This window comes from Lissotriton helveticus, chromosome 5_1, assembly GCF_964261635.1.
Source record: "Lissotriton helveticus chromosome 5_1, aLisHel1.1, whole genome shotgun sequence".
Taxonomy (NCBI): Eukaryota; Metazoa; Chordata; class Amphibia; order Caudata; family Salamandridae; genus Lissotriton; species Lissotriton helveticus.
This window is the reverse complement of record NC_136065.1, coordinates 1,207,110,764-1,207,687,479: the sequence shown is the minus strand read 5'-3', so window position 1 is coordinate 1,207,687,479 and position 576,716 is coordinate 1,207,110,764. Positions and strand designations below refer to the sequence as shown.

The following is a 576,716-nucleotide window of genomic DNA, read 5'->3' as shown; positions in this document are numbered from 1 at the left end:
TTAGTGTAGAAAGGAGCTCCCGGAAAACCCATGGAGGTTCCCGTGCGTTGTAGAAATTTATTTTCTTTCCAAGAAAAGTAGCTATGATAAAGTGAGAAGTGTAGTAGCTCCAAGAGGAATACTCCTATTTCATCATTTGTAGATGTCTGTAACAGTCTCCATCCCACTGCATCTAAACCCTCATTATGGGGAATAGAGGTGTACAATGCGACCACGTCAATGGTGCAAAGTAGAATCTCTTCCTTAAAATGATGCTTTATGGTTTCTAGTTTCTTCAGACAGTCCGTTGTGTCCTTAACATATGTGCCCCAAGACTGTAACAGTGATTGTAAGTGGTAGTCTAGGTTTTGTCCAATAGTTTTGTGAATGGACCAACATCCAGCCACTATAGGTCGAAATGGAGGGTTTACAGCGTCTTTGTGAATCTTTGGGAGCATATATGTATGCAGTATTTTAGGTGTAGTGATCTTTAAGTATTTTTTAGTGTTCTCATTAATCAAACCATTGTTCTCGGCCTTCAACAGAATAGAGTCCAACAGTTTCATGAATTAATTGGTGGGATCCATGCCCAACTGTATTTAAGTCTCGGTGTTAAAAACATGTGAATTCATCCTGCGTTCATAAAAGTCTGTATCCATGGTGACAAAATCACAAAAGTTGATACATGACAAAAGAGTGGTGAAAATACAGTAAAACAATCCATAAAATGAATAGATAACCGTCAGTTCTCTTATTGTGCAAATTCATGCCAAGAATATACACTAAACTCATTAAAACATTAATAAAACATTGAGGAACCCTAATAAATGGAACATTTACAGCATTTCATTCTCCAGCGCAGCAAAGCAGAAATACCATCAAACTATGTGCAAAAGCTCAGGCAAGAATTTTGAAGTGCATTGTGCAGAGTACGATTACATGGCATTACTTTTCGCAAGGTATCCAGTTTTAGATGGTTATTATGGTAACCCGTCGTTAGGTATAGAAATTAAAGTTTGAGCGAATAGCCCACACCCGTCCCAAGAACTTAGCGACAGCCATCACTATCGGCTCTTCCAATGAAGTGGTTAGAATCATAACAGCTTCATTGCTCATCCTGGTTCCCATGTTCTGACAAACAGGTTTCAACCATCTTGCCTAGGTCTATGATAGGCTGGGCAAGCAATTAAAATGTGAGCCAATGTCTCTACCAGATCTAAACAATAGGGACAGGCACTGTTATTTGTACCTTTCCATTTCCTTGTGAATGCCTTGGTGGGTAGAGAGCCCACCCTAAATTGGTGATATAATTTTCTGTGGTTGGAACAGTAATTAAGTCCCAATAGCCCTCCAGCTTGGCTTCATGTTTTTGATCAAGAAATGCTGTAGACAGAGACAGCCCAATGGAAGACGCATAACGCGTCGATACAACCACGTTCCAATAAGCTGCCTTAAAACCGACGCCTTAGATGGAAATACAGCAGCCCCTGATTCTGTCCATAATCGGCTCATACCCATATCATTAAGTGTATCCCTCACACACTTAAGCCATAACATTTTATTTAAAACATCAGAGTTCTTGACATCGTTTAGTGCCATCGCATAATGTTTTAGCTCCGGAGTCACCCATATCCTCCTCCAGTAAGCAATTGGCCTAAACGTTGCCACGTCCTTAATGGAGTGGCAGCCCAGATCTAAGAACAATGGTAACAGCGGAGTGGACTGAGGGAGCCCAGTTAGGGACCGCACAAACTTGTTTTCCCTACAACCAAATTATCCAGGTTAGCATAGCCCCATATTTCCGCCCCATAAAGAATGGAAGCACCAATTTTAGTGTTATATATTTGGAGTGCCGGGGCTATTGGTTTCGTGCGTGATGATTTGTACTCTTTAACCAAAACACCTGACAGTTGGGCATGCTTAGCTGTAAGGAGGTCTATTTGTGGTTTCCAACTTACTTTGCGATCTATGTGAACCCCCAGATAAGAAAATATATCAGTTTGTTCCAATTGCCCGTCCGTCATACCGACACTACCAACAATCCGCTTGTGCTTGTGAAGGACCATGTACTTTGTTTTCTCCACATTGACAATTAGTTTGTAGTCCCTACAAAACACCTCAAACCTAGTGAGGGCTCTTTGGAGGCCCATTCTAGTCTTTGAGAGGATGAGGGTGTCGTCGGCGAACATAAGTAGGGGGATCCTTGTCCCTGCTAGGGAGGGGGCGTCGGTAGGAAAATCCTTAAAGTAACTTACCACCCCATTTATATATAGAGAGAACAACGTCGGGGCCAGGACGCACCCCTGCCTGACCCCCTTTTCTATTAGAAACTTATCTGTGAGACTTCCCTCAGCACCCCATCTCACCTGCACATAACTTGCAGTATGTAGCCTGACCAGCAGAACCAAAATCTCCCGGGGCATTGTCAGGCTCGGCGTTGGTTCTCTTCGGGGCTGTGCTGAATATCCTATAACCTCCCCCACACGACTCCCCTAGAGCCTGGAATAAGAACCACAGACTGCCAGAAGGGGTCCCGTGAGGGCGGGAAAGGAAGGGGACAGCGGGGAGGGAGATCTGAAACGATAAGGACAAAGGTTTAGAAAACAACCTCCCAGATACCCCACAATAAGCTACGTCTACGATCCTTCCTCACAATATACACCTTTAATCTATGCCCCTACCTGAAAAGGAAAATACAAGGAGCTTTGTATTTCGGGAGGAATGACGGGGTTGTGATCTTGGATGGAAACCAACTGCAACAACAAATGCATATAAACACAATGAGCTACTGTGACATGAGAAGCAAAGGTAATCGCCTATAACACATTCTACATACCACTCATGTAAGGTGTTCTATACCAATCACCTTGATCATGTACCCCCTGACTTCTCTCCCCTGTAGATTCAGATACAAAGTGTAGAAAACATGTTGGGGCAAAAGGAATCACAAAGAAAGAAACGGCAGGCTAATTACAATATCCTTTCTGATCAGTTCCTGCCACGTGGTAATGGTTGTCCCATAAGGGAGGGATCTGCTTCTTAACACGTCCGTGTCTGAGCCCAGGGTAACGAACTAAATAAACAATGTTAATCCAGATGGTTCCAATCTCCTTATGAGAGTCACTACTATACAATCATCTGGTTGGACTATGAAAATAGTTCCGATCTAACCAGACCGTCAACAAACCTCCCCCCGCATCGAGACCGCGGAATGCCGTCTCGTCCAACAGAGAGAAAGAGAGAGAACCCTTGTTACCTCACAGGGTTCTCCAAGATCCTTGAATGTGCACACAGCCGCGTGCACCGAGTCAGCGAATCCAATCCTTACTTCATCCAACCCAGAACGGGATGAAAAGGAATTCAGACGGATAGCAAATCTCAGAACAGGAGCTTACCGCTAACTCGCTTGACTGTAATTATCGCGGCAGAGTCTTTATTTCCGGGATTGTGCGTGACTGACGTTACAACGTGACGTCGTCACCCGGTCTTCTGGGAAATGTAGTCTGGCCACTACGGTGGCCCTTTTGTCCCGCATTAGGCGGACAGCGACCCTACACTGCCCAATCCTGACAGGCATATCTAACTTCAAAGAGCATTGCCACATCTTGGTTCGGGGCACAAGATCGAACGCTGACTTCAAGTCAACAAAAGCACCATATAAAGTGCCGCCCCCTATTACCACTGTACGCCAATATAAAAGTATAAATCTAAACACCTGATCTATGGTGCTTGTGCAGGACGGAACCCAGCCTGCAGATTGGACTGGATGTTGTATTCTTCCAGCCAGGACTGGAGTCTATTTAGGATCATTCTTGCCAGGACCTTTTGTATGCAATCTAGTAGGCTAATAAGCCTATAGTTCCCAGGCATTGAACAATCTCCTTTTTTAAAAATTGGTAGTATTTCCGCTCCTGCCCACGTACTTGGCGTTGGTGCGCCACTAGCCACAGCGTTTGCTACAATCTGTATATACTCAGCCCAGTTTGCTATATCGTGGGTGAAGAGGTCAGCCGGAATGCAATCAGGCCCCGGAGCCCTCCCTCTAGGAATAGATTGAAGTGTAACTTCCACCTCACGTTTAGAAAAAGTTATATTAGTATCCGGAGGTGGGATCGTTAGTATTCCGGAATTGACCTCTGCACTAGAAAACTGTGCAATGAAGAGGGAAACCAACCTTTTTGGCTCTACATGATTGTGTGGGACATTATTAGTAGCACCACTGACCCACCTAACCAAATGCCAAAACGCACACATTTTCCTCCCACGAGAAGCTTCCAACAAGTCCCCCCAATGCCGTTCATCCCAAGCCCTTTTGGCATGTTACTGGGCCCTCTTATAATCAAACCTGGTCATAGATATTGCAGGCCTATCCTTGGACCGTATTGCTGCTGCAAGTTGTTTGTATGCAGCTCGGCAAGAACTACCATACCAAGCTGCCGCTTTATGACCAATGTGATGAATAGGGTTCTTAGTTCTCTTTATAAAATGGCTTTTAAGCATAAAAAACAGTTCCTCATGGATCTGCACTATTTTTGCATTCACCTCCCCCTGCGTTGCACAAACCCGCAATTTACTAATGGCACTAACTAGCAGGCGATTCATATTAGCCAAGTGCTCTTCATTCTGAAGAACGTTTGCCCACTTGACACGTCTAGTGTCATTAGTCAGTGTGCCTTCAACAAAGTCAGAACGTGGTGCTAAACTAGCTCCACAGACTGGCGTTGCACTTAAAACTGAGAGCACCAGGGGGTAATGATCACTCTCAAGTCTTTCACAGACCTCCATATCAACAAGGTTACACCAAAGCTCCTTGTTTAGCAAGAAAAAATCGATTCTGCTAGAGCGTACCCCATTGTTAAAAGTATGAGAGCCTAATTTGTCTGACTTGGTTCTTCCATTAGCGGCCCTTACCCCGTTCTCCAGACAAAATACTTTTAATTGAAGGCCTGCACTTGACGATTTTTTAATCGGAGGGATGTCTAGCTGGGGGATGGACCACTCAGCATCCTCCTCAGTGGCAAGATTAATATTGTGAGTATCCAGAGGTTCAAACGTACAGTTAAAATCACCAGCTATTATGACATTGTTACCAACTCTGTGATCTAATAAAAATGAATCTAACATAGAAACAATGGGAGAGGCTTTCACCCCTTGCAAGCCTCTGGCATAAACATTAATAAGTAGTGTATCCGGAACTGTAAAACCCGATATTCTTACTATTAAGATATCCTTGGAGTCAATATTCACCTCCTGTGCAGAATACAGCCCAGTCTGTCTGACCCAGGTAGTCAATCCACCCTTGGGCCTTCCACGTTTGCCCTTGTCAGCAGCTTTCGTAAAGTTTAAATAGCCCTGGTGAAACACTGCATCAGTTGCCCATGTTTTTTGGAAACACAATATATCTGCCTGCTCAATATAATTAGACCAGTCTACAGAGTTCATTTTTTGCGATATCCCCGCAGTGTTCCAAGAAACTAGCTTTAAACCTCGCGCATTGCCGGGATTATCATTAACATAGCCTGGTTGGTCACAAAAATCATTTGGCACCCCACCTACATCATTAGCTACCTGCGACTGGTCGTCCCGAAGACCCCTGTCGGAGACCCTACCATTATCCCTTCCACACCCCTCCCCCCGATCCCAACGCCCTTTTGGGGATATATTAGCTAGCAGGTTGCACACTGGTACCCCAGCCCTCCCACTCAGAGTAGATGGTAGCCGGAGATTCACACTACAAACATCTGATGGGTGTAGTCAATCAATGTCTTCCAGTGTGGAGAGGGGGTCAAATCTATTAAGTATCGTTACAACATAATCTTAGGGAACACAAGTCTGGCTAGTATTTCTTACACTGCCTCTAGCTACAGTGGTTGGTAAAGGTGTTCGATAGAAAAAACCCAGGGGCAAAATGTGAATATTTGCCTCACTCAAGTCCCTCGTCCCTGCTCTTTCCAAGAATGTTTGCACAAGAAGTGGTGACCCAAAACTAATCACCACACAGTCCCCTTTACATTGCTTCTGGTTGGGCCCTACCCATGAGACTCTACGTACCATTTTAAACTCACTAAATAAACGGCCGCCCAACCCAGTCCTGACATTTAACACGTGTAGTACTTTGTTCTTTAATGATTCCCAATGTTCAACATTATTGGTAGTCGCAAGTACTGGTACATTGGAGAGGACAATGGTGTAGGGTGTTGCTTCCGGGGGGAGGATAAGGTTACTACTAGGTTTAGCATAGCTCTCCCTTAAGGTACCTCTTTCCCGACTCCCACGCTGTTCCCTGGAACATATAGGGCCATTTAATGATTGTTGACTACTCGCAATGGCATTAGGAGAAGAACCCCTCCTGTTATTACTGCCATTAGTGCATCCTGTCTCTTTGGGGTTACTATTACTCTGCACTGTGGTTAAATTGGGTACAGATGACTGCCCAGTCGCCGCCTTGCCCGTATTTGATACTGATAACAACATTTGTTGCTCCAACTTACACAATCTAGTATCAATATCTAAAAGTTTGGAAAAAAGGGGGTCTAACAGGGCCACCATTTTTTCACCCATTTTAGACACTCAATAGTCATTGTTATCCTCCCTTTTAAAAAATGTTTTTTTTTAATTGTCTCACTCACTATTGTTTAGTAGAGTGGCAGCAGCAGAAGACGAGTGTTGAGCACAGGAGATCGTTTCGCGGCACATAGTGATCTCAGCGGCACTGCAATTGCACTAATTAAGTTCCTTTTTAAATGACAGGGCTTTTTTTAAGCTGCTTGCGTCTTAACGTAGAGACACGGTATGAGAGGTACTCAGTCTTTAGATCTAATCCGCTAGTGGTTGTCTATCACAAGCACAGAAAAGTGGGAAACCTTGCACGCTAAATGACGCTCTTGCGCCCACACTTTGGCATCATTTTCACCCTGTTATTAAGCAACCAGACATCCGGTAACACCCGTGCACCTTCTCATCACTGTTTAGGTTTATTGTTCTGATTCCGCTTGTCTTTTCTCACTAGCATGTTTTCACTGGATGGTAAATGCATGTTGTGTGCAAATCCTATTTCATATTTGTATTCCTCTATAAAACTAATAGAATACTGATACATGTTCACATTCTGTTCTTGTAGTTCCGAACGGAGGCTGCTTGAAGTTGCTCTTCTAATCTACATATTGTCAACACCTGATTGCCTATACCCCTGAAGGAGGGTTTTTCTAACCCAAAATGCATTGGGTCGCATTTTTAACTTTTTGTTGCACAAAAAATATAGCACAAAGGCTGTTTGTGTTAAATGATTCATGGCAAAAACCCACTTGCTTTAAATGTTTTGTTATTCAACATTCAACATTGACTGTTGTCTTCAATCGAATTATATGTAATTGAAATCAAAAATATAGGATTTCTAAACAAATTGTTGTAAATATATTTAATTTGTATGTATGTATGAGAACCAGATAAAATTACATGAAACCTTAGGGACTCAGCTGTGCACTGCGTAGGCTCAGAAGTCTCCGGGTCCTCGCATCTACAAGTAGTACACAGGGGTGAGGGCCACACCCCACAACGCAGCAGCACGCAGAACCAGATCTTAACATTTTTTTGAAGTTTAATCATTGATTTTCGAAGCAGATTCTACAGGTGTGCAGGTCCACTCACATACAAGGAAATTTAAACAAGAGACATCGACATATAGTTCCCCTTGTGGGTCAGATTGGGGAACATCAGCCATGACTACCTGTCCTTTCGACTCTTCTTCCATCCAGAAGATGCAGTCATGTTTGTTGACTTCATCACTCTCAGAAGGTAGGGGCAGTAACTTGGCAGGATTCATAGTGGTACATCCTTTAATTGTGATGTGTTTGGCAAACAATGTTAATTCGTAACCAGTTAGACGTGCACTGGTGAAGTGTTGTCTTATTCAAAAGGGTATCCACAGCATGAGGTACCATGACTGTGAGATCAGTATCAAGTACAAGTCCAGCCAAGTGTCTTATTGAGATGGCCACAGCCGCTCTTAGACAACTCGGGAGGGCTCTTGTGACAGGGTCAAGAACAGCAGAGAAATAAGTACACAGCTGTTGCTTATCTCCAAATTTTTGTGTTAAAACAGAAAGCGCGCAACCAGTCATTTCATGGACAAACAATACAAACTGTTTAGTATACTCAGGGGTGCCAAGTACTGGAGCTGAATAAAGCACAGTTTCCAAATACTCAAAAGACTGCTGACATTCAAGAGTCCAAGGCAGGGGCTCATGCACATCTTTAGTGGTTTGATCGGTAAGGAATAGTTAGGTATCCATTGGCGACAGTAGGAGGTGATACCTATGAAAGCGCGCACATCATTCTGAGTCTTTGGGATGGGATTTTAACAATGTTACTGATACGGTCTGGGGTCAGCCTCCTACCCTCCTTCGACAGTAGTTGATCTAAATAGGTGACCTCCTGTCAACAATACTGGAATTTAGAAAGAGAAACCGTACTATCTCTACAACCCTGCTCAGTAGGCCATGAGTAGGCCATCATTGTACTGCACCAATACATAACCTAGAGGGAGTGAAAGATAATCCAATTGAGATTCTAAAGCCTGACTGTAAATACTAGGACTTTCAGTATATCCCTGAGGAGCTCAAAAGAACCTAAAGCTCCTACCAGCTAGTGTAAACCCAAACAGATACCTGCTATCTGAATGAATAGGAATACTGAAGAATGTATTTTTCAAATCAATGACGGAGAATAATTTAGCAATGGAAGGAATCATAGTCAAAAGGGCAGCAATGTCAAGGACAACTGGAAACTGGGGAACCACTATTTTATTAACTTCAAGCAAATTAATCACAAAACGGTAAACATCTTCATGATCATCAGAGGAACCCACAGGTGTCAGTTTAAGAATGGGGAGAATGGGGATATTGCAAATGTTAGCAAACGTCTCCTCAACCACTCCCTTCTTAATTAAATCCTAAAAATTTGCAGTAAGGCTCGCTCCCCTGCCTGTGGTATTTTATACTGAGGGATACAAGCCAAATTAGCACCATCCCTAACCTGTATCGTAACTGGTGGTATCTGCACTTTGTGGGCGACAGTTGATACAGATGTGGATCTGTATCAACTGTCGTCCACAAAGTGGGTGGAACATCAGCAAACTCAACAGGAAGAAGTGCATCCTTGGACAAACTCTGTTTAGCATGTACTACATCTCGGCTCATTATCATATAGACACCTGCCGGGGAACAATAATTTGTAGCACGGAATTTCTTCGACAAATCCAGACCCATCAAATTCTCACCACAATTAAGGGTAAAAAAATGGCGAATCCACAGAAAAAGGACCAACAGTCAATGCACTAGGTTTTAAAATGGGGCTTACAACCGGTATGCCAGAGAAACCTACCAAAACATTATTATGGCGGCCAGACAGAGCCGCCCCAGGGACCGCATTTTGAGAAACAAAGCTTTTTGTCATACCTTTGTCCACTAAATATTCCTTAGTCGAACCTCGTAGGTCCACTGTTACATAAGGGCCATGCTGATCTACAGTTATCAAAATTGGTCCCCATTCTGTCCCTGGCTGTCTTAGCTGTAAGACATTCCTGTCGCTTCATTCATATCATAATCATCATGATAATACTGTCCCTCACGAGGCTCATCACAGAAATTATTATCAGAACGGCCCTGTGAGGCTGCAGCATTCTGAGCCCTACTAGCTCCACCAGCTCCACAACCCCGTCCACGAGAACCTCGTCTTCTAGGGCCCGCTGCCTTCTGCAAAAGTACGGGACACTTGCTACGCCAATGTCCCTCCTCTTAACAGTCCGTGCACTGGTTCGGCCCCAGAGGAATAGTATTTGGCTGCCTACTAGTACCTGGAAGCTGTCGGGCAGGACCACCACGTCCTCTGCCATTCCCTCTAAAAGCCTGCTGCAACAACACCTTTGTCTTCAAATCCTTATGCTTTTTCTCTCTCCTCATCTTTTCCTCATTATCCCTGTGTTCATAATACTGTGCCATATTCAAAATAACAGAAAGGGAAGAGGTGAACCAGGTGCTCTCAGATGCCTGCAATCGAGTCGCTATTTCAGGAAGCAAATTAGAAACAAATCTATTAACAAACATCCAAACTCCTCCCTCAATAGACAAACCCTACCCACTGTAATTCAAAAACGTGTCTTCAAACTGAGTGAAAAAATCAGACACACTATCATCTTTCTTTTGTCTACAAGCCAACAACGTATCCCAATTACCTTTCTCGGTGGAATAAGAGAATGCATATATGTAATAATGCGACCAGGCAAAGCAAGTATCTCAGCGCGAGGTTTGTCTCCCGGCTTCCTTTCCTGATCCCATGTCTTAATTTGGTCCCATGTATCTCCCAACTCCGTAACGTGATCTTGTGTATGTACCTGTCTCCAAATATCAACTGGAACCAACAAACCAAAAAAGATCTCAATATCAGCAAGAGTCATGACAGTAGAAGAGGCCGCCTCAATCAATTCTTTATAATATGCAGTAGAATTTTTCTAGGATCAGGTAAATGAGTCCTAAGAGACAACACTTTGCTTCTTTTCCACAGAGTATAAACCCACTGTTCCTGGAAACAGGCTGCCTCTCTTGCCCCAGTGTAACAAAGAGCCTAAGCCTGGAGAGGGTATTTTAGCCCAGAACGAGTGGTGTGTAGCTGACTCGAGCTCTCTCCCTTCTTTACACCCCAAGCAGAGCGACTGGAGATTAGACAGGGGTGAGCTTTGGAATGAAATCGAGGACGGTCCCTTTAATTACAATGAAGTGGACAGCGAGGACACGCCTCCCGATGACGTTGGTGGTCCCGGACTGGAGAAAAAGACGAGAGAGTTGTGTGCAGAGGAGAACCGGTGAAATTGCGAGGAGGAGAAGGTCCGCGAGAGAAGGAGAGGTCCAGAAGTACCGAAGAACCGAAGACGGAGGTTCCTGTACCTGGAGGCCACCGTTCCCTTGTATCGCCCAGCCACACTCAGAGAGGAGGAGTGTGGCTCAGCCAGGTGCGTAAGCGCGTGTCGGGCTGGGTGGGGAGGTGGGGAGAGACGGCAGTTACAGCTCCTGAGCGTATGTCAGACAGCGCTTAGAGCGAGTGTAAATCTCCCGACTGCCAGGCTAAGAACGCTAAGTGCTGAGATTTAAAGCTCCTGATTGTAATTCAGAGCGTTTACTGTCAAAATCGTACAGATTTAAGCATTCACTTACGTAATCCCTCCCCACGGTCCCCTCACTTTCCCTCACTTCTACCACAATGTTCTTGCTGTGTATATAACTTGTATATACACTAACACACTGGTGGTCCCTCACACCCTGGGTTTCCTATAAAGGGAGTAACAACACTGGACAGTTGTACCTGACCGGAGTATCTCTTCCTCTCTCTTATGTACCACGGTGGAGAGCCTCCCGAAGATTATCCTGCTAGAGACCCCACATCCCTTCACCAAGATGCCAGAAGGTCACCTGAAGAGACCGCAACCACGGACCCCGCGATATTGGCCAGGGAAAGACTCACTTTAAGAAAGAAAAAGACCTTTGGTAAAATAAAAAATAAAACCTTATTTATCACGATCTAGTCTCCGTGCCCTTCCATCAACCCCGCCACAACTAGTAACATTCCCACAGCCATCTGTTAATTCCGGTATTTCTGGATGATATAAAGGATGAACCTCCGGCATTGGAAACTGAGACAGTGACCTGGGACTTTATCCATGCAGCCTTCCCCTATAAGCTATTATTGTCGTAACATTAGAAAAAACTTGTTCTGACCCCATTTAACTAATGTACACCCTCTATTGTCATATAAAATTTGAGGCACTTCTGCTTCGAAATACTGTTGCCAAAGACCAATTAATGTTGCGCACATGTGTTTAAGGGCATGCTGCTGTATGAAGGGCTCAAAATCTCTCAGAGTCCCCCAAACATCCTCTACACTAAATAGTATTATGAGCCCATTGTGCAGCCTGGTTAGCTATTACCTTCTTCTCCCCGTCTCCCACCTCTGATTGCACTAACGGTCTCATGCTCTCCTTAAATTTCGTCCAATTCCTACCATCAGATCCACATTTCTGTGTCCTGCTACTTACTAGTGTCGGAGGATGAAATATCATAGTAGGAGAAACAACAGAAGGGGCAGGCACTAACGTCGCTGATGGTTGTGTTGTAGGAGAATGGACTGGCGAAAGGGACGCTGAGACAATAGGAGTGGCAGAGGTACTAACAGTCACAGTCGCGACAGACGGCAAAGAAACAGAAGGAAGAGGAGGAGCTGAAGCCACAGCTGTTGACACAACGGCAGTAGATACAGAAACAGTAGAAGCAACTGTAACGGACGGCTGTGAGGGCACCAGAACAATGGGGTAGATTCTTTGTGGGGCATATGGAGGCGGGGTCGGGTGTCTAGCAACTCTTCCACAAAAACCTCATCTTCTTCCTGAACCACATATGATTTATCAATTTGTAATTAAACCCTTCTATCTTCACATTCAACACTTTTTCCAGTTTCTCCCTATCGTAGGCAACCTCTTTCTGGGTCAGTCTACATTCTCCCCTTCTGAGCTATCTTCTCTGCCTTCAATCGCTTCTGTCCAGCTGCTTTCTGCCATGTCCTAAGAGAATCAAACATGGACTGCCTACTTCGTCTCTTAAACAACTGTTCTTGTAAATATTCAATCTTCTGTTCATCAAAAGTACCTGTCAGTGGCCACTGGAACATGGCATTGTCCCTCGTATATTTGTACCATAATGTACTAAACATAATTGGGCTAAGACCATGCTTCACATACACATCAGAATTTGGATTCCTTCGGGCGACTAATTTAGCATCAGTAGAACAACAACGACAACACAAAGAAAACAGTTTACGAATTCCAGGAATTCTAAAAATAAAACAAGTTCACTATTGTATGCCTGGCAAAACAGCGGCAATTGCTTTTATCCAAAAGACGGTCCTTAGACCGTACCAAATACAAACCAAAATGGTGCCATATCCACAAAGAACCAAAACAAACTCACCTGATATATGCAGGTCTAACTAATTAATTCTCCACTACCGACTCTTCAGACCAAATGGTCAGATCCAAGGATTTCCCCGTTCAGGACTCCATTCGGGATGACCACTGGGTGAGGCACCGTCCGGCAGGACAGAAGGGGCAGCTGCGAGTACCAGAAGCTCAATGGGCAGGGATCCCTGATCTGTCCGTCCGACCCGATGATGACTTCAACCTCCCCCCTGTCCGCGGAAGGTGATGGGTCACTCACATGAAGGAGTCATTGTTCGTGTGCCAACTGAAGGAAATGGCCCAAATAGAGTCACTTGGGTCACTCACGACTACCTTTCAGCCTTCCATACTAAATGAACTGTCAGTCAGACAGTAGAGAATACAAACCAATACTTGTTTATTCAAAACACACTTAGAGTCGAGCCCGGTCTGCCCAGTCGCTTAGTAGTGCTACAAGGGGACTGACATCAGCAAGCATAATGATACATTATGTACACTTGAAACCAATGAAAGCATGCCCTCCGTAGAATTTTCCAAGGCGATGCAGCTGGACAGTAAATTACAAAGGAGTACGTTTCGAATCTGGGGCTGGGCACACATTATCTGCTGTTCAAGGTCATTCTGCCTGTGCCCATCGCTAGACAAGTGGGAGAAGGCCTACATCTAACAGGAAAGGTATGCGCTAATAAGAACAGTGTATTCATTAGTACAGCAGAACTCAGCTCCGAAGAAACATAACCTGGAGAAGGCCATGTCTCGGAAATGGCAAAGCATTAGTTTTGATTTTTACTTAAAATGGCGGGTGTACATAAAATGGTGCAGCGAATGCTAACTTTACATGAACAATACAAAAACATATTTTTCTATTCTAACAGACGTACATGACGTTTATCCTAGTTTCAAGTCTGGCAAATTTGGAGTTTGGGATATAGAGTTGTAGAATTGAAATATAATGAGAGACATCGTTAAATTACCCCGCCATTGAGAGAGCCGGTTAAATGCGTATTATGATCTAGTAACATTTACTATCCTTCTGTATCTGGTTGGCTGGAACTGTTACGCCCAAATATCACTCTGTATGTGGTATCTAAACAGTAGTGTCTGTTTACATATTCCAAAGCATAATTTTTGTTTTACCTGAGTTGATCTTGTAACGAAAAACTGACCAACTCTAAGAGATGCCATGAATAACTGAAGAACCTTAGAGCCAGAAGATAACATTAACAAATAATCTGCTTACAACATGCCTTTATATAGAGTTTGCAAAAGCTGAAACCTAAGGATATCAAAAGCTTTCCATCGTTTTGCTGCAAGACGTTCAATGAAAACATTAAACAGAAGGGGGAAAAGACTAGGGGGATCATTGTTGAATGCCTGCTAGGACTGCAATTAAAGAGCATGACTGCTTTTTTGCTATATCCACGCAAGCTAGAAAGTCTGTTGAACAAGGTGAATTATTCGCAAGATCTTATGCTGGGGACATCACATGCATTTCTTAAGAGAGCTTCCCATCAGAGCATAGCATTGGGAAGGACCGTTATAGACTGGTGTGCTGTTTTTCTTTGCAAATGCAGAAATACTTGTCAAGGTAGAGGTGGGGCCAGAGGAAACAACTTCAAGGAAGAGGTGCAGTAAGGATGTTTAAGATGATCTATAAGGCCCATTAGATTATTCAGGAGCGGATCCACCTCTTAACCTCCCCATCATAAAGCACTAAACCCTTGAAGTGAAAACAGAAAAAACAAACTGACTGTTTGATGGGCAAACAGGCCATGCTTGGCCCATCCGATCTATGCTATTTGTACAGTTTAGCATACTAATGCATGATATTCCTTTAGCGAGATAGGCCCTATAACCACAGCCCACAGCTCGCCAGTAGATTGGTGAACATCAACACGCCAACTCTTTGCATATTATTGGCATCCAGGGAAAGACGGTGCCCTCAGCTGGTACAGTACTGGTCCTGAGACAGTGACAGTATTATCTGTCATATTGCGGCAATCCATGGACTTATGATAGCCACATGTGGTAAACTTCTGGCACTGGCAAATGGTGCCCATTCCTGGTCTATTGCTTGACATCTACGGAATGATGATGCTTGCTCTGCTATAACGCTTGCTATGGTACAAGGTTGGAATTATTTGTCTTTGATAGGTATTCCGGGCTGGTAATGCTGTTACACTGCAAAGGCATGGTGGGCATCATCTATCCCTGTGTGGCTGATTCTATCGGGCAACTTGATTTCATTCAAAATAAAAATGTATTTAGAGCTGTTTAGCGCCTCTGTAATTAATGCAGTCTGTAAATGTCCAAACTTGTAAGTGGTCATCACTGGTTCTATGATTACACCAGGGGCCATACTGGCTGCAAAATGTTGTAAAAAATTGTTTGTGATTAGTATTTGATTTTGAAAAGAGACCTATATACTATTAGCTCACTTTGCATAATCATCATTAATAAGGGTAAAATAATAGCCTCCCTAATTGAATATTATTTGGCAAGTGGTAATTTGCAACCCCCTGTGATTGGCTCCAAGCAAGGGGCGGCAGACCACCATCCTTGTGTTTGCATTCCCAAATGAAAGCCTTTCTTTTTTAAAGCAGCCCGTGTTCCCTAAGGGACGTAGTGCTGCTTTAAAGAACATACGTTATCCATTTGGGAAAACATCAGGAGAGCAGTGCCTACTCCCCCGCAGGCTGCTAACACGATTCCCAACGGGGAAGGGGTCTTCGGTGCAATGGAATACATGGCCTAGAGTCGAGAACGTAAATTTGGAAGGAAAGCACATTTTGTACCCTTTCCAAATTGCAATTCAGTATCGGTTGAAAACCCCATTTCAGGAGTCAAAAAATCTTTTAAAGTGGGTTATGTACATACAAATCCAGTTTGTGATCACAAACTATTTGATTTAACGAATTACAGGTTTGCAGTCGTAAAATTGATTTGTACATATGGGTCATGTTTCCCAAACTAAATGGGTCATGGCATTCCAAGTTACTGATCATCACACAGGCACTACGTGTACTCCAGTTTACTAAGATGTTCACCAATCCCAGAAGTGCCGCAAATTTTTTTTGCAATACTTGGCATGGTGCATTTTAGTGATAATACTTGACCCATTGTAGGGTGGTATTCCCTATCACACCAGAAACAACCAGTGGGGGTGCAACTTGTAATGTAAATATTAGGGGAAGATTTGGTGTTTGAGATGGTGGACCGCTGTAATGTGAAGTTGTGTTGCTAAGCCAATCTTGGCCATACCCAGTATACATCATTTGGCCTCTAGTTAGTCCTGGTATATACCAATTTAAAACTTGCAGCCATTGGGGTAAAGTGATTTAACACATACCCTCATATGTAATGACACTCCACACCATGGGCCTGAGTGTGAATTGTGTGTGTGTGGTTAGCCAGGCAGTCAAACCAAGGTTACACACCTCCTCCCACCACTGGTGGTTACATGCTGTGATGATTGTCCATAAATTATTGAGTCTGCTCTAATTTAAATACTGCACTTGCACCGATTATCATCTGAACGTAGATTGCATCCTACCTTTTAATCATGTTTGTCAACAGTTATGAGGCTCCCTGATTGCGCACTACACTTCTGCATCATGTAGAGTTGGCACATAGGTCTTGCTATATCTGAATGTCCCTACAGTGCATCCTATTGAGAATTTAGTGCATGTGACCATCCCTGCTCGTGCAATTATATTGTACTTTAGAGCTAGTTAAGAGCAGTGGTAGCTTGTTCTTCCTCTTTGCTGTTTCCTTGAGAGCACCCTGAACTTCCTTTGTGACCATTCAACATCTTCTATCATATTCTAGTGTCACTGTATCACTGTTATACCCAGGCACGTTACCCAGTCGGGACATGCTGGCACACTGTGTCTCCCTCTACCTGGGAGGGCCAATTCTTTTGGAGGAGCATGAATCCTAGCAATGTGCAGGCGGTCCAGTCAGTACAAACTCTGTATCTGAATAGCGGTAAAAGAGCTCTAAATTATATAGTGTTCTTCCACTTTGGTCCCTCAATGCAGATGGATTTGGCGCTATCTCTTCTGTAGGTGGTGCGTTCTCACCAGCAGGGCCAGACCAGCAAATATTATCCGAGTTTCTGTCACCGAGGCAGCAAAGATTGAGAACGTGCTTTTCTCTGCTTGGTTTATTTCATACAGGTATTAACGTCCAACGGGTTTCGGTCCTGCTTGGACCTTGATCATGGGTTACATTTGTTTTGTCCCTCACCACTGTTTATTCCTCTTTTAAATGTCCTCACTTCCGTGTTCTAGCCATGGTATTATAGCAAATTAAGTTAATTTGAAAATCCTCAAGGGATTTTGTTGCAAAGTGCTCCTGTGCTCATGTGCTAGTTGTGAGAAAGTGCCCTCTTTCTGTATGGTTGCCCCCACTTTTTGCTGAATTGCTGATGTGCTTTGACTGATTGTGCCCTTGTCTCCTGCTAACCATGTACCCAGGACCTATGTTCTGTCCCTAAAACTGCATTGAAGCCTAAACCCAATTGGCATCTCTGGCCACAGGTCAGCCCCGGGTAAATAGTACCACAGGTACCCAGGGCCCTGTGGCCAGGGAAGATCTCCAAGGGCTACAGCACTTATTATGCCACCTTTAGGCGCCCTGTATCTTAAAACACACACACTGCCTTTGCAGGCTACGTGTCTTGATGCTGAACAAAGTGAAGAGTCAACATGGCACTCTGTGTGCCATGCCTACAACCCACTGCCCTGGCATATATCAGTCACCCCTCTGGCTGGGTGCACTATACCAGCGATGAGGGTACAGGTGCATGAGCCCTGTACCCCTACAGTGTCTAAGTCCATTCTTAGACCCTGTAAGTGCAGTGCTGCCATTAAGCGTATATGGTGCTGGGAGTTTGTCATTACGAACTCCACAGCACCATAATGGCTACACTGAAAACTGGGAAGTTTGGTATCACACTTCTCAGCACATGATACCAGTGTGGGATTAAATGAAAAATGCACAAAGAGGGAATCTTAGAGATGCCCCCTGAAAACTAACCTACCAACCTACCACTAGTGCCTTGGCTGAGTGGTTGCTTTCAGCTGCCACCACCAGACATGTTTCTGGACCCCTGGGTCGAGAGCCTGCTGCTCTCGGGGGCCTGAAACAATCCGCATTCTGGGATGAGGTGCTAAGCCTCCTCCCCCAGGATGGGCAGGGTCCAAGAAGGGGAAGCTTCATAGGCTTGCCGCCTTTGTGATCTTCCCCAGGCCACTTGCTGCTTTCAGCAACTGGTCCCCACTGGTTCTGACCCCCACTTTGGGCGGGAGAACCAGCAGGAAAAACAAGTGAGAAAGAGTGGTGTGCCCACCTCTCCCAACTCCACCCCTCAAGTGGGGGAGGCGAGGTGAAACACAACTCTCAGTCCTCACCATCTTGCAGATGGGGGGACCCAGCCAACCAGGGGCAGGCATATGCCCCCTCCCACAGTAGGGTGGCATATTAGGGGGTGTACCCCCCTCCCTAGGGAGGGGATCCATTGGTCCCTACCTTTTACCTACCAGTAACGCCCTTAAATCTAGTATTTAGGGGCACTCCTGAACCTTGCTTCCTCCAACAAGAACCTGCAACAAGAAAAAAAGAAGCACCGAACAGCCGTGCCAAAGCTAACAAGAGGAAGACGCCCACTGACTTGGCCTCAGTCCTACCGGTCTGTCTCCACCTCGAACCTGCTCCTGCGAAATCCCGGTGGGTCCTGCAGACAACAACATCGAAAGCCCTGGAGGACCTGCCTGCCTTCAACCACAAAGACTGTGTCTCCTGTGAACACCGCATTTGTTCATCTCCAACCTCTGGCCCTGGCCGGAAACCGCGAATCCGCCCCACTCTGCACCCACTGGCCATGGTCTGATCTCAAGTGGGCAAACACCACGAGGAGGTCTCCCCGGCGATCCTGACCCAAGATCCAGTGATCCCTGACCTTCCTCAAGCCTCCAGCGGACGCCTGCAGCCTAAATCCGGATGGTCCCCCCAACCGCAACCAGGAGCTAGTAAGAAGATCCGACCCTAAAAGACACCCCTGCACCTGATGACCCTCGGCCTTGGGTGGCCCAACCGACGGTGTCTAGACAACCCCCAACGTCCCAACTTACTTCTCAAAGTGGTGGTCGCACCCAGAAGACCTTCGTCCCCGAGCCTGCAGTGCTTTTGCAAACCGGAGGTTCCCCATTGCAAACAACAGGGCACCTGACGTCGAAACAGCACCCTGCACCCGGCTGCCCTAGTGCTACTGAGGGTGCACCTTTGGTGCTACTTTGTTTCCCCATTTGCCCTGCGCTAAAGTCCAGGAGCCTGCTCGACAGCAGCCACCAACCGAAGGCCCCCTATCCCCCATTGGATAACATTCTGGGCCTCAGCACTCTGCACCCGGCCACCCTATTGCTGCTGAGGGTGTATTGAGAGTGCATCCCTGACCCTGGGGGACCCCTGAGCTTACCCCCAGAACCTCAACTCCCACTACCGAATACTTACCTTAAAACTGATAACATTATTTTCCTCAATAGGATAACACTGACTGTTTTTGCTGGAAAAGTTTCTAAGTGTGAAGTTTAAGAACGTAAAGAAATTCTTTAAAATTGCACGGTTTAACCAAAACGCTTTTACTTACCTGTTTACAGGAAATGTCCCAGTGTAGTATCCAGGTATGCTACACTGTGCAAGCAAAGTAACCCAAAAGTAACTTACCTGGTATTTTACTAAAAACCCCATTCAAGTCTATGTACTGTATTTCAAATCAAAGTACATTTACCATTGCAATCCAAACTGTGTTACAATCTGTACCTTTACTGCAAAGTATGTATTGCTTACCTGTGCCAGGCTTGCTTGGTTCTAGGAAATAAAATAACTAAAAGAATATTTTTATACAAAAACAATTGGTCTGAAGTTCAGTCTTTAAGTGTGTGAAATCATTTGCTGATTGAGGTTATACAACAAATGCTTAACACTGTCCTCTGATACTGCCCTACTGCTCGACCACACTCCCACAAATAGAGAGTAAGGCGCTATATAACTTTACCTCTGCCTACCTTTGAGGTTCCACTGGACTCTGTGCAAACCATAAAATAACTAATTCTGGTATAGTATATTCAGAGCCAGCTTCCTACACAAGTATAAGCACAACATTTTATTAATTCAAAGTGCTCGTGCTTAGTGCAATGGGTAAACCTTCCTTAAAAACAATTAAAAGGCTCAAATGCAGGGAGTCAATTCTATTTTTAATGAGGCATATTTTCTAACGTTTTGTCATTCTGAGGCTTTTTTACATGGATGTTTCTTTTTTCGTTATAACTGTGCAAAGAGTTTTCTGTGATATTTTAAGTCTGTATAATTTACAATTTTCAGGTAAAACCATGTCCGGGTTGTTACCTTGCCTTTTAAAAATGATTTGCCCTCCAGTGGGCTGAGTCTTATGTACAATTTTGGTTTCCTCTCAGATCACTTGTGCACTTACCCAAGATTGATTGATTAAGTCTGGCACGGTTTTTTGATGTGACGCATTTTTATTTCGATCTCATTGTTTAAAGACTACGGTCTAAATAAACAGAGTTTCTCTCTCTCAAGTCTGGCACAGAATTTACAGATTGTAAATCAAATCTGAACACTTTCGTGACCTCCAATGGGCAGCAGTTATGCAGGATTCACATTCTTTCGAGTTGCTTATTATCTTCATATTTCTCATAAATGTTTTTAATTCAGCTGGATTGTTCTTTTAATTTGTTGACGTTGCAACAATCCACAAAGAAGGGCCATGTCCAACATGACCCTCGTCCAGCCTTAAGCCAGGGTAGTTTTAATCATCACCTTGATAAACTTCCACGCTCAGGGCGATAGAGACTGACAATGGCCCATCACTGAGGTGGTACCCCCTCAGTTCTAAGTCCCCAGTTCTAAGCCCCATGTTCCCAGTAGGATCCCTTTGGCCTCTCTCAGGGCCAATCCTAGGGTGTGGCCCCTTCCAGCCAGGGGGTGGTACTTCTGTCCCTAACCCCGGGCCACCTAAGTTCACTGGAACAGCACCAGGCCAAGGGCACCAACAGCAGCCAGTGTCCATAACCAAGCACCTAGCCACCCAAAGACCTCTGCCCTTGGTGTTTGCAGAAAGGGGGTGGCAGTGGCCCTAGATGTTTTGCACCTTTCTCCCACTTTCCTTCTGACCAGTTTAGGGATGGCTTCCTGCACCTGGCTTTCCAGCCCAGGGTCTGTACCCTTGGGCTGGAAAGGATTGGACCTCCGTCCTGAAAGAAAACGGTCCCCCCCGTCCAAGGTACTCCATTAGGAAACCCCTGTGTCAGCTTTATTCCCACCCCACACTCAAGATCTCCCTCACTATTCACTAACCCTTCTTGGAGGGCCTCTGCCCATGCTTACAGGGCTTTCTGAAGATCCGCCTTTGTGGCACTTCCCCAGTCAAGCACACCCCTCTCCTGGCAGAACCCTTTGAGCTGCATCACAGTATACAGGTCCAGATCAGCCAACTCAAACAAGTCCCCCTTAGGTAGGAACCCAGGCATGGTGGCAAACTAGCAGAAACAGAAATCAAGATCTCTAAGGACTAAAATTGCTGAAATCCGTCCTTCAAGAACACCTTAGGAAACAAAGGAACTATTTGTCTAAGTGAAGTCGTGGCGTGCAATTTAGTTACCATGCAATGCTGTGCAAATGCAAGTCCTATCCACACCGCTGGTCAACAGATGTTGGACCTGGCATCTTCTGTTTGGCTGAGGCAAGGCCCTAGCCAGGTAGAACCTACCACTCCTGTCGCAGGTGGTTGTTTACACTCACAGTATAACCTGCGCTCACCCCTGGGTAACTTGGCACTGAGCAGTCAGGCTTATCCCAGCGTGTAGGAAGCTGGCTCTGTATATACTATACCAAAAAGAGGAATGGTGTGCACAGAGTCCAGCGAATCTCCAAACGTACTGCAGAGAATGAAGTAGATAATACCTTACTCCCAATTTAGTAGTAGCTGGGCTACGCAGTTAGGCTTATCAGAGGGTAGTGTGAATGCCCATACTCATATATGGCAAGAACACCCACTCAATGACTAACTCCAGGCCAATACTTTGTACAAATATATTATTTTTGTTACTTTTAGGAACCAAGTTGAACACAGTTACAGTTAAGTAGACTTTTCAATTGCAATATTTTCAAGTTATTACTGGCAAGAAGCCTTGTATAGCATCAAACAATATTTTACATGTGCATAAAATGCATTTCAATGTAAAGAAAGATACTTTGTATTCAGGCTCACACGGACAATACAGTAAGAGACCAATGCAATTCTATGGGAGGAAATACAGGTGAATAACTTACAGGTAAGTAAACAGTTTTGATATTCAGTCTCTGGGGATTTTGGTCAACACTGGGCAAGGGTTCGCCCAAGGTAGGTACTGCACCACCAGCGGCACTGGGGAAGCTGGGTGTAGTGGTCACTGGGCCCAATGTTATCCTATAGAGGCTGGGGGCACCTCGAAGAGGGACCGGTTGCAGGTAAGTACCTGAGGGTCAGGGACACAAGCCCTGGGGTTGAGGTAAGTACTTGAGGGGCCACCGAATAGCCCTAAGCCGGTACCATCAGTGGCACAGGGGCAGTCGGGTGCAGAGTGCTAAGGGGGTATTGGGTGACCTGAAGATACCAATGGAGATCTTCGCTTGGGGAAAATGGCGGCAGGCTCATTTCCGAAGGCTGGTTGAAGGTATACCACAACTGGAGAGGTAAGTTGGATAGTAGGGGGATGCCGGGACACCATTGGTTGGGCACACCAAGACCTGGGGGCTGCGGATGTACGGGTGTCTTTAGGCGTCGGGTTTCTGTCACCGGTTCCGGTCGGGTACCCTTCTCATTGTGACAGCAGGCATCATGGGGAGATCAGGAGAGGTCATCCAACACTGGATCCCAGGACAGAATCGCTGGGGACACTTCATTGGGTCGGTGGGCTACCTGGACTCGGGCCGTGGAAGTTGGGTGCAGAGTGGTACAAGTGTTGCGAATCCGCCAGGATCCGGAGGCCTTGAGTTAGTTTCTTGGTGGACAAATCTGGAGTCCACGGGAGACAACAGTCTTTGTTGAAGACAGCGCAGGTCCTCGGGGTTCTTGGAAGTTGCTGGCTGCGGGCAAACCTAGTTTCTTCAAGCAGGGTCTCTGGAGGAGGAGACAGACTGGTAGGACTGGGGACAAGTCAGTCATCGTCTTCATCTCAACTGCTGCATGGCTCTTTGTGCCTTCTACTTCATAGGTTGTTGAATCTGAGGAACAAGGTTCATGAAAGCCCTTAAATACTAAATGTAAGGGTGTTACTGAGGTCTGGGGCAGTAGCCATTAGCTACTGTCCACTACGATGACTACACCCTTTAGGTACCCCCTCCTTTTGGGGAGAGGGGAACATCCCTGTTCCTATAGGGACTAATTCTCTAATCCAAGATGGAGAATTTCTAAGAGAGAGGTTCACCTCAGCTCCTGGCGACCCTAGGGGTGTGCCAGGATAAGGTGGACACTCCTACTCTGTTTACTAATTTTCCTGCCTGTCCAGCCACCAAAAGTGGGATTGGGACAGGCGGGCGGGCATCTCCACTGCTTGGAGCTGCCCAAATCAGCACATCACAAGGTGAGAGCCTTTGAGGCTCACTGCCAAGTGAGGCTGTTCCTACCAGGGGGAGGTGTGAAGCACCTCCATCCAGAGCAGACTTTGTTTCTGGCCTCTGGGAGCACAAAGGCTCCCACCCCATGAGTACAGAAACCTGTCTGGTGGTGGCTGGCTGGCAAGGACCAGTCAGCCAATACACTAGAACTTGGTCGCTTTTCAGGGGGCATCTCTAACATGCCCTCTGAGCACATTTTATAATAAATCCAACACTGGCATTAATGTGAGTTTAATATGCTTAGAAGTTTGATACCAAACTTCCCATCTTTCAGCAAAGCCTCCATGGAGCTGTGGAATTCGTAATTACAAACTCCCAGCCCAAGTACTCAGTATGACTTCACTGCACTTACAATGTCTGGGAATGGCACAGACACTGTAGGGGCATACTGCTCCTGAGCCATGCCCTCACCTGTGGGATGGTGCACCCTGCCTTAGGGCTGTGAGGCCTGCAAGAGGGGTGATTTACCCATTCCAGAGGCAGTGTTAGTGGGCATGGCACACAGGGATTGTTGACTCTTCAGTTTGGTCTGCACCAAAACAAGCAGCCAGCAATGGCAGAATATGGGTGTTAAGGTGAGGGGTCTCTGAGGGTAACATAATGCATGCTGCAGCCCTCAGAGGCCATCTCTGGCCACAAGGCCCTTGGTACCAGGTATATCTTTTAAAATGGACTTACATGTGACCCAGAGGTGTGCCAATTGTGGAAACAACGGTACAGTTTTTGGGAAAGAACACAGGTGCTGGGGCCTGGTTAGCAGGGTCCCAGCACACACTCAGTCAAGTTAGCATCAGGTGTCTGGCAAATGGGTAAAGCGTTGGCACAGCACTCTCACACAATACATACACTGAGCATCACAAAAGAGACTTCACACATGGTGTATGTAAATAAAATGTGTATTTAACAAACGAAGTATTTAACACAACATGAACATCATGCATTTGTGGGCATAGATCACATTCCGAAATATCACAAGCAGTACTAGCCTCAACTATGTTAAAATTACACCAGTAATATGCACACTTGGAAAAAACCCTACTTTACCTCTCAGCACCCTTATGCGGTGCAAAACGTTGTCAGAACGAAGCCCATCCTGGCAATTATTCTAATTCAATACTAGAGAGTTATAGTGTGCACCCCAGTTTACAACACTATCAGAAATGTGTACATACAGATAATTACAACACTTTTAAATAGACCCGTGGGCCAAGGCCACCGGGTAAAAACCAGTGTCAAATGTAATATTATTTTGACAAGGAAGCAACATGTACGGCAATACCGCCGTGTGGCCTAATTAATCACAGGCAGTCACTACCACACACTCACTCAGCACCAATACGCAGTGCTACGAATATCAGGCCGGTCTGTATGGAGCGTACTCGCACACAGCCCCTAATACGGTGCATTGTTATCTGGCTGGTCAGCTGATAATGTGCTTCCAGCCCCTGTGGCCCAAGACCTCTTCCACCCTTCAGCTAACCTCGACAACCGTACACCCATGAGCTGGAGATAAATAGGACCTTCCCCCTTATACTAGGCCAATCATGGCAGAGTCACACTTAGTAAAGGTCCCGGGAAAAAGGTGGGGGTAGATAACTGGCTAATTAGGCGGCAGTCGACAAATGGAGGTTTGGCAACTACTCGGAACATTCAATCAAAGGATTCCACACTGTGCCTCCAGGCACCAGCCCAGTTCTCTGAAGCTCAGCTGGGTCACGCAGTTTCTTGAGCCACTTCTGATTGCGCTCAGAAGCTTTCCGTATCCCAGTCAATTACTCTCACCATCCAGGCCCGATCTGGGAGATACTACTTGGCAACACAATGTCGTTGGCGCTGTCAGGGTGAGGAGAGAGCAGTTGGTCAGCCGCACTGAGGGCATAAAAAGGAGCAATCGATGATTGTGGGATGAAGCAGAGGAGCATCTTGGAAGGAGTAGGCACCCCATAGGACACACGTCGATCAAAGTAGCGCCCAGTAATCCGGACACTCCAGAAACTGAATGGGCCCCTCCGTCCCTCCCTGGAAATTAGGCACAACGTCTGGTGTGTGTTGGTACAAGTCACGCCAGGCAGTTCTGGTCACACACAAAGAAGAGTTGCGAATTCTGTGCCTCCCTGGAAATTAGGCACAACGTCTGGTGTGCGCTGGTAGGAGTTGCACCAGACAGTTCCAATAATACGCACAGGCGCAAGTTCGGCGGTGCAATATCAGGTAGAATGAAGCACTGCTGCCGGTACGCCCCTACCTCTGAGGTTCGCAACCTATGAATCAGATATGGCATGCAATGAGCATGCAGTCGGTATGTCACACAAGAGAAATACAGCACGATCAACAAAGCGGGCCACGCGGGGTACCGCAACCGGTGAATCCGCTTACCACCAACAAGATGCTTATGCGTATCGAGGCCCCACCAAACGGAGGCCACACTCCTGAGATGCGGGCAGTGCTTTTGGGGCTCTGCACCAGGTAATCTAGTCTCTAGGCACAATACTTAGTTCCATGCTCACAACCCGCTACCAGTGTGAATCCAACAGACGATGTGGGCACTTAAGAGGGCACCAATCTCCAGGTGTAACAGGTAGAACATGTGGGTTCCTTATGGGAGGTCTTTGATGTCCCTTAAACCTCCACAAGAGAACAGGGGGCAAGCCAACAAGCCCTTGGAGAGCACACTTCAGGGTGCCACGCAGCAGCAGGTAGTGAGTCCAGGCCAGCCACTATATAGGAAGGGTGCATGGTCCCTTCCAAATGCAGTAATCCTCCTTGTCCAAAAGAGATTCCTCTGGCAGTGTGGCCCACGCAGTTCCAGGAACTCCGGTCCCATGTCTCCACAAGTGTATCTCTAACCTGCTGAAGTATTGCGGCAGTAGTTATACTGTAGTGTGCCTTTGAAGTGGTGGTGGTTCTGAGTGTTTCCCTTTGAACCACAGATATCTCCTCAAATTTCAGTCCTGCTGTCATGGGGCTGTGAAATGCAGATCTTTAGTGGAGCCATGATCTGGCTCCCAGAGGCTAAGGGTCAAAACCTCTTCCTCCTATCTACATAGCCAGGCCCTCAAATTGCAAAGGTTTGTCGTTCCATTTGCATGCCCAATGTTTATAGCTGTCTCTGAGGAATGCACAGATGTTCTCCCCATCCTCCATTGTGGACTGAAGTCAAAATAAAAGGCACACAAAGAGTTTTAGAACAAAGAAATGCCCACTTTCTAGAAGTGGCATTTCTAAGCCATTAATGACAAATCCCTCTTTGCACAGGAGAGGGTTTGTCATTGTGAATCCAATGATAGGAAACATTATGAGGCTGCTCCACTGTAAGTCACAATTGCAGCTTGAAGTACTTTCAACCATTCCCTCATGTTAACCTATGGGAAAAGCAAACCTTCTAGGTAGTGAAAACACACATGGGTATTCTTCACTACCTGGGCAGGAAACACACATTTGTACCTGCCCTGCCTGTCACATACAACTGGCTTCACCCCTTAAGACTTATCCTTGGGGTGCTTTCGTTTTATTGAAAGGCATCCCCAGCCATGGCCACTGATTTAGAAAGGCCAACCTGAGCATAAGTGCAACTGCGCACACAGAGGCCTGCAATGGCAGGCTTGACACCTGTTTAAAAACACCATAGGTGCAAGTGCGCACACCCAGGCCTGCAACGGCAGGCTTGAGAAGGCAGGCTTGAGATGTTTAAAAACATCAGGTAAGCACCTCCTTCTAAAATATGTAGGAAGTGCGTGTGCACTTTCAAACTGCATTTACAGGAGGAAAGTGCCCAGAGCCCTAAGGCCCTAAAAGAAAATCAGCAAAACCCATGTGTTGTCCCAAGGGAAGAGCCAACCTCTTAGGTAGGGAAAACCCACAGGGGTCCTTCACTACCTGGGAATGGAACACTCATGCGTACCTACCCTGCCTTTTGCCTATCATTTACTCCGGCCCTTAGGGCTTCTCCTAGGGGTGCCCTATTGGTACTGGAAGGCCCACTCAGGGTTGGCTAATGAGTTAAAAATGACAACCTAAGCATAGGCACGACTGTGCACCCACATGCCTGCAGTGGTGGGGTTGATATGTGTTTGAAAAGCTATTCTGGTGGGTGACACAATCAGTGCTGCATCCCACCATCAGCCAGTGCAGTACCTGCCCTAGGTATATAGTGTACCTTTGTACAGGGCACTCACAAGTACAACACCTAAAACAATCAAGTAACACCACTTCCAAGCATGTGTAGGAAGGGTGCGCACACTTTCCTATTGCATTACAGTGGGAAAGTGCCCAGAGTCCTTAGGCCACGGAAAGAGAATCAGCAAAAACCAGGAGAAAAAGCAAAACAGTTTTAGGGAAATCCCCAAAGAAGGGCCATGTCCAAAAAAAGGCTATGGTTCTCCCACCTCACCATCTCAAGGACTGCCAGATCAACCTTATACCTGGGGCTCAGATACCTTGTAGCAGGATCTATGCCTTGACAGAGAAGGAGAACCTTCATTTACAAGAATACTTAAATTAGATGCTTTGGATTGGGTTCATGCGACCTTTCCTCTCTCCTGCCTCTTAGCCTTTATTTTTCATGCCAAAGAAGGGGGAGAGCTCCGTCCCTGCATTGACTACTGATCCCTCAATATTGTGACATAAAGAACCGCTACCTCTTGCCTTTGATACAATCCTTGCTAGATTAAGTCAAAGACGCTAATGTTTTTACAAAACTGGACTTACAGAGCACTTACCATTTGCTATGTGTCAAAAAAAGAAGATGAATTAAAAACTGCTTTTCAAACTAAATTCTGTGTATACAAATACTTGGTCATGACCTTCGGCCTCTGCAATAAACCTAGCAGCATTCAAATTTTATATTAAAGAAGCTTTACAGGACTATTTAAATATATGTATATATTGATGGCTTTCTGATATATTCTGCCTACCAGCAAAGGCATGAAAAGCACGTCACAGCTGTATTACAGAAGTTGAGGGGACCATAGCTGGTTTGTGAAGCTAGAGAAATGTGAGTTTAATATCACTACTGTTTTCTATTTGAGCTATGTTTTGTCCGCACAGGGGATTAACATGGATCCCCAGAAGGTGATGGCATTCACACTGTGGAAGTCCCCCCAGACTGTTAAAGGAAGTGCAGTCAAACCAGTATTGGACTACAATGTTTTCTTACATAATGGTACGTGGTTCTGCTAATGCCAGGGTGTGGCCATGGGATCGAGATTCTCTCCTTCCTTTGCCACCCTTTTCATGGGATGTCTACAGAAAAAAAAATACATTTGGAGAGAATGCCCAAGAGAATGATCAATAATGTTGTCTATTGGGGGCGCTATATTGATTATGTTGTAATTATCTGGATGGGGGGGAAGCCCTCTTAGGTGAATTTTGCACTTTTCTGAATAACAATCAATGCAATATCGTATTACACACCAGTTCAGCCAGACCAAGATAACTTTTTTAGACCTTGAACTTTACATCAGGAACCAAAAAAGTTTGTCTTCTCACTTTAGAAAATCCACGGCATGCAACTCAATCTTACATGCCTCTTCCTCACATCCTACATCCCAGGTATTTCCCACACCCTTTGGAGAAATGACCCCTATAAGATGCAATTGCAGTAAAGATGATACTTTTAGATCAGAAATTGACTTGGCAGAAAATAGATTTCTAGCAAGGGTGTATCCACCGAATGTCATTTGTGATGCTAAACAACGGATCTTCAAAACGGATTGCAAGAAGGTACTTAGGGATAAAAGATGTGTTCGAAAAGATATGAACAAGGTGACTGTAATTACACAATATCACAGTCAGAGTCACATATTCTATAACATCTTGCATAAACAATGGCACATACTCAGGGTGGATTCTATTCTCAAAAATTACATCTCTGATAAATCTGGGATAATTTACAAGAGAGGTACGAGTTTGCATGCCATACTTGTCATGTCCTAGCTTTCATAAACCTAAGAAAACAAAGAGCACCTGAGGCTGGTTACTTCAAAAACCTAGAGGTTTTTTCAAATGCAGTCATTGTAATGTATGTCAATATGCATTGGACAACATCAAAAGTTTCCAATATAATACCTGCATGAAATACAGTATAGGGATCTTTATAAACTGTAATACCAAGTTTGTTCTCTACTGTGTTGTATGCATTTGCATATACATTTACATTGGTAGTACTTTAAGGCCCCTAAAAGAAAGAATACAGGAGCATGTTTGTGCAATAAAAAAGTAAAGACAAGAATTATCCTCTAGCTATACATGTAAATACCTGCCATGGTGCTGCGGAGGTTCCATTGTTAAGATATCATGGTGTGGGGGTGGCTCATGATCACCCTCGAGGAGGGGACAGGACACATGTGTTAAGAAAAATGGAAACCGGATAGATAACCAAATTTTGAGCTGTGGATTTTAATTTAAATACTGACAAGGAACTATATGTATTTCTTAATGATAATCAGCTCCAGCATTGTCGATTTCAGATGATTGTAGTGGATCTGATATAAGTTGTATCCTGTATGTCAAATTGCTTATTTCTACTTTCAAGCTATAAGAAGATTTTGACCTTGTGGGTGATAATATTAACATGTATGTACATATCCAAAGTATTTTCAGAGGTATACAGTATACACGTACCTGTCCCAGTTATTATTGGTGTGATAACTGTATTTATCTACAAATTGCTTAACAACACATTTCTGCAAAGAGTGCCTTTTCTGTGTTTACTGTTTATGATTACTATATTCTATATGGAACAATGTTTTATTCTATCCCCTTTTTCCTTTTGGATTCTCTGGTCCGTTTTGGATTTGGGTCCTTTACTTTTCCTTTCTCTAACGCAAGCCATCCACATCTCATTGTTACAGACAGTGATGGAATTGTGCTTTATACCAAACTTTGTCATTTTTAAGGTTTTATCCATACGTCATATGTGTTTTTTGATATGTACGGATTTTGCTTTGCCCTTGTGTAAGATAGATTTTTACATGTATGATCCCAAATTGGGTAACTCTTTGTTGGATGTTAGGTTTTTTTTTTTTTACTTTGGTAAATTATGAATGTGGACACGTTCAATATGGCGCTTACCTTTTCATTGAGAGGCATTTACATTGTGGCCTCTCTTCACTTTCTATTACTTATGACGCTTTAAGAAGAGTCGGTCATGTGACCGCACTATACTTGTATCTACACTGACAGAATACCGTCCGGTGCTGGTAAGTTCTGGCTAGAGACTTTACTTGAGTGAGGGTTCAGTAGGGCACTTAGCTCGCACCTTGCTGGTTATGTATTAAATGTCTCTTTGATGCCTTCTTTCAGTAACTTTGGATTTGGTTAACTATGGGCCTATCATAGCCCTCAATATGATTACGTATACTTACCACCATTGTTTGAAAACTGAGGTAAGACTATATGTTTATGTATACGTATTGTGCAGTGTATCGTACAGTGTCTTGACATCTTTGGGCATTGTTTGCACTCTACAAGGTGATTGTTCATTCATTCATTCATTCAATACTTTTCTTGTTGCCTTTAAACCATATTGGTATCGGATTTGCAATTACAGCATGGCAACATTGTTCTAATACTATGATAGCTCTCGGACATAACTTTGTTCTTTTTTGTGTTTCTCATCATGGTTTACAGAGTTCATGGGTATTTTTTTCTTTTTCTGCCAACATTGTTACGATACACTTGGTTCTGGAACTTTTTTACTGCCTTTAAGGAATTATTGTTATTTAAACAACTCTTGTCCTTTGGGCTCCAAGGAACACGTGTTATTTTTGCGACTTGTACTAGTGGAAAGTTTTTGCTTTGTCAAATACTTTTGAGGTTCTTGAATTCACATATTTGTTTTCTTTGTTCAAACTGGCTTTTTTGGATCCTTTGGTCGACCACATTCTCTTCATAGAAGAACATGGGTGTACCGTTCTTCATCTCAAGGTTTTTGTTTATTCTCCTGGTTTGTTGCTATTTCTTTACATCTGGATAATTTTTTCCTTCTACTTTTCGAAACTAAGATTTAACAATTCAATCTAATTCTTGCTTCATTATCTTTTCACTTAATAAAAGACATCTTATTTTTTGGAAGCCGTGTCCAAGGTCTGTTCTAATACTTTTGTCAGTCTCGTTGTCATGGTTACTTTTTGTTTATTTTCAGAAATTAATTTGACTGTACAAATATATAAAGCATGTACTTTTTGAATTCACAGCCTTGAAAAAGTCATCAAACGACAAAACACGTGTTGGCTGTATTCATCTTTGGACTACAACTCAGATTATTTTACCTTGAAAATTAAAGTATTTGGAACTACAGACCCAAACGGTGTCTTATATTTGGACTCTGATCAATGTGTGAATAAGTTGCTGTTTTTTTGCGGACAAACATATGGAGCTGTCTGGATTGACAGACCAAGATTTCCTTATTATGTGGTGCTCTGGACATATTATAACATATTGAATATTAGAAGGTTTCTTCAAATATTGGTTAACACTAGATGGGCAGCATAGTGCTATTTATCCTTGTCAGCACACATTTTCCTTTGACCGTGCGCTTCTACTCAACCTGACTTTGTGATGTGCAAGTTGCGCTATTTGACCACTGCCACCTACTTTTGTTTATAAGATCTATTGAAGTTTTATCGATCACTGTGGATCCTTAGTCTCAACCATTAGTAGGTTATTGTGCGAAGGCAGGAAGTTTCAGTTGACAGAAGAAGCGGAGAAAGCAATCCAACAGCTCAAGATGGTTTTTTCTAGCATCCCCATCCTATAACACTCAGATCCCGCCCAACGAGTTATTGTCGAAGCAGATGTCTCACAGGTAGCGGTGGGAGGTGTATTATCCCAAGGGACAGGGGAACAGGAAAACTGCATCCTGTTGCTTTCAACTCTCATAAATTGAGTCCCGTTGAAACTAATTACATAGTGGGAGATAGGGAGTTGTTGGCCATAAAGAGGGCTCTTGACAAATAGCGGCATTATTTGTTGGGTTCTCTGCATACAGTCACTGTCCTGACATATCACAGAAACCTGAAGTTCCTGAACTCAGCCTGTGCCCTGTTAATGTGCTGCACCCAGTATTTTAGCGATTTTGATTTTGCTATTCAGTTTCAAGCCGGTACGACTGCATGGTAAGGCAGATGCCCTTTACCGCTTCGGGTACGAGGTACAGCAGCCCACTTCAGAACAAACGTACATTATACCACCTGAATGGATTGTAGGGGCCTTGTATACCGAGAAGCAATGCACTCAAGAAGTAGCTATGGTTCAAAAAACCAAAGGCACTGAGGCTGTTGCTCTGACTCATGGAGGTCAAAGAGTACATGATTTGACATATGTTCAAAGATAATTTTATACGTTCCTACTGTCTCACTTGAGCACAAGCCTTAGAATCATGCCATATCACATACTAATAGGGCATCCAGGTGAAGGAAAAACAATAGAACTCTTTAAAAGACACTTCTGGTGGCCTACTCTCACCACAGACACTAAACTGTACATACAGAGATGCAGAATATGTGCACAAAGTAAGAGTTCCCATCAAACTACTGCAGGGTTGTTAGCTCCACTCCCCCAGCTCCCTGGCATACAATGTCCATGGATTTCATATTTAAATTGCCCAAAACAGAACAGGGACATACTATGATTCTGGTTATAGTGGATTTGGTAACCAAAATGGCCCATTTTGTCCTTATGAAGTGATTACCCACCTCCAAAGAGTTGACAAAAGTGTTCTTCCAATCTATTGTGGGCCTTCATGGTCTTCCTTCCATCATCATTTCTGATCATGATTCTTGGTTTGTTTCCAACTTCTGAAGGGGCTGGGTGAATCTACTAGGCCTCCTGCAACACATAATGAGCTTATCAGGGTCAGTTATAAATTGGTTTACCTCTTTCCTCCTAAATAGATCCCAAAGGTTCAAGGCCAACCAATCCCTGTCCAGGACCGTCCCAGTCACATTAGGAGTCCCGCAGGGTTCTTCCCTCTCACCTACACTATTCAACTTATTCATGGAACCACTCACTGAGATCCTCAACTCATCAAATATCTACTTTCACATGTATGCTGACCACACACAACGTTATTTAAAGATAAACTCTCCAGGCCACATCAAAACTCTCAAATCAACTCTACAAAAAACTCAGTCTTGGTTGACTGATAACGCCTCAAACTAAACTTCCTCAAAACCGAGTTCCTACTAATCACCTCCCCTAACCAAACAGACATCATTCAAGAATGGCTTAAACAACTTACAGCGCTCAACTACCAACCTCTTTTAATCGATTTAGCAAAATCACTGGGAGTAACTCTGGACAGTAACCTAAACATGCAAAAACATATTAGTGCTGCAACAAAAGGAGCAAACTTTCAGATGAACACCATGAGAAAATTACAACCCTTCCTCCCGGCAAATGACTTCAAACTGGCAGTCCAAGCACTAGTACTTCTCAGACTAGAATATGGTAGTGCAACGCTATGTGGACTCCCTAGATCGACAACTGCTCCGCTAAGAGCATCACTCAACTCAGCGGCCAGGCTCATCACAGGTTCCAAAAGACACAGCCACATTTCCCCCGACTTCAAAACGCTCAACTGGCTACCCTTCGAAGCAAGAATTGCATGACACACAAAGCCCTACATCACAACACCCCAAGGTACCTGGCCCAGAAACTGGAGCTCTCATGTAGAAACAGATCTTCCAGGAATGCCAACAAACTTCTTTTGAAGCCTCAAAGATTTGCCAAGAAGAAAACATATAATTGCGCCTTCTCTGGAATTGCTCCAAGGATTTGGAATGCACTACCCCTAGAAAGCAGACTCAACCCATCATCTGCATCCCCAAAAAAAGAAGTTAAATCTCTTCTCATGACGAAATTCATGTGAACAATATTTCGGACTCTTAGAACAACCAGCTGTAACATAAGTCTCGAAATACTATGTTTCTTTTGTACATTGTTTCTTTTGTTTAACTACCTTACTTGTAAAGTGCTCTGATACCCGCAAGAGTCATGTTCGCGCTATATAAAACCTTTAAAATAAAATAAAATAAATAGACATTTGTTTGTCCTCAAGTTACCACCCACAGACAGATTGGCAGACAAAGAGGGTGAATCAGTCTCCAGAACAGTATCTCCAGTACCAACTGATACATAACTTCACGGATTGGGGTGGGTTTCTTTGGGGAGCAGAATTTGCCTACAATAACCTCATTCATAGCTCCACTAACTTTTCAAAATCTTTCTGTAACGGTTTTCATCCCCGTTTCCTGGGACTGCCTTCATCTCTTACACCAGCAGTTGCTGGTATACAGGACTTCATTGATCACATGAATAACAGACATCACAAGAAAATATACAAAAAATATGAAGACCAACATCGCAGACGCAATTCTGATTACAGCGCTGGTGATGAAGTATGGTTGAAGTGATGACCATGATGAAGTATGGTTGTCTACTCACCATATTGCTTTGAAGGGGTCACATATACTAAAATTGGAACAATAAAGAGAAGATTAGCATGGCCCCTGACATGCAAGGATGACATGCAAATTCGTGAAGCGTTCCATATTTTCTAAATTCAATCATAATATATTGGGGCATACAAAATCTCAAAGAAGATTAAAAATGTTACAATGTTGCTATGAAATGGGAGTTGCCCTCCACTTTGCGAATCCATCCTGTTTTTCATGTTTCCTTATTGAAGTCGGTCACATCTAGCACTCATATCTCTGTGAGACCTTCTGTGATTCTTCTTGATGATGAACCTGAGTTTGAGGTTGAAGCCATTTTGGACTCAAAGAGGATTCGACATAAATTGCACTATCTGATACATTGGAAGGGTTTCGGCCCTGAGGATGGCACTTAGGGACCTGCTGGTCTAGTTGGCCCTCAGGGACCCTCAGTATTGAAGAGAATTAATTCCCCAACTTACAACTCACCAGGAGGCGCATTTGCACAATGGTGAAGGAAGGGGGAGGGGCCTGAGGTGACATGTATGCAAACACGCCCTGTGGCACGTTTTAAGTTGGGGAATTAATTCCTCTTCAATCCTGAGGGTCCCTGGGGGCTAACTAGCCTACCAGGTACCTCCAGTATGCGCCAGGGAGATGCGTTGCAGAAGGTGTTCAGAGGCCACACCCCTTTTTACAACACTCTGCAATGCAGCTCTGTGGCGCTTGTTCATGCATAATAATCGAGTTCTTGGAAAAATCAATAATCCAAGCGGGGGAAGTCCTAAAGGCTTAAGAGTCTGCTTTTCCAAGAACTCGTTGTGACCTGGATGGACGGATGTAGGTGACCATGCCTGTATTTGGTTAGCACGGGTAATGCCTAAATAAGGGTTAGTTTCTATACCTAAATAAGGGCAATGAGAATTGTGCCTATATAAGGGCATAAATTAGGAAACCTATATATGGGTATCTAAATCGACACACAACACCCACTTCTGTTTGGTATAAACGACATTACTAAATGCTAAACATGCTTTAACTTATCTAAAATATAGTTACACATGAATTGCTAAAAACATGGCTAAAACATATTTCTAAAAATGCTTTTAAAACTATTGCGATGCATAAAATGCAATGGTGCTGTACATATTAAAGCAATGTTTCATTCTAAGCATATATTCACAGTGAATGCTAAATGAATGAATCATAAATATATATGCACATGATGAAATGGCTCGTAAATACAGAAAAAAAAGGTCCGAAACCATTTTATGTCAGGTTACATAAATTAATTATTGTTGACATGGTAACATATTGTCTCTGGAAGTTTTTCAAATAATTCTGCTCTCTATGAATAGTTCTACTATAAGCAGATTACTGTGCCAGAAAAATTCAAATTTAGAAAAAAAAAATAATCATAGGAAAAAAGTTCCAAAGTTAGTCTCTGTTTTGAAAAATGAAGGGCAGATTCAGAGTTTCTCGGTACACTGTGTGCTAAATCAAAAGACAGTGTGTGGGCTTGGAGAAAACATGAAATCTTCTATTTATGTAGACAAAAAGTCGTCTACAGTAGTAGGTGAAAGTTGGAATACCTTGTTTAGAAGATTAACCGCACATAGATGTGAACCATCGCCTTCAGCATTGGGAGCATCATCAATGTTCGCATCCGATGATACCTGCATGCCTGTTGTTTCCTCTCGTACCTCAGCAGTAGCAATTTGCATCTGTGAGATCTCAATGAATGCCGTCATCAGGATTGGTAGCCGCTGGGGACAACACACAGCATGGGCCGTTACTGGGTCCAGCTTAGTATTGATATCTGTTGGCATGACTGAATGGAGTGTTAGACAGATGTCTAGTACACATTGTTCACCGCAAAGCAGGCAGCGTAGAACAGGTAAGATGCAATCTTGCCAGATTGATTTGAATCACAGAAACCATGTGGTATTTAATTCTCGTAGACGAGGTAAACCCAAAATGTGGACAATGCGCTCACAACACTTTCTTTCCAGTAGAGCTTTCTCCACAGTGCAGCAAGTGTCGCTTGTGATTTGCCTTGCCATATCGTAGCAGTAGGAATAAAAACAGGATCCCTGCAATGAGTGCTAGAATTAGCGGCAGTCCGCCAAACACAGAGTGCACAAAGTTTGGAACTATTCCGAGGACTGCTTGAAAAGGTGCTAACAGTCCTGAACACACCTTCTTAAATACATGTACAATACCGCTCGTATCAGACATGTTTAAGATACGTCCCAACATTTCTGAGAAATGTATAGGGCAGTTTTTATTCAAAAGGGCATGTATCTCAGCTGAAGTCCTTGCGACTTGTAGATCATAGGTTTCTTTGGCCGAGCGCAGAGGCACAGTTTGTTGCAAAAGGATGGCTTTCATTCTGCTTAGAGTATCAATTCGTATAGAAGAGATGTTCAGTGAAGGCCATAGAGGCGACTCCCTGACTTTGTCTATTTGGGGGAACAAGACTTGTATACAGCAAGGGACCCTGCAAGTAACTGTTACTAGATATGGATTCCTGGCAACATGCCACAGCAGCTGTGATCATTCAACATAATGTAACTTCCATTTGAAAGATGTCCAAAAATTGGATTAATCACCGAGGCTGGTGAGCCTTGCAGGTGGCAGGATAAGTTTGTATTGGAACCCGTGCAGGCTCCGTGTAAGTTAATACCCTGACATAGGAGAGACCCGCTTAGTGTATTTTCACAGTTAGTACCGCTAAGAAACACTTCACGCCCCCCACTCCAACATCTGTGTGTATAAGGTAAATCCCAGGATGTCTTGATGTATTTTTTACCCAACCTTTCGTATCTGCCTTCTGGTACATATTTTTGGCTATACTGAAAATGGAAAGTTGTAACAGGCAGATTAATTTTACCATGTATGAGCCACTCAGTAGCTGTTTTTTTCAGCCACTGAGAATGGTAATTTCTCCAGTTTCTCAATGCTCAGCACCGTATACTCTGCTTCCCTTTGTGCCAGTGTGATCTGTTTATCAGTGAGATTATATTCTGAAGACAGTGACGTTGTGGTGATTTAACGGCAAGGCACGCATGTTTTGTAACATAGTAACATGAATGCCTAATAGCATGATAGAACGTAATTGAGACTGACCATGTTGCAGCATGACCAAGTCCTGTTCCATAATGTCTATGGCAGAGGATACAATGGTGTCCAATGAATATATCCTGGATGACAGAGTCGTTAACCCATTGTCGACTACAGAGAGAGATTCCTCTAAACTAATACGATCATTTTCTCGTATACTTTCTGCAATTTCTGCTTCGGTAACCTTCCATATTTCATTATAAGCAGGGTAGATACCGACAAATATGAAACGTTTTTGACGTGGTTTTCTTGATCCTAGCAAGAATTCCCTAAGGTCTGCGACTTCTTTAAGTAAAGATGAGTGTTGTTTCACATCCTCTAGTGTAGCTTCCTGTAGCCAATCAAGGCATAGCTTCCCTACACTGTATGTTGTTACTACCCCATGATGCTGTATTTGAACATATCGGGGGTCTGGCCTATTGATAGTGAAACCCTGTGTTTTGTTCAGGAATCGATCTTGACAGTTGTTTGTGTATGTGGGCCAGAGCAACCATTTTCCCCATTCAGGATCTGATCTGTTTTGTTGTGATGCAAAATAGTATGTACGTCGACCTCCCCCTGTGTAGTGCTATTACTTGCAGGTGCAGGTATGGACAGAGTGTTCATGTCTTTGATTTTGGCTATCCAAAGGCAAGACGTTTGTTGGACAGTGTCATTCAAAAACATTATTTGCTCAGGGATGATACGGGCTCTAAACAAAGATTCTACCCCCTGTACTTGCCAATCTTTTGTACCCCAGACAGATTTTGTGTCAATGTTGTCTTTCCAAAAGCCGAAACCCTGTCAAGACATTTGGGCAATAAAGGCTGCAGAATAAATCTGTTTTTTATTTATTAACATACTTTTCATTCCTGTTTTGTTCACATTTTTAAAGTAGAAGGTTTCTGGATTGGATATGTTGAACCATGAAAAATATGGAAACTTCTTAGCAAAAGTTTTTGAGCTACCCTTTGGAGGTGTAGGACAATGTTCCCATTGGTTATACATAAATACATTTCTAGGTGATGCAATTTTATGCAAGAAATGATGGCCATAGTGGTTGTAACAATATAACTGTTCATAGTCTGATGAACCCTCTAAATATCCATGATTTGAGAATGCTGCAGACATTTGGAACATCTGGAACAAGAACTCAGCCTGAAGCAGCATGTTACCAACCTTGTTGGGTCCTGTTTTCGAACTATAGGACTGCTGCGCAGAGTTTTTCCATTGCTTCCAGACACCATTAGAAAGACCCTGGTCCAGGCGCTGGTTATCAGTCGTCTCGACTACTGTAATGGCCTCTTGTTGTCAGCTAAGGAGGAGGATCTGGACAGGTTACAGGTTGTGCAGAACACTGCAGCTAGGCTGGTTGCAAATGCTCCTCCCAGAACACCATCAAAACCACTTCTTGCCAGGCTTCATTGGCTCTCCATTCGTCAGAGAGTCATCTTTAAGATCTGTTGTACGGTACATAAAGGACTTCATGGTTTGGGTCCCTCTTATCTGGCAGACAAGTTTGTGCCGTATGTCCCTTCCCGTGCTCTACGGTCCAGTGATCAATTGCTTCTTACGATTCCTAGGATCAAGCGGGCAAGGCAAGGGGGTAAGGCTCTGTCGGTAAGGGGACCGAAGATTTGGAATGGCCTCCCCATCCAGCTTAGGCAGCTTGAAAATCATCTGGCCTTCAGGAAAAAGCTGAAGACGTTCTTGTTCCAGGTCTAACCATACAGTTTCAGAATTGGATTGCAGTTATGTAACTCGATCTCCTGCAGGTTCGGCAGTCATACAGCGCGGAGATACTCCCCTGGGAGTCTATTCTAGCGCTCTACAAACACGCAAAAAACAAAAAAAAAAAAATTCTAGATCAGACATCATGTTATTTACAGTCTTGAAGTCCCAATCATCAGAAAAGGTACTAGAGGTAATAAAGTCACTTAATTAAATTTTAAATAAGTGTGGAATCTTCAAAGGTTCAGATGGGCCAAAAATGTCATATTCAGTTTTGTCCCAAACTATACCATCTGGTATAGGAACGTCTGTGATGTTCACTGATGACAAGTCTCTTGCTTCACGATGGGAGCATTTGTGTGGTTGGAGACGTAAGTTCACTCTTTTACTTGCTGTGTACATTTGAATATATTTTCCATTTATCAGCATACCCAGAGTTATTACCAGAGCTAGCCAAAGTAGAAAGAAAAATATTCCCAAAGCAATCCATAGTTCAATCCATGGTGAAACTAGATGAGTCTTTTTCAGGAGATAAAAAAAATCTGTTGCTTGTTCTTTGAAAGTTCTTTGTGCTAGCGTCATTTCAGGTTCGCTGGGATCCTCAGAAAACGTATCAAAGTTAATGAAATAGCCAGAGGCAGTTCTGTCAATGGTTGGAATTGCATCAGGATTCGTTGAAATCGCTGAAACCAGTTGATCACTTGTTACTTTGTTGTAGACAGGTGTATCAAGACGAACTGTTTCAATTTGGGTTTCAAGAGGGACGAGTTCCATAGCTTTGTTGCTTAGTCCTTCTTTTCTCACTGTAGAATCTTCAAAGGTGATGAGTCTCTCAGTTTGAACCTCTTGGATAGTAGCTAGAGGAGTGCGTCTGCTACATTGACGGAGTCCACTTGGCCTACTGCTTAGTATCGGCCACATAGTTTGGTTTGATCAGGTCGATGGACACAAATCTTTTCTCCTTTTTTCCAGCAAGGAGCGGCAAAAGTACTGTTCTTGATCCGTGGATTGCTAGGACAGTTACTGGTTGTCTCTAAGAAGGCCCAAATTCCTTCTTATCCGTGATCTTTTCTCTGTTTAGATCCCCAAGCTTTGGGATCCAGACAGGCCTTGCTGGGATGGCTGGTTGTTCCCCAGTGGTGGTTGGCTTCAGGAACACGTTGCTTTGTTTCAATCTTAGTTCAATTAAGTCATGCAATACAGCCAAATGATCTTTGATATCAAATTATTTATTTTCCACCACTGTGCCATGCATGTCAAGGTCCGGTACCAACATTCTAGTCCCAAATAGGACCTCATACGGAGTGACACCTACTAGAGAACTTCTTGGCAAATTATTTAATGAGCGTTGGACCCCATAAAGATGTTTGACCCACCCATCACCCAAACCTAATACCCTAGCTGTTATAGATTGCATTATGTCCCGGTTTTTTCTTTCCACAGCAGAATTTCCCTCAGAATGGAATGGAGAAGAATACTGCAACGCTACGCCCAAACTGGCCATGGCTTCTTTGTAAGCTCGAGAGCTAAACGCAGGGCCCTGGTCAGAGTATAGTGTGCCTATTGGTATGTGCCGATAAAGACTCGCTAATCTTTTATAACAGTTCAAGCGTCAGCCGAGCCCTGAGGCCACATCCATAGGAACCTTGACTTAGTGTTTGTGGGATTTCATCGTCAAAAGGGACGCTTGCACGTAGATAGTCTAATGCTGTCTAACAATGGTGTCTGTACTGGGCTGGCTACGCTGTAGTCAGGTGTCTGGTGGCGTTCTGTACTGCGATCTCTATTGTAGTCTATGCCGTTATTGATGAAGATGTGAATCAAGTGTATTCATCCCTGGCCATCAGTACATCTCTTTTAAAGTTAATATTGTTTTAGAAATCCCCTGATGTATCAGACCCTCTCCCAGATGTGCTTCATAAATCAAAGCTGCTCTTTGTTCCATGTTTGAAATTACCCTATCCCCCACTCCAGGGATTTGAGCAAATGAAACGTTGTTCTCATCAATTATATACAAGTTTTTGAGTGGAAACTTTTTAGGTAACGCTGCACCGCTGCCTTTGCTTGAAGCATTGACAGCCAGTATTATATGACTGTCTATTTTTGTTTTTGAACAAGTGATTGCAGCTACGGAAGCCGTTTGCACAGCCCCCTTCACTGCTTCATCAGCCAATAAATTCCCTTCAACATGAACACCATCAAGTTGATGACTCAGTGTGTGTATCACGTGAGTTTTTTGTAGCCTGTCTCGGCAACTGAACTACTTGTTCCCAAAGCGTTTTTTGCTTGATTATGCCACCTTTTGCATCTTTGAAACCATTTTGAAGCCAATTCTGTAAATATTCATTGTAAGTGAGGGTGGGCAGACATCTCCGTTCCGCCCACGGAATATGCGGCGATTTGCCCCTTCCACCTTTCGCAATGTAGGCGGAGAAACAAGGCAAATCTCCGCACACTCGGGGCGTAACGGAAGTTGGCCACCTGCCTCCCGCCCGCCTCCCACCCGCCTCCCGCCTGCAGTATTAAATAACATTAAAAAGCCTTAAATTACATTTAAAATAAACGTACCTTATCGGCGACACATCCGTCTCCATCGCACCTTCTTCTGGGAACTACGCATGCGTGGGAGCCCGCACATGCGCATTCCTGGTGAGGTACTTGCCTTCCACAATGCTGACTCCACCTCCTGTGGGGCGTCTGATGTGCCTGCCCTGCACTGTGAAAGGAAAGGAGAAGTCTGAAAAACAGAGTGCTTCAGAACTGGTTTGGACTGGGCAAAGGCCCCTCTCCCCTCAGAGAACAAAGGATTTTGGGGTATAAATATTGGGACCCTGATCCCATGAAATTAGATCACTTTTGGACTACAAGAAGAAACCTTTACTGAGGAGAGGAACCTGAAGAAACTGAGGAGAGACTATTCCCAAGCTGAAGTGCTGCTTGGGGGATTCGCCTGCAGTGGTTGCCTTACTGCCAACGGAAGGAGAAAGGAACTTTGTGTACTTTGCTTTCAACTTGTGTAGGATCTCCAAGAGCTTGGAAAAGAGCTTGCCTCCTGCTGAAGTCTCAAGGACAACAGGCTTCACCCCCCAGCTCCCCAGAGTTCTTTGGAAGTGCCTGCTGCTCTTTTGGGCCTTCTGAGGGACTGCGTGTTACATGGAGCTGGAAGCGCGACTCAACGAGAAGAAGCGTGTTGCCGTCGCTGTGCCTGCCGTTGCAACACTGAAGGAGGGTGTCGCCGCTGGAACTGTCGCACTGCACCACATCGGAGATAAGCGTACCGCAACGAAGAGGAAGCGTTTCGCCGTCGCTGCTGCTGCCATCGCAACTCCGAAGGAGCGTGTCGCCACTGTAGTTGTCGCACTGCACCGCATCAGGAGAAGAATCTCGCAACTAGGTTGGAGCGTGTCGCCGTCGCTGTGCCTGCCGTCGCAACTCCGAAGGAGGGTGTTGCCGCTGGAACTGTCGCACTATACCGCATCGACCAAGAGCACCTCGCATCCCCGAGAAGCGCGCCACCATCGGAGCTGCTGCCGTCGCATCGTAGAAGACGCCGCTGTAGTTGTCGCATCGAGCGGAAGCTTCACGCATCGTGGGAGAAGAGTGTCGCCGCTGGAGCTGCTGCCGTCGCATCGTCAGGGTATTTCGCCGCTGCAGTCCACGCATCGAACCGAGAACTTCTCGCATCCCCGAGAAGCGTGCCGCATCTGGAAGATCGGTACAAAAGGGGCTGGAAGATCTTCACGTCTTTCTTTCCTTGTAACTGAACTTTGCTGCAGTTCCCATCGCTGCGACATTGCTTGTCGTGGAAGCGCAACGCAACCTAAAGTACGTTGACGCAAAGTGTCACATCTAAGAACTGAAATGAACTATGTTAAAATCTACCATCTTAAAGTAACATATTATGTATTTTTGTTGTTTATGGTCTTGTGGTAACTCCTTATAAAGTATACTTATTTTTTATATAAAACCTGCGTGGTGTCCATTTGTAGTGTTGTCACTGGGTTACTGTATGCGGTCACAAATGCTTAACACACAATGCCTCTGAGATAAAGTCTTGCTGCTCGTGCCAAGCTACTAAGGGGGTGAGCAGGGGTTATTTTAGGAGTGTAATCCCCTTATCCTGGCTAGAGGCGAGGGTCCCTATTTGTCACACGTACCTGCCAACTAGAGACCCCCAAATTTAACAATGGGGCTTGGGCAACTGCCCATTTCCTGGCATAAGTATATTTTAAATGTACTGGAACATGGTTGGAGAAGGCTGGCATAATGATGTCTTCGCCATGTGGGTACTCCCTGACAAATTCTGGTGGCCAGTCCTGGTCTGCTAAAAGTATATCATAACCCTTTGAAAGTCCCTCCCAAAAGAGTGCTTTCACTTTTCTTGGTATGTCTCCCGCCATCCGGAGAGTTATTTCATATAACCTATGTGGAGAACTAACCCTGGTGTCTGCAGTTTCAACTTGAATGTCTTCATTCAAGTCCACTGTCTCCAGAGAAGTTCCTTCAGGTTCTGGGGCCAGATGTAGGTAATCCTCGATTACCGATTCTTAAATACCGAATCATACCGATTCGGTATTTAAGAACTGGCAATCGGGATGTAGGTATATTTACCGAATTAATTACCGAATCGGTATGATTCGGTAATTAATGAATCGGTATTTACCGATTCTGTAACTGCCATTGATTCCTATGGGCCTTGAGGCCCATAGGAATCAATGTCAATTACCGATTCGGTAAATACCGATTCGGTAATTGGTGGAAACATTGAAGGGTGGCAGGGTGTCACTTTGACACCCTGTTGCACCCCTCAGTTGTGCATGGGTGCGCATGTTGCTGACATACATGCCCTTAGGGCATGTATATCTGCAACATGGCACTGTTTAAAAAGCAAAAAAATGCTTTTTAAATGGTTTTCTTAATTTACCACTAACTACTAGTTGGTGTTAAATTAAGAATTCTTAAACCCTTGTAGCACTGAAAACAGTGCTACCTACATCTGAAATTACAGATTCGGTAATTTTACCGATTCGGTATTTTACCGAATCGGTAAAATTACCGATTCTGTAATTTTAGATGTAGGTAGCACTGTTTTCAGTGCTACATCTCAATATCCACATACCGGTCGGAAACGGCGGCCGTTTCTGACCGGTATTTGCCTACCTACATCGGGCCCCTGGTGAGCTATTTTTTTTTAATTCTGTTTATTAGCATTTACAACAGATTCACAACAGTCCTGATAGAACCAAAATTAGGAACCATAGTACTACAGCATCCTTCATCCATTTACAAAAGGGATATTACATCATAGGGAATATACAGCACCACACAGTGTTAAAAAATGAATCTAAAAATACAAAACATACATACAGTCGTGTAATCGGGTGCGCTCGTAAATATGCAGGTAAATATTTCCAATAATCTTGTGGGCGTGCTCCAGTGGGCAATTCTTCCTCATAAGTTTTTAATGTATCTTGGCAGTAAGCCATGTCATGGAGCTACTAAGTACACTTGGGAACTTCTTTACTGTCTCAACACACAGAAATACGACGTTTAGCCAGGAGTAATGCTACCATGCAAAACGTGCGTTCAGCAGCTCGGACAGAGCGCAGGAGACCCAGCAAGCAAATTTTAACAGTGCAGTCAATTACAACCCCCACCATCTCACTCAGTAATTCAGTAACCATAATGCAATATTCATGAACTTGTGGACAAATCCATGCAAGATGTACGAAATCAGCCATATCAGCACCACATCGCATACATCGCGCTTCTTGACGTAAACCATATTTATATTGTTTAGCCGGTGTATTGTAGGTTGGATGCAGATATTTGTAATGCAGTACCCTTAGATTGCCGTTGGGGGTTAACATTTCTGTGAGGGAACAGGCAACCTGGCATTCGTCTTCACCCATTGCTTCCTCCAGTATCTCATTCCACCTTGAAAGTGCCTTACTCGCTGTGTTGTCAATCTCATCCTGTGCTACAGTGTACAACCGGGATACTAAATGTGAATTTTTAGGAGAGTTTATGACCATCTGAAATGTATTCAACTGTGGGAGCTCAGACGGGTAATTAGGATAAAAATTCCGAATCGCCCCTTGAAGCCTATAATATGTAAAGCGAAACAATAACGTTTGATTGCTTATGTAGGCGAGGTCGTGCACTGTTTTGAAAACCCCATTGTGGTAAAGATCATCCATAGTGTCTATGCCCACCTGTTGTAGTAGTCGCATGCCCTCTTCTTCCCCAGTAACCAAAAGTGCCGGATGGTGAAATAGCGGCAGCGCCGGTGCGTGTAAAGGCAATTTGCGAGCAAAGCCCCCGAGTCTCTGCCAGGCCGCATTCGTTGTGTCGATTGTGTTGATATCTTTGGAGTGTAGTGGTGACCTACGATGAGTGACTATCGCCTGCAGCGGCACTGGCAATGCATCCCCCTCCTCCATTGCTGTATGTGTCAGATAGGGAATCTGATGATACCAATAATGTGCATACCGCGCCTGCCCGCACAGATAAAGCAGGAAATCGGGCACTTTAAATCCATCTTTGGAGTACGGCAGTGTAAGAACTCATAATTCAATTCGAGCCTGTTTCCCTGCCCATATCAGCCTCGTCACTAATGATGAAAAGCGTCGAAAGACCGCCATTGGGGGAGAGATGGGGATATTATTAAACAATTATAGGAGCTTTGGCAAGATGACCATTTTAACTATAGCCATTCTGTCTGTTAGAGATAATGGTAATTGGAACCAGCAAGACATTTTGTCTTCCAACTTACTAATCACAGTACCATAATTGCTATGTATGACAACCTCAGGATCCCTATGGTACCAGACTCCCAGATATCGTACTGGTTCAGTTTGCCACTCTAAGGGAAATTCCGTGGGATGCGGTTGCGTGGTGTCCGTAAGAGGGAGAATTAAAGATTTAGACCAGTTGATTTGGAGGCCTGATTGCCACCCGAATTTAATATATTTGCGCAACAATGGAGATAAATTGTGCACTGGGTCATGGACATAAAGCATCATATCGTCCGCATAGAGGGAAATGTGTAAAAGTGTCTTTGCGGGAACTGAAGGGCCGATTGATGATATTTCTGCCTAATTTTACATGCCAGGGGTTCGAGGACTAGTGCAAATAATAAAGGGGAGAGGGGGCATCCCTGTCTAGTCCCTCGTGCTATTATGATTGTGTCTGACACGTATCCATTAACACGAACCCGAGCCACTGGTTTTGTGTATAGTAGTTGGACCCATTGAATAAATATAGGGGGGAAGCCCATCCTCCGGAGAACAGTCAGTAAATAAGGCCATTCAATAGAATCAAAAGCCTTGGCTGCGTCTAGCATGACCGCAGCAGCCTTCATTGTAGGTGTCAGGTAGTGGGAGAGTGCGAACAGGGACCTAGTATTGTGTGCAGTCGATCTGGTCGGTATGAATCCAGACTGATCTGGGCGGACCAAGGAGGTCATAGGGGGCTGTTATCTGGTAGCTAGTGCTTTGGCCAACATTTTTTAATCTACGTTAAGAAGGGAAAGCGGCCTATAAGAATCGCAACACTCAGGATCTATAGTTGGTTTAAGATGGGCAATTATAACGGCTTCTCTGAGGGAAGGAGGGAGTATCATTTTATCGAACGCATCTCCATACATGGCAACTAAATGAGGGGCTAGCATGTCCACAAAAGCTTTATAAAATTCATTGGTAAACCCGTCTGGACCCGGGGCTTTACCGTTAGGGAGCGATTTAATGACCTTCGTGATTTCTTCTACTGTAATTGGCATTGATAAATACTGTCGGTGTGTGTCCGAAAGCCACACAATTTCTACGTCTGCAAGATACTCCATGACCTCCGCGTCTGAAGCCAAATGCTGAGATTCATAGAGTGCACTGTATGTTTGAAAAAAACTCTGCAAGATATAATTCGCTTCTGTACTTAGAGCACCATCTGCATCTCTAATTTGTAAGACCGACTGGGGGAGCGACCTGTACAGATCTTCGATGCCAGCACTCTGCCTGGTCTACCTCCCTCACCGAAAGCCCTAGCAGAATAGCGTCTTGTCAAATACTTCAGTTTGTCTTCTGCAAATGATTGATATTCTGTCATGAAATTTCTAATTTACCCTAGCGTTTGTGAAGATTGTGTGAGTTCGTATTCATGTTCTAGGGATTTCAGCTTTTTTTCGCATCTAGAAAGTTGTCCCCGTATGTCTTTCAAAATACCCGCATTAGTACTAATACAAACCCCCCCGTATTGTGGCCTTGAACGCTTCCCATAATAACCCAGGATCCTCAGTGGTGGGTTAATTCAACGAAAAATAAGCTGTAATGGCTTTGGCAATGGTATCTTTGTACACTAAGTCCGATAAGGCCTTTGTGTGGAATCGCCAGCTATATGGGGGCGGCACATAGAATGGTACATTAACTGACAACAATATAGGATTATGATCAGACAATGTCCTGGGTAGATGCGTTATATCCTTAGTCCACAGCAGAATCTCCTTTGACCCAATCCAATAATCTATATGGGACCAACTGTTGTTGGCCGCCGACGCATGTGTCGCTCCCATACATCCTGGATTTCGGGACCTCCAAATATCATGCATCTGCAATTCTGACATAATATCTAGTACCTTTGTTACTGCCCTGCGATGTGGTTCTGTCATAGTACCTGACCTGTCTAAGCGCTCATTTAACGCTAAATTAAGATCTCCCCCCCCAGAGTAATGTCCGATCTGACACCCCATGCAGCTTCTGCCAAAGCTCATGATAAAAAACTGGCTCATCCATATTTGGGCCATACGTATTGACGAGTGTGATCTGTTGCCCACGGAGCTTGCCGGTGATAATTACATAACGCCCTTGATTATTGTGTTGTGAATTGTAAAATTTGTGCCCTTTTTCACCAGGATCATGACCCCTCTAGCGTATGAGGAATATGCTGATGTGTGGACAGATTCAGCCCATTTTCGACCCAAACGATCTCCCGTGTGTGGAGCAATATGGGTTTCCTGTAGTAGTACAATATCTAATATGCCATCTATCAAAGTATGCAAACATTTGCCTGATTTTCTTGGGGTTGTTAAGCCCCCTAATATTCCACGTGAGCAAGTTTAAATGTGTGTGTTTTGGTTCAGTTGTAAGCCTATCTGGCATATACAGACATGGCACGTTCTCCTATGCTGTCCAATATGGGTAACAACAGTGTGTGATAGTCACTGTGGGGTAAAATATGTAATATATCTTGCAGTACAGAAGCAACTTGGATATCAGTGATGCATCTCAAGTATTCTGGTTCATAAAACAATACCCAACCCCTGCCCCTCCGCCCCCCAACCACTTTAGCATCCCAGTCATGCCAAAGACAAACCCTAGCCTCAACCACCCAACTCAACAAAAACATCTTGGGGAGCCCCCTCGTGAGGGTCCGCCATGGTCACACAACACCATCCACGTTAATGGATGTGGTCAGGACTCCACTACATGTACAGACTAATTGTAAACAAGTAAACCGATAGAAAGTTGGTGATAACTCCACCCACACATGCAGGACCGTGTCACAGTGTCTTTTAGAGGTATCTACCAATGTGTCTCATGCCAATGCATGATGTCCACACTGAGAGGTTTCCCTCCATTCCATCCGTGAACATGACATCGGTGTGTAAATATTTATGAAGCCTAAATTCCAAGTCCTCTCTAAAAGTATACATTCCAGCTCAGAGGGCAGCACAGCATTGACTGAACATCTCTGTAATCTAATCCCCTCTTCGTATCCGTTACTAGTTGCAGTGGTGACACTCTACATATTAAAGGGGAGGCCCTTCAGCTTTCAGCTATTGGTCAGAAACATGGCGCATAAACAAATGAAATATGAAATGTCCAGTCTGAGGCATACACCACATATTGACTTACCGCCACCAAGTCCACTCCAACCATTCATAGCAATACGTATGTCAAAATCACATTCTTAGTATCTGAAATTGTAAAACAGTTTATCAGCAATCAGAGAGATCCGCATTTCAGCAAGGAACTAAATGGAGTAAGAACGAACTTGAATAATACAACAATGACCACCCCCCCTCGACATTATCCCAGAACCCAACAGCCAAGTCATTCACGATACATGCAGTATCTTCATGCAAAGTGTTCTGAGGAATCTGATGCCGGCCAATGTAAGCAAAGAATGTTCACCATGCCCATCGGTACCGTGATCTTCACTCCAGCAGGTACCAGAGTTCGCTTCTAGGGTACAATCATCAGGAGCAGTTCCTCACCATGCAGACTGGCACATACCTTGGTCTTATACCTGTCCAGTACTCACCGCATAAAAAAAATACCAGTCTCGGAGAAGCCAATGACTTACTGGCCGACAAGATCAGAAGGTCCAATCACCAACTCAGGAGCACCTCCAGGTGATCAACGTCAGGCATGGAGAAGGTTCTGTAGAACGCCACCTTAATCTGAATCCTGTTGTTGTTCAGTGCGCTTCTGTTCTTTACGTTTGCTGTGAAGCTTTTTGATGAAATCCTGCACGGCCTTGGGGGACTGAAATATCGTCGTATGCCCATCACATGACACCTTCAGGTGCACTGGATACAGCATGGCATACTCCACTTTTAGCTAACGCAATTTTGCCTTTATCTGAGCATATTCCCTGCGAGCTTGCTGTACCGCTATCGTGAAGTCCCGGTAAAACTCCAGTTTTTTACCCTGGTACATCACCTGCTGCTTCTCACGGGCCAACTGAAGAACGGTATCTCTATCTCTATAGTTCAGTAGGCGAGCCACTATTGGTCGTGGAGACGCACCTGGAGGCAGACGCTGTGTTAGTGTTCTATGTGCACGCTCCACAATAAATACTGAAGAAAAGTGCTCTGCCCCAAAGATTGTACGAAGCATCTCCTCAACATACGTTTCCATACGGCCGGTGTTGGTGGATTCCGGCACGCCTGAGATACGCACATTATTTCTTCGGGACCTCGCTTCCAGGTCCTCAGCTTTGCTTTTTATCACTTCCAGTACTTTCTCCATCCCCGTACATTTACTGGTCGTGGCATGTGCCTCATCTTCAACTGCAGCGATTCTCGTTTCAGCATCATCCAATCATTCTCCTTGCGTGTCTAGTTTTGCTGCCATATTGTTCACCCGTTGAGTGAGGTGATCCAATTTTCCATTGATGTCCTGTAGACTTGATTGGATGGCTTTAAGAACGGATTCCATGGCGTTGCTAGTTGATGCTTCCGTTTCCAATTCGGTATCGGAATGAGTAGCTGTATTCCTGGGTTGTCGCTTTGATTCGAACGTGAGCTTAGGTTGTTGCCTGTCTGGCTTGCCCATGTTTAGGAACGAAAGTGCTGCCAGCAGATGGCGCCAAACAGGCCCAGATCACGATGTACTGGAGAGGCCTCCGCCCACCGTCTACACTTCACTAAGTAGGCCTCCTCGCCAGCAGTCCATACCTCTACAGCGTATTAACACACGCTAGTGCAAGCGCCACCGAACAATCATGTTGTATACCCAGGAGCAGTGTGGACAGAGGGACTCCAGCACCAGTGAGCATAGGTTAGTCACAAATTTTTGTCCACCAGTGTCGCTACGCCGCAACACAGCCAGATCATCAGGCACCAAGCGCGTTGTCCAGACAGCCCTTAGTATGTCCTACAGCAGCAAGGAGATCATCTATACGATGAAACGTGCCAGACATCCGTAGTGCGGGATTATACCAAAGGACGCATCCAAGTGTAGAAACTGCCAATAGTGCTTAACACGTGCCACTGCTTGCACACACCAGAAATACCTCCACATAACTGACAGTCCGTCCGTCTGGAGCTAGCAGTAACATGTATGCGCAAAGATCTTCACTTAGTCGCAGGGAACTTTATATCGCCACCTTAAGCCTCCCACAGCACTCCATCAGGATGATCACCAGTATTGTCAGCACTGCTTCACATTTCCCCATCAAATGCACAGTATTCCACAATGCAAGTCCAGTACCATACCAGTTGTCCTCTACCCATACACAAACCAAGGGAGCACCTTCCTGGTACAGCGTGTCAGGTCCGATGTTTGCCTCAGCACCAGCGCACAGGGGCAGGCAATCAGCACCGTGGGGCCGCCATCTTGTGGTGCCTGTATGCGCTCCGTTATTAAAGCGTCCAACAACCTCCTCGCCGCTACAAGGGCATCAAGAAAATATCGGAAGCATTAGGGGCACAGCGTGAGGTCCGATGTTTGCATGCGTAGAGTTAGGAGCTCAGTGGGTGTCCGCTGCCGGTTACGCATTTTGTGTAACAGTCATTACGCCATTTTCTCTGCGGGGGCCATGTGCTTGCAAGTTCCTATACGCCTTTTCCACAGCATATCTACTCTGACTAGCACCTCCGCACGTTTCCGTGAGCCCCTCCGCAGCCCGATATCACTTGCCTCTAGCAAACTCCATTTATCCCGCCAGCACACAGTAGCGGACCGTCCGATGCCTCACTCCTGTACTCCGACATCCCGCAGCGCACTGGCGGCCGCCATCTTGTTGAGCGCCGCGCTGATCAGGCTGCCAGAGCTCGGTGGCGATTTTCAGCATACACAGAAGTTTTCACTGCGCAGCAGGTAGTTCACAGGAGGCACGACTCCCTCCGATGCCCTTTGGAGTTACTCAGGCATATTTTGGAGTCTGTTGTACTGTTATATGTGCCAATCCTAGCGCCTGACCGGCGGAGCTGTCTCACCAGGCAGCCATTCCGCGGTGCGCCCTCTAGCGCCTCCTTTTGGCGAGTTATTGTTACTTCTTCTGCACTGTCCAGTATTGTTTGAGCCCATTCTCCATTCTTGAGTTGTGTTCTCAGAATTCTCGGCATGTCTGATCTTCAGACCTGCTACCTTTTTCTTGGTGAATTGAGGTTTAGGTTAGTTTTCTGAGCGTGTTGATCGTCTTTGGACTTCACGCGTTCTTCTTTTTGATCCGACCGTCCTCTTTTTTCGGATGTCTGCGATGACATCTGAAAGGTACAAGAGGAACGTGTATCAGTTTCTTGATACTTAGCAGGTTTTCTCAAATTATCCCTATTCCTGAGATTTTACCTCCTTTCAGAGGGCTCCTTTTGAGGAGACCTACCTCAGGATTGAGAACGTTTCTCTTTGAAATGTTGTTTGCTATTTTCCTACTTCTTTTTAGAAGATGTACGATTGTGTTTATTAGAATCTTTTTCAGGACCTTCAGACAGTTGTGGTTCCCACCCAAACTGTCTCTGCCTAATTCTTCATAGGATTTTTAAATGATTCTGGCTAGCTCGTGTTCTTGTTCTATTACATCAAATTCCCTTAATTTCTGGAGGATCGCCACTGATGCTGCTTCTCCTTTAATATTTGATAATATTTTTGTTGAGACCTGGTCAAACTTTTTCAGTAACTTCATACCTAAATTCAGAGCAGGCTCTGCCCCGTATTAATTTTTTATCTGTTTCAGGACATCAGGTATTACTGCCATAGACGGAACACCATGTGTTTAAGTATAGGTAGCTGCAAAAATAACAGTTGATGGACAGAATGGATAACAATGTCATACATTCACCCCAGTACAGAGATCTGGGCCTAAATCCATAGTTTTCTTGCTCACCGTGCCATTCCAGTTTGAACCCAGCCATATGCAAATCAGTCCTGACCTTGTGCCCCATGGGAACAGTCCAGCCCGAACTGCCAAGCCAGGTCCCTCCCTGGACTGGAAACAAGCATCCTGGGACCGGTTTTGGGCTTTTAGACCTCATCAGCCAGGATAGCTTGATTCCAGTGGCATGGGGAGCAAGGGACTCAGGTCTGACCATAGCCGTCCCACTCGGCGTTGCAAATGCAAAAACAACAGTTGATGGACAGAATGCAGAACAATGTCATACATTCATCCCCGGACAGAGATCTTGGCCTAAATCCATCATTTTCTTGCTCACCATGCCATTCCAGTTTGAACCCAGCCATATGCAAATCAGTCTTGACTCTGAGCCCCATGGGAACAGTCCAGCCCGAACTGCCAAGCCAGGTCCTCCCTGGACTGGAAACAAGCATCCTAGGACCGGTTTCGGGTGTTCAGCCCTCATCAGCCAGGATAGCTTGATTTTAGTGGCATGGAGAGCACGGGACTCACGTCTGAGCATACCCGTCCATCATCCCCTTTGGTATCACTTTGTTTGCCCTAAGTTGGCAGGGTATGGCCAGACGTGGGTCCCTTGTTCACTTTGCCACTGGATTCAAGCTAGCCTGGCTGATGACGGTTGATTAGCCAGAAACCGGTCCCAGGATGCTTGTTTCCGGTCCAGGGAAAACATGGCTTGGCAGTTCGGGCTGGACTGTTCCCATGAGGCACAGGGTTACAGTGATTTGCGTATGGCCATGTCTGAACTGGGGTGGTGGAGTGAGCTAAAGAATGATGATGGATTAAACCCAGATCAGTTGACTGGGGGTGAGTGTTTGATTTGTTCCAAGGCTCCGTCCATCATCCCCTTTGGTATCGCTTTGTACGCCCTAAGTTGGCAGGGTATGCCCAGGTGTGGGTCCCTTGCTCACCTTGCCACTGGATTAAAGCTAGCCTGGCTGATGACGGCTGATTAGCCAGAAACCGGTCCCAGGATGCTTGTTTCCGGTCCAGGGAAGACATGGCTTGGCAGTTCGGGCTGGACTGTTCCCATGAGGCACAGGTTCAGACTGATTTGCATATGGCCATGTCTGAACTGGGGTGGTGAAGTGAGCTAAAGAATGATGATGAATTAAACCCAGATCAGTTGACTGGGGGTGAGTGTTTGATGTGTTCCAACCCTCCGTCCATCATCCCCTTTGGTATCGCTTTGTTCGCCCTAAGTTGGCAGGGTATGCCCAGACGTGGGACCCTTGCTCACTTTGCCACTGGATTCACTCTAGCCTGGCTGATGACTGCTGATTAGCCAGAAACCGGTCCCAGGATGCTTGTTTCCGGTCCAGGGAAGACATGGCTTGGCAGTTCGGGCTGGACTGTTCCCATGAGGCACAGGGTCAGACTGATTTGCATATGGCCATGTCTGAACTGGTTTTATCAATTAGGCTAGTGGTATTAGACTAGGTACTGGCGCCACAAGGGAAAGCTCACCTGGGATTTATTGATAGGTCTTTTGTAATAGGTAACGGTGCTACAAGGAGAAGAGAACCACTTTCCTCTTCTAGTTCGGCAGAGCCTTCGAATAGATAGATACTCCTTAGCACTCGTTTTCAGTTTAAAGTTTCCACAGTGTACAAGTGATTCCATCATACATCATTCATTCATTCACAAAAAATTGCATTTCCTCTTAGTCAGGGTTGTGGTTGGTGTTGTTTATTTCTGGAGACGTCACAGCCGACACGTGTTTCGTCGTTATGGGATTGTAACCCACGACTTTCTCTAGGCTGTCTGATAAAGAAATTTATATTGTCACATACTATTTGTAGATATTATAATTTATACATTACTTTTGTTGGTATTGTTAGTGTGACCAGGTGGTGTTTACAAAAATACATCTTATAGTTGGACACATTTACATTTACTATTGCCAGTTGGATATTTGTGGTTAGTTATCTTTTAGCCATTTGGTGTACATGAGATGGTTTTAACATCTTAAGTAGTCTATGGACCTGTTGGAAATGGGATCCCCGGCTGCCCAGGGCTTTCGCCAAAGTTAGTCAGAGACCACCACTCCCAAGTCAGGGCAAGGGAGTTACACGCCAAGATAACCCCCGCTCACCCTCTAGGTAACGTGGCGCGAGCAGCAAGGCTAAACTTGGAGGCGATGTAAGTTAAGTATTTGCGCACGCACCCCAGCAACAACAACCAAAGGCCCACCACAAAGGAAACTCTACACAAGGTTATATAAAAATAGCCTTTGTATTACACCAAAACACATTAGATAAAACACACACTTTACAATGTGCCAGAGGCACGGGCAGAATTTACAAGGGATTTGTACAAGACAGGGCCACCTGGACCACTGTCAGGAATCAGAAGTAACACTTTCAGAAATAGCACTTAGAATGGAAAATTACTTTAGCACAAAAATATAACACAACCAGTAATTACTGGTAACCAGGACCTCACTAGCACCACCTGTACTAGGGAGAAAACAACCACCTAAGTATTACAATACCTGTAGGGGTGTAAGAACATAACACATGATGCAATGCATAACATTCATTCAGAGGTGTAAGGAGGGAAAACACATGATGCATCACAATACATTCAGAGGTGTAGCAATAAAACACAGTTGCGCCAAACTCACGTAAGTCACCACCTGTGACTGTCCCTAGGCCCTCTGGCCTTGTTGGGGCTAGGACGCTCTGTGTCCCAGTGTCCAGGGGCCTAAACGTAGCAGTTGCCCACAAAGTGCTGGGCAACTGGTGCAACAAGGTTTGAGCCTTCCAGGGCTCAACAACAACAATGGGGCCAATGTGGGAGCCTCGCTGGGCTCTCAAGAAATAAATTGTCCCCCTGAGCCTCTCAGGGCTCTTAATACATAGGTGGCACCTTGAGCCTCTCACAGGGCTCTCAACAAAACACTATGGGCTGCCACTGAGCCTCGGGGCTCTGCACAACGAAAGGCCCCCACGAGCCTCTCTGGGCTCGCAACACAATGTGGGCACTAGGAGCCTCTCAGGGCTCAAATGAACAAATTATGCCCCCGGAGCCTCGGGGCTCGCACACCAGAATGCCCCCGGAGCGTCGGAGTCCCCTTCCCGGGGGACTCGAGATTCACTTTGGCCCAGGAGCCTCTCAGGGCTCACAACAAGGGCCTTCTGGCTGGAGGGGAGAGGGCGGGCACCGACAGCGTGTCCCGACGCCCTCCTCCCTTCACTCGTTCTCCCGGCCCCACTCACCGGTACTTGGAGCGAGGACTCCTCTGCAGCGGCTCCCTCCTGGGCGGCGGGGTCTCGCGGCCAGGATCTGCTCCCTCCTTCCAGCTGGTCACCACGGGCTCTCCCTCGCTCCTGGGAGCCCCGTGGAAGGTGCCGGTTGCGGGCTGCTTCTTCCTCCAGTTAGGTCCCGGGCCGGCAGCCAATCAGAGCGCGGCCCGGGGAATGACGAGTGTCCCGCAGTACCGCCCCCGGCCTGCCTGACTTCCTGGTCGCGGGCCGGCGGCGGTTTTCTCGAACAGGCGGCAATCTCTGGGGCAATGCCGGGTGGGCTCCGGTTCCCAAGACACAGCGCACGGGTCCTGGCAGGGTGGGCACCTGCCAGGGGACTTTGGAAAGTCGGCAAAAAGTGGCGTGGCCTCCCGCGCCGCCCGCTCCTCACCTAAAATGCGGGCCAATGCCGGGTGGGCACCGGCTGCCAAAAGTAAAGCGCTCCTCAGCGCTAAAGACGGGCACAGCGCTTCCAGGCGCGTTGAGGACAATAAAGCAGCGCTCCCAAGCGCTATAAGCCACAAAAAACGCTCTAAAGCGCTAGAGCAGAACAAAAGCGCTCCCAGGCGCTATAGGGCAAGGTAAGGCGCTCCCCAGCGCCAGGAGCCCCTAAAGCCCAGTCAAAGTCCTTCAGCAACGCAGGGGGGCAAGGCTGGGCCCAGAGCCAGCTCACTGGGTCTCCAGGCAGGGAGACACCCCAAGTGGCAATCCTCTGGCCCAGCAACAGCCCCGTCAGGATCCTGGAAGAGAACAACTTCAGTGGGGACACAGCCCCATTTTTATACAGTATTTCCCTTTGTCTGAAGGTGCAGGGTGGGGGCGGAACCAGTCGCAGCTGGTTCTGGAGTACTCTGTTTACCTCAACCACCCTCTCTATTCACTGGCAGGGCTTGGGTCATTAGACACACCACAGGGGGGCGGAGCCAGCATTGTGTGGGGAAAACCCAGCCCATCCAGGACACAGGTACACTCCTCCCACACATTACTCATGCAAATCTCCCACTCACCACCGGGCAGACCCATCCAGACTTCCTGGAGCCTGGCATGCCAGCCAGCTCTAGCCAATCACACGCCAGCACCCTCACAGCACACGTACAGCCATGTCTAGAAATGGCGCTTCCCTACTAGACACATACATGCTGCATACACCGTTGCGCAGCATTCACTCACACGAGTTCACACATACCAGACTCAAGCCTGTACACCCCACGCATCAGGAACTACCAGGGACACATACATTCCCCATGCATTCCTATGGGCGGGCAGGCCTAGCTCAGCACATGCACTCAGAGTGCGCACGCACTTTCCACTGGGACACAGTGAAAGTGCGCAGAATCCAAAAATCACCATCTCCAGGTCACCATTTCAAGCAAAAAGTCTAGGGGTGAACCTGCCCTAAGGGCCCAAGTCCAACACAACCCCCTTCCAGCCAAAACGCAGGGGAGACCAATCACCACCGTGATGGACTTCCCTGCTTGGGGCGATAGAACACGGACGCGGGCCCGCAACTGCAGGGACACCCTCCTGTTCTACGCCACGGTGAACCCATGGGATTCCTTCTAGAACCACTATCCGGACCAACTGGGCTACCCCACTGGTACTCCCGAGCTGTCCGCGGCCAGGACCAGGCCCTGGGCCACCCAGGTGCCACTGGACCTTGCCAATTCGCAGAGCGGGGGGTAGTAACCCCTGGCACATAGCGGCCATTTTCCACTCTTCCTGTCTGCAAGACAGGACTAGACTACCACTGGTTCTCCAGCCTAGGGTCTACACCCTCAGGCGGACCAGGAGTCTCAGGGAAGGCTCTCCTCCCCCTACCTCTTCTTCTAGGGTTCCTCCTCCCTCTGCGAGGGGTACCCTTACAACGCCACTCCAACCCAGGGTTTAACCCCTCAGGTTGCACCGGGGTCAGAGGGGGGCTCTCCCACCCTCTGCACCCCCTTCCAGAGGTCTGCCCTCTCCCACCTGGAGAAGTTCCTCTGGAAGAAGAACCGGTCAGGACACTGGTTACAGTCATCCTACCCTTCAGGTCAAGCTGATCCTGAACCTGGCCTTCCAACCTCTGGTCTAAAACCTTCGGTGGAACAATTGCCTGGCACTCCAGGACTTCTGGGGACTTACACTCCATCCCCCTGAGGCTAACAAATGAGACATATGTTGTGTGACTGTCTGTCTGGCGCAGATCTCCCGTCCCCTGTCCACCTGACAGTGCGTGATGATCCCCCAGACCAGAAGTGGTGCCACCCGGGTCCCCCCAAGAAGATCTAGCCCAACTGGCTAGTCCCTGGTCCACTGGTGCATCCACTGGGAAACTCATCCCCCAATCACTCCTCACGCTGGACTCCTGTACCCTCCCTACCGGAGCGGTACTGCCAGCCTCTAGAACCACAGGAGCTCTGGTTACAGACGCTCCAGGTCCTCTACTCACTAAGAGATCCTCCTCAAGTGGACTAACAGGACAGCCTAGGTCCCCAACCTGGTGTTCCCTACAGAAACCATCCAAGTCCTGAGGCAGGGCTTCGGGCGTCTGGGGAACCTCGGTCTCCCCCTCACTCCTGCTCCACTGAGCCAGGCAGTGAGCCCCTACACCCTCCTCGCTATCCTGGGACCTAGCTGGGCTACACTGAGCCTCTTCCACCACGCTGGGCTGGAAGATACCTGAACCACTACTTTTGGAGTCACTCCCTAATGACTCTAGAGAACCTCTAGCACTCTCCAATCTGTCTGCTTCCTTTGCCAGCTCCCAAGGATCAAAGGTCTCCAACCTCAACAGGTGTTGCCGCAACTCCGGCCAACAACAACTGAGCACCTGCTCCTTGAGAATAAGATCAAACAGCTTGTCAAAATCAGGTCCCGTGGGAACCTCTAACCACTCAATCAGTGCACACTGACAGTCCCCTGCAAACTCCTCCCAAGACTGGTGAGACAGTTTCCTACTGTCCCTGAACTTCAACCTGTACTCCTCCTCTGGGGAAACAGGTACCAGACTGTGGGAACTGGGGGTGGGACTTCTTGCACTGGGCTCTATATAGCTGCCACCACTGGACTCAACCCTCCCCGGGGAATCCAGAAAATTAAAACTGCGCGCAGGGGATAGTCTATCCTCCAGAGCTACTTTGCCTCTGGTGGAAGCCCTCTCAGCCTCCTCTATCCTTTCCTGCGCTAAGACCATCTCGGTCTCTAGCTGTTGCTTCCTAAGCTCCAGCTGCGCCATAGCCTGGGCATGCTCTAACCTGAGCTTCTCTAAGGCCAGCTGGTGCTCCCTTTCTCTCCTCCTATCTTCCAGCTCCTCTGGGGACAGGGAAAGGGATGAGGCGCTGCCTCCTACGCTGGACCCAGCAAGGGACTCCCTATCTATGGGGTCCTCACTCTCTACTGGCATCCAGGTGCTGTCATCTTCTTCCTCCTCTTCTGAATCTTCAGGGCTCCCCACAGACCCACCACCCTCCTGGTGTGGGGCCCAGGCCCTTTCCTCACTGCGCTCACGATCCCAGTGACCCTCTTGCCATCTGACCAGGCGGTCCCTAAGGTCGTACCAGTTTGACTCACCCCTCCCTAGGTCTCTCTCGTCACAGAACCTTACCAGCTCCCACGTACTGTAGGTATCTAGATCACTGAAATCAAAGACAAGCTCCATCTTGGCAGGACGTTCTAGAGACAAGATCACACAGTGAACCTAGGGGTCTGAGCTAACACAGGAGTACACAATTCACAAAGGTATTGCAAGCTCTCTACCCCAGAGAACTCACACTCACTTGCCTAGTGCCACACACCATTCATCCACACACAACCCTCCCCTCGGACTGGTAAGGCAGTTTCTACCACCCCTGATTCCTCAACCTGACCACAAGTGACACAGGTACCGACTCTGGGCGCAGGGCGGGGGACAAATGTACTGACACAATTACACAATGGATACCTTCAGGAGAAGAAAATATGAAACTTCCAAAATAAACAATCCCCTAAAATGTGGTCATCTAAAATGCAGAGTTTTGTGGTGCAGCCAGCCGCTACTAAGGTACAAGGCAAACACAAATCCTTATCCTCACCGCTTGCCGCCAATGTTGGAAATGGGATCCCTGGCTGGCCAGGGCTTTCGCCAAAGTCAGTCAGAGACCACCACCCCCAAGTCAGGGCAAGGGAGTTACACGCCAAGATAACCCCTACTCACCCTCTAGGTAACGTGGCGCGAGCAGCAAGGCTAAACTTGGAGGGGATGTAAGTTAAGTATTTGCGCATGCACCCCAGCAACAACACCCAAAGGCCCACCACAAAGGAAACTCCACACAAGGTTATATAAAAATAGCCTTTGTATTACACCAAAACACATTAGATAAAACACACACTTTACAATGTGCCAGAGGCACGGGCAGAATTTACAGGGGATATTTACAAGACAGGGCCACCTGGACCACTGTCAGGAATCAGAAGTAGCACGTGCCCGCCCCTCCCCTCCAGTACGAGGCCCCGAGTGGTTGTGAGCCCGTGAGGCTCCAGGCGGCACTCGTGCAGAGCCCCGAGGGGTTCAAGGGGGCACTTGAGGAATCTCGAGTCCCCCAGAGGGGGGACTCCCACCAAAGGCGCCCCACGTGTTCGCGGGTCCCCCGTGAGGGACCCCCTGCCCCAGATGGGCGGCCCCGATTACCGAGAGCCCTAGTGAAAGGCTCGTGGGGGCCTTACCTGTGTTGTTGAGCCCGGAGAGGCTCTAAGAGACGGCGCATTTTGTTTGTTGGAGCCACGAGGTGCCCCGGGGGCATCAAGTGAGTTAGAGCCCAGCGAGGCTCTTGGCAGGCATTGTCACTTTGAGTCCCCAGAGAGGGGACTCCCATAGAAAGGCGCTGCATTTTGATCTACTTAGAGCCCAGAGGAGGCTCCAGGGGGCATTTCCTTTTGCCCCACCAGTGTGCTAGAGCCCTGAGAGGCTCAGGGGGACAATTTAGTTCTGCAGAGCCTGCGAGGCTCCAGCGTTGGCCCCATCCTCATCTCCAGCTGCCCAGCACTTCGTGGGCAGCTGCCACGTTTAGGACCCTGACATTGGGACACATGGACAGTCACAGGTGGTGACTTGTGAGTTTGGCGCAATTGTTCATTTTGCTTACACCTCTGAATGTATTGTGATGCATCATGTGTTTTTCCTCCTTACACCTCTGAATGAATGTCATGCATTGCATCATGTGTTCTGTTCTTACACCCCTACAGGTATTGTGAAGTGTAGGTGGTTGTTTTCTCCCTAGTACAGGTGGTGCTAGTGAGGTCCTGTTACCAGTAGTTACTGGTTGTGTGCTATTTTGTGCTAAAGTAAATTTATATTTTTACCTTCTAAGTGCTATTTCTGAAAGTGCTACTTCTGATTCCTGACAGTGGTCCAGGTGGCCCTGTCTTGTAAATATCCCCTGTAAATTCTGCCCGTGCCTCTGGCACATTGTAAAGTGTGTGTTTTATCTAATGTGTTTTGGTGTAATACAAAGGCTATTTTTATATAACCTTGTGTGGAGTTTCCTTTGTGGTGGGCCTTTGGGTGTTGTTGCTGGGGTGCATGCGCAAATACTTAACTTACATCGCCTCCAAGTTTAGCCTTGCTGCTCGCGCCACGTTACCTAGAGGGTGAGTAGGGGTTATCTTGGCGTGTAACTCCCTTGCCCTGACTTGGGGGTGGTGGTCTCTGACTGACTTTGGCGAAAGCCCTGGCCAGCCAGGGATCCCATTTCCAACAGGACCCATTTAGAGATTATGGAGAAACCGTGATTGGTCTTATTTATGTGCATCTGGTTATGGCCATGCAAAGTGACTAAAATCTGAGGTTTGTGTCTCTGATAACATGCATAATCGTGTGTCATGCATTGAATACCTATTCTCCGAGATGTTTTTCTTTCTGCAGGAGAGATGCGGATGAAAGCTTTAGTTCAGGTTATTGATTTATCTAGGTTGCATCTGTTGTAACTTTAAAATTCATTGCACATGGTTTATTTTGTGTGTACTCACGTTATCTGAGGTGATATTTCCAACCCTCAAAGGGGTTCTGTTCGGGGACTCAATACGTAGATTATACGTTCTTTTATTCTTGTAACCGGAGTTTCGGTTATTTGTTCAATCAGCTGTGAATTAATTAGTGTTATTGTTACTATTCCATTTTTTATTATCATACATATGTTTCATTTGTTCATACATAATTTTTCGCCATTGGTTGTAACCCATTGTCTTTTAGTTAGTGTGTGGGCATTAGAGAGCGATCTTTTAATTTTCGCCTTCTTCCCTCATATTTTCTTAAATTTTCGCCCCCCCTTAAGTTAGCAGTCGGGCGTTCAATGCCTTCAATGGCTACTCATGGTTACTATTATATTATGGGGTCTTTTCCCTTTATCTCGGAAATCGTTATTCTACCGATATTACATTTTCTCTAGGGTATCGACTTATCTCATGGTTACAGGAAAAAGTTTGTTGAACCAAGCGTTACTCATGTTGATTTTACCCCTCGTTTGCGGTAATCCTTAAGACTACGAGTCATTTATTTAAACTAACTCCCCGGCTTTGGATAGTTTTCCTTACCTTTCCGCTGGATACTTCGTGTTAGAAGTTCCGTCCCCTCTGCCATTTCCATGTAGCAGTATTAGCTCAATAACCGGACAAACATATGTTATGCTAAATAAATATAAAACAAACTAACAGTTATTGTTTTTAATTCGTAATAATTGTGACAGAGATCAAGAAATTGAGGTAATTGTGTTAAACAAAGTATTGGGCAATTACGATACTAAACTACACTAGGAAGGCCAATATGGCCGCCGCAATAGTAACAGGCACTCGATAGAAAGAGTGCTTAGTCTAATAACGCCGAAAACCGGAAGTGGATGGAGACACGTGATCACGAACTCTGCCACTTGAAATAAATCACATGAAAATGGGTGAGCTAATACTGCTACATGGAAATGGCAGCGGGGACGGAACTTCTAACACGAAGTATCCAGCGGAAAGGTAAGGAAAACTATCCAAAGCCGGGGAGTTAGTTTAAATAAATGACTCGTAGTCTTAAGGATTACCGCAAACGAGGGGTAAAATCGACATGAGTAACGCTTGGTTCAACAAACTTTTTCCTGTAACCATGAGATAAGTCGATACCCTAGAGAAAATGTAATATCGGTAGAATAACGATTTCCGAGATAAAGGGAAAAGACCCCATAATATAATAGTAACCATGAGTAGCCATTGAACGCATTGAACGCCCGACTGCTAACTTAAGGGGGGGTGAAAATTTAAGAAAATATGAGGGAAGAAGGCGAAAATTAAAAGATCGCTCTCTAATGCCCACACACTAACTAAAAGACAATGGGTTACAACCAATGGTGAAAAATCATGTATGAACAAATGAAACATATGTATGATAATAAAAAATGGAATAGTAACAATAACACTAATTAATTCACAGCTGATTGAACAAATAACCGAAACTCCGGTTACAAGAATAAAAGAACGTATAATCTACGTATTGAGTCCCCGAACAGAACCCCTTTGAGGGTTGGAAATATCACCTCAGATAACGTGAGTACACACAAAATAAACCATGTGCAATGAATTTTAAAGTTACAACAGATGCAACCTAGATAAATCAATAACTTGAACTAAAGCTTTCATCCGCATCTCTCCTGCAGAAAGAAAAACATCTCGGAGAATAGGTATTCAATGCATGACACACGATTATGCATGTTATCACAGACACAAACCTCAGATTTTAGTCACTTTGCATGGCCATAACCAGATGCACATAAATAAGACCAATCACGGTTTCTCCATAATCTCTAAATGGGTCCATAGACTACTTAAGATGTTAAAACCATCTCATGTACACCAAATGGCTAAAAGATAACTAACCACAAATATCCAACTGGCAATTGTAAATGTAAATGTGTCCAACTATAAGATGTATTTTTGTAAACACCACCTGGTCACACTAACAATACCAACAAAAGTAATGTATAAATTATAATATCTACAAATAGTATGTGACAATATAAATTTCTTTATCTGACAGCCTAGAGAAAGTCGTGGGTTACAATCCCATACCGACGAAACACGTGTCGGCTGTGACGTCTCCAGAAATAAACAACACCAACCACAACCCTGACTAAGAGGAAATGCAATTTTTTGTGAATGAATGAATGATGTATGGTGGAATCACTTGTACACTGTGGAAACTTTAAACTGAAAACGAGTGCTAAGGAGTATCTATCCATGTCTGAACTGGGGTGGTGGAGTGAGCTAAAGAATGATGATAGATTAAACCCAGATCAGTTGACTGGGGGTGAGTGTTTGATTTGTTCCAACGCTCCGTCCATCATCCCCTTTGGTATTGCTTTGTTCGCCCTAAGTTGGCAGGGTATGGTATGCCCAGATGTGGGTCCCTTGCTCACTTTGCCACTGGATTCAAGCTAGCCTGGCTGAGGACGGCTGATTAGCCAGAAACCATTCCCAGGATGCTTGTTTCCGTTCCAGGGAAGAGATGGCTTGGCAGTTCGGGCTGGACTGTTCCAATGAGGCACAGGGTCAGACTGATTTGCATATGGCCATGTCTGAACTGGGTTGGTGGAGTGAGCTAAGGAATGATGATGGATTAAACCCAGATCAGTTGACTGGGGGTAAGTGTTTGATTTGTTCCAACGCTCCGTCCATCCTCCCCTTTGGTATCGCTTAGTATAGATAGCAGCAAAGACTGTGCCCCAAGTCGTGCAGTCTTCCAGATGTGGTGTGATCCCCATTGATCAACAGATTGTTAGAATTCTGTGTTTCTCATAAGAGCTAGTATTAGGAAATATTTCTTCGGATTGAGTAATTTATTTTAGCTATCCAGAATGGAATTTGTTCACGTTTTGTGGGCATTTTACCCATGACTGTGTGTAAAGTCTGTGGAGTGATTGTTAATGTATTCCCCTGCTGAGAGGTTTGTTTTGGAATAGCTATTGGTGGTTGGACTGTGAAAGTCCGCATGACATATTGAACCAATTGTCTGTAGATTTTTATTAACTCTTTGAGTTGAGTAAGTAATTCATCATTTGTCATTTCTTCAATGTCAGGATGAGGTGTGTAACCGGCTACAATCGGCCATGTTGCTCCTGGTCTACCTAGTGGACCGAGCCTGGTAATGTGATTAAAATGTTTTAGGGCGCCTTTAAATCAGAGAGCATGCTCCTGGTATGTGAGAGGAATTTCAACATCCTCGAAAGGAATATATTCCTCAGGTGGGTCGTCATCTTCTTTGTAGAAGTGAAACATCTGTGTTACTGGATGTGATTCTGGGAATACTATCAATGAGAAGAATACCTCTGTCTGATAAGATTCACGTGCCTCTATCACAAAAACTGCTCTACCACCTCTTGCTGTTAGGCCATGTTTTATAAGTTTTAGAGTGATGGCTCTCCTTGAATTTGGAGGGATGAATATAGCATCCTCATCGGTTTCATTTAAACCGGTAAAATTAAAAGCTGGTGTGACTAGGTTGGTTGCAGCTCCACCATAGCCAGTGTGTGTGCCGCTATCAGACATTGTGTAATGAAAAATGCAGAGCAAGTTTCAAGGGAACAAAGATAAGGTGCACAATATTTTTGAAACACTGTATCCTTCAACTTTGAACAAACCAAACAGCTAATACATAGGATTTTTGTCCTACTCAGCTATGGTGGATATTATCCCTACCCACTCCAGACGTCTTATGGAGTATTATGAGTCGAGGTCTCTGAGAAAAGCACGACTGAGTTACTTCAGTATCTAGCGTTAATTTAGTGCCTTACCAAACTGTTGGGCGCCATGTAGTGTAGTTGCTATACCCTTTATAGGCTCTGTGCATTGGAATAATATACACTATAGTTTTGACATAGGACTGAGGTCAGTATATCTCTATTGAGTACATTAAACTTAATTACTTGCGTATGCCAGCTAGCTCAGAGGTCACTAGAAACTTCTCAAATGAACAAAAAGGGATTCGTTTCTGACAACTGCATAAACATGACAACTTTGTTTCCCTTAGATTCTGAACAGTTCTCTCAGAATCATGGAAACAGTAGATAATAGTTTCACTCAGTCTTTCATGCATGCTTCGTTCCTACAGAGTTACACAGAAATAGGTAGATGGGTGTTTCAATAAAAAGGGGTTTATTGAACAGTCTTATGTCTCGTGCAAGAGATATGAACTGCTACAATCGTAAGACAGAATGCGAAGTATAATATGTATAGCATTAGCAGTAAGATAAAATAATACTGCAATAGCATGGTTTGTAGCTATGATATATATTCATAAAATACATACATAAATAGCACAGGCTAAAAATGTGTATACTTGTCTGGTGCGTCTAAATAGTTCTATCCCAGTGTACCTAACCTAAGTGTAGTACGAGGTAAGAAGTAGGTGCTGTTTTCTATAGTATAGTTTAGTTATAGTTAGTATTTGCCAGAAGTCCCTCTAGGTTCTAGGCTGTTCCATACCTTTAGAATAAGAGAGGTTGGAATCTCTTTCCGGGTCTCGATCTCTAACAACCCGCGAAGGGAGTCAGAAACACTGGAACTGGATTCTCTGCAAGGAGGATGACAGCGTCTGGTCAGTGCGTCAGGCGGGTTCTCGAATTCCTTCCGAACTTGCCGTGGCGAGCCATATCAAGCTGTGTAGCCGAGCCGTGGTTTGCCATGGTAAGTGAAGGTATATTTATACCTTGAAGGTGTTTAGGAATACCAGTATTGACGTAAAAGTCAGGCAGAGGAACGTCACGAATGAACCCCTAAGGAATAGATGTTCATGCATAATAAATGAGTTCTTGGAGAAATCAATAATCCAAGCAGGGGAAGTCCTAAAGGCTTAAGAGTCTGGTTTTCCAAGAACTCGTTGTGACGTGGATGGACGGATGTAGGTGACCATGCCTGTATTTGGTTAGCATGGGTAATGCCTAAATAAGGTTTGGATTGTTATGCCTAAATAAGGGCAATGAGAATTGTGCCTATATAAGGGCATAAATCGGGAAACCTATATAAGGGTATCTAAATCGACACACAACAATAGGAGAGGAAAAAAGGTTTGCACTTCTATAGCGCTTGCTACCCCTGATGAGGTGTTGAAGTACTTTTCGATGAGTAGCACGCTACTCCGGAACCCAAACTGGATTAGCGGTAATTAGTATAGGAAAATAAGAAATTAATTTGAGTTGTGGACATGTTAGTCTGTTATGCGTATTGAAAAGGAATAGTGGAGGCATAAAAGAGGAAAGGGTTTAGAATTAATATTATTATATATTGTTTGGGGCGAGTAAAGGGGAGATGGGGGAGTTAGTATAGGGAAATATGAAATTAATTTGAGTGGTGGACATATTATTCTGTTTTTTGGATTGAAAAGGAATAGTGGAAGGATAGAAGAGGTAAGGGTCTAGAATCTTTTTTTTTAGTTCATAGCAGTAGGAGGGGGTTTGGGATGAGTAAAAGGAAGGTGAAGGGGGATTAGTCAGAGGTAAGTGTTTAGAAAGGCTTGTTTTGGAGATCTGAATAGTAAAAGAGGTATGAGATGATGCAAGAAGGGGTGGAGGAGGGAAGAGTCTGGAAAGGGTTATTTTGGGGAACATAGTAGTGGCATGGGGTTTGGGATGAATGAGAGAGTGGAGGTAGAGGATATATTGATTGAGGTATAGGGTGAGAAATATGGTAGTACATTGAAAGAGTAGTAGAATGAGGGTTGAGATGAGTCAGAGCTGAGGTAGAGGATATATTGAAAGCAGTATACAGTGACAAATAGGGTAGTGCATTGGATATGCTGAATTAGAAGAAAAGTAATATGTTATGTTATGTTTAATTCATACAGAGCACGTCTACTCAAAGAGTGTCCCGGCGCTTGCTCCGGAAAGGAAGATGCACACAAATCAAAAGCTAAAGAGCAGTGAATTTAGTTTTTTCTTAAAAAGCAAAGGATCCTGGGTGCCCCGGAGCATCAGGGGCAACATGGTCCAGGCCAGACCAGCTTTCCGAACAAAGGCGCCCCCACCCCGACTTTGGCGATTGAACCTGGGGGTCTGTATCAGCAGCTGAGCAGACGAGCGCAACTGTCTCCCTGGCTTATAGAACACAAATCTCTTCTGAAGATAAATAGGGCCTAATCCGTAGAGGGCCCGATGAGTGAGTGATGTTCAGCATTTTGAATTTTAGACGAGATTCAACTGGGAGCCAATGCAAGGTGCACAGGTGGGCGCGTACACTATGCCTAGATGACAGCCCCAATATCAGTCTGGCTGCCGAGTTTTGGACTACTTGCAATTTCTTCGCAAGAGAACCCGGACTACCAACCAGAAGAGCGTTGGCATAGACCAAGCGGGACAAGATCAGGGCGTGGACCACAGATTCTTTGGCACTTCCAGGCAGAAGAGGAAGAAACTTACTCAGGATTTTCAAAGTGCCAAAGCAGGTCCCTGCCAACTTCTTGTGTCGAAAAGTTCAAATTTTCATTGAACCAGAAGCTGTGATTTTTTAAGGCACTTTTTCCCGCAATGGGCCGAGGAAAACCCGAAGGCCACAGCCTTTCTCTGAAATCCGCAGAGAAAGAGCAATACAAGAGCACCTCAGACTTTCCTTTGTTACACTTCAGCTGTGCATTTGCAAGCCAGTGAAAGACAGAAGACAGACAGAGTTGCGCAGCCCTGACAAAGTCATCCTCCTTATTCCAGGATACATAGATACATAAGTACATGGAAGGTATATATATATATATGCATAAGGAAGGTAGTATATGTAGATTATGGTAAATAAATGCATAAGGAAGATAGTATATGTAAATTAAAGATGCATTTCTTAAACGCTGGCTTTTAAGTGTTGTACTTCAATAGTGAAGCAATTGTAGATAAATGGTTATGATAAAAGATATAGGGCCAGATGTAGGTAGGCAAATACCGGTCGGTAATGGCCGAAAATAACGAATTTCGGCCATTACCGACCGGAATTGGCTTTTTTAGATTTAGGAGCCTAAAATATACCGATTCAGTAAATACGAGTCGGTATTTTTCCGACTCGGAATTTACCGAATTCTTATTTACCGGATCGGTATATAGGAAATGGTAAAAAATGACCATTGAGATGTTGGAAACCTCAAAAATACCGAATTTCATGAAATTCGGTATTTAAGAGTCGGTATTTACCATGGAGTGAAAGCATGTGGTAACCAGGTGCAGGCTATAAAAAAGGACCCAAAATGCAACAGTTTGACCAGAATGGCGTCATTCTACGTCGTTGCAAGGCGACTACGGCTACACGCAGCAGGAGAGAGGGTCTGGAAAAGGGAGGAGCAAGTCTACAGGCAGAGGATTATGCTTTTCCAACTCACTGAGCCAGAGATATTGCAAAGGTACAGGCTTCACCCCCACACCATCCTGGACTTGATCAGGGACCTGCAACCACTCCTGGAGCACCCAACACCAAGGGCTCACGCCATCCCACCCAATGTGCAGGTGCTATGTAGTCTACACCTGCTTGCATCTGGGAGTTACCAGAGTGTGATTGCTGCGGTAGATGGTGTGTCCCAGAGCTGCCTGTCCCGTTTCTTCAGGAAGTTCCTGGAGGCCATGATGTAGAGAATGCATCATTACATTAGCTTCCCTGACACACATGCGGAACTGGTGAAGACCAAAACTGATTTCTATCAACTGGCACACTTCCCTCACGTCATAGGCTGTAAAGATGGCACCCACATCCCAATCTGCCCACCTGCAGCCACAGAATACATATACAGGAACCGGAAGTCAACACACTCAATCAATGTGCAGGTGATATGCAACGCTGGCAACATCATAACAGACATTGTGGCCAAATTCCCTGGGAGCACCCACGACTCCTACATATTCCAGAACAGTGGGATCTCCACACGCCTTGCTGCTGGAGATTTTGGGGAAGGATACCTGCTAGGTAACTAACTGTGACACACCCTGATAGTTACTGCAGATGAATGTATAATGAGTATGTAACTAATGGCACTCTATTTTCCACCTAGGTGATAGTGCTTATGCTGTGCGGTGCTTTGTGCTCACCCCCTACCTTAATCCATCTACCAGGAGTGAGAGGCGTTACAATGTGGCACACAGAGCAACATGCAGCGTTGTAGAACGCACATTTTGACTTCTAAAAAGCAGGTTCCGCTGCCTTCACAAGAGTGGAGGTGCATGGCAGTACACTCCTATCATCTGCTGTAAGATCATTGCGTCCTGTGCCGTGCTGCACAACCTTGCCACCAAGAAAGGCACGGAAGTGGAAATGACATATCATGAGGACATTGATGATGGAACTGAACAGCCAGAGCCCTATGCAGCAGGACCAGCGCAAGCCACAGATGGGAGACTGAGATGGGCAGAGATCACACTCAGCTATTTCTAAGTAAGTAAGGAGACACAGCTAGGCTTTGTATTTGAATGACGTAGTTTAATGGGCACTACGGCAATTTACTGATAGCACACCATGCTACTTCAATGTCTGAATACCCCACTGGGTGGTCACAGGTTACCTCACCGTGACATGTCCTGTGGGTTGTGGGCATCATTATTGTTTGCGCCCACGCACAACAGTGCGGAATGCATGAGGTTGGGTGGCAACGGTGGCAGTGGAGCCTGGGTCAGCAGATTGGCGCCTGCTGCTTCTTCCGATGTCAGGAATAGGAGTGCTACAGCTGCTCCTGCTGGTGGAGTCTTCAGTGTCCCCAATACCTGTGTCCCCAACAGTGGCTGCCTGGTTTGTAAGTAGTAGTTCCATGGCAGAGGTTACTCTCCCCATCCCCCTAGACAAATCCGTGCAGCAGTGCACAATGCCATCTTGCATGGCGACAGAGCGCCGACATAGCAGGGAGGTTGCTGTGGCAAGCCGGTTCATGGCCTTGGTGTGTTGCCGCATGCACTGTCGATCACGGCGCCTCTCTGTGTGGTCAGAATCTAGTTTCTCACAGAGAGCAATCATGCACTGCGACGTGGCCCTCATTCCCTCTGCCATGGACTGCATGCTCTCTGCCATGGACCCAATCCCCCAGTCAATGTTGCCCATCCTGGTATTCAAGATGCGCACCTGCCTCTGCACGGCTAATATTCCCTTTGCTTGCAGGCGCTGGACTTTGACCATAGTGGCCTCCAGACCACAGAAGACCCCCTCTCCATCCTGAGCAGTGCCTCTCTCCTGTACCCTTCAGCGTCTGGCACCGGTACACACACCTCCAGATGCGGTCTGCTGTCCAGCATTGTCTGCCTCAAGTGGATCTGTTTGTGTGTCATCCTCCCCATCATCCTCATCGGACATCTCCAGAATCCTGAGAGGGGGCACATCATGCCTCCTTGGCCTTACCAGTTCAGATGACACTGAAGTTGGTGTGGGGGAGAGTGCTGGTAGTTCCAACTGTTGTGAGCCAAACAGCAGAGGTGACAGAGGCTGTGGTGTGGTGGGTCGCTCTGGTGTTGTTGCTGCCTGCGCTGTGGGTGTGGGTAGTGGAACAGTGCTTTGCCCTGCACTTGTGGCTGCATCCTCACTCCTCTCCGTTGCCGGTGCCCTCTCCTCCCTTTCCTGCGCTGTACTGCGCGATGACTCTCCTGTGGACAGATATGAACATTGGCTCGGTGGTGATGTACACCTGTGTGTCATTATTAAATCACATTCCTGTCACAGATTTGCATAGTCCACAACTGCTTCTGGATGTAGTGTGTGGCATGCCTTTCTGTTTTCTGTGATGAATGTATTGATGTATGTTTCTATGACTACGTCTCCCATGATGCATTGCAGGTAAATCCTAAAACCTGTACTGGAGTGCGATACACACTACCACATTGGGGAAGGGGGACAGGGAAGGGGGTGGGGATTGATGTCCATGCAGCTTACCTTCTTTTTTTGCAGCTCTAGCTGAGCTGTCAGCATCCCTTATCCCATGGGCACTCTCTGGCTCCAGGGTGGACTCCACCATCAGCTCCAGGTCTGTTAGTGCAGGTGCATGGTTCCTTCCTCCACTTGTGGCACCGGCTTCTTTTTTCTGGGCTGCCAGCTTTTTTTTGGTTATGATCCGAAGATCATACCACCGTTTCTTCAGGTTATCAATTTCCCTGGTTGTGACCCCGATGGCATTCACCTTGGATTGGATCCCCAGCCAGGTGTTCCTTTTAACAGACTCTGCAACATGCAGAGACTGCTTGCCAAAGAGCTGGGTGTGGTGTCTCACAACCTCCTCCACCAGCACCTGCAGTTCAGCTGTGCTGAATTTAAGTTTTCTTTTGCGCTCTGCTCCATCCTTCTGGGCATCCTGGGACTCCATTGTGTAGCTCAGCTCAGCTCCGGGCAGCCTGTTCCTCAGTGTCTCACTGCTCCCAATGCTGTTCAGTTGCTCTGCACCTGCATGGGTGTGGCCACTTCCTGGTAGTGGGGTGGGGTAGATGCATTTGATTGGTTGGGTCCTCTGTTGCTTTGTTGTGGGGTGTGGTGAGTGTTCCTGATTGGTTGACAGGCTCAATTGGGTGTATTTTGTATTTACCGATTCGGTATTTACCGATTTGGTAAATACCGATTTGGTAATTCCCATTCATAGGGTTGAATGGGAGTTACTGAATCGGTATTTACCGAATCGGTAAATACCGAATCGGTAAATACCGATTCGGAATATCCGAATTTTACCGAATCGGTATTTTTTACCAAATTTTTTCCTACATCCCATTTTCCGAATCTAAAATACAGAATTGGTAAAATTTGGTATTTTAGAGTCGGTAAAATGGGATTACCTACATCTGGCCCTTACTTATTTATACACTCACTTATATACATGTTAAAAACATAGACTAATGTAGCTATCAGTAATATGTTAATTTGTTAAGCAGAACTAACGAATATTTATATTTCCAAAAACATAATTATTATACACGTTTATACAAAGCAGTACACATATATAGGTACATATCTATAGTCCAAATAAATGCTTATATACAAAGGGATATTCTTATATTTATGTTTGTATATGGTGATTTTATGTGGAGAAGAGCCTATTCTTGAGTAGTTTTCTGAAGATAAGGTGGTTAACCGTGGATCTTATGTTGGGGGTAAAGAGTTCCATTGTTTGGCTGCTTGAACAGAGAAGGGTGTGTCTCCCATGGTTTTGCTCTGGTACGTTGGGATTTTGAGGCGAGGTGCCACTCTAGAGTGGAGGTTTCTTTGTTGAATGTGTTTGGTAATTTTTTTCCTAATTAAGAGCGGTCCCGTTCCATGTATCGCTTTGTGAGTGATACAAAGCAGCTTGAACGTAGATCTTCTGGCAACCGGTAACCAATGTGGGGCTTTCAAGGCAGGGAAGATGTGGTCTTGCCACTTTATATGTAAGAGTAGTCTGGCAGCCGAGTTCTGAGTCCATTGTAGTCTTTTCATAATCGTTAAAGATGATCCGTGGTAGAGGCTATTGGCGTAATCAAGTTTGGGCAGAACAAGAGAGATGGTATCCTGGACCTTGTATGGAAATCCCAGATGGGGGAAGATTTGTCACAGAGTTTTTACAATAACAAAGGTTGATCTTGCTAGTCTGTCCACTTGGTCATTCATTATGCCGGCTTCATAGAGTCTTTGTATTAGAGTGCCATGGTCAACCGTGTCAAAAGCAGCTGAGAGGTCCAAGAGAAGTAGTGCAGCAACCCCTTTGCGGTCAACTGTCATCGTCAGGTCATCCCAGATGACAACGAGGGCAGATTCTGTTCCTCTTCCTGGACAGAATCCCGTTTGGAAGTCCGAAAGTATGGCATTATCTTCAATGAATTGTGACATCTGGGCGAATGCTGCTCTTTATATCTGTTTGCCCAGGAAAGGCCCATTTGTAATCGGTCTGTAGTTGTCAGAGTTCAGCTGGTCCAAGTTTGTTTTCTTCAGTAATGGGTGTATGTATGACTTTTTGAGTTCTCCTGGAAATATTCCGGTAGTTAAGGAATTGTTGATGATTCTTCTTACTGGTGTGGCAGCAGAGGTTGTTAGAAGAATTGACACGGGTCTGAAGGGCTGCTGGCAGGCCTGCTTCCTTTGACAGGTACATACATTTATTGTGTGAAATGTGTTGGAAGGAACGGAGAGGCTTGGTTAGAGTATTCTTGGAGTGTTGCTTTGGAAAGGGATTAGTGCTGGTGCTTTGTCTTTGTTTTAAATATGAGTCCAACGTGTCTGCGTTGGCCGTGTAATGATTTGCCAGTTTGTCTGTGAAATCTTGAGTAACTAATAAGTTCCTTTTAGGCAATTTGGCTTACGAAATTCATTGAGAATTTTATAGAATTTGTTATTTGCACATTTAGCATTTTGAATTCTGTCTGTACCTTTTCTTAGCTATTTTGATAGCTGACTTGATAATCTGTTAAGTTTTTGTAGGCAATGTTTTTCTTGATTGGTGTTTGTTTTGAGCTAGGCATGTTGCAGCTTTCTAATTTGCTGTTTTTTCTCTTTTCTCTCCGTATTTCTCCAAGGTGCTTATTTTCTTTTGTTGTGTTGTGTCGTTCTTACAGGTATTAGGATATCAAACGCTTACTGTAGCTAGTCATATAGTTTTTTAACAGAATTTATTGTGTTTAGATCAGTAATGGATGTTAGTTGTGTTTCTAAGCGTTCCACCTTGAGTTTGTTCCATGGTCGATAGGTGGATGCACGTATGGTGTTAAAAAGCAAGCAAATGGTGGTCTGACCATGTGACTGAAGTCATTGTTTGAAAGATAACTAGTTATGTATTAGCAAAAATGACATCTAGGATGTGTCCAGTGATGTGTGTGGGTTTGTGGATAATCTGATGCAGGTTCAGTGCATCTAGGCCAGTGATGATTATTGTTTTCGGATGGGCCATATTAGGTTTGTCAAACCAAATGTTGAGGTCACCCAGAATGCATAGGTTGAAGTATAGTGTTACCAGGTTTGAAACCGTGTCTAGAAGTTTGTCTGGGAGTGTTGCATTTCTAGGTGGAAGTCTGTAAAGGAGCAGGACATTACAGGAGGAAGATGGTGTAGGATTGCATCTGGTGAAAAAGGCCTGTAGCGGGTCAGAAGGAAGGGGCAGGAGACTAGGTGTGGGTAAAGAAGGTTTTATTGGAATCAGTACACGTCTTCTTTGTTTAATCAATCTTTTATAGGGTAGTGGGTTTAGAGGTTGTTTGTCCTTGGAATCCCTGTCCCTTGAAGAGAACCAGCCTCTCCTCATCCGCTCCAGATTTCCGCGTACAGCTGTAAATACAGGTGGGTCCGGGTTCGGAGTATTGAGGTTGTATAACAAAAGAACAACAAGATATCACGTATGAGTAAAATGAAGCAACTAATAGCAGATAAAGGATGGGGTATGTGAAGGAGCACACTGTGATCACAGCTCGTCGATCTAAGTGAGGGGGAAGTGCTCAGGGCGTGTGCACCAGTGAGAGGGACCTCCTACGTTTAAAAACCGGGTCTCTCCCTTCTTCCCACCCAGCCTGCAAAACGCTTGCGTACCTGCGAGAGCCACGCTCCTCCTCGAGTGTGGCTGGGCCATCCATGGGGTCGTTGGCCTCCTGGCTTGATGGCCTCGCTCGACTCCTCGGTCACCGCTCCCGTCCGCGTGGCTCCGTAGTCGTCTCCCTCAGGATTCTTGTCTGCGTCTTCTCCAATACTGCCACACACTGACTTCCGTGGTTTCCGGGTTCTTGTGGGCCAGGCTTCGTCTACGTTATCACTGGGGGCGGGGTCTTCCGTGATGTCGTCCCAGTTAAAGGGGCCGTGACTGTTTTTCCCGTCTCCCTCGTAATCGCGGAAACCCGGGCAACTCCACTCGTCTTGCTGTTGGGAGAGAAGAGGGGAAACCGCGAGTGACACACTCCACCAATCCATCCCCGTGGTACGAGTTTGCCTTGTGACACGGCCTCACAATCTTTTATTGAGACATTGTCAGCTTTAGTGATATGGAATGTTTGTCCGAACCCAACAGCTAGGCCACCTCCTCTTTTGCCTATACTATTTTTTGTGATAGTTGATAGCCTAGAGAAACAGCTTCATGCAGGACTGGAGCCCTATCATCTCCCAACCATGATTCAGTTATGAATAGTATGTCAGGTTTTGCATCAGTGAGTAGATGTGATGTTTGTTTTTAGAGAGCGATTGAGCATTTATTAGTAGACAGTTTAGAGAATGTGCTTTTGTGATAGTTTGACTTTGTTTTGTAGAAGAGTGAACAGTATTTTGTGGGCTTGTAGCAAGTGAGGCCTTAGTGTTGGTATTAGCTGTATGAGGATAGTAATTGTGTAGATGTTCTATATCATGTTCTTTGTCCAGCAGGCTAAGAAGGCATTTTAATGGGTTGGGGGTGTGTAGGTGGTGGAGATGGTGGTTGAGAGTGAGTTGGTGCGCTGTGTTATCTCAAGTGTAACCTTGTTGTGAAGTAGACATGAAGAAGCGAAGTTGTGAGGTGTGGCATGATGCCTATGTTGTTCACGTCTGTTTAGGGCAGAAGGTGTATGAGATAGGGGTGGTGGTGCAGCATGTGGGTCCAGGGGCGTAACACAGGCCTCCTGCACCCCCCGCGGTACGGGGGGCCCCCGCTCTGCAGTGGGCCCCCTCAGCACAGTACTCAGACTCGAGCGCTCCAGATTAAATTGGAGCGGGCACCAGTCTGTGTATCTTGCAGGGGGGCCCCTTCAACTTTCATTATGCAACTGTGTGGTTCATGTAGTAAGGTTCTAAATTGTCCAATGGATGAAAGGCGGTTAAAAGAGAGTTGCTGTGTTGCTGTACATGTGTTAGGTTTGGGGGAAGAGAGAAAGCTTGGCATTGGAGTTTGTTCATTTGTGTAGTATGAAAGGTGGGTGTATGTTTGTAGTTTGAAATGGAAAGTATTATGAGGTGTTGCATGTGAGAGATTGTGTTGTGCTGATGTGTGTATGTTTTGTTTTTGAGGAGTAGTAAAATGAGGTGCAGATGTATTTGTTTCATGAGATGGAATTGTTTGTATACTATTGTTTGTGAGTGGAAGTTGTAAGGTAAAGGGGATGGTGATGTGTCTGTGAGTAGAGTGTATGTTGTGTGTAAGAGGGGATGGACTAGAGTTAAGAGTGTTTGTCTTAGACTTGATTGCTGCAAGAGGTAATGTGTGGTGCAGTCGAGTGTAAGTGTTGTGCAGCTGTGTTATAGTGGTAGAAATAAGAGGAGGGTGTTGGTCGGAGAAATTATGAAAGGCTGAGTATAGGTTTGTTAGTGACAAAAAGGGGACTGTTAGGAGTAATTAGGGCAGGGAGTGTGTGTCTGGATGAGATGTAGTTAAGTATGGTGTGGATTTGGGTTGTGTTAGTGATGAGTGGATTGGTGAGTGGTATAGGATAGAGTTATGTACTGTTTGTAGGTGATGGTGCAAATGTGTGGAAGATGGGATAGAAGGGTATATAGGTTTGATTTCTGGAGGTTTGTAGTGGGTGCTGATACATTAAACTTTGTCTTGTGTTTGTAGTAAATGAGTAGAGTACATGTGCTGTGAGTGTGTTACTCTGGTTGTGAATGGGATAGGGTGGGTGCTGGTCTATATGAAATTGGGCAGCATTTCTGGCCTTAGTCCCGACCAGTCGTGGTCGGCATGACTCGTGGGTGGGGGGGGGCTGGTTGGGATGGCTGCCAAGGGGTTCACGCGGGGGGTGGGGGTGTTGGTGAATTACATTTTTTTTTAAGTACCTTACCGGGTCCCGCCCCGCCCCTGCTCCTGCCCATGTCCTGCGTTTTCCGGCTGCTTTTTGCTCTGCTGTCTCCGGCAGGAATAGGAATAGGGCAACCTTCCTCCCCTACGCTATGTAGGCTGCAGCATACATAGAGAAAATCCAGAGTGGGCATGACTAGTTTGGTAGCCCCGTCAGCCCCCAACCAGTCATACCCTTCTGCTTTCTCACAGTGTGAGAAGCAGAAACAGAAAATGGTATTTAAAATACAATTTTATATTTCTGCTTCTCGCACTGCGAGAAAGCAGTGGGGCGACGTTCCTCTGCTCTAATGAAGGAGCCACCCCTGGTCCCTAACAGTCTCAAACAGGCAATTATCCTTGTCCTCTCTGCCCTTGTCCTCTCTGCCCTTAACCTCGATGCCCGGGCTGAGATGCCCTGACCTTAAATATCCCTAGTACTCAGGTGACCCCTTCAGCCAATGGAAACCCTAGCCCTAACCAAACACAACATTAGCCCTAAGCCCTAGCTCCAATTAGACAGCAGCCTGTTATAGCCAATCACAGCCTAGTCTCAGCAGCTAATCAGGTAAAAAAGCCCTAAGCCCTATGTCCAAAAAAGACCCTAACCCTAGCCCTAGTCCCAACCCTAGACCCAACCCTGGTTCTAGCAACCAATCATACAGGAAACACTAAGCCCTGTGTCCAATAGAAAGCCTATCCCCAGCCCTAGTCCCAACCCTAGTTCCAGTCCTAGTTCCAACAGCCAATCATACAGGAAACCCTAAGCCCTACGCCCAATGGAAAGCCCAGCCCCAGGAACCAATCCGAAACCCTAAACCCATCCACCAATCAGATCAATAAACCCTAAGCCATGCATCAACAGAATCACTGACACAGGAACCAATCAGCACCCTCAAATACTCAACCAATGAGAACACTAACCCAAATTCAATAGAAACACCAGATACAATGGCCAATCAGGGCACACATGTAGCATCCAATAGCAGCCTATATAAGGTCGCTGTGACCTCAGGCAGTGTTTGCTGGCCTAGGGGGCTGGAAGCTGCCTCAATTCAGACTCTCCTAGGAGACAGCCAGGCTCAATCCACACTCTAGAGTTCTGCAGGTAAGGGCTTAACAAACATTGCCCTCTAAAAATACTGTATTTCCAAAATGTTACTCACTCTCCTAGCCAAAAAACGAGTGTACAATTCCTAAAAAACACAGTTTAAACAACTAACAGCAGATTACTGCTGTCTCAGAGCACCCTCTGTTCAGTCTCTGATGTACAATATCTCTGTTGCTAAGGGGGCGGGTTTAATCTGGTTTCACTGACTTGCTAAGACAAAATGGAAGCTGGAGGTGGATTGCTCAACACACAGGTCTGAGCACAGATCAAGGGAGAAACTGGGAGGGAAATTAGGTAGTCACAGACAGTTTGAAAATACAACAGATTCTGGACTAAAAGGCCCACAATGCAACAGGCAAAATGAAACAGTTACAGGCAAAAAAACCTCCAAGGGCCCGATGTAGGTAAATTAGATTTACCGATTCATAAATACCGAATTTTACCGATTCGGTATTCATGAATCGGTAAATCTAATGTAGGTAATTTTTCGGTAAAAAATACCGATTCGGTAGGATTCGGTATTTACCGATTCTGTAATTACCAAATCAGTATTTGTCATTGATTCCTATGGGCCTTGAAGCCCATAGGATTCAATGGCAAATACCGATTCGGTAATTACAGAATCGGTAAAATTACCGAATTGCCAATCAATCAATCAATCAATCAATCAATCAAGCATTTATATAGCGCGCTACTCACCCGGAGGGTCTCAAGGCGCTAGGGGGGAGGGTCCTCTACTGCTCGAACAGCCAGGTCTTGAATTGCTTCCTGAAGGCGAGGCGAGGTGGTCTTGGGTCAGGCGGAGGTGGATGGGGAGGGAGTCCCAAGGGGGACAGGGTGTCAAAGTGACCAAAGTGTTGCACCCCTGTTTGTGGCTTGTGTGCCATGTGGCACACATACATGCCCTAAGGGCATGTATGTGTGTCACATGGCACAGGTGTACATGCACAGATGTGCATTTACACAGGTATTCGTATTTACCATGCAATAGTATTACATGGTAAATAACGAATTGGTAAGGGCCTGTGGCACTGTTTTCAGTGCCACCTACATATTGATTTACCGATTCGGTACATTTACAGAATCGGTATTTTACCGAATCTGTAAATATACCGAATCTGTAAATTTTAAGGCCCCTACATCTCCATTTGCAAATACGGGTCGGTAAGGGCCGAAATCTACATCTGGCCCCAAGTTTCTAAACGAAACAAGTGAAAAATGATGCAATCACGAGCAGGTAAAAACTTCAATTTTTAAACTGTAACAACCACAAGCAAAACAGGTGAAAATTATGCAATCACGCTTTGAAGGAAATCACTTTTTAAATTTCAGGTAAGAGACAGCACAAGTCTGCCTTCTTACCACCTACTGGTCCTTCCTTATAAATGTATACCCTTTCTATGGAGTTATGCATCTATATATTTATTACTTTACTCCTACTGTAAAAGAAGAAGAAAAATATATATACATGTATACACTTTTTATGTAGTTATGCATCTATATATTACTTTACTCTTACTGTAGAAGAAAAAAAACTTTCACTCTCTCCAATGCACTATTCTGTCTCACCCTATACCTCTCTCAAAATATCCCCTACCTCTACGCTCTGACTCATCCTAAACCGCAATCTACACTATGATCTCCAATATACACCTTTCTAGACTCTTCTCCCCGCTATTCGTCCTTGGCTCACCTGAAACCTCCTCCATCTCTCCTTTTAATCATCCTGAGCCTTATCTTACTACTATGATCTCCCAAATAACGCTTCCTAGACACTTCCCTCTTCTTGTATATCCACCACTCAAATTAATGCATATTTCCCTATACTAATCCACCACTAATTCTTTTTGGGTTCCGTGCTACTCGCTGAAAAGCTTTTTTGATGCCTCATCAGCGAGGGTAAGCTCTATATAAATATAATTACAATACAATACAATAATACCCTCTGGACCCCCTTCTGATTTTGGCTAGGATTTCAAATGGATAACCATTGCATTATACTAGCAGTGTGGTTCCCTGCCTTATTTATCTCCAGTCATTTGCCTGTCTATAGCCTACAGTTGACACAACACCTATTTAACTTTTCTACGGTAGCTGACCACATAGGCTGACCTTGTATGCTAAAAGTTATATTAATCACTTGTAGTGATCAGATGTTCCTAAACAGTTACATTTTAATTCCCTTTGAGATGAAAATAGAAATAGTAGTATTTCTTGAGAGACCGACTGAGATTGTTAATATTATCCACAAACCTAGTATGGTTCACAAAGCTGTTGTATTGCGATTGTCCCTGCCACTCCTATTTCTATATGGTTGCGTTTGGCATGCAGTGTTTAGGGCACTGCGAATTCCTCTATGTAAACCCGTTGTGAGTAAGAATGGTTGTTGTGGGGTCATTTTGGGGGGCCTAAAGTGCAAGTTTATCCAGTTATTTACATTTCACTTGAGGCTAATGCCTACTGTTCCTCAGCTTTATCGGCACTGTGAATGTGAAGAGCACATACTCAAAGTGCTGACACAACAATACCTTTTGGCACCATAAAATAAAAGCAAGTGTTATTTATTCATGCCTCATTAACCCTACTGTTACATATTATAACAAAAAGTAAAGACACTTCTGCTTTATTGTACAATTCCCTAGCATCGTAACAATGCTCATGCTTCAATTCTTTGTTTGACGCCATTGCTTGTTGTTCAGTTCACTGCTTACATTGCTGGTGGTTATGCAATGTGTTTCCTACAGGGCCCATGACTGAAACTCTCTCTTCGTGTACCGAGGAGCAACTTCCGGTTTCCGTCTGGCTTCCAAAAATTGGTGATCTCGTTCGGGAAAAGGTGGCAATCAAAAAGGAATTCAGCTCTAAGTACCGTGATCCTGTTCCAGTCCTTTGCATACAAGGTACACAAACTGTGATTTCGTCACTAATTCTGGGATATAAAGACAAATGCTTTGTCTCCATTGAACATGTCAAGCTACACCATGTGGCCAATTCTCTATAGTATGCCATGAAGTGTGCATAACCTTCCGCAAGACTTTCCTTTACAGCCTGTGAGCACCACCGATGCCGATTTTCCCAGCTGGGGGGAGGAGGCTGAGACCTCTGCCAACAATATAACTGACACAATTCCTGTTTCTACTATTATGTCTTCTACAACGGATGCCATTTTTACTGATCTACCATTGGCGAATCCTTCCGAATTGGATTTTTCGAGCTCTATCCCTGAGTCAGAGCCTCCTCTTTTCCAGCTGAGTACCTCCGGGTGTTATATGGATCAAGATGATTTTTCTTTAGACAGTTCTTCTGTGGTGCATCTGACTCCAGCATGGATTTGTGTTTTATTTCATGGTTAAAATGCACTTATCTAGTCCCACCTTAGATCTATGTCTGGATCATATGTTGCTATTGGACATGATGGTCATGAACTTCACTTAGTGGTTGGGTAGTGTACATGCCCGGACCGGCCATTCTGTCAAACTGGAATTTTCCTAAAATGGTGGAAGTCCAAGGGGCTACTAACAGACCTGGATAGGCTTCCAAACATCATCCATAAAAGACACTATGGACCCATTCTAGTAGGGACTTCCAGTCCCGTGAGGCTGGCTCAAATATTTTTTGCTACGGCTGACTTTGGTTTCCTGTCCTTATTCACACCTGGTATGCCTGGCTTACGCTTGTTGGTCCTTTTGGCACTATATGTGCAACCCTTGAGAACGAAGGCAGCAACAGAAAAATGCAGTGGCAAAGTTATAAGGTTGGCCTTGGCGAAACATGCTACTTTTATTATGATTTATAACACATTGTATTAAATTTCCATGGTACATTCCGGTTGCAGCCCGACATATACATAGTAAAGACAAAAATGATCCGGTGTACTAAGCATGCTTACCGTATTAATTGCAAAACATATATAAATATCAACAAAAACAATTTGGTGCAGACAGATCCAATACCCGTGCATCTTGGGAAGTTCAGCTGAGTACATGTATAGGCAGTGATGAGGTACAATGTATGTAGTGTTGTAGTCAGGGAAGCGCGACAATCTCCCATCAGGGGGTCTGAGAGGTGAGGGGGGTAAGTCCATACCCCGATATGTTGCACATGGGGACCATATTTTTCTATGTTTCTGTGGGCAGCCTCGTGCTTGGAATACCGCAATCTCTGCTCCCATGCAACTGTCTGGGTCTTTTCTTCATTTCCCCAATGTCAGAGGAGAAGCCCCCTTCCATAGCTGGGCAATGTCATGCTTGGCAATAGTGAGGGCCAGGAAGAGCAGGTGCTGTTTATACTGGTTCCCTCCTAGCCCATCAGTACTATTCAGTAGAAATAATTTTGGGTCAAACGGGAGATCCCAGGATAATACCCTGCCCATGCAGGCTGAGACTTTGCGCCAGAAGGGCTGTAGTGTGGTGCAGTTCCACACTGTGCGTATAAATGTTCCCTCTTCCCTTCCGCAACGTAAGCACTGGGGGGATTGGATGACCCCCATCTTCCAGAGGCGGCGTCGTGTATAGTACACATGGTGCATTTATTTATATTGGATGAGACGGTAAGGATTCAGCCCAATCGTCATCTGTCAAGTCAGGTATGTCGTCCTCCCACGCCTTCCTAGTCTTATGTAATGTTGTTTTGGCGTGTGTCGTTAAGGTCTGATAGGTCTGACGGATTTAATGGGCACCAAGGTTTCCCATGAGGAGGTGGCCCTCAAGGGGGTGGAATTCAGGCAGGGTGTCCAGAGAGAGAATTAAGGGGGTAAGAGAGTGACGTAGTTGAAGGCATTTATAAAATTGCATCATATGCAACTGAAATTCCACCTGTAACTGGTGGAAGGACTTTAGAGCAGTGCCCTGCATAACATCCCCCAATGTGGATATGCACATTAGGTCCCATTGGCCAAATCCCACTAGAGCTGTCACCTGGCGCACTGTTCTGCTGGCATGATTTAAGAAATCTAGGTTCTGTGCACTATATAATAGCCGAAGAAGGGGGACACCCTCCATCGCTGCATGCTCCAGTGCGAATGCCGGGTCCGTTGGTGAGGTATACCATCATTCATTTATGATCAATAAATGTGAGGCTGCATAATAAGAACATACATCTGCTGCTGCGATGCCATCGCAATATGTTGATTGGGCGCAAGTTTGTAGTGCCACCCGAACCGCCCCACTATACCATAGTAATTTATTATGGATAGCGTTTATTTGTGCAAACCAGGATTGTGGTATATGATATGGGAAATTCTGCAGCCGGTATAGTACTCTAGGTAGCGAGACCATTTTGAAAATCATAGACGGCTGTACAGCGAGAGCGGGAGAGAGGACCATAAGTATTTAAAGCCCTTGGTCGTGTGGGTTAACTGGGCCACCCAGGTGCATCGTCCCTGATCTACACATACCGGGATCAGCACAGATTTAGAATAGGGAATAGGGGGCAGCCTTGTCGCATACCGCGACAGACAGTAATGGGGGCCGAAAGGTGCCCTGCCATGCGGACCGAGGCAATAAGATTTGTATAAAGTAACAAAAAATTAAAGCAAGACTTGCACAGCAGAGTAAATCCACTATAAACCAAAGTTAATGTCTGTAGCGTGCTGTCAGGGGAAACGCTGTCTGGCCAATCAGCGTAAAAACGAAGACTACTACAAAGCTCCCCCCATTGGAGGAAGACTCCTGGAGCACAGCAATGAACGACTGAAGAGTCTGTGATTATATATTCAGTTCATCACAAGTTAAATCACCAAACGATAAAGAAGTTCCTCAGTTCTTTATTCCATGTTCAAAGAGTTCCAAAAGATAATTAATCAATGCTTCACGGTGCATGAAAACAATATAATCCAGATACGATATCATCCAATCATCAAAAAATCCCAATGCATTTCGGGCGGAAATAAAGCCCTTCCTCAGGGGATAGCTCTACAAACGTAAAGGAAAAACATCCATCAGTCAATACTGTTGCCCCCAAACTTCATGCTCAACTCAAAAAACATATAATAAAGTGCTAGATAGACATCACCCTATGTGCTTCTAAGTACACACAAAAATTAAATGCTCTGCCAAAGTGTTGATAGAATGACCAAGAACACGCTACCAGTAAAACTAAAAACACGCTGTCAGAAAAACCAAAGAGTGTCAAAAAACGCTAATTAAAAGTGCTCAAAGATAACATGCCCATGCTGTAATGTGCCACATTCACGAAAACATGCTGAGTACTCACTGAACAGATAACATCAGTGTACAACAAAGGATTACAGCCTGAAAAATAAACGTGCGCGTTAAAAAACCACACGCGATCAACTGACCAAAAAATCAAGGTAGTTACAGTCGTCCTCGCAGGAGGTACTCACATATAGAGAAGTCCGGGGACTCCCTCGATATACAACCAGCGTTCAGCTTCGAAAAGTACGAAGTGTCCGTGGGGGTTAGTAAACGCGAGGTGTGTTTGTTGAAGATAGAAAACGGACTAAACGAACAAAGTTCATCGGCGCCATCTTAGAGTGGTGTTAGAAACAGAATGTGCACAAACTCGATCACAGTGTGCTGAAACTTAAAAACCGAAGTGAAAACATACTGTGTGCACGAGATACATAGCAAAAAATCTGCTCTCCCAATAGCAATGGAAGTAAAAATTAAAACTGAATAAAAATGATGAAAATACACAAGTTATTAAGGAAATGAATAAAGACATGGTGTTAAGCAAACAATGTACAGTTCAAAGATAACACAGGAATTCCATCCTGTCGTTCAATCCGTATGGCTGCATCGTCGCCAGGAAGCGGATCCAAAAGTTCTCTCTTTTGAGTAAAGTGTTTTTGTTATTGTGAGTTGGTTTTACTTGCTCCAATATAAGAAATTTCAACTGGGCTACAGTATGTTTTTGTTCAAGGAAATGAGCTGCCACAGAGGACTTAGTGTTGCCAGTTCTGATATTGCTCTTGTGTTCCAACAACCGTGTTCTGATTTTTCTTTCCGTGTGACCGACATAACACTTCCCACAGGGACACTTTAACAAGTAAATCACGTTAGCCGTATTGCAGGTGGCATTCACTCGTAACTTGATGGGATGACCTTTCATGGGATGGTTTGTGACATTCCCTAGAATACAGTTATTACAATTGCTACAGTTGTAGCACGGTCTGAGTCCCTTGTAGGTTGCCAGCTGATCCTGCTCCCTAGGTTTTGACAACATCTCCTTCAGGTTGCGTCCCCTAGTGTATGCAAATAATGGTGGCTGTGCGAAGGCTCCCTGGAAATCAGGTTCCAGACACAGTAAGGACCAATGATTTGAAATGATTTTTCGAAACTGGTTGCTCATGACAGAGTACTTAGAAACCACTACCATCCGGGGGTTCTCCAATTTCGGTCTGACCTGTACAAGATCAACACGATTCATGTTGCCACAACGGGTCATAGCTTTATCCAGTATCGGTTGAGGGTACCCACGAATTTTGAACCTGTCTACCATATTACCATGTTAAGCATTTCCTGTTGACACACGTTCTCTGAAGACACTATGCGTTTAACACGCATCAGTTGAGAGAGAGGTAAATTTTGTTTCAATCGGGGTCGGTGAAAACTTTGGTGATGTAAGATGGAGTTGCGATCAGTGGGTTTACGAAAAATGGTGGTGGTCACTTTGCCAGCACGTCGTTCACCTTTAACATCCAAGAAATTAATGCACTCTCTGTCGTAGTTCCAAGTGAACTGAACTCGATTGTTAACCAAATTCCAGGATTTGAGAAAATCCAAGAGCTCATATTCTATTCCAGCCCATAGCATGAAGATGTCATCTATGAATCTCAAATAGAGCTTCCCGTTGTTAAGCCAAGCTGGTTGATTCAAAATGTGAGATTCTTCAAAAAGTTTCATGAAGATATTTGCATATGACGGAGCCGCACAATTACCCATGGCGGTCCCGCATAGCTGGTGAAACCATTCATCAAGTACTATAAAGTAACTGTGGTATAAGGTGAATACCATCAGTTCCAAAAGTAGTACCTTCAAATCAGCGTCCAGATCAGAGTTAACCAATTCATGTTCCACAGCAGATATTCCAAGGTCATGAGGTATAGAAGTGTACAGTGCACACACGTCCACTGTACACAGTATCAACTCCTGATCTTCCAGAGGTTCAACGATTTGTTGTAGTTTGATGAGAAAGTCAGTAGTATCTCTAACATGTGATCTCGTCTTCTGAACAAATGGTTGGAGATATTTGTCCAAAAACTTGCCAGTGGTTTCATGAATGCTTCCTTTGGTCGAGACAATGGGTCTCATCGGTGGTCTGGTGGGGTGCTTGTGCACCTTAGGCAGCATGTAAAGTGTTGGTGGTCTGGGATTCATGGGGGTCAGGTAACGTCTTACTCGATCATTAATGGTACCGTTTTCATAAGCCTGGTTGATGATCTCAGTGAGGATAGAAGCAAACTCCTTGGTGGGATCCATGACTAAAGGCGCATAGGTGTTTAAATCCGAAGTGTGGGCCTGAACTTGTTCATTGTAATAGGTGGCATCCATGATCACAAGAGCGCCACCCTTGTCGGCCGTTTGACATACAATCGAGGCATTGTTGGCAATTTTTTGCAAAATGTTCCTCTCCCTCTTGGTTAGATTATCATGTTTGATCCTGGATTGAAAGGGCAATCGTGCAATGTCTCTCTTCACTAAATTTTCCAACATATCGATGATTTTGTGACTCACAGGAGCCATGAAAGTGCTGTGTGGACGTAGCCCACGCAACATATCATCCTCCTGCAAAGGTGTAGTTACAAAATTGTCAAAATAATGTCTTAAGCGGATATTCCGAAGAAGTTTGAAGGTGCTCACCTCTAACTCAAGGGTGTTGGTCTTAGTGGTTGGCACGAAAGATTGGCCTTTCTGTAAAACGCGTGTTTCATTGAAAGTTGAAAAAGGTACACCCAGCTGACAGAGTTGAATGCTTTGTCAATGTCAGCTAATAATATGGCTGCAGGGTGCCCTAGCTCCGGGGCCACAGCCATGGCATTGTGGACCCGACAAATATTGTGGTGGGTGGCACGGTGTGGCATAAAGGGGTAACAGGTGTTGTTGAAGGGCATCATGTATTGCCTCTAGTAAGCGAGGGCCTAATGTGGAAATGTGCGGCCGAAGAAATTCCATGGGTAATCCATTGGGGCCGGGAGCCCACCCGGGGCGCATTGCTACAAGTGCTGCGTTTAGTTCCTCCGTAGTGATAGGGGCATCTAGGTTGTCATGCATTTGGTCCGTACGTTTTCGCGGTGGGATATCTATAAGGAACTCCGCGATGAGCGCCTCCAATAACTGTTCTTGTTGCACTTATAATGCAGCGAAGTAATGCGCAAATTCCTTGACGACCGCCCCCAGAGACGAATACAGACCCCCATCTGTGCCTCAAATAATTGGTATGGCGGCAGGGTACCTCCCGACCTGACACAGTCTATGAAGCATTTTGCTGGATTTGTCCCCCCATTGATAAATATGGTGTTGCGATGCCAACCAGATTTTTTTCGCCTCACCCATGAGGTGTTGTTGTATCTGTTGTTGTGTTTGAAGCATGCTGCGATGGAGGGGGGGCTGGGTTCCTGAATATATTGTGCCTCTAGGGATGTATGGCGAGCTTCCAATTCGGCCCGTTGGGCGCAATGTTTACTTTTCTCATTTGCACGATAGCTGATGTCGACCCCTCGGACTGTGGGCCTTAGGGCTTCCCATAGGGTAACCTTGGATGGGGCTGATGCAACATTCATGTCAAGATATTCCTGAATTGCCTTAGTGAGAGTTTCCTGGTAATCAGGATCGCGGAGGTGTCATGGGGACATATGCCACCTAAAGGGAGGATTTTGGGGGCATGTATGGAGTTTAACATTGACCGGGGAGTGATCCGACAACGCCCTAGGGAGGTGGGAGACTTGAGAGAACCTATGAATGTAGGTACATGGCGTGAACATGTAGTCCATCCGGCATAGGGAACCATGAACTGTGGACATGTAAGTGTAGCTCAGCTCAGTGGGGTGGTACTCGTGCCATAAGTCTGACCATTCCAGTGTGGTAGCAAGGAGGCCCAATTTTGATTTATTGATTGAGGGGCCTGTGTCGGACCCACGGCTTCTATTTAGTGGTGATATGACGCCGTTCCAGTCTCCTCACAAAAGGGTCAAACCATCTGGGAGTTCACTCCAGAGATGAGGGATTTTGTCAGTGAATGCATTCCCCAAGGGGAGGGGGGGGGAGGGAGATGTAAATACTACCAATGTTAACGTGTTCCCCATATAGTGTGATAATATGATGTATCGTCCCCCTGGATCTGCCCAGTGCTTCATGTGTACAAAGGGCACACGACGATGAAAGAGAATAGCAGTCCCCCGGGATCCCCTGGTGAACCCCGCATGATATATCAAGTGGTATCCGAACCTAGCCAAGCAGGGAGAGTTGGTGCCCAATAAATGAGTCTCCTGTAGGAGAAGGATGTCGGCCTCATAACGCTTGGCCTGACGAAGAATGGCGCCCCTCTTGATTTTATTGAGTAGCCCATGACATGCCATACAACAGTCAGATCCTCAAGTGGGGAAATGTGGGTCTTGTGCAGTCATCTAGCGTCTATATACACGCGTTGTGTACTTAGCATATCGGGATTTGGGCCGTGTGTCTGCGCTCATGCCAAAACTAATACTATTCTAACAAAAAACCCAGTGAACACCCCTTCCCACCCCCGCCATAAACAAGGAGCATCTGTCGTGGTGAAGGACACCCCAATCCCCCAAAAGCGGAGCCCAGAATCCCTCCACCAATGGTTCCCAACCTTCCCATAAAACTTCAACATGGGGTACTAATGTCTGGGGCTAGGCAGCCTCGTGGCTTCTTGTCCACGCCACTTCAGCGCTTAGTAAGAACACGTTATTTCAACTGTCGGATCATAGGTAGGAAACTGGAACCAAGGAGCCCCGTCAGCTGATTCAGTTTAAGATGCTCGTTCGGGACAGGAGGAGCGTTGGTCACAGCCAGATCCGTGTCACCGCTTTGATTTCACCCTTTTAGATCTGCTCCGCTGTGAGCCACGGGAAGAATCCGACTCCAGCGGCGCCGGAGAATGAGGCTTCAGATGTGTCTGTTCGTCCTTCCAAGCGAATACAGCCTCTGGTGTGTCAAAAAGAGGGACTTGGAATTAAAAATGATACGTAGTCTGGTGGGATAGAGGAGCATATATTGGATATTAAGATCCCGTAGCTTCCGCTTTGCCGCCGTGAAGGATTGGTGTTGTTGTTGTACTAAACGGGTGCAGTCCGGAAAAATCATTATAGGCCGGGACTCGAATATGAGTTTGTCCTTGTGTGACCTGGCAAATTGTAATACAGCGTCTGGGTCCGCATAGTTGAGCAGTTTAGTGTTGACCGGCCATGGGCTTTCCCCCGGGGGTGGTTTCTTCATCAGCGTCTGGTGGGCTCTCTCTACCACAAAACAGGTGGCTAGTATGTCCTCCGGTAGATTTCTGAGCCACTGGTTGAGAAAGAGGTTCATGGAGGCGCCTTCGCAGCCCTCTGGGAAGCCCACGAAGCGGAGGTTGTTGCGCCTGGCATGGCCCTCTGCATCCGCCACCCGAGATGCCAGCTCCTGCGACACTACCGTCAGCTTATTGACTTTCTTCTGCAGGGTAGTCACGGGGTCCTCCACGGATGAGACCCACACCACCGCCTCCGTGATGTGATCCACCGCCTTTCGATGATCCTGGCGCTGGAAGGAGACCTCGGATCCTACCGCACTGATTTTGGGATCAAGTGTGTCTCTGGCCTCTGTGATAGCTGCCAGGAGTTCTGCATTGACCGGCACGACTCCGCTCGCGTCCCCTCCACCTGGGGCTAGGGTGTAATGAGTGAGGGTGCTTTGTTTGGCTCCTGCCCCACTTGGCTTATCTTTGCTATTTTTTTCACACCATGGAATGGCTGACAAGAGGTCCCAGGCATCCCGCAGCCGGGGGATGCACTGTTCTATATGGAGGATCACAACAGGTCTCGGGGCGTCGCGGATTTGTCCCGCCGGCTATCCCACAGGGGACACCACGGGCCGGTCCTCACGGAATCTGGTGCGTCCCGGGCTCCAAGCTGCACGAGACTAGCTCGGCCGCCTCCGCAGCCCGCGAGGGTCAACCAAGTAGGGCCCCCTACCGGGACCAGACTCGCCAAACCACCAGCCAGCCACGTGTCCCCACCAAGTCGTCCAGCGTCTGACCCAATCTCTGACATGTTCAACACGTCTGGCTCAGGGGCGCAAATCAGGCCTGCCAATTATACCCAGCAAAGCGTGGAGGAAGGTTAAGGGTCCAGCAGGGAGGGGGCGGCTTCACCACAGCAGCCAGCTGTGGCCACCGAAGCCCCACCCAGCACACCCAATGATAGAGAGGAAAACCCCAGTGTAATAAGTCCATGTAGCCGAGGTGTAGAATAATTAAGAAGGTTTATTGCTGAAGTTTAGGTCTTCAGTACAGAGCCCCACCAAGAGCGGCCTCCTTGCTGCTCAGCCCACACTCCCAACTGCCACTCCACACACAGGCATCCCAACATTCTATTACCTCACCACACATATCAACATTCCACAGTACATCCACATTGGCTGAGTAGCAAGACAGATAAGCAGGAAAGATGTATTGCACTGAAACCCAGATACAACACACCTTCCCCCTTTAAGGAACAGAAACAAATGAGTCATTCAAGTAGTGAGCATAGCAATAGCAAAATTAAAACAAATGTAGGCGATGAGTCTACGCACAAGTAGGAGGCCTCATAGCTAATAGACTATCACAACACATACCTTAATTAATAACAATTCCCATACTGAAACTTGTGAACAAAGTACTGCAGATTAAATAACATGTAGGAACCCTGTAGGTGACAATTCCACGGGCAATGATTTTAACAAAGGTGGAAGGTCACATAGTCAAATGCAATCAAATAGTACTGTAAATTAAAATAAAACAACATGCTAAAAAATGTAGGTGACGAATCCACGGGCAAGAATTTGAACGAAGGTGGAAGGTCACATAGCCAGTAGGCTATTACAACGCATACCTCAATTAATGACAATTCACTTACTGAAAATTGTAAAGAAAACTGAGTAAACAACATTATCATGCAGATAAGTTAAGTAACATACAGTAATAATGTAGGTGACATATCCACGCATAAGGGGAAGGTCACAGGCAATCAAAAGCATCCCTCAAACAGAGAAAATTCCATACGGAACGTGAAAAGAAACACAAATGACTTGAGAAACAGTCAGAAATACAATTTGAAAACTATCCCAGAACTCAGGAACCTCTTGTGAGTAGCTTAACCTGAGGCATCACTAATGGCATACTGTAATCATGTGCACCCTAGCTTAAAAGAAAGCAAAACAATTCATAGGGCAATACAGATGTGAACAATTCCAGCCAACACTCTCACTTGTAGCTCACCTGGAATTCGTTAAATACAAAGTAAAGTTAATAATACATTTGAATATGTTTTAAAGCAGAATTCAGTTGGAATTCAGCTGAGGATGAAAGTCTAATTTTTCCACGCTTCATATCCAGAGAAACTGATCGAAAGTCAACAGGCAGTAAATGACTATGGGAAGCTTGTAACCGAAATCTTGAGTTATGAGCAGGGTCATGAGCAGGACACTCCCACTAAATGATAGGGTGTGCGTGTCACCGAAGGCAGGGGGACACACGTAGCGTAGTTACATGCATGTATACGATATTGTTACTAATAATAATGTAGAAACACCTCCCGGAATCCTCAGGGTGATAAGAAAGCGTAGGATATGTCACCAGTCTCGGAAGGAAACAACGCTGCCTGAAAGGCGCTCGTCAACATGGTTGGCAGAAGACATGCTGAAGGGTGAATTACAGGAGACAGTGAGGGTCCAGTGCAAAGTTGTGGTGCAAACCCAAAATGGCCGCACATAGAACAACGCAGGACAGGGTGGTTCTCGGCAGGAGGACGCTCCGAAGATTGCCGAACAGCTGTGGTGACACAGAGAAGAATCGTCACAGGTTGATCCTTGGTTATACAGGGAGATCCTTGGTTACAGGAAGGCACAAAAAAAGAAATTCACACAACTAGTGCTCGAGGTAAGGAGGTGCCTTGCGCCAAATTCAAATGTCGCAAGTCAATAACGGTAACTGCCAAATGCTGAGAAGTTGCTCGGAAAAATGTCTTTTTCATTTGAAAATGAAGGCAAAATACAAATCAGACTGACCTCCAGTAGATGGCAGAGACTGACCTCTCACGCTGTCGCCGGCACTGGTCAGTCAAAAATGAAGACCGCCGCTTCACTTGTAGAGAAGTGATGAAACTTGCAGGGCTTTTGGTTTGCTTGAACTTAGCGAGACCCAGGAGACATAGGTAAACAATAGGCAGGAAGCATATTTCTAGCATTGGTCGGTCTTGGTTCAAATCTCTGTGAGATCAGCTCAGTGCATGAATCGAGTAGTGAGGCAAGCAGAAAGACAGGAAAACAGGGGAACAGCTCTCCAACGGCAGCAGGAGAAACAGGCGTCAAGGCAGGCAGGAACTGGCACATTTCAGTTGTGGGCAACCAATGGCAAGGTCACTGGTGGGGCTCAGAGGTGCCAGGTTTCTTAATATGCAGGTTACTATTTCAAAGCAGGTGCTTTACCTTGAAGTAGTTTAAGCTTTGTGAGTAAGGTAGCATAGGCAGGTTCTTCCAGATCGTCGCCAAATGTAATAAGTCCATGTAGCTGAGGTGTAGAATAATTAAGAACGTTTATTGATGAAGTTTAGGTCTTCAGTACCGAGCACCACCAGGAGCAGCCTCCTTGCTGCTCAGCCCATACTCCCAACTGACACTCCACACACAGGCATTCCAACATTATTTTACCTCACCACACATACCAACATTCCACAGTACATCCACACTGGCTGAGCAGCAAGACAGATAAGCAGAAAAGATGTATTGCACTGAAACCCAGATACAACACCCAGGGCACTCCTGATCCTCAATGTGTACGGCCTCCCTGGGCTGGAGTGCAGCTCCGTCAATCCCCACCGAGCATCAGGGTCAATGCACTCTCCAGCTGGTGACAGGACCGAGGTGTGCTCCGCCGTCGGGGGAGTATCAACTTCATGGGGCCTACGTGCAGCGCCGCCCGCTCTTCAGGATGCGTCAGGATAGACCGCCGGCGCCAAGCCCAGGCAAGATCCGCTGATGGAGGGGACCCATCCAGGGCACACACGCCACCAACACCACTGTATGGAGCCTGACGGCTGCCACCCGACAGTTCGCCGCCGCAGCAGGCCTGCAGCGATTCCTGGGGGCCCGGACATTACAGGCGGCACCACCGCTGCCCGCCCCATGTTGGGGCGCCCCACATCACCTCTGTAGCCCAATCCGGCCCCGCAATCAACAGCAAAGCACCAAGGAGGGGGCTAGAGAGCAGACGGTCTGCGTCAAGCCCTGGCCGTGTCGCACATCAGGAGGCTCCGGCAAGCGATATGCCAGCCGATGACTGCCCCTCCACTCCTCCAACCCGCAGATGTTGTTACGGGCGTTAGTGTGATAACCCCAATGTCGAGGGGCAGCACTGGGCAGGATTTAATGCGGATTATGCAGGAATTGTGGGGTGGACACGCAGAGCTCGATCAAGCTGCATCCGCCATGCTGGCTGTCCAAGCCACGACCTCTACTTTTATTATTTTTATCAAACTTGTGCAGTAGGCAGGACATTAAGTGGGATGAAAAAACTGGGAGGGCTCTCAAAGGGGAGTGGTCGATGTAATTAAGGGCGTGGCTTAAAAACACCTAAGCTAAATATCTTTGCTGAGCACAGTGCCTGCCCTACTTGTATTTTGCTGCTTCTGCCATTGCATCCAGAGATATAATACAAATAATATTTTACCTACAACGAGCCAGGACTATTGGCTTTGTCAAAGGTTATTAGTTGCATAAGATAAATAAGCAACAACTATGTTCTGAAATGATGAGACCCGTGAAAGAACTATAATTAGTCTTTTTGAAGCTACATCAAAGGAAGTGAAGGGTGGTTCTGCTGCAGAGTAAAGATTTTATTTTTCACCCTGAAGGGAAGGACAAACAAGCATTTACAATGCAATGGTCTCATCTTTGTTAAAGTTAGAGCTATTGGCATTACTCATAACATTATTTTTGTTTTTAAAACATATTAATAAATGGCATTGTCATTTACATGCCAATAGCTTAAACTCTGGCAAATGCCAGACCTATTGCATTTGCACCCACACACACACACAGAGCCACACACAGAGCCACACACACCCACACGCACACAGAGCCACACGCACCCACCAACCCACAGACACAGAGCCACACACAGGGAACCACACACAAAGAGCCACACACACACACACACACAGAGTCACACACACCGAGCCACACACACAGACAGAGCCACACACACACACAGAGCCACACACACAGACAGAGCTACACACACACACAGAGCCACACACACACACAGAGCCACCTACACACAGACAGAGCCACACACACACACAGAGCCACACAGACACAGACAGAGCCACATACACACACACACACACACACACACAAGCCACACACACACACAGACAGAGCCACACACACACACACAGAGCCACACACACACACAGACAGAGCCACACACACATACACAGAGCCACACACACACACACACACACAGACAGAGCCACACACACACAGACATAGCCACACACAGGCAGAGCCACACACACACAGACAGAGCCACACACACACAGACAGAGCCACACACACACAGAGCCACGCACACACAGAGCCACACACACACACACACAGAGCCACACACACACAGAGCCACACACACACACAGAGCCACACACACACACACACACAGAGCCACGCACACACACAGAGCCACACACACACACAGAGCCACACACACACACACAGAGCCACGCACACACACAGAGCCACACACACACACACACACACCCTCACCCCGGCGAGTCTCCTTATTTACAAATGGGTTATTCGAGGCCCCCACCAACTCCCAGAGCTCACCCGTTGCTTCCCTCAGTCTAGGTCAGCCACACGCCCATCTCTGCCCAGTAACGCCCCAGGGAACAGAGGCAAGAAAAAACAATCACAAGCAGGGAACAGAGGCAAGAAAAAACGATCACAAGCAGGGAACAGAAGCAAGAAAAAACGATCACAAGCAGGGAACAGAGGCAAAAAAATCACGCACAAGCAGGGAACAGAGGCAAGAAAAGCGAAAAATACCAGCCGGCTTCCCGCTGCTGCTGCTCCTCCTCTGCTGGTGCCTGGGCCCGCTGTGCGCCACGTTGGTGCTGGCGGTGCCCGCCCTGGCTTGGCTGGCGCTGGGCAGGACCGGGCACCCCATTGACCCCCGGGGCTGCGCGGTCTTCATCACGGGCTGTGACTCCGGCTTCAGGAGCCAGATCACGCGCCGGCTGTGGCTCCTCAGCACCCTCCCCTGGGGGGCATGAGGGGGTCCCGAATCCTTGGGGCTCGGGGGAGACAACATGCTGCATGCTTTTCTGCAAATGGGGCATGCTTTACACAGATATTGAAATGCTGTATAGTTCCCCGGCCAGCACACGGCGCAGAACAAGGCCTGGTGTGCAAACCACAATCAATCACCTTACGCGCACGAGACACCAGCAGACTGCACACACGCACGTCTCCCCACGAACAGTGAACACCATGATGTCTTTACATGCAAAAAGTGTGTGATACGCAACACCCCGTGACTCGCACTAGGCTGGGGACACAACGTCCTGCTCTCATGCAAACACTTCCAAGCACACACCTCAGACTGAGAGGCAAACGAGGACAGCCAAGGCCCACCCACACGCACACGTCTCAACGCCCGTCAGCCGGCACCAGGGGCTGCGTCCTCTCCAGAACATCCACTCTAACAATCACACCCAACACAAGCTAGAGGCGGGTTTCACTGGGTGCCGATGGAGGAGCACGAACACGCGCAATTGTGCAAACACCATTACTTTGTGCAAGCATTACAGCTACACACACACACCACTGCCTCCAAGCATCCACACGCACACACTACAGCCTCCAAGCATCCACACACACACACCACAGCCTCCAAGCATTACAGCCACACGCACACACCACAGCCCCCAAGCATTACAGCCACACGCACACACCACAGCCTACAAACATTACAACCACACGCGCACAGTATCCTGCAAACACAACCCGGCCACACACTCCCCACTGCCGAAGAGCAACAAGCCACATATTCTGTACACACCTCTCTTAACTCGTGAAACATCCCTGACTTGTGTACACAAGTAATCACACGCTGGGAAAGGACACCCTGCCAACGCTGGCCGCACAAACATGCCCAAAAGGCATATTTGCAACTGCACAGACCCCGCCAGAGTTTCCACCCGGGCCTGTAGAGTTACACACACACACAAGTCGGGGAACGGCACTGGGAAAAGAACAGACACTACAACACACGACCCCTCCCCCACCCATCACTACCACCACCTCAAAATCACCAGACATGGAAGAGCAGTGACGGAGGCCGGCGACCCCCACGACACACCCACCCCGAGTTCCAATCCCACCCAGGCACTCTTCCACGGTGGCCGGAAGTGAAGCCCCCCAGGGGGATGCTGGCAGGGGGTCGGAGGCCAGGCTCACCTGAGGGTCCCGGGGAGCAGCGTCTGGAGGCAGGAGGCACCGACCGGAGGGAGAGCCCAAGAGAGGCAGGGAGGGAGGGTCGAGAGCAGGGGGAAGAGAGAGGGAAGTGAGGTCTGTGAGGGAAGTGAGCCCAGTCCCATCCGCCTGACTCACAGCCGCGCCGAGCTGACCCCACACTGAAAAGTACAGCACCACACCCAGGAGGAGGAGCATCGGGGAGAGCAGAGAGGGGGCGACGGAGGGGGCGCCCAGAGCTCAGAGAGGAAGAGGGGGCGGGAGGAAAATAAGTGAAGAGAAGGGAGATACATGAAAAGAAAAGTAGAGCAAGAAGACGGGGACCAGGCGGCGGAAGGGGGCAGTAAAGGCGGCAGAACGAGGGTAAGAGTAAGGAAAAGGGAGCGGCCAGGAAAGGAGGAGGAAGAGGGAGGGGGCGGGGTGAGAAGGACAGGGAAAGGAGGTACAGGAGAGCTGGAAAGGAGAGGGAGAGGAGAAAGTAGAAGAGGGAAAAAGAAGAGAAAACCAGAGAGGAGCGCTCCACACCACCATGTTTCTCCGAGGTGAAGCAGAAATGCCTCGGAGAAATGCCCCATCTTTTTCCGACTGGGGGCGTGTTTTTCTTTCTCTCCTCTTCCAATTGGCTGGAATGTAAAATTCAGGAGGAGAGAAAAGGTAGGGAGTAGCCTTTCGAAATAATTGCAAGAGCCCTTTGTATTATATGATAGGTAGCCAACCAGGGAGAAAGGGCCTGTACAATGAGACTCTCCAGAGTAGGGTACTTGGCGAGAAAATCTGGGTCACCGGGTGCAGGCCTATATCGCCTGACCACCTTGTGAATAACAGTCGGGGAAGAACATACTTTTGATCAGGTAGCCATCAGAGTATCTTTGAGGGTGTCATTAAATGGGAGCAAAGGCTCAGATGTTGCTGATCCAAGCTGCAGAAGTTCTGTCAAAAGATATGTTTTAGTTTCAATGGAGGGGGGCAGTAATTCTAGTACATCGGTCTCTGGGGAGGTATCATGCCTGCCGGCATTCTGTAAATATAGGTGAAAGACACTGTCAGTATAATGAGAGGGGGAGCAAGCATAAGCTCACTATCATTAGTATTCAAAGATTCACCCTGTTCAGGCATAGGATCAGAGTCAGAACCAAAAAGAAAATGTACCCTCTGCTGATACTTACATATCAGTAGAAACATTTGGTTAGAGTCAGGCTGAATGACCACCGGTTGTGCTTCAAGCCAACTTTGGCTCAGGATGCGACATGGGTGCGGCCCCAGATCTATCAATCAGAGCTGGTGGAATTGGTCCTAGAATGGAAATCTGTACCGGAGTTGGTAAGAGCCTAGACATCAGTCCCAAAGGGAGAAACGAAGCATGAGAAGATGCTCCAGAGGGAGCTAGAAGCACACTGAAAATTGGCAGATGGGACTCCTTGAAAACCTCAATCTGCTGCGGTGTCAAGGGCAGCTTAGGAAACTGGGGCAATTGGGACCAAATGTCACTTCAGATGCCAGAGACCTTAAAGGAGTGCAACTTAATTTTTGACGCCCTTGCACTTTCTTTTTGAAGGCTAGACTAGGCATGCTTTGCTTTCCTATGCTTGAGCTTGGAATTGAACTTTCTAGAGCAAACAATTAGAGTGGCAAGTGGATCGATCACAGGAACATAACTTGGAGCAAGACCTCTTCCAGACATATGTTGTGTTCTCTGACCTACAAATTAATTCTCAATCTTGAATCATCTTTAGGTGTGTTAGGGCACATTTATCACACAAATCTGAGTTATGTCCAGAGCGCAGGCACCTAAGGCACACCGCATGCAGGCCTGTGACCGACACCTGCTTCCTGCAGTTGTGGTACAGCCTGAATCCTGTCCTTTTTGGTTGGACATTGTACCCTCAGCACACTGTTCAAAAGTTGTTTTGGAGTAACAAGGATGGAGCAGCACTAGGATACGGGTCAGAAAATGCAGCAAGGAATGTACTAACATCAGCCTACAGTGTTGGCACTAATATGAGGCGCCACTTTTGAGGTTGGGTGAAGCCCATGTGGAGCCACTGTGAGAAAGTGCCTCTATATATACTGGACCAAAGTAAGGTACAGTGTGTATAGAGTCCACCAACCCTAGAGGTATAACAGAGGTTAAAGTCAGAGCTGACCTTACTCTCAAAAGTGGTAGCTTGGTCGAGCAGTAAGGCAGTACCAGAGGACAGTGTAAAGCATTTGTTGTACACACTAAGTCAGCAAAAGGTTTCACACACTCAAGGACTGAACTCCAGGCCAATTGTTTTATATCAAAATATATAGTCGTCCCTGAAAACTTACCTTTGCCCTACACGCCAGCTCCTGTGTAACGGAACAGCCCACGGGGGGCTACCATGCCAAGTAACACGCATGGGACTCCACTTCCCAGAGTCCCCGGGGGCGTACACTTGCCGCGTCATTTCTCCGCGCCAGGAGGCGCTTCAAATTCCCTGCAGGGCTCCCGCAGTGCGGGTCCCAGAAAACTTGCCTTTGCCCTACACGACAGCTCCTGTGTAACGGAACAGCCCATGGGGGGCTGCCACGCCGAGTAACACGCCCAAGACTCCACTTCCCAGAGTCCCCACGGGCACACACTTGCAGCGTCATTTCTCTGCGCCAGGAGGCGCTTCAAATTCCCTGCAGGGCTCCCGCAGCGCTGGTCCCAGAAAACTTGCTTTTTCCCTACACGCCAGCTCATGTGTAACGGAACAGCCCACGGGGGGCTGCCATGCCGAGTAACACGCCCAGGACTCCACTTCCCAGAGTCCCCGGCGGCGCACACTTGCCGTATCATTTCTCTGCTCCAGGAGGCAGCCCCATATCTGGGAGGAATACTTTGGGAGTTTATATGCAGCCCTGGGGAGAGGGGGGTAGCACAAATAGATTTATCGGAAGCCCCGCTCTCTCTGCCCTTAATGGAGGACACATCCATTACTGTTGAGGAGACTATTTTGGCCATAAACTCAATCCAGAAAGGGAAGGCCCTTGGTTTGGACAAACTGCCTGGAGATATGTATAGAGCATAACCTGAAATATGGGGGGTATTATTAACTAGAGTTTAAAACGCCATCCTGGAAGGGAGAGAGGTCCCACCTTCCTGGAGGGGTGCTGAAATCATCCCCATCTTTAAGAAAGGAGAAACGGGCTCCCCTGAAAACTATAGACCCATCAGGCTCATTGATGTCTCCCAAAAAAACTTTGGGAAGGTTATACTAGTTAGAATCCAACAATGGATATAGAATAACCATGTACTCTCCGACCTTCAGGTGGGCTTCAGGGTGTCCACGAGCATAACGGATCAGGTCCTCAGATTCCTCATGATAATTTGGAAGGAAGTGGTCATCAATAGAGGCCACCTGTACGTTGTGTTCGTGGACCTAAAAACAGCTTTTGATTCCATCAATAGAACCTAACTGTGGTCCGTTCTGAGAGATATGGGTCTACCACCATACCTGCTCAACATCTTGGTTCGCTTGCATGTAAACAACTTTGCAAAGGTTAGATGGAACACGAATGATGGACTCACGGGCAACATAAATATCCAAAAAGGTGTCCGTCAGGGATGCGTCCTGGCCCCCACTCTATTCACACTCTTTGTGAATGGAGTTATAGATGAGCTTTTTAATTGTGATGGAGATCCTCCTAAAATGGCAGGTAGAACTGTTCCCTATTTGCTGTTTGCGGATGACACCCTATTGATTGCAAAAACGTCAAGGGAAATCCAGAACCTCCTCAATAGATTTGAGGAGGCCTGTAATTCGAGGGGGCTTGTAATCAATTGCAGTAAGACCAAATACATGGTGTTCAACCCCTATAAGCATCAAAAGGGAAAGTTGCTTCTCAATTCCCAAAGCCTGGAGCGTGTAAAATCCTTTGACTATCTTGGGGTTTGAATAAATGAAAATCTAGCTTGGTCGGACCAAATAGAAAAGAGCACTTTATCACTCCAACACATAGATAGTGCAATAAACAAGAGGGTCAAAGCTTCTTCATACAGACCAGCATCCCCATTGATAGAACTCCACAGAGCAAAAGGGCTAGGTGCAGCAGTCTATGGAGCGGATCTCTGGGGCTTAGAAAACCTAAAAGATCTAGTCTTAGCAGAAAATAGGTTAATCAGGATAATTTTAAATTTACCCATGAACACCCCTCTTTTACCCCTGAGACTTGACCTTGGCCTTAGATCCATTGCCCATTTTGCCATCCTGAGGGCATTCATTTTTTGGATCAGGATCTGGGTCAATAACTCCCAAGTCCCTCTTAGAAGCTGCTTAACGGAGCTAATTACCCTCCACAAAATGAATTGACGTGTCAAATGGCTTGGAGGGATTAGAGACTGGTTTTACAAACTTAGTATGGGTTTTTTCTGGGATTTCCCAGAAGCCATTAATAAAGCGATGGTCTCCACATTGAAAAAGAGGTTCTGGGACTATCAAGACCAGTGTAGGTTAAATTTGAATGCCCACGGTACACTGACCTCTGCCTTTCTCGAAATAAAACCCAGCTATAGTTTTGAATTGTTTCTTGACGAGGTCGAACCACCCCAGGCGAGAATGTTGTTTTTACAATCAGATTCGACACCTTGCCTCTAAATTCAGTAAAGAGTAAATGGGGTCATGACTCACTCCTCTCAACATGTCCTATGTGTCACTCTGCTATAGAGACTAGTAGTCACTTTATTCTTTATTGCACAGCCTATGCAGATTTTCGTAGGAATTGGATCGCACCAATTTGTCACCTGCTATCATGTCAAAGCCCAGTAGTTGCAATGTGAATTTTTAAATCAGAGTCGACTAGATGGCTGATCTTTGCACTTTTGAGATTCTTGTTATATGCGTGGTGGAGGAGAGCGAAGACCATCAAAAACTGTCTAGCTGGTAAATTGTGATAATGAACTGTGTTAACCAAGGCATTTGTAAAAAGGCAAACTAAATGCGATCATTACTATAGTAATTAATGCACTTTTGCTTGTGAATACATTATAGGGTCTGTGTTTTAATAGGTTTTAAATTTATAAGCTACTATTTCCCCTTCTTAATTCTTTTTATGATGTAATTGATCTTAACTATGAACTGTGATTTTTTTTTTACCTTGTTATGGTCATACAAATGATCGAATAAAATGTTACCTACTATAGTTGTTTTATTTTTAGATCCAACAGGCATAACAAAATATACTTTTCTCAGTGATAAGTGATCTCAGGTTATTGCTTTGCAGAAAGGCAATGACTTTGTAAACACACTAGGTACAGGGGGTGCAATAGGCAACACAATTCTAAACACAATTTAGCATTGAGCTCAATGGGTTTTTCTACACAATTACAGCTGATTACTTTGTAGATTACTTTTGTAAGTCCAGGACTGGATCCTACATTCAGTCTTGGGGTCTATGCTGACAAACAGTTTAGTAAAAACGTTTTGGCTATTGCAATGATTTTTAAGGAATAAAAAGGTATTTCAAAAGTTCACACTTAGAAACTTTTCAGTGAAAATCTGGCAAAGTTATCCAATAGGAGAATATTCAGGTTACAGGTAAAGTATGTTCTCGTTACTTTTGTAATCCAGTACTGGGCTCCTAGGTCCAGCACTGGGATCTCTACTTAACACAGGTAAGTAATTACGTTTTAGTTAGCACGATTTTTAAAGAATATTTCAAGTTTTCAAAAGTAGACAGAAGAAATTTCACAGAAAAGCAGACAATGGATTCCTATAGAGAAAATTCAGGTTACTAGTAAACCCGGTTAGGATTACTTTTGCGGTTCAGTACTGGGCTACAAGATATAGTACTGGCTTCCCTCCTGATCACAGGTGGGTACTTCGGAATTCGGCTGATTTCATAGGAATATTTCAAATTTTCAAAACTTCACACTTAGAAGATTTTTCGAGTCAAACCAGTCAATGTTATCCAATGGCAGGTAAGTGAGTTATCGGTTTCCAGGTGAGTACTCGACTGGTGAAGTTAAGGTTCTGGGCACAGACTCAGGGGTCCCCCAGGGTCAGGTGGGTACAGTTGGTTCACCCTCAGTGGCACAGGGGCAGCCGGGTGCAGAGGTAGTTAGGCCCAATGTTAACCAATGAGGGGCAGGAGCCTTCGGTTGGTGGCTGCTGGCTAGCAGGCCACATGGCTGTGGGAGCTGGGCTCCTGGTCACTTGTTCAGGGCAAATGGGAAAGTAGGATAGGGCAAAGGTTGCACTGCCAGAGGCCCTCGGACGGCTGGGAGCAGGGTGCCTTTGAGCCGTCGGGCGCTCAATGTTATCCAATGGGAAAGTTAAAAAGGGAACAAAGGCTGCAGACTCGGGGACGGTGATTCTTCAGGTGCGACCACCACTTTGAGAGGTAAGTTGGGATCCTGGAGAAGAGGTAGGTACCCCAAAGCAAGGCACAGGAAGCAGCAGGACGCCGGGTGCAGGGGTGTCTTTGGGTGTCGGGAAATATTACCCTCAGCTGGTTGCGGTTGGAGGGGTCCCTGGTTCTGAGGCTGCAGGCGTCATCTGGTTCGAGGTGGAGGGTCTTTGGGCACTGGACTACGGGTCCCAGTCGCCGGGGGGACGTCCTCGTGGTCTTGGATCACACAGACACGGACCGGGCTCGGCGGGTGCAGAGTGGGTAGGTCTTGAGCTTCCTGGCTGACACCAGGGGGTTGGTTATTGAAGCAGAGCCTCTGCTTATGGGAGTCCCAGTCTTTAAGAGGGTCAAGGAAGGCAGGTCCTCTGGGGGTCCCAAGGGTGCTGTCCACAGGAGTCACCAGGATTAAGCAGGAGCAGGTTCCAGGGTCGACAGGCCGGTAGGGCTGTGACCAAGTCCGTTGGTGTCGCCCTGTTGTGAGCAGCTGCACGGCGGGTCTTCTTCTTCTTGATCTTCTTTTTCTTATCAGATCTGAGGAAGGAAGGCTCCCCATCTTCAAGATGGCCGGTGCCCGGGATCGTGCTTCACCCCGCCTCTCCCACCTGAGGGGTGGGGTTGGCACAGGCTGGCACCACTCCCCTTCCTAACGTAGGGTTCCCACCAGTCTTTCTGCCAGGGTGGGGGTTAGAACTGGTGGGGGACAGTTGCTGAGTACAGCAAGTGGCCTGGAGAAGCTCACAAAGGCGGCATGCCTTTGAAGCGTCCCCATGCCCACCCTGGGGGAGGAGACCTAGCACCTGGCCCAGGATGTGCATTGTTGCAGGCCCAGGAGAGCGAGGGGCTCTCCACCCAGGGTCCAGCAACATGTCTGCTGTGTGGCAGCCTGGTAAGCCACTCAGTCCAGATGTGGATTGTAGGTTAGGTTTCAGGGGCATCTCTAAGATGCCCTCTGGGGTGCATTTTACATTAAATCCCCCACTGGCATCAGTGTGGGTTTAATGTGCTGAGAAGTTTGATAACAAACTTGTCAGTCTTCAGTGTAGCCATTATGGTGCTGTGGAGTTCGTAATGACGACCTCCCAGCCCCATATATTCTTAATGGCATCACTGTACTTACAGTGCACAGGCATGGCCCTGGGTAATGCAGGGGCACAGGGCTCATGCGCCTGTGCCCACACCACTGGCATAGGGCACCCAGCTAGAGGGGTGAGTGATGTATGACAGGGCAGTGGGGATGTGTGCCATGTCAACTCTTTGTTTAGTTCTGTACCTAGACACTCAGCCTGCAAAGTCAGTGTGTGGGTGCCAGGGTACAGGGCCTCTAAGGGTGGCACAATAAGTGCCTCAGCCCTTAGGGGTCTTCTCTGGTCACCATGAGGTGGGTACCTAGGGTACCATTTACTAGGGGCTGACAGGTGGCCAAAGATGCCAATTGGATTTTAGTTTAAACAAAGTTTTAGGGAAGGAACACAGGCCCTGGGTACTGGGTTGGCAGGAGCCCAGGGCACACTCAGTCAAAGCACATCAGCAGTTCAGAAAAAAGTGTGGGCATTCCAATGCAAGAAAGATGGCACTTTCTCACAACCCCCCCCCCTTCCCCAGAATGAAAGGTGATGAGACTAACCTTGCCCTAGGGAGTCTTCATTGTCTAAGTGGAAGTGCTAGAGATCGCGGGTCACCCAACCAATAACGTCGCCACTTCTGGCTTCGGGCCCATATACTTTACTTTATCATATACATTGATCAGGTGACCACACAATCTACTACCAATAATTGTGTTTTCCCTTTCGATTTATTTCCAGTGTACCCAACTTACCATCCACCGTTATGGGTACCTATGACCACGATGGGTCAGGGAGCTAGCTGTAAAAGAAAGGCAGCAAAATACAAACCCAACTTTTATGCTTTATTTTATGAAATGACCACGGACAACTGGAAATTTTGAAAGCTTTATCTTAAATTCAAATAAAGGGCAGTCATACAGCTTTATCAAAAGAAATACTAGTGCGACAGGGAACCCGCTAAGTGAGAGGAAAACTAAGATAAGGGGCGAGATGAACACGCTATAACTCTGAGTTACTTTAGTCAGGTTTACGAGAGGAAAAACCCAAAATCATAACAGGAAGTTGCAAACTGCAATACAAATATGATTTCTAAAAGGTAGGGTAACATAGGAACATGCTATGAAATAAAATGCAAACGATTTTATGAAATGCAATGGTTGCAGGAGAAAGCATGGAAAATTATTCACGTGCAAAGGTATGTCTTTATTAAAGCAAAGACAGAAAAATAGAAAGGTGCAGTTTAAGAACTCAGAGCGATATTTACCTAGACTGGTGTGAAAAACCAACCCTGGCCACGGGTCAGTTTAAGGACAGGAAAACCCTCAAGGAAGGATAACCCTCAGTGGGACAGCAGGTGCAGAATGGACACCCCAGGACAGGACAGGAAACCCAGATTAGGATCAGGACAGGACCACCAGGATACGACCAGCACCCGCAGTTTGGAAGCAACGCCTGCGCTCCACCCTCTCTGCAGCTATCGATCAGGACCCCGATTGGGTCAGCGAATTCCCAGAAAGTGCTCCGCCAGCACTTAAGGTTCAGTAAAACCTTCAGAGTCTATGGTCAAATTTCGGACAGAGAGCTCCGCAGCACCTCTGTATCAAGTCACCTATTGAGTGCGTTGGGTCAGTGACAGGTCAGCTATTCAGACAAGTCGGACAATTTCTCTAGTTAAACCTAGGCTAGTTATACTGTTTTAGGACAGGGTACCACCCCCCAAATGTTGCAAAATGTCAGAATCCCCAATTTGGATTGGTCCTAAGGTAGGATTTGGTTAACACACCAATCAGAACAGACTATTCTAAGGCCTAATTTGCATCCTAAGGTGCCGCCTAGCAAGACTTGGGTTCCCACGAGAAGTCGCACGGAATACAATGAAAACTTATACATTTGTTACAATATAGGGACATTTGCTCCATCCTCCTGGGTCAGAGGTAATTCTCCCAGGAGCATCTTGACTGTGGCTGCCAGCTGGCTGAGTTCCACGGTCCAAGGTTGTCTTTGGCCTCGCGTTTTGAGCATCCGCAGAGAGGACCTTCAAAATGGCTCACGACCCATTCGGACCCCCATTTCCCGTGATACATGAAAAGTAAGCGAAAACAAATTAGTACATAAAAATAAATGAATGTATTACATGTCATGATTTCACATTTTAGGTTCATCATTATAAAAATATACTATGCATTATTGGTAAGTGCAACAAACAATTTCACAAGAGCAGCAGCACAAAGCTTCACCACGTTATAGCCATCTTATTGCTTATTACGCATGCGCACCCCTTTCCCTCCAAAACTATCTCTACACGAAGTCACGTGAGTGTGACTGACGCATGTGCAGAAGAGGAAAGTCAAGCAGCGGCCATTTTAGAAACACGGATTAATCGTATTAGTAAAACACATAGGCAAGCTTCTCTATCATACATATATATCGGAAATAAAAGATATTAGTAAAACATACAATTCGTTACGAGGTTACAACGGTTTCGAGGTTCATGAATCGAGCAAGTCGCGATGCGAAATCTTGCTCTATCAATCCCCTCTTTGATGATATTTACTATCATCACAAAAAAAATGGAACCAGATGCCAACTTTCTTTCACACCTTGTACATTTCTATCTCTTCCAACAGGCGATTCAATTTTTCTTTCTCATTTAAGGTAGGGTGAGAATTTTTCACCTTTTTATAAATCTTATTATTCATTTCTTCTAATTCAAGCTCATCCGCACTTCGTTTCACTCCTCTCGCATTCACTTGGTATTTCTTTCGGTGTTTGCGACATTTGCAACAGACGAATATGAGAAATATGATAAGACCTATCACTCCAATTGGCATCAGTACCTTTAACAATAAGCTTTTACCTAAACTAGCAAACCAATGACCTACATTGGAGAGACCATCAACCAGTCTCTTCCAGGCACTGTCAACCTCGAGTTTGAGTTCCTTTTCCAAATTAGTAATGTTTTTCATATATCTTTTGAGCTGTACGCTCTTGTCCGGAATGTAAGTGCAACAATGTTGCGCTTTCAACATCCGGCAGACTCCGCCCTCTTTTGCTAATAAGGTGTCAAGAGCAAGTCTGTTCTGCAAAACCATTGATCTTATCGCAACCATTTCAGTATTGACCAGCAGGAATCCATGAGCTGTGTCAGTAGACAACACATCCACTATAGTGGATAATTTGCAAATTCTGTGAGTGTTCAGAACCACTCCCACTCCAGGTATCAGTGCACTAAAAAAACAACCCATTATTTCACCTACGCTTTCTCTTTTGCTACGCATTAAGCCATTAGTGTTTTCACTGCTTCCAGTAATTTCATTCACATGGTATATTCTCGGGAAAACAATGCCAAAGTAGCAGCTTCCATACCAGTGATCCGGCAATTTGAAATAAGCCTTGTCTCCACATATATAATAAATTCCAGGAAACACAGGCTCTGACCCATTTTTGAATCCCCAACCTCCAATTACCTTGTAATTATGTTCACATTGACTGGAACCAATGAAAATGTTATTATAATAACTAGTCTTCTCGCGGTGAAGACAGAGTTTCCCTCTCTTCTCGAAATCCAGCAACAAAGCAGGCCCTGTCCCGCCATTTGAGGTGCTTTCCATGTTCTCAGCCCATTTAGGTGTTTTCTGCCTTTTGTCATTTGCCTTCCTTTGGAAACTCTCCCTTCTTTTCTCTGCCATGTTTAAAAATATCTTTTCTTGTTCATGTAATGTACAGGTCAAGTTATCTCTGTGTGCTTCAGCTATGTCTATATTGCCTATAGTCAGAAAATAGTCTCCCATATATCGTATTACGTCACTTTTGGTATGTACAGGATTCAGATTTCCACGAATGGGAAGTTCAGAAAAGATCACGTCATTATTAGAATAATAGTACTGTAACGGTCCTCTTTTGTAAAATAAGCTTGCTAAAATACTACAGGAGATTCCATAGGTCAGAGGTAGGTGATGATATGTCACGCCTTCAGCCACAGAAGTAGGCAGCTTCATGCAGACATAACAATCTTCTATTTCCATAGTTTCTACGTAATGCACTAACAAATTTGCGAAAACATTTAAATGTGTCTTGTTTCTAACTCCGTGGTAATGTAGTCCTTCCTCATCTGATGCTTCTAAGTCTCGTTTTGTCTGTCTGAGTGCTTTCTCACGTCTTTCTACACTTCGTGTTGTCAGTTCTTCAGTGTCGGTAATCTGAGTAGGGTCAATATTAGTATTTTTGCTAACCATAAAGGGAATGAAAACTGTTAATCCTATCCAAATTAATATTACTATAACTATACTACATATAAACACTTTGCAGCATGTTTTGCAACAACTGCGGCTAGGTCTACCACTCACGTTTGTATCAGACATTTTGGCTCAGAAGGAAATTTTAACCCCTCTTTGCAGCTCTTCCCAGGTATTTTTATTGCTGAGCAATTTCACGGAGGTTCTTCCTCTTCCTCTGCAGAGTAATCAGTAATCTGTTCTCCGTCGCTTTCGTCAGTAATATCAAGATCCTCAAAGTTTTCCAAGATTAAGTAGGTCCACTCTGGATCCTTGTATTTTTCGTTTTGTCTTTTTATTCTTTCACTCCTTCTCTTGGAGTTATCTTCAGGTATTTCTGCAATTCGGGGACTTTTTCTTATGTCTGCAAGTTTCTCTTGGACTGTTTTTATTCTTAATCTTAGTCTCTTAATATACCTTGGCTCAATGTGCTTCTTTTTCTTGAGTCTTTTAGCTGGCACTGTTATTTGGCTTTCTTCTAATGTCCTTTTATTTTCACTTGTTTGTGGCACTTCAATTTCTGTCTTCTCCCTTTCTGTCTGACTAGTCCCAGGTCTTATATCTATTTCTTCTGCCTGGTTACTAAGCTGGCCTGGTTCAGGTATTTTTTGTGTTTCGCTTTCAACTGTCTCTGTTTCTATGTCCTGAACATGTTCTCCTAGTTCTGTCTGATCCTGCTCGAGCACTTCGATCCCTTGATTTTCTTCTGCTCGAACTATTACACTATGTCTAGTCTGTCCCTTTTCGATATCAGGAGTCTGTGGAGGAGTATCGATCACTTGTTCTGTCCCTGTCTGACCTTCTTCTTCGTCCTCAGTTTTGATGTGAATCTCAATGATCTGAGGGTCTTCGCCTGTGCCTTGCTCGACCTCTCTATTCCACTCTCTATCTTCTCTTATTCGCTCCCTTGTTCTCAGTGGATCTCCAGTAAGATCTATTATGGGTATCCAATCCTCTGGCCAAATCCTTTGCAGCTCGTCATCAGCTACTTTCGGACCAACGTCTGTGGGCTCCTCGGCAGTACTGGTGCTTGGCCATACGTCATCGGCTGCCTCTGGACCAACGCCTAAAGGACCCTCAACGGGACTGGTGCTCGGCCGTCTGATATCAGCTACTTCAGGACCAACGTCTGTAGACCCCTCAGCTGGACAACCTTCGGCTCCAGGTTCCTCGTCGGGTATCACCTTCTGGGTATGGCTGGCATGGATCCACTTGGGAACGCCTGCACACTTCACTGCTGTCGTCGTTACCAGGATTACTTGACGCTTTTTTCCCCACCTTGGCGCAAGGCAACTTGAACGAGTATGCTTCTTTATCTTAACCCAGTCACCAGGAACCAATTTGTGAACTGGAGTTGTCGGGTTGGCGACGGCGTCTGCCCCAATCTGGCGAGAGATAGAACGCACTTGGTCACCCAGTTGCTTGCAGTATTCAAGTACCAAATCATCAGAAATGCTTAACAGTTTGTATCCTGGTACCCATGCTTGTCTCATCACTCTTCCCATCAATATCTCATGGGGGCTCAGGCCTGTTCTTCGATCTGGAATGCTTCTGAGTCCCATCAGAACAAGAGGCAGGGCATTTATCCAGTTCAAGCCAGTAGAATCACATATTTTTGCCAATCTATTTTTTATAGTACCGTTTATCTGTTCTACCACTCCAGAAGCCTCTGGATGATATGCACAGTGCAGCTTTTGTGTGATCCCAAATGCTTTACAAAGCTGGGCCAAAATTTCACTCTGAAAATGTCCGCCTCTATCCGAGTCAATAAAGACTGGAACCCCGAATCTAGGTATCAACTCTTTTAGTAACAATTTGGCTACTGTTATGGCATCATTCTGTGTGGCAGGGTAAGCTTCCACCCATTTTGAAAATAAGCAGACAATGACAAGGACATATCTTTTTCCCTCACAACGAGGCATGGTAATGAAATCAATTTGTATTCTCACAAAGGGACCCCCTGATCTCCCAATTTTCATCAGTTCAACTTCTGTTTTCTTGCCAGCGTTAAACTGCTGACATGTCAAGCACCTCTGGCAAAGGGACTCTGCTACCTTCCTGAATTTCTTGTTGTACCAAGTCTGTTGAAATACCAGAACCATGGCGTCCCTCCCAATGTGTGATCCCTCATGTATCAATCGAGCCATTGGGGCAAGCAGGTGTCTTGGTAACACAGGCATACCATTTGGGCCCACCATGACACCATCCTCACGTCTCGGTTTACAACCTTGTTCTTTCCATTTCTCTTTCTCTTCCCAGGGCGTCACATGCTGCCATTCTCTCACTTCATCCCAAGTAGGCACTTCTTCAAACATTCTAAGTTGGCAGCTGTTTCCAACCCCACCCCGATTGGGATTTATTCTCAGTCGATCCATAGCACATTGTTTTGCCACCCGATCAGCGAAATCATTTCCCAAAGATACAGGGTCAAGGCCCTTCTTATGAGCAACACATTTGACCACTGCCAATTCTTTTGGTAATTGGATTGCCTCTAAAAGGTCTTGGACAACTTTTCCATTCCGAATGGGGGTACCTGAGGAAGTCAGGAATTCTCTTTGTAGCCATAATTGGCCAAAGTCATGCACAACCCCGTAACAGTACTGACTATCAGTATACACTGTTACCTTTTTGTCTTTTCCCAATTTGCAAGCTCTTATCAGGGCGATCAATTCGGCTACTTGTGCAGACTTTACTCCAAATAGATAGGATGCTTCTTCAATTTTGTTTAACGTGACTACAGCATAAGCAGCACTTAGGCCTCCTAGTTCGTGTCTTAAGCAGGAACCATCCACGAACCATTCCACATCATGCATAGGCAAAGGAGTTTCTTTAATGTCTGGGCGAGGTTTGGTACTGAACTCTGTCAGGTTAATGCAGTCATGCTCATTATCTCCCTTCTCTTCCATTACCATTGAGTCAGGGAGTAGAGTGGCAGGGTTTAAAATGTTACATCGGGTAATAACGATATTTGCAGCACCCATGAGAATCCTCTCATATTTAGTCAGCCGACTAGGGGTGAGATACTGAGTTTTTGTACGAGTCAATAGGATCACAACTGCATGTGGAACATATACAGTTACAGGATGTCCCATAATGATAGACTCACTTTGTTCTAAACTGGTGCAAGTTGCAGCTACTGCTTTCAGACATCCAGGTAGTCCAGTAGCCACTGGATCCAAAGTGGCAGAAAAATATGCCACAGGCCTTCTGGTCAACCCATGCTCCTGAGTCAGGACTGACAATGCACAATTGTCACGAGTGTCACAGAATAAGCCAAACTCCTTGGAGTAGTCAGGCATTCCCAGAGCAGGAGCTGTACATAGGCAATTTCGCAACTGTGTGAAAGCTGTTAAGCTCTCGTCATTCCATTCAACTGGGTCCTTTGCTCCTTTCTTTGTCATTTGTATCAAAGGCTTTGCAAGAACTGCAAATCCCACAGTCCATTGCCTGCAATAACCTACAACTCCGAGGAACATTCTTATTTCTTTCTGAGTACGGGGTAACTGCATATTCTGAATTATTCTGACTCTCTCTGAGGTGACTTTTCTGATACCTTTTTCTATCTGGTGTCCCAGATATTTCACTGATTTCGAACAGAACTGTAATTTCTCAGGGGCCACTTTATGTCCCTTTTCACTCAGGTGATTCAGTAGGGCAATGGTGTCAACCACGCAATCCCTATGGCTTTTGGACGCCACCAATAGGTCGTCAATGTACTGTACCAAAACAGATTTTCCCGGTAAGACAAAAGTTTCAAGGCATTTTTTCAAGATCTGATTAAAGATAGAGGGGCTTTCTGTGTACCCCTGGGGGACCCTGTTCCAAACATACACGTTACTGTTGAAAGCAAATGAGAAAAGAAATTTGCTATCTGGATGCAATGGGATCGAAAAGAAAGCATGACATAGGTCTATCACAGTGAACCATTCAGCATCCCAGGGAATCTGATACAGGATGACTGTTGGGTTTGGGACAATGGGACAGCAAGGGACCACAATTTTGTTTACCTTTCTCAGGTCCTGCACTACTCGGTACTTGCCACTAGGCTTCTTAATGCCCATAATGGGTGAATTACACGGGCTACTCATTACTTCCTGTATGATGTTTGCTTCTAGCAATTTCTGTATTTCAATAGCAACACCTGCTCTCACTTCGGCACTCATTTTGTAAGGCTTAGTGTTAGGGTAAACTGCATTTTCTTTCATTGTTATTTGTATTGGATCTATATTTTTCATTAATCCCACATCCTTTCCAGTAAAGTCCCACACTTCTGACTTCACTGTCTGCTGGAGTTCTTCAGGCAAGTCCTGTATAGTCATTCGTTTTATTTCTGAGTCAGGTCTAATTAGCATTAGCTTGTAGATACCGTCTTCATCTGGGGTTTGAATTTCGACGCCCTTTGGTGTGCAAAAGATGGTACAATTCATTTTGCACAGCAAATCACGTCCCAGCAAATTTACCGGACTGGTATCACAGACAACAAATCTGTGCATTTGTTTAAAGTTTCCAATTGAGATCTCCATGGGTTCGGTAACAGGTGTACTAATTAATTGATTAGATACTCCTACTACTTGGATTGCTTCTCCCGAGAGGGGTAGGTTTGGAACGTCCACTGTTCTCACAGTAGAACGGGTAGCACCAGTGTCCAATAGAAAGGTGACATCATTTCCATCAACCTTTCCTTCAATGTATGGCCCTGACTGGTCTACCGGCAAAGAGGCGCCAAGTACGCACTCCTCGTCCTCCCCTCTCAGGCCCCGTCAGTATTGGTCATCACAGAAAAAAGTGTCGTTCAACAAATACTGCGAAGTTGCTGTATTTCTATCCTCATTGCCTCCCCAGACTTCTACATCATCACCCTGTGGTGACTTCCCTTTAAATATAGGCTTTGGCGCTCGAGGCACTTGAATCGTTTTTACCTGCTGCTGGGTCTTTCTTTGCTTTTCATTCTGCGTCTGTGGAATTAAATCAGGTGTTTGGGCATTATCATTTTGTAAATACGGACACTCGTCTCGCCAATGTCCAATTTCTCCGCACTGATGACAGGGAAATTTCTTTTTGGCTTCCTCCCTACTCATTTTAGGTCGGGGCTTTCCTCCATTCCCTCCCCCAGGACCTTGGTTCTGAGTAACTTTATTTAATTTACTCAGTTGCTTTTCTTGCTGTTCTGCGAGCTTCACTTGAGCCCACATCACCTTTTCCTTCAGGGCCTTTTTCTTTTCTGCCATTTCGTCCTCACAGTACTTGGCGTACCGTAGGACCTCATCTATCTTTTTGGTATGCCAACAGATTTTATTATCCTTTGTCCACTGACAAATTTCGGGTCTTAAACCGTTTACAAACCTGTAAATGAAGTGGGTCATGTCCTTCATCTCGATGTTATCTATACCACTGTATGTCTTGAACACCTGCAACAGCCTTTCATAAAACGAGTGCACTGTCTCGTCCCTTTCCTGCGTGGTTCTATCTATCTTGGTCCAATCAGTTTCCTTTGCAGGTACTTTTATTTTCAAATGTTGAATTACCTGTTCATACTTCCTCATCACTTCCTTTGATGGTTCCCCTGTCTTGTCATCTCTCGGGTATTCCTCACTAGGCCAGGCGATGGCTATTTTACACTCAGTCCACAGATCTACAGGGACCACTATGTCGAAGAACCCATCCAGGTCTTTCCATAGGCATTTCTGCACTTTTACGAATCTCTCTACCTGCCGGTACCAGTCGACCGGTTTTTCTCGTAATTTTGGGAAGTCATTTGTGAAGGACACAATATCCTGACGGGACCATGGGACATGTACATATTTTCCCCCTGGTACTTCACGCATAGGGCATAACTGTTCTGGCTTTTCAGCTTCTCTTAGAGCGAATTCGGGAGTTACCTGCCTAGACCTGGCCTCATCTTTCTTCCTAGCCCATCTGGCTTTCCATTTTTCCACGTCTCCCCATTTCTGCAATACTGTCAATAGTTCCTTGACCTGTGCCTTTTTCCCTGACACATTCAGGTTTTCCAAATCTTTGTCTGAAAATTCTGCTCGGTAGGGTTTCTGTAAGGGTTTCGATTTTGAAATGTCTATTCCCATACTAGCAGCAGTATCGGTCAATTTTTCATGAAGTACTCGGACATTGCGGGTAAGACTTTTGCACATAAACAACAGCTCTTCTTCAGAGTAGGTATTTAATCTGTCTAATCCCACGTTTCCTGCCATTAATTCTTCTATTTCTACTCTCAGTTTGTAGAGGTCTAAAGGTTTTGTTTGCAAAGTTTGTTTCTCTAATTCTTGACTCCATCTTTCAATTTCTTCAGGTGTGACCAAAGTGACACTTCTAGTACCCGAAGTCGATTCCATTTGAATCTCCCTCGCATTGAAAGGATTATGTCTTTTCTGCATTCTCTTCCCTGTATTTCTAATGGGCAGATCCATCAGTGAGACTTCAGACTCACACTCACTCGTCTGTTCATCTACAATTAAGGGTTCTGGTCTGGGTTGTGCTATTACGGGAGTAATGACTGGAGGTTTTGGACTTTCATGCCGATCCCCGTACAATGAAACTACGGGTCCGATTGTTACTGGGATTGTCAATGCTTCAGGACTGGTATTTAACTGGGTCATTTTCTGAATGATCTCAGCTCTCTGTTTTGCTAGAACCTCCCGCTCCTTTTCTTCCAGTAATCTCTCTATAGATTTGTCATGTAACACCTGCGGGGTTAGTGTGGGAGCATAACTTGGGGCAGTGGGATGAGTCTCACTAGGTCCTTCACCATAATTTGGTCTTGGGAATAAACTTCCTGTACCTAAGGATCTTCTTTCTTCCTCATACTGAGACTGTAATAACGGCATTCCTGAACTTGAGGGTCTCATCTCGCCTCCGTAGGGAGGTCGAGAACAAAAATCTCCTTCACGGGAATATCCTGTCTCCCCACTGGCTGACATTCTGTGATAAATGTTTCTTGTATCCACTGGTCCTAGACTCTCGGTATAGGGAGGAATGTGGTAACCCCCTCCTACACTTGCGGACCTAACTTCTTCCTGAGGAGGAAGTCTTCGGGAAATATCTCCTGTACTGGAAGGTCGATGTCCCTCATTATAAGGAGGCGGACTTCTCGTACATAGGTCATCTAATAATTCATCATCCGACTCTCCGATGGATACCCAATGTTTAGATTTTTCCAACCGTTTCTGTCCCCCAGAAGGATCCTCGGCTGGCATCATGGGAAACAATCCCTCCACTATCATATTCTGCCTCCACTGTTTCATCTTTTTAGCTCGTGCTTCCTGTTTTAATTTTGGATAAAATTTTGTTAACCCTTTATCCATCCGTGGCTTATCCCTTTCGAAAGCCTCGATTTCCCATTCCTCTAGCGCTTCATACTGCGTTAATCTAGGTCTGGGATGTAAATCATTCATCCGGGTTCTCAAATTAAATAGAATTCTGCTGTTAAATGTTCCATCTAACGGAAAAGCCAATACTCCGTCATCTTTCGTGTATTTCACCCAATTCTCCAACCATACACATGTGTTGTACCCGTTATCGAACATCATGAAAGATGCGGGAGTGTTGGGTTGCGGTATGACAACACCTTCTCTAGTTTTAATCGGCTTGTCCTTTTTGAAATAATTCTTCACCTTATTTACAAGAGATACTTTTCTCTTAGTTCCGTACATAATGTCGTTTTTAACTCCTTTCCACTGATCGTTCTCAAATCCCATATAACGTGGATCAGGTCTGGTATGCGGTCTATACGAATGCCACATACGATTTTACGAGTGATTTTGTTTACAAAATCACTTCCAATCCGAGTGCGTCTTTTATTTTCGTGCGACCAATGAAATGCACGAGTTCAAATAATCTCGACCAATGGGTGCGCGGCCTTTTCGCGAGACAGTTCCCACGCTCCGGCGCTCGCCCCTCCTTTACAATTCCAGCTCCGCTACCAGCCCGCTGTGTCTACCAATCCCAGCGCGGCACGGAGTGACGTCAGAGCCGCTTCGCGACTGACTCCCTCCTTCACAAGGTAACGGAAAATTTCTTTCTTTCTAAAGTGCTTAGTGCTTGGTTATTTTACAACGAATACACATTCGCCACTGTGCTCAAGTGTCTAGACAAGAAAGATTTGTTTTACTGCAAGTAAACTACTTCCATTTACTTTTCACTCACTACGAGTAGATCTCTTCTGCCTACCCTTCACACTAGCATTGGAGAACCTGTTACTCCCCTAGACTCATCCACCTTTCCGGGATATATCCGAGCCTAAAGTTTCCCTAGCGAACCCCTTTGCTTTCACTCGAGCTCCGATGAACCTGCTACTCTTCCGGTGCGACCCTCACTAGGTTATGCCACAGTAGGAATTTTGCCAATGAACCTCGTCACTAACATTTATTCAATCATACATTCAGAAAAACCCTAGTTAGTGCTTCCAGTTCTGCCTAACCTGCACCAACTTTCCTTGGGCCAGTGACCTCAAAGCAAGTGGATTCTATTCACCACTCGCTATTCAATTCCCCGGGGATTCTTAACAACATGCAAGACGTTTTACGTACGAATGGATTAATACATATAACAGTATGATAAGAAGAATAACAATTTTAAAACATTTCATAATTTTTCAAAGCAAACACTTCAAGTGAGTGATCAGATCACCCGAATTGCCTACTCTTGTTAGCAGCATCCGACTTAGCTAGACTAACTAGTCCTACCTATCCTTTAATTAGTCCCTAACCATAGCTCTGCTACCAGAAAATTACTGCTAGAGATCGCGGATCACCCAACCAATAACGTCGCCACTTCTGGCTTCGGGCCCATATACTTTACTTTATCATATACATTGATCAGGTGACCACACAATCTACTACCAATAATTGTGTTTTCCCTTTCGATTTATTTCCAGTGTACCCAACTTACCATCCACCGTTATGGGTACCTATGACCACGATGGGTCAGGGAGCTAGCTGTAAAAGAAAGGCAGCAAAATACAAACCCAACTTTTATGCTTTATTTTATGAAATGACCACGGACAACTGGAAATTTTGAAAGCTTTATCTTAAATTCAAATAAAGGGCAGTCATACAGCTTTATCAAAAGAAATACTAGTGCGACAGGGAACCCGCTAAGTGAGAGGAAAACTAAGATAAGGGGCAAGATGAACACGCTATAACTCTGAGTTACTTTAGTCAGGTTTACTAGAGGAAAAACCCAAAATCATAACAGGAAGTTGCAAACTGCAATACAAATATGATTTCTAAAAGGTAGGGTAACATAGGAACACGCTATGAAATAAAATGCAAACGATTTTATGAAATGCAATGGTTGCAGGAGAAAGCATGGAAAATTATTCACGTGCAAAGGTATGTCTTTATTAAAGCAAAGACAGAAAAATAGAAAAGTGCAGTTTAAGAACTCAGAGCGATATTTACCTAGACTGGTGTGAAAAACCAACCCTGGCCACGGGTCAGTTTAAGGACAGGAAAACCCTCAAGGAAGGATAACCCTCAGTGGGACAGCAGGTGCAGAATGGACACCCCAGGACAGGACAGGAAACCCAGATTAGGATCAGGACAGGACCACCAGGATACGACCAGCACCCGCAGTTTGGAAGCAACGCCTGCGCTCCACCCTCTCTGCAGCTATCGATCAGGACCCCGATTGGGTCAGCGAATTCCCAGAAAGTGCTCCGCCAGCACTTAAGGTTCAGTAAAACCTTCAGAGTCTATGGTCAAATTTCGGACAGAGAGCTCCGCAGCACCTCTGTATCAAGTCACCTATTGAGTGCGTTGGGTCAGTGACAGGTCAGCTATTCAGACAAGTCGGACAATTTCTCTAGTTAAACCTAGGTTAGTTATACTGTTTTAGGACAGGGTACCACCCCCCAAATGTTGCAAAATGTCAGAATCCCCAATTTGGATTGGTCCTAAGGTAGGATTTGGTTAACACACCAATCAGAACAGACTATTCTAAGGCCTAATTTGCATCCTAAGGTGCCGCCTAGCAAGACTTGGGTTCCCACAAGAAGTCGCACGGAATACAATGAAAACTTATACATTTGTTACAATATAGGGACATTTGCTCCATCCTCCTGGGTCAGAGGTAATTCTCCCAGGAGCATCTTGACTGTGGCTGCCAGCTGGCTGAGTTCCACGGTCCAAGGTTGTCTTTGGCCTCGCGTTTTGAGCATGCGCAGAGAGGACCTTCAAAATGGCTCACGACCCATTCGGACCCCCATTTCCCGTGATACATGAAAAGTAAGCGAAAACAAATTAGTACATAAAAATAAATGAATGTATTACATGTCATGATTTCACATTTTAGGTTCATCATTATAAAAATATACTATGCATTATTGGTAAGTGCAACAAACAATTTCACAAGAGCAGCAGCACAAAGCTTCACCACGTTATAGCCATCTTATTGCTTATTACGCATGCGCACCCCTTTCCCTCCAAAACTATCTCTACACGAAGTCACGTGAGTGTGACTGACGCATGCGCAGAAGAGGAAAGTCAAGCAACGGCCATTTTAGAAACACGGATTAATCGTATTAGTAAAACACATAGGCAAGCTTCTCTATCATACATATATATCGGAAATAAAAGATATTAGTAAAACATACAATTTGTTACGAGGTTACAACGGTTTCAAGGTTCATGAATCGAGCAAGTCGCGGTGCGAAATCTTGCTCTATCAGAAGAACCTGGAAAGTCCATCTGCATTGGCATGGGCAGTCCCTGGTCGGTGTTCAACTTCAAAGTCCATTCCCTGTAGGGAGATGGACCATCTCAGTAGTTTTGGATTTTCCCCTTTCATCTGCATTAGCCATCTGAGAGGTCTGTGGTCAGTTTGAACCAGTAAGTGAGTTCCAAACAAGTAGGGCCTCAACTTCTTCAGGGACCAAACCACAGTAAAGACTCCATCATGATGGCACTCCAACGCTGCTCTCTGGGGAGTAGCCTCCTGCTTATAAAAGCAACAGGTTGGTCTTGGCCTTCCTCATTGATCTGGGATAGGACCGCTCCTATCCCCAGCTCTGAGGCATCAGTCTGCACTATGAACTGCTTGGAGTAGTCTGGTGCTTTTAGAATGGGTGCTGATTACATTACTTCTTTCAGGGTGTCAAAAGCCTTTTGGCAGCTAACAGTCCAGTTGACTTTCTTGGGCATTTTCTTGGAGGTGAGTTCTGTGAGGGGAGTCACAATGGACCCATATCCCTTCACAAACTTCCTGTAGTATTCAGTCAAGCCAAGGAATGCCCTGACTTGGGTCTGGGTAGTTGGAGCTGCCCAGTCCATGATACTCTGGATCTTGGGCTGTAAGGGTTGGACCTGGCCACCACCAACAAGGTGGCCCAAGTACACCACAGTGCCCTGCCCTATCTGGCATTTGGATGCCTTGATAGTCAGTCCTGCAGATTGCAGGGCTTGTAGAACCTTCCCAAGGTGGATCAGGTGGTACTGCCAGGTGGAGCTAAAGACAGCAATATCATCAATATAACCTGCACTAAAGGACTCCAATCCAGTCAGGACTTGGTTCACCAACCTCTGGAAGGTGGTAGGGGCATTCTTTAACCCAAAAGGCATTACAGTAACCTGATAGTGCCCATCAGGGGTGGAGAATGCTGTTTTCTCTTTGGCTCCTGGGGCCATGCCAATCTGCCAGTACCCTGCAGTTAAGTCAAAGGTATTGAGGAATTTGGCTGCCCCTAACTTGTCTATCAACTCATCTGCTCTGGGAATGTGGCGAGCATCTGTCTTGGTGACAGAGTTGAGTCCTCTATAGTCCACACAGAACCTCATCTCTCTCTTTCCACCCTGTTGATGAGGCTTGGGGACCAGAACCACTGGGCTAGCTCAGGGGCTCTCAGAGGGTTCAATCACCCCTAGCTCCAGCATCTTGCTGACTTCAGCTTTGATGCTTTCCTTGACTTGGTCTGATTGTCGATAGATTTTGTTTTTGACAGGGTTACTGTCACCAGTGTCCACATCATGGGTACACCAGCTGGTCAGGCCAGGGGTCAAGGAAAAGAGGCTAGCAAACTGTTGCAAGACTTGCTTTCAGTCAGTCTGCTGTTGGGTAGAGCGGGTGTCTGAAAAGACCACTCCATCCACTGACCCATATTTTGGGTTGGATGAGAGGAGATCAGGGAGAGGTTCACTCTCTGCTTCCTGTTCCTCATCAGTCACCATCAGCATGGTGAGGTCAGCCCTGTCGTTGTAGAGTTTAAGGCGGTTCACATGGATAACCCTTTTGGGTGTCCTGCTTGTGCCCAGGCCCACTAAGTAAGGGACCTCACTATTTTTCGCCAGGATAGGATAAGGGCCACTCCATCTGTCTCGGAGAGCCCTTGGTGCCACTGGCTCCAAAACCCACACCTGTTGCCCAGGTTGAAATTCAACTATGGCAGCTTTTTGGTCATACCAGTGCTTCTGAAACGCCTGGCTGGCCTCAAGATTCTTGGATGCCTTTTCTATATACTCAGCCAGTCTGGACCTTAGGCCAAGCACATAGTCCCCAATGTCTTGCTTGGGTTCTTGGAGAGGCCTCTCCCAACCCTCTTTCACAAGACAAAGTGGTCCCCTTACAGGATGACCAAACAGAATTTCAAAGGGTGAAAACCCTACTCCCTTCTGTGGCACTTCCCTAAAAGTGAAAGGCAGGCATGGCAACAGGATATCAGGGAGTCCCATGATCATACCTTTCAATGTCTTGTAGACTCTTTCAACAAGGCCATTGGTTTGTGGGTGGTATGGGGTAGTAAACGTGTACTGCACACCACACTCCTTCCACATGTGTTTCAGGTAAGCATGCATGAAGTTGGAACCTCTGCCTGAAACCACCTACTTAGGAAACCCTACCCTGGTGAAGACAACCAGGAGGGCCTTGGCTACTGCAGGAGCTGTAGTAACCCTATGGGGGATTGCTTCAGGGTACCTAGTAGCATGATACACTACTGCTAGAATGAATTTGTTCCCTGAGGCTGTGGGAAGTTCAAGTGGACCCACAATGTCAACACCGACCCTTTCAAAGGGTATCCCCACCACTGGCAGTGGTATAAGGGGGGCCTTTGGGTGGCCCCCTGTCTTGCCACTGGCCTGACAGGTAACACAGGAGCTCACAAACTCCTTCACCTGTTGGTGCATCTGGGGCCAATAGAAGTGACTAACTAGCCTTTCCCAAGTTTTGTTCTGTCCCAGATGTCCAGCTAGGGGGATGTCATGAGCTAAAGTTAGGAGGAACTCCCTGTACTTATGTGGCATTACCACCCTCCTGGTAGCTCCATGAGTCAGGTTTCTTGCCTCAGCATACAGTAATCACTCTTCCCAATAAGCTCTGTGGGTACCACTGACCCCTCCCTGTGCTTCTGAAACAGCTTGCTGCCTCAGGCTTTCAAGAGTGGGGCAGTCTTGCTGACCCTGGTGCAGCTCTTCCCTAGTGGGTCTCCCGGGGCCCAGGAGTCCAGCCTGGTAAGGCTCAAGCTCCATGGGCTCAGTTCCCTCTAGGGTTTCCAAGTCCTCTCCCTGAGGAGAGAGGTCCTGAGAGGCTTGCTGTGTAGAAGCTGGTCCCCCAGTCTTCTTGCTTTTTCTCTTGGTTGGCTGGGCCGTACTTTCAGGCTCCAAACCTATTTTTTCACCCTTCTTTTTGCTCTGTGCTCTGGTTTGCACACACACCAGTCTAGGGATACCCAGCATGGCTGCATGCGTTACTTGCTCAACCTCAGCCCAGGCTGAGGTTTCCAGGTCATTTCCAAGCAGACAGTCAGCTGGCAATTGTGGTGAGACCACTACCAGTTTCAGGCCAGTAACCTCTCCCCAACCTAATGTCACAATAGCCATAGGGTGTTGGGTGGTAATGCTGTCAGCATTGGTGACTGGGAAAGTTTTCCCAATCAAGTATTGTTCTGGGGAAACCAGCATATCCTTCACCATAGTGATACATCCCTCAGGGCTTCTACTCTAGGTGCATTAATGGAGGGGTATTGCAAATATTTTTACAGTCAGGTGGCCAACAAGCTACATTGGCAAACTCCATTTCCCCAAACAGACTAGACTAGCTTGAGTGTATTCCCATATTTGCTCTGGGCACTCCTCTGATCACATCTGTAGACTCACTGTCCCTGGAGTGGCTGTACTCGGTGCCTTGGGGGCTTTGTTTTAGGGGCAGTTTTTGTCTACAGTTAAATGTCCCAACTTCTTACAGTTGTTACAATAGGCCTTATGAGGATCAAAGTTCTTCCCCCTATAGGGCTGAGGCACATAGGGAGTAGTTTGGGACCCACCCACCTGAACAGGTTTTTGGGGCCCTTTGGAAGACTCAGACTTTTTATCTTGGTGATTCTCACCACCTTTCCCCTGGGGAGGTTTTGTAACCACCTTCTTTTGGTCACCCCCTGTGGCTGTCCTTGTCACGCTAGTCTTGACCCAATGGTCGGCCTTCTTTCCCTATTCTTGGGGAGAAATTAGACCTAGGTCTACCAAATGCTGATGCAACTTTTCATTTGTGAAATTACTCAAAATGTGTTCCTTCATAAACAAATTGTATAGTCCAGACAAATTATGCACATTATGTCCAGTTAACCAACCATCCAGTGTATTTACTGAGTAGTCTACAAAATCCATCCAGGATTGGGTCTGGGTTTTGTGAGCCACCCTGAACCTAATTCTGTACTCCTCAGTAGTGAGTCCAAATCCCTCAATCAGAGTTTTCTTCATGAGGTCATAAGACCCTGCCTCTGGCCCAGAGAGGGTCAGAAGCCTGTCTCTGCTGTTACCAGAAAACAGTTCCCACAGGAGTGCCCCCAGAGAGGTTTCTTTAATCTTCTGATATCACAAGCCCTCTAAAAGGCTGTGAACCACTTGGTGACATCATCATCTCCCTCAAATTTAGGGACAATCCCTTTGGGGATTTTAAGATCATAAGATTGCTCCTTATCCTAATTATTGGTATTGCTGCCACCAGAGATGGGGGCTAAGTCCATCTCCTTCCTTTCTTTTTCCAGAGCCAGGAGTCTGGACTCTAGATCTAATCTCTTGGCCAACTTTGCTAAGAAGTTGTCCTCTTCATTGAGGCTCTCCCCAATGTGTTCTCTGGGGCCTAGTCCACCTGTGTGGTTCCCAGGCTCCCAGAAGCTGACTCTTAGAGTTAAGGGTGTGGGGGCCCTTACTTCTCTAGAGATGGTGGGGGGATTACTATCATCCTCCTTCTCCACCTTCTCTTCCTCTGACAGGGTGGCAACCTGTTCAGAGGGGTGGCCTTTAGCATACTCAGCCAGGAGCTCAGGCCCATGACTATTTTTTTAAGTTTGCATAAGGACCTCAATTCCTTGAAATTCAAGTGTGGGTAAGGTGTGAGGTCGAGCTCCTCAACCAGGTCCATGTTGTTATCTATTCTAAAATTCTAATGGGACTTAAGCAAGGCCCTACCAGACTTTTAGTATTTTGGGAAAAAACAATTTCAGAATTCTAAAGGCAATTTATGAGTGCTGTCATGTGATCAGATGGTAACCAAGCAGTCCAACAAATGCAAGTTTGTATCCCAACGCTGATCCACCAATGTTAGAAAGTGGCTCTATATATACTGGACCAAAGTAAGGTACAGTGTGTATAGAGTCCACCACCCCAGACGTATAACAGAGGTTAAAGTCAGGGCTGACCTTACTCTAAAAAGTGGTAGCTTGGTCGAGCAGTAAGGCAGTACCAGAGGACAGTGTAAAGCATTTGTTGTACACAATCAGTCAGCAAAAGGTTTCACACACTCAATGACTGAACTCCAGGCCAATAGTTTTTTTATCAAAAGATATAGTTGTTTTATTTTTAGAACCAACAGTGTAGTACTGAAAATTCTGGACTCGTGTAATGTGTCTGCACTCGAGAATAAAACTTAATCGTAAATTGGCGAATTTAGTACCAAAAGACCGAGAATGACGAGTACGTCCTGTACAGGTATTTTCAGCATATTCGAGTGACGATTTCACTTCGAAATCGTCACTCTCGTTCAGAACCCTCGGCTTCCATTTTGTGTATGGCAGCCATTTTGTGAGTTGCCCTTTACATAGGCTTATAAACCAGCTGGATTCGACCCCAGAAGGACACGTACACCTTGATCGACTTTTCCTTGACCTATGCCAGTTGGAACCATTGCCCCAGGCCGGACCTGTTAGGTCAGTTCCTCTCCAGTGGCCAAGCAAGATAGCATCAGGGCTCAGCCGGCCATAAACCTCCTCATTGCGCACACACCTGCCGTATCTTGCTCACATCTGTCTTTACTCTTTTGCTTCACTTACTTTATGATGGGGAGGTGCCTGTTTTTATTGGGGGTCCACTGATATCTGATGAAATGTTGGACCTTGCCGGGTGATTTGTTATGGGCAGCACGACGTGAAATATGGACATGTCATCATGACTCTGCCTTTCTTTTGTCTAAGAAGTTATGTCAATGATCTACCGTAAAACCAGGTATGTTTGCCTGAAGCTTAATATTCTGTATAAGAAGAGAAGCCTGATTTTGTAAATTGCGACAGTCTCCTGAGAACATACTCCCTGTGTGTTGTACTTCCAGGACGCTTGTTACCTTGGTTGCAACCAATAAATCGATCCTTGACTTCACCTAGAAGACTCTGAGTTTCTGTGGTCTGAATCAGGAAAAGGACTCGAGGTCTTTGGGTGTGTATTCCCTGACACCGCTGGGTTACCGGTTAAGTACCGGTTCTGAAAAACCCAGTACCTCAGTTGGCGCCCAACGTTTGGGGCGATTCCAGCGGTACCGGTCCAGCCAGAGGTTCGTGAGGAGCTTCGTGTGAAAATTCTGGAGGAGGGCCTGCCACTTCATCGACCCCTGCATGTGGACGTGGTCCGAAAGTCTTTGCTGCGAGGTTCCCCGCTTCCCGACGGCTACGAAGGTCTGCTGCCCTGGCTATCGCCCTGATTTGGACCCTTGAAGTTTGGTAGAGCGAAACACTGAGACGAGTCTTCTGGTAACGTCATCGATATTTCAATTAAGTATAAGTGGAGCGTCTCCCAGTCCTTAGTTGATCTTAGTTTTGGTATCCTTTGGGATAAAAAGTTTTGTGTTGGTACTTGCAAGCACCAAAACCGAAGGACTCGTGTATTCACGAGAAATATCGTAATCGATAAACCTTTGAAGTTTGGAACTAGACTAGAGAGTGAAGATGCCTGGTCTTAGACTTGGAAATTTGTTTTGTCTTGGTTATAATAATAAGGGACTCCCGATTGGAGGACTCATGTCCGGTTACTCCGGTTGGAACTCCAACCTACGAGTTATATGTGAAACATGGGGTAGGCCCCATCACCTACAACGAAGTATGGATTAAATACACCAGGAAAGATGGTGTTCTAAAATGGCCCCAATATGGTAGTTTTGATTCCGAAATCTTAGACAACCTTGAAGTTAAACTCTTTAAAAAGAAAGCCCGGCCGGCGATGTTTGACTCTTTCCGCTTATGGCGTAAAGAGGCAAGACAAAAAGAAATTAAATTAGAGAAGAAAAATAAGAGAGAAGGGAATATTTCAGTAATGAAAGCTGCTATGCAGTTTAAAGACAATGAAGAAGAACAGATGAGTGAGCAGTTGCACAGGCAACGTAAAATGGCGATAGATAAATGCTATCCAGTTTTGCCGCGTCCCAAGAAGGATGCAGCAAAAGACCTCAAGGAAGACCCGTTAATGGGCTATTTGTTAAGTTCACCACCCCCCTATGCACAAACAGCCACGGCGCCTCCGCAACCCTTAGTTGCGCCGCCCATGGTTGTTATGCCTGCTCCTCTACAGCACCCACCAGCTGCTCTTCAGCTGGCTTCCGCTCCTCCGGTGCAGCCTCCTCAAGGCACACCGACTACATCTACTTTTCTTATGCCTTCTACGACTTTGCCTAGTGCACCTTCGATTTCTCATAATGCTCCCTCTGCTATTGCCTCTACTTCAGCCTTATCTCACCCTGTTTTTCCACCCGTTCTCCCTTCAGTTTCACCTTCCATTCGTCAGAAAATGGCCAGCACTGTTACTAACCTTCTTTTACCTCTTTTCGGGTCGCCTACTACGACCCCTAACACGGAACTAAGACAGTTGCGAAGTCAACTGCCTGACTACCAAGAGAGAGATGTATTGAATCGTTTAGCTCATAAATGGATTATGGATACTGTAAAATATGACATTGAATCTGTCATGAAAGTTTTCCTTCAGTGGGAAGCACCGACACAGAGATATGTTTTTGAACAAATGTGTGTTTTCCTCTGTGAGGATTTGGAAGACAATGATTTAGAATGCAACCCGCAGGAGTTGTGTCGTGTACGGTTCAAGTTTGGGGAAGGAATGATCGTAGGTCCCGATGTCCAAAAAGCGGTTGAGATATTGTTGTCTTATCGGAGTAAAGGGAACACTTCTGGTTCGCAATCTGAGCGCGATACACCTAGGAAAAAGGCGCGACAGTATCCCATGAGAGAAGTTCCCCCTCAATGGAGAGAGGGTGACGCAACGTCTAATCCACCTATTCTGCCACACTTTCAGCGTGTATGGGTACATGTCCCATGGAAGCGAGCTGACGTTTTAGCACTTAAACAGACATTACCTGATCCGCGTAAAAACCCTGCAGGATATTACAAAGAGTTGTCACAGACTGCTGGGTCATGTGTAATGAATTTAGCCAATATCGATATGTTATTTGGGAACGTTGTTCCACAGCCTTTATGGGGAAAGATTCGTCACACGGATCATGATCAGGAATTAGGTGACTCATGGGCTAACATTACTGCGACAGATGCCCTACAAGTAGGTGGCGCTAAGCCTGAACCTTTGATAGCAGAACTGCCTGGTAAAATAATTGATTATATGAAAAAGATAATGCCTGAAATACGCGTGAATTGGGATAAACTGTCTGCATGTAAACAGAAGAAAGATGAAACGGTGTCTGATTTCTTCACCAGATTTGAAGAAACTTTTGTTGACCACAGTGGTCAAGATATGAGCACAGAAGGTGGTCAGAGACTGTTCGTCGATAAATTCGTGCACAATTTGCTTCCCGAGTTGTGCAAAAAGTTAAAGGACTCGGAAAGTTCTTGGGCAGTCTCTTCTTCGGCACAGATATTAGCTACAGCACAGTATTACGAAAATCGAGACAAAGACGAGAAAGATAAAGTAGAAAAGAAAACGAAAGAGTTGAAAACGAAGGTCTTGTTACAGCAAGCATATCCACCACGTGGTGGTGGTTATCAAAATAATAATGGTCAGAATCGCTACCAAAATAATTTGCAGCAGCCTCAACAATATCAGAGGAACTCGCAAAGGATCGAGTATTGTCAACCACGTGTTTCTGTAGGTCCCAACCAATGTTCGTATTGCAAGGAGGAAGGTCATTTTAAATATAGTTGCCCTATCCTACTACAGCACGCGAATGGCGCTTCTGGTGTAAGAGGTCGAGGTGCTCAGCAAGCGCCTAGAGGAAGAGGACACGGGAATGCCCCCCGGAACGAACGTCCCCTTCCACCTCAAAATTCCATGAAGAAGTTTGATCAGCAGAATAACACATCTGGTAGGACAGCTCAGTACTATACAAATGATTACTATACAGAAAGTGAGAATTGGGAGAGTAATGATTGCTAGGACAGCCATAGACAAAGAGAGGGAGTTGTTTCAGTTCCAGTAGATCAGAGCGGACCATACGTTGAGGTGATTACATCAGGTGTGTCAGAACCTTTTCTGTTGGATACTGGTGCTACAAAGAGTTCCATTAAGCACTCAAAACTCCCTGGCGCACCTTTGTCTGGCGAAACGAATGTATCAGTAGGTTTTTCTGGCGCCCCGGTTAAAAATCCAATTTCTGACTCTTTGACTCTTTCTGTTGGTCCCCGTGAATTAGAAGCACCCCTTATTCTGACAACAGGTTGTGGTGAAAATTTGTTGGGATTGGATCTGTTAAAAAGATTGTATGCGACTTTGTACTGTTCTCCCTCGGGAGTGCAACTCACTTTAGGTAAGAAAGTGGTTTCTGCCATGTATTTGTCGAGAGACAAACTTCCAACAGAGTTGTCGTTTCTTCCGGACATTCTTTGGGCTACTGGTCCTAACGATGTCCGTCTTTTAGAAATTCCACCATATGTTGTAACATTGAAAACCAATGTTCAAATGCCACGGATTCCCCAATATAGAATTTCTAGTGAAGGCGAGAAAGCTTTGCTAGCGATCGTTCACGAGTTAATTGAAAAAGATGTGATTGAAGAGACAAGAGGCAACGTTTGCAATAGTCCTGTTCTACCTGTTTTAAAACTAACTGACCCATCTCAGCCACCGGTGTACAGATTTGTGATCGATCTCAGAGAGGTGAATAACATCGTGGTGCCACAATTTCCAGTTGTCCCAGACATTACTACATTATTGACTATGATTCCAGCTTCTGCCACTTGGTTTTCGGTGATTGACCTGAAGAATGCTTTCTTCAGCATCCCGATCGCCGAGGAGAGCAGGGATATTTTTTCCTTCAGTTTAGGAGGTCGAAGCTTCCGTTTTAAACGCGCTCCCAGGGCTACTGTGAAAGTCCGTCAATATACAGTCAAGCTCTAAAAACACAGCTTGATACGATTGTTTTGCCAAAAGGTGCTACTCTTGTACAGTATGTTGACGATTTGCTTATAGCTGCGGATACTGAGGACATTTGCAAGCAAGCAACAATGTCATTGTTACGCCATCTGTGCGATTTCCATCACAAGGTGTCACTTTCCAAGCTTCAATACTGCCGACAAGAGGTGACCTACTTAGGTCATTTCTTATCGAAGGAGGGAAGGAAACTGACCCCAAAAAGAATTCAGGCAATAGCGAAATTGAGTGTGCCAAGAACACAGAGAGAAATACGTGCTTTCTTGGGCATTACATCATATTGTAGACAATGGATCCCTAATTTTTCGTTATTGGCCAAACCTTTGGTGGCGTTAACGTGTAAAGATACACCCAATCCCGTCCCTTGGTCTGAAGAGTGTCAAACGAGTTTTTCCGAATTACGCACAGCATTATGTTCAGCTCCGGTGTTAGGTAACCCCAACTACAGTAAGCCTTTTACATTGTACGTCCACGAGAAGGAAGGTTGCGCATTATCAGTACTGACTCAGTCATTTGGGGACAAACAACGTCCATGCGCGTATTTTTCGTCGACTTTGGACCCGGTAGCTAGAGCATTGCCAAGTTGTCTAAAAGCCACAGCGGCAGCAGCTGTTTCTATTCGACAGTCTGCTGGCCTGGTCATGAATAATACACTAGTCGTGATGGTCCCACATGCAGTAGACACATTGTTAAATAGAACCAAGACACAGCATTTAACCAGTGCTCGATTGTCAGGGTACGAACTGACTTTGCTAGCAAGTCATGTGCACATTCAAAAGTGCAACACCCTTAACCCTGCCACGTTATTACCATTCATAGAAGAATCAGATGCTTCAGAACAGCATGATTGTCTTTATAGAACAGAAGAAGAGACGAAAGGAAGAGTAGACCTCTTTGACACTCCTCTTGCTGAATGTGATGGTACATTGTGGGTGGATGGTTCATGTTTCAAGCTTCCGAATGGCGATATGACTGCAGCATATGCTGTCACGACTTTGCACACGATTGTTGAAGCTACACGCATCCCACATAATTCAGCTCAGGCAGCGGAGCTAATTGCACTCACGAGAGCATGTGTGTTGTCGAAAGGAATGAAAGTGACTGTCTACACCGACAGCCAGTACGCGTTTGGTGTGGCTCACAGTTTTGGACGATTGTGGAGAGAACGTGGGCTCCTGACTTCGCATGGAGCTAAAATTAAGCATGGTCAGTTGGTAAATGAGCTTCTAGAATCACTGACTTTGCCTTTACAAGTGGCGATTGTAAAATGTAGTGCTCACAAGAAGGTGACTGATGACGTTGGTCATGGAAACGCATTTGCTGATGAAACCGCGAAAGAAACCGCAAGGAATGTGACGAGTCGAATGTATGTTGCAGGCCCTGCGAGATGGATTGGTGACGTAGGAATGTGTGAAGACACGATAGAGAGCGTGAAGTCCATTCAAGCCGAAGCCACAGAGAAAGAGTTGAGTACGTGGAGAGAAAGTTCGGGTAGAATGGATGCGAATGGTTGCTGGATTGAATTGTCGGAGCATCAGAGGTGGTTGTTACCCGATGCGTACGTGCTTGCAGTAGTCACAATGGCTCATGGAATGGCTCATATCAGCGTGAAAGGGATTTGCGAGTTGTTGGCCCCAGTGTGGAAGAATTCAGGGATTCCCAAGTGTGCAGAGAATGTTGTCAAGAATTGCATGGTATGTCTGAAGCACAATCCTGGTAGGGGAACCCCAACTCCAGCTGGTCATTTTGCACCTCCTACGTATCCGTTCGAGGTTTTGCAGCTAGATTTCATACACATGGAGAGGTGCAACAAGTTAAAATACGTGCTCGTTGTTGTTTGTGCTTTCTCAAGATGGATAGAAGCCTATCCCCTAAAGGACAATACTGCCTTGTCCACAGCGAAAGCCCTTGTGAAAGAGTACTTCCCTAGATTCGGAATGCCTAGAATGGTCTGGTCTGATAATGGGAGTGAATTTGTGGGTCATGTGATGAAAAGAGTGTGTGAAGGGCTAGGCATTAGGCAGAAGTTCCACGCTGCAAATCACCCCCAATCAGCTGGATTAGTAGAATGTTACAACGGCACGCTTAAACTTAAATTGGCCAAAATCCAAGCGAGCACAGGTCTTAAATGGCCTGACGCTCTACCCTTAGCACTCCTATCCACCAGAATGACTGTGCATTCGCGAGTGAAACTCAGCCCCTATGAGATTGTCTTTGGCCGGCCAGCCAACATATGGGGAGTGCATAGGCCCACGAAGTTCAGCGAGCTAGAACACCCTGTTTTGCTTGATTACCTGTATGAATTGACGGCTAAATTGCGTGTTTTGCATCAACAGGTCAACGACACCCTGCCTCCGGTCTCTGAGACTCCGGGACACAGCATTGACCCTGGAACCTGGGTGCTGGTGCGGAACTTCCAAAGGACTAAAAACGACCAGCCCAGGTGGGTGGGACCATACCTCGTCCTTCTCTCTACCAGATCGGCAGTTCGAGTGGAAGGGAAGAAGGCCTGGATCCACGGGGTCCACTGTAAAAGGGTACCCTTACCTCTGCCCTATGACCAGAGTAAAGAACCTGATGCCCTGCCAAATACCGTCCCTTTTAATGATTCACATGTAAAAGGAACTGACTCTGAACAAGAAAACGAAGACATTTTGCACAAGGCTGTGCCACCATCCAAGCGAGTGAACATTACAGAGCCTGACCTTTTGTTCCCAGACCAGACAATACCTGGGAAGCAACGGTATAATTTGAGACCGAGAAAAACGAACTAATAAAGTCATTCCTTTTGCAATTTGAGACTAAGATCCATGGACAAATAAAGAAAGATACTTCTTTTTCCCCCCAAGTACTATTTTTGAAAGTGCAGATCTCCCATCTAGGTAACTTGCTTATTTTTGTTTTTCGAACCACCATCCGGGTTCCGCTGCTAGGGCCGCGGTTGCCTAAAAAGTCTTTTGGGTGCAGCTAACGACGTTAGGTCGGTAGTTCTGGTTGGTCTAAGGGAGTTGCCCTGGACTGACAGAAGCATCTTTTAGCAGAATCAACCTACCACCGCGGGCAGCACCTTAGAGAGGATGGAGTTTCCGATGTAGAGAGACCTGCCAAATAAATGAACTTTAAGCAGAGACTGTGTAACACGATGACAAAGAAAAGTTTTTTCATCATGTGCATTTGTATGTTATTCAGTATGATGATATTTTTGATAAGTTACGCTTTATTCTCCTTTCGTGTAACATTTGCACCCACTGCATCACCCATACCTCCTACTACTGTTTCCTCTCATTCTTTCCACCCCCTTCCTGGCCATGAATACAATAGAAGATTAGAGTTCATTAATAACTCCTTCATTCAGCTATTGCACCAGCACCAGCTAGTGATGAACACAACTGACTGTTGGTTTGTGGCCTTATGCCTCACACTACGGATAAAGGTATCCCTTATCTAGTTTTGCCTTTCAGTCGTAATGGCTCTGTATGGGCGCACAGAACGATGTTCATATATGCACGTGAAATCCAACCCCTACGTTCTGTAAAAGACAACCTCAAGACTAGCGCCCTAGTAAAAGGCATAGTTGACATGATTAAGGAAGTAATTTCTTATGAAGATACTCCTGATGATGAGATACTTGCATATGTAAATTGGAGCGTGACCGGATATGAAGCCACTCTCAGTGAGAGACAGCAAGCTAAAGGATCATCCCCAATATGGATCGTACCCTATCAGGGTCACCTGTGTCTGCAAGGTATTGGCAGGAATCCCAGAGCTCAGTTAGGGAAGAGTGTCTGTACAGAAACATATGTCTTTGGATCTCAGACTTCCCCAGCGTTTTTAGCAGCTAAGGGTACTTATTTTATCTGTCATGATAGAGCCTACACATGGTTGCCCCCTGACTTTTCGGGCTCATGTTTTGTTTCATTCCTGTTACCTCCCACCTACACAGCAGCGGCGGATTACCACAGGACAAGGGTAGTTAGAGGTGTCTTGAGTAAAGAGGACACTGCAGGTCAAGAATTTGGGGACTTCGCAAAGGGTTTTCTGCCGTTCTGGGGATCCATGGCTAACAGTAGGAACATAAGACAATTGACAAGGGTAGTTGAGTCCACCGTGACTGAAACTGCTAGTGCCCTTAGTAACTTGACTGCTGAGCTCCAGTCGGATCGTCTTATGACCCTTCAGAACAGGGTCGCTCTAGATGTCATACTTGCAGACCGAGGTGGGGTATGCAGATTGATCCAATCGAGTTGCTGTGTTTTCATCCCAGATAACGCTCCAACAGTGTACCAGGCCATCTCCAAACTACATAAGATTTCCGAATCTATTCATGTGGATAAAGGAGATTGGTCGTTAACGGGTTGGTTCTGGGAACTGATATCCGCCTGGGGATGGAAAATTCTGATGGTCATTGGGATAGTCTTAGCCATTCTTTTCCTGTTCTGCCTATGCATACAGTGTGCTCCTGCAATATGTGGCCTTTGTGTTACATCATGTGTAAGGAAGCCTGTATCAAGAGATGAACTAAGTACTAGGATGATATTACAGCAACATCTCAATGACTTTAGGAATATGGATCTGGACTCAGATTAGCATGAGGACGGATTAATTGCCTATGTAAGGGCAAAAGGAGGGATTGTAGTACTGAAAATTCTGGACTCGTGTAATGTGTCTGCACTCGAGAATAAAACTTCATCGTAAATTGGCGAATTTAGTACCAAAAGACCGAGAATGACGAGTACGTCCTGTACAGGTATTTTCAGCATATTCGAGTGACGATTTCACTTCGAAATCGTCACTCTCGTTCAGAACCCTCGGCTTCCATTCTGTGTATGGCAGCCATTTTGTGAGTTGCCCTTTACATAGGCTTATAAACCAGCTGGATTCGACCCCAGAAGGACACGTACACCTTGATCAACTTTTCCTTGACCTATGCCAGTTGGAACCATTGCCCCAGGCCGGACCTGTTAGGTCAGTTCCTCTCCAGTGGCCAAGCAAGATAGCATCAGGGCTCAGCCGGCCATAAACCTCCTCATTGCGCACACACCTGCCGTATCTTGCTCACATCTGTCTTTACTCTTTTGCTTCACTTACTTTATGATGGGGAGGTGCCTGTTTTTATTGGGGGTCCACTGATATCTGATGAAATGATGGACCTTGCCGGGTGATTTGTTATGGGCAGCACAACGTGAAATATGGACATGTCATCATGACTCTGCCTTTCTTTTGTCTAAGAAGTTATGTCAATGATCTACCGTAAAACCAGGTATGTTTGCCTGAAGCTTAATATTCTGTATAAGAAGAGAAGCCTGATTTTGTAAATTGCGACAGTCTCCTGAGAACATACTCCCTGTGTGTTGTACTTCCAGGACGCTTGTTACCTTGGTTGCAACCAATAAATCGATCCTTGACTTCACCTAGAAGACTCTGAGTTTCTGTGGTCTGAATCAGGAAAAGGACTCAAGGTCTTTGGGTGTGTATTCCCTGACACCGCTGGGTTACCGGTTAAGTACCGGTTCTGAAAAACCCAGTACCTCAGTTGGCGCCCAACGTATGGGGCGATTCCAGCGGTACCGGTCCAGCCAGAGGTTCGTGAGGAGCTTCGTGTGGAAATTCTGGAGGAGGGCCTGCCACTTCATCGACCCCTGCATGTCGACGTGGTCCGAAAGTCTTTGCTGCGAGGTTCCCCGCTTATAGAGTCCACCACACCAGACGTATAACAGAGGTTAAAGTCAGGGCTGACCTTACTCTAAAAAGTGGTAGCTTGGTCGAGCAGTAAGGCAGTACCAGAGGACAGTGTAAAGCATTTGTTGTACACAATCAGTCAGCAAAAGGTTTCACACACTCAATGACTGAACTCCAGGCCAATAGTTTTTTATCAAAAGATATAGTTGTTTTATTTTTAGAACCAACAGTGTAGTACTGAAAATTCTGGACTCGTGTAATGTGTCTGCACTCGAGAATAAAACTTCATCGTAAATTGGCGAATTTAGTACCAAAAGACCGAGAATGACGAGTACGTCCTGTACAGGTATTTTCAGCATATTCGAGTGACGATTTCACTTCGAAATCGTCACTCTCGTTCAGAACCCTCGGCTTCCATTTTGTGTATGGCAGCCATTTTGTGAGTTGCCCTTTACATAGGCTTATAAACCAGCTGGATTCGACCCCAGAAGGACACGTACACCTTGATCGACTTTTCCTTGACCTATGCCAGTTGGAACCATTGCCCCAGGCCGGACCTGTTAGGTCAGTTCCTCTCCAGTGGCCAAGCAAGATAGCATCAGGGCTCAGCCGGCCATAAACCTCCTCATTGCGCACACACCTGCCGTATCTTGCTCACATCTGTCTTTACTCTTTTGCTTCACTTACTTTATGATGGGGAGGTGCCTGTTTTTATTGGGGGTCCACTGATATCTGATGAAATGTTGGGCCTTGCCGGGTGATTTGTTATGGGCAGCACGACGTGAAATATGGACATGTCATCATGACTCTGCCTTTCTTTTGTCTAAGAAGTTATGTCAATGATCTACCGTAAAACCAGGTATGTTTGCCTGAAGCTTAATATTCTGTATAAGAAGAGAAGCCTGATTTTGTAAATTGCGACAGTCTCCTGAGAACATACTCCCTGTGTGTTGTACTTCCAGGACGCTTGTTACCTTGGTTGCAACCAATAAATCGATCCTTGACTTCACCTAGAAAACTCTGAGTTTCTGTGGTCTGAATCAGGAAAAGGACTCGAGGTCTTTGGGTGTGTATTCCCTGACACCGCTGGGTTACCGGTTAAGTACCGGTTCTGAAAAACCCAGTACCTCAACAGGCATAAAAAAATATACTTTTCTCAGTGATGAGTGATCTCAGGTTATTGCTTTGCAGAAAGGCAATGACTTTTAAACACAATAGGTATTGGGGTTGCAATAGGCAACACAATTCTAAACACAATTTAGCATTGAGCTCAATGGGTTTTTCTACACAATTACAGTTGATTACTTTGTAGATTACTTTTGTAAGTCCAGGACTGGATCCTAGATTCAGTCTTGGGGTCTAAGCTGGAAACAGTTTAGTAAAAACGTTTTGGCTATTGCAATGATTTTTAATGAATAAAAAGGTATTTCAAAAGTTCACACTTAGAAACTTTTCAGTGAAAATCTGGCAATGTTATCCAATAGGAGAATATTCAGGTTACAGGTAAAGTATGTTCTCGTTACTTTTGTAATCCAGTACTGGGCTCCTAGGTCCAGCACTGGGATCTCTACTTAACACAGGTAAGTAATTACGTTTCAGTAGTTAGTATGATTTTTAAAGAATATTTCAAGTTTTCAAAAGTAGACAGAAGAAATTTCACAGAAAAGCAGACAATGGATTCCTATGGAGAAAATTCAGGTTACTAGGAAACCCGGTTATGATTACTTTTGCGGTTCAGTACTGGGCTACAAGATACAGTACTGGCTTACCTCCTGATCGCAGGTGAGTAATTCGGAATTCGGCTGATTTTATAGGAATATTTCAAATTTTCAAAACTTCACACTTAGAAGATTTTTCGAGTCAAACCAGTCAATGCTATCCAATGGCAGGTACGTGAGTTATCGGTTTCCAGGTGAGTACTCGACTGGTGAAGTTAAGGTTTTGGACATAGACTCAGGGGTCCCCCAGGGTCAGGTAGGTACAGTTGGTTCACCCTCAGCGGATCAGGGGCAGGGGGGTGCAGAGGTAGTTAGGCCCAATGTTAACCAATGAGGGGCAGGGGGCCTTCGGTTGGTGGCTGCTGGCTAGCAGGCCACGCGGCTGTGGGAGCTGGGCTCCTGGTCACTTGTTCAGGGCAAATGGGGAAGTAGGATACGGCAAAGGTTGCACTGCCAGAGGCATTCAGGCGGCTGGGTGCAGGGTGCTTTTGAGCCGTCGGGCGCTCAATGTTATCCAGTGGGAAAGGTAAAAAGGGAACAAAGGCTGCAGACTCGGGGACGGTGATTCTTCAGGTGCGACCACCACTTTGAGAGGTAAGTTGGGATCCTTGAGAAGAGGTAGGTACCCCAAAGGAAGGCACAGGGAGCCGTAGGGCGCCGGTGGTCTTTGGGTGTTGGGAAATCTTACCCTCAGCTGGTCGCGGTTGGAGGGGTCTCTGGTTCTGAGGCTGCAGGCGTCATCTGGTTCGAGGTGGAGGGTCTTTGGGCACTGGACTACGGGTCCCAGTCGCCGGGGGGTCGTCCTCGTGGTCTTGGATCACTCGGGCACGGGCCGGGCTTGGCGGGTGCAGAGTGGGTAGGTCTTGAGCTTCCTGGCTGGCACCAGGGGGTTGGTTATTGAAGCAGAGCCTCTGCTTATGGGAGTCCCAGTCTTTAAGAGGGTCAAGGCAGGCAGGTCCTCCGGGGGTCCCAAGGTTGCTGTCCGCAGGAGTCGCCGGGATCAAGCAGGAGCAGGTTCCAGGGTCGACAGGCCGGTAGGGCTGGGGCCAAGTCCGTTGGTGTCGTCCTGTTGTGAGCAGCTGCACAGCTGGTCTTCTTCGTCTTGATCTTCTTTCTGGATCTGAGGAAGGAAGGTTCAGGGTGCCCCTAAATACTAATTTTAGGGGTGTTACAGGTAGGGCAAGGGCAGGGATCAATATGTCCCTGTCCTGGGGTGGGTACACCCCCTAGCACGCTCCGCTCATGTGGGAGGGGGGCAGGAGCCTAGCTGTGATTATGCAGGGCTCCCCATCTTCAAGATGGCCGGAGCCCGAGGTCTTCCTTCACCTCGCCTCTCCGACCTGAGGGGTGGGGTTGGCATAGGCTGGCATCCCCCCTTCCTGACATAGGGTTTCCCGCCAGTCTTCCCGCCAAAGTGGGGGTTAGAACTGGTGGGGGGCAGTTGCTGAGTACAGCAAGTGGCCTGGAGAAGCTCACAAAGGGGGCATGCCTTTGAAGCTTCCCCCTGCCCATACTGGGGAGGAGACCTAGCACCTCGCCCAGGATGTGCATTGTTGCAGGCCCAGGAGAGCGAGGGGCTCTTCACCCAGGGGTCCAGCAACATGTCTGCTGTGTGGCAGCCTGGGCAGCCATTCAGTCCAGATGTGGATTGTTGGTTAGGTTTCAGGGGGCATCTCTAGGATGCCCTCTGGGGTACATTTTACATTAAATCCCACACTGACATCAGTGTGGGTTTAATGTGCTGAGAAGTTTGATACCAAACTTGTCAGTCTTCAGTGTAGCCATTATGGTGCTGTGGAGTTCGTAATGACGATCTCCCAGCACCATATACTCTTAATGGCATCACTGCACGTACAGTGCCCAGGAATGGCCCTGGGTACTGTAGGGGCACAGGGCACATGCACCTGTGTCCACACCACTGGCATAGGGCACCCAGCTAGAGGGGTGACTGATGTATACCAGGGCAGTGGGTTTGTGGGCATGGCACACAGGGATGTGTGCCATGTCGACTCTCTGTTTAGTTCTGTACCTAGACACTCAGCCTGCAAAGGCAGTGTGTGGGTGTCAGGGTACATGGCCTCTAAGGGTGGCACAATAAGGGCTGCAGCCCTTAGGGGTCTTCTCTGGTCACCATGCCCTGGATAACTTGGGTACCATTTACTAGGGGCTGACAGGTGGCCAGAGATGCCAAATGGGTTTTAGTTTCAACAAAGTTTTAGGGAAGGAACACAGGCCCTGGGTACCTGGTTGGCAGGAGCCCAGGGCACACTCAGTCAAAGCACATCAGCAGTTCAGAAAAAAGTGGGGGCATACCAATGCAAGAAAGAGGGCACTTTCTCACAGCCACAAATTGCCACCTATCTGCATGTGGGAGTAATGCTACAAAATTCTCCAGATCCAGCCTGGTGGATCGGGGATATTTTAAAGGGAAGAATCTGCAGTTAGAAGTATCAATCAGAAACTACAATGCTCATACTCCTTGCCAGAGTGTACTGACTTTGAAACCATGTATGCCAATCACTCTGAGCTGACGCTACTGTAAAACCACCACTTCTTGCTCTTACCGCCCTCGCAACCTACCACTCCACAGCAGACTAGCCATGGTTCTCTAGAATGCTGGAAAAACTTTGCAATGCAAAAGCTGGTATGCTACAAAAGCTCATATAAACCAACCACCCTATATCCCTGTCAAAAGGAAATTTGACATAACCAAGGCATTGACATCTGTTTTCTATTTCAACATCATAGACTATGTGAACCACAACAAATTTCGTTGCTCGAATGGTCGACTGTGCCTGAAAACCTTATCCACCCTGCTCAACAACGAGTTTAAGCTATTGCTATTGTAAATGACAATGTATTTTATTTATGTTTGAAAACCCAAAACTAAAATAAAAGGTGTAGCCACCTACAATGCCAATAGCTCAAACTCGCGTAACTGCGAGACCTATTGCATTGCTAAAGCTTGTTCTACATTCGGATTAATCTTTCCCTCATGGAGGATGCTCTATCATTCAGTCTTCAACATTTGTCTCCTGTACTATGGCCTCTCCAATGTCTCATCTCATGCCTCCCTCTATCACCCAGATCCGATCTCCTGTGTCATCAGTGCCAGCCCCTCTGTTTTCTTTGTTCATGGTTCCTGTGCTTGTTTGGCCCCAAGCTCTTTCTTTACCCGCCATTCTCCTTACACCTTGTCTCTCAAAGGCTGCACTGCCATCTCCGTCCCTCTGCTCGTTGGATGCTGTATCCATGCCCGATGTGTTCTTGTCCCATCTTGTCCTCTGCTGCCTTCCCTTTCTTTACTCCTCCTCTCTCAGAACCTAAATGCGCACCACCAGTACCCATCACTGTTGTCCTTCCCAAGCCTTCTTGCCTCCATTACCAGCAGCTTCTTCGCTCTCTTCTTGTTAGCCAAGTTCAGTTTCCTGTTGCACTTTCTTCCCTAATCTGTGATCTCTCCCTCCCGTTCCTTCCTCGGAGTACTGTCTCCTTGTCCCCCACACCTGTCAGTACCGCGTACTGCATCCTCCCCCCTCGTATACCTCTTCTAGTGCATCTTGCCACGCTTTCCACTGTTTCTGTCGGGCTGTAATGCCTCAAATATCTCCTGTTCCAATTTCAGCCTTAGTCGGCCAGTCCTCCTTCACATCTTCCTGTGCTGTCAATCACAGTCTGAAAACAACAAGTCTCTGAAAAGTGTTCCCGTCAGCAGAGAGCTTGCACTGAAGAGGGACACAGCTCCCGGTTAAAGGCACGTTGGTGAGGTAGGTGCTGCCGGTCCGGCCCGCCTCTGCGTCAGATCATGGTGCCGGCGCGCGGCGTCCACCCTCCTCCCTCCTGGAGCACCTTACCCCAGCTTCCAGCACTCTAAAACATTCCGCACGCAGCACAAGCGGAGAACACTGGTGTCAAATCTTTGTTAGGTTTGCTGGAATATTACTCAAAATGTATCCCTAATTATGCATCAATGGTTAGGCCCATCAGTAATTTGCTCAAGTACACTTCTAAATTTGTGTGGGATGAAGATTGTGATCGAGCTCTTAAAGAAGTCAAGAGTTCCTTGAAAGATAGTGATGCTCTTACTCCTTTTGACCCTGATTTACCTTGCAGTATAACTGTAGATGCCAGTCAGGTTGGTCTGGGGGCTATACTCACACAACAGAATTGTGGTCAAGAAAATACCGTTGCTTTCGCTTCAAGAGTGCTTAGGAGTGCAGAAGTCCAGTATTCAGTAATTGAAAAAGATTTACTAGCTTGGTTATGGGCCATTGATAAATATCGGCCATATGTATGGGGAAGACGCTTCAATTTGATTACTGATCATAAGCCTCTTGTATCGATATTATCTTCTGGTAAATGTTGTACGCCAAGGATTACCAGAATGGTCAGTAAATTACTTCAATATCAGTTTGAGGTTTCACATATCTCTGGAGGAAAGAACACTAGAGCAGATTTTCTGTCACGTTTTCCTCAGAGCAATGGGTCTAGCGAAAGGACCAGTTTCCAAGATTTAAATGATGAAAATACTGAAGAATGCTTTGTTGCTTCTTTAGATATTTTGGTTCTTGCAGTTGGTTCTGAAACAGATTGGAGGACAGCACTTTTAGGAGATACTCTTACAACAAGTATGCATGTTTATCAAAAATGGTTGGCCAAAGGAGAAATCTTTGTCTAGTATGCTTCAACCATATTGGAAAGTTGAGTCTGAATTATCAGTGGAAGATGGTTTACTAATGAGATGTGATAAACTTATCCCACCACATTCTTTTAGACCCACCATTATCAAAGAAGCACATGAGAGGCACTTGGGTATCACTCTTACAAAGCGGCGTGTACGTCAAGATTTCTGGTGGCCCAGTATGGATAATGAGATCAGCTTAACGGTTGAAATTGTCCTGTTTGCTGCTCATCAAAAAAAAACATTGAAAGTTGTTACGCCACCTTTATCTCCTATTGAATGTCCCTCTGGTCCATAGGTAAAAGTAGGAATTGATATAATTGGGCCATATGAAATCCTACCTTTAGGAATGAAGTACATACTTGTTTTGATGGACTATACATCCAAGTGGCCTGAGGTTAAGGTGGTCAAAGAAGCCAGTTCCTCTGCTGTTGTCAAGTTTCTCAAAGAGATATTTTTGAGGGAGGTGTTTCCACAATTTTTGGTTTCTGACAATGTGACCCAATTTTTAAGTGCAGAATTTCAGTTGTTTCTTAAATCTAGTGGCATTAAACATCTTAAAAGCTCCCTTTATCACCCACAGACGAATGGTCTCGTGGAGAGAATGAACAGAGTTGTGGGTGAGTGTGTGAAGTGGGCTGTTAATGGTAAACATGATGTTTATAGCTCACTTGCAAGCATGCTGTGGTTTTACAGAACTACACCTCATTCATCTACCTAAGTTTCTCCATTTGATGTATTAAGGGGAAGAAAGGCTAACACTACGTTTCGTCCAGGATGGATGAGGAAATGGACAGATACTCTGACAAATGTTGAATCTCTCACGGAACAAAAAAAAGGTGTCAAATGTGTTCCTCTTGTTATTGGTGCTTTTGTTCACATTCGGAATTCTGTTCAAAGCAAAAAAGGGAAATGTAAATTTGGTGAACCGGTAAAAGTTATTAGAATCTGTAACAATGCTGTTCAAGTTGAGGGTGGTGGTTGGTGACATTTATCCAAAGTAGTCAAGACTAGGTCTTGTCCAATTCCTATTGTTCCGAGATTGAATAAACAGCAGGATTCCAAAATACATCCCTTTGGACAAAGAAGGATGAGCTCAAGAGCTCATGTTACTCCACATAGGTTTCGTGATTAATATTGTATAGTATTGTATTTATGTAAGTATAGTTTTTTGTTGTATTTTCTTTGTTTTGAAGGAAAGGAGGTATGTTATATTCTATATTCAATGTTACACTGTATTAGTTATCTCCCATGAATGTTACACTGCATTAACTAACTCTCTCTAGGTCACTGCTGTCATCAGGTCCGTGATGTCATTGTATCAGGTTCCACATAGAATGTTATGCTTCAACTGAGATAGCCCACTGACTCTGGACATAGATGTGCCAAGCAGATGATCAGCTGTGTAGTCTGTTATCAAATAAACTACTCTTTATAAACTCTTGCTGTGGAATAGTTTACTACAGCTACTCGCAGCAAAGCGTTTAAACGTCTCAAGGGTAGTAAGCGCTATATAAATACAATTTACAACGTAAGCAGAAGCTGCCCCTTATAATTCCTCGCTACACCTGCTTGGCCTGAACTTGGCTATTTTGCGTATGCTGAGATGAGTGTTTATGACACCGATTTAGCATCCTCAACGTGCAATAAACTGTCGCTCAAACACGTCACACATAAACAGTCTGTAAACTAAGATGGTATGGCAGCGAGCCTGCCGCTGAATGGCACCTCCGCTTATTTACCAACCCTTTGAAATCCTCTGCTGTCCTGTAAACCCTTAATCATTGCTTTAAATGAGCAGGAGCTGCCCGGTACAGGGTACCTGCGCTTGTATAATTTGAAAGTGACATTCAATGACTGTACGTCTGCAATACATTTTATAGGCACTTCTCTGACGGAAACAGATACTCTGAATAGTGAGTGCCTGCATTTCTATATTTCCATTTAAAGCGCAGCCCATACTACTCCCCGGAACCCAACACGTCCCCATTCTGCGACGTTCAACACCTAACTACTTCTTAATTAACTTGCAACACCTGGGTTTTTTTCTGCGAAAAGTCTAGACACGCTGCCATGTGTACACATACGGCGCACAAATAAGATGTAACTTGACGTGCGTGTCACGTGACGCTCCGTCGCGGCCAAGTGGCTTTTCTCTAATGGGAAATAGTCACTACCTTACCGGCCCGTGGGCTTCGTAGAGCGCGGTGGCGGCGCGAGGAGGGGCAGCATGAGCCGCAGGGCGCGCGACCTACGGCCGGGGGGCTGAGAGGCAGCATGGAGGAAGCAAGTATGGACGACGAGACCATGGAGGACCCGAACCACAACAGCTGGGAGCGGCAGGGGCAGCCTTGCGAAGCAGACAGCACCGACCAAGGGGGCGCCAGGTCCGTGCCCGCCAACGGGGAGCCCCCGGGGAGCGGGGCAGCTAAGAGCGGAACTGCCCTCAACATCAGCACCACCGCCAGCAAGTTCCGTGAGTGCTGGGGAAGGGACGGGAGGTCTGGGGTGCAGCAAAGAAGCTGGGGTGGCGGAGAAGGTTGCCTGAAAGGCTGTGAATGTGTGCCTGAGGAGCAAGGTGGGGTACTTGTAAGTGTCTGGATATGAGAGTTCTTGTAGGAATGTGGTGTGCTGGCGGCATGCAGGCGGGTGGATTCATTGTGTTCACCCTCTAACTCTCAAGCCATCTCTTACTGGCAGGGTCACGAAACCACGTCACGGCATCCTGATGGATATATTATGGTTATATGGTGACTGTGGTTTAAAAAACCAAAAACTGGGACAAACAATGGACAGGGAAGTAGGACTGTTTGTTGACAGCAATAGTAGTCATAGTAAAAGGACTTCAACTAAGACTGGTGTAGATGGACTACAGTGTAGTCTAATGCTAAGAAGACAAATCGAATCATACCCTACCAAGTGAACCCGCGGCAGGTGACCTCTTCATCTGCACTTTGCATTTCTTTTTTCTTCTTCTTCGTGTTAAGGATTATAAGTGTAGTTTATATACCTCAGCCTAGCAAGAGACACATTATCGTTAGCCCAAAAAAATAAGAACTGGTCGGAAGTAGTACGAGTCGCAAGGGGCCACTTGACCGCTTTCCATTTCCTGTGTGGCGCTGGCGCATGTCCTCACTCTAAACTGCCCATCCCTTTTATCATCTTTTGTTCTCTGTTCATCAACCTGTATTCAGGTCAGCTCCCACACCCTGAAAGGTTTCTTCCCATATTCTATGACTCATCCCGTGAACCATGATACTCGTCCCCACTCTCCCTCCTCCTGCCTGAGTGTGTCCATTTTAACCCCCCCTTCCACGCCTCGTGTCTTCGCGCAGATAGGCCCCTCTCTCGCCAGAACCTTCATTCTTTTGACTTGGCTTAGATCAAAGTGGCAGGACAGTAGACTTTTTTACGTGGCTAGATACGATTGGCACGTACTATTGATTATATGAGAGTGACTAGCACGCGTGTATCACTGTCTATCTAACATTCAGCCTAGCAAAGTGTAAGGGAAAGGATGGTGTTTGACTGGGAGACTATGTATGTGTACTCCTAGAGGGTTGGGTTAGAGTGGTAGTTGTGTTAGCCCGTCCTAATGTGGGCAGTATAACTAATCAATTACTGTAGCTAAGGGATAGATAAGTATTTCAAGTACTCCTGATAATCCTTGACTTTAAATAAGAGTGTGGTGCTCAAGGTGGTTATATTAAGTGTCTGACATACGTTTACTGCTTTGGTTTAGAATGGATGGCATGTTGGCTGATTCTCTGAGCATTAAAAAACGATAGCCAGGAGTTTCTAGGGCTTGGATCATAGTGGTGGATGAGTGTAAATCTCTGGGATTAACAAACATCCAAAGGGTTTGATTGTGGGAACATTTTGACTCCTACTGTCTCCTACGATTAGAAGTCAGGCGATTTTACAACACAAATTGAGAGTGAGATGACAAGGGAACTCAACTGGTATTACGAGAGCTTGGTTTGGGTTGGTAGATGCATTAGTTACTTCTGTTTCATCTGCATCTCTAAAAGTAGTGAGGTTGCACTACTCGAGGAACAATTCCTTAGGTGTGTACTGTCTTCTAGAAGGATCAACCACCTTTTTATATCAGCGTCCCACACCTGGATATTAGGTCACGAGGAGATGGAGTAATGATTTGTTGTAGGCCAAATTGTTCATAGAAGCTCGTAGATGTCGGTGATGAGGACTGGGCCAGCTAGAGAACACCTGGGATAGTCACCCCAAGATGCTCATAGGCTTCGCTTGTACGACAATAGAGTGGGTTAGGACAGCGTTTTAGCACAGCAATTTCTATTTCTTTTCTCTCGCTCACCCATCCTGCCTGTAGGGGAAAAATAATTTGCTCTAGTCGTCACAGAAGGAAAGCAAACAAGCATTGGCAAAGCCAATAGGTCGCTCTTATGTGAGAACTTTTGGTTTTGCCAATGTCTTTTTGCCATATTGTACAACAGCATTGCTGTGCCACATGGCTACAAATAAAGTTAGAAAATAGCACTATGATGTGGCCAGGGCTTTTTTCCTAACTTCACTTTTAGCCGTGCCCTACATCATGGCTTTCGCATAGGTGAGACTTATTGGCTTTGACAATGCTTGTTATAAATCTGAATAAAAAAATAATATATTACAATGTAGAAGATTAATAATTCATTAAAGTAACAATTTTGTGTTTAGGATCATATAAATGTTTACAATATCTGCAATTGAATCGCGGTATATATTTTTTGTTTAAAATAAATTCAGATTCTATGCATATTTATAACAAGCTGCAGCATTGTGTCCTTATAACGTTCAAAGTCGTACGCAAATTTGTGATATCCAATCAACACATGCCTTGAGAAATTCGACAGAAAACATCTACATTTAAAATAAACAAAAGCATATCAGATGTTATCAAATCAGAATCAGGAATCACAAGACAACGAGGAAGGAAGTGGAGAAACACGCAGGGTCCTCGACTGTCTGAAAGGCTGAGGAGGCACCAGTCCCCAATCAACACAGGGAATGGTACAGCAATTATCTGATCTAAGTTGGTTAGCTATGTACCAACGCTCAGAGTTATGTAGAAATAATTACTGGGCTTGGCAGCTTCACATCCTAATCCGCATTGCTTTTTAGAGATCTATCATTCTTGTCGATCCGAGCTGTTAAAAACCCATGTCCGGGCAAGCAGGGCTTGTGCCGCTGTGAGATTTGGGAGATGTGATGCAGTAAGATTTCCTTGTGCTTCACTAACAGAAGCTGTAAAACAGTGGGTTAATGCTCTTGGGACAAGTATCGTGTCAATATACACCAAGCCGGTATGCAGAGCACTATGAAATAAATGCAAAGAGACGAGAAGTTCTTTCTAAAAATAACCACAAGAACAAGTGACTGCACAAAAAGGAATGGAGCAAGAGGGGTGACCGTATCAAGCAATGGAGATGGATGTAGAAAATAAAGTCACTTATCTCTCTGTGCCTAAAAAATAAATCTGTCATCTGCATGATGCGCTATTTAAGGGTTATGTTAATTACAGCCTCATAAATGGAGCATAGAAGGGGCACCAGTGGGCTTCTTGCAGAGACTAATCTGGATTCCTCTTTCCTATAAACACTCACTTTGAAGACAAAGTTTGACATATGAGCCCTGTCATTGAATGCATAGCAAATGTGATGATATAGCAAGATTTACAGGCCTGTTTACAGAAAGGGAGCTTTCGGAAGAATACTGAAATATGGTTTTGGCATCGGAGGGAGAAAGTGAACCTTTAGAGCCTAAACCAGCAAATTGGAAGCAAGAAAACGTTTGTTGCAAATTACAAAGCCAATGGCAAGCAGCGGGAAGAAGGCATTCCCAGGTCATCTTTCTGAAACTCCCCAAGATGTCTTTTGCATACCACACAGCTGCGCGGTCTGGTAGGCTGAGAACTAAAAAAGTAGAGGGTCTCTTACCCTTGAAGGTAAGAGGCAGTTTGACAAGGGAGACAGACTGTGTATTTATGCACAGGCACTACATGAATGACAGTTGCACACATGCATTGAACAGATGGCACAAGAGTCTTGCACAGTGCGAAAGTACAGTGTCTTGCACAGGGAGAGGACAAGACGGCACATAGTCTTTCGTAGTGCGGCCCGAAGTTTTATAGAAGGATGAAAGAAACATGTTGAGGCCAGAAAAATGGTACCATACCACTGGAGAAAGAAAGCAATACGCATGGAGTGAAGAGCAGGGTTTTTGTCAAGATTGGCAGCATGCTTAAATTTGGCGCTGGGCGCAGGCTCACACAAAAGCAGCAATCCGGGATGAAAACAAAAGTGAGGTTGTCTGGGTTTCCATAGAACTTCCAAAATATGGAATAAAGAAATAAATGTATACAGTCAAAGGGGAATACAAGGCATGCAAGGAGCAGAGAGCGATTATGGTTAAATAGTTCTGAACAGGGTGGGTGTAGGTAGTCTGGCTCCTGGACGTAACATTTTCTGTGAAGCTCTGGCTCTGCTCCTGCTGTGGTGCTGAGAACGCCGGCCTAGGGATGCAGTATGTTGTAGGGCTCGGACCCTATGAGTGAGAGAAATCTCAGGAGAATTAAATAGTGCTGTCCCTTGCCCCGTCTGCCATTCCAGCCCCTAAAATACAGAGGGGCAGTTCTCTCTCACTCTGTCACCAAAAAGACTGTCAAGATGGCATTGAAACTCTTGGTCCAGCACCTACACTCTCAGTACCATATCGAGAGAGGATTAACTTACTGGATGAGCTTTTAAAGAGAGCCCGCCTGCAAGAGCGTGCCCTGTGAGGGAAGTGAGAGTCTCTGTACAACCGGTGCTGGAGATACGTACAGACATGCAGGATAACGGCTCACTGCGTTGACACAGCATGCCTGGGTTCATCAGGGAGAGGTGGTTAGAGAGGCAAAAAACCTTGTAGGGCCCTGAGGGTTCCCGTCTAGTGAGTGGCAGCAGTGAACTGCCAGAAACCCTACTTTGCTGAATAAGTGAGACCGCCTTAATCTACCACAGGTCCTCTTTACATCAGGAACCTCTTCTTTCTATGCTGCCAAAAGATATAAGAACAACATTTTCCAAAAACAAAGGATACTCTTGTTGCTCGCTTCCAAACCATGAAGACTGAGCAAAAAGTAAACCCGAAGGCCTTGTGTGTCTGTCTTGACTCCAGGGGAGATGGTGTCCATGACCTGCTTAACCGCATGCGCGCTGCGGCAATTTTCGCGCTACGCGGCTTTTCTCTAAAAGCCGCGTTACATGACGAGCTCAGCTCGTCATCAGCGTGCGAGCGGCGCAACTGATGATGAGCTGAGCTCGTCATCAGCGCCGAAGGGGTTAAAGACCTGAAGTTTACTTTGAAAAGTATTGATTACAAAGTCATGGCGATTGAAGGTAGTATGCAAGAACTAAGCAGGAGAGTGGGCGCCAAGAAGGGCGACCTGGGAAAATAGAGCAAGATATAGGGAAACTGCAGAAAACCGTCAGTAAACAGATGGGGGACACCGAGAGTCAGGAGACCTTCATGAAAAACACAATTTCTGCCATGATCCGGCGTTTAGAAAAGTGGACATTCTGGGAATATTTGGTTTCCCTTAAATTGAATAATGGGGAAACCATCAGAAGTAATTACCAGTTTCTGCAAACAAAATATGGGGAGGAATTTGGGCCCAGCACCTGAGGAAGTCCACCTGGCGATACTTTTGCTAGCAGGAGGACCCAAATGGTAACTTTTTAGACACTATGGCAGTATTGGTTGAACTGGGAACTCCACTCCAGAGAGATGAGGTCACTTGTGGCATCCAACCACAGAGGGCTTTTCTATAAGTGTAGCAAGGTGCTCATTCCCCCACATTTAAGCAGTACCTCACAACGTAATAAGTCGGAAATATAAATAGTAAGGAAAGACCTCTTGGCATTGTTGTTACATCACAGGACTTCGGGTGCAAAATGTTTGGGAAAATGTTGCCTTCTTGAACCCAAGTGCCAGAGACTTTGTGGAGAGTAAAATGTGGAATGCCTAGCACAAACAGCAGGTGGGAGGAGTAGAGAACACCTGAAAGAGAACTGTGGATGGCTGTTGGGACAGTCCGCCGGCATCATGGGAAAACAGTTGAACTAATGTGTTGTATAGAAATTGATATTTGCAATTCTGTTTATTGCCTCTTTCCTCCTCCTTTTTTTCCTGAGAGGTCAGAAGGATTTGTGTGGTAATGATCTGTGCTATGTCAGATTGATGTGTAAGGTTGTCAACCTAGATGTGCTATTTACTGGTTAGATGTTGGCTCTAACTGAGCAATGAAGCAATGCTACCTTAAGCATCTTATCCATATGTTAAATGAAAAAGAGTTAAACCTAAATAGTTCTAAACCAGGGGCCTTTTCTGTAGTGAGAGCTGTTTGTTAATCACAAGTCTTTCAGAGCTACTAATATTATTAGTGTTGTAATAGTGACCACATCACACAAAATAACATCATGGGCCATGCCTTTCATGACTATAAGTAGTGATAACCTCCATCCATCAGGCAGGGTTACCAGCATTATTGTAAAAAATATTTTTTCAATAAGTAATGCATAGTAACCATAGCATAACGCCCCTGGAACCAAGGTAACAGTAAGTCTCCTATATGCTACCTGTTTTATAACTCAAATATTACCTTTAAATATAACATTACGTGTGGATTTGTAAAGCACCTGTGCACCCTAAAGGGTGTATTTTCACTGAAATAACATGTTAATTGTTAACCAACACCATGATTGGAATGGTTGTATTCAAAATTCAGCTGGAAATCCAACAATGCATACATTTTAATCTTGATTACACACTTTTCAATTTTTGTACATATATAGTAACTCAACCAAGCAAAAGCTTCCAATTTAATAAGCTGGGTTGCATACTGGGGAGCTACTACTACCTCACAAGCTACTCGTTGGAGAAGCCTCTTCCACTTCTTTCAATTGAAGTTCTCTCCAGATTCCCACTGTATATAGTTCAGAAAGTGCCCTGTTTAGAGATTGTGCCACATGAATTTTAAAGTTTATCAGATGGCTCTCTATCTCTCATTCCATTCATTATGCAATTTAGGTCATTTGCCATATTATCGTAAAGCCTATAAAATGTGTGATTTCTTGTCTGATTTATGTGTAGAATGTTGAATCTTCCTTGGTTGTGTGTGTCTCTTTCTCTTGTTGCAACGGTTACTTTTCCCATCAGCAAATATTATTATTATTATTATTATTATTATTATTTATTGGGGGTGAAGTAGGGGGCAGTGTCATACGACTCTGTAGGTTCTCTGCTCTTCTATTTTTCTGCAGTGTGCCCCTTCAAGTGCAGTCTGCTGTCAGTCCTGCCGATGCAGGCCTATGCTGTTCCACCAGGCCTATGCTGTTCCACCGGGCCTGAGCTCTTTTACTGGGCCCGCAGAAGAGGAGTGCTGCTCCTGCCATTCGTACTGCTGCCTGTGTCTGCCTCAGAGTATTACCCAGTTGAAAGTGGTCTGTAGCCACCTCTTTATCTATGGTCCGAGGTTACCACGGCTGCTCTACAGATCTTGCATTCATTTGCATATAGTGCTTAGATGAGATTCCACTTTTTCTAGGTTGGGGCTTGGACAGCATAGCTGTCAAACAGAGCTGTTGCTAATCATATAAATAGAGTGGGCTTTGGGTCCACCATTTCAGCCGCTGGCTTTCCTCCACCAGCCTCTTTTATCTATTGGCGTGAGGCTTAAGCAGACTGGTCTTAGCTTAACCAGGTGGAGTTTTTTAGCTTTCTTAATACGGTTAGCTGTTTGGGTGAATCCTTCCACCTCCACTTGAGTGCTTGTATTGAACTTCAGAAGGCGCTGCCTTACAACTATATCCCTCCTTGTCTGCTCCTGCTGACACCTCCATCTGTGGCTTGCTGTCAGACATGCCGACTCATTCTTTGCCAACTTATGTAATATGATATCAAATCTATTCTCCGTGTCCTGGCAAAGTGGCTATACACATGGTGGGATCTTTAAATGTGAGAAGGAAGCTCCTTTAGGTTTATCCTGTTTCTGTGTATCGGATGCAGTTGTAAGTACAAGAACAAGTACTTCCAAAGAAGCACAATGGTTAAGCTTGAAATTGGTCCAGATAGTTTATTCTCGTGGTATGATCCACCGTTCCATGAAAAGGATGTAAAAGAATAGCGCAAGAGGAAGGTTTTAAAAATATCCTTGGGAAGACCGATATTGTATGTTTGCAGGAGACTTCGCTGTGCGACGAAACCCCAGCTACCGAAGGCTTTACTTATCATGTAAGGTCTGCAAAAAAGAATCAAGTAGGTAGGCCATCGGGCGGCCAGATGACTCTGGTGTCAACTAGGATAGTGAAAGATATACAACCCCTTCAACTCAAATGTAACTGGGCATTAGGCAGTAGAGTGTTGACATTAAATAATAACGCAGGTGGCGGAGGGTTATGCATCATAAATGTGTACATACAGAAAGGGAAAACAAACAAGTACAAAGTGGAGTTGGATCGTCTAAAGAAGGATTTGGAGGGATTATATGATGTGTATCCTAAAGATGTGCTTTTAATATTGGGTGATTTCAACCATAGATTAAACCCCCAAAAAATTGACTCATGGCAGAGTGATGTGCTAAGAGCCTATAATATAGAGTTTGTGAAGTTCTCCAATAGAGACATCTCCACCAAAGACGTGAAGCTCGGGCAGCTGCTGGGAGCTATGGGCCTGATCTGTGCTAATGGAAGGAAAGAAACGGATCGGCCCGCCAAACGTACCTTTAAAATAGGGCAGCAAATGTGCCCCATAGATTATGTATTTATTCAGGCATGGTGCTTCCATTTAATAAAACACTTTGAAGTACTTGGGGTAGAGGGTAGCGACCATTTCCCACTGCTGATGGAATTACAGGAAAACAGGGACCCGCCGAGACAGAGAGTGCTACAAATAGTTGTTGAATACCCAAAGCGGCTTACAACCCGGATTAGTGAGGACTATCTAAAGAAACTGAGAGCTCTCCAGTTATTAGTTGGGCTAGAATTCCCCCTGCCAGGGGAGGCTCCACCCTGGTATGAGGATATAATAAGGCAACTGGTAGAATGCCTCAGGATAAAAATCAAACTGGGAAATCATGGGCTAAAAAGCAAAGCTAGTGTATCTTCAATCAACAATCCTTGGTATGATGATGAATGCCGGAAAGTAAAGGCCGCTATTAGGAATCATGAAAGATGCCTTAGGCGTAGTTAATACGATATATCATCTCTAGAACTTAAGAAATTAAGGATAAAATATAAGGCAACTATTAGAGAAAAAAAAGTTCATTTAAGAATGAATGTTGGGTGAACTTACTCGAGGCTATTGAAGAAAAAAATGTGAAAGGATTTTGGAAATTGATAAAGGAATGCATAGGGGAAGTTGTGATATCCGTGCAGTGCTCCGTTCCAGAGGATAAGTGGGTATCCTACCTTGAGGAAATATATGGCAATTGGCCGAGTAAAGGGGGAAACAATATTGACGAGCTGGCCTGAAGTCAGGGAAGAAATATTAACACATTTCTCCCCCGGCTATATATTAGGGGCGTAATAGCAGGACTTAACTTAACCCGTGCTGCCGGCCCAGACAACCTATCAGCAATTATTATAAAAACTAATCCTGATTGGTGGGCGGAGTTTTTTTCAAATACGTTTCAGGGGATACTAAAGACAGGTACGATGCCAGAAAGCTGGAAAGGGGCTATTGTTAGACCGTTACATAAAAAAGGTGATGTAAACTCCCTAAAAATGACCGCCTAATAAACCTCTTGGACATTGGGGAAAAGGTATTTTCCAAAGTAATCCTAGGCCTGCTAAAAGACTGGGCAGAGGATAATCAGATAGTACCCCCAGAACAGGGTGGGTTCAAAGGAGGCCATTCAACGGCGGACCACTGCTTTGCTCTCTGGGCCATCGCGCGGAATTAGATAGATCAGAGGGGCAGTTTATTCTGCTGCTTTGTGGACTTTTGCGCGGCATTTGATCTTGTAAGTAGGGAGCAGCTATGATCAACCCTGGTAGGTTACAATTTACATGGTGACCTATTGGCCTTATAAAAGCCTTACATACTGAAAACTGGGACCAGATAATCTTGGATGAGGAGGGTGGACTGTCTGGGAGGATCCAGATTGGTAATGGCTTGAGGCAGGGGTGCGTACTTGCCCCTCTGCTTTTTTTCCCTGTTTCTGACCCACCAGCAAAACTAAGAGAGGTAAAAGGGGCTAGTCCAAAATTAGGAGGTAATCATATTGCCTGCTTACTATATGCTGACGATTTGGTGATTATGGACCAGACGGAGATAGGTCTCTAGAGGAAATTAAACATGTTCAAGGAATATTGCCTAAACAAAAAATTAATAGTGAACATGGAAAAGACCAAAATGTTATGCTTCGGAGGGGTAAAACTAAGTTTCCTTGGTGTCTGGGCACAAAATTACTCGGGAGGTTGAATGAATACAGATACCTAGGAATCTGGTTTACGAGTAACCTGAAATGGTATACCCATCTGGAAGCTTTAAACATGAGGGCATCAACCTCTGTGAAAGGTCTAAAAAGATTTAATAGTGTTTATGGAGAAAACTCAGATAGGCTGGTCATAACGGCATATCTAGCAATGGTCCCTCCCCAATTCCTGTATGGGCCAGAAGTGCTTTATTTAAGCGGGAAAAAGGATTGGGATAAAGAGGAGGGAAATACCCTGAAATGTTTGTTCTCTCTGCCAAAATCCTCTATGCTACAAGCTGCAAGACTTGAGCTGGGAATTAGCTCTTGGGCGGTAACTGCCTGCCTGGCTCTAATACGCTTTTGGCAGCGTCTAGGGACTGGAGAGCGCCTAAAAATTTCCCAGTGGTGTAAAAGCGAAATTGCCACTAGTGAATTGTCCTGGGCTAAAGAAACAAGAGCCTCATTACGGGAAGCATATGGAGTGTTGGGTTTAAAATTATGCCCGCAACTGGGACATCCCAGTATAGATAAGAAAGAACTAAGGACACTGGGAGCTCAGACTTCCCGCACATATGATAGAGGGTACCTCTCGCGGAAAATCCCGGTGTCCCATATGAACTTTGCTTGGGAAACCGACCAACAGTATCCCTATCTAGATAGGCTGCCAGGCTACCACTTAAGACGTGAGGTACTAAAAGTGTGAATGGGGATAAACCCTTGCTACGTGAATAATGAGGTCAAAAATTTTATGTTGAATAGTAATGGTACCTGCACCTGCGTGTTAGGTTCTCCCTGCGATATTATACATATTTTATTAGATTGTATGAAGATTTTAGATTTACGTAAAGAGTTTTTATGCCCGATATTTAAAAAATACAGGATTAGGAATAGGATGCAAGCTGCTAACCTTTTAGTGGAAATGACGAACCTAGATATAGCTTGTGCTATGGGGAAATTTATGAGTAAAGTTAAGGTGTTCCTCAAGTGTACAGAGTAAATATCGTATGCTATTCACTTGCGGTAGGACGTGATTGTGCCTGTAAAGGTTAATGGTACTGTATGGAATCTCTTGGAAGGATTTAATGCATATGAATGAATTGCCAACCTAATCAATTGTAGGTGGACATTTTGTATTTTTTTTTATAAAGGAAATGTTTTATTCTATGTGTAATGTACATCTGCTTTGTTTTTAAGATGACCTTGCCTACGTTTTTATTTAGTAATTTTATGTACAGGGTATACTTTTAAGGTTGTAATTAACCAAATAAAGTTTTCTTACTGACAAAAGGATATGGTTTTGCAGAATGGGTTGTTTGCTGACGCAAAAACCCAAAGGGGTTGAGGACGAATTAGGTTGTGTCACTACTTTTAACTCTATCCAATTTCATATCGAAATGCATTAAGAATAACAGGAATGTGTTAGTTTTGCTGGAGCTTACAATCAACTTACAGACGTTCACCTTTCCAAAATATCATTTTTTGAAGGATCACCTTTTCATGGCTATCTTGCCTTCCACGGTAACTATACATTTCAGTGCTGGTGGGTCACTTTAAGTGTGGTAATTGCAGCACATGTGATTCTATTGTTGAGTTTATATACTCCAACAATAAAATTCCACTTAACTATTTTTCTTATAGCAATTCCCAAAATGTTGTTATATCCTAGGCAATATTTTGTATGCCTTATGATTACTTTAGGAACCCTTTCTATAGCATTCTGGCACTGCAATTATTCCTGCCACGTAGGTCCACAATTGGCATTTGTTGTTATGCCCAGTAATTTCAGCAGGATTCTTCCATTTTATGTTCCCCTTCTTTGGCAGTGTCTTTATACGTCCAATGTTTTGGACTGCATCTTCCTACCTGAAATTGTGAATGCCCCACCAACTTGGTACTATCTTTGGTGGCTACAGCTACATACAGAGACCTTGTACTCTGTTGATTTCATTCCCTGCCCTCCTCCCTTCACCTACCTACTTTTTTCTGCTAGTTGTTTATTTGGCTAATTTATGCCTTTTCAAAAAGCCGGCCCATAATTTATTATCTATAAACAACAGGAATCCTACCAGAGGAAATGCTACCCAAGAAAAGTCCGGGAGCACTCAAGGTTATGTAAAATACCCCTCACACACCAAAAGGCCCCTTGGTGTCATGCTTCATCATCGGGATCTTTCTGGACCTCAATATCTACTCTCAAGGTGGTAAATTAAAAAGTACCACCCACTTCAAACCCACGGCGAGGAACTGTCTGTTAAGATACGACAGTTTTCACCCCAGACACCTAAGAGAGAATTTGCCATATGGACAATTTTTACGATTGAGGCGTAACTGCACCGAACTGATTGAGTATAAATCACAGGCTTGTGACCTCAAAGAAAAATTGTTACAAAGACAGTACCCAGAGAAAACCATCAATAGAGCAATGAAAAGAGCAACGAACAATCACAGAGAGGCTCTTCTTGAAGATCGAGTACGTGAGCCGGGTGACAACAAAAGACCAATTTGTGTCACTACTTACACTACTGTGTCTAACGAAGTGTCCAAAATTATAAATAAACATTGGTCTATTCTTAACTGTGGTACACTCAACCTGGAGAAACCCATGTATGCCCACCGCCGTGGACGCAATTTGAAAGACATTTTGGTCCATACCAGACCGAAAACTGACTTTGATACCAGGACACAACCTGATGGAATTCAAGGTCATTTTCCCCGCGGAAATTGTAGCAGCTGCCACTTGACAAAAAAGAGCAAAAACCTAACATTCAGGAATGGCACCACCTGGGAACAACGACGCCTTACGAATTGCAACACTAAGAATGTGGTCTATATAATAACTTGCCCCTGTGGTTTGGAATATGTGGGGATGACCACCAGAGCTGTAAAAACAAGATTAAATGAACATAAAAGCAATGTAAGGTGCAAAAAGAGCACCACAAAGATGGCTACACACTACCTCGAAAAACAACACTGTGTCAATGATCTAAACTGGACAATCATTGAATCATTGCCATCCGAAAAAGGTCTTTTTCAAAAGGAACAAAGATGGGTGTTCCGTCTGGGTACCCATATACAAGGACTCAATGATGATGTCCCTTGGTCACAACTGTCCACGTAACTGATGCACTACTCACTTGATGGAGATATACCCATTGAAGAAAGGGATAAATGCACCAAGTTTTAGAAGTACTTGAATATGCCCATTTACAAACTTTTTCACTCTCAGCAGAGACTGATGTACAAATGGTGATTGCAGCCTATAAACGTTTACTATACTGTTTTCAAGCATACCAAGTTCACAAGTGCTTTATAAGACCGCCTAAGCCCCATTTCACAATGTGGAATAATGTAGAATATGGCCCATAACATCTGTCACACCCGTTCCTAGCATTCCTAATTCCCCTCGAAAATCGACAAACATCTACCGGAACCGCGCACGCGCGGTCGTCCAGTGTCTCCTCTACGCGCATGCGCGTACTCCACACTAAGCCACGCGCTTGCGCGAGGCTGGGACACTTTGGCCAGTGGCGCTCGCTCTGATAGGTGCGTCCCTGCAACCTCCGAACAAACCAATCAATCTTGGGCATTACAATCAGCCCCCATACGGCAATCAATCCGGCGGAAAGCTCATATTTAGGCACCACACCAAATCCGGTAATTAGTGTCTTGGCTAATTAATCAATTCCACCTGGTATATATACCTCGAGTCGAAGGCTCTGAAAATCATACGAGCGGAGCAGCGCGAGGGGTAAGAAGGTGGCAATTTCGTCCCTACTTTGTGAGTATTTCAACAGAGCTAACAAGACTTCACTTCCATATCAAGTAAGAACTAACAACTAAATCTCGTCCCTATTACTTTTATTTTCTCCACTCAGATTGCACAAAGTAGCAATCAACCCCCAGACGTTTCTATGAGCTCATGAAACAACCAACTCTTTTCTATTGAGTATGACCTACATTTTCTTTGGTACCTTATGTGTTCTCTATGTTGTGTGTTTTGTGAGTTATTTCCTTTACAGGGTAACTGTTTTATAAGGTTGTTCCAGGTGACTGCACCTGTAGAACCTCCCAGACTCTGGGTAACCTTCTTTTTCTTTTTCAGGTCATGCAATTGCATGTATCCTGAGCCAAATTCCACTGTAGGCACATTATAGCCTATATACCACTTGTAAAAAATTTTTGTCACTTTTATTTAGCTAACCATATTTTTAAAGTTACAAATAGTAAAACGTGAGTAAGGTGGGGAAGTTGTGCTCCCGTCCTGAAGAAGGGGCGCCAGCCCCGAAACATGTCGACGCACACATGAGGTGCTGTTGATTATTACGACAGAATCACCTCGCACATCACTTCTTTTAACAGTGCCAGCTCGAGGTTCTGAATAAAAAAAAATTTCACCTACAAGCCAGGTACTTTTTAACTCTTCACTACTCACCATCACTCACATTATCACTCACTTGCACCACACACACCACACATAGTCATTTGACAAGTGCTCCCGCGTAGTCGTCGGTCGCAGCACGCCGCATCCCGTTAGAGGGGTGCGAAGACCCCGATGATGAAGCATGACACCAAGGGGCCTTTTGGTGTGTGAGGGGTATTTTACATAACCTTGAGTGCTCCCATACTTTTATTGGGTAGCATTTCCTCTGGTAGGATTCCTGTTGTTTATACATATTATCTTGTGGAGTAAGGATCCTACTCCTACTACTCTACCTCCCTTCCTTGTTGATTTGCATAATTTATTATCTTCATCTGGCATGGCTATAGTGCCTTTCCTGAGCCAAATTGAAAGTGCTGAATGACTGTATCAGCAGACGACATAGGTGGCACCATCCAGTCTTTCTGCTAACCCTTCAGGCATAACTTGGTAGCTACTTGATCTCCTTCAAACTTCTTAATTGTTCCTTCTTTAAATTGGCAGGTTCAGTTTGCCCATGAAAGTATGCAATTTTGGTATGCTTGCCTAATCACGAATGTCCACTTGTTTCCTACTTGAATTGTGTTGCTTTTGTCCTTCTTTTTAATCAGCTACCGGTTCTTCCACTCTGTCTTACCAGTAAGTCATTCCGTTACGGTTACCTATTCTGATTCATCCTTTCACTTGCTTTCTTGTACTCCACCTTTTTACATCTTTTTTATTATTGGGCTCCAACTTACATTTTTAGTCCAGCTAATGACCATCTTATTACAGTTGTGGAAACTGACTTGTTGTGTGTCCCAAACACAAATATAATTCAGTCTTTTTTGATTAAGGATTTATTTGATACAAATCAAACTATTGGATGTTTGATTTGATGGGTCCTTTTTCCTTCCACACTTATTCACTCATTAACATTTTGTGTTTCTCATATAGCACCAAGCACAAATGTGGACACTAATCGTTTAGTTGATTTTCTATTCATTTTCGATAAAATAGATTGTTCTTCCTGGCACTTGTTCTTCCTGGCACTCTGTTTTGTTCATTCTACAGTAGGTACCTTGCTGCTTTGTAAGAGTATCTCAAGTTTCTTTGAACTAACAGTATTTTTTTCTTTAAAACGATATGGCTTTTTCAGCGCACCTATATGAATTGGACCCCCCTGTTGAACTGCTGTGGCCAGTCTGGGCTTCGACATGGCAAGGATCACCAGCATGCCTCCTACCACTGACCCAAACTTCGATAATCCTCTCTCTCTCCCACCTGACCTTTATGTACTATTGATCCCTGACCAGCCTCGATCATGTACGCCAGCACTCTTGCCTCTGTGCCCGAGGAACGACACATGATGCTGTGATGAAAGTGATACATTATGTTTAGATTGCAAACACTATAAGTTTGGATACAAAATAGATCTAGCTCCCATATCTGCTACACCTAGCAAACCTACCTGTCCTCCACCCGTGGGATAAAACAATAGTAAGTCTGGAAGGTTCGGACAAGCCTACGTGTCCTGATGAATGCCCATTCGCTCATTAAACATAGTTTTGATTTCAACAAATTCTTGAACAATTGCTCACCTGATAGTATTCATTGCAGACACATCGGTGGATCAGACATGTGGCCCGACTTGTCAGTCGCATTACCTGAGGGATTAACCTCCTTTAGATTCGATCACACAGAAAAACGCGGGGGTGGGATTGTGGTCATTTTATGTAACCACTTAAAAAATCTCCTCTGAGGAAGTGTGAGACAGTGCATCTTTTGACATGGTTAGCCCCCACTTTTTGCCTGGAAAGTGATGCGATTTTGCATGAAAGTGTACAGGGTACCTGCCAACCAGGTCCTCTGTGCCAGAGCTCCTTCCCTAAAACTGCACCACTATTGGCACTTAAGACCCCCCTGTAAGTCCCTAGTAAATGGTACAGTGGTACCTAGGGCATTGGGACTGAAGAGTGTCCCCTAGTGACCCATCAGCAAGGCCATGAAAACTGCAACTACAGCCTTCATGTCTTGGTGCAGAGAAAAACCGTAACATCGACATAGCCCACTGCCTGTGTGCTATGCCAAGAAACACTGCCTAAGGTATAGGTAAGTCATGCTTCTAGCAGGTCTTACAAGCCTTAAGGCAGGGTGTGAGAATTTCTACATGAGTAGATATGGCTGTACAATATTTAACTGTATTCTTAATATTGTAAATGCCAGTGAAGCCATAGAGTGTACATGGGCTGGAAACTTGACCACTCTAGTTCCTGAGCACCATGATGGCTTTACTGAACTCAGGAGTGTTTGCTACTAAATACCTCCTCGCAATAATCCCACACTGATGCCAATGAGAGGTTTATTGGAACATGTACCCAGAGGGCACCTCAGAGGTGCCTTCCAAGCCATGCGTGGTCTCTGACTGGCTTCAGGCAGCCTTCCACCACCAGGCATGTTTCTGGACCTGGGTCGAAAGCCCCTCCTCCCTGAGGCCAGAAACAAAACACTTCCTGGGCAGAGGTGTTGCACCGTCTCCCCCAGGATGAGCACCGTGCTCGAGAGGGAAGCTTCCGCCACCTTTGTAATGCAACCCCAGCCTCTGCTGCTAGCAGCAGACTGCAGCCCCCAGTTCACACCCCTACTTTTGGCAGGAGAACTGGTGGGAAAACGTATTAAGAGTAGTAGGTGTGCCCTCCTTCGCCAACTCCACCTCTCAGGTGCGGGAGGTGAAGTGAAGCACATTTTTCAGTGCCCACTATCTTGAAAATGGCGTGACTCATCCAATCAGGGTTAGAGCTATGCCACTCTCCCACAGGAGGGTGGAATAATAGGTGTAGACACCCCAGGTAAGAGACCCATTGGTCTGCTTGCCTTTGACCGAGATCAAGAACTCCAGCGGACCTGTCTGGAAGAAACCAACTTTAAAGAGCAAAGAAATCTGCCTGGACTAACTGTGAAACTCCTGCCAGACCCACCTCTGCACCCGACACCCATGGCCCAAGTCCAAGTGCCTTACTGGTCCTGTAAAGGTTCTCCAGCACTTCTGAGCAAGAGTCTATTTTGGGTTCCGGACTCCACCCAGACGCCTGCAGCCTCAACTCAAAGACTCCCCCTGACCGCGACTTACCCGGTAAGTCTTTTCAGATGCCTAAGGACACCCCTGCACCCTAAGTCCTTTTACCTTGGGTAGCTTGACCAACGGAGTCCCTAAGTCCCCTAGCATCTCTACTTACCTGGGCAGCTGTGGGGTTTCTTCGTCTGGCATCCATGCCTGAGCCTGCTGCCTTTCTTCAAAACTGATCTCCCCCATTGAGTGACATTGAACTCCCGATGTTGTGTTGGCACTCTGCACCCGGCTGTCTGTGCCGCTGAGTGTGTAAGTATGGTGCTGCCTTGTGACCCCCTCTATACTTAACTCCAGGAGATTGACCCTTGAGACCCCTTTACTCGTGAGCAGCGCAACTTCGATTACCCCTTGTCTCCATTGATTAACACTCTGCTCCTGACCCTGAATTTGACCTCTGCATCTGTGCTGCTGGTGTTGCAGTCTTGGTGCTGATTTGAACCTTGCCTGGTGTTGACCCCAGAAACCCGAGACTGAATTTGTAAGTAGAGTGCTTACCTGCAAAACTGCATTCTTGTTTTCCTTCCATAGGTCAACAGTGCAAAGCCTGAAAATTCCACTAACTTAAGCCTATTTTAAAAAAATGCTTGTGGATCTCCTTTTTTAAGTTGTGTCATTTATTAGTCACTGTGTGCAAAACAAATGTATTTACATGCCTCTGTGTTAGGCCTAATGCTGCTCACCCACACTACCATAAATAGAGCACTTTGGGTTTACATTGAGCCCTGTTCAATTCTGCGGGAATCTCTCGACTGTTGCACGATATTACCACTTAGGGTGGACTGATCACAAAGCCATGGTTTTCCCATTCAAAACGTCAACGAAAGTAACATCAATCAACACTGCCCGCAGATTATTACAGTTAGAGCCTGGAGAAATATTAATACTACCAAGCTTAATGATACTCTGGCTGACTCTCGGCCTATCCTAGTAAAGGACTTAAATTTTGCTTCCACCAATTACAAGGACTGGATCAACTCAGCAGTCTCACTAAAAGTCCCTCTAAAAACTTTTAGAAAACTCAGAAACAAACTTATTGCCCCTGGTTCTCATCAGACCTTAAACTTTTTAACAAAAATGGAGACCTCAAGAATGTGTGTGGAAGGAAAACTACTGTGAGGCAGAAATAACCAAATTTAAACGATGCATCTTAGAATACAAGAGCTTGATTATAGCTAATAAATAAAAATATTTCACTGAGGAAATTAATCTGGCCAAAAACTCAGCTAAGGAACTATTTAAAACCGTTATTTCTTTCCAGTCTTCCCCCAAAAATTTGGTACCTGACCAAACTATGTGTAATAAAATAGCAGCCTTCTTCCAAGAACAGGTCAAGGAAATCTATTGCAAACTTAAAATCAGCCACAACACAAAAACGATGGCCAATAGTTTGGAAGGCTCATAGATTTCAAATGCTACCATTCATAAGTTCCCTCTGCTAAATGAGGAGAAAGTTAGGATGCTGATTGATTCCACTAAATTGTGTTCCGTTTGAGATCCCTGTTCACCAAAAATTCTGCAGACAGTAACTAGTACAATCTCTGCTAATCTTACTAAACTTCAAAATGTAACCATACAAGATGGAATCTTCCCGACTGATTGGAAGAAAACCTCCATTCTTCCCTTGATGGAAAAACCTTCACTTGACCCCAGTGAGGTTAAAAATTATAGACCCATTTCCTGGCTTCACTTTACAGTGAATACCCTGTAAAAAAACACTTCAACTCTGAACTCTCACTCTTTCTGGACGAGAATGAGATTTTAGGTAATGCACAGTACGGTTGTAGGAAAAAGCACAGTACAGAGTCTGCGCTAGTCGCAACATCTGAAGAAATCGGAATGATTATGGACAGTGGAGGAAAAGCAGCATTGATCCTGCTGGATCTTTCTGCCGCATTCTATACAGTTTGCCACTCTGTGCTCTTTGAAAGACTTGGAAGCATATCTTTTGCTAAATTTACATCAGAATTTTTCACTCTACCATGTCATGTCCCTTGGGATCTTCTTGAGCCTGACACTTGTTAAGATATATATATATATATATATATACTGACGAAGGCGTACCGCCGAAACGCGTCTTTTTTGTGTGCAATAAATCCGCTCTGGATTTGACCCCCGCGAGTGCAGTTTCTTTGTTCGTGTGCATTTAATATATTACGCGTCTCTGCTGGCGCGTGACTGACACCCGCTGCTGAGTGTCTCCGGCGGCCACGGTAGAAACTTGGAGCGTCATAATTCAAATAAGAGTGCCGGAGCACCTGCCGAAGCCTGCAAACTCAAAGACTGCATAACCAGTTACCGCTGAGAATCCGATGGAGCTCGTGTAGCAGCCATTGCACGCCGCGTGAGAAATGCGGTAAGGCCAATGATATATCTTCTCGAAGCGAGTACATAGCCATAAAAATTGACTTTTGGGGCATTTGAGGGCACAGCGAGGGGGCTAGCACAATTGGTTAATCAAACCACCAATGAACTCGATGTACAGTGAGGTGGACCGCCGTGACGCTGCTTCTGCAATATTCAAAACGAGAACTGATGCTCGTCCAACAGTTAATACGGGGACTTCAGGTCAGCCCCCTCAAGGACTCAAGGCTAAATATTTAGTATTGGAAAGGCTATACGAACGTGAGACAAGGAAGTGGTGGGAGGCAACATCACTTCAGCATTATATAGATGTGAACCGTGTGCCACGAGGACTAAGAATTTATACCATACCGACATATGAAAGCCCGAATCCTAAACTCCTAGATGAGTGGGCTGAGTACACGGCAGCTTCTTCCCAAGGCCTGCTGGTCATGCTGGTGAAGTATGCTTGGATAGATAGACAAGAAACTTTGGACCAAATCAGCGATTTTGAGACGAAAATTGCTGAAGAAGGGGAGAAGGATGAACATGAGGCACTGAGAGCGTCTATGAAAAAGAGACTGGAGACCTATGAGGGCAAAATTAAACAACGAAAACAACACAAGTTTGAAAGGGACGCGCAGGATTACGAGCAAGGCAGAATCCTAACGTTTGCCCGCAAATACGACGCGCCAAGGAGATCTCTGAGACAGAACCGGCTGCAGCAACAACAATTGCCCACTGCCCCGGTAACCTCGGAATCGGAGGTATCAGGAGCTGAACTCTCAGACAACGAAACGGGAGGAGCGCCAGGAACAAGCACATCAGCGACTTCCATTTTCACGAGGAAATCGAACTAGTCAGACAAGCGTGGCTGAGAGGGGGAAAAGGGAGACCACCCGAACCAGCCACAGGCGCACAAGGAGAGGTGGGGGGCACCCGTCCCAAAAGAGGTGCAAACAACTTCAACAAAAAGAAGTAGTAAACCACCCAGCATCAGCGATGCCTACTATGATGACAAACGACACTGAGAATCTGACAATTATCAACTTGACACCGAAAGTTCTGACATCCTCGGAAATATCAGTCCTTCAACTGGGACTAACTTTTTGCCCCACCAGTAGCTTTGAATTCGTGCAGACACGAATAGACATTCCAAACTTGTTAGGAAACTCAAGTTACATAAATTCTTTAAATCGAAAAATCTTAATACAATGGCAACTTCGACAAGTACTAACCAGCTTACCATCAATGAAAATGAGCTGCAGCTCTTGGCCATCATGGAAGAGCTTAATGTGGAAGACGCAACAGCTAGCCAAGAAGAAAGTGGCAACTCCGAATCTCCCCACGTTTAGTTCAAAAACGACAATCCAGTCCATTTAGACCCACTTCCAAATTTGTTCCACCAACAAATATGGATATGATTGACTTGTTCCACGAAAGGGTCATACTCGATTTGAGGGAGGATCCATTGGAGAGAGCCATACCACAATGGAATTTGACTTTTGCACAGAGGAGTGCATTAAAGAACTTGGAAGCAGACAGAAATATAATATTCAAACCCTCTGACAAGGGCGGAAACGTGGTGCTGCAGACTAGAAAAGACTATTGCAATGAGGCCCTCCTACAATTGAGTAATCGTGACAATTATGTTCCTATCACTACGAAGGATTACCTGGAGAGCATCATACAATATGAGGCATTGACACAAAAATGGCATCTAAAAGGTATGCTGTCAATGGAGGAATTTCAATTTCTGCAGGTCCCCGAACCAAGGATACCCACTTTTTATCACCTACCAAAGGTGCATAAAGACCGGTTGAAACCCCCAGGGCGCCCTATAATTTCATCAATTGGAGGATTGTTGGAGAATATGTCCAAGTTCATTGACTTTTATTTGTTTCCGTTTGTGGAGGAACTCACAAGTTATACTAGAGACACCAAAGACTTCCTACGCTATATCGAGGGGAGTCCGTGGGACCCTGATTTCCTAATGGTGACCCTAGATATAGCCAGCCTTTATACCAACATCTCTCATGAACAAGGCCTAGACGCTATTACTCAGACTTTGCAACAAAGACCACATGAACTCAGAGAACATAGTGAGATGCTCATTGACTTTCTTCGTTTCTGTTTGTTTAATAACATCTTTATTTTTCAGGAACAGATCTATCGCCAGAGACGGGGGACAGCCATGGGAGCCTGCTTCGCCCCCAGCTACGCTGATTTATTCATCGGCTGGTGGGAGAAGCGGGCTGCATGGTCGGACTCCTGTGACCATTGGGTTGATAAGACCATAATTTGGAGGCGCTATATTGATGACCTCTTTTTGGTCTGGAAAGGTGATAGAAAGTCAATTGAGGCATACATCAGACATCTCAACAGCAATGACTTAAATCTTAAGTTTTCTGGGGAAATCAGCAATACTGAAGTAACCTATCTTGATGTGAGAATGTTTGTAAGTGATGACAAATTGCAAACATCACTCGATTCGATTCGTCTTTATTTCGAATAAAAGATTCATAAAAGACAGTGTACAATCATACATACATATTAAAAAGCATTTTACAGTAAGATAATAATATACACATTTCATTCCTAGGAACAATAAAAAATACTTCACAACTGTGTATAATAAGACAGATGGGACGCAAAATAAATGCACATAGATAGATAGCGCAAAAAGAACATACAGGATACTATGTGTAACTGATTGGGAGCTTTCAACATACGGGGATACCCAATTTTTTGGATCGAATCAGCCAAGCCCATTTTAAAAATTTGGCAACACATACCACTACGGTTTCAGATCTAATAGTACGAAGTTTCAGAAGTGCATCTTGATAGCCACCACTATTAAGGGTCAAGCAAATCGGTCTTAACCACTTACTTCTTGGTGCTCCATAGATAGGACAACCAAAGAAGAAGTGTCCAACACTTTCTTCCTGGTCAAGGCACCAGGGGCAATTGTTACCTACAGACTTGTCCCATTTAGCTCTAAAAGTGTTAATGGGCAAAGTGCCAATACGAAACTGATGGTATAATTTTCGATCCAATACACTTGTAATTAGGTCCCAGTACTGTTCTAACGAAGGGACAGCCTTGTGCACTAAAAAAGAGCCAGTTAAATTAACATCACATGATTGGTTAACAAGAACGGATTTTCTCCAAGCCCAGAAAAGCGCCTTAAACTCAAGTTTAGACGGAAATCTGGACCCCCCTGGATTAGACCAGAGGTCCGGAAGGCCCATCAGGTTCAATGTGTTTTTCACTACCCCAAACCATTGTAATTTGTGTGCCCCCCACATGAGTTTAACTTCCTCCAACTCTTGGGTAAACAGACCAAGCTCGGGAGTGGACCAGAGACGGCGCCAAAAGGCCACCAGACGGTACTGGGCCATCTCGTCGATTGGTCTGCAACCAAGGTCCAACAGTAGGGGTTTGGTGGGGGTAGACTGGGGGAGGCTAACCAGATTCCGTAAAAACCTATTCTGGGCGGTTACCAGACTGGAAAGATTCTTATGACCCCAGACTTCGGCTCCATAAAGGGTGGCAGAGACAACTTTCGCGTCATAAATTTTTAGAACAGGGGTAACGCACCTAGTTAACGAATTCCTCTGTTCAAGAATCAAACTGCCAGCCAACCTATTAAATTTAAGTTTGGACGTTTCCACTTGGGGGTTCCAAGTGAGACGGTGGTCTAGGGTCACTCCAAGATAAGTCATGGTCCTAACCTGCTCAATGGGGACTCCATTTAAGGAAACTGTGCACTTTGGGGGATTTTTCTTGCAAAAAACCATAAATTTGGTTTTGTCTGTGTTTATTTGCAAGTCGTTCAAGGTGCAAAACTCAGAAAATCTGTTCAGGGCTACCTGAAGCCCGGCTCTGGTTTTGGAGAGCAGAAGGGTGTCGTCTGCAAAGATCAGCATGGGGTACTTACGGCCACCCAACTTAGGAGCATCCGACTGGGTGTTTAGAAAAAAATGTGTGACCTGATTAATAAATAAAAGAAACAACGTGGGGGCAAGGACACAGCCTTGACGCACCCCTCGTTGTACTGGAAATTGTTTGGTCACCTGCCCCTGGCTACCCCACCTAACCTGGGCGTAGTTGTCCTCATGGAGTCTCTGGACTAAAATCAAAAGCTCAGGCGGAAAACCCATGCGACTAAGAGCCTCCCACAGCTTTTTCCTTGGCACTAAGTCAAAGGCCGACTTAAGATCGACGAATGCAGCAAATAACATACCTCCACCCAACAGGACCACCTTCCAAAAAAGTAGTGTAAACCGAAAAACTTGGTCCACAGTACTAGTCCCAAACCTAAAACCCGCCTGCATGGGGGAAAGTACATTATTTGAATCGATCCAGTCCAGAATTCTTGCCAAGATCATTCTCGACACGATTTTCTGAACTGAGTCGATCAAACTAATGGGCCGATAGTTATTGGGAAGGGAGCGGTCACCCTTCTTATGTACTGGCAGAATTTCTGCCCCCTTCCATGAAAGAGGAATCTCGGCCCCTGAGGCTATATTATTTGCCAGTAGGGTGATATAAGGGATCCATAGGTCAGGTTTGAGTTTAAAAAGGTCAGCAGGGATAGTGTCAATACCAGGAGCTTTGCCCGACTGGACTGACTCGAGAGCAAGTGCGGTGTCAGATTCCGAAAACAAGAGTCTATCTCCTGTTAGTGATAGTTGGGGTGGTAGAGCGGGTTTAGTCGTCAATACCTCCGCAACATTTGGGTCATTAAATTGATCAGTATAAAAGTCAACCCACGATTGAGCAGAAACATGGTTTACCGGAATCTGGGCAGCAGGATCTTTTCCCCTCCTTATAATCAACCAGAAATCAGTTGGGTTAGGGGAATCACATGCACCAAGGAGATCAAGCCAAAAGGAATCATCCCACTCTCGCTTTGCAGCCTGGATGGTACGCTTGTAGCATTGCCTTGCTATCCTTATGGCATCAAGGTTCCTGGCCTTTACGGCAGCTAGTAAGTTACTGTGGGCAGCTCTACATTTCTTATTATACCATTTTTTGTGTACTCTGGTATTAGCAGACCTAGATGGTTTCGTGAGAAGGTTCCTAAGGGTCAAAAAACACTCCTCATGAAGATTGGTAATTGTGGAGTCTGGGTTACCAGCAGAAGATAGCAGAAGCATTCTATTCCACACGTCCCGTACCTCTTCCTCGATCAATGAGATAAGTATAGGATCCTCCAACACCCTATGCCATTTCACACGGCGCCTGTTATCGCACAGAATAACATCAGATGTTAAGCTATTAGTGCTCCTAACAGGTGCCCCCATACCTTGGACCAAAACCTCAAGTGAAAGGGGATTATGGTCGCTCTCTGGGCGAGACTCTATCACCATGTCTTGTACAATGGACCAATACTGCATGTTAATTAGTATATAATCGATACGGCTTGAAGACAAACCGTTATCGAAAGTGTTGGACCCAAGACGATCGGAACGTGTACGCCCATTGGTGGCCCTAAGGCCCCATTCTAAGCAAAAGCCCAGCCAATGTAAGGCTGCCTCAGTGCCCCTGACAGCCTTTACAATAGTAAGTGGGGGAATTGCCCAAACAATGTCTTCCTCAGAGCCCACATCCTCTGCCAAGGTGGAGATGGGCTCAATGGGGGTGTTCAGGTCTCCTGCTACTATTACGATCTGGTCAGTCCCATGATTCTTAAATAAAAGATCCAGATCGTCCAGGACAGCTTGTTTTATCCCACCCTGATGACCACGAGCATAGACATCAACTAAAAGGATATCAGTAGTATTAGGTTTGGTCAGTCTAATACATAGAAGGTCCACACACGCCACCAGTGTTTCCCTACCATGAAAGCCCAGGTTATTTTTTATCCAAATAGTAAGACCACCAGAGGCCCTACCCTTGGGGCTCTTAATTGCAGGTTTAAAGAAGTTCAGGTAACCCAACCTATACAATGGGATAATTGACCAGGTTTCCTGGAGGATGACAATATCATAAGAGTCAATAAAATTGACCCAATCGTCATTCTCCAGGCGTCCCCGTAGTCCTGCGATATTCCAGGAAATTATTCTTAATGGACAATCCCTGGTCTGTGCACATGGTAGCAGTGGTACTCCCTTAACTTCATTAATGGCCAAAGCAGGAATGAATAACGGGTCTAAAATTTCGCCCGAGTTATTAGATAACGATAACCCAACAATGGATAGGTTTGGAGATGGAGGTCTCCGTTGGTGGAGAGTAAACCTAGGAGGCGGTGTATGTCCAGACCTCGCAAGTCAATCCACCTCCTCCAAACATCCAAACCTATTGGAGGTTGGGAACCCTTGCCACCAATTAGATTGATTCTGACCAACAAATCTATGGGTCGGGCGACTAACATTCCTAATAGTGGTCCATGGCCCCTCACTCGCTAGTTGTTGCCTAGGTGGGTAGAAAAAGGTAAGAGGCCTCACTACTATTGTGGAATTGGCCTCAAAAGATGGCCATGCACAAAGATACTGGGCGGTGTGGGGATCAGAAAATGAAACCACTACACAGTCACCAGCTATCGACTTATGGGTGCGGCCAATCCAAGGAACTCTCCGGACCATAAGTACACTACTTCTTAGATGATCGGGGAGCTGTTTATTGGAGTTCAGCCAGTGAATGACTTTGTTTTTTAAAGAAAGGTCATTCTCCTGGGATTCTTGGCCCAACTCTGGAACACCGGCTAGTATAATAACATACGACCCTGCTTCTGGCGGAAGGTCAATAAACCCTCCGCGAAAGTTATGGCGACTAACCTGACGTGTTGGATTACGCGTCAAAGGCAGCCTAGGGGTATGGTTGGTTGGTGCCCTAGTATCGGTATTCAACCTACATTGTGCCTTCTGTGGAATGAAGAGTTTAGGTACCGCTGGGCTAGGGGTAAGTACAGTAGTTTTTGCAGTGGTGGTACGGGGTTTTGGGATAGGTTTAGAAATAGGTAGAGTATCAGGAATGGTTGGGGCTGGTTGTGGGGGTGGATGAGCAGGTTCTATTTCTAAGGCCTGTGGTGTGGGTGCGGTCATACATGAATGCCTGGCATCCATTTCCTTAAGGCTCAAACTAGCCAAAGTAACTATGGTCTTATCCATCTCAAGGAGATTATTCTCTATACGAGAGAGCCTTAGTTCTAGGGGGGAAAGCAACTGCTTTAGCGTTCCCCAGACTAGTTGGAGAAATTCGCTATCACCCTCCTTGACCTGCTCGGGACCGCTAGCCCGACCCTCCGAGGTGTTCATGTTATTCTGGCTAGGAGAAATAATAAGTATATCGTCTTCCACCATACTAACTATTTCAGAAGTAACATTTTGTGTTGGTTTAGGATTAACATCTTTCACCACAAGAGACCCCATGGCCCGCCTACTGTTAAAAAACTTTAGCCTTGCTATTCTAGCTTTTTTCCTAGCAAGTAAAGTTCTCGCAAGGCATTTCTTTTTATGTGCTGCCGCTTTTTTAGCACTGCAAAGGCTAGGTGCCTGTCTTGCTTTGGGAGGTGAAAAGGGGCCAGCAATACTAAACAGAGAGACGGATCCACTATTTTGTTGTGCTGAATTATGTTGGGAAGTTAGAGGGGAGTGCAAAGGGATAATGGGGGGGACGGGGTGTACTACAACCGAAGTTAGCAGGGGTCGTGGATTGGCAGGACGATCGGGGGTACGGGCCGATGCAATATTCCCCAAAGAAGATTTTTTGGAATTGGCAATATGCGCAGACAACCTGCGTGCAGCATCAAGTTCTAGAGAGACCTTATGCTGCATTTTGCTGATTTCCTCATCAATAGCCAAATTGGTTTTGACTAGGAAATCGTCTATGGACCTATTAGAGTTACTAGCAGCCATAAGGGTTTTGCTCCGACTACCCCGTGAACACATATTACAGAGTACAGATCAATAAATAAATATACACACAACAATAAAACTGTAATATGTGCCACCCTATATAAAAATATAAGAATGGGACTGAGACCGAAGGGAGGTGGCCCAGCCCAGCCCTCTTAGTCCTCGAACGGCCTCAAACGGCCCAGTCTTTGCCCTGTCTTCGCCCGGGCTGCGTCCCGCGCTGCGGGAGTGATGGGGCAATAAGTAAGTGGCCGACTGAGATAGGGGGCGGGGCAGCGGGGAGAGCGGACCGGAAGTTGGCAGATGGTCTAGCAGGGACTCCTGGGAAATGGAGTCCCCTGCTCGCTCGCAGCCCCGCTGACCGCACTCACCCGGTGAACCTGCTGCAGTCTCCCCTGGCTGTGCCCCGGTGTCCAGACAAACGATGCGGCACCCGCGGAGCGGGTGCGGCGAGAGGTAGGCTGGGTCCTTAAAAATGCCGCTGTAGCTTTCAAAGTGCCGCTGTTGGGTTCAGGAGTGCTTCAATGAACAAGGGCGTCCCACAGGTGGAGGAGTGAAAGAGTCCTAAATACTGCTGAGGGGCGGGGGGCGGCAGCGGGGAGAGCGGACCGGAAGTTGGCAGATGGTCTAGCAGGGACTCCTGGGAAATGGAGTCCCCTGCACGCTCGCAGCCCCGCTGACCGCACTCACCCGGTAAACCTGCTGCAGTCTCCCCTGGCTGTGCCCCGGTGTCCAGACAAACGATGCGGCACCCGCGGAGCGGGTGCGGCGAGAGGTAGGCTGGGTCCTTAAAAATGCCGCAGTAGCTTTCAAAGTGCCGCTGTTGGGTTCAGGAGTGCTTCAATGAACAAGGGCGTCCCACAGGTGGAGGAGTGAAAGAGTCCTAAATACTGCTGAGGGGCGGGGGGCGGCAGCGGGGAGAGCGGACCGGAAGTTGGCAGATGGTCTAGCAGGGACTCCTGGGAAATGGAGTCCCCTGCACGCTCGCAGCCCCGCTGACCGCACTCACCCGGTAAACCTGCTGCAGTCTCCCCTGGCTGTGCCCCGGTGTCCAGACAAACGATGCGGCACCCGCGGAGCGGGTGCGGCGAGAGGTAGGCTGGGTCCTTAAAAATGCCGCTGTAGCTTTCAAAGTGCCGCTGTTGGGTTCAGGAGTGCTTCAATGAACAAGGGCGTCCCACAGGTGGAGGAGTGAAAGAGTCCTAAATACTGCTGAGGGGCGGGGGGCGGCAGCGGGGAGAGCGGACCGGAAGTTGGCAGATGGTCTAGCAGGGACTCCTGGGAAATGGAGTCCCCTGCACGCTCGCAGCCCCGCTGACCGCACTCACCCGGTAAACCTGCTGCAGTCTCCCCTGGCTGTGCCCCGGTGTCCAGACAAACGATGCGGCACCCGCGGAGCGGGTGCGGCGAGAGGTAGGCTGGGTCCTTAAAAATGCCGCTGTAGCTTTCAAAGTGCCGCTGTTGGGTTCAGGAGTGCTTCAATGAACAAGGGCGTCCCACAGGTGGAGGAGTGAAAGAGTCCTAAATACTGCTGAGGGGCGGGGGGCGGCAGCGGGGAGAGCGGACCGGAAGTTGGCAGATGGTCTAGCAGGGACTCCTGGGAAATGGAGTCCCCTGCACGCTCGCAGCCCCGCTGACCGCACTCACCCGGTAAACCTGCTGCAGTCTCCCCTGGCTATGCCCCGGTGTCCAGACAAACGATGCGGCACCCGCGGAGCGGGTGCGGCGAGAGGTAGGCTGGGTCCTTAAAAATGCCGCTGTAGCTTTCAAAGTGCCGCTGTTGGGTTCAGGAGTGCTTCAATGAACAAGGGCGTCCCTCTTTAGAAAGCCCACTGCGGGAAACTCAGTGCTTCATGCACGTAGCAGTCATCCCACAAGTCTCAAAAATAGTATCTCCTATGGGGAACTTTTGCGCATTAAGCGCAATAGCTCCAGACCTAGTGATTTCCAACAAGCAGGGGAAGCGAGCATTCAAAGATTCAGGCAGCGTGGCTATAAGAAGAGAGTCTTGAGCGAGGCATGGAGAAAGGTGCAGAGTAGAGACAGAACTGATCTGATTAAAGATACGCCAAAGAAGAGAACTGTCCCAAATACCAATCTCAGGCTCTTTACCAATTTTTCTAATGCTGCAAAGAGCTTGAAGAAAATAATTTTTTCTAATTGGAAAATCCTTAAATCCGACTCTATCATCGGCCGTGATATACCTGCACAACCGTCCATAACCTTCCGTAAGACAAGATCACTAAAAGATCTATTGGTACAAAGCCATTTGGCACCTATAAGCCGAGGAATTCAGGGCCTAAAGGGCTTCTATCCCTGCAATAAATGCAAGGCTTGCACTGATAGTAAAAAAGTCACCAGGTACCGGGTAAAAGTGATCCAGTAGTGATTAAGAAATTCATGAATTGTCTGATACCCTATGTTGTATATTGTCTGAGCTGCCCTTGTGGCCTCAGATACATAGGGAGCACTAAACATCAAGCAAAGATTCGTATCCTGGAACATCAAAGAGCGATACAGAATAACGATAGTAATTACCCAGTAGCGCGACATTTCTATATACATCATAATAGCAATCGCAAACTCTTGATTTATTTCTGTCTTGACCATGTGGCTGTAGACTCCAGGGGAGGGGACCGAGAAAAACGCCACAGGAGATTGGAGTCCCGCTACATTATTGATTTGGCCACAAAAACACCTTTGGGTCTCAATATGGGAGAGGAGTTGAAGGTACACCTGTAAATACTGTATGGACTGTATATAATAACTGATATTTTCTGTGTTTTTTGACTCACCTTGGGAACTTAGAGCTTTGGGGGTGAATTAAGTCATCTTCCCTCAAATCAGCATTGCAATTTGCACTTATTAGCTTATGTATATTTGTATATATCATATTTTTTGGTCATAGTATGGTAGCACTAACTAGATCCTAGTGAGACATTATTGTGAAAGAAAGTTTTTACTTTGGAAATAGTGTTCTGATTGCCCATTTGAGGGCTTCAACAGTTTTCTATCTGCTACAATGGGACATATCCATGACTAGCATTTGATTTATGTATTCACACGATCAATTTGCATGCAATTCTTGGTTCCCGCAGTTCTGGATTGTATTATATTTCTCCATGTCACACAATCATCGTTTATTGCAATTTGATTACCTTTTGTAAAATAGTGTCTACACCAACTCTGTGAAGATTAGGTGCAAGTGTCGATACATGTTTATTCGTCTTTAGCCAGAGATATTGCCTGATGTTGAAATGGCGGCCTGGCGAGACCATTCCCGTGAGATCTGGTGAGATAATGTGTGTATATACTGCAGCGTTGTGGCGGCCGCCTGTAACTGACGAAGGCGTACCGCCGAAACGCGTCTTTTTTGTGTGCAATAAATCCGCTCTGGATTTGACCCCCGCGAGTGCAGTTTCCCTTGTTCGTGTGCATTTTATATATATATATATATATATATATATATATATATATATATATATATATATATATATATATATATATTCTATCCGCTCTGGGTGGGATATGACTATGTCCCATGGAATACATCAGTCCCTTTTCCATGGCGACTCACCACAACCAATGGATAACCATTTACCTGTTCAAATTCATTGACAGGATAGAGGGCGTTGTCTTTAGCACGCCGAGGAAGGCTTTTACGCCGAAACGCGTCCTTGCAATAAAGAAACTTTGAAAGGGGTTCCCGTGAGTACAGAGTGTTTCTTCATTGGAGCCGGAGCGTATATTTTCATGTGGACCCACTTCCACATTAACTGCACCCGTCCTCAAGAGTGCTCGCTGCTAAAGTGGAACTGGAGCGCGATATATGTGTGTGTGTGTGTGTGTGTGTGTGTGGCACGACTGACCAAATTGATCAGATCCTTTGGCTTTTCTACTGTTTCTTATTCGGATGATGCACAAATTGTAGTCTTGATCTTACTGAGGTTGGCAAACGTTTCAGCAGGTGTATGTGAGAGGTAGTAGGCTGGATGGGAGACAACTGTCTCCAACTAAACTCTAAAAACAAAAACAAACGGTGGTCCTTCTTTTTAGAAAGGGAACAACTTTTTGGAATCCTACAAGAACACTGAAAAAGATCCTCCTGTTCATCCCATTCGACTTAAAGAGAACAGTAATCACAGCATTCGTTATCTCCGAGACTGACTATGGTAATGCCATTTATATGGGCATACAAAAAAAGGCATATAAATAAATTGCAAATACTTCAAAATGCGGCTGCTTGCCAACTCGTGAAGATCCCAAAATATACATCAGTCTGCCTCACTATTGAGGTGTTATATTTGCTTCCAGTCAGAAAAAGATTAGCGTTTTAAGGTGCTCTGCTTGACACACAAAGAAAAGCCCATACAATTGGAGAAAGAAATTCCACTGGTATATCCCCAGAAGATCCCCTTTGTTCTCTTTCCAGTAAATCGTTGGTAATGCCAAAATCAGGAAAGCACCCTGGGAGGAAGAATTCTTTCTACTGCCACCATTAAACTGTGGAATAAGTTCTCTTTGCAACTTAAATCGTAACCGACTCTTCTGCATTTTGGGAAACCACTTTAAACCTGGCTCTTCTTACAGACCCTGCCCCTCTAGCACATACTCTTTTTTATTATCTATACAGACCTGGTTTCTGACATCAATAACTGATGCTAGTGCTTTACACACTATCAATGTTAAGCACCATTGCTGCTCATAACTAGTCTCTGCAATAATCGTTTCACCTTTAGGTTCAGGGGAGAGGCTGCTAAATTGAAATAATCTCTTACTAAGATGCGTTGTCCTGAGAGCCCCCGCATCAGTGACGTTTAGTTTCTTAAGTTACTGTTTTGTTTGATATGAATGAGTGCATGTTAGGAGTAGTTTGCTTTTTTTCGTTCAAGTAGTTTTATGTAGTATGATAGTTAAGCCTGTTTTCTAACTAAATGTGTTTGCCTTATGATAGAAAACTGAAAGTTAGTACAGACCTCCATCTTTGTAATAGTAATCATATGAGGGCAAGACCCCAAGTAGATCTTGCCTTTGACATCATATAGTTTAATCGAAATCAAGATGGTCGACAAATATAAAAAAATAATTTTGAATCTTCAGATTTGCATCAAATTTAGCTCAAACCTTCGCGTACACGTCAGTGTATGTCGTGCATACCCATGGTGGATCTAGACTGACGTCATGAGTATAAATCCAAAATGGCCACCATTAAGGACGCCAGGAATAAGTATCCCACACTGTAGCGAAATTAACCTTCTAATTTGCATCATGTGTATCCTTGCAACACATACTATGAACATGTAGATGATGATTCCATTGTAATTTAACAATACAAGACTTTATTAAACCCTGATAACACTTCTATAATATGAAACAGTGATGATTCGAGTTTATATACTGTCTTTATCTTGATAACTGTTTCCACTGCTAAAGCAAAGGTTGGTGCAAGTTAAGTTTGCCTTGGAGCATTTGTATTGATTTCGGCACAACTTTTTTCACCCTCAACAAATAAGTTATTTGCATGCCATAAATGCCTCTGGAATAGTTGTCCAATGTGGTACCATTACTCCATTAATCTGCTTCCAGCCCCAATTATTTAAATTTGGCAATTCTTTCACGGGCACTAAAGTTTGACCCCAAACTTGGCCCCCTTGGTATGCAGACTGTTAAACATGTTGAAGGCAGGCCACCAACCTCTCCTTCGCCAGCCCGTTGGAATTTGACCGTGCTCATAGGGTTCCAGGTCGTATCACATCAGGTCAAAGGGGTCCTAGGCCGATTGTTTGTAAACCTCTCAGGTATCCGCATGTGGAGCAGATCCTGTCTTTCATGCGCAAACATAACCACATACTATGGAAGTCCAAAAAAATATTAATCTCTCAAGACTATTGCAAAGAGACAATAGACGTAAGGAAAAACTTCCAAGCACTCCGGCCAAGGTTACGCGAGCTTAACTACCAGTATGGCTTTGTGGGCCCGGCGAGTTTCAGAGTCTTGATACAAGGGTCTCCGCAAATATTCACTGACCCGACGCATCTGAAGAAATTTCTCCATGGCCCGGAAGAATCTTCAATGGACACCTCTACTTCGAGTGCCTCTCGTGCTAACACTTAGAACTTGTTGTCAATATAGTGGCTATCTAGCAAGTCTGTTAACAATCCTTCTTATGCAGTCAATGACTTCTTGATCGTTCTTCAGGCGACTGTAAGTCGCAGATACACTATGCACCAGACATGTTCCGTGGTATGGTAAGACGCACTATTAGAAATGGTATGGCTGAAACAGACATTAAGACCATTCGGTAGAGCAGCATCTGTAAGCTAATTCTGATTAATGCCTGTTAACCTTCACGTGATTTCCCCTTGTTATGATTGTGGTCCTCATTATCAGTAGCTCCGCCTTTAACAGTGACAAGCAGGAGGAACCCTGTAGTTGTCATCGACTCGCTCTCAGTTCTTTTGGCGATTTAAGTCACAGTTGCACTATGTTCCATAATGTGTTTTGCCGTACTGTAGGACGCACTTTCAGACATGCCATGATTGAATCGGATGTCTCTGACGTTCTTTAAGTGAAATAGGTGTATTATCTTCCATAATGTTCATAAAGTCCATTTGTTCCATTACGTTCCATAACGTGTTCTGCTGTGCGATAGGACGCACTTTCAGAAGTGCCATGATTGAATCCGATGTTTCTGACATTCTCTAACGTGAAATAGGTGTCCTACTTCCAGTTACTGTTCGTTAACCTGTATGCGATATTCCTAGGATATGTGCATAGTACTTTTAGCTTAATAGTTCCGAATTTGATAACAAATGAGCAGGATAAATCTTGTAGTTGTCACGGAGGAAGAGTTGTTGTTGCTTTTTTCTCCCTGGTCACCATGTCCTTGGATTACTTGTGGGGTAGGGAGGGTGGGATTGGGGAGAGGGGGTTTGGGGAGGGGTCTTGTTTGTATGGTTATTTGTCCCTATTTTGTTCTTATTTTTCCTTTGACTTTGTGCTTCAGTAGCTACTCTTTATACAACAGTGACAGTGCCCGACTTGTGTACCTTACCACACATGGTGAAATATCAGAATTATGCCACGTCATTGCCTCCACCTCTTATCAATATGCGCTCAAGCCTAAACTCCTCTGCCCTGTACCGCACACGCACCTGGCATTTAGAGCAACGCTTGGTTCCCTCAACGTGACGCGCTATCAGACACACTCCCCCTCATATCATGGCCCCAAATAATAAGTCTATCAAAATTGTATCGCTGAACGTCAAGGGCATCAATCATCCTATTAAGAAGAGGAAAATACTTGACGATATATACAAGCAAAAGGGCGATATAATATTGCTCCAAGAAACTAAAATTGATTCGCTACAATTTAATTCTATGAAAAACAGAACGTACAGTGAGGCAATTGGTTCCGATGCCCTTGGAAAAAGAAATGGGTATTGGCTTTAATTGCAAAAAAGGCCAATATAGATGTTTTACAGAGCACTGCTGACACCAAGGGTAGATGGGTCTCTACTAAACTGATGAAAGATAACAAGGAGTTTTATGTAACTAATGTATATGCCCCCAATAAGGACGAACCAGGTTTTTGGGAAGAGTTGAGCAATCACCTTAATACCATTCCAGACAATGTAACACACATCTTAGGTGGCGACCTTAATCTCCCTCTAGACCCTTTGTTAGATAGACTCTCGCTGCCCTTTCCGCTCAAATAGCTCGCATAAAGCACTCATTAATCTCTGCACCCGCTACAATTTGACTCCTGGAGACTGTTGAATCCTACAGGGAGAGACTATACCTTCTATTCTCCTCCCCATCAGTCATACTCGCGTATAGATTACATCCTCTGCCGATATTGAAGAAATGTCCATTGAACCACGTGTAATCTCTGACCACTCTTGCATCACGATGACACTAGCAGTCCATAATGAGATTAAAAGAACAAATTTATGGAGATTCAACAATGCGGTTTCAAAAAAAGATACGCATAGGCTCACCATAGAAACGGCCATAAGAGAATACCTTGCACATGATAACGATCATTTGCAATGCAATAGGTCTTGCATTAGGAAAGTTTGAGCTATTGGTATTGTAAATGTCAAATTTTTTATTTATGTTTTGTTTTGTTTTTGAAAATAGCAAAATTAATAGCTTTGTCATTTTCAATGCCAATAGTTATAACTTTCGGAAATGTGACACCTATAGCATTTGTAATGCAATATGTGTTGTATTTACGTGACTTGCATGTATTGATATTACAAATAACAGTGGCTTTTAATTTGTATTCAATAATTAATACTTCAATAAAAGTTATTGTAATTTATAATGGCAATAGCTTAAACATTTGTAAATAACTTTTGTGAAGATTATGTTCAGTGTATTTTATTGTGACGAAAATCCAAGAACAGAAGTGAAATATTAACATCTTTTTGTTACATTTGTAATAAAGCTTGAAACATTGAGAGAACATATTTGAACCAGGTGTTGTTGAATGGTTGCACAGACTGATGTTGTGGTGGTGCTGAGTGATGTTGTGATGGCGAACGAGTGTTGCTGTGACGTTCAGTGATGCTGTGGTAGCGCATAGTGATGTTGTGGTGCCCCTGAGTGATGCTGTGGTAGTGCGGAGTGATGCTGTATAAATGTTTTTTAGCATATTTCAATATCCACTGCTATAACCAGTGTCGCACGTTTAGTTCTCATTTTTCCGATTGTCAGAGTTAGTGTTCGGGTGGATTAACTTTCTTCTTGAATCCTTCAGTGTGGTCTTGTATTGTTGTATACGCAAGGCTATGTTTGGTAGGGACTTTAGTACACAAATTCCGTAATGTCCGCACTTGCTACCGTTTGGGATCTTTCGTGTTTTTTTAATCGGGTGGAAGGCTTCTTGTTGAGATTGTTGAAATAAACAATTGCATGTGCGACTGTTCCTTGTGCATGGAGTCGGAGAATCGGCGCTCCCTCAGGAGTGAGTTATGTTATTTGTAGCGATAGAAGGAAATAGCAAAGAAATGAATATCGAATAGGAAGGTGGGCCTGAGGACTTTAAAAAGAGAGGGGAAAGTGAAGGAATTAATTAGTGAAAGAAAGATGCTGAGGAAAGACGGTGTGTGATAATGGATGGCAGGACAAAAGATGGAAAGAAAGGCAACTGTGGGTAGTGGGGAAAAATTGAGAGAAAGAAAGGGTAAGAGAAAGGGACGACACACGGAGCGAATAGGGGTTACAATGAGGATCGGACAGAAGAAATTACATTTAAAGGGAAATATTAAAATAAAGAAAGATAATTTGGAAACCATAGCACTAATTAAAAAGTGAGAGGAGCTCCCGGGTCAGGGTCCTGTGCTGATACCCCCCCTCCCTCCAACTCCGGGGGGGGGAGGGGTATTTTTACACCACTGATTATGCGGTAAGAAATGGCAAAATATGTGGCATAATGCGGAACATTTTGACATTTTATTGGTTTATTATTTCGTCATTTTCAAACTTGTTAGCACTGGCTGCACCTCATTAGTATCAATTTTACACCCAAATAAATCAATAAGCAACAGAAAGCTGACCAGTCAAGTTTTGAAAAGGGCCTCCCACCACGCTGCTGCATTTTTAGTATTGTTGGAACCGTTTGAGCTAGAAACAAATATTGTTAAAATATGCAGACGATGTTGCAAATGCGGAAAATCTATAATTATGCGAAAATCACACGACCGCACAATGGTATAATTCCAGTAGCCTTGCTTTTAGCCTACATGTATCATTAGGGCAAGTTCAGCTGACTTTGGGACACATACTTCCCCAGAAAGATACGTCTCGTGCTGGAAACAAAAACTTAACAGAAATATTGAAAGAATACTCAGCATATTATACTACAGTATACTAATTATAATGGTATACCACATTAACAGGAGAACAGTAATGGAATTAGTAATACGAATAATGACCATAATAAAACAGTACGCAGCACAGCTCTGCGAGGCACACTAATGGCGGCACGGCGCTGTAAACATCTCAACATAGAACTCAATTGTAACTTTGAAAGTAACTTGCATCACGGTGAGAGTGACTACAGGAATAACGGTGACACTCACAATAATCACATTAATAGGTATCATACAGTGTGTAGTGATGCGGTGCTTATATTCAATAACCAGTTTAGGGCGAGCCGTGGTGATATGTTATGTGCAAGGGAGTTACTGGGAGGGGGAGGGGAGGGCGGGTGTGTGTGCAGAAGGAAAGGGACAACCTGATAGGAGAGAGGCAAGATAACGGACAGAGCCCAACTGTTGTGCCCAATAATAACACGGAACTTGAAAAACAGGTTCGTGGGAAAGGAGGAAAAGTAGAAGGTTGGAAGGGAAAGGAAAATGCACCGAGGAGGTGAAAAAAGTAACAAAAGGGAAGGAAGCGAGGAGAGCGAGCGAGTACATATAGAAGGGAAGGAAAACCTCGAAGACTTTGGATAAAAGGTGAACGACAGAGAAGGAAGGAGGAGAGGAAATGCACTGGGAGTGAAGGAAACGGTGCGAGGAAGGAAGGAAACGGCGAAAGGCGGAGTCAAGCTAGGGAGGTGAGAAAAGAGAACGAGGCGTAAAGACGAGTGAGAGAATAATCTAGAAATAAGGAAACAACCCAAGACGGAGAGAAGGAAGTGGGTTGTGTAGAGTGGGGGAAAGGGCAAGAAGGGCTGGGGTGAAAGGCCAACGCGAGAGAGGGGAGGGAGGTAAGTGGTGAGTGAAGAGAGAAAGTAGGGCTCGCAGAACAGAGGGTGGTAGAAGGAAGTTTCCAGAGGAAAAGATATTGGGAATGGCAGGAGGTGATAGAAAAGAGACCTTGGTAGAAGGAGGGAATATGGGAAAGAGGAGCTCAGTGGAAGTTGGGGAAATGAGGGTAGATTGGGGTAGGTACAACTATGGAAAGACGGAAAAGGATGAGGGAAATGGGGGGCAAGGAATGAGCATGTGAATGAAAGAAGAGTGTGTAAAGAGTTAGCAGGGTGAATGTCATGCCTGCCTAGCATCCGCGGAAAGTACAGATGTATTATCGAGACCAATGCAAGATGGCCTCGAGGAACTGCGCATGCGCGATGGAATCGGGCCGGAACATATGCTTGTTTCCCTAAGCGTCTAACGCTTTGCGCTCTAGTTTCTTCGTTGGTTACAACGTCACTTCCGCTTGGCCGCGTTCCGTAGTCTGCCTAAGTTTAGTGGCGGACTCTTGTTCCTGACTTTGGGGCACAGCTCTCCTTTGCTGTGCTGGTGTTTTCCTTAATTTGATTCCTGGCGTGGGGTCGCATTAGCGGACCTCTATCTTGAACGTCCGGATATTCAGAGCTGCCATTCAATGATTTATTGCTTCCGACGACGATCCCTTAGTTATCCCTGGCATCTCCGATCATTGCAAGCCGAGGGTTTCTCGGTGATCGCTCCGTAAAAGCTGTACGGAGTTTCCCTGCCTCAGTTACCAGATAGACCCTCGTGCTCTGTTTAACGTGGGGGCTATTACTTATTATTTCTCTCGTTCAGTGCCAGCTGTCTTACCCGGGGGTCATTGTGATTCTTGTACACCCTGCTACTTGCGGACTCGTCGTTGGGCCGGACTATGGTCCCGCCGAGCGGCTGGTATTTGCGGGAGTAGGGGAGTTTAATGTTGCATGTCTTTGTGGGATTTGTGGTCCGCCTGGTGAGTTTTCTTTAGGCCCTTTTTTACCTTATTATTTACATTCTCTGGACTTCCCGGATGCCGGCACTTATCACAGTGCAAGGACAAGAAAACCTGGTAAAGCGCTAGTAGCGCACTATATTTGCATTGTGTTCTTGTTAATTACTGTTTGGGCGTTTATGTATGTATTCATTACCCTACAGGTAATCATTGCTGTGATTCCAACATTGTACCATATCAATCCATTAGCTGAGAAGTGAATTCGATTAGGTAAGAAAGAGACTCATACCTACAGATAGGAACAAATCAAGATCATACCAGAAGTAACAAGAACCTGTTCCTTCATGTAGGTCATATCGACTTCCATAAGGGTTTATGAATACATATACAGTTCCAGAAGAGATCCTAGTTGTTTTCCTTGACACACCTGTATGCTCTCAGGTAATTGTTGGTCTATGTAATACCATTGAGGGGGTTGATAGGTGAATTGATGGTTGCTGTATTAACCCCTTATTCCTTGTAGCTTCATCGGAAATACTGCTCCTGACAGTCTAGGCCAACCGCCTAAGCCTAAGGACTGTGTAAAAAAATTTGGGAGTCTGGGTCGACTCTGCATTGAAATTTACTCATCATACAAAAAAAGTTGCAGCCATCTGCTTTGGCATCCTGCGCAACCTAAGACCTACACTGAAGTTCTTCAACTGTCACACCCGCCAGGTTATTGTCCAAGCTATTATCCTCTCTAGGCTGGATTATGCCAGCTCCCTTTTACTGGGCGCTAATCAGGCGGAAGTTGTTAGAGCGTTGGTAGGTCTTCCCCGCCACTCCTCAGTGGCGGAAGTTCGGAAAAAACTGCACTGGCTCCCGGTGTGAAAAAGGATTCAGTTTAAGGCACTTTGTCTCGCCTTCAAAATCCTTAAAACCGCCTCCCCCCGATGTTGTGCCCCCTCCTGACTAAGTATATCCCTGGGAGGCGACTGCGTTCAGCAGGACAACATCTGGTGGTAATTCCCCGTATCAATCTAGCCAGAATGGGCGGTCGTTCCTTCAGCTCGCTCGCCGCCAAGCTCTGGAACAGCCTTCCGGAAAATATTCGTGGCATTCAGGATTTGTTGGCTTTTAGAAAAGCCATCAAAACCCATCTTTTTCAGTAACTGTATCTTTTCTCTTCTGGTATTCCCCTTCTGTTTTTAGTTCTGCTCGCAGCGCCGGGACGCCCCTTTGCTGGGGCAGCCGAGCGCTATATAAGTTCCCAATACAATACAATACAATACAATTAGACAGAAGCAGAAGAGCGCAGTGTCCGAAGAGTCCAGTGTTTTGTCTCCCCTTACTTTCCTTGTTTTGTTCCCTCCTTTCCCTCCATATCATCCCTGTGTCCTAGTGTTTGATAGGCACAGGTGGTGTAGGGAGGAAGGGTTGGGATTATCATCGGCTCCTGGCACTCCTGCGGAAACCGAGACCGGATCCTTACAGTGAAGGAGTAGAGATGGGAAGAAATAGTGATGGAAGTAAATCAGGAAATAAAGGAACCAGTTACGGATTTAATATCACAATTGGATGTATGAATTGAAGCCTATAATGCTGGTGGGGGGTGGGGTGTAGCGCCTTGATGCCTGAAAAGGGCGTGAACTATTAAAAAGTGAAGAGACAGCTTGTGAAAGGCAAGGGCGTCCGAGAGGTAGAATGCGAGAGTGCCATAGCACGAACTTCAGGATGTTAGGGAAACAAGCTCTCTGCATTGCTGGGTGGGCGGGGGAGCAGCAGCCTGTGGTGTGAGAAACAAATGTTGGTATGCGAGGCTTCCTTTCAAGTCGGGTGGGGGAGCAGGGGAGCTAGCAAGTGGGAGGAAATAGCTCTCGGCATTGCTGGGTGGGCGGGGGAGCAGCAGCCTGTGGTGTGAGAGACAAATGTTGGTGTGCGAGGCTTCCTTTCAAGTCGGGTGGGGGAGCAGGGGAGCCAGCAAGTGGGAGGGAATGACTGAGGCCAAGCGCGCGCTGGTGAAGCGTCACGCTTCAATACTTAACATGCATTGTGAGAAATCCGCTTGTTCAAGAGAGTTTGGTCACATGTAATAGGTTCAGAGCAATAAATTGCTCGACCTAAAAAGGGGGATACCAGTGATCTCACTAGATGGGAGGCCCTTAAGAGTAAAGGTTAGAGGAGTAATAATCAAGATCCGTGCAGCCATGAACAAAGATGCCAACAACAATCTGACACGTTTGGAACAGGAGATTTCAACATTAGAAAAGGGACATATAATCTCTAAAGACCCTCTTACCTTAAACGACATAATGACTAAAAAATACGAATATAGCAAAATAGTGAGTGAGAGGGCGGGAATCTGGCTTAAAACTCAAAAGAACCTTAGGCTATGTAACGCTAACAAGGCCGGTAAGAGCCATGCATCTTATTTGAAATTTAAGCTGCAACAGACCGCTATTAAGAGCTTGATATATAAATCTGGGAAGCCGCACTCGGACCCCACTAAAATTGCTGACATCTTTAAGGACTTTTATAGCGATTTGTATAGCAAAAACAGAGAGCTTGATAGCTCAAAAATAGGGAAGTACTTGGAAAAATTTACTCTTCCTTCTCTCTCTCTCTACAAGACCAGGCCAAGCTTAATCTCCCCATATCCGCTGAAGACATTGTGAAAGCAATCAAAAATCTTAAAACTGGGAAAGCACCGGGCCCGGATGGGTTTTGCGCTATGTTCTACAAGAGCTTCTCTCCCCTCCCTGATCGAACCCCTCAGAGACCTGTACATGAATTTTGCTGAAACGGGTCCAGAAAATCCTACTCAAACGTATTCACCCGTCGCAGGTAGGGTTTCTTAAAAACAGATTGTCTAGCGACAACACACGTACCCTTGCACATGTAATAGAAAAGGCGAAGTTGTCTGCCTCACCTACTGTTGCAGTTACCTTGGACGCTGAGAAGGCCTTTGATAAGGTCGACTGGTCTTACTTGGAAGCTGCTCTACACAAATTTGGATTAGGAACAGAATTATTCGTATGGTGACGGCGTTGTATTCTAACCCCTCAGCAAGAGTGAGAGCAGGTGGTTGCTTTTCATCCTCATTTAAACTGGAACAAGGCACTAGACAGGGTTGCCCCCTTTCCCCCTCCCTTTTCCTTCTCGCCATTGAACCCTTCCTTTTTCATCTTAGATCTAATGATCAGATCAAAGGTATTGGCTTTGACGGGTACACAGTCAAAATAACGGCTTATGCGGACGACGTACTTGTAGTGTCTGAAGATACAGAGTTGGCAATCTCGGCCCTGATGTCCTCTTTAACTGAATTCTCCGGGGTTTCAGGATACAAGCTAAATAGAGATAAAACGGAGGTGAGACTCCTCAATAATATAGGTGACAAAAGCATAATAGGCAACTCTGGCCTGTTCTGGCAGACTAAAAGCTTTAAGTACCTTGGTCTAGAATTTGAAAAGGATCTAATTAGCACCCTTAAAATTAATGATCATGTCCTCTATAAGTAGATATAATCCCTTTAGACGGCCGGACCCCGAAATTTCTGTCATGGTGGGGAAGGGCAGAAACTCTGAAAATGATGATTACACCCCTTATCAATTACCTCATAAGTATGCTGCCTATGCTGCTCTCGGATGAATTACTAAAAAAGATATACAAACTCTTCAATACCTTTCTATGGCAGGGCAAGAAACCGAGGATTTATTTACGGAACCTCCAACTGCCGAAAGATAAGGGAGGCATAGGTCTGCCAAACTTTAGGTGCTACCAGACGGCATACTTATGCAAACAGGGGGCGAACTGGTTCTAACCTCTCTCAGACTATACTCCTGTATGGGTTCGCATTGAGAAGGCGATCATCAACAATTTACCACTATCCGCAATAATGACAACAGATACCACTGTCTTTCCCCAATATAGATATATATTGCTCAACTCTAAAAGGGCCCTCCTAACTCTAGAAAGACACTGCAAGGTCAAAGTCAAACTAAACAGATCCAACTTAACCTTGTTATGGTTTAACCCGATCATTAAAGAGGAATGTAAATACCTTTATTGGGAACATTGGTCTACAAAGGGAGTGAACTTGATAAAAGATCTTTATATGGGTTCTTCGCCTCTATCCTTTGCCACTTTACAATCCCAATTCGATCTTTAACCTCTTGACTTCTACAGGTTCTTACGCCTCAAATCTTTAATATCTGCCAGCGCTATATCCCCGAACGACCCTACAATATGCGGCAAGCTATCTCAACTCATGTCATTGGGTCACATGGTATCCAAGATTTACAAACTCCGAACCCCCAAAAAACGCATAGGAAGTGCGAACTAGCGTGAGAAACAGTGTTACTCCACTAACATGACTTTTGACTGGGCAAAGATACACCTGACCCCTTTTTCTAATAAAATCTCCCCGATACTGTCTCAAACCAAGTTAATGCTTATAAATAGAACGTATTGGTCACCGGAGAAACTTTTTAAACTTCAGCTCCTTGATAGCCCATTATGTTGGAACTGCAAATCCTAGGTGGGCGATTTAGCGCATATGCTCTTTCACTGTCCGTTGCTACAAGCCTTTTGGGATAAAATCTATGATTACATACAAAGAACTTTCCATTACCGCCCTGTAAGAGAATTCGCCTATGTCATATTGGGGGCCATAGATCCGAGGTTAGTGAACGACCGTGATCGACACTTAATGGATCTTATGCTTACACTTGCATGTAAAGTTGTTTTATGCAAATGGAAGAACGCCTCTGACGTGTCATTTTATATATGGCGGAGTAGTTGGCCTCTTTAAGGGGGGCAGACAATGATGCACTTCATTTTTCTCCGTGGCGCAAGTCGCACAACAAGCTCTGGAGTTCACTTGATATACTTGAATTTGGCTATGATCCACCATAGGCCTTGAACAGTAAATATTATTCTATGTTACATACTTTGATTCTGTCATTCCAGAGGGGCAAAAGCATACACTCTTATATTTCGCTGTCACTGATATGGTTACTTCGCATGATTAAATGCTAGCTGCTACCATTTATTCTGTAGCTTCGTCTTTACTTTTTCTTTCTTTTCTTCTTCTTCTTCTCACACCTCTGCCTTTCTTTTCCTCTTTTCCTTTTCATTTCCTTTCCTTTTCTGACGTTTCCTCACATTGCGACCATTCCTTCAATTATTGTCATTATCTGAATACGAACCATGCTTATTGCATTATCTATGGTTAATGTTATGTTTTGAATGGTTTTGCTATGCTTCTGCCAAGCTTGTCATTCACACTACATTTTATTTATGATTGACCTTATTATATTGTCCTTTATTGTATTTTCCATTTTTTGTATTGTCTTCCCCCACATTTCCTAATAAAAAAAGATTTGAATACAAAAAAACAACAAAAAAAACCATGTTGAAGAAAAGCATCTTGTGGGTGGGATGTTTTCAATATTTCTGTTCCCACTTGTAAGCATGAATTTGTGAGCACCTTTTATATCATACAATGGACTATACATTAGTACAATGAATCTCTTAACATTTGCAAAGTGATAAGGATCAACTGAACTTTGTCAATATGACAGAATTTTAAAAGCGGGAGTAGCAGAAGATAGTGACATCCAGGTGTCATAAGCTGCTTTCTTCCCTCGCTCTTAAAAAGCGAAGTGGTGTAACAACTAGAAATAGCATGGAAAAAGAGCAGAGATTCACATATAAGCTTGCTGCTATAGTGTGAGTTGGTATGTAGCAGAACATTTTTCCTATACCGAATGGTAACCACAATTCTTGACATCCATTGTTTTTAAAATTGACAATCATAGAAATGGCTACATCAGTATCTACTATACAATTCATTATTTTGGAGCAACCTTCAGTTGCTGCATCAAAAGAATGAAGCATAACTCTTGTGTCTGCTTCTTCATGATGGCAGGGCAATATCATTTTGAAATTCGTAATTGGTGTGGAACTTGAAACTTTATCCTGCCAGGTGACAATAACTTGCTTCCCTTCGATGTTAATAAGTTGCACATGCCTACTCAGCAAACCAAACCACTCTGTCTTGTTTTAGTCTCGTCTAAGGAAACTAGGGCAATCTTTGGGTAACGGAGAGTTGGACTCAACTTTCTTGCAAAACTTTCGCCTCCCCTTTTTCTAACACTTTGATGTTTTCAGTAAAACAAATATATATATCTCACACACAAGATTCAATTGTTTGACATTCCTTTCTTGAGATTCTATGTAGAGTATAAAAACTGTTGCAGCATAATCATCAAATGCTTTACAAGATTCAGGAGGTAGCATATTTATTAAAGCTGCACCATTTAATATATTTACATTAATCTCTGGAGCAGTGTTGTGTATGGTGGTACTTTCGGCAACGAAGTCCAGTAGCTGTGTCTTCTGTCCTTGTCTGAGTTTTCCGGATGGCAGAAAAGACAGAGTTTTGTTGTTGAAAAATTCTTCCAAATTACGATTTCTTGTCTAATACCCAATATATCATCTAGCAAATCGATTGCAATTATTTTTTAACGAGGATAGTTTGTATTTGGACTCAGAAGTTTTACGCAGGCTGGTGCAGAGTAATTGAAGTTTGTTCCTTGGTACTGTATCTTCAAACACGTCATGAAAAGAGGAGTTATATTGCTATCTGCCTATTTCCGGTGCCGTTCTCACAGACGTGATAACTGTATCAGGCATAGCTTCATTGCTGTCCAGATTGAGTAAATTGTCGCTCTCCGCCAGAAACTGATTACCAGCTTCTTCAATTGTATACAGTAGAGATTTGACCTCCTTTGCAAACGATTTTTGGGAACTAGGCATTTGTTCATGCTGTCAAAGGTTGTTTTTTTGGCATTCACAAATGTTTGTTTGAATTCATTTACAACTCTGGAAATCTTTGGCCCAGATATCATCCATCTTCTGAGCGCTCCTGATTTTTCTGTCAGACCTACAATACTTCAATTTCCATTGATGATAGCGTTTTCCTGCTCATGATTTTGATCTAGAGGAATTGATGAGAATGTGTGGTTGCTTTTATTGACAGCATTAGTGAATGTGTGGGTGGCATTTTGGTACTGTCGCTAATGTGGACAGATGGCCATCAAGAGTAATGACTATGATTTGTAGCAAACCTCCATGAAATCATCTGATCAAGTTCTTGTACATTCAAATCAAAGTTACCCTTTCTAATTGAACAAATTCAAGGGCGAGTATCTGCAAATCCATAGCAATATCCCAAAATTGGAAGTGTAGGTTCTCTTTCGATTTCCACTTAATCCACTTCGAAATCTCCCTTATTTCTTTGTGGGACTGTCTAGATTCAAGATAACTTTGATAGCACTTTCTCTGTAATATATACAGAGCAGCAACAGTAATTTGATGAGCATGACTTGTTTGGGTAAAGTGGGAAACCTCCAATATATTATTCGCTTTTCCTATGGTACTGATGTGATATCCGTTTGGACTAACATACTGGTCCATCCAGTGTTCGAAAGCCAGTCTCCATGTACTTTCGTACTTTAAAGAAAGTCATTTTGATATAAACTCCCCCCCCATCATAACAACCTATGTATCTTCCCCACATATATGTGGTAAATCCCATTGAATTTGTTTAGCTAGGTTGAAGAGAGGTTGGCCTATTGAAATACTAGGTGTTGGTCCTGGTATGAGAAAATGAACAGACTCTTTAATGACTTTCATGGAATACAAGACCTTGGATTTAGAATGCACACTTTCTGTGAAAAGCAGCAACAATGGGGTAAATGACTGTGGTGTATTCATAGGTGGTAGCAATGATGCATGATATGCAGCTCAAGATATGCTTTCATCAGAAGAAATATTTTCGCTCTCAACATTGCTCATCACACTTTTGGTAGCATTTGCTGGGCTAATAAGTCTTTCTAAAGTGCTTTCCTAACAAAGAAAACAAGTGGACGAAATTGTTGCAACATCATCATCATACTGGACAGATTGACCACTGACTGTCGGTGTTGCACTAAGGTTTTATTTTGACATGCTACTAGTTTTTAGGCATTGCGGAGCGCGCGGTGAAGCTGAAAACAAAAGAAAGGTACATATTACTATATAATACATATTAATAAACGTTGATAAATTTCAATAAGTATGAATATTTACCCCAAATTTATAACGGGTTTGAATTTTAAAGTCCTCTACATCATTTGTGTGGCCATTTTGGATTTATATTTATGACGTCACAGTATAGAGCCAACTTGGGTATGCATATAACGTGCACTGACGTATACAAATGCTTTTTTTGTGGCAAATTTGACCTAAGTCAGATGATTTTAAATGATTTTTTGATATGTCTGCCATGAATCTGTACTAACTTAAGCTATCACAAGCTGAACGTTTTTTCACTCTAATAGCTATACTAATGCTCTTTCACATTTTGAACTATGTTTGGTCTTTATTATGTTTAATTTGCTTTGTTAATTTCCTGAAGGCTGTGGGTCTAATATCTATACTTGCACAAACCTCGCAGTGTTCCCTTCATCAAAAAGCGAATAATCAAGTTTGGTTGTATTCTGTGCGCACCTGCCTCTAGCACCTCACTATGCAAGTATAACTTATGTAGAAGTTACGACTTATTTAGTCAACTACCGTCTCCAAATGCTGACAAACAGCGCTACCTAATGTTGAAGTTGGAGAGGTACAGTCATTTAAATCAGTAACAGTATTGAACCTGGTCATAGATAGATTGATACCGGTAGGGTCCTATGATGGCACAGATATAAATGAATGTTTCAGATGGTAATATTAAGAGAATGTCGTGTAGACCTGAACTGATCTCAGAAAAAGTCAATTTTCACATTACAGAGCTGATATTGCATATTCTTCCCCTCTAATTAGTAAAGATCTGTGTAATGAAGGGGCCCTAAAATATCCAATACATTCTGGTGTCCGGCAGGTAGAAGCAAGATTCGTTTTCTAGCATTTAGATCTGGTATTTACGATCAGGTATTATAAGCACAATTATCAGATTAAGTATTTACTGAGGACTGTTGAATGGCAACGTGTTATACCAAATTGAGACATTCAGGAGCCAAACCTATTCGCAAAATGTTTCTAATTTTACTGTTACGTAGTGTTTTGTTCTACAGAATGATGATGGCAAATTCAATGGTTATCACTGAAACATTGCTTACATGTTTTACGTGAAAAAGGAGAGGGGAATGTGTGTTTGTAGTTTGGATTTAAAAAAAAAGTTATGGTAAAGAAATTGTGCTGAAAGAGCAGAGAGCAAGAGTAGTGTGAGAGAGACTAGGAGAGCGAGAGAGGGAGTAGTGTGAGGAGAATGGGAGGGAGACTTCCCTAGATAAACAGGAAATGATTGTGTTTTGTAGTGCATCAGGCATCTTTCAGTCCACTGGGCAAGGTATAAACACCAGATGCTAACATTTCCTATGTGAAAGTGCTGGATAAAAATAACAAGTCTATAGGGAATGTATGACACAATAATAGAACACAAATATGAACTAAATTGCCTTTAACTATTTACTTTTTCGCATTTAGCTTACTTTTCAGCATTTCATAAACATAATGTGTGCACTGATAAAATTTGCCAGTACAGCATTAAGTTTCAGCTTGCAGTGTTAATATTTCATTTCTAGGGTTGTTGTCCCAGTCCTCAGAAAGCATACCTCCTGCCCCCCTCACTCTTCTTTTTACAGGAGGTCAGAGATGCCTATGCCCCCTTCCCTTTTCCCAGCAGGGTTCTAAGATAGCTGCCTATAATTATGCCCTGAAGGGATCCGGAAGTATATGACAATAGACATTTTAGCGCAAGGTTTGTAGTTTAGTATGTGTCCCTACCGGGGGGAGGGATGGCGGGCACATATATTTTAAGGAAGAGGCAAAGGTTTGTAAGCAAAATAATAACCTAACGAGTGTGGAAGGCTGCTGGCTGACAAAGCCACGTTATGGCAAAAACAATACTTCTTTCGGCTGTGGAAGACTGCTGGGAAAGTTGCTGGCTTACAGACGATGGTGCATGGCTTCCGCAGTACACGGCTGCTAAGCTTCCTCACCCCCTCCCTGAATATAATGAACTGCTGCTCCAATTGAATCGGCTGGGATGGAAGGATCAGCCAGAAAACTTCGAAATAGTCATCCTAGTGTCAACGGGGCTGAATCGGCAACAAGAAGGCAATACTTATGAATTGAAATATACCCCCGTATCGCAAACTAATACACGTGCATCACCCGAAAAAATAATTTTGATGTGGGTAAAGGTATATATTTTCAAGAAATGAGCATTAACGGCACCCAAGCACTTTCGTCAATTAAGTTATTTGCTGTTGTGGCTTGATAAAATAGATGGGTAAGAAACACTACCAGCATACGAAAAACAGCAAAAAGTCCATCAACGACAGCCACTACGGAGCGTGGATCCTCTCTGAGGCGGAGGGGGGCACACAGCCCAAGCTCTCCGGTGCCACTCCATGTAAGCCAGGCAGAGCAACAGCCTGTATAGGAAGCTTAAAAATAGCAGTCACAATGTGAGAAGGCTTTTGAAAAGTAACAGCTTAAGCCAGAGCCAGCAGCTGAGCGATGCAGCCCATACCACTGTGAAGAATTTTTCATTCTGCGCGGGTCTCCACTGACATTCACATGCAATTTGTTAATCAGAATGTAGACTGAAATAGAGCGACGTGTGGGAGGTGGGGCGGGGACACAGACATGAACGGCAAAGCAGCAATCAAGGAAAGGATAGCCTACAAAAGACAAACATGACTCTGCTCAGCGGCAGTCATGCTGATATAAAATATACTGCGTGGAAAATGCCGGCACGGCGTCCGTGAAGCAGGCACCGTGCTGATTTACAAGCCGTAGGCACATCTAAAAGAACAAGTATCGTTAAAGTATCGTCAAATAAAAAACATTATTAGTTAAACATCACACACAAGTAAATGCACAGCCCACACGCAAACAATGGTTAAAAAAAAAAGTGCCAACAGTCATTATAAAACCCACTGTGTCACGCCACCAGTAAAAGATCCTGTCCAGGTGCGCGAGGCCAAAAGAGTACAGGGTGGCAGCCAGGAGGGACTATAAAGCCTCCAGTACAATCATCACACTCCATTCAGCATAATTAATGATGCCAAAAGACGCTCACCAATGAAAATTACGGGTGGAGCAGAAACATGACTTCTGAAACCGTATTGATTCCAAGAAGCCCTGGCAGAGCGTGCAGCGCATGTGCGCTGCAACGCCAGGCGAGATCTAAAAAGCAACCATGGCATTTTAGAGATGCACGCAGGTGTGATGTGCTCACCTACTAAATGGCATGGCCAGAAGTGTCATGGGCTTTTTTGAATTTTAAGTTACTCTTTAGCCATTCTGCGCTGCATCGGGATGCTCTACCTCATCACTAAAGAGCACTGATGAAGCGAATAGGTCCCATAGGGGAGACCTATTGGGTTCGGAAGGCTTATCCTAACTATCCTTTAGCATGTCCACTGCATGGCTTGGTACCCTAATGGTCACCTAAGGAGTATATCTGCGTTGATGTTTATATGAAATTCTGTCTAATGGTTCTGTTTTTTGGTGTGGGGGATGGTATGTTGAAAATATGGCTACAGTTAACCCTACAGTGTATATGTGCTGCATTGGATTCATGCAAAGTTGTTTCTTGGATGTTCTGTTAGATTTTTGTGTGGTGTATGATGGAGAAGAGTGCTGTTTGGAGCTACATCATTGCTGGCTATAAGGTATGCATGTGCTTTGGTGGGTTTATAAAAGCTGTTCTGTTGTGTGTTTCATAGTGATAGTCAATATAGGCATATCTGTGCTTTGTTGAATATCTAGTGAAAATGTTAAGTCTTTAGGGAGCAATTTAGACTAAACAGAATATTAAGTTACTTAGCTGAGATTACAATTACCAGGATGTTATGATCATATAATGTAACCGGTTAGTAGTCTACCATTTTGTTGTAGAATTTTGGGGCTGGTTTAAAAGGCTATAATACTTCAGCATTCATAATAGACCATGTATCACAGTGATATATTGTGTTGCAATTGTAAAAAGGTTCTATTGTTTTTTTTTCTCTTATTTGATGACTTGTTCTGGGTGAGCATCTTAAATGGTAAAGTCATGAACATAAGCCTACCAGTCTTTAATTTGCAAACATAGTCACTTATATTTATTGGGTCATCGCCAGTGGTAAGTTTTCTAACAGAGGACAACAACTGTCAAGGAGTCATGGGTAGGTATATACAAAAGTGGAAATCTAGTCACCTGTAACCAACAAGCTCCACCTACAACTTATTTAATAATCTGACAAACAGCAAAGGTCCTTCCCATTCAGCCTACATATGCAGTGAAGGCACTTTGTTCTGTTCCCGTCTAACAGACTAAGTGCATAAGGAGTGCAAGAAAATTGTCTTGATTAGGTTTCATCAAGAAATTGCAGTACAGTGATTCAGAAGAGTTCTTAGCCTTGGGGCATCTGTAACTTTCACATATGATGGTAGACTCCTCTTAGAGCACATGGATCAACATGCCTTTCAGCAACATGTTTTCTAACCCCTCTTTCTAGATCTAGTTAAAGAGGGGTGCTGCCTTGCTTGCTCATGTCTAAGAGCAGCAGCAGTAATAGTAGTAAATTCATTGTTTTCTGGATGTGGGTAACACCTGAGAGAATATTTGGGAGAGATTTTGGAAAACCGTGAGAATTCATCCTTTCAAATACCAAATGAAACACAAATAAAATCTATTAACATGCTGCCCTCTTTTTCGTCAAAAGAAAGGGGGATGATTGGTAGATTGCTTTTTAGTGTTCCTGGTTGTTTCGGAAAAGAAAGGCCTGTGTCTGCAGAAGAATAGGTACAGGCATGAGATGCCCTAAGAAATATTCTTCTGAAAATCTGTAGTTTATCCTTCAGTGTCAAATGGAAGAACTCAGTTGGATTATGGAAGCTTGCATATGTAGCATCAGAAACACCCTTAATTTGTAGCTAGGTTCTACTTCTCTCTATATATATATATATATATATATATATATATATATATATATATATATATATATATATATATATATATATATATATATATATATATATATATATATATATATATATATATATATATATATATATATATATATATATATATATATATATATATATATATATATATATACACACTCACTCACTCTTCCCCATACTACACCACACCCTCTTTCTCTCTTCCTAGCTAAGTGTGTATAGAGACCTGTGGGCTGAGATGATGATGAATGGGAATGGAGAATTATAACGAAGGTTTGCATGTGTGAACTGGTAACAATTGCACACTAAGCCTTCTAGCTAGTAAAGAACAGTCTACAGACTGAAATTCCTTACACTGTGTTTGGTATAATGGTCGACATTATGGTTCAGTGAGATAATGTGAACTGCTGGGTCTGATATGATAATAAAATCAACTGGCTGATTTCTAATGGTGTATTGTAAAATTTTGATAAAATGCTTTTCCTCTCATTTCGCTTTCAGTGATGAATGTCATAACTGTTGAGGATTATAAGAGCACCTATTGGCCAAAACTGGACAGCGCCATCGAGCAGCTTCTCACCCAGAGTCCAGGAGATTACATTCCCATCTCCTATGAGCAGATTTACAGGTGAGTGCGTGGCCATATGCTAAATAACAGTGAGTTGCAAAGATTGTGCCCTCAGTGTGCTGTTTTCAGACATACTCTGACATTAACTGTTCATTGAGGCCATTTGACACCTGTTGAATAGCGATGTTAAACTTTTTTATAGTATTAAATTAACACTATTATCTATTAATGTGCAAACGTTCCACTTATAATTCCTTAGTATATTTACTTTGTGTACATACCCAACCACTTAGTTACCCCTTTGCTCTGCTGCATCAAGGGCAATACCAAAAGGGTAACTTTCGTTGGACTAAAGGTGCAAAATGTTGGAGTATCCTCTCTGGACAAAGGTTAGGTACCTTTTGAAAAATTGGAAAAAATGCACAGAGTGGTTATTTTGGCTGAGGTGGGAGTGGACTTCGGCCGCCAGGATTCCATCTGTTTCCTACGGCCTGATCAAGTGCAGTAGTCTCCTGCAGCATGGGACATGTCCTGGCGAATCCCAAGCCGAGGGCTGGCCCATCCACACCCAGAGGAGGCTGGGCTGGGCCACCCGTCTTGGCCCTTTCATGAAGGTACCAGTGGTTGTTTTGGTTGCTTAATTTTTTACTTTCGCCATTCCTGCTAGACTTCGAACTTTAATTTTAACCACGTTGTTAGAAATGGAGGTCTTTAGTTGGCAATGGTTTGCACATTTGTCCAAGTAGGGACCCTTCTTCCTAGTCGGGGTAAGGGGGATACACTCCTAAAATAACCCCTGCTCACCCCCTTGGTAGCTTGGCACAAACAGACTGGCTTATCTCAGAGGCAGTGTGTAAAGCATTTGTGTACACATACAGTAATAGAGTGAAAACACTACAAATGGACACCACACCTGTTTAGAAAAATAAGTAATCTTTATGTAAACCAAACAAGACCAAAACGACAAAAATTAACAATACTGTAATCAAAATGTAATCCTTTAAAGGCAAAAAACGATCTGTCCATAGCAAACTATGGACGCAACACTTTCAACACAAAGTATCTTGGATGCGTCAGTCACAAACAAAAAAGGCCACAGGGAAGGTGATGCGTCGGTTCCTTACTCCAGGGGAGGTGATGCATCTGTTCCTTACTGCCGCATGGGGGAGGTGATGTGCCTGTTCCTTACCGAAGGAGAGGTGATGCGCCCATTTCTTAATGTGCAGGGTGGTGATTTGTTGTTGTGGCCCTGGTGTTCTTGAAGACTTGGGGCCCAAGTGCCATGTGTTGCACTCCGGTGTTGAGGCGTCGCTTTGCGAGGCTTCGCGACTGCCGGCGTCAGTGCTGGGGGCTGCGCGGCGAGGCTTCACTTCGCCCGGCAGGGCGCAGCTTTGCGTCGCCCTGCGTCAGTTCCGAGCAGCCCTGCACGGTTTTGCGATGCTTCGTGCTGGTTCTTGCTCAGAAGAGCTGTAAACCCCACTTTTGAGGCCTTTTGACTGCATGAGGCACCTCAGGAAAGGGTAGGACTCCCAGATGGCAGAGTCCAGCAGCACCAGCAAAGTTGCAGGAAGTCTTTTGTGTCTCTGAGACTTCTTAACAGGAGGCAAACTCTATTTCAAGCCCTTGGAGATCTTCCTCAAGCATGGGACGCGGCACACAGCAAAGTCCTTGTCCTTTCCTTGGCAGAAACCGCCACTGCAGGCCAACCCCAGACAGCAAGCCGCAAAGGGGCAGTACTCCTCCTCAGTTTCTCCAGGTCCTCTCCTTGGCAAAGGATCCCCTTGATTCCAGAAGTGATCTTTGAAGTCCCTGGGCCTTTGCGCTCCCCACAGGGGCCACTGTTCACCCAACTATTGCTCACCTGATTTAATTTCAAGGACGAGACACAGTGCTATGACTTTTCAGAGAGCGCCTCAATCTCAATGATCGCAGCAATAATATTTCAATATTCCCAAACACTATGGCGGTGCAGAGGCATGTAGAGCGCTCCTCCTTGTAAAACAATCTCTGCAGAAGACCATCTATTTGAACAATCCCATTTAATGATCATCCATGCACTTCATTACGGACCCCCTAGCATGCCAACAATGTTTTTCAGAATAACCTGTCCAATGCTTGTGAAGAGAATTCAAGAGTATTCCCTGGTCCACTTACTGACAGTAATTGAGAATTGCGCCAACCGCTTTAATATGCTATATAATAATGTATTGTAACTTGATCAGTTTGTTATTCAATTCGAAATGCGTAGCTTGTCTTAAGCTGATCCCTATTGTAGTTAAATTTCGCAGTTTGTTACACTGTCTTTGGATGAGGACTTATCACATGGCCCCATAAAATATTTCCCTGAATGAAGCGCACTGGGTAATAAAAATTGTGGTGCAGGTGTATTTAGTGCATCATTGTGTACTGTGGTTACATCCAGCATGGCCCACAAGCGGGCTCTGACACCACCCCGCAGTGCGATTGTCTGAATCCAAGGGGCTCACCCTTATCTGTTGGCTCTAGGCTTACACATCGCTCTGCTACCTTAATCTAGTGTGATTGTAGGGTGTGGAGGATCGCTCGGCACCCTCTGTTTTGAGGAGTCATTTGATGGCATGTCATGTGCCATCTTGATGACAACATGGGACTCGGAGTTCTGCACATCACATATAAAAGCCCAAGGACCACTTATATGCACTTTAAACTTCTGTTTCTCTTTAACTACCAACCTACTACGGGTTGGTTTTTTTTGCGCCCCACTCCGAGAGAAATCAGTGATGGAATTTTTTTTTCTCCAGTTTTTCTGCGTAACCTCTGCCAAGTAGGCTTGCCCACATTTCATTAGTGTGTGGGTGGCTCAGATAGGAGTAATTTTTGGGTGGGAGGCGAGTGGGTCAGTTTACTTACTTCTTCTGACATGTTGGGGGAGTCCGAGATTATCTCAGTGAGTCGATCATGACATTCCCCAATTAGGAGATGTGCCTAATGAGATTGATTGACCCAGAACATCCGGGGATTGAATGATCTGTGGAGAGCGTGGCAGGTGTTTGCCTACCTCAAGAGACCTGAGGTAGACGTTGGCCTTGTACACGAGACACACCTTTCTCAAAACATAGAGACCAGATTACGTGCCAAAATGGGTGCAAAATAGTTTCTTTCTCCTATGCTAGAAGAGTCGTGATTATAGTTAGAAAGGTGCTTGACTGTATATGACAGATCTAGAACAAAGTGGCGGCCTCATCACATGGCAGCATAGCAGTGGCATGAGATTATTGCTGCCAACAATGACGTTCACGTACAGTGAACTAGACATCTGGATATGCGGGAAGGAACATGCCTTTCATACACACAGATCTAGTTTAGAATAGATTACTGACTTGCCACCAAAGATGTTGGGTTGTGGGCCTCCCGTGTGAACATCTGCTCACAACCCTTCTAGACCATCCCCGTGCTGTTAGAATTGTGTGCTTATCTGAAATATGCAGCATTTACATGGCCACGGCCCCTGTGGGTAATGCAGGACTTAGTATTAAGAGATGAAACGTGGCTTGGAGATATTAGATTTATTGTGCCTGACCAACAGTTATCACTAGTGCTTTCTCTCATCAAAGACTTCAAGTGGTTATTTGGGATGCTTGTTTCGTAAAACAGTTCAGCATTTGCAACACTCAGACGCCATTGAGATAGCCTGTTTAGGTGATACTAACTGCCATTATCTAGACAACCCTATAATCACGAAGAAATAATCTAGGTAAGTAGCAGTATGCTCAGTGGTAAAGCCCCTGGGCAGGCTAATGGTCCAGTTTTATAAAGGGTTTTCCCAAATATGAACACAATCCCTTTTGCCAATGTTTGAAGAAGCATAGAAAACTGGAACTCTTCCTTCCAACTGCCCCACTCAGAGAAGTTCGAACGATCATGATTCCAAAACCTGATAAACACTAGATAAATGTGACCTTTTCCGTCCTCTCGTTAATTAACATTCTAGCCAAGATCCTTGTGAATAGAATCCCCTGGTGCCCAAGATTATTAGGCCATACTTCTGGCTGAATTTATTCTGGGATTCTCTACAATCACAACACAATTGCTGCTCTCCTCCTCCACCAACTGAACACCTGGCTGAATGCTTTTGTGGCAGTACCTTTTAAGGCTGCTGGCTGTGCTGTTTCAGTGTTAGTTTCATAAGATGGGTGAAACTCCTAACTAACAAAACTTCTGCCCGTATTCAACTAAATGGTTTGATATCACCCTGTAACATCACATGGAGCATCCGGCAAGGATCCCCTGTCACCCATCCTGTTTGCTATAGCAAAGGAACAACTGGCAGCTAGGCTTCATCAGCTTTGTGCAGACAGGGGTATCCACTTCACTTCCATGTGCCTCATAGTCTGACTTTACGCGGATAATGTTACGGTTTATGCCAGGGACCGTACATTAAATGGCTCATCACTAACTTGTGAATTTCTGAGGATTGAAGCCCTCTCCAGCATTGCCATCAATGGGGCTAAGCCGGTAATGTTTTCCCCTTTGTCCATATCTTAATGCATCTTGGACTATCTTTAAAAAATTGTACACATCCACTGTGAAGTACCTGGGTGATTGAAGTAGCTGAGTCATGCAGATGATTTTGCAAGACCACTATGGGGTGGAGATCACTACGTTCGAAGCCCAAATCACTAGATGGATCAAATTGCTCTTATCGTTGGTGGGTAGTTTGACGCTGGTGAAAATGGGGATTTTGCCCAAACTCTTATTATTCAATAATATTCCTCTCTCCTTCCAAAAGCACTTTAATAAGCTGAGATCGAATATGGTCTGGAGGGTAGTAGAGATTTAAGTGGGAAATACTGAATCTTCTTTTTGAACATGGTGTAGCCCAGGTGCCAGATTTTAAGCTGTATTTTGTGCCAAGGCACAATGCATACACTACTATCATTTCTCTACACCCTTTTGGGCCTCCATCCCGGGTTCCCTGGGACGGCCACAGGAGTAGAAAAGGCTCATGAGTTGAAAACCAAGGGTGGAAGCGGACCCAGCCCATTTAAGGGAGCATTGATAAACGCTTGCTCAATGACCAAACACAAGACCAAAATTGCCCTAACCATCCAGACACTCAATCTGGACTGCCTTTTTTATCACTGATACTTGGGCCAAGGATCCCTCGGGTCCCGACTTGGCAGACACAGTCCCCCCAGGCTACATTAGTCTTAGATGCGACCGCCCTAACAGAAGAGGCGGCGGCCTAGCCCTGGTGGTTAGGGGACTCCCTTTGATATACCCTTAGCATTGTGGAAGATGCCCCAGGCTCTCTTCTGGAAGCAGCCATGTTCGGAATTAAGCTATCCGAAAACCGTAACTTTTCAGGCCTCCTGGTATGCAGTCCTTTAGGGCAAAGGGCCAAGTGTCTGGAACACTGGGCCAAACCCTCAAACCTTTTGTCACCACGGCTACACTATTATAGGGGATTTCAATTTCCATCTTGAAAACAAACCGGACAATGATTCTGCTCACCTTCTAAACCTTATGACATCCATGGGATTTGAGTAACTTGTCCAATCTCCCACCCATAGGGCCAGCCACACCTTGGATGGCATTTTTTGTTAACCACAACAATCTTAATATTGAGGCAGTCCAGCATCTTAGCTGGGTTTACCATTGGCTTTTCGAGTTTAATATCCTTCTCCCTCATTCCACTAAAGCTAACAAGGGTTTCTCCCCCCCCCCCCCCCCCCCCCCAAAAAACAAATATGGTGCAGGAGACCGAACAAGGTTACTGTCACCAACTGGAAGGCCGGCTTGGTCTGAGTCTTGGATGGGAATTACATCGCTCACCCTCTCACGGCAGAGAGTTTTTGCAATTAGATCACCGAGGCCTTAGACATAGTTGCTCCATTCAAAAACGGTGTTGTTAAAAGAGCGAAACCCTTGGCTCCATGGTTTTCGGAAGAGCTCATGGCTCTCAGCGCCAATGCCGTAGGCAAGAATGGAAATGGTGTGCTGACACTTGCCCAAGGGAAAAAGCCAAGCAGATTTTTTTTCCTGCGGGACTACAAACACACCTTCTTTTAGGCCAAATACTGTTTTCACACTGGTTAGATAGTGTTGGCAGACAATTCCTCCAGCATGCTATTCAAAGTCATAAAGGAGACTGCAAGGTGTCATTTTTGAAAATGCATATTATCATTTTAAAAGCACCTGTTGCCACGTTCAAAGAATCTAGCAATTTTCAGACATCAATTAAAATGTCAAGATAATGCCAATGGTTCATCGTCTTCCTGGAAAGAGACCGGATGTTTCTCTAGTGCAAGTTTTGACTCATCCTAAGGTAGTGCAGAGGGTTCAAATGCCTGCTGATAAGAATGTTTACCATGCAGATAACGAATGGCCTATAATGTTAATAGGTCAGTGGGTTACTGCTACTATAAGAGAGCGCCTTTTGTTACTTGTCGTTTATAGATCAAAATCCTAATATAGAACATTGAGCTATTAACTGTCATCCTAGAGCTGCATGCAAACCAAGATATGTGCTAGAGCTATATGTTTTTTAGCCTATTCTTTCATCATCATAATCTTGTGAAAAGGGTTCATTTGGGTAGAAAACAATTCTTATTATGAAAGAGAACCCCTAACAATAATGTTACGTTTAAAATTCAGAATTTGTGCTTTTCTAGAATAAGGACTCAAACTATATTGCCTGCCAGTATCGATGACATGTCACTCTTACACTACACCTTGTAGTCCTGTCTGATGTAAAAGTTTGATCAATGTATGTCCAGCATTGTACGCTGGATGAAGGACAATTAATTGAAAATCAATGCGGACAAAACCAAGGTGCTAGTTTTTGGACCACAGTATTCCATCTGGTCTAATGCCTGGTGGCCTGCAGATTGCGGTCCCCTTCCTGTTCCGGTCAAAACTGCAAAAAATCTGGAGGTCATCTTCGACGAGGGCCTGTCCTTTGATGCCCAGGTTAACCGTACAGTCACCACCTGTTTTTACTTCTTCAAGATCCTGAGGAAAGTACTGCTGTGTATTCCATCAGAACTACACCGGCCCACTATCGTCGCACTAGTCCCCTCCCGGATGGACTACTGCAACACTCTGTACCTTAACATCAGCACAGGATCCCTGAATAAGCTGCAGGTGGTACAATACTCTGATACATCGGGATGGTAAGAATCAGCCTTGCAGCAGTCAGCCAGGGAAGGAATTCAAGCCTTACACTGGCTTCCCATCTGGAAGCGCGTTTTCTTCAAGATTCTGAATTTGGTGTTCAAGGCTATGCATAGTAATGGTTTGTCATACTTAGAAACTATGTTTCTGTGGTACACTCCAGGGAGAACCTTGAGATCCTCCTCTCTGAAAAAACTGGTTTCTCACAGATCTCTCCGGTCCAAATGGGGTGGCTGCTCCTTTCTCTGTGGCAGCTGCCAAACTTTGGAACTCCTTGCCACCTTTCATTTCCAAGGCAAACTCTCTGCCGGTCTTCAAGAGACTTTTGAAGACCTGCTTATTTGCCTCTTAGCTGGATGTTGGTGCTCTCTCTCCTCCATGTTCGCTTAGAGCCTTGACACCCTTGGGTATGAGTGCAGTTTATAAATACTATCCTATCCTTTTAGCCACATATAGCTGTAGAATCTGATTGTATGTACCCACAGCATCTTATGGTCATATGTTCCTTAGATGAAATTGACACTGTAGAAAACACTGTGTAACTAAGCTTGGGTTAGAATCTGACACAGAGCCATGTTTAAACATGTTTGCCCCCAGCTTACCCCTTGCATTACACCAATACCTTCCACGAATTGGGGATTAAGAAGAATATCCTCAACTTGAAACTGGTTATCTAAAGAAACTGGGTGGCTTTCTCTCTAGTGCGACATTTATCCCCTTCGATCATATACGGGAACACAATGACCACACCACATTAGACATCTTCTGTATTTTATACCCTAGGAAACCTGATGAGCCTTGTATATACTTCTGGCTCCACTGCCCATTTTTGGCCTGTTGGAGGCTATACTTTCCTGCCTTTCTTCTAGGCAGACTTTATCCAGATTATATACCATAACGCAAAAGGAGGCCAAGCTGCACTGTTCCTGCACCATCAAAATGGGCTGGTGACATCCACCTGCCCCAGGCGGTTTAGCAATGGGAGTTCTGTTATAAACAGACTGGGGCCCCTTCACCTAATTAACTATTTTGATGCATCTACAATTCCTCCTCACAGCACGCTACTTCAGAATCCCTACGCTGGGGCTCATTGTGGGTGCAAAATGTGCTAGGTGTCTTTGCTATTTCGGACATAGCCCATTACTGGCTAGAGACTTTGAGTGGATGTATGATTCCAGCCACCCCTAAAGTGGCATTGTTGGGATGTGTGGGTGACATCCCTCCATCCTTTAGGAAATATGCAACTTTTTCGGTATTTTCTGGGGAAAAGGTGAATTGCTGTTTATTGGGCATTGGGCCTTTCCCCAAGACTGTCTCTGTGGTGTATTCTATGATAATGAGCAGCTGGAGGCATATTGGAAGTTGCTTCATCCCCATTTGAGACTCAAATATGTCTGGGCCCCGTCTGCAGGTATTTGGGCACTGACAATGTTGCAGTGTCCTAATAGGCTATTCAACTCATAAATTGGATACCTGCTGTGTCCACATATATCCTTGGTTAAGTACGGGTGGTGAGGGGCGTGCCAAGACATTGAAGATGGTGGACGCGTGAGCTGACAGTTCCGCTCCAGCCCAGCGACTATCCTGATAAATTAGCCTGATATGGGGGGGCGTATTCAGGGACGTGGCGACCATACCCTGATGCCCTCAGACCAGCATTGTGATAGGAACTTGGCCAGGTGAGGCAGATTGCCGAGAACAAGAACGAGGTAGGACACCGTGGTGCATGGCCTGGTAGTGCATGGAGTAGGACGTGCTCCGTTGCAGCTCCAGACTCCCACGGCCTCATGTCAAACTTTTAAAGTACTGGAACCAGCCTAATGCAGTCTGGATCCTGTGAGGCTCACAAGCTCTGCTTCTGCCAGGGGTGTGCTGATGCACCCGGGTACACAGTTCGGGAGCTGCTGCAACAAGTCGGTGTTGTCTGTGGTGGCGTGGGCGGCTCTGCTATCCTGTCTCTTGCGTGGCAGTCCTGGCCCTGTTGGGGACTCTGGAGCCCCCGATCTCTGAAGGTGCTCTGGCTTCCTTCGACTCCTGGAGCTGCCGTGCCATGTTGGGGACTGAGGAGCCCTCCGGGGAGCCCTGAGACAATGCTGCCTACAGTGGGGTCGGACGGTCCCTGTTCACTGCGGGCTGCGCCAGGGCGTGCTGCTGCCTTCTGACTTTGCCTCCCCACAGCCTGCAGCCCTGAGGACCCGTGGAGGGGGATCTCGCTGCGAGTACCTGGGGGCTGAGCAACAGCCCGTCCCGGTTACACTGCATGCAGGGGACTTAACTGATGAGTCGGCTGCGATGGGAATGGACATAGAGGGGATCCCTGATGCTCCCTAGCTGGGGCTCCCTGGTGAACAGCCTGGCGCCTGCTGCTTAGTCTGCTTTTGGGGGAGCAGTGCTCGAGCCTCAGATTGGAGGCCTCCATCTTTGGCTACCGCCTTGCCTGGTGTGTGGCAGTCACCTTACCTTGGGGCCTGGACTGTTGCTGGCCTGCAGTTAGAGACTGGGCAGGGGAGTGCATGAAGGATCTCCACCCTGTACCTGATGGTGGCGGTGGTCAACTTCTGTTGGTTCTGGGTCCCCCTAAGCTTCCTACCCCCCACCACCTGCCCCTACTGGCTACATGCTTGGTCTGGGACTGTGGGGCGTTATGAGCACTGGAGCATCGGGAGGTGACGAGGGCCTTGGACGCTGAGCCCTTTTAAGATTGTATCTACCTGACCTCTGTAAAATCCATTATGGTGTAGCTGCCCAGCCAGTGCATGGTCTAATCTCCACTGGAGCAACGCTACACTGCTTTGTGGCAACTGAATCCATCACTTGCCTGGCTGTCCATTGACCTCACCTGCATGCCTCCTATTCTTAAGAGTGGGGGAGGAGGAGTTTGTGACCCCCCCCTGGGGCAACACTAGGCTCCGGGTGACTCACTGAGCCTCCTGGGTAACTGTCCTGCTCTTGGCTTCCCTGTCGGATACCTGGCTGTGCCTCCCCTGGTTGTTTGTATTCCTCCCTGAACAGCAGAGCACGAGTTTCGGGACTGTGGGCACCTGGGGCCCTGTAGGAGGGAGTGAGACCCTAGCCCCCAACTGGAGTGTATTCCAGGAATTGCGAAAAGGGGAGCCCAGCAACCAGACTCCAACAAACGTTGCAAGACTAGCCCCATGGTGCCCTGAGTACCGGGATTTGGAGAGACTATCTTTAGGGGAACAGAGACTCTTTTTGAACTCATAAGGTCCTATCACACTTGGGACAGGAACAATGCCTTTTGGTTCTTGCGGGTTAGGCGGGACTCTGCTCCCACTTGACCCTAGAGTGCAAGCTCCCTATTGAATGTCAGCATGGGCCTGGTGGACCAAAGTGCAACTCCCCTAGATCTGGTGGGTGAGCTTGTGAATGGTGCCGACTGGAGGCCACGGACAAGCAGTGTACAGCTGTGGCTGCGGGGGATGGGTAATCCCCAAGGGAAACACGCTGGGGCAACCCCAGAGCAGGAAGATGACTAGGACGAGCAGGCATGGGGCAGCCCTGAGCCCCAGCCCAAATCGAACCCTATCCAACAACAACTATCTAAATTCCTGAAGGCCATCTCCGTTACGAAAGCCACTCTCCACCAGGACATTAGCACAGTGTCAGTGGGCCTTGGGCTCCTCCGCGCAGAACACCAAAAACTTAATGAGTGTGAACGTGGTGGAATCGGACCTCGAGGACCTATCACCTGCGCATTAAGCCCTTTCGCAGCAGGTGGAGGAATTCACTAGCAGGGTCTGGACCCTGGAGCGCCGAGCGGAGGACTGAGAGCGACGCACCCACCGAAATAGTGTACAGATCCTTGGCCTGCCGGAGGGGATTGAGGACTGAAACATGGTGGTGTATCTGGAAGCATAATTCAAGGAGGTGGTGGCCCCCGGGAGCACTGACACAGTTCTTCACTCTGGAAAGAGCACATTGAGTGCCGGCCCGACGGTGGCGCTGGGCCGCCCTGCGTGACCAGCGGTGGCCAGACTGCTGCATTATAGGTAAATCATGGCAAGGTCTCTATGTTCCCTGACTACACCCTGGAGGTCCAGCAGAAGCATGCCTCATACTTGGAGGTCAAGAAGGCTCTTAGAGGAGGGTATTGTGAGAAAGTGGCTCGATATATACTGGACCAAAGTAAGGTACAGTGTGTATAGAGTCCACAGTCCCCAGAAGTTTGGCAGAGACTAAAGTTAGATATAACCTTAGTCTCTAAAGTGGTAGTTTGGTCGAGCAGTAAGGCAGTATCAGAGGACAGTGTAAAACATTTGTTGTACACACTCAGTCAGCAAATGGTCTCACACACTCAAGAACTGAACTTCAGGCCAATTGTTTTGTATCAAAAGATATAGTTGTTTTATTTCAGAACCAACAAGCTATCAAAATATGCTTTCTCAGAATGAGTGACTTCAGTTAAATACTTTTTAAATAGGCATTAGACTTGTTGAATGCAATAGTTACAGTTTGTTGCAATAGGCAACACAATTTTCAAACACAATGCAACATTGAGCTCAATGGGAATTTTCAGTTAAATGCAATTAATTACTTTATAGATTACTTTTCTAACCACCAGACTGGATCCTGGATTCAGTCTAGGGACATGTACTGTAAACAGTTAAGTAAAAGCGTTTTGGTTATAGTAGAGATTTTTAAGGAATATTATTGTATTTTAAAAGTTGAAACTTTTCTATCTAAAATTGCCAATGTTATCCTATGGAAGGAAAATCAATTTGCAGGCAAAGTATGTTCTCGTTACTTTTGTAATCCAGTACTGGACTCCTAGGTTCAGCACTGGGGCATCTATCTAAAACTGGTAAGTAATTACGTTTTGGTATTTGGTACGATTTTTAAAGAATATTTGTAGTTTGCAAAAATCAACACTTGGAAGAAATTTCACATAAAAAGTCAATGGTTTCCTATGGAAGAAAAGTCAGGTTACTGGTGAGTACGGTAAAAATTACTTTTCAGGGTTGGTGCTGGGCTAAAAGATGAAGCACTGAGGTCTCTCCTGATAACAGGTGAGTAAATCGAAATTCGTTGTTGGGCTGATTATAGATGAATATTTGGGAGTTTCAAAACTCCACACTTTGAAGAATTTTGAGAGAAACCAGTCAACGTTGCCCTATGGATGGAAAGTGAGTTATCGGCTTTTAGGTAAGTACTTAACTGGCAGAGTTAAGGTTCTGGGCATAGACTCGGGGGTCCCCTAGCGTCAGGTAGGTACAGTAGTACACCCTCAACGGCACAGGGGCAGGCGGGTGCAGAGGTAGTTGGGCCCAATGTTCTCAAATGAGAGGCAGGGGGCCTTCGGTTGGTGGCGGCTGGCAAGCAGGCCACGCGGCTGTGGGAGCTGGGCTCCTGGTCACTTGCTCCGGGCAAATGGGGAAGTAGGTTAGGACCAAGGTTGGACTGCCAGGGGCACTCGGGCGGCTGGGTGCAGGGTGTTTTTGAGCCGTTGGGCGCTCAATGTTATTCAGTGGAGATCTTTGAAAGCGGAAAAAGGCTGCAGGCTCGGGGACGGAGGATCTTCAGGAGCGACCAACACTTAGAGAGGAAAGTTGGGGTCTTGGAGGATAGGTAGGCACTCAGGAGTTGGGCACAAGGGGCCGTGGGGCGCCGGGTGCAGGGGTGTCCTTTGACTTAGGCAAATCTTACCCTCGGCTGGTCGCGGTTGGAGGGGTCCCTAGTTGTGAGGCTGCAGGCGTTGTCTGGCTCGTCAAGGAGGGTCTTTGGGCACTGGTCCCAGTCGGTGGGGGGACGTCCTTGTGATCTTGGGTCACTCCGGCACAGGCCGGGCTCGGCGGGTGCAGAGTGGGCTGGATTTGCGGTTCCTGGCTGGCACCAGGGGTATTGCTGTTGGAGCAGGGTCACTGTTCATGGGAGTCCCAGTCTTTCAGAGAGTCAAGGCAGACAGGTCCTCCAGGGTTTTCTAGGTTGCTGCTCGCACGAGTCGCCGGGATTTAGCAGGAGCAGGTTAAAGGATCGACAGGACTGTAGGGCTGGGGCCAAGTCAGTTGGTTTCGTCCTTTTGTTAGCAGCTCTACAGCGGGTCTTCTTCTTCTTGATCTTCTTTCTTGATTTTGTATCGGGATCCGAGGAAGGAAGGTTCAGGGTGCCCCTAAATACTAAATGTACGGGCGTTACAGGTAGCAGAAGGGCAGGGACCAATAGCTCCCTGTCTTGGGGTGAGTACACCCCCTATCCTGCTCCTCTCCTGTGGGAGGGGGCAGGAGTCCTATCTCTGATTGGATAGGGCTCCCCATCCGCAAGATGGCGGTAGCCCGGGGTCGTGCTTCACCTCGCCTCTCCCACCTGAGGGGTGGGGTTGGCACAGGCTGGCACACCCCCTTTCCTGACGTAGGGTTTTCCGCCAGTCTTCCTGCCAGAGTGGGGGTCAGAACTGGTGGGGGCCAGTTGCTGAGTACAGCAAGTGGCCTGGAGAAGCTCACAAAGACGGCATGCCTTTGAAGCTTCCCCCTGCCCATCCTGGGGGAGAAGACCTAGCACCTCTCCCAGGATGTGCATTGTTGCAGGACCAGGGGAGCGGGGCTCTCCACCCAGGGGTCTAGCAACATGTCTGCTGTGTGGCAGCCTAGACAGCCTCTCAGACAACACGTGGATTGTAAGTTAGGTTTCAGGGGGCATCTCTAAGATGCCCTCTGTAGTGCATTTTACATTAAATCCCACACTGGCATCAGCGTGGGTTTAATGTGCTGAGAAGTTTGATATCAAACTTGTCAGTCTTAGTGTAGACATTATGGTGCTGTGGAGTTCGTAATGATAACCTCCCAACACCATATACTCTTAATGGCATCACTACACTTACAGTGCCCAGGAATGGCCCAGGGTATTGTAGGGGCACAGGGCTCATGCACCTGTGCCCACACCACTGGCATAGGGCACCCAGCTAGAGGGGTGACTGATGTATGCCAAGGCAGTGGGTTTGTGGGCATGGTACACAGGGATGTGTCATGTCGACTCTTTGTTTAGTTCTGCACCAGGACACTCAGCCTGCAAAGGCAGTGTGTGTGTGGCAGAGTGCAGGGCCCCTAAGGGTGGCACAATAAGTGCTGCAGCTCTTAGGGGTCTTCTCTGGTCACAATGCCCTGGGTACCTAGGGTACCATTTACCAGGGGCTGACGTGGCCAGAGATGCCAATTGGGTTTTAGTTTCAACACAGTTTTTAGGCAAGGAACACAGGCCCTGGGCACACTCAGTCAAAGCACATCAGCAATTCAGCAAAAAGTGGGGGCATACCATGTAAGAAAGATGAAGGCACTTTCTCACAGGTATTCGGTACTCTCTTATGTTCCCCACCAGGGTCCGCATTATTGTAGATGGTAAGACTCACGTCTGCGAAGATACCAAAGTGGCTTGGGACTAGATAGGGGCCTACTGAAAGGAGATAACTGGGTCAGGGCCAAAGCCCATACGGATTGAGGCAAAGAAACCAAATTCCTCGCAAACAGAACAAGAGAGGGCAGCGGCGCTGCGGGCGGTGTCTGAAATTGCTCAGAGTAGTGGGTCCCCATCTGAGATGGGGTCTGGGTCCATAAATGGGACTGAAGGCTCTGAATCGGAAACGTCAGGCAGGAACAGTTTGGAACTTCCAGTGGCGATGCCGAAAACGGCAGTTGACATTCTATAATGGGGGGGATGATCAACCCGGGTTGGTCTTAATTCTGGGCCGGTGCTTATGACACTGCCACATGCCGCAAAATTTCTTATATATTTGCTGAACTCCACGCAGCCTTGTGAGTCTACGGCACCCCTGAAGGCTCGCACCGAGACAGATTGGGGCCTTCGATGTTTTGCATTACATTAAACTTGGGAGTTTGGGCAGATGACCGTTGCCAGGACGCCTTGGGGCCGGGGAGTTGTAAATTAGGACTTTTTATGTTTGTTTTGTTATGCTCCTCATGCATGTGAAAAAATGTTCAGTTTCAATCCTTCAAGGGGTTAGCAATGGTGGGAGACCCCAATGGGAAGGGAGCCTAGACCTACTTGAGATAGCGGTTACGGACCAGGACCTGAAATTACTCCCATGGAATATTAGGGGGATGGGATCCATGTCCAAGCGCCACAACATATGCAGCTACTTGAAACGTCAGGAAGTACAGATAGTGCTGTTGCCGAGACACATCTCACACAGGGGGAGGTGGGGAGATTTTTGCCACTAAGTTTTCAGCATATGCCCAGGGGGGGGGGGTTCTGATATGGGTCTGACCGGGGTTCCCCTTTGAGGCAACACGTACGTTCATTGACAAGGAGGGAAGATATGTGCTGCTAGCGGGGCACCTGCTAGGTCAGGAGATTACATTGGGCTGTTGTTATGCCCCCAGCCAGGATCGCGTGTCTTATTTGTCCTCTCTCTCCGCTCACGTAGCTGACATAAGGTTGGGGCAGGTGGTGCTGGGGGGAGATTTTTACGGTGTGACGGATGTGAAAATTGGACTGATCCCACCCCACGATTTTGCGTAAGGGTTGGGTGGCCCGGTAACATTGCTGGAGGTTAGGGGTGCCATGACACTGATGGCGAGTGTGAAGACACCGGGTCCTGATGGCCTCCCTGCTGAGTTTTATGCGAAGTACGGGAATAGTATGGCCCCCTGCCTGGTGACTATGTATAACTAGGCTCTCCGACTGGGATACCTGCCATCTTCTACGTGGTGTGCGCTAGTGATCCCACTCCCCAAGACTACGGACCAGGATGCAGGAGTAAAGGACTTCAGGCCGTTGTCCATGCTTAATACCAATTTTAAGTTACTAAGTAAGATACTAGCAACTTGGCTGCTCCCACATAGGAGACACCTGGTTTACTCTGACCAGAATGGGTTAATTCCTTCCCGTAACACATCGTATGATTTACGTAGATTATACTCTGTGCTCTACCTCTCTGATGCCCAAGTGTTGACACGAGCTGCCTTCCTCTCAGTTGATCTGGAGAAGGCGTTTGATTCGGTGAATAGGGGCTACCTGCTCGAAGTCATGCAGAAAATGGGGTTGGTTGAAGTGGGTCCAATTGTTATGCACTCTACCCACAGCGAGAGTCAAGACGGGTAAGACTATTTCTCCACAATATAAGATATCACTTGGTACACGTCAGGGATGCACTCTATCCCCGCTCTTGTTTGAGCTGGCGGTGGAACCACTTGCTGAGCTCTTTTGCCGAGGGGGGAGGGTCTGGGACTGACAAGGAGTGGCAGACCATACGTGATCTCCTTATACGCAGACGATTTGTTTATATATTTGAGGGATGCCGTGAGGGGGGCAGGAAATGCCTTCGGACTGTTGGAAAACTTTGGGTCTCTGTGGGGCCTCCGGATTAACAGGCATAAAACACGTCTGTTCCTGGTGGCAGAGCCCTCCCCTAGACCAGGGGAGCTCCCTGCAGAATATAATTGGACCTCTAGCACATTTAAGTATCTGGGTATCCAGATTTTTCATTCACTGGAATTCATGAGGGAGGGTAATCTGGGTGGGGCCCTCCGTTCGCTCCGCTCTACTGTGGCCTTTTGGAATTCATTCTGACTACCATTGATGGCCATAATGTCACCGACCAAAGTGGTCATGCTGCCCCGCCTACTGTACTTCTTCACTAATCTACCAGTGCCGTTGCCAGCCAGGGGGCTCAGGCCGCTGGATACACTGGTACGAGAACTCATCTGGGTATACAGAATACGCGGAGTACCATTGCGGACCCGCAACGCCCCATGAGAGAGGGGAGGATTGGGTGTGCCGGATTTTGAATTTTACCAGCTGCAATCAAAGGCCCAGTGGCTGAGTGGGTGCACCAATAGGGGACCTACCTGGCGGAACTAGGGCAACTCCCACGCCAGCTACTGGTGAAACTGCTAAACCAGGCCACAATGATCCCATAAAAATCGACACTGCAGTTCACGGCACTACAGTGCTTGAAAAGATGCATGGCAAGACTGCCGGCCACCCCGAGATACTATTGACATTGCCACTGGAGGGACTGCCCTACGGTGAACTGCAGACGATCCTGGGGGCGGAGCACCTGGTGCCCTGGACGAGACTGGGATAGAGACAACTAGACATTGTTATCTAGATAGATGTTTGATTCCTTTTGCTGAACTAGTGGAGGGGTGCGGACTTCCCCCAGGCCAGTTCCTTCTATATAAGGTGATGGTGCAGGCGTTCGGGAGACTATGGGAAACAGAAAGAGATGAACTTGACACACACTTGGTTCTCCACTCACTAATTACATTGGGCACAGCAGGGCACCAAATAAAGTGGTTATATGCATCATTTTTCGAGGCATCACTGTCCCCATTGCAGAAACTGAAGGGCAGGTGGGAAACATTCCTGAATAGGACGATTACTGACATAGAATGGTGTAAAGTATTGGAGTCTCCCAAAAAGATTTCCTGTAGTGCCCCTCTCAAACACCTCCAGGCCGCCTTTGAAGGAGAGCCAAGAGGCTGCCTGGGGTGTGGCCAATTGGATGCAGACTTTCTCCATATGACCTGGAGCTGTGCGTTGCTGCTGGGATTCTGGGTAACAGTACTAGCTAAGATCAATGATGCACTAAATCGTGTGCTTGAACGCTCAGCAGAGGTATGCCTACTTGGCCTATACCACCCAAGTATAAGGTGGGGGAATACATTAATTGATCTGGCACTGGCCAAGCGGCGAATAGCGATCACATGGAAGTCAGCCATAGGACCACAAAATAGCACATGGAATACAAGAGGTGTCTAGGTGGGCTGCAGCAGAAGGTAGAGTGCTGGGTAGGGAGGAACTGAGGGGACTGCGCCAGCGACCAATTGCTGAAGCATGGACGTACATACTGTTTAACTGGGACAAGCCGAGCTGCCATAAAAGTGAAAACGGTGGAAGTGAGTTTTCCCCGGATTAGGTAGGGCAGACACTCTGGGAATGAGAGGGCGAGGCATGGCAAGCGACGTGACTGGGACACTGGCAGTGCTGAATCGGGGCTAAACTCTTCCCCCCCCCCCCCCCCCCCCCCACCCCGGATCCCCCCAATCATATTCCCACCCCTCTCCACCCCCACCCCCCCCCCTCCAACAATAAACGTAGTAGTATACAGGTATAGTGGTCCAGCTGACTAGTATAAAGGTTACATTTCTCCTTCCAGGAAGAGTGAACTATAACACAACCACCCTTGCTATGAACCCTGCCTGACTTATGAGCACCTGCATGCGCTGTTTGTGTCTGTTCTCCTTTTTAGGTCTCGCCTGTCGATGCGCATGCGCATCGAGCAAGCGAGACTATAGGGGCTCATCCAGACTTTATCTAACTTGCAAGGAATCGTGGCGATTCCTTGCAGTGCCCGTGACTTTTAAGCTCAATGCGCATGTGCATTGAGCTTAAAAGCGCGTGCACATGCCCCCAGCCGCCTGCCTTGCCTACTCTCTCTCACAGCCTCCCCCAGCTCCGCCCCCTCACTACTTGATTGCACGGCCGCTAGGCCGTGCCTCCCCTACTCTCCTCCCCCCTCCTCCTCTCCTCCCCTGCCTGCCTGCCGCTAGGCCGTGCCTCCCCTACTCTCCTCCCCCCTCCTCCTCCTACTGCCGTGTCGCACCTCTCCCCTCTCCGCCCCCTCCCCTGCCAGCCGTGTTACGGTGAAAGGCTTGTTTGTTTATTTTACCCGCCGTGTCTCTGCTGCTTCCCCCTGTCCTGTCTCTCCTCCTCTCCCTCTCTATACCCTCCCCCTCCCCCCCACCACTCCCATCAAGTCCCTCTGGCCCTTCCCTCCTCCCCGGACCCCTCCTCCCCTGCCCCCTCCTCCCCTGCCCCCTCCACCCTTTTTGTTTTGTGCATGAAGACGCACACAGATTTATCATCGCCTCCTGTGGAGGAGAAGTTGCTGAACCTTTATTACTCCGCGGCTCTCCCGCCTCCTTTACAGTGCATGATGGGCTTCATGGGACACTAAACAGTGTGGCTGTAATCTCTCTCTGACACAGGTAACCTTTCCTTATCACTTGTAATTGTTTTTTTCCGCCTATGTCTTTCTGCCCGTGTTTTTAAATGTCGGGTTCACCCTACGGGAGTTCGTTAGTGCGGTTAATTATCTAAATTCCATCGGCACATCCACCCCGTCTGCACTCACTTTTATCAGCACGTCCTCCACTTCTGCACTCGACCCTTCAGGTAGGAGCCTCTTTAAACGTGTGCACGACATTGTTGTCATTTTATTAAATAAAAAATAAATGCCTGCATTGCATGTTTACTTTTTCAGAAACTGACTGGGGTCACCTACTGATATGGCAGGGATCTTACATTCCAACCCTCCAGAATTGGGTGGGAGGTTCAGGGCGCTTGCTTTTATTTCTTCCAACTTCGTCGTTTTACCCTGCTGCACCGAAAGAGGCATTCCTGGCCTTGTTATACCGGCCATCAATCACAGTGAGCCCCCACAATGCATTTCTTGCATTCAATGTGCTTTATAAACACAGCACGTTCACCTGACGGTTTTTAAAATAAACTAACAGTTTAGATTTCTGTTTTGCTTTTCTTTTTTTCCCAACATGGAATGCATTTTTAGGACGCATTTTCCTTGGTACTTAAAAACCGAAACATAAATCATTCCTGTTAGTTTATATACAAAAATAAACTCCCATCAAGTGACAGCATTCTGTTCAAATGCATCTGTAACAACATTAGCTATAAAGTGCCCGTCCTATATCTCGCCTCCTTATACCGGCCATCAATCACAGTGAGCCCCTGCAAATGCATTCCATGAGTTTTCTAAACACAATTTGGAATGCAACAGGTATCGCATTTGTGAGTGTTTAGCTATTGGCATTCTAAATGACAATGCCTTTTATTTATGTTTTAAAAACCAAAACATAAATAAAAAGGCATTATCATTTACAAAGCCAACAGCTCAAACTCTGGTAAATGCGAGACCTATTGCATTGCAAATGCTTGTTAGTATTTTGTTAATTAGAGATTTCTTTGGCACACTTGTTGTATGGAGTTGACGGTGAATCTCACAGCACTCCCCAGCAGTTAGTAGGCCCCCAGGGAATAATAAGGAAAAGTGACACAAGCAGGCACATCTCTATCATGTGACATAGGTGGGCTATAACAGACCAGAGCTCCCATGTGATAGATAGGGGTGTGCAGTCGATTTTATCAGGTAGTTTTTTTACTGCATATCTTACGGGCCATTCACAAACTAAATGTGATGCAATAATAAATTGTAATATACTAAACGTCCAAGCGGGAAGAATATGGAAAGCTGTGTTTAACTTGTATTATGTCATTTACTTTACGATGTTATGCATGATTATAAAATGGCAAAGATTTTTTTTTAAAACCCTTAAAAAAAAGTAAGGGTCATGAGGTTTATCATTTTTGTAAATATGTGGGGAGTGTGATGTGATACTCCGATACCTGTTGCGAAGGAGCCAGGTTGGCCACATGTAGGTAATTGATGTGTAATTAATTTCTGTACTGTATGCACTCAAGTCTGTAATTGTGGGTCCCTGTAATTCTGTTGTATTAAAAAAATCTAATAAAAATAAAGTGTTATGAAGGAAGTATGTCTCAACCAGGCATCTCTGGTGCAATCAGCAGTTGCATACTCACAAGAATCCAGAGAGCTTATACATGAGCTAATCCTACTTACTCATGAGCTCCTCTACTCATGGATGTGACTGAGCGGTTGCTGACACCCTCTTCCAGCTGAAGTGTGAACGGGAAGTTTGAGATATGCACTGACATTGGTCTCTGACTCTAGGGCAAGCCTAGGAACCTGGCAAGGAGCCATGCCTTTCACCTCATCCCGAAGCCCTTGGCTATGCCCAGTGGCCTGTGAATACAAGACCTAGTTTTCAGTTGCCCTTTGCACCCAGTCCAATATGAACTAGTTCATGATGAGTTGTATTTTTGCTGTGCCTAGTAGCAATGGGAACAACACTTGCCATTGGAAGCAAACGGAAATAAAACCATTTTTTTTTATATGCTGTTTTGTTACGCGCTCAATTACTACCGGAGTATCCTGGCTCGGAATGAGAAGAGAGAAAAGAAAAAATAACAGTGGGAACAGACTAAAAGGCCATCTTGAACAAATGAGTTTTGAGAGCTTTTTTAAAAGAACCAACGTTCAGGTTAGCTCGCAGGAGCAGAGGCAGGTCATTCCAGGCCGATGCTGCTCTGACCGCGATCGACTGCCCCCCCCCCCCCCATCCGGGAGCGCCGAAAACGTGGAACCAGCAACAAATGTTGAGCGGCAGAGCGCAAAGGTCTGTTAGGCAAGTAGCAATTGAACCGTTTCATCAGGGTAAGCAGGACCGTGTCCGTTTATTGCTTTGTGAGCCAGTGTAAGAATTTTGAAAGTAATCCGCTGCGGAAGTGGCAACCAGTGCAATCTCTGCAAGTGAAACTTAACACTCACACGGCTGGAAATGTTGCATAAAAGTCTGGCGGTAGCATTTTGGATTACCTGGAGGCGCCCCACTAGATAGGCCGGGGAGCCACTCAGCAAGGCGTTAGCGTAGTCGAGTCGGGAGAAGATTAATGCTCTCGCTACTGACTCTCTCGCTGTAGGAGGAAGATATGGAAAAAACTTCCGCAATGCTTTGAGGGTGCCGAAGCATCCCCCCATCAGTTTCCTAATGTGAGCCTCAAATCGGAGATCTTCTCCGAACCAAACCCCCAAATTCTTAGCGGGGATATTAACTGCACCGGGTAATGGAAAACCACCCGGCCACAGTGTTTCTCTGAATCTAGGGGGAAACTGATCATACAATAGGATTTCCGTTTTATCCTCATTGCATTTCAATTGTGCTGCAGCTAGCCAGTTAAAAACCGCGGAAAGACAGGTCCGAATCATCTCCGTGTCCAGATCAGCGCCGGGCCAAGTTAAGCAATATTCTTGAGGAGTTGTGATGCGGAATGCCACTACTGTTGCCATTTGTGATTTCTTCTCTTCATGTAGATAAGCCTGCTGCAGTTTTACTCTATAGCATAGTTAGTTATTGACTTTAAATTTGCCGGGACAAGCATCATGATGTAGTACGTCCCCATCATGGCGCATTGGCCATCTCAGATGAGATGAAACCGCTTATGAAGCATTAGTTTGCTAGAATTTGCTGACTAAATTATGACTTTGAAAGTAAACAAAAATGCAAGACCTGTAGAGAAATCCACCACTTCACATTGCTGCTGTATTTGTCTGTACCCTGGAGGTGCTCCCAAGCTCTTTTCCATTCCTTGAGGGCAGACGTTTTCTTCAGTAAGAAATGCTATTTTACATTTAGTTCATCAGCGGAAATGCTTGTCGGGAGCCACCCCATCTCAGGCCTCTGAGCTAGCTGCACTGCATCTGACTGGCTGACATAAGTAACATCAGGCTAGACTGTGTTTGGCATCTTCTTGATGGAAGCATACTTTCACACTGCTTGAAGTCCCACTTTTACTTTTAAACTGTAGCTGTGGGGTTTAAGCTGCGTGGGCAGTGTGTTTGCTACGCAGGCTGTGCTGTTGCCAGACCCACTGCTGCCAGCTGTCATATCATTGCCATGTGCCTGTTACTGTCAAGCAGGAGCCAGACGATGAGTTGTACAAGCCTACTCTGCTGCTAAGTCCAGCAGCACCAAGGCACAGATCTTCCAGAGTGGCCACTTTGTGGTGGTATTGTTGTACAGCGACTTCCCATGTAAGTTCAACACAGCCAGACTTATAGCTTTAGCAAGGCTAGCACCTCCTGCCTGTTGAACATGTCTCTCACCAAGCTCTTCAAATGCTTGACTCTGACCTACAGGAATGACACCTCGGGGAGACCCTGGTCTCTGGGACCAGGATTCGAGGGTGTGGTAGATTTGACAGCATCAGTCTTGGTAAGAGCTGGCATGATGCAGCTACTAGTAACTGTCACAAGAGCATTGAGGTCATAGTGCATGCACTTCTACCTTACATGTTCTGTTATGCAGCTGCTAACAACTGATGGAAGGTGTTGTATATGTATTACAAATTCTTGGATGACATAACCCAGGCACCTGCATTGCATCGTTGGTATGCTACATCCATGAGCCCCTCATAGGACCCATGACATCTGTTAGGAGCCATGCAGCAGGCTGTGCCCCCTGCCTTGGAACACATTTCAGCCTGGGATACCAGTCGGGAGCTAGCTTCAGCGTCCTAGCTCTTGTGAGCCATGCTACAACCTCTGATGCCTGCTAGTGACCATGCTACTGGTACTGACTCCGGTCAGGGTCCATGCTTCTGCTGGCCCTATCATGTGGTTCCACCTTTGACACTGCACATGATTATGCTACAGGTTCTGACAGCTGTCCTGTACAATGCCACTGGTACCACACCTCACAACTGGGGTGTGGTTGGTATCAATACTATCAATCTCCAAGGCACCCACCAGGTACGGATAATGACAACTCTCCAGCGTTGGAACATCTACTGATCTATCACAAGGTCCCCCATCTTCCTTATAGGGCCTATGTACTAACAGAGGGTAACCAGCTTTCGCTGCCCCATGTTACTAGAAAGCTGTTTCTATTCTGCATCTTGCCCTGAAATGTAACAAGCTTTTGCAAGACCAGATGGTCTTACTTTGTCTGTACTTGGCAAAGCGATGCCAAGTTGCCAGCATTGACTATGTTGTATATGTGGTTGCATGCCTGTTTTAAGGGGTGAGCTGCATATGACATGAGGCTTATGGAGGGTCAGCATGTTTAGAGGCAGGCTAGGTAAGGACTGTATATAGGGTTCAGATCGATAGTATGCACTCTGCCAGGTGTCTGTGTGACTGCAGAATGAAAGGTGTGCCTTTGAGTGCAGGGTATACAGTGTGTGCTTTAATGAGTGTGGGGTGCAGTGGCCTTTTTTTCCTGATTCCTGCGCAAACTCATGTTTGCGCAGGGATTGGGAACACAAGTTTAGCTCTAAGTACTGCATCCTCCGCAACTTTCCCTATGTCAATCCTTCTGCATTTCACCGGGTGCAAATGCCCAGTAAACAGCTTTTATTGGTACTGAATCTGAATTTGGTGTGGGAAACCATATCATTCTCATGTTAACTCCCATTTGTATATGGAACCCCCAATTGTATATGGAAATTCATTATAGCTGTTTGTCTCGATAAATACTGATCCCTGGGTATTTGTTTTTATCTGCCTGATAAATATCTCCTCTCTCACCTGCCCACTGAGAATGAGGGCCCAAGTGTCTCTGTGTACAGGTGAAAGGGTTGGTCAATTTGAGTTGAGGTGAAAGGGTGTATCCATGTGGGTGCAGAGGGAGCAGTTTGCCCATGTAAGTACAGGTTCAGTGGTGTTCTTGTGTGAGTGCAAGATGAGTGGTGTGCCTTAGTGAGTGCAGGGTGGAGCATATTAAAGATATCTTGCCATTGCCCATGTTTGTTTTTAACTTGCTTTGCTCTTTTAGGGGTGTTGTGTGCCTGTTCTTAGTCTCTTAGTCTTGTTTCTTGTTTTCACAGTTGTGTATATAAATGTGTTTGCCAGCAGCACTCGGAACAGATGTACAGCGACCTTATCAAAAAGATAACCAACCACTTGGAGAGAATCTCTGAGGAGCTGCAGGTAACACTTGCAATTCTTGTTTATTTACTTTATTTTCATTTGGTTGATATGCTGAAAAAGAGCACAACACATGCACTAACGTATGCTATCTACCAGACTGAAAACAACAATTTGGCAAAGGTGCAGAAATAAACAAAAGAGCAACCAAGAGGTCAACCTGCGACGATGGCAGGTGGCATGTGTTATCACGTGTGTTGTGTGCGTTACTAACCCATAACTGGTGATTTTCAGCAGTTTGACGCATGTGAGTCAGTCATAGCTCAGTTTTTAACTGTCTTTTTTTCAATTTTATATATTTATACATGTAGAGTGGCTGTAAAAGCACATGCAGTGCATACTCCTGCGATTTAATGTTGGTCCCCGACGCTTGCTGCTTGTTTTTCTTCAAAAAAGTTTGAGTCATAAGATATATTGTGGTTCCATCCTTTGTCCACAATGCACCAGCACACTGGTTGCACCTCAATTTTATTTTCTTCTGCTATTGGGCTTGACGTTTGGGAACGTTGTTCAGAGTTCAATAAAATGCACTGAATCTTCCTTTTTGATTCAGCTGCTCACCCTTCCATCCCTGCAATGAAAAAAGCAATACTGTACCAGCAAATGTTCTGCTGGCGACACTGTGACTCTTGATTTGATAGTCATGGGCTGGGCACTTTAAAGCATCACATCCTCAAGCCACTATCCTTCCAAGTTTTTTCCTTTTTGAGAATGCACCTAGGACAGCGATATGGAATATATTTATTCCCTTGCTTTAGGTGTAGTGCCAAATCATGAGTTCTGCAACTGCTGCTTCTCCAAAGAACACTTTGAGACTTCCTGTGAAGCTTACCTTGCCTTCTGCTGCAAAAAAACGTAAGGTACCGGAGGGAAAGAAAGTTGAGTAATTGCATCGGGCATAACAGCAGCTCAAGGAGAAGAAAGTCTGGAGGCCATTTTCTCCAAGAGCTCCTATGTCAAGGAGGAGGTTGAATTCCTTGAGCCAGTGGTCCATCTGCTGGCAATGGAACCGAATATCAAATTGAACCCTCAAGCACTGATGGCACCCCAGAGCACTGCTTCTGTGTGAGTTTGATGTCCATCTGAAAGCTGCACAAACCTTTGGGTTCTGCTACTCCAACCAAGACACCCTGGACCCTAGATACTACATCCATGGGAACTGAACCAAGCCCCCTGGTCCTTAGGCTCTGAAAAGCCCCACTTTGGGTCAAAATCAACATTGAAACCTTCACTGCAATTCTTGCCAAAGCAGGCAGCAAAGCATCCCAAGCTGCCAAAGTCGGACATCATGGAAGGATCTGTCTGCGAAAGACTCTTTGAGGTCCTGTATGCAAAGCAAAAGAAGGCTTTCATACACCAAGACACAGGCAAGATCCTACAAAACCACTGTCTCCAGGACCCATCTGCCTCCCAAAGAAATACTAGCTTGCCTTCACGGAGGAATCCCAATTTGCCTCTTTCAGGCTTCCCAGCCTCAAAAGGGTGAGCAACTCAGCCACCAGCCTTATGCCTTGACTCAGCCACCGGCCTTATGCCTTTTGCACCATTGCCATTGATACCTCCCCACTCTGCCACCACCACTGCCCCTGTATACTCTCATTCCTGAGCCACAAGACACTGATTTATAAGCAGACAGCCCCTACTACCCACATGACCTATGAGAGCATTTCTGGCCCTGCGAGGGACATAATTCCCTGGGAAGATTATGGTAGACCCCCAAGATGATCCAGATTTAGAGCTCTACCCTGCCAATCCATGCCACAAGATGATACAGCTACATACCATGCAGCAATATAAAGTGCTGCATAACATACCTAGGCCAAAATCCACACAATGGAAGACCAGGACAACTTCCTAGTTGAAACCCTGTCTGAAACAGAACGGGTGTCCACTAACTCGCCATGCTCAAGTCAGCTACTGACAACTTTAAGGAGTCAGTAAAATCCAGTGTAGTTACTCCCAGTGTAGAGAAAAAATTTAAGCTTGCCTCAGGCAATCCAGTTAACATTTGTGGCCAAAGAGTCCCTGACTCCCTGGTTGCGCGCACAGCCCGTAATGGGGCTTATTCACAAGCCACAGGAGGAACCCTTCTGCCAGACAAGCAGTCTAAGCGCATTGATGCCCCGGGAAAGCAGGTAGCACTTGGGGTGGCCACATATGGGCACATAGCCAGTATAATGGGCCTCATCTCCACGTACGACCAGTACAACTGGGAGGCGATGGACGAGCTAGTAAAATGCCCATCTGAAAAGAGCACAGGAGTTGCTTGCTCAGAGGAAAACCCTCTGCAGTGGCAATATTATAAGTGCTGTCAACTGGACTCGTCCACAAGGGTTATTGTTACCTGCAACCTGCTTGCAGGAGTGCCTGGCTTAAGGTGTCTGAGTTTAGGCCTGAGATGTAACAGGACCACTCAACTGTCCAATGTGATGGCAATCATCTGTTTGACCCCTGTTGACCAAATGCTTGAAAAAATCAAGGAAACTGACATTGCTAGTCCTTGGACACCCTACAGCACCCCCCACCCCCTTCATTTTTCATCTGTGAACCTGGCCTGCACTAGTGTTAGGTGAGTTCTAAAATGTTATGCCGATACAACTACTGCTCACTGTTTTTTCTGGTTTAAGTTCTGTCTCTTATGGTGGTTTTGATGTAGTCTTTAATAACCTTGATAACCTAATGAATGACTTCATAGTATGTACTCCAAGAGATTTCAACTATGTAAAGTAGTCTATTCAGTGCTCTTTTCTTACCTTAGTCAAGTTGATCTGTCGGCTAGCCCTGCGGATAAATCCATGCCATCTGATAACTATACTCTTTAGAATAAACTGAGCATATTTTCTAGCCTATTCTAAGACTCGAAGTGCAGACTAGTACAGGTATTCACAGTTCTTTAGGGATGCCTAGTTCTTTTGTCTAAACCTATTTTTATTACAGCGCTGCATTGTTGTCACAAAAACATGCACATCTTACAATTCTCATAATCCGCCCATAGGGCCATTGCAAGGTGTACATCTTGGCAAAAGTGGTGCACCAGGGTTTAAACACCCTGGCGCAATTATGTGCAGTACTGTTCATTACAATCAGAATGCACGAGTTACATAGTATTATAAAAGAGAGGAATAAAAACGGGAGATAAAAACAGTAACTCATGGCAGTGACTGGTGACGGTATTATCTAAAACATAATGTTCGAGGCATGTGAGCTGCTGAATTCATATCTTTGCATAGATCGCCGCCTAGTGTTGGGTCCAGATGATTGCACCTTGTTGTCCTGGAAGAGTCTTCGAAGTATCACGAGATAGGTGACTCCTCCCCTGGACAACAGTGCGCATGGGCATCTTCTCCATCCTCAGATTGTTTTTTTCCGCCATTGGGTTCGGATGTTATTCCTCTACTCCAACTTCGAAATCGAAACTAACCTACTTTCAAAGGCCAAAAGGCCTTCTACCTCGATGGTATTGTTCTCGTTCGGTACTCCTTGACTTGTTTTAACTTTCCATCTCGATGCGGTCGTCGACGCGGGCCGTTGGGCCTTTTCGACGCCACGTGGGACTGCTGTCGATGGAAAGGAGTCCGTTCAAAAGGTGCCCACAATGCCACGCCAAATTCCCGCATACTGACAAACCTACAGTATGCAACAGGTGATTATCACCAGACCACAACGAACAAACTTGCTCGGCGTGTGCCCAATTCCGTTCGAAGAAAACCATCCGGAATCGACGGGCCGCTAGGCAAGAGATGCATCGGCAAGCACCAGAACCGGAGAACATCTTTGATGACGAACACGACCTCCCGGAAGCGGCAGACTCCGATCTAGAAATCGTCACCGTTGAGGACCAGTTGGACTCCGATGACCAGATCACGCTGGGGCAAAAAGTGAGTACTCAGCCCTGACCCCTATTAGTCAAAATAGAAAAGGCTCCGGTCGAAGCATCGCCTAAAGGCCTTAGCCGAGATCGACAACTTACTTCAGAAGCCCCGCCTTCCGGCTCGGCTCCGAAGCCCAAGACTAAGCCTTGTGATACACCTGGGCCGAGTAACACTCTCCCCAAAAAGGTTGTTGACCCGAAAAAGGTTATCGAACCGAAGGTCACCGAACCAAAGAAGGTTGTCGATCCAAAAGTCGTCGAACCGAAGAAGGTTCTCGAACAAAAGAAGGTTGGCCAACCCAAGAAAGTTATCGAGCCGAAAGCTCTCGAGCCGAAAAAGAGCTCTAAGCCACAGAAGGTCGTTTGATCCAAAGAAGATACTCAACCTGGAGAAAAAGCCCGTCGACACAAAAAAAAAAAGACGTTGACTCGAGCAAAAACATCGAGCCGAAAAAGGTAATCGAGCACAAAAAACAAGACAAACTTATCGAACCAAAGACTCTGGTCGATCCGAAACAGGTTGTCGATCCAAAGAAGGATGCAGAACCAAAAAAGACTGTTAAAGTACTAAAGAACGTCAACCAGGACAAAGTTGTCGAACCGAAAAAGGTCTCCGACCCTAAAGCAACAGTCGAACCAGACAGATCTCCACAACCTAAGGCTCTCGAGCCAAAAAGTCACGGATTAGTCACCAAGCCAAGAACATCGGCGCCAAGAACATCGGCGCCACGGACAGTTGAGGAAGAACTCTTCCATCCTGATCCAGTGAGTGAGGAACAATCTAAACTGTCCATAGACCCTGAAACAGGAAAGGTTACAGTTTACCATCGGTAAAAGAGACCATTGGACACAGACACTCCTTCCCCTGTTCCTCCAAACAAAAAAGACTTCGGGACATCTCCCTCAAGACCTTTCACTCCTCCTCCTCTCTATCCTAATATGCCTTTTGTGCCTTACTCTCCTACACATTCACAGTATGATGAAGAAGAGAACATGGGCGTAGATCCTTATGGCAATTTTGATGAGCCACAGGATCCTGAAGCACAAGATAACCCATGGGATGACCAAAACGATCCATATGATCCACAGCCCATCCCAGACACCTCCACATACCCTACAAAACCGTCGCCTACTGACGACACCATTCTTTTCAATCAATTGCTAGATAGGGCAGCAAAATATCACAATGTGGACATGCACACTGACCCCATAGAAGAGGACTTTTTATTTGACACCTTTCCTACTTCCGAGAAAAATGTCAGGACACTTCCTATGTTAAAAGGGGTACTTAAACAACATGCGCCAGACATATTCAAAGATCCAGCCAGAGCGTGTGTACTCAATCCCAGAATAGAGCAGAAATATAAGTCGGCCCCTTCTGACCCCGCCTATATCAAATCCCGATTGCCTTTAGACTCACTAGTAGTGGCAAACGCCCGAAAGAGAGCCAACTCACAAACAGGAGATGCTCCCCCTCCTGACAAGGAGTCTAAGATCTTAGAAGCCTCAGGCAAAAGGGTGGCCTCACAAGCTGCAAATTCATGGAGGATTGCAAACACACAGGCTTTATTAGCACACTATGATAGAGCGCACTACGATGAACTTGAAGGTTTGCTGCAACATTTACCAGAACCTTTTAAAGCTAAAGCCAACGACCTCATTCAGAAAGGCAAATTTATAACTAATGCTTCCATTAAATGTGCGCTTGATGTAGCTGATACAGCAGCAAGATCCATTAAGACTAGTGTATTACTAAGCAGGCATGCGTGGTTACGCATCTCTGGTTTTAAGAACGAGGTGCAATCCACAATCCTCAACCAACCAGTTAACCCAGATTTCCTGTTTAGTCCAGCAGTAGACTCAATCTTAGACAAAATGAAAAAAGATACTGAAACTAACTGCTAAGTCTATGGGCGCACTTTAGTTTCAACAACACAGAGGTTCCTTTTGTCGCTCCTCCTACAGAGGTTTGGCAAGAGGCAACACATCACAGGCTTCCTCTACATTCAAAAGTAACACCCAGAGTATATTTAATAAAGGCTCCAACAGAGGGGGTTATAGGGGAAACAATAACAAGGGCAGGGGACGTGGCGGCAATAACACCAGAGCCTCCACTGCCACCAAACAGTGACTTTATCATACTCCCTCCGGACCACCCAACACCGGTCGGAGGCAGAATGAAACAATTCCTACCAGTCTGGATACCATTACCACAGACAGGTGGGTGAGACAAATTATCCAGTATGGTTACTGCCGGGAACTCACTTCTACTCCACCCAACATACCACCCAAACATCGTCCTATGTCCAAAGAACACATCACACTGTTACAACAAGAGGTTGCGTCCATGCTAGAAAAGGGAGCCATGGAGCCAGTCCCTTTTCAACATCAAGGGACAGGAGTATACTCTCTATACTTCCTAATTCCCAAGAAGGATGGGTCCCTCTGACCCATTCTAGACCTCAGACCGCTAAATCAATACATACTCTCAGAGCATTTCCATATGATTACTCCACAGCAAGTACCCCTGTTACTCCAGCAAAATGACTTCCTTGCTACATTAGACCTCAAGGACGCATACCGCATACTTTCACATACCTATACATCCAGCTCACAGAAAATACCTCAGGTTCACAATAGAAGGGCAACATTATCAATTAAAAGTTCTCCCCGTCGGGGTAACTACGGCCCCAAGAGTTTTCACAAAATGCCTAGCGGTTATAGCAGCACACCTCAGAAGGCAACACATCCACGTGTTTCCATACCTCGACGATTGGCTCATAAAGGCCAACTCGTACGCGCAGTGTGCAAGCCATACGTCTCAAACACTTCAGCTGCTGCACAGTCTGGGGTTTTCCATAAATTACCCAAAATCACATCTACAGCCCTCCCACATTCAGCAATATCTGGGAGCCACAATGCGTCCACTGCAGGAATGCCTAGCAAGGCAGTGGAACCAAGCTCAAGGACAATTAAAAGACCTAGTGTTGGTGGACAGTCGCTCTTACAACTCTCTGCAGTGGTGGAACCCACAAAACCTTTCCAAGGGGCGACTGTTCCAAGAGCCGGTTCCACAAGTAGTACTAACAGCGGATGCATCACTCACAGGTTGGGGAGCCCACCTACTTCAATTCACAGTTCAAGGGCTCTAGATAATCGAACACAAAACACTGCACATCAACCACTTAGAGTTGCTCGCAGTATTTCCAGCACTGAAAGCTTTTCAGAAGTACTTGTACAACAAGACGGTGTTGATCCGGACGGACAACATGACTGCCATGTATTACATACAGAAGCAGGGAGGGACACACTCTCCTCAGTTATCTCACCTAGCACAGAGCATATGGAGGTGGGCAATTCCAAAGAACATCTTTCTCCTAGCAGAACACCTGCCGGGGAAAGACAATCAAGTAGCAGATCTGTTAAGCAGGCACAGCCAACAGCTACACGAATGGGAGATTCACCCACAGGTTCTCAAACCATTCTTTCAGCAATGGGGGCATCCAGAGATAGACCTGTTTGCCACAAACGAAAACTCAAAATGCCAGTACTTTGCCGCCAGGTTCTCACATCTGTTGTCACAGGGCAATGCGATATGGATGAACGGGTCAGGCAGATTTGCGTATGCTTTTCCACCAGCACCACTGATTCCGCTGGTGGCACGCAAACTACGCCAGCAGTCACTCACAATGATCCTGTTTGCTCCCACATGGGCAAGACAACCATGGTACACAACATTTCTAGAACTTTCAGTAGTTCCCCACTAAAGACTGCGCCTCTCTCCACATCTTTTAACTCAGAACCATGGAGAAATCAGGCACCCAGATCCCAATCAGATGAACCTAGCGATCTGGCTCCTGAAGTCTTAGTTTGGGTACCTTAATTTGCCTCCTGATTGCATGAACATTATCAAGGAGGCAAGACGTCCAACTACTAGAGCATGCTATGAAGCTAAATGGAAGAGCTTTGTAATTTATTGCAAAATTAACCAAATCAACCCATTAGATGCTTCCATCCAAAACATTATCTGTTACCTACTGCATCTTCAAAGATGCAATTTCGCATACTCTTCTATAAGACTACATCTTGCTGCTATTGCATCTTACCCCCAAAATAGACAACACATGTCTATGTTTAGAGTACCCCCAATCAAAGCTTTTGTGGAACAACTTAAACGGATAATCCCTCCAAAGCACCCACCTTCACCAGTCTGGAACTTAAATATAGTACTTACCAGACTTATGGGACCTCCGTTTGAACCACTACATTCATGTGAATTACAATTTCTAACTTGGAAGGTGGCATTTGTGATTGCCATTACCTCCCTCAGAAGAGTGAATGAGCTACAGGCATTGACCATTCAAGAACCTTTCATGCAAATACATAACAATAAGGTAGTGCTTCGTACTAACCCTAAGTTTATGCCAAATGTTATATCCACTTTCCATATCAATCAGTCCATAGAATTGCCAGTTTTCTTCCAAAACCCGCAGTCAGTGGCTGTGAGAGCCCTACACACACTAGATGTAAAAAGGGCTCTGCTATATTACGTTGACAGAACCAAATCAGTCAGGAAAACAAAGCAACTATTTGTTGCTTTTGCACCACAACATAAAGGGAATCCCATCTCAAAATCAGGAATAGCCAGATGGATAGTTAAATGCATTCAGATATGCTACCAAAAAGCTAAACGCACTCTAACAGTTCCCCCAAAAGCACACGCCGCGCAAAATGGGGGCATCCATGGCATTCCTAGGAAACATTCCCCTAGAAGAGATATGTAAGGCAGCTACATGGTCTACCATACACGCTTTCACTAAACACTACTGTGTAGATGTGCAAGCAAAGCAGCAAGCTGCTGTGGGCCAGGCTGTCTTTAAAACTCTTTTCCAAACTGCTGCAGCTGGTACAGGTGACCACCGCTAGAGGAGATACTGCTATACAGTCTATGCAAAGATATGAATTCAGGAGCCCACATGCCTCGAACGGAATATGCTACTTACCAGTATGCATCTGTTCTTGGCATGTAGGGCTGCTGACATTCATATCGCCCACCCTCCTCCCCGGTGCCTGTTACAGCTACAGTACTTTTCTACTAGATTTACATGGACATCTCTTAACTTTCTATACTCCATCTTTGCCACAATGGCGAAAAACAATCTGAGGATGGAGAAGATGCCCATGTGCACTGTAGTCCAGGGGAGGAGTCACCTATCTTGTGATACTTCGAAGACTCTTCCAGGACAACAAGGTGCAATCATCCGGACCCAACACTAGGTGGCGATCTATGCAAAGATATGAATGTCAGCAGCCCTACATGCCAAGAACAGATGCATACTGGTAAGTAGCATATTCCTACCATATGTCTGTTCGTTTTTTGGGGGGGAAGGGATGCTTAGAGATTTCTAGCTTTTCATGTAGTGTCATTCCTAAGCCCTGTCAATAAAGAGTGTTCTGATAACTGGTCACTTGGTTAACACACTTGTTGGAGTCACAGTTGTGCGTATGCAATCTTAGAATTGGATTGTTCATGTCCGTCCCTGTTTATTCAGTGTCGCCACATGTTACACTTCATTCTGTGATGGCCCACGTCTTGGAATGTGCATGTCGCCCCTTTTACTTTCAGTGCCACAGCATGTTATACCTCATTCTGAGATGGCTATCTTCGTAAAATGTGCAGGCCATTCTCTTTATTTTCAGTGCAACTGCATGTTATACCTCATTCCAAGATGGCTCACTTCTTGAAATCTGCATGTCACCCCTTTGTTACCAGTGCTAACATATATTATACCTCATTTTGATATGGCCCCATTCTTGCAATGCACATCACTCCTTTATTTTAGTACTAGCACGTTACAACTCATTCTGAGAAGGCTCACGTCGTGAATTGTGCATGTCAACCCCTTGATTTTCAGTGCCACCACATGTTATAACATCCTGAGATGGAACACTTTTTAGAGTGTGCATGTCACCCCTTTATTTCAGTGCTACTGCATATTATGCCTCATGCTGGACTGGTACACTTCTTGGAAAGTGCATTCCATTCCTTTATTTTCTGTTCTACAGCATGTTATACCTTATTGTGAGATGGCTTACTTATATTCTTTAAGTTGAGTTTTTTTGTAATGTCTCTATCTTACAGCCAGAAGTTATGTTATGTTATATATTTATTTCTATAGCGCACGGCTACTCCGAGGAGTGTCCCGGCGCTTTATCGAGGCAGCTCAGAATAAAAAACATAACACCATTCAGCAGACAACAGACAAGGAAAAAAGAAACGGGGATCCTAAAGATTAAAAAGCCAAGTCTTCAGGCCTTTCCTGAACAGGAGCAAATTCGGGGAGGATCGTAACGCCAAAGGCAAGGTGTTCCACAGCTGAGGGGCCCTCAAACTAAAGGAGCGTCCCCCAGTACGTGCCTTCCTCACTCGAGGCACCACAGCCAGAAACAAAGACTCTGACCGCAATGATCTAGTCGGACGGTAAAAGGCCAGCCTGCGTTGTAGGTACTTTGCTCCCGCGCCAAATAGCGCTTTATGCGCCAAGGTCAAAACCTTGAACATGACCCGCTTCCGGATGGGCAGCCAGTGGAGCGACTGCACCAGTCCGGAGGCTCTCGCTCGCCTGTGAAGGCCGAAAATGGCGCGGGCCGCGGAATTCTGCACAACCTGCAGCCGCTGGACAAGATAATCCGGAAGACCTATATACAGGACGTTCGCGTAGTTCAATCTGGAGCCCACTAAGGCTTGCACAGTAATCTTCCTATGCTCTTCTGTGAGCAAAGGTAGGAACTTCCGGAGCATCTTGAGTATCCCATAGCAGGTGCCCGTCAGGCCCTGAATATGTGGAATCAGCGACAGGCTATTGTCCATCTTTACTCCCAGATTTTTGGCCACCATCGATGCCTGGGCAGGGGGGCACATATCCATGGGCCACCACGCCCGCCAGTCGGGGTCATGGGAGCAGCCGAAGAACAACACCTCCGATTTGTTGGAATTGGCCTTAAGGCTGTTCGACTGAAACCAGCTAAAGACCAGCTCCAAACATCCCCGGATGTTCTCTCCATCGAAGGCCTGATCCTTCCCACACGCAAATAGCAGTTATATGTCATCAGCGTAGGACACGATCAGGGCCCCAAAAGACTCCACCAGTGCTGCCAAAGGTGTCATAAAGATGTTAAAGAGAGTCGGGCTCAACACAGAACCCTGTGGAACCCCGACTCCCAATGGCGGCATCTCGGCGGAGCTCGGAGAGGCCCAGACCGTTTGTCGGCGGCCCTCAAGAAAGGATGTAAACCAATTGTACACCGTCCCCCTCAGACCGATGTCATAGAGTCTGGCGAGGAGCACCTTATGGGGGACGGTGTCAAAGGCCGCCGACAGATCAAGCATGACCAGCATGGCCATGATCACTGCTTCATTGCAAAGACAGAATATTCATAATGCAAACAAGCATAACATTGGAGTATGACATAAGTGCACAAAAGCCAGCACCACTGTCATTTTGTAGTATCAAGACTCCCAATGATTTTAGGCAGTAGTGCTGTCCCAGTGATTACCAATGCTTTGTTGCTTAGCATGCAGATGTTATTGCCCTGCAAGGTTGCACACCCTTTTTGTTTTTTACTGGTCACCATGTGCATAGGAGAGCATCTCCAACTGTAGCAGAATCAAGGTACATGTATCAGTCTGCAAACCCACATGATCTGTCCACAAATACATTCACGCGCACACCATAGACATGCACATTACTCGTACACAAAGTGACTGTTAATCCATCTATAAACAAACAAACTGATCTTTGTTCACCTTTGCACAAATACCCATCAGTCCACAGACCTCTTTTAACATAAATTTTTCATCCACAGGCATCTACTTCTCCCATCTAGCCATACAAATTCAACATTCATCCAAACATAAATTCATCAACCTTCACACCTGTGACTCCCCAACTACCCACCATTCTACCGTCCACTCCTCCACCCACTCACATCGTGATACAACAATTCACCTCCCACTTACCCATCCAAAATCAACCATTTACCAGCTCATCCATCCATACATACATTTGCCAATCCGCATAACCATACCGAAGCTTACACATCATATAGGGAAGGGTGTGTTTGAGGCATGTGCACTTGCTTGGCATACTCCTTCCATCTAGTGTTGGGTTGTTTTTCTTGAAGTCTTTTCCAGTCACGAGGTAAGGGGACTCCTCCTTTCGGTGATAGAGCGCATAGGCACCAACTCCATTGTTCGATTGTATTTTTTTCTTCTCACCATCGGACGTGGTTTGCAGTGCTCCGGTTCGAACCGTTCCTCAGGATCCCCTCTGTGCACAACCCACTATACCCTCGTCGGTATTGTTTCATTTGTGCTTCACCATTCTCTGCATGTCGAAAAAATAGGAAAACTGTTTTCGTTTGAGTACACATCGTTGGCGGCCTTCAGGACTAGCTGCGTTGGTAGACTTCCCCTCCATTCTGTATTATCCAGTTTTCTGCCGAGAGAACGGACTCTGTTTCAATTCTGTCCTTGGTGCCACTCCAAGTATCCACGCTCTGACCTGCATAAAGACTGCAACTTGTGTCTCTCACTGGAGCACAAGGAAGATTGCGATGCTTGTCGATCGTTACAGTAAAAGAAGATTTTGCAGGATCATAGGGCTAAGACGTTCCAGCAGGACAGGTTGCAGTATGTAACAAAGCCCTTTTGCCACTCAAAGTTTCTTCCATCAAACAATAGGTTTCTGAGCCACCACTGCCTTCTGGCCATGATCGGCACTGAGAGGCTAATTCCATTGCCCCGCCCTCTGGCTAGGCACCTAAACAGATAGTCAAGCTTTCCGGCTCGGGCCGAGTCAATAAACACTACCTACAGCACCGAAACCTTCGGCTCCACAGGGTTAAAAAGATAGGTCCAGCTGTGCACCGAAACCTTTGGCGCCGAAAACAATGGATGCTCATCAAAAACCTCCGGAACCGATCCTGGAGAATATGCAGGAAAAGCTGGATCCTAAGCAGAAAAAAAACTACATTAATCCAGACGCTGGACTAGCTAAAAATGTTACACCTTCCAAAAGGAACATTCCTTCAGAGGGTATAAGTTATAAAATTTCTCTAAGGAAGAAAAAGGACATGGCTACAAGCCCTATTCATCCTGTTACTCCAACACCTCCACTATATTCACCACCACTAGCCTCAAACCCTTTAGATATTACACCACAGGGTTCTCCATACACACAGCCTGATACTGATTATAGAGGTGACGATAGTCCACCACCAATGGAACCTTGGAATGATTATAACATTGATTCTCCTATGGATAATGATCCTGACCTATACCCTGCAATGCCATCACCTCCTGATGACAACACAGCATACCAGGAGTTAATTTACAGAACAGCATCATACCAAGGGGTCACACTACATAAGGAATCTTTAGAGGAGGATTTTTTTATTTGAATCTTTAGGAACATCACATAGGACGGCACAATCTTTACCTATGTTAAAAGGCATGATGCAACATGCTGATGATATTTTAAAGACCCTGTATGTACTCTTATTTTAACACCCAGGGTTGACAAAAAATACAACCACTTCCAACTGATCCAATTTTTACTAGAGGACCTATGCCTTTAAATTCCTCAAGTTGTGTCCAATGCTTTGAAAAAAGAGCAAATTCCCAAACTTTAGCAGATGCACCACCTCCAGACAAGGAGTCTAAGCTAATAGATGCATCAGGGAAATGGGTGGCTGCACAATCCACCAACCATTGGTGTATTACCCAAAAATCAAGGCCTAAAAGGAAGATATGACGGGGCACACTGGGATGAAATGGAGCAGTTGCTCTAATATATCCCAGAAGAACACAGGAAAAAAAGGGCAAGAATTAGTACACAGGGGAAATAAATACATAATTAAATCAAATATGCACTAGATGTTGCTGATACAGCAGCAAGGGATACTAACACCAGCATTCGTCTTAGAAGACATGCATGGCTGAGAATCTCTGGGTTTAAATCTGAGGTTGAACAAACTATTCTTAATGCCCTATTTAACAAACATAATCTTTTTTGATCTCAAGTAGATGAGTCACTTGAGAAAATGAAGGAGGACACGGAAGTGGCGAAATCAATGGGAGCACTTCAGTCACCATCCAATGGAGGCTCCTTTTGTCGCTCATTTTATAGAGGAAGATCCAAAATGAGTTCTTCAGATCCCAATCTGTCTCCTCATACAGGTCAAACACAAAGCCCTTGACATCAAGAGGTTTCTAGAAAGGTGGGTATAGAGGAAACAATATCAAAGGTAGAGGTAAAGGCACACCAAAACATACCTTTCCATTTCCTAACAAACAGTGACTTGCCTACAATTCTGTCCGACCATTTTACACCTGTTGGGGGTAGACTACAAAAATTACTTCTCATTTTGCAATCAATAATATCAGACCAATGAGTATTAGACATTATCCAACGTGGGTATTGCCTGGAGCTTAACAGCAATCCTCCCAATATTCCACCTCTCACACACTCGCTATAAAACCAACAGCTCCTCAAACAAGAAATACAAGCTCTTCTAACAAAAGGAGCCACAGAATCAGTACCATTACAACTCCAAGTATCAGGAGTTTACTTACTTCTCTTTCTAATCCCCAAGAAGGACTGGTCTCTACGACCGATCTTAGATCACCTAAACCTATATATACTGTCAAAACACTTCCATAGTGTTACCCTTCAACAAGTGCTTCCACTTCTACAACAAGGCGACTGTCCGCACTAGGCGTAAAGAACGCATACTTCATATTCCTGTCCACACAGCTCATCGCAAATATCTCAGATTTGTGATAGCAGAAAATCATTATCAATTCAAAGTACTCCCATTCGGAGTGACTGCTGCCCCCAGAGTATTCACAAAATGTCTAGCAGTGTTGTAGTTCTATCTAGGACCCTAATTCGATATTCCTGATTTATGCCCTTATGTGGTTATAATAAATAATATCCTTATAAAGGCATAAGAATCATATCCATATTTAGTCATAGCCCATGCTGTCCAAATTAAGCAAGGCTACTTCCCCAGGCTCCTAGAAAGTACAACGAGTTCTGTAAACAAACCAAACGTCCAGCAACCTGGGAGTTTTGATTTCGTCCTAGAACTCCTGTGAGCACTCTAAGAACGGCCAGTTCTTAGTGACATCTTTATTGACGTCTTATGTCCAACCTTATGTCCAAACCCGGCACCTTTCAGGTATAAATATACCAACGTTGCCTTAAGCAAACACACAGTGGTGGGTTTGGAGCAGAGCGGCTATCTACTTGCCCGAGAGCCCAGCTGATGCGAGAGCCCATGGACGCCGCCCCTCCCCTTTGACGCACTGAGAGAGACGCTGTCTTTTCTCCTGCCGAGAAATCCAGCTCCGGTGTTTCCAGATACCCTCGCGGGTTACTGGGATATCGAGTCCTGAGAGAGAGATACCAGACCTCCTGCTTTCTATTACCCAGGTACAGAGCTGACTAAACCCTTAAAGAGAATTCTTGACTCAGATTCTTGGCAAAACCAACTTAACTTAAACTGCTACTTACTTACTCCTTCCCACGTATTGGGCTTAGGTCAGGTACACCGGGGTAGGCGTATTTAGAAGCACCAGTTGAGTACGTTAGTCAATGTATATTTGTATGTATATATTTTATCTATTTTAAAGTAACATATGGCTAAGAAACCATATCAATGCTTTTACAGTATTATTTCATAATACTCCTTTTACTGTACGCACTTATACTGAGTATTGCAATTGTGGCAATTCATTTCTCTTGTATGAGAAAGAAGACTGCTCAATAAATAACACCTTTTATTGAAAACGCCCGTCTCTCTTTTCTCTACACTCTGGTGAAACTAAGTATGCACACTTGACTGAGTGAAATAGCTGTCTATTGTTTTCACACGACTCTAGAGATACACTCTTATTCTGAGGGAGCAAAGTTGTCATGTTTTATGGTTGTCAGAAGCTAATCCCTTCTTGTCTATCCAGGGAGGTTAAACTCCTCCTCGTTTATTCGAGAAAGTTTCTAGTGACCTCTGAGCTAGCTGGCAAACCTTAAGTCTAATATAGTCAGTAGAGACCTAGTCGACCTCAGTCCTACGTCTACACTGCTGTTTATATTATTCCAATGCGCAGAGCCTATTGGGAATATAGGAACTACACTACATGGCGCCCAACGCTTGGGAAGGTGATAAATCTAACGCAAGACGTTAGAGTAACTCAGTCGTGCTTTTTCACACAGACCCCATTTTCCCGTAAATACTCCAAAAGACGTCTGGAGTGGGTAAAAGGTTAAAATCCGCCGGAACTTAGTAGGAAGGGATTCCTCTGTAAAGTTTTTGGTTTAGTCAACGTTGAAGGATACAGTGTTCCAAAATATTGTGCACCTAATCTTTGTTTCCTTGAAACTTAATCTACAACAAAAACCTTTCTGTTAGTAAAAATGACGGAAAGTGAAGAAGAAAGGGAGGCAGCTACAATAGCAGCTCGACTCCTAGCGGATGACACAAGTCTCCAAGAAAATGACAGAGTGTTATAATCATTCCGGTCAACATAAGAAAAACTATAACTCTTAAACTTCTAGAAAATGGACTGATATCACGAGGTGGTATAGTCATATCCGTGATAGAGGCCCATGAATATCGGCAGACAGAGGTATTCTATTCATGGATAAACTTTCCAGCAGCAAACGCTGTAACACGCGAATTCCACTATTACAAAATAGAGGAACCGCCGGATGTATACACTCCTTTCGAGGAGATTGAAATCCCATTAAATTACCAAGAGCACCTGCTCTGGTTTAAAGGCGCCCTAAAACATAACAATCACATCACCAGGCTCGGTCCACTAGGTAGACCAGGAGCAACGTGGCCGGTTCTAGCCAGCTACACACCACATCCAGACATTGATAAAATGTCAGTACCAGAACTTTTAGCCCAGCTAAAACAACTGATTAAAATACATAGACAATTAGTCCAATATGTAATGCGGACTACAACGGTCCAACCAGCAATTAACATTCCACATCTGACCCCTCATCAGGGGAACACAAACAAAATTACACCACAGAACATACAATCATGTCTTGGTAAAACACCCGCAAAACGGGAACAAATTCCATTCTGGTTAGCACAAAAAATCACTCAAATAGAGGCAGTATTTCCTGATACTACACCTACTGAGAAACACAGAATTCTGACCATTTGTCTTCCAATGGGGTTCGCACCACATGTGGAGGACTGTGACACTTGGGGCACAGTCTTTGCTTCCATTTACACAAAAACACATGGTGTTCCGTCCATGGCGGTAATACCAGATGTGCTAAGACAGATTCAAAATGAATACGGTCCAGAACCTGCTTTAACTCTGGGTATGAAATTACTGAAAGACTTCAAGCAGGTCTCGGCTATATTATTAGCCAACATAAAAGGAGAAGCAGCATCTGTGGCGATCCGCCAGAAATTGAAAGAAACAGATATAGCAGAACAGCCATTTGAACTTGCCAGAATCATAGAAAAATCCTATGAAGAACTAGGTAGAGATAGTTTGGGTGGGAAACCAGTAAAACCCCAACTAACTGAAAATCCTGACAAAATCTTTATTAAAAATAATCTAAATACTCCAAAAAAGAGTTGGGATGGAAATAAACAATCCACTCCCAAAGAAAAACGATTCCAGTCCAGAGGAAGGTCTCCTCAACGAAGAGAAAGATCTCCTGACCGAGGAAACCAGTCTCCCCAGAGGGAGCCCTCTGAGAAAAGATACAACCTTAGAAATAGGGATAATTTAAGAAAACCTGATAGATATCAAGATATTGATACACGTCCCTCTCGATCTTTTCAGACTTCCTCACAGAAATCGGAAAGAAGAGGACGTCAGAACACAAGGAAGAGCACGTCGAGTCCAAAGACAAGGAACCTGGTCAACAAAGTAAAAAGTTACAATTTCCAAGAAAGAAGGTAGCCAGTATTAAAATAATTAAACATGCCGAGGATACTGAGGACACAACTGAAAAACGGAGAGTGGGCCCAGACAATGCTAGACAGAGCAGCAGAAGTGACCATAGCTCGCAAGATCTTGATGAATCTTCTGGAGACAGTGGACACGAATGAATATATTCAGGTGGAAACTGCAGATACCAGAGTTAGCAAACCTCATAAAATATACGAGATAACTTTACGTATAGAGGGAGATAAGACCAGGAAAGTAAGAGGTCTCTTTTGGGATAATCTTTCAAAAGGCTATGACATCCTTTTAGCTGAGAAAGACTGGCCACCAGAGTTTGTCAGGGAGTGCCCTCATGACGAAGAAATGATTATGCCTGCCTTCTCAAATCATATTCCAATACATAAAAAATATACATATGCAAGAAAATGGGCAGTAGCCCAAGCTCCTGCATTATACAAAAATCATGTAGGATGGGATGAGGACTCTCCTCATAAAATCCAGTTAAAATGTCAACCCACTGCACAAAGGCAGTGCCCAATAAGGCAAGAAGCAAAAAAGCAAGTCAGGGAGATCTTAGATCAACTTGAATACCAGGGGGTGATTGAAACATGCACCTCTCAAATGAACAATCCTTTGTTTCCTGTCTCCAAGCCAGACGATTCATATCGTCTAGTTTTGGACAACAGACACCTTAACTCACGTTGCAAAACATTTGCAGTACAAAACTCACACAGTGCAGCACTGATGAATAACATCGTGCGCAAAAAATACAAAACGACATTAGACATCTCTAATGGATTCTTTTGTCAAAACATTGCACCTGAAAGCAGGTATTTGACCGCTTTCTCAATAATAGGGTCACAGGAAAATTTCTGTCGACTCCCACAGGGATTCAAGAATAGCACAGGATTATTCTCAGCAAGAGTAACAGAGTTACTACAAATAGATGATGATGAAGCATTATCTTATTTCGATGACATCTATCTCACAGATGATGACCTGGATACTCACTTGAAAAGAGTGAACACCATAATACTTGGGTTCGCAGCTGAAGGTTACAAATTCAACTTTAAAAAGTCACGAATTGCCCATCTAACTGTCCTGTTTTTAGGATATGAATTATCAAGTGAAGGCAAAAGCCTAGCAGACAACTTCTTAGAGAAGTGCGCTGTACTCCAAGCACCAAAAACGATGAAAAGCTTACAATCAATACTAGGTTTCCTGAATTTCGGAAGAACATACATTCTAAATTATGCAGAGAGGGTTAAACCTCTCTATGAATTAATAAAACCTGATTTCAAACCAATCACCTGGACTCAAAAACATACAGAAATTTTAAGATCATTGCAAACAGACATGTTAGCTAAAACAAAATTACAAACTCGCGAAAACATACGCAACCTTGTAATCCGAGTCATCCCAGGAAGATGCGGATTCACGTACCAGACCTCTAATGAGGGAGAAACGGTACCATTAGCTTATAAATCACACTTGTACACACAAGCTGAAAAAACATTCAGTCTTACGGAAAACATTGTAAATGCGGTTCAAACAGCTGTAGCAAAAGAAAGAGCCCAAGGGAGAAGGATAACTGTTTTAACAGCAGAATCAGCCTTTGAGGCATTAACAAGCCCACACAATTTAACTGCTGTGGCATTAGATCCAAAATGGATACAATAGGAAAATTCTCTTGCTACAGAAGACGTGAAATACTATTTTGACCCGAAAATGAAAATACTGAAAGATCTAAGATATGAAAAAGAATATCCACTGCCAATCGAGATTCTGCCTCTCGAACAATACACATATGTAATCTATATGGACAGATTTGCACAGCATTACGATGTAGAGAAAAAATCCTACAACGCAGCGTGCGCGATTGTTAAAGGTCGCTGGCGCTTGGGTAAATTCAAACCTTTAATTACCAAAACTGAATCATTCAGAAACTGTTCAACTCAGCGAACTGAAATAAGATCCTTAAAGATGGCACTTGAAAATACCGATCGCGAATTCCCCACACTAATAGTGTGCGATTTCGCATTACTGCGTCAAATCTTACAATAATGACATGCAGAACTGGGTTCAAAACGATTACAAAGATGACACAGGTGCCACAATAAAGCATAAAAAGCTTTGGGAACAGGTAGTTCTTTTGCAGAAAGAACTACATAAGACTCACGTGATACATACACTGAGTCATCAACGTGATGGCGTTCACGTTGCAGGGAATTCATTGGCTAACACAGCCACAGCGGAAGCAACTAATCCGGCTTCCGTAGCCACAAAAAAGCGTTCAGAAAAATACATAGACGGGGAAACCATGCTGGCGGTAAAAATGTCTTCTAAAGACGACTGTGCAGCACTGCCTCTGAACTATCCACTCACTTATACATACATAATTGATGCAAACTCCGTTCCTTTTGCTCGAATCCCTGGAGTGGGGGATAGAGTGATTCCAAACACGAACAGGAGAATCTTCTTGATTCAAGAAGCACATATGGGATTAGGTCTAAGGCACCAGGAGATCATGAAATCTCTGAAAGAATTACAATCAGAATACTGGTGGCCGGGGATGAGCCTGCATAACTACAAATTTGCGATGGGCTGTCAAAACTGCAACAGAGATCCCAGTGGCGAACCGGCCGGAGTAATGCCAGGACCCTTCTTTTAGAAAGCATAAGGCTATCTATACGCAAAAATCCAATAGGAGAAATGCGTCCCATTGATGTTCAAGACTATATTCACTTAAAATGTAGACACCAGCTCTCGTCTGACGCCAGAACTGTTATAAAAGATTTGCGAGTCTTTATCGGCACATACGCAATTGGCATGCTACATTCTGACCAGGGTCCTGCTTTTAGCTCTCGAGCGTATAAGGAGGCCATGACCAGCATGGGCATTGCATTGCGGTACTCTTGTCCCTTCCATCCTGAGGGAAATGGGATAGTGGAAAGAAAAAACCGGGACATAAAGCAATCTATAACGGCGAGGGTATTAGGTTCGGGTGATGGGTGGGTCCAACATTTAACAAGTGTCCAACGTAGTCTTAATAATCTGCCAAGAAATTCTCTGAAAGGTTTCAGTCCGTACGAACTATTGTTCGGGACTAGAATGCATATTCAGGACCTTGATAGTCAGACTTCAATGGTAGAAGAAAAATGCTTTGATATCAAAGATCGTTTGGCTAATTTACAGGACTTAAATGAAACAAGAAAAGGCCTGTGCAACGTAAAGTTAAAACAGCAGCCAACAGCCACTGAAGATAAACCACCTGTCTCAGCAAGGCCTGTCTGGATTCCAAAGATTGGGGATCTGGTCAGAGAGAAGATCGCGGTGAAGAAGGAATTTGGGCCTTCTTACAGAAAAGCAGTACCTGTCTTAGCTGTCAGCAGAACAAGATCAGTAGTACTACTTACCTTGCTGGTAAAAAGGAGAACCGAGTTGTATCCATCGACCTGATAAAACCACAATCATGTGGCCAATAATAAGTAGTAGGCCCAGTGGACTCCCAAGAAATAGCAGAGTACCAAAATTTGCTACAATACAAGAGGTTCAAACTGAGAGACTAATCACATTCGATAAAACTGCAGTGAATAAAAAAGGACTATGCAACAATGCCCTGGAACTTGTGCCTCTTGAAACCCAAATTGAAACAGTTCGTCAAGAAACACCAGTCTACAACGATGTAGCCTCAGACTATGCTAGTGAAACAAAGAAAATCCAGAAGCAAATAAAAATCCGGAAGCAATTCCAACAATTGACAGAACTGCATCTGGCTACTTCATCAATTTCGATAACTTTTCTGAAGATCCAAGCGAACAGGAAGAAACGCCAGCAATAAAAACTTTTAAAGACAAAGTAACTGAACTTCTACATCAACTCAAAAAAAACTATCTGATTTCTCCATGGATTGAATTTTGGATTGTGTTAGGTGTACTTTTCCTCCTGCTTTGGCTCATCATGGTTCTTTGTTTGGGAAAATTCATTGAAGGAAAATACAGTACAATGGACACAGCAAGTCAGAACATCAACTTGGTCCTAAAGCCTCACAAGTCATCTCACATCGAGAAAAGAGAACTATCATCAGTGAATGTCACAGCCAATCTAATACCCGGTGGGGTAGCATGGGACAAAACGGATTATGAAATCTATGGCCCGGTTGAGCTCTTGAAATATCCACATCAGTTCAAGGTTTCATTAAGTGACTTTGTAAAACAGAGTACATTCTCTGATGATTGGGACTTTGAAAGTATTAATGATATGATGTCAGATTTAGTAATGTCAGCAAAATTTACAGAACATGGTTACTTACAGGGTTCATCCAATTATGAAGAAATGTATTGTTATAATCACTTTGCACATCACTATTTGCATAAATCTGCTCAACCTAGAAATGTTTTTAATTATAATCAATGGGAACATTGTGCAACTCCACCTAAAAGCAGTTTGAAAACATTTTACGAGAAATTCCCATACTTCTCAGGTTTTAACACAAGTGATGCAGAAACGTTTTATTTCAAACTGTTAAATAAGACAGGGGTGAAAACAATGCTGACAAGTACTTTTGATTTATTCTGAAACATTTTATGAAAAAATGATTACATTTGGTTTTGAATTCTGGAAAAACAACATTGAAACAAAAACCATCTGGGGTACCAAAGATTGGCAGGTACAAGGTTTAGAAGCATTATTTAGAGCCTGCATGATCCCAGAACAAATAATATTCTTGAATGATACCATTCAACAGACTACTTGTCTTGGCCTAGCCAAGATAAAAGATTTAAATAAACCGTCTATTCCAAAGCCAGCACCTGACAGTAATAGCACTACAGATGTTGAGATAGACGTATCCCATATTTTTAACCAAAACAGAACACATCCTGATTGGAAAAAATGGTTGATCTGGCCCACAGACATAAATAACTGTCAGATAGATTCCTGAACAAAATACAGGGGTTAAAAATGACCATGCCAGACCCAAGATACTCCCAGAGACAACATCCAGGGATAGGTACAACATACAGTGTAGGCAAACTATGCCTTGAGTGGCTACAAAAATCCACACTGGCTGAAATTAAGCAACACTTGACTTTACTTCAAGACGGTGCTGACTTGCGTGATTTTATAATGGGACCATTCAAACAGCGTCAAAAATGTTTCATAGCGGCCGGTATATACGCTGCGTACAACGAAGCTTGGAAAGTAATGCAAATTGAAACAGCAGAAAAAATACGAGAAATTGATCGTATTAATTTGGAAAAATCACTTTCTGTTGTGGACAATGGGTTAATGACTCTGTCCTCCAGAATATATTCACTGGACAGTATTGTATCATCTGCTATTGATATCATAGAGCAGGACTTCCTAATGTTACAACACGGTCAGTCCCAATTGCGTTCTATTGTACAGCTTGGCTGGACGTTGCAAAATCTGCGTTCAGGCTACGTACCATGGCGTTTAATCAACACAACGTCTTTATTCTCTATCTTTAACCTTACTGATAAACAAACCAGTTTGGCACGAAAAGGAGCAGACTATACGATTCTCAGCATTGAAAAACTTGAGAGATTACCATTGACAATGTCAGAAAGACCTGTCATTGAATGGATAATACACGGAATAATCACAATTCCGATAACAACTTTCCAATTTAAATACTGCCAAGAGTATATACCAGCAGGCCAGTATGAAAGGTTGGGTAAAGGGTACATCAAGTCATCATGGAAATTACCTTATACACACACATGCTACAGTGAAAAGAAAAAGAATGTATTTGTTAGTGGTAACAAATGTAAAAGATCACAAAGCGGTACACTTCTTTGTGAAGGCATTAACCTGCATGGAGCCTGCGAAGGGTCTTCAAATAACCTTTCATGTCACCAGCAAGGCACACCTGCAACACAGATAGAGCCATTCTTTAGACAACTTTCTAACGGGAGTTATATTCTAATAAATGACCACAGCTGTTGTGGCATGGTGCCAGGAAAAGCCTATCTCGTCCACGTGAGTTCCATGGTCACTTGCTGTATGCAAGTATTGTATCCAAACAGCACTCCAGATACGGAGGCAACAATTTGGCCTTCTTTGAATATCTCTTCTATTCGAATTGATACTTTAACTAGAATAAAGTCTGTTCTTTTACAGACAACGGTGCCCTTAACGTCTTCAAAAGAAACGTATGATCTGCAAGTCGCAAGGACAACGGCAGAGATACATACCCTTTTATCAACAAATTGCCCCGTGCATTTCGTAGAAATGCTAAGCCAAATCCTAAATAGGTCAGATACCAGTGGTATCCCACATGTATTTAAGACAATTTTTTCGGGACTGTTAACACCCTTCGAAACAGTCCTGGGCATTTTTCCTAATTTTGTCCATTCTGTCTTTGGTGGCCTACCACTTCTTTTGGGACTCGTAGCAGGAAATTTATTTTTGATCCTTCTGCTCCGATATGGCAAGCCAAGTCGCAGACAAGACTCCAGCAACGATGGAAGAAACGATCCTAGCTATACGCTATCGGGACCGCATAACTAAAGTCCTTGGATTAGCCCGGCTAAGAGATCTGAATATGACCTGGTTTCTTTCATTCAGACCCATCTGGCAGAATTGCATCTTACCTGTGCTTCGATGTATGCTATGCGGAGAAGAATGCGTGTTGGACGTCTGTCTTACAATACCATCAGCAGTACCATTGGATACAGATACTTTGCTAAGTCCTGTAACGGTTCATGCATCGTGTTGTCCCCAGCGGCTACCCATTCTGATGACTGCGTTCGTTGAGACTTCACCACTACGATTAGGGGGTAGTGAAGTACGAGGTGAGAGCAGCATCACCCAGGTACGACCATCTGTGAGCATTGCTGATCCTGACATCGATGATAGCAATCATTCTCACGACTGTACTGTTGCGGCATTTTCAAACTTGGTCGAACTTTCACTTGAAGCCGCAGACCAATTTTTTGAGAGTCTGTCTGAAATGATGTTCTCCCCTGAACAGAAAGAATAATTTTTTTTAAGCAACGAGCACACAGCGTTCCCTGAACTCTGAATTCGGCCTTCAGCTTTGATAAACAAAAGCTACTTAAAACATGTGGAACTGTGTTTTTCCCCTGAAAGCGAAATTATTTTTCTCACTTCCAAAATATTTACCTTTTTTTTGGCACAGAGTACTCTGCTTAAAGTAGAACTATTCTTAGAGAACAGAGCTTCTATTTTAGGAACTCTAGAGACAATATATTGCCTCAGCCTCTAGCACATATACAGTATTTTGTATTATTATGTGATGGAATGGTCTCGACCTTCTTTTCTGTATTAAGAGCCATTTCATGTGTAAATTTTCGCAATTCATTCAGCTGATATATATATATATATATATATATATGCATTTTTTAACTGAATGACACCACTGCTTGAAAAGCGTACAGTACCAATACTCATTTTCGTGTATTACCATATACCATTTCAATATGCAAATTTATGTATTTTGGGGTGGGTTGGAAAACGCATGCATCATTATATGTTTATATGTTTACTATGGCTTAGTTTTAAGTAATGAGGGACATTAGATCGTGGAGTGGGTGTTGTAGTTCTATCTAGGACCCTAATTCGATATTCCTGATTTATGCCCTTATGTAAATAATACCCTTATAAAGGCATAAGAATCATATCCATATTTAGTCATAGCCCATGCTGTCCAAATTAAGCAAGGCTACTTCCCAAGGCTCCTAGAAAGTACGAGTTCTGTAAACAAACCAAACCTTCAGCAACTTGGGAATTCCCCATTGCTTTTGTTTTGATTTCGTCCTAGAACTCCTGTGAGCACTGTAAGAACGGCCAGTTTTTAGTGACATCTTTATTGACATCTTATGTCCAACCTTACGTCAAAACCCGGCACCTTTCAGGTATAAATATACCAACGTTGCCTTAAGCAAACACACGGTGGTGGTTTTGGAGCAGAGCGGCTATCTACTTGCCCGAGAGCCCAGCTGATGCGAGAGCCCACGGACGCCGCCCCTCCCCTTTGACGCACTGAGAGAGAGACGCTGTCTTTCTCCTGCCGAGAAATCCAGCTCCGGTGTTTCCAGATACCCTCGCGGGTTACTGGGATATCGAGTCCTGAGAGAGAGATACCAGACCTCCTGCTTTCTATTACCCAGGTACGGAGCTGACTAAACCCTTAAAGAGAATTCTTGACTCAGATTCTTGGCAAAACCAACTTAACTTAAACTGCTACTTACTTACTCCTTCCCACGTATTAGGCTTAGGTCAGGTACACCGGGGTAGGCGTATTTAGAAGCACCAGTTGAGTACGTTAGTCAATGTATATTTGTATGTATATATTTTATCTATTTTAAAGTAACATATGGCTAAGAAACCATATCAATGCTTTTACAGTATTATTTCATAATACTCCTTTTACTGTACGCACTTTACTTTATACTGAGTATTGCAATTGTGGCAATTCATTTCTCTTGTATGAGAAAGAAGACTGCTCAATAAATAACACCTTTTATTGAAAACGCCCGTCTCTCTTTTCTCTACACTCTGGTGAAACTAAGTATGCACACTTGACTGAGTGAAATAGCTGTCTATTGTTTTCACACGACTCTAGAGATACACTCTTATTCTGAGGGAGCAAAGTTGTCATGTTTTATGGTTGTTAGAAGCTAATCCCTTCTTGTCTATCCAGGGAGGTTAAACTCCTCGTTTATTCGAGAAAGTTTCTAGTGACCTCTGAGCTTGCTGGCAAACCTTAAGTCTAATATAGTCAGTAGAGACCTAGTCGACCTCAGTCCTACGTCTACACTGCTGTTTATATTATTTCAATGCGCAGAGCCTATTGGGAATATAGGAACTACACTACAGCAGTAGTAGAAGTTCATCTAAGAAGACAACAAATTCATATCTTCCCATATCTGGAGGATTGACTCATCAAAGCCAACACACAGCAAAAGTGTTTACAACACACTCCAGCTACCATAAACCTTCTCCATCAATTGGGATTTACAGTCAATGCACAAAAGTTCTATCTTCAACCCTCACAATGGCAACCATATCTGGGAGCAACGCTAAACACTCGCACAGCTCTAGCCTCTCCCAATGCAGCCAGAATTCAAAATGTTCAAACTCTTACTACAGTTTCAAAATAACCAATACTGAACAGTTAAAACTTTAATTCGACTATTAGGAATGATGACATCCTTCATTGCAATAGTGCCTCACACAAGATTACACATGTGTCCTCTACAGGATTGCTTAGCACGCCAGTCGAATCAATCACAGGGTCAATTAGCAGATCTAGTGTTGGTAGACAGCCGCACTCATCGCTCTTTGCAGTGGTAGAACACACAGAACAAAAGGGCAGCACTTTGACCCGATTCCACAAGTCGTACTACCAGCAGATGCATCGCTCACAGGTTGTAGTGCCCATCGCCAGCATCTGACAATTCAGGGTTTATGGGACACCAGACACAAGCGTCTCCACATCAGTTACTTGCAGTTTCTTGCTGTTTATCTAGCACTAAAAGCTTTTCAGCCTCACCTCGTAGGGAAAGTTGTCCCAGTCTGGACGGACAATATCACAGCTATGTACTATGTACAAAAACAGGGGGGGGGTGCGGGCACACTCTCTACAGCTGTCATACCTCTCTGACCATTGTGTGTTGGGCAATACATCACAAAATTAATCTTCTGGCAGAACACCTTCCCGGCATGCACAACCAATTTGCCGAACTCCTCAGCAGGATGCAGCAACAAGTAAATGAATGGGAACTTCATGCCCAGGTTCTCCTTGCATACTTCCAAAAAAAAAGGGGGATTACCACACATATACCTCTTTGCCGCAGCAGAGAACTCCAAAATGCCAAAACTTTGCCTCCAAATTCCCACACCAAGAATTCAAAGGCAATGCCCCATGGATGAAATTGTCAGGTATTTGCTTATTCTTTTCCGCCTCCCCCTCTCCTTCCATTTCTGGTTCGGAAACTTAGGCAGACATCACTCACACTGATTCTGGTGGCTCCCACACAGGCTTGTCAATCATGGTTCACCACACTACTAGAACTATCAGTGGTTCCACACCAAAATCTGCACTTCACTTCCAACCTTCTCACACAGAATCATTGCGAAATCGGACCTCCAAAACCCAAGGAGCTCAACCTAGCAATCTGGGTCCTGAAGTCATTGAGTTCAGATACCTTAATCTACCATCAGATTGCATGACTGTTCTTAAAGAAGCAAGAAAACCTACCACTAGAGCATGTTATGCAGCAAAGTGAAAAAAGTTTGTTATATATTGTCATAAAAACACAAATGATCCGCTAAATGCTTCTATACAAAATATTATTTGTTATCTTTTGCATCTACCACGAGTTGGCTTATCCTACACGTCTATTCGACTACATCTTGCGGCAGTAGCTATATGTTCGAGGCATGTGGGCTGCTAAATTCATATCTGTAGCATAGATCGCCGCCTAGTGTTGGGTCCGAATGATTGCACATTTTTGTCCTGGAAGAGTCTTCGAAGTATCATGAGATAGGTGGCTCCTCCCCTGGACTACAGTGCGCATGGGCATCGACTCCATCCCCAGATTGTTTTTTTCCGCCATTGGGTTCGGATGTGATTTCGACGTCTCCTGTTCGGAATCGTAAAAGTACTCTATCAAGGCCAAAAGGCCTTTTGGCACCGTCGGTATTGTTCGCGTTCGGTCCCGTCTATCTTCCAGCTCGTATATCCGGGGGGTCGTGAGACTCTTCGGTGATCGGGGCCTAGTCGACGCAGCAAGACTTCGACGGCATGGAGCGGAGTCCATTCAAGAAATGTCCCGTGTGTGGATCCCAGTACCCACACATCGACGTCCATCCTGTGTGCAACAAGTGCCTGTCGCCGGACCACGACGAGGCCAACTGTATGGCCTGTTCCAGATTTCGATCGAAGAAGACGATCAAGCTTCGGCGCGTGGCGCGCCTTGAGGCCCAGCGATCGGCTCCAGCACCGGTGGACATCTTTGACGACCCAGCAGAAGACGAGCAAGTGCGTCACCTGCAGATTTCCCCTACCCCGGTGGAGGTAGAGTCCGAAGACGGAGCTGACAACCACAGTCCCGACATTGAAGAAATCGTCGAGAAGGTAGGGGACGACGACGAAGCATATGGGGCCATGGAAGATAGCTCGGAGGAAGAGCTATGCCCCGTTCGTACTCTTACAAAGGCTGAGGTCACGGGATCGCCACGCGGCCTTACCCACGACCTTACACCTCGATCCACGACCCCGCCTTCCGGCTCGGCTACGGACACCTCCGCGGAGCCGCCATTACTGAAAACTAAACCGAAACCCTCTGTACCGGTGAAAACAAAGATGGCCGACACGCCATCGAAACCGACGACGTCCGCTCCGGTGCCGACGCCATCGTCTTCGGGGGCCCCCAAACAGGCGCATGCTGCCGACCAGGCTAAGGTGCCGAAGGTGGTTACGGAGCCCAGCTCGAAGAAGCCCATCGGGTCGGAGTCTACCAAGGGAGACAAGCCAACGCGCAAGAAGACTGCCGCGCCTGTATCGGGAGAGTCTGTCGCGCCGAAGACCAAGGGGCCCGTTGACGCGAAGTCGGTGAAGGCCGCAGAGCCGAGGTCTGGGGCCGTGACCCCTAAAGGTAAACCGATCGATCCGAAGCCATCGGCATCGACGTCTACGGTAGTGGACAGTGATCGAAACGCACCAGTCACGAGTGCTCCTCGACCGGACAAACACAAGTCAGCCACGGTCGGGTCTTCCCCAGGGGGCGGACCACGGACATCAGTCGGATCGACGAAACCGTCCGCTTCCTTTACGAAGCAGGCCTCGGACTCCCTCAAGCGCCTTAAGGTCAAGGCTTCAGCATCGGAACCGAAGACTCCTTCCGCACCGAAGCTAACAGACGCACCGAAGACCACATCGGCACCGCACGTCTACACGTTGCCGCCTAAGGTGTCGCAGAAGGCCTTTGCACCGCGGTCGGTGCCCAAGGACACCGTGTCGACGTCCACTCCACCGGCTGGGACCGTGGGTCCTCGACAACATTTGGTTGAAGAACGGTCGGAGCATTTCATCGATGCCGACACCGGCAAACTCACGCTATACAAGAGGAAGATTACTTCACAACCTTTGCAGTCCTTTACCATTCCTCTGAAACGGAAAAAGCCTGCAGCAGACACCCCAGTTCTGGTGGAGCAGATTCTTCCTCAGCATAGGCGGAGTGCAACACCTTCACCCACATACTCAGATGGGGATGGAGGGGACCAAGATGAGGAGTACAACTTCCCTGCTCATACAGAGCCTGATGAGCAGCAGGACTCATGGATGGATACTGGTGATCAAGGGGACCAGCAGACGGTCCAGGATCCACAGGTCTATAACGTAAAGCCGTCCCCCACTGAGGACTCTGCGGCATTTAATGCCTTAATCGAAAGGGCAGCTACAAACCATAAGGTGGAGATGCATGCTGACCCCGTGGAAGTGGACTTCCTTTTTGACACTTTCTCTACTGCTGAAAAAACTGTCAAGACTCTCCCAATGTTGAAAGGGGTCCTTAAGCATGTGGCAGACATTTTCAAGGAACCCACGAGATCCCGGGTGGTAAACCCACGCATTGAGAAGAAATACAGACCGGCACCTGGCGACCCCACTTACATACGGGGCCAGTTGCCTTTGGACTCTTTAGTGGTGTCTAATGCCCGCAAGAGGGCAAACTCCCAAACGACGGGTGAGGCTCCTCCCCCAGACAGAGTCAAAAGTGCTGGAGGCATCTGGGAAGCGGGTAGCAGCTCAGGCGGCCAACATATGGCGCATCTCAAACACGCAAGCTCTGTTGGCCAGATACGATAGGGTGCACTACGACACCCTAGAGCAGCTATTACAACACCTCTCAGACCAGTTTAAAGAGGGAGCTGAAATGCTTATTCAGGACGGGAAGCTCATCAAACGATCAACACTAGTGTGATGCTGAGACGTCCGGCATGGCTCCGCATCTCGGGATTCAAGCCAGAGATACAAACTACTATCCTCAACCAACCCGTTAATCCAGACAGGTTGTTTGGCCCAGAGGTGGACACCACCCTAGAGAAGATCAAGAAAGATACCGAGACTGCCAAGTCCATGGGAGCTCTCCAGTCACAACAATTTAGAGGGAATACTTTTCGTCGCTCAGGCAATCGAGGTGTTAACAGAGGGCACATGTCGCAGCAGACGCCATTCAATAAAAGTGGTGCGCAATCCTCCTACAGCAAGCAGGGCAGAGGTGGATACAGAGGAAACAGTGCCAAGGGTAGAGGCCGAGGCAACAACAGTTCCTGTTCCTCTGCCGCCAACAAACAGTGACTCCCTGTCACTGCCCCCCGACCATCCAACACCTGTCGGGGGGAGACTCCAACAGTTCCTGCCCGTCTGGAAGTCCATCACCACAGACAGGTGGGTCAGGAAACTTATCCAGTTCGGCTATTGTTTAGAACTGACATCCACCCCACCACCCATGCCCCCAAAACACCGTCCTATGTTAGCAGAGCACTTGCACTTATTGCAGCAGGAGGTTCTAGTGATGCTGCAAAAAGGCGCAATAGAGCTCGTGCCGGTGGAGGAGGAAGGCACAGGGGTTTATTCCCTGTACTTCTTTTTTTTTTTTTTTTCCTTTTTTTTTCAAAACCTTTATTTGTACAGAAAGGATATACAAGGCTGGGCCTACAACCGATCTGGCCGGCCACATCATGATAAAGCAGTCAAAAATTTCCAAGATAGTAGTCACAGAATCAGAGAAAATTGTACATTCAATATAGTCGCTAAAAGAGTGGGGGAAGTATGAGGATCTATACGGCCAGCAATCAGGAGTAATATAGGTTAATTTTATAATATAACGATAGGGCGTATGGCAGGCTCAGCGAGAACAAAACAATATCCGGATACCCCGCACAAATCATTAACAGCCAAAGGATAAAGGGCAGCAATGTAGAAATGGCAGTACTATACACATCGGTAGAAGGACAGACGTAAGAAACACAAATCAATATGCAATCAATAATAACTTGGCGTACCCACCACCCAATAGCACTTGGATACAGTACAGGGGGGCTGGAATAATAATATCATTAAAACTAGCCCGCCATACTAACCTGGGGAGAAAAAGAAAAGGGGAGGGGAGGAAGAAGGAAAAGGAAAAAAAGAAGGAAAGAAAACACAGATTAAAAGAAGAGGAAGCTGCGTCGGAACAAGCCCCCCATAGCAAGGAACACACATAGGAACAGGGGAATTGCAACGATGAGGGCACGGGAGTCGCATCGGAAGCAGCAGAACTTTAAAAAAAGGAACAGTGACATCACATATCCCACCCAATCATACCGCGGGAGGCAAAGGATAGACGCGGCACCCCCGTAAAGATATACAAAAGGGCCATAGAACTAAAGAAATAAAACAACAAAAAAGACCCAACCCACCCATCCCACCCAGCACCCCTGCAGAAGGCTACGGCCTACCCTCCAAACAGCGTGCCTGTCGCCCTAAACCAGAACCCGAAATATAGTGGAGATAAGAGAGAAAAGAAGCAGAAGACAAAAAAAGATACGGAAACAAAATAAGAAATAGGAGGGAGGAGCATGAGATCAGAAATAAATACGGTCGGCTACAGCCCTCCACCCAACCATACACTACAGTATATGTGTACCAGAACGATATAGACTCGAGCTCAATAAAACTTTCAGAGAGGTTTCTCATAACACTATGAATATGGGCAACTCCGCCATGAATTCGTATACCAATAATCTTTCGGGGGCCATGCATCTCACCCCAATCCCTTCTTCACTGCATTTGCCACCCACCAAATAACAGCCTGAAGCGTGCAATACGATGCGAAGCAAGCACATAAATGAAAAAGAATACGATACAGATGCTGGTCAGAAAGGTCCATGAAAAAGCAAGTGAATAAAAATTCAAATAAGCAATCCAAATATATCAGCAACAGCAACAGGGGCAATAAAAAACAGGAGTGCAGTCTCGTCGTTCGAAAAGGCGGGAGTATACTGGCAAAATAGAAACAAGACCTCATCAAGGTAAAAACAAGCAGCAGTCCGCCATCTTTCTCAGGCACCCGGGGATGACCGGGCCCTCGCACAGTGTCTAAGTCTCCAGTTTCCGAACATCGAACAGGAGGTTCTGAAGCCGCCGATGTACAAATCCGTTGGTGGATAGCAGCACCATAGTTCGGGGCCATCGAGGGGGGTGAGGCGATGGTATCACCGAGGCAAGAGGGGTCCTTGAAGGAGCGTTCACCCAAGATGGCGGTGGATCGGGACAAGTCCTCAGGAGCACCGGGGGCCAAGGTCGCGTGTAAAGATCTCAAGGCAGCAAGAACGTCGCCGATCGTAGGCTCACGGCCACATGGCCATATTTCCGCGCAATCTAGCAACCGGAGATCGCCATCAGGAGGAAATCCACAGCTCCAAACTGCGGCAGCCATTTTGTAAATTCAACCCCTTCTTCACTCTCCGCCACCCCCGGAGCAGTCCACAGATGTAGGCCTTTACAGATTTCTGGGGGGGTCCCGGCAATGACCACCGCGGTGCAGAAAAGAGAGCCCCACCAAGCGGAGAGTCGCCTATGTTCGAGCTGGGGCTCCTCAGAAGTAGAGCTCGAGCGCGAGGGTCCAGGGTCGGTGGACGGAGCGGCGGCGGGGAAACCCCTTTACACGGTTAGTCCATGGAGCACCGCGCCCTGCACCAGCCTCACGGCCGTCAAGGCAGGCCCGGTTCAGGATCACCGGGGATTTCTCACAGTGGCTCTCTCTCGTGGTGCAGTCTCTCGGCCGGGGCCAACAGTCACCACAACGCCAGGCCGGATCCAATAGGCGAAGCCCCGGTCTCAGCTTCACAAAGGCCCCGGTTTCCGCGAGAGGGCACAACTCCGGATCCACCACAAGTCGGAGCCTCCAGGTCAGACGGTGAGTGGGAGCGAAGTGTTACGTTTCTCTTTCTTCGAAAATGTATCGTCTCTGAGCAGGATATGTAGCAGGATATGTGAGTCAGGCCAGAGGGCTGACGGAGCCGAGCTACAAGGCGACCATTTCGCTCGCGAGCTTGGCTCCTCCCCATTCCCTGTACTTCTTAATCCCAAAAAAGGACGCCTCGCTCAGACCGATTCTAGACCTACGCCCCTTAAACCAGTACATTCTTTCAGAACACTTCCACATGTTGACACTGCAGCAGGTTCTTCCCTTGTTACAACGGGGAAGACTTCCTCGCAACCTTGGACCTCAAAGATGCTTACTTTCACATACCACTCCACCCCTCCCACAGAAAGTACCTCAGGTTCACCATCCAAAACAGGCATTACCAGTTCAAGGTACTCCCCTTCGGAGTGACCACTGCTCCCAGAGTGTTCACAAAATGTCTGGCGACAGTGGCGGCACACCTCCGGAGACAGGGTATACATGTCTACCCTTATCTGGACGACTGGCTCGTGCAGGCAAAGTCAGCCCAGCAGTGCGCCGCAGACATGTCCCACACCATTCACCTCCTTCACAGTCTAGGATTTACACTGAACTACCCGAAGTCACACCTTCAGCCGGCCCACGTGCGGCAGTATTTAGGCGTGACGATCAATACCCTGGCTGCCACAGCTCAGCCAAACCCAGCGAGGATCGACAACATCCAGGCGCTGATTCAAACGTTCAGACCGCAACACTCACTCCCAGCGAGAGTGTTCATGCAGTTGATAGGCATGATGGCCTCATGCATCTTCATAGTCCCGCACGCGAGACTCCATATGCGTCCCCTCCAAGAATGCTTAGCGCATCAGTGGACTCAGGCTCAAGGACAGCTAAACGACCTAGTGTTGGTGACGGGTCGGGCATACAGCTCTCTGCATTGGTGGAATCCACACAACCTTTGCAAGGGCCGACCGTTCCAGGAGCCTGTGCCACAGATTACACTAACAACGGACGCATCTCTCCAGGGATGGGGAGCTCATGTGCTCCACTATACAGTGCAGGGACTATGGACAACGCAACATAGGAAGAAGCACATCAACTACTTGGAGCTGATGGCAATCTTCATGGCACTCAAGTCCTTCAAAGTACATCTGTGCAACAAAGTCGTGTTGATCCAGACGGACAACATGACAGCCATGTACTACATTCAAAAGCAGGGAGGTACGCACTCTCCACAGTTGTCTCATCTGGCTCAGAGCATGTGGAAGTGGGCAATTCAGAGGAACATCTTCCTCATGGCGGAACACCTCCCGGGCACGGACAATCAGATGGCGGATCTGCTCAGCAGGTACAGCCACCAAATGCACGAGTGGGAGTTACATCCATCAGTACTCCGCCCAAACTTCCTGAGATAGACCTGTTTGCCACGGAGGAAAACGCAAAATGCCAAAGCTTTGCCGCCAGGTTCCCTCACCCACTATCGCAGGGCAATGCGATATGGATGAACTGGTCAGGCAGATTTGCGTACGCTTTTCCCCCAGCGCCTCTCATTCCGCTGGTGGCAAAAAAGCTAAAGCAACACTCGCTGACGCTCATCCTAGTTTCTCCAATGTGGGCGCGACAACCGTGGTACACCACGTTCCTCGAACTCTCCGTGGTACCGCATCAAAGACTGCACCTCACACCCTGGCTCTTAACGCAGAACCGTGGCGACATTCAGCACCCAGATCCGCAGCAGCTCCATCTGGCGATCTGGCTCCTGAGGTCTTAGAGTTTGGCTACCTTGATTTGCCCCCTGAATGCATGGACATCATCCGGGAGGCAAGGAATCCCACTACCAGAGCTTGCTATGCTGCAAAATGGAAGTGGTTTGTCATCTACTGTACCGAGCACGCTATCAACCCGCTCGATGCATCCATTCCTAATATCATCTGCTATCTGTTGCATCTTTACAAATGCAATCTAGCATACGCTTCCATTCGGATACACTTATCCGCCATAGCGGCTTATCTCCAAAACAGGCAGCATCTCTCTGTCTTCAGGGTGCCTGCCATTAAAGCATTCCTGGAAGGGCTGAAGCGGGTCATCCCTCCCAGGACACCGCCAGCTCCTGTGTGGAACCTCAATGTGGTGCTCACCAGATTGATGGGTCCCCCATTTGAACCCCTGCATTCATGTGAGCTTCAGTTCCTCAGATGGAAAGTGGCTTTTCTCATTGCCATAACGTCTCTACGACGTGTTAGTGAGCTACAGGCGCTCACCATTCAAGAGCCGTTTATACAAATTCATTCAAACAGGGTGGTGCTGCGCACTAACCCCAAATTTCTCCCTAAGGTGGTGTCGCAGTTTCATGTCAATCAAACTATCGAACTGCCCGCATTCTTTCCCAACCCAGAAACGGTAGCAGAAAGGATGCTCCATACGCTTGATGTCAAAAGAGCGCTTATGTACTACATTGACAGAACACAACCTTTTAGGAAGACACAGCAACTCTTTGTTGCCTTCGCAGCCCAGCACAAAGGCAACCCCATTTCCAAAGCAGGAATAGCCAGGTGGATCGTTAAGTGTATTCAGATTTGCTATCAGAAAGCTAAGCGCACTTTAACGGTCCCCCCCAGGGCACACTCCACACGCAAGTTGGGGGCCTCCATGGCATTCCTGGGTAACATTCCTTTGGAAGACATTTGTAGGGCAGCCACATGGTCTACACCACATACGTTTACCAAACATTACTGTGTAGATGTGCATTCCAAACAGCAGGCAGCTGTAGGACAGGCTATTCTTAAAACACTTTTTCAGACTTCTGCAGCTGGCACGGGCGGCCGCCGTTAATGGAGGGACTGCTATGTATTCTATGCTACAGATATGAATTTAGCAGCCCACATGCCTCGAACTGAATATGCTACTTACCAGTATGCATCTGTTCTTGGCATGTAGGGCTGCTAACATTCATATCGCCCGCCCTCCTCCCCGGCGCCCGTAGCGGCTGCAGACTTTTCTTACATTTTATCTCTAGCATGGCCATCACTTTCACTGTTAAACTCCATCTTTGCCACAATGGCTAAAAAACAATCTGGGGATGGAGTCGATGCCCATGCGCACTGTAGTCCAGGGGAGGAGCCACCTATCTCGTGATACTTCGAAGACTCTTCCAGGACAACAATGTGCAATCATCCGGACCCAACAACTAGGCGGCGATCTATGCTACAGATATGAATGTTAGCAGCCCTACATGCCAAGAACAGATGCATACTGGTAAGTAGCATATTCAATCTGCAAAACAGACATTTATCCCTATTCAAAGTTACAATAATTAAAGCTTTTATGGAAGGCCTTAAAAGAATAATGCCGCCCAGGGTACCACCTGCACCTGTCTGGAACCTTAACATTGTTCTCACAAGGCTTATGGGTCCACCTTTCAGCCATTACCCAATTGTTCATTGCACATTTTTTCATGGAAGGTTTCCTTTCTAATTGATATTACTTCATTAAGATATGTTGATGAGCTACAGGCATTAACCTTAGAAGAACCTTTCTTTCAACTTTATAAAGCTAGAGTGGTTCTTTGTACAAAACCCAAATTCCTTCCAAAAGTAGTTTCTACTTTTCATATTAACCAATCAATTGAGTTACTTGTGTTCTTCCCTCAACCTGATTCAGAAGCAGAAAGGGCTCTACACACACTTGATGTCAAAAGAGCACTGTTGTACTATATTGATGGAACAAAAGATTTTCACAAAACAACTTATTGTTGCATTTGCTCTACCTAAACAAGGATTTCCTATCCCTAAATACGGTATTTGCAGTTGGATTGTTAAATGTATTCAAATTTGCTACTTTAAAGCAAAAAGAGCTTTACCTATAGCTCCTAGAGCACATTCTACTATCAAAATAGGAGCCTTTTAGGTAACATTCCCTTAGCTGACATATGTAAGGCAGCTACATGGTCTACACCACACACATTTGCCAAACATTATTGTGTGGATGTATTCGCACGTCAACAAGCTAATGTAGGACAAGCAGTGCTAAAACACTTTTTCAAACCGCTACAACACCCAGCCACTGCTTTGGGAGAATACTGCTATACAATAATAATAATAATAATAATAATAATAATAATCCACATTTGTAAAGCGCACAATCACCCGTAAGGGTCTCTAGGCGCTGGGGGCCGTCGGGAAGATTAAGCAAGCTATTGCCCAGAGTCACATGGTGCTGGGCTAACCTGCCGCCGCAGCCGGGGATCGAACCCTGATCCCCAGATTCCAGCGTCAGTCGCCCTGGCCGCGGCGCCACACCTCTCCCATATGCAAAGCATGTGTATCTACAGCACACAAGCCTCGAATGTATTATGTTCCTTACCCTGTAAGCATCTGTTCTTGGCGCCCTCCCTCCTCCCTGGACATCTGTGGTTGTTGTTGTTCTTATTATTCACATTACATGCGCATGGACATCTCTGTACTACTCTTACTCCAGTCTCACCCTCTTGCGGGAAAACAATCTAGCAATGGAGTCGATGCCCATGCGCATTATCACCAAAAGGAGGAGCCATCTTACCTTGTGACTAGAAAAGAGTTCTTAGAAGAAAAACAACTTGCAAACATGCGGACCCAACACTAGATGGCAGGAATATGCAAAGCATGTAAATCTACAGCTCTACATGCCAAGAAAATATGCTTACAGGGTGAGTAAAATAATCCTTCTACTGTTGAGGCAGACTGTGCTGTACCTGTTGTATATTGGAAGCTTGTTTTCCTGATGCAGTGGTAGAATTTTCTGTCTGGTAGAAAAGCTTAAACTGCTGTTCTCATGCTGTACCTGTTCGTGAGGTAGAAAAGTTTGCACTGGTGATGGCCAGTTGTATCTGTTCTGTGAGGCCTGCATTCACTGATGATGGTGCACTACAGTGCTTAATTTGAGCCGGTGCTTTCTGGTGCTCAGCTCCGGCACTTAATTAGTTTCTGGTGCTCAGCAACTAATTGTCAACACCATACTTGAACCAGTGTACCACATGGTGGCGCTGCTCATGTAATTTAGAGATGAGCAGAACAACGGTTGTTTAGGAATACATTATACATTTAAAAAAATTGCTAACACCTACCTCCCCAGCTATTCCTTTACCTTTGGGGACCTAGAATAATCTGAACTGTCGCATTTACATGTGAGAGAGATGGTTAGTAGTTGTTTTGGCAGCAATGACAAGGGTGATGGGTGGTGCAAGCTGCAGTGGCCTCCTGGTCAGAGCCCTGGCACTTAATATTTTACAAATGCAGCACTGGTGCACTATACCTCTTCTGTGAGTGAGAGGCTTGCACTTGGACACTAAATCTGTGGATAGTATGGTGATCTTCTTCTGTGAGAGAGCAGAGCTTTCACTGAAGCTGCTGTTATACCTGTTCTGTGAAGGAAGGAAGCCTGCACTGTTTATGCCCAGCTTGACCGGTTGTATGAGGTACACTTACTCCACTGATGGTATGTTGTATCCATTGTGTGAGTTATGGAAACTTTTAATTGTCTCAGAAGCATTAGGCACACATGCTATTGTGTACACCTTCCTGCTGGTGCTCAAGGTGTGTATCTAGGCATGGGTTCTAAGCAGGTGATCTCGTCTGTGAACATTCACTGCATGTCGCCTTCTTTGAAGAACTGTAGTACTGGACTCATGGGCTGCTTCTAGGTCCGCTCTAGACGAACACCCCCCCCCCCCCCCCTCCCCACAGCCTGGTACGCTCATGCTAGGTGTGTGCTGATGCCAGGCCTGCTCTCCGTGCCCCCTCTTCCCTACATTGCTGTGTGGCGGTACTGGACTGGAGCAGACCAAGAAGTCCAGCCTACCTCAATGTGGTGCTATGCTGCATAACCCTAGTTTTCTAAATAACTCAAAACTAATGTTCCTAAACCTTTGCATTAACCCAGCCAGCGGCCCAGCCAAACCTATTTTAGTGGGGAACACTACGTTGCTTGTTGAGAACCAAAGACACCCTCCCCGCCCCCCTATCATCCCCCCAAATTATTTTCCAAGCTACGGCCCTGTTCGTCGTACAGTGGAACTTGGAACCTTGTTGCTTCATTTACAAACATGTCCGCTTACTTTAACATTGTTTGATCTGACAGAGTGTTTATTGAGTTAATATTTTCATTTTTCTACCTTAATTAAAGACCTTTTGGTGAAATGATGTAGGATTTTCTAATCCTCATCAGACAGTAGTTTTCCAGAACCAGTGAAGTAAATAATGTGTCCAGCAGGTGGCAGCATATATTTGGATACTGGACCATCACACTGGTTTCAGTTACTCTGCATTTGCTTCTTGTGGCAGGCAGTGTCGAACTGGGACAGTAAATAGTCGTAATAAGTTTCTCACAGCTGCAAATCGAGGCAAATTTGAATGTTTTAAGACTTGCTGTCTAGGTGTTCTCTGAGGGAGGTTAACCAATGAATTTGTGCATGCTACAGGCAATCCTTGTGGTAATATTAGGAAAATGCAGTAATTAAGTTCTTTGCTCATGCCTTATCAAAAAGAAAAAACTATGAACCTATCCCTGCTCTTCTACACACAGGGTGCTATTGTTCCGTCAGCTCCGCATTGAAGTAGATAATAGCATCCACAATGCACCATCCTCATTCTCTGTCATCTCCCACTCATTTCGTCTCTCCTAGTCTCGCTTTTCCACCTCTGTTCTGCCTCCGTACTTTGAGGTAACTGCTCCATCTTATTAGATTTGAATATGTGCCCAGAATGTTACACGCAGTACTTGGTAGAAGGTGCATATAGATATTTTATGGTTATTCGAAACTGCAAGCAAAGGCTTAGATACAGACCTATTTCCTTTACATGTGCATAAACACCCTGAAAGTTTTTGCAAACATTACACCGAGAGGTGTTTGATGCACACAGATCATCTCTACAGCTCATTACCCCCCACCCCCTAAAAAATGCAGCTTACTAGTAGATACGTTTGACCAGCAGGTTGTGCTGGTGATGGTCAATGTCCCTTTTGTGGTTAGGTCAGGGCAACCTAGAGTTGGCAGGTTTGAATGCTGTTGCTGCTAACTCTTTCTTCAATGGTGAATAAAAGAAGTACCAACTTAGCCTTTCACTCTTTTATGGTAATTGAAGAAAGCACCAGTGAGTAAGCACAAACACAAGTGAGGGTAGGTGTGTGCCTTTTTAAGCACATAAATATATTTGTATTAATGGCTGCTGCACAGAGGCATGTCAATTTTTGAGAGGCAGAGCACAATCTCCGAATTTTCCTTTTAGCAGAAGTGCCAACCCTACCTCTGTTAAATCTGATAACACCCTGGAAATGTTTCCAAGATAGAGAGGTCTGCCACGTGGCACTTATGTGTGCTTTGCTTGCCTCTTTTATAAAGGTGACTGTGGATGATCGGTGCCTTCTTAAAATCACACTGGTAACCCTTGTGCACATAAATAAATTTAATAAAATTACAGCTAAGTGAGTTGGGTGGGGGGATTAACATCTGCATTAATATCTGGTGTTATTTTGTAAAATATTTAGTTCTGTAAGGGAGTGCAGATGGGCCAGGCACTGGCTGTTCAGCAGAGATGAGAAAAACAGTCCTTGTTATCTTAGCCCAACAGTCCTTGTAAATAGGAAACAAGTGGTTGAGTATGATCTCGGGGCTTGACCGCCTATGGCGTATGTCGGCCTCCCATGTATGATTGACTTCCACACCAAAAACATGAACACTGTAAGGGTACCCTAGAAGGTGTCAGTGTGGAGCATTTTCCCTGTTCTCTTTTTTTCCCCCCACACTGGTAGACCAATCACGTTTACCATCCTAAATGACAGTATGTTGGAGGGGAGCTAAGAGACGGGGTGGGGGGAGGCATGGGAAAGGAAAGCAGTGGAAGACCAGGGAAGATGGGAAGAAAAACATGGAGTAAGAAAATGCAAATATAAAAGGGTAAAAAAGCAAGAGAAAGGTTGAGTATGGCATTTGGTAGATGAAGGCGAGCTAATGTGGTGCTCACTAGTTGGTATTTGGGTTTCTGTCACTTGCTTAGAAGAGAGCCCATAGAAACCTGTGCTACACCACTGTGCATTTCACTACCAGTCAAGTGTCATTACTGGCACACTAACGTAGGCTGGCATATGATCTTAGCAGATGATCCTTCCGCTTCCAGCTTGTACAAAAAAAATTTCATTCACGAAATGGGCATATCTCACCTGTCAGGGCTGCTTCCATCTACTATTTTCCACAATTCCTCAAATTCACCTTTTGTCAACCAGCTGCTGTCTTGGTCAGACAACAATTTAAAGAACTTTTCCATCAAACACTTTTTGATTTTGACACACCTGAGGGAATCTTAACTACATCTTGAAAAGAAAGTAGCTTGTGCCTTAGATGCACGTTTTCCGACCCCCCCAAAGTCTAATCTCACAAGAAACATTAAACGCTTCATGCATTTCCTTCGCCAATTAAAACTTCAGGACAGAGCAGTGGAAAGACATCAGAATACATGAAAGCTGTTCTCTCATTGCACTCCTTGCAAAGTGCGCTCCAGAGTCTACAGATCAGCTTTCACCAGCCCAAAAACAAATACTTTCAAACCAGCACTAATGAGGCCGATAGGTTCTCCAATTAATATTTTGATGTCTTTAAAGACCACTTCCTTGCCTTCTTCACCAACAACGTTGCTGCTCTGAGAGAGAATCCCTTCCAATGCCGCTTGGACTTATGGCCCTCACCCAACAATACATGCCTACTATACGCACCTCTTAGAGAGTACTCGCCAGCCAATGATGAGCATATTTAGTACATATTGATGCTCTTCAAAAAACATCAATTGTTGGTGTCTATTGGATTCACTAAAGTTATTTTATCCAAAGGGTAACTCGTGGGTGTTTGGAAAGCAGCAGTAGTTGGCCTATGGCTTAGCGCATTGTTACAGTGCATCAACAGTTTAATCAAAGCTGCCCTGACTCAGGCTTATCCTCTGCTGTAAGGCACTTGAAACATGAATCAACCGTCCCTTTTCTTTACTACCCAACACACTTTGTATCGTGAATGAATAGCAGATGATTATAGTTACTGCACTCAATCGTACTTTTATTTTAACCTCCGACGGCCGAGCGTTCTTGCTGGGTTTAACTTTGTGTCTGTGAGGTCAGACACCGATTCTTGCAGTAGATGCAATAATCAAATGAGTCACAAACGCCTTTGCAACTGTGTATCAATGACTCTGAATTTCATCCTACTGAAATTAACCCTACTTTCTCCACTCACTGGCATTGAGATTCTTTCAAATAGCAGCTACCTCCTTTTTTATGTTTGGCTTTGTTGTGGAGGGTACATAAAGGGTGACACAAATATGGCTCCAAACAGCCATCTTTGCTTCCCCTAGGACTTCTTACTTACACTAAGATAAGTCTTTTCTAAAGCAGTGGAAGTTGATTAAAGAAATTGCAGGACTAAAGAAGTAAGTGGGAGACATTAAAGGAACCAATCGTACCTGATGTGATGTGGTGAAACCTTTTGTTCTACTATATCCAGTGGAGATGGGCCTCAGTCACTCAAGTAGTAAGAATATATTAGTGAATAAATGAATCCAGTCTGCCGTGCCTGCTTGCTCCTGTCTTACTTTGTCAGACACTCCCAGGCACTTCTACATGAAACACCAGGCCAGGAAGGAGGCATTTTTCCTCTCACCTCTTTGGCAATTGTGCAGTGTAGGCAAGGTGATGCCAACTGTTTGACCACTCGCACAGCCTATCTACCTCCAACCAGTTAGCTGGTGGTGGTGGTGCATGAGGTGGAACTGAACATTCGGCATTCACTGGCGCCTTCAGCGCTCTGATTTGGATGGAGCTAGAAATGGAAGAACTTAGTTTAAGGTGTGTGCGGCAGTTATGGTGGGCCAGGCGGCAGTGTATTTATTTTCAGATTACAGCTACATCACCTGCCCCGACACACTTGATATGACCTGATGCAGCACCTTCCCTACCTTGTACTCCACCAATCAGGGCCTGTTCTGTTTGGCCGCTGCAACCTACCATCACCTACCTCCGCTTTCTGCTGCTGCAGCCGAGTCTGTCTAAAAAGATGTTCACAAAACCGGTCCCACGCCAGCTGCAAAATCAGCCCACCACACTACACCTGGTCGGCATGTAGAATTGATATGTTGACTTAGACCAGGGCCCATAGCACCCATTTTACACCACTATGCATCTCACTGCTAGTCATGTGTCATTACTTGTTCACTAACGTAGGCTGGAAAGTGATCTTTGTAGATCTCCCAGCTTGTGAACGTAAGATGCAGGTGGGAAGGGATAACCAGCTCCTCTCTCTCATCTAGTGAGCCTATCCAGCCCTTCCACCTCTCCCGAAGGATGGTGAAAAACCAGCACTTTGAGTAGAGATTTATACAGCCATCAAGTGCCCCCTCGGCTCAGTGGGGACAAGATGACTTTAGGTTCTGGTGGGTGGTATTCCGGTAAGTCGCTTAGCATCGATGGGTATATCGTCAAGAGTGTTACACAGCTGCAGATGTATATAGTATTGGGTCTTATGCAAGTCGAAATCCTCTGGAATATTCTGAAATGTTTTCATCTGCATGCCATCTCAGATGTCATCTAGCCTTGATATGCTGGTAAGGTCCCACAGCTCAATACCTTTCAAATAGGTAACGTGGGAAGCCATCTACCCTGCCATAGGGGAGTTTCCTGCGTAGGTTTATGACCCCATTGAATCCAGCAAAGGGCCTGCCACCAGCACAGAAGAGTTTCATTCGTGTCCTAGGGGAGTGATTGTGGAAGAGGGTCTCTCTACAGGAGGCCTAAAATGTGTTGACGACCTAATCGTGAAATGCAAGGTCTTTGTAGTCCCCAAACAGCCGATCGTTGATCACTTGGAACTGCAAGGCCAGTAATCTAGAGTGAGTCAGCCATTCCCATCCTTCCCTTATAGGTGGTTTGGACATATTTATGAACGGCTATCCTAGGGACTTTATTCACCTACAAAAAGGAACACACTCTCGCCAGTAGGGTGTTGTACCTGGATTGTGGGATGAATAGGGGAAAATGTATTCCCATTTTTTTTAAGTGCTGCACCAACAAATGATCGAGGGAATGCTGAATAAATTATTAATTTACCCATAGTTAAGAGATCTGGCTGAAATCCATCGGTCTTTTGCTCACTATGCCACCCCAGTTTGGACCTAGCAATATTCGAATCAGTCTTGACTCTGCTGCTCATGAGAACAGTTTAGCCTGAACTGCCTGGACCGCATACCCCGAAACTGGTCCCAGGATGCTTGTTTCCGGTCCAGGGAGGACCTGGCTTGGCCGCTAATCAGCCCCATAGTACTGTTGTGTTGTATATTTTCTCTTCTCTTCTTGCCGGGTCTGGTGGCCTAGTGGACTAATGCATCCACTGCAGGGGCCTGTGTGCGACCTCATGGTCACAGGTTCAAATCCCGGCTGGTCCACTCAGCCTTTCATCCGTCTGATGTTGATAAAAGGAGTAACATTGAGTTGGGTAACAGTAAACATCTGTTATTCAGCGCCTTGAGACCCATGGGTAATAAGTGCGCTTTAGAAATACACGTGTTATGTTTTGTTCTAGGTATCCCCCTTGTTCAATTAGAGATGCTGTTTATTTAGTATAACTGCCTCATATAAATGCACATTCATTCACGTTATTCATTGCAATGTAATTATTAAGTGTGCCTCAATATATTCATGTGTTTATGGTATGGATTAAATTCTCATTTCCAGTGATTGTTGTTTTTTTCATAGAAGCTGATAACTTCGCTTCTAATTTATTGTAATTAAACAATAGGCTGAGCATTACGAATAGTAAGCTACTGACCGGGTGCCAGGAACTTTCTGCTAATTGTTTCTTCTGAAAATGTTGAACAATGTTCAGATACAATATATAACCTAAGAATAGAGTGTAATGCGATAGAGCGATACTTCGTCCCAGATAATCAAGATAACAGGGTAATGCAGAGCTGTAATTACCTTTCTTTACTGGAGGCTACAACGAAGCACATCTAGACTTCACTTGGCAGGCTTATCTGCCTGCCTGTGACGTGAAAAGCAGATGCTGTTACTGTGCTGAACACTGGTTCTGTTTTTCAGAAGAGGTGTGCAGGTGTGAACAATTTCTGAAACTCTAAATAGGACGCTTTTGGTGCTAAGTTTAGCTTATTTAGCTGGAAGTAAGGCATGCTGAGAAATATCATTATAAATAAATAAACTTTGATACAATATTGTTACAATATTTGTTTCCACCTTTAAGATAAGCCTCATTGCCACTGTTTTGCACTAGGATCGGGTTTAGATTTCAAATCAATCTTGAAAATATATTCTTGGTGTTCATGAGTATGCCTTTTCATGCAGAAAAAGGGTTTTGGCTTCCAAGAAAGTTATCTCCTTGAATATCCCTCAGGAATGCTTATTCAGTTGCAGGGTGGTTACACTCTATCTGGGTTTCTGTCTTTGGTTGGCATATTGACAGTCTTTTGTGCCTGGGGAGCTCTAGAAATTCTATTCAAGGCCGTGTTCTGAAATCCAGTAAATGCAGCGGTTTAACATGTTGTATTTTCTGGGTCGATGCAGGTGCCTTTGGTTGAAGCTCTGAAGTTCTAAAACTGGCTTAGAGCTTCAGGTATAAGGACAAGAATGTGCTTTCTGATGGACATCACTATTCGAATGGGAATCAGAGTTGGTGTTGGACTGCATGAAGGCAAACAAATGGAATAAACTGAATCAATAGAGTTTTAGCCAAGATGTGACTAGGGTCCCTCTTTTCAAGGGGTATTTTCCCAGCATCGGGACACTCCTTGGAGTAGCCGCGCGCTTTATAAATCCAACATTAACATTAACATGTGATTTGCTATTACTTTAACTTTGTCTTCTATTTTTTGTATGGGTCTCAGAAAATTGTGACCTTTTTAATAGGCTCCAAAGTCAAACTTGCCAAATCATTTGACATCTTGTTTACCCCAGCACTCGTCTTCAGTGCAAACTTAACCACTTTTTGGGGGGGATATGAAATTGGGTAAGCACAATGTTACTCTGTGCGCAAGAATAGTCCTTCTTACTTTGTTTACCCAAGGAAGCTGTTTGCCATACCTCCTGTCAGTGAGCGAATTCGATTGAAACATTTTTTTTTAAGTATATATTTTTTGCTGGTGTATTTAATTTGCAAGCCACCCTTTTCCCCCTCCTCCCTAAAGCTGGTAAGGAGGACATTACGTCCCTGCCCTTAGGTAACACAGAGGAATAAGCTCTTGAATGCCACCTTCCCAGGAGGGGGTTGTTTTAGACCCCCAGACAATTTGGTTTTTTAATCTCTCTCTTATGTTAGAAAATATCAGGCGACAAAAAGTTGAGCCGGGGGATTAAGGGGCTTTTAAAGAACTACCCCTCTGTGCTCCTTTTTTTTGTTTTACCTCTCCAGATGTAATCAAACGTTAGCCTAGATTTGTTTATGAAGGCCATTGGCTAAGCCAATAGGTCTGGCTTACATTTTTGCTTTTAAGCCAGATCTATTGACTTTGCCAATGCTTCTGGCTGGGCATACATTTCTTCAGGGACATAACCGAGCGTTCTAGAAGGGCTGCAAGAGAGGAAGGGTACATAGAGGGGCTGCATGGACAAGGCACATTCAAGGGTGGTGGGGATACCCATCCGAGTTGTGGACTGTGGGGTTATACAAAGAGCACCAAGGGGGAGGCAGTGTAACACAAAGCAGGCTGACATTGGACAGCCAGGGGCTGGAGTGATGCAGGGTCTTGGAAAGAAACTGCAGGATGCCATAGGGGGCTTCATGGAGAGTCTGAAGGATGTGACAGTGGTGCATGGGGTACACTGTGTTGAAGGGCACCAGGGGTTGAAGGGCCAGGGACTGGGTGGGGTCCTATAGAGAGGATGTAGGGGTGGCAGAGTCACAGCGATGCTGAATGGAATGTGATCACCAAATACAGTGGCTGCAGGGCAGGGAAGCCCTACTATGAATTACACAAAAGCAGGCGTTACAGCCACAAAAACACAGCCACGCACCAGCATCAAGCAACAACACACCCACCATATTTTGTCCAGGCAACCAACATCCTACACCGGAATCTACCATCATATGTCCTCACTGGCAAAATCATATTTCACACATCTAGTTTGCATAGCCCCACAACCACCATGGTAGGCCAGTTGACCCACCATACATATATACATTCATCCAACGTTACCTGCCTGCCCGCCAACAGCAAACTTCCCCACAACCTTCATCATGTGGCAACACATCACCATTATACACCCAACATACCCCATCACATATGATCAGATACTATTATCATATGTCAACACACATCCAGTCTAACACCAACTCCTAACTTGCATTCCCTACACTCCCAAAATAATGCACCAACATGTCTACCATCAGAGTTCAACATAAGCTTAATTATAGGCCTTTGTACTCCTCATATGTTCTCATAACAGCAATCACATGCTAACACACCTACATCCATATATCCAATATCATATGTACACACAACTGGCATTGCACACATCAATGCCAGTTCTCTCGCCCTTTCTCTGGCCGCGCACTCTTTCTCTCTCTCGCGCACTCTTTCTCTCTCTCGCGCGCGCACTCTCTCTCGCGCGCGCGCACTCTCTCTCGCGCGATCTTTCTCGCGCGCACTCTTGCGCGCACTCTTTCTCGCGCACACACACACACACACACACACACACACACACACACTCTCTCGCACACACTCTCTCGCACACACACTCTCTCTCGCACACACACTCTCTCTCGCACACACTCTCTCTCTCGCACACACACTCTCTCTCGCACACACTCTCTCTCTCGCACACACACTCTCTCTCGCACACACACACTCTCTCTCTCACACACACACTCTCTCGCACACTCTCTCTCTCGCACACTCTCTCGCACACACTTTCTCTCGCGCACACTTTCTCTCGCACACCCTCTCTCTCGCACACCCTCTCTCTCACGCACACTCTCTCTCGCGCACACTCTCTCTCGCGCACACTCTCTCGCGCGCACACTCTCTCGCGCGCACACTCTCTCGCGCCCACACTCTCTCGCGCGCACACTCTCTCGCGCGCACACTCTCTCGCGCACACTCTCTCGCGCACACTCTCTCGCGCACACTCTCTCGCGCACACTCTCTCGCGCACACTCTCTCGCGCACACTCTCTCGCGCACACTCTCTCGCGCACACTCTCTCGCGCACACTCTCTCGCGCACACTCTCTCGCGCACACTCTCTCGCGCACACTCTCTCGCGCACACTCTCTCGCGCACACACTCTCTCGCGCACACACTCTCTCGCGCACACACTCTCTCTCGCACACACTCTCTCTCGCACACACTCTCTCTCGCACACACTCTCTCTCGCACACACTCTCTCTCGCACACACTCTCTCGCGCACACACTCTCTCTCGCACACACTCTCTCTCGCACACACTCTCTCTCGCACACACTCTCTCTCGCACACACTCTCTCTCGCACACACTCTCTCTCTCGCACACACTCTCTCTCGCACACACTCTCTCTCGCACACACTCTCTCTCGCACACACTCTCTCTCGCACACACTCTCTCTCGCACACACTCTCTCTCGCACACACTCTCTCTCGCACACACTCTCTCTCGCACACACTCTCTCTCGCACACACTCTCTCTCGCACACACTCTCTCTCGCACACACTCTCTCTCGCACACACTCTCTCTCGCACACTCTCTCTCTCGCACACTCTCTCTCTCGCACACACTCTCTCTCGCACACACTCTCTCTCGCACACACTCTCTCTCTCTCGCACACACTCTCTCTCGCACACACTCTCTCTCGCACACACTCTCTCTCTCTCGCACACACTCTCTCTCTCGCACACACACACTCTCTCGCACACACACTCTCTCGCACACACACACTCTCTCGCACACACACACTCTCTCGCACACACACACTCTCTCGCACACTCTCGCGCGCACACTCTCTCGCGCGCACACTCTCTCGCGCGCACACTCTCTCGCGCGCACACTCTCTCGCGCGCACACTCTCTCGCGCGCACACTCTCTCGCGCGCACACTCTCTCGCGCGCACACTCTCTCGCGCGCACACTCTCTCGCGCGCACACTCTCTCGCGCGCACACTCTCTCGCGCGCACTCTCTCTCGCGCGCACTCTCTCTCGCGCGCACACTCTCTCGCGCGCACACTCTCTCGCGCGCACACTCTCTCTCGCACACACTCTCTCTCGCACACACTCTCTCTCGCACACACTCTCTCTCGCACACACTCTCTCTCGCACACACTCTCTCTCGCACACACTCTCTCTCGCACACTCTCTCTCTCGCACACTCTCTCTCTCGCACACACTCTCTCTCGCACACACTCTCTCTCGCACACACTCTCTCTCTCTCGCACACACTCTCTCTCGCACACACTCTCTCTCGCACACACTCTCTCTCTCTCGCACACACTCTCTCTCTCGCACACACACACTCTCTCGCACACACACTCTCTCGCACACACACACTCTCTCGCACACACACACTCTCTCGCACACACACACTCTCTCGCACACTCTCGCGCGCACACTCTCTCGCGCGCACACTCTCTCGCGCGCACACTCTCTCGCGCGCACACTCTCTCGCGCGCACACTCTCTCGCGCGCACACTCTCTCGCGCGCACACTCTCTCGCGCGCACACTCTCTCGCGCGCACACTCTCTCGCGCGCACACTCTCTCTCGCGCGCACACTCACTCTCTCGCACACACACACACACACTCTCTCGCACACACACACACACTCTCTCGCACACACACACACACTCTCTCGCACACACACACACACTCTCTCGCACACACACACACACTCTCTCGCACACACACACACTCTCTCGCACACACACACACTCTCTCGCACACTGTTAGAAAGGCGAACCCGGGGGAGGCAGAAGGTGTCTGACTGACCACCCCTAGGTCTACCCCTCCTTCAGAGAAGGGACCGAGCGATGTCGAGGGGCCTCCGACGTGAGGGCCCTCTCCTAGAATCGTACAGCAGAGTAACCACACCACTACAAATGTACACCACACGTAGATAGAGTTTTCAATCTTTATCTGGCAATAAGTATCGTTTCAATATATACAGCAGATCCCGAGATCTGGAAAGTCTAGTGACAAAGGGCAAGGTAGCGGGACAGTCTTATAGATGGTCGGTTGCAAGGAGACTCTACGCACAGCTCTCAATCCTCGAGCTGGGGGGTTCCCGAAGGTTGGGCCGCGGCAGCGCCAGCAGGCTCCAAGAGGGTTCAGCGAGGGTGGACCGCGGCAGCGCCAGCAGGTTCCAAGATGGTTCAGCGAGTGTGGACCGCGGCAGCGCCAGCAGGTTCCAAGATGGTTAAAGCGAAGATGGACCGCGGCAGCGCCAGCAGGTTCCAGGTAGAACAGCAAGGTGAGTTCGTCTCAGGGTCAGCCGCGACAGCGTCAGCAGGGCTTCTTGACTCCGGGATACAACTGCCGTCCTACTCCGGGGCTGGCCCAGATATAGGTCTGGAGTCCTTTGATGTCCGGACCCTCTCGCCTGGGGGTCAGAGGGGCCGGGATGATGGTGTCCAGACACCCAGCAGGGGGTGGAGCCAGCGCTCAGGGAGGCCGGAGGCCGATCGAAACCAGGCATCCGGGGACGGTTGGAGAGCCATCGAAACTCCCCTCTCCTTGTCTCTGGTTGAGTGGCCACTCTACCACCCGGAGGGCTCTTGGTGCCTCGATGGCGGGCTCGCTGGGGCCGGGACCACGTGTCTGTGACGTGATGGGCCCAAGATGGCGTCGGGCCTGGAATGAGGGTCCTGGGTGGGCACCGGACCGGTAATGCTGGGGCGGCCCGAGTGTGCCGTGTCAGTGGTTGTGGGCCGCCGGGTGGCGGATCTGGTGGTTTGTAGGTCGTGCAGAGGTGTGCCCGAGGCCGACCCGGGCTGGATGGAGGGCCGATGTCGTCCGGGGCCCGCCATGCGGGAGGGGTAGGGCCACGCCACGAGGCCGGGTCCAACACACACTCTCTCTCGCACACTCTCGCATACTCTCTCTCTCTCTCGCACACTCTCTCTCTCACACTCTCTCTCGCACACACTCTCTCTCGCGCACACACTCTCTCTCTCGCACACACACACTCTCTCTCACGCACACACTCTCACCCTCTCTCTCTCTCTCCCACTCGTGCACACACTGTCTCTCGCGCACACACTCTGTCTCTCGCGCACACACTCTGTCTCTCGCGCACACACTCTGTCTCTCGCGCACACACTCTGTCTCTCGCGCGCACACACTCTCTCTCGCGCACACACTCTCTCGCGCACACACTCTCTCGCGCACACACTCTCTCTCGCGCACACACTCTCTCTCGCGCACACACTCTCTCGCGCACATACTCTCTCGCGCACATACTCTCTCTCTCGCGCACACACTCTCTCTCGCGCACACACTCGCGCGCACACACTCTCTCTCGCGCACTCTCTCTCGCGCGCACTCTGTCTCTCTCGCGCGCGCACTCTCTCTCGCGCGCACTCTGTCTCTCGCGCACTCTGTCTCTCGCGCACACTGTCTCTCGCGCGCACACTCTCTCTCTCTCGCGCACACTCTCTCTCTCGCGCGCACACTCTGTCTCTCGCGCGCACACTCTGTCTCTCGCGCGCACACTCTGTCTCTCGCGCGCACACTCTGTCTCTCGCGCGCACACTCTGTCTCTCGCGCGCACACTCTGTCTCTCGCGCGCACACACTCTCTCTCGCGCACACACTCTCTCGCGCACACACTCTCGCGCACACACTCTCTCTCGCGCACACACTCTCTCTCGCGCACACACTTTCTCGCGCACATACTCTCTCGCGCACATACTCTCTCTCTCGCGCACACACTCTCTCTCGCGCACACACTCGCGCGCACACACTCTCTCTCGCGCACTCTCTCTCGCGCGCACTCTGTCTCTCTCGCGCGCGCACTCTGTCTCGCGCGCACTCTGTCTCTCGCGCACTCTGTCTCTCGCGCACTCTCTCTCTCTCGCGCACACTCTCTCTCTCTCGCGCACACTCTCTCTCTCGCGCGCACACTCTGTCTCTCGCGCGCACACTCTGTCTCTCGCGCGCACACTCTGTCTCTCGCGCGCACACTCTGTCTCTCGCGCGCACACTCTGTCTCTCGCGCGCACACTCTGTCTCTCGCGCGCACACTCTGTCTCTCGCGCGCACACTCTGTCTCTCGCGCTCACACTCTGTCTCTCGCGCGCACACTCTGTCTCTCGCGCACACACTCGCACACTCTGTCTCTCGCGCACACACTCGCGCACACACTCGCACACTCTGTCTCGCGCACACACTCGCACACTCTGTCTCGCGCACACACTCGCACACTCTGTCTCTCGCGCACACACTCGCACACTCTGTCTCTCGCGCACACACTCGCACACTCTGTCTCTCGCGCACACACTCGCACACTCTGTCTCTCGCGCACACACTCGCACACTCTGTCTCTCGCGCACACACTCGCACACTCTGTCTCTCGCGCACACACTCGCACACTCTGTCTCTCGCGCACACACTCGCACACTCTGTCTCTAGCGCACACACTCGCACACTCTGTCTCGCGCACACACTCGCACACTCTGTCTCTCGCGCACACACTCGCACACTCTGTCTCTCGCGCACACACTCGCACACTCTGTCTCTCGCGCACACACTCTGTCTCTCGCGCACTCTCTCTCTCTCGCGCACACTCTCTCTCTCTCGCGCACACTCTCTCTCTCTCGCGCACACTCTCTCTCTCGCGCACTCTCTCTCTCGCGCGCACTCTCTCTCTCGCGCGCACTCTCTCTCTCGCGCGCACTCTCTCTCTCGCGCACACACTCTCTCTCGCGCACACACTCTCTCTCGCGCGCACACACTCTCTCTCGCGCGCACACTCTCGCTCGCGCGCACACTCTCTCTCGCGCGCACACTCTGTCTCGGGCGCACACACTCTGTCTCGGGCGCACACACTCTGTCTCGGGCGCACACACTCTGTCTCGCGCGCACACACTCTGTCTCGCGCGCACACACTCTGTCTCGCGCGCACACACTCTGTCTCGCGCGCACACACTCTGTCTCGCGCGCACACACTCTGTCTCGCGCGCACACACTCTGTCTCGCGCGCACACACTCTCTCTCGCGCGCTCTGTCTCTCGCGCGCTCTGTCTCTCGCGCGCTCTGTCTCTCGCGCGCTCTGTCTCTCGCGCGCTCTGTCTCTCGCGCGCTCTGTCTCTCGCGCGCACATATACAGTCTCTCGCACTCGCACTCGCACTCGCACTCGCACTCGCGCTCACACTCGTGCGCTTACACTCTCTCTCGCACACACACACACACAGCTTTAGATGAATCATAGTTTCCGAGTATTAACAGGCAAAGTTTACAGTGGCGCTCAGCACCATTTGGCACCCTGATTTTTTTTTTTTTCCTGAACATGGCTTCCTCAAATCCTGTGGTGAAGAGTGCTGCCAGCGAGTAAATAATTAGTGAGGCCATTTATACTGTAATGGCACTCCCAAATGTTCTAAAATGTTGCTTAGATGTCTACAACTTCACTACTTAATGAGTGAGTGTACATGTGCCTGTATCAATTTATAAGTCTGTCACACAACTGCTGCTGGATGAAAGCTTCCTACTGCACGCCAGTTATGAGTTTCTGGTGGTGCACCTGTAGGCACATGTGCTTTAATTGGTTGTCTATACGTAGTCCTTGAAACATATAAGGAAGTGTTTCAGTGAGGTATATTTACTGCTGCCAAAATATTGCACTGTCAAAGACCACTGACCAGTGACCTTTCTAGGACTTCAGATTAAGACAGTTATTTACAAGCCTCATGCACTTGTGTGTCTAGAAACCCCGCTAACTGTTGTGAAAGATTGAGTGATGCTGTATGAAGGTGAAATGGGTCATCACTGGGCAGCACCTGCCTGATATAGCTTCCTTTTAGCAATATTCTTCTTGCTGGGTGTTCTTATTAGAGAACATACCATGCTATAATAGGCACTCTTCCCCCTCCTATGTCTGCTAAATCTGTTTATGGCAGTATAGTAATTAATCAATGGCTGCTCTAATAGTGGATGTAATGTTACTTATCGTCATATTTTGTCTCCTATGTTCGTATTGCCTATTAATATATATGCAGTATTCATTTGCTCAAAAAGGAATCTGAAGATGGTTCCAAGTGCCAAAGTGTAGCCTCAGTGATGTCTTTAGGATAGTTGGAACCATGATTATAAAGAGACCACATCTACGTCAACTTAGTCATTATATGGGATTTCCACTGAATCTATGGCGGATACCAACACTGAGCAGACATTGCCCATTCCAATAGGTCTGGCTTATAACTGAACTGTTTCTTTAGGCACTGCTGAGTTTTTCATTATAAGAGCCTGACCGACAACTAAATCTTTCTGGTCCTCGTAAGAAGGTCTGGCAAGGATTATCACAGTGCAAATCTTAAACCTTCATGTTTTTTGAAGAGGTGATTGAAACCAAACATTTCTCTTCTAACTTAATTGGTGAGACTCCATGTAACGAAATGAATGTGTACAGGCTTTAACAGTGTGTAATAACAGTCCACCGTTAAGGAATGTTCGTCCTAACATACATGAAAAGTGTATGTATGCCTGTAAATAGTATTTCTGTAGCGTAAATCTAGCCAAAATGAATCAGAGTGCTGTACATGTTCAGATAAAAGCATAAAGTCAGAGTAAGAGGAGAGAAAGCTGGGTTGTGGATGGCAAACTCATTTATGATAAAGTGTTATTTAATGAGGCAAGTCTTCAACTCTTTCTTAAATTGGAGCAGCATTGGGGTGATGCGGATTCATGTGTGAATGTTGTTCCAGATCCTGGTTGCCTAGATAGAAAAGGACTGATGTCTAGTTTTTTTTTCACACTTCATAGTATGCAGTCTGATTGTGGCTGCGGGTGTTGGGATCCACCAGACTGAATTTTCATAATAAACACATCAGGGCTACTGCCTTTGCCATCATTTTTCATAACCGGTTGACCTAAGGCATGTGATAAAATATTTCCCATTGAACCAATAATGTCCTTTAAAATTGGTTCGTCACCGCAGCCAACTCCGATCTAGTACACTGTGGATAAGCTATCCTACAAGGTAAACAACAGACACATAATCACAGTTTGCCAAACAATATAGAGGCCTAACATGGATTCTAACCGTGCTAATCTTCTAGCCACAGGGTTTCTCAAAGTTGGTAACCAACATCTGCTTCCTTGTCAAGTACAGTGATTTTTTTTTGGTGCTACCATGTACAATGTCTGCCTATTATCTTTAACACAGTGTAGTAGCAGTCCACCCGTACCGGCATATTGGCTTTGATAAATGCTTTTCACAGTAAATAAATCATACCTACTTCCTTTTTCACAAGGTTTTATAACACACCGTTCAAACCTCTGGCATTTAACGCAGCACTTCTCAATGAACCAATCAAGTTGTAATCTTTGGAAGCTGGTTAGACCTTGTTTATTCCTCATCAGCTAGGAACCATCAGGCATACAGTCGTAAAATTACAAATATTTATAAAATTTGTGCTGAAAACACAGTATGCACTTCTCCAAAGGGCAAAAGAAGGTTTGGCATTGAAACTAATGGTTGTCAAAGAGGGAGAACCAATACTAAAACCCTTGCTAGTAAGGTAATCTATGAAATTTCATGTAGCAAAACATTAGTCTACAGCCTTTAACCGTATGTACTAACAATCCACTCTTGCAAAGGGTATTACCTTAAATGCTTTTCACAATATATAGTTCAGGCCTACTGCCTTTGTCATAACAAAAAGATCAGACTTCTAACAATGGATATAACTTTTCCCAGTGAACCAATGAGGCTTACAGCCTTCATAACTGGTTTATCAACCTAACCAACTCAGACCCAGTATTGAGCATAACCTCTCCCACAAAGCACTTTTTAGGCATACAGTCATAAAATTACAAATCTTTAAAACTGGAGTTGGCTAAAGAAAATACAATACAACCTAATACTGGTTATCCAGGATTACTGATGCGGAAAAAAATATTCCACAGGGTTTGTAACTGGTGGTTGCTAACACCAATATTCTTTACTACTAAAACCTTTTTCCCTGTAATAAAATACCCTCTAACAACCTTTTGTCCTTAAACTTTTCTCACATCAAAAAAGTCAGGCCCACTGCCATTTGTATAACTTATCCTAATTAATAAGTCATCCTTGATCATTGGTTTGCCATCTTAACAAACGTAGACCTACTGTATTGAACATAGGCTTTCCCACATAGCAACCATCCGGCACACAATCATAAAGTTACAAATATACAGAAAATTAGAGTGTGCAAATCAAAATACAATCGGCCTAAGAGTGCCTAACATGGATTACCACAGTGCAAGTCTTCTATCGCCTGGGTTTTGGTGGAATGGATATCCAGCACCAAGCCATTTGTAAAAGCAACCCATTCTTAGAAGGATATTGGCTTTAACAAATGCTTTTCACAATACGTATGCCGGGCCAAGTGCCTTTGTTGTAACTTTGAATCATAAACTTTAATCATAGATTTATAATTGAATGGCACCATCATCATTTCCGTCCTGCTACATTGCACATAATCTTTCCTACAAGAGGGGGAAACATGGCGGCGGGCTGACGCCGGTCGCGTGATCTCCCGGTCCGAGAGAGGAGAGAACTCCACTTTATTGCAGAAAACAGCAGTTTTTTTGTTTCATAATCTGCATGCGGCTCAAAATACCTAAGAAGTTCAGTTAAAATATATTAAAGTTTGGATATTGAATCAAGACTTTAAAACTGGGTCACCACAGTTGACGCAGCTTATGGACGTGGAGCTGCAGTGGTGGATTTGGCATCACGCTACATGTCTTTTTCGGAAGACTCGTGCGGCGTTAGCAGTAGCAGGGTTCCGGGTCGGAAGAGGCAGAGGAAGCACAGTACCAGGGTCACTGGGGAGGAGTGGACCCGAGAACAGCGTCAACAACAGCGTGGAAGTTTTCCAGGCAGAGTGACAAAGCTTATGCACTGGGTTACGCACGTTGAGGGGCAGTTGGGTGTCGTGCCTGGAGGTAGGAGGAGAGGGAAGAGCGGCGGTCAATTTGCAGGTACTATGGTCCATGCGGGGGGGGGGGGGGTGAGGCTGATGGAAAAAGAGCCTCCAACATTAGTACCACAATTATCCCTAGAGACAAGAGACAAAAGAGGCAGGTGGAGGCAGCGGAGGAAGTGAGAGCGTGAGAGTAGGGGTAAAACTCCCCCAAATTTCGCCCCCAACTGAGTCAGCTGAGGTGGGAGCTGAAAGTACGACAAAGAGCATAATTGAAAACCAAGCAAGGAGTCGGTATCAGCTTAGATCACTCCCAGAGGGTAAGACTAAGGGAAAAGGGGGTAGAGGAGGAGGCAGCAGGGAGCAGGCAGCCAAAGAGGTGGTAGTAGTAATTTCCCCTAAGAAGAAGGTGCCGAAGTCGTGAGGAAAGCAGAGACGCTGTGGCCCAAAAGGGGTGCGTGTGCCTGCTAAACCTACACCTTCCTTAAGATCCTATTTTAAAATCATGGAACAGGTGAAATTTCGCAGGAAAAGGGGAACACGTCACAGAAAGCCCGCTTCCTTTGGAGATTTACTCTGCTGGCAGGACTTATACAGGGAAAAGAGGTACAAGCCACAAGTTCAAGTACAGAGACCACTTCTAACCTTAGTTCAGATCTATGTTCTAGCCCTGCCCCAACCTGCACCATTGGGCCATTGCAAGGAAGCACGAACTTGAGGGGGTGGGGGGTGAGTGGAGACGGACAACTCTAAGGACATTGAGCTACTCAGAAAACAGAATAGATTGCTGCAATATGATCTAGAAAGGCTGGAAACTCAATCTCAATGCATTCATTTGAGATTTTTCAAAATTCCAGAGGGGGCTGAGAAAGGAGATGTTAAGGTCTTTATATTTGGTCTTTTGAGGGAGGATGTTTTGAAGGATAGGTCAGAAATTGATTGGGAAGAGTAGATTCAGCAGGCCTAAAGGAATCCTTTTAAGTTGAATTCGGATCGGAAGACCCCTAGAAAGATTCTGATAATTTTCTGACTTTTGCTGTGAAAGAGTTAGTGTTGGAGCGGGCCCTGAAGGGGGGATCCTTGAGCCACGGTGAATTTTCTCATCAAATCAGGTCAGACCTTGGTAAGAGGACAGCCCAGAGACAGTGGGAACTGGGCACCAGAATGAATGAGTTGAGAAGTAAGGGCGCCCAGGTCCAGCTGAAATTTCCAGCTATGTTAAAAATGATGTGGCGAAACAAAATGCACGATATAAGTGACCCAGGAGAAGTGGATATCTTCTCATCACAGATGCTATGAGAAGATAAGAGATATAAGTTCATGCTAAAAGGGTTGAGCCTCTGAAAGAACGTTAATTTTGTTAGTTTTACTTGTATCGAAGAATGGTACAGACAGGCTGTTTTCTCTTTTTTCTCAAATATTTTCATTTTCTTAGGTCTCTCTTCTCTGGGTAGGATGGGGGAGATCGCAAAGGACGGAGTGCATCGCCCAAGGCTCGGAGTGGGGGTTTCCCGGGGGTAGGGAGGAACTGGGGGGCACAGGGTGTGGGGAGCAGTGGGAGAAATAGAAAAAAATAGTCCTCATCAGTCTATCTCTTGAAGGGTTGGAGAAAAGATCAGAAATGACTATGAGCCGGAAGCAAGTCTTACTAGGTAACATTTGGCATTATAGATTTCGAGAATGGATACGCGATAAGTAGTTAATTTCTTAACATGGAATTGCAACAGGCTGAGATCCAGGATGAAAGCGTCTTGGGTTATGGAAGTTCTTAAGAATAGCGCAGCTCAAATTGTATTACAGGAAATCCATTTAGAAAGTATCGAATGTAGGCAATGTTTTGATAAATGTAGATCGGTTCAAGAGGTAATAAGCTCCGACCAGAGGGGGAGCACTAGAGGAGTTGCCATCATCATCAAGAGTAATAATGGAATAAGAGTAGTTTAATATGAAGAGTATTGTTCAGGTAGATGGTTAGTAGCAACTCTTGCAACTCAAAACAGGCCTCTGATCTGCGCTGTATATTATGGGCCAAATAATGATAACCCAGAGGTTCTAACTAAGTTGGAAACTTGCCTGTTAGAGACAAGAGCACCTATTGTGTTGGGAGGAGACTTTAATCTAGTTATGGACAAAGGACTAGATAGGACCTCAAAAGTGATGTACACCAATCCACCAAGATCTTTTTCCAGGCTGAAAAGTATGATGAAGGAGTTTAGTCTAATAGATATCTGGCATATCAAGATGAGGTAGGCTAGGCAGTTTACTTTTTATAGTTAAAAATACAGACATCACTCCCGTATTGATTACTTTTTATTGGATCAAGATTTATGTGGAAAGTAATTGAGGTAGAGCATATTCCCGCAATAGTGTCAGACCATTCTGCAGTTCTTCTGGCTATGACGATACAGCAAAAGCAGGGGCAGAGAAGATGGACAGTAGACAGGCCCATTTTTTTGGACGAGGAGGTGGTGCAAGATTTAAGAGAAAAATCAGAGCTATATTTCTATGCAAACAAAGGTTGGACGGCAAACCCAATAGTTTGGGACGCCTGTAAGGCTTATTTAAGGGGGGTTTTAAAATCCATAATGGCAGGAAAAAGGAGGGTGGAGAAACGAGAGGATGAGTATAAAATTGAAGAGATCAAGGTAAAAGAAAGGGAACTTCAGAGGGCCTCAATGGAGGATACAGACAAAGTGCAAGCCTGAGTAAAGAACTAGAGGGGCTACAGGCAGCATTTCAAGGGCGGATTGATAAGAAAGGATCAGATAAATGGAAAGCTAGTAAGGTTCAACACTTCACTTATGGAGATAAATGTAGCTCCTTATTAGCCTGGAAGGTTAAGGTGGATAGAGCCAGAAATAAAATTTGAGAGCTAACTAGTAGGAGCTCAGCTGAAGTATTGCATACTATTGTTGATCTATGCGGAGAGGCATGCAGTTTTATGAGTGATTTATACAGGGAAGATATTTAAACAGATCATGAGGTCATCTCCGAGTGGCTAGGCTTAACTTCTCTCCCATGGCTAACTAATGAACAACAGCAGGCTTTAGAAGGAGAGATCACTGATGGAGAGATAAGAGCCCAGTGTAATAAAATGGTAAAGGGGAAAGCTGCTGGGCCGGGTGGTCTTCCTGTTGAGGTCTTCTTATGTATTATCGACGTAATAATTCCAGTCTTAAAAGCCCTTTTCAACGCAATATATATGAGTGGGGAAAATGCTCCTAGGTCGTGGTCAGAAGCTATAGTAACCTTGATTTTAAAACCTAATAAAGACCCACGGAGAGGTGACTCATACTGACCAATCTCCCTACTAAATACAGACTACAAGATCTTTTCTGGTGTCATAGCAGCTCGGGTGGTTGATATAGCGGAGGCTCGGAATGTACCTCTTACTATAGTAGCGGTTGATGCAGCCAAAGCTTTTGACCAGGTACACTGTGGGAGTACCTGTGGGAGTCCCTACGTAGTCTCGGATTTCCACAGAACATGGTCACTGCGGTGCAAAATCTGTATCCTGGTCCTAAGGCCAGGGTCTTTGTTGATGGGGAGTTATCCGATTGGTTCGATATCTCCAGGGGGACAAGGCAGGCTTGCCCTCTGTCCCCGCGTCTTTTCAATATATATATATAGAGCCACTGGCAAACTTGATAAGAGCAGACACTACTATTCTTTTGTTTAGATCGAATGATTTTGAAGTTAAATTAGCATTATATGCAGATGACCTGATGTATACAAAAAATCCGCAGGAAGCAATTCCGAACTTGATGAGGAAGGCAGAGTTATTTGGCCAGGTCTCTGGGTATGAAGTAAATATAGATAAAACCGAGATAATGGAGTGGAATCAGGACTCTGAGTTACGAGATAAAAACACAAACACGATACCTAGGGATTTTAATTACACAGAAATTGGAGGATATCGTAAAAATTAATTGGAAGAAAACTAGTCAGGAAGTTGCAGGGCTACTGTTAAAATGGGCGAACCTCCCCGTAAATATCTATGGTTGTAAACTTAATAAAAATGATCATCCTTCCAAAAATTACCTTCCTTTCAACTCTATCCCGTTAACTTTTAAGAAAGAAGACCTAGCCAAACTGCAGGGGAAAATAGGGAGTTTTATTTGGGCATCAAAAGGCCCAAGGATATCCTGGAAAAAATTGAAGTGAAGGTTGGAGGGAGGGGGATTGGCACTTCCAGACTTGCTTGCATATTGTCGTGATTTCCATTTTAAAAATGTGTGCATGTTGGCAAATAAGATAGATCAGTCATCTATCGGCTCACTTTTTGAGGCTATGCTGGAGGATATCCCGCAAGGTCACCGGCTCTTTCTTTTAAAATTCGGAGACCCTACGTTTTTTAAGAAAGTCTGAATAAAGGTCTTAAAGGCTGCACTGAGTATGGGGATGTATGTGAGGAAAACACTAAGAGTTCCATATTTCTCGTCTTATGCTCCAATTTGGGATTTCCCTGGGACCCCGAAGTCTCTGAGGGATCAACTTAGCCAGCCCTTGAAATTAGGGGTTATTTACTATTGGGCAGATCTTAAGGAGGGCAAACGTATGATGAGTTGGGAAGCTATGAATAATTTGTCTAAGGGGCAGTTAACAAGTTTTAAATATTACCAACTGAGTTCCTGGTGGGCGACACAAAACTGGGTGGAGGAAGAGGAGATTAAATTTAGTCAGGTGATGAGAACTGACCAGTGGAAAAAGAAATGTCGTTTTGATATTGAGCTTTCTTGGAAGCGGATATGGAACTTGAAATTTAAATCACGAAACTGTGGGGTCAAGAGTTTGGTGAGGGTGATTTGAAGCGAATGTGGTGTGATTCCTATGGTATCCTACGTACAGTAGTTAAACCTGCATCACTCAAACGCAACCACCTATACACCACCTATAGAGCATACTGGTCACTTGCGAAGCTCTCAAAGATCACCAGCAATCTATATAACTGCCCAAGATGTATGCTGATGGCGGCAGATGATGTGCATGTATTCATACTTTGTCTCAACATATCTTATTGGAACTCAGTTTGTGACTTTATAGGACAAACAATCAGATCACAGATTTCAGTAAGTCCTTGCTTAATCCTTTTTGGGCAAAATTTGGAAGAAGTGCTGCTCTCAGTGAGTAAAGCAAAGTTTTTAGGTCTCGCGACCTATCGATGCGCGCAAAGCGCATCGAGCGGAGCGAGAATTCAAGTAGGCAAACTGCTCGTGAAACCACCAGCTTTTTGCTGGCGTTTTCATGCAGTTCACGTGAACCACGTGAACGCGCATCAGGCACTCCTCCCACACCTCACGGACATCTGCTCGCAAAAGGCTCTCCTCCCTCCCCACATCAAAGGCATCAATCACCCTCCCACAGGCTTTCCCAGCGCTGCCCCGCCCCCTGCTTCACGGCCAGGCCATCTGTTCCCTGCCAGACCTCTCACACCTCCGTCACAGCATGCCTGTTTATGTTTTTGCCCTCGCCACCCCTCACCCCTCTTTCTCTAACTTTCCTGCCCTCCATCGCCGCCGGCCGTCCGTCAAGCATTTGCTGCCTGCAGTCAGAGCTTGTTGAATTTACTAAACAAGCATTGGCATAGCCAATAGGTCTCGCTTGTGGGACCTTATAAGTATTTACTTTTGCAGCACAATATCCGATTATGCAACTCGGATATTGTGCTGCAAAACTAAATACTTATAAGGTCCCACAAGCGGGACCTATTGGCTATGCCAATGCTTGTTGTTCTATGTGATTCTTTTCGCAAGACGGGAGATTTGTAGATTATGGAAATCGGAAAGTGCACTGTGTTTCACTGAGTGCTTTAGAAACATATATATCAACGAGTCGGATATGGCATGTGATCCTACAAGTGCAAAGAAAATCCGGGCTTCGTTGGTAAGGTGGAGAGAAAAGTCAACGGGAGTCCTATGATTAATCCAATCTTGCTGTCGACCACCGTTTCTCCTCCAGGTGGTACCAGAGGGTTTCGGAGATGGCAGTGGACACAGCAGTATACTACGTTTGGCTGCCTCATGGGTCACCGGTCAAGCCCCCTTTGTAAGACCTAGAGGGATCAGAGTACACCTTAACAAGAATGTTGGCAGATGAGGATAAAAAAAATGAACAAATCTTTCCTACAAGGAATAAATTGCAATACAAGTACTCTTTATTTCAGTGTAAGTTCACAACTTTTGTCCAATCATATTCTGTACTCAAGAAAATTAGCATGCAGGCAGAGCCAACACCCCTCTCTAAGTAATGCTGAATGCTCTCTTCTGTTAATCTCTTAATGTCTGGCTGCCATGCCTAAAAACTGGTCCTCGGAAGCTTGTTTCTGGTCCCGGGAAGGCATGGCTTGGCAGTTCGGGCTGGACTGTTCCCATGAGGCACAGGGTCAGACTGATTTGCATATGGCCATGTCTGAACTGGGGTGGCAGAGTGGGCTAAAGAACGGTGATGGATTAAACCCAGATCTGTTGACTGGGTGTGAGTGTTTGATTGGTTCAGATGCTCCTTCCATCACCACCCCTTTTGTACCAAATAAAAACTGTTCAGGCAGGAACTTTTTCAGGTCTCGACTTAGACCAAATCACTTCAAACCTACCTCTGTAGATGTCATTCGTAGCTATCATTTTTAGATCCCTCAAGTTCTTAGTCTGTTGTCTGCATATCCTGAGAAACTATTGGTGCAATGCAAAAGTGCCTTGGAGGGGCACCTGTGCCCTGCGTGCAAATAATGGAGTAAGCCACTCAGGAGTTATAAACATAGTTCCTTAATTTGCCTAGTAACTTTTTGTTTATACATTGATTGGTACAGGATATACAAAATATAAGTGATTTGGAATAATAGCTAAGCAGTGGAAGATCAGACTGATAAGAACATCGTTAATACAGACCACGTGTCAAATACGCTAACTCCATGACAAATGCAGTCATTACAAAGGGGTTTTACATTGTCAACTCTCAGAAAGATACAATGGGAAATGGATTTACACTCTGAACTCCACAACAAATCTCACAGGAAGGGTCTGTACATCTGACATTGTGTGACAATAAACCCCATTTGAGCATCTTCCATTGCCAATGCTTTTACATGCTGTGTCCAATCTCTTTCAGCAGGGTTGCAGGTGGAACATTTCTTCAGCACCACTACATCCTTGGTCCAGTCTGCAATCCACGTTTTATAACTGTTGGAGCCTTATTCTGATACAAACGAGGAAGTCTAGAAATACCAGCCTCTGGTAACTGGGGGAAGCAGCAGCATTAACAGGCTGCCAGGTTCAGGGGGAGATTCGACATACGACCACGAGGGAAAATTAAATAAATAATTAATTTTCCCTTTTCTGTCGAAATCCCCACCCTGCCCCACCGCTCTTACCTGCACGGGCTGCTGCTGTGCTTCCTGCAATACGTGGATAGGAGCCATCAGTTTAATTATTCACAGACTGCCTGGGTGGATGATTTCCCTATGCTAAGAGCATGCTGCAATTATAAAGCAGCGAGAGGAACAAACCTAATGTGATGGTTATGTACCTTTCCTTTTTTTATAAATATGAAACAGTACAGCTGTACACCCCCCCCTTCCCTTTATAACTTCAATATATCCAACAAGATAGACTGCAATGTGACTTTCTTCAATCATTATTCTGCTCTTGAGCTGCACATCGGGTCTGTGTTCTTTGGCTCGAAGTAAAACTCAGTGGTGTGTATATTTATCTCTTAAGTAACAAATCGCCTGTTTGTTTTTTGCTTTTTTTGGTTGCACGTTGATCATCTGCATTCAGTATAACTCTCCCTTCAGTGATACTATTTTGCAAACTCTTTTTTAAAGTTTTTGTTATAAAGGTGCTAGGTTGCAAAAGATAATGGCGCGCTCTACTTCAAGGGTCAATGAGGATAGAACATTTTATATAACGGCTGAATAGCAGTATTGATGGAAACAATATTGACAGTAGTTGGTGATATTTACATTTATAGTCAGAGGCAGTACAATGCTAGTCATCAGTAGTGTCACACATGTCATACATCTGTGGACAGTAGAAGGTGTGCAGAAAAGGATAGTTGGTATCAGTAGCTTGACATCAAGTCCACTCTGGCCTCCGAGAGGTGATGTAGTGTGTTTTTTGGCACAATAGCAGTGGAACTAAATAGTAATATGCGTTTGTAGTTGTTAGCAATACAAGGGACAGGGCAGCAATAGGATATCGTATAAAGAGTACGTTTGATTGCAAGGGAAAAGTCAGAGTTTCCATAGGAAAGGCGTTTTTTTTCCTAATAATTTTAGTGTGGTTTAATGCAATTGCACAGAACTTTGCAAAAATTACGTTTAGTCACCTTAGTTCCTGCTGGAATGTTTTGTCTTAAACCATCAAACCGGGCCAAGAAACGTGTTAATTCCCCTAGGAGACTTTGCTCTCAGATTAAATAAAAACGGCTGAAGTGAATTACACCAAATATGGCTAAAAATTTGAACTTTACTGAAAGTGTGCTTTTTGTGATTTAGTGTAAATCCGTTAATCTGCTTTTGAAACATTTATATTTCAAGCGGTGCTCTGGGTGGGCTGGAAGGTGTGAAAAGTTGGGTATGTCAGGACAGTTGGTCCTGTAGGAGTCTCGCAGTGCCGGAAAAAAATAGGGCCCTCTAATTGGCTCAGAGAGCCTTTTCTCCCATTTGTCGTTTTAGTACTTCAGGACTGGCCCAGCAGTACCAATTGATCTAATTACCTGACCGCAACTGAGGAAAAAAAGATTGCGCAGCTGCAATTAAAGGACTCTGTCTTTTCCAGAAAACCTTTTAAAAATAGCATACTATGGGGAAGGGTATGGACATCCTTACCTACAGGTGCCTGTCGGTGGGGGGAGGGGAGGGGCACCCAGAGGGATCACCCAGGTAAACTTTCACAATGCTGTGCAACCATGTGGGTAAACATTTAGCAGCGGCTCCTGTGTGAGTATCGTAGTACTTTGTTTTTAAATAGTGCTTTTTTTTCTCATTTGTGCCTTCATACAGACAAGAACTATTCACAAACAAAATATGCATTGGCTATGCCAAAAGATCCGTATCCAACGGCAGACCTTTTGGCAGCGCTTGTTTTTATAAGCATTTGATTGGGCAGCAGTGGTTAGGCCAACTATGAAGTTCAGATTTCTCGTTATTTTTACTCAGTTCACCTGTTTATTGAAGGGTGTGCAAATGGCCTCATCACCGAGGAATATTGGACGTAGCACGCAGATTATCCGAACCAGCAAACTGCAACTGGTAATCCCTATAAGTGCTTTTACTAATATGTCCCTTTTGATACAGTTAACTGCTCGGTCCCACGCACTATACACCATCCACCCAAGTCCTGTAGTGTTGCACCAATGTATATTATGCTAAATATTATAACAGATGTACAAACCGTATACAGTGATTGTGACACAAAATCAATAAAAAGATTTAAATAATAATGAGAGATACCGAAGAGGAGCGTTGTGTCTATGGATGTTGGTAAGGATTCTTTTCTTAAAACATTTTTATTGTTTTAACAATATTTATTTATTTGTCAGACTTGTAATGTGCGCAGCTACCCCGTGGGGTTTCCTGACGCAGGATAGAGGCAAATAAACTGTGACCCCAACAGACTGCTGGAATAGCCAGGTCTTCAGGTTCTTATGAAAAGCAAGTAAGAAGTTGCAGTTCCTAAGAGAGGCTTGAAGAAGTTCTACATTTTAGGACCTAGGTAGGCAAAGGAGGGGCCTTTTCATGCAGGTTAGACGGAACCTAGGCATGGCGAACAGCGAGAGGTTAGAGTATCTCAACAGGCACGTAGACAAATAAGCAGTCGTCAGTTCCTGAATGTATAAGAGCGCTAGGCCATATTTGGCCTTCAACATATAACACAATGCCTTAAATTCAATGTGTTTAGAGATCTGAAGCAGAGGGGGACTGACAAACACGCCCGGGTGGATGAAAAAGCAACTGGGCAGCCGTGTTTTGAATAGTATGTAAGCGTCAAATCAAGGTCTTATCCACGCCCAGGTACAGTTCATTGCCATAATCCAGTCTGGATAGAACTAGAGCCTGAATGACAGTTCTCTGAGCCGCTAAGGGAATTGACACAAGGATTCTTTCCAGCCATTTAAGGACTGAAAAGCAGGTAGCAGTGACCTTGGACACCTGAGGTTTCAATTAAAGTTTGTAATCCATAATGAAACTGAGATTTTTAACCTTAGTAGACAAGGTGGGTAAAGGCCCTAGGGAGTCCTGGCCAGTGTCTAGGGCCCCAAAGAGCAGGGTTGTTTACCAAGACTGCGGTTTTATCACCGTTAAACCTAAGCACATTTTTGATCATCCATAAGGAAATATTCCTCAGGCCCAGGTGCAACAGGGAGGGGTCATGGTGCTGGGCTGCTGATAATGAGCGAATGATCTGAGTGTCATCAGCATATGAAAAACTGATGAGCCCAAATTTCTCAATTACATCTGCTAATGGACGAACATAGATGTTAAAAGGCAATGGTCTCAGAATGGATCCCTGTGGAACACCAGAGACCAGGGCTAGTGTCTTAGATCTCAAATTAGCCAAAGAGACCTGGAAGGTACGACCCTTTTAAAAAAAGAGATCAACCACTTCAAGGCCAAACTTTCTATGCCCAACGACTTAACAGTCTACCAGTCAGGATAGAATGAGACACTGTGCAAACGCAGTGCTCAAGTCCAGCAGAATGAGAGTGGCAATGCCTCCAGTCTAAATGTTGTCTAAGACATTCAGTAACACCAAAAAGAGCTGACTCTGTGCTATGTGCCGCCCTGAAGCTGCTCTGTGAAGTGTGGAGAAACCGATGAGTCTCAGTGAATATTGAGAGTTGTGTATTAATTTGCTTTTCCAAAATGTTGGAGAAGACAGAAAGAAGGAAAATAAGGCAGAAGCTAGACCAACAAGAGGGGTCCAAATTAGCTTTTCATTTTTTAGAAGGGAGGGAACCTGAGCATACTTTTAATTCAGGGGTATGCTGCAATCCCTCAATGAGGTATTAAGAAACTTTAAGATAACAATGAAGACAATCATCTAAAAGTCTGAGCTCACTGGGGGAGATCCAGCGGAAAACCAGACTTAATGGAGTGCAGAGTATTCTTTAATAATGCACGATCCATGGGGTACCATGCCCTAATTTAGGGGGTCTCCTCCGACTTATTTACCAGTAGAGTGGCTTCCTCACGACTTAAAGTAGGGGATTCCAAGTACGTGTAGGTATCTGTCTTCACAGAATCTGCTGCTAATTGTAAGTGAATCTTACCAACTTTTTCTAGAAAAAAACTGGCTAACTCCTCACACTGGATTTGGAGAGGGCAGAGGCAAGATGTTGCTAGCATCTGGAAGTTCTTTCACCACCCTCAAGAGTCTTCTGGCAGTGTTGATAGCTGGCTATCTTTTCACTGAAATACTTGGCACACGTGGGTTTACAGAGGGCATGATGTCTTTTCAATGCCACCACATACCCCGTCTTGGCTTCCTCAACATAAATTTTCCTCCACTGTCTTTCTAAAATTTTACATTGTTTATTTTCTAATCTAAGGGTGTCCTTACCAGGGAGCCGGAGGGTGAGTTCTAACCATACTTTTTGAAGTAGGTGGCAAGTTGGTGTCAATAGCCTGTGTAAGCCATTGAACAGAAATGTGGTCCGAGTCTGGCTGAGATATATGGGTGGACTTCGTATTAAGAAGTTGCTCATTTAACACTGAGATGTTGAGTTTAGCCCAATTCCTGATTTTAGATTTTGAAACTGGCTGGGAGATGGGGTCAGAGGGAATCCTAATTTTAAAAGGCACAGCAATGTGGTCTGACCAGCATAGTTGAAGAGGGGGGAACGATTTCATGTCCTTTAAATTAGAAAAAATAGGGTCCAGAAGGTGCCCAGTGATATGAGTAGGTGCGGAGTTGAGGAGTGCTAACTTGGCCACTGGATTTAAGATAGCCTGGCTGATGAGGATTATGAATCCGAAACCGGTCCCAGGATGCTTGTTTCCGGTCCATGGAAGACATGGCTTGGCAGTTCGGGCTGGACTGTTCCCATGAGGCACAGGGTCAGACTGATTTGCATATAGCCATGTCTGAAATGGGGTGGCTGAGTGAGCTAAAGAATGGTGATGGATTAAACCCAGATCAGTTGACTGGGGGTGAGTGTTTGATTTGCTCAAACGCTCCGTCCATCATCCCCTTTTGTATCGCTTTGTTCCCCTAAGTGTGGCAGGGTATGCTCAGACGTGAGTCCCTTGCTCACTTGGCCTCTGGATTCAAGATAGCCTGGCTGATGAGGATTATGAATCCGAAACCGGTCCCAGGATGCTTGTTTCCGGTCCATGGAAGACATGGCTTGGCAGTTCGGGCTGGACTATTCCCATGAGGCACAGGGTCAGACTGATTTGCATATAGCCATGTCTGAAATGGGGTGGCTGAGTGAGCTAAAGAATGGTGATGGATTAAACCCAGATCAGTTGACTGGGGGTGAGTGTTTGATTTGCTCAAACGCTGCGTCCATCATCCCCTTTTGTATCCCCTTGAATAACTTAGCATATTTTGTAGGGCATATATAAATTTGGATAGCACTATCATTTTAAACATATGCTCCCTGTTGAATAATGAGAGCGGTAGGGTCTTCCAATAAACAGCATCATCTCCAAATTTCTCAAATATATATTATACAGTTTCTCAGGGGCCTGAGTAATAAAGATACGCAATTACCTGACTATCTGTTGACATCTGCCCCAGTGGCTAGATAACTGGCTTCGACTAGTTAATGCAAACCCCACTAGATCTCCCAAATATTTGTACCATCTGTATTATTCTGTCAAATGAGAGCTCTGGATCAGATATATAAAGTAAAATGTAATTAGCATGATGAGGTATTTTCCTCCCAACCCAACTCGCATCTCAGGCCTATAAAAGTGGACCCCTCTCACCCAGCATGAAACTGGCTCCACTGGCTGGGCAGAGATCATAGGAGACAGTGGACATCCATGCCTAGTTCCTTGATACGGGGGGCCTTGCAGAATATTCATTATTTACTCTAACACAGGCAAAGGGGGATGGAGGGGAGGGGGTCATGATTGAGCAACTTCACCCTTTCGAAATACCTGGGGCTGAGTTTCAACTGGAATAGATAAGACCCATGAAGGGGCTCAAATACATTGGAGGCTTCTAATGGCACCAATACGAGTGGTTCTTCTGATATGTCAATACATGCTATACATCCGTATAATCGACTTCAACCTAGTGCTCCACCCTGGCATAAAGCCAGACTGATCTGAATGCACTATGTTGGCCATGAACAATTCAATTGGGTCGCCAGAACCTTGGTCTATATCTTAGTTTCAGTATTTAAGAGAGAAATTGGTCTAGAGGAGGAACACATCCTGTGAGCTTATGGGGCTTGTGTATGACAGTAGTCATGGGTGAGTGAGGTTCCATGGATTCCTCCTTTCTCGCTGAAACATAAGTTTTAAGGAGATGTCTCTATAGTCTCCCAAGACATTTTAAATATCTCTATCAATAGACCATTTGGACCTGGAGCCTTTTCGAATTGTAACCCCAGACTCAATAGTGTCTTCGTTCTCACAAAAATAGTTGTCAGTAACTTGGCGTTTCTCTTCTGCCAGCTCCTTCTGCTTCAACATTCAGGCATCCAACCTCCCTTAAAGTATCTCCCTCCTCTGAGCGCCTATCTCTGTGTAGACAGCCGAGAATTCAGAAATTCCCCTGAGCAAAGATTCTAACATTCGAGAACCAATGCATATAAAAATCTTGTATAAATAAATAGATAACAAATCTCCTTAAATATGAGCCTCCACCGCAGATTAAATCACCCACCATAACCAACAGCTCACCTGGAAGCTGCAAGAGAAATGTTCCCATGCCTTCCAATCTTCAAGTCTGCAATTGGTATGGCAAGTAAACTGAGCCAATCACTAGTCATTCCATTCTACTTTTCAACTGCCTCTGCCAAGCAGCCCAAGGGGTCATATACCACCTTTATTACCTTTAAGGGGAAAGCCTTTCTGCCCAGTATTGCTACTCCTCTAGACCCAGAAGAATAAATTGTGTGCACAACTAGTCTGTAACCCCCTCAGTTAGTATCTGACATCTGTCCCCAATCAAATGGGTCTCCTGAAGGAGCATGAGGTCTAGTGCATGCCACTTACAATATTGATATATTTTTCTTCTTTCCATTTTACATCCCATTCCGTTGACATTCCGAGAGAACCATCAGCTTTCCAGTACTCACAACCCACTTTTATTTCCCAGCGTTATGAGCCTTCCCTCACCTACACTTCATATACCACTCACTATGTACTTTTACTTTTCCACCTGAACACTGCCAAGTTTAAAATAATTCACCAACAAACTCAACCACCAAACTCTTCCTACAACCTCCCTCCGTTCAACCCTTTCCATCTCCTGCGCTATAGGAACAAAACTGCCCTCTACTCCAAATCTTTGTGAGCCTGTTGCACCACATAAAACCAACTAATCACAACCAGATTCATAAACCAAAATCCAAGAAAATTTCCATAAGCCATTATCCACAATCTAACAGCATATTGAATGCCGAGCGACCCTCAAGGTTTTACAACTGAGTGCACCTTTGCTATACAAATATCGTTGCTCCCCATCCGCCTTTGACATTTCAACCTCCAGCCAACCAGTTAATCATACTACCATTTGTCAACATGCCACATTACTTCATAATGTAGAGGGTTCCTACTAACCCCAGACCAGAGCCTACCATACATGAGGCGTTTCCACCTCTGTCTTGGTTGGTTCGCCAGTCATGATGCGTTCATCATTCCAAAACCTCAAGCCAATCCCAAGCTTCCTCTAACGTTTCGAAGTTCCATGATTTGACTTCCACAATAACCCTGAGCTTTACCAGAAAGAAAATCATATATTCAGTCGCTAAATCTCATAGAAGGAGTGTGTCTGCTTCTGACAGCCAATGTATAATCTGGAAATGCTTGGATGGTGTTGTTCTCATACTTCAGATCGCCTTGCTTCTTGGCTGCCTGCAGGATTCCATCCTAGTCATGATAGTTGAATATTCCAGCAACTCTAATCCATGTAGGCTGGTCAGGTTTCTGCGGGGTCACCGGTGCCCTGCGCTCAGGGGCAACAGAGAAGAACTTGGAGAGTCACTTGGGTTTGAGATGATTGACAATCCAATCCTTATCAAATAGATTTGGTCTTGGGCCCTGTGCTCTCTTTGGTACACCCAGAAGGCGGACATTGTTTTAACATGACTGCCTTTTAACATCCTTGAGTCGTACCTGGATTACCACGCTTTCTTTTTCAGAACATATACCATTATTTCAAGGAAGTGACCTCCTCCTTTCAAGTTCAAGTTCAGTTTTATTGCATGATTGATAAAAATCGTTACAATCTTCATTCAGGTAAAAAGTAAAAAATTACATACTGTAAAAATATATATTCATTATTAAACTTCCCTATACAGTTTTAAAAAGCCATTCGGAGTTTCCCCCGATACAGTACATTTTTAAGATCAAGTTCTTGGTCAAAGATTTGATGGAATTATATGTGCTTCAATGTTCTTCCAGCCACAGCCAAACCCTTGTGCTCAGCGTTGACTACGTTTTTTTACTTTAAGTTTCTTGTAGACGTTTTTTTACCTCAGTCATGAATTTAAGTCCACGACAGGCCAGAATGAAAGAAGTACCTCCCAGCCAGATTATTACTGCTTGCCGGCATGAATGTATATTCAAAGTAATAAAGATGTCTCGTAGGTATTGTCTTCTTAACGCCGTGAGTGCCGGGCATACGCATAACAGGTGCATTAGAGTTTCATTATAGTATCCACACAGTCTGCAGTGGGGACTTTCTTTTTGATGCTTCCAAGATGGTCTTAGGTCCTTAGAATAGTGCCGACCCATTCGGTAGTCAATATAGAACTTTTTAAAATGTTGACTAAAATGGGTGACCAAGTATTCTTGTGGTTTTTGTTGATTGTAAGAGGAGATTACTGTCCAAGGATGTCGTCGTTTAGTTAGTGTTTTTATCCTGTAGCAATGATTTCCGTTTTGCTGCACCGTTAGCTACTTTACTAAAATACGCTTGGTCTGTTTTCCTTTTTTTCCATTCTTCTAGTAGTTCCAGTTCGGACAGACAGATACTCAAATAGCTTCCCCATGAATTTATGGGAGGCTGGCTTTCCTGATGATTTATTTCTTTCCAGCAGATGTTATCCATTGATTCAGTTGGGGCTGAGCGGAGTTTGTGACATAGTTTAACGAAGCTTGTCATTGCCCGAAATTTTTGGTTTTGTAGGCCAAATTCAAGGCGGACTTGTGCTGGAGAGGCTGATTGTGGCATTTTAAACACTGCTTTGTGTATTTTGTTTTGTAATTCATTTAGTATTTTCGCCTCCCTTCCAAGCCAAGTGACCTCCTCCTTTCATGTCACAATCGTCTCTGGCAATTTCACTCTGTCACTAATTTTCTAAGATCTGTGTGCAAAAGGCCCATCTCCACTGCAACAGTATCTGTCTTGGACTCTAGGGTGGTTTTCGTACACCTGGCAGCAAGCATCACATCTTTTAGAGTAGGTTCGTCCTCCAGTATATTTAATGCCCCGCACGGCTCCAGATATGGACCTTCGTGTCCCCCTCCACCCCCCTTCTTCCTTAACTTCTCTGATCTATTTCTCAGGAAGGCATAATTGTCTATTTTGTTATGTCTTTTTGACGTTCTATACTTGAACATCGTGGGCTAATAAATGTCCTTTTATTAGCAGCAGTAATACGCCTGTGTAGAGGGATCAACAGGGAGATCAGTAAGGTAGGCAGTCTCTCAGAGATAGGCCACCCTCAGCCCTGCCTTCCAACTCGGGAGGAAGGGGTTACTCATTGCCACTTGCCTCAGGCAGTCCTCAACTTAGCACTCCCTAGCGGCCTGTCAATTTTCACCCCAGTCCTCATTCAGGAGTGTGCCTAGAGAATTAGCCAGAGAGAGGGAAGCTAATCCCATCGTTCCTCACTGTCCAAGTTTATCAGCCCTGCACTATGTTGTTTTCTCCTTGCTCAGGCAGTAAGGAGCAGTGTTATGGACTAGTAATTTTGTATTCATCCACCATTTAACGATGCATGCATCTCTCACACTCGCCAGTCACTCAGTATGTTCTCATTCAATTATAAACCATCTGGGGCACCACAGTCGGGGGCATGGGTGCACCTAACCAGGCATTCAACAAGTTGTGCCCCTAGGCCGCTGTAGGCCCATTGCATCTTGTTTGGAGTGGGCCCAAAAGGCTTCCCGCAGCTCTGCAGGCCCGACCGGGCTTAGCTTCCGATCTGATGCAGAGCCCAGTACCTCTTTTCCTCTCAGGCTGTCCCTCTAGGCCCTCTGCGTTATCTACATGATCAGCTCACCAGTGCACCGCAAGCTCCGTAGTAGCCTCCCGGCACCTTTTTACCAGACGAGGCTCCCTGGCACGGCACGCACAGTGCACACACTGCCCAGAGTTGGTCTTCAGTAGATTGCTGATAGGTTCCACCACAGCACATCAGCCACATTGTGAAGGCACAATTGTAACTGCTTGCAGCCACTGGTTTCCGAACCCTCCTTGAGGGCAGAGAAATCACTTCCACCACCTCACTAGGTGTTATGGGACTCCGAGCGGTGATTCATTACGCTAGATAGCAGACTTTTTTCAACAAGAATATCGGGGATATTCAGCTGACCATTGTGGGAGCTGTCCTAGTACGCTGCCATCTTCCTTGGTGCGCCAATGCTGTGCCCGTAGGTGAGGATTCTTGATAGTAGAACTTGAGATCTGGATTGAGTTTTTTTTTTAGTAGTTGCCTCGCAATTTCACATGCATGCATGGATTATTAATACCCAATTGCTTTCACCATGGAAGGCATTGGGGTCACATTTATATTGAAGAATAGAGGTAACCACTATAAACTCTCGCGGACATTATATAATGATTTCAATGGGATAACTCCGATGGGGAGATGGAAACTCACCAATGACATTTGTTGAGCGCTGATGCAATCCATTCTAGTTCCTGCTCCCTTACTCTTTGAGTCAACATGGGTCAAGTGGTGATTTAGTTGCACATCTGTCACCCAAACTATTTTGTTTTAAATACTGGGAATCTATAAAATCATCAAAGAGTTCCAGTTGGGTGCCCATTCAGTCTGAAAGCATCCTGTACATTGCTCCTTGATTTTATAATTTCTTCGAACCAAAACAATCAAGATGACCCCTTTGCTGTCTTTTTTTTTCCTTATTCACCAAATTGTTGATTTGCCGAATAATATTGGAGTGCAGGAAGTAAGCGTTTGCCTTAACTATCTAGTTTTCCAAGTAGTGCAAGAAAATGTAGCCAAGAGTTACTGTGAGAGCCGAAGGTAGTTTAGAGTTTTTAATGTGATGAGAACTCCTTCTTCCTTATTCTGTAAAAAACTACTACTATCCTCAATGTATTTGTTCATTAGCAAGGGTAGTGATGGAGTGGCTAAATAGGCAACTAATTACACTGAGCACATAAGACAGGGAGAGTGCTCTCTCTTCGTTTCCTCTTGGGCCCAAAAAGCCTCTTTATCTTGCCAGGGACGGGAACGTGTTTATTTAAAGAATCCAGAGCTTTGAGAAAATTACCTCTTGAATTGTCTGTATTTCAATTTATTAAAGAATTGAAAGTTTTTTTGCCATCCGCTGAACGTGTTTTTATTCTGTGATGTATTTCCAATCCATGACCCCTGTGACTTTCTAAAAACATGTGCTGTTGCACCTTATACTCATGGTTAGTTCAAGGTTTGTTGTCCCATTAGATGAATTGACAAATTGCTTTCTTCTTTTACAGAAATTCTTATTGTAATGACACCCTTTGCAGCATGGCATCATAATCACTTTCCTACCTTGCCTTGCATGTTGTACCAGTCTTGATTGCATTATTTAATTAGGACAAGTGCTTTCCAAGAGCAGTCAGGCATAGCAAAGTCAGCAAGTGCCTTCCTGTAATGTATTTCGCTAGTGCCCTCTCAAGCAGGTTTACTCTGTAAAAGTGTCTTCAAATTGTGGCGGAGGAACCCTAGGGGCCACAAATTGATGGCAAGAGTGGCACTGTAGGAGTAGGGTCTGCTTTCCTATGTTCACCCCAATTTTTGTTTTTTACTACACTGGTTTTCGACTTAATGTGGCTGTGGGCCTGCTAATCAGACCCACAGCCTGCTGTTCTCTCTCTAAATTCACATACATGTACTATAGGTACATCACCAATTTGGTATTGGACACCTCATCAGCCCCTGTACAGTGTACTATAGGTACCCAGGGCATAGGTGCCTCCAAGGCCTACCAAGGGCAGCAGCATATCTTTTGCCACCCCTGGCTGGCCCTCCAAACAGACACAACTGGGTGATCACTCAGCTGGGGCAAGGTCGTGTTATCACCCATTGCTTATATATAGTATACCTATAAGGAGGAGAAGTGTGGCTCAGTGGTTAGAGGCGGCAGACCCGGAATCTGAGATCGACCGTGGACCAGGGTTCGATTCCCCGCCTCGGCGGGTCTCGGGCTCATAAATTCCACGGTCTCGACAATTCTCGCTCCGGTGCCTACTCGACTCACGGGGTCACACTCTGCGACTCTGGGCAATAGCTTGCTTAATCTCCACATCGGCCCCTCGCGGCGGGATGCCTGGCTTTCACCTTGTGGATACCCTGCCGGGGTTTCTCACAGGGGGATACCAGGACGGGTTCCCTAAGCAAGCGCGGAGATGCCCCAGGGTAAGTCCTGCGCTATATAAGTTTCATACATTTACATTTACATTTACATAAGTCACTCCTATGGCAGGCCTTACCAATCCTGGAGGCAGAGTGCTTGGTTTTATGTGAGATGTTGCTCTAGCATGAACTGAGCCTGTCTGCAGCTTTCGGAACAATTTCCTTATAGCTGTTCCAGGGTATTGCCATATCATATACTCTTAATTGCATTATAATCCTTGCAGTTATTGCTAACTTTGGTTTGGCTTTATCAAAACATGTTGTGTAAGGTGTCATACACTTTGGAATACTGCCCCCTCGCCAGTTCTGGCGACGGGGGTAGCATTCCACCCTTCTAGAGGGAGAAGACATGTAACTTTACTTAAATGCGGTTAAATCTAACCAGAACCCCAGCATCACAAAATGGATGCTGCTGCCACCGACACAAGCCTGGCCCCCTGCTGCTGACCGAAACTCAGGCAGGGGAGGCCTGGACAAAAGGTATCCTGTCACAGGGAGGTGTTACACCACCCCAGACAGGAGATAGTGGATTGAGGCAGGCAGGGTGAGTGAAACTAGACACTGCCTGAGGCGCACAAGGCTCCCCATGCATAGCCCAGTTCAAACCGGTCCTGGGGCACTCCAGACCCAGCTCTGGCGCGAAACTGGACAAAGGGAAAGGGGTGTAACCACCCCCTTCCTGGGTTCCACCCATAGGAGTGACCTAGTTGGATATCCAGCCCCTTGATTTGGAATAAAGGTAGGAGCTGTGCCCATTGAAGGCAGATAATCCTGACTGAAACTTTGATACAGAACTCTGGACCCTTCGACATCCCACTCGACGTGGAAGACTGAAGAATCTCCCTTGTGGTCAAGGAGTGACCACCCTGTGCAAACAGGCACCATCCAGCGCCCAACGGTTTGCTTTGTTGCAGCTCCAGCCGGAGCTCGAGCGACAGAGATCGTCAAGAACCAGCTTCCCTGACTTCTAACAGCCCGATCCACAGTCCCAGCAAATCTGAGAACCGTGGAGGCGACGTGAAGCGTGAGGCCGGCCATCTTGAAAAGACTGCGAAGTGCTGACCGTGCAGCTCCCGAGGCACCCTCGAAACTGTGCATTGGGGTTTGAGAAGACCCAGCCCCGAGCAGCTCGTGCACCGAAGATCACCCTTCCACACTCACCGAGTGCTGCGTGGGGCTCTTTTGCATTTCCTGCTCGACGCGTCTGTCCGGTCACTTGCCCGTTGGCTAGTGGTCACAACGACGACGAAACTTTGAAACTACTCTGCTAGTCTGGTTGCTCCAGACTGGCCCTCGCTCCCCTAAAAAGGAGCAACCGCTCTGACCTTGCTGGTCCGAGTAAGAAGCGGTCTTCAAATCATGTGTGGGTTGCATTTGCCAAGGCCTGGTGACTCCGATCCGGAAGCCGACACCACCGACAGCGAGAGCCTTCGTGGGACAGCTCGTGATCCACTCCTGGACATCCTCGGTGCCCCAGAATCCACGTGGCAGCGGAGACCAGCTTCTCGACAACCACCTGATTGCGCCCGACATTGCCTGGTTCCTTCCTGATTCCATCCTGGTCACTGGCTAGTGACCCAGACTCTGTCCCCTCTGCTTCCAGGTACTCTACATCTTCGATCCACCCTTGGATCCAACCGGACTCTTCTCTTCTGGCCGCCTGCAGCATCTTCATCTCCAGGATCCATAGAACTCCACGACGAAACCCGACACACTTTGGCACCTATGCACCCGCTTCCTGTGGGTGAGGTAACGATTGAACGCCGGTGCTCCTGTAGTGGTTTACACCTCTAGTGTCCTAGTTTTAAGTGGCTAAGTTCTAGTCCAGTCGGAAGACTTCTAAAACAGTAACTTTTACGAACCATTGACATTTCATTGGTGCATGCGTGTGCTTTTAGCGCTGCACCCAAATCCCGCGGGCTACTCCCGTCCTAACTACAGTTAGTCCAGAGTAGTCCAAGCGATTCTCAAGGCCCTGGGCCTTACCATTGTTCGTAAAGCGGTTCTTATACCACTTATTTAATATATGGATTGAGTGGCCACCGGCCTTATCCATTACTGTGCAACTTTTGTATGTTTAACTGTGCTTTTGTTTAAATGCTTGTGCCTCTGCACTCATAAAGAGTACAGAGGATTATTCTAGTAATAAATACATATATTTTTATAATATATAACTTGTGTGGTGTCCTTTCATTTGATATTACAGGATTGCATATGGTAAAACAGCTGGCTTCACATGCCCTCTTGAGTTAAGCCTAAGACTGCTTAGGTCTATGCTACCCCTAGGATAGCTAGTCTATAAGGTTGACTTACAACCACCACCATAAGGGATTATTTGGACTGATACAAGGTGCTCACTAGAATAGTGAACATCATACATCAGGCCAACTTCTCACATTGGTGGCAGCGGTGGGATTTGAGCTTGCTGTTGTTTTGCCATTGCAATCTTTATATCATTTGAAAGATCACATTGAGTACCATAGGTACATATAAACAAAGCTTACATACTTAAGTTCTACTGAACTTAGTAGTTGTAGATTAAAGGGCTTAGCACACCCTGACTACAACTCACTAGCATGGTTCTAGTAGGAAAACACATAGTGTAGGTAAGTGTACCACTTACACTCACTAGAGTCATGTCTGGCACATGGGAGCAACCCAGTCCTCTACCTGTGGCAGGTGACCTTACCAAGGCACCTTCCAGCTATGACAAACTCAGCTTCAGAGACTTGAGTGCCTTGTGCACTACAAGGGGGCTGAAAAGGGGTCACAACCCTACCATCCCAATCCTTATAGGAATCCTAGAAAGGGATGATCTTGAGAAGGCTAGTGCAGGTCCCTCCGGTTATCCAGGAGAAGGAGGGAACCCCCCAGATGATGAGAACACCACCCCAGAAGTAGAAGATGAGGAGGTGGATCAAGATTCAGATGATCAGGGGGATATCCAGGTCCAAGTTAGGAGGCTTAGCCAAGCTAACTTGAGCCTACATGGGAATGGAGAAGGAAACCACTTCCCCAGACCCAATAGCAGAATACTCCCTGGCAATAGAAGAGATAGATCCCTTTCCAGGGACTCTAACCTTTCTAATGCCACAAGGAACTCTCAAAGGGGAATGACTTCCCCCCCAGAGAAAAGAGCATAAGGCCAGGATGAGAGCTGTCAAACTCCAGATATAGAGGGAGGAGGTAGCCCTGGCCCAAGCTAAACTTGCTTTAGCAAGGGAACACAAATTGAGTGAATTAGATTTCACTGGTGGCAGCAATATTCCTAAAGAGAAAGACAGGTCCTATGACAATAGAAACCTGACAAAGATTGTGCCCCCCTATAAGGAAGGGGATGACATCCACAAATGGATGACTGCTCTGGAGAGGGCCTGCATGGTACAGCAGGTTCCCCAAGATCAGTGGGCAGCAATCTTATGGTACTCCTTTTCTGAGAAAGGAAGAGATAAGCTCCTCACAGTTAGTCCTGGGGATGCTAAAAACTACACTGTCCTGAAGAGTGCTCTTATTGATGGGTTTGGCCTAACCACTGAGCAATACAGGTTGTTGTTCAGAGATGCCCAAAAAGCTCAGACTCAGGACTGGACTGATTTTGTTGATTGTGCCACTAAGGCTCTGGAGGGTTGGTTGCTGGGAAGTAAAGTCTCAGACTATACAGGATTGTACAATCTAATAATGAGAGAACAGATCCTTAATAATTGTCAGAACCACCAGTTGCATCAACACCTTATTGACCCATTTGTCTGCCTTCTTTCCCCAGGCCAACTTCTCACAGGCACCAAGTTAGTGCCTGTGAGAATGTGATGACGCATGGAATGCTGGGGTCTCCTTGCTTGGTAAAGTCTGGTCGTCTGGGCATTTGGAGGTAGAATGGAGCCCAACAGGAGCTATCAGGCTGTGGCTGTAACATAAGGGCCTAATATGATTTAGAAATCATACCGCCTCCTTGGGTGGCTCCAAACTCTTGTGTGAAGACTCTGCCCTCCTTCTACCGCAGTATGGGGAACACTGAAACACAATGCTGAAAGCAGTGCTTTATTTTCAGTTAAACTATACTCTGGCCATGATACTCGGTAGCAGGCAATCAAAAACTTTTTTTTGTCAGTTAAGTAATGGGTTCAATTAAATAATCCTCAATGTCTCACCCATGATTTCAGTGTTTGAATTGTTGTGTTCAGAACTCTCAGGTGGTACCATGTCTTCTGAAACCCATTTAGCTAGCCCTGGAATATGGTCCCAAAATTGCGTTGCGTTTTGCGACATGTAGTTTCATTTTTAACGTTGTACCGATGAACTCAAAATTCCATCATGAAAAACTGCCACAACTGTTTTGAGATATTACAATTGAAATGGGGTCGATTCTAACTGGGACAATAATGTGAAAGGAAAGAATAAGCATTTTTTCCCCAAATTTCTTTAAGAGCCATCTAAAGTTCTGTACATAGTTTGCTACATTTATTCCACATACAGGAGTTACTGTATGAAAGAGTATAATAGAACATTGCTTTTTGGAAATTGTTTGAATAAGTCCTCAATCCACGTTCTCTCTTGAAATATTTATCTGTCTTGCTATTTTTGCATTACTCTCATCCGGTGTGAGAAATCGAAAAACACTTCTGAAAATCAGTTTTGCCTATATTTTTTAAAGGGAGTGCCCTCATGCCAAATAACATTATTTAACTTGCTTGCATTATTTAGCATCTTATAGAATAACTGTGAGAAAATTGGTTTGTCATTTTGGGGGAATATGATCATACTATTTTACCTCTGCCTTCCACCATCCATTACAATGAAAGTTGCTACTCCCGGCTTTATCACTTTGTACTTGCCGTATCACACCATTCGCTAGCTCTTCTTGAAAGTTGATATTTGAAACTAAGCTATATTGTAATTTTGTGCACATGGTTCTCTACCTCACTAGAATTCGTATACCCCTAAGCTTTCCTGCTTCAGTATGAAATGCTCTGGCGACCTTTGGGCCTTGCATGCAATATACGTCGCAACATAATTAAATGAATATGTCAACTGTGGCATGTGTCTATTCTGATTTGTGCCGTGCTGTCTGTTCTGTATTTCAGACTTGGCTTTTATAACACATCTCAGTACTATTTCCAGGGCTCTGCCTAGGCTTTTCTCGCATTGTTTGCATTCTCTCATAGTACTGTATATTCTCTGGCCTTGCATCAAACATGCATTTTCTCATAGTTTGTATGCCAAGTACCTCAGGTAGAGTGGTGTTCTAATTCACCTTTGTGGTCCTCGATCTGTATTTGTGATTTTTGAGGGCTGACTATTGCCTTGAGACCAATAGCATGACCTGTTTCCTTCTTTCGTAGGTCAGCCCTCCAGATCTTTATATAGAAAGATTTAACATTGCTCTGGCCCAATACATGGGAGCGTTGCAGAGCATCGTGCCTCTTTTCATATATATGGTAAGTACTGAAGTCAATCATTCTCAACATTTAATAAAAAGAACAGCTTTGATTATTAAAACGAATCAATAAATGGAAAAAAGTCAACTTGGTATATTCTGTAATTCATCTATTAAATGAAGTGCATTTGTGTGTGTTCCAGAAAGACAGGTAAACAAAAAGCTCAATTTATTATTCTTTTAAAGTTGCTTAATGTTTAGAATGAATCGAATTGTATTTACTCATGACGACTGATACAGAATAGATCTGTATATGGCAGAGTTCTTGCTAACTAACGTGTTGTTGATCTTGAAAGGTTAGTGACTTTAAGTCTTGTATGTATTTTAGCATGCTTGTTCAGACTGTAGAAAGTCTGCCTTCTCTGCATGGCCATCTCAGATTTTTCCCCTTTGCTGGACATTACTTCTGTTTGCTGGCTTTACAAGTAGTAACCAAAAGTACTAGTAGTAAAGTGCTTCTGCTTCCCCTTTAAACGTGGTTGAATAGGCCTATTCCTATTTGCTATATTAAACTTGTCTATATGCATCTAACAGTCCAATATTTAGGGCGGTTAAGGACCAATGCACTGCACTACTAATATATTTCCTTTCTATTTGTATCAAGTCATTGCCCACCTCTCTAGGTTAGCTGTCCAATATCCCAGTATTTAGAATCCTATAACAGAAAAGAAATGCAACTTAAAAAAAAAACAAATCAATTGCAGAAAATTATTTTGTTCTAAGTCCAAACATAATGGCTTCAGACATTCCCAGATGGTGTTGTTTAAAAGCAGTTCTTTATTAGTTATCTCTTCAGGATAAAACAGCCAAAGCATTTCACTCATACACAAGCTTCATCAGGGCTTATAATTTGCGCATATTGCAAGATAAGTCTGTGTATGCCTATGCACCTAATGTCAAAATAGGCGATTGGACACATTCTCATTGAGAGATGTTCTCAATATGTGAATGTTGGTGAGGAGTTTTGTTCCTGTGCGGAGTTTTGGCCTGAAAAGTACGCCTCTACTAGAAAGGCACTCTGGGTTGTACGAGGCTTGGTTAATTTCATCATCCTGTACTGCCGTGATAACAAGTACTCAGCAGAAAAAGATCTGAGGAAGGGAAGGAAGGCAGAGGATAAAAGGAGGCGTCGCACAAGAGGTTTGAAGCAAAGTACTGCACCCCGTTGGATGGTGTGGGTTTTAGCCACTGGAGAGAGAGATTGTACAAGACGATGACCCACGTGTCAGGGCCCCAGAGCAACTCTGCAACAGCTTTGATAGACTATGGCCTGAATTTTCTGTATGCAACTGGACTCCTCTGTACTTTTGGGCCCAAGGATCTGAGATGGTCTCCAGTCTGACTACCGCCAACGGTTCCGGTCCGCCCCTGATGCCACCTGCGCCACTTGTCCTGCAGTTGCCCCTGGTTTTCAGCAAGACAGCAATGTTTCATACGGAGCCATAGACTGAGAGTTGGTGCCGGCTCTGGTGCCAGAGGGAGAGCCTATTGTCCTTTTCAGACTTGGGTGAACCTGGAGTGACCTCCACCAATATTGTGTAGACCTAACATCTACCCTAATTGTGACCCCGAAACATTCCCTCAACACCGATATGAATTTGGAGAAGATGATGAAGATTCAATCATGTGCACAATGCCTAAAACGCATTTCTGGATTTGCAGGGTGCCAGTGGCCTGGATATATATTTTGACACCGGCCTCCACTCCCCTTCCCCAAATATAGTCACAGAAGAGTGTTCCACCTTTGCCACGGTGATAAGGAGGGCATCTGAAATCTTAGATCTCACACTACCCACCACTGAGATAAAGATTAATATGTTGATAGAAGTGATTTATCCAGGTCAAACTATCCAGGAGTATCTATTTCCATTCAATGTGGCCCTGACTGACACACTGCTGGGCATCTCAGTAAAAGTATGATCTTGTCCACAAGTCAGCATGCAGAACGGGATGGCAGCACTGGCCTGCTCCAGGGGTCTCTGCCTTCGCCCTACATCCGTCACCAGAAAGCCTAGTGGTGCAGGCATCCACCAGTTGTCTGAACCCCTGTGTGTTTCGATCACCCTACCAGACAGAGGTGAAACATGTGGAGGCATTTGAGAAAAGGATGCTCTCTCCGGCCAGCCTTCCCCTTTGGTCCGTAAATAATAGTTGCCTTCTAGAAAGATAAAGCAACATGCTATGAGACATGGTCACAGAAATTTTGCCCACGGTACCATATGATGTAAGGCCAAACCTGCAATGCCTTATTCAAGATGGACAGAAAGCAGCATGATACTCCACTAGATTGAGCCTGAACATGACCGACCGCATGGGTACAGCTGTCTGCACCCATCATGATGCTTATGTGACCGCTTCAGTCCTCTCCATTGGATTCTCCAGTGACATCCAGCTGACTAATGGATATGTTCTTTGGTGGGACACTCTTTGGCTCGCTCTGCTAGAGTGACAATTTCTCCAACCCTTCTGCTCACTTTCGAGGCTTTGGGATGGGATACCAAGAGAGGAACTAAGTCCTTTGAAGGAGGTGGCCTGGGATCAGGCCGCCAGCATCAAGTCCCCAGGGAAACTATCTACCCACACCCCAGCCCCTCCTTCAGCAGCTGCTGAAAAACTGTGCACTGTAATGGGTCACAAAGTGATCACCCGGTGAGAGGTCTCATTAGCTTTCACTTTCCTGAGTGGAGAAACATCGCATCTGCATATGACCAATGGATTGGCGCTCCAGATTACTCCCTACCCTACCTTTCACATCCCTCTTATATTCCACCCACACCACAACACCTCCCGGAGAACCAATTGCCCATAGTCCGTGGGAAGTTTGGGCTTTCTTGGCCAAGGTAACCATAGAGAGGGTGCTGGCATCAAAGGTTGTGACAGGCTGTTATTCACAATATTTCCTGGTGTCGTAAAAGGACAGAGGCCTTCACCCCATCGTCAGTCTTCACCCTCTGAACTCCTTTCTTTAGAAGGACAAGTTAAAAATGTCACACTGGCCCATGTTCTGTCTGCCCTTGATCCAGGAGACTGAGGTTGTGGTGTTGATTTGCAGGATGCCTATTTTCACTTCCCGTCCAGGAGTCCCACAGACTATTTCAGGTAGGCCAAGAGCACTCTCAGTTGTCTGTGCTTCTCATTGGCTTTACGAAGTCCATCTCAAGTGTTCACAAAGGTTGTGGTCGTATCCCATCTGTGGAAAAGGAGAATACCAGTCTTTCCATGCCTCGATGTCTGGTTGCTGAAGGCTGGCTTGTCTCTGTCGTAAACCACCTCCAGACGACGGTCAACTTATTGACATTGTTGGGCTTTTCCATTAATGTGCTGCAGTCTCACATGGCTTCTTCATAAAAAACCCTTTCATTCAAGCTATCCTGGATGCAGTGCTTTACTTAGCCTTCCTTCGGCCTTAATGAGTTCAGACTTTCGGGCTTTGATCCTAATGTTTCAACCATCGACCTGGATCTCAGTGAGAGCAGCTCTAAGGCTTCTTAACCTCTTGGTCTCCTGTATCCGCTTGTGGAGCACACCAGGTGATGCATGCATGCAGGCTTTGCAGTGGCATTTGAAGGTTCTGGGCTCAGCACAAAGGAAATCTTTCAAAATCATTCCAAGTGTTGGAGGAGACTGCGAAAGATCTGCAGTGGTGGCTGCTTGACTGGAATTGTACCGGCCACAGGTCCCTATCCATGCCCCTCTCCATATCAACTTGTTGGAATTGCAGACGATTTGCTTTGCACTGAAGGTAATGTTCTGACCATCGGGGGAATGAGGACAACACCATGTGGTACTGTGACAAGCATGGTTCTGTGGAGGAGGAGGGGCTGTCAGTCAGGGGTCCTGACGGCTGAACACTCAAGTATCCCCCTGACCAAAGCATCTGGTAGGAACTTTAAGCGCCAGGGCAGGTGACCTCTGCCGGCGTTGCCTAGCAGATCACAAATGGCAGTTACATACTGAGGTTCCAACAGTAGGTAGAACCCTGGTTCAATCTATTTGCCATCACACAAAATGTGCAGTGCCCAGATGGCTTCTACCTGGTTTGGGGCTTGAGACTGCTGTGCGCCTTTCCACCCCTATCTCTCCTGCTCCGGGTATTCAAAAAGATCAAGGAAGACTGGGCCCATGTCATCCCAGTCGTCCTGTAATGTTAACCTGTATGAATGGGCTGTGGCAGGAATGCCGGCTGTGTGAAATGAGAGTTGAGAAGTTTCAGACTGGGACCTAGAGTTCTGGGTGGAATACCCCAAATGAAATTAATACAGTGATGAAAACCCCAACAGAAACTAAATCGGAGGGCACATTATTGGCTGGACTAGCATATGAGGAAGTTCAACCAAGAGAGTGTGCAAGTAGTAAGATGGAGGACGGAAAGAGGTATGGTTGGGCTGGCTGATTTGTGCAAAGGGTGATAGAGCTCTGTTATTAAATAAACTAATGTTTTCCAATCCCACTGTAAAAGCAGTAATTTCCACCAAATCGGTTGATGTTATGCTCAGTCTGAACTATAGTGCAAAAGCTGAGCTGTGTTACTTGTGTGCACTGTTATCCTTTTTTCCATTTAACAGCATAGGTAAATATTGGAAAAAACTCATGTAAAATAATGAAGGGACATTGTTGAGGAATCTTCAAAGGCTTTATTATTAATCTTATTAATAAAAATATGCCACGGTTGAACCTATATCCTTCTTAATGGCATTTCTGAGCTTGTTTGGTAAAATGTTTAGGAAGTGATTACTGTCTCCTGAAGTAGGCTACCAAAAACCATTCATTTCAGAAAGGGCATGCCAACCATCCACAATGTGGGAGCACAACCTATAGTGGCTAGAAAAAAACCCACAAGAGGGCAGTCTTGCGCCATATTGTGTTTGTGGACCTAGACTTGGATTTTGTTTACGTTGACTTATCACCCTTGGAATAAGCTGGGTATGTCGGCATTTTAGTGCCTTTCATATTCTTGGTAAAGTTATTATTTAGTGACTTATACATCAAACCTGGAGAGTGAGATAATGGTGTTATTTAAGCAGGGACGTGTGTTGGTAGTCCTTCCTTATATTATACCCCCTTTAATATTGTGGGTTTATGCCAGCGGGTCTACAGAAAAGGCAATTGGATCCTTTACTATACAAAGTGGATTTATTTTTCGTGCCACAAGTAGACCAAACCCTTGAATCTATGTAAAAGTCAATAGGGCCCCTGTAGATCTAGGACTACATTGCAGTAGACAAGTGTGTGCTGAATCTCATGTGACAATGGGTATTGTATAGAATTCTTGAAAGCTTCACCAATAACACTGAATCAATGAAAATAAAGAAGAAATCAGAACAAATACTCCATAATCTGGAGGTTTAAGAGTGTAAAGAAATTCCTCTTTTTGTATGGACACCACAACATTTTTGGACTGATGCTTCTGATTGTTTTTACTTAGAGAGTGCACTGAGGCCTGCTAATCAGACCTCAGTGCCCCCGACTTCAAAGTCCATATGTAGGACTGGCTTTTACCCAATTGCATTAAGCTAACTTACTTGTAAATCCCTAGTATATGGTACCCAGGGCCTGTAAATTAGAGGGTTACCACCCCAGGGACTGCAGCGCTGGTTGTGTCACCCTGGGTGTTGACGGTGGTACAACAGGACTCTTAGTCTGCCACTGCTGACTGGAAGGGCATTAACTAAATTAAACTAAATTAAACTACTAACTGGACTCTGACATTTAAAGCAGTGGCAAAGCCAAGCAAGTCCTCCCTTTTTAATGTACAAGTCACTCCTAAGGCAGACCTATCGAGCCCTAAGGTAAAGTGTTGTGTATTAAAAAGTAAAACATACATTTTTATGTTTCAACACAACAAATCTGCACATGTCAATTTTACTGTGGAAAATGCTAGTAGCCCCATTGGCAAGTGCAGATTTGCAGGTTCACTGCAGCCCTATTAACTTCTGGCTGGGACTACTAAAGTTGATACTGTTACGTATCCAACAACTCATTACATTAAGCCCGACTTGATACCCAAGTCCAAATTAATGTTAGTGTTGCAGTGTGCAACTGTTACAAAGTTGCCACTATATTGTCCAAAGTCTCCCGTGCCCGTTTACGGTTGCACACAGGGTCTGCCCCTGGGACAGTTTTCTGCCCTCTTGTGGAGACATGCAAACAACTCCCAGGAAAGGACACAATAGAAGCCTGCGTGTGGGAGAGGTGTTAGCCCACCATGGCAGGAAGTCACACTGGTGTTGGCCCAAATGGCAAGCTTCAAAGGGGGAGCTATCTTTGTAGGGCAAGTGATGTACACTTGGGAGATGGGATGCTCTATTGTTTTGGAATACAGGCTGGCACTCTGAAAGGAGAGGGGAAACCAGTTGCCTAACTGGTTTATCAGGGGTGTGCAGCCCCTTAGTAGCCACACGTCTGGGTTGGACTAGGAAGCGCTACACTTTCAGAGAGGGGTTCAGCCATCTTAAAGCTGGGCAGAGTGGAGAATTCTGGGATGGCCAAATGCCATACTTCGCAGGAAGTGGTCATCAGGAGGGAGGGACCCTAATAGCCAATTGGTCACTGACCACATCCTACCCTAAAGGGCCCTTTCTGGGCATAACAATGGCATCCAGCACTCTGATCTCAAGGGACTGGAGAAGAGGACCGAAGAAGAATTACCCTGCTGCACCAAGGACTCGGCGAAGAGAGGCTGCACCTATTTGGACAGCAACTACTGAGCCTGGTGGCTAGCAAAGTTGAGAGGCCTGTCTGCTGTGCCGTGCTCCTGGCGAAGACCGACTTCTGGGCCTAGCTGAAGCAAGAGACTCCCAGGGTAAGTTGGCTGGCCTCCTGTTCATAGCACAGGGCCACAGCAGCTGAAGAAGAATGCTGAGGTGAGTTGGATGCACAGATCTTCGAACCGCTGCAACTCCTTGCCACTGTGCAGCACCACAGACCGTGACCGAATGCTCAAAAGTTGTCCCCAGTCTGCTGGGCCCTGGAGAGTCAGCTTGGTTGCCCAGAAGGTAAGGTATTGCCCAAGAAAATGTTCCACTAAGACCAGATACAGTAGAGGCTTCTACCGATTGGCGTGAAAGAAAAGAAATGTAGAAAAAAAAACTTACCTGGGCTAGCCGCCTCCTCTCCTCAGTCCTCTTCTTCCTGTCTTAGCCAGCAGCAGCAGGCAGGAAGCGTGGCTCGGTACTCAGACGGGACTGGGAGGCTTTGCATGTTCCTTACCAGGCTGTGTACAGCAAGCCAGGGGGGAGATGCAAAGTGTGCAGGACTGTTTAGCCGGCCCGAGGCAGCCGTCCATGCAGTCATGCACACTTAAGGAGTTCAAACTACTCCTCTCCCTGCTCTGGCCAGTCCCGCCTCAAGAGCCACTGACTAAAATAGCAAAAATAAAATGATGATAACGATATGTTATAATTTAATTTTGACTTTGAGCAATGGGACAACACTCCTCCGCCCTAGGCGAGCAGCAGCCAGTGACAGGATATCGGGCGGATGGCAACCCAGTGGCGATTGGACTTCTACCAGGCTCGAGAAGAGTTAGAGTGGTGTTCACCCCTGCGGCCAGGACTGTCTAACCAAGCCTGTGGACCGAGGAGTAGCCGCAGGAAGACCCCCGTCAACAGCATCACATCCTCAGTATCCTGTATCTCATACATCAGGACCACTTCCATAGGAACCTATAGCAAGGGGATACAACACCTGAAACTGGCCGGAGACTGCTTCTTTTCTGGAGGTGTCTGTGTCTGAAGAATGGCCCCCCGACTGGCTGCCTTCATGCGTTGGTCACCTAAACTAACAAAGTAGCCACATTAATAACAACAGTTTTTTCTTGTACATTTTTTTCAAACGTTTTTAACTGTCGGATTTGTGGAATATGCCAATGCGTGTTTGCGATTAAGTAAAAAGTGCACATTTACTGGACCTGGTAAATGCTGTATCTCCAAACCCTCTGTTTCTCATTTTGGTGTCTAAAAATACATACAATATAATCTGTTTTTAGAAATTTGTGTCTCATTTCCCTACTGTCTTGAGTATTTCTTCCATTGTTTTGGTGCTGTTAAAATGCATTTCACTTGCTCCTTTGTGTAAACCTGACTGCTTGGTGCTGGTGCTACTACTACCCAGTGTTGAGCTATAGCCTATAGGTTTAATGAATAGACACTACTGGTCTTATAGGAGTTGGTAAGCGTTATACACGGTGAGGAGACACACCCACATCATATAATATACCCAATTTCCCCAGCAAGAGCTGTTACAAAAGGAGGCAATATTGATGATGTCCATTGACATGATATAAACTGAGTCTACTCAGTGTATTTCCTTATCCCAAAACAAGGTTTAACTTTTACTAGACATGCAGTTTAACAAGTACCTCAAAACACAGCGTTGTCAGTTGGCAACACTCCAGGAGGTCCTACCCTTGTTGGAAGAAAAGGACTACCTGGTGACCATAGATTTAAAAGACTCCTCCTTCCACATCTTGAAACACCCTTCAGAGAAGATACCTTCGATTTGTGTTGATGTGCTTACATTATCAGTTCAAAGTTGCCTTTCGGTGTTTACCAAAACCTTAGCGGTGGTTGCATCCAACTCAAGAGATTGTTTATCTTTGTGTATCCTTTCCTCGAGGATTGGTTGGTGAAGGCAAGCACTTTCAAACACTGTAAGATAGACATCTGGGGGGGCGGAGCTAGCCATGAGAGTGATGGCCGTGTTTTGAACGAGCTCCACTCTCACGCCTGAAAAATCCTAACAAAAACAGATGCTGGACGACAAGAAACAGTGAGGGGCGGCTCGGATCAACACCGAGAGCCTGCATGCGCAAAAAATCTGCTCCTTATTTAAGAAATGGCTGCTGAGTGACTGTCAGAGAATCGGGGCCCAGCCGGTGAAAGTGAAACTAAAGCAGCGGGCTGCAGTGAGCAGCGCGGCCGCGACGTAAGGCACACAAAGCAGCCGTTGCGATCGGGCGGCTGGGAAAAAAAGGTACAGAACAAACTTTCTAGGGCAGGAGGTCTCAGCTGATAACGCTGTTAAAGTGCGGGGAGGTGAAGTGCAGTGCGCGGTAGAATAGAAGAGGTGACACACTGCAGGGGCAAAGCGCAAACTCTGCAGTCCTTGAGTGTTGAATGCCTGTAAAAAGCGCCTTCTGCAACGCTTGCCCCTTATTGGAAAAATAACAATCAGGGCAGCAAAACGCAGTGAAAGTCGTGAGGAGGAGATTGGGCTGACTGTGGCAGTGGGGCTACACTACGAATACACCAACGGCCGAAAGCACAGTGAGTGATAGATGCCCACTGCGTGAGATTCAGAAAGGGCACTTCTGCAGTACGAAGGGAGCTGACCAAAGGTCAGCCAGCGCTCCAGGCCCCAAATATGTGCAGCCCACGGATAAGCGAGCAAGTGCTATGTGGTTGAGAGTTGTGGCGGCCGACTCCATGTGAGGTGATAGTAGGGGCTTGGTGGATACTGAGCTATAATATTCGAGAGACCCCCCTCCCCCGGATAGTGGAAGTAACACTTCAGCCCCTTTTGGGAACAAGCCCAGGACGGAGAAGGAACAAATCAGGTGGGGCTGCCGAGAAGAAGAAAGAAAGAGAAGGAGAAAGGAAAATAAAAAAATAAAAAACCTCCCTCAGATGGGCCACAACACGCCAGTGTAAGTGGTGAACAGGAAACTGCTACGCAGTCGTCACAGCGGGCACTGTGAGTCCTGCAAAACCCACGGTACAGCACATAGACCGCAAGCACCACAGTGCTAGATGGAAGAAGTCAGTGGCGAGCTGATGCATCTGGGTGGCTGATCTACAATTTCTAGCAAGGCTAAGTGCTATGCCTGAGGGAGTATCTCTGATGAGACGTTGCTACTAATCCATGTGCCCGACAACTGGACACGCCCCACGCACCGTAAAAAACTACTAAGGGCTACAGCGGATTCCAGTGGGATTGGGTGCGGTGTTGCTCTTAAACCGCTGCTGATTCCAGCAGGAACTGTACAGACAACCAAGACGAGAAAAGGCGCGGACACCAACACCATGGGGAAGACGGATCTGACTCAACCCAAGCTCCTCTTTGACCAGGCGAAGAAACAACCAGACCATGTAGCAGATGAACACTCTTCGTTGCAATCGGCGGCAGGTGCGGCGGGAGGAGTAACAAATGATGACGTACAAGCTATGTTCACCACGATCCAAGCTGCTTTGTCAAACATTGATGGGAAAATAGACTTTCTGACGTTCAGAGTCGACAGGATGTCCGAACGCATAGACCAGCATACGGAAAGGATCGAAAAGGCTGAGCGCAGAATATCTGAAGCCGAAGACGGCCAGGCGCAGAACGACACGGAACAGACCAATATGGAGAAGCAACTAGCGGCAATGACTGCGAAAGCAAAGGATTTAGAAGCGAGGTCTCGTAGAAATAACATTTACTTAACGGGAGTATCGGAAATGATGAACACTGGTCAGATGGAACAATTTGTGGAGAAACTGCTCATATCCCTGTTGGGGCGAGAAATATTTTCTGACATCTTCATAACATAACAGGTGTATTTGTAAAGCGCACGTTCGCCCAGCAACAGGGCATGTTGGCGCTGAAATAACAGATGTATATTGTTACCCAACTCAATGGTACTAATTTTATCGACCTCGAATGGATGAAAGGCTGAGTGGACTCACCGGGATTTGAACCTGTGACCATGAGGTTGAACACAGGCCCCTGCAGTGGATGCATTAGTCCACTGAGCCACCAGACCCGGCTTGAGAGAGCCCACAGATCGCTAGCGCCGAAACCACCAATCGGATCAAGACTGCATCCGATTCTAGCAAGGCTTTTAAATTACAGAGATAGAGATGCGGCGCTCTGAAAAGCCAGAGAACTGGGCAAATTGAATCCTGAAGGAATGGCTATTTCCCTTTATCCGGACTTTACGGCATCTGTACAGTGAGCAAGGAAAAGGTTTGGCACAGCGAAACAAAAGCTAAGAGAATTGAACACACAATACGCTATGCTGTATCCATCCCGACTCAGAGTCACGGAGGATGGGAAGTCACGGATCTATAATTAACCTCAGGAGGTGCTGAAATTTATCCAAAAGAAGGGACAGACAGGAGCTCGGAGGAGATCGCCAAGGGGAGAACAGGGAGAACAATCCACATCGGACGTAGAATGATTAGGCATCGTGAATGCAGCCAATATTTCAACACGCTTAAAATAATAGAAATTGCATACAAAGGTAGATCTCACAGAAATGACTGCTCAGTGTCATTGGACATTTCAAGCCACAGGTAATCGGACAGGGGCGCTGTGGCTCTCGTCCTGTGTGCTGCAGCGAAAACACCTCTGTTGAACACGATGTAGGTGAAACTTTGCACCGGAGCGTACGGAGAAATCGTCGCCCAGGACCAGATAAGTCGAGACACCAGTTTTCTTTTTTTCTGATTTGCATCCTAAACTGAAACTCTACTTTTTGATGTATATTTATGCACCCACTTTCTGAGTCTCCTTGGTTTATGGATATTTAGCTCATTCTGAGCCGCTGACTCATTGGACTATATATTTAATATGGATAGTGATATGTTTAGCATCTGATATGCGAGTTACTGGGCGTTACCCATGTGGATTAGTTCCACAAGAAACGGGGTGGCAGCTCTAACCCCTCAGTGTGAACCACAGCAGTTTATTCATGGTTCTTTCTTTTGTTTTCTCTTTCATTCTCTTTTGTTGTTGTTGCTGAGGGGGGGTGGAGGATTCAACAGAATGGTGTTCTGGGAATGGCTCCGCTGTACGGGGAACATGTGAAGTGGGTGAAGGGTGGGGGTTGGGTATTTACAAAAAAAATGTCCGGTCAACATTGAGTAAACTCTTATGAATTGCTTTTAAACCACACATGGTAATCGAGGGGGTGGAGGATCCACACTGCAAAGGTGATAGAAATGGCTAACACGGGCACACCTATCCGCAAATTGATGTTTCTGTCGTAGAATGTTCGCAGACTTCAAAATCTGCAGAAGATACGAAGAGTATTGGCATACCTAGACCGGCACGACATAGCCTTCGCCGGTATGCAAGAAACACACCTCACCTCACACACGGAAGCTAGAGTGGGCACGAGATCGGCGGCATATCGTATAGCGTCCTCATTCTCCACGTATGCTAGGGGCGTGATGAAACTGGTCAGGCGGGGCACTCCTTTTCAACCACTAACTACATTTAAAGAAGATCACGGCCGGTATGTGATAGTGCATGGAGATTTCGGGGGTACAATACTGACGGTAATGACATCCTATCGCCCAAATAATGACAACCCCGGTTTCTACGCAGCCATATGGTCCAAACTTAGAGAATTGCCAAACGCGACGATCATATGGGGAGGGGATTTCAACACGTGCCTTGACCCAACCCTGGATCGGTCGACTGGAAATCAGCACTATGGCAAACAATCAGCTAGAGTACTGCGGGAGAGCATGGACGCATGGGGCATGACTGATATATGGCGTATGCGACGCGACACGACAGACGTAGAGAGGGTACTTGCACATCCACGACGCATAACACTTGGTCAAGAATTGACTACTGGCTTACCACCCAAGACGCATTGAACACTTACCTAAAACATTATCTGACTACTCCCCAGTTCGTCACATGCTAGAAGTCCCTACTTATGTCCCTAGACCATTCACATGGAAGCTGTGGGGCGAAACTCGTTTAGATCCAGTGTTTCGTAGTGAATTACATGAAGCCATAACGGACTACTTTGATTTTAACACAGGATCAGTGGAAAAAGCGGGATCGCTGTGGGAAGCGTTTAAAATTACCAGAGGGCATTGCATCAGCAAACATGCTGGTATCCTAAAGGATATACATCAGCAATTGAATATGATTGAAAGGGACATTGCACACCTTGAGGAAGAACATACACAAACACAGAACCCGGCACTAAAAACAAATAAGGGAAAGGATGGATGATTAGCAACAATATGCAGCAGATGAAATAAAATACAAATCACGTAGCTACACTGTATGGGGAAGGAGGTAGACCGGGACGAGCCTTGTCAAGCAAAATAAAACCGGCACCCACACAATCGTACATAACACGGCTGATCAATGATGAAGAACACATATACTATGACACCCCGTCTATTCTGGAATGTTTCAAAGATTATTTTAGCCACCTTTACGGAACCAAACTAACTGCGGGCGTGCTAGAAATAGATCAATACTTACAGGATATAGCTATAGCATGGCTGTCGGACACTCACCGCAAATTTCTCAGTCACCATATCACAAAAGACAAAATAGTGGACGCAATAAACTCCTTCCCAAACAACAAAGCACCTGGCCTGGATGGGCTACTGGGTGAATTTTACAAAGCATATAGCGATCTGTTGATACCGCACTTTGCCGAAATGTTTGAGGAGGCATACGAAAATGGCAAATTACCCGCTGCCTTGAGAGAGGCCCTCATGGTAGCACTCCCCAAACCGGACTCCACAAAATATGATTCGTACCGACCGTTATCTTTAATAAACATAGATGCTAAGATTTTAGCCAAAGTAATTGCAACCAGAATACAGCTCCTGCAGGAGAAACTGGTATTGCCAGACCAGGCAGGATTTGTGCCCAACAGATCCACTAATCATAGCCTTCGCACCATCTATGCATTATATCATCAATTAGACCCGGGCACCCCAGCAGCGGCGGCACTACTAGATGCAGCGAAAGCCTTTGATTCCGTTGAATGGGTGTACATGCTGACAGTGCTATGAAGAATGGGCTTTCCAGAGCCATTTATGAAATGGATAGAGATATTATACACAGACCCCCAGCGACAGAGTCACTACTTCTGGACTGCACCGATTGCTACCTCTTATATTTTGGTTATTTTTGGCCATTCACTAGTGTCACTTTTGTGCTAAGTAACCTACGGTTGACAGTTATCTTTTGCACATGTGTATTATTATTGTTCTCCCTCCCATACCCACCTCTACAGCCATCCCAACATGGATCTCATCGGCAAGCACACATATAGAATAAATTACCCATCCACACTCACCAAAAAAGGCGCTAAACGCTTTAAACACAACTTCCTGAGGTCCCACCCTGAAACCCCCTTTGCCGACACCTACTTCTCACCGGTCAATGGATCCCTGAACATTGATATCATATTTCACACCTCACGTAGAGCTCAATGGAGAAAAGCGTTCCTCACCCTACTCACCGTCTCCACCACCAGGAAAACGGCTCATGGCCTAACTCTCTCCATCACTCCATCCCAACTCTTCCCTGGCAGAACCACCATTACTATCTACAATAACGGGATTGTCCTAATTCAATCCACAGACAAGAACCTGGAACTACTAGACAACCTTTTCCCCAAGTTCAAAGAGCACCTTTCCTAGCCCAGGACCTCCACCCATATCTCCTCCAGCACTATCACTCCTGACATCTCAGCCCCCACCCACAACCCCTCGAACCTCGCTCAGCATCAGAACGACACACACCCCACCTCTACCCCCAGCACCCTAGTCAATCACCCACCTGCTGTTACCACCACACATTCCTCAATCACAGTCACAAATCTCTCCCCCTCACACACTAGTCGCCCCCCTAATTCCAACACTTGGCCCCCCACACATACCACTCCCACTCCTCTCTCCCCTGACACCACAGCTCCCACCCACAATCCCGCTAACCTAGATCAGCACCAGAACGACACGCATAATGACAATTCCCACCCTCTGTCCCTCCCTACTCTCAGTCCCCACTACCACCCGCTAATTAACCACACAGAGCACACCACATCTATTATTATAACTCCCCCTCCCCACGACAGGACCATCTCCAACACCATTCCCCCCCACTCTCAGTCCTCACTACCCCTCAGGCTCCCCCATCACCACCAACATACACTCCACCTCCAACCCGCTCTCTCCGCCTGCCACCAATGCCCTCCTCTACGCCACCAACCTCCTCCGTACTTCATCCACTCCCATCGCCCCCATACCCTCTCTCCTCCCTAACACCAATTTGTACGCCGGCACCACGGAGCCCTGCATGAACACCAACCCACCCCCCCCCACCCGCACGCTAATGCCCAGGTCAGCCACTCACCCATGACTTCCTCCCCCAGCACTAACACCTATCCCACGCTGGACAAGATTATGTCCTCCCTCCTCCAGTTCAAAGAAGACATTCACACCATCAAAGAAGACATTCACACCATCAAAGAGCTACTCATCACACCCCCCAGACACACCCCACTCACCACCACCCGCCCTCTCAACTGGCTCCCCACCCGTCCTGATGACGCTCCCAAGCTACACCCCTCACACAGGACCGCGATCTATGCCCACAATCGCAACAACCGCACCCGCCGCCCACATTGGACCGCGATCCCTGCCCACAATCGCAACAACCACCCCCGTCGCACATGCACCCCTCTTTCGAATCTCGACATTCTCACCCTCCTCCGCTCCTACGACCCAGCTCCCCTAAACCACACAACCGCCACGCACCTCCCCATTCCCACGATACACTCAAAACCCCGTAGACCCCCCACACTAAACAACAGAATCTCCGTCCCAAATAACCTTAGAAAAGTCCCCCTCTCTCTAGTACCCTCTACCTCCCCTGACACACCCCGTCTCAAATGCACTCTCCTCAACTGCAGATCGGCTTCTAGACACTCCTCCGCCATCGCCGATCTCATCCTATCATTGGACCTTGACCTAATCATCTTGACTGAAACCTGGCTAACCGAATCTTCTACACCTATAATGGACATTCTGGTTCCCCCCAACTACCACATGATTAGGCTTGACAGGTCTGGCAAGATAGGTGGTGGAATTGCATGCATATACAGGAACAACCTTTCTGTTCTGAAAGTCTCCGCACCTTCCCTACCCTCCTCAACTTCCTGCGAATACATTTGCCTCGATATTATCAGTGAAGGCAAACCGATATGCTCTCTTCACGGCATTTACCACCCACCCAGAGACAACCTCACCTTCGCCCAACAAATCATGGACATGATTTCAACTAACGCCGGACGACAGCTCACCCAAATATACCTTGGTGACTTCAACCTCCACTGGAACGATCACAATGATGCGGTGGTAAATAGTCTCAAAAATTTCCTCAAAGCCCTGGACCTCACACAATTATGCAACAGCCCGACCCAGGAGAAAGGTTCTATCCTCTACCTCCTTATCGCCAAAGAGGACGCTATTCAACTTGAATCTATCCAACCCTGTGACTGGTCAGACCATCATATCGTCACATTCTTCATCAATGAAAAAATCAAACTCAACACGACTCAATCCTCCAGACCTAAAATATGGAAAAGAGACCTGAAAAAACTCAACCCAGACTCCCTACCCCCGTACAGCCGCGACCTACTGCTCCCTCCTACGGGCGCTACAGATGTCCAATCCTTGACTGACCACTATCTCAACGCCATGACGTCAATAATTAATGAGGCTGCTCCCATGCAGCTAAAAAGAGTCTCCGCTAAAATATCCAATCCGTGGTACGACGGGAGTCTCAATGAAGATAGACGAGCCATGCGAATGGCAGAGCGCACCTGGAGAACAGCTCCCTCTGCACTGCACCTGAAAACGCTGAAGAAAAAGAGAAACGCCTACTTCAGGAAAATAAAGCGCTCAAAAGCAAACTTCTTCAGCCTCCAGCTCGACCAAGCAAAAAACCGACCAAGAAAACTGTTTGAGCTAATCAGAACACAAGCCAAGGAACAACCCCAACCTATCAGTTCTTTGGACAAAGCACCCTCCTGTGAAGACTTTGCCGCTTTCTTTACCCAAAAAACTGACAACATAAAGAGTGATCTCAGCATTGACGCAAGCCTCTACACCTCACCCAACTGCATAACACCCACCAAACTAAAAAACAATGCTACATGGTCATCCTTTGACACCTACTCCGAAGAAGAAATAGGCAAACTGCTCAGCACCTTGAAACCTTCCAATCACCTCACGGATCCCCTCCCTGCCAACGCTGTCAAAGACTTCACCCCATGGCTCCTTCCACTGTGGACTAAAATTATCAACAGCTCGCTCCAACAAGGATCCATCCCTGACTCCCTCAAAGTTGGACAAGTCACACCTTTACTAAAGAAACCTACTGCCGACCCATCCGACCTAAACAACTACCGTCCCATTACCAATATTCCCACTCTCGCCAAACTATTGGAAAAATGCGCACAACTACAGCTTACTAAACACATTGATCAGTTTGATCTCATCAACGCTCATCAATCAGGCTTCCGAGCAGGACACAGTACTGAAACTGCTATGACTCACATAATTGATGACGCCCTACAAATGCTAGATCAAAATGATACCTGCCTCCTCATCCTTCTTGATCTCTCCTCAGCATTCGACACTGTTAAACATGAGAACTTACTCGAACTTTTGAACTCAAGAATGGGTCTATCTGGGACTGTTCTCAAGTGGTTCACCTCCTTCTTACACAACAGGTCGCAGAAATTCAAGAGTAACAACCTGATGTCCTCGCCAATACCTGTTTCGTTAGGTGTCCCCCAAGGATCCTCCCTATCACCAACTTTGTTCAACCTAGTTATGGAACCTCTCACCACCTTGCTACAAGCATCCAATGTACTTTTTCACATGTACGCAGATGACACCCAATTATATCTCAAACTACAATCTCCCAATGACATTTTACTCCTGAACTCAACGATCGGAAGCACCCAATCCTGGCTTGCCAATAATCATCTCAAACTCAATGCTCTGAAAACAGAGTTCCTTTTGATCTCACCTCCCGCGAAGATCTCTACCACTCAAACCTGGCTTAAACAGCTAACTGCACTCAATGTCCTACCCACCATCGTGGACTCAGCAAAATCTCTAGGCATAACTCTCGACTCCAATCTCAACATGCAGCATCATATCAGCAAGGCTACTAAGGGAGCGAACTTCCAAATCAATACCCTGAGGAAACTTAAACCCTTCCTACCAGCCAAAGACTTCCAAACTGCAGTACAAGCACTAGTAATCCCGCGAATTGAATACGGCAGCATCGCCCTCTGCGGTCTCCCGTTAACCACTACTGCACCCCTAAGAGCCTCTCTAAACGCTGCAGCGAGACTCATCACTGGGTCAAAAAAACACTCGCATATCTCTCCTGACTTGAAATCCTGAACTGGCTACCTTTTGAAGCCAGAATACATCTGAAAATCGCCTGCATGACACACAAGGCTGTACACCTGAGCTCTACCGGATACCTCACTCAGAAGCTGTCAATCTCTGGCGGCTCTAGATACACTAGAGGCACAAACAATCTTCTGCTAAAACCTCGAAGATTCCGGAAGGAAAAAACTTATAAGCGCTCTTTCTCAGGAATGGCACCCAGGATCTGGAACTCACTCCCTCCTGAAACCCGGCTCATCTCCTCCATCACACTTTTTAAGAAAGAAGTAAAAGCTTTTCTCATGGCCAAATACACTTGACCTATTAACGTGGATCTGTAAAGTCTCTGCACCGATCTGTATTACTCAGCTACGACTATGTGTTTTTCCTGTATTATTCTGCTTGATCCCTACGAATATGTGTTTACCTGCATTATTGTTTCACTTACCTGACTATCTACTTGCATTATTGATTTACCTGTGCTATTATGCTCCCTCACGTACCTACCCATCTCTCCTACTACCTATAATTTCGATATACCTAATGACCTGTTATTCATTCTCTTGTTTGGTATTCCCTGCTTTGTAAAGCGCTCTGATATCTGCAAAGATCTTGTTCGCGCTATATAAAACTTTCAAAATAAATAAATAAAATTGGGAAGCGGGTTAGACAGTCAACATTCCCCTGATCAGCCCCCTTCCAATGCCGAACCTCAATCTGAAAGGGCTGCAGGGCCAAGAACCATCGCAGGATACGCTCATTGTGTCCCCGATTACGTTGCAGCCAGGTGAGAGGAGCATGATCCGTAAACAAAATGAAGGGGCGACCCTCAAGATAGTAGCGGAGCTTATCCACCCCCCATCGAACCGCAAGGCACTCCTTTTCGATGGTAGAATAGGCTTGTTCGCGGGGAACAGTTTCCTGCTGATGAACAAGATTTGCTTCTCGTGCCCTTCCTCATCCAGTTGTGATATAACGGCACCGATACCCACCCCAGAGGCATCGGTCTGTAGAAAAAATGGTTTACTGAAGTCCGGAGAGATCAATACAGGAGAGTAGGTGATAGCGTTCTGCAAGGCCCGAAAGGCTGAGGTTTCCTTCGGGGAGGGAACGGGCAATGTAGCAAAGGAATGAGATTTACGCAGGAGGTCTGTTAAGGGTCCCGCTACATGTAAATGTGTAAATGTAAAGTATGTATACTTGTAAAGCGCCCTATCACCTTTCAGGCATCCTGGCGCTGTATACCGCTGTGGAACCCTTCCTGGCTTTCCCTGTGAGATGCCCTCTACTGGGCACCCCCAAGGTGAAGCAAGGCATCCTAGCGCTTTCGAGGCCGTTGTGGAGATTAAGCATGCTATTGCCCAGAGTTGCAGAGTGGGACCCATGATTAGAGTAGGCACCAAGGCGAGAATTATCGAGTCCGTGGACATTGAGCCCAAGACCCTGCCGCGTCGGGAATTGAACCCTGGTCCCGGGCCAGACCTCTGCCTCTGGGTCTGCCGCTCTAATCGGTGAGCCACACTTCTCCACCATCAGCGAACTGTGGGATAAACCTACGATAATACCCTACCAACCCTACCAAACTATGATACTGATCTTAAAGCAGCCTACAGATCCTGCACCAGAACGTACCATAGGGCCATATGTTCAGCCAGGGCTGCCTTTTATTCACAGGAGATAAAAAATAGTACGAACCCCACCAAGACCATTTTTAGGGTGTGCAAAGACCTCACTAATAAAAGAACTGCCTCCACGTTCATTGCTTCTATGACACATTGCGAAGATTTGGCTTCGTTTTTCGTCGAAAAAGTGGAGGCCATATACAGGTCGTTTGCTCTGCCTTTTGTCAGGGAAATTAATAGTGCCCCTCCGGTCTCTAAATCCCTGCTAGCTATTCCAGGTCCCACTCAAGAGGAGTTTATAACTCTGACGATCAAAGTTAAATCTGGGTCTCCGAATGACCCTATGAGACAAATGCAATTCCGCGATTTCGCCGACTGCTGTTACCCGGCGATGCAGAGCTTGATTGATCTATCTTTTAGAACTGGTAGTGTTCCTACTGCTTGGAAGCAGGCTACTATTATACCAATCCTTAAAAAACCTTCTCTTGACCCTTCCAAATCAGAGCACTACCGACCTATTTCCCTCCTTCCTTGGATGGCTAAAATAGCCGAAGCTCACGCCAATAGGATTTTATCCTCCCACCTGCAAGAAGCAAACATACTGGACAACTCCCAGAATGGGTTTCGCACCGGCCATAGTACCGAGACTGCCCTCTTGGCTGTGGTGGAACACATTAGGAAAATATTAGACCAAGGTCAGGCGGCGGCACTGATCCTATTGGATCTAAGTGCCGCCTTCGACACGGTCTCTCATTCGATCCTTCTACATCGCCTCGTGGAGGCAGGAGTTGGAGAACAAGCACTTGAATGGTTTCGATCATTTCTCACGGATCGAACCTTTAAAGTTTCTACACCTCCCTATATTTCTGCCCCACGCCCCATTCTGCAGGGAGTCCCACAGGGTTCGGCTCTCAGCCCCACCCTTTTTAATTTGTATGTTGCACCGCTGGCGCAGGTAGCTGCCAGTTTTGGTCTCACAATGGTGTCATACGCCGATGACACTCAGTTGGCTGTGTCACTTAATGGCGATTCCAGCATGAACGCCCCTACCTTTCAGGCAGCCCTTAAAGCTGTGGCCGGATGGATGGCGAATAATCGTCTACAACTTAACGCCACCAAGACGGAGGTCATTATCTTCGGTAGAGACAGCGAGCTCTGGGGAGACCAATGGTGGCCTTCTGAACTGGGTCCTGCTCCCACTCCTGTAGCCGAAGTTAGAAATCTGGGCGTATGGCTTGATGATAAACTGTCCTTTATTCCTCACATCAAGCGTGTCGCTGGAACATGTTTCGGCGCTCTACAGTGCCTACGGCCCATTTTTAAATTCTTTGACGCGGACACCAGGCAAATTATAGTCCAAGCTCTGGTGTTGACCAGATTGGACTATGCTAGCTCCTTGTTTCTGGGTGTGAATCAGGCTGAGCTAGCCCGCCTTCAGCGGGTACAAAACGCGGCGGCCAGGATGCTGGTCGGCCTTCCTAAATTTGTTTCTGCTCGCTGCACTATCCACGACCTTCACTGGCTCCCAGTAGGCCAAAGAATTAAGTTTAAGGCTTTGTGCCTTACTTTTAAAATTCTTAAATTGGCCTCCCCTCCTATTCTCACCCAGACTATTTTCCACTATGTCCCCTCAAGAGCTCTTCGGTCTGCAGGGTCTAACTTAGCCATTATTCCTCGCTTTAAAAAGTCCAGAATGGGTGGACGTTCCTTTTCGGTGATGGCGGCTACACTGTGGAATTCTTTGCCTGCATCACTTCGTTCCATCCCAGATCTGTTTCAGTTTAGGAAACTATTAAAAACTCATTTATTCTCCTCTGCTTAGCTTTACTGCTACCTGGTTTTCTCTGTTGTGTTGTGTGCTTCATTCCAAAAAGCGCCGGGACGCCTCTTGGCTGCGGCATCTGTGCGCTATATAAAATAACATAACATAACATAACCCCAAAAAGGCTCTCGGTTCTCTTTTAGTGGTAGGGTAGGGAACAGCTTTTATGGCCTCCACTTTCTTAGATTGGGGTTGAATCAGACCATTCCCCAAGACATAACCAAGATAATTGACAGTCCTGAAGGCGACCTCGGATTTCTTGGCGTTGATATGGAGGTCGGCTTTATGTAGACTGGATAGAATTTTGTCTAAATGAGTGAGGTGGACTTCCCAAGTCTTGCTAAAGACGACGATGTCGTCAAGGTAGGCTGAAGCGTATTCCAGATTGGGGGGCCAACAAGTTATCCATGGCCCTTTGACCAACCCAAAATGAGGACGGTAAAATGATAATGGCCAGAGGGTGTGGAAAATGCAGTCTTTTCCCTGTCTGAGGGGGCTAACGGTATTTGCCAATACCCCTTGGTGAGGTCGATGGTGGTGATATATCTGGCCTCACCAAGACGTTCCAACAGCTCGTCTACCCTGGGGAGGGGGGTATGCATCTTGTTTAGAAACCTGGTTAACTGCTCGGAAGTCGATGCAAATCCGGATGCTGCCATCCGGTTTAGGTACGAGGACCACCGGTGAACACCAGTTGCTATGCGACGGGACAATTACGCCAGACCGTAGCATGTTATTCACCTCTTGATTAAAGGCAAGGCGCCTAGCCTCAGGGATTCAATATGGTTTTTGCTTCACCACAACACCAGGGGGTGTAGGAATGGTGTGTTCGGCTAAGTGGGTTCTGCCTGGTTGGTCCGAGAACACACTTTTGTGGTGAAGGAGGAGAGAGAGCACTTCATCCTTTTGTTTCAGGTTAAGGTCCTGATTGATAGGAGTGTCATGTACAGTATGATGAGAGGGAGAGACCAGAGCGACCGTGGTTACTGTTTGAGGGGGTTTACCTATCCACTTCTTTAAGAGGTTTATGTGGTACATTTGTGTTTTCTGTCCAGATAATTGTAACAGATAGGTGGTACGCCCTATCCTTTTGAGGACTTTGAAGGGTCCCTGCCACTCTTTCCTTAGTTTGTGGGTGGAAGTGGGCAGTAGTATCAAAGCCCACTCCCCTACGCTCCGTTCCCTCCACTTTTTCCCTCTGTCATAAAAGGTTTTCTGTTTGGCTTGAGCTATGGCCAGATGGTCATGAGCAAGGGTTCTCAGTTTGTGAAGGCGAGTTTGTAATTGACAAGTATAATCCAAAAGCGCCTCCGCTTCTTGTGCCCCCTCCCTTTCCCAGCTATCTTTGGTGATCTCCAGTAGGGTCCTGGGTTTACGTCCGAACAATAGCTCGAACGGTGAGGTACCCAAACTGGCTTGGGTCTGGCTACGTAGTACAAAAAGGGCTAGAGGCAGTAACTGATCCCAGTTTTTCCCATCCCCAGACAGTAGTTTCTTCAAGGTGAGCTTTAGGGAGCCGTTATACGCTCAACCAAACCATCTGTCTGGGGATGGTAGACCGACGTTTTTATATGCTTTATTCTCAGTTGGGTACACACCTGTTTCATAAGGCGGGACACGAAAGGGGTACCCTGGTCGGTAACGATCTCCCTGGGGAATCCCATTCGCGAAAACACCTCCAACAGTCTTTGGGCTATGGCAGAGGAGGTGGCCACCCGAAGAGGAAAGGCCTCCAGATAGCGGGTGGCATAATCTACCAACACCAGAGCATACTGGTGTCCCCTTCCTGACTTGTGCAAAGGGCCAATGAGATCCATACCCAGTTGGTCAAATGGAGTGCCTATTATGGGTAATAGATTCAATGGTACAGGGGGAGGAATGTAAGGATTAATTCTTTGGCATATCCTGCATTCTTGACAGTATTTGTGAATCTGGGCATAAACTCCTGGCCAGAACAAATGCTGGAGTATGGCCTGTCCCGTTTTTTCAGCCCCAGAATGGCCTGCCAAAAGATGGGCATGTGCAAAAAAAGAATTTGCTCCCTAAAACTTGTGGGTACCAACAACTGTGGGGTCGCATCTAGTTTTGCCATTCTATATAGCAGACCGTTTTTTTCCGATAAAGGTGGGATATACCCTGGTGAGGGGGTCCTGATCCTCACGGGCTTTATTCCAGGCATTAGTGAGGCTGGCATCATTTAACTGTGCGGTGCGGAAATGGGTATCTCTTGCCCAGGGCTCTGGTAGAAGACGGTTGTCGTATGTTTTCCCCAGGGGTTGGAGAGCTTCTAACATAAGAGAGTGAAAGGATGGATTATCGGTCCACTGAGAACGGGTTCTGGGAGACTGGATAAGACACCCACCCTTACCTCGGTTCCCTTCCCTGACCCGCTATAGAGGGTGACATTAGCTAGGGGATATTCCCTAACATCCCCGTGAACACATCTAATGTGAACAGTCTTTCCTGGGATAAGATTGGACTGGTTGATTAACTCCTGTTTTACCACTGAGTGCTTGCACCCAGAATCAAGTAGGGCACTTATAGGCGTCCCATTGATAGTCACACTTACATAGAATGTTGTCCCAGTTTCTTGTGCGAAAAGGATGGAGCGGGGTGCATAGCTCACGTCCATTGGCTCATCCTCCTTCTCTTTCTTTTTTCGGCAATATCGGGCTATATGGCCCCACTCCCCACAATCGTAACATTGGGGTCCTGAAGTGACTGGAAGATCCGCTCTGGGAAAACGGGGACGTATAGGCTCTGGAAACCCTTTTTAGTGGTTTCTTTTCTGTCTTCATTGGAGGAATGTTTTTGGGGTGATTCTCCGGTTCTCTGATATAAGGACGTCCTTGTGCTCTGGCACAACACGTGGCCATTTCTATGGCGTGTTCTAGAGTGAGACCCGCATGCTGCTTCAACCAACGCTGTGAGTGCCATAAGGTAGGGCCTCCAGGAACTGCTCCAGATAAATTTTATTCATAACTGCGTCCATGTTGGCCTCGTGAGGTTTAAGCCAAAGGTCCGCTGCTTCCTTTAATTTATAGAACAGAGTCTTGGGGAGATCCCCTGGGGCCGCTCTTTCCTGGCGAAACCGCAAACGGTGGGTTTCCTCATCCACTCCTAAGCGATCTAGGATATATTGTTTAACAACAGCGTATGCACAAGTCCCGTCCCTATTTACCATTTGGTAGGCCGCTTGTGCCTCTCCCGTCAAGAGGGGGGCAAGATAAAACGGCCATCTATCTCCAGGCCATGCACTCGCCCAGGCCGCCCTTTCGAAATTCAAAAAGAAAGCTAGGGGTTCATGCCCTGGGGCATATTTTTGCAAAGGGACCACTGTACCAGGGGGAGGTGAGGTTGGCCTTCCCTGTCCCAAAACAGTCAGGAGATGGGTCTGTCCTTCCACCAACCTAAGTAAACTTTCTGATTGGTTCTGTATCGCCTGGGTGAAAGCTGTCCGATCCGTCTCCGCTTGGGTGGAGGTTTGTCCAATAGCCCACTCCAGTTTTTCCTGTCCATCCTTCATTTGGTGTATGATGTTTCCATCCTGTATCGGACGGCGGTTCACGCTCAAACTCCTATCTGGCTCGCCACTTGTGAGGAAGGGGGGCCTGAGGGCCGGTTGGTTGAAGTAGTAATGATGGATGACCACTCGGATATGTCGGAATAGAGTATTTATTTCTTGTCGAAACAGTACCCCAAACTAAATAAACAAGGAAAAGAGTTCTCTATTCAGCTCCGCTCTTCGTTGGGCGAAGACAAGCAAAGGAAAGAAACTGTCAGGGTCTTCGAGTCCTTCCTGACTTCAGCAATTCAGTTTTTCAGTCATGGGTTCTTCCAGCATCGCCATGTGAAAAAGAAAGAACAAACAATCCGGGGATTACTGATACGTTCGGTGTTTACTCAACTGAATGAGGGGGTAAAGGGGAGTGAAGGATTCACCAGGGCCCTACACCAAGAACATGCTGTGTTCAAAAGTCGAGTTGTCGCGACTGGGTGAGCGTGTTCAGGGGTGAGGTTTACACAAAGACGCGCTCGTGGTCCCGTGACCTCCCTCAAACCTCCCCTACCCCGTTCCACCTTGTGAGGAGAAGAGTCCCTTTAAACGGCCCCGTACCTTGTCCAGCCACACATCTCCAGAAGTGCGGCAGGGCGGCTCGTGGTGTCGGTGGCCTCCAGGCGTACACGTTCTCCTGGCCTGCTCGTCTACTTCTTCTCCTGGATTCTCGTCTGCTTCCTCTCCTTGGTTCTCCTCTCGAATGTTGCTCGTCTCCGGCGTTTTCTCCTGTCTTCCTCCTCCGGCTTTCGCGCCGTGCGGTTCTGGCCGGGCTTCCTTATCCGCCCCCTCCGCCTCTGATTGGTCAGATGCGCATGACGTCAGGAGGGTCGACTCCGCCGGTGACATCCATGCCGCAATAAAGGGGCCGTAAGCATCCTGAGGACGGGGCGGAAAGGAACAGCTGTTAAAGTCCCCGCCCCGTCCCCCGACGTCACCAGAGGCCCCGTGACAGGAAGCCAGGTCAAGGAGGAACAACATACGCATTACGGGGATTGCGGAGACGACGGACATCCAGAACATGAAGTACGTTGAGATGAGGATGTCAGACTTGTTCGGCCAGGACCTCTCTGCAATGTTCCTGATTGAACTTGCACACCGCACCCTGGGACCTAGGCCTAGAGTGGGAGCGCCGCCGCGACCGATACTGGCCAGCGTGCTTAACTACAGGGACAGAGACACGATATTACGGCTGACTAGAGAAAGAGGTGATATACAATACAAGGGAAATAACATCGCTTTGTATCCCGACTTCACGCTGCAGGTTCAGGCGGCCTGCCGGGAGTTTATTCCAGCAAAGAATATCTTTCGGCAGATAGGCAGCAAATATGCTTTGATATACCCAGAAAAACTGAGGGTTCAGGGCTCTGGCAGGCCGACCTTCTTCACAGATGCAAAGGCAGCACTGACCTACGCAAGGCAGCTAGCGAAGGAACAAAAACGGAAGGTGGCAGCTGACGTCATACAGTCTGAGAATACCCTGGAAGATAATGATTGAAGCTTCCGGGCTTGATCGCTGGATGGTTAGATATGTGGGGAAAAAAGGGGGTTCATCTGTGGCGCAGAGTGTTGAGACGATGTTGTTTTATATATCCTAGAATGTTTGTTGACGAGAAGAGGCCTGTGGGGCGTACGTAATAGTTATTATTGACGCGATAGACGGTTATCTGTTGACATGCAAGGGCGGATGGGCATATCGTCCTCGGTGGTGTATGGTGTGCCTGGCCACCCTGCCAAGAGTGCAGGGGTGTATTGCCGGTGATCCCATGTACCCCCAAGGGATGATTCATGCGGATTCACTACTGTAGACCGATTGTTTACGGTTGCTGGGGGTGGGAGGGGATATGACACAACCTGAATGGGGGGTTGGTGTGGGTGGGGGGGGAGGGTATTTTGGTATGTTATGTTTGCTCTGTCATTTTCTTCACTGGACAGTTCACGAATTTTGATTATCTACGATGTAAAGACACTCTCACTGATTTGTCGGACTGGTAGAGTTGGACATGCAAATGTGTTGTTTTTTTGTGAATATTGATGGCGCATACACGTAACACGTCCATGGCCACGCTTAGATGCATCTCCTGGAATATACGTGGGTTAAGTGATCGCAGGAAGACTAGATTGGTGCATTCCTACCTTTTGAGGCAGAAAATCGATCTTTGCTTGCTTCAGGAAACACACCTAGCGTCCACGGCAGGGGGTACACTCAGAAATAGTTGATAGGGTGAAGTGGGATATTCAACTTATGCTAGGGGGTGGCTGTTTTGGTGCGCAGGGGGCTTCAGTGGAAACGCACCATACAATCAAAGACATTGAGGGACGGTACATACTGCTGCAGGATACACTGTATAATACTCCGATGGTGATAGTCAACACTTACGGACCAAATATCGATACTCCAGAGCTTTTCCAACACACATGTCAGAAAGTACAGGCAATGGGGAATGTGGCGGTATTGTGGGGGGGGGCGACTTTAATGTTGTGCTCTCATTAGAGATGTACAGAAAGGGAGTGTCGCGTGAGCATCATCCTAAATCCGCAGAGACACTGGCTGATATCATGGTGGATCTGCAGTTAGTAGATTCCTGGAGGGAACTTCACCCCACAACTAGGGAGGGCACATGTGTATCACACCATCGCAATGCATGGTCCAGATTGGACTACTGGTTGGTGATGAAAGACATACAAGCTTGGGTATCGGACGCTACACACTGTCCTCGCACACTATCTGATCACACACCCATATTGTTGACAATTTAAATACCACCGCCCTATAGAAAACCATTTGCCTGGAGATTCCCTTCAAGAGCATTATTGGACCAGGTATTCCGGGAAGGTCTTCGGGTGAAAATAGAGGAATATTTCACACTAAATGAGGGTACGGTGGAATCACCAGGGGTACTTTGGGAGGCTTTCAAAGTGGTTACCAGAGGAAATTGTATAGCTCTGAAAGCGCGAGTCCTTACGGATATTCGCTCTAGATTAGAGAGGCTGGAACGCGAGATTGGGGGATTAGAACGGGAGTTCCAGAGGAACCCCACTCCATCTACCAGTGCATTGATGAGATCCACCTTGATGTTATATCAGGAGGAGGCAGATAGGGAAACGGCCTACTTACATAAGTATACAGAGGCAAGACGATATGGGGAGGGAGACAGGGCAGGGAAGACATTGGCGGGGCTACTACAGGCTCCGAGAGGAGCAGACTATATTGTGGAACTACGATCGGAGGGAGGTGACACTGCCAGAACGCCACAGGATATTCTGGCACTTATGACGCAATATTACCAAAGACTGTACACGTGCCGTAACAACAGAGCTAGAGAGTATATGGAGATGCCACTGACGGTGGAAGATGTACGACAAGTAATCGCCAGCATGCCTGCCGACAAGGCCCCAGGATCAGACGGTCTGACAGCAGCTTTTTACAAGGAATATGCTGATACCCTTCCCCCCCAGATTACTAGACGTATACCGGGAGGCAATGGAAACTGGTATACTCCCACCCACACTGAGAGAAGCTACGATCATAGCTTTACTCGAGCCAGATAAAGACCCGACCTCGCCCTATTCATATAGACCGTTGTCCTTAATTAACCTTGACGCTAAAATTTACGCTAAGCTCCTGGCTAATAGGTTTACAGCCGATGCTGCCACAAATAGTACTCCCAGACCAATCCGGGTTTATCCCAGGCCGGTCAACCACCCACAATCTACGTACACTTTGACCTTCTACATTATCTGGCCCCCCATGTACGGGCCGTGGCTGCACTGTTGGACGCCACTAAGGCTTTTGACTCCCTGGAGTGGAAGTTTCTCTTTCTTTTATTTTCCCGCATGGGCTTCAGCCCCATATTTGTTAAACAGATCCAACTTCTTTACACGAACCCAGTAGCAAGAGTAAGAATTAATGGACAGGTGTCGGAGACATTTGATATCACGCGGGGAACTCTGCAAGGTTGTCCCCTATCGCCGTTACTTTTTGCTATTGCGACCGAGCCACTGGCGGCTAGACTCAGCCAACACCACACACACCGGAGCATAGGTTTCACATCCAGGGGGTTGTTGATTTCAATGTATGCTGACGATATGACACTTTACGTGACTGATCCTCAGGACAATCTCAACATGTTGGTGAGGGAATTGATCAGATACGGCACCCTGACGGGTATACAAATTAACTGGGCCAAATCAACGCTCCTGGCACTGACTGACAAAACTGTTCCTTTTGATACGGAATATCCTATACAATGGGCGGAAAGCGTAACCCGGTATCTAGGTATTCAGATAAGCAGATCTATGCAGGAACTATGGCTGGCTAATTATGGGAGGGGTATGGATTGGGTGGAAACGAAGGTACGTAGATGGAGGCAGTTACCCCTTTCCCTGCTAGGGCGCATAGCAATAACAAAGATGGTATTGTTGCCGAAGCTCCTATATTTGTTTGTAAATATTCCAGTGCCACTTACCGTGCACTTCTTTCAGCGTTTGCGGTCGGCAATCTTAGAATTGGTGTGGGCGGGCAGACAGCCACGTGTCGCATGGAGCCTCCTGACGTTGCCTTTTAGTCAAAGCCCCCGACTTCGAGCTATACGCATATAGTGCACAGGCTCAATATCTGCACTTCTGGCAGCACCCGATTCCCTATCAGCCGCATGTGGCGATAGAAATGGATAGGGTAGCCCAGACTCCCTTAAATGCGGCAGTATACCACCCTTACAAGCGTCCGCATCAGGCGATGGATACGGTTGAGACAACACGATGGGCCTGGCGGGGTATTGCTAAGAGGGCAGGTGGACATGAGCTATATTGACCTGATATTGGGAATTGTTACCTACTAGGTAGAGACCTGTGGATATTTGGGGTCCCTATGTTCAATGGCTGGAGAATGGTGGAATAGATCATTGCAGTGTGGACAATGGGTGAAGCACTGGGCAGGACGGCAAAGACAGGATGCGTAAAAGTGGAATACCAGGTATTAGAAGAGAACGGTAGCTATACCAGAGTGTTGAAGGTTGGTGATTACTAATCGTGATAGGTTGTCCAGACTAATTACTCAGTGAGAAAAACTGTGCGCAGTGTTGATAACCGGTTACACCGGGGGTGGAGATGACCGAGACGAGGGGGGGGGGGGAGTTTTACAGTTGGAATAGTTTCTGTTTATCCTTCAGTATGTACAAAAACGATTGAACAAGCAGAGAATAAGCACATATGTTAATAAAACTGCTCAGTTAAGGTATTGTCGCTGCCGTTCCCCAGGGATGTCGGCATCAAAGCTGTGTAGTATTTCAGTGGTTGTAACTATTGACTGCTGCCGGCCCTGGGGTTGTAGGCAATGCAGGCTGTGTAATCTGCAAAATGTGAAATAAAGTATTAAAAAATATATATATATATATATATATTTGGACATATGGGTACATAGAGATCCAGAACTGGTGGTGAGGGAAAATGATGGCAGAACCATATCTAAGCTGGAAGAACAGATAGACAAATGGACACGGATGCCCCTCTCATTAGCTGACTGCATAGCTTTACAAAAGATGACTGTACTGCCAAAATTTCTATATTTATTTGGTAACATCCCTATCTGGTTGACACAGGCACTGTTCACAAAATGCAGAAGCTCACATTGGCGGTGAAACAAGCCAGACTACGCTGGGATATTTTGACAAAACCATACCACAAAGGAGATTTTGCGGCACCAGATCTACAATTATACTATTATTGTGCGTAGGCACAACATGCTTACTACTGGCTGCAGCCGCACGCTTATATCCCACATATGATGGTGGAGAGGGACAGTGTATATCCAAAACCTTTGCAGCTTATGTCTCGGACCCTATATCCTTTACCCACAGTGACAGGATTCTGCACCTCAAGAGCCTGGCATATGCTAGCGAGTAGGGCCAAGAAATCCCCCGTCTATGCACCAGCACTCCCAATTGCGTATCATCCGAATCTATCAGTCACGCAAGAAAAAAGGATGCTAGCTTAGATGAAATTAAACACTATGGCAGATGTATTCCCACGCGACAGTTTCATTCAGAGGGAGGATCCATCACTAAGCACACACAACACACAAATTAAGCTGTTTGCCCACATGCGTTTACAGACAGCGATGAAAGAATTATATGTCTCGTACCCAGAAGAACCACCTACACTGCAAACTCTACAAGCCCTACTAACTGCACCTAGCTGCCGTAAACTGGTCACCTGTTTATACAACGCGTCACAATCAGACCAAAATGGGTCAGCAGACAAATCACTTAGTAAATGGGAACAGATGCTGGGGGCCTTTATAAGCGAACAAGAATTGGATTATAGCTGCATGCACCTGCAACTGATGACGCCAAACTGTAATCTACGCATAGTACATTTTAAATTCCTACACCAATTTTACTATACTCCGACCCAATTACATAAATATGGTCTTCGCCCAAATGACGAATGCTACAGGTGTGAAGCTTTAAGGGCTGACTTCCTACACACGGCGTGGGCTTTCCCACAGATAAAGCAATACTGGGAGGACGTAAGAGGGGCACTAACTATTATGTTGTCCGAGATGATACCTAACACACCACGAGTATGCTTACTGGGTATGTATAAGATAACACCAGTAAAAGGAAGGAAATTCTTGGCTGTAGCACTCCTACTAGCAAAGCGCCGCATTGCCATCAGATGGGGCAGTAAGCGCTGCCTAGATATAAGGACATGACATATTGTTGGGACACCTTAGAGATCTATTCGGAAGAACTACCGCAAGCATCCAGACTAAGGGATTACTGGGAACCCCTGCTGCAATATCTCCAAAATGCGCAGGCGGACAAGTGAACATAAGGGTACACAGAACGATAGCTGATTATACAACGATTTTGTCGGGTACTTTACGATGAGATGACCAGAGGTAATGAATAACAATGTACGGATAAAGCATAAGATGGTAAGGTGGAAATTGTAATGTCAGAATGTCTCTTTTAACAACACAGATTGATGTATATTGTGTACTACTGTTTGGATTATGATCCCCATTGATAGTGACAGATGGAAAAATATACTATGTGAAAAGTGACTGTATACTATGTGATGCAATACTATGTTATTCAACAATGCTATACTCTATAATGAAAGCTGTACTCTTGATGTTGACTGGACTCAATAAACAAATAATAAAAAAAAAAGAACATCGACATCCAGGAGGTGGTAAGTTTGCTTCACCACCTAGGTTTCACAGTGGATTGGAAAATATATTCCCCTACTCCAGAGAGGAGACTCTCCTGGGGGTGCATCTGGATACCCCGAAAGCAAAGGCTTACCCTACTGTAAAGAGCATTCCAGCATTGCAAGAAAAAAGCTTACCTTTACCAGCTGTCTCAGAATCTGACAGGGAGAACAGTGATGATAGTGTTGGGTATGATGGCCTCTTACATTCACATGATTGCAAACACTTGAGAATCATTTAGGCATATATAAACAACCATTGTCGCAAATATTGGGAAATGAGAGGATCTAGTGGTTGTTGCAGACAAGGTCCTCAAGGAAATGGTAAAACAGAAAGGATTACCAGTAGTAGAAGGAAGTTTAAGGGTTAATGATGACCTAAAAAGTAACAAATTCATTTTCTTGAGCACACTTTTATATGGATTGATAAGATGTTGACTGGACTGTTTTCAAGGACTCCTGGAATATGTACTCCATTCATTGCTCAATATTATGTGTATTGATGGGCTGCTGATTAAGAAAAGCAAGTAATATGCATAATAGTTGCCTCTGTTCCCTTTGTTGAATATAAACTTTACTTCACAAAAGCTAGGAAATTTTACATTCACAAGCCCTCCTGGGTCCACGATGAAGGTGGGTAGTGAAGGGACAGCACAAAATCAATTTTAAATGGAGGCCACGAAATTTAGCATTGTAGGCATACCGTGTCCAGATCAGGCTTCGCATATGTTGAGGCTCACCAAGAGTAAGAACGGTGTTGCAGTCTAACCCTTCCGAGGCCAACCACTAGATTGTGGAATTATGCACAGCATGTGAATGCAGAAGATATTCAAGCATCAAAGCTATTATTACAGGTAAATTACTGGTTTCTTATAATGGATCTCTTGTTAAATAGTCCAAATTATGATGAATTGAGGCATGTAAGATATTGAAGCCTGTCTTCAAAACTTTGTTTTAAATACATAGACTATTGTAGGTCTATGACAGACATATGAAGGATAAAGCAGTTACAGAATAACTGCAAAATGAAGGTTCTATTGCAAAAGCGTTAATAAAAAATATTGATTTTGTACTGAAAACCACTAACTGTATATTTTAACTTCTTATGTTGATGTTGCTAAGCGTAGTGCTGCATTTTAGTGTAGCACAAATACTTTTGTCATTGCAGTGACGGTGATCTCTGATTTTATATTGCAGAATAAATTTTACATAGAAACAAAGCTAAACAGAGACTTGAAAGATGACCTCATTAGGCTGTTCACGGAACAGGTAGCAGAGAAGCACATTTATAGCCTGATGCGTAAGTATCTTCACTTGAAACTGAGCGCGACTACCTCTTGTAGCAGGATAGCCACTTTAAATTGGGTTAAAACACACCTGAATGAGTAGCATTGTGTAGTGCAAGCGTGATGAGCTGTTGTTTTTTTTCTAAGTGATATTGGCAGAGGTTGATTTTAGCTGATGATACTTCAGGAAACCTTTTTTGTTAGGTCTTGTGGTTACTGACAAACATCTCCCGAGTAGGAGACTCAAAACAAATCTTTCCACACCACTCTAAAACTTATAAGATCTCCGATTTCTATAGCCAAAGTGTATGTTTTTTAAAAGCAAGCAATTCAAAAACCTATGGCATGGTTCTTGTGACATTTTTAAGAACTCAGTTCTAAAACACATTGCAAGGTTTTGGTGACATTTTCAAACTACACTGCTTTCGGCCTTGTAGATTATATCACCATAATCTCCCAAGGCAATATGCAACATATATAACGCAGTTAAGCATTGTATTTATGGCCGTCTCTAATCCTGTTCTTAAAGTCTTTGCTGCAAAAATGGCAAAAGGTTTTGGTTTTCTAGCTTGGCTTGGATGGTAGTGTGCTAATCTTTTGCTTAACTTGGGTAGAAAAGCGAATATTTGAGGTAAGCAGTTTTAGAATGTCAGTTGTGTTGTGCTCCATATAAAGGAGCTGCTCTCCCCCTAAAAATATATATTCTTGCCACCCCGTGAATTCCTTATATTGTGTGGAATTAACAATAAAATTGAGATGGAATAAATCTGCCTCCTGAGGATGCTTCATCTAGCCCTGACAGTTACAGTTATAGTGGTTTATCGTTACAAAACCAAAAAACACTGAAATGTCCCAGTTATGGTTCGTTCCACAATCCAGATCTCACACAACAGCTATGCAAACCATAATTTGCGCACCTTATGCAGTGCTTATGACCTTACCCTTGATGTAACAGATCCAGTTACTAGTGTCATAAATATTCTCCAGTATTGGGGTGTCTTTCATAGATTCACATGCTTGAATATTCCCTGTCGTCGAAATGGGAGCCCCACGGTAAATAAAATAGCAATAACAAATATCATATATGTATATAAAAACATAATTACATACATCCCCAAACCATAAATACTCAGTACCATAGGTTACCATTAACACATAGAATTTCATTAAAAGAAAAAAAGGCACTTCAAAAGCCTATCCATGTCGTTATGATAGTCCAAACTACAGTCAATCAGGCATCAGCACCCTCTAGAACCTTCTCCCCAGAGGTTCAGGCCCTCAGATTTTCTACTGCACGTCGTGTGAAGGGAGTCTCCCTGAGCTCTGCTCAGTATTCTCTACTTCCTTTTGGATTTCTCAGCTTTTAGGATGTCTTCAAGTAAGAAATCTCTTTTTGGACCATGTGCTTCTTGTGGAAAGTTGCGGCTCTTCTCTGAAGACCCTCACAAGAAGTGTATTTACTGCCTCTATCCAGAACATGAGGTAGGCAAGTGTAAGATTTGCAGGACTTTTTCCACCAAGACTCTTGAGGACAGAGAAGGGCGTCTCCTTCTATGGTTACAGAGGCTGAAGGATAAGGAGGGCCCTCTTTCTGACGCAGAAAGTTTTGCGTCTGGGATGTCTAGAGCCACTTCTAAGCGTAGCAGTGTGCAGGAATTGCCCTCTCCTTTCCTTAAAAAGAGGAAGCTTCAGCTCCAGGTGGCTCCTACAGGGTCTCCACCTCTTCCTGCTACGCCTACGCCCCCGAGATCTGACCTTCAGGCTTACACAGCTCCTTAAGAGCATGATTCCGCAAAAAAACGTGCCAAATCGTCGACGATCTGTCCGACGACGAAATATGCCGTTTCTGGCTCTTCGACGACAGTGACGACGACTTCTGCCAGCAGGTCGTCGACGGCGGATGCGTCGACGTCTTCAGCGTCGACGTTGGTATCTGTGAGGATCAAATCAGTCTCGTCGACTATTCCTTTTTCCTCGTCATCATCTAAGAAGGGGGTCTTGTCGACGTCCGACTGCTTCGGCGGCGGCTCCGTCGGCGGCGGCTTCGTTGGCGACTGCGGCAGCCGCCGTCTACGGCGGCCCCGTCGGCGGCGGCTTTATCGGCGGTAGCTTCGTTGGTTGTTCCGTCGACGGCGGTGCTATCGTTGACGGCTACTTTGGCATCACTACCTCTGGTGCCAGTTTCCACGTCCGGCTCCGCAACACCTGCCGTTGACCCTCTGCACTAGCGTTGTCATGTGTCTTAGGATCAGCTTCCGCGACACACTCAGCCTCCATCACCTCTATTTGCCACGGGTTCGGAGCATGACTCTGGTTCTGATGAGGAGGAAGATGCTAGTTTCCGGGCAGCTCTAAGCCCTTCGGAACTGGTCATCAAGTGTCAGGATTATGAAGACGATGGAGGAACATTCTACACAGGTTCCCACAGCACAAATACCGCTTTCCCTCATTTCTAATCTCCAGTACATGTTGGAGGATTATAACTGACGTTTTCCACCGTCTCACCACAGCTCTCCTCAGATTATGGTGCCTGCCCCTACAGCTGCTCCTTCGTCTCCTGCGCCGCCGGGGCCATCTGCGCCTTCAGTTCAGATACAGGCGGCTGCTGCTGCTGCTGCTGATGATGATGATGATGTTCTCCCGGATCGGGAAGACGGCGAAGTGGACGATGATGATGGGACCATGGCGAATTACCAAATCCAAACACCGTCGCCGCTTCCTTCGGCACCTGGGGATTCCCCTCCCGATGATATCGCCAGTTTTCACCAACTTATGGAAAGGGCGGCACTTCGATTCAAACTCCCTATGGTCCTAAAGGATAAGGATTGTTTTCTTTAGGACTTCAAGAGTCAGCCTCTTAAACAAGTCCGTGCGGTGCCCATTATTGACTTCATCTGGAAGGAAGGCATCAAACTGATGCAGACTCCAAATTCCATTCGGGCACTTCTTCCACGTTTGGAGAAGTACAGGGCACCCGAGAACTCTCCAGCTTGCCTTGTAGCGCAGCCTAAACCAGACTCTGTGATTACACAGGCAGTGCAGCGCCGTTCCAGAAATCCTTCTTCCCCTATTTCTGCACCACCTGACCATGAGGGTCGTCGTCTTGATGCCATAGGGCGAAAATGTTCCACTATGGCTTCTACCACCGTGAGAGCTGCAAATTCATTGGCCATTCTGGGTCGTTAAGACCGCCAAATGTGTTCGGACATGTCCCCCTTTATCGATCTCATTTCTGAGCCTTCCAGAGCGGATGCTCTCAAGATTCTTCAGGAGGGGGAAAGAGCGTCATCGGAGCTCATCGACTGCTCTGTGGAAATTGCGTGCACTGGTTTTCGTCAGCTAGCCGGGGCAGCTGTTTTGCGTCGTCAGGGCTGGCTTGGTTCCACCTCTTTTCGCCAGCAGGTCCAGGCGAAAATCCTCGACATGCCCTTTGACGGCGAATCGCTTTTTGGCCAGCATGTGGACGAAGCGCTTCAAGCCATTAAGAAGGACACTGAGACGGCTCGTTCACCAAGGCACTTTGCAGTTTCGCAAGCAGCCTTTTCGGGTGCGCATAGACACGGCACCTCCCATTCATTTCGTGGCGGATCTAACCAGTACCGCTCCTATAATCAGGGAAAACAAAAATATTCCTCTCAATCTCAACAATCTTATCGACAACAGTACACAAAGTCTTACAGAGGAAAGTCTTCCTACAGAGGCTCCACTTCTAAGAAGCAATGACTTGCCTTCCCCTCTCAAAGTTGGAGGTCGAATCTCTCTTCTTTTCCAATTGGTCTCTAATCAGTCAGTCAAATAGTCTTTATTCGAATACAAATACATAAAAGACATTTATACATTTAAAACACTAATCCATAAGCCATAATTAAAAAGCAGTTTCATATTTAACAAATCACAATGATCGTAGCTCCCACCAAGATATCCATGTAGCTCGGTTCATAAATACTAGAAGTACATAAGTTCATAATAAAAACGGTAATGAATAAAATAAGATGAGATAGAAATAAAAATTTTAAAAATATTGATCGTGCATCAATTTTAACTGTGTGACTTATAAATTAAAGACCAGGACCAATAAAAAGCAATGGGGGTGTTCCTGTCTCTTTGTACCATATTCTGACAACCCTTTCGCCCGCTGGATCCACATACCATGTAAAAATTTTGATATGGCAATAATACAGAAGTCATTACCATCTGTTTTGAGGATCCTAATGGCTTCTGAGCCTGATGTACTACCCAACAAGAGACATGTTGGCTTGATCCATTTGTCTCAAGTTCCTGTATGTTGGGCAAATAAAAAAAGACATGGGCGATGGATTCCACTTGGTCTGGGCAAAACGGACATTCCTTAGATTTTCCAGTACCCCATTTACTTGTAAAAGAGTTTAGAGGGAGGGTACCAATTCGATATTGATGATACCATTTCCTATCACTTGGGACTGTAATAAGATTCCAATATTTTTCAAGTTCCGGTACATGTTTGGTCTCCATAAAAACTTTAGATAAGGAGTTACTCGGTAAAGACGAAAATCTTTTAACCATCACCATGTTCCAGTACAGTCCCTTCAGATCCTTGCGAGATGGAAATGGGGAGCTGGTTGGATTAAGCCACAGGTGATTAAGACCCATTTCCATCAAAGCCAGCCTAACTTGCCTTAGCCAGGGGATTTTGCCTGATCCATAGGTGTCCCTGACCTCCAAAAGGGAGAGTGCATAGTCCATAAGTTCCTCGGTTGCCCAAATCCTCTTCCAATATGCCACTGGTCGAAATCGGGCAATATCCTCAATGAATTGACTGCCCAGGTCATAAAAGAGCGGTATAAGAGGAGTGGATTTTGGCAAGCCCGTTATAGACCGCATAAATTTATTTTGGGCGTTTGAGAGGATGGATATATTACTGAATCCCCATAATTCTGCCCCGTAAAGAACGGATGCAGAGATTTTGGCATTATAGATCTTCAGTAAAGGGGCTATAGGTTTAAAATGGGATAATCTGATTTCTTTGGCCAAAGCCCCTGTCATTTGGGCATGTTTGAGTGAAATCATGTCCACGTGCGGGGACCAGTTTAATCCAGAGCTGAGTGTAATGCCCAAGTATGTAAAAACATTGGCCTGTTCGAGCGGGACATTGTCCATGGTGACATGCCCTACAACTGGTTTGTGATTATGGAGAACCATGAACTTAGTTTTGGCTATGTTAATTACTAGGCCAAAGTCATTGCAAAAGGTCTCAAACCTGTTTATGGCTATCTGGAGGCCTTTTTGGGTTTTTGACAACAGGGTGTCGTCGGCAAACATTAACACCTTGGCTGCTAAGGCAATTCCCGCTGGGTGCTGCAAATCGATATTTACCATTGTTCATGACAAGGTCAGCTCGTCATAAGCACAGCTCCAGTGTACTGCATGACGAGCTGACCTTGTCATTAGCATGGAAGTGGTTAACAGGGGTATTTTCCTTCCATTTAGGGATGGGGCATCAGTAGGGAAATTTGCAAAGTAATTGGTCACCCTGTTAATGTATAAAGAAAATAACGTTAGAGCCAGTATGCACCCCTGTCTTACCCCCCTTTCTTTATTAAATCTGTCTGTCACTTGGCCAAATCTACCCCAGGGGACTTGGGCAAAGTTTCCTTCATGTAATTTAATCACAAATGCCAACAAGCCCGTTGGCATCCCCAGGTCGGCCAAGGTTTCCCACAACCTAGTTCTAGGCACCAGATCGAAAGCCGTTTTGAAATCCAAAAAAGCGTCATATATTCGCGCTCCTTTTAAAAACACCACATTCCAATATATTAAGACAAATCTAAAAACCTGGTCAATAGTACTTTGGTGAGCACGAAACCCTGCCTGTAGGTAGGATAAAATACTACACTCATCAATCCACGTTTGAATATGGCCCAAAACAAGCCTAGCGATTACCTTTTGTAGGCAATCTATTAGGCTTATGAGCCTGTAGTTACCTGGGTCTGATTTGTCACCTTTTTTGTAGATGGGTAGTATTTCTGCTCCTTTCCAGGAGTCCGGGATTGGGGTTCCCTTGCCAATGGCATTTGCCAGGATCTGAATGTAGACTACCCAGATCTCCTTGTTGTGCAAAAACAAATCGGCAGGGACACAATCGATCCCTGGGGCTCTACCTCTACTTACACTATTAAGGACAGCTTCTACTTCCTTACTAGTGAAGCTTAGGTCAGATGTTCCTATCTGGTTGACCACATGCCCTTGGGGAATGTGAGAGTCATCTACTCCCCTAACAAATTGGTTTGCGTAGTGGGAAACCCATTTCTCAGGGGGGATATGATTGTCAGGTGGTTTGTCCTGACAGCCCCTGCCCCATTTCAGGAGTTGCCAGAATCTTGCCAAATTTCGTTCTAGACTGGCACCATATAGTTCCTGCCAATATTCTTCCTCCCATTCTTTTTTGGCTATCTGTTGGACCTGCTTATAGTCTTTACGTGCTTGAGCGATAGTATCTATTTTTCGCGCGGATTGCCTTAGATAGTGCTTGATAGGCCCTCCTGCAAGTATTACCATACCAAGACTCTACAGGGGGTTTTACAGTACTTTTGTTTTTAAAATTATCTGTAATGAAAAAACTTTTTAAATGATTAAAAAGGTTTTTATGGACCGAAGCAACCTTGGACTCATAGCCTAGGGTGTCAGAACATCCTGAGAGATCTTCAATTGCTTTCGTTACCATGGCATTTATTTCCATTAACTTATCCTCCTTCAGGATGACCTTAGCCCATTTTAGCCGTTTCTGTACGTTGCTTTGAGTAATTTCTACACCCACGGTGGGAGCCACTACTGTGGATTTAGACATGCCAGTCAGCACCAGTAGTAGGGGATTGTGATCACTCTCGACTCTTTCCTCGACTGACATATCGACAATTTTTGACCAAAATTCCTTGTTTACAAGAATATAGTCGATACGGCTACATTGTAGGTTGGTGCTATATGTAGCAGAACCTCCCTTATCTGACGGGGTTCTGCTGTTGGCTGCTCTAAGGCCATGCTCAACACGCAATGCTTTGAGTTGGATGGCTGCCTCCGACCATTTTTTTATGGGTGCCAATGTTAATTGTGGAATGTTCCAAATGGCATCTTCATCCTGTCCCATATCTAAATCATTGGTGTCTAGGGGTTCGAATGTACAGTTAAAATCACCAGCCACCACTATGTCATGAGATCCTGTGTACTGGTTAAGGAATGAGTCCAGGAGTGTGATTGTATTTGAAGCTTTCCCACCAGGTAGACCTCGTGCATATACATTAATAATAATTAAGTCCCTTACTCCAGGTCTTGTGATCCTAACTGCCATGAAGTCGTTCCCTTCCATATCCATTTCATGGATTATATACCCGCCAGACTGTCTGATCCACATAGTAAGGCCCCCCATTGGTCTCCCTCTTCGGGCGGTAATAGCAGGTTTATAAAAATTAATATAGCCCTGTCTAAATATTGGGGTGACTGACCACGTTTCCTGAAAGCAGGCAATATCATTAGAATCAATTAGCAACTGCCAGTCAGGTGACGCAAGTTTGTTTTTTAGACCGGCTTCGTGTCTAAATCAATACTTTGCAAAATGACACTCGGGCTTCCTAGGCCATTGACATCAAGCTCTACCTGGACAGAATCATACACCCTAGGTAATGGAACTTTGGGACAAATGACCACTTGCTGGATGTTGCTTGAGCATAGCACAATACCTGGGGTTGTCATTTCCTCTCTTGCCTCCTTCAACTCAATGTGTGTTTCTTTTAGGTTGGGTGTGACATCTTCTACTACTAACCCATCGCGCTCTTTTCCCTTGGCGCTTTGGTTACAGCCCCAAGGTGTACAATTCAATAAGATTTCCGACTGGGCACAACCATCATAATTGGAACCTCCCTCGATTGCCACTCCTCTTTCTGCCGGGCCAGATAAGATTGCAACAGGTACATTACCCAGTCAATCATTAGCGTCTAATGAGCTCAGTCCCTCAAATCTATTGAAGGTTGAAACATTGTAGTTAGTGTGGCCTAGCCCTCTACCCATTGGCCCTGGGAGGACACGACAAATGCGTAGACAAGTGCGGTAAAAATACCCCAAGGGTAGAATGTTTATGGCGTCTTCTCTTACCCTCAGCGATGCCGTCTTTTCCAAGATACACCCTACCAACCTAGGGGACCTGAAAGTGACAACAATTGTGTCCCCTTCCAGGCTTTTAGCTGAGTTACCCACCCATGCTACCCTTCTGACCATCAAAAAGTTCTCAAATAAGTGATTTCCTAGCCCCGTTTTAGAATCCAGATAATGTAATACCTTGTTTTTTAAGGTCACCCATTGCTCTTCCTCACCTAATCGTATTGGAGGTGTATTAGCTAGGACTATGGTTAGTGGAGTGGCCTCTGGTGGGAGATCAAGAAAGACCCCCTGTGTTATATTACTCCTACACTCTTCGTCTACTCTAGGTCTAATGCTATGCATGGGTGGTCTGGATCTTTGTACTACAAGTGGCAAAGATGTCAAAACAGGTGGGCCATTAGGTGGTGGTTGAAGGCAGATGGATGCTAAGGGGGCCCCACACGCCTGAGGTTGTGGGTGTGAATTAGATGCTAAGTTGCAACCTGCATTCTGGTGTACTGCTGGGTTACATACACCCTCCCCTGTTTGGACCACCAATGGTTTGATAAGGTGCTCCTCTATTTTATTTAACCTATCGTCAATGGCATTTAATCTAGTGATTAGTGGTTCCATAAGTTCCAGAAATAAGGTTTTAATCTGGGTGAATGGGAAGTTACCCGTGTCTGCTGTATCGGGGATCTCCTCACATGCGTGTACTAAGGCAGTGGTTACCAATTCGGGCACCTCTCTCGTTAAAACCACATTTGTGTGTTTGGCCAGTTTCGCTGTTTGCGCACTCGTACCTGGGGCCTTACTAGCTTTTCTTTTTTTATTTGGGTTAGTGTGGCTAGTAGTAAGTAAGGCCTTATTTTGCCTTGTTCTAGCCTTATTCTCCCCTGTCTTTGGTTTGTTTTTAGATCTAAGATGAACTGGTGTAGCGGGTCGGGAGCCACCACTAGACAAAATAGGGGAATTAGAGTGTTGAGTGTTTCCTGAAGTGGGATCATCTTGACTGATTTTGCCAGGTGGGAGACTTTGCGGGTCTAATGAATACCTCCTTTCCACAGCCTCTATTTCTTGCAATATCGCACTTTCTGCCTGGTGGAAAAAAGCATCCAGGGTCCCTACCACTCCAAACCCCCTTTTCGTGTATGTTTACTCATAGTTTATCCACTGACAGTAGGCCCTAGGGCACAAAGAGACTAAATGAATGAGAAACTCAGGGTCTTACTGGCAGCAGAGTCTCGTGGGCAATAACAGCGTCCGCGCTGCGTGTGGGCTTGCTATTTTCTAAAGGCGCCTGCCTGGAGCTAAGCAGTGACGCGCTTCGACGGCGTCACTGCTGCCCTCTGGGTAGTGTAGTCCTCCTGGTGGCGGCGCAGATGGAGCAAAGCGGCAACGGCCGCCGAAGCCTCTGGCGTTCTCCTCGTTGGCAACCCAGTTCACCCCGCGTTTGTGGCAGCAGAGTCTCGTGGGCAATAACCGCGTCCCCTTATCACTTTTGGGTGCTAGACATTGTGTCAAAAGGCCATGCCTTGGAATTTGTCAAGTTCCCTCCAAACACTCTTCCAACTGGTCCACCTCCAGCTCACCTCAAGGAGCTCTTTCAACAAATTCGTCTCATGATTCAAAAAGGTGCCATCGAAGTGGTTCCCAAAACTCAGAAGGGGCTCGAATTTTATTCTCGTTTTTTCCTAGTCCTCAAGAAGTCCGGAGAGTGGCGCCCGATCCTAGACTTGTGGGCCTTAAACAAGTACCTGAAATGTCAATCTTTCCGCATGCTCACACTCACGGAAATCCTCTGCCTTCTCTCGAAGGACGACTTCCTGACCACCATCGATCTCCAGGATACCTATTTCCATGTGCTGATACTTACAAGGCACCGGAAGTTCCTGTGCTTCCGGGTGGGGAGCAGAGATTTTCAATTCAAGGTTCTACCTTTTAGCCTTCGTTCCGCCCCTCGCGTTTTTGCGAAAGCCCTGGCCCCTGTGTGGCATATCTACGTTTGAGGGGCGTTCAGATCTTTCCCTACCTGAACGACTGTCTCATCAAGTCGCAATCTCGTCATCAGGCATCTCTGGACACTCAATTCTGTCAGACTCTATTTCAATTCCTAGGTCTGTCCATCAACACCGAGAAGTCTCAGGTCGATCCAGCTCCCTGCAGAACCTTTCTAGGCGCCACTCTGAATACGTCGCTGGCGAAGGCATTCGTGTCTCACGAACGTCAACTACGAATTCTACGCCTAGTGGCTCTCCTCCGTTCAAAAGATTCAGTTTCAGTTCGTGTGTTGAAATCTTTTCTTGGGATGGCGGCGTCCTGCATATCCCTGATCCTAAATTGCAGGCTCAAGAGTCGTCCAATTCAGGAGGAACTAGACAAACAGTGGCGTCAGGTCGCCGGCTCCTTCAACAATCTGGTCCTGGTATCCGCTCGAATGAAGTCAGCTCTCCGTTGGTGGGCTCACCCTCCCAACCTTGCTGCCGGTACTTCTTTCCTGACCATGGCTCCTGAGCTAGTCCTTACCACGGATGCCTCCCTGGAAGGTTGGGGCGCTCCTCTTCAGGGGTTGTCCGTTAAGGGCAAGTGGTCCCAGTCGCAACACTCCCGGCACATCAACAGACTGGAACTGATGGCCATTTTTCTTGCGCTAAAGTCGTTCCACCTTCTGCTTTAGGGAGAATCAGTGCTCATTCAAACCGAAAATTCCACCTGTATGCACTATCTCAACAGACAAGGCGGCACCCAGTCACCGCTTCTCTCTCAGCTGCCACAGAGAATCTGGGATTGGGCTCTCCGTCACCACATTACCCTTACAGCGGTTCACCTCCCAGGCATCTTCAACATACTGGCGGATTCGCTCAGCAGGTCCGCGTTTTCGACCCACGAGTGGGAGTTGCATCAGCTGACTCTGGACTTCATATTTTGGCTGTGGGGTCGCCCGAACCTGGATCTTTTTGCGAGCCCTGTGAACCGGAAATGCCCGTCTTATGCAAGCTGGCTTCCCCACCGCGGGTCGTGCGGAAATGCCCTTTTGATGGACTGGTGCAATCTATTTGCCTACACCTTTCCGCCGATCCCACTGGTTCCTCGAGCGCTGTGGAAAATGCGGAGACAGCCGTGCCACATTCTCCTGATCGCTCCCAGATGATAATGATATGATATGATATGATATGAGATGATAAATGGGATTTGTAGAGCGCACGTACACCTACGGTTTCTTGGCGCTGGAGTGGGAGGACTGAGAGGTACATGACGGGGCAAAACTAGTCGTGAGCTAACGAGAAGAGACAAGTTTTAAGTGATTTTCTGAAGTGAGCGTAGGAGGGAAGAAGGCGGAGTGCTGGGAGGAGGGAGTTCCAAAGGAGTGGAGCCTGGGTAGAGAATCTCAGACCTCCATGTTTCTTACGTCTGAAGGAGCAGGAGGTCAGAAGGTTGGAGATGGAGGAGCGTAAAGCACGTTGTGGAACTTAACGATGTAAGAGGGAGGAAATGAAAGAAGGCCCCTGAGAGGAGAGGGCTTTGTGAATCAGGCAGCCAAGTTTGAAGAGGCTGCGCTGGGCTACAGGGAGCCAATGAAGGTTCTTAAGGAGGGGCTTGGTGTGACTTGATCTTGGTTGGCCATAAATCAGCCTGGCTGCCTGATTCTGGATGAGTTGGAGGCGTTGGGATTGATAAGCAGGTATGCCCACATAGAGGGAGTTCGCATAGTCGATGCGAGACATGACTAGTCCCAGAGTGACCTGAACAAGAGCTTCGTGGGAGAGGAGTCTGCTAATTTTCCGGAGGTGACGCAGATGGAAGAAGCAGACGGATAAAACTGAGTTGATTTGAGCCCTCATGGAGAGGTCCTTGCAAATGGTGATGCCTAAGATCTTGACAGAGTCAACAGGAGAGGGAGAAGGGCCAAGTGAGAGGGGCCAAAAGGAGGAATTCCAGGGGTGCCATGGGGCCCAGTGAGGACTAGCTCAGTCTTGTCGGGGTTGAGTATAAGCTGATTTAAGTTCATCCAGGAGCTAATGAAGGTCATGACGGAGTGGACGTTATGGATGGAAGACGGGGAGGGGTCGATGTTAAAGATAAGCTGAAGATCGTCAGCGTAATTAAAGACGGTCACAGATTTTTGCTGAAGCTCCGAGATTAGGGGACGGATGTAAAGATTGAAGAGAAGTGGTGAGAGCGAGGAGCCCTGCGGGACTCCACAGGTGAGACGCTTTCCCACCGAGGAGAAGGGGAGGAGGGAAACTGCCTGGACTCGATCCTGGAGGAAGGAGGTGATCCATCTCAGTGGTAGCCCCCGGATGCCGGCGTGCTCGACACGTTCGAGGAGGATAGTATGGTCGACTGTGTCGAATGCCACTGACAAATCCAGGAGCACCAATGCCTGAGAGATGTTCTGGTCCGCCCCCTTTCTTAGCTCCTCGTGGACGGCCAGGGCAATTGATTCAGTGGAATGCTGAGGCCTGAAACCAGCTTGGTGAGGATCAAGAAAGTGGGTAGATTCAAAGAAGGTGCTCAGACAGTTAACCACAAAGGCCTCCAGGACTTTACCCTAGTAGGGGAGGAGGGAGATTGGGCGGAAGTTAGAGAGAGTGCGGGGGTCTGCTCCAGGTTTTTTAAGGATGGGTGAAACCACAGCTGTTTTGAAGGAGAGAGGGACCACCCCAGAGGAGAGGGAGTTGTTCAAAAGAAAAAAGGGGGGCATAGGAATGTTAAGAAAGATCTCCCGACTAATATGGGGGGGCAGCTATCCCGGGGGGAGCCAGACTTGATTTTCCTGCGAAGAGAGAAGAAAGTTTCTTCAGTGAGCGTGGGGAACTTGAGATACTGGGCGGGGTTGGGAGAGGCCACCGTGGAATTCGGTATGGCGGCGACAGTGGGGATGCTAGTTTTAATTGTGATTATCTTTTCAATAAAATAGCTATTGAGGGAGTCACAGAGGGATTGTGATGGGAGGGATTTAGCAGTGACACGGTCAGGTTTTACCAGCTCATCCACGATGGAAAAAATTGTTTTAGATTTACAGTTTGAGCTCAGTATTTTTGCAGAGAAATATGCAGATTTGGCCTAGAGAATGGCTGCTTTATAGTCCTGTAGGGCCGTAAGGAAGGAAGTTTTTTTATGGGGGCAGTAGTGCAGCCTCCACTTGCGCTCCAATTGGCGCAGTGCGAGTTTTCTGTCCTTAAGGTCTTTTGTGAACCAAAGTTGAGCGTCGTGAGGTCTCTTCCTTTTGAGGGCTTTCAAGGGGGCAAAGTTATCTCTCGCCTGGGCCAGCCAGGAGGCGAGAGCTTCTGCCTGCCTATGAGGTGAGCATTGTAGGTCAGTGAGATCAGGAGAGGCGAGAAGGGAGGAAGTGAGGTTCGTACAGAGGGAGGGAATGTCTACATGTTTTCAGTTTCTGACCATGATGGGAGCAGATGTGTGGATTACAGTGGCGGTCGGCTGGATGATGAAGAGGGAAACAAAGTAGTGGTCGGACTAGGCGCAGGGGGAGACTCTGAGGTCGAGGATGTCCAGGTTTAGACTCCAGACCTGGTCCAGAGTATGCCCTTTGATGTGGGTGGCGACTTTGATATGTTCTGAGAAGTTCAGCCCATTGAGTAAGTCTGTGAATTGTTTGGAGCAGGGGTTTTCATGTGGGTCATGTGGCCAGTAATTGAAATCACCTATGATGAGGAGTTTGGCATGGTTGACAGCCAGCTCTGCAGCCAGATGGCCTCGTCAAGCGTGGTTCTCGGAACTGCTGCTCCTCTCACAGTGCGAGCCCACCCTCCTTCGTCCTCGAGCGGATCTCCTCACAATGTACAAGGGTCAGATCTGCCATCCAGATCCCTCCTCTCTCAAGTTATCGGCCTGGAACCTGAGCACCTTGAATTTGCCCACTTGAAAATTTCGCCGGCATGTAGAGACGTTCTTGCCAATGCGAGAGCTCCGTCCACAGTAAAGACTTACAAACTAAAGTGGAAAAGGTTCTGTCACTGGTGTGCATCGGCCAACATCCATCCAGTGCATTCTTCCCCTGCTCAGCTTTTGCCGTTCTTCCTGCAATTGGCACTATCGGGACTTTCCCACTCCACTTTGAAGGTCTTCCTAGCAGCGATATCTCGTTTTCGACAGGATGGTTCTTCTTCTTCTCTCTACTCTTCCAGAATCATTCGGCAGTTTTTCAAGGGGCTGTTCAGGATGTTTCCGCCCATTCGGCGTCCTCCTCTTACCTGGCATCTCAATATTGTTTTGGCCCAATTGATGAAGGTGCCCTTTTGAGCCCATCCACAAAGTGGATTTGAAATTTTTGACCTGGAAGGTTTCCCTCCTTCTCGCCCTGACCTCCTCACGTCGCATGAGTGATATCCACGCTTTCACCATTCAGCCTCCTTTCCTTCAATTCAAATCGGACTGTGTTGTATTTCGCACCAACCCGGCATTCATGCCTAAGGTGCCAACTGATTTTCACCTCAATGAACCAGTGTTCTTAAAGACTTTCTTTTCTAATCCCCAATCTCCGGCGGAGCGAAGCTTACATTCATTGGATATGAAAAGATGCCTTAAATTCTACATCAACAGAACAGCACCCTTTCGTAGATCTCAGCGACTATTCGTTGCTTACGGACGCATGCACAAGGGGTGTTCTGTTACCAAGCCAACTATTGCACGTTGGATTTCCTCAGCAATCTCGTTTTGTCATCAGAAGGCCGGCAAGCCTCTTCAATCTACAGTTAAAGCTCATTCCACCAAGGCGATTTCATCCTCTACTGCCCTGTTTGCTGGTGTGCCGATTAATCAAATATGTTGGGCAGCTACGTGGTCCAGCAGGCACACCTTCACGAAGCACTACTGCCTAGAGACTCAATCTCTTTAAATAAGGTGAGCCTCTTTCTTTCCCTCCACCTATATGAGTTGTCATCTGTTTGGCAGTCTTATGTTATATCATTACATTTTCTGCCACTGCACTGCAGTTTTCTTACAGACAGCTATTGCTGCTCACTATTCTATTCAAGCATGTGAATCTATGAAAGACACCCCAATACTGGAGAAGAACAATTGTTACTTACCTGTAAACGGTGGTTCTCCAGTATTGGTGTCTTTCATAGATTCACATGCGACCCACCCACCTCCCCTCTTCTCCTCCTAGACTCTTTTGTCACTCTTGTGCTACGAAAATCTGAGGGCCTGAGCCTCTGGGGAGAAGGTTCTAGAGGGTGCTGATGCCTGATTGGCTGTAGTTTGGACTATCATAACGACATGGATAGGCTTTTGAAGTGCCTTTTTTTTCTTTTAATGAAATTCTATGTATTAATGCTAATGAGTATTTATGGTTTTGGGATGTATGTAATTATGTTTTTATATACATATATGATATTTGTTATTGCTATTTTATTTACCGCGGGGCTCCCACTTCGACGACTGGGAATATTCAAGCATGTGAATCTATGAAAGACACCAATACTGGAGAACTACAGTTTACAGGTAAGTAACAATTGTTCATCTTACATATAACATGTTGCATGCATAACACTATGAAAGAGACCACTACGAATGTAGCATTTATTGGTTTGAATATGTGCTATTTAATGACGTTGTGCTTTACGTGTGGTTACTCACTGCTGTAAACATTGAGGGCTGTTGGGAAACTTTTGGATTGCAGAGCTAACCATAACTGGCACATTTCAGTATTTTTTAAAGGCGTGATTTTTAACCATTACTTAAACTTTACCCTTACTTTTCCAGAGAATTTATGGGGAGGGGTATTGATGATATGGTACATGCAACGTCTATGAAAAGTATACTCTAGCCCAATGCACGCCACTTCTAGCCATGCACAGCAGGGGTTGGCTACATGTGCTGGCCTGTGACCAGTGTAGGATGCCAGGTGGCTGGCAAATTCTCTCACCACAGCACAAAACTAGCTCCTAGTCGGGCAAGCACTCTTTCTCTAGGCAGCCTCATCTACCCCTTTGTAGCTCAGAACCAGAATGGAAGGCTACTTTAGAGAATATTTGTTAAGGGTTAACAGTACCAACACAACAGTTGGATCAAGAAACCACTAAATAAAGCTCCCAGACCTATTTAGTAAAAACAGAACATATTTTACGGTGTATGATTAAGATGAGGCAAACAGAACACAAATTGGAGCAGTTGTCTGCAAAGCGATATCTTTTCATACTACTGTTCCATTCTGCACTAGTGCATCGGACCCCTACCTTGTCTGCAGGGTGAGTATTTTCTGGGGCACCTCAATCATCTCCTACAACCTAAAAAGTAAGGCCCACCTTTATCTCCAATCTATGGAGTGGGTACTTGGCACAGTCCCAAAACTGAAAAAGAAGCACCCTATTCATATGGAGGTGGGTGGGTGGGTGGGTGGGTGGGTGGATGTGTGTGCGTGGATGGATGGATTAATGTGTGTGGGTGGATGGATGTGTATGGGTGGGTGGATGGATGTGGGTGGGTGTTGGTGTGTGTATGTGTTTGTGTGTATAGTGTTGGTGTTAAAGACCATTATTACCTGGGATCCCTTAATGGAAACACTCTGTGAAAGCCTATCCTGCCATCACATAATTTAAAAATTGAAAACTGGACCCAATATACACAATTAGTACATCAATTGTCAATGTGTTCACATGTAATATATGTGTGGAGGCTTTCCTTTTCCACATGTTTAGTTCACGCTGCAAACCATTTGAACTCCTCACAGAGTCTTGGACCTGATATTTGTGCTTTAAAACAAGTAATATGGGCCACAACAGAACTTTTTATCACAGTGTCCCGGAACTGGATAACCTTGATTCCCTCCACTCCCACCAATGTAAGAAATTCAGATATGAGTTGCGAACGATGTGGATGCTTCATAGTAATAAATGGTAATAAGTCCACAAATTCTTCTTTACTGGGAACCAGGTACTCTAGTGTAGCTCTTAATTCTCTTAGGGTTGCAGAGCAGCCCACGGCCTAATCAAGGCAGCCTGTGTGGGCTAATAACCCCAGCTCCCTGGTCAAGGCCTACTCATGGAAGGTGGTCTGAGCCAATAACCACATCCCACTGGCACGCAACACAATCCACAAATTATTGTCAAGCCAGTGCCTTTACCTTTTAAAATGGAAAAGTACCTTCTTATGCACACTCTGCTAAATACTATGCATTTAATTACAAATACATAATATTGGGTGGATGGAAATACCTTTGCTGACACCATAATAACTTGTTACATGCCTAGATGGCCCAGAGTTCTATAATCACATTACCCCCTCATATCAGACATCATATTATAATACAGTGGAGTGTAATTATTAATAAGGCAGGCTTATTGGCTTTGTGAGGGTATCACCACATCACCAAAAGTAGCAAACAGGTTAAAATTCATTGTTGCAACACCATTGGAACCAATGGGGATAGTACAACGTTGAATACCACTCATTATAATGGAATCCTGTTTCTATTTTGTAAAGGTTACTACTGCATCTCCAGGACCCATTAATAGAGATCCCTGCCCTCCAAAGCATATGTGCAACAGCACAAGGTTAGGGAGTGCTTTGAAAATCAGCTAACCCTCTCCTGGGGACTTGAATGCAACCCTTTGGTAGAACTCTGGTGGTTTTTCTGGTGGCACTTCTGGGGGGCTGCTGCAATCTCTACAGCCCCCAAACACATTTTAATCGGAGTTGGTGACAACCCTGGCCACTAAAAAACAGCAGTATGAAGATTTTGAGAGCCCTACTAGGGACTTAAGTGGCGCACCAAAGCCCAAGGCAGAGACTATTAAATGAGCGACTTTCTGTTTCGTTAAGGCAATAAGCTGTTACACTTTTTCTCTTGTTTTTATTTTTTAAATCCTGGGTGCCGCCTTGTGGTAGGTGCAGTGTGAGGTGCCCACTCCTGAGCTGCCCCAGCTAGCTCCCCATGCATGGCACATTTTTTGTTCTGCTCTTTTCTGATGGCTGCAGTGTGCACTTCCCCTGCTCACAGGTGGCATAGGGGAGTAGGGGGCAGGGGGCTGATGGGTTGGGGGCTGGAACTCGTTGGGGGATGGTATCAGTTTTTCGCAAAAAACTACCTCTGTTGTGGGACGAAACCCATTTGCTACAGTGCTGAAACCGATGGCCTCACCTTTTACTGGAGGAGAGTTCTTGTTCCGGACACCAGCTCGCAGTGAATGTCGCTCTATTCCCAGTTTCAACAAATAATCTTTGCAAGGCCCGTGCTAGACCAGTAAACTAGCCAGCTGTTCTCCTTCATAAGAACAGCACTTTGGGTGCCCTTTTGTGTCCTGGGAGATTTAGTTGTAGTCTCTGCTTGTTTAGAAATCTAGCTAGGTTTGGCCTCTTGGAAAGCTCATAAAGCTGGGCTCCAGTGCAGAGCACGCACAACTTCCTGATGCTTCCTTCTCTTGTGGAGAATGGTGGAATCAGCTTCCTGTGTCTCCTTCTTGCAGGCATCAAACAGCAGAAGTATGTCTATGTATAATAAATACCATAAGCTATAGCTACAAGCATAAGTGGAGAAGAAATATCCATATTCTGAAAATCCACTCACAGCCACTCCCTGGTTCAGCTCAGTTACGTGGGTGATCTGTTCGAAGCTTTGAAAATTTCACAATAGTAACAACCTTGTGTAGGCCGGTTAAATTGTTCCCCTCTCATGGCAATCCAAGGCTGGTCTTCTTTAAATTGGTTTGATATCCTCTGATCTTTAATCTCCATTGAAACCTAGACTTGAACGCTAATTTCTTGATTATGGGCCTCCCACCTTCTGGTTCTCATTTAAAGCTTCCTGGTATCACAGGTCCTTGCCCCTCGACTTTTACAAGCCTCTCATCTCTTCCCTACCAGGAAAATGCTTTTGGCCCTTAAAGCTGCAGGTCCCTCTAGGGTCCTGCAAAGGTAATCTACCCTTTTGCAGCAACCTCAAGCAAAGAACAGGCAGGCTACTCGTCTACATCTGAGAAAATGAAAATTAATTCAGTTTGAGTTAACTTTAAAAAAACAGAAGAGGAGCCCCTAATAGACCAGCTGTGCTACTTTGGAAGATGGAGGGCTCCTTCCAAGTCCTACGTCATTTAACAATTAAATTGACAGGTTTCCAAGTCAACATTAAAAGAATGATGCTCATTATGTTGGGTATTTTACTGTTGATTTCTTTATAAGGTTTGATGAGAAGCAACTCAAGCCAACAGGTATTTCAGGAGTTATTGATTAACTTGTTGATTCCTCGAAGCTCGTAATGCAAAATTGTTCAAATACATTGTTCAGGTCTTATGTAAGGTGATCAGCAGTGCATGATGGGGGGGGGGGGAAGGGTGTTGTAAGTTATAATTCGTTTCCCAAACTATAACTGACATATTCCAATGTTTTTCTAATCAACAGCCCCTATTCCAACAAATCCAGTTCAGGATTGCCTTACTTGTCTTAAATACAATATGTTAGCGCTCTAGTTCATTAGGCCTCTGAGGTGACACTTCATTTCATTACTAGGGTGTTAACCGACAGACGGCTGCTATTGTTGCAAGTACATGTTTCACCCAGCATGTCATTGTTTTACTGGCATAGATGAGGAATGTAGCTGAGAAGAACGCATAGAAAAAGTGTCCTCATTTTAGCTTCCTAGAGCTTGAATCATAATTTCTATGGGAAAAGGAATCTCTTCATCTACTTAATTTCTAAAGAAAATGCTATCGGTTTTAAATCTTTAATTCCATTAAGATGGCAATTAGGTGTGTAATATTTTTTTAAGAAGATGATTTCTTAATTTTTCAACTATAACAATGCTGCACTGATAAATCTCACACAATCACACGTGTGTGTGTATGTGTTTGTGTTTGTGTGTGTGTGTGTATATATATATATATATATATTTCTTCAACGTCGCTTGAAGTTGCTTCTCACACAACAAAGAGACGATAGTGGACCCAGGTACTTGTGCCAATCAAAGATTCTTTATTGTAATTTTGACCAGCCACACCGCCATGACGCGTTTCAACCCCTATCGGGTCTTGATCACATATATACTATAATGTCTGCAGGCACTGTGGAACAGATGTCCTGTTATGCAGACCTCTATTCAAACCATTGCATTTGTCGTGTTTGAAATGCTTTGTTTGGTGTAATGCAGGGGCGAAGCAGGGCCTGTGTCTAGTGTTTGTCAATAATCATCCTAGGCTTTCCTGATCTTGTTGCGTTTCTCGGGGCAACCGCTAGCCCTGTAAACAGCTTTTTTCCATAATAGAGCAGTGATCTATGCAATTTCTCCATTTGCGGAGTGTGGGGCATGAACTTGCACTCCATCTGTATGCAATGTCACACTTGGTGAGTGCACAGCCTTTTCCAAGAAGCATACAGTGGCCCCTGGAGCAGCCCCATTCCTCAAGCTATTCCAGTAGTGCCAGCTCAGTAGTGAGATTGAGGGGTCTCCCCATGGCTCCCACCAGCTCAACTTGTGACCAAAAGATTTGAATAGGTACAGATTCCAAGATCATGTGGAAGAATGTGCTTTGTGAGGGTACATTAAAGCCTAGAGATGCCCTATGCCCCCAATCGAACCCTAGTACGCCTGACCTCTAATGGATCCAATTCTGATAGGGCTCCTGGGAGGCTCAGAAGAAGTTCAAGGACGTGTTGCAATTGTAAAAATCCCCAAAATTGAGATTTGTGTAAATCAAATCCTCAAGTTCCTCGACAGGCTACATGTGGTTACCGGCAAAGACATCACCTAACTTGAAGGCACCAATGATTGTCAATCCCTTAAAGTTCCTGGCCCAGTTCGAGCTCTCCAACCAGACAATCGTACGGGGTTTCATGTGTGGGTTTTTTGCACCATTTTATGTGGCGCATGGTGTTCCTCCAAACTATTAGGTTCGTTTTAGTGGCCTCTGGTAGCCAAGACAGGCGTCTGGAAGTAAGCTACATAAATCATTGAGGGCTCCCATATCCCGAAATAACTGCAGCGCTAATCAGTGTGCCTGATCTTCTCTATCGCCAAATAACCTGTCATTAATCGATTATGTGGGCCGCCTAGTAATACATCTGGATATCTGTGACCCCCAAAGCCCCCATATTGGCTAAAAGTGCATTTGACGGACACCGTATAACAGCCCCCTGCCAACAGTATGCTGGGATATGTGGGAACAGACACTTCCTGAGGGAAGTTCTGTTGACTACATATTACAAAAGAGAGAATAATTTTGTATAAGGCAATTCTTCAGAGATTGGGCAGCGGTCGGAGTAACCATTTCTTCAAATCTCAGAATGTGTTTGCGAGTAATGGAGTTTTATCGGCATCCCACAATTCATTGCCTGGGATAAGATGTACAAATCCATGCATTTAAATGTATCCTTGTGGAATTGTAATTGGGGTGCTTCTCCTGATTATACACTTCACCTTTAATGGAGACCAGAATCACTTTTGTTCACTTTTCCACTAAGTCCGAAGCTGACCTGTGTAATTATCAAGGATTCGCATGAGTTGATCTCCTGTGGCACGTAGGTCGCTAAGAAAGAGCAGCATGTCCTCTGCATACAAAGAGATGTGGTCTTATGTAGACTCTTTCCATTCAAATACTTGCGACAATGCATCTCTCTTAATTCATTTTGCCGTGGGCTCAAAGGGCAGTGCGAAAAGGAGAGACTGGAGGGGGCATCCCTGTCTGGTGCCTCTTTAAATTGGGAAGGGGTTGGACAGCGCACGAATGGCCATTACCAGAGTCACAGGCCACAAATCAGATTCCGAAATTACTTTTTTGTAACACCTGGAATAGGAACCCTTTTGTGGATGGAATCAAACGCCTTTTCAAAGTATAACAAGACTAATGCGACATGCCTTTAAGGTCTTGGATTCTATCCAATGCCATATGCAATCTCCTGAAGCAATGTCTGGTGCCACGCACGGGCATGAAGTTGTTAGTTTTGGTTCCCATGTGTTGAAATACGGATTACCTCTGTTAACCTGCTGGCCAGGTCTGTGTGTTAAGCAAGGAAATCGGTTGGTATGAGCAGCACAAGTCCTAGGGCCATCCCTGCTTCAGGATTACCACCATAGTGGCTTTTGCATAGGACTTGCGACAATTTCCCTTCTTGGATGGCTTTATTAATCCATGATAATTAGGGGAGACCACTGATGCAAAGCGTTTATTGAATTCTGCCGGGAAGCCACTTGGGCTGGGTGTTTGCCTGTGTTTCCTCTGAGTGGAAGTAACCAATAGCCTCAGAGATTTCTTCTAAGGATATTGGCAGATTGAGGGTAGATCTATTTCAGGTTGACAGTGGTTAGACAGGCAGAACTGCAATCGCTAGATTTAATAGTGTCTGTTCCTGGACTGCTCTTTGAGCTTATACGTTTTGTTTGTATGTGGCAATGGCATGTTTTATCGTTGTCGCATCCATGACCACACGCCCCTGATGGCTGGTATTATGCTTGAAGCCCATTCTTTGATTTCAAACCAGTGTTCCAGTTTGCCAGTTTGTCCCCGGATTCATAAAGTCTGCTTTGTGATGCTATCCACATATGTCCAGCTGCGTACATGGCTAGATTATGTAGTTGTGATCTATTGAGTTCTAGTTCTCTGAGAAGAGATTCACATTCTGTAAGACCCTCCACCCCGTTCTAATTGTGTCAAGTGTATTTTGTGAGAGCTACCATTCCTACCTCTTTTTTTCTCTTTCGTCCGCCTACATAGGCCATCACTCTACCGTAGGTCATTTGTCAACTTTCGTTCGACGAGTCCCGAGGCATTCAGACTCCATATCCCTCGGGGGCAATCAAAGTCCCTGTAGAGCTGAACAGAAAACATTTCTCATTTTGCAGCAAGTGCATTTCTGCACTTTTCTGAAATGTTTATAGCACCTTCCTACTCAGCTTCCTCCCTACTAGTACTAGCTTTGCCATCAGCAGCAGAGTTTACTGTCTGAGACATTATGGGTGGAAGTTTATAGAAAAAGAGATATTGTTTTGCACTATGGGGATCTATATCCTTCAAGCTTGAGTAGACCTACAGCCAATACATAGAGTATGCCTACTCGGCTGCGGCTGATTTTTCCCTCCCCACTCCAGACGCCTCTGGTTAAATGTAAGTAGGAGTCTCTGAGAGAGCATGGCTGAACTACTCTGATTTGACCGTTAAATAAGAACCAAACCAATGTTGGCGGCGCCATGTTATGTAGTTCCTACAAATTTATGTAGGATCTGTGCGTTTTAGACCACAAACTATGGGCGTGGTGTCCAGACTCATTCCAGACACCCCCCGAAGGATATGTTATACTGTAGACCAGCTAGCTCACAGTGCCACTATTAGCCCCCACACCCTTACCAAGGAGCAAATCATTTCCGGCAGCTATCGAACATGACAACCCTGCCACCTCAGGGATCATGGAAACAGTACAGTACTTTTCGCTCAGTTACGTGTGCTCACTTGTTCTCAGAGAGAATAAACGATGGGGACGTTTAAAAAAAGCATTTATTGAACCAGCGTCATTCTAGTATAAAATACGTGTACTGCAACAACCATTAGACAGAAACAGATGTATACGGTTATAAGTATCAATAGAGTAAATAGAAGGTAGAGTTCTACCATAGTGCTAAACAATGAATATATGCAGGCATATAGATACATGACAAAAATGATGAGTACTCCTACGATGCAACTCTAACTAGATGTACCTAAGTGTACCTAGCATATGTATGTAGGTGTAGAGCCAAAAATCCCCTCAGGAAAGAGCCAACCCCATTACCTGATGTGAGAGAATGACGAACCCCGTGAGGGATGTCAGACCACTGCGTGCTGGAGTGTCTGCGTGCAGGGACATCAGCGTCTCATATCAGCATGGAAGTCTTTCTCCTCTGGTTTGCCCAGCGAAGATGTGGTGCTTATATACCCGAAAGGTACCCTCAGGGTTTCTAGCTAGATGTGTACTATGGGCATGTTTACCAAGGATGACAATAGTGGTGACCCTTATACAGAGTTATTATGCAGAAGGTGGCAATTCTGCTGTGATACTGAGAATACTTAGGCATAATAAATTAGGCTGGTTTTCTGAGAAAACCACGCGACGTTTATGCAGCACCCAACTAGGGAAAAGGTCAGTTCCGGACCCGTTATGTAGAACAATGCTAGGACAAATGTAGGTCAAAGGTCGTGTGACTACCTAAGCCTATATTGGGGTGCATTCATAACAAGTGCAGATATGCTAATTACTCAAAATGGCTGAACAAATTGAAACCAAATCACCAAATTCAACCTTTTATGTTGAGTTCCACATTTTGCGAAATTTGCTGCAATTCCGTTCAACCGTTTATTCTGTATCTGAGAGCAAGTTTTCCTATTGGAAATAGCTATTTTTTAACCCTCACTTGACGATCAGTGGAAACCCAGGAACCGAGGTGGATGCATTTTTTGTGTTTGTTTCGTGCAGAGTTGCCAAACGGCACAAAGTTACTAGTGAAACAAAAAAACCTCTACCTATGGAATCTCATATATACAAGGGATAGGACTGCACAATAAGTTCAGAGAGTCTGATGATAACAATCCCTAAGTCGATCCCAACATTCAGAGGCCACAGCTTCAAGCATTTTCTCTAAAGAAGTTTATGTAGTGCATGGACTTGTTTGGTCCTAGTTACTAAGGAGTACAAAATAATGTGGCTTGCTTGGTTATGGAAAACCATCACATCATGCCCCCTATTAATTACACGATTTCAGAGGCAAATATATCAAAACAATGAAAACGGCAGGAACTATGAAATCATGAGAACCGGAAGGTAAAATCTATGGAATGCTTAGTTTTAGAAAAGAAGAGAATGCTAATTTCATTTGTTTATTAGGGGGTTAACCATAATGCTTATATCTGAAAGAGACACGTTAGTGATAGATTCCTTACCTTAGAATAGATTCCTTACCTTAGAATATCCCCAGGCGTCAGACTGGATCCGGAAAAATTTGCGTAGCAATACCCCTGCGCGCCGGCAGGCGTCGTCCGCGTCCTTGGTCGGCGTCGTTGGCGCCGGAATGACGTCGCCGGAGTACTTGGACGCCGCCCTCGCGCGCTGTCAGTTCTTCTTCTTTCCGCGCCAGCCAGTGCAGATCCGGAGAAGCTCTACCCCGTAGTCATTTTTGACTAAAGGGCATGAGAGGTCGGAGAGACGTCGTCATTCTTCGGACCCACCCTGATGCTCGCGCGACGCAGCCGGGGGTTTGGGTGACACCACCCACGCGGCTCCGACGGAGTCGCGGATGTCGCCACCTGCTCCACACCTTCCAGACCCTGGGCACGGTGCGACGCCAGAGGAGGTCGAGCGGTACTTCATGGCCATGAGGTCCCTCCCTCCTCTGCCGGGTCTAGAGGCGCCTCCGGGCCCAATGGTCCCGGCTGGAGGGCCTAGCGGGTCTGGTGCTTCGGCTCCGACGCCGTCGGGTGCTCCGGCCCCGGCGCTGCCGGCGACTTCGGTCCCGGCGCCGCAGGCCCTCGCTGGATCCTGTTAAGGATCCGGGTCGTCGCCGGTTGACCTCACAACCTCACTGGCGCCGGACCTGCGGGTGTCGCCCCCGGCGCTGCCTACGGGTGCCGTCCCCGATCCTGCCCTCGATTCGGTTCCGGCGCCGGAGCGGCTACGCTCTCGATGTCATATGGAGATTTCTATTTCCACAAACCGGCCCCATCTGTTAACCTGACTTGCAGGAGATGGGTGACAAGGGTGATTGGGAGGTGTCTGTGAACCCTCTGGCACAGGAGTGCCAGTCTCAACAGGACTGGACATATGAGCTTGGGGAGGCCAGTGGAATTGTCACTTCGCCAGACACTGGATTTGTCTCCTCTCCCACCGTGGCTACGGAGCAGGGGGCTGCCTACAGTGTAGTGTTGACGCGAGCGGCCAAGGCCTTGGGCCTGACGCTCCCCATCGCGGCCGTCCTCACTGAGGTCCTTAAACCGCAAGCATGCTCCACTGAGCCTCTACTGCCGTTTAATGAGGCCTTCTTTTGGGCACTTGGTCCAAGCCCGCTACAGGTCAGCCTGTAGCTAGGAACGTGGCCAGACGCTACCGCCCGGCCCCGGGCGACCCTTGCTTTTTGTCCACCCATCCCACCCCCGTGAGCCTGGTCATCCAGGCCTCCACTTCGCAGACCGCGTTCCCGACGGCTCCGCCCGATCGGGAATCCAAGAGGTACGAGCAATTAGGAAAGAAAGTGTTCTCGTCCCTGAGTTTGGGACTGCGGTCAGTCAATACCGCATGCCTCTTGGGCCGCTACACCCACACTAAACTCGCCCAAGCCCTTGCGGAGGGTCGAGATGCAGCGCGCTATTCCATCCTGTGTGGGCTGAATACCACAGACTCACTGGGCAGAGCGATGGCAACGACGGTGGCGGTTCGACGCCACGCCTGGTTGAGGTCCGCCAACTTTTCGGCCGATGTCCAGGCCACACTTCTGGACATGCCGTTTGATGGCCGTCGCCTCTTTGACGCCAAGGCAGACCATGCGCTTGAGCGTTTTAAGGACTTCAGGGCTACGGCCAAGTCCTTGGGCCTCTCGGCCCCACGCCAGCAAATGGGTGCCTTTCGAGGCCAAGGAAGGGGCGCTCCCACACGTGCTGCCAGCCACGCACCGCAGAATGCTACACAGCGCGGTGGCGGCCGTGGAAACCGCCGTGGCGGAGGTCGGGGACAACGGCGAGGCCAGTCCACACCTTCCCCTGCAGGACCCGCCTCAAAACCCTCCTAGTCCGTGCTTTCAGGCCCATGTGACGCCAGTGGGGAGCAGGGTTCGCCATCACCTCTTCCACTGGCGCACTGTCACGTCGGACAGGTGGGTGCTGCAAATCGTCCGAAGGGGCTACTCCCTCCCCTTCGGGACGACCCCTCCAGCCATGCCACCGCAATACCACCGCGTGTCGGGGGATCACTTGAAGCTTCTGCAAGAGGAAGTTACGGCCCTCTTGGCCAAGGGGGCCATCGAGCGCGTTCCTGGGCCAGAAGTAGGGTGTGGTTGTTACTCCGACTACTTTCTGGTACCCAAGAAGGGCAAAGGGGTCCTACGCCCTATCTTGGAACTACGGAACGTCAACGGCTTCCTCCGGAAGGAGAAGTTCAAGATGCTGACTTTGGCTCAGGTCGTAGCTGCCCTGGACCCAGGAGACTGGATGGTAGCATTGGACTTGCAGGATGCCTATTTCCACGTCCCCGTCTTGCCGGCCCACCGGCGTTACCTGTGGTTCATGGTAGGCCACGAGCACTTTGTTTACCGTGCTCCCCTTCGGTCTTACCAGCGCCCCACGGGTGTTCACGAAAGTGATGGCGGTGGTCGCAGCTCATCTGCGCAGGTTAGGGGTTTTAGTCTTCCCCTACTTCGACGACTGGTTGTTGAAGGCGGGCTTGCCCCAGACAGTCGTCAGCCACCTCAAGACTACGGCCGATCTCCTGCACCTGCTGGGGTTCTCCATCAATGTGCCGAAGTCACACCTGTGTCCATCTCAGAAGCTCCTCTTCATCGGACCGGTTCTAGACTCGGCGCAGTTTCGGGTTTATGCTCCCGAACAGCGGGTTCGGGATATTCAGCCTCTGATTCCGATCTTTCAGCCTTTATCCCGAGTCTCGGTCAGGTTGACGCTGCGGCTTCTGGGGCTGATGGCCTCCTGCATCCCTCTGGTGCATCACGCCCGGTGGCGGATGTGGGCTCTGCAGTGGGACCTGAAGTTTCAGTGGGCCCAGCATCAGGGCAACTTGTCAGACCATGGCTTGATCTCGGAGAGCGCTGCAAGACAGTTGCAGTGGTGGCTCACGGACCGCGATTAGGTCAGCGGCAGATCCCTCTTCCTTCCCCAACCGGAGCACGTAGTTGTGACGGACGCGACCCTCCAGGGCTGGGGGGGCGCCCACATGGGAGAGGCGGAGATCAGAGGCCTCTGGTCTCTGGCGGAGTCCCATCTCCACATCAACCTTCTGGAGCTGCGGGCGATCCGACTTGCACTGAAGGCATTCCTTCCCTCTGTCAGGGGAAGTGTAGTGCAGGTGTTCACGTACAACACCACCGCCATGTGGTACTGCAACAAACAGGGCGGGGTGGGGTCTTGGACCCTATGCCAGGAGGCTCTGCGCCTCTGGCAGTGGCTGGAACATCAAGGCGTGACCCTGGTGGTTCAACACCTGGCAGGTTCTCTGAACGCCAGGGCAGACGAACTCAGCCGTCTGTGCATGATGGATCACGAATGGCGTCTGGACTCGGATGTGGCGCAAGGCCTCTTTCAGCAGTGGGGAGAGCCTTGGTTAGATCTATTCGCCACAGAAGAGAAAGCGCAATATAATCAGTTCTGCGCGTTGGAATTTCCAAGGCAGTACTCGCTCGGAGATGCTTTTCGTCGCGAATGGAGTTGCGGTCTATTGTACGCCTTTCGCCTATACCACTTCTGCCCAGAGTGCTGAAGATCAGGCGCGACCGGGCCAGGTTATCCTTGTGGCTCCTGACTGGGCGCGAAGATATTGGTATCCAGAGCTACTCAGCATGTCTGTCGATCTCCCGATTCGTCTGCCTCTTCAGGAGGACCTTCTGTCGCAGCAGCAGGGGACGGTCCTCCACCCGAACCTGTCCAGTCTCCACCTACAAGCTTGGAGATTGAGCGGCGACAGTTGAGGCCATTTGACTTGCCTCCTGAAGTCTGTAATGTCATTCTGGCAGCCAGGCGTCCCTCCACAAAGTCGGTGTACGCCTGCAGGTGGAACAGATTTGTGGCATGGTGCACAGCAAAGGCTGTGGATCCACTCTTTGCCCCCCCTTTCTGAGGTTCTCCTCTTCCTTCTTTCTCTTGCCCAGCAGGGCTCTGCTCTGGGCACTATCAAGGGCTACCTTTCTGCCCTTTCCGCTTTTTTAAGGCTACCTGATCAGCCATCTTTGTTCAAGTCCCCAATTGTAAATAGGTTTTTGAAGGGCATCACACACACGTTTCCTCCTGTTCCTTTCGTGATGCCCCAGTGGGACTTAAACCTTGTACTTACTTATCTAATGTGTGCTCCCTTTGAGCCGCTCCATAACTGTCCTCTCCGTCTTCATACTTTGAAGACTGCTTTCCTGGTTGCCATCACCTCTGCCAGGAGAGTGAGTGAGATCCAGGCTCTGTCTTCCACACCTCCTTTCCTCTCTGTCCATCCGGACAAGGTTGTGTTGCGGACAAGACCCTCTTTCCTGCCCAAGGTTGTCACGGCCTTCCACATTGGGCAGTCCATCACCTTGCCCACCTTCTTTCTGCCTCCGCATCCCTCGAAAGAGGAAGAGCGGCTCCACCGTCTGGACCCAAAACGTGCGCTCTCTTACTATCTGGAGCGCACAAGCCAGTTCCGGGTGGATGACCAACTCTTTATTGGTTACATGGGCGCTAAGAAGGGACGGGTGGTGCACAAGCGGACAATCTCTTGGTGGATCATCTTGTGCATCCAGGCGTGTTACTCCTTGGCTAAGAAGGAACCTCCTGTTGGGCTGAGGGCTCATTCCACTCAGGCCACGGCGACTACGACTGCCCTGGGCCGAGGAGTGCCCTTGCAGGCCATTTGTCCGGCAGCTACGTGGGCCTCGCTGCACACATTTGCAAGACACTACTGCCTGGACAGCCAAGTCCGGAGGGATGGCTTCTTTGGCCGTTCCGTCCTCCAGGACTTTCTGGTGTGATTATTGGTTCGCAGACCCACCACCGGGGTTGGTATTGCTGGGGTATCTATTCTAAGATAAGGAATCTATCACTAACGTGTCTCTTTCAGATGCACAAGTTACTACTTGTGTAACAATATATCTGTAAGAGACATTAGTTAGTGATAGATTCCTTACCGACCCACCCATCCTCCCCGGTCTGAGAACCGATATCTAGGGTTAAGGTCATCCCCTTTCAGGGCCCTAGTTTCATGGCACCAGTGTTGGTTCTATCATGGCTCTGCGTATCTGGCGCAGAAAAGCTGTGCATCAGAACTGACGTCAGCGCGCGAGGGCGGCGTCTAAGTACTCCGGCGATGTCATTCCGATGCCGACGACAGCCGCGGATGACGCCTGCCGGCGCGCAGGGGTATTGCTGCGCAAAATTTTCCGGATCCAGTCTGACGCCTGGGGATATTCTAAGGTAAGGAATCTATTCTACGGTAAGGAATCTATCACTAACTAATGTCTCTTACAGATATATCGTTACACAAGTAGTAACTTGTGCTTCAGCAGTATATTGGGGGTTAACGAAATCTTCCCAGTCCTAGTTTTAAAGTGTCATACAGCCTTTACTCGATCATATAGTCCCTTCTGCTGTCAAGTATTTGTGGGACATGGTTCAAATCCATATTTGCTTAGTTCTCCAGTAAAAGGGTCCTATGTAAAGAATAATTAACTTTATTTACACAATTTCTAAATGCTTCAAGTGCATCCTGCTGCACGTTTTAACTTGGGACGTAAAGCCAAGGAGAATGTTATCTCAACTTTATAGTACCTTATATTATGTAGTGTCCTCAGTTTGTTGAGTTGCCTGAGCCCTCTAGAGGAGAGCTTTGTTTTCTAGAGATATTGTACCAAAATTGACCAGAGGAAAATTTGCCAGCACCTCTGTCCGGAAAAAGCTTTGTAATATTTGCTTTCACCCATTGCTGTGTCATGGTTCATTTCAGCTGTAATGTCACTTTGATACGACTATTAATTCCTTTCTACACACCCCAAAAAGAACACTCTTCTGAGAAGAACAGACACCACGAAGTAGGTTAAATGGGGGTCTAGCACTGGCTCACCATGCTTTTGACAGCGAAACCTTTCACAATGTGAGGAAAAATACGTGTTTGATCTGCATATCTCAGAAGGCATTAATGCAGATATGTCAAGCCTGTGAACCACATGTCAAAAGGGTTTTAATTTTCACTTTGACGTGTACATCTTTTTTAGATTTCAGCTACAGACTGCTTTATCTGTGTGTTGGCAGACCTATAGTTTTTAATTTATAGTCTACACTTAGGCCCTTATTACGAGTATAGGTGCTTTACTTTACTTTACTTTACTTTATTCGGTTAAAATTAATAACCATAAAAGCATACAGCATACAAATTTCATTTACAATAAAATATAGTTTGGAAGACATAAATCAATTTTCCCTGTGGACAGACAATAAGGAGTCAACCCATCAAGGTAGATTTTGCAGGTTTAAAAAGGAAACAATTACAATCGAGGAAGTAAAATGAGTGAATATGAAACTAAATCTAAGCTATGTAAAAAAAGGCACATAGGTGACATCAATTAAGATTCATTAAATTTGACGACGCAAAAAAAAGTAACTACGCTTATTGGATGCTTTCAGATCGCCAAATCTTAGCCATGAAGAAGGTCATAACGATTATAGGTGGGTATCTTGTAACTACTCGTTACGGGGCCCCTCCTGCTCGCCCAGTGGTTTTCCTCTACGCTCCATCTTGTGGGGGGCAAATACGCGGTTCTGGGATACAAATCGGACAATTCTCTTGTTGCTATGGGCCCGTCTCCTATTTGTGAGTCCCAACTACGTAGATATGGGATGACCTGGTTGTCCCTGAAGATAACAATTACCAGATCTCCAGCCATGTCCTTAGGACGGGAACCTAACCATCCCACCCTTCTGACATTTAAAATTCTTCCATCGATATTAGATGGAAGGGGTCTATTCTTAGTTAACCAAAATTGTACTTTAGTTTTGAGGTCCTGATGCCCTTCAGTTTTCCCGTTTGTGAGCACCGGTACTCCAGAGAGGACGCACACATAAGGTGCTGCCTCTGGTGGTAGATTTATACAATTAATTTTCCTACGCGTATTGCCTTGGTTAGCAACTGACCCCTCAGAGCTCGTGGCTATTTTGGACGGCCCTGCTCTAGCGGCAGATCTCAGTTCCTTTGTCGATGTTTTGGTTACTTCCTTGCTATTTGAGGCTAGTAATATGGAATCTAGTGACCGGTTTTGGGCAGTTTTACTATGTGCAGTAGTTTTGAGCATATTGGAAGCAGCTGGGCTCTGCGGTTGCTTGCTTAGCTTGATAGATTCTTCTATCATCATGAGCTTTTCCCCAATTCTCTTGATCCTTTCTATGAGCGGGGATAATAGGGTTTTAACCAGTTCTTCAAGCTGGGCCAAAAGATTGGATGGTAAAGTGGATACAGAAGTTTCCAGTATTGGACTTGCATTGAGTGGTTCAGGTGTGATGGTGGCATTGACCGAAGGTGGACGTAAAATCAATTTTGGATGTTTTGCTAGACTCCCCCTGTGTTCCACACCTTTACGCTTTCTGTTCTGGGGAGGGACCTGGGAATGCGTGATCGCTTGAGTGTTAGCTTTATCTATTAATGGGGATGGAGTTTCCAGGGGACTTTTATTTGGTTGGGGATATTTACTAAACTCGGGGCTTCTATTTTCCATAGGGCATGTTAGGGGACTCAATTGCTCAGTTCCCTGTGCTGCTAAGAAGTACCTGGTGTTACAAATTCCATTTAATTCCCTCAGCAATAAAGAGTTCGATGAGTCCGTTTGAATCAAGGGGGATCGTTTGCAGGACATAGTTTCTGTAAACAAACTATGTTCTGCTCTCTCAATTGCCGATGTTACCCTAGTCACTTCATAGTCCAGAGTCCCCTTGAATGAACCCCCCAGAGAGAGTGTTTGTTTGGAGGCCCCTTTAAAAGCCATGGTACAACTAAGTTATAACCAGTAATGACATACACGAGCCTATATCGGTCCAATAGGTATCTTAATAGCCAATAGGTAGACCATTTAGAGGAAGCAGAAGTGTTCGTGGATAGTCTCTAGGTACGCATACCTTAGTCCATGTCCTTTTTCCCCCAAAGCCAAGGGGGGTTGCCCGACCCGACCTCCTCTGGCCTCTGACGGCCACAGACGGCCCGCGCTCTGCCTGGGCTCCTCCCGGCGCCGTCCCCGCGAGTCCGCGACGCGGAGGATGCTGTGTGAGTTTAAGCGCCTCCGGGCGCGCTGGAAGGGAAGTGGGCGGTACAGTCCCCCGAGGCAGGCTGGGGGCTGTGGTTTTCCCCTCTCCGCGGCCGAGCGATGTAATCTGCACGGCGGCGGGGGAACCACAGCGTCAGGCCCCCAGCAGTGATGTCCGCAGGAAAGGAAGCCCTGTGAGCCTCGGAATCCGCCCCTCGCAGGTGTAGTGCAGCCCCGCTCCTCAGTGGATGCTGTGTGAGTTTAAGCGCCTCCAGGCGCGCTGGAAGGGAAGTGGGCGGTACAGTCCCCCGAGGCAGGCTGGGGGCTGTGGTTTTCCCCTCTCCGCGGGCGAGCGATGTAATCTACATGGCGGCGGGGGAACCACAGTGTCAGGCCCCCAGCAGTGATGTCCGCAGGAAAAGGAGCCCTGTGAGCCTCGGAATCCGCCCCTGGCAGGTGCTATTTATGGCACCTGATTACTAACTTTACCACGGGTACGTTCTTTATCGGGTGTGCAAAATGGCACCAATTATGAGTTTCTGGGGAATAACTTGTGGATTTTGGTGTTTAATACACTACAATCCTAATTGTACCGTAAATACTGTAGACATTTCCCCTTTTAAATTAAGTTTGACTTGCCGAAATGCAATAAAGGTTGAGGTATTTAACACATATAGTAATTATTGATTGATTAAATTCATTAACAAACAGGGAGGAAGAGGGTCTAAGGGACGGTTTAACGACCCAAACAATGCTACTATCCCTAGGAGCAGTTACTTCAACAAAAAATAGCAAGGGGTCAGCTAAAATGCAAACTAAGTTAAATTCCTATAAGGTGAAAAGAGGGAAAAGGGGTGAAACTAATAATGTGTTATAAAAATCACACAAAAGGTCTCTCGTCTCTGTGAAAAGATTCCCATCAGTCACCACTCGGATCCGCCCTTCATCATCTGGGATCTTTCCCTCTCGGAGGTAAATTGTGAGACCCACTGTGGACTGGCAGGTGGTTAAAGCCTAATCCTACATGTGGTGCCCAGTGTGAGGAGAACACATGATGTATAGTGAAGTGACTGAAAGCAGTGCTAAAAGTGAAGTGCAAAGTGAAAATGTGAAAAAAACTGTAAAATTAGGTAAAGAAGAGAAAAAATATATTTATTAGGATTCTCTTCGATCCTAAAATTAAGAAAGTGCGTAGTGGTCTAAACAAATAACCACTAATGAAGATGGAAGGTCGACATGTTTCTGCAGACTAATAAGATCCACGTGGTATCTAGCTGCTTCATCAGGACCATTAAAGCTACTGCTTATAAAGAAATTAGTGAAAAAGATAAAATATCACCTGAGATTTAGTGATAACATCCTTCTCCTGACTTGATAGTTCAAAACAGGATGTCAATCCATCGCCGACAAAACTCACATATAGGGAAAAAACAAAGTGCATAGAAAATTGAATATAAACCACTGTATTGAAACAAATCTTTCTAACACAGCGTGATCTCATTGGTGACGGAAGTGTGGTATTTTTCATATACACATCATACACACCCGTCAACAGCACAAATATTATAGCTGCTCACTTACCAATTTGGCAGGAGAGAAAAGACCCACCTCACCTGGCTACAGCGCAGGTAAAACAGGGCACCGCTCTAAGTAGCGAAAAACAGATAAGCAGGAAATTAGGACACCCAAGGTATCAATCCATTAAAAACACAGCCATCAAGTCAGAAATCCATTTCGAGAAATGCACTGTTCGGTGTTAATACAGTGCTACCACTTTGTATTGAAACTTAGCATGATAGTGTGACATCCTTATTCTAATTGCCACCGAAATATTTGTGCGGGAATTGAAGTATATGGATTCACATGCATCTATTTAATGAAGCCCTTCTTAGTGACTGCCAGGGACTGTTCTCGCACGGCAGTCAAAAGGGTTGAGTTTAGAATTTTCAATTTTTAGAGGATAGTTGATAGCGTATATTTAACTCATGACCGCATGACAGCCTTCCGCCTCTGAATTTATGGCGTACAGGACACACTCTACAAAGCCAGAGTAGGCAGACAGGCACGTATCCAGCGGTTATGCACAGCCGATGTTCCTACACGCATCTCTCATATCTCATTCAATCATATGGGAAGAGCTCTTGAGCACAAAAGATTAAGCGGGTCGTGCTTGCGCTTACCTTTCCGTCGGTACCCCAGGCGTCCCTCTGGGCTGTCGTGGGAGGTACCGACGCCGCGCCCAAGCCCGCATTATATTTCCGGTTTGTCAGCGTACACATGCGCCCGAATGACGTCATTGACACGCGACGCGCGTCGGATCATGGGAGAGGTAGTTTCTTAGAAAAAACTACTCATTCGTGACACTATTCACCCATTTATCAAGCGCGATCAGTGCGACAGTTGTTTAGGGCATTGCGAGCAGTTTCTTGTGTCTCGTACATTGCAACGATTTTTATAATTGCCATTTTCGCGGGTGATTTATGCATCCAGAGGGCCCTGAATCAGATTTTGATCTTTAACCGGTGTGTTTCTTTACAGAAAGCCTAACACCAAAATGCATGTATCTATGCCTTGGTTTGGTATAGGAATTAGGTCTATAATAAAAGATTGTTGCACAGAAAATGTCAAATGTTGTGTCCAAATGTTCAATTATACAGGAGATGGGCACGGCAGACAGCACACTCACAATTAGAGATCTCTCTAAAGTATATATCTAGTTATGTACTGTCTTGTCAGTCCAACGTACATACTTCTAATTGTTAGAAAGGAATAATTGTAGATGCCATGTGAGTTGGTGTAATAGTATGTAATTGGGCTATCATCAATCTGACCCAAATATCCCTTATACCGATCATGTCGACCGACATTGTCATTATCATTGTTTAGAGTGACATCCATGGGATGTCCTCATTGAGGCCCACCTTATCAGACTTCAGTTTATACACCCATCTTTGTTCTTTTTTTAATAGGAAACTGCTGATGTCAGTTATATGGGGTGGGATCATAGGTTGTTCAATAATAGTCCATTTAAGATCTGTGGGTGTATGTAGGGATGACTACACGCAAAGTTAAAACAAGAATTTCAGAGCACAAGAGTTCTATTAGATGTTGTAAACAAGCAACGAGACTGACCACACATTTCATCGAGGTTGGTCATTCACCCACAGATCTTAAATGGACGATTATTGAACAACCTATGATCCCACCCCATATAACTGACATCAGCAGTTTCCTATTAAAAAAAGAACAAAGATGGGTGTATAAACTGAAGTCTGATAAGGTGGGCCTTGCACCTTGTTTTTTTCCCTATATGTGTGTTTTGTCGGCGATGGATTGACATCCTGTTTTGAACTATCAAGTCAGGAGAAGGATGTTATCACTAAATCTCAGGTGATATTTTATCTTTTTCACTAATTTCTTTATAAGCAGTAGCGTTAATGGTCCTGATGAAGCAGCTAGATACCACGTGGATCTTATTAGTCTGCAGAAACATGTCGACCTTCCATCTTCATTAGTGGTTATTTGTTTAGACCACTACGCACTTTCTTAATTTTAGGATCAAAGAGAATCCTAATAAATATATTTTTTCTCTTCTTTACCTAATTTTACAGTTTTTTTCACAACTTCACTTTGCACTTCACTTTTAGCACTGCTTTCAGTCACTTCACTATACATCATGTGTTCTCCTCACACTGGGCACCACATGTAGGATTAGGCTTTAACCACCTGCCAGTCCACAGTGGGTCTCACAATTTACCTCCGAGAGGGAAAGATCCCAGATGAGGAAGGGCGGATCCGAGTGGTGACTGATGGGAATCTTTTCACAGAGACGAGAGACCTTTTGTGTGATTTTGATTAAATTCAACCAAATGTAATTTTGACCCATGCGTAAACGGGGGTTTACGCACAGGTTGGAATACACTGACCAACTTCAAATTAGGCCCTTAGGGGTCAGATGTATAATTGTAGCAGTTTGCGAGTCCTTAATAGCGATTTTTAGAGAATCTCTATTAACGACTCGCAAAATGCTATGTAGCTAGAAATCGCAATAATAATTGCGATTCCTACATATTCCTTAATTGCGAATCGCACATTGCGTTTCACAATTAAGAAATCCTTTCCCATTAATTTCTATGGGCCAAGAGACCCCTAGGAATGAATGGGAATTGCATGCACAATTTGCGAGTGCCCAATCGGTACTTGCAAATTGCGCATGCAATTTCAAGGGTTCGAAAAGGACACCCTGTTACACCCCTGAAAAGTGCATGTGTGCACATGTGGCGCACATACATGCCCTAAGGGCATGTATGTGTGCCACATGGCACTTTGAAAAAAGCAAAAAAGTGCTTTTTTCGAGGAAATCGTAAACTAGTACCAACTTGAAGTTGGTGTTAATTTACGATTCCTTACAGCAATATTGCAATTTGCGATGGCTACTAGAATTGCATTTAGGGAATCGCAAATTGTAATTCTCTAAATGAGTGCGCAAAATAGGGAATTGCAAATTTTGCGATTCCTTATTTTGCGAGTAGGTTTTTCATTCATACATTGCACACAGCTAAATTGTGATCGCAAACGCTGAAATTTTGCGAATTTCAGCGTTTGCGATCGCCATTTAACTTGATACATCTGGCCCTTAGAGTGGGCCCCCTGCCGATGATTGAATGTCTTTGTTGTTTATATTTGATTTGACGGGTTTCCTCCCTATACTTGTTTGTCCCGCCCTGGAGCGTGTTGGTCTGTGTTCAGATTTGATGGGGTCTGTTTCATAGGTGTTTAATTCACATGTTAACATGTGAATAAAACACCTATGAAACAGAATTTATGACGATTGAATGAATTCAGTTCTTGAGAATAGACTAACCTAACCTGCCTTTCATCTTTGATTAAGTTTGGACTATTCCATTCACTGGAAATCACGCTGTGTACTTAAGGGACGTAGCCCCTGGGGCGGCGCTTATCTTCCAAACTAAAACTGTTGGCATGCATCAGTGCACCTGCATACGCATATCTAAAGACATGCATGTAAACATGTCATGATGTGCATGAATTGGCGTTGATCTGTAATCTGTTTTCTTAAATAGAAAATCCATTGCAAATTTGCCAGCCATGTGTATGTATGCCTCTTGATGCCCATGGCTAATTTGTTTTTCTTTTATCAATTCTTTTTATTTGTTTTAAACAGTGTTACAATTCATGCCAACTCATCATTTCACTTAACACGCAAGACATTTCACAATACAGCGGTGACCCCTTGATAACGGCACTTTCAGGTATATTTTCGTCCGGGTCCTTCTCTATTTCTGTCCCATCCTGCTAGTTCAGTGGATGGGGAGATGCAGACTTCTCCTCTCATAGTTCCATTTTCCCCATTTCTTCCACTTTTTAGGGCAGCCCCTATTTTTGAAGACCTTCTCTGTTACCATACATTTATCCTTTTCGCTCGCCCAGTTTCTCATTGTTGGTGGGTTCCCAACCCCCCATTTCATAGCTATACTAAGTTTGGCTAGTGTAAGCCCCAGGGAATGTGGCTAATTAAAAAAAAAAGTCACACCAAGGGCAGGATTACAGAAGTGACCCGGGGCAGCAACTGGTGTTAGTGCCCGCTTTGCGCGTCCCTGGGGCACTTTGGTATTACAGAAAGGGTTGCAGATGCTTGTGCAGCCCCTTCTGTAATACTGATAGCTAAATGTGCGCCAGTGCTATCACCAGCGAGCGTTCGCTCATTTGCATGGGGGCGTGGCCCCATTCAAATGAGAGAATCCCTTTGTTTCTTCTCCTTCGCTGTTTTATAGACGCGGGTGCAGAGACAAAGAGCTTTTCCGGAGGCTCACTGACAGTGCGCAGTTTGTGTGTCTTCGATGGCACACCTTTGCAGGTGGGAAGGGGGTTCTGTGGACCCCCCAGACATCCCCTTGCAGGCAGGTGCAGTCATTCACTGCACCCGACTGCAGAGGGATCTCTCTCCTCTTGTAAAAGTGTAGGCGGGTTGCCGCCGGCACAGTGAAACACGGAGCCGCATCTTCAAAGCCACTCCGTTTATCACTTGAATGTGCTGACCCCAGGGCGCACTTTTCCTGTTTGCACCCTGCGCACCTGTTTTAAGGTGTGCCGTGCCGCAAACTGGGAAAGTGTGCTCTATCTGTAATAGAGCCCCATGAGGCTCTGCTTTTTAGAGCCATGACCTATTGGGTTTGTCAGTGCTTGTTTATTAAAGTATAAAAATAGAGGAAAAAAATGGTGCTTTGATAGTGACATTGTTGAGATATTGAGTATTTATCAAGTAAAAAGTTTTCATTATGTACCAGTTTCACATGTGAGTAACTTTTTCTTATCGGTTTGTTCCATGATGAATAACACTTGATCGAATGAAACAGTTGACTTTCTGAGATTACAGCTAACTCTTTTTTTGTTCTTGTTTCAGCTTTACTGTTAGATGCTCAGTCAACTCCTTTCCAAATAACCCCTTCGACTATGGCAAATATTGTGAAAGGTCTCTATACACTCCGGCCAGGTAATCTCTTTTTTCAAATTTTGTTTGCCACTTTTATGTGCTTATGAGCCCCTGATTGTATTAGACAAAGGGCACATTGGAACAGTCATCCACAAGTGATCTATGTATCCTACTGGTTGTGCAACTCATTGCATGTGTTGCGCATCGAAGACAAAATTATCTTTTGTACCATGTAGTGAACAAGAAATGCAGAGATGTATAATTTCCACGCTGTATAGTGCTTACCAACCACTATAGTTCTGTTTTTTTTCCTTTGCGCTTTTCCACCAGTTGATTTTGCTTGTAGATATCTGAGAATTGTATTCTTGTAGCTCATATTGTAAGCCTATGTTTCTGCTTAAGAGTACAGTGATGAGGATCTATTCTTCAATGGATTCTATTAGTGTTAGGATACACTTTCAGGTTTAGCCACTTTTTTTTTTCTTTTTCTCTCATATGGGGGTATGTGTAGTTCCTATCAGCTGTTGGCACTCAAGAAAACAACAATGCAATAGCTAGTATAGCGTTTCATACAGAGCAGGCAGGGGCTTTCTGTATAGTTGTGCAAATTGCTGTTCTTATGAGGGAAACCATTACAGTGAATTTGAATTTAAGGGTATTTGTTAAGCGCTCGTTTACCTAGCGGTTTCATGGCACTGTGGGGGAGAAATCCTGAGTCAGGTGGCAAAGCAGTTTAGATGATAAAAGCCTGTGAGAACAAAAGAGTTTTCAAAGTGCTGCGAAACTCCAGGTAAGATGGTGTTGATCTCATGGAGAGAGGTAAAGAGTTCCAAAACAGCGGACCAAGGACAGAGAACTTAGAACCTCCCATTCTGCTCTTCCTGAACCTGGGCACCACCAAGAGAGACAGAGAGGAAGAACGCAGTTGTCTACTGGGAATGTAGGGTTCAACTTTGGACTTCATAAAAGTGTGATTTAGGTAAGCCGTAAACCAAGCGGGTGGCTTGGCTCTGCACAAGTTGGAGCCGCCGAATGGCGTATGCGGGGACACCATTGTACAGTACGTTACCGTAATCTAAACGGGAAAGAACCATAGCCATTAGAATCAGCTTAAGAGCTGAAAAAGAAAAGAACCGTGAGATCTTTCGAATAGTGCGCAAAATAAAAAAACAAGAAGAAACCACCGTGCTGATCTGGGAGTGTGAGGTGTTGGTTAAGCATAATCCCCAGTGTCTTAACGGAGGGAGAAGGAGAGGGGGGAAGACCAAATGAAGGGGGCCAGAAGATAGGAGACCAAGGGTTGAGTTTACCACCGGTGAGGAGAAGCTCAGTTTTATCAAGGTTGAGTTTAAGATGGTTGAAATTCATCCAATCCCTGATAAAGACCATCACCGACTGGAAATTGTGAATCGAGTAAGGAGAATCAGAGAGGTTAAAAATGAGCTGGAGGTCATCGGCGTAATTAAACACCGTGACCTCCATCCTCTGCAAAGCAAAAATAAGTGGAAAGATATACAAATTAAAAAGAAGAGGGGAGAGAGAAGATCCCTGGGGGACGCCACATTGCACTTTACGAGCAGGGGAGAAAAAATCTGCCAAGTGGACTGCCTGTGAGCGGTCGCTCAAGAATGATCTAAGCCAGGTCAGGGCAGAACCTCCAATGCCTGCTGCCTCGACACGGGAAAGAAGAATGGTATGGTCCACCGTGTCGAAGGCGGCCGACAGGTCAAGAAGAACCAGTGCCTATGGGAGGTTAGCATCTAGCCCCTCTCTGAGTGTGTCCGTGACGGAGACCACCACTTTTTCGGTGGAATGGAGAGGGCGGAACCCGGCTTGGCACGACACAAGGTAGCCACTGTCCTCGATGGAAGAACTGAGTACTTTGGTGGCGTGGCGTTCAAGAACTTTGGCCAGGTAAGGAAGGAGGGAAATAGGCCGGTAGTTTACTAACGCTGTTGAATCTGCGCCTGGTTTTTTTAAAATTGGGATGATGGTAGCTGTTTTATGGCAAGGAGGAACAATTCCTGACTTAAGGGTCTCGTTCAGAAAAATGAGAGGGGGAAGGGCAGGTCAGGAAGATGTCACGCAAGATATAGGCCGGGCAGATATCGGAAGGGGATCCAGACTTGACACAGGGGAGCAAGGAAAGAAATGTTTCTTTGGACAGGGGAGTTATATGATCTAGGTGATGAATATTGCGTGGTGGGTAAGGATTTAAAAAGGCTGGGGAGGGAGGGGGAATGTTGGCCTTAATGTCTGCAATTTTATTAATAAAAAAATTGTTCAGTGAGTCGCACAAGGATTGGGAAGGTACCGGCTTGGAAGTGGTCCTATCCGAAGAGGCCAATTCAAAGACTGTAGCAAAGATTTCTTTAGGTTGGCTCTCTGCCCGGAGGATCTTATTGGAGAAGTAGCTGGTTTTAGTGTCGAGGATGGCTTTCTTGTACTCAGCCTGGATGGAGGAGTAAAGTAATTTAGAGGCAGTGCAATAGGTGCGTCTCCAAGCACGCTCTGCTCGGCGAACAGCCAGCTTTTTCTCTTTGAGCTCCGGGCTGAACCATTTATTAACATCATGAGCGCGTCTTACCCTAATGCGCCTTAGTGGGGCCACCTAATCACAGGCATTGGACAGCCATTTATTTATGCTCTCTGCTTGAAGCGGTATGGAGAGTTCTTCTATAGCTGGGCTAGAGGCTAATAGAGAGGAGCAGAGAGAGGATATATCAGCTTTGCCCCAATTATGAGCCCAGGTGTTCTTGGGCAGGGGGGGGGGTTTGTGGTTAAACTTAGATCCAGAAAAAAAGAAATCAAATAATGATCGGACCACAAACAGGGGGTAACAGTGGGAACAGGGATAGGGATATTGAGAGACCAAACTTGGTCCAGAATATGGCCTTGAACGTGGGTTGGAGTATGAATATGTGATATGAAATTCAGACTGTGAAGTAATTCAGTGCAGTCTCTGGAAGGAGCGTCTTCAGCCGGGTCAGATGGCCAAAAATTAAAATCTCCAAGTACCAGGACCGCCGAGTTATTCACAGCCAATATGGCTAACAGGTCCTGAAAGGCCGGAAGGAAGTGAGGCATATTTTGGGGAGGACGATACATCAAAACACAAGTGATTGGCATATAAAAAGAGGAAGAACGTACTACCAAATAGTCAACTGCTGGGATAAGTGAGTAGGATAATAGTTGAAAGTGTAGGCTGGAACGAATAAACAGGGCCACCTCCCTCCCTCCCCCCCCTTGCTTTGCCAGGAGGCCGATCTGCCCTTAGGGCATAATACGAAGTGGGGTGGATGAGTAAGCGGAGTGATTCTGGTAGACAAAAAAACTGAAGATTCCATTCCAGAGGATTGCAGGGGAACCTTTTGCAGACTGAGGTGTGTGGTTTGTGATTGTGTGTTGGTGTATGTGTAGGCGGGGTGGTGAGTGCTGGTTTGTGTGTGGGTGTGAAGAACAAGGAAGGCAGATGGAGTAGCACATATGATTTCAATGGGGCACACTACATGGGGAAACAATTTTAAAGTCTGTTTGTCTGAACAGGTCTGAGCCTTGTGACTGTGCTTGCACCAAGCTGATGCTTACAAAAATGTCTCCGATTTCCACAGTCCAAGCCAATACAGACTAACTTTTCAGAAATTTCTCACCTCCACTTGCAACTGCCCAACATCCCAGCATAAAAATACATGCATGTTGCTGGCTGCAGAGGGTGGAGTTGCTGGATTTGTTTTGTAAGGTAATATACTGAATCAGCAGCACCACTCATGTCAAACTTTTCTTTAGACCTTGAAAGGCTGATCAGTGTAATGTCACTGAGAACATTTTGAAAACAACCTGCTTCTCTTTTGCCACTCACTAAGCCATACAGCGGTTCTAATAAGTATGTAACACCCCCTTATTTCTGATTAAATGAACGTGGGCTTTTCTCCAAATTGTTTTTATCAAAACATCAAGTTTCGCTGCCTCATAGGCATGTATTCAGGGGTGACTTTGTTAACAGGAATTCCTAGGAAACTAAAAACACATCAAGTTTAAACACTATCGAGAATAAAATCACCAAAAAACATCAACACACAGAAAAAGCTTAAGAGGTCACTTCACACTCCATCCAGTACACCTCCCATGATAGAGATCATGAATGAGTTGACACCCCATAATGAAAAAGACAAAAAACAAACTCCGCTCAGTGACTCTCAAAATAACTTAAAGAATCAAGGAAATTGTTCAAAACCATAGAACTTCAGTAAACTCCTCATCCTCACAAAAGCACCCAAAAGACTAACTACCAGTCGGTCAACTTTATTCTGTACAACCAACTGCTTAGAAAACTGACATATTCTGCAGTGTTTCTTTTAACACCAAATAAAAGTGTAGAACTTTCCCAAAACCACTTCTCTCCCAAGTTCAGAGAACACCAAGACCGACTTCAGGCAGGTGATTGTTTGAAATGTCAAAGACCTGGCATGAGACCAGAGTCTCCTGAATAACTTTATTTGGTGTCCACCCTCCATTTCTTAAGTCCTACAAAACTGTTTTGCTACTGAACTTAAAGAATTAATAGAAAACAAAACCCTTTATTGACATCCAATCTCCGGCTTCAAGAGGGGCTAGAATACAGAAACTGCATTGCTTCAAAGCTGTGATGTTCTCTGCATCCTAAATGAAGGGAAATTGTGTCTGCTGGTGCTTATCGACTGCTCTGCAACACTTGACATAGTTAACCTTTCCACCCTCCTGAAACACTTTAAAAGAGAATGGGGAATCAAGATGCAGTTCTCTGCTGGTTTCACTCTTATTTAGAGAACAAATGCCAACAAATAATCTCAAACTCCATATATGAAGGATTTTACCCTAACCTTCAAGAGGAACCTCTGACATCTTGCAGAAGAAACTCCGTCTCATTCCACTTTCAATTCCGACTAAACAAATGATATTGAAAAAGCTTCCTTCATGAAAGATTGTCTATTGTGTCGATCATGGAAAACATTCAGATCTCAATGTCCACCCATTATCTGAAGCTCAACCTTCTAAAACACTTCCATTCAAACCTGGCTTAATGCGCTCAGCATTCTGGATTCTAACCCCCACTTAATTGCCAGTACTGAAAGCCCTTGGCTTCATGCTTGACTAAAGCTTCGATCTAGCAACCCATATTAATTCACTGACAAAAAGTATTCAACATCAATTTAGGCTGATGAGAGGAATAAAGTCATTTGTCCCTGAAGAGGCCCTCAAATAGTTGTCAATTACTATGACAATTCTCCATCTACACAAAATCTACCTTCACCCTATTGAAGGCTGTTCATCATGAGCATCAAGACTGGTCTCAGGCACCTGAAGATATGTAAACATATGCTCTATAGTGCCTTTACTAAATTGATTACTGATTGAAGCCAGCAATGCTTCTACAATATGATACTCCATCTCCCTTAACATCAGTTAGATCACTTGCCTATACTCATTCAAAAAAGAACTTGCATGCCTCATGTTCTAAGGCCATATATGCATCTGACCCATTATACTTGCCAAACGGTGATCACTTTATGCCAATCTGGTCACCTCCGGTTTATTGGACAGTGTCTTCCATCTTTAACATGTTATTGTGATAACCTACAGGAAAATACCCGTATGAAGGTTTTTCCTAAAGCAACTGATAGGTTTCTTTAGACTTAATTACATATATTTGTGTGGACCTGGCTGGTGGGTCAGGGATGAGAGACACGCCAGGTTGTTGAGGTAATGCAGCTTTTATTGGGATAACACGTTTTGTTTTCAACATTAATGTCCTTCTCGTTCTGAAGGTCAGTCTTTCCCTTGCAAATTGACTCGGATCCGTTTTGGCGTTTTGAGGTGTTCCCGCTTGGCTGACGTAGGGCGGTTCAGCTCGGTGATGTCTGGTCCATACGTCGGCTTCCCAAGCTCCGGGTTCCCATGAAAAAGAAGACCAACAGAAAGGAAGCCGTTAGTTCTATTGTCGGCTGGGGGGTGTGCACCTCGGGGCCGTGTGTAGTGAGACGGGTTCACCGGTGATACTGTACAACCAGCGGTAGTGGTGAGACGTGATTACAGACAGTGAGGGAGTAATCGCGGGGTAATGGAACAAGAGGAAAGGGAAGACTAGGGAGTACTAGGGGTCTATATACACTTTTTACACACGCTTGCTTCCCACCCAAGCCGCCATACGCCGCCGTACCTGAGAAAGCCACACTCCTCCCCCGGGTGTGTGGCACGGCGGCTCACGGGGTCGTTGGCCTCCTGGCTCTCCTTGGGACCCTTCTCCGCTTCCTTCTGCTTCTTCCTCTGGGATTCTTCGTGTTCCTTCGCTACGTACTCCTGCCCGCTCTCCGACTCCGACTCCGCTCCTCGCCTTCTCCACCGGGGTGACGTCACACGCCCCAAACAATACTTCCTGGGATTTATCCAATCCGGCTGTTCTGACGTGGGCGGAAGGAGGGGCCTCCTCCTCAGGGAACGCCCAATTAAAGGCACCGCGTTCCTCTTCCTCCAGTTCGTCCAGTTCCGATTCCCAGGGGTTCGTCTGTAAGGAAGGAGGCATCACTGGGTCAGTTCTGGGTGTCCACCACTCCTCGTTACAATTTGTCATGTAAATGTGTGCATCGACGCATCTATTAAGGTCCCTACTAACTGAAGTTGCTTAGTTTATACTGTATCTACTTTTCATATCTCGTGTTAGGTATGCTACCGCTGTACCTCCTAAGAAATGTAACAATCCCCTTCTTCTGAAGTGCTCTGCCTCCCTAGTAGCATCTTGTGTGTACTTCAGAAAACCAAAATGAAAGTCTAGTTTAGTCGATTGTCTTAATATCCTCTTACGAAATGTCTTTAAATGTCAACCAGGAAACCTTTGACATTTGGTTTAGCGTTTTCTGTAGTGTGGCAGCTAGGGATAGTTCAATCCTTTACACCTTTTCCATGAAGAAGGTGGAGAAGGCTTCACATTTTTTCCATCAGAAGTTTGTTTTTTACAGCCCTCCTTCTACTTTGATAAAGGGTGATTTGGCTTTTAGAACAAGTTCTTTTTTGTATTTCTTTCCATTCGGAGTTGGGTCAGATTCTTCATAGATTACTTTAACGTCATATTCGTTCTGTGGTTCTGAGGGTTTCGATTTCTTCATTGAGTTCCTAAACCACTGCACTGTTTTTACTTTTTCTTTTAGAGGAGTTAAGGGCTATTCTATCTATGACATGGTCTCCGAGTATTTATTGATCAGTTTGTGTATCTTGCATGGTAGTGCTGAGGATATTGCAACTTTATCTGGTCACTTAGGTCTCTGACCTATTGCTTTGGTCTTTTTATTTGGATGGCGGTCACCGTTTTCCTAGTGATGAGTAATAGGAGGATGGTGGAATTATCTGACAGTCTGCTGGTACTAGGTCAATCATCAACTTTCCATCTATTTTCAAAATAGGTACACCTAGCACACAGTCTATAGTTTGTGTGTGTATTACATATTTGGATTAGGCATTGAGAAATCTACTCGCTCTCTTGTTATGGAGAGTAGGATTTTTTCAGGACGAGCTAGTTTTGTGGCTTACTGGCCCATTCTGGCGAGCTGATACAGAACAGATGTTCTGTTAACTCAGGAAGTAAATGAGCAAAAAAGATGGCTTTTCATCTTGTCATATTTGCTCTGCGCCTAAAGACAGAGGTCACATGTTAGCTTATGTCTTCTTACAAATTGCTGTTTATTTTATCCTGGAGGTAGTGTTTACTTTTCTTTCATTTGCTGCAAAGTTAGAAGATTTTGAAGAGCGAACTGACTGGCGATTGTTTTGTACAACCAGTGTGAAAGAAAAGGCTATAGGACCCAGGTTTTCTTTTCTAACACCCATCATTTAAAGAGCTTGTAAGTTAACTGTACGAATATTTCAAAATATGTTCCAGTAGTTAGGAAAGCACATTATATGTAATTCTGTGTGATGGACACACAGATATCTGAAAGAGACATGTTAGTGATAGATTCCTTACCTTAGAATATCCCTAGGCGTCAGACTGGATCTGGAAAGTTTTCGCTAGCAGTACCCCTGCGCGTCAGTAGGTAGCGTCGTTCGGCTCCGCGTCTGTCGCTGGCATTGTAAGCGCCGAGATGACGTCACGGAGACTACTTAGGCGCTACCCATGCGCGCTGACGTCAGTTCTTTTCATTTCCGCGCCAAAAGCGCAGATCCGGATTGAGCACGTACCTCAGTCATTTTTTGACTAACTTTTTGAGACTTTTGTCTCCCCCTCTTGTCTCCTGGTGCACGTAGGGATGCCCGGATTTAAGTCTTGTGGGTCATGCCGCCGTAACATGTCGGTGGCGGACCCCCACTACGTGTGACTCTACTGCCTGGAGACCGATCATGACTCTCGGGACTGTCGTGATTGTCGAGCCATGGCCCCAAAGGCCTTGTGGAAACGGCGCCGGAAGTTGCTGGAGGTCCGGCACTCCTCTCACCGCCGCTCCGGGTCTAGGGGCGGTTCGCGGGACCGGAGCCGTCGCTCCTCGGACTCTAAGTCTTCGCCTTCAGATTCCGGTAAACGACACCATAAAAGGAAGTCGAAGAAGCGTGTTTGCTATCCGACGTCCACCCGTCGCTCCCCGGGGGCAGGTGAGGGGGGCAGGGGCTCTGCCCCTGCGGCTCCTCTGGAGCCAGGGAGTCCCACAGCCCACCTGCTATACCCGGGTCCGTCGGCAACTCCCGAACAGGTGCAAGGGTTTCTTGCTGCCTTGGACTGCCTTTACAGGCCCTGGGCTCCTGCTGACGCGCCTTCGGGCCCCGCGGTCCCGTGTCCAGATCCTGTTGTCCCGGCGGCTCCGCCACCGGCAACAGCCCCGGCGCCACAGGACCCTGCGCCGCCGGCTCTGGCGCCACAAGGTGCAGCGCCGCTGGCTCCGGCCCCGGCGCCGCCACAGGCGCCGACTGGGTGCCGGTTATCCCGCCTCGGCCCCGGTTCTCTGACCATTTCGCTCTGGCCTGGGATCCGCATTGGGATACAGCTCCGGCTCGGCCCCGACCGGCGCAGTTTTCGGCACCGTTCCCGACGCGGTTTGCCTCCTCTCCGGCCCTGCCGCCGCAGCCGGCTCCCACTACTCCGGATCCGGACTGGGACGGCTACGAGGACCCACTTGCCCAGCAATGTGACTCCAAGCAGGATTGGGTGGACGACCTCGAAGATGCGGGCGAGCTTGATTTGTCTTCTGACCCAGGGTTTGCCTCTCCTCCGCCTACTATGGAGGAGGGTGCTTCCTGTACTGTGGTGCTGCGTCGGGCTGCTGAGGATCTCCATCTCGACCTCCTTACAGTGGCCCTTAAGACCAACCTCCTTATGGAGGTGCTCCAGACGGCGTCTACGTCGTCTGAGCTGCTGCTCCCTTTCAATGAGGCTCTCACCGAAGTCCTCTTGGGCACTTGGTTACAACCACCAGCCTCGGGGGTGCGGGTGGATAAAAACGTCGCCAGGCGTCATCGCCCGGTGCCTGGTGACCCCGTCTGGCACCTGGTGACCCCGCCTTCTTGACCACTCACCCCACGCCTGAGAGCCTGGTCATTCAGGCCTCAATGTCGCAGAGTGCCTTTCCCACGGCTCTGCTGGATAAGGACTCTAAAAGGCTAGACCAATTCGGCTAGAGCTTGTTCTCCTCAGCCAGCTTAGGATTGCGGTCGGTTAATACCGCCTACTTACTGGGCCGTTACTCTCACGCGGTGTGGGATTCGGTGGCTGAGGTCTTGCCTCAGTGTTCATAGGAGGTCCAGGCTGTCCTTTCCCAAGCGATTGCGGAAGGCAAGGATGCGGCGAAGTTTACCATCCGGTGTGGTTTGGACACCGCTGAATCGTTGGGCAGGGCAATTTCCACGACTGTGGCGTTGCAGCGCCATGCCTGGTTACGTTCCACTGGGTTCTCACCCGATGTCCAGAGCTCGCTCATGGACATGCTCTTTGATGGCATCCGCCTCTTTGGCGATAAGGCCGACAATGCCCTGGAGCGCTTTAAAGACTCTCGTGCCACGGCCAAGTCTTTGGGTCTCTCCATGAAGGTCCCTGCCATGCCTGGGTTTCGTTCCTTTCGTGGCCAGGGCAGGGGCACCCAGGCACGCTCTTCCAGCAAGCCTGTGCAGAACCAGCCTCGCTGCGGCCGTGGATTACGCAAGGGCGAGTCTGGCAACCAGCGCGTGGGTCAGTCCACTTCCACCCCCGCTGCTTCCGCCTCTAAGCCTTCCTAATCCAAGCTTCAGGGAGCACTCCATGCCGGTGGGCGGCAGGATCAGCCACCACCTCCACCACTGGTGCGATATTACATCAGACAAGTGGGTGCTGCAGATAATCAGCCAAGGTTACGCACTCCCCTTTCTGTCCTCTCCTCCAGCCATGCCACCTCGGTTCCAACGCCTGTCTGGGGATCATTTGGCTCTTCTCCGTCAGAAAGTCACGCCCTCCTGGCCAAGGGGGCCATAGAGTGCTTTCCCGGTCAGGAAGTAGGGAGTGGTTGTCATTCCCACTACTTTCTGGTCCCCAAGAAGGACAAGGGGGGCTTGCGCCCCATCTTGGACCTCCGTGACGTCCATCGCTTCCTCTGGAAGGAGAAGTTCAAGATGTTGACTCTGGCTCAGGTCCTGACTGCTCTGGACCCAGGAGACTGGATGGTAGCGTTGGACTTGCAGGATGCTTACTTTCAAATGCCCTACCTGCCGGCCCACCGGCGGTACCTGCGGTTCACGGTAGGCCAGGAGCATTTTCAATTTTCCGTGCTCTCCTTCGGCCTTACCAGTGCCCCTTGGGTGTTCACGAAGGGGATGGTGGTGGTCGCGGCTCACCAGCGCAGGTCAGGGGTGTCAGTCTTCCCCTACCTCGGCGACTGGCTGTTGAAGGCGGGCTCGCCCCAGGCAGTCGTCATCCACCTCCAGACTACAGCCGACCTCCTGCATTTGCTGGGGTTCTCTATCAACGTGCTGAAGGCGCACCTGAGTCCCTCTCAGAAGCTCCCCTTCATCGGAGCGGTTCTGGATTCAACGCAGTTTCGGGTCTATCCTCCCGAGCTGCGAGTCTGGGATATTCAGCTATGATTCCGATCTTTCAGCCTCTATTCCGGGTTTCAGTCAGGATGACCCTCCGGCTCCTGAGCCTCATGGCCTCCTGCATCCTGTTAGTGCAACATGCCAGGTGGCATATGCGGGCTCTGCAGTGGGACCTCAAGTTCCAGTCGGCGCAGCATCAGGGCAACCTGTCCGATCATGTCCAGATCTCGGAGGGCACTGCACGACATTTGCAGTTGTGGCTCACGAATCGTGATTGGGTCAATGGCAGATCCCTCTCCCTTCCCCAACTGGAGCACACAGTGGTGAAGGATGCGTTCCTCCTGGGATGGGGAGGCCACTTGGGAGAGGCAGAAATCAGAGGCCTCTGGTCTCCGGCGGAGTCCCGGCTCCATATCAACCTTTTGGAGCTTCGGGCGATCTGACTTGCACTGAAGGCATTCCTTCCATCTGTCCGGGGAAGTGTAGTGCAGGTGTCACGGACAACATCTCCGCCATGTGGTATTGCCACAAACCGGGTGGGGTGGGGTCGTAGACCCTATGTCAGGAGGCTCTCCGCCTCTGGACATGGCTGGAAAATCAAGGCATTACCTTGGTGGTTCAACACCTGGCAGGTTCTCTGAATGCCAGGGCGGACGAACTCAGCTGCCGGTGCATGATGGATCACGAATGGCATCTGAACTCGGACGTGGCGTAAGGTCTCTTTCTGCAATGGGGAGAGCCTTGGTTAGATCTATTCGCCACAGAAGAGAACGTGCAGTGTCATCAGTTCTACGCACTGGAATTTCCAAGGCGGCACTCGCTGGGAGCCGCTTTTCGACGCGAGTGGAGTTGCGGTCTGTTGTACGCTTTTCCGCCTATACCACTTCTGCCCAAAGTGCTGAAGAAAACCAGGCGCGACCGGGCCCAAGTTATTCTTGAGGCTCCGGACTGGGCTCGAAGAGTATGGTATCCCGAGCTACTCAGTATGAGCATTGATCTCCCAATTTGTTTGCCTCTTCGGGAGGATCTTCTATCGCAGCAGCAGGGGACGGTCTTCCACCCGAACCTGTCCAGCATCCACCTCCATGCGTGGAGATTGAGCAGCGACAGTTGACCGCTTTCGACCTTCCTCCCGAAGTCTGTAATGTCATTCTGGCAGCCAGGCGATCCTCCACTAAAACGGTATATGCCTGCAGGTGGAACAAATTTGTGGCATGGTGCACAGCAAAGGCTGTGGATCCCCTTTCTGCCCTTCTTTCTGAGGTTCTCCTGTTTCTTCTATCTTTGGCCCAGCAGGCCTCCGCTCTGGGCACTATCAAAGGCAATCTCTCTGCCATCTCCGCCTTTCTGAGGCTTCCTGATCAGCCTTCTCTTTTTCCTCCAGTGCCTTTCATAATGCCTCAGTGGGACTTTAATCTTGTCTTGACTTACCTGATGTGCGCTCCCTTTGAGCCCCTTCATAACTGTCCCTTACGTCTTCTCACCTTGAAGACCGCTTTCCTGGTAGCTATCATCTCTGCTAGAAGAGTGAGTGACCTCCAGGCTCTTTCTTCTAAACCTCCTTTCCTTTCTGTCTGTTCATCTGGACAAGGTGGTTTTAAGGACCCGTCCTTCTTTCTTGCCAAAGGTTGTTACGCCCTTTCACATCGGGCAGACCATCACTTTGCCTACCTTCTTTCCGCCTCCGCATCCTTCCAGGGAAGAGGAGAGGCTCCACCGTCTGGACCCAAAACGTGCGCTTGCTTTCTATCTGCAGCGTACGCAACAGTTCCGGGTGGATGATCAACTCTTTGTTTGCTACGTGGGCGCCAAAAAAGTTCAGGCTGTGCACAAACGGACCATTCCCCGATGGGTCGTTCTGTGCATCAGAACATGTTACTCCTTGGCCAAGAAGGAGCCTCCTGTGGACCATTCGACCAGGGCAACTGCAGTCACTACTGCCTTGGGACGCGGTGTCCCCTTTCAAGACATTTGTCAGGCAGCAACGTGGGCCTCGCTGCACACGTTTACAAAGCACTACTGCCTTGACAGTCAGGTCCGAAGAGACTGCTTCTTTGGCCGTTCTGTGCTCCGTGACTTTCTGGTGTAATCCTGTTCGCAGACCCACCTCCGGGGTTGGTATTGCTGGGGTATCTATTTTAAGGTAAGGAATCTATCACTAACATGTCTCTTTCAGATGCACAATTTACTACACGTGTAATAATATATCTGTAACAGACATTAGTTAGTGATAGGTTCCTTACCGCCCCACCCATCCTCCCCTTTCTGCGAGCTGATTACTAGGGTTAAGGTCACCCCCTTTTAGGGCCTTAGTTTTATGCAGGGACTGTAGAGAACTATAGAAATACAATAGCTCTCGTCAGCTGTTAGTAACTTTAGTTTAATTGGAGTGTTACTTGAGGAATGTTTTACAGGATTTCAGAATAGTAGTATATGATACATAATGGGTACTATGTAATATACGTATGGATGTGTGTGTGTTTAATAATTTTTGGGTGGGGTTCTGAAAATTCACCTGCAGATGAGAGAACTCAAACATATCTGACTCTTAGCACTCCTGTCCAAGCACGCATAACTCATGGAAGATGTGAGAGACACCTGCCATTTGTCCTTTTCTCGGAAAAGGTCCCTGTTTTTTAGGGGGAGTCTTAATAAATCTGCTGGGGTGACTACAATAACTTCAGGGCTCACATCAATATTCTCTCATTAGGTCCTCCGTTCCTCTTCGGGAGAATGAAGAAGTGGTTCTCTACAGCTGAGGTTTTTGGTGTTACGAGGGCTGGTCTTTTGGAGCATATTAATTGATGGCTCTTGCACGTCTTTTGGGAAGATGATGTCGAATTGTACAGTGTAGACTAGCAAGCTTGAAGCAAGTTTCTGTTAGACTAGATGCCAATGTATCTGTTGCCTAATAGGTTGTTGATCTTGGAATTGAAACTCAGTCAGGAAGAGCTGTGATATTCGCCATATCAGGGAAGTGGTGTGGTTGTGTTTTGATTTAGTGAGAGTAGTCTGGGATTTTGAAATGTAGATGTGTGAGGCATTAGTTTTGCCAGAGTGGGCGAATTGTGTGGTAGGAGAATGCAAGATAATGCATTTCTGTAACTAGCTTGCTTTACCCAAAATAAAATTAATGCATTTCTTACTTAATATTTTCCTCACTCTTTCAGATTTGTGGTTTTCATGGTTTACTTCTTCTCCTAATCCCAAAATATGGGCTTTTACATTCATTTTGCGTTTATATACTTAATGTGGATAGTTTAGTACATAAACTTTAGTGTGGGTAATATCCCTGCTGACTGTGAATCCCCGTCATTCGTATGAATCCTGCTACATACTCAATATGCTGGCCCTGTAGACCGAATAGATGAAAATGACACAAAAAGAGGGGCAATCAGAAGGCTTGAAAAATGAAGCTGTTGAGTTAAAGAGTGGGCTAACCAGCCTCCAGGGTAAAAGTAATAACGACTTACACATGGTGGCCATGGATTTAGAAAAGCAGCGGACCAAGGCAAAAGAAGGAAAGCCGTATGAGAGCTGTGAGGCTTAGTACAGGTGAAGGTTAGTTCAAAATGGTCCCAGGGATGTTATTGGTTACTGAGCTCCACGTGGAACAATTGGGCTTGTTTACCTCTGGTATCCAGCCACCTTACTATTGGGCTCGAATTGTAACCCAAGTTACTCACCTTTAGCATTTAAGTCTCAACATGGTGAGACAGAGCAGTCTAAGGTATACTCAGGGAGGTGATGAGAGTTAGACTCTCAATAAAACACCTCTATTTCGTGCACCTGACCTCAGCACAAATGCCTGAATGGTGTAGATGTATCAAACAGAAACTGAAGGAACAGCAAGCTGAAGAGCATAATATTGTGACTAGTGGACCTCTGACTGGCGAGGTTGTAATTGAAGTCAATATGTGAGCAGTCTATGGCAAAGCATTATTTTTCAGCAGCAGCCCTGCTCTGGTTCCTAGGGAGGAGCCTGTAGCTGTTTAAGGTTGGTAGATGTACCCCTCCCTTTTGCATTGAGGTAGAATATAACTACTCCAACACCATTGTCTGAAATGCCCGTTTACATGCTGAAAGTCTGACCATAGTCATAAACCTTCAACATCCGTCACGTCCTCAATTGTCTTCTAGTCATCCATAGTACAGATCACCATTCTGCTTCTTCTTAGAGAATGGTGCTGTCAAGGTGGGCAGCTGTGGCTCCATACTTCTCTATAGCATTCAGGTAATACCAGTGAGGCTCAAGATGGCTCTCTCTCACCTGGGTCTGGGTACTGGGAACCTCCCATTCCAGCACTGCCAGGGCCTTCTCCAGGGTCAAACCTTACCATTAACCACTTGGCATCCATGGTAGACCATGGAGGACTGAACAGCGTGGTCCTTGGTTATCTTGGTGGTACATTTGGCCTCCTGTACACTTGCCCCTGATGCAGGTGCCCCATTTTGTTTGCCATGAAGTGTAAAATATCGTCCAGGGCAGCCACAGTGAACTCTTCTAGGACTGAAAAGTTAGCATTGTCTTGTCCAAAAGTTAGGATCTTAGTTTAGTAGAGGCCATCTCAGGTCAAGAATGCATTTTTGGTTGTTGACACTGGTCCTATCAAAAGGACAGAGGTACTTTAGTATACCAAACCGGTCAACATAATCCATGCAGAAGACCAGTGCTGCCTGCGTTAGTTGGCTACCCAATACTACTGGACTGGTCCATGGACAATGCGTAGCATATGGGGGATGTTTTGTTACACAGACTGACATCCAGAATCTTGGACAGTTTGATCTTGATGCACTCCTAGACCCAGTCTGACATCCTGTACTTTTTGCTCTCAATAGGCAATCTGTCCACATTGTCTATATCGTGGATACAGTCTGACTTTAACTCCAATGTAAGCAAGAAGATATTGGAAAATTAATCCCCGCACTTTTTAACTTATCACTTGCCATACTAAGTTATCCATTATGTCATATTGCAATAAACAAGGAGGAGGTAGGGGAATTGCTCATTCTCCTGCTAGGCTACCTCAGCCATTGCAAGTATAGCTACCATAGAAATCATACAGAGATGCATCTTCAGATGAATAACACAGAATGGCCCATGTGGTTCTTGTGTAGCACCTATCAATTAAATTGATGATTTCATAAATGTTAGTGACCACATTGTAGGAGCTGAATCAATTGTCCTCTGAGTGTAGAGAATAAACTAGCTAGTGGGCCAAAACTTCCTGAGCCTTCTAGTATGCAGTCAGTGTGGGCTTCTCATCAAACGATTGCTTCATCAGATTTTGGCTGGTTCAGATATAGTCAGTATGTAGTAAGTTTCCTGTTCTTAGCAGTCTGCCCCCTCCCTTTATTCCTCCTTAAAAACAGCATGCCCCCTACCTTTATCCTCCCTAAAACACTTACTGCCTTTATCCCTAAGCAACTCCAATTCTTGCATTTCACCCACCCATCCACATTCCTGTCTCTTTTCAGCCATTGACTGCTCACTCTACTACCTCTTTTTTTGCTACCCTGCTTCAACTGCACCACCCCTATCTCTTTTCCACGAATCACCACTCAGTCCCTTACCTTTCTTCCACCAGCTGCCCTTCTTCCTCTCCCCCACCACCCAAACACTTGCCCTCGCCCCCCAGCTCCAACCACCCTCCTGCTTCTTTCCCCGCTCACTCACTTGCTTCTCTCCCACCTCTGTCTTTCTTCCACCAATTCTGCGACCTCCTTCCCCTCTTTCTCCAGTTCTGCCTTTCTTCCACTATCCTGCCCCCTGCCTCTATTCCATAACCCTTCCTCTTCTCTCTCTTACACCATCCTCCCTCACTTCCACCAGCCTGGCCAGTTGTCCTTCTGGCTCGTGCCTACCAGTCCTCCTGACCAGTCCACCTGCCTTTCTTCCACCAGGCCACCCATGTGCCCTCCTGCCTCTCAAACCAACCAGCCCACCCACCAGTTCTATTTCTATCACCAAACAGCCTTCCTGCCTCTTCCGCCAACCCACTCTTTTGAACCCTCAGATCTCCAGCCTGCTGAAGCAAAACCTCTTCCCCTTTCACCAAACCCCCTGGATGGGGCAGACTTTCCCTCTGGCTCTGATTTGGAGCATGACATGGGTTCTAGACCATGGCGACCTTCACCTACCCCTAAAACACCGGCGATGTTAAGGCGGAGAACATGCCCCAAGAGACATTCTCAGATATGCTAGATCTTGATGAATTCAGCAGAATGGTCCCTGGCTGACAATTGCTGCCTATGTCATGGGGAGACTTTGCAAGCCCCTGGAGAAGGAGGCTTGTCTGTCTCTGGATGACAAGGTGGCACTGACTCCTAATATAGATATCCGCATGCACATTCCTGGCCAAGTACATTAGGGACACTAAGAAGGGCATAGATAGATCCTGCTGGGCCTGCCAGGATAAAGTCCTGAACTGGAGTGGCGAAGTGAGCTAAAGAACGGCGATGCATTAAACCCAGATCAGTTGACTGGGGGTGAGTGTTTGTATTGTCAATGCTCCGTCCATCACCACCTTTGGTTTTTCTTTGTTCGCCCTAAGTTGGCAGGGTATGCTCAGACGTGAGTCCCTTGCTCACTTTGCCACTGGATTCAAGCAAGCCCGGCTGAAGACGGCTGTAATGCCAGAAACCGGTCCTGGAAAGCTTGATTCCGGTCCAGCAAAGACATGGCTTGGCAGTTCGGGCTGGACTGTTCCCATGAGGCACAGGGTCAGACTGATTTGCATATGGCCATGTCTGAACTGGGGTGGCGAAGTGAGCTAAAGAACGGTGATGCATTAAACCCAGATCAGTTGACTGGGGGTGAGTGTTTGTATTTTCAACGCTCCGTCCATCACCACCTTTGGTTTTTCTTTGTTCGCCATAAGTTGGCAGGGTATGCTCAGACGTGAGTCCCTTGCTCACTTTGCCACTGGATTCAAGCAAGCCCGGCTGAAGACGGCTGTAATGCCAGAAACCGGTCCTGGGAAGCTTGATTCCGGTCCAGGAAAGACGTGGCTTGGCAGTTCGGGCTGGACTGTTCCCATGAGGCACAGGGTCAGACTGATTTGCATATCGCCATGTCTGAACTGGGGTGGCGAAGTGAGCTAAAGAACGGTGATGCATTAAACCCAGATCAGTTGACTGGGGGTGAGTGTTTGTATTGTCAACGCTCCGTCCATCACCACCTCTGGTTTTTCTTTAGGATAAACTCCTGGACATTTCTGGGCAGATAACCAGAATACTTGACACGGTGGAGGACGCGAAGGTGTCCAGAGTTCTGATCTCCCCCAAGGTTCTGTCAGAATAAGCCCAACGGGCCATAATCTTTTTGGGCAATGCCAACTGCTGCACCTTAACGAGAAATGCAGGTCATTACTTATTAAGAGCAACTTCAAGTTGGTGGACCTAGCCATCACGGGGGTTCTAGAGGTGGCCAAAGAGGAGGCTGTAAACAAGGCTCCTCTCAAGGTGAGTGTACACCCTTTTTCATGGCAACAACTGGGGGGCAGGCTTAGGAGATATGTACACAATTGAGAAGCTCTTACCTCGGACTCGTGGGTCATTCAGATGGTATGGTATATATTTTTACGTCTCACCTATCCAACAGATTCCACCTATCCCGCTGGCAATCTCAGAGTCAGGTGCCGCACTGTTAGACACGGAGGTGGCAGAGTTACTTGCCAAATGGGCCGTAGTGCAGAAAACACCCCATCGCGCATGTTTCCTCGGCAACCTTTCCCTGGTGGAGAATAGAGACGGCGGGCAACACCCAGTCATAACTATAAAGGGGTTCAACAAGTGGTTGCTTTTCTGCCACTTCAAAATGTAGGGCATCCACTTCTAAAGGATCTTCTGCAATTCAACAACTGGTTAGTGCGCCTGGATCTCAGGGATGTGTATGTGACCATCCCATTTTTCCGCTACATCAACACTTTCGCCAGTTCCAGTGACGTGATCGAACATTAAAATTCACTACCCTTCCCTTTGGACTGTTGACCGCCCGTGGTGTTTCACCAAAGTCATGCGATCCGTGGTAGAATATCTAAGGTCCTGGATCACACATCATTGTGTACCTCGACAACATCCTTTCACTGGGTCGGTGTCCAATGACTCTTTCCATACACTTGCAGACAGCAGTTCATTATCAACCAAGCGAAGTCAGTCCAAACACCCATACAATCCATAGTGTTTCTCTGCATTGTGGTGGATTTATTTTGAACCATTCAAAGTCTTCCTTCCTGGAAGGTAAACCAGATCAGGCACGAGTTGCTTCAAATGGCTACCAGATCGTCCTCCTGCCAACAGCAAATAGCATAGATAGTGGGACTGCTGTCCTCCTCCATACAGGGCCGCTCCACTTTAGGGCCACTCCACTTTAGGGCACTACAACAGTTAAACCTTCCACCTTTGGCAGGGACTCGCATACTCCAAGATGGTCCCTTTGTTGGAGGATGCCCGGGAGGAGATACAGTGGTTCGCCCACATGGAGGCATGGAATGGGTGGGCGATATTCTGTAATAGAATCCAATTCCAGTGGCATGGGATATGGCGCAAGGTGTGCGGAATTCTCCACAGGTAGAAAATCGTCACAGTCAAGTGTTGGACCAAGCATATGGTGCAATGCTATGTCCTGCTAAAAATGGACAATGTAGCAGCAGTACAGTACATCAATCACTTGGAGGGGTGAGCGAGAAGGGAGGATGAGGTACCAAGTCCTTTCGGACTTGGCCAGAAACTACTGGGACTACTGTATAAAGAATCAGATTTCAGTGATGGCGGAATACCTCCCGGGGAAAATCCAACCAAGTATCAAACTGGCACTCCCGAAATCTACAGGATGTGAGCTTTGGAAATTAAACCTGCCGGACTTCCAGGTGCTACAGGCCAAAGGGGGTCTATTCTAAGTGGACCTTTTCACATCTCGCCTGGACCATCAGCTCCACAGATACTTTAGTTGGACTCCAGACCCCAACGCGGCATCGACCAATGCTTTTTTCCAGAACTGGCAGTCTTGAAAAGGGTATGTTTCCCCCCCCATTTGCGATGATGCAGTCTGCGCAGATTCGATGGCAGCAGGTCGATTTGGTGGTAGCGACCCAATTTCGAGTTTGCAAGAATGGTATCCAGTTCTTCTGGAACTTTCCTGGTATTCGCCAACCCATCTACCCCTGTTTCTGATTTCTGAGATCCAGAGTGGAATCTTCATCATATGATCCTGGACAGATCTCTACATCTTATGGAGTGGAGGATTACAGGGTAAGCTGGATAGTCCCAGCACTTTCGTGACACCCTGCATCCCTACTTTCCAAAGCCTGGGCCAACCGCACAATTAAATGCTATAGACTGGCTTGGTCTCGATGGATGGATGGATGGATGGATGGATGGATGGGCTGGTGTCAACAGAAACACTTGGATCTTGTGGGGGCAGATGTTGTCCATGTACTGAATTTCCTCACTTCTTTGGCCTCACATGATATGTCTTACAGGTCAGTCAACACCATCTGATCAGTGATTTTGACAGAGCATTCCCACATTCGTGATCACCTGGTAGGGGAGCACCCCCCTGTTCCTCAAACTTCTTTGGGGGCATCTGACGATCGCTCTGGCACTCCACCCTGTGAGACTTCAACAAGGTTGTGAAACTTTCTCTCTTGCTAGTCAAACCAGTTAATCTAAAGGAAGAAGATATCAGCCAAGCTGGTTACTCTGTTATGCCTGTTAGTCTGTAGACTGGTCTCTGATGTCACAGCTCAGGATCTAACAGGGAGGGTTTAAACCCATAAGGGGTTGCTTTCCATATTTCACAAAAGACGAAATGTAATTCATGAATGGTTTCCTACCCTTCCTGTTCAGATTCCCTCCAAACTATGCGTAGTCCAATGTATCGGTGTACAAGGTAATGGCTGCAGATAACCGTCCCCATGGAGAGAGGCAACTCCTGATTGCCTTATGCAGCTTCTTAAGGGCAATCTTATCTCCCACTATCGCCAAATGGATTAAATGGGCCATTCAGGAAACTAGCATTGATACAAAGGTTTTTGGTGCCCATTGGGTAAGGTGGGGCTATGGCCTCGAAAGCATTTGCTCTGGGAGCTCGCCTGGAAGATATCCTCAATGCGACGGACTAGTCTTCTGACTCTACCTATAAAAGGTTTTATTTTAAACCAGTCCCCAACATTGCATGTCCCTTGACTTGACATTGTATAGTTGATTTATTGGATATTTTTTGCATGTTTCTTGGGAATCGAATTAATCTAAATAGGAATGAGGGAAGACACTAGTTGGCTTCAGTGGCAGGAAAAATAGGAGGCAGCAAAGGTGACAAGAGACTATGAAGAGGGGTCTTGGTCATGGATTGGTTGAACTTTTTCCCAATGGTCATGGGAAATGAAGTCCTATTATGTATGTTTAAGAATGTACAGCATAATCCTCACCTCCATGTCCTTAATAGAATTGAAACGTTCTCTTATAATAGCTAGGAAATTGTTCTACCCCCCATTATAATTTAAAAAAGGATTTATTAATATAGTAATGCCTTGTTCTAAAGTAGGATATTTTAAAGTGCATATACAAGCATTACGGTGAATAAAATGAGGACAATGTATGTAAATAAGGTGAACATTTGCAACAATATTGATGCTGATGGGAAAACAGCCTTTACAACAAGGTTTTTACCATGTTGTGCCTTTACCACACATTCTTTTACCATGCATGTTTTTGCCACCTATGTGCCCTTACCATGCATGCCTTTACCATGCATTTACTGTAAGTTGAGAGGTGTGCGGGGGTCTCCCCCCAATTTATTTATACATTTATAAACAATGCCTTGTAAAGGCATTGTAAAAGCCTATGTTATAAAAAAAAAGTGGTGTAAAAAAATGCACGGTAAAGGCATGCAAAGTATTTCCCTGCATTGTTACATCATTCAACCATGCCGACAATCTTTTTATGCAATTTGAGATGGAATCTATTCACTCAGTCTGCTTCCTCTTTATTCCTAGCTGATCTTTCATTAGCACCAAAGACTTATGAAAATCCTAGATGGTGCACACGCATACCTGTTCATCTTGTTATTTTTTTCAGTCTGCCAACCTCCACAGAGGCACAGCCAGTCTTTAACTCTGTTCTGCCATTGTTCTGAAAAGAGACCGGTAGTGAGCAGCTAAGGAGGCCTTGGCACCGACTGTTTTTCACAGTAGCTGCTTCTGGAATTTTATTTATATATATATATATATTGTATTCACTCCGTATAAGAGAAATGAGTACATGATCTATAATGTAAGGTGATTAGGAACATGTGAATTCCCTTGTGCACTTGTCTAAAGCTACTGCTTTTCACTCTAAACATACTGTTGTATAAATGACACAGAGTCTACTATCAACGTATAAGAAAAGATCTTTATACTGTTAAAACGCACAAACGAAAAGACAGTCCTGAACTGTATGTAAATGATAATGGAAGAACAACCCTTTAGCGGCTATCTCGTCAGCTGCCCCTATGGCCGTCCCACCTGCTCCTCCGTACTTTGGCACCTGACCCTTGTCTCTCTCACATCACATGTCTTTAGCTAATTGAGACATCTTGCCATTAATGACACACATCTTTATTCTTTCTTAGACAAGGTATCACTGACACTGTAATCTGTAACCCACACATTGCATACACATCACAGTCAAAGAGGTAGATGGGAGGTCAAAATAAACAGTCCCTCTCTATGGAAACAACCTCTGGGATAATCGACAACCAGCAAAGATCAGTCCTAGGAACCGGGAGCAAGAACTTGCCACTCATACATTGATATCGAAGCAGTAAATAGCTCCTCAAAGTAAAACTGAAGCCGAATCGGCCTGGATCTTTAGAGCTCCTCTTTTTCAATGCAGATTCATCGCCCAGCTTAGCCTACCCCTCTCCAGAATATGAGAAGAAAAGGGAGGATTGGGAAGGATTACATATAGGCTCTCCCGGCTGGATGCTTTCTGGCACTTTTTTGGTATGTTTGGTACTTGGGTTATCGTCACACTCCATTTTCTTGGCTGTTTATCAGCAGAAATGTTAGTTCTGGAGTGTAATTAACGTGCTCATGGGCCACTGCAGGATTAATTTCTTGCCAGTATTTAAAAACTATAAACATTGACCTCTGTAGCCATAGCTAAAAACTCCAGTGATAAATTGCCATGCATAGATTGGACAAATGACTAATATATAGAACTCCTCTGTGAAAGATCATTTTTATTGAGTGACTTCATAAAAATTATAGCTCTTTAGGTGTGAAGTCCTAAATTCGAGATTGACATTTGTTTGTATGCTTCTTTAAAAAAAGGTGATTTTTTTCTTTTACTTTTGGCATAAAATTTCGATCATATTGTTGCCCAGAATTTGTGGTTTTACTGTTTGCTTCACCAAACTGTGAGGTCTGTCATAACGAAGTTGTTTTAAAAGTGCGTATTTTTTACTCTAGGTTTTGGGTCAATGAAAAGTTTCAACTTTCTAAAAATCAGTTTCAATCGTTGTGGTGATATTACCTAATATCTATTGTTAAAAGAATATTTTGTCATCCTCTGTAACCGGTTGTTCAGTTTTTTCTGGATCATGAATGGTCCAATCCGGAGTCATGTGAACAATAATTGCTGCCTGCCTAAATGTTGATCACCTAATGTTAGTTTATATTTGGCTGTATCTAGACTAGAAGGCACAATTCAGTAAGAGAAATGTGGAAATGCTTCCCACTTGCCAAAAACACTTAAGGCTGCAAATTCTAAATGTGGCAAGGTAAAGGATACACAAAGCACAGATAAGTGCATAGAGTTTGGTTGCACAAGGAGCAAGAGATGATTGTTAGGGGTTCAGAACATGGCGGAGGTGGAAGCACAAGGTGCTTTTGCATCACATTAAGGATGTCAACTACTGGTGTGGGTATTAAGAAGGCCAAAAGCTATATTTATAGTTTGGAAAATTAGTCAACCACTTTTGTATGGCTGCTGAATTTATTTTAATTCTTGATGGCAAATATTTGAACATTTGGTACTGAAGAAAGCCTTAGCTTTCCCCATTTAGTCTTTAATCAAAGCAATAAGGAAAGTTATACTTTGCTTCTAGCCCTTCATTGCAAGACGAAGTACAATTAAGGTTTTGCTGGATGTGAAGAAGTCAGAAGTAGAAAAGTAGTCTGTATCCTGTTTGAATTGCAATGGATTTACCAGGGTAGATTTTCTTAGATTTTGTACACCAAAAATTAAACCGTATGTTTTATTGGAGTTTGATTCCTTATGGGACATCCAAACCATCAAGAAAGTATAGCATTCATATGTTCTTTCAGAAAGTCTTAAGTGCAATACTTAATATCTGGCAGCTTGATCAGCAATTGCATTAACTGAAAATATTTGGGACTGCAATTTGTGTAATTTTGTTTTTTTAATTACTTCCGACCCCAGCAATGTGTGATAAAATCATAAACCTGCAGAGGCTTGTTAGTAATTCTGACTGCAGACTTAAGGGTTTTTAGTAATTCTGACTGCAGACTTAAGGGTTTCATGGAGTGTACTTAGGTGCACAACAGCTTTTGTATCCTCACTCAAGGTTTCAAATGTTCCTTGTGCCATTTGTTTTTAGATAAAATGTTTTAGATTAGCACCATTTACTTCAGCATCCTGTTGTTTAAAAATAACTGTTATTGATATTCACTAGATGGGATGAATCCGATAGATGTAGAATTCCAATTTTCATTTTGCTCTAGGAAAGTTATTGTGTAACCTGAAAATAACATTTTCTAATGTATATTGTGTAAATTAAATCGGATTCTTTTATGTTGTGTGATGTATTTGTTTTAAGAGCTGCAAGTTTATAGAAACAATGTATGTGCCTTGACTAATAGTGAATATCAAAAATGTCCACACCTTTTTCTTTTGTGAAAATAGTGTACATGTGGGCTTAAGTATTCACATTACAGAGGAAGGTGTCAAACTTCAGTTAATCAATAGTGCTATATATAAACAATGAGACTGTACATCAAAAGAAACATGGCACCTTCATGCATTTTATGTTAAAGTATAAATGTTGGAAATTTCAGTACTTGGTAATTTGCAGCGGTTCTGTGTTTCTGTGCCCAACAAGTCCCATTAGTTGCAATAAATTGTGTACTTTGTTTCACCAGATTTAACCATGAATCTTTCTTAACCTCATAATTTACAGTAAACATATCTGCTCATGATGCTCCTGTTTAAAATGTTGCATTCTCCAGTCCAGTGGGTATAGAGGGTCTAAAGTGCAACTGTATCAGGAGTGGTTCAGGGAATACCTTTTTAGGTCGTAGTCTACCAGACCGCACACTGTCTGGTTTGCTGAAGACTTCTTAGAGACATTCAGAAAGCTTACCTGGTAATGCATTCCGACTGTTTCTTACTATTAACTTTGTAGTTTGTAACTCACGTTTTCTGGCTTTCTGTTTGCTGGCTTTATTTGTTTGAGGCTGTCCAGCTACAGTACGCCCCTCTCATGGAACACCATTTCACACTACCTCTCTTTGAGTTCTTCCATGAGTGCACCTTTCTGTAAACAAGCCTATAACTCGTGTTCTTATCTTGTCACATTTGTTCTGCATCCAAAGACAGAGGTCACATTTCAGGCTCTGTCTTCCAGGGAGCTCGGTGTTTACTTTTCTTTTGGTGACTTCAAAGTGAGAGGATTTATTTGACAATCTTGTTTTTTTTTTTTTTTTGCAGAGTTTTATATAGCGCGAACTAGAACCGAATCTGTTATCAGAGCGCTTTACATAGCACCAGTTACGTTACATGAGGACACACTTTCATTTTAGGCACGGGAAGATTAAGTGATTTGCCCAGAATCACAGGGTTTTTTTGGGAGACTGGGGGGTATGAAAGGGCTTTTTCTAGCATACAGCAACAGTTAAATGAGCTCTGCAAGTATTTCGGAATGTGCTAGAATTTGGGAAGCACTTTTTTGTTAATTCTGAAATGTGTGTTGGAAACAAATACTTTAATATGAGCAAAACAAATCAATACACTAGGTGATGCCCTTTCCACACACTTTTGTTTGCGCTGCATAGTTGTATTAGTAAAACTGTATATCTGTGCACATTTATTGGTCATTTCAATTGAAAATGTGTTGTCTGTAATGGCAGTGTGCTACCACACCATGCACACTCCGCTCTATGCACCACTCTGCTTGCTCCGCACCACTCTGCTTGCTCCGCACCACTCTGCTTGCTCCGCACCACTCTGCTTGCTCCGCACCACTCTGCTTGCTCCGCACCACTCTGCTTGCTCCGCACCACTCTGCTTGCTCCGCACCACTCTGCTTGCTCCGCACTCACCACACCACTCTGCTATGCACAACACCACACCACTCTGCTATGCACAACACCACACCACTCTGCTATGCACAACTCCACGCCACTCTGCTTTGCACAACTCCACGCCACTCTACTTTGCACAACTCCACTATACGCCACTCCATGCAGCACTGCACTCTACCCCACTGCCCTCTCCTCTGTACCACTCCACACCAATCCACTGTTTGCCACTCTAATATACACTGCACTCTACACCGCTTTACTCTGCACCATCACACTCTACGCTTCTCTAATCTACGACACTGCACTCTACCCTGCACCACTCAAATCTACGCCACTTCACTCTACTCTGAATCAGTCTACGCCACTCACTGTAGTCTACACCACTGCTCTCTATGCCACTGTACACCACTGCATTCTACAACACACTACTCTGCAACACTGCAAAAACTGCCACTGAACTCTACGCCACTCTACTTTGCATCACTCCATTCTAATCCACTCCACTTTATGCCACTGAACTCTACTAATCACTACTCTAATATACGTCATTGCATACTACAAAACTGCATTGTATGCCACTGAATTCTGTGTTGCTGCACTCTGCGCCACTATACTCTCCAACACTCAACCCACTCTACACCATTCCACCCTACTCTACGCCACTCCACTCCAATTTACACCACTAGACACCACTGCACTCTACAATGGGCCACTGCACTCTACGCCACTCCATTTTATGCCACTGTACTCTATTCTATGTGCCACTTCACGCCACTGTAGACATTGCACTCTTCTATACTCTACTCTGCAACACTACACTCTGTGCCTCTAAACTCTAAGCCACCCTACTCTGCACTACTACATTCTGAGAATGCACTCTATACCACTGCATTCTACACCACTCTACTCTGCATCAGTCTACTTTGAATCACTCTATTTCACTCCACACCACTCTACTCTGCACTATCCTTCGCCACTGCGACTCCCTTCTCTGCACCACTGCACTCAATTCCACTTTACCCTACAATGCACCACTGCACTTTACACCACTGCACTCTGCTATGCTACACTTTAATCTACGTCACTTCATTCTACAACTCTGCATTGCACGTGGCTGAATTAATTCTATGCCGCTGCACTCTACACCCCTATACTGTGCAACACTCTACGCCAATGCACTCTACATCAGTGCACTCTACTCTCTGCCCCTCATTGTTTTGCACTCTGACTTCACTCTATGCCACTCCAATAAACAACACTCTATGCCACTCCGACACACTTTTCCACTTTTGACCATTCCACTTTGCGACACTCCTCACCACTCCTCTACACCTTCTACCTTTAGCCATTCTGAACAGCAGCCATGCAGGTGTACAACATGGCTAAAGCATATTGACAAAGACAATAGCTCTTGCATAAGTGAGACCTATTGACTTTGCCAATGCTTGCTGTCACTAAAGACAGGAATGTATGTGTACACCAAGTGGCGAGGGAACAGGAGAGTGTCTCCTAGTTAGGAATTCAGACCTCAAAATGCTTTTTATCAATTCTAGATGAGGTATTCCATTATAGGTGTTTTCAGCTCGGCCATTTCTGACAAGATGTAAAGAATGTACTCCCAAATTATATGGCGCACCTAATCATCGCCGTGAATTTGAAATTCGGTTGAATTACATTTCGGGCAGATATTCTAATGCAGTGTTTAGATGCTTATTGGGACATCTCTTGTAATGCTTCTGCATAACGAGCAGCAGATTAGTTAAGGAGCAGACAGCTAGAGAAGTTACAAGCCCTAAACATCAGAGTTAAATGGCTGCACTGTCTCAGACATTCCACGTGAATATACTCCTCTCTCAAATTCCAGAAAGGTCCTTTGAATTACATACTTTATTGTTGCCATTGTCTAGATATAAAGAACGCACAGGTGCAAATTACAGCACAAACTGATTACTTTCCACCAGTTCGGCATTTAGGCTGCAAAGCGAAGAGAGGTGGTTTATTAGCCACTGTTATGGCGGGTTAGAGAGCTTAGAACAGGGTAAAAGGCTGAGGGGGAATTTGAACATAGAAGCTCCATTTTCTCAATGTAAAGCCGTAGAAATAACAAACTGCCAGATGAAGCAAGGTGACCCAGACGGTAAGAGCAGACAAATGCTTCTCTGACACCTGCTGGTCCAAAATATTAGGGGCTTATTTATTCAATGTTGTGCTACTCAATCCGTCTTCCCTCAGTGCAGAACAAAAGATGGTTCTTCATAGCATTAAGAAATGAGAGGTGCCAGATGTGAACCAAATAATTGTGGCAAATATGTGGACCAGTTACAAATAAAATAAAGAATAGAGCAAGGACTTTTGAGTAAAATACAAACAACTAGGCTGTGAGGCCAGAAAAAAAAAACAAGCATTTGCAATACAATAGGTCTCGCATTAGGAAAGTTTGAGCTATTGGTATTGTAAAAGACACATTTTATTTATGTTTTGTTTTTGAAAATAGCGAAATTAATAGCTTTGTCGTTTACAATGCCAATAGTTATAACTTTGGCAAATGTGATACCTATAGCATTTGTAATGCAATATGTGTTGTATTTACATGACTTACGTGTGATATTACAAATAACAATGGTTTTAATTTTTTTTCAATAATTAATACTTAAATAAAAGTTATTGTAATTTATAATGGCAATAGCTTAAAGTTTTGTAAATAACTTTTGGGAAGATTATGTTCAGTGTATTTTATTGTGACGAAAATCGAAGAACAGAAGTGAAATATTAACATCTTTTTGTTACATTTATAATAAAGCTTGAAACATTGAGAGAACATATTTGAAATAGGTGTTGTTGAATGGTTGCACAGATTGATGCTGTGGTGGCGCTTAGTGATGTTGTGATGGCGAACGAGTGATGCTGTGGCGTTCAGTGATGCTGTGGTAGCGCATAATGATGTTGTGGTGCCCCTGAGTGATGCTGTGGTGGTGCTGTATGCTGTTTTGCTATCCTATGTTTTGATTTGTTATGCTATGCTATGTTTTGTTATACTGTGCTATGTTTTGTTATGCTATGCTATGTTTTGCTAAGCTATGCTTTCTTATGCTATGTTTTGTTATGCTATGTTTTGTTGTGTTTTATTATGCTATGCTATGTTTTGCTATGCTATTATATGTTTTGTTTTGCTATGTATTGTGTTTTGTTAAGCTATGCTGTTTTTTTTGTTTTGCTATGTTTGGTTATGCTATGTGTTGTGTTGTGTTTTGTTATGCTATGTTTTGTTATGTTATGCTATGTTTGGTTATGCTATGTTTTGTTTCGCTATCCTATGCTTTGTTTTGTTATGCTATGTTTAGTTTTGCTATCTTGTGCTTTGTTTTGTTATGCTATGCTATGTTTAGTTTTGCTATACTATGCCTTGTTTTGTTATGCTATGCTATGTTTTGTTGTTTTGCTATGCTATGCTTTATGCTATGCTATGTTTTATTATGCTATGCTTTGTTTTATTATGCTATTCCTTGTTTTGCTATGCTATGTTTTGTTATGCTATGTTTTGTTATGCTATGCTAAGCTTTGTTTTGTTATGCTATGTTTTGTTATGCTGTGTTTTGTTGTGTTTTGTTATGCTATGCTATGTTTTTCTATGCTTTGCAATGCTATGTTTTGTTATGTATGCTATGTTTTGTTGTTTTGTTATGCTATGCTATGTTTTGTTGTGTTTTGCTATGTTTTGTTATGCTGTGTTTTGTTATGCTGTGTTTTGTTATGCTGTGTTTTGTTATGCTGTGTTTTGTTATGCTGTGTTTTGTTATGCTGTGTTTTGTTATGCTATGTTTTGTCATGCTATGCTTTGTTTTATGTTATGTTTTGTTATGTTATGCTATGTTTTGTTCTGCTATGTTTTGTTGTGTTTTGTTATGCTATGCTTTGTTGTGTTTTGCTATGTTATGTTTTGCCATCATATGCTTTTTTTGTTATGCTATGTTTTGCTATACTATGCTTTTTTTGTTATGCTATGCTGTGTTTTGTTATGCTATGTTTTGTTATGCTGCTGTGTGTGAGGGTGAGGGTGTGAGGGTGAGGGGGGGTGAGGGGGTGTGATGGGGTGTGAGGGTGAGTGTGAGGGGGTGTGAGGGTGAGTGTGAGGGGTGCGAAGGTGAGGTGGTGTGAGGGGGTATGAGGGTGTGGGGGTGTGAGGGGTTGTGAGGGGGTGTGAGGGTGAGGGAGGGTGAGGGGGGTGCGTGAGGGGGGTGAGGGGGTGTGAGGGTGAGGGTGTGAGGGGGTGAGGGGGTGTGAGGGGGTGAGGGGGTGTGAGGGTGTGTGGGGGGTGAGGGTGATGGGGTGTGAGGGTGAGTGAGGGGGTGAGTGAGGGTGAGGGTACTTTGTTTTGTTTTGTTATGCTATGCTTTGTTGTGTTTTGCTATCTTTTTTTATGCTATGCTTTGTTTTGTTATGTTTTATGTTAAGCTATGTTTTGTTGTGCTATGTTTTGTTATGCTATGTTTTGTTATGCTATGCTTTATGTTCTGCTGTGCGTTGTTTTGTTATGCTATGCTTTGTTTTGTTATGCTATGCTTTGTTGTGTTTTGCTATGCTATGTTTTGTTTTGCTATCCTATGCTTGGTTTTGTTATGCTATGTTTTGTTATGCTATGCTGGTGAGGGTGTGTGTGTGTGTGTGAGGGTGAGTGAGGATGAGGGGGTGTGAGGGGATGTGAGGGGTCTGAGGGGTTGAGAGGGTGAGGGGGTGTGAGGGTGAGTGAGGAGGTGTGAGGGTCAGTGGGGGTGTGAGAGTGAGGTGGTGTGAGGGTGAGGTGGTGTGAGGGTGAGGTGGTGTGAGGGTGTGTGAGGGTGAGTGAGGGTGAATGAGGGGGTGTGAGGGGGAGTGAGGGGGAGGGGGTGTGAGGGAGTGAGGGTGTGTGAGGGAGTGAGGGTGAGGGGGTGTGAGGGAGTGTGTGAGGTGTGCGAGGGTAAGGGGGTGTGAGGGGGAGGTCGTGGGGTGTGAGGGTGTGAGGGTGTGGGGTGTGTGGGGTGTGTGAGGGTGTGAGGGTGAGTGGGTGTGAGGGTGAGTGGGTGTGAGGGTGAGTGAAGGGAGGGTGAAGGGAGGGTGAGGGGGTGTGAGGGTGAGGGGGTGTGAGGGTGAGGGGGTGTGAGGGCGAGGGGGTGTGAGGGCGAGGGGGTGTGAGGGCGAGGGGGTGTGAGGGCGAGGGGGTGTGAGGGCGAGGGGGTGTGAGGGCGAGGGGGTGTGAGGGCGAGGGGGTGTGAGGGCGAGGGGGTGTGAGGGCGAGGGGGTGTGAGGGTGTGAGGGTGAGTGGGTGTGAGGGTGAGTGGGTGTGAGGGTGAGGGGTGTGAGGGTGAGTGGGTGTGAGGGTGAGTGGGTGTGAGGGTGAGGAGGGTGAGGGTGTGTGAGGGTGAGGGGGTGTGAGGGTGAGAGGGTGTGTGAGGGTGAGAGGGTGTGTGAGGGTGAGAGGGTGTGTGAGGTTGAGGGGGTGTGAGGGTGAGTGGGTGTGAGGGTGAGGAGGGTGAGGGTGTGTGAGGGTGAGGGGGTGAGAGGGTGTGTGAGGGTGAGAGGGTGTGTGAGGTTGAGGGGGTGTGAGGGTTAGGGGGGGTGTGAGGGTGAGTGGGTGTGAGGGTGAGGAGGGTGAGGGTGAGGAGGGTGAGGGTGTGTGAGGGTGAGGGGGTGTGTGAGGGTGAGGGGGTGTGTGAGGGTGAGGGGGTGTGTGAGGGTGAGAGGGTGTGTGAGGGTGAGAGGGTGTGTGAGGTTGAGAGAGTGAGTGAGGGTGAGAGTGTGGGGGTCTGAGGGTGTGTGGGGGAGGGTGGGGTGTGTGTGAGGGTGAGGGGGTGTGTGAGGGTGAGGGGGTGTGAGGGTTAGGGGGGGTGTGAGGGTGTGTGGGGGGTGTGAGGGTGTGGGAGTGAGGGAGTGAGGGGGTGTGAGGGTGTGTGAGGGTCCGAAGTAAATAGTGGCAGGGCAGACATCATAAGACAGAGAGAAGAGACTGCGTGGTGACTGCGTTGGTCAGTTTCAGAATCAGGAGGGGCAGAGTCAGCACAGTCTGCGAGGGATGGAGGCAAAGCATAGCGGATGTAGCATTGCAGCTAGCAAGTCGAGTGTTTTCAAGCTGAGTGTCCCTAGAGAGATGGCAACACAGCAACAGCATTTGAGGAGCAAGGCTACTGTAAACAAGCACTGTAGGCTTTCACTTTCATCCAGAAAAAAAAACGAGAAAGGTGCAGAGAACGCCGAACAAAACACGGCTTCCCCGCGAAATGGATGCAAAAAAAATCCAAGCTCTCGGCATTGCTGTGGCAGGGGCGGGAGAGCGCATTCCTTTGAAGTCTGATGCAAAGGCTCAGGCAAATGGTGGTGTGCGATGTGCACGCGGGGGAGCGGCAGCCTTTGAAGTCTGATGCCGAGGCACAGACAAATGGTGGTGTGTGATGTGGCTGGCGATGGTGTGCACGCGCATAGCTCACATGAACTGTACGCGATCCGCAGCTAGGTAGACTTTCTTTTCCGCTTACTATAATCTCGCCTATTTATCCCTGTGGGAAAGAATAGGCGAGACCTAAAAAGACGCGTAATTGGCAACACTCACAAAAATATGCAAACATAGCTGTCAAGATTTCAGATTGCTTATGTGTGACATTTTCACAGATCCAGTGCAGTTATGAGTGACATTCACCAACCAAAGAGTTACACGTTCTCCCTAGCAAAATGTTAAGGGAAACAGCTAAATATTAGGCCTGGGCGAAATTCATGGAGTTCTGCTACGCAGAACTCTGCAAAGTGACAAAAAAAACTTTGGAGTGCCACAAGCGGCAGAGTGAGGGAAGTCTCACTGCTCACACTGATTTTTAGCTCTGGGGGTTTGTCCTGTGCTATAAATTCAATGCCAACTGCACCACGTCCAGCGCAAGTGGGTGCAGCTTCTTTGTGCCACTTGAGTAGATGTTTTACTCGAGCAGCAGCTTACTCAACATGAGCGTGCAGTAGTGAACCGCTGCAACCGCTCCCGTTGAGAAATCTTGCCGGGAGGTGGTCTAGCAATGGATTTTCCTCATTTGCGAACCTAACATCGGCGAGCCACAAGTGAGGAATTTTTCGCAACTCTAAGTAGATAGCGGAGTAGGACATTTTTTAATGCCCAATCTTACTAAATATCAGAAATTGCACTCCGTTGAGCAATGAGAAACTCTAAGAGGATCTTGAAACCTTTGAAATATGCAAAGCACCAGAAACGGAAGGGCACTAGTCTAGTGCACTCCGACTTCATCAGGAACATTTATAATGTCAGCAGCTTTTACATTTTTGAAACCAAGTCACAGTGCCGCAGCTGTGAACAGGGTTGGATTGGGATTAAAAATCAGCCCGGGCACTCTTTATAAAAAATAAAAAAAGTCACCCACATTTGCATATTGCCTTTCCGCAAAACACTGCTTCAGCAAAATTGTATTAAAAAAAAGGGGGGGGGCTTAATAAAAATGCACAAATTAGTTTACACTGGTGAAACACACCTGAAAACAAGTGAGGCCACTTTTGCTCATGCCCCTGCCCTGCTCAATATGCATATATCAATTGGTCGGACCAGCGAGAGAAAGGGAATGACACGTCTGCCGTTGATATAAGGAAGGTAATGGACTCCCATCTGCCTCCAGAAAGGCCACTCAGGCACCCACTTGGCGCTGGCTGCATCGAACAACGCAGAAACCGCCCAAATTGTCCCCTGAGGCTGCTCAAAAAAGCAGCCCACAGCTGGAATCCTGATACAGGCCCCTCGAGCATTGCCCAAGGGCCCGCGTTACCAATCCGACGCTGGCTTTGACTATAAAGACTGCTGGCCATGGGTCTCTGTAGTCTTTTGGAGTCTGTCCCCCTCCTTGGCTGCAGACGTCTGCTGTCAATAAGGATAAAATATCACATAGTGATGACAGTGAGAGGAGCTGTTATGTGGCGTAGCACCGCTGTCTTGAGAGCTGTGCTTGTGTCTTTTAAAGACACTCAGCACCTGCGCTCCGACTCATACCATGACCAGACATAAGCCCCGGGGACCTCCCCACCAAAGAGGCTCAGCAGGCAGCATGTGCTGAGGAAAGGAGGTGACCAGTCTAACACCGACATCCTCCTGTATTGTTTAACTAGGCACAGGAGCTGAAGCAGCAATTAATGACTGAGGGCCTGGCCGGGCAGGCAGGATATTGAGATTAAAATTATAACTCATTTTTTTTCGTACTGCCTACCTAGGCCTAATAGTAGTTAGTACATTGAGTGAGCTTGCAGCACGGTCTGCACACAGCAGTGAGACTCACTTTATTTATTTAAAGAGTTTTATATAGCGCTGGCTAGACCCGAAGGTATCAGAGCACTTTACATAAGGTTCCACATAGTTGCAAACTTACATCAGTTACATATTACCAATGATACCAGTAAAAACATTTAAGGAGCATAGATGAAAATGGAGTGAGAAGGGTAAGGGGGTAGGGGAGAAAGGGGTAGGGTAAAGATACAACGGAGAGACGAAGGGAAAGTCTGCCCAAGGTCTGGCTGGGTAGGTGACGGCCGAGGGGGAATCTGCAGCCCATCTCCTCTTCAGCTATCAGGTAGCTCCACCGGACATCGGTTAAATAGCTAGGTCTCAACAGAAAAACATTAAAGGGATAGAAGGCAAGAAGAAGGGAGCATAGAGAGGGAAGGGGGTAGGAGGGAGATGCGACAGAGAGACGAAGGAACGTCCGCCCAATGTCCGGCTGGGTAGGTGACGGCCGAGGGGGGATCCACAGCCTGTCTCCTCTTCAGCTAACAGGTAGCTCCACCGGGCATCGGTTGAATGGCAGGGTCTCCACGGTCGAGGGAAAGTTCAAGGAGTACATGTCCTAGAGGAAGAGCAGGATCAAGGTAAGGTCAGGTAAGTGGTTAAGATCAGGTCGATTACCAATTCTATTGTCCAGGAGTGGTGGAGCATCGTGGAGAGACCAACTGAGGCGGCCATCTTGAGGTCAGGCAGGGGGGGGGGGGGTTGTGCCATGTCCAGATCTATTATTGAGCAACATTGTGGTGATAAATACTGCAGAGGGGAGCTCCATGAAAGCAATTAAAAAATAAAGACTCCTGGATCAAATAAATAGCTTCTGTTTCCATAATGTGCGGTGCTTCTGGGCATTTCTTTCCTCCTATTAACTCACTGAGTTAATGAGTGCAGCGGAGTAGCAAGCTGTAGAGCGCCTTCAGCCCTGCCAAGTACCATGCATCAGGGGTTTGACAAGCGTATTTTAATATGGTGGGCCGCATCACTGCATTAATCATACATTTTGACAATCTGCACGCTGAGGGTGAAGCAGGTAAGTGGCCGCAGCCCTCGGAGCTGCATTACAGCAGCGCAGCGTCTGATGGTCATTTCATTTTCATTTTCAAAAACTTTATTTCGATTTCATATAGAAACCATAAAAGTATACATAACAAATTTTAAAAAACAATAAAATTAAACAGACATTGTACATGTTTACATACTTTTTCTTAAAACCAAATGCCATCAATATCTATTTCGAATCACCAGAGCTGATCTGATAAAGTTTAAGACGGCATTACAAATATGTGCAGTTGACAGGGATAACAAACAATCATACGCTTCTTTATAATAACGTGTTTGAAATGATGCCAATAAAGGTTTAAGGAAAGTGTTTCTTGGTACTTTATACAAGGTACAGAAAAACAAAAGGTGGAGAGTATTCTGTGAAACCCTATTGTTACAGGGGCAGCGGGGTAACTTTTCCCACCAGCCCCCCTGCTTTGGGAAAGCGAACAAAAAATGTAGGGTACCAAGGCGAAATCTTGTTAGATAGAAACGCCATTGCGTGTTCATAATATATGACAAATAAAACTGGCGAACTGGCTTTCCCCGTGCGCTCAGTGCATGGTCATTTGTCCTAAAAGAACCCAAACTAGTTTTAAAAGCGTTTTTAATAATCTCCTTGGCATCCCTACCAAGTAGTTCCGGGTTTGTAAACATTTTACCTAGGCCAATGTTAAAAAAAGTCTCTCTAACGTATCTTAGCCACGGGATTTGGGTATAATAATCAAGTTTAAGACAATCTTGGATGATATCTTTTGTTAGTTTCAGGTCTTCAGATTGCCAAACCTTTGCCCATAATATTAGAGGGGCAACGTGAATGATGTCACTTATAAACTCGATACCAACTTCTCCATGGCAGAAAATATTAGATGTACCCATTGGGACAGATAACAAACGCTTAACAAACTTATTTTCCACAATTTGTATTTTTTCACATTTATCCGAACCCCACACCCCTGAACCATAGGTCAAAACGGAAACACACTTGGCCTTATATAATGATATAATTTCTGCTACACGCCGCTGGCCTAATTTACTAGAAAAGCGGAAAAGAGCTTCGGTTAATTGTGCAACCTTCTGAACCCGTGCTGTCAGCAATGGTTCCCAACTCAGTTTTTTATTAAAGAGGTTACCCAAATAACAGAAGTTATCCACTTTCTCAATGGTAGCATTCTTTACCGTATATTTCCGTATTTTAACATTTTTTGGACCGCAAGTCATGGCAAAAGATTTAGTAAAATTAACACCTAATTCTAAATTGCCCATGAAAGTATCAAAAGCATTCAGAGAAATCTGCATGCTGTTAGGGGTAAGTGCCATTAAAACAGTGTCATCAGCATAAGACAACATTGGGATTCTTTTTCCGTTTATCTTTGGAAAATCAGCAGATGTTTCTAACAAAAAACCCTCCAAGCCATTTGTGTAAACCAAGAATAAGAAAGGTGCTAAAATACATCCTTGTCGGACGCCTTCAGTAGATAAAATTGGTTGTGATTTTTCTCCACCACGGCCATATCTGACCCTGACCGTTGTAGCAGTGTGTAGCCTGCGGAGCAGGGTAACCAGTGGTTCTTCAAAACCCATGGAATCCATCATACGCCATAATTTTTCCCTGCACACTGTATCAAAGGCGCTGGACAAGTCCATGAATGCCAAGTGTATAGAACCATTCTTGGCACCCATGTACTTGCCCATAATCAAAGCAAGGTTCAAACACTGCTCGGTGGTTCCTTTCCCTTTCCTAAAACCATATTGCGATTCTACAATTACCCCTGATGACTCAGCCCATGTTTCCAACCGTGCCAATATCACCCGACCCATCAACTTACATGTTGAGTCTATTAGCGATATTGGCCTATAGCATCTTGGATCATACTTGTCGCCTTTTTTAAAAATTGGGACCAAAACGGCCTCTTTCCATGAGGTCGGAATGGGGCCAGTTATTATTGCCTTAAATACATTCATCAGTAGAGGAGACCAAAACTCTTGATTAGATTTAAAAAGATCTAGAGGTACTGAATCAGGGCCTGGGGCCTTTGAAGCTGCCCCCAAAGTCAAAGTTAACTTTACTTCGGCAAGCGTTATCGATTCGCTGAACTTCTTAGCTGAGTCCATATTAACATAACGGGAATCATCCTCCTCCAGGGCAGCAGTATATAATTTCTCTTTGGGATTAAAAATTTTGTTATAATGAGTTACCCAAGTTCCCTCTGATAGGTGAACTCGAATAGTATTTTCCTCCCCTGATTTTAAAAAGGGCCTATTTATAACTTCCCAAAAGAGTCTGTTATCCCTTAAGTCAGATGCCTTATCTAAATCTTCCCATGCTTTAGTTTTCAATTCATTTTTCCTTTTTTTAATTGCCTGCCTATATTGTTTCCTTGCTAGTATTACCATGTTTCCATCTCTGGGTTTTTTACGCAGTGCTTTAGCTAAGGTAGTTTGAGCTGCAGAACATTCTGCGTTAAACCATTTGGGCCCATGATCTTGATTCTTCCCCCCTACCTTTACTAGTAAATGTGTAGCTACATTTTCCATTAGCTTCTCGAAGCTCCTAATTATATGAACTGGGTCGGGATCAGATGATAGACATATGTCTATCTGAGCCACACTTTCTTTAAAGATATCCTTTTCCAGTTCCCCCACGGATACTTTATTCCATTTTACAGTAATACCCTGATTCTTATTATATGCTACTGAATGTTCCTGAAACCTTTTTGAGTCAGCAGCAATAGTCAAACTCAGGGTTAGGGGGTTATGATCACTAGCCGGGTTTACCTCAATTTTAAAATCATTGAGATAACTAAAAAATCCCATGGATACTATAGCAAAATCAATTGTGCTAGTTCTGCCCCTTATGCCCTGAAAAGTGGGTATGTTCATATTCATAGTCATGTTACCCATAAAATTCTTCGCATCAAGAATAGATAAATTATTGTTTACTAAAATACTATTTAGGGCCTCGTCTTGTTTTGTATGAGAAAAATGGGCCATAGGGTGGTCATTTAAGTCCATCATCCCACAGGCTCTGGACCCACTAAATTTACACAGCTCGCAGTTAAAATCACCTAACCACATAATAAGGAGAGGGAAAGCTTTATTTCTTACTTTAGCAATCTCTTCATACAAATTATCAATAATTTCCGTTTTATTTGGGTCAAATATATTGTAATACCAATTAATAAGAACAGGTTCTGTAATAAGGTTCTTAATAATAAATAATTGGTACCAAGGTCTTTCCACCACAAGATTTCCGGTTATTAGATTATGTTTTACAGGGATTGCTGTCATAAGTCCACCCTTAGCTCGCCCTGAGTTTGATGGTATTGCTGGGGTATTAAAAGCCTGAAAACCATCCAAACTCAAATCCACTATACTCCAGGTCTCCTGAAAACAGACTAAATCAAAGGACTCCACAAAATCTACCCATACCGGATCTTCCCCCCTATGGGCAAAACCCGCTATATTCCAAGAGAGTACACGGAAATTACTGACCCTCTCACAGGTATTACAAACCTTTTCACAATTACCCTCTTTTCCCACTAGCAATCTATCTGGGAAGGGATCTTGGGCACATTGGCCTGCCTTAGTTTCTATAATATTAGTTCCCGGATCGGCGACCTCATATGCCTCGTTTATGTAGGTGTCCTTGTCATCACTACTCTTTTCCAAATCCTCACTTATATTTGTAGCTCTACAAGGAGCCATGTTATCCCCCCCGTATTGATTTAGTTAGAGGGAGTCAATCGTTCAGATACAGTGGAGTCAAGGGGTAAAACATGTTTGACAAAGGAATATTCCAGAGCTCCCTCGGATCAGTCCGGTATTGACTATTTGAATCAAAGTACGAATTTCGATAATTGGCTGTGGTGTGGAATCTGGGATTTCTATTTGTATAATCAAAGGCTGGATATTCTATGGGTGGTTTCTGATAATGGTTAAAATGTAAACCATATCCCTGCCATTCTTTTTTCGATGGAAGCATCATATTTTCCGGGTAAAAATATGTCAGGCTACGTGTAGAAACTCCACCCTCATTACTACCAACAAACCAATCATTTATATAGGATACCACCCTGTGATCCTTAAAATTCACTATGATCAAGTCACCATCTATATCCTTGGGACGTATGCCTACCCATTGACACCTCCTAACAGATACAATGTCCCCATTCAAATATGCAGGTAGTTGTCTATTCACGGACAACCAATGAATCACTTTATTTTTTAAGCTTCTGTTTGATTCAGTTTCCTCCTCTCCAACTACTGGAACTCCAGTTAGAACAATAACAAAGCCATATGAATCTGGGGGTAATTGTACCGTGTTTTTATATTGTAATTTAGCCTTACCAATATGCGACGTTTCTAAATTAGTTGATTTATTACTTTCTGTAGGCTTTAAAACAACAGCAGGTACTTTCCCTTTTTCCATGTTTTTTGGTGCTGGGGTTACTTGCGTATGTGATAAAGATAAAGGGTTTTTATCAACAACTAATTTCTTTAATTTGTTAGGGGGATTATGTTGGCTAGGAGGTTTACTGGTATTTTGTTGTCCAGGACTGATAGCCGAAGCGGGTAATGCTACCTTCTCTGGGAGTATAGGTTGAGGAAGAAGACAGTCTAATTTTTTTTCTAAGATTTTTAACCTTTCTACAAGCGGTAGGACAAAGGCTTGTAACATTTTTTTGAGTGCTTCCAGAAGCTCAACATTGGAACTTTTATTATCCTCCCCAACTGCATTTAATTGTGTTGTTTCTATTCCCTCCGATACCATATCCCCCGTATCTACTGGCAACAATGGTCTTGGGGATGCCATCTCAGAGGGTTTCCATAGGTTAAGGGACCTATTTTTGTTTTTGTTTCCCCTCCTCCTTCTTTTCCTTTCTGGAGAGGATACACCATTTTTACGCTTCTGACCATGGTGTGCCTTGGTTGTTTCAGGAGAGGGAGGAGAGGGAAGCAAGGTAACAACCTCTGTTTGTATCTTCAAAGGGGGTGGAACAACATTAACATTAATGTGACAATGAGTATCAATTTCCTGGGGTAACGGGGTATTAAGATCTATAAGATTATCAGTTGTTACCATAGACGATTCACTCAAAATGGTCACCATCATACCTTGATCCCCCAGGGGTAGCAGACTTTCCTGAAAAATTAACGGGATACTATCTGTATTAAAAAGTTCTGCATCTATATCCGCCTGTTCTACTATGGATGCAGAAAGTACACCTTTATTGACAGAAGTAACCTGTCTTTTAACTGCCTCTACAGATAGGCGCCGTTCGGCCCTTTTTTCTGCCAATAGCAATTCACGGTCAATGTCTTTAGTAGCTTTAGTAAAAAATGTATCTAAAGGACCGAGTATAGAAACACTCACATTATCAGATAGAATATTTGGGGTAGAAGCAGACATCCTTTAACAGACTATAGGGTTAGATATTTAAAAGATGATAAAAATAAGCTAAAAGCAATTAAGACCAATAAGGGTAACAGATATGAAAGACAACAATTTACCCAAGAATGAATTCTAGTCCATTTGTCAGAGCGGTGGCCCGGCCCGGCCTCCTTCGGCCCCGGACGGCCACAGACGGTCCCGCCCTTGTCCCGGGCTTCTCCCGGGACGCTCCCGCTTAGCGGGTACTGACCCTCCCTTAAATGGGTAGTCCGTAGATTTGAAGGCGGGGCGTGGTGGCCAGGGAGAGCGGCCAGGTGACGAGAGGCGCGGTGTGCAGGGGCTTCTCGGATTCGAAGTCCTGCCCCGCACGCTCGCAGCCCTGGTCCTTCCACGCAGCAGCAAACAGGCTCCCCTGTGACTCTGGGGCGCAGCGGGACCCGCGAAGCGGGTTCCGCAAGTCGTAAAGCGGCTAGAAGGGGTCCAAACAAAGTCCTCAAACGGTCAGCAACAAGTACAGAGGTCTCCCACGACGGACGGTCCTCACAAGCCCTTTGAAGGTTGCAGGCGGGGCGTGGTGGCCAGGGAGAGCGGCCAGGTGACGAGAGGCGCGGTGTGCAGGGGCTTCTGGGATTCGAAGTCCTGCCCCGCACGCTCGCAGCCCTGGTCCTTCCACGCAGCAGCAAACAGGCTCCCCTGTGACTCTGGGGCGCAGCGGGACCAGCGAAGCGGGTTCCGCAAGTCGTAAAGCGGCTAGAAGGGGTCCAAACAAAGTCCTCAAACGGTCAGCAACAAGTGCGACAGAGAGACGAAGGAACGTCCGCCCAATGTCCGGCTGGGTAGGTGACGGCCGAGGGGGGATCCACAGCCTGTCTCCTCTTCAGCTAACAGGTAGCTCCACCGGGCATCGGTTGAATGGCAGGGTCTCCACGGTCGAGGGAAAGTTCAAGGAGTACATGTCCTAGAGGAAGAGCAGGATCAAGGTAAGGTCAGGTAAGTGGTTAAGATCAGGTCGATTACCAATTCTATTGTCCAGGAGTGGTGGAGCATCGTGGAGAGACCAACTGAGGCGGCCATCTTGAGGTCAGGCAGGGGGGGGGTTGTGCCATGTCCAGATCTATTATTGAGCAACATTGTGGTGATAAATACTGCAGAGGGGAGCTCCATGAAAGCAATTAAAAAATAAAGACTCCTGGATCAAATAAATAGCTTCTGTTTCCATAATGTGCGGTGCTTCTGGGCATTTCTTTCCTCCTATTAACTCACTGAGTTAATGAGTGCAGCGGAGTAGCAAGCTGTAGAGCGCCTTCAGCCCTGCCAAGTACCATGCATCAGGGGTTTGACAAGCGTATTTTAATATGGTGGGCCGCATCACTGCATTAATCATACATTTTGACAATCTGCACGCTGAGGGTGAAGCAGGTAAGTGGCCGCAGCCCTCGGAGCTGCATTAGCAGCGTCTGATGGTCAATGGCGGCCGTGACTAGGAGCACAGCAGGCTCCTGCGGCACGACGGTTCTAGGATGACCGGAGCGGAGCCCTGGAGTCTGCCCCCAGAGCCTTGGACTGGGCCTGCTCGCTCACTTCCAGCCTAAACGCACTGCCACCACACAACCACCACCAGCTGCCAACCAGAGCGTGGCGGGGGTGCGGCAACTTCGAGCAAAATTAAAGCGGAGGAGCTGAGGGGGCAAAAGTGAGGACAGCTTTGTTCTGAAGAAGCAGGCGCATAGCTGCCAGGCGTTCAGGCTGCTTACGTGGGACATTTTCATAATTTCAGTGTAATTATGAGTGACATTTCAACGACTGAGTGACACTTTCTCACGAGCAAAATCAAGCAATGTAGACAAGGGAAACATAAACATCAATAATTACACCGATTTGAGCACCAAGAACCTCTAAGGTCTGCAAAGCACCAGAAATGGAAGGGGACTAACTTTACAGAAGGGTCTTGTAGTGATAAATGGATGCCAAATTGCTGGTAAGATAGAACCGGTTTATTGAAGTAAAAGCGCTCGTGAAAAAGTGCACCACAGCAGGAGTCCTGGACCCCAACTAACAAACAGCCAAAGTTGTAGACTGCTGGGCTGTGAGCAGAGCAGTAACGTAGAGGCCCAGAATGATGACGCAGCTCTGACTAAATGAAATAGAATGAGGAGATAAATGCCTTGGCACTAATGTGTGCGAGGGCCACCATCGGACAGGTCCGCTGAGACGCGCCGCGCCGCCTCCTGCCACGGTCCGGTGAGGACTCGCGCTGCATTCTCGAGGCTCCGCCGCAGGCACTCTCTCGCTCACGCGCGTCGGTCTGAGCAGAAATGCTGCCAGCTCGCACCGCGTCCTGCCTCTGCTGCACAGCCATTGGGCAAATCATTACAGTCACTCTCATACCTTTACCCAGCATTCTGATTCACGAGACCGAACACCAAGAGAGTGACTGTAATGATTTTGCCCAATCGCTGTGCAGCCTTCCTTCTTTCATGCCTTTAGATTGCTAGCTCATTTTTAGCCTCATGACTATTACCTTTTTTTACCGTCCAAGTTCTCTAAAAATGCTCAGCTTGCTTCATCAATTTATATAAATAGGTTGCACACCTTAGTAATTACAGTTCCTCCGTTAATTGGACGCTTTGAGAAAGCGTGCTCAATGGTAACGCGCCCAGCTCCCGTGGCACGTGATATGATAAGCACAATAGTGGGACACTGCGATAGTGCCCCCAACCATGGCACAATTGCTGCTGCATTTGCAGTTTTCATAATTCATTTTCATCCGTTTGAATCTTATTAATCCATATTTTAACATCTTTCCTCATTTATAATCATTTTTAATCCACGTGCAAGTTTAAAGCCAATTTCCTGGGTTTCTCATATTTATGATGGGCCATCCGTGCCTCTTCATTCAAAAATACGTACAAGTGCATATTTCATCCAAAGCAGTTTATTTAAAAACACCCAATGCATTTCGGGCCTCCAAGGGCCCTTCGTCAGGGGTAACTGTAAAATCAATGTAAACAAGTATTAATATGCTTTGCGCCATTATATGTACATCATTACATGATTATCAATTGAGACTCATTTTAAAACCACAATTATGTAATCTAATACCGCGCTAAACTCAAACTTAATATCTAATGAAGTTGTCTCTTTTGGTTAAAAATGCATTTGTGCTTTAAATTCTGGTGTGATTCTTAAACTATCCTAGTGCTCGTCGCCTGTATCCTCATATGTTATTACCTCATATAGACTCACCCTTTCCTTTTTAGACCCATTCCCCGCATAGTGGTTCCCTCAGACCCTTCAACAAAGATGATTTCCCTCTACCTGCTTCCCCCCACATAACTGAAACGTGCTTCTCACTCTCTCTTGGCTCCCCTGTCGTGCTTTATAACTAATCAATCTTCCCTTTTAAACACAACTTCCGTTTTACAGTCATTTTATATCATTGCGAAAAAAAAAGGCTCGAACGCTTTCATTCTGTAAGCCCCCATCACGTACCTGCTTCTAAACATCCATCCTCCTTCCTGATCTGACAGGGAATATCCTACCGCTATCGGAACCACATGGTCTTTAAAGCACCATTACCACCCCTCCTCTCCAATAAACCTTCCCATTTACACGACGTCATCATCACCTGCCGGAAACTCACTTAATTAAAGCTTCCTTCTGCACTACGATTACCATAATGCATCCTAACACTTAAAGTAATAAAAGAGTCTGTTCCAGTGTAGACGTATTGAAAACATATCGGCATGTCTCTAAATAGTTCAAAACTTTCGGCGCATATCTGAACTCCTGCATAGTTCAATGTTGCACGATTCCTTTACAGATTGCTTCTGACGCTCCCAATAAAATAAACTTGCTGAGTGAAATGAGATGTTGCATCTTGCACGTGGTTCATGTCATTCTCTTCGAAAGGTGTGCAACCTATTTATATAAATTGTTGTTTATGATTCGGCTCCGCCGGGTTAGCACCCACACTATACTGGAACAAAAAGGATTTTTTCGAAGAGAATGACATGAACCACGTGCAAGATGCAACATCTCATTTCACTCAGCAAGTTTATTTTATTGGGAGCGTCAGAAGCAATCTGTAAAGGAATCGTGCAACATTGAACTATGCAGGAGTTCAGATATGCGCCGAAAGTTTTGAACTATTTAGAGACATGCCGATATGTTTTCAATACGTCTACACTGGAACAGACTCTTTTATTACTTTAAGTGTTAGGATGCATTATGGTAATCGTAGTGCAGAAGGAAGCTTTAATTAAGTGAGTTTCCGGCAGGTGATGATGACGTCGTGTAAATGGGAAGGTTTATTGGAGAGGAGGGGTGGTAATGGTGCTTTAAAGACCATGTGGTTCCGATAGCGGTAGGATATTCCCTGTCAGATCAGGAAGGAGGATGGATGTTTAGAAGCAGGTACGTGATGGGGGCTTACAGAATGAAAGCGTTCGAGCCTTTTTTTTCGCAATGATATAAAATGACTGTAAAACGGAAGTTGTGTTTAAAAGGGAAGATTGATTAGTTATAAAGCACGACAGGGGAGCCAAGAGAGAGTGAGAAGCACGTTTCAGTTATGTGGGGGGAAGCAGGTAGAGGGAAATCATCTTTGTTGAAGGGTCTGAGGGAACCACTATGCGGGGAATGGGTCTAAAAAGGAAAGGGTGAGTCTATATGAGGTAATAACATATGAGGATACAGGCGACGAGCACTAGGATAGTTTAAGAATCACACCAGAATTTAAAGCACAAATGCATTTTTAACCAAAAGAGACAACTTCATTAGATATTAAGTTTGAGTTTAGCGCGGTATTAGATTACATAATTGTGGTTTTAAAATGAGTCTCAATTGATAATCATGTAATGATGTACATATAATGGCGCAAAGCATATTAATACTTGTTTACATTGATTTTACAGTTACCCCTGACGAAGGGCCCTTGGAGGCCCGAAATGCATTGGGTGTTTTTAAATAAACTGCTTTGGATGAAATATGCACTTGTACGTATTTTTGAATGAAGAGGCACGGATGGCCCATCATAAATATGAGAAACCCAGGAAATTGGCTTTAAACTTGCACGTGGATTAAAAATGATTATAAATGAGGAAAGATGTTAAAATATGGATTAATAAGATTCAAACGGATGAAAATGAATTATGAAAACTGCAAATGCAGCAGCAATTGTGCCATGGTTGGGGGCACTATCGCAGTGTCCCACTATTGTGCTCAGCTTGCTTCATCAGCATTGCTCCCTTTTGTTCACTTCTTTGCCAGTTACTATGCTTTCTAGCTACTTCCTCTTCTTGCTTCCCAGTACCCCCCCACGCTGGTCTTGTCTCTGCATCTTCAAGGCAAAAGATATATTAGGAGAAAACTTAATGTCAATGAGGAGCTGTAAACGTCTCTCTGTCTTGTGTAACTGTACATTCATGCTGGCTTATTAATCTGCATGATCCGTGAATAATAACAGCTTGATTTTGTATGTAGAACTACATATCAGTCTTCCTCCGTTTCCAAGTACTGTTTACAACAGAACTATACAACTATTATCCAATTCATGATATTCAATGTACTGTCTTTTGAAGGTGGAAGTCTGTCAGCATTACCAAGATTTCTTTAAATGACTGAAGTTGATATGTAACGCATAACAGCCTATATATATATTTTTAGCATTGCATAGTTTTTGTTCAAAAGTGGGCATGTTAAAAATGGTATTCAAATGTGCACATAAAAAAAGGGTATTATGATATTGCATAGAGAACAGCCAGGAGCAGGAACACACCAGCGGCTGTTTGCCACCCTGGAGTACGAAATAAAAAGCAAATCTTATTTAACACCAATAAGGCAAGATAAATAATGGCGTGTATCAGAAACTCAGTGGAGAAGAGAGGGACTTGGGCTCACTGTACTGAAAGATATCTGCAAAAGCAGATTTTTATACAGCCTACCACTGTAAGATGACGGGGCAGCCAGCTACTCTCCTTAAACGCATTCACCAGACACTACCATTCAGAATCAAGTGCTCGGCTAGAGGTGCTGGTGTCAGCGCCATTTAGCAAAGGATACTGTTTGCTATTGAAAGCACATCTTTTGTCTCCGTAATCAACTCAGGCTGTGAAAAGGCACTTTATGGACCGGGACCTTGTTTTGCAGCTTTATCTTATTCATGCTAATGATAATGAACGTATCTCCCCTGCTGCTGGTAGAGTGTAAAAGGTTTGTTGCGTTATACACGATCTGTACATAGAATTTGAAGAAGCCACTACTGACTCGAAGTGTGTTCTGGATAAAGCTGGACGTCATAACGGAGTCTCAGTACAGAACTGCCTTAAGTTGATTCTCGCATGATGCTGTTTTTCGAAGTTCTACTCGCCTAACCTAGCTGCTGGAAGGTATTATCGTGCACAGGTCTGACCTTGTACCAAACCTCAGTCAGCAATGTTGTTACAATTGCATTTGTCTAACTGCTGCCAAAACGTGTTTTTTGTACTAAGACTTGAAGTGATGTAATGTTACCCGCACTTCGTCACAACACGAAAGTAATGCCTTGCTTTCTTCATGCAGAGTGGGTCCAGTTAGCACCAGCTTTGTTCTCCAAATTCATCCCCAACATTCTCCCACCCGCAGTGGAATCTGACCTGCTGGAGTATGCTGCTCAAGACCAGCTGTTTCAACGGGAGCTCATACAGACCGGATTCACGAGGTACGGCACTGGTGAGACCCAGAAACCTGTAGAGAGCTACACCATGGACTAACTGTCTACACACCTGTTTGCTTGGAGACTGGGAGAGAATCTGTTAACCTTGGCTTTCAAATTGCTGAAAGGATACACAGTCCACAACCTTTGGTTATGGAATTAAAAAAAATCTAAATATACCCATAGAGGATATTACACTAAGAACTCCATGTGTTATTGCCAGGTAGCTCACAGTTTGCATAGATCTCAGTTAGACTCCCATTTGCAGAACTAAGATTAGTCACAATTTCTGTCCAGCACAAAATAGATACCCGTTTTATTGCATTAAGGATAAGAATAGAAAGGTGAATAGCGTTGACTGGCCTATTAAAAATGCCACCTTAAATTAGAGACCTGACTGTTAAATATTCTTCAGATCAGAAGAAGAGTGAACGATGTTTTGTGTGATGAGCACCTTTAATAATGAGCAGTTGCAGCCTAACACACATTTATAAGCACCCGCCAAGGATGATACTTTAAGTATTGCAGTGATTATGTGTTAGGATTAGATGTCACAAGTTTGAAAGTTAGGCGAATAGACAGTATAGCAGGGGTGCAGGCTGATTTAGAACCGATGATCTAATAGGAAATATATATATATATATATATATGTTTTAGAATTTTGCCCTTGAAGAATTATGTTAGATTAGAAGGCCTCATAATTCAGCACGAGGAGAGTAGTGATGGGTTTGGTGTGCTTGAGGGTCCAAGAATGGTTGTGCAAACATTTGCAGCTGAAAGTATTTGGCTGTAGTATGAATGTTTATTGATTCTTGGGCTTTGGTCTTTTTTTCACACTGTTACTTCGATTGTTGCATCTGAATTTTAACTTTTACTGTAAATACATAGGTAGTATACACGCTAATATAAAAGTAAAAGCAAATGGAAAGTGCACATTAAGTAAGCTATCTTATGTATTAAAACAGAAAAAATTAATATTGCTCTTACAGCTGTAAGTCGAGGGTTATCTTATCATTTTTGTTAGATAAATGTAACATAATGTAGTGCCGGTTGTCATGGACAAACTCAACCATGTGGTAGTGCTACAAGCAAAGAGTGAGAGGTTCTTGCGTCCTGTTCCTTACACCTCTTAAAATGGCTGGACCGCCAGGTCATTTCACTTGTGGTGAACCCCCTGGCTCTGTCTCTGAGCAACAGGGTAGATGCACTCCGCAGCCGATGCCTAGCGAACCAGGAGTGGTAGATAAGACCCAGAGGTGTTGCAGGGCATCTCCCATCAATGTGACAAACCATGACACAATCTTTTCTCCATTGCCGAGAGCACACAATGAAAGCACTTTTGTATGTTGGAGTTCCCAAAAAGGCTCTCTGAGACCAATTCAGCCTTGAGTGGATCTTTGGGACTCCTGAATGCTGAGCCCAAGTCATAGTTGCAGCGGATTGTGCTGGGAGGGTGTAATACCCAGATCATCTATCTTCCAAAAAAGGTGCCATTTCAGGAGGATCTTCAGTTGCAGCAGCATGGGCGGGTGCTGCACCCGGGCCTTCGCAATCTGCATCTCCATGCATGGAGATTGATCAGTGGCAGTTGAGTACATTTGACCTCCCTCCTGAAGTCATTAATGTCATCTTGACGTTGAGGCGTCCCTCTATGCATTCGGTGTACGCCAGACTTTGGAACACATTTGTGGCTGGAGGCGGCACCTTCCTAATCTATCCACTGTAAACTATGTAATCTTATTTTTGTTTTTTGTTTTGTTCTTGGCCCAGCAGAGACTTGCTTTAGACGCTGTTGATGGATATTTGTCAGCTCTTTCGGCTTTTTTGTATTTGCCGAATAAGCCTTTTTTATTTAAATCACCTGTTTAACAGATTTTAGAAAGGTTTGCTACCTTTGTTTCTGAAAGAAAAAAACCAAAACCTTTGTGATGCCACTGTGGGACTTGACTTTAGTTTCACTTTTTCATGCCCACTCTCTTTGAGCTGGTGCGCAGTTGTCCATTAAGACTTTTGATGTTGAAAGAGGTCTTTCTCATCACCATAGCACCTGCTAGGCATGTAAGAGCTACATGCTCTTTATGTCAACCAACCTCTTAAAACATTTTCACATTAGTTGGTGTTGAGGACTCAAGCTTCTCTCTTCCAAAAGTTGTTACTCCGTTTCGGGTGAGGCAGGCAATTACCCTTCTACCATTTTTTGCTCAGCCTCATCACTCTAGGAAGGAAGAGAAACTCCATCATTTGGACACCTTAGAGCTTTTATATAGATCACACCAAAGAACATCTGGTGGACAATCAGCATTATGGGGTTCTCTGTGTCAAAGAAGGGTAAAAGCGTATCATCTCCGGATAGATTTTTATCTGCATAAGGATCTGCTATATGCGAAGCAGCTGCCAGAATGCTTACAGGCTCATTCCACCAGAGCTAAAGCTGCTACCACTGCATTGGCATGCAGCATGCCTGTCCTGAATATTTGTCAAACAATAGGGTGACCCAATATTCCCAAGGAACTGGGTATAATCAATAACACAATATAAATGTTCCTAAAGGAGTCATTCGTTAATCTTTGTTCAATTTTTTTGATTCTTGTCACAGCAGTGAACATCAATTTAAGAGTACTCTAGGGACATACATACAATTCATTAGTTATTTTATTGTATTATATCACATTCTTTTTCATTTGCATACATTTAAATCATATGTCAATTCATAAACGGCAACAAAACAAATGTACTGTTACTAATTTTTTCACTGTACAGTACTTATTGACACTTTTTGTGTTCAAAATATGGATAGTATTTACATATCTACCATATTCATCTTTCACCAACTATATACAAATACAAATTCCGTGCTTGTATATACAAAGAAGTGTCTTATCGTCGACGTTTCGGTCTCATATAGTATAATTCGTCGAGACCATCATCAGGACCAGTGTTGCACAATGAACCTATCATGAAACAATATATATCCAATCAGAATTCAAATGTATGTACATAATCTCGAGTAAATACTTTCGATCGTCTGCTCACACCTTAGTGAAAAACTATGAACTAGATATTCAAAATTTGTGCCAAGGAATTAAAAACCTATATATACAACAAATATTTACAGCTATTATACACCAAATTACCTATATTAAACCAAAAGCCCAGTGCGGTCATGCCCCAAGTTGACATGCACCCACACCTCCAGTGACAATGTGTATCATACAAATACTCACGACCATATAACTTGTAAATTCTTAAGTGGGACACAAAAATAATAATAACAATGAGTAAATGAGCTATCCGTACGTGTTGCTCATATTCCTAAACCATTATACGGGTACAATATAATTAGAGCCTCCTCTTACCTTCTGCCTCTTTGTTATACAAACCTAAACACAAGATGTAATATGTAGGTATATTTACTCATACTTATGAGTCCCTCCTTTATACATTATCAAATAAAGTTACTTACAGTTCGCAGGTATCTAAAGAGTGAAATCAATTTCCTCTTCGAATCTGTATGGAAAGACATCCAAAAGAGCACACATCAGCTAGCTATCGATAAAGGCCTCACTCGTCATACAATCTAAGCGTGTTCTAATGTGAGGACTTACTTGGTGACTACGAGTGAATCGCCTTAATCACTACCACAACCGGCAACAAAACGCCATCCGATATCGGCGTTTACCCGGCATTCAACAATATAGCACCGCGATCACGTGACCCAACCACGTGATATAACCTCCATCTTGGGATCACCGGTGTGCCTGACTCTCCATAGAGGATTGGCAGGCGGTCAGGCAAGCTATACGTTCGGTCAGTGAGTTAGCTTTTCAAAATCATGGATTGTAATTACAGAGTCATCACGCCAGTTACAGCAAAGACTAATTACAATTAAAACAACTTAACGACCCAAATCGACTATTCCTTCTTAGTGATTCATAGGCAGCCGCCTATCTAAAATCACATCACAAATGAATAAAGATGAATAATAAGGGAAAGCACCTTAAAACAGATATCTAAATAGTATCATTATTGTCTTTAAGTATAACTGATCAACAGGAGAACTCACATAACTCCATTGTTAATATATCAGTTATCAGAAATTTCAAATTTCAACGGAGGCTCGCCAGCACATGCCACTCCACAAAGGCATTTAATCCCTTGGCAACAGTATTGGCAGACCAAATCCACCTATTTTCTTTTTCGGTGAGCAGGCGAACTACATCACGTCTTCTTTTAGATTGTTTTACAGCTTCTAGGACAAACCATTGCATCTGACAGGGGGAATGTTGTTTTTTTATATAATGTTCCACCAAAGGTGCTGTTTCAATTTTGCATCTTATTCTAGATTGCTGTTGCATTATACGTTTTTTAACCTCTTGTGCCGTTTTTCCTATATAGTACAAGGAGCATGGGCATTTAATACAATACATAACGTTCTTAGTTAAACAGTTTGTATGTTGCTTCATAGTCCAATTTCTTCCATTTATGCAGCAAAACTTTTTTACACACGTCATTTCACATGCTACACAAGATCCACAGGGGTAGTGTCCCACCACAGACGCTAAACCCCAAATGCTTTGAATTGTACTAGTGCTTGGTTCTTTGTATGTCTGATATATATTGTTTCATGATAGGTTCATTGTGCAACACTGGTCCTGATGATGGTCTCGACGAATTATACTATATGAGACCGAAACGTCGACGATAAGACACTTCTTTGTATATACAAGCACGGAATTTGTATTTGTATATAGTTGGTGAAAGATGTATATATGGTAGATATGTAAATACTATCCATATTTTGAACACAAAAAGTGTCAATAAGTACTGTACAGTGAAAAAATTAGTAACAGTACATTTGTTTTGTTGCCGTTTATGAATTGACATATGATTTACATGTATGCAAATGAAAAAGAATGTGATACATACAATTCATTAGTTATTTTATTGTATTATATGTCCCTCGAGTACTCTTAAATTGATGTTCACTGCTGTGACAAGAATCAAAAAAATTGAAAAAAGATTAACGAATGACTCCTTTAGGAACATTTATATTGTGTTATTGTCCTGAATATTTGTCAGGCGGCTACGTCGGCATCCGTACATACGTTTAAGAAGCACTGCCGATAGAATGGTCTTGTCCCATGAGGCGCATTTCACTTGCCTAGGCCTTCAGGACTTTCTGGTATGAGCTAGTTTACAGACCCACTACTTGGGGACATACTGGTATGATATCTAGTCACAAGGGGAGGAATCTGAGATTAGAAATATCCATCAGAAGCATAAGTCACTTACCTTTAGTAAAAATCTTTCTGGAGGATACAGATTCCTCACCGACCTTCCCTTTCACGTCCCTGTTTTGTGAAGTGGACTTTCTTTTTTTCCATTCTTCTAACTAAAAAGATCTACACATTGGTCATGCCAGTCTGATCGGTTTTGTGTCTGAGGGCACAACACTACCTACAGGCATGCAGGGGTTTTGCTTTAAAGTTTCCTTATCCAGTCTGATGCCTGGGAAATATTCACAAGGTGAGGAATCTGTGTATATATAGCGTATCCACCAGAAACATAGTGATCGGTGACAGGTAACTTGTTCTTTGTTCGTTTTTGGCTTGCACTCCCCGTTTGGTTGCTTTCGCATATTTTGTTTTACTTTTCAGACTGGTCCAGATGTGGCGTCCAGTCTGACATCGGAGCTATACATCCTAGGGAGCCTTCTCACATATCCCATGTCACCTATATTGATGCTGTAGTATCATGTATGCATGCATCCCATGTGACTAACTCTGGCAGCCTGCATATTGGAAGCATCTGGCCCAAGAGCCCCTTGCCTACAAAAATGCTCTACAGGTGTAGCGATGTACTGTTTGGCGGGCAGTCGTCAACACTGTCGAGATACCAGCACTTCGGGTGGATGCATTACTGTACGTGTACAAAAGGGTTCTCCAGTGCTATTTCCTGGACACTGGTGGAGCCAGGTGCCTCTATATAAACTATTTTTGGTTAGCTATGAGCCAATTATCATGTGACCTTTATAGAAACGGTACTCTTACTTGTTGGTAGTTGAGGGTAATGATGGTGTGCATTTGATTTCTTTATTAGTGACTGAACAGGTTTATACGTCATCAGGAACCAACAGTCCTTTTTGCTTTTAATTATGCCATAGGAAGGTACTAATAAACAATATAGATTTAATCATCCTCTATGTATTAACCAGAATAGGTCCCATTAACATATCCCATCTACCTAACAAACTTGGAGGGTTCCTTCTGTAAGCATGTTTTTCTGTTGAAAAGCTGCAGTGAGAACCCACTGTGAAAACGTTGTCAGTTGTTACATAGAGGAGGTGCCCAATGATGAAGCAAGCATCTTCGATTGGTGAGGGCCTTCGTTCCTTTGGGTGAAATCCCAGTAGGATTCATTACAACAGTTACACCCGTGATATGATTGGGTTATCCAGCTGTATCCTCTAATCCTTAACATAGTGTCAACTTCGTTTGTGATTGTGAAAATATATATATGTGTATATGTGTATATGTATAAATGTTCTAAGACTCTGACCTGCAAAACTGAGTACGCCATGTATGTGTTGGAGTGCTCCTGTGGACTAAAGTACATTGGCAGCACTAAAATGCCAGTCCACAAGAGAGTGCTCCAACATATGAGAGCCATCACCAATTTTGACTCCAGCTATCCATTGGCTCGCCATTTCAGGGAAGTCCACAATAGCCAAATATCAGATCTTAAATATTTTGTTGTGGATTCTATACCACCCCCAAAACGAGGTGGTAATAGAGAGGCAAACCTGAGAGAACTTGAAACCCATTACATCTTAGTTTGATAGCAAGAGTCAGAATGGCCTCAACACCACAGAGGACCTATATACATGGCTCTAATAGATCAGACTGAGGGACCATATCAGCAATAATATCAGGCACTACTGTAAAAATACAAATGTACAAACACTTTTTACAGTCTCACATTGATGGTTAACTGCCTAAAAATGAAAATTTATAGGATTATCCCAAATTAAATGAAGTTATCCATCTATGTTTTTATGTCACGCGCAAACTCTATAGCTTTTTCCACTGAAAAAAACATAATAGGAAAACAATAGGCACTATATCACTTTAACGGTGTTAATGTTATTCAGCACTTAGGCACTTAACTATTCATATATATATTTTTTAACACTGTTTACATGCAATGTTTTAGACAACTGTTTTTAGCTGTTCTGATAGGATATATGTGAACAATACTTGTTTAGTAGTTGTGATACATTGGTTTTATAAGATGTAAACATATACATGTTTTACCAATGACCATTTTTTTTTTGTTTTAGGTATTTATTGTATTTATTGGCCACAACCAATAACAGTTCTGGCTTTTAAATATTTTAGATATTTATTATATCTGTGGGCCAGAATAAATATTATTATCCTGTATTTAAACAGCTATCAAATTGCAATTATCAGTGTGGAATAGCATATACAAATAATTATTACGCTATTTTTTGAATGAATTCAACATGCATTATGCAGTTAAAAGAAAGACTTAGGAAATGCAAGTCTGTTGTTTCTGTCGTCCATTGCACTGTCACTTTAAATGTGGGGAAAATGCATTGACATGTCATGTGATCAAGGGCTCCCGAGCCCGAAATGCGTCATGGCAGCATTTAAGCACTGAAATAAATCTGCACGAAGGAATAGGAGTCCCTTTCACTTTTTGCAAGTCTGCGGAGTAAGGGCTGCAAGCGGGAACATTGAAATGTATATACACACGTATGTATGTATGGATCTATATACACACACGTATGAATGCATATATATAACACACGTACGTATGTATGTATGTGTATATATATATATATATATCTATCTATATATATATATATATATATATATATATATATATATATAGATAGATAGATAGATAGATAGATATATATATACAACCTAGAAATTCACAAAAAAAGGTTACAAGGGTGTTATAGATAGGGTCAGGTTTCGCTCGTACAAAACCAGAGAAATTCAGCAGTTATAATTAGCTGTGCTAACTAGACCTCGTGCCCCGCAGTGCACTGCTTATGACCCCACATCTTACATCACTCATGACATGGTCAGTGACATCATAGGAGGTACCAGGAGGGCTTCTTGGACCCCAAGGACCCTCAACAGTAAAGTGGACTTCATCCCCCAACCAGTAGTGCAACACAAGACACGTTTGCAGAGTGGTGGAGAAAGGGGGGCCTTCTTAGCAATCCCGCTGTGTGGGACTTACATGGAGATAACAGAAGGGTAATTGGCCCCCAAGGACATCCTTGAGGGCCAACAACCCCGCCTGTTACCTCCATTAAGTCCCACGCAGCAGGATTGCTGAGATTGCTGATGCCCACTTTCTCCACTACTCTGCAAACGCACCTCCTGGTGCATTACTAGTAGGGGCATGAAGTACCCTTGGCTATTGAGAGTTCTTAGGGGCCAACTATTCCTCCTGTTAACGCCAGCAAGACTCACACATTGGGTTTGCTGAGAGGTTTTTGGTGGGCACGCCCCCTTTATCCACCACTCCTCAAATATGCCTCCTGGCGCACTACTAGTTGGGGGAAGTCCCTTTGGCTCTTGAGGGTCCTTGGGGCCAACTAGCACTCCTGCTACTTCCAGTAAGACCCACACAACTGGATTGCTGAGGGGTCGTCGGAGGCCATGCCCCCTTTCTCCACCACTACCACTCTGCGAATATTCCTCCTGATGCACTAATGCTTGGGAAAGTAGTCCACTTTAGTCCTGAGGCCCTCAGGAGGCAAGGGGACCTCACACACCCCACCCACAAGTCTACGTCAAACTTAAAAGAAAGAAGAAAAAAATGAAACTACGACAGGGTCCCTTTTGCCCCCAATATCTGTGGCGTTAGAGTATTCCTACCATGCCCCCTTTTTTTATTTTATACTTTTTGTGGGAATTCGGCTTCAAGCAGTGTCCGAAGATGGCTGCCAACACTTCCTGGTTGAAGTATTGGCAGCAAATCACATTTTTGTAGGATCCGTGAGTCCACTGCAAGGACTTGCTTCCCCAGATTCCTATATTTTTCAAACTTTAATTTCTCTGAAACTACTGAACGGATTTACACAAAATCACAAAAAGCACTCTTTCTGGACCAGCATCTAGCTTTCTGTCTAATGTTGTGTAATTCTGTTCAGCAGTTTAGGCTGTAGTCTAAAAGAGAGATTGGCCCGTATTGTGCTGGGCTATTAGTCACCCTTCTTGAATATAGGTACAATAAGAGTCTCAGGCCAGGTTTGCAAAAAACCTTTGTCCCGGCAGGATCTGAAGAGCAAGGTAAGGATGGGGCCCCCAAAGGTCAGTGTTGGACTTAAACAAGTTAAGAGGGATCCCATCCGGGCCCGGGGTTTACCACCGTTGCTTGTCTTCAGTGCTACAACTACTTCGTCCAAGGTAAATTCTGGATAGTTCTTTCTGTTTGGTGATAAAGTAGTAGCAGACACACTAGAGGAGGATGCAGTGGTCAATGAAGTCGCAATGTAATTCTTAGAAGAATATGAAATTTGTAAAATGGGATAGCCAAGCGGCCTCAATGATGGTTATCTCAGTTCGTTGGCAGTCCCCGGAATCATAAGAAGGAGAATTAATAAATCGCCAGAACATGATGTTATTAGACAAACTGGCTTAAAGTAGTCAATTCCAGGCATCCTCGTACAAGCTTTTTTTACATTGATTAATGGCCAGTTTATCTGCGAGTCTGCATTCCTGGACCATCTGGACCTGTCTCGTTTTTTTGGCTAAGGCTCCTTTAGGTTTCTATGGGTCAAAGTACATGCCGAATCAAACCAGCCAGAATGACCTGCCCTAGCTTTGCTCCGGTAAATGTAGAGCCCTTCACCAATGCCCTTTTTTATAAGGTCAAACGCTTGTGTAAACTCGTGCGCCTCTGTATTCTCATCTAGGCACAGTTCAAAAGCCTCCATCTCTTTCCGAAATTAGTTTTACTCAAAATTGGTTGGATCCACCAGAGACCATCTCAGTACATACCCGTTACGACTGGAAATACCAATATTCTCCAAGAGAGTGACTCTGAGCTTCCCCCCTCTGTGTAAAAGAGTTGGTATTTAGAGTTACGCTTTGGGGAAAATGATCACGAATTGCAATGTCCTGGATCGAGAATCCTAGAACCAGCTCAGAATAGCGCTGGGTAAATAATAAAAAATCTATCACACTATTCTCACCTCTGCCACTATAAGTGCGTCTCACTGTAACCGGAGTACTAGTAAGCTCATTGCAAAAGGACATATTAAGTTTCTTCTTTCAAATCGGTTTAATTGAAAATACAAAACAATACAACAATCAGAATAACATGAAGATTAAGAAAGTAGAAAGAAATAAAAAGAGAAAAAAAAGGCCAGAGGGAAAGGGAAAGACGCATCATTGAAGACTCCAGAATTTCAGCAAATTTAAACACATAAGGCAAAGCTATTGCATATTACAAATCTTTTATATATAGAAGGACATTACTCTGGGAGAAAAAGCATTGAACATGCGAGGAGGGACTAGGTGGTGTTGGGACCCGTACGGAGAGAGACAGATTATGTTTAAGGAGTAAATCGTTTAAGGTGTCCCCATATTCTGAATGGGAAAAGTGAGTAATATCACTTTTATTGGGAGACGTCATGCCACAGACCTTATTAGATGGATGCGGGCAGGTTCGTACGTTAAAATCTCCACCCCAAAGGATAATTGGGTTCTTACAGTCAATTGGGAAAGCGGTCTCCTAATCATGATCTAAACGATGAAGAACTGTAATGATTTCCCGAGTACAGGCATTATAAAAGTTTACAATAGCCAGGGAGCAATGTGCAGAAGTTTGAAGAATGACCATTTGATAAAACACACTAGTAGCAATCACAGCAGTGACACCCACTGTTAGCCTGAATCACTGGGCAGTGATATGTTTTGAAGCCAGTTAAATGTATTGGGTACACTGACCAGGTTTTACGAAGGCATAAGATGTAGAACTTAGATGTAAAGTCGGATCACTCAGTTGTAGTACTTTTATTGGGTAAGCCAGAGACATTACAATACAAAGCTGTGTTGGCTACCGCGGGAGACTTAACAGCAACAGAGAATGCCCTCAGGGAGAAAGGGTCAGCAGCGATGCAAAGCTTGGGAGACTCAGCAATGCAAAGATTGGGAGACACACAGACCTCAACAATTTCCGAACAGGGAACCCATGCAGTAATCTATAAATTGTTATCCTGTACATATGTGCCCTGTATTCTCTTTTTAGTGAAAACCTAACAGTTCTGGAAAGTCATGCAAGTGTCCCTGGAAGTGGACAAAATTGCACAGAATGCCTGCTTACTGCCCCCAGAGGAGCTTGAGGCCATGTTCATGAGTCAGTCTAGGCCCAGCCTAAAACTGAAGTATCCAGATGATGGTCTAGTGAAAGACAACATTGAAGGGGTAAGAGGCTGCACTATTCATTTGACTGCAGCATGGTGGAGATTCTTCCTTTTGAAGAAGAGCAGAAGACACATGGGGCAAAGAAGACCCCAAATCATCCCACGGCCAAATTGTATGCAGGGTATGTCCTAGGTAAGACTTTATTATGCTACAAAGATGGGGCCTTCAGATTGAAGAGAAAACACAAAAACATCCTTGCTTGGTTATCCTTCTAAAATGATTTTTACAGGGCATGGTTTAATTTTCCCCGGGAACTCAGTGGTCTGTCAGTCATAGTACTATTACCACTCGCAAACGGGACCAGGGAACACAAACTGGCGCACTTTTTTAATCCAGCTTCACACCGATTAGGATGAGGCTTTTGAGCAGTTTTTCACCTGCTATTAAAGTGCACACACAAGTGGTACAGATTCTGTGGCTGCCCCATCCTGCCTGTTTATTACGGTGTGCAGTCACTTAACACCCATTACATCTTGCTAACACTCTCATCCAGAAGGTAGAACATAGTGTCAAATGGGCAAAAGTGTGTTTAGTGTGGCTAAAGTACCATCATTGCATACTAAATGGAGCTCCACCCGTGACATCCTTTGGAGTAGGGGGGAATATTTCAATGCATGTTCTCCATTCCTTTGTTCCAAGTTGGTGAAACAAGCTCCATCCACTATTGCGCCTTTGCTCTACCACAGCACTTGTAAAGGTGAACAATAACCGGAAGCACCCTACACTTTTATCATCGTAGCCGTCAAGCTGACCTATCCAACATAAGCCCTTTAAACAATACACCTAAAAAATGGAGCGTAACACAGAAATCAGTCTCTGCTTCCTTTATCCACTGCACATATGAAAACAAAGAAGACTTGCATACATGACTAAATCTTCTAATGCCAGCAAGAAATAGTGTTGTTGTTACTGTTTAGTCTTTGATGAATCCACAGCAAATTACCTGCATACAAGAAACCATTGACTTACTTGACTTGAATACATTTGCATTCTCTGAATCAGTGAGAGTCCATTTCTCTTGGATAAGTGTTTGTTCATCTTGAGAACAATGAACTTCTCCACGTTACTGGTGGACAGAGTTGTCTTTTGTGTTGCCAATGGCTCAGGCAGCACTGAAACCCCTTTTTGAATCAATACTGGTTAGCAAGCAGCTTAGGTTTTAGGTGGATGCTCTAGCAAGTGCTGCCCCCAGACTCTTCCTCCACCATCAGGATGTACAAACCAGTACCATTTTGCTGAGTTCTCACCATCTCCAGAGTATTGAGCCCACTTTGTTATTATGTGCTTTACTGTATTCCCTAGGAGGAAGTCTGACAGAAAATCCAAAGGAAATACTATCTGCTTTCTTAAGTGCCTACAATGGTAGTTGTTCCTTCCTTTACTGTGGCGAGTTATGTTCCAGTTATGGGAGCTTGTGCTACAAATTTAGCTTCTCATCTTCTCATTCCAACCAAGTATGATTGATATCTATCTTTCGGCATCTTGGCATGCAAGTGCAATTGAATCACAACATAATAATGCACATAATCAGGATCCTTTACTTATGCCCTCCATAGAAAAGGGGACTCCAATATATTCAGTGCAAACTATCTGATAGGGCAGTTTCCCAACAGGAGTTCACAGCATGTCTTAAAGTATACAGTTTGGATCCAGCAATGTATATTTATTCAGACGACAAAACAGCATCAAATTGATGATTCAGTAAGCTAAGACTTTACAGTTCCAGAGACTTGTGCAGCTGACTTGGATTGGCGCTAAGGCAATATTCTACTAGTAAGCATATGCCTTACAGAGAATTCGGTGGGGAACTTTGGAGCAAGACCTTGCATGTGTTGTGTCCTGCTATTGACTAAAAATGCCTACCAAGTCCTGAGCTCTGGCCCTAATGTAAGCTTTGCCACTTAGCATTACTTAATTATAACAATTTAGTCTCTCAAAGTAAGGAGTACTATTGATATGCCCTTCAGTCCTATCCCACACCTTAAGCCCCTTTACTCGGCCACCTCAGTACAAGTGCGTTGAAGGTTAGTAGGTGTTCATTAGCTGCTTGTGAGTGACTTCACACCTGTGCTATGTATTCATATTTGTCATAATTTATTTGTTTAAATGTTTCTGTAGTGCTGACATAAACGAAGAAGGATGTTGGCACACTTTAAAACAAGCATTGGGAAAGCCAGTAGGTTTCACCTTTGCGAAACCTATTTGTTTTGAAATGTTTTGTTGACATGTTGCACAGTTGCTGGAGCTGCTGTACAACATGGCTTACAGTTAAACAAAATAAAGCACTGACGCATCCATCGTTGACCAGTAACAATCTTAAAATGAATGCTAATACGTCTGCCGTAGTGCCGCCCAGTGTTGTTGGATGACCCCTTGTTTCAACTGAAGGTGACCGAAGGATTAAAAATAGCATCCTTAATGTTAGTTGCAAACCTAAATAATTTTTTTTTTGTCATACTGTTAATAAATCTGTCCAAAGTATTCTCTTCCCACACCCACCTAATTATAAAAAAAATGCCATTCTCAGACCTTCAAGGCCAGAGAGCCCCAAGAGACAAACAAGCCGTGATGTGAAACAAAGTAACTGGCCACGCAAAGCCTCTTTCACGATGCACTAAAAAACAAAAAAGCAACCCTTCAAGTACAAGCAAGTGAAAATGATTGAGCAATGAGCATACTGTGCAGTTTGAAAAAGTAAGTTTGAAAAAAAGCCATAGCAGGGCCTCATTCAATTAATGAAAGCATAAAACTGTTGTGTTGGTAAATTACATGAAGACTCTTCCAGTTGTATGCGCTTCTTACTTTACAAAAACGTCGAAGATTCGTTTTGCAGACCAAAAGGCATGTATGCGTGTGCAAATGTTTCCCCCAACACACTTTTACACCACAGAGTAAGGTCCTTGCCACAACTAGTTAAATTTACTTTCAGAAAAACGACTGGAGCAGGACCACTTCATTTGGTGACGTCTTAAATGATTGGCAGGGATGGTGGGCGTTGTGAAGCTTCAGACTGTTTTAAACATGGACGTCATCTCCGGCTGTTCAACACCTGGCCTCAAAGATTTTAAGTGGTTTTATTTCTACACAAATGGAGGCTTAGATACACAGGGATAGCTAAACCAAATACCCCCTAATAGAGAGGTGTAGCTACATAGTGAAGAGAGGGTAAGGTGCCAATTTGATCCAACTTGAAGCCCAACTTATAAATAACTCTAATTTACAACACGTTTTCATACATACATGCTTTCACTTCTCTTCAGTTGTTAGTAAGGGATTGTACTGTGCTCACAATGTGCTGTGAATAACAAAATGGACTGTACTTTTGAGGTTTTCAGCAATGGCATGATTGAAGAGCCAGAAGCTGAGAGAAGCACGCAAGAAGGAAGAAAAAGAAAATGCACAGAGATCAACTCAGAAAAATAATCTAATGGCAGTCCGCAACCAGTAGGTAATCATAACCTTGAAGGCCATTAGCAATCTCTGTAGAGGACATGCTGTTCTATGCAGAAAGATGCTGCTATGTCATTTAGGGCTATTCTGACACGCATATGATTCCTATCCATTGACATTTCCCAACGTAGAGTACAGCGTGCTCTATGTACACAAAGCTCTAGCAGCACACTCCACACATCTTAAGATATTGATCTATACAGACTATCAGCAATGGAGATGTGATCCAATTATCCAACTTAGTCACCCCCACTAGAATCAGGTAAAGAACATTTACAGACAGCCAGGACGTCTATAGTCTAGCAGCAGCATTTATCTTAGTGTGTGTGTGTGTGTGGTAAACAGGCTGCCATCACCAAATCACTTCTCAGTTTTACACTGGCTAACTGTGGCAACTTTTTTTAGGCTCAAGGCTACCACTATCCCTCGAACCATTGAAGGGCTGGTTACTTTGTTTCACAACAGATGGATGATGAAATGTACCAATACAACAGTTTTATGCTTTCATTAGGTGAATGGGGCCCTGCTATCACTTTTTTTTCAAACTTACATTTTAAAGTGCACAGTATTCTCAGCCACTTCACCTTGGCTGAGCTGATGAGGTTTAAGTGTTGCTGGCTTCTTTTAGTGCATTATGAAAGAGATTTTAAGTGGATATTTCCACCAGCTGGTAATGAAGTGGGGGACTCTTCAACCTCAATCTCTTAGTATAGTCCTCAAAAAGGATCCTCCAGGGGGGCGTGGCTAGCAGCCGAGCATGGCGGCAGCTTAACAGCGGAGCTCCGTGAGAGAGGCGATATCCCCCGTTGATCCGCCGCACTGATCCGTTTCAATTCTTCACCCCGGTGGGGCTGACCGGGTCCGGAGCCGGGCGGAATCCCGCAGAGGCGTCTGACGGGCTGACGAACACCCGCGACTGACGGAGGACGATCCGGCGCGGTGAGGCCTGCGTGAGGTGGAGAGCCGCGGCCTGCCCTGGAACTGTAGACCGGGCGGAAGTGAGGTGTAGGCGGGGCTCGGGAGCAGGAAGTGGTCGGTGCCCGGGACCTGGGGACGCCGCAGCGGAAGGAGGTAGCGGCGATACACAGGCGCCCAACGCCAGGCGCGGAAGACATACCGGCGCCCCGCCGGGACCTCGGGGAAGCCCCCGGACTGAGGCTGCGACGCCCGAATCTCCAGTCAAACCAAGAGCAAAAGGAAAGAGAGCCGGCGAGCAACGTACGGTAGGGAGTGAAGGGCGTCACTGGGGACCCCCTCTCCCCCCCCCCCCCCCCCGCGGGATACCTGGAGCAAGGTGGTGGAGGCCAGGCACAATCAGAAGGGCCCCCCTGACGAGGATCAATAATCTGCCGGAATCACACGTGGGCATCTAGCGCCGCGGACACACACACAGTCTGCACCCCCTGGCGGCGGGCCCCCCCCACAGCGAGCAACTGGCGGTGTGAGGTGGAGTGTGGGGACAGCCAAGTGGGACGGAGGCTGCTAGAACTACGCAGGGGCACCCCAATAACCTGTGCACTGGGGCAGCTCAGGACTTAGTGCCAGAGGCGCTGCTTACACCGCCGGGATCCTGGCTGCCTCCCCCCCCTTGAAGTGATCCTGACCTTAAGTGACCACGGGACAGTTGCAGCCGGATAGCAATTTTTGGAGGCTGGGAGGGGGGCCGTCGCTTGCACCTGGCGGACAGAGCCTGAGGACACGACGACCACGCGATCCAGAAGTGGGGCAGCCACGAGACAGGCCATGTCAGGGAGAGGCCCCAAAAGCAACGCCGTTCAGGCAAAACTGGACAAATTTGCATACGATAAAGGCGCCCAGCCACCGGTGGAGTCCCGTACTTCGTCGGGCGGGCCTCGAGAGGGGGAGGGCACGAAGAAACCGACGCTGGAGGATGTGATGCGTGCCTTAGCACAGGTGCAGACCACTGTGGGCTCCACTGCTACAGAAGTCACCCTGATCAGAGCTGACCTTCACAAGATGTCTGAAAGAGTAAAGCAGGTGGAGGTGGTGACGAAGTCCCTGGTGGCGGATGTTTCTGAATTACAGCTCGCAATGGAGAAAATGGCGGCCGAAAACAAATTCCTCAGAGACAAGATGGACGATCAGGAAGGGCGCTCGAGGAGGAACAACGTCCGCATTTTGGGAGTGCCGGAGTCGGAAGGAAAGGGGGCAACCGACCTATTTGTGGAGGACCTGATCAAGACACACCTGCAGCCGAAGGGCCTCTCTAGCTTCTTTTCGGTGGAGAGGGCCCATAGAGTGCCTGGTGGAACGCCCAAGCCGGGGGCGACCCCTCGGCCTATCCTGGCAAGACTATTCAACTTCCGAGACAGGGACGCCATCCTGCAGGCGGCGAGAGTTTCCCCACCTGTCCGTATTCAAGACTCGTCTATCGCCTTCTTCCCGGATTACACTGCTGAGGTGGCACGCAGAAGGAAGACCTTCTTGGAAGTCAAGAAAGCACTGAGGGCGAAGGAACTGCCGTACTCCATGATCTTCCCGGCGCGTCTCCGAGTGGAAGCAGAGGGCAAGGCCTGGTTCTTTGAGTCGCCGGAGGCAGCGCAGGACTGGTTGGAGGGTTGGAGATCCACGAATCACTCTCGTCGCACGAAGAGACAGGACCGGACACACAGAAACGACAGGCCTCCTGAATCGCGGTCACCCGGCAGGGAAGGAAGGAATACCTCACCGGCATTGGACAGTCAAGGCGCTGAAGGAGGGGTGGAAAGCTAATTCTACATGAGACGCTGGTTAACTGCCCGTTAAGATGCACTCTAGCGGGAGGACAAGCCTGAGAGCTGGGCCTGGAGGACTCACGGGGGGCAGGGATATCGCCTGCTCCGGAAGATTCTCCACCCCAGCGCGCAAGTACACTGTTGATGGGATGGGTTAAGCACTCTGCTAAGTTGGGGAGGCGGGCGGTTGTAAGTCCGTTAGGCAGGGAAGCAGGGAGGAGGGTGGGGGGTAGGGGTTGTTCACATGTTATAGTAGTTCCGCGAGCAAGGTCTAATGTTCCACTGGTACAGATACACACCCTGGGTCTGACACTGGGCGGGCGCACCCTGTGCCGAGGGCCCGGCTCCTACGCCTCGTATCACACAACACACAATGCAGGCCATACAATCACGAGCAGCTGAGGAGGTGACGCAGCGAGCCCAAGTAACGCCGCTCAAGCTCATGTCCTGAAATGTGCGAGGGTTGGGGGACAAGATCAAAAGGGGGTTGGTGCTGAATGCGGTGAGGAGACTGGGGCCAGCTTTGGTGCTCCTCCAGGAGACGCACCTTACAGGGTCTGCGACAAAGGCGCTTGATAGAAAAGGTTACAGGATGGTGACACACTCAGAGTTATCCACAGGTTCGAGGGGAGTGGGCATTCTGTTGAAGAAGTCAGCTCAGTTTATTACACTTAGCACCAAGGTGGATGCGCAGGGATGTTTCGCGGCGCTCCAGGGCCAATGGGAGGGGAGGCTATTGAATGTGGTCTCCGTGTATATCCCTCCGGCACTACACTCGGTCATGCTTCCGGAGCTGGGTAAATTCCTGCTGGGTCTGCCTGAGGGAGACACGATAATAGGGGGAGACTTCAACGCAATACTCGATCCCACTACAGACAGAATGCCCGTGATGGCACGTGCGGCCGGCCCCTCCCAGTTGCAGAAATACATGACGGCGCTGGGACTGATCGACATATGGCGATATTTACACCCCGTAGCGAGGCAATACACTTACCATTCCACGGTACACAACAGTCTGACGCGGATTTACTACTTCATGGCGCTGGGTGGGGGTTTACCACATATTGATACTGCTGAGATACACCCTAGAGGGATATCAGACCACTCACCCATCACTATCGAGCTCTCAACGCAGGAACGGAAGCGTAAAAGAATATACCCAATACACGCTTCGTACCTTGCCATCCCTAAGGTTAGTAAGACACTCAAAACAGCGACATCCCACTACTTTCGGGAGAACACTGAGTCAGTGGAGTCAGCGGCCACCCTCTGGGAAGCATATAAGACGGTGCTACGGGGACAGGCCATTGCCGCTATAACGGGGCACATAAGGGAAAAGCATCGGGAACGGGCGGAACTGGAGTTGGCACTGCAGGAGGCAACAGACACACACGAGGCAGATCCCACGCCGGACACCGCCCAGACGGTTCACCTGCACCAACAAAAGCTTAGGGAACATATTAAATTGCAGACGATGTCACAGATCACCGACACGGCCCATAGAATATACGACATAGGGGACAAGGCGGGGAGAATGTTGGCATGGCTAGACAAGAGGGGAGGCAGTGCCAGAGGAATACAACGCATTCGTGATAAACAAGGGCGGTTAAGCGCATGCCCGGAGGAAATAGTCGAGACACTAGCTGACTACTTTGAAGGGGTGTACACGCCAGCAGATACAGTGACAGCGGCTATGGCGAGGGCAGCACTGGAGAATATCCCCATGCCCGCGCTCTCCCCGGAGGAGGGAGCGGAACTAGAAGCGGCTATCACAAAGGAGGAGGTTCAAAGGGTGATTCACGCAGTCAGGCCGGGGAAGGCGACGGGGCCTAATGGCGTCCCGATAGAGTGGTTCCAGTCCGCAGCGGATGGGCTTGGTGGGCCCTTGCTGGATATGTACCACGACAGCCTAGAACGGGCCTTGCTACCGGTGGATCAGAGGGTGGCGGCCATAATCGCAATACCTAAGCCCGGTAAGGTACCGGAGGAGTGCGGGTCGTACCGCCCCATCTCCCTGATTAACGCCGAACTTAAGATCTTGGCCAAAATCCTCGCCACGCGGTTGATGGCCGTCCTGCCCCACCTAATACACCCAGACCAGTCGGGCTTCATGCCCCACAGAAACACCGCTCTCAACCTACGTAGGGTACATAATGTGCTGGCGAAGGCCGACACGCTGACAGAAAAGGCGGTGATCCTGGCACTGGACGCTAAAATGGCGTTTGATATGGTGGAGTGGGAGTATCTGTTCGAAGTCCTGGGGCGTATGGGGTTTGGCCCGAAATTCGTGGCCTGGATCCGTCTGCTATATACCGAGCCATTGGCACACGTGGTCGCCAACGGCCATATCTCCCGGACGTTCCGATTGGGTCGAGGCACTCGTCAAGGCTGCCCGCTCTCGCCATTGCTTTTCGCAATAGCATTGGAACCCCTAGTGACCCTGATAAGAACCACACCATTGCTAAGGGGGATTGTTTGGGCGGAGGGTTGGGAGGACAGACTGTCTCTGTACGCAGACGACATGTTGGTGTATTTATCGGAGCCAGAAAGGGGAGTGCCGGCATTACTGCACATCTGTGACGAGCAGGGGAAGGTGTTGGGGTATACTCTGAATTGGAACAAGTCGGAGCTGTATGGACTGCAGGGCCCGTCCCCCGATCTGGGAGACATGTGCCCTCTCAAAATGGCGGGATCCTCGTTCCGTTACCTGGGGATCCATGTCACGAGGGATCCGGTGGAATTCTTCCGTAAGAATTTATCGCCACCCCTTGACCGCCTTAAACAGGATGTTAAATTCTGGGCGGCGCTACCGCTGACATTGCTGGGTAGAGCGGCACTCTACAAGATGATGTCGCTGCCCCGGTTCCTGTACATTCTGGAGAATACACCGTACCCGGTTCACGATAGGTATTTCAGGACGGTGGCCGCGGTGGTTGGTGGTCTGATGTGGAGTAACCGCCCGGCAAGGATAGCTCAGGCCAAACTACATAGGGGGTGGTATGATGGAGGGATAGCGCTACCAAACCTGCAGCTCTATTATTGGGCCGCCCACTTGAAATCCATTAACCAGTGGTTGCATGCTCCCCAGAACGACCCGGCATACCGGGCGGACAGATTACAGCTGGGTACCAACACCATCCTGGCCCCACTTTATGACCTGCGTAAGGCGCGTACACTCATCGGACCCACGAGGCTCGCTGTGTCGCTGTGGCATAGGGCACAGGCGAAACTGGGATGGAAAGGGACGATCACAAGACTGACCCCTTTATGGGACGCGAGGGCACTGGGTAATTTGAGGAGTAGCAAGGGCTTTGCAGCGTGGGACACCATAGGCATATCCACAGTGGGGGATTTATGGGAGGGGGGTAATGTGATCCCCTTCGACCAACTGCGACAGCAATATGAGATGGGACCCACGGAGCAATATCGGTATATACAGGTGAGACATGCTTTACTAACTGCCATTCCCGGAGGTACGACACCACCGGAAGCATCTCCCTTAGAGGATAGGCTGCTCACGGACTTCATGCAGGAGAGAGCGACCTCCCTCACGTATCGTAAACTAGTCAATAACCTGCCGGACCCGACCATAGCGCTAAAAGCCAAGTGGGTGGAGGAGATGGGGGACATGAACGAGTCGGAATGGAATGAGGCGTTGGCGGCTCCCAGGGAGGTGGCCATTTCAGCGAGATTCCGCCTTGTGCAACTTAAAATCTTGCACAGGGTGTACTACACACGTACGCTGCTACACGCAATCCACAGAACACAAAACCCGTACTGCCTGCGCGGTTGCGGGGAGGAAGGGACACTATACCACACTCTATGGGACTGCCCCCGCATTCAGGAGTTTTGGAGACAGGTCATGAGGACCATTTCACAGGCTTTGGAGGTATCCCTGACTCCGGCCCCTCGGAGATGTCTACTCAACGTATGGGAACCCACAGACCTCACCAGACACGGGCGGCAATGGGCCACATTGGGTATGGTGATCGCCAAAAGGGACATAGCACAGAAGTGGGGGGCGGAAACCACCCCGACGCTAACACAGTGGTGCGCGACCATGGACAGGGTCATGTTGGTTGAGAGAACGATATACACCCTTAGAGCCTGCCCGCGTAAGTGGAACAAGTTGTGGCTCCCATGGAATACATTTAGGGGGGACCTGTGTGCACCACTGGAAGAGGAGGAGTCACTGACTTCCGATGAGGAGGAAGAGGATGACCCATTGGAGTAAGGGGAGGGGAGACAGGTCGCATTCCACAGGAGGGAGGGTACACAAGCAGCTGGGAGGAGCGGCGGGGGTACATATGGCAGCGAGGGCAAGGGGGAGGACACTGCGCATGGAGGGGGGATCAGAATACCCACAGACATTGGGCGGGCGCACGTGGGCACGGGGGGGCCTGTTCAGGACCAAACGGGGACACACTTCATATAGACAGGAGCATAAGGGACCGAAAGTGGTAACTACTAGTTGGTTAAGAGTTCAATGTTTTCAGAGAAAGTAGACCTCAGTGATTCGGAATGAGCGGTAGTCAAACCCACAGGGGTGACAGGAACCTGCCGCCGCGCCCCAGGGATGGCGGCTGAAAGGCTGTGTTAAAACTTGAGCAAAGTGTCTGATCATTTAATGGCGGCCTGCCCCGGGGTTGTCGGCTAAACGCTGTGTATTGTGTTTGTTTTGGACAATAAAGGTCTTTACAAAAAAAAAACAAAAAAAAAAAGGATCCTCCATTGGCCCTTTGGATCTTTGATTGTCGGCTTGAGTGTAAGAAATGAGCTAGCATTAGCATTTTATATCTGATAGAGGCTGCTATTCGCCAAGTTCGTACACAGTGGAAATGACATGCGTAGTGCCTATATAGGTGCCACCCCAGCGCGATGATGTCTTGTCTTTTCTTTCCATGCCTGTCAGCACAGACCCGGAGAGAGGCTACCCCCATTAATTTTTTTGACTGACCTTTTTTGACTTTTTGTTGAAGTTTTTTTCAGATTCTTCTACTGGTGTTGCAGGCTGCCTCAAAGCCCTGTGGTGCCTGTTCCCGGCAGAAGTTGTTTGCCTCTGGTGTTGCGACTGTGATGTGAAGGCCTGCGTCAATGCCGTTTCATGCACCTCAGAGCCTTGAGGGAGCACCCCCTCAAGCTCCTTGCCTCTTGATGTGCTATGCTGCGACGGTCTCGAACCGGTCAAGAGGAAGGTTCCGGAATTGGTCGCGGAGCACAAGATCCTCGTCCCACTCAGTCATCTTCTGGTAAGTCTCACAGAATAAGAAAAGTAAGAAGTCGAAGAGTCCTCAAATTTTCCCCGTCCGTCGAAGTTCTCATGAGACGACGGAGCATCAACATTCAAAGCCTGCCTCTGCAGTTCAGCCTGTGTCCGGGCAGACTACGCCCCCACAAGTTTCCGAGAGCCGGAGCGAAACACGCCCAACTCTAAGTTCGGGGAGGCCATGCATATTTGAGTGGCCCGTTTCTGCTGGCGCACCTTCGGGCCTTGTTGGCTTGAGAGGGGTCCCTACTGATTCTCTGCCAGCAGTTCCGTCCCCGGGTCGAGTTGGGCCCCATGGATCCACGGATGGTTCTGATGCTGGCACCCTCCAATAGCCTGCCCCCATTCTTATGCTGACTCTAACACTAAGCCGGAGGGGCGTCATCCGACGCCTGCAGAGAGAGGAGCTATGCCTTCCAGACAGGAGTCCTACTCCTATGGGCTGGTACTCGGAGGAGTGTAAGGGGTCGCTGGACCTTGAAGAACACTATCCCCTAGACCCAAACATGGACTGGTGTGAGGATTTGGCGGACACCAGCAAACTGGACAGCTCTCTAGATACTGGCATGGTCTCTCCTCCTACCGTGGCTACAGAGGAGGGGTGCCTCTTTTGCTGTTGTGCGAAGAAGGGCAGCTGAGGTCTTGGACCTTAGCCTACGCTCAATGGCAGTCAAGACTAATATCTTGACAGAGGTGCTTCAGCTGGGAGTGACCCCCTCAGAACTGCTTCTCCTATTTAATGAAACCCTCATGGGCATCCTGTTTACTACTTGTGCCAAACCCTGCACAGGGGATTCTGTGAACAGAACTATTGCCTGCCACAAGTGCCCGCCCCAGGGAACCCAAGTTTACTTATGCAACACCCTACCCCAGAGAGCTTGGTGATCCAAGCTTCCACCTTCTGTGTATATCCTGGCGCATTCCCTGCCACTCCACCGGATAGGGAATCCAAGAAGCTGGACATAGGGAAACATTTGTCTTGTTACACCAGCCTGGCACTGGTTCGTCAACACCATGTAGTTTTTGGGCAGTTACTCCCATTCACTGTGGGATTCGGTTGTGCAGGTGCTGCCCATGGTCCCTGAGGAGGCCCGGGCCCTACTCTTCAAAGGTATTGCAGATGGTAGAGATGCAGTCAAGTTCACAATTAGCTGTGGTCTGGACACGACCTACTAGCTTGGCAGAGCGTTCTTCATCAGTAACCTTATATTGACACGCCTGGCATAGAACAGCTAGCTTTTCCGGGATGTCCAAATGTTGCTTATGAACATGCCCTTTAATTTCAGAGGTTCCAAAAGTTTTTCAACCTGTGGTTCCCTTGACCTATTGGCCACGGCTCTCCACTATGTTATTACTTTTTGGAGAGGGTTGGAGGTTTAGGGGGAGTACAGGCCCGACCTCGGGAGTACTTCCACTTGTTTCCCTGAAAATAATTGGAATGAAATTTATGGAGATATTCTAATCATACGCTGGGTATTTCGTATTACTAAGGCAGGGCCAGTAATAAAATATTCCCAGTTACACTTCTTTGCCCCTGCCTTTTTTAGAGAATCCTCTCAAACCTTTTTATCCAATCAATCAATCAATCAATCATGACACTTGTATAGCGCACTACTCACCCGGAAGGGTCTCAAGGCGCTTGGGAAAAAGGGTCTGCTACTGCTCGAACAGCCAGGTCTTGAGTTGTCTCCTGAAGGCGAGATGGTCTTTGGTCAGCCGAAGGTGGATGGAGAGGGAGTTCCATGTCTTGGCCGCCAGGTAGGAGAAGGATCTTCCTCCGGCGGTGGCTCTTCGGATGCGTGGTACGGCGGCGAGGGTGAGGCTGGTAGACCGTAGCTGGCAGGTGGGCGTGTAGAAGGTCAGGCGGTCGTTGAGGTACTTGAGGCCCAGGTCGTGGAGAGACTTGTGTGCGTGGGTGAGGAGCCGGAACGTGATCCTCTTGTTGACGGGGAGCCAGTGCAGGTCTCTTAGGTGTGCGGAGATGTGGCTGCGTCGGGGGACATCCAGGATGAGTCGGGCGGAGGCGTTCTGGATGCGCTGGAGTCTTTTCTGTAGCTTGGCTGTGGTTCCGGCGTAGAGGGCGTTTCCGTAGTCCAGTCGGCTGGTGACGAGTGCCTGGGTGACCATCTTCCTGGTCTCGGTCGGGATCCATTGGAAGATCTTGCAAAGCATGCGCAGGGTGTGAAAGCACAATGAGGAGACGGCGTTGACTTGTCTCGTCATCGAGAGAGAGGAGTCCAGGATGAAGCCCAGGTTGCGTGCGTGGTCTGTTGGCTTGGGTGCGGTGCCCAGGGCGGGGGGCCACTAGGAGTCGTCCCAGGCGGAGGCCGATGGTCCCAGGATGAGGACTTCCGTCTTGTCTGAGTTCAGCTTCAGACGGCTGTTCCTCATCCACTCGGCGACGTCTTTCATCCCTTCGTGTAGGCTGGTTCTGGCGGTGTCGGGGTCTCTGGTGAGGGAGAGGATCAGCTGGGTGTCGTCGGCGTAGGTGATGATGTTGAGGTTGTGTTGGCGTGCGATAGTTGCAAGAGGTCTCATGTAGACGTTGAAGAGGGTGGGGCTGAGTGATGATCCTTGCGGTACGCCGCAGATGACTTCGGTAGCCTCGGATCGAAACGGGGGGAGGCGGACTCTGTGTTCTTCCGGCGAGGAACGAGATGATCCACTGCAGTGCCTTCTCTTGGATGCCGATGTCGCTGAGGCGTTGAACTAGGGTGCGGTGGCAGACAGTGTCGAACGCTGCAGAGAGGTCCAGGAGGATGAGTGCCGCTGTTTCCCCGTTGTCGAGCAGGGCTCGGATGTCGTCGGTGGCTGCGATGAGGGCGGTCTCGGTGCTGTGGTTGGCTCTGAAGGCGGACTGCGAGGGGTCGAGGGATCCGTTCGTCTCGAGGAAGGCGGCAAGCTGTCTGTTGACGATCTTCTCGATGACTTTAGCAGGAAAAGGGAGGAGCTAGATGGGACGGAAGTTTTTGAGGTCGGTGAGGTCCGCTGTTGGTTTCTTCAGTAGGGCGCTGAGCTCGGCATGCTTCCAGCTCTCTGGGAAGGTGGTGGTGTTGAAGGAGGTGTTGATGATGTTCCGGAGTTGGGGTGCGATGGTGGAGTCGGCCTTGTTGAAGACGTGGTGGGGGCAGGGGTCGGTTGGAGATCCGGAGTGGATGGTGTTCATCATGCGGGCTGTGTCTTCGGTGGTCACCGTGGTCCAGGTGTGGAAGGTGGTGGTGGGGGGCGTTGGTTCGACGGTTGGGTGCGTGGATGGTGCGCTGAAGCTGTTGTGGATGTCGGCGGTCTTGCGGTGGAAGAACGAGGCGAGGGAGTCGCAGAGATCTTGTGACGGAGTGATGTCGTTGTTGCCGGTGCTGGGGTTGGAGAACTCCTTGACGATGCTGAAGAGTTCCTTGCTGTCGTGGGTGTTGTTGTCCATTCGTTCCTTCAGTGATTTCTTCTTGGTGGTGCGGATGAGCTGGTGGTGCTTGCGGGTGGCGTCTTTGAGGGTGGTCATGTTGTCAGTGGTCTGGTCGAGGAGCCAGGCTTTCTCGAGGGTGCGGCAGGTCTTCTTGGAGTCCTTGAGTTCGTCGGTGAACCAGGATGCCTTCTTGCTTCTGGGTCTGCTGGGAGGGTTCTTCAGTGGTGCGAGGTCGTCAGCACAGGCGGTCAGCCACTGCGTGAAGTTGCGGGCTGCTTCGTTGGGGTCCGTTGTGCTGGCGGGTGGGTTCTGGCTGAGGGAGGTGGTGAGCTGGTCGGCGGTGATCTTGCTCCAGCTTCTGTGGGGAACCTGTAGCGGGTGGTGGTGGGTCGTGGTTCTTCTGAAGCTGAAGTGGACGCAGCTGTGGTCGGTCCAGTGGAGTCCGGTGGAGTGGCTGAAGGTGATGTGCTTGCTGGATGAGAAGACGGGATCAAGCGTGTGGCCGGCGTAGTGGGTGGGGGTGTTGACCAGTTGCTTGAGTCCGAGGTTGGCGAGGTTGTCCAGCAGGGCGGCGGTGTTGCGGTCCTTGTTGTTCTCCAGGTGGAAGTTGAGGTCTCCAAGGAGGATGTAGTCAGCGGAGGGAAGGGCGTGCGGGCTGATGAAGTCTGTGATGTCTTCGCTGAATTTTGCGCTTGCCCACAGGCGTTACTTACGATAGGCCACATGCCCTTTGTTTGCTGTGCTCACTTTTGGCCTTACAAGTGCCCATCAGGTGTTCACCAAGGTGAAGCCTGTGGTTGCAGCTCACCTGTGGAGATCAGGGGTGCCAGTCTTCCCCAGACTTCCCCTTTATCGATGATTGGCTGTTGAAAGTGGGCTTGCCCCAACCTGTTGTCTCCACCTCCGGGCTGCGACAGACGTCCTGCACTTGCTGGGGTTCACTATCAATGTACCGAAGTCACACCTGACTCCCTTTCATCAGAGCTGTTCTGGGCACAGTGCAGTTTTGAACATGTCCTCCCAAACAGCGAGTCTAGGATATTCCAGCTATGATGCCGATGTTTCAACCTCTATCCTGGATTTTGGTGAGACTGACTCTGAGGCTGCTGGGCCTCATGGCATCCTGCTCATGACTCTTGACCACTGGCATATGCAGGCTCTGCATTGGGACTTGAAGTTTCAGTGGGCACAGCTTCAGCGAAAATCTGTTCGACATGGTCTAGATCTTGGAGGGAGCTGCAAAAGATCTTCAGTGGTGGTTAACAAACCTTGATTGGGTCAGCTGCAGAGCCTTTCCCTTACTCAACCAGATCTGACAGTGGTGACAGATGCATTATTCCTAGGATGGGGCGGCCATCTGGGAGAAGTGGAGATCAGAGGCCTCTGGTCTCCTGTGGAATCTAGACTTCACATCAACCTTCTGGAGCTCTGGGCGATCCTACTAGCATTAAAAGCCTTTCTACCCTCCATCAAACGTAAGGCGAGTGCCTGTTTTCAGGGACAACACCAATGCCATATGGTACTGCACAAAAAAACGGGTGGGTTGGGGACCCTTTGTCAAGCGACTCTGTGTATCTGGACATGGCTTGAACGTCAAGGCAACATCTCGTGGGCTCTCTGAACCTCAGGGCAGACAAACTCATCCAATGATGCCTAGCCGATCACAAATGGCACCTTCATCCTAAGGTGGTGCAAGGTCTCTTTCAGCAGTGAGGAGACAGTCCGTTAGCTCGGTTTGCCTTCACTGAGAGTACACAGTGTCCGCAGTTCTGTGCGCTGGAGTTCCCACGGCGACTCTTGCTTGGAGATGCTATCAGTCTCGAGTGGAGCTCTGACTTCCTGTATGCCTTTCCGCCAGTACCACTCTTGCCTAGAGTTTTCAAGAAGATCAGAAAGAACCGGGCCCAAGCCATCCTTGTGGCTCCGGACTGTGCTCAAAGAGTTGGGTATCCCGAGCTATTGAGCACGGCCTTCAGTCCTCCGATCAGGCTACCCCTTCAGGAGGATCTTCTGTTGCAGTGGCAGAGGGGGTTGTCCACCCAAAATTGCAAATGCTCCTCCTTCTTGTGTGGAGATTGAGCAGCGGCAGTTGACAGCTTTAGACCTTCCGCTTGAAGTCTACAATGTTATCTTTGCAGCCATTCATCCCTCCACCAAGACTGTATACGCCTGCCGTTGGGGCAAGTTTTGTGGCATGGTGTGCAAAGAAACAGGTTGGCTCTCCAGTCCTTTTTATCCTTTCTCTTGCCCAACCGGGCTCTGCTGTGGTCACCTTTAAGGGCTATCGTTCTGCCATCTCAGGCTTTCTGTGGTTGCCAGATCAGACATCCCTTTAAATCCCCAGTTGTAAATAGGTTCTTGAAAGTTTTTCACAATGTTTCCACTTTCGCCTTTTATCATGCCTCAGTGAGTCCTAATATTTCTGATGTGCGCTCCCTTGGAGCAATTGCACAGTTGTCCTTTCTGACGCTGTACCATCAAGACTGCCTTCCTGGTGGCAATAACATCTGCTCGGAGGGTCAGTGAACTTAAGGATTTGTTATCCAAGCCACCATACCTGAACATCTACCCAAACAAGCTGATTCTATGCACTAGAGCTTCCTTTCTGCTGAAAGTCATCACTCCCTTTCAGTCCATCACCCTGCCTACATTTTATGCTTTGCCACATCCTCTCCAAGGAAGAAGAGCGACTTCACCATCTGGCCCCAAAAAGAGCCTGGTTATTCTACGTTGACAGCACAATAGAATTCCGGGTGGACGACCAATTCTTTGTGGGATATGTCTGAGCAAAGATGGGAAAGGCCGTTCAGGTATGGACCATCTCTTGGTGGATTGTGCTCTGCATTAAGATCTGCTACACATTGGCCAAGAAGCAAACCCCTGAGGGTTTGCGTGCTCATTCTACTAGAGCTAAGGCTGCGATCACTGTTAGCACATGGAGTTCCGGTTCCGGTGCTGGATATCTGCCAGGCAGCAACGCAGGCTTCTCCTCAAACGTTCATGAAGCATTACTGCCTGTACAGTCAGGTCCGTGGGGATGGACACTTTGCTTGTTTGATCCTGCTGGACTTTCTAGTGTGAAACAATTTTGGTCCTCGGATGCTTGTTTCCGTTCTGGGAAGGACATGGCTTTTGTAGTTCGGACTGGACTGTTCCCATGGGGCACAGGGTCAGCGCTGATTTGCATATCGCCATTGTCTAACCCAGGGTGGTGTGGAGTGGAAAAACGATGGATTTGGGCCCAGATCTTTGGACTGGGGTGAATGTGTGACATTGATCCACATTCTGTCCATCATTGTTGTGTTTACAGTTACCGCTCTAAGTGTACTGGGGATGCTCAGACGTGAGTCCCAGGCACTCCACACCACTGGAATCAAGCTAGCCGGGCTGATGAGAGGTGTTACCAGTCCTCGGATGCTTGTTTCCGTTCTGGGAAGGACATGGCTTTTGTAGTTCGGACTGGACTGTTCCCATGGGGCACAGGGTCAGCGCTGATTTGCATATCGCCATTGTCTAACCCAGGGTGGTGTGGAGTGGAAAAACGATGGATTTGGGCCCAGATCTTTGGACTGGGGTGAATGTGTGACATTGATCCACATTCTGTCCATCATTGTTGTGTTTACAATTTTGCAGACACACCTTTGGGGAAGTATTGCTTGAGTATCTATTCTAAGGTAAGAAATCTGCAGCTAAAAGATCCCGCCCCCACATCCTCCCAGCTCTGCGAACAGATTTCCAGGGACAGGGCTTTTCCCCTTTCAGGGTCCTAGGTTTCCACACCAGTGGTCTGTATTCTTTGTGGCTCATGGCAGGGAAAAATCACGAAAAGAAATTGATGTCTGCGCGCTGGGGTGACACCCATGCAGGCACCACACACACCATTTCCGGCACTGTTGACTCCGATGATGCTATGCAGAGCCGAAGGACGCCACCTACCAGCAAGCAGGGGTACTGCTTCCAAAATAATTTCAGGATGCCGTCTGACGCCTGGGAACAATTCTTAGGTAAGGAATCTGTGGCTAGATAGTCTCTATGAGATCAGGCGTTACCGAAGGTCAGTAACCTTTTCGTCAACTGCAGTGAAACCAGTGTAATTCCACAACGATATCCGAGTGGATGGTGCCCAAACCATAATGGTGTTATTAATTTAGTAAAAGTTACAGTTCTATCAATAATTACCTAGTTAGTCAGTTTATAAGATAAGCATTTCTAAATAAATAATCGTGCAATCTGAATTTGTAAATAGTCAAGAAGAAGATGCAAAATATGAAGACATAGAGGATACAATATTAAGTAGACCGGTTCCATAAAGGAACTTCCCAATTTTAAATAAATATCCAAAGTGGAAACAGGATTTTAAAGATGAAGGTGTCGGCACCAAATTAACCCAAGTCTGAAGGATAGAAGGGCACAGGTGTTCACACATGAAGCTCAACACCCCAGGCAGGTAGAATCAGCAGTCAAGAAGAGATGTTCTCTTAGCGAAGTCAGGATAAGGTCTGCTAAACTATCCTACGAAACACATAATTAATATTTGTAAGAAAGTTATGGAAGCTTCTCCACATTGGTCAAGTCAGCTGCTGTCTCTAGGAGCTGGTTAACTCCTTTTTTCCTCAGTGCCGGACAAAGAAACAGACATATGCACAACTTTGGGTGTATCAATGGTCTGATATGCCTGGTACAGGAGAATGTCTCCCACCACCACAATCCTTGTGTCCACAAACAAATTCTAATTAATTCCTAGCTGTCTAACAGTTTCAGTACAGTAACATTAAGCCTATTTTAACTAATGAGAAACTCTATAAGACACCTGCAGAAAGAGAAAGAATGAGACTTGCAGAGCATTTTATACACGTGAAATACATAGGAACTTGGGCCTGGTTACAAGTTAGGCCAATTTTTAGAAAACCTGATTTCCAAGCGAGTGAATTAGCATGAGTAAATACATTGATTACATTTGGATAATATATGTGTAGTTCTCCTCAACTACTCACTACATCTAAGCAATAATAACGGTACACAGATTAATATTGTTAAAACACACATTGAGTGTAATGTGCATGTAAATGCTTGAAGCAGTACATTACACCGCTCCACAAGCTTTATTCAGCTTTTAACTTCTGCGTTATGGATATAATCTACTAAGAAGCTATGGGGTTTTTACTTCTCACACAGCTTTATTCAAAATGCAGAGAATATTAAACTGTTCCTGAATAGTAAGCTAATGTAGATTCCTTATGGCAGTAGTAAAACGACCAATGGATAAACACTCAAAAGTATATCTTTTTTTATGTGAACCTTTAATGGACTGCATTGACAGAGACCACTTTCCTTTAATCCAGCCAGAAATAAATCCTGTTTAAATTTGTTTTATAGTAGCAGCCAAGCACACTAATAATATATTTACAGCATCTATTGTCGAAGACGTATAGCTGCTCTTTCTCATCCTTCTGCCAGTGAGTCCTATGTATGATTTGATATATTGTAAAGTAGAAAATCTTCATCCACCTTAGCTTTGTAACTAGAAGGCTCTAACTCAATGGCTGTCTCTCATTTCGAATGGATATTCTTTATCATTCCCTCATTCTCCCCCATCAATGACATGTGGCCCAGTCGATCACCAAGGAAATTCTGGAAGAAGTTAAGTGGCTTCTTCTCCAGTATTGTATCTTTTATAGATTCAGATGCTAGAATCTTCCCTGTCTTCATGGTGGAAGTCCCACGATAACAGTAACATAGCAGTATAAAAGTTAAAAGGACAATCTCCCTTGAAAATCAATAGCATTTAGTAACCAGTTAGACTCATTAAAGAATATCCAAACTCCAGCCATTTATACATCACAGACCTTTGAGTATCCATCTCCTGCAGGGCCACCATACCTCAGATTTCTTACAGCACTTCTGTGTTAGGGAGTCTCCCTGAGCTCTGCTCAGTCACAGTGTTTCTACCTTGAACTTTTCAACTTTGCGCGAGCACTTCCTTTTCCTCAACCTTCTCTTCAACTGAGGTGCTTCTAGAAAGTGAGTTTACTCTTTTATTTCTGTATTTGCTGCAGAATGTTAGTCTAAAAAGGGCTGTTTAGGGCTTGTGGAAAGGCCAGGCTCTTCTCTAAAGATCCTCCTAAAGAGTGCTTTATACTGCCTTTATCCAGATCACAAGCCTAAAGACTGTAAGCACTGCCAGACTTTTTCCTCAAAAACCCTCAGATCGTGAGGGAAGATTTCTCATTTGGCTCCAAAAGAGAAAAACTTTGAGGGATTCTGACTCTGAGAGTGAGGAGAGGCCTCATACCTCCTCTAAGAAAAGGAAGGAAGAGGATTCTTCTTCTGTCCAGAGAGATCAAAAAAGTCAAAATCTCAGAGCAACGAGTGTTCTGTGGATAAAAAGGCAAAAAAGGAGCAACCTGGTTCGTCTCATGCCCAAAAAAGATCTGGTTCTGCCCCTCCTTCTGCGCCACATACTCCCTCACAGAAAATCCGCCTGTTGATGGGCTTGTTGACGCTGCATTCTCCACCTACGACCGCCGGAACGAGAATTCCAACGGTTTCTTCAGCAACATTGTCGACGGTCAAGATGACGACGGCTGTTGCATCGATGAAGACTGAAGTGGTGATGTCGTTGACTGCTTCTGTAAGGCATTTGAGGTCGTCGAGAGCTTCAGCGTCAACGGTTCAGTTGGGTACTGCGTCGTCGATGAGCATCTATGCTCCGTTGGCGCAGCCTCTGGTGATGATCTGTTCGACGATCCAGTCGACAAAGAAAATGGACATGCCAGTTTCCAAAATTTCTCCTCTGCCTTTTGGATTTTCAGGAGTCGGAGGCTGAAGGTGCTTATGGTCTCGCTTACAGCCCCTCTCAACTGAGAGTAAAGTGCCAAGAATTGGAAGAAGACCAACCAGATGACCCTTCTGCATACTTGTAAGGGGAATATTCTTTTTCAAATGCAAAAAGAAGAATTGATGGACAGAATGCAGAACAATGTCCTACATTCACCCCAGTACAGAGATCTGGGCCTAAATCCATAGTTTTTTTGATCAGCATGTCATTCCAGTTTGGACCCAGCCATATGCAAATCAGCCGTGACCCTGCGCCCAATGGGAACAGTTGAGCCGGAACTGCCAGCCCAGGTTCTCCCTGGACTCGGAACAAGCATCCTAGGACTGGTTTCGGGTTTTCAAACAGATGCTCAGGTATGCATCACTTGAACACCTTTCAAGAACAATAGCCCTATTATGACAAGGAATAGGAGGACCATCCTCCGGAACCTCCATTAACGTTCCAATGTCATTGGTCACAGACTTACGTGTGATGCTCAGTGACTACTATAAATGTTACCCTGAGGCTAATGTAGCTCAGAAGCCAGCTTCTTGACAAGAGGAGCCTGTCGTTGTTCCAGATCCAGAAACTCCACCTGCTCCGCCAAAACAACAGATTCCTGCTCTAGCATCGTACAGTGGTGACCAAGAATTGGACAAAGGGGCGATACAAGTAGATTCTGATGTCCATGATGAATGGATGGATTATGTGGCACACACACACTGCCTTCTCCCACGCTGCCAGTGGCTGATTCTCCTCCGGCAGATATCGGTGGCTTCAATGACCTTCTCCAGGGGGCGTCTAAACGCTTTGACCTCCCCATGCTGTTCAAGGCTGCCAAGCAGCGTTCCGTTGGGGCAATACCAATTGGCACCTATTTGTGGCTTGAAAGGCATTAAGGTAATGAAAAATCCAGCTTCTGTTCCAGCAGTCATTCCAAAATTAGACAAAAAGTACCGGGCGCCAGAGGATTCTCCTGCATGTCTCATTGGCCATCCAAAGCCTAATTTTGTAATAATGCAGGCGGCTCAAAGATGATCTAAGAGCCCTGCTTCACCATGTACCATCCCGCCAGACAAGGAAGGGCGTATGTTGGACAATATTGGGAAGAGATTTTCTGCGCTGGTGGCTACAGCCATCAGAGCCTCCAATGCCATGGCCAACCTTGGGACGTACGATAGGCAGATGTGGTCGGACATTGCTCCTTTCCTGGAAATTCTGCCTGAAGACAGGAAGAAGGAAGCAAAAGATATTCTTTCAGAGGGAGAGAGAGCCTCATTGTAAGCCATTGCTGTGCCGAAGGACGTTTCTTCTACTGCCTTTAGGCAGATGGTAGGCGCTGCAGTGTTGTGAAGACAAGGTTGGCTGAAAGCGACATTTCTCCCAGAAGTCCAAGCTAAGGTGCTTGACATGCCGTTCGACGGGGAGAACCTGTTTAGTAAACATGTGGATGAGGCACTTCAGGCTATCCAATCTGACACAGATAGGGCGAAATCTTTAGCCAATCTGCAACATAAGATATTTTCCTCTTTTCGAGGAAGGGGCCAATTTACTGCCTGGCCCCAGCTCCAAACAGCGTTTTCAGCCCTACTACCAACATGGTTTCCGACCTCAATATTCTGCTCAGTCCTTTCGACAGACGCCTGCACCGACTTACTCGAGGGCTCCAGCACGAAGACGGCCAGTGTCTGGAGGGAAATCCCATGATGCAGGCAGAAGGCAATGAGATTTATCAGGCACCAGTCACCCCAGTCCCACTACATTTAGCTCGAAACTGCTCTGAATTCTTCGTTCAGTGGAACTCCATTTCGTCCGACAGATGGGTGTTAGACATTTTCAACCATAGTAACACCCTGGAATATCTTCAACAACCTCTGGACTTTCCCCCAAGAAAGACTGCTCACCGCCATCTGGCGCTTCTCAAAAGGGAGACAAAGATCCTTCTAGATAAACAAGCAATGGAGGTAGTGCCGTGCAGTCAGCGCAACTTGAACTCCTACTCCCACTTCTTTCTGATAAAGAAAAAGACTGGAAAATTGAGGCAGGTTATGCACCTCAGGTTGTTGAACAAGTTCATCAAAAATCAGCCGTTCAGGAGGATGTCACTCCAGGAGATTCTCTTTCTCTTGGATTCAGGAAACTACATGACCTCCCAGGATCTTCTGGATGCGTACTTCTATATTCCCATTCATTCAAAGCACCGTCGTTTCCTCAGGTTCCTGGTGGCAGTTTGCCACTACCTGTTCAGGGTGCTTCCTTTCGGGCTAAAGTCTACGCCCAGGGTTTTCACCAAATGTTTGGCGCCAGTGGCAGCATATCTCCGGCGTTCCGGTCACCAGGTGTTTCCCTAACTGGACGACTGGTTGGTCAAGGCACCAACATTTCAAGGTGCAAAGGAGTCCACAAATGCCTGTCTTAGACTTTTTCACTCTCTGGGCCTTAATCTCGACAGAGAAAAGTCTTCACTCCTTCCCTCCAAATCTCTGGTGTTTCTGGGAGCGATATTAGACACCAACCACTCAATGCTTTTCCCACAGAGGAAAGAATTTCTCGTATTCTAAGGATGGTTCAGTCCCTTTCCTCAAGCAGGTATTTTTCTGAGGATTTACAAATCAATGTTGGAGTGATGCCATCTTGCATCCCATTGATTCATCGGTCAATTGCGGATGAGACCTCTTCAGGAGCAGCTTGACGCCCAATGGATCCAAGCTTGAGGCTCCTTTGACAACGTGTCAATCACCCCTCAGAGGATCAGGGTAATGTCTTGGTGGGCATTAAGTAGCAAACTCTCACAAGGCCTATCCTTGCTTCCACCGAAGCCTTTGATGATAATGACAATGGATGCTTACATGGAGGGATGGGGAGCTCACCTCCAGGAACTTCAGGTGTAGGGGGGGGGTCTGACCTGGAGTCTCTATGCCACATCAACCTGTTGGAGCTGAAGGCAGTTTTTCTAGGGCTCTGTTCCTTCCTACCAAAGACAAAAGGGTTTGTCTGCTCAGCCGCACCGACAACACAACCACTATGTTTTATTTGCAGAAACAAGGAGGGACGAGATCTCCGTCTCTCTGAAGTCTGGCGCAACAAATCTGGAATTGGCTAATTCACCACTATATTTCCCTGCTAGTCCAGCATATTCTAGGGGTGCTAAACGAGTGGGCCAATTCGCTCAGCAGAGATACCAAACAGTGTCACGAATGGGAGATGGATGCCGTTCAGCTGGGAAACAATTTTCAGTATTGGGGATCGCCAACCCTGGACCTGTTCGCTACATTACTCAACAAAATAAATTGAATTCTATGGCAGCAGATGTCCTCAGCCAGGTTCCCTAGGGAACGCCTTCCATTTTTCCTGGGAAGGGGCGTTTGCTTACACATTCCCTCCATTCCCGCTAATGCCAAAAGTTCTACAAAAGATGAAACAGGAGCCTTGCCGCATCATTCTCATTGCCCCGGCGTGGGCAAGGCAATACTGCTTCACAGAGCTGTTTCGCCTATCAGAGGCTTCTCCAATACGTCTTCATCCTTTGGAACGTCTGCTTTCCATGGACCAAGGCAAAGTGGTTCATCCACAGATTCACTCTTTTCCCTTGTTGGCCTGGCTCCTCACCTCACAGAGTTTTGTGACTAAACTATCTCTGAGGAGTGCCGTTCAATACTCCAGGCCTGTGCTCCCTCCACTGTCCAGTGTTACTCAGCCAAATGGAAAAGAGTCTGCTCCTGGTGTGCAAAACACTCCTGCCATCCACTCTCTTCTACACCAGAGGATATTTTGCCATATCTCTTATCTCTGGCCAAGGCTTGCCTTTCTCATTCTTCGATTAAAATTCATTTGGCTGCAATTTCACGGTATAGGAGACGTTCAATTCAGTTGTCCCTATGGTCCCACAGGCTAGTGAAGGAATTTATGAAAGCTCTTTTTATTGCCTATCCACCAGTTAACCTTCTCCAGTGCTCTGGAAATTGAACATCGTGGTGTCTCATCTCATTAAGTCACCATTTGAACCAATTCACAAGTGTGATTTGAAATACCTCTCTTGGAAATTGGCTTTTCTCTTAACCATCACGTCTGCTAGACGTATTAGTGAAATTCAGGCTTTCACAGCAATGGAACCTTACCTTCAATTCCAGCTGGACAGGGTGGTGCTCCGCACTAATCCTTTGTTCATCCCCAAGGTACCTACTTTCCACCTGAATGAACCTGTAGTCCTGCCTTCATTTTTCCTTTTCCGTCAACACCAGTGAAGAGAGCTCTCCATTCCTTGGACATTAAAAGATGTTTGAAGTTTGTCCTTCAAAGGACAAGACCTTTTCGTATTTCTCCACAACTTCTCATCGCGTTCTCTGCCCCTAGGAAGGGTCAGGCTTAGACTAGAGCTTCAATTGCACTTTGGGTTTCTTCTACTATACTTTACTGACATGAAAGAGCGGGACGCCCACTTACATCTAAAGTGACTGTCCATTCCACTATGAAGATGGTAGCGTCCTCGGCCCTGTTTGCCGGAGTGTCTCTACCCAACATCTGCAGGGCAGCAACATGGACGAACGTCAATACCTTCACAAGGCACTACTGCCTGGATACCTTGCGGAAGACTGGTATTGCCGAGTCTTTATTATCATTATTAATTCTTGCCTATTTCACTATACTGTGTTTGTTATTCTATTGGGTTTTGGCAAATGTTATTTACATTTTACATATTTGCTATTCTAGTTATACTAGGTCACATGGTGGGATGGTTCACCTGTTTTTTCCACCTCTATTAACTATTATGTACTGCTTACTAGTCTGATTCAAGCATGTGAATCTATAAAAGATCCAATACTGGAGAAAAATTCAAGTTACTTACCTGTACTCTGTGGTTCTCCAGTATTGATATCTGTTATAGATTCACATGTGGCCCTCCGCTTACAGGTGCACCTTTCCATACCGCTATTATTTTACTAACTACACTCGTGCTCAAAATCCGAAGTATGGTGGCCCTGCAGAGGATGGATACTCAATGGTCTGTGATGTGAATCCTGGAGTTTGGGTGTCCTTTAATTAGGCTAACTAGTTACTAAATGCTTTTGATTTTCAAGGGAGATTGTCCTTTTAGCTTTTATACTGCGATTTTACTGTTACCGTAGGACTTGCACCATGACGACGGGCAAGATTCAAGCATGTGGATCTTTAAAAGATATCAATATTGGAGAACAACCGTGTACAGGTAAGTTGTTTTTTCTCTTGGGCCTTAGATGTCTCACTTTCCTTCGAAACAGTAAAGGGCAGCTTCCGCTATATGTCTGTGCAAAATAAGAGGTGGGATTCTCTCGTCTTTTGGATTTGTATGGCGTCAAGCATTTCCTCTCTCACCAGAAGTTTAAGATGTTGAGTATGGCCAGATGCTAAAGGCAGCACAGACTTTAACATTCTTGTCTGTCAGACCCTCAGCAGATTCCTCTGGTTCATAGCTGGAAATCAACACTTTTAGTTTCAAATCACTCCCCTTTCTTCTTTAGGCAGCCATAAAGTCTTTTCCAACGTACTGAATCTGCTAGTGGTCTTTGCGCATTGCCACCCATATCTAAGCAACTGCCTGGTAAGGATGTTTGTAGGAATCTTGGCTGCTAGTAATTGCCAAATGTGGGTTCTCTGTAAGATTCCTAAAATCCTCTAGCACCATTCAAGAAGATCCAGTTCTGTGAGGCTGTTTTTGAAGTAGGACAATTAACTGCATTGCTTTCCACCCACTGACTATTTCGAAACCATGACCGACCCCATTTCTCACCTTCCTCTACACAAAAGCGTCTTCCAATGGGGAAGCTGTGGTTCTGTTTCTGAAGTGCCGTTCCATGACCGCCTGGTGGCTCTACAATCATTCGTGGCTGTGTCCCACCTAGTGGTTATCCCCAACCCATTGTACACATGCAAACCCTTGAATTTTTGACTTACAGAGAGTAGGGTCTGGATGGCTATCTCAAGTACATCATCTTCCACCCAGCTCACCCTTAGACTCTAGGCCTGTAACACATTGTGCTCCTGGAATACCTCTTCTATCTAACACTGCTCCAGGTCACAGTCACCACAGAGTACGCTGGAAAGCACCTTGCAGAATCATGTCCATCGTGGTGTAAGTCTGATTCATAACTCATTATAAATGCGCTGGAGGTCTTCATGATGCTGCAGGCATTCCTTTCTATGGTCAGGGCCAGTGTGATGATTTTGAACACATCAGTTTTCCAATGCAAAAAACAAGGACCAGTACATACTTTACAAGATGCCAATTGAGACTAGCCTAAAGAAAAAGACCATCTCTCATGATACAGGGCTCGAAAATTCCACTCGACCGCTCCCATAGTCAAGCTAAATGTAACAAGGTCAAGCTATTTTTAGGTCGTACTCGCCCTTTCTGGCGAGTAGGAAAACAAACCAACGTTTGTCCTCTGTCTGTGAAAACGGAGCAAATGTGACAAGATAACAAGATTTAAAGGCATTTTTATTTCTCACAAAGTTAATGAGCAATAAAGATGCCTTTAAATCTTGTTATCTTGTCACATTTGCTCCGCTTTCAGAGACGGAGGTCAAGTAGGTTGCAGTTAGGTCGAGGACATTTTTTAAGGTACTAGTCCTGCAGGACTAGTACCAGTTTTGGGATTTTTCGAGCCCTGTGATACCATCATCTTGGTTCTCCCATGTTACTATATTAAGAATTAGCCCATAGATAACCTGAGCAGGCAGTTTGAGTCGCACCAGAAATGAGAGCTAAACCGTATGGGTGCTCCACTCTTCGTGGACTGGTTACATCTGAAAACAGACTCCTTTGCAAGGCAAAAGCTTTCACAAATATTTCATTTATCTTCCATCGAGTCTGTGTATTGGCCATGGACGGTGAGAGGTTATTCCGCTCATCTCTGTAATTGCTCAACCTAAGGGCCTGGTTCTCTAGGTGCTACATTTCTCTCACAAAGGCCTCTTCTCTGGCAGTTTGGATTTTATGGTGACTGCCAGAAATCCACCACTGTGTATCAGTACAAGAGCAAGTACTGGCAGTTTAGCTACTGAGCTTTGAGCAATTCAGGTAATGCTCTCACCTGCCTGTGAGTAAATTCAAAGTTTTTATCAAGAGCCTTGCGTAATCTGGCATCAACAAGGCCCCTCCAAACATTGCAGGTAATTGGCATAATAGGTCATCCATCATCATCTGACTGCCACCCAGCATGAACTTCCTGTGTTAGGGGACCTACTGTAAGTCAGCATGTCAACAATTCTTAATCCCCCCCCCCCCCCCCCCCCCCCATGCACTACCTTTTCTAACGGTTTGCTTCTTGTGATATTTAGCTGCTTTCTTTGAAAACGGCCTTTTGATTGCCATGTCTGGATACATTAGTGAACTGTAATCTCTATGCTCATCTGGATTATACAGTGCTTTCCACTGAGACTAAGTGGTACTCCACACGTACCCATCCTGCCATCTGCCACTGATCAAAACATCCACACCTATGAAGTAAATAGGTGGAAGATGATCGTGGTTGGGAAGCAGTGAACTCCGTACAGTCCAAAATGGCCCCCGTTATTTGAATGCTCATGAGTTGTGTACATGGATTTAAGTTAATTCCAGAGAACCCAAGATTGTAAAATGTCCTGAAGCAGGGTTGATTACTCCACAGGACACCTTTACCATATACTTATCTAAATTCTGGGGAAAGCAAGCTTATGTGTTGACACATGCCGTATTGGCCATGCTCAGCTCTCAGTTGGACAGCTTTGAGAAGCAGTTACATGTCCCACCACTACGTGACAAAACAAATAGGAATTGGGAGTAGGAACAACCCCTTTACTTAGGAGTAATTGATTCACTATTAGGTTAACTTTTTAATAGAGGCAAACAAGATAGACCAGCCCGAATAGCCATACAAAGTGATGGTAAAGAGGAGACTACCAGGATCATGTCTTTATTTCCCTACCTATTGTAGACACTGGCAACTTTAACCTTCATCTCTTCTATGGTTTTTTCTCCATTCATTAGCTACGGTTCTTTAAACTTCTGTTGCTTGACTGACCACCACTTATAACCGCAGATTACTTACATTGTGAGGAAGGTTCCAAACTAGATGCTTCTGTGTGGTGGCAGGTGTGTCCTTTGCCTCTGTCGCAACTCAATCCTTCCTCCAAAAATGACAACACGGAGTCGCATGTAGATGCCACCCCTGCATGCTGATATCAGTTCCTCTTTTTGTGTGTCCTTCAGTGTGGATCTGGAGTTCCACTTCTACATATTGTCGTTCTTATTGAAGCCTTTTTGTTGATGCTGCCTTTATTCCAGAAAAAATACTGGTTGTAAAATCACATGATCTCTGCCTATGCGGTATCAAACATGATTCTCATACCTGTGACAAATGCTTCTTGATGCACCCAAAAGCCACCAGGGAGCAGAAAGCCAAATACATCACTGAACCCAAACGGGCTGTTACCGATCCTGTTAGCGTGACCTGTCTTGGCCTCCCTCTCAGGTAAGTTGAAGATAAAGTCAAGGGACAAGTTGGAAAAGAAATATAGAATAGCCGAGGCTTTTTGACATTCAAAGACTCATAGGAATATTGGTGCAACCTGCATTCCAGTAACTCATTACCAGCTTCACTTTCCTCATCAAACATGTCTAATCTAGGCGAGGTAGGACAACATTGACTCCATAGAAGAGAATTCCTTCAAAAAGTCCATGCTGCGGATCTTCATATTCATTCATTCTGGCTCCCTTTGGCATGTCTTTTGGCTCCACAAAATAGGTGGGCCCCCAGTTGAACGTCTGCTGAAAGTCCTTTTCCTGGCTCCCAGTGATATCCTGTGAAGTCATACTGCTCAACCTCAGGTCCCTCTACTTCAGGCCTCACCAGCTGTTTCTCTATCAGTGATGGCACTTGTGTTGGTCTGATGTCAGCTGCAGCACTGGATTTGGATTTATCTACATTTCAGCTTGTTTCATGTTGTACCATAAATGAAACCCATCCAGTTGTGGAGTAAGACTCCCCTCTATTTCCTCTGCATCAACAGCAATACTTCAAGAGGATGGACACTATTTGTGGGTCTGAATCTGATCCCATAAACGATTTTCAGGCTGCCGAACATGACTAAAATGATAATGGAGACAGAGAAACTGCTTCCTTCTCCTATGCTAGCTTACACCTCGATCTTCTTTATTCCTGTGACCTAGATAACTCTTAAAGTTCCATTTTAGATTCTCCTTTGAGGCCCCCTAAAGAAAGGGCCTCTTTTCTGTTGTGTTGGAATTCTCATTCTCACTGAAGAGATAAAGGGTAACCTCCTGACAGATTTTGCAACCTGAACCATCTACTTCAGAGCCTCTGGTGCCATGTTAAGAGTCTTTGGTTGACCTCATTGAAGCAGCTTGGTTGAAAACATTTCCTGCGCTGATGGTAAATCACCTCATTGCTAGGCACCATAGCACCTAGTGACCCTATGATCTTGAGGCAGCATTAGACTTTAAAAAGTCTTGTTGTACAGGCCTCCTCTTGTAAGGTGAATTTTAACTCCTTTCTTGTAGCTCCTTCGAATTGGGAGTCTTAAAGAATTAATGCTCTGTCCAACAAAGCTTTTTGCAGGGGGTCTGGTCCTGCTCTAATTGAATGCCATTTGTCTGTTGGGGTGCTACAATCACACTGTGTGGGACATGATGAGCGAGGTTCTTCTTGGGCCCCCTGAAGATCTCGTAATGCCTTCACACAGGTGGTTCAAGATGGATAAGATGCAGCTAAGCAGATTCTACATTTTTGCCTAGACACCACAGGCTTGGTGGCTCATTCAGTGGACACCAGTGTCAATATCAGACTACACGTACAGATGTGATCCACCAAACGGATTTTCAGGCTTCATTGGTGGGTTTGCCATTTGATGGGGTAACATGTTCTGCAGATAAATCTGAAGTGCTTTTAGAGCATTTAAAAAAATAGCAGGGCTATGGCTCCTCTCCTTTGGACTACTATCCCTGGCCCACCAATTTCATCTGCAGCACAAGAAGTTTAGATGTTACTCTAAGGGTCTCTCCTACCAGCAGAAGCCTTTGCAGCCCATCCAGTGACCACTGCACAATTTTCATGACGTGAGGAATGGAGGCACCACCAAAGGAAGTGAACAAGAGCTGCAGAACCAATTTTATTCTTGAAGGTTTAGCTTCAAACTCTTTAGGTTCCCCCTTGAGCGGGCTGGATAAACTTTGCCAAATTTGTCCTCCAGAATTTCCTATTTGGTTATGCTCTACCTTTCTAGACATGCCTCCTGTACTCACACACACAAACTGGTGGAACATGCCTATATATCCTCTCCTAAGGAAGTGCGGATGTTACTCACCAAAGTGGCTGTTGAGTTTGCACCCAAGGCTGAACGAGGAATAGGATGTTACTCTTGTTACTTCTGGTCGCAACTAAGGATGGGGGCTTTAAACTGATTTAAAACCTCAGATTACTGAATTGGTCCTTAAAGAAGGAGAAATGGAAAATCATGACCCTCGCATAGGATCTGCTTGCTTTGGAGCTCAAAGATTGTATGGTGCATACTTTCAAGTATCACTCATGCAGTTTCACAGGGAGTATCCAATTTATGTTCATTTTTTAACCTGCACAAATATCCAAGAAACGGTTCCCGACACAGTGAAGAACAGAAACTGTGGCTAATGGAAAGAGAACAGAGTTAAGTTAAAAAAAGATGAGTTTTATACAGATTTGAAAAGGCAGCTAGTAGAGCATAGGCTGAAATGGGGTTCTAGACTTGAGACATATTGATTGTGAAAGCCCTACCACCAATGCATGTTTTCCTAAAAGCAGTAACTTGAGGAAGTTTGGTGTTATAAGATGGCGCTTATCTAGTAAATATTACTCTCATATAATTGTTAAAAACGGTTTGGAGGGCTTTGTGGCATAAAAATAATCTTAAAAAGACACCATTGTTTGACTGATTTGAAGCTAAGAAATAACGAAGTTCTGTTTCACCTGAGTCTCAGCATTTTAATGTGTTAAAGTCTGTTAATGCTATACATATATGCTAGTATACCAAAATAGAGGAATCAACAGTAGTCTAACGTAGATAAGGTTAAAACTTGATCAATGGTTTTTTGGACTCTTGTGGAAATAAAGGTAAGATTTTTCTTGTGCTCTTCACTAGAGAGATACAGGTAGAGAGATATGTGTTAGTTAATCTCTGGGTAAAATGTGGGAGGATTACCAATAGTGATTACCAGGTTCTCTGTGGATGTAATAGGAGATCCAGGAGTGGTAAGGTGCTGAGGTCACCAAGCAATCAACCAGACTGATGATTGTTCCAAGATTATAATTTTGGTTGCCAGTTTTGATGTATAAAGCATTTTTATCCATCCATTGAATCCATCCAGCGCATTTACATTTCCCTTTTTGTGGTATCCTGCCTTTTGGCTTTAAATAAACCCTTTTTTATTGCGGCCTATTTTCACACATTGAGGATGCATGTATTTTCTGTACGTTGACAACTGGCTGTTGAATGCAGGCTTGCCTCAGTTAGTCTAGGACCACCTGCAGAAACCAGTGTTGTTATCATCCACTCTGGAGTTTTCAATCTATAAGTTATAAAACTAAGTCAATCAGGGGACTTGTATAGCGCGCTACTCACCCGTGAGGGTCTCAGAGCTCATGGGGGGGGGGGGGGGGGGTGCAGCTCCGGGTCAGCCAAGCTCTCATCTGCAGACTTCACAGAGGCTGCCCTTTTGAGGGATTATTCTGGCCGTGTTTGCTTTGAAAGCACCTCTACCTCTGCAGCAAGCCTGAGACATTCAGGTTAAGATCTTTGTTTCCAGTGAGTGTTGCTGGTCCAGCCTTTGTTTCTGAGGTTCTTGGTCTTTCAGCATCCGGCATCCTACTGGTAGAGCACACTTACTGGCACATGGTTGCCCGTCAGTGGAATCTGTGTCTTCAGTGGGCCAAAAATTGGGGAAGTCTCATGATCAAACCTGTGTCTGACAAAGCAAATCAGGCCCTCCAGTGGTTGATGACTGTGCCATTGTGACCAGTATTAGACTGTTATCAACCCCTCTAGAAGTCTGTGATGTTGGGTGCATCAGCTTTTAGGTGCAGAGGAACCTGTGTGATATGGTGATCAGAGGCCTCTGACCTCCAGTGGAGCAGCACATCGCATAAACATACTGTAGCTGCATGCCAGTGAACTGGCTCTAAAAGCATTTCTGACATTCATCAAGAGTAGGTAGATCGAGGTGCTGATAGTCAACACGACCGCCATCACAGCAACCAGTAAGGTGGAGCATCTGGCCCTCGTGTCTAGGGATGTTGAAGGTGTGGCAAAGGCACTTCACGGGATCTCCCTGATGGTCAGTCATCTAATGGGATACCTAAACATCAGGGACGACAAAGTCTACAGGCATCCTCTTTTTAACCACAAGTGGCATCTCTACCAGGAGGTGGCTAAGGGCATATTCACTCAGTGGGCCATTGTAGGAAACTGGCTCTTTATATGGTATATCAAAACGAGATAAATCTTGTAAAGAGTCCAGTTTTACCCTTATGATTGGACTGCAGTCTTGTTATGGCAATCTCAAGGTGCTCTTCTAAGAGATAGTATGGCCGAGCAGCCTTAGGCTTAACACAGAGGAGTGCATAACATTTTAAAATACACGCAATTGTCAATAAATGAGACACACGACTTGAGAAGGAGATCCACACCAATTTATAAAAATAGCAAGTATCTTTATATATGTGTAGGCATCAGAAGCAAATCGTTCAGGTAACTACGTTTTTAAATAGGAATTATTTTTAGTTCACAAAGTCGACATAGTGCAATTTTTATAAGCTGCAATGTTTCCCTATGGGAGGGAAACTCCATGTGGCATTCAGGTATGGTACAGCGACTTATGGAACCAATCTCCAGGACCTAAGGCGAGTCGTGGGCAAGGTCCAAGCCAGCACAATCAGAACACCACCAGACGCACAAGGGCGGCCTGGTGCAGAGGTGCAAAACAGCATCGGGTGGGGGTCAGTCTTTGCGTAAAGAGGCCGCAGGCTCTGACTGGGAAGTCAGTCAGGCTGAACCAACAAACGGGGGCTCAGGCCTCACGATGCTTGGGGATGTAGGGACACCTTTGGTCCTCTTCTCCACGGCCCAGGGGCAACAAGTGCCGAGGTGTCCCTAGGTGTCAGGTTTTCCTTACTGGGAGCGGTTGAGGTAGAGGGGGCCTGCGTGCAGAGGCTCCAGGCACCGTCAGAGTTTACGTCTCAGGGGGTCTTGGTTCCTGGGTGAAGTGCTGGCAGGTCTCCCAGGCTTTTGAGACTCACCAGCTGTAGAATAAGTTGACTTTTGGCACAATTGTCGAAGTCAGCAGCAGGTGACAGGGTTGGTGCCTGATCAGTTGCTGGGTCTTCAGTTCTTGAAGGATGCGACTCTTCACATCCTTCTTTGTCATTCAGGTCAGCAGGATCTGGTCTTCTGGTTCCAGGGGCTCCCCTAAATACTGAATGTAGGGTTTTGAGGGGTTGAGAGTAGTTGGCAATGGGCTACTGACACTGAGGGAAACTGCACCCCCTATATGACCATGTTCTGTGGGAAGTGGGCATAACCCTTACCCAGAGTTCTTAAGTGTGCCAACACAAAGATGGCCACTTCTGAAAAGTCGTGTCCACTTCAGTTTATTCCGCCTTAAGGGTGACACTAGCTTGGGATGGCACTCCTACCTGACTAGTCATTTTCCCACCTGTCTAGGTACCAAAGGAACTCTAGACAAAGGGGGTCAGCTTCCTCTCCTGTGAGTGGATCAGATTAACATTTCAAAGACACAGCTCTATGAAAATTGCTGGCCTAGGAAAGCTAATCAGCATGCTCTCCTGTGGGAGAGTGTGTGGCACCCTTTTCCCGGAGAGGCTTTTGTTATGCGTCTCCTGAGAGCAGATGGCTCTCACCCTAATAGGCCAGAACAATGTTTCGGTTGTCAAAAACCAGTCAGCGAGCGCATAGGTGTCACTACAACAAAAAAAACTGTTGCTTACAGCTGTGCATTTGGTAGACCTTTTTCGGCTCCTTCGAAAATACTCCATACCCTGCATTCTGCACGCAATAGTTTCCCTCTTGAGAAGATGCTTTCTGCCTCGATGGGACCTTGACCTCCTGTACACCTTGCCTCTTCTACCTCAGATGCTGCTGAAGAAAGTCAAGCACGATAAATCGCAGCTCATTGTAAGCCCCGGACTAGGCTTGAAGGGTCTGGTACTCTGAAATCCAAACTCTATAAGAATGCCCTCTTCTTCACCTGTCTATTCTGTAGGATCTGCTGTCCAGCAATAAGGTAGACATTTTCACATAAATTTCCACTATCTGCAGCTCCATACATGGAAATTGAGCTGAGGCAATTAAGAAGTTTTGATCTTCCTTCGAAATGGTGAATTGTAAAGCTAGTACTTAGAATTTGTGCAGCTTTCTGGAAATGGTGTCACCTTTCCATGTCTGGTAGTCTTAAAGCTCCCTGCGTTCTTTTCTTCTCAGGAGAGCCTACAGCTGTTGGACGTGTGGTGTCTATAGTGATAGGAGTATACCATGTAGATCACTAAATGTTTGTTGGGGTTGCTAATATGGAAAAAAGGCTGCAGAAATGTACCATTTCATAATCGATTTTCCTCTGCATGAATTGGTACTGTGGCTTGATCAACAAGGATACTACTGAGAACCTTAAGGCTTATTCACCATGGTGAAAGTTGCCACCACAGCCCTAGCTCACAATGTTGCAATTTTTTACATTTGCCAGGCAGCCACATGGGCACTACTACTTACTGATTCTCAAGACTGCATGGAGGGTGGATTTTCCCACTCGGATGTACAGAACGTCTTGCTAATTTCACTCCTCAAATGCACCACCCTTGATGGGGCATTGCTTTGGTACTGACTCAAAAGATGAGCAATCTAATGTTAGAAGTGTCCCTCAGAAGAATAAGTCAGTAACACTCAAACACTCCTTGTGGAGAAACTCTGCAAATTCTTCACCATCTCCCACCCACTTTCCCCCTTGTGTGGAATGCACTTTTAGGCAGTAACAAGGTCCCAAGTTAGTTTTCACATACTGCCAGTACAAACTAAATCTTGTCAGCATGCTCTGTGTCTGAGGATGTGGAAAAATAGGAGACAACTGATGTCAACGTGCATGTCCAGAGGTGGAAAGGAGTAGTAACTAGGGTTATTGGTATCACATGCCAGCACACAAACATTTGCAAGAGTTTCTGTCTCCATCCTGTCTGGAGAGATTCACAAGTTGAAGATAGAGTAGCTACAAAAAGGACGGTTCCCAAAGTTAAGTAATATTTGCTCTTTCACTTTTAATATTTTAACTTCTCCTCCCCTTCCTGGTGGCTAAAAGTCAAATTACGAGCAGGGGTTCATTATTCTGACCAGATTTAGGTGGACTGTTTTGCAGGGAATTGTTGCTGGGTCTCAGTCCCTAACCTGAGATACCCTGCAAATGCAAGGCGGAACCTGATGTCATACAACCAAATCTTGGTGTTGTCTAACCAGTACTTCGAAGTTGATCGGCTATCTGAAAGACTCCATCCATCTTCATAACCATAATTTCGAAATCTTCACACTCTAACCTTGTTTCTTTCATCAAAAATGGGGGCAAATTTGTCAGTGCCAACCCTCCTAACCAGATTGGCTTGGTTTGTAGACAGAAATGTATGTGTACGGGTGTGAGAGTATGAGCCATAGTTAATTTGTAAGTGACTTTTACTATTTCACCCCACTCGCCTCTTTTTCACTGGAGTAGCAACGGAATCCCTGTTCAACATTTCATCTAAGCAGTGCTTGCGCTGTCTTTTCGAGACATGCTGTATTCAAGATAGGGACCTGAAGCTCTGCCCACTTTCCACGCATCTTTTCAATTGTATCTTGTCACTGTCTTTTGTAAATTGTGCCTTTTCATTGGTCAATAGGCTTAGTAGTCCCTACTGTGTACTGCCTTTTCTCTTTTTGTAACCTCCTATGAGGCCCCCCCTTTACATGTGTTGTTACTCTGTACGTTTTAATTACAGCCACATAGCACTATTTTCTTAAATAGCTTTGTCCTGCCTGCTGTTGCAATCAGGGCACTCTCCCGCAACACTTTGTTTTTTTTATTTATCCAGCGCAGCACGCCTTGGCTGGAATAATGCGGACGCGCCTTTTTAGGTCTCGGGACCTATAAGCTGTGCAAAGCACAGCTTCCGGTCCGGAGAAATTATGTTTTGGAGTAAGGCAGTTTAAACCCGCCTCTCAGCTCCGTTCGCTTCCATTGGATGGCTTCCTAAAAGGAAGCCAGCCATTGGAAGAAGAAGGGAGCCACTCCAAACAAGCCCCGTCTTTTTCGGATTCGGGGGCGTAGGTTTTGCTGTCCTTTAGACAGTGACGTCGTCCGTCACTCAGGACAGCAAAACACGCCCCCCCGAATCCGAAAATGGCGGCGCTTTTATTATGCCATTTCGCGCTGACGGCTGCCCCAAGAAGTCGCAGAGTCCTCGAATCCCCTGCTGCTGCATTACTGCAAGGGAGCTCGAGATGGCCAGGGAGTTAGGCGGAGGCAGCCCGGCACAGACAGGAGACACGCACAGGATCACAGGTACGGAGCGGGAGCCGGAGCGCACAAGCAGCTGCCCCACCACACCTCAAAGCCAACCCTCGCGTCCTCTATATAAAGCCCATAGAGCCGTTCCTTTCAGTCTCGGTGACTGTGTCCTCTCTCTCTCAGTCTGCGTGTGGGCACCCTCCTTCCTTCTCAGCCGCGGAAACCCTCGGAGCCATCTCTTGACACATCAAGGTAGAGAACAGGACTGTCTTGTTTCCCGTTTTATTGGCTGCTGCATGTAATCTGCTACTGGTAAGGGCACGGAGGCCACACACATCTACATATAACGACCGCCTCTCTCCCGAGCTCCCCCTGCGTCTCCCCTCTGCTGCACGCTGCCCCCCTCTGCTTACCCCTGTCTCTGAGGCATTGTCTCCCGCCCACTTGGAGTGTGGCAGAACACGACACGTTGTTGTAAGCTATGATGGGATATTCCACGCCCCAAACATAGCTGTCTGGGTAGGAAGCGTACTGTGAGAGCAATGGGAAATCAGGAGTAATTTCATTATAAATGTACGACTAAGACATTCACTGCACTTACGCGGGAGTTTTTAGAATGTGGTCTTAAGCGGCAATATTTTTACATCTGTATATAATATATTTAAGTATACGTTAGGTGTGATTGTTTTGGGAAAAAGGTCTGTAAACAAGAATTTAGCATTGCAGTTGCTTTTAATGTGGCGCTCCAAAGCCCGCCGAAGCGCGCTGTCATTACCCTACTCTGCGGGATGCTGAGAAACCTAACGCGGGGCACTAGAATTTCGAGAATCTGGTTGGTCATTTAACGCTTTAAGGGACAGGTATGGAAAGTCTTCAAAGTGCCGTTTTAATTGCAGCTTTGTGCACATCATGGCTCGTCTGCCCAGCCCCCTCCTCCAGCACACAATGTTATCATGTTTAAAAGTGTTAAGGCCTCCAGAGGTCACTTTGGAATCAGATGTATTCAGGTTGTATACGGTAGGGCGCGTGCGGTTACGTTTCTCTTCGAACAGCCTCAGGCGCGCGACACCTTGGCCTCACAAGAGATCTGAAAACGTGCGTCATGTGACTGTCTCTCTTGACATTTTACTGTACCTTGTGTTTCTTCGCCGGTGTTGGCTCAGGCGATATGGCTCTGAAGTTACTTGTGTTTTATTATACTGTGTCCCGTTGGCCTTCCAACGACTAGTTTGTAGTGAGCACTCCACAAGTTACAGTTCCCAACGTGTACATTTCCAAATGCGAATACCATTACATTTGGTAAGTTACAGCAGAAGTGCCATCTAAAACATGTATGTATGTATACAAGTTTAAGTGTAGGCGCAGTATTCAACAGTAAGCCTAACTGAAAAAGAAAAAATTGCCCCCCTCCCCCCCCAAACCTGGCACCGCGGGGCATGGGTTAAGAGGGAGTACATCCTCTTGTGTTGTAGATGAATAGTCTTACACTGAAAGGTTTAAAATATTTCAATAACACTTCCCTTCACTGCAGGTACTAAAGCGGCTATAATACGAATGCTCCCTTTTGTAAGTGATTTGTAGATCCTGACCCCTCCTCCAAAGTCCCTAGTGACGAATACCGTTCAAGTCAATAGTTTAGAGTTCTGTCATGCAAATGAAGCGAAACTATACGCAGCTGCATATCGCAGATAACAAAAGGATAATCCAGTTGACTTTCATAAATCAAATTGAAGACAGACTAATGGTTAAGAATCCCCTGTTCTCACTCACTCTGCAGGCACCAGCATAACACCGTCACACAGCCAGAAGAAATGTACCTTTGCGACCTGCACCTAAAGTATTAACGCTTTCTTCATCTAAAAATATTGTAAACTAACAAAACCCAAGCTTGAAGAACTTTGTGCAAATTTATCTTCAGTAAAAGAAGTTGAGAACTTAATGAGCACTCCCTTTTTGGCCTCGCAATCTGCTTTCTGTAAGGAACGTGTCCCCGGGGCCATCATGCTAGGCTGCAGGTTTCCCAGATATTAAACATAATATACATATATATATATATTTTTTTTTAACTAGGTCTCGAGTAGGCGAGCTTCAGTTGCATTTTTTCCCTACGAGTTTACAAGTTAATTTACTGTAAACGCTTGAACCGCATCTGCACTTTTACCTGTTTACTACATTGTGGCTTTTATTCAATTTTGTACAAACTTGCGGCACGTTTCGCTTTATTACTTATAGACTATGCAGGTCTAGAGCGATTAACGGACTGAATAGAGGCAGTGTTGAAAAATAAAATTCTGCAGTTGCCCTATGCTCAACTTTCGGCAAGGAACAACTGCCTTCACAAGTCACACATTCGCAAACGAAGTAGTTCCCTTCATGGCCACGGACTATCATGACAATGCACACTTCGAAGCCAAAAATATATTTCTTGCTTTTAGCTGCGCCCCATAAAAAAATTGAGAATACAAAACATCGTTTCAGTGAGTGCCTCATGTATTTCTGGTAACAGTAGTTATTTTTAACAATTCATCAGCCGCAGATCTCTAGTTCTTGCGTCTGTGCTCTAGTCTGACTGGCTTCTAGGGATAGGGTTTCTATTGGGCCTAGGGTTAGAGTTCTGATTGGCTCATAGCGCTAGGGTTCTGATTTGTTTCTAGGGATGGAGTTTCTACTGGACCTTAGGGTTAGCGTTCTGATTGACTTTTAGGGCTAGGGTTTAGATTGCTTCTTAGAGCTAAGGTGTCTATTGAAGTTAGGGTTTTGATTGGCTAATAGGGCAGTGACTGGTTGAAAGGCCCAGGTCTCCCATTGGTGCTAGGGTTATGATTTGTTTGGCCTAGGTTTCCCATTGTCCAAAGGTCACTTAACCTAGGGCTATTTAACCTTCGGGCTCAGGGCGTCTCAGCTAAGGGTGGAGAGGACAAGGGTAGGTGCCTGTCTGGGCCAAGTCACATCTAGGGCTAGAAATGCTGCCCTTTTTAGGTCTCGGGACCTATAAGCTGTGCAAAGCACAGCTTCCGGTCCGGAGAAATTATGTTTTGGAGTAGGTAGCTATTGGCAATGTAAATGACTATGCCATTTATTCATGATTTAAAAAAAACAAAAAAAAAGTCATGAGCAATGCCAATAGCTCTACCTTTAATAATGCCGAGACCATTGCATTGTAAATGCTTGTTTTTGGTTAGTTATGATTGCTGAAACAGCTGTATGCCTTTTTTCCTCTTTATTTACTTTGGTTACAATGGCAGCACTGGCGCTTTAGCTTTAAACAGAAGTTAAAGTGCGGATGCCGCAATTGCTTCAAAAGTAAAGAAATAGTAGGCATTTTTTTTCTATTTCTTTATTTTTTAACCAATCGCGGCACCCACACTTTAGCTTAAGATGTTTACAGCTAAAGCGTGAGTGCCGCAATTAATTTGCAGTGCATAGCTCTCACATTTACCAGAAGTTGCATTATTATTAGGAATGCCAATACCTCAAACTTTCAGTAATGCGACACCTATTGTTTGGCAAATGCTGGTTTTCCTTGAAGGTGAGTTGTGCAACATATCCTAACTATATGGTACATGCTTTTAGGCCAACAAAGGCACAGGTTATTTAATGTACATTAAATAGGAGGAGGGCCAGTCGAAGAGGACTTTGAGCTTAAGTTGTAGTTGCTATTTTCTTTAATATTAGTGTCGATAATGTCTGTAGACCTTACTGATGTTGTCTTTTCAACTGTCAACTGTCTGAAGATTTGTTTCTTTACAATTGTTGTTCTTCTTCCCACACATACAGAGTTATCTTAGACATTTATGGAGTTCAATATGTGGTCACTTTTTAGCAAAGGACTGCGAGGCTGTGTGCCATTTTTTTGTCGATGACACATGAAACATGACCAGTAGTGTATCAGTAGCCTTGCTTTATTAATGAATTTTCCATTTAGCATTTTTGTTAAACTTACGTTCTCGCTTCTGCCAACCCAACCCAGTGGTGGAGCCAGAAACCGTTGTTCATAGTTTTTCCCTGCGCCTATATCCCCCACTTCGGTTCATTTGTTAAATTTATTTATGACGTGTAATTGCATCTGTCGCTACAGGAATGAGGTCTTAACCCCTTCACTGCGGCGGCTATTCCGCCGCAGTGCTAAGGGGGCGGGGCGGAAGTGCGGCGGGCGCATGCTGGTGACGGAACCGCTCCGTCACCAGCGTCGGTTGCGCTGTGTTTATGACGGAGCGGTTCCGTCATGGCCCGCCCCGCTCAATAGAACGCTCAGCGCAGGCGTGCCGAGCGGGCCATGACGGGACGGCTCTGTCATCAGCACAGCGGGACCGCGGCTGATGACGGAGCGGTTCCGTCATCAGCAGGGGAGGGATTAAACATTGCATTTGGTGTGCAATTAATCATAACTGGTTATGTGTCATTGGCTTTTTTTTCCTTCTGAGTTTTATATAGTGCGAACTTGACCTGAAGGTATTGGGTATCAGAGCGCTCTACATAGCACCAGTTGCGTTACACGAGGACTGATTAATTTTTTGTTAGGCACTGGGAGATTAAGTGATTTCCCCAGAATCACAGGATGTTCAGCGTCATTGCCGAGACTCGAACCCGGTTCCCCAGAATCGAGGTCAACCGCCCTAGCTGTTAGGCCACCTCCTCGCTTTTAGGTTATATTTTCAAAAACGTTTTGTTTAGAGAGAGAGAGGGGAAATATATATATATATATATATTTTTTTTGTAACGTAGTTGGTTGGGTGAATGTCCGTGACCTCATTAATGTTTTGAACTTTAAAAAAAAAAAAATCATCATGTATAGTTAGCAGAGGGAACTTTAACTTGTGCCCTCTTCATGCACTGCTTATGACCTTGCTTATTATATCACTCATGACCTGCTCTGTGACATAATTTATGACATGTCCCTGGGCCTTTTTTATTAAATTAAAGGGAATGGGTGGGGGCACGTGGCCCCTCTCCCTGAGCCTTCTTAGCCCTGGTACCCACATCTCCCAGGGCTACTACGAAAATTAAAGGGGAGGGGAAGCGCACCATGCAGCGCCCCTCCCTAAGACTTTTACGGCCCAGAGAGTCCATCACCTGGGGCCAGCACTAATAAAGGTGGGTGCCCTGGTGCCCACCCAGGGCACCGTCCATATACTCAGTGGGGGCTACGGGGGGGGAGTTCCACGGCGAGAGCAATAATTAGCAGGGAAACAGATGAAAAGTCTGCTCACAGCTGGAGGGAGGTTTTTCAAAGCTCCTGCCTGCTGGGAGCAGACTGTGTATGCTCCTGCTTGGCAGGAGAATAAAAATTGCTCCTACCAAGTGGCAATAAACACAGGTTCTCATCCAGGGGATACTCATCAATAGTCATAATCTATAAATAATCCCCACCTATGTGCGGGTTCCCGGAGCATATAGAAAATACATATAAATATATATGTATATATATGTGAAAACATATATTTGGAGCCTAAAACATTTCCCAACTGGCAAAATTGCCGCAAAATTACATAAAATTAGCATACACACAGTAGTACTCTCCCAACCCCTAAGGAAGAGAGAGCAGTAAACATTTGCATACAACAATGCTTTATTGCCATAGGAAAAACCTGTAATTGCAGGCATTTGCCAGTAGGCTGCAGTAGAGTATAAAGCAACAATGAAAACTGACACCTTGCCTTTAAGGCATTAGAGTAGGGGTACCGTGCCTTTAAGACCTGAAGGCGACCCCCTGCTCCAATGGTGCATCACAGGTGACAGTTGGGTCAGTTCTTTTTTCCGGCTCCTTCTGTGAGGATCCTGGAGCTTGAGCTCTTCAGTTTTTAACTGAAATTGTGATTTTGAGAGATTTTTCTCAGAAAATTCGCATTGTCTGGCTTATTAAGGCTTCTAGATAGTTTTTTTGTGGTAACCCACAAGAATTTCCTGTCAGAATGCCTGCTTTGTTCCGGAAATGTCCTTCTTGTGACAAGAAGATGGCTCTGGCTGACCCACACGCAGTGTGTATTGTGTGCCTTCCATCTGCACACAACCCTGACCAGTGCCACCACTGTCAAAAAATTTCTAGACGGACTCTTCGTGACAGGGAGAGAATTAGACTTCATGCCATGCTTGAGAAAGACAAAAGTCACCAGGTGGGTGCTCCTGCAGTCCCCAGATCTTCTTCTGCAAGCAAGCATGGCCAAAAACGGCGTTGTTCCGCTTCTCCTGCCCCCAGAAAGAGGAAGGAAGGTCGAAGAACTCAGTCGAGGTCACCGTCGAAGAGGCCCAGATCACCATCGCGACGTCTAAGATCTCCGCCGCATTCAAGTCTGCGTCGAGACGCCACACTTCGGGCTCGAAGTCTGTGGCTGCTACAATCTCTAAGTCTCCGTCGAGGCTTCCGTCGACGTCGAGACACTCTCCGCCGCCCCGGTGGGGGTCAGCGTCAAGAGCTAAGACGGCTTCCAGGTCGCCGCCGGCTGGCGGGCCGCTGTCGAGAGGGTCTTCAAGATCCCACCATTCGACGTCAAGGAGGTTGACGTTGAGACGACGCCAGGAAAGGTAGCCGTCGACACGACGTCGAAGAAGGTCTTCGTCGACACGACGTCGAGGATCGTCGTCGACACAACGTCATGGAGGCTCTCCATCTGACCGACGTCGAGGTCATCGGCTCGACGTCTAGGTACGCAGTCGAGCCCCTCACGGTGTGGGCTATCAACGCCCAGAGCATCAAGACCCCGCTCGACGCCATTGGTCACGCAGACGTCTTCGACTTCGAGACTTTCGCCGCTGAGGGATCAGGTGATGGTCGTGGTGGAGTCCCCTGGTTCCAGGTCTTCAGGAGACAAATCATCATCTCCCGGATTGAATATCGTGGAGATCTCCCCGGAACCTTCCCCCAGATCTGCGGACAGATCACGCAGCTTACTACCTCATCGTCCTCACGGGCTGTCTCTGGCGGTCATAGTAGTCCAGGCTCGGATTACTCCCGCACATACTCTCCGTCTACTGCCAGACCGTCTTAAGTCTCCTCGGACGCCCCGGGTTTCACCCAGACCAAGATCTCTGGCCAGATCACGTTCTCCAGTGGGGCCAAGAACACCTATCTGGCCAAGACCTTCTCCTAGACCGAGATCTCCGTCAAGACATCGCTCTAGGTCCAGGGACCGTCACAGCAGGCATCGTGACAGACCCCATTAGAGGCGGCGCACACGATCTTCATCATGGTCATCTTCCACTAGGTCGTCTTTCCGAGATTACTCTCCGACCTTCTCGACGCCTCCTTCACGAGTCTCTCCAATTGATGACATCGCGACTTTCTCAGATGTTCTGGGCAGGGGAGCAAAAAAGCTCAACATTACGCTACATAAACCAGTGGTACCCACTTCTGTGATTTTTGATACCTTTCATCATTGCACAGCGCCCAGACCTCTGCTGCCCCTGATTCCCGGCCTCCTAGAACCGGCTATAGCTACTTTCCTCACACCGGCGGTGGTGGGATCTGTTCTATCTCGGATAGCCAAGAAATACAAGGCCCCGGCAGAGGATCCCTTGTTCCTCAGATCTGATCCAACTGCGGACTCTATAATTGTGGCAGCACCATGAAGTCCCATTCGGGCACTACCTCCTCCTCGGTACCACCTGAAAAAGACAGCAAACTTATGGACTCGTTTGGCAGAAAGGTATGCAACACCTCTTCTTCATATATGAAGGTAGCTAGTGCCTCTGCCTTTCTTGGAAGGTATGACAGGTCCGTCTGGGACTCCCTAACTCGCTTTACAGAAAAGCTTCCTAAGGGACATCAGCGCCGCAGTAGATGCCTCTGACCTTGCGGCCCATGGCTTCTCACATGAAATTTGCTCCCGTTGTTCGGCCTGGCTCCGCCTGACAGGACTCAAGCCGGACGCCCAGAAAAAGATATTGAACCTCCCCTTCAATGGTAATTCTCTTTTTGGGACACATGCGGACGACGAAATGTCCAAAATGAAAGCGGAAATGGACGCTGTCAAGGCTGTGGGATTAGAAAAGCGTAAGGAATTCAAGAAGCGCTTTCGCCAAGGAGACAGGAGGTCTTTTCAGCAGAGGGTTCAAACCCCTCAGTGGACATCCCAGTCTCAGCAGAAAACGCAGTTCCAGCAGCGACGTCCTTGCAGAGGCAACAATAACAAACAGCAGTCTGCCTCCAAGCAGCCTCCCAAGCCCTGAGCCGTTGCTTCCTCCATGACTGTTCGCCACTCCGGTGGGAGGGAGTGTTTCTCATCATCTGGCAGAGTGGAGACCCATAACAAAGGATAGATGGGTGCTGAATATTGTGCAGCATGGTTACTTGCTGAGGTTCAAGTCCCCCCTTCCGCAAGTCCTCCTTCAGGCAAGGCACCTTCCCCGATTCCACAGTCAACTGCTGCAAGACGAAGTCTCCGCCCTCCTCAAGAAGATGGCCATAGAGGAGGTTCCCCCCACGCAAAAAAATCAAGGATTTTACTCCCGATATTTTTTGGTTAAAAAAAAGAGGAACAGTCAAAGAATACAGGCCCATTCTGGATCTACGGCTCCTGAACAAATTCATCCAAAAAGAAAAGTTCCGCATGCTCGACCTGCACCAGATCTTCCCGCATCTCCATCAGGGAGACTGAATGTGTGCCATCGACCTGCAGAACGCTTACTTCCACATACCAGTGTCAGCCAAGCACCGAAAAATTTTAAGGTTTCAGATCGGACGCCATCACTACCAGTATCGAGTGCTTCCGTTTGGCCTGAAATCTGCACCTCGAACATTCTCCAAGTGCATGGCGGTAGTGGCTGCTTTTCTTCGCAAAAGAAAGATCTTCGTCTATCCATATCTAGACGATTGGCTGTTGAAAAGCTCCACTCCGACTCTGCTTCAGAACCATCTGTCGTTCTGCCTCAAAATGATGGACTTGTTGGGTCTTCAAGTCAATCTAAAGAAGTCAGTACTCAACCCTTCCCAACGGATTCACTACCTGGGCGCTTCCCTGGACTCGGTACAGGCAAGTGTGTGTCGTTCGGAGGAGAGGTTGTCATCTATGCTCTTTAATGGTTGCCTTCTACTGGACACTCACGCCCCAACAGCCAGACAAGTGTCCTCTCTCTTGGGGTTGATGGCCTCGTGCATCTACATTGTGCCCAATGCTCGCCTTCACATGAGGCCTCTGCAGCAAGCCCTCGAGGACCAATGGTCTCAGAGATCGGGTCACTGGGAAGACCGGGTCTTGCTTCCTCAAGAAGCCAGGGACTCTATAAGATGTTGTTAGAAACGGACCAATCTCCTCCGGGGGGTTCCATTCCATCGTCCTCCTCCATCTCAGTCACTTGTCACGGATGCCTCCCTTCAAGGCTGGGGTGCTCACATGGACCAGCTCCAAGTTCAAGGCCTCTGGCCCGAAGTAGAGCAAGGCTACCATATCAACTTCCTGGAGCTTCGAGCAGTTCATCTGGCTCTCAAGTCTCTTTACCCTTCTCTGCACACCAACTACCTCCAGATTCAGACAGACAACATGACAACTATGTTCTATCTGAACAAGCAGGGAGGCATGAGATCAAGAGTCTTGTCTCGGGAAGCACAAGCCATGTGGCACTGGCTCCTGGCAAGGGGTCTTTCCATCGTGGCAGTTCATCTACCAGGACTTCAAAACGTCCAAGCAAACTGCCTAAGCAGAGTCTTTGTAGAAGCGCACGATTGGGTGCTCAAAGAGGAAGTCACGCAGGAGGTTTTTCTGCGCTGGGGCTTACCGGACATAGACCTGTTCGCAGACGCGGCCAATGCAAAATGCTCCGTATTCGCGTCCAGGTTCCCCCAACAGGGATCACTGGGGAACGGTCTTTTGATCAGCTGTTCGCAGACATTACTCTACGCCTTTCCTCCCCTGCCTCTGATCCCGGCGGTGATCCAGAAATTTTCCAGGACTAACACCAGGATGATCCTGATGGCACCAGAGTGGCCACGCCAGTGGTGATACCCCGATCTTCTACTGCTGTCGGAGGTCCCGCACCGTCGACTTCCTTGCCATCCAGACTTGTTATCCAAGGACCAGGGGAAGGTGTTTCACCCCAACCTCCCCTCCCTTCGCTTGACTGCATGGCTCCTGAGGTCATCCAGTATGGACACCTAGACCTCCCAGCAGACTGCATGAACATTCTTAAAGAAGCAAAACGACCCTCCACTAGAAAGTCATATGCTTTCAAGTGGAAGAGGTTTTTCTTATGGTGTCATTAACACTCTCTCGACCCGGTACATGGCCAAGAGCAGGTGATTCTACCTTATCTTACCCTCCATCAGGGTTCATTTAGCTGCCATCACAGCATATAGGAAGACACCTTCTCAAACATCTTTCTTCCTTATGCCTGTAGTTAAAGATTTCTTAGAAGGGCTTAAGAAAGTCTTCCCTCCGGTGAGGTCCCCCTCCCCTCCTTGGGAGCTTAATATCGTCCTGACTAAACTGATGAGTGCTCCTTTCGAGCCTATACATAAGGCTTCTTTGCAGCACTTGACCTGGAAAGCTGCTTTTCTAGTGGTGATTACCTCTGCCCCTAGGGTCCGCGAAATCCAGGTCTTGTGCTGTAAGGAACACAGTTTTTCATGCCAACAGGGTGGTCCTACGAGCGCACCCAGGTTTTCTGCCTAAGGTAGTCTCGGACTTTCATATCAACCAGTCTATTACCTTACCTACCTTTTTTCCTCAACCTTCTACTCCCCCCGGAGAGGTCATTACACTCTCTAGATCTCCGGAGGGTCCTGAAGTTCTACTTGGCTAAAACATTTCCACTTAGAAAGTCTGACCGGCTTTTTGTTAAATATGGCAGCACTAATACTGGCCTGTCAGCCTCAAAACGGTCCATTTCTCACTGGATTGTCTCCTGTATAGCTTTAGCTTACCAACTAACTAACAAGACCTTACAGGGTATCCAACATGCACACTCTACTAGAGGGAAAGCTTCAACTAAAGCTCTCTTCCGTAATGTTCATATTTCTGAAATTTGTAAAGCGGCAACTTGGCGGTCTGTGCATACCTTTACCCGCCATTATTGCCTGGACTCAGATACTCAGGCCGATGCCGAGTAGGGCAGGCCTCTTTAAGGAACGTATTTGCATAAGATGTATTTGCAATGTGTAACTTACTCAGTCTTTGATGTATTATTTCTTGCTCGTCCGCGAGACTTTGGGTATGAGCTTGCTAATCTATTCATAGATTATGACTATTGATGAGTATCCCCTGGATGAGAAGGATTAGTTACTTACCTGTAATCCTAATTCTCACCCAGGGGTATACTCATCAAAGTCATAAGCTCCCGCCCACCTCCCCGGACGAGCATGTTCATAAAGTTATGAGATGTCTACTGTGGATCTACTCAGGTGTTATGCACCTCCAAAAATAACTGACCCAACTGCCACCTGTGGTGCACCATGGGAGCAGGGGGTCGCCTTCAGGTCTTAAAGGCACGGTACCCCTACTCTATTGCCTTAAAGGCAAGGTGTCAGTTTTCTTTGTTGCTTTATACTCTACTGCAGCCTACTGACAAATGCCTGCAATTACAGGTTTTTCCTATGGCAATAAAGTATTGTTGTATGCAAATGTTTACTGCTCTCGCTTTCTTCCTTAGGGGTTGGGAGAGTACTACTGTGTGTATGCTCATTGTATGTAATTTTGCTGCAATTTTGCTAGTTGGGAAATGTTTTAGGCTGCAAATATGTTTTCACATATATATATACATATATATTTATATGTATTTTCTATATGCTCCGGGATCCCGCCCATAGGCGGGGATTTTTCCTAGATTATGACTTTGATGAGTATACCCCTGGATGAGAACTAGGATTACAGGCAAGTAACTAATCCTTTCCCTGCCTGCAGCGGTGCGGGCAGGGAAACTATGTCCCAGGAGTGGGATCCTGGGATATAGAATGTGATCCGCACCTGGGGAAGGGGGTCCCTGGGGCCATTAATGGTTCATGGAGAGGTACGCGCAGCCCCCCTCACTTAAAGTAATTAGCCCCAGCAGTGAGTCTAGGGGAGGGGAGCTGTGCATACCTCCTTCCCTTTGCTCATGATTCCAGCCCTGGGGGTGGGCTCCAGGAGACGTTAATAGCTCAGGTAGGGGGGCCGTGCCGCCCCCTCCCCTTATTAAATATGACCCCGGTGGTGGACATACTGGGGCCTATAATTGATTAATGGACCCCTGAGCCACCATTTTTGGAGGGAACGGGGGGGGGGGGGGGGAGTCCAGTGAGATAATGGCTATTATTGCAGTTTTTTTTTTTTGCTCTGGCCCGAGGAGGCAGGCGGTGGGGGTGGTGGGATGGGGAGTGTATGGGTATTCTTGGGGGGGGGGGGGGGGTGCGGGGGTGCAAGAGAAAAATCAGCTCCCTTGGCCATCAGAATGCTCTATTTTTTAATTTGCGCTCCTGCGAGAGTCTGTGGAGCCTCTTACAGACCCAACGGTCCAAACATCTAGATTTTTTGTAACTTTATTTGCTCAAAACTTCTGTACAGATTTACACCAGATTACAAACAGCACAATCTGTGTAGCAAGACCTAACTAGCAGCCAAATTTGGTGTGATTCCATTTAGCAGTTTTATTTCTGTAGCCTTGTCTAAAGAAATTACATGCGGATTTAGCATTTTGGAGCCCCCTCCCCCTTTTGTTCTCGGCTCTCGCTTGACGGATCACCACAAAACTGTCCATGCACAAACTAGTCAAAGTTCCACCTATTTGGGTATTTTCGTGGAGATTCGTCAGATGGAGTTAGTTATTAGCAACCCCAAAAACTTTCTTCCTGTGGAATAGCTGACCTAACTATAACTACTAAGTAGCGACTGCCACTAATATATTTTATGTTAGATATATATCTGATCTCTGAGGTAGCCATCTTAAACGTTGACGCATGTCTGCCATCCATGAGGAAGGATATATATATATATATATATATATATATATATATATATATCTCCATATCCCCTCGGGAAAGTTTAGGATGGCTACCTCAGCTTGGGACCTTAATGCAAGGATCATAGGGAGTTGCTTTAAAGGGAATTCACAGCATGTGTTAGCATGTACGTAGTTTGGCTTAGAAGACAAATGTTAAAAAAATCTATTTTTTGTTCTAGATTGTGTTTTTTTCTGTTGAAGAATATATGCTCATGCTAATCCTCTTTTCTCCTCCCTTCTCACCACCACCTCGTCGACCATTCTTGTTGAGTTGCACTGCTGACATTCTAATGCCTGGTGATTTTTGACATATTACCGGATTTGTCTTCTCCTTTTTGAGAGCGCTATTTAATGGATGTGGTTAGAGAAAATTATAGTTATTGTAGAAGCTGCGTAGGCGTTTACACTCTAGTGCACCTGAACTGCATCCCTCCTTGCGCATCCCTGCCAGCCTATCGCAAGCATCCCCTGCTGTGCTACCGAGATGCTTTTCTTAGCTCTTCCTTTTAACCTGTCAGACCTTAACCATCTACCTGTGAAGCTTCACAACAAGTTGGCAACCCACCCTGGTCTCCTCTGTAACGTCCCATCTGTGAGATGAGCTCTACCTATCTTCCGCCGTGGTCATAGGTCATCCAGTCTTCCTGGAGTGTCGCAGAATTACTAATAAAAAAATATGTGGAATGAAGTGTCCGAAACCGGACCATTGACGCTGGCCATTTGTGGAGGCTTGGCCTGGGGGCCAAATATCCTCACTTTGCAAGGAGAACCCTGCCGTCCTAGCCATGTTTATTTTTTTGGGGCCGGTCTGCTTTGTCAGCAGTGGACTCTTGAGTCCGCTGCAGGCCTCCATGTGTTCCCAGCTGAGCAGAGGGTTATCTTCTAATGGGATGCACCCAGAATGCTCTGCCAGCCTTGGTCCAGTGTTGCTACTGGTCCCCGGTACCAGGCTCTGGGGTGACTGATAGTAGACCTCAGCTCAATCCTAGTTCAAGTGTAAAGGCCTTTTTAACTGTTCGCCTAGTTTAGAGGAAGCTCTCCCCTTATTTCTCTTTAGAATTTGTAACTTCCACCGTTACTGGAGTATTTGCTTTCTCTCATTGATCTGCTGGTTTCTTGAAAGTTGAGGCTTGTGTACTGTGACTGATAGCGTGCACAGGACAATGGGTGCCTTTTGTTGACATTGTGAAGGAGCTCGAACCCTTTGCCAGTGCATGGACTCAACAATAGAAGTAACATATATATATATATTCATTCAAGCAAGGGCAGCAATAAATGCTAAATCTGAAAGAGACACGTTAGTGATAGATTCCTTAACTTTTTTTGTGTGGCAGTACCCATGCGCGTCGGTAGGCGTCGTCCGCGGCTCCGCGCCTGTCGTGGGCGCCGTGATGACGTCATCGGAGTACTTAGACGCCGCCTCCGCGTGCTGACGTCAGTTCTTCTTTTTTCCCCACCAGCTAGCGCAGATCTGGAAAAAGTTGTACTCTAGTCTTTCGACTCCGACAGTGCCGGTAGGGATGCCCGTGTTCAAGCCCTGCGCCGACTGCAACCGACAGATGTAGGTTACCGACCCCCATCGCCGGTGCCTGCACTACGACGACCAGTCCTGCTCCGACTGCCGGGCCCTGACGTCTAAGGCTAGACGGGAGCGGTCCCGTAAGCGACTCGAGCTTCGGCAGTCTGCCCCGCGCCGCTCGAGGTCCTGGTCCGAAAGGAAGTCGAGGGACCGGTCGCGGGGCCAGAGCCCCCACAGTTCCGGGAGTCGTCATCGATCTTCGGGCTCGAAGTCCTCCGGTAAGAGGCACAAGAAGTCGAAGAGGCATCATCGCTCTTCTGACTCCCCCCGACGCTCGTGCGACGCGGCCGGGGGTTCGGGCGACACCACCCACGCGGCTCCGCTGGAGTCGCGGCCTGCTCCACACCCGCCGTTCCCTGGGCAGGACGTGACGCCAGGGGAGATTGCAGACTTCCTCATGGCCATGAGGTCGCTCGCTCCTCCGTCGGGCCAAGCGGCTCCGACTGGGTCCCCACGCGGGCCGGGCGCTCCGGCCCCGGCGCCGTCGGGTGCCTCGGCCCTGGCGCTGTCGGCGACCTCAGTCCCGACGCCGCAGGGCCCAGCTGGGTCCGGTTCTGGATCCGGGTCGCCGCCGGTCGACCTCGCCGGCCCCACGGGTGACTCCCCCGGCACCGTCTCAGGACGATGTCGTCCCTGGTCCTACCCTCGATTCGGGTCCGGAGCCGCTATCTACGCCGTTTGGAGATTTTTACTTCTATGACCCGGCCCCATCTTTTGAGCCTGAGTACCAGGCGGTGGGTGATGAGGAGGATTGGGAGGGGTCTGAGGACCCTCTGGCACGTGAGTGTCAGTCTTCTGCGGACTGGACAGCAGAGCTTGGGGAGGCCAGTGGTCTGGACACTTCGCCCGACACTGGTTTTGTCTCCCCTCCTAGCGTGGCTACGGAGGAGGGGGCTGCTTATAGCGTGGTGCTGATGAGGGAGGCCAAGGCCCTGGGCCTTGAGCTCCCCGTCGCGGCCGTGAGGACTAACCTCCTCACTGAGGTCCTTAAACCGCAGTCAAGCTCGGCCGAGCCTCTGCTGCCGTTTAATGAGGCCTTGTCAGACGTTCTTTTGGGCGCTTTGGTCCAGGCTCGCCACAAGGCTGCCTGTGGATAGGAACATGGCCAGACGCCACCGCCCGGCGCCGGGCGACCCTTGCTTTCTGTCTACCCACCCCACCCCTGAGAGCCTGGTTATCCAGGCCTCCAATTCCCAGACCGCATTCCTGTCGGCTCCCCCCGACCGGGAATCCAAGAGGTACGGGAACTACGGGAAAAAGGTTTTCTCCTCCCTGAGTTTGGGGTTGCGGTCAGTCAATACTGCGTACCTCTTGGGCCGCTACACCCACTCTCTGTGGGACACGGTCGCGGCCGTGCTGCCAGAATGCCCGGTGGAGGTACGGGCTAAACTCGGCCAGGCCCTTGTGGAAGGCCGAGATGTGGCATGGTATTCCATCCGGTGTGGGCTGGACACTACCGACTCTCTAGGCAGAGCAATGGCAACGACGGTGGCGATTCGTCGTCACGCCTGGTTGAGGTCCGCCAATTTCTCGGCCGATGTCCAAAACACACTTATGGACATGCCGTTCGATGGCAGTCGCCTCTTTGGCGACAAGGCAGACCATGTGCTTGAGCGCTTTAAGGACTCCAGGGCTACGGCCAAGTCCTTGGGACTCTCGGCCCCGTGCCAGCAAACGGCTGCCTTTCGCGGCCAAGGAAGGGGCGCCCCCACACGTGCTGCCAGCCACGCACCGCAGACTAATACACAGCGCGATGGCGGCTGTGGAAACCGCCGTGGGGGCGGTCGGGGACAACGGCGAGGCCAGTCCGCACCTGCCCCTGCAGCATCCGCCTCAAAACCCTCCCAGTCTGTGCTTTCAGGCCCATGTGACGCCAGTGGGGGGGCAGGGTTCGCCATCACCACCTTCACTGGCGCACTGTCACATCGGACAGATGGGTGCTGCAAACCGTCCAAAGGGGCTACTCCCTCCCCTTCGAGACGACCCCTCCAGCCATGCCACCGCAGTACCACCGCGTGTCGGGGGATCACTTGCAACTTCTGCAAGAGGAAGTTACGGCCATCTTGGCCAAGGGGGCCATTGAGCGCGTTCCTGGGCCAGAAGTAGGGTGTGGTTGTTACTCCCACTACTTTCTGGTACCCAAGAAGGGCAAAGGGGGCCTATGCCCTATCTTGGACCTACGGAACATCAACGGCTTCCTCCGGAAGGAGAAGTTCAAGATGCTGACATTGGCTCAGGTCTTAGCTGCCCTATACCCAGGATACTGGATGGCAGCGTTGGACTTACAGGAAGCCTATTTCCACATCCCCGGCCCACCGGCGTTACCTGCGGTTCAAGGTAGGCCACGAGCACTTTCAGTTTACCGTGCTCGCCTTCGGCCTTACCAGCGCCCCACGGGTGTTCACGAAAGTGATGGCGGTGGTCGCAGCTCATCTGAGCAGGTTAGGGGTTTCGGTCTTCCCCTACCTCGACGACTGGTTGTTGAAGGCGGGCTCGCCCCAGACAGTCGTCAGCCACCTCCAGACTACGGCCGACCTCCTGCACCTGCTGGGGTTCACCATCAGTGTGCCGAAGTCACACCTGTGTCCCTCTCAGAAGCTCCTCTTCATCGGAGCGGTTCTAGACTCGGCGCAGTTTCGGGTTTATCCTCCCGAGCAGCGGGTTCGGGATATTCAGGCTCTGATTCCGATCTTTCAGCCGTTATACCGAGTCTCGGTCAGGTTGACGCTGCGGCTTCTGGGGCTGATGGCCTCCTGCATCCTTCTGGTGCATCACGCCCGGTGGCGGATGCGGGCTCTGCAGTGGGACCTGAAGTTTCAGTGGGCCCAGCATCAGGGCAACTTGTCCGACCATGTCTTGATCTCGGAGGGCACTGCAAGACAGTTGCAGTGGTGGCTCACGGACCGCGATTGGGTCAGCGGCAGATCCCTCTCCCTACCCCAACGGGAGCACGTAGTTGTGACGGACGCGTCCCTCCAGGGCTGCGGGGGCCACATGTGAGAGGCGGAGATCAGAGGCCTCTGGTCTCCGGCGGAGTCCCAGCTCCACATCAACCTTCTGGAGCAGCGGGCGATCCAACTTGCACTGAAGGCATTCCTCCCCTCTGTCCGGGGGAGTGTAGTGCAGGTGTTCACGGACAACACCACCGCCATGTGGTACTGCAACAAACAGGGCGGGGTGGGGTCGTGGACCCTATGCCAAGAGGCTCTGCGCCTCTGGCAGTGGCTGGAACATCAGGGCGTGACCCTGGTGGTTCAACACCTGGCAGGTTCTCTGAACGCCAGGGCGGACGAACTCAGCCGTCGGTGCATGATGGATCACGAATGGCGTCTGAACTCGGACGTGGCGCAAGGTCTCTTTCAGCAGTGGGGAGAGCCTTGGTTAGATCTATTCGCCACAGAAGAGAACGCGCAATGTCATCAGTTGTGCGTGTTGGAATTTCCAAGGCGGCACTCACTCGGAGACGCTTTTCGTCGCGAGTGGAGTTGCGGTCTATTGTATGCCTTTCCGCCTATACCACTTCTGCCCAGAGTGCTGAAGAAGATCAGGCGCGACTGGGCCCGGGTTATCCTTGTGGCTCCGGACTGGGCACGAAGGTACTGGTATCCCGAGCTACTCGGTATGTCTGTCGATCCCCCGATTCGTCTGCCTCTTCAGGAGGGTCTTCTGTCGCAGCAGCAGGGGACGGTCCTCCACTCGAACCTGTCCAGTCTCCACCTACAAGCTTGGAGATTGAGCGGCGACAGTTGAGGCCATTTGACATGCCATCCTGAAGTCTGTAATGTCATTCTGGCAGCCAGGCGTCCCTCCACAAAGTCGGTATACGCCTGCAGGTGGAACAGATTTGTGACATGGTGCACAGCAAAGGCTGTGGATCCTCTCTCTGCACCCCTGTCTGAGGTTCTCCTCTTGCTTCTTTCTCTTGCTCAGCAGGGCTCTGCTCTGGGCACTATCAAGGGCTACCTTTCTGCCCTTTCTGCCTTCTTAAGGCTACCTGATCAGCCATCTTTGTTCAAGTCCCGAATTGTAAATAGGTTTTTGAAGGGCATCACACACATGTTTCCTCCTGTACCTTTCGTGATACCCCAGTGGGACTTGAACCTTGTACTTACTTACCTATGTGTGCTCCCTATGAGCCACTCCATAACTGTCCTCTCTGTCTTCTTACTTTGAAGACTGCTTTCCTGGTTGCCATCACCTCTGCCAGGAGAGTGAGTGAGCTCCAGGCTCTTTCTTCCACACCTCCTTTCCTCTCTGTCCATCCGGACAAGTTTGTGTTTATTTATTCAAAGTTTTATATAGCGCGAACAAGATCCTTACAGATATCAGAGCGCTTCACAGATACAAGGGGCAGCAGGACTGAACAGAGATAATGGGAGCAGTATAATAGTCACTAACATAATAGGATAACAGTAACGTACAGAAAACATATCATTATACAATCAGGTAACAAGTAATATAAGAACGCACAAGTCATTGATCTCATTACAGTAGGGTTCAGGTAAACCTTAGATGTGTGGATGGCTTATACCAATTTCTTAGAATAGAGAGAACACGGGGTGGGGGCATGGGGAGGGTTATTCAATAAACTAAAGTGTATCATATATTGGTCGGTAGTAAGAGAGTAGCGTAGTAGTGCCACAATCAAGTAAGAGTATAGTGCCAGGAGACAAGGTGATCAATGATACAAAGCGATGCAGAGTCTCTGATCCAGCATCTATAAAGTTCAGGAGATCTTGGCCAGAAGGATGGTTTTCACCTCTTTCTTGAAGAGTGCAGTGGAGGTGATAAGCCTGGTTTCAGGAGGGAGCGCATTCCAGATCCTGGGTGCCATTCCTGAGAAGGAGCGCTTGTATGTTTTTTCTTTCCGGAATCTACGAGGTTTCAGGAGTAGATTTTTTGTACTTCTATTGGATCTCGAACCTCCTGATATAGACAACTTTTGAGCGAGGTAGTTGGGTGCCTTGTGGTGCACGGCCGAGTGTGTCATAACTGCGATTTTTAGCTGTATTCTGGCTTCAAAAGGCAGCCATTTTAGAGACTTTAAGTCTGGGGATATATGCGAATGTTTTCTTGAGCCAGTGATGAGCCTCGCGGCAGCGTTCAGGGAGACTCTTAGGGGTGCTGTTGTGGATAGCGGGAGTCCGCTGAGGGCCACAATTCCGTAGTCTATGCGAGGGATGACTAAAGCTTGTACAGCAGTTTGGAAGTCTTTGGCAGGGAGGAAGGGTTTAAGTTTCCTCAGTGTGTTGATTTGGAAGTTAGCTCCTTTTGTGGCTTTGCTAACGTGCTGTTGCATGTTGAGCTTGGCGTCGAGTGTGATGCCTAGGGATTTCGCAGAATCCACGATGGTAGGTTGGACATTGAGTGCTGTTAGGTTATTGAGCCAGGTTTGGGTGGTGGAAATTTTCGCCAGAGGTGAGATGAGTAGGAACTCAGTTTTCAGAGCATTTAGTTTGAGGTGATTATCGGCCAACCAAGATTGAGTGTTACTAAGTGTGGAATTCAGAAGTTTGATATCTTCCGGGGATTGTAACTTTAGGTAAAGTTGTGTGTCATCGGCGTACATATGGAATTGAACATTGGATGCTTGGAGTAAGGTGGCGAGCGGTTCCATGACGAGGTTGAACAGTGTGGGGGAGAGGGAGGATCCTTGTGGAACACCTAGATCTGCAGGCACAGGTGTAGATAGCACATTGTCGATCTTGAACTTCTGAGACCGGTTATGAAGGAAGGAAGAAAACCATTTGAGAACAGTTCCCGATAGCCCCATTCTAGTGCTTAGCAGCTCCAGTAAGTTCTCATGTTTGACCGTGTCAAATGCTGAAGAGAGGTCAAGAAGGATGAGGAGGCAGGACTCATTGCGATCAAGGATTTGGAGGGCATCATCAATTATGTGTGTCATAGCTGTTTCCGTGCTATGTTTCGCTCGGAAGCCTGATTGATGATGGTTGAGGAGGTCAAATTGGTCAATGTGTTTTGTTAGTTGGAGTTGGACACATTTTTCCAGCAGTTTGGCCAGGGTGGGGATATTGGTGATAGGGCGGTAACTGTTCAGGTCAGACGGGTCAGCTGTAGGTTTCTTGAGTATAGGCGTGACTTGCCCCACCTTGAGGGAGTCTGGAATGAGACCTTGTTGAAGGGAGCTGTTGATGATTTGGGTCCAAAGTGGGAGGAGCAGGGGGATGAAGTCTTTTACAGCATTTGCAGGTAGGGGGTCTATGAGGTGATTAGAGGGCTTCAAGGTGCAGAGCAGTTTGTGTATTGCTTCTTCCGAGTAGGTGTCGAAGTACGGCCATGATGCCTTGTTTTTAGGTTGAGTGTTAGACAATCTGGTGTGGTTGGGGAATCGGCTTACATCCATGATGAGGTCATTTCTTATGTTGTCGGTCTTTAGCTTAAAGAAAGCAGAGAAGGCTTCACAGTGTGGGGTGTCGCTTGTTGTGCTGTTTGATTGTAAGGGTTGTGTCTTTGTTTGAGTCTTGATTAGTTCAAACAGCTTTCTTGGCCTGTTTTTTGCTTGGTCCAATTGGCGGCTAAAGAAGTCCGACTTTGCGCGCTTTATTTTCCTAAAGTAGGCATTTCTCATGTTCTTAAGCGTTTTGAGATGCAGTCATGAGGGGTCAGATCTCCAGGTACGCTCTGCCATTCGCATAGTACGCCTGTCATCATTGAGTCTGCCGTCATACCAGGGGTTAGACATTTTGGTGGAGACTCTCTTCAGTTGCAGTGGGGCGACTTCATTGACTATTGAATTCATAGAGTCAAGGTAGTGATCGGTCAGTGATTGAACATCCGAGGCACCTGAAGGGGGAAGGAGGAGACTGCCGATGTGGGGGAGGCAGGGTGGTGGGGTTAAGATTCCTTATGTCCCTTTTTCGTTGATAAAGAAGGTGATAATGTGGTGGTCTGACAAGACCCTCTTTCCTGCCCAAGGTTGTCACGGCCTTCCACATCGGGCAGTCCATCACCTTGCCCACCTTCTTTCCACCTCCGCATCCCTCGAAAGAGGAAGAGAGGCTCCACCGTCTGGACCCAAAACGTGCGCTCTCTTACTATCTGGATCGCACACGCCAGTTCCGGGTGGATGACCAACTCTTTGTTGGTTACGCGGGCGCTAAGAAGGGACGGGCGGTGCACAAGAGGACCATCTCTCGGTGGATCATTTTGTGCATCCAGCCGTGTTACTCCTTGGCTAAGAAGGAACCCCCTGTTGGGCTGAGGGCTCATTCCACTCAAGCCACGGTGACTACAACTGCCTTGGGCCGAGGGGTGCCCTTGCAGGACATTTGTCAGGCAGCTACGTGGGCCTCGCTGCACACGTTTGCGAGACACTCCTGCCTGGACAGCCAAGTCCGGAGGGATGGCTTCTTTGGCCGTTCCGTCCTCCAGGACTTTCTTGTGTGATTATTGGTTCACAGACCCACCACCGGGGTTGGTATTGCTGGGGTATCTATTCTAAGGTAAGGAATCTATCACTAACGTGTCCCTTTCAGATACACAAGTTACTACTTGTGTAACGCTATATCTGTAAGAGACATTAGTTAGTGATAGATTCCTTACCGACCCACCCATCCTCCCCGTTCTGCGAACCGATATCTAGGGTTAAGGTCATCCCCTTTCAGGGCCCTAGTTTCATGGCACCAGTGTTGGTTTTTATCATGGCTCTGCGTTTCTGGCACGGAAAAGCTGTGTATAAGAACTGACGTCAGCACGCGGAGGCGGCGTCTAAGTACTCCGACGACATCATAACGGCACCCACGACGCCGACGACAGATGCGGAGCCGCGGACGACGCCTACCGACGCACAGCGCATAGGTACTGCTACGCAAAATATTCCGGATCCAGTCTGACGCCTGGGGATAATCTAAGGTAAGGAATCTATCACTAACTAATGTCTCTTACAGATATATCGTTACACAAGTAGTAACTTGTGCTTCAGTCCCTTATTACTGCAATGTTCAATTCCCATGTTTTTAGGTCTCGCCTGTCGATGCGCATGCGCATCGAGCAAGGCGAGAGTATTGCGAGTTATCCACTCTTTATCCACACTGCAAGGAATCGTGGCGATTCCTTGCAGTGCCCGTGACTTTTAAGGTCAATGCGCATGCGCATTAAGCTTATGCGCATGCGCATTGACCTTAAAAGTCACGGGCGCGTGCATGTCCGTCTTTGTTTACCCGCTCCGCCCCCTCCCGCCGTGTCGCCTTGCCTACTCTCTTCCACAGCCTCCCCCAGCTCCGCCCCCTCACTACTTGATTGCACGGCCGCTAGGCCGTGCCTCCCCTACTCTCCTCCCCCCTCCTCCCCTGCCTGCCTGCCGCTAGCTGAGTCCTAGCGTTGGCTGAACATCCCGTGATTTTGGACAAATCCCTTAATCTTGCTGTGACCTTGTGCAATGTTACTGGAGCTTCCGCCCCAAGTACCTTTTGCCGCCAGGCCGTGTCTCCTGTTTTTTTTTTTACTTTTCTTGTTTTCCGTAGCTGTCCGGTCTTCCATTGCCTGCTCTCTTCTTAATGTTTTTCACCCCCACTCTCTTTGCCCCTCTCCCAACACCCCCCTTCTCTTTACTGCCCTCCGCCCCGCAGCTCTCACAGCCCTCTCCTATGTACCCCACTTTCTCTCTTTATAAATTTCATCTCGCTTAAGCGCCTCTAACACTCCTCCTTTCATCCCTCCCCCTTTTCTCTTAGTCCCCTTCCATGCTTTTTGTCAAGGGGTAAGAGGGAACGAAAGAGTCAATTTCAAATCGAAGACATTGTTAATTCGAGGAAAACAAGGATGTCAGAATCATCAAACGCATGCGTACTCCCGTAACAACAAAATGTGCGACAGGCCACGCCCATTCACTGGAAAGACCTCGTACCTCCAATACTAGTCTACGGCTCGCCAAGGCATCGAAATAGATAACAGACAACAACGCTGGCGTTGTCAGTTGACGATAGACAACCTCTGGGCCATTTTCGTAAACCCAAATAGTAGCTTTACTTTCATGAATAAATATGGTTACTCACCTAAATAATTATAAGCCACACGGCTTTCGGATGTATGCATTATAAAATGTTGAAACCTATCTTAACAGTGATTTCTCAAAGCAGTAGTATTTATTTATGGATATAAGAGAAGATAGGAGAGAAATTACACTTCTTGTTCGGTTTATAACGACATATTTAATTACTGTTATTTTATTTTAAGTTATTTTCCTTAAAAGTTTGAGGATTCACTTCTTCCCCGAGTTAGTCTCCTTTGCTCAACTCGAAGGCTGTCGTGTTAGTAGTGCCTTCTCTATGTTGGCAGCTCCAGAAGCTGTGTTGCGGTGACGCGAGTTTCCTGCGCCTGTCCATGTGTTCAACATTCTGTAGCAGGACTCTGTAGATACCGGTACCGTTACCATGGAACCCTTCATGCTGTATCCACCCCCCGACTTTAGCTCTCCTCCTCCCGGTTTTCTTCCTCCACCCCCTAGTTTCAGCTCCCTGCTTCCCGGCTTCTGTTCCCCACCACCACCTCCACCTCCACCTCCTGAGCCCCTTTCGGTGCTGCGTCCTCCTACCTTTCTACCCCAAGCGTCCCTTTGGGGGTTAGGAGAGTGCGGTTTCTCCAATGCCTCAGGTGAAGACTGGTACAAAAGCCATCAGGCTTCATCGGCGAATCTGCACAATCAGCAACTCTGTAACCACCAAAACCACTGGCAGCAGCACAACAGGCGCGACAAGAACCAGCAGACACCGGGCCAGTCTCCAGGTTAGTACCACACTTGCACTGACAGCCCACCTCATTAGTTCTGTTAATGAAAGGGTCGTTCTGAGGAAATGTGGTTTATTATATGGTGTGGTTATGAGACATCCCTGTGTAATAAATTCACAACCCTGTTTTGGGTTCAGTAAAAAACATTTGTCAAACCTTAGTTCAACCTTGGCTAGTTGTAGCTTTCGAGCAGTCAACTTAAACACAGGTACAAACCCTTTCACACATTTATAACGAGTACAGAGGTCACGTTCCCGGTCACCCACTACAGAATCGGGATATAGGGCAGCCCTCGTCACCCATTGACCAATTTAGCTGTGAGTAACGGTATTAGACATCCACACACAAAGTAGTGTTTGCTTGTAGCCAGCGGATTTTTTTTAATGAAGGTTTGTCAGCTTTCACAGCAGTTACCTCCCTCTTGTTTTCCTCACCAGCTTGAAGGCAATCTGCTTTCCCACCCCCCTGGTGTTTATGGCTTTCCTCGCTCGCTAATGAATTTTTTTCCCCTCCCACACTTCCTTTGATGTCCGCCGCGTGGCCTCTGCCTGTCGCCTGGAAATACAAATGCCCCACCCTCTTTCTGTTTGCTCTCACTACCCCCTCACCCCTCCTTTCTTCCCCTCCCTCCTCGTTAGCTTGTCTCTGTTTGAGAAAGCATGAATGTAATAGACTCCCATACATGGCATTAGAAAACGTGAATGCATATACACAAATGCAGAAATCTGCACAGTTGTACAGACAAGGAACACCAACTGATTTCATTGCCTTCTTTTTAATCATGATTATCTCTCCACTAGGGAATTTAACAGTAGTGCCCAAGACTAATAGTCAACAGAACCTGTTGTCAGATTTCAGTTATTTACAATAGTTTAAGCTATTGCTATTATAAATTACAAACATTTTTATTTCAGTATTAATTATTTAAAAAATTAAAAGCCATTTGTATTTGTTAGATGAATACATCTAAGTCACGTACATACATGTTGCATTACAAATGCTATAGGTGTCACATTTGAATTTTTTTTAAGTATTGGCATTGTAAATGACAAAGCTATTAATTTGGCTATTTTCAAGACCAACACATTAAAAAAAATTGTCATTTACGAAAACAATAGCTCAAACTTTTCTAATGCGAGACCTATTGCATTTCCAATGCTTGTTACTATAGGAAATAGATTTGTGTGGACCTTCTAGACCATCGGTTTTATCCCTCCGTGACAACACAAAAACATTTAACAGTACACTTGTTCGAAAAACATCACAATATATCATAATCTCTGCTCACACTCTGGGTATATGTTCCAATATTGTTTAAATATCTTTGTTTATAATGACATTTAATTGCATTTATATAGCGCTGACTACCATGACGAGGTGTTGAAGCGCTTTAAGCTGGGTAGTACAGTGTTTCAGAACCTAGTGATTAGGCATCCTACACAAGTTAAACGAAGACTTTGTTACTATGGAACTGGTGACTAAACTACCTAAAGTTCTGCCCTGTGTTAAATGATAGAGGGCGAGTTGGATGGCAGACTGTTGTACAAGATGAAAGGTGTCTTTTTAGGTGCGACAGAGTTTCTTTGTGTGGGCTCTAGGTAGGAAACTACCCTGCTTTAAGGGGTGTCAATATACAAAGGTTGTATCTGGAGAACAGTCAGAAAAGGACATTAACATGTGGAGATGAAATAGCGCCTGCACCGCATTTGCTCTGGCAGTGAGCCTATATTGTGTATGCCTTTCAACCGCTGGTACCTTGTACCATGCTACTTGTCTCGTGTCTACACTGTCTTACCCTGCTCTACACCTGCCTATAACCTGCTCCATGCCACACATAGTCTGCTCTGCTGCACCACCCGCTCGATGGAGCACCTTGCCAATGTTCTACCAACCAGTGCACACCTGCTGTGCGCTGCCTCACACCATGGGGCAGTATTACACAAGCAGGCATGTTATGTGCAGATCAGAGAGGGGGAGTGGAGAAGTCGACAGACTACCATGAGGAAAACTTACATTTAAAAAATAACCACTTGCCTTGCGCTTGCTGCATATCCAGGTTGGTGATGTGGCGAGTGAGAGGGAAGAGTTTTTAGCTGTTTTTTAAATTTAAGTTTCACTCGTCTGTTGACCCGCCCTCTTACCTGCACGGGGTGCTTCTGTACACAAGGTGCCCCAAGGGCGCAACGGATGTTTGCGTCCACTTTGTACACCCGAGGAATTTTGGCATTACAGAGAGTCCGCAGGCACTTGTTTCTCCTTCTGTAATACCGAGAAGTCGCTGGCCCACATACAGCACCGATACTTCCTTAAGAGGGCGTTCCTTCATTTGCATGGGAGTGTGGTCCCATGCAAATGAAGGAATCCCTTTACCTCTGCATCCTCGCCGAAATAGACGCGAGCACAGAGGCAAAGTGGTGCACTGTCAGTGCAGCCCCTCATTGCAGCCCTGTGGAGGGGGGCAAGGGGGTCCTGCGTAACACCCCCAGACATCCCATTGCAGGCAGATGCAGTCACTGACTGCACCAGCCTGCAAGGGGATCTCTAATACCCTCAAAAAGTGCAGGTAGGTTGCTGCCTGCACTGTGAAACACGGAGCGGCTACTTTAAAGCCACTTCGTATTTCACTTAAATGTGCATTCTCTGTAATAGGGCACACTTTCCCTGTTTGAGCCTGACACACCTTAATTTAAGGTCCACCAGGCGCAAACAGGGAAAGTGCCCCCTATAAATAACAGGGCCCCATATTCATCAGTTGTGTTTTGCACTAGTCACTTGCGGCAGATGTCATTCTGCATTGGTCAGTCGGTTGGAAAGCTATTCTTAAATTTGACTGCACACGTTTTGTAAATCGAACTGCACCAGGGGCCCTATTATGTGTAGGGCGTACTTTCTCTGTTTGTGCCCGGCACACCTTAAAACAGATGCGCCGGGTGCAAACAGGGAAAGTGCTCCTTATTACATAGAAGTAAGAGGAGGGGTGGGAGACCCAGTAGACCCTTGGAGGCTTGGGTACTTAGCGTATCAACAGGTAAATGTGCCAACAAGGGATTCTTTTCTCTACTTATTATCATGTTTTTAAGCAATCATTAGTGATCAGCTCCACACAGTAGCTTACATCATGTTATTTCGAACGCTCAATTACTTATTTCAACACGAACAGATCTGCCCCAAAAAAATGTGTATGCTTTTTGAAACACAAATGCATGTTGATACAATATTAAAGGGTAAAATAATTGTTAAATATATAAACATACATCAACCACAGTGATTGAGATTTGGAAGTTATTTGTTACTATTGTCATCTCATTATCACTGATGTGGTCACCTATTCCAAACGATATGTACAAAAGGAAGTTGTGACTAATTTTACAGAAAACAAATCCTTAAGTGAGAAAACTCACAAAGAAAATAACTGTAATTGTCAACGTTTCGGTCTAGGTAGTGAAGGCATCTGTTAGACCATCTTCAGGACGGTACACTCATATGTTGAATGGCCCCTATATTAATGGAACAATCCAAAAAATGCATATCAGCGAAAGATAAATTAGAAAGATACGCCCGTGAAAAAAAAGGAAGATGATATTTGCGTTACAACTCCGGAATTAATAAAGATTGGATGTAGAACCATCCAGCGATGTGTGGACAAAATTAAAAATCACTTACTTGTGTACTGCCGCCTCTCTGTCCTCTTCGTCCGCTTCCAGGGACAGGACCAGGAAGCACCTAGGCTTCCAGACTCCCCAAGCCAATCGTGATGCTTCTGATAGCAGCGTCGTGATTGGTCTGAGCACTGTAGTCCGACGCTCAGATGGGGACTAGGAGCCTGGGTATGTTCTCCACCCAGGCTATGTAACACAGCCTGGTGGAGAACATTTTCAGTGTGCCTGACTGTTTGGCTGGCCTAAGACGGCTGGACAAATTGTCATGCGCACCTACAGAGTGCCACCTCTCCTCCCCCTGATCCTCTGACACGGCCCCGTCCATAACCAGCTGGGCAAGGACGGAACAATAAAGTGATGAAAATAATGGGTTATTATCATTTAATTTTTCTTTTTCACCTACGCACAGAGCAGTGGGGCGACGCTCCTTGTCCTTGGCGGAGGAGCCACCCCTACTGGTGAGGGAGTTGACCCTAGCCTCCGGCACAGCAGTGCCCTCAGGCCTGCATAGACTTGCTTCTTACCTAGTCCTGCGGTTGTCACAGTCCGTGTGTGCCCAGGGGGTACGAAGAGTAGGACCGAGCGGGGAGTCTGGACACCCCGTGCTCATCTCCGACTCCGTAGAAGCCACTGTCCTGCCGCGCTGCCCTGTCATGTCCTACGGTCATATGCACATGAAAGAGCAGCCTGGCATGCACCATATATGTTGATCTGCAATATGCTATTTATCATCATCGGGGTGTGTGAGGAGTGGCTTTGACTCACGGGAGGCCAAGTCTTGACTGGGTCACACTAGCAATACTAATAATATAAATTACATGTGTAAAGTAAATAAGTATGTGTAAATACTGTTTTTGTATTGGGGCTGAAAATAGATATGGGCCAGTAACCAGTTATTTACAGCAACTGTACTAATCACCACACATTCATTACTGTAGTGCACAGCTCAAATTTCTGTTTCTTGCTAAAGCAAATCAAAACTGGCATGGGAAAAACGCAGTATATTGCCTCGCAGATAGCATTTACTTCACACATAGAAAGACCTTTCCTCATGGTCTGGAGACCTGTTCAGTGGTATTTTACCTTGGTTTTAACTACCTTTCCTAAAAAAAATTATAATAATCAAAGAGGTGCGAGGAGTGATATTTAGTGATGTCCTGCACCCACCCTCCTCCGAAGTCAATGAACAAAAAGCACAGAGGGGCAAGTTTCTCAATAGGCGGAGCGGGACTGGAGAGCCCTTAAAGGTGGAACAAATAGACCCACAAACTGGATCCCTGTGGATCTGAGTGATCGGATCAAAGCACCCTCAAACGCCTGGTGGGGTATCATGTTTCAACATTGGGCGCTCGTTGATGAATTAAAAACAAAGGGGCTTTCTAGGGTGATAATGGGACCAAATAGCTATGGAGCATGTAAAGTAAGGTAAAAAAAGTCACGCCTTGGATGCCAGGAGGGTCAATGGCATTTCATCAGGACCAAGCTGACATCTACCCTATAGAATGAAAGAGCAGGGCCCAGAAAATTAGTATAGGGTACCCACTCAAAAGGCGGTCCATTGCTGTTTTTTCTACCCACTCAAAAGGATTAAAACTACACTTGCTGTGGTGCAGTAAAGGGAGTTTCCACTCAATAATGACAAATAAACGACCTTTAGGAGAAGCAGAGGACTGCGCCTAGCTGCGGACAGATAAAAGTGAACCTCACGAAAGAGTAGCCCGAGATCTAACTTCCTCTGCGTATCTGTAGGCCCACATGTCCTTTTGAGTGGGTACCCTATATTAATTTTTGTGTCAATGGATCATCACCTTATTAAAATTTCTAGTTCCCTTAGACTCTTTTAACTACTTTCTCACCACCCTATTTCCCCGCCTCACTTGCATTCATCCTACAGCATAATGATCAGAAGATCTCCGCTAAAGAGCACGCTTGAGGGGCCCGTCGGACATTTCAGCACCGGCCTGACGAGGAGTTCCCGGTAATGAAGCATGACATCCCACCAGGTGTGGGAGGGCACATTGATCTGATCACTTGCATCCCCCGGTATCCATTGGTCAGTCTATTTGTTCTATCTTTAAAGGCTTCCCCGCCCCTTTCCCCCTTTTGAGGAGCTGCCCTTTCTGTGTTTTCGGGGAGAAAAAAATTAACACACGAACAATGCACGGAAGACCCTATATATACAGATGCACAGATAAGATGTTGGCAATTGCACTGATGAGCACACATCCATACATTTATTACTATAGTACAGGACCACTTTGATAATGTACCTCATTCTAGAAAAGAAGTAAGCCCATTATCATGGTGCTAGGGTTTTGAATAATCCTTTTCTTTCTTTTCCAGAGGCGACCAGTCCAGGAAGAGAGCTGGAGAGGAACTTGCATATAGTAAGTGCTGCTGTGAGATGGCATAGATGAAAGCAACACGTCTGATACTCCTGCCTCGCACTTCCTGACTGTGTATTCTGGAAGGGCCTGTCAAATGTATCATGTAAAGCAGTGTCGTTAGGAGCTTTAGAAGATAGGTGCCCTGAATGGTGATCCTTGAAATGCTCGAAACCCAGCAGTGGAGTATAGCTCAGTAGTTCTGTGCAGGGCTTCCCTCTGCTAGTTTCACAACGGGAGTTAGTGGAGTACAGTGCTTTTTCATACTCTCACACTTAATCCTTTGAATTCTTTTCTATGTTTTTTCATGTAGCAAAAGTATAGTCAAAAAGCCAACTTCAACAGAAGTTTGAGGGCTTAGAAAGCGAATTTGTCAGTTGGAAGGGATTAGGTGGGATTAAGCGGTACAGGGTAAAGAGGCTTCTGTTCACGCACAGGCCGAAATAAATGACTAGTTATCACCACCCTGTAGTAGTAGTGTCCTTCGCCATGCTGAGCAGGAGAAGTATGAAATGTTTGCAGCCAGTTTTCAATGTTCTGTCTGAGTTCCTCAGTCAGAGGTGGGCTTTTACAGTGTGGGCCAGGCTGGGCCCTCGCTCTGCCACAACTTCAGAATTAGAAGTTTCTTTTAGTCGAAGATATTATGTTCCCATAAGACTGCATACAATTGATACAAATGTGTATTCATAATCGAAAAGACCGTTCTTAAGTGCTCAAAGTATAACGAGATTGAAAAAATGTTGCTTAGTGTCCCCACCAGAGATCCCACCAAACTTGGTGTTAAGCGTTTAAGAAGTCTATTCCTGAACATCGATATCATTCAAAATTAAGACCAAATCACACACAGCTTTTACTTTGAACTACTATGCCATCCTCTACCTTCCACCCCTAACTACGTGTAGATACCGTGCTGGACAAAGCGGAGGAAAACCGCAGCTTCATTTCCCACTTCCAACGAGAATACACGTGTCTGTGGGCTTTTATAGCACAGTGCATGCCAAAGTGTACTGCTCCATGGAGCTTGATAAAGAGGAGATGGCATTCTGTGTTGGGGTGAACAGGTTTTGCGTTTTTTCTGAAGTTCAATCGTTTGTCAGTTCTGTATGGTATAGTATGCTTATTCTCTCAGTATTTTGTATGGGTTGTGGTTCTCTGTTGAATGGCTTTGCATTTGTGCCACCACATGAGTTCCTCGACTTAATCTTGAATATACAGTGGCGAGCTGGCAAGTAAGAGACTGCTGTGTCCTGAACACGAACTCTCAGCCAAGGGACTTTTTTATTTTTTTTTAGCAGTAAGGTACCTCCAGCTGTAGCCTAACACAAGGTCGATTTAGTAAATGGCCATCGCTCTAGACTTCGCCAGAGCTCATTCCAGGGTGTCCGTTAAGCCTGTTTGTATCTAGCGTTGTGTTGAAGTGCCTTTATGTCGAAGTTGACAGGGAGCAAGCATTTTGAGGTACTATGAAGGGCTCCCATGTAACCTGGAGTCTTCTCTGGAGAATTCAGTGAATCTAACTGCATGGTTTCTCCAGTGAAGGCCATTTGCACCATGTGTGCAAGTGGTCACACTTCAGTAACATTAACTTAAAAGAACCGCTTCTCTTTACATGGCAAGTAAAGGAAGACTGAAAAAGACCAGCATCCTCTTATTCTCATGAGCCAGTATATATTCTAAACTCCACTCCACCCCAGGGAAGTTTCTCTGAGATAGGAGCTTTTACTACTCGGTTCGAGGCTTTTCATGACTAATTTTGGAAATCTGTGCCTCTCCTTGTCACCTCATCTTTCCCCTGGGAGAGCCATAATTCTAGCTTTATCTAATAAACTGAAGTAGAACACTTTTTCCAACCCTAAGAATATGGAATGTATAAGATGTACGTACTTGGCAAGAGGATTTTTACATCTGGAAGTCTAGCCTTTAGATTTTGAACTGTAACTTGTCTGCTAGCTTGTGGGTTTTAGTAGCACTAGCAATTCCCGTTGTGCCTGATTGTGCCATATAAAGAGCTTCTTCAGGATGGAATAAGACTTTCACCTTTGCAAGATTTAATCTGTGATTTCACCCAGAAAGACTTTCACGCAGCAGTCCTACGGAACAGAGAGTAAGGAATCAAGCTTGCTTTAAATGTTTTCCTCCATTAGCTGCAGAGGAGACGATTCCAACACATCTGTGATCTGCTATCTACACAGACACGAGAGTGGGAACTCCCTTTTGTGCGATCAAGCTCTAGAACCCCTGGTGTTGAGCTACTGATTAAGAAACTGGTCTTTCAGCAGGTACCTAGCAAGGAAGGATGAAACGGCAAACTTTCTAAAAAGGATTTCATCTACAAATTACAAATGATATCTTAACCACTTGGCTGCTAAGGGGTTTTCCCCTCCCGTGCTGCAGATTTATGAATCCCATTATACATGACGAGTACCTTGTCATGAGCACAGATTCAGTGTGCCTCATGACGAGTTCACCTTGTCATTAGCATGCAATTAAACCAGATAGTTTGCATGATTTTTCACAAAAGGGGCAGCTAGAGGTAGACTCTTTTACAACATGGAAGAGCAAGCTATGCTGACTTTTTGAGAACTTCTCGAGCACGCTCTGTGAGGTACTCTCTTCCTGGAACTCATTACAGATTTCCCCCAGTAATTCAGTTGTTACTTTACATGCCATTACATCAGCAGTCCCAACGCTGTAAGTACATCGGGAGTGCTTTAACTTTATATTATTGAAGGGAAGTATAGTTTAACTAAAATGTATACGCAGATGTGCATGTGTGTATGTGTATATATATATGTGTGTGTGTGTGTGTGTGTGTGTGTGTATATATATATATATATATATATATATATATATATATATGTATTAATATATTTCTTTCAGGGACGTTCTAGTTAGGCTTAGGTTTCCCTCATACAAAACCAGTGAAATTCAGCAGTTATTGTTAGCTGAGCTAACTATAACTTTCACCCTGACAATGCACCCCTTATGATCTCACAAATGACATCACTCATGACCTGGTCAATGAAATCACTGGTGACACCTTGAATGACATCATCCAGTGACTGACTGTTTTTAAACCGTTTATGAATGTTAAATATATATACCAAGGTGTATTGGTGAATCAGTGAGTTTATGATGGCCTGTATGAATGATTTAGTGGTTGGATGACTGACTGTATAAGTGAGTGATTAGGTTTTTCAGTGAATATGAGTGAGTGACTGGTTGTGTGAATGTCTATATCAATGTGTTATTTGGTGTGTAATTTGCTGAATGGGTGGGTGAGTGGGTTGGTGAGTTGCTGTATGGGTGAGTGGGTTGGTGAGTACCTATATGTGTGTCTGGGTGGGTGGGTGTGTGTTTGAGAGGGTGTGTACCTGCCTGTATGGGTGAGGGGATGGGTGAGTCACTGGCTGTAAGGGTTAACAGGTGTGTCTGTCAGGGGTTGTGTGGGTGAGGTAGTGTGTATATGGTTGTGTTGGTGACTGAGTGCATGTGCTAGTGGTATAATGGGCGAGTAATTGGGTATGTGAAAGGCTCTATAGGTGAGTAATGGGGTATATGAGTGAGTGAATGTGAGAGTGGCTGTATGGGTGAGTGTGTGCTTGTCAGTGACTATAGGTGAGTGAGTACATGTATGAGTGATATCAGTGGCTGTATTACTGAGTGAGTGGCTGCATTACTGAGTGAGTGGCTGCATGGGTGACCGGGTGGATGTGTGTGTACACCTATGAATAAGTGAGAGAGCGTAAGTACTGGTATGGGTGTGTGAATAAGTTAGAGAATGGCCCTCCTTCCCTGGGCTGTATTTGGCCCCTGGGACCCCAAGGCCAGGCATTTTTTTAAATCCCCTGAGCTGATTACGGCTTGGGGACCGCCCTGGGCATATGTAAAATAATGCAGGGGCCTGCGCAGCGCCCCGGGGACCCTCACCTCCCCGGGGCTACAATAGAATGATGAAGGGGGGCCGTCGCGGACCCCCTGGCCCCGGGGTACACCACCACCTACCCAGGGCTAAAACAAATAGTGCAGTGGGCTGAATGCCACCCCGGGAGGAGCCATACATGGTCCTGGAGACTGCCACCCCCTTCACAGGGCCAGCTCCTGCTACCTCCCAAGGTGCCCACCCTCGGGTGGTAGCTGTTTACTGTGGCTGAACGGGAGCAGAAGCCATAGAAAACTCTGCTCTGCTTCGTGCAAACGAGAGCAGATAAATGCTGTTGCTTGCATGAAGAGGAGCAGAATTGATTTTGGACAGAGGGAGATGCGTGTGCAGCAGCTCCCTCTGTCCAAAAGCAATGCCGGATCCAGTAGGATGCTGGGAGCCTTCAGGCACCGTGGGGGCCTTCAGGCTCCCCCTGCGGTCCCCAACGTGAATAACTGTGTGCCCTGGGTGGGACAAAGTCACCCAGTATTGTGGCCAGGCCCTGGGGGATGGGGTCACCGAGGCCAAAATCGGCCCGGTAGGGGCCCGCACGGGCCCATCCCTTGTTTTATATATTTTTTTAAAAATTCCATAAAGGGATTTATTTGGTAAAAATTCAATTCATTTAAAATGTGGTACTTTTTAGAATGAATTTAGTTTAACATGTTCTGTTTTAGTTTTAATGCCCATTACCTATTTAATTATATATTCAAACATTTTTTTAAAATATATTTATAAAATGTATATTGTTAAATTATATACATATATCAGGACAATGCCCTTTCAGGCATTTAGTGCGGAATAAATTATGCAAAAAAAGAAGCAAAGAACTCTGTTTACTTTCCCAATTTATGAAGAGAAGGGAGCACCCTACAACATCACCGACAATACGAATCTGCTCATCTCAAATGTCTTTTTTCTAGCAGAGTTTTAAGCGTAGGAGTAGCGCAGTGCCATCCACTCAGAGCTAGAAAGGGTCAAAGCATTTAGCAATTTTTACAGCAAAGTATTTAAGCATGCGATTTGCACAGTTCCATCCGCACTGAGCTCAAAAATTATAAAAGCCTTTTACGGCTCCAGGCACCGTATTACACAGACCCTTCAGCATTTCACGATTCATTAAAAAAATCGCGAAATCAGCTGACAAGCACGGTGGCTGCAATATTTACCAATCCTGCTGCAAAAAAAGGTCTCCTGGCAGGCATTAAAAAAAATTCCATTTTATTGGCTGTACTTGCATACATCACCATGTGAACTACGCTGTACTGCCGTAATAGCTGCCTGCTTCATCCATTACAATATTGAAGAAAGACAGGCGAGAAAAGGAAAGTATTGCTTCTCTAGCACAGTGGCGGCTTGTAATGTCGACGAGTAGTGGGGTGGACATTACAAGCTGCCACTGCTCGGGAGCTTACAAGGGCGCAGCTATCTTCGGTGTAAAAGACGCAGGGGTGAAAGCGTCCCTCTGCACCACAATTATGGCTGTTGTTTGCTTACCAATTGGGAGGTCACGGGACAGAAATTACCTTCTTCGCATTCAGGCTCATTTTACGTCACCAGAGCCTTTCATTCCATTCTGGACCAGGCATCTGCTATAGTGGTCTTTAGCCCTCTCCCATGAACCCGACCCCGCACTGCTTCAATCCCCTGCACTCCCCAGATCAGGAGCGCGGTCCGTCTTAATGCTCTCCAGATATCTGAAAGCACCCACACACACATGCTCACTCCCACCCATCTACTTGTTTACTCACACCCATTCATTCACAAGCGCTCAAACATGCACCCATCATTCGCTAGCACATACCCATGCACACACCCATTCAAAGCACACAGCACTAATACACATACATTGAATGGTTTTTATCAGGTTTGTTTGGTGGGACTGGCCAACCAGACCCTCTTGTTAGAGCCAGGCATGTTTAAAGCACATCGTAACGGCACAGTGTGACATGAAGCACTGGAGGAGAAACACAATATTACTATTTCTGATATTCCACAGTGGTCACAGGACTCATCCCATGTTAATAATAGCGGACCCACCCTGGCGAGTCATGGCTGTGCTGCAGCTTACGTGTAATGACTTACACTGGAAGAATTTCTGGCTGATGTCAAGTTGGTTAGAAGCTCTTTCATTTCTTTGCCTTCAATGGCAACTCTGCGGGTTTCTGTTTGCGGCCTTGGGAACGAAGTCTCCAGCGAAGCTGCAAACGTCAGATTGATCGAATGGTTTCCTGAGACAGGCTGAGGCTTGGGCCAAAGTGTTTGTTAGAGGGGAAACCCTGTGTGAGACGCTGCAACTTCCAAATGCTGGGACACATGCGGTCGCGGCTGGCATTGCGAGTAGGGGGGGTGAAAATGGGGTCGCCGCGGAGGGGATGGGGGAGGCGGGAGGGGTTTAAGGGAAAAATATATATAAAATAGTTAAACTTACCGTCCCGCTTATCCCGAGACTCCCGACTCCCGCCGTCCTGGTTTTTTAGGTCGAGCGACCTATCTCAATGCGCATGCGCATTGAGCGGGAGCTCGATATATTGTGGCTTAAACAGAGCTTACCGAGATCAGGCGATTCCCAGGCGATTTCTTCCAGTGCACGTGAAAGCGCGTGCACAATGCCACCAGCCGCTTGCCTCGCATTACCACATCAAAGGCAAGGCGGCCTCGTCTCAGGCCCCTGCTGCTTCACACCCTCATGCCGCTCTCCCCGCTCCGCCCCCTCCCCTGCCCGCCGTGTCGCATTTCTCCTCGTACTTTCACTTTGACGGCCGCAGGCCGTCTCTCGTGTTTCTCCTTGTTTTTTCTTGCTTTCCCGGTTTTAGCTTGTCATTTTTTCTTTCGTTTCTAGTTTTCGATTCCCATTGTTTTCTTGTTTTCCCCCTCCCTTTCTCATCACGTTGCTCGTCATTCTATACCTTCCCGCCCCCCCCACCCCACCAGGCTCTCCCGCCCCCATCTGGCTTCCCTCCGCGCAGCCATCTGCCTGCCACACTTCTCCCCTCGTTCGCATTCCCGACCCCCCCCCCCCCCCCCCCCCTACCCTACGGCTTTCCTTGTCCCCTCTGCTTTTTTTTTCTTGCTTTCCCGGTTTTAGCTTGTTTTTAAATCAAGCTTGCACACGTATCGATCGGCTCCATATCTTGTGCACCACAACAGCCCATTCAAGGGGTGACATGTGTCTGACACCGAGTGAAACCGAAGGCGCTCCCGGCTAATGAGTGCCTTCACTGGAGCCGGCTACTCAATGCTTGGTTAAGTAGAAACCGGCACACCCACTGAACAACAGCACACACGTTATTTTTATTCTTTATTTGGTTCTGTGGTTTACCTGATATTAAGACGGTTTAAAAGTATTGTTACCAAGTGGAATATTGCTATAATAAATGTGTGCAGTAAACACGCGTTTAACTCCCGGACTACAAAGGCTGCAGAAAGCCGCAAAAACGGCAATAGATGTAGTCAAAATTACTTATAGGATTTGAAGGGCTGAACGCTGCCAAATTCATAATCTCCTTTAAAAACGCAGTTTGCTTCTGAGCGAACAGCCGCGACGCCTCTGCCTTGATCGTGCGCTGTTCAGATATTTGTTTTCAGTTCTCTTCCCAGTGTGTTGCAGTGGGGTCTGCTCGCTGGTCCTTGCAGTGCCAGCAAATCAATGGCCTGTAATACTCGATTGAGCCTTTTGAAGCGGGGATCCCCTGGTGTAAACTTTAACACAGGCTCATTTAAATATTAATGTTACACAAGTGACTTGTTAGGCTAAGTTAATGCCAGCGTAATAAATCCCATAGCTGGCGCTATATTTCCCTCCTGCCAAACGAAACAGTCCCTTGGATTCAGTTTTCAGAGGCTGTTTAAGCCCAAATGCTAGGCCCCAGAGCTGCATAGTGTCAATAATGTCTAGATGGAATGCATGCTCGTTTTTTTGTGTGACTAAATAGCCAATGTTAGAGTTCGGAGTGTTCACTGGGACAAAAAAAAGCATAAAACGTGCTGAATAAACAGTGCATGTCTTTTATATTTGAGGCACATGGCATTTTGAAAGAATTAGATGGACATAGGTTGTATCACATTGTAATTGCAGACACAAATTTAAATGTTATTGAAATAAGATCATCTCATTTACAATACAATACAATAGGTGTCACATTTGCGAAAAGTTAAAACTATTGACATTGTAACTGACAAAGCTAATAATTTTGCTATTTTCAAAACCAACACATAAATTAAAAAAGTGTCATTTACAATACAATACAATACAATACGAATCGCTCAAACTTTCCGAATGGGAAAAGTTAAAAGTATGGGCATTGTAAATCACAAAACAAAAAAAAAATGTCATTTAGAAAACCAATAGCTCAAACTTTCATACTGCGAGACCTATTGGCAACGCCAGTGCTTGTTTAATTCTGCAGCTAGTCACCAGGAAGGCTGCAGGCAACCTCCCTCCCCTCCACCAATCACAACGCTGTAATGGCAGCGTTGTGATTGGTGAGGCCGCTGCCCCACCCGGGTCATACAGAGAGAACGGGGAGAGTGGGCGGTGTTTCTCGAGGGCATGGGGAGAGGCTTGCCCACTGTTGTTCCTACTGACTGTTTGGGTGGCCTCAGGCTGCCCAAACAGTCAGTAGGAACAACAGTGGGCAAGCCACTCCCACCTGCCCTCGAGAAACACCGCCCACTCCCAACCAGGAACTTCAGCTTTCTCGCCGTGCGAGAAGGCAGAAACAAATGGTAGTTATTACCATTTATGTGTCTGCCTTCTCGCACAGCGAGAAAGCAGGGGGGCGGCACCCAAACGCCCATATAGAGGAGCCACCACTGCTCTAGCATATTCCGTAAAGGCTATAAATTATGCATGTGCATCATTTATAGCGACAAGCATGCCCTACAGGACACGTCTGCCGCCACCGAATGTCGTCTAGGACCCAGTGCCCATCAACTGCTTGCAGTGGTAGAGGCTGGCCGACTCTTGCTCTCCAGCTCGAAGGCTAGGCTGCTTCAAACGTTCACGTAATTGCAGGAAAGAATGTAAAAAATGAGGCTCCTGGGGACGGGCGGGTCGGGCAGAGCAGGAAAAATACTGTCTTTTCCTTCTTGCCCAGAGAGGACAAGCACAGTGTCCACTTTTGCTCTTCCGCTTCGGCTGCTGCCCCTCCCCCCTTTCTTTCTACCTCCTTTATTCACTCTTTCTGTCTAGCAGTTCCTCCTGTCTTACTGAAAACCGTGACTTCAAGAAATGGTCCTCACCCTCTCTTTCCATCTTTCGTTTATTTGTCCCCTGTGCTATGGATCCACAAAAGAAATACACCAGAAATGTCCTCTGACATTTTTCTATTCCAAAGTGCAGCTGCGGGAACAAAAGGTTCAAAATCTGAAAAATAACTAAATAAAGCCAGAAAGAGTGTGAGCAAGGGGGCCAGATTGATTGTATTCACACCCAAACACATTTGCGCCACTTTACAGAGTTTTCCAGTGAAGCGCTACTTCTGTTTTTTTGTCTTTCTTTGAATAACATTGTTTTCCCTGGGCAGGGAACTAGTGCACCAATTCTGGAGCTACTGCATCACGTGGATTGGACAACAAAATGTGTGCTGCGTCTCGGTGTTCAGGGATGTGGTCTTTTTACCATACTGCTTACGTTTTGTAAAGATATAAGCACTGGACATTGGAATGGGTCCATTCCGTGCCCTGTAGTCGTGTCCTTAACTTTTCAGGCAAAAGTACTCACTGATTTCTTAATAGTGAGTGTAAAAGTGTTAAAGTAACCATGTTGTTCCTACATTTCACATGCTTTACTTAATTTTGCATTCCCTATGAGTGTTTGCTTTTTCCAGGATGTTGTTACTTATTTTTTATAGGCAGCATATTGCTCTTGTCTAGTGCGTAATTTAAATTGAGCCGCATCCAGGTGTTTATAGCGGGGCACAATTGGGTTGTAGATGAAGGCAGTGCGAGTTTCTCTCAATTGGGCAGTATGGTGTTCAGTGGGGGAGAGGATGTGAACCCATGGTCAGAGCTGCCGAATTTGGAACTGAGGAACCTGGTTCTAAATGATGATTATTGCGAGAGGTCTGTCCTGTCAGCACTAACTATAAAGGGGGAGTCAGTGCAGGCAACACAAGAGGGGGGCAGTATATCTGCACCCAGGGAGCGAAGGTGGGCTGTGTGACTAAAACCAGAGTGAAAGGAGCTGCATGACTAGAACCAGAGAGAGAAAGGGGCTCTGTGACTTAAACCACAGAGTGAAGGGAGCTGTGTGACTGAAACCAGGGAGTGGTAAAAGTGGTGCCCTGGCAGGGGTGCATACACGGGCCCTAGAACATCCCAGGGAGATACCCCTCCCACGAGGTTAGTAGATTGGAGCTGTGCTTCCGTAGTGCTGCAGAAACTTGAAACATGCCTATTTCAAAGTGGAATGCTCTGCTAAAACCAATATTTTAGGGCTGAACAGGAATGATTACGAGTAAAATAAAGTGCTGCAATAATGCCGCAAAATTTCCATTTTTGTGCTGCTAAATTTCATTTTTTATGCTGCAAAATTTGCAAATCTATGCTGCATTATCTTCGGGGCTCTGATTACAGCTTCACATTGGCAAAATACCATCCAAACCAACCTCGGATAAATAAAAGCAACACCTACTGTGTTTCTCTCTAGTTGTAGCCCATCCGAGAGTTACAGCTTTGCCCAGATGCTAGGGAGCACCCACTACAAGTCAAGACAATGCCTTTTTAGACTTAGAGTGCTTAATACATTATGCAAAACAGGACGCAAGGAACTTTGGGTAGTTCACAAGTTTAGGCAGAGAGCAGTGGATGGTCCTGTGCTATTCAATTAAAACTTTGCGAGGAAAACAGACCTTTAAGGTGAGCAGATTCAGATTGTTGCTGGTTTTGTATAGTGCTCCATGTAAAAGAGCTGCTCTTTGTCTAAACTTCAGAACTACCCACTCCTTCTCCAGCCAATCAACCAATATTCTGGTAAAGATGACACACTCGCTGAGTTGCTAGTGCTAAATGTTCAGGGGCAAGTGTATTAATAACGTTTCATCTGTCCTATGTAGCGCATTTCAGCCTCTCTGGCTATGATCATGGGTACTGCCTACCGCTTATTGAATTCCCAAAGAACATTTAAATAAATTATATTGTCTTACAATGTATTTTGTACATTTTATTAACTATTAGGTTACAATATATTTAATTAATATAACTAATGTCATATAAATAGATATATATTTAGCTCTGTGTTCCCATACATATATATTTTTGTAAACATTATTTTAATCACTTACCTGTGATGTAAAAGACTCCCTATTATACATGTAGAAAAACCTACTTGCGACCTAATGACTCTGCATGTAGTGATCACAATGTTATGATGTAAAGCTACAGAAATAATGGCAGCCTACCTGTCCCGTATATGATATGCAGATAGTGATTCCTGAAATTCGAGCCAATAAAACACACAGGATTCCCATTGCTCTATATTGGGCTTCTGACTTGTGGCATCTGAGCCACCTATTTTTTTAGTTGTGCCCCTCCATTGTTTCTTCCTCTCATGGGGGATCTTTTGACTCTGAGTCGAGTTTTATCCCAGATTTAAGCTCATTAGCTGTGGTGTCTTGAACTTGAGAGTTTAGCTCTTTCTTTTATCATTTCCCATAGGAGGTTTTATATGTTCTCTTGGCAACGCGTAGACTCCACAGAGTGGTCTCTTTCAGGGTATAGGGGCTGTTAATCTATTGTGTGTTCTGCTCAATTTGGTGACTCTTTGCTTGCTTAGATGGTGCCAACTTTATAGTTTGCTCTTTACGTGATAGAGAAATGCCCGGATATAGGTATGATGAAAGGCTGTTTGAACACACTTTTGGCTTGTTATAATTTCTCTTGAAAAATAGTTTTTATTCAAGTTACTTGTAGCAGCTGTATTTGTTAAAGGCTTGCAGCTTGTTAAAGACTTGCAGAAAACGTTTTGTCCAAAACCTTTTAGTCAAAGGACCTCAGTATAGGTTTTGACAGAACTGACCTAAATAGAGCTTATGGCGCCATATATGCAATTGATGGGTTACACCTTACAGCCCATAAGGTGGTCTTCTCCATACATTTTACCTACTCACCACCTGTTGCTGAAATTAGTTTTTTTGGCACTAGGACTCTGTGCATTCTACCACTCCTATCCAGTGATGAAGTGATTGTGCTCACTGTAAATTTGGCCCACACTTTGAGCCTCCCTTTTAATTTACTTAAGTCCTAGTAAAGGTATGTACCCAGTGCTTATAAATTAAATGTGTATCCTTTTATGCTCAGATTTTTATTTAGCATATTTTGAGGGGTTTATTTCACAGTTTTGTTAATGGGTACACATTTCAAAGGCGTAATCAAATGTGGCAGTCCGTTTGAGCCTATTGTAAAAAAGAGAAATATATCTAGTATCTTATTGGGGCCAAAAGGGATCCAGAAAAGTTATAATGCATACCTAGTTGCATAGTAACAGATAACAAAAATATATTATGAAAGAAAGAAAAAACATATCCGCATTTTAGCCTTTATAACTTTTTAACGTACAAGCCGAACTTGCTATGATTTTAGAAGTTATAATCATTATTTTTTTCTTTTTTTTAAATCTGTAAGCCTAATTAACAAACTGTCCAAAACTTCTCACTCCTGCTAATCTATAAATCATATTTGTTTTTGTATTGCTTCCAGGTGGCTCCACAGCGTGTGCCAGCGCCAGAGGTTATAGATAGTGAATGGACTGCCAGTGGACAGTGTGAACTTTTTAATGGTAAAAAGAAGCAGACTTTTGAGGAGTCCGGATGATATGCGGAACTCTAATTTGGGAACAGCTGATACTTGAAAGCTTTCATGCAGCTACACAAATCTACAGCCTGTGTCCCAAAAATGATGAGACCTGTCGCTTTGGTTTGGGTTTTTTTATAAAGAAGAAAAGGAAAAAAAGAATATTGCTGCTAGACTCTGAAGACTATGAGCCAGACATCCTGGGCCTGCTTCTTGCGGTTTCATGTTCAGGGTAGAGCTTTCCTCATAACCTAAAAGAAGAGATGGACATTGCCAAGTTACAACCAGCAGCTCTGCACCCCTTTTCATTCTCTAACATTTCTGCAGCGTTTCACTCCCATTCCCTTCTTTCATACCACCTCAGCAAAAACGTTATCTTTATTTTTTGGTTTGTGCTCATTATTTTTCATTTGAGTATCTGTCCCCTCTTATAAATGTGTTTGCATTTTAATTTTAAATTGGTCATCAAGGTTTTCCTTTACTGATGCTTTTGCTACAAAAATATTTTTAAAAAACATAATGTGTTGACTGTTTTTCATATCAGAAGTGCAAAATGGCTGAGTGTCTCTGTAATGTTTTACTGCAGGGCGGGTCCCACACCCGATATCAATAGGATCTTTGTAGAAAGATTAAAACTTGGTTCAGCATTTGTGACTCATGGACTTGGTGATTGTCCTTAGGAGCACGAGCTTATACAGTGACTGATTCAACCTACAACCTTTTTTGTGCTGGAGATCCCAGATGAGCTTCCACAATTCCATGGGCTTTTCAGGACCACATAGGGAATCTGCAGTCTGTCATCGCCATGCATTACACTTTTTTAAACTAGGGGTGGGCGGAATTTGCGTAGTCGTGCTCCGCATAACTGTAAAAAATCTCCACGAGCACGCAAAAATTCCGCGAACATGCGGAATTGCTTGTTCTGCCAGTTCACAATGCTTTTTTCCTGTTCGCGACCGCTGTTTGCGTGCTCGGGGAGAAATATCTTGCAAACACGCATTATGATAGCGTGAACAAGCAAAAAATTCTGCAAAGTCGCGGTTCGCAGAATTTTTGGCAATTCCACATTCTCTGGGGAACGTGAAATTGCCCAAATTCCACAAGCGGAACGGAATTTACTGCCCAGGCCTAGTTTAAACCAGTGATCAATTGACAGACCCATCAATTAGGACTGAGAAGGCAGGCAAGCCATAATTGTATCTGAATATAGTACATTAGTATTTTACAAGTATTTTGACAGTTGGAATAAATAGGGGATAATCCGAAAAGTGCAGGAGATCAAACCTGTTGGCTCAGTTTACTAAGCGCAACATTCAGAAGAGGTTTCTTGGTGCTGTTCGTAAGGTTGAATGAGTGGCTGTGAAGTCCGTATGGTATAAGATTTGTGTCTTCAGAGATTTCCTAACGTTTAAAAGAGGAATATCTCTGTAGCTGCACCAGCTGCCTGTTGGAGCACAGACATCTGAAAGAGCAACAATAAGAACATTTCTGCGCCATTAAAGCAGTAGTGTTGGCAGAAACACCTTTATGTATAATGGTAAAAGCTTTAAAATAATTCTGGCCTGAACTGGTAGCCAGTGTAGTTTCTTTCTGGCTGAGTTAATGGAGTCAAACTTTTTCACATCAGAATAGTCTAATTGCCATATTCTGGGTTAACTGTAGTTGCATAATATGTTTTTTAGGTGCAGTCAGTAAGACAGCATTACGGAAAGCATTACCGTAGTCCACTCTTGAATGAATTAAAGCATTTATCCGTGCTATTAATTTTTGTCTACAAAGTGATGGGATGGGTCAAAGCACTTTAAATCGAAACCTGCAGGATTTCATCACACTGGCTTCCTGAGTGGTAAGTCGATCATTGCAGTCAAGATACTACTGTTTTTTTCCATAAGAATTAGTCAGCTCAAGTCCATTGTAGTGATTTTAGGAGAAGTCAGAAGTATTTCAGTTTTGCTAGGGTTTAATTTGAAATAATTCATAGACATACACCATCTGGTTGTCCCAAGATTCCTAGTTAGGCTAGATTGGTTTACTCCTGGGACAGTCAATAAATCAGCTGTGTATCATCTGCGTACATTTATACAATTTGAGTGGAATTAAATTTTAAGAGTAGCACAGGATAGTTTTGTTATTTGCTTGAACAATCTGTGTGAGGAGGAGCAGACGTGCCACTCGCACATTCTCAAAATGTCCTTACCAAATGGAGGATGCAATGGAAAATTCCACTCTAGAGGATGCACCATCCAATTTCCTTCCAGCCACTTTTTTTTTGGGGGGGGGGGGCTTGCCATGTCTGCACTGGCTGCAGATTGGAATAAATGTAGATTTCCTTGCGATACATAAGTTATTGCAGAGCTCCCTAAGATATCCAGTTAAAGTGGATTCATTCACCTCTGGACCATCCGCTTTACAAGTTCCATTCAGAGGGGAAGAGGGATATAGTGGGAAAAAATTGGAAGGAGCTTCATTTGCCCAGACTCCTATCTTACACCCCTCTTAAACTAGAGATCAGTAGTAAGTTGCGCATTGGATTGATCTTCTCCTAACATCTAAATTACCAACTCGGGTCTTTTGCTGTAGATATCTTTTTCTTCAGCTATTCGAGAATTAGAGTTTAAGATGATGACTAGTGTGCCATCTTTTATTTTTACTGGTCCCCTTGAGAAGTGCAAGTTTAAATCTTTTGATATATGTTCTATAGTGGGTAGCCATTCGAAAAAGCAGTATGTCTTCTGGAAAGGCAGTTGAGATCATGTGCAAAGTCTTTGAGGGCACAAATGTTACCACCACAGGGATTAAGCTCCCTTTTAAATAACTGCATGTCACTTGCAGAGTAGCAAGATAAGTTGCTGAAAATGGTGACAAAGTGTTGTATGCCATGTATCTTCTGCATTTCTCAAGCACCTGATAAGGACTGGATCTCTTAGACAGTAAACTTTCCATGTGCTCAAGGAGGGTCAGTGACGCAGTAACTTGTGGCAGGAATTCGAGACTGATACTCAATCTGAAACTTGTGAAATAAGGCACATCTACTTCTGAAGTGTTGGGGGGGAAGAGAATGACTGAAGGAGCCATGTCCGGAATAGAGAGGTCTCACGACAAAGGTGTCCTGAAGTCTTGCCTTGAAAATTTCAAGAAGGGTTGTGTGAAGGCTGGCAGCCTGTGAAATGGACAGATCTGACCATCCCACGTATGCAATATAGATGTTCATCATCATGTGGTGAAAAAATACTAGCTTAATTTACATTCCTAAATTAAGGGCAGAGGTGAAGTTTTTGGAAGCCTATAAAATTCTCTTAAGGGTATTTCGAAACTCATGGAAAACTAGGAGGAACTGTAAAAAATGTACCATCACTCTGTTTATTCCAGGAGCATGGCACTTTCTTCCAAACGACTGTGTAAAAATAAAACTTGCCTCACTTCCGATAGCCCATTCACACTTCCATCTCCATGCCCCCCTTACATCTGTCCAGCTTAGTCTGACTGCAGCAGTAAGTGTTAACATTCTCAGCCAGTCTTCTCAAGGGTTCCAGACTCAAGAACAGTCTTTTGAACCTCTTAATGACATCAACGCTCCTTCCTTGCAGCACTCCCATTCCCAGTTATCCATATGTGCAGAAAGAACCGTAAAGTCGTGGGATTGGTACAGCATCATAAGTGTTCAGGCTTTTTAAAAGCTCTTCTCGATTATCCACCATGATGTAAGCCACATCCTTTATCCTTAACAGGCCCCATATGATAACAAAGTTATATTAGTAGTTAAATCTGTGCCTAAATGTCTCATTGCTGAGGCACAACATGCATTCTTGTGTATCAGGATCATAGGCGTTGGGTGCCATACACCCTACATTCTTAAGACTGCGTGCAGCAGAACGGACTTTAGCAGGCTATGAGGAAAGATGACAAATGAAGTAGAGCAGCAATAAGAAACCTTCAACATTTATAGCTTGGTAAGGCGCCGTCCAGTGATATAATACAGGGGGTTTATAGAAAAATAGAGCACCCCTTAATGTTTTATAAGGTGCTGCTGCCTAAAAAGTAAGTGAATGCCGTATGTTTTGTACATTTGCCTAAAAGGTTCATAATGGCTTTTAGTATGGATGATGAGTGAAAGCAGAAATCACCTGGGGCGGGGAGTTGGAGTGGGATGGGGTCACAATAACAGGTTTACAGTTATGGAAGTTTTTCATGTGTTGGACTGTAATTATTATGATTAAGAGCGTAGGCGCAATGTTGTTGACATCCAGTGTGCCAATGCATTCATAATTTTGCACTTGGGAAACCAATTCCGAGTGCAAAAGATCTAACCTTTTCAATGGTAAATAATAGCATGGAAGCCAGTGGGGCAGTTTTTGTGACATGCAAAGGTAAGGATGATTGATATGACAGTTGGCCTCCTTCAGATCACATTTGGTGAACATGTCAAACTGTTTTTAGTGTCGAGTTGAAAACTAAAACGGGACATTTACAAATAACAAATGTAAAACAAGGCGCTCCTGTAAGACAGCATATAATTTCTGTGTTGGAGTATTCAAAGATGGAATGAAGTCGACAGGCTTGATGGAAAAAATGAAATGTTACTTAGCTGGGAAAATGATAAACTTTGTGCAAAGGGCTGTATGGATGGTTCTTAGTGGCAGGAGAAAAGGTTGTACATTCACGGAAAGGAGTAGGCATGTGTGGGGGAATGATTTCCCAAACTGCACGCTTTTAAAATGAGTACCAGTTCTTGTGAGCAGTGAGACTCACGACGGGGGTACTCGGTTTTTGTGAGTGTGCCCAAATAGTTCAGATGTTTTGAACAATGAGTAGTAGAAGAATAATCTGGCTAGTAGTCATCAGAAGTTCCCACCCTTTGTTGAGGATGAAAAAGTGAATGAGTAATTAAGTAATGGGTAGTCAGTACATAATGCAAGACTGTTTACGGAACTTATTTCCATTAATTTGTCACCAAAGAAGTTTTATCTATTCTAACCAATACCTTTTACTTCGGTGTGTGCATCCTCGTGTTACAAAGGACAACACAATGTTACATTATATGTTAGTCTTTATTGTAGTGTTCCGGACATCTCTATTTGATTTTTGGAAATAGTGTCATAATGTGTGAGGGAGAAATGGTCCACCCTTACCAAGAAACATGGACATTTCCCTTGTTAGTTCCGATACTCGAACCGTGATATGGGCATTCAATGGTAAGTGGGACATGGTGCATGCAGAAAAACCCAAAGGATCCATAGAATAAAACTGCTTCAGTTGTGTGGATATTAGGAAAGTGTTCTGGCAAAATAAGAAACAAGTGCTTGAGTAAGAATTCGTTCGAGACTGCTGACGAGATTTAACCGTTGAAAGATTTTTCACTTGATAAAAGGATGTATTTGTGCTCTTTTTCGGCCCCATTTGGACTCATTGAAAGAGCATGTAATGTGGGTGCATTCGTAACCCTATCAGATGTTACAGACGGAGTTGCAATTCGTTGAAGACGTTGAAACAGACGGAAAGTTCATTGTATACATGACACCATTAGCTAAAGGAACCCTAAAGAGAGAACAGGAGTGCCTACTAGGGCATATGTGTTGCGAGCAGTTTGTGTTAAATTCTTCATTTTAGCCTTTAGTATGAATACATTTACATCTGGAGCATTGAACTGTCAAACCAAGAACTAACTACTAGGCCAGAAGGAATTCTCGATCAGTATTAACAAATTATTCCGTGTGTGCCAACTAGAAAAAATATGCTGTTTATCAAGACTATAATTTCGAACAAAGTCAAAGGGTCTGGATATGTTTGGTAATGTGTGTGGTTGCATATGTAGGCGAAACTTTAAAAGTACTCTTTCTGCAAAGATTTTGGAGTTGGTGTGGAGAAAATATTGCTGCTGACTAAATACCAATATGAGAAATGTTGATGTAAACAAAGGTTGGTCATCAAAACCATAAAGCCATTGTGGCAAATATAATGTGAAATGCTGTAGAATGTACCACACCATCAGCCCAGTTTTTTTTAAGTGTCAAATTGGGAGTCATGGATGTTCTTGAGGATGAGCGCATGTTTAAAAAAATAAATACAACTCCGGGGAGAATTTATTAAAGCTAAGAACGGAGAAGTTGAATTCATCGTAAGGCTGTGTGGGACATGCTGAGCAAGTTATGAATGTCCAATAATTCCTTCTGCAAAAAAAATTCCAGTGGAGTATCCCGGATGATTCTCAGTCAAAGGAGCCATGAACATTATTGGGATCATTTTAATACGTAAACAAATGCATCATAGTGTTTATAGATTACTGCTAGGAGTGGTTGAGTGTACATTTTTTTAACGCACCAAGCATGTGCATAAGCATTCAATATGTTACGTTTATTTCCAAGGATTTTCTCTCCATATTTAGATTGCAGCACAAAATGTTTGTGAGATCTTATTCGTTTAAATCCATTAAATCCATCAAAGTGCTGTGAATTTAAAAATGCAGTGTACGGAATATTAATAATGGATTTCAAAATGGAATAGCTGTTCTGACATAGTGATATAAGATTAGTTAGTAAAAGGTAGCCAGCATGTCATGTAAACCGGATTTGTGTACTAGGCCCACATCATGTACTCAGTCTGGTTCCACTCCACCTTAGTCATAAACTTCCAGTACTCCACCCCAGTGTCTTTCAAACTTTGTTCATGGTGGACCACTGTTTGCAATCAATCTTATGATCCACTCCATCTGTCATTTATATACTAATGAGGAGAATTACTTATCCACTTCAGCACAGTATGGTTCTTCTCAAGCAGAAATGTCAGCCTCCCAAGTTAGGATTGTGGAACCTGCAACCTTGGAATTGAGAGGTCCTGTGGGTCCAGTGGTATCTTTGTCTCCATTCTAATGATGATGTCTCTCACCACTTGTTTGCATAACACCCTCAAAACAGTCTATTCCTCATTACACCTGGGAATTGTATTTGAAGGTACGGTTTCCTTAGGGGGCTAAGCAACGTTTAGTGAAGAATCTGCATGTGATTTTTTTAGTTCTACATATTCAGTGAGGACTACAATGTATGCCCACAAATGCCTCTCAGTTGTCCATCAGTAAAGATGCATCCCAATGCCACATTCCAGTTGCATCTGGTGACAAAAAGGCCCTTTGCACAATTTTCTTCACATTGTGTAGATAGAAAAGGCCCAAATTACAGCAAGCCCAAGCTAACACTGTACAGTGCAAAAGGGAGTGAGCAGTAGTTCAACTCAACTAGCTCATAACACTGAGCGCATCGTACCATTTTGGTGTATCTGCACGTGTGATGAGGAAAACTGATGTGGCTCATTGCTAGAGAGCCAGTGGCTAATAGGGTTGACCCATTGGCTTGAACTATAGCTGTAGTGGGAGAAACAAAATGTGAATGACAGATGGAGACCACTGCACAAGGAGGGTTGACCCAAACCCCCTATACCAGTGATTCCGAATTTTTCACAACCACTACCCAATGTTTAGAATGGCAATCTTTCGGGTCCAACTTACTTTTAGACATGAGGTGGGGCGATTTTTGAAAATAACTAAAGTACTGTGTAGTAGCGCATTGTCATATACAGACAGCAGTTTTCCATTGTAACGGCCAATAAATTTGCACAGGCATACAGTTTTACTGATAAAACTAAATATTGCACACATATGCTAATATGTGGAAATCAGGTTTCTGCTAATGTTTCATTTGTGCATCATTATGTGAAGTGTCTTTATTTGATCCTATTAAAATTGGTTTCCTTCACACCTCAGATTTACAAGAACAATATTTTTCATTTTTGCTTTTTTAACTGCTGAATGCATACCATTAATTTTCAGGTATTTTACCTTTTGATGTGCGACTTCCTACAGCCTTTCCTTTCACACTCCATGTATTTCAGCAAGATTGTCTCCTAATTCACTTCAAAAAGTCCTCTCACTTTGCAGTCAGAGAAGGAAAAGTGAACTCCAATCCCCATGTTATAGCAATTTCACCTTGGTCTGTGATGCCCTGGCAAATGTGACAAGATAAACACAGAATTTAAAGGCATCTTTATTGCTCACATTTTTCCGACCCATATAAAATAGTATTGAGACTACCAGTAGGTCTCAACCCACAGTTTTGAAAAGGCTGCTCTGTATATTTATACAGATATATGAATTCAAAGATATTGCTCAGTGACGGGCGCCACTGGTTAGCTATGGTTAGTATTGCTTTTCCACATGCAAGGTGTTTTCTGGTTTGCTAATAACTTGGATCTGTTTGAAAAATCTTAACAAAACTTTCCCACTCAAAAAATTCACTTCAGCTCCTACCTGGATAGTTTCAGGATAATCCGTCGAGTGTGGCCGAAAAAAAGGGGATCCAAAAAAGACAATTTTTTCAATGCATTTTCCATAGACTTCTTTAGGCAGGGCTATAGCAAAAACGTTTGCACGGAATTACACCAAATTTGACAGGAAGCTAGATCTTGGTCCATGGATTGTGCTATTTGTGATTTGGTGTAATTCTTTTTTAGCAGTTGAAAATACAGGTTTAAATTTGTAAATTTGGACAGTTGGGCCTGTAAAACTTAAAAATAGAGAATTCCGATTGGCTCAGGGAGCCTATTGTTTTCCCTTGGATCGTTCGCTCCTGTGGGAGTCAGGTTCAGTTGGAGCAACTGCTCTGTTTGGCTGCCAGTAACACAAAAAATATTTTCATGGCAGACATTACAGGACTCTGGGACTTAGTCCCCAGTCCTGAATAAAAATAAAAAAAGATGTATGAGGGCAGGGAAGGGATGCCCTGACCTCTTGGGTCCCTTCGAGCAGGGCCGGACTGGGAACCAAAACCGGCCCCGGCAAAGTGCTCGGCCGGCCCCCCTGGGGGGAGGTTGGGGGTGCGACCGAGGTCTTTGCCGGGGCCGGTTTTCGGCTGATTTTGTTAAAGGGCCGATTTTGCAGCTATGCTGCATAAACGGCCCTGTAACAAAAACGGCCCCCAAGGGCCGAAAACCGCCCCCCACCCGTGTGGCGCACCGGGGTATAGCCCGGTGCCCGCATGCTACCTTCGAGGTACCCAGAAAAGGACCCCCTTTGGGAAACAAAAGAAAAATAGGTTTTTTTTTCAACAATCCCGCTGTAACACAGTAAAGAGCAAAACAAAATGTCGGCCAGGGGCTGCAGTGTTTAGGGGGGGTGCAAGCATTCCTTCCCAAGAGCTGTTTTTTGCCTTGGTGCTCTATTTAATAATTATGGAGATGGGGGAGAGGAACCTCCCTCCTCAAGCCATTTATTGCCCCGGTGATTCCCATCCCCCGGGGCCGCCTCTCCCCCCCACCCCTAAGTCATTTTCCACGTGGGCGACACCATCTCCCAGGACCATAGTATATTTGAAGGCGGGGTATGTGCCCCCTCCCACCACACCAGAGCCTTTAAAAGGCCCTGGGGACCCCATTTCCCAGGGCCAGCTCACTTGCTGTGCCCTGGGGACACAATCATTTCACTGCCCGCACCGGCATGGGCAGGGAAACTTGTATTTGCTCTCGCCTGGTGTGAGCATTTTCGAATCTCCTTCCAAACGGGGGTAAACACAAAGTCTGCTTTCAGCGGACGAGCGCTTTAAAAATGCTCCCACCCGCTGGTAGAAGATTTGTATTCTATTTCCCTGCCCACACTGATTTTCAGACCAGGGAAAAAATACGACCCTTGGGGATGGGGTCCCTATCCCCTAATCAGGCTCGTGGAGGGGGCAACACAGCTCCCCTCCTCTTTAAAATACATAAGCACCCTGGGGATGGGTTATCCAGGGCCTAGTGAGCCTCCGGGATGAGGGCCACACACCCTCTCCCCTTTTTAATTAGGTTTTGCCTTGGGAATGGGGTCCCTAGGACCTATGAAGGATCGGGGAGGAGGGCCACACTGCCCCTCTCATTTTTTTAATTATATTTGGCTGCAGGGATGGGGGTCCCCTGGGCCTAATATGCCTTGGGGAGGGGGCTGCACATCCATCCCCTTAGATTTTGGCCCTAAGTTTGGAGTCTCTGGGACCCAAGAAGGCTTGCGGAGGTGGGTTGCTTGGCCCTGCTCCTTTTTGGGTTTCGCCTGCCGAAAGGCTGCGCTCTGCGCAGCCTTTCAGCGCAGGTGAAATCCTATGTCGACACTAAGCAGTTCGGGAACGTCCCCCGGCTCTCATTGGCTAGCTCCATAAATGGAGGCTAGCCATTGGGTGCCGGATCTGTCCGTCAAGGCCGGACCAGATTCGGGGGCGTTCCCGAGATTTTTTCCCAGGGCGGAGTTACGTTTTTTCCCGTTCCCTCCCCTTTCACTGAAAGTGAATTCAGATGCGCTGTCCATTCCCGCCCCCTCCGTGTGCCTTTCCGCCCCCCTCGCTGTCCTGTGCACGTTTCCCGCCGTCCGTGTCCTCTCCCGCCCCCTCCCGCCGTCCGTGTCCTCTCCCGCCCCCCTCGCTGTCCTGTGCACGTTTCCCGCCGTCCGTGTCCTCTCCCGCCCCCCTCCCGCCGTCCGTGTCCTCTCCCGCCCCCCTCCCGCCGTTCGTGTCCTCTCCCGCCCCCTCCCGCCGTCCGTGTCCTCTCCCGCCCCCTCCCGCCGTCCGTTGTCCTCGTAGGTGCTTGTTTTCCTGCTTGCCATCACCCCATTTCGTACACAAATCATCGTCAACGTTTCACATACCCCGCCCACACTCCCCCAGTAACACCACCCCCCGGAACTTGAGTATCATTTATTCTTAGCGCCTCTTGTTTCTTTTTCACTAGAGGTGTTCATATGTTTGCTGCAAAGCAAAAGGGTCTTATACAATAAAACGTACAGAATTGCCGTATTCTGTCCTCAGGGTTGAAACCGAGGCTGCGCGCGAGAGTATGTACCCCGAGTGACTCTATTTCCTAAACCTGCCTCGTGAAGGCAACGTGCCATGACCCGGGAAAGAACTGCAGAGTTCACAATTTGAATCAATCACATGAAAGCGAAGCGAGTCGCCTTAAAGAATGTTAATCTGCCTCCCTGATAATCAGTCTGGTTAATTTGCATAACATATGCAGAGTATATTTATCATTGCGGTGGCTACAGTAAAGAGAACGTGCCAGTATCATCCGTCAAGTAGCACAAAAGCCGAAACCGCTGCATTATCAAACATCACGTGACCGCCTCTCATCACAAGTGCTTGTTTAATTGTAGATGTCCCTGAGGAATGTGATCCACATGGCCTATTAAGAGTTGGAGGGGGCCTGCATGCCCCCAACTCCAGTTTAATTGTATTTGGCCCAGTGGTGTGGGGGGAGGTATAAGGTCCAGGTAGCATTTTATTGCTTTCAGATAGGTGTCACATGGCTCCCCTAACCTATTTATTGGAACTATGCCCGATGGATAGGGTCCTCGGGCCAGTTAAGTGTTGGGGAGAGGGCTGCATGCTCCCTTCCCTTAATATATATATTGTGGGCCCAATGGTTCGCATAGCTAAGGCTGTGCACCGTGTGTGGTTGGAAGCCTGCTGGGCGTTTGGCCAAAGGGCCTGGCAGCAGGCCAAACCCTGGCTGCGCTCGGCCAAAGGCTCTGCACAGCGTAGGGTCAATTGCCTGTGGTGAGTTGGAAGCAGAGCCTAACTGAAAGACTAACCCCATTCCATGCACAACCAAAGGTCGTACGCAGTGTGGGGTTGGCTGTCTGGGTGCCTGCCTGCAGGGAGTTGGATGCTGGGTCTGGCTGTGAGCCAGGACCTCCGGCCAACCCCACGCATGACAATAGGCCATGCATTTCTGGAGGGTTGGTCGCCTCTGGGTGTGTTGGCCACAGGTTCTAGCTGCAGGCCAGGCCCTGTTGCCAACCCCCTGTCGCTCAAGGCCAAAAGCTGTGCGCGAGAGGGGCTTTGTTGCTACGCTACTTTAAAACTATAAACCTTAGAAATTGTATTAAAAAACAAAGATTAAAGTAATGTTATAGTTAGGTGAATATGTCAGTGACCACGTTAACAGAAATTCTATTAAAAAACAAAGATTAAAGTAATGTTATAGTTAGGTGAATATGTCAGTGACCACATTAACGTTTTGAACTTAAAAAAACAAACACAGAAATTCACCAGTTATAGTTGGCTGAGCTAGCTATAATTTGCCCCCTGTCATGCACTGCTTATATTGTAACTGTGTATGATGTAACTAGTGCCCTTGCAAGGTTGATTTGAACTCAGGCCATAGTAGGTCCATTCTAAGCATCAAATGCTCAATGTTTGTTGCTTACCACTGATGTAACCTGCTAGCTTGAAGAAAACTATGGGTCAAATCAAACTCCTAGTTGAATGGTGTAGGGCTTCTCTGAGCTGAAATTGCAATGTGGAATCTCGAGTTTCCTATCATAATCTCAGTCGTTGAAGCATTAAGGCACATTAAATTGTCCCTCATCCAGAAGTATGATTCTGAGAGATACTTCGAACCTCAGATTCCTAACCTTAGAATATTTACCTTTCTTATTACACCTTTCGACATGGATCTGGAGCCCTGCTCCCATGTTGTTGGCCTTCTGACAACTCCTAAAATGACTTTGAGCAGTGTGCTAGGGAACGATGCTCCCACTGATAATGCAGCAGGTATGCCTTTGGTGTTGGGGCTTGAGACGCAACTTAAAGTTTTTAGATACATGCGCACTAATGCATCCAAAGGCAATTCGAGACCAGGAGGCGAAGCAGTATGTTGCAGAACATAATAAGTCTTAGACTTCACACAGGTCCTGCTCTACCTCCAAGTCTAGGGCCTGGTCCTGGTGTCATTCCTGCAACCACCCCACTTTCTGCGTCAAATCTTCAGGTAACTCCAAGTCCAGGCACAAAAAAGGAGAGGCGGGACTCAATCTTATCCCGCCATTCTGACTCCAAAGAGAAGGCATGACAGAGTCTGGATGTAAGTTACAAACCCTCGATTTCACTGGCCATTGAACTCATTCCTCAGTTGGTCCTGATGTACCCAGAGTTCCGCAGCATCATCGACCCCACAGCAGATTGAGTTTCAAGGAGGCTATGCTTTAAATCTTCAGAGCACTTCTAGCTCAATCTAGGGTGCTTTCGACCCCAAAAAACTGCAGGGGCCTCCAGTTGGGTTACCCCTGGTGGATCCTTTCCTATCTGTCCACTTGTGACCCATTACCCTGCCCATACTGACTCCGATTCAGACTTCCCCTATAGGCTAAGATCCACACTGGTCCTTACCTTCTTTTTTTTTTTTTTTTTTTAACTTTTTATTATTTGAAACACAAAAAAAAAAAACATCAAACAAGCAAGGCAGTACAATAATAATACAGTCATGAGGTCTGTGCTCAAGGAGGACGGGAGATACATGATAGCAGAGAAAAAAGTCTGTGAATACAGATGGGGGAGGGAGGCAGAGGCAGAATTGCACATGATCAATACGATATACACAGCCGGAAGGGGTACAGGTCAGGGCGACGGGGAAGGACTCTGGATAGCGGTGAGTGGGGGTGTACAAATATCTCCACGGTATGAGTTCCACGGATGCCAAATCTTCCCCCATTTTTTGGGCCTGCCTCTTGCAACATATACTGTTTTCTCTCGAAACATGCACCAGTCCAGACTCTCTTTCCAAGCAGTCACTGTAGGCGGCCTTGGGGATCCCCACAACTGGGCAATATCTCTCTTCGCAACCATATTGGCCAAAGTCACCCACCGAAGCTGCGACACGTCATAGTCATTCGGTCCCCATACATTCAATAAACATTGTCGGGCTTCCGGCGTCATAACAACACCCGTGACATCAGCCATAATCTCATGTATACGTTTCCAGAATCGCACCACCTCAGGGCATTCCCATATAATGTGGAGATAGGTGCCAAGGAGACCACACCCACTCCGACACATACCATCCGTAGAGAAGCCCATATGAATTAGACGGGGACCAGTGACATAGATTCTGTGGAGAATCTTGAGTTGGACCAGATGGAGGCGGGCCGGAATCGCCACCTCCTTGGGAGAGGAGATCGTGGCCTGCCAATCCTCATCATCCAGTTCAATACCATCAGCAATCCAGGCCTCACGGAGGCGATCAAGCAGACCTGATCGGTCATTAATCATTTTCTTATAGAACAGTGAGATAGTACTATCCTGCACATAGCCATCTAGTATACGATCTTCGAGGGGGGAGGAATCCGGAACAGCACTACCCACTGGCAACACAGAATTCAGAGCATGACGCACCTGGATGTACCAGAATCTCTCCCCGTCACTCAGCTTATATTCTATTTGCAGTTCAGAGAAGGCCTTAACCTTTCCTTTAACCCAGAGATCACGCACATTACCAATACCGATCATGTCCCACTTATCAAATCCCTTCGTCCTCCATAGGCCACCCAACTTCGCAGAGGCATAGAGCGGTGTCGCACCCGTTAATTTATTACTCAGCCCATCGCCGCCGTTGCGCTATGCCATACCCGCACAGCTATAGCGGTAGGTCCCGTGAGTTGTGAGCGGGAGGGTCCCGAGTAAAGCGCCCTATAATAATCACCGCCCGGGAGCAGCCACTTGTCCATTGCAAATGCTGGATTCAACGCCGGGCCATACATCCTGTGGTTGATAGCAGCAAGGTGGGAAGCCCAGTAATACCTACGAATATCCGGGAGCGCTATACCTCCATCATACCAGGGGAGTGTCAATTTCGGAAGAGCTATGCACGAACGTCCGTCCCATATTAGTTGCCTCTGCAACGATTCTACTTCCCGAAAATATGACGACGGGATAACATCAAAACTATTCTGGAGGGCATATAGGAACCGAGGTAAGGACATCATCTTAAAATGGGCCGCACGCCCTAGGGGAGACAACAGTAATTTACGCCAACGCGCTACATCGGAGCGTAACCGCTGGAGTGGGGGGAGCAAATTACGCTCGTAGCGAACCACCGGTTCCGTGGAGATAAACACACCCAGGTACTTAAAGCCAGACTGCGACAACTGGATGGGACAGCCCCGTGGCAAACGAGGGACATCACCCGCCAGTACATAAATGTAGGATTTCGACCAATTAATGATGAGGCCCGAGTTCTTCCCGAAGGAGGTAAGTACGTCAAACAACGCATTGAGCGATTTTTGGGGAGAGGTAAGGTACAATAAAATATCCGCGTATAAGGAAATGCGATCCTCAAATTCCGGCGTCTAGCGTATACCCTTCATCGAGGGTTCCCACCGTAGGCAGGCGGCAAGAGGTTCCAACGCCAAAGCAAAAAGGAGTGGGGACAACGGACAACCCTGTTGTGTGCCCCTACCGAGAGTAAAAGGCACGGAGACGCGGCCATTAACCACCACCTGGGCTAACGGAGTTTCATACAGGAGTTTGACCCAACCGATAAAACCGGCACCAAATCCAAACTTGGCGAGTACCGCCCAGAGATAAGACCACTCGATTGTATCAAAGGCCATCGTGGCGTCCAAGGATGCCAAGATGGCCGGTTCACGCAGCGTCGGGGCCCTCGCGAGAACACCATGCAGACGTCGCAAATTTAATGCCGTGTTACGGTGCGGGATAAAACCCGATTGATCCGGATGAATCAGGTCGCCAATAACCGTAAGCAGACGATTAGCAAGCAATTTGGCGAGGATCTTAGGTTCCGCATTCAAAAGCGAAATGGGTCTATAAGACGAGCAGCGATCTCGTGGTTTACCCTCCTTATGGATCACCACAATGGTCGCAAGACGCTGATCTCTGGGGAGGGAACCATTATCTCGCGCAGCCAGAAACATAGCACGGAGATGGGGAGCCAAAGTATCAGGGCGTAACTTATACAGTTCCACTGGAAGGCCATTGGGACCCAGAGCCTTGCCGGAGCGAAGGGAGCGCAGCGCGAGAGCCACCTCATCTACCGAGGGCGTGGCATCCAAACAATCACGCTCCGATTCCGACAAACAGGGTAGCGCTATATCCCGAAGCAACAAGTGCGAATCCTCTTCAGGCCTGTCGGACACCGAGGTATAGACCTCTCGAAAATAATCAGCAAAGCAGTCAACAATGCCAACAGGATCAGTTACACCCACACCATCACCTGTCACAATCACCGGAACCACTCGATTCGCTCTCTCCCCTCTGTCCAGCCAGGCAATCAATTTTCCTGCTTTATCACCCACATCATAGAGCCGTCCCTGCTGTTCCCTACTCATCGTCTTTGCCGCATCAGTAACCCAAGTTTTGTATTCTAATTGTTTAAGGTGGAGGACATGTAACGCCTCTCGAGACACCCCCCGGTCCAGTGCAGTCTCCAGGTCTGTGATTTCAGTTTCGAGCTGAACAATTGCCTCGTTCTTACATTTCTTGGCACACCCCACCAAAGACAATGCCTGTCCCCTGATCACAGTCTTAAAAGCTTCCCACAACGAGACAGGAGAGGACACAGAACCAACATTTTCAGTAAAATACAGATCAAATGATTTAATCAATTCAGCGCCTGTCTTGGGGTTGAGGAGATACCATGGGTTAATCGGAGCCACCCTGCCTTCGGCCCCGATGCTAAGATTGAAATGAAACCAAATAGGGGAATGATCCGATATGCCCCGGGCCAGGTGTCTGATCTCTCTAATCGAGGGGGACAGTGCCGCCGGTATCAGGATATAATCTAATCTAGAAAGACTGCCATGAGCTCCCGAGTGAAAAGTAAACTGTGTTTGCTCTGGATGCATTAGTCTCCAGCAGTCTATGAGGCCCAAAGTTTCCAGGAAGTCGCCCAACCAGGACTGCGCAGCAGGAAGATCTCGGGGGGGGGGGGGGGGGGGAATAGCGGTCCATCCTGCCAGAAATGACGGAGTTAAAATCACCGCCCAGTATCAAAACACCCTCGGGGAGACCCAGCACCATCCGCCCCAGGTCCATGAATGTCGTGGATTGCAAGCCCGGGGGGACATAAACTGACACCAACGAGATTGGCTTTCCCTCCCACAGCCCGACAAGTGCAACATGCCGACCCCTGGCATCGAGGATCACATCATCGACTTCGAGGGGGAGGGAAACCCTAAGCAGAATACCCACTCCTCTAGAACTAGATGTAAAACCAGAATGGGCAGCAAGACAATAACCCCTACTATTAAGAGCATGACAAGTGTTTACTATCAAGTGAGTCTCTTGTAACAGAACGACATCAGGCGAAAGGCGCCGCAACAGCTGCATGACCACCCCTCTTTTTATGCGATCACCCAACCCATTCACATTCCAGCATAATACCTTCAACCCCCTACCCCCATCCAAGTCCAAAATGAACTCCCATCGCAAAACGAGCATCACACCAGTGTCAAAGATAATGAAAGTACCTTGCCTTGAGAAAGAAAGAACAAACAATCCCAGAACTCGTCCCTCCCTCCCCCCAAGGTTCCCAACACAACTCCCCCCCCCACCCTGCACCCCTGCACCGACTCAAAAGCCACCCCAATTTGCAGTGTGCCTGTCGCCCTAGCAATTACAAACATGAACTAATCTACACAAAGAAAACCCCAGAGGAGGAAAGGGTACCGCCATCCCCGCTACCTCCGAGGATACAAACGGAATGATCAAAAAAGGTCAGTGAACTCCGGCTGTTCACGCTGAAAATTGATCCGGACACAGGCACCATAATCATTCTTGGTCCGTCAGTCCCCCTTCCGCACCACCAGCATGTTTCTGGCCAGCGCGGCGAGTCGGCAAAGTGTCCAACCAATCACTCACTTCCTCAGGCCTGACAAAGAAAAAAGTCCGATTGTCATATTCAACACGCAGTCGGGCCGGGAATAACATAGCATATCTGAATTCCATGTCTCTTAGTCGTTGTTTCACACCCTGAAATCCCATATGTTGTTTCTGGACCGATTGAGAGAAATCTGGATAAAAATTCACAGCAGCATTCTCGAACTGCGTTGGGCCGTTTGTCCGTGCCGCCTGCAAAATGGCGTCGCGATCTCTAATGTTGAAGATCCGTGCAATAATCGGACGGGGGGGAGAAACCGGGCTTCGCCTGTCCCCCTGGCACTCTGTGCGCACGTTCGATGGCAAAGAATTTGCTCAGGCCCTTTGGTGCCAGATGATTAAGAATGAGGTCCTCAACTCGAAGATCAATGGCGAGTGGACTAGATTCTTCCGGGACCCCAATAATACGCACGTTATTGCGCCGTGCACGGCCTTCAAAATCCTCCAAGCGACGAGCAAAAAAGTAATTAGCAGATCGAAGATTGCGCACTTCTGTTTGCAAGTCGGACACGTCCGTGCTAAGGCTGGATGTCTTCAGGTCTAATGACTTCACTTTCTCATTCGTCTTGGCCAAGTCAGTGCGAATGAAGTTGACATTGATAGCCACAGTGTCCAACTTCAGGGCCAAGGCTTCATACTGTTGGCCAATAGAAGATTGAATGCCAGCAATGGCGCCCATCACGTCTTGTAGTGTTAAGTCCGCCAACACAGCAGGATCGTCGACGACCTCCTCCCGGGTCTTAGGTGCGCCACCAGGGGATCCTTTAGAAAGTGTATATGGATCCATGATGTTCGTCTGGGTAGCACCTCCACGGATGGTGGTCTTGAGCTTCCGTGTCTCACCCTCAGGTTTGCCCGTCATGGCGAGTCGGGTGCCCCGGAGGGAGGCTTGGGATCTGGTCCAAATGGCTCCTTTGAATTCACACACGGGAACACAGGAGGCAAAGTTGAGCCAAGTGGAAACCACAGCCAAATAGTCGCTTGCTCGAAACTCAATGAGCTGGCATCGGGGCTCGTCCGATCAACAGACACACCGCATATATGAGGCAGTGCGCCGGAGAAATGAAACCGAAAGTGAAGTGAGGCTGTGGTTCGATCCCCGCAAGCCGTTGGTGTTAAATTACGACCCGGGCACCGCCACCACTCAAGGTCCAGGCTGCTCCATGGAGAAGGCCGCCAAAGTTCAAGACTGCAAAGCTCGGGGACTCTGCATCCGATTTCAACCCAAAAACCTGCTAGTACATCAGCCGGGTTGTGTCTTCAATGATCTTCCATCAAATCAGGATATTGTACAGGATAAATGTGGGAGGCAGCGAGGGTCCTCGGGAGCCCTGTGCTCACGCGGCCATCTCGGATGCGCGCGAAGCTCCTCCCCTCGGTCCTTACCTTCTTGATGGCAGTGTTGATGCCACAGGTGTTAGTTGATGATCCAGTGCCTCTAGCCTGGTCAGACCTCGAACTGACAATAGCTAAACCAATATGCTATGAAATTATAAAAGCTCCATCAGTTGTCAATCAGTCTGACTCTAACCCAGCGCCTCTACCGCCCCACAATTGGTAGAGATGCCATTTTGACTCTGATCCGTGCCATAGCAGGGTGCACTTCCAGATACCGATGATAATGGTGAAAGGGATGACTTCCTCGCCCTCATTATACTGATGATGCCGTGTACCTTTATTTACAAAACACCAGTGTCCTGGATACCTTCTGCGAGACAGAGCTAGACATGGGCTGCCACTGGAAGGAAGTGGCATTGGTGGTGCGGAAAGCATCCAAAGTAGCAGAATTACAGCTGTCTTCTACTGAGCCTAAAACAAATGTTTTGACCGAAATTCTGCACCCTGGACAATCAACATCTGCTCCCATTTAATGACACTCGGACACATAGCCTGATGACTATCTCATCGAACCCATGTTCTTGTCAGCTGGCAGGTTCATTGGCTGGCGCCAGTGCGCTTTGATTTTCTTACCAAGCACTCTACTCTTTAGAGTCTTATTGTACATGCCTGAACCAAAAAAGCGATTCCTAATTTATTTACGAACAAATCCAAACTGATTGATGTCTTTGACAAGTGTACGTTTTCTTCTGCCAGTCTGGCACTGAGATCAAGAACCTTTACAACATTCCAACCTTTGTTTTCTCCAGTTCATGATGTAAGGGCTCCTGATCAAAGTCTGTGCATTCTAGATTGTCTGGCAAAAAAAACAATGGCCACAGGCTCCACGCTCAAGAGAAAGAAGAGGAACTGTGGCAAGAAATCCTCAAATTCTGGAAGAGCAGATCTTCAGTCAGTCCTTCTCAAGATGAGGCCTAAGAATATTGAACTTTTTTACCCCCTCTAATCTTCAAAGAGTGACACACTTTCTACAAGCAGTGTGCTGCAGCATTTACTCTGACTTTTGGAACACCACCTATGTCAATATTCGTTATCTAATGCTGTAAATATTTCAGTCCTTAGTGAACAACTATAAATACGTGTGTTCCTTGCTTCCATTAATAGTAATAAAGAGGACCTTTGCCTGGTTTCTTCCCTAGTTAATTGCCCAAACAAATAGATCCGACATAATCACTATTGTATATTATATTAGATGCCTAGATTCTGAAGAATACAGGGATATATCCCATTATCGTAACCCTTTGTAAGAGCTTTGCAATGAGGTAGCATGGAAGAGCATGTTGAATGGGTTCATGAAATAGCATGAAAAGATTAATGTGCAGCAATTTTACCCTGATAGGCACATGTAGGCATCATTGAGTGGATTAGAATATGGATTTTTTAGAAAATGAGCGCTGAGTGCAGCACATGAGTACAATGTTCAGGTACCTTTCCATTGAATAATTTATAAATAAAGCTTATTTTAATAACAGCACTGACAATATGGTTTGAGGCCAAACACTAAACAATATGTACCGTAAATTTTTAGAAACCAATATGCACCAGAGATAAATAGTTTTCGTTATTGCTGGGTTTGACAATGTTTGTGTTTAAGAACAGCTGAAATTCGGTTTGACGCTGAGTGTGTTTTCAGTCTGCCGCCCCATATTGTGTCCAGCCTTGTTAAAAAGTGGTTCATGACCTACTTCAACACAGGGCTATTGGAATGGAGCAAGGTTGATGCGACCAGCATGATGCACGTGTTACATGGTACCTTCAGTTTCGTTTCCTCAAGCATAGGACCCTTTAGCTTATGGGGCGTGTTAAAATCTTTCAATGGAGTAAGGGCACAAGGCCAGTGTTGGTCAAAGTCACTGATTTAATATGTGTTCTCAGAAGACAGGGAGCTGGAAGACCATCACTGGATGTCATTCCAAACTACCCAGGTCCTCAGTGGAAGCGGTGATAGTATTAATGCCAAAAAAGACGTGCGACATTGAACATGACCACTTAACGTCCACTATGGTCCCAACTGACTATAAAATCTTAAGCAATATGGTAGCCACCTGTTCATTAACTGTTACTGGCCATATTACGACTGGGCCAATTGAGATTTGTATCAGAGTGGAGTACATCCTACAACCTGAGAAGGCTGTTCAAGGTCATGAATGGAGTAGTGGGAGCTGACTGCCCATCAGCAGTTCGGGAAGCATTTCTTGAAGTAGCTCTGACTGCTTTACACCGAACGTGCAGCAAGAGTGTGGATGGCCCACGATCAACTTGGATGATTGAACAATGTTAAAGGTGTCCAACAAGGGAGTGCACTGTAGTCGCTGGTCTTTGCGCTCACAATGCAGTCATTAGAGTGGTATGGAGAAACCAGTAATGGAGGGCAGTAAAAGAGCATTGAGAACCACACAAAATATCCGTGTATGCAGATGATATACTCTTGTACATCTCGGATTCAATTAGAAGAATAGAAATAGTAGTTTGGCCATCTTCTTCCATCGCAAGATGGCTGACATCGACGACAGCTTCAACACCACGACCGCTCCGACTACGCCAGACTCCACCTCCCCTGTGAACACCACCAGCGCCATCCGCCAGACCTCCTGGTCCAACGTCGAAGAGACACGCAAGGTCATGAACTCCATCCACTCCGGGTCTCCGTCAGACCCGTGCCCACACCACATATTCAACAAAGCATATGCAGCCATCCCACCCCAGCTACGGAAGGTCATCAACATCTCCTTCGAAACAGTGACATTCCCGGAAAGCTGGAAGCACGCCGAAATCAACGCCCTCCTCAAGAAGCCCAAGGCGGACCCCAAGGACCTCAAGAACTTCCGGCCCATCTCCCTGCTCCCGTTCCCGGCAAAGGTCATCGAAAAAATTGTCAACAAGCAACTGGCCCGCCACCTGGAAGACAACAACATCCTGGACCCATCCCAATCCGGATTCAGACGAAACCACAGCACCGAGACAGCCCTCATCGCCGCCACAGACGACATCAGGCGCCAACTAGACAAGGGCGAAACATCAGCCCTCATCCTCCTGGACCTGTCGGCCGCCTTCGACACGGTCGGCCATCGCACTCTAAAGACACGCCTCCTAGAAGCCGGAATCCAAGAGAAGGCCCTTGACTGGACCACGTCCTTCCTCTCCGGCAGAACCCAGAGCGTTCGCCTCCCACCCTTCTAATCCGAAGCCACCGACATCATCTGCAGCGTCCCCCAGGGCTCATCCCTCAGCCGACTCTGTTCAACATCTACATGGCCCCCCTCGCACAAGTGGCCCGCCATCACGACCTCAACATCATCTCCTACGCCGACGACACCTAGCTCATCGTCTCCCTCACCAAGGACCCACACACCGCCAAAACCAACCGACTGGATGAGGAGCAGCCGTCTGAAGCTGAACTCGGACAAGACTGAGGTCCTCATCCTCGGACCCACCCCCTCAGCCTGGGACAACTCCTGGTGGCCGACCACACTGGGAACAGTACCAACACCCACCACCGACCATGCGCGCAACCTAGGAGTCATCATCGACTCCTCCCTCTCCATGTCTAAGCAGGTCAACGCCGTCTCCTCCTGCTACAACACCCTCCGCATGCTCCGCAGTATCTACAAGTGGATCTCAACCGAAACAAGAAAAACGGTTACACAGGCCCTCGTCAGCAGCAGACTGGACTACTGCAACGCACTCTACGCAGGAATCCCAGCCAAACACCTACGATGACTACAATGCATCCAAAATGCCTCCGCCCGACTGATCGTCAACGTCCCCCACCGCATCCACATCACCCCCACCTGAGAGACCTACACTGGCTCGCCGTCGACAAGAGGATCACCTTCAAGCTCCTCACACACAAAGCACTCCACAGCGCCGGACCAGCCTACCTGAACAGCAGACTCCGCTTCTACACCCCCACCCGCCAGCTCCGCTCCGCCAGCCTCTCACTCACCGCTGTCCCCCGCATCCAACGAACGACCTCCGGCGGCAGATCCTTCTCCTACCTCGCCGCCAAGACCTGGAACACCCTCCTTACCCACATACGACAGACCCAAGACCTACTCACCTTCAGAAGACTCCTCAAGACCTGGCTCTTCGAGCAGTAGAAGCACCCCCCTCCCCTCAGCGCCTTGGGACCCTCACGGGTAAGTAGCGCGCTCTACAAGTACTCTGATTGATTTATTGTGACCATGTTAGTAATATCTTGGGTCCCCACTTGAATAGTCCTAAATTCTACATTTTCACCATAACTGTGGGTTCACAAAAGAATGCTGTATGTGGACGGGAGTGGGCGATGAATGGTACCCAGGCATTTTGAAACATCTAGGTGTCAAAATCTATATATAGTATGTATGGCTACTACACACATGCCATCTCTAATGCTCTGCAGATTGTCAACTTTTTTTGTGCCATTTTGCGTTTTTGGTGAAGTGCTTGGTTGCTTTCACAAAAAAAGGGAGTGCTAATAAGATTTTTGTACTAGTTCCAATGATGGAGGACTCCATGTGCAAAATTTGGAAGTCTGGCACCACTATGCCTTGCTGTTGATGACCTGGGGAATCAAGTGAAATAGCCCTGAAACTGAGACCGATTTAGTTACAGTAATTTTGAATAGAAGAGTTAGGGAAGAAACTGTTCTAGTCTGTGGGCACATTTTCTGTTTTTCCCCTTGCAAATATCTGCCGAGCTCACAGATCCGTTTTTGGGGCAATACTTGAGGTGTTCCCAGGTGCCCATCCAGAAAATATTATGGGACACTGCCCATAGAAACAAAAGATTATGGGGTGGAACCAAGTCAAGTACACTTGCTGAGCAACGTTGATTCAACCCTGGTATTTAAACAGGACAGGCAAGTCCTGTAATTAAAGATTTATGCAGGAAGGGAACACTGAAAGGTTTTGGTTATTGTAACAAAAAAGACCAACACTAGAGCAGTGGAGGAAGTAAGCGTTTTCTTGCCCAGAGCAGACGGTCACTAGAATTGCTGACACATAGAGAAACGATATTTATGGCAACATTCCTGTAAGCTATTATTTAGAAAGATCCCTTATTGAGAAAAGTCACTTAACTATCGGCGATAGTCGCTTCCCGGAGAGCTGCATTGTGTTATTGCATTGATTCTTTTTTAAACATGAACACAACAAACCCTCAATGAACATAATCATTGTATACTAATAACATCTTGTTCCAGAGAGCAGGATGCATCGTTTAGTTGCGTCAAGACTACATGCAGTGCCTGTCTGATTAAAAATGTGAATTGTGTTTTTGTTGTAGCAATATTCGCTTGTGTTTAAAGGTCAACTGAAAAGCTAGTTTGATAAAAAATGTTTTATTATGACAAATGTACTTCCTGTTATTATGAAGGAAAATGTTATTGAGGCCGTATTGAGCTGCAATTTCTTAAAACATTTTGTGGCTGTCTATAGGGAAGAAAAAGGCTGACGAATAAAGAAATACTTTTTAGGTCCCACATAGACAGTGCTTGCACTGTCGCTTTGAGACATGTAGTATCTAGGATAAGGGCTTGAAAAACACCCATAGTTTGCATTGTATCAAATTGCAGTCGTTTAGTAATGCTGGCTTTTCATTGGTGAATACACTTAGTAGTCCCTCCTTTTTAAATTTTGAATCCTCCCGTGAGGACTGACCCTCTTACATATGTACTTACTGTTCAGGTTATTTATACATGAAGATAATTTTTTGGGGGATTGGACTAAGTATTTGCTTCTTAAGTGTTCGGTTTACTTATGCAATGAGACTTCCTTTTGCTTCATTAGTCCCTTAATCTCCCCCTCCCCCTCCCCCTCCCACGCACTCCTGAGAGGCCACTGATATTTCCCTGAACACTGCTTTTGTTGTTTTAAATCTTTAACTTTTACTTAAATATCGTGCTTGTGGGAAATGAAACAATGAGTCTAATAGCAGACTCGAACCGGGATCCCCAGCTTCCCAGTCAGCAGCTTTCAGGGCTGTGCCATATCCTTTCCTCAGCCATGTTGCAGGGTGCAGTTCCATATGTGGCCAAAGGGGTCCCACGTGACACCTAGCGACAGCCTGTGGTACTGCACTCTCACAACACCATGTCTTTATATTGCAAATTGTTGTCCCTCATAATAACAAGCTACATGCTAGCATGGAATAACTTAAAAATAAATGTCCTTTGTGAGTGCCAGAAGCACGTCTAAGTCTTAGAAAGACATGCCCCTCTGCTTGTGCATGTCGTTTGTTTGAGTTAGGGAAGTTTGAAAAGTTGCCTGAGTTCTTCCTGCTCTCTTGTAAAGAAGCTTGCGTATCTAATGCCCAGGCTGCACCTGTTGTGTTTTAGGGACTCATAGTTCTGCTGCCTGCACTGTAACTAATCTGTGTGATATAGGAGCTTGGAAACCACCCGTGCCTATGTTACTGCCCATGCCACACCTGTCCTATGCGTGAGAAATTGTGCAGTATTTGATCTGTGTTTGCAAAACCTACACTACCCCTGCTTTACCTCTGTGTTTGATGGAAGCTTGTACTGCTGATGCTTGTGTGGTACCTGCTGCTTGTTTTAAAGAGATCCTGTTTGCTATACAAAAAACAAAATGATGGTCTTTGCCCCTGCTTGTTTTATTATTGTTGCTGCCTAGTGTCGTCGTGTTGTTTGCCCATTGTTGTTTCTTGTTATGCAATGTAATATGTTGGTTTAGTTCAGTTCAAATGCGTCTTAAAATAGCCTAATGAAGCTGAAGAGAAACTGCTTGCTGCACTCAAAGCTCCTGCAGAGTTCATTTGGTTTAGTGACCACACGTGAACATAAGAAAATGTGAGAAACGCAGCACAATCTTGCTTGTTTGGAAACAGATTGTGACCGAAGGAGCGGAGTGATTGACCATGGGGTAAGGGAAGCACTCTTCTTAGGGTGACCAAATTTTAGAAGCAAAAACTGGGACAGTCAGACATAAAAGTAGGATTAAAGCCTTTTCTCTCACTCTTATATCTGGTCTGTCCCGTTTTTTTTTTAGTTCTGTGTGTGTGTGTGTGTGTGTGTGTGTCTTATATCTGGTCTGTCCCGTTGTTTTGGAGCTGTGTGTGTGTGTGTTTGTATTTATGAGTGCTTTCAAATGTCTTGGTTGCAACCCCCCTTTGGGGCACTCCTTTCTGTGACCAATAAAGTTTTCAATAAATTTCAAACAAAAATTCTTGTTCTCTTATTCATTCATTAGTATTCTTCAATTTGTTTTTAGGGCTCGCCTGCTGGGCGCATGCGCCTAGCTGGCGAAGCTCTATTGGGGCTTAAACAGACTTTACCGAACTTGGCGATTTGGTGCTGTGCCCGTGGCTTTTAGGTCAATGCGCTTGCGCATTGACCTAAAATGCGCGTGCACATCACCAAATCGCCGTCTGTTCCCTCAGCCGCACTCCTCCCACACCTTTGAAGTGAAGCTTAGCTTCACTTCAAAGGCCCCTGCTGCTTAACACCCTCTCCCCGCTCCGCCCCCTCCCCTGCCCGCCGTGTCGCATTTCTCCCCCCCCCCCTTCTCTGCCTTCCCTCCGTCGCTCGGCCCCCTCCCCTCCCTCTGTTCTATCGCAGAATTAAGTAGCAGCCCACGCAGAAAGCAATTTAGTTAACACAGATGACTCGGTGTGTTAGAGTTTTATTGTATACCCTTTATTTGCTCATTGCATGTGCTTTCTGTGGTGGCAGGCTCTGTCAATTGTTATTCTGTGCCCTTCTGTGGATCCACAATTGTATTCCTACTTCTGTTTGTGTAATGTCTCCGTTTTTGTGTTTTTTACACAATATGTTCCCTCTTCTATAAATTCCCTTCACCTAGCAGCCTTTATCCCACCTGTCACCCCCCGATGAGCGGACCAACGCTTAAGCATGAGTTGCCGTGATTCCCTGATTCACTAAACCTTCTCTCTTTCCCTCGAAGTCTATCCTATGTATCACGGACATGATGTCCAATACTCGATTGTTTTCTTCCGCATATTTTTTGCCAAACTTCAGCGACCTTTTTTGCAATGGCTAAACCTGAATTACTGTTCAAACATGACACTTACCTAGCTTCACTCCATGAACATGGCATGAATGAGAGAGAGAAAGAAAGCGAGCATTCGCAAAGCCAGTAACCGAGCCTGTCATCCTTCTGAGGTTGGTAAAGTGAGTGGTAAAAGCAACATCTGTTATTTTACAATGCTTATTTTATTGATAAATTATTAGGGTGCTTTCAAACACCAGGTCTCGTATGGAACGCTCTCTCTATATGTGCAAGCATTATAGGCATACATGTTTATTACTGCAGGTTCCTAAGTAATGCGGCGCAGTTTTACATATGGGTGTGTGGGTCTCTATAGGTGGCACAGGCTGATGGGTGCTATGGCGACATCTCTCTTTTCCATCGCGTCGTCACTGCCATCTCTCTTACCTTCTCCCATGCCTCTCTCTCACCCCTCAGACCTTCTCCCTACCTCCTCTCTCTCTCTGTACCCTTTCTTTTTATGGCCCCTCTCAACGCTCTGCAGGCTACAGCACCAATGCCCCGTTGGGCGCTTGGCCTGCCTTCTCAGCCTTCCATGGAGCGCGACGTCCAGGCCACCCCTGCAGCACGGTCCTCAATGGCCTCTAACTCACAGCAGGAGGCTTGGTTTTTTTCGGGATGGCTTCGACCGTTGGTTGTGTAATGTACTCTTTGTTCGAAATTCCGGAAGAATTGGATTTGTCTTAGACACAAATACAGACACGAATTTAAATGTTATTGAAATAAGATCATCTTTTCTCTGTCACAAACCCTTATGGAACCCACAGGACCACCACCCCCACCACCACTACATCCACCACCACATCCACCACAACCACCACCCCATCCACCACCACCACCGCATCCACCATCACCGCATCCACCGCATCCACCACCACCGCATCCACCATCACCACATCCACCACATCCACCACCACCGCATCCACCACCACATCCACCATCACCTCCACATCCACCATGACATCCACCGCCACATCCACCACCACCACATCCACCACCACCGCATCCACCACCACACCCACCACCACTACATCCACCACCACTACATCCACCACCACATCCACCACAACCACCACCCCATCCACCACCCCATCCACCACCACCACCGCATCCACCATCACCACATCCACCGCATCCACCACCACCGCATCCACCGCATCCACCACCACATCCACCATCAACACCACATCCACCATCACATCCACCACCACCACCACATCCACCATCACATCCACCATCACCTCCACATCCACCATGACATCCACCGCCACATCCACCACCACATCCACCACCACCACATCCACCACCACCACACCCACCACCACTACATCCACTACCACATCCACTACAGCCACCACCCACCACCCCATCCACCACTACCACCACCACCGCATCCACCACCACCACCACCACATCCACCACCACATCCACCATTTATTTGCAAGTTTGTACCGCGCTGGCTTCACTCCTGGAGGAGTATCTCCGCGCCTTTGGCTTCTACAAAGAATTAAGAAGAAGGGCTATTGCAGATGTTCTAATCTACTGTTGAAACAGGAAGGTCTTCAACATTTTCCTGAAGGCAACCATCACCACCACATCCACCATCACATCCACCACCACATCCACCATCACATCCACCGCCACATCCACCGCCACATCCACCGCCACATCCACCGCCACATCCACCACCACATCCACCACCACATCCACCACCGCCACATCCACCACCACCACCACATCCACCACCACTTCACCAACGCATCCACCACCACCACATCCACCGCATCCACCACCACCACATCCACCACCACCACTGCATCCACTGCATCCAGCACCACATCCAGCACCACATCCACCACCACATCCACCACTTCCACCGCATCCACCACCACCACATCCACCACCACATACACCCCTGCATCCACCACCACCACATCCACCACCTCATCCACCACCTCATCCACCACCTCATCCACCACCGCATCCACCACCACCACATCCACCACATCCACCACCACATCCACCACCACTTTCACCACATCCACAACCACCACATCCACCATCACCACCACATCCACCATCACATCCACCACCACATCCACCACATCCACCACCACCGCATCCACCACCACCGCATGCACCACCACCACCACACCCACCACCACATCCACTACAACCACCACCCCATCCACCACTACCACTACCACTACCACCTCCACCACCGCAACCACCACCGCATCCACCACCGCATCCACCACCGCATCCACCGCATCCTCCACCACATCCACCATCACATCCACCATCCCATCCACCATCACATCCACCATCACATCCACCATCACATCCACCATCACCTCCACCACCACCACATCCACCACCACCACCACATCCACCACCACCGCATCCACCACCACCGCATCCACCACCACCGCATCCACCACCACCACCGCATCCACCACCACCACATCCACCACATCCACCACCACATCCACCACCACATCCACCATCACCTCCACATCCACCATGAAATCCACCGCCACATCCACCACCACCACCACCACCACATCCACCACCACCACATCCACCACCACCACATACACCACCACATCCACCACCACCACCACATCCACCACCACATACACCACCACATCCACCACCACCACCACATCCACCACCACATCCACCACCACTTCCACCGCATCCACCACCACTACATCCAACACCACATCCACTACAACCACCACCCCATCCACCACTACCACTACCACCTCCACCACCGCATCCACCATCACATCCACCACCACATCCACCACCACATCCACCACCACATCCACCACCACATCCACCATCACCTCCACCACCACCACATCCACCACCACCGCCACATCCACCACCACCGCATCCACCACCACCGCATCCACCACCACCGCATCCACCACCACCGCATCCACCACCACCACCGCATCCACCACCACATTCACATCCACCACCACATCCACTTCCACTGCCAATAGGTCTCGCAGTAGGAAAGTTGGAGCTATTACAATTGCAAATAACAATGCCTTTCATTTTTCTTTTCATTTTAAAAACATAAAGGGCTTTGTCATTTACAAAACCAATAGCTCTAACTTTCCTACTGCGAGACCTATTGGCAACGCCAGTGCTTGTTTATTTTTTGACATTATTCTTCAATTTCCTCTGTACTACATGTTAAATTTCCACATTTCCAATATTTGCTCTTCATCAGGGAGTACAGTCTATGGAAATAATATTGAAAATGCATTATAATACCAGGATATGCTTTAACAGTTTACTTAACCTATTGAATTACATTGGTTCTTTGTGGGTTCATGCAGCATTGTGTGTTTTAATAGTGAGTTTTAACTGTGTTGTTGTGAAACATGCATTTCGCGTATGAAACGAAAAACCATTTTACTCACGTAATTGTTGCGTGGTACGATGGGAAATCTGTATAAAAGATCTGTACAAGGAAGAATTTTGTTACGATTAATGTGTTTGCCCGTTGCTTCATAATATGTCAGAACTAGTGGTGGTAAACGATTTTGTCTACTATATCGCTTTGGTCAGCTGCTACCCCGCGGTCCTGCCACGTTGTTAGCGCGTTATGTCTATATGGCCTTACCGTTAACTAGTATTTACCCGCGCTTGCTAACAAACAAGTGCTTCGCTTATTATTTTTTACTTACTCTGTAACTTTGTGCAAACGACTTCTCTTTACCGGCCGCTCGCTTCTGTGTTTAGTGAATGGTTCCATTCAGCGTGCTGAACGTATTACGTTGAATGGACTATTGGCGACATAGAAGACAGACTTCTATGATGACAGAACGACAATTATGCCAAAGAACTACAGTTATGCAAAAGAACTACAATTATGCGGTGTATGCGAACGAAGTACATGAAGTGTTCATAAAGTGTTATAAAACAAAGCGGACGTGATGTGATAACTCTCCCTAGTATTATATGTCAATCTAGTATGATTCAATGCGCACTTTGTGTATGTTTTGTTAAATAAAACTATTTACAGCAATTACAAAAGGCTTCAAACACAGGTTCTCTAGAGCAAAATGGCCCACATGGGGTTCATAAGTAACAGGCAAATTCAGTACGTTCATTAAGACCATAAGGTCTCATGGCTTGCAAATTATATATCCAAAAGTTTTCTCTTCTCAATAGCTGTTTGTTATTGTCTCTACCTTCAACTGTATTGATTACTTCCAGGATTAAGAATCTCAGTTGTGAGATGTTATGTTTCAATTCTTCAAAATGTGTTGCCACAGTTGACTTGGTATTCTTTGTTCTTATGTTGGATTTATGTTCGTTAATTCTCAATCGAACTTTTCTTTCAGTCTTACCCACATAAACCTTGCCACATGGGCATTTTAGCAGGTATATGACATTTGTGGTTTCACAAGTGGCGGTCACATGTAACTTGATTTCATGGCCCTTCATTGGGTGATGAATGGTGGTTCCACGGATGATGTTGTGACAGTTTTGGCAATTTAAACAGGGCATGGTCCCTGTGTATGTCTGTCTGTGTGAATCCTTCTTTTTGAGAATTTCTCCAATATTTCTATTTCTTGTATAGGCAAATAATGGTGGTTCAGAAAATGCGTTCTTGAAATCTGGTTCCATGGTTAACATCGGCCAATGTTTATTTATTATGTTCTTGAAGATTTTACTGGATGTAGAAAATTTTGTTACTACCACCATTCTGGTGTTTTCCTTTTTTGCAGTGGTGGTTAAAGCGGTCATGCGTGTGATTGATTGGCATCTAGCTGTTGCTTTTGTAATTATTGATGGAGAGTACCCTCTTTCTCTAAATCTTTGTGCCATTTCATTTGTTCTGAGGTTGTCCTTGTCCGAAACTATTCTTCCAATTCTGAGCATTTGTGATGTTGGTAAGTGTGTATTAAGTGATTGTTGGTGATGACTAAAATAATGTAAAATGTTGTTTCTGTCTGTTGTCTTTCGAAAAATGTTTGTTTCCAAACCTTTCTGTTTTCAGTATGAGTACGTCCAAGAATGTTATTTGTGTTTCAGAAATTTCACTAGTGAACTGGAGATGTTCAGTGAACGAGTTCCAAGTCTGAATGGTAATCTTTGCCTCTTCTTTGTTGCCTTTCCACAACATGAAGATGTCGTCTATATAATGTTGGTACATTACAATATGCGGTTTCCAATCCTGGTTCGATAAAATATGCTCTTCCTCAAACTTCTCCATCAAAAGATTAGCGTATGAGGGCGCCATACAATTCCCCATTGATGTACCACTTAGTTGGAAGAACCATTCCTCCTTCCATTTAAAGTAGCTGGGATAGAGCGGAAAGTGTACTAGTTCCATGATGAACACTTGCATTGTGGTCTCTAAATCAGTGTTCAATAGTGTGTGCTCTACTGCTTCTAATCCCATTTGATGAGGGATTGATGTGTACAGGGATTTAACATCCGCTGTGCACTATATGATGTTGTCATTAGTTGTCCATTTCGTTTTCTGAAGCTTCAGAATAAAATCGGTGTCGTCTTTTGTGTAAGATGTCATTCTCTTGACGCTTGGCTGGAGATATTTATCTATAAATTGGTCTATGTGCTCATGAATGCTTCCACATGTGGAGACAATAGGTCTGAACAGAGGATCCGTAATGTTTTTGTGAATTTTGGGCACCATATATAGTGCCGGACTCCTTGGGTTCTGAGTTAGTAGGAACAATCTTGTTCTTTCTTTTATAATTCCCATGTCATACGCCTTATCCACTATTTCTCTCAATGTTTTAGAAAATTCTTTGGTGGGATTACTATCCAATTTCATATTTACATTGTTCTCCATAATATGTTCATTTACTTTCTTTTCATAATGTGTCTTTTTAAGTATTACCAGTGCTCCCCCTTTGTCCGCTTTTTGAAATACTATATCTGGGTTATTGGCTAGTTTCTTCAATGCATTTCAATCTTTGCGTGTAATGTTTTTCTTATTTGTCTTCTTGAACTTTATTGAACTCAACTCTTTTTTGACTAAATTTTCAAAAAGGTCTAAGGCCTTATGGCTCATTGGAGCCATATATGAACTTCGGCCCCTTAGGCCTTGAAGTTCATCTTCCTCTTCTTTTGGCTTTTGTGGTTGTATAACAATATCAAAAAAGTTTCTCAGTCGTAGTTTTCGCATGAGTTTGAAAAGGTCTGTCAAGTTCCAATAAGTTGCTGTCAGTAGTTGGTACGAAAGATATTCCCTTCTGTAGTATTTTTGACTCTTGAGGGGTTAATTCATAATCCGACATATTAATGATTAAGTTTCTTTCACTGTCTTTTTCTTGTCTCGTTTTGGTTGGTTGGTGCTCCTGGTATTCGGATGTTCCTTTTCCTTGTCTTTTGCCCCTCCTGGGTCTTCTGTTCCGCTTTGGCCTCCCTCTAAAAAAGGCTGTCCAAAGGTTGTTGGTTGTTGTATTTCAGTTGTTGCCTGTGGAGCTGTGTGACTTGAACCAGCTCTGCTTTCCTGAGGAGTTTTACGTTGTGGTCGTTCTGTGTTTTCACTACCTGATGATGATGTATCAGTGTTATGGGTGTAAGGGCGATTCCTTCGTTTATGGGGGTAAACTTCTGCCCAAGTATAAACCTCCCCCAACCTGTAGTCGAGGGTGTCCCTCTTGTATTTTCATATCTTCCGTTCATTTACTTCTTGTGAGTGTTTAGAGATTTGGTTATTAATGTCTTCCAAGATCTTTAACCACTCTTCTGCTGACATCATGTTTGTTAGTTCATTTGTGACCTCCACAATTTCTTTAGACAACTCCTCTAGAATGTTAGATAGCTCTTCAACGATTAATAAAATACAAGAAATAGAAATATTGGAGAAATTCTCAAAAAGAAGGATTCACACAGACAGACATACACAGGGACCATGCCCTGTTTAAATTGCCAAAACTGCCACAACATCATCCGTGGAACCACCATTCATCACCCAATGAAGGGCCATGAAATCAAGTTACATGTGACCGCCACTTGTGAAACCACAAATGGCATATACCTGCTAAAATGCCCATGTGGCAAGGTTTATGTGGGTAAGACTGAAAGAAAAGTTTGATTGAGAATTAACTAACATAAATCCAACATAAGGACAAACAATACCAAGTCAACTGTGGCAACATATTTTGAAGAATTGAAACATAACATCTCACAACTGAGATTCTTAGTCCTGGAAGTAATCGATAAAGTTGAAGGCAGAGACAATAACAAACAGCTATTGAGAAGAGAAAACTTTTGGATATATAATTTGCAAGCCATGAGACCTTATGGTCTTAATGAACGTACTGAATTTGCCTGTTACTTATGAACCCCATGTGGGCCATTTTGCTCTAGAGAACCTGTGTTTGAAGCCTTTTATAATTGCTGTAAATAGTTTTATTTAACAAAACATACACAAAGTGCGCATTGAATCATACTAGATTGACATATAATACTAGGGAGAGTTATCACATCACGTCCGCTTTCTTTTATAACACTTTGTACTTCGTTCGCATACACCCGCATAATTGTAGTTCTTTTGCATAATTGTAGTTCTTTTGCATAATTGTAGTTCTGTCATCATAGAAGTCTGTCTTCTATGTCGTCAATAGTCCATTCATACGTAATACGTTCAGCACGCTGAATGGAACCATTCACTAAACACGGAAGCGAGCGGCTGGTAAAGAGAAGTCGTTTGCAAAAAGTTACTGAGTAAGTGAAAAATAGTAAGCGAAGCACTTGTCTGTTAGCAAGCGCGGGTAAATACTAATTAACGGTAAGGCCATATAGACATAACGCGTTAACAACGTGGCAGGACCGCGGGGTAGCAGCTGACTAAAGAGCTAGAGTAGACAAAATCGTTTACCACCACTAGTTCTGACATATTATGAAGCAACGGGCAAACACATTAATCGTAACAAAATTCTTCCTCGTACAAATCTTTTATACAGATTTCCCATCGTACCACGCAACAATTATGTGAGTAAAGTGGTTTTTCGTTTCATACGCGAAATGCATGTTTCACAACTACACAGTTAAAACTCACTATTAAAACACACAATGCTGCATGAACCCACAAAGAACCAATGTAATTGAATAGGTTAAGTAAACTGCTAAAGCATATCCTGGTATTATAATCCATTTTCAATAATATTTCCATAGACTGTACTCCCTGATGAAGAGCAAATATTGCTCCAAATGCATTGGAGAACCATGTAAAACTAACATGTGGAAATTTAACATGTAGTACAGAAGAAATTGAAGAATAATGTCAAAAAATAAAAAACAAATTGAAGAATACTAATGAATGAATAAAATTCATGAATAAGAGAACAAGAATTTTTGTTTGAAATGTATTGAAAACTTTATTGGTCACAGAAAGGAGTGCCCCAAAGGGGGTTGCAACCAAGACATTTGGAAGCACTCATAAATATTAGTTTACAAGATGTTCATACAGGACGGAAACGTCACCCCTGGGAGCAACCTAAAAACACAAAAAATCCTTATCGAAATTGGAAACTTTCACAAAAGGAAACAAGATATATACCATTTCTAAAAAAAACTGGTTGTGCGCAAGCAATCCGTAAAGCATTTGTGTGTTTGTATACACACACACACATACATATTCACAAGACTATGGTTACTTAACATTATATATGGCTAGACCTCCACACTTCGCCCTACTCCGTCTCTGCTGCTGGAATAAGGCAACGGACTGTGCTGCAGGTCCGAAACCAATAAAATACTTCAATCATTTAAGGATTTAGATATGCATGTGAAAGGAGAGCATACCTTTCGCTTCTGATTCGCAAGTTGGCCTGACCTTTGTCCCAAAAACCAGGTCAGTCAGTTAAAATTGACAAAAGCGTCTGTACACCGGGACAGTCCTCTGAAAATGGGAACTGTCTGGGGAATTCCGGGACATCTTGTCACCCTAATTCTTCTCTTCCTGCCGCTTTGTGGTGGGTGTTTTTGTGTACTGCCTCTCTTCACCCAATTCCATTAGCCAAGCCCTGGTTTGTCTAGAATAATTAAGTGTTTTTATATACTTTGCCTGCCATATTATGTCAGATCTATCCTGCTGGGATGAATGCGTCTGATTTCCGAAGGGGTTTCTGGAAAAGCAGAGCGTGCATCAAGTTTAAGAAAAAACAAATATACACTGCAATACAGGGCTTTAAGTGGGCCGGGTCTTGCCGGTGCTCGGCACTGGCAGTTTTTAAAAGCAGGTGCTTTGACGGGTCTCTATCGGGCTCTCCATTTTTATCCTCAGGGTGATAACAATAAAAACTTTACTCTGCATTAGTGCAGCCGTCATGGCCATTGGTGTAACTTCAAAGAGACTTGGTTTTTTTAGGTCTCGCCTAGGCAGCGCACATGCGCTACTCTAGGAGATGGCCTTTAGCAATCGGTCTTGACTTTTCAAGCACTCGCACTCATGCTTGTGGCGGCATCCACCTTGTGGGAGCGAGCAGCAGCGCAGCAACGTTAATTACAAACAAATGGCCCCTGCGCGCCGCTGCTCACTCCCGCAAGGTTCGCTCTGCATGCCGTGTCACATGACACTTCTGCCATTCTCCACTTCCTCAGCGCCTTACACTGCATTTCACTTCCTCTTTCCCTTTCCTGTGTACACGCACATTTTTCTTATCACTCTCAAATGCACGCTACATGCAACGTGATGTTTACTATCCAGCCCCCTTGTTTCCCTTCTGCCTCTGAGTAGCGGAATAACGCACAAAGCCCTCCACGTCTTTTCTCAATAAAACCCACTGAATGGATCATGGGCTGTGCACTGCAGTCCTCGAGAGATGCATTGCGTCTCCATTATGTGTACATAGCCATGAATAGCATTTCGGTGCGCAATAATCTGTGACAGACTCCTGGGTTATTTCCTCTCTTTCAACCTTTTATCTTTCTTCCGTTTTGATGTTGTTTTCCGTCTTGTATCTTCCTGTTTCAACCCCTGCCATTGTTTCCCTTCTTTTTCCCTCCTGTTTATTTCATCCTCTTATCGGGTTGCCGTGGCACAGGCTGGCCAGCAAACCTAGACAGGGCATGGTCAGCTAATCCTTGAAGGGAGGGGGGAGTGAGGTTCTGTGATTTTTGACTTCGCTTCGTAGTCTGCCGCCATTTTGTGACAGCCGCCATTTTGTGTTGCCCTCACTCAGGCGACACGGCGAACATAGTGGTTTTTCCTTTTCAGCTGCTCGTCTCTCCTGTTAAAAAGTAACCCTTTGTCCTTGTTTGTGAAACCGATGTCAGGGACTGGCTGAGTTAGTTAATCCATGTCTAGACTGATTGATCCTAGTCTTAGTTGATTGTTTGGGTCCCACCATTCTTCCTTTATTTTATCTTGTTTGACTGGCCTTCACTATTCTCTCCGTGTACTCTCCTGTTACACAACTATCCTTTGAGGCTCGCAAATACGTCCTGCCACCTGCAAATTGAATTACATGCACTAGCATTGATTAACTTGAGGTGAGGGGAGAACACGGGGTCTGAAAGAAGGGCGTACACAAGATACTCAATAGCTTGTTTTCGAACTTTTGTCATTTGTCAGTTTTGTATGTTTTGGGAGTAGGTATTGTAAATATGTATGGTATAAAAGACTGTGCGCCACGGAATAAAGTGGCAGTCTCTGAGAACCTACCATTGGTGTACTTCTTGGACAACTGTGCTTAGCTGCAGGTAATAAACCTGATTTTCTACGCCTAACGGAGTGTCTCGTGTCTCTGTCTGATAAGGCAGGTGAACCCGGAGATTTTAGGTGTGCCCTTCGCCGCTCGGCCCATAAGGCCAAGTTCTCCAATTGGCACCCAATGTGGGGCGACTTCAGTGGTAGCGGTTCAGCCCGAAGGTCGTGAGGAGCCTCGCAAGTAAATTCTGGAGGATTCGCGAACCACGTCAAGCGACCCCTGTATGTCGAAAGTGGACCGAAGGTCTTTTGCAGCGCGGCTACTCCTTTACGACGGCTGCAGACGACTGCTGCCCTGATTGTCACCCTGCCTTGGCCCTCTGGTGATGTTTGGTATCGCGAGACGTTAGACGGACACCTGTTGGCGTGAGAAAATATTTAGTTAAGTATTCGTGGGTAGCACCCACTCTTTTGTTTGGTTTTTGTTATTCGACTCATGCATTAGTCCCTTGAAGTTTTGTGCATAGTCCGGTTCGTTACGAAATGCCTGGACTTAGTAAGTTTAAGAAATGTTGCTGTTTTAATTGTACTAGGGATTCCCGGCTAGAGGACTCGTGTCCAATTCCTCCGCTTGGAACTCCCACTTATGAGCTCTATTCGAAACATGGTCTTGGTCCTATTATCTTTAATGAAACATGGATTCGATATACGAAGAAAGATGGTGTTTTACAGTGGCCACAAAATGGTAGCTTTGAGCCTGACATATTAGACAATTTAGAAATAATTTTATTTAAGAGAAAAGCTCGGCCGGAAATGTTTGACTCTTTCCGCCTATGGCGTAAGGAAGCCAAACAGAAAGAAATTAAACAAGCGAAAAAAGATAAGAAAGCACAGGACATGACGATTCTACAGGCTGCTCAATAGTTTAAGATTAATGAAGCTGATCAAATGATTGAAATTTCAGAACGACAGCATCATATGGCAATAGATAGATGTTATCCTGTATTGCCTCCTTCTACAAAGAGTACAGATCTTGATGAAGATCCCTTAATGTCTCATTTGTTGAGATTACCGCCACCTTATGCATTAGGTGCTAATGCACCCCCATTACAACCTGTTGTTCAGCAACCTGTTGTTCAACCAGTTGTTCCGGTTCTTCCACAATTGCCTCTTCCAGTAATTCCACCTCCACCTCCTTTGCCACCAACTTCTGTACCTCAGTCTCCTTTACCGTCAGTTTCTTTTACAACTGACAGTTTTTCTCCTGCTGTGCTTAACACGTTGTCTCCAGTTTTACTGTCAGATTCTCCTACGGCTCGTCAACGATTAGTTGATACCGTTTCCGGTCTTTTGTTGCCTTTCTTCGGGTCTCTTAATTTGACTCCTGTTTCGTCCCGAAGACAATCCCGTATGCAAATTCCGGATACTGATGAACGAATTAGGTTGGACTCTCTCGCTCACAATTGGATCATGAGTGGTCCACAGTATAATGTACGCGATATCTTGGATACTTTTCTTCAGTGGAATGCGCCTACACAAAGATATGTTTTTAATGTTATGTGTAATACTCTTGTTAAAGGATGGGGAGATATGAATTTGGATTTACCTTCTCAGGGTTTGTTTGATATACAGGCGAAATTCGATAAGGGACTTATTGTGGGTTCTGATGTCGAGGATGCTGTTCGAACACTTATCACTTCTAGGTCTTCCTTTTTCTCTCAAGCTTCTCTTTAACCGGATCCTGCAGTAAGATAAAAAGTGAAACACTATCCTATGCGAGAAGTACCTCCAGAATGGAGGGATGGGGATCCAGCTGCTAATCCGCCTGTCCCTGCTCATTTTCAGCGTATATGGGTACATGTCCCTTGGAAAAGATCTGAAGTTCTGGCGCTTAAACAGTCTCTACCGGACCCTCGTAAGAATCCTGCTGGATATTACAAAGAGTTGTCCCAGACTGTTGATGCGTGCGTTATTAATTTAGCAGATATTGATTTGTTGATGGGAAATGTAGTCCCTCAAGTATTATGGGCTCGGATTCATAGGGAAGACCAAGACCAAGCTTTAGGTGGTAATTGGGCTGCCTTGATTGCCGCAGATGCAGCACAAGTAGGTGGTGCTAAACCCGATGATTTGATCACTGAATTGCCTGGTGGAATAATAGCTCTAATGAAAACGATGATTCCAGCCCTCCGAGTTAATTGGGATAAGTTAGCTGCGTGTAAACAGAAGAAAGATGAGAGTGTCTCTGATTTCTTTACTCGTTTCGAAGAGACTTTCATCGACCACAGTGGTCAGGATACGAGTACGGAGGGTGGACAGCGATTATTTGTGGATACATTTTTATTTAATTTACTTCCCGAATTATAGCATAAATTGAAAGACTCCGAGAGTTTGTGGGCTGTTTCTTCGTCTGCCCAGATATTAGCTACTGCTCAGTATTACGAGAATAGGGATAAAGGAAGAAAAAGATAAAGTAGAGAAAAAGACTAAAGAGTTGAAAACGAAGGTTCTTTTGCAACAAGCCTATCCCCCTCATTCTGCTCAGCGTCATTTGCAACAGCCTCCACGGTTTCAGAGATTGTTACAGAAACCTGCACTGTATGTTCCACAAGCTTTGTTGGGTCCTAATCAACGTGCCTATTGTAAGGAGGAAGGTAATTTCAAGAATAATTGTCCGATTTTATAACCGCGTACAGGTGGTTTTCAGTCAACACCTAGGGGTAGAGCGCGAGGTGCGCCGCCTCAAGGACAGCGTTCCTTACCCCCTCAGAATACTATGAAATATTTTGATCAGCAGAATTCTCAGTCTGCACAATATTACAATGACGAAATCCTGAATTTCATACTAGCTAGGACAGCCGTAGACAAAACAAGGGAGTGGTATCAGTTCCAGTGGATCAGGATGGGCCTTATGTTAACGTTGTTGCATTGGGTGTTTCAGAACCGTTTCTTTTGGATACTGGTGCGATGAGAAGTTCTATTATTCACTCCAAACTCCCTGGGGCACCTTTGTCTGGGTTAACGAATGTTTCTGTAGGATTCTCTGGCTCCCCAGTTAGCAACCCAGTCTCTTGTCCTTTGCCCATCTCTATAGGTCCTTACGATTTGGAAGCCCCGCTCATTTTAACGGCTGGTTGCGGTGAGAATTTGTTGGGTTTGGATTTATTGAAACGTCTACATGCCACGTTGTATTGTTCCCCCTCTGGTGTACATCTTACTTTAGGTGATAAAGTGGTTTCCCCTATGGATTTGTCTAAGGATCAACTACCACTTGAATTGCGTTCACTTCCTGCTACGCTTTGGGCCACGGGTCAGAATGATGTTGGTTTGCTCAAGATTCCACCTTACGTGATCACTATCAAACCTGATGTTCAATTGCCATGTATTACTCAGTACAAGATTTCTAACGATGGCAAAAGAGCTCTGTTGGCTATTGTTTATGATTTAGTTCAGAAAGGTGTTGTTGAAGAAACGAGAGGAAATGTTTGCAACAGTCCTGTTTTGCCTGTTCATAAACGTACGGATCCTTCTAAGCCACCTGTATATCGTTTTGTGATTGATCTTCGAGAGGTCAACAAAATTGTTGTCCCTCAGTTTCCTGTTGTCCCAGATATTACTGCTTTGCTCACAATGATACCTGCTTCGGCCACTTGGTTCTCAGTCATTGATCTCAAGAATGCTTTCTTTAGCATTCCTATTGCTGAGGACAGTAGAGATCTCTTTGGTTTCTCTCTCGGAGGCCGAAGCTTTAGATTTCATCGCGCACCTCAAGGCTACTGTGAGAGTCCCTCCATTTATAGCCAAGCTTTGAAGTCCCAGCTGGATGCTTTCTCTTTGCCTCCAGGTGCTACTCTTATTCAGTATGTGGATGATTTGTTAGTGGCTGCCAATTCAGAGGATGTTTGTAAAAATGCGACTGTTTCGCTTTTGCGTCATTTGTCTGATTTACATCATAAGGTGTCACCTTCTAAGTTACAATATTGCCGCAAAGAGGTTACCTATTTAGGTCATCTCTTGTCGAAGGAGGGAAGGCGATTGACCCCAGAACGTATTCATGCAATTTCACGAATGTCTGTACCATCCACACAAAAGGATGTGCGTGCCTTTTTTGGGCATTACCTCTTATTGCAGACAGTGGATTCCGAATTTTTCTGTTGGCACTTACTCTGAAAGACACACCCCAACCTCTTCCTTGGACTGACGAATGTCAGAAGAGTTTTTCTGATTTACGTACTGCTTTGTGTTCTGCTCCTGTGTTGGGTACTCCAGATTATAGTAAGCATTTTACACTCTACGTGCATGAACGAGAAGGTTGTGCATTGTCAGTTTTAACAACAATTTGGAGACAAACAAAGGCCATGTGCCTATTTTTCGGCTACATTGGATCCAGTAGCCAAGGCATTGCCTAGTTGTCTCAGAGCAACAGCAGCAAGGGCGATCTCTATTCGTCAATCTGCTGGATTGGTATTGGATCACACTCTTGTTGTTATGGTACCACATGCAGTAGATACTCTTTTGAACAAAACGCAACATCTTACGAGTGCTCGCTTGTCTGGATATGAATTAACGCTTTTAGCTAGCCACATACACATCAAGCGATGTAATGTTTTAAATCCAGCAAAATTGTTACCGAATCCCGAAGAGGAGGATATACAAGATCAGCATGATTGTTTACTTCGTACAGAGGAGGAAACTAAAGGCAGAATAGACTTAAAAGACACACCACTCGTGGATCCGGATGGGATCCTATGGGTAGATGGGTCTTGTTTTAAGCTTCCTAATGGTGATACGACTGCAGCCTATGCTGTTACCACTTTGCATACAGTAGTAGAAACTACACGTATTACACACAATTCAGCACAAGCAGCTGAGTTGATTGCACTGACGAGAACGTGTGTGTTGGCAAAAGGAAAGAGAGTGACTGTTTACACCGATAGCCAATACGCCTTTGGCGTGGCTCATAGTTTTGGTCGCTTGTGGAAGGAAAGAGGATTCTTTACTTCCCATGGGACTAAAATACAGCATGGTCAGTTGGTTACTGACCTTCTCGAATCACTTGCCTTGCCTATCCAAATAGCGATTGTGAAGTGCAGTGCACATAAAATGATCACTGATGATGTGGGTCGTGGGAATGCTTTTGCAGACGAAGTAGCGAAAGAAACAGCGAAAGATGTTAAGCGTTGTATGTATGTTGCAGGTCCTGCAAGATGGGTTGGAGAAGCAGGTATGTGTGAGGCCACAGTGGAAAGTGTGAAGATGATTCAAGGAGAAGCAACTGAGAAGGAATTGAGTAAGTGGAGAGAGAGTACGGGAATGTTGGACACGACAGGGTGTTGGACGGATTTGTCGGAACACCAACGATGGTTGTTACCAGATGCCTATGTACTACCTGTAGTTACTATGGCGTGTGGTCCAGCTCATATCAGTGCGAAAGGAATATGTAAGCTTCTGGCTCCAGTATGGCAGAGTGAAGGTATTCCTAAATGTGCGGATAATTTGGTAAAGCATTGCATTGTTTGTTTAATGCATAATCCAGGAAAGGGAACACCAACTCCGGCAGGCCATTTTGCTCCTCCTACGTATCCTTTCGAGGTTTTACAAATAGACTACATTCATATGGAACGTTCCAATAACCTCAAGTATGTCCTGGTGGTGGTTTGTGCCTTTTCAGATGGATAGAGGCTTGCCCCTTAAAGGATAATACTGCCTTGTCCACTGCTAAAATCCTCTTGAAGGAATTCTTCCCAAGGTTTGGTTTGCCGCGCATTGTCTGGAGTGACAATGGAAGTGAATTTGTGGGTCAAATTATGAAGAAGGTGTGTGCGGGTCTTGGGATTAGGCAGAAATTGCATGCGTCAAACCATCCTCAGTCAGTGGGTTTGGTAGAGTGCTATAACGGCACTCTCAAGCTCAAATTAGCAAAGATTCAGGCCAGCACGGGCCTTGCCTGGTCTGACGCCTTACCTTTGGCACTTCTCTCTACAAGAACAACTGTGCATTCTCGTTTAGGACTTAGTCCTTATGAGGTCGTTTTTGGACGCCCAGCTAATGTTTGGGGAGTCCCTCGACCAAAGAAATACTCTGACATTCCATATCCATTGTTGGTTGATTACTTGCATGACCGCACCACTAAATTACGTGTTATTCATCAACAGGTCCAAAACGCTTTGCCGGAGGCCTCCTCAGATCCAGGTCATTCCATTTGACCTGGTGATTTCGTCTGCCTCAAAAACTTCCAGAGGAAGAAGAATCTGGAACCTCGTTGGGGGCCGTCGCGACAAGTGCTTTTGACGACACGTACAGCTGTTAAAGTCGTTGGGAAGAAAAACTGGGTCCACGGCGTGCACTGTAAAAGGGTACCCTTGCCTTTACCCTATGATCAGTGGGTCCAATAAGGCGTTGGTGATAGCGAATGTGAGAAAGTACCCCGATTTGTACCTTTTAGTAGTGCACGCCTGGACTGGACAAGTTCTGAGAAAGAAGATGACGACGTGCTGCAAGAAGCTGTACCACCACATTTAAGATTAGACACGACTAACCCAGAGACTTTGTTTCGAGACCAAACGATACCTGGCAAGACACGGTACAACCTAAGACCCAGGTTGCCGAAGAACAATTGAACTGTGTTTTCTTTTCCTTTTGTTACCTTTTTGAAAGACATTTCCTTTCCACCATCCATCAAGTTGCAGGGTCACGGTAGGAGTCTTAGGCTGTGACCTGAATAGTGACTAGGTCAACAGACTTGCACTGTCATAGGATGGCTAATAATCACAGCTAGGTGATCTAGGAAGATTACCGTGAGCAACGCCTTTAGAGAAATGGATACTGAAGTGGAAGGGAATGATGTTAAGATTGTAAAAAGAAATAAGTACAAGAAACTGTTTAGTCGATGTGGCGTAGCATTATGTATTCTAGTGTGTTTATGTAGTTTATTAGCTTGTGTGATGGATTGTCCACACTACGCAGCCAGCACCTGCTCCAACTTCTGTTTCTTTGCCTTTTCCTGCTACTAACTCTCCGCATAAGTTCTATACACTCCCAGATCATGAACAAGTTAGGAGCACAGAATATTTTAACAATTCATTCATCCAGTTGTTACATCAGCATCAACTGGTAGTTAACACTACTGATTGTTGGGTTTGTGGGCTTCTGCCCCATAACGCTGAGAAAGGGATGCCATATTTAGTTCTCCCGTTTTCGTATGAAGGTTCCGCTTGGGCTTATTTGGCTATGTTTTCCAATGCATATCAGAATTAACTTCGATATCCTCCTGGTGATATATATACCGGTGGATCAGATTATAGTCATAGTCCTTTAATAAAAGGAATAGTGACTATGGCTAATATTGCCGATATTAGTAAAATTCCCGTTGACGAGAAACGAGCATATGATGGCTGGAATGTGACTCGTTACATTACTAGCCTCACTGACAAGGCTAGACAAAGAAGATCCTTACCAATTTGGACTGTACCTCATAAAGGTAACTTATGCTTGCAGATAACAGGTCAGAATAATAAGAATAAACAGGAAAAGAGTGTTTGTTCTCATACCTATGTCTATTCCCCCTTGATTTCTTCTCCATTAGTACCATCTCAAGGTACATATTTTGTTTGTCACGATAGGGCCTATACATGGCTCCCTGCCTATTTTTCAGGAACATGTTATATAGCTTTTCTTCTTCCCCCTACATACACTGCTCCTTCAAGTCATCACAGAAAAAGATATGGTAGAGGGGTTATTGATTCTGGAGACACAGCTGGACAAGAGGGAGGAGACTTTATCAAAGGGTTTCTTCCCTTCTGGGGCCCAATGGTCAATAGCAGAAACATCAGACAGCTAGTTCGTGTTGTCGAGGCTACGATAAATGTAACTTCCGGAGCCTTGAGTAACTTGACGGCTGAACTTCAGGCGGATCGTCTCATGACTTTACAAAACCGAATGGTTTTAGACATCGTCCTTGCAGATAGAGGAGGAGTCTGTAAATTGATTGGGTCTAGTTGCTGCATTTATATTCCTGATAATGCTCCTACAGTATACCAAGCCATTTTTAAATTACACGTGATTTCTGAGTCTATTCATCAGGACACAGGAGATTGGTCCGTGATGGGATTGTTTTGGGGACTACTGTCCACGTGGGGATGGAAAGTGTTAACTTTCCTTGGAATGATTTTAGCCATCATTTTCTCTTGTTGTCTCTGTTTGCAGTGTGGTCCCGCCATCTGTGGTCTTTGTGCCACCTTGTGTGTTCCAAGGTCTGCGTCACAGAGAACATTAAGATGATGTTGCAGCAACAGCTCAATGACCTCATGACCATTGACATTGACTCAAATTAACTTGAGTCCTTTGTGTTTTGCCTGAGTAATGGCAAAAGGTGGGTCTGAGGTTCTGTGATTTTCGACTTCGCTTCGTAGTCAGCCGCGATTTTGTGACAGCCGCCATTTTGTGTTGCCCTCACTCAGGCGACACGGCAAACATAGTGTTTTTGCCTTTTCAGCTGCTCATCTCTTCTGTTAAAAAGTAACCCTTTGTCCTTGTTTGTGAAACCGATGTCAGGGACTGGCCGAGTTAGTTAATCCATGTCTAGACTGATTGATCCTTGTCTTAGTTGATTGTTTGGGTCCCACCATTCTTCCTTTATTTTATCTTGTTTGACTGGCCTTCACTATTCTCTCCGTGTACTCTCCTGTTACACAACTATCCTTTGAGGCTCGCAAATACGTCCTGCCACCTGCAAATTGAATTACATGCACTAGCATTGATTAACTTGAGGGGAGGGGAGAACACGGGGTCTGAAAGAAGGGCGTACACAAGATACTCAATAGCTTGTTTTCGAACTTTTGTAATTTGTCAGTTTTGTATGTTTTGGGAGTAGTTATTGTAAATATGTATGGTATAAAAGACTGTGCGCCACGGAATGAAGTGGCAGTCTCCTGAGAACCTACCATTGGTGTACTTCTTGGACAACTGTGCTTAGCTGCAGCTAATAAACCTGATTTTCTACGCCTAACGGAGTGTCTCGTGTCTCTGTCTGATAAGGCAGGTGAACCCAGAGATTTTAGGCGTGCCCTGCGCCGCTCGGCCCAGAAGGCCAAGTTCTCCAGGGGGGGAGGCCTGCACGCATGCTGCCAGGAAACCCTGCAGCTCATCGGTGTAGGCGCTGGCATCTGCTGCCAGAGTCAAGAGGAGCCCCAGGGTGCTCAGGTCAACAGGCCGGCCACAGTGGTGGTCCTTGATCATCTCCACAAGGCAGGTGAGGCATTCGCAGGATAGCACCTGGCCGGAAGCGAAGTGCCGGGTCAGCTTCAGACCGGCGATGACCTCAAGCTGCCGCTGGAGCTGTAGCGCAATTTGCCCCGACTTGAGGGCCTTGTAGTGGCCGGCGGCCAGCAGCAGCAACTTATGGCAGGAGGTTGCATCCATAACCACAACTCAAGATACAGCAGAACCGGCAACAGAGACAGGGCGCCAATGGCTGTCCGCGCGCTCTCCCGCTCTAGAGGTTCTGGTGTGTGCTCGCTCCTCCTAGCATCAGCCCCTTGGCAGGCCTAGGGGGACGCAGCGGCCTCCGACCCTTACATAAAGTAATGCATACAGTATTTTGCCTGGTTAAAGTAATACCCTATGTATACATTTCAAAGTGGCTACACGATAACACATAAGTGTAAACTCCTGTACTTTGTTACGAAAAACTTTTGAAGTAGAAAAAGCACTTACTGTTTTTAAATAGGCGCCTTGGGTGGAGCGTAAGGTTTAGTTCGTTCTTTATGTTTATGACAATAGTAATTGAGTCTTTCACGGCCAAGCCAACTCCATCTTTGTGAGGTCAACATTCTTTGACTTCAGAAAACAAGCATTGGCAGAGCCAATAGGTCTCGCTTTTTGGACCTTATAAGTATTTAGTTATGCAGCACAATATCCTTGGCGCAACATCAACTGTTGCATGGCTAAACACTTATAAGGTCCCAAAGGCGAGACCTATTGGCTATGCAAATAAATGTTACTGTTATACGGCGCACACTTGGAGCTCTTTACATTACCCAAGGGGAAATTCATGTTTTGAATGACTGGACTTCAGACTGGAAACTACTTCTTCAGCTCGAAGGTCGACTGCTCTAGCTTTAGGCCACAACGTCGAACCACAAGAGTGAGTAGCATTTTCAATACTATATACAACGAAGTGATAGTTGTTGCGTATTTGTCTTATACAATTTACAACCAAGCCTATAGTCCTGGCTTGTTGTAAGTGTAATTTTACTTGTTGTGTTATATGGCTGGATGAATGGCTTGTTGTAGGCGTAATGTTACTTGTTGTGTTATGTAGTGTGGTGACGGTCTAGTCGCCCGTCGCCCGGAAAGGGAAGTGACATACAGGAAGCGGAAGGCGGCCATATTGGTTATCGGCGCCTACCGCTAGTAAGAAGCTGAGTGTCTCCCGGTGCTCCGGGTTAGAATAAATAATTTACCATTTAAAAAAAAAAAATAAAAAAAAAATAAAAAGACGCATACCGAGAGGACGTAGATATAGAAGCCATCAAGGGATACGTGGTCCATGGGTGGCCAGAGAAAAGACATCTCAAGGAAGAATTGAGAAAATTCTGGGAAGTGAGGGAAGAACTATCGTTGGCCGACAACCCCATTTTCTTACTCAGAGGCGACAAAGTGGTCCCTCCACAAGGCATAATAGAACACCTGATGAACCTGCTACACGAAGGACACCAGGGAATCACCAAGACAAAAGCCCTAGCCAGACAAGCGTATTGGTGGCCAGCCATTTATGCTCAGATAGAACGGCATGTGAGGAAGTGCGAGTCGTGCGCCAAAGCAGATAAGACACAGAACTTGTTGAGACCACCTTTAGGAAGATTTCCTGTTCCGGATGGGCCATGGGAAATGGTCTCGGTGGACATCATGGGCCCAGTTCTCAACAAAGAAGGTACACAGAAGTACGCAGTAGTTATAATAGACAAATATTCCAAGTGGCCGGAGGTGGAGATAATGGACAATGTGGACACGGAGGCGGTGATACGTTTCCTACGCACCACGTTCGTCAGAGAAGGCATCCCGAAAAGCATCACGTGTGACAATGGGCCGCAATTTACACCGGCTAAGTGGACCGCATTCACGGCAAGGAACGGCATAGAAGTGAAACACACGCCCATCTATCACCCTGCCGGGAATGGTCAAGTGGAAAGATTCAATAGGGTGATCATGGGCACCATTCAAGCGGCTATAAACGACGGCATGGACTGGGAGAAGGGATTGGAGAAAATGGTCTGGGCCTATCGCATTACCCCGGGCAGCACAGGATGCAGCCCCTTTAAGGTATTGAGAGGAAGAGATGCCTTTACAAAGGACAACATGGCATGGAGGAAATTAGTGGTGCAAAGTAAGTGGTCACCAGCTGTCGTCAGAAGGAACTTAGAGAAAGCCCAAGAAGTGTATACAAAACACTATAACAAGAGACGCAACGTTCAGGGAGCAGAACTGGAAAAGGGAGATTGGGTGAGGGTTAAACTGGCAATCCTCAAGAAGAAAGGAGAGAGCAAATTTTCACCGCCATTGCAAGTGCTGGAACCCTACACCCGGTCTGCCCTACTCCGTGATGGAAAGGTGTGGTCACTGGAGAGAATGGCCAAGTGCAGCAAAATCCTGAGTTGGGGAAATGACATTGATGAAGGAACTCAGCAAGTAAAAGAGGAAAGAGGAAGAGAAAGTAACAGAAGGGAGGTAGAGAATGTAGGAGAAGGAGGTCAGCAAGTGAGAGACAGTGATGGAGAATGTGACATGAGTGAAGAGGTGAGAAGCGGACACGAGGCAGAAGGATACGAGGAAGTTCGAGACAGAGAAAGTGAAAGCAACAGGAGAAGAGTGGACAAGGAAGGACCAAGAGACGGAGTTGGAACTGAAGTAATGAGAACCAGAGTTGGAAGAGTGGTAAAGGTACCGGAGAAGTTTAAAGACTATGACATGGACTGGAAGTAAGGACTTTATTGATATTGTTATTGTTGCATAAAGGGGGGAGATATGTGGTGACGGTCTAGTCGCCCGTCGCCCGGAAAGGGAAGTGACATACAGGAAGCGGAAGGCGGCCATATTGGTTATCGGCGCCTACCGCTAGTAAGAAGCTGAGTGTCTCCCGGCGCTCCGGGTTAGAATAAATAATTTACCATTTACATCGGCCTGAAGTGTGCTCATTTTCAACACCACATGTAGCTGGATGAATGGACAGAAGAAGCAAAATACCAGTCGGGCAGCACACCATGCTAAGCACAGATTTTTAGCTTAAGTCTTTAAAGCCACGATCTTAATTACAGTGGCCGCACCCCTATGAGAGATCCCCTAGTTATCTCATCTCAGTTAAAGCCCTGCTACTATACATTCATTAAAGTTGCAGTTCTATTGAACCTAATTCCTCTGAAAGGCTCTTGAAGTTGATTCAGCGTTGATTTCTTTTGGAAACTTATTTCACGCTTCGGGAGTCTGAAAGGAATGAGTGCACTTTAGCTGTTTGACTCCAGGCTGCTTTGGCTTACAATATATCTGTACCTTTTTTCTGCGGGGGCGGCTGGTATATTAAATGCCAATGCATTCTCCGTCCAACCTAGTGCCCCGATCACAAAAGGTGTTGTGTAAATAAACTTTAATGGAAACCAAAAACAGTTTCATTATTGTCATGCTCACACCACCAAGATATTTTTGTAAGCGGGGCCAACTTTTTATTCTGCTGCAAAAATGTTTAAATATGTTCGGTACAAATAGTTGAATTTTTTAAAAGACCCTAATGATACATGTACAAAATATTCAAATCTGGCACAGGGCCCACGAGTGGCGTGAAATAATGTGCCCACACTTTGCCTAACGGTGGTAAAATAAATCACTTTGCATTTTCTGGTGAATAAAAACAGCATGTAGTCTGGAAACTCCCTTCCAAATTAGACCACACATGGTCATCAGCTTTATTCTATCTTACATAAACTGCACATGGGTGCCAAGCTTACCCTTGCCCATACATCCTACATGTAGTTGCCTGCTTTACACAGATCACGTGTGGGAACGCCATCATTGCCACCTCCTACACCCAGTCTCCAACCACCATGTAAAGAGCCTGTGAAACTGTGGACAGGAGAGGTGGGAACACATCTTAACTCCAGTCCCTAGCACATGCAACAGGGCTACAGGCGTTAAACGCTCAGTGCAGACCTGATCTGCAGGACACGAGTAAGGCCAACTCACGCATTCATCCTTTTGAGGGCGCCAAACTCAGTGCCATTAATTTAAGTTTTTAGAAACACACCTTATTTATATCACTTAGAACCAGTAGATGTACTGTACGAAGTGCCACATAAAGAGGTTATTAATATTATAAACATATTTTCAATCTCAGAAACAAACCTGATCTTTGTAACCTCTTTATTAAAAACTGAAACAAATTGAGTTTGCACCATATAAGCTACATTTATAATAGGAAACAAAAAAAATCACCTTAAAAGTGGAGGCAAACACGTTTGTTACAATCTTTATTGTATGAATGCTACACATATAGAGCACATTGAGTTAAATCTATTATTTTTACTACCCACATATTTTGAACTTACAGTGGGCTTAAAGCCTGCCCATTGCTTACCAATAGATTTCTTTACTGTCCACCGCATTTACTTGCCTCTTATTCGCCAGCTTCTGTGGCTTTCCTACCACTTCTGGTATTTATTCCTCTCCTGGAGCATGGACCGATTACTTGTCTCTCCACTGCTACCTTTTCAGGTTTCTACTTTTTTCTTTTTGGTTAAGCACTCCAGGAGTGTGCATGTGTTTTCCAGCTGTCTCCCTCATGTACTTTGAGTTCCTCATCCTCTTTCTCGCTTGTGTATTTTCCCCCCTCAACCTCCTTCAGTTGCCGTTCTTGCTTTTTTCTCGCCCACCCACCTTCCGTTGCTGTTCTTGCTTGCCCACCCCCTCTGTTGTCAGTGTGCATCCCTTTCAGTCTGTGGTCCTTTTACTTCACATCAACACCCACCAATCTCAGTTGAAGGTGTGCTTCCCCATGCACACTTACCCTCCATTGTCCATGTGCATTCCCATCTCTGCAAGCCCACCCTCTTTTGTCTGTCTGTTTTCAGCGCACTGTCTGCTATCCATGTGCTTCTGTATCAATCAATCAATCAGACAATTTATATAGCGCGCTACTCACCCGGAAGGGTCTCAAGGCGCTGGGAGGGAGGGGTCCGTTACTGCTCGAAAAGCCAGGTCTTGAGTTGCTTCCTGAAGGAGAGATGGTCGTGGGTCAGCCGTAGGTGGATGGGGAGGGAGTTCCATGTCTTGGCGGCCAGGTAGGAGAAGGATCTTCCTCCGGCGGTGGCTCTGCGAATGCGTGGTACTGTGGCGAGGGCGAGGCTGGTCGATCGCAGCTGGCGGGTGGGCGTGTAGAAAGTGAGGCGGTTGTTGAGGTACTTGGGGCCCAGGTCGTGGAGAGTGTGCGTGGGTGAGGAGTCTGAACGTGATCCTCTTGCTGACGGGGAGCCAATGCAGGTCTCTCAGGTGGATGGAGATGTGGTTGTCAGTTATTCTAGTGCATACTTTGCATGTTTGAGTACGATATATAGAGCTGGCACCACTCTGGTGTGGGCAATAAAAGGAAGGAAGGAGATCTGGCCCTTGCAGGGTGGTGCCCGATCGCTCGACAGTGACATCAAGAAAGCGGGGCAGGCAATTTTCAGCATTCACATCCACCCACTTGGGAAAGTATTTTGAGGACATGAATAGCGCGCCCACTTGGGAGGATTTACAGCGCACCACAACATCCAGAAGGCCGTGCACGCGGCCAAGCCCACTGAGGCAGGTGTCTATAATTGAGTTGTGCGCAAGTAACTGTGCTTTCTGCCTTCTACAAACCACACGCCACTGAAGAAGGGACTATGTGATTCCTGAAACGCGTCTGGCGTTAGTACTTTTTACCAATGTGGTTTCCCGTCTTGTGACCTGCTTGCAAGATGTCATTAAAATTACGTGAGCAAAGATATCCTCCTGTGGCCTCTTTGCTTTGGGTAACCTGATGATTGTGGATATATATATATATATATATATATATATATATATATATATATATATATATATGTATATCACAGCAATCCTTCAATGAAGACAACGCCATGTGCGATTAAAACTTTGTTTATTCGTCAAACCGACCATGCAGTTTATGGGCTGCAATGCCCCTGCAAGTTAAAATATGTGGGCAGCACAACATTAGAAGTACATAAGAGTGTTGTGCAGCATATCTGCGCCATCAAGAATAGGGATAAAACTACCCATATACTTTTGTGCTACTGTGTGCATGCCCAATCGGGCAAAACAAAACAGAACTGTGTGAAAATGCAAACACATGTAAGTTCAAAGAGGAAGCCAACTAAACGAATATACCTATGTTGCTATTTTCATATGCTACTGCATTTTTGCATATTGACTGAGTTGGCATTTTCATAACATTGAAATGCATCTTTGATCAAGCGTTAGTAATACAACATCAATTATGTGATGATATTATATACAATAATTAAATGTGTTTTAAATATGAACTGTTTGATGAATTGCATGCTTAAATTCATAGTATCATAAATAACAAATATGAATTGCACATTAGTATTTGGTTGTTTGTCAAACTGTGGATTTAGCCCAAACATTGGCAAAACTATGGGTCTGGGGTTTATATCTATGCACTTGTAGTTTCACACTTTGAAAATGGTGCCTGTTAAAAGATTGCCGGAAATGCTACCTCGCCATTGGTGAGCAAGGCTGGAAGCAGCCGATACTCGTCCAATGGCTGGTTGACGAATAAACAAAGTTTGAATCTAAAAAAAAAAACACTTTGAAAATGGTGCCTGTTAAAATATTGCCGAAAATGCTACCTCGCCATTGGTGAGCAAGGCTGGGAGCAGCCAAAACGCGTCCGATGGCGGTTTGATGAATAAGGTGTCGTAGGCTAGGTGCAACATTGTTAGTTATTACTAACTGGTACCCAGATCTAATGGCCACTTCTCTTGTGAGTTTGACAAAAATATGTTATTTCTAAACCACTTGCAATATACAGGCAGTCATCATAATGATCTATAATAGAAGGCGGTGAATATCTAATGCGGTTACGTTTTTTAGCACTTGACACATTATAGAGCATCAGATCACACTAAATACAATTCTAACCTATGAGTGCAGAGTGGCAGGACAAGATCTTTAATCCCTGCTGATTATATGGTACCTGGGGTATGTGTTGGTTGCTCTCAGTACATTCTGGGGGAGTTATACGTTAAGACCGAGTAGACTGTGGCATATCTTGTAATCTGAGTGGGGTCTCGTCGACCTCCGCCGATGGGGAGCAGTCTTTGCGGTGGAGGAAGGAAGTGATGGGTCCCCAGATGTCATGGGGGTAAGTCCCGAGTGGTTTCAAATCCCGGTATATAGAGAGTTGTTCATGACTGTATGCAATACCTGTGATCCAATCTTGGGACTTAGGGGCTAGCGACATGCCCCAGTGAATTGCAACTCCACACTTCGTGAGAAGTAGCATTAGGGATGTTGTGATTCTATCTAGGACCCTAATTCGATATTCCCGATTCATGCCCTTATGTGGTTATAACAAATAATATCCTTATAAAGGCATAAGAATCATATCCATATTTAGTAATAGCCAATGCAGTCCGAATACGGCAAGGCTACTCCCATAGACTCCTAGAAAGTACAACGCGTTCTTTCAACAAACCAAGCCTCCAGCATCCAGGGAAATCCCCCTGCTTTTGTTTTGATTTGCACAAGAACTCCTGGAGTCCAGAAAGAACTGTTAGTTCTTAGTGACATCTTATGTCCAACCTTACGTCAAACTCTGCACCTTTCAGGTATAAATATACCAACGTTGCCTTAAGCAAACACACAGTGGTTTGGAGCAGAGCAGCTATCTACTTGCCCGAAGCCCAGCTGATGCGAGAGCCGAAGGAAACCGACCCTCCTATTTTGACGCACTGAGAGAGACACTGTCTTTTTCTCCAGCCGAGAAAATCCAGCTCCGGTGTTTCCAGTCACCCTTGCGGGTTGCTGCGAGATCAAGTCCTGAGAGAGAGATACAAGACCTCCTTCTTTCTAGAACCAAGGTACGGAGCTGACTAAACCCTTAAGAGAATTCTTGATTCAGATTCTTGGCAAAAACCAACTTAACTTAAACTGCAACTTACTTACTCCTTCCCAAGTATTAGGCTTAGGTCAGGTACACCGGGGTAGGCGTATCTTAGAAGCACCAGTTGAGTACGTTAGTCAATGTTTTTATGTATGTATATATTTTATCCATTTTAAAGTATCTTATGGCTAAGAAACCATATCAATGCTTTTACAGTATTATTTCATAATACTACTTTTACTGTACGCACTTTACTTCATGATAAGTATTGCAATTGTGGCAATTCATTTCTCTTGCATGAGAAAGAAGACTGCTCAATAAATAACACCTTTTATTGAAAACGCCCGTCTCTCTATTTCTCTGCTCTCTGGTGAAATTAAGCATGCACGATTGACTGAGTGAAATAGCTGTCTATTGTTTTCACACGACTCTAGAGATGTACTCTTTATTCTGAGGGAGCAAAGTTGTCATGTTTATGCGGTTGTCAGAAACTAATCCCTTCTTGTCTAAATCAGGAGAGTTAACTCTTTCCTGAACATTCAAGAAAGTTTCTAGTGACCTCTGAGCTAGCTGGCAAAACTAATTAAGTCTAATATAGTCAGTAGAGACCTAGATGACCTCAGTCCTACGTCTACACTGCTGTTTATATTATTCCAATGCACAGAGCCTATTGGGAATATAGGAACTACACTACATGGCGCCCAACGTTTGGTAAGGCGATAATCTAATGCAAGACATTAGAGTAACTCAGTCGTGCTTTTCACACAGACCCCTTTTTCCCGTAAAAACTCCAAAAGACGTCTGGAGTGGGTAAAAGGTTAATATCCGCCGGAACTTAGTAGGAAGAGATTCCTATGTATTAGTTTTGGGTTTAGTCCACGTTGAAGGATACAGTGTTCCAAAATATTGTGCACCTAATCTTTGGTTCCTTGAAACTTGATCCGCAACAAAAAGCTTTCTGTTAGTAAAAATGACGGAAAGTGAAGACGAAAGGGAGGAAGCTAAATTAGCAGCTCAACTCCTAGCGGATGACACAAGTCTCCAAGAAAATGACCGAATGCTATAACCATTCCAGTAAATGTAAGAAAAACTATAACTAAAAAACTTATAGAAAATGGAGTATCATCACGAGGTGGTACAGTCATATTCGTGGTAGAGGCACATGAATATCGGCAGACAGAGGTATTCTATTCATGGATACAATTTCCAGCAGCCCACGCTGTGACACACGAATTCCACTATTACAAAATAGAGGAACCTCCGGATGAATACGCTCCTTTCGAGGACGTTGAAATCCCACTAACTTACCAAGAGCACATGCTCTGGTTTAAAGGCGCCCTAAAACATCAAAATCACATCACAAGGCTAGGTCCACTAGGTAGACCAGGAGCCACGTGGCCGGTTCTAGCCAGCTACACCCCACATCCTGACATTGATAAAATGTCAGACCGGGAACTTTTAGCTCAGCTAAAACTACGAATTAAAATACATAGACAATTGGTCCAATATGTCATGCGGACTTCAACAGTCCAACCAGCAATAATAATTCCACAGACCACCCCTCACCAGGGGAACACAAATAAAATCACACCACAGAATATACAATCAGCCATTGGCAAAATACCCGCAAAACGGGAACAAATTCCATTCTGGTTAGCACAAAAAAATCACTCCGATAGAGGCAGTATTTCCTGATACTACACCTCATGAGAAACACAGAATTCTGACTATCTGCCTTCCAATGGGGGTCACACCACATGTGGAGGACTGTGACACTTGGGGCACAGTCTTTGCTTCAATATACACAAAAATACATGGTGTTCCGTCTATGGCGATATTACCAGATGTGCTACGACAGATTCAAAATGAGTACGGTCCAGAACCTGCTTTAACTCTGGGTATGAAATTACTGAAAGACTTCAAGCAGGTCTCGGCTATATTATTAGCCAACATAAAAGGAGAAGCAGCATCTGTGGCGATTCACCAGAAATGGAAAGAAACAGATATAGCAGAACAACCTTTTGAACTTGCCAGAATCATAGAAAAATCCTATGAAGAACTAGGAAGAGATAGTTTGGGTGGGAAACCAATAAAACCCCAACTAACTGAAAATCCTGAAATAAACTTTATTAAAAATAATCTAAACACTCCAAAAAAGAGTTGGGATGGTAATAAACAATCCACTCCCAGAGAAAAAAGATTCCAGTCCAGAGGAAGGTCTCCTCAACGGAGAGATAGATCTCCAGACCGAGGAGGCAAGTCTCCCCAGAGGGAGCCCTCTGAGAAAAGATACAACCTTAGAGATAGGGATACATTGAGAAATCCTGATAGATATCAAGATATTGATACAGGTCCCTCTCGATCTTTTCTGACTTACTCACAGAAATCGGAAAGAAGAGGACGGTTAGAAC

General features: G+C 45.9%; 1 protein-coding gene and 1 non-coding gene across 2 annotated transcripts; both read left to right on the top strand.

The window, feature by feature from the left end:
- Positions 1 to 35,108: 35,108 nt before the first annotated feature.
- LOC144756900 (U6 spliceosomal RNA) lies at positions 35,109 to 35,217 on the top strand. The gene has a single exon (XR_013595388.1). It is a non-coding gene; the product is annotated as a U6 spliceosomal RNA (small nuclear RNA).
- A 109,553-nt stretch (positions 35,218 to 144,770) lies between these two features.
- Positions 144,771 to 520,055, top strand: CACUL1 (CDK2 associated cullin domain 1). Its single transcript, XM_078643906.1, has 9 exons — positions 144,771 to 145,108; positions 197,979 to 198,105; positions 222,658 to 222,760; positions 305,772 to 305,867; positions 339,437 to 339,539; positions 378,945 to 379,034; positions 426,592 to 426,730; positions 506,653 to 506,696; positions 519,316 to 520,055. Exons 1-9 carry the CDS (start codon positions 144,910 to 144,912, stop codon positions 519,354 to 519,356), a joined length of 942 nt encoding a protein of 313 aa, XP_078500032.1. The 5' UTR covers positions 144,771 to 144,909; the 3' UTR covers positions 519,357 to 520,055.
- The last annotated feature ends 56,661 nt before the right edge of the window (positions 520,056 to 576,716 follow it).

What these genes read in the sequence shown, in the direction of transcription:
- CACUL1 (XM_078643906.1), top strand. Translation starts at nt 144,910, where the DNA reads ATGGAGGAAGCAAGTATGGACGACGAGACCATGGAGGACCCGAACCAC. An exon ending in GCACATTTATAGCCTGATGC is followed by an intron (nt 339,540 to 378,944) that starts GTAAGTATCTTC and finishes TTCTTGTTTCAG; the next exon opens with CTTTACTGTTAGATGCTCAG. An exon ending in TCTCTATACACTCCGGCCAG is followed by an intron (nt 379,035 to 426,591) that starts GTAATCTCTTTT and finishes TTCTTCATGCAG; the next exon opens with AGTGGGTCCAGTTAGCACCA.